General features: G+C 35.2%; 2 protein-coding genes across 2 annotated transcripts; one reads left to right on the forward strand and one right to left on the reverse strand.

Moving 5' to 3' along the window:
• Nucleotides 1-25,428: 25,428 nt before the first annotated feature.
• On the reverse strand, nucleotides 25,429-430,298 carry LOC131592279 (mitochondrial inner membrane protease subunit 2-like). Its single transcript, XM_058863685.1, has 6 exons — nucleotides 430,258-430,298; nucleotides 420,943-421,080; nucleotides 414,239-414,342; nucleotides 164,607-164,672; nucleotides 117,692-117,794; nucleotides 25,429-25,907 (listed from the first exon to the last, which is right to left on the reverse strand). Exons 2-6 carry the CDS (start codon nucleotides 421,075-421,077, stop codon nucleotides 25,788-25,790), a joined length of 528 nt encoding a protein of 175 aa, XP_058719668.1. The 5' UTR covers nucleotides 421,078-421,080; nucleotides 430,258-430,298; the 3' UTR covers nucleotides 25,429-25,787.
• LOC131592278 (leucine-rich repeat neuronal protein 3-like) lies at nucleotides 266,499-268,685 on the forward strand. Its single transcript, XM_058863684.1, has one exon. It carries the CDS (start codon nucleotides 266,499-266,501, stop codon nucleotides 268,623-268,625), a length of 2,127 nt encoding a protein of 708 aa, XP_058719667.1. The 3' UTR covers nucleotides 268,626-268,685.
• Nucleotides 430,299-448,956: the final 18,658 nt, after the last annotated feature.

Consider the following 448,956-nt stretch of genomic DNA (forward strand, 5'->3'; position numbering starts at 1 on the left):
TTTTGTCAAGAAATTTTATAATGATCAGAATTGAATCCATCATCTTCTTGGATAACAATAAGTGGCAATTAATGCCATAATTTTTACCAACTAGCTTTAAACAAAGGCACAGACAATTCTATTACAAGAAAAAGTAGAAAAAGTAACTTCACCATTCATCCAAGAATTCTGCCTGCTACTCAAGAAAATTAATGTAATTTTCTCACCTTTTATGACTTGTAAAAGGTATGTGATGACCTCCCAAAACTTTCTGTCTATTACAGATGAGAAGGTTTTTCCATACGTATCTGAATTAATATACATTATTCAGCAGATCCTTTAATTCATAAATATATTAAAATTAAAGAGGGAAAAGCTCCAAAAAAAAAAACCAAACCAAACAAAAAAAATAATTGTTGTACAGCTGATATGAATTTCTGTAAGTCTTCCATATAATAAACTGCAGAGGACATCAACTTCACTCAAGATTTTTTTACTGCTTTAGGATTGATAAATGACAGTGATGAAACATAATGTTGTTCCCCAAAGCAGCTGCAAAAGCACCTTATAAAGATAAAAAGGTTTTCTGACTTTTGCAATTTGAGTTGTATGTTTTATAACACTTTTGAGTTATTTCAATGCATTTGTATGACACATTTCATTGGAGTAAATGAACTAGGAAGGCCATTTTCACAAGAATTTTGGGACAGAACACAACAAGTTTCTGGGGATATTAACATTGGAATTGACAGCTTCATTCAGCAATATGGAAGTTACTAAACAATATTTTGAAAGTTTGGCATTTGTAAAAATCAACAAAGCACAAGAAGAGAATAAAGTCTAATTTGAGAGGATAGATCTCAGTGAAAGCTGAAAGAAATCAGCGTGAATTAGATTACTGTTAACAATATTAATGTCACCTTTCAACAAGGATGTGATAAAAAATTTTGGGACAGATTATTATACTCACAATGAATTTTGTTTATATCCTTGTCATTGTAAAGTTTCTGTAATACTGTGTACCTTAGCAAGCAGGAAAACACAACCAAAATATAAGTCCATTTGATTCCAGGGAGTGAGTAGACAGTGTGCATGTTATTTCTATAAAACGGTATCCTGCTGGACCAGGAAAATACCTCAGGATGTATAATTTAGCTAGCAATCATTTTTAACCAGCAAACAACATATTAAGTAATAACAAAAAAGTTCACTCTATTGCTAACATAATCCATATGTAAAATTTCTAGGAGTAGAATAATTAACACTATAAACAAGAAACAATGAACAATCATTTATTAGATTTATTTTCCACTAGCCTAAACAGTAACAACAGCCTCAGACAATGTGTTTTAACAACAGATTTAATACTCAGGAGCTGTTACCAATTTCAAAGGTTGGCCAGAAAGAAGTGAAGATAAAAAGAGGAAAGAAATCTAAGGCACACCACATTTTAAAGATTATAAACAACAGTGAATGCAGTTCTCTTTATTCTTTGCTTATCAGATGTCAATTGACTACTAGGTCAGACTGTGTAAATGTGTATAGAATTATAAGAACAAGGCTAGGAGTTCTCTTCAAGTTAGGTAACTAACTAAGAAAAGGAAAGTGTGTATCTTATTATATAATATTTAGTAACACCTGTGAATTCAGAAAGGACTGCTAAAACTGTATTTTCATAAGAATCATGTTTTGTGGGCTTGTGTCCAGTTTCTTTAAACATTCCACAGCCTGAGCCTTCTCATACCATGGGTAATGTTTCCTTTCTCCAGGCCTTCCATCTAGTCTTAGGGGTCTGCAGTTCCTGAAAACAAATCATTCTAGTAAGAGTAGAAGAAAGCACTGGGTACCTCAGCCTTTTCCATGTCCTTTGTCACCCAATCCTACCAGCACTGTGGTCTTGCTTCTCCTAGCCTTCATTTTCTTCTCACGTGCCTGGACAAGCCCTTCTTATTTCTCTTTATTACACTCACCACATTTAATTCTAGATGAGCTTTGGCTTCCTTAACTCCATCCCTTTTTACTTGCAGAGTATCTCTACAAACCTGAGCTATCTCACCCCACTTCCACTTCTTATATGCTGCTACATGATAGCAGGAGATGCCAAGAGGAAAGTTTGGTCTAGGATTTCTAGCTCCAAGGCAAAGGTTAAAACATCCTCTCTAGTAAGGCTTCACAGTTTTGAGAGAGGAATCAAATTGGGTTTTTATTCCATGAAGTAAATTATGTTGTAAAGACCCTTGAGCTAGGTGAAGTTAGGCTGGCATGAATATATGGTGGAATGCAGAGGTAACAGCTTTAGTCTCAAGTCATTAATGAACAATTAAAGCAGCAGCCAATGAAAGCTTGAAAACCCTGCTTTTAAATACAATTAAGTAGCTCAGGTGCCCCATTGCCTTCATATGCTTTTATTGTTTCAACTTCAGCAGCTAGTTCCATTGGCACTAGCTTTGCACATTTGCTACCCATTGGTATAAAAATATCCCAATCCAATTACTCTTATTCCCTTTTTTCTTGAACAAAACAAAGCAAAAGAAAGACAAATTTTCATACATAACCATTTACCCAATGCTTGGAGAACTAATTTAGGAAAAAACTCAAGCTCAAAACTTCCGACCTAAGGGATTTGGAATTAGAATTTGATCCCACAACCTTTTAGCAAGTCCTAAATGCTAGGTTAAAAGAGACAATACAGTTGGAGTTTTTCCAAAGTTTTCAGCTCAGAAAAAAAATCCATTCACACCAGTCCGGTTTTGGGGTCTTCTAATAGTACATCAGGTCACTTTAACCAGCTTGAGATCTGGCTGTTGAAAGAGTGCCCCACCCCAAGAAATACATGCTAAACACTTTTCCCTGATGCATCTGTTCACCTGCCACTTGTTGCCACACCCTTTTGGTGGGTGTCTGAGCAATGTAAAAATAGAACATTGCTTTTAGGGACAGCCAATTTCTTCACTAACTCAATGCCTATGTATAGTCACTGTAATCTGGCACAAATCCATCCTTCTGCCAAGTTTATACACACTCACAGTGGTCTACTGTGGCTGTCACAAGTCTCCAAGACAAGGAGAAATAACCAGTGCTGTCTAGGTATATTGAACATCTCCCAGGGAGACACCACACTGTGTATATTTCTTTATCTTCCATGGGATAGTTAGACTTTTAACTGACTATCAGGACTATGCAGTAAAAGGATTACAGACTGGAACATATCCTGCCTTGCACCAACTGGAAAAAAAACCCACAGTTTCACCCCTGAGACTGGAACAGGAGCTGAGGGAAAACAACATGAACAGGTGCTTCCTAACTCACAAGCAAGTTGAATTTACATGGAAAACTCACAAGCCTAAATGCTTGTCCTCTCTAAGACCAGTATTCAAGGCTTTGGCAAAATATTTTTGGCATATAATGACTTGAAGGTTGCCTACATTCCTCTGTTGACTCTATGCCATTTCTGCTCTTACCCATTCACCTATTTATCATTTACAGGTAGATATCTATCTTGCTTCAAATGTCCTTCATGGGCCTAGATTTTTTAATTTCTTCCACTTTGAAGTTTGTAGGGCCTAATCTGGTAACTCTAAAAATACATTACGGGGTGAAGGAAACTCATTCATATACAAAGTAAACATTGTTAAGGAATTTGACCTAAAAAGAAAGGCTTCCCACCTCTCCAAAAGGTATTTAATATTTGCATGTGAAGCAGAAATGCAACAGACCAGATGCATACAAACATATTTAATCTGCTCACTATTTAGGTGGAAAATTTGGGTCTAACCATTGCTAAAAATCAATCAGAGCAAGGAATTGCATTGGATCTTCCGGATTTCATAACACTCAAACTACAAGGAAAAAAATATGCTCTACAAATATGTGCAGCTGCTAGTACTGTGTGTGAAAGATAAAACATGGATTTTTTAAATGGTTTTGTAAGCACTTCTAATGGAAACACTCTCAAATTTTTTACAGCTTTGCTCTCTTTGAACATTTGTTAGAGCACACATTTATCTCCCTAAATGATTGCAATAAACATGGTGGTGAACAACACCTCCAGCAAAGCAAATTACCAGCTTGCATGTGTAAGACATCACTCTGCTGTTGCATTTTCCATCCCTCTTCCACTTTGGCTTTTACAAACATCAGTGTTCCCCCTCTTCTAATAAAAAAAGTATTATAGACTGTATACTATAGTGCAGAAGGACTGATTGAGTAGAACTACTGGAGGGCAGAACTTATCAACAGGCAGCCGTGACTGTGTCATTTACCTGTCTGCTTTGAAGTCTTCTAGTCTTTTATGTAACGTGAAAAAATGTAAGCAAAGAACTGCTAGTGTATACACACAATTTCCTTCTCTTTCTCAGTCTCAATCAGTCAAATACACATGCAAATGCACATGCACACTCACACAGAGTATTTCTTTCTTTGTTCAGCTTTGATTATGACAGTTATCAGCTAAATTCTCTGCAGTTTTCGTTTTTCTTTTTTTTCTTTTTTTTTCATTTAAAGGCTTTTCAGGAGGAATTTCATTTGTACAGGCTGAAAACTGGAAGAAACCTTTGTCAGTTGACAACCACAGAATTTCCTGATCTTACATTATTCATTTTTAAACCATTATTGTGAAACCAGTTAAAGGACTTTGAAATGGAAAATCCCAGGCTTTACAGTTCTTCACTGCTTTTTATGCAGTCATTGCTCTCATCGGCATATTTTACTTAGAAATAAATGCTTTCATTAAGAAGAAATAGATTTTTTTAGCTGACTAGAATCTTTCATACATCAATTTTAATGTACACCTTTATTCTAAGAAGTGAGATTCTTAAATAACATCTATTTGCTCTCTGAAAGCATGCTAACAGTCTTATACAACACACTCCATTAGCATGGAAATGGATTTTTTGTGTGTAATTTATTTTTCTGCTGCTGTATTACATTATAGCTGCAGTTATCAAAGAGAGACTGGAAAATTCTTGTTGTACTTTGAAGTGTGTAAGATTTGAGCTTTTTTTTTTTTTAATTGTATTTCTAATGTATGTTCTAACGAACAACATATTTTGTAGTAAGTGCAAGTGTATATGTGTATCACTAGAGAAAGGTATTTAAATTTTTCCCATTTTTGAAACATTTCAAGAAACATGTGAATATATTAGAAAACCTTAGACTTATTAGTATAACATGTAAATATTTAAAAATAATATTCCAGGAATTATGAGAGAATAAAAAAAAAGAGTAGGTAGGAATGAGAATATTATTGTGTTCACTTGAAGCTATTTATTGCTTATATGAGTTATTCAAAATATACAGCGTGGAAAACAACTGACAACAAGTATGTAGCTACATGACCGAAGGAGGTTATTTCTTCAGTGAGATTGCTGAAAATAATTCCTAATGCAAGTTTGACTTCATATGACACAATACTTTGTTCCAGCCTTAGCACAGAATCTAACTAAAAAAAGTAAAAATGTGTTGAGGAAAAAGTACTGAGTAAGTGAGCTTTTCTAGCAGTAATCTTTGATACTAGGATAAAATCCTGGATGCTGAAGTTGAATCACAGGGAATTTTGCACACTTCAGAATTTTCACTACACAGCAATATGCCAACTCAGTCCTTTTTGTGGCTATTTTTCTGTGTCACAGACAACAGATAAATCTGCCACGGCTTGATAACAAAAGAATTTCTACTTACCAACTTGTTCTACTTCAAGACTAATATAATGAGTCTTGGTGGGATCTACTGGGGCCTAGAAGCCATGGATATAAACTGGACAGAGTGAGGAAGCCAGAGAGATCATGAATTTTTATGCAGAGCATTCACTATACCTATAAACAAAACAAAACAAGTTCTACTACTGAAAAAATATTAAAAGGATAATTTTTTCACCCCACAATGCTGGTTGAATCAGCTTGGTATTGTCTCTGCATGAGTTAGGCTAATTTCACCATGGCCTCAACAGGCAAAATGTGTGAGTATAGCAAGGTTCGTGAGGGCAGAGCACCTGGTGTTCAGCTGTCCCATGATGGCAGCATATCCAGGTGACAGAAATTGTAAATGATGTTCAGTCACTTGCTCCTGATCTATACCACCACACAGTGCAAGCTTTCTGCTCCAGGTACTGAGTTCTGCATTTCCCCATGCTGTCTTTCCTGGCACTGCTTTCAGCTGCACTCAGGCTTATGCAGGCACCTTCAAACTGGAGATATTTTCTATGTCAATGAATCTCTCTCTAGTTCAGAACCACCTATGAATGTGCTGCTGTTGCACTCCCCTTCATCAATCTGGTCATCAACGAAGATGTATGAGGTACAGTACGAGGTCCAGAACTGACCTCAAAGTACAATGCTCATTCGCAGCTATCTGATGGATGATTGAATTTCCATCTTTTGTGTCTGTGTATAAGCCTACATTTCAGTTTTGCCACTACAGCCCAGTTTGGACAGCTACATATGTAATTATTTTGAATTTTATTACCAGAGTCAACTTGCTGCCTCGGACTCTCAAATTCCTACGCTATTTACGCTTGTCTTATAGGCACCTACAATCCTTAACTTGTGACAAAAACAAGAGATTTTGGCATTTGGCATGTGAAGTACTGTTGAAATACCTCTAGGGGGAAAAAAAGAAGAAAAGAAAATAAAAAATTTCTTCTTTATTAGAAAAGCTTGCCCTCTCTGAAGAGCTGTTGGTTTATAAACAGTTCACTGCTTAAATCTGCCTCGTACTGAGGGGACATCCCCACCTACCTCACTTCATGCAGAAATTATGATAAGTAATATTGCTTCAGAGCTCTCCAGTAGATAAGGCTTTAGCCAAGGATTAACATCTCTGAGATATAGATACTTCTGGAAGATGTGTGAAATAAATGCATACCAGGGCATAAAAGAGACCTCCAAATACCTGGTCTAAGTGTAAACAAACATTTTAACATCAGGGCTTCTTACAGTAAACAAGAATTTCCCCACTCTTTAAGGAGAACAATCTAGTGCATAATTTCTGCTGAGAGCTCTGTGTCGGATTTAGTAAAAACAAAGACACACTCCATCTCTATGCAATGCTCAGCAGCTGGTAGAAGGAAAGTGTTCCAGAATGGTCTGTGTTTGCAGACTTTCCTGATATTTCTATTTCTGACACATATAAATTCACTGTGTGTATATTGTGTTCATGCCACAGGCACTCTTAGGAGATGGCGCCAGAAGCACTCCCTCAAGCTTTGTATTCCAAGATGAGAAAAATCAACTCAATTCCCAACACCACTTGCAAGCTCAGGAAGATCTCAAGTTGTATGCTGCTGTGACAATTTCTTATGTTAAAGCTACTTTTTATGGCAATACATATTTTGTGTTTGCAGACAATAGATTCGTAGAAATAGAAGGCAAAAAAAAATATATAGTTAGCAGTCCTATTGATCAATATTTTTCTTTGCTCATTCTGCACTTTTAAAATTTAATACCCGGGAGTTTGTTCACTTTCAACCATATGCAAATTGGCAAGAGACAGGGGCAAATGTAAAAATTGTTTGTTGTCCTCTAACCAGTGCAGCGGACTGCACAAGCCATTGGCATGCAGCTTTTCAGTTCAATTCTCTATGCAGCTGCACCCTCTTCAGTGCAATGTGTTTTGAGACTAAGAAGCAAAATAAATATTAGTTTCAGTAGTGCAACCCCTTCAGCAACTTCAGAGCACAGGAACCATGTTACAAAGGAGAATATGAGTTTTCTTTAGACTCAAACACAGAGCATATCTTCAGAGCAAATCAGGTCAGAGGGCTTTGGTGGGATTGAGTCATCTCTATCAACGAGGTTCAAAAAAAAGACAGAGGCTGTCTCAAATGTTTCTGGATCCAGTTTTTTTTCCTTCCATGTCCAAGATGGCTAGTTCTCTACCCATTACTTTACCACTTCCAACAGAGGCTCCTGGAAGGGGTCAGCAGCTAGGGCTCAGCTAGTGTGCTGCTTTCTTGCCACATAACTGACTGTAAGGCTCCGCTCTAGGCAGCAGCAGTTCACCCCAGAGACACCTAATTCTGCCACATCAGCACATGTACAGTCAGGATCTGTGCCTGTGTCTTCACTAAGGAGTGAGAACATGAGTGAGAAGCTCAGCAGAAACCCTGGGAAGATCCATCCCTTCTCCATCCCTTTACAATAGATCTTAGACACTGGAGTGAAGAGTACCTGCAAGAGAAAGTAAAGCAATCCGTCGGTTGCAAATTCAAAAGGCAGAAACTCTTTAGCCTTTTGGCATATTCTCCATCCACTCCATGTCCCAAAGATGGAGCTGTGCAGACTGTTAAGAAAATGGCTGCAAACAGCCCCTTAAAGATGAGGCGCTTCACAAACCAACCCAAAGACACTGAGACTTTTACAATACAAACTCGCAGGCTAACTATCAGCGCCTTAGGAGGTCTGTGATGATTAACACATCTTTACTGTTCCAGTGCAGGGTTTTGTTGTAGTTTGCAAATTATAATAAGGCTTAAAAGGCTTCTTTGCCATGTACTCCCTTGACTGACAGCTCTCTGCTACACCTGACAAGAGTAGAAGGCCTCACCAGGCAGTTCATGCCGGATCAGATTTTGTGTTTACAACACTGTCATGCTTAGAACTGTCTGCAGTGCGGCCAGCAGCTCTGTGGTGATGGTGGAAAGTGTCCACAGGAAGCAATGGAAGAAGTCTCCAGCCTGGAAGTTGGCAGCCTTAACAGTGCTGTAGTGGTGACTGTCAGAGAAGGTAGAGATGCTCACATTTTAAAACTGTTACTGCAGAAAGACAAAGAGAGAAAAGTAAATTTAAAAGAAAAGCAATATAAGAACTTCATAAATAGATGAAGACAATGGGAACAAAAAGAGAGCATTCATTTGTGAGAGACCAGGTCTTTGCTTCTTAAAATCATCATGTCTCCACAGATTTTAGTGAAACTACATTGATTTACCTCTGTTGGGTGCCTAGTTGTTTCTAGAGTAAATAAAAGGCTTAATAAACACATGGATTATATTCTCACTCACAAAAATTGTTAAAGTTCCCTTTATATCAGTGGAACTACAACAGACAAAGGTCAGGCTCAACTATACCTAATAATATTCACTGAGTGCTTACTGAGCTTTTGTATCTCAGCTTCCCTACATATGCACTCTCATTCCATTAAGCACTTTCAGGAACTGGGCCCCCTACATGCAAGGGGCCTAAGTTTGTCTACAAAAGACATTTTAGGTTTTTCATGGAAATTTGGTAGAGATGTTATTTTATTTACCCATGCAAATGTAAATGTATCTCTTCCATCTAGAACACTCTGATGACTGAAAGTGTTATTTGCATTTAATTCATTGTGCCTTATTTAGAAGAGTTAAAGAAAGCAAAAAAGATCACAGCCCATTTGTCAAAATGAAATCTAATTATGGCTGTCAAAATTTGTAAGCAAAAGGCTATTTGCAGAAGTTCCTGGGCTGAAATTTTCACCCTTCAGACTTTATGTAAGCCTGAACTGTATTAATTTCTCCATATCACCTCACAGATGCATCTTCAAGAGTTAGGATCATTTCTATAAACTTACAAAAACTGTTCTGCTTTGAAATATTACTTCAGGAAGTCACTCATATTGATTTCTGATGTTGCTGGTTTTAGCAAGATAAGAATTCTAATCCATCTGCTGAATGCTACTCTGCTGAAGATTAAACAGCTGTCATGCCCACTCCCCCCCACCAAAAAAAAAAAAAAAACAAAACCAAAAAAACCCAACTTAGCATGGGTAGATTAAAGAGGGTCTATTTTTAGATATCAGCAAAAGACAACAAGGTGTGCTATCTTCTATGTCAGTGTCAACTTCTGAAGCTTTAAAGACCTCTTCTATCTACAAACAGAATGGAAAAAAACAACTGTGAGATATCCTTATCTACAAAAATAAGAAACACATCAAGCAAATTAAGGACCTTCTGCATCCTACTCAGAGGTACAGACTTTTAGCCCACTTAACCTCATCCTCCTCTGTTCTGAAAACAAGAATGTGTACTGGGTTTTCTCGATAACGTTTTGGTGGCAGGGGCCTACCAAGGTGGTGGCATCTGTGAGAAGTTACCATGTGTCTGATGGAGCAATGCCAGCCAGCTCCAAGAAAGACCCACCACTGTCCAAAGCTGAGCCCATCAGCAGCAGTGATAGGGTCTCTGGGATTTAAGGCAGATTTAAGGCAGCACAAAAACCACTAGACAGCAGCAGCTGGGAGACAAGGGTGAAATATGTGAGAGGGGCAGCCCTGCTCCAGGGTCAGTGAAAAAAGAGGGGGAGAAGCCCCTTCAGCCCTCGGTGAAGACCCTGGTAAGGAATACTGTCCCTCTGCAGACCACGGAAATCCATGGGGGAGCAGAGATCCACTGACAGCCTGAGAAGTACTCCATGCCAGAGGACATGGATGCCTGAAGGAAGCTGTGATCCCATGGGAACCCCACACAGGAGGAGGCTCCTGACAGGACTTGTGGCCCCACAGAGAGAGGAGCCCAGGCTGTCCAGCTTTGCTGGCAGGACTTGTGACCTCACAGAGGACCCACACTGGAAGAGTCTGTCCCTGAAGGACTGCACTGCATGGAAGGGACCCCTGGAGCAGGGGTGGGAGGTGGGAGGTGTGAGGAGTCCTCCCCCTGAGGAGGAAGGAGTAACACAAACAGCCTGTGATGAACCAGCCACAGCCCTTACTCCCTGTCCTCCTGAAATGCTGGGGGATGGAGGTAGAGAATAAAAGAGAGCAACTCAAAATATTGGACCTCTAGCCTCCAGGATTAGACACATGAGAAAAGATAACCATTTATTTATGCATTATTTCAAAGGTATACATTCCATTGTCTACAAATTCTGTTGCACGTAACAGATGTAGCAGCTAAAGGGATATGAAAGCATATGCAACTACGTGATCATGCATTAATGCTTTAGGAAGACTGTATGCAAAGTCATAGCATTAATAGCATCACTTAACTTGAACATGTTTCATTCTCTTAATTTAACCTTCAAATTGGTAGATTTAATATATCTAACATTTTCAGCTGCCTCTAAGGTCCTGCAATAGGCTTCGTGTGGATAGAGGGGAAACTCTTATGACCCCTTTAAGTCACAAGATGCTTTTCTTTGCGCCAGATTATGTTGAATAAATTGTTCTCTGTTTTAACATGAATAAGTTTAATAGTTTCAGTGGTACTGCACTGAAACTAGAATGTAATACTTATAATTTAAACTGCAATTATCATTTCTTTAATAAGAGATAAAAATCCAAGGAAAGGTAAAATCTTTGTCTTTTGATTTTTATTTTTTTCCTCATTGGTTCAAGACTGGGGAACACTTCAAATTGTAATTGTATTGTAGGGCACTTGAACATTTCTATTGCATGAAAAGACAGCAACTCATTTTCCTAAATATAGAATGTATGCATTAAAGTGTGCTGCAGTTATGCATTTTATAATTAGTCTTATAGAGTTTAAATTTCTGGTTTTGTTCTGCCTTTGAATATGAAAATCTCCCAAATAACACAATACTCAAGTAAAATTTCTTTAGATACTAACACCCTCTTGTTAAAGTTCACAAATGTAAATTCTGCTTCAGGAGTAAATCTGACCTTTCCACTTTAACACTCAAAGCGATCAGGCAATAGAGAAACAGCAGACAATAAACCTCTGGAGCAGTTTAGAGTCATCCAAGAGGGACTTGTGAACATTCAATTTTGTACTATTGCAGGGGAAACAAAATTTCCCATGTCATCAACACATGAAACTGCACCTGCCTTCCAAAGTTCACTCATGAATTTTAGGATGAAAGTGAGACCAATTGGAAGGTTTAGTACCCTGTGGATGTGTCGCAGGCAAAACCTGGGCCAGCCTGAAGGCATCTGTGAATTGTGGGCTTTCTGATCTTATTTTTCAAATTGTTTTCTTCTGTTGTTTCTGCTCCTCCACACTGAAGACTTTTTAGCTCAGTATATGAGCAGCAATATGTTCCTTCACATAATTAAGGATAAGTTTTTGCAATGTTTACTTCACATACTTTAAGATTATCCTTGAGATAATCTTCCTGATGTTTCAGCCACCCAGTTCTGCATTTTTGTCTTTCTATCAAAACTATGGGATGCTTCCCTCAGGCATAGGCTCCATGACATTGCTTTCTCATCTGAGATATGATTAGAGTGTCAATGTCAAAGCTTTCACAAATTGGCACAGCTTCAGTTCTATTTATTTTGCCACTGGACATCAGGAATTTGCTGAAAACAGCATAGGTGAAAATGAATGAGGGATTTACAAGCAATCTGTCCAAATCTTGAAGCCATAAAACTATGACAACAGCAGCATAATATTCCCATTCAAAAACTAATTTTGAACTCAGTGGCTGGAACCATAATTTACCAAAAGGTTGTTAGTCAAGTTGATACACTTTGTGGTATCAACAGCAATCACCATATTTCATTACCAAGATAACAAAACTTGTTGTCAGCCTGTATCACACATTATCAGTGAACACTATGGGGGACTTTTACAAAGCTAGTCTGTCCTGTGGGATGCACAAATTCTGGGCCTTGGGCTTTTTTCATAGACTGTGAGGTCACTGTGCTTTGTAGAAAGGCAATCAGTGGTCAGTGGGGTATCTGCAGATTTTTTTTGCATTTACAGGTTTCAAGAATATGGAATAACACTTGCTGATAACTGACCTTAAATTGGTCCATCCAACATGACATCACTCACACTGCTAAGGCCATAATGGATTTAGTTTAACTTATTTGAAAAAGCACAAAACATTTCAGCAAACATCTTTGCCTGATGAGACAAAATCCTCTTTCTCATATAATGGAACTGGATACTGTTGATTTACTAATCAGAGAGGACTGTTCACAAAGCAGAATAATTCGCAGAATCAAAGATTTTAGAAGAATTATGAAAGATCAGGTCAAAAATTTGGTTTTCCTCAAGATCCAGGTAGCAAAAAAAGACAGCCATGGTGTAGACAGAATGGAATCCATTTCAACTTCTTCCTGTTTTCCATCTCTGCAATTTCACTAAGAAAACAATTTAACAGAGTTGGCATGCATCATTCCAACAGCTGCTGAATTCTATCACTCATCTGAAACTGATAATCTCCCTCTTTCATAAGCTAACCAGCTAGATAGACCATTTTTTGGCAAAGGACAAGGAAGGGACAGAGGGGGGTATCTGCTTATTCATTCTAAACTAGTCCAGTTTAATTTCTGTCAAAACGGTGACTTTATTTTGCTACCAGTGTTCCAAAATGCATAATGACCTGGTCTGCACACAGGGTCTAGATCCTTTGTTCAGTCACACAGCCCTTAGCCATGAGTCATCTATCCTATAGTGTGCAGTGCCATTATTCTACCATATTTTCATTGGGAAAAAAAATCTAATCAGCTATAGATTAAAAACTACAAGGTCAGTATTCAGATTTCCTCTAAAGTAAAGGGATATTTGCAAAAGATATTGTTTGCAAGCCTTCTGTTTCAGATGATTATATGTTTTTTATTGAGCTTTATCCTATGGAATTCAAGCACTAGAACTAAAAGAATTATTTCCTGTCCTGCTGGAATAGGATGAAAAAAAAATGTTCAGAGTGAAATCACCTTAATGCCCTAATCCCATCCTCAGCATAATGTTTTTTTCTTCCATTGCATGAATGTTAATGAGAGTGTGGACATATATTTTTGTGTTCTAAATATAATGGAGTACTTTAAGAAAGCTATTTAAAAATACATTTCACTTAAAAATAAATGTTATTAATAACCTTTTTTTAACCATTTTAATCTCACAATAGAACAAATAGTTCAATGTAATTAATGCCAAAATACAAAATGTTACAAGTTTATAGTTCTGTTTCTAAAATAGTACCATAGGGCAGAGTCTTGTCAGTAAAAGGAGACAGGTCAAGTGGCATACTGTCTTGCTATGCTTGGCAAGAAAAATTTATATATATATATTTATCGTTTCACTTTTATATGACCAATGATAGCCAAAGTGCTATAAAGCAGGAAAGGTGCAGGAAAATAAAAGCAGAAATACAACCAATTTGCTTATGTCTCTTAATCTTCCCTACATTTTATATTTAATTGCACTTGTCTATTCTTATATTAACTCACTATCCAATTCTAAATCCCAGATAAACACTAGTAACAGATGTTCAACATCTTGCAGGTCAAATTTCCAATGCAGGAAAATATACTGATAGGGTTTCAGTGTTTTTTCATGTATAACCTTTTCATACAAGTTCTGGAAGAGAGATGGAAAGAAACAACACTCAAGTAATCCTCTTTCAGAAATCAAAGCTAAACATTTCTAACGGACTTAGTGGGTAAACTATGACTTGGGAACAGAGTTTAGCTAGCAATCAAAGTATGGTGCAAAGTCTTTTACTGATCATCCAGTTTCTTCTATTCAGAAATTTGTGTAGTGCTACTTACAAGAACACAACTTTTCCTATAAAGAGAGAACAGTGGTTACACACCTACAAATAGGAATTCAGACACCAACCTGTAATGTCTCCCAGAACAAGTATATTTTCAACTGTCTCCAAGGAATAAATTGGATAAAGTACAATTTCTTGGGAAATTAAATACTGGTATATATTTGGAATACATCTGCTACTCCTGTTTGAGTTTTAATACAAGTACCCTGTCAAAATTTGAATATGGATATTTAGCTTGTAGTAGAAAAATGAGCTCTGGAATAAATAGATTCACAGGTATTTTCAAATAGTTTGATTGTTTTTCCTAATTGCTGTGTATTTGAGCTATTGTACTTGTCATGGGATAGCTTCACCTTTAAGACCGAGTAAAAAAAAGGGGAAGTTGAAGCTACTGGTGACTGATGGGAGTTTTTCTTCCTGACCAATTATCAGTCATTTCCAAGAATTGACAGCAGATCTGACCATTAAAAAGTGAATTCAACTTGTAAACACCCCCTTAAGAAGTACACTCAGAGCTCTCTCGTTCTCTTTGGTTTCCGGCTCTGGAGAGGTAACAAGCTCCGTCTTGGCTTTCCCCCCCTCCCCAGGCCCGGGACAAGGCCGCAGGGGGGGGGGGGAAGGAGAGAAAAGCAGAGCTTGGCAGCTTAGTTTTAGTTTTCAAGGTCTGCTGCTAGACTGAAACTTGACACTATGAACTTTAGCAGCTTTCTTAAAACTTTCAATTCTTTTGCTACCTAAATAAACAACAGATTACTCCTTTTTCTTAGAAAAGACAGAGAAAGAGAGACAATTAACATGTAAGACATCATAAAACTACCAAAAACAGTGAAGAAAAGAGTTAAGTTTAAATAAGAAAGAGAGAAAAAAGAAGATGCTTGTTGCTGAAAAGTCTTTCTGTTACAGCTATGGAGATGGACAGTAGTTTAAAGACTCCTTTAATTCATGACTAGAGTATGGGAGGAATAGAGTATTCAAAGTGTGGACTTTAAAGAAAAGAAGAGTGGTTATGATACTGTGAGTTGCTGGAACTTGCGAGTGAAGTGAAGATTTTAAAGCCTTAAAGGAGCCAAAGAGATGGCTGTTTTCCAGGAAGGCTCACAGAAACAACTGAAGAAGATTTCTACCTTTGAATCACTTATCCTTAAAAATAACATCTCTAAATTCAATTTGACCCATTGCACACCTCAGAATAGTGTGAGATGGGAGGAGTGGACTCTAGAAACTCCATGAATTAGCAGGAAGAGACTTCTGTTTCTCTACAGGGACTGATGAAAAGACTTTAAAAAATTGAGACTGTTTTTGACCACCAAGATTGTAAAATTTTTTTTTGTCTGTATGTTGTTATGTGTACAAAGAAATCGAGTAGTAAGAAGTAAAAGGGTTTTCTGAAAGTTTATTTTGGTATTCTTATTCTAATAGTTTGTTAATAAACTATCTTTATTCCTTTTAAGTTTTAAGCCTGTTTTGCTCTTATTTTAATCCTTATCTCACAACAAAAAAATAAGTAATTTTTGTTACTAGTTTAAAACCACAACAGTACTCCATACAGTCTAAACAAAAAAAAGTTTTGAAGCATTGCAAAGGAGAAAAAAATGCATGTTTTATGTACTAGTATTCTTCCAGATAAGCCTAAGTATTAGCAGTCCCTTAATTTGTAATGATAAAAAAATGATTTAAGTAAATAATGTTTAGTAGATTCTGACTTTGAGTGAGAAAATATGTATTGATAAAAATTAATAAATATCTTTATAATATAAAAATTATTTCCACATGCAGTTAACCAAGAGGCGCATCCATCTTTTTATGCAGATATATTGCTTATTCATTAATCTCCAGTTCCACTTCTCTGGGTAAATATATAAGAAATCATTCTCAACATTGTGTTTGTCAGAAAGCCCCACAGAGAGTGGCCTCTTGAACATAACTCTTCTTATGAGTTGTTTACCTACAAGTAGTTGCCTACCACTAATTTAGAGATGCTTTTTTTTTTTTTCCTAGAAGCTTATTTCATGGACATGATCACAAATAATATTTTTTTTTTTTCATTTCAAATATTATTTTCCCTTAGAATTCCTAACCCATTAAATATTTATTCCATATATGAATATTTTCTTTATTATTTCTTTCTTTAACTACATTAATTCATACAGGAATGTCACTGTTTAATATATCAGATATCATTTCTCTGTAGAGAGATTTTTAAACTAAATACATACATTTTCATTTATTCATTTTGACAATCCAGTGACATTCCAGTGACAAAGGAAGTTAACTTCATGAATTTTTTTTTATATGCCCCGCAATATTGTCCGCCATCCATAATAGAGCATTGAGCATTGATTTTGAGCACTTGTAGCCCAGGGATACATATTTTTCAAAGAAACTACTTGGTCATGTTGAATAATTTCCATTCTACCTACAGTATCTGATTTGCTTTAGAGGCACTTACAACTCTGTCAGTAAAACTGAGATTGATTAGGACCACAGCGTAGGAATACATAAGGCATGAAACCCTGTTATTCACTGAGTCTTAAATCTTTTTATCGTTCAGGTTGGGGTTTTTAATTTATTTTCATCTAGAAAAAATCAAACCAATCCATATAAGTCCTCTCTTAACCCTTGTCTCAGACTGCCCTCCAATTAATTGCTTCTGCAGAAATGTACCCAGCTGACTCCTCAGTTAATTCAAACTTCTTGTTAGAGGTCAAATCCTTGGCATGTTCTATATCTCAACAATATGTTTATAGACTGACTTACAGGTTAATGTCCTATTTAACCACATTCAGAGAATGTTTTGGTTTTGATGTAGCCACGAGTACAAACTCTGCATTTCTGACCAGCCTGTTCTCTTTCTTACAGAATTTAAATGACTTTATGACATTCCAATTGGTCACTAATTCCAATCATGAAAGAAAAAATCCGTCAAACAAGATCATTTGCCTTTAAAAAAGCCAACCAAACCTGTTGCATTTTTCTTGAATCATTTTGTATAGGTAAAGGCAAGAAATGGTGACATATAAAAAAATAAAATAAAGAATCTAGAGCTGAAATAGTAGATACACTTGAAGACAAGGGCCACCTTGTTTAAACAAGGTATTCACCAATGGGTGTTTTATCCCATCATGTTCCAAGAGTGCTCTAAATCTCAGCTTGATCTGCTGCATGCACCATATGGATCTCAACTTTGCAGCATTTTGTTTTATGATATATCAATACTGAGATGAAGAATGCCAATTTATGTTCATTATGTAGCTAGATAAGTATGGATACACAAGAATTAAATTTCAAAATGCAGTATTCAGAGATATTGTGAGAAGGAAATCTTGAAACAATGGTTATATTTTTATTTTGTTACGGATTAGTTATACTATATATAAGGATAATTATTATTTCTGCAAAGTTGAATTGCATAATAGAGTTCTTAGAAAAATCAAAAGAAATGTTTTGAAGACTATGAAGAAAAGGAGCACATATGAAAAAGGAAATACTCTAGGTGAGTAACTAAGCAACAGAGTGAAAACTAGGAAAAGTGAGAATAAAATGTTTTAAAAGTAAGAGGATTTTCACCATTGCCAGTGAGAAGGAAAGTTTATGATGATCAAACTGATCAGTAGTGTGAAAATAAGAATTATGGACTGTGACTAGGAAAAAGAAAAAAACTAACAGAAAGATTACTAAAATAAAACAAGTAGAAGCTAAATATGAGTGTAAGAAGTTCAAAAACTTTAAGTTACTGAAAAGCATTTGCTGATCAAATTGCCATATTGTTTCCTTTCCAAACAGGTGATTGAATTATTGGAACTATGTATTCCAAATAAACTTAGATGAATCACTTATAACAGTAGCTACCCTCATGACATGTAGGCTTCTTGGCACACTTCTACAAACTCTTTTCCTGCCAGTTTTCACAACATAATTTGTGTCATCTGAGAAAAAATTAAGTGTGGTCACCTGAATTGAGAACTACTTCCAACCCTTCATTGCTTTTTGAAAAAGTACTAATTTTCCTGAGACTCTTCTCAGGCAATTAATTTTAATTAACTAGGACCAATGCAATCTTAGACACTAACTAACCTTTGGACAACTTGGACATTGCCCTGTTCCAGTGCACTTTGAAAATCTCATTCTTCCATAGCTAATACTTCTTGTGCTAAATAGGTACACTGGGTATTCATATTGAAGATTTTAATTAATTAAAGTATTGCAGCACTTGAAATTTTTGTGAATGTAGCTTTTCATTCCTTACACACCTACAGAATTAAGTATTGTGGCTCTGTGTGGAGTGTGTGTGTGTGTGCGCGTGTGTGTGTGTGTGAGAGAGAGAGAGACAAAGAGACAAAAACAAGAGATTAGACTCACTGTGCCTACCTGATAGGCTAAAAGAACTTGTGTTGACTGTTAGAAGACTAAATCATTCTATGAATTGATCACAAAATTATTTAGCATAAAAAGTTCCATTGCCTTTCAATCAAGGCAATGTATCTTCTTGTGCAATGAAGTATTTTAAGTCTTTTTAGAAAACCCCATTAGAGGTTTTCTGTGTCTTTAAAAATTTTGTTCTGTCTGTTACTGTGAAGGGTCTGTTTAAAATATAGGTTATTAATAGAGAAAAGGTGGAGGAAATACTTTTCTTCTTTTTAATCAGTTATCGAAAGAGCAAATACATTCAAACTTACTATCATGACCTTGCAACGATTTTCAATAATGACTAGTGATTTTGCAAGTCAGGAACTTCATTTCAGATGACTTAAAATGAAAAACACCTGCTTTTCAAAATGCTTTAAAAAGTAAACCACCAAAGAACAGGCACTTTCACTTTTGGCATCTGGTTATTGAAGACACAATGTAAGATTTGGAATTGTGCCGGTTGGTGATCCAAGTTTAACCAACTGTAGAGAAAGAACAGAAACCCCTATTTCTGTTGGACTTGCTAGGCACTACTGTGGTTAGCCCATACTATAAAAAGACTTCACTTGCTTATATAATTGATTTTTAAATTTAGTTGTTACCATTGTAATATGGTTACCATGCCAACAACGATAATTGCTCCCAATTTAACATTGGGGATAGCACAAGTAAAAAAAAGTTAAAGATAAAACTTTCAGACTTTACTCAGCTGTTTTCTGTTTGCAGAGTTTTCAGATGTTGATGTTTAAGAGAGCACTAAACATTTATATAGATAGTGGAACATTCAGTTACATTAGAAAGGATATAAGATAAGTAAGAAATTTAAACCTTCAAGCCCCAGGGCATAACAATAAATGCTTGGGGCTGAAAAGTAATTTCCCTTTTGGCAGGTTATTCCAAGCTGTTCATTATAGGAAGGATAACTTACTAACCTCTGTCAGGAACAGGTTACTGGACAAATGGACTACTTATCTAAACCCTTAAGATATTTCATGTCAGATTTATAAACCATCCATTCATAACGAGGGAAGAAAAGAGAATAAAGGAAATACATTTCTTTAATTACAGGCTCATCCAAAGCAGGTTAGAAAGTTAAGTACTATAGCCTGACCTTAGATCCTGAGGCAATCAAGTCCTACAGAAAACAGGACCATTTGTGTGATTAACACTTGTAATCAAATAGATGAAACTGTGAGGATTGCTAAAAATCATCGCTCCATGTTTCATTTATTAATTGAAATAAGTGTAAGGAAAAAATACGGGTATGGTATGTTTAGCTCCCAAAGGATAAAAAATTCAATTTTGACATTTAATAGGAGGATATGAGAAAAGGTTAGATGTTAAATAAAATGCCGAGACATTTGTGACTGGGATAGAAGAGGAAGATAGTATAATATGGTGGGTTAATATAGTTCCCACAAGTTATCACAAATAAAATATTTTTTTTTTAAATTAAAGCTTTCCTCACTGTATGTTCAGGGTAACCTGCTATTCAGACACAGCTCCTGCATTTTTAAAATATTCTACACCTTTAGGGTGTTTAGAATTACTAAATCTTCCAAAGGTGAACCCCTTGTCCAATAACACTATTAATGAATTTCAATCAAGAAAATATTTGGATGATGACATAGTTTAAGTATTGGCTAAGTTTAAGTTTCTGTGTAATGTTCTGCTTAAAACTCACTTTTAAGAGAGGTGCAGTTGCATAAATCAACTTCTGGTTTATCTTTTATTTCACAAACTAAAAACCAAACAAATGATCCCACAGGATTCAGGGTCATAAAGTGTACTGCTAAAACTTCCACAATAGGTTACACAATGAGTTTTTAATTTAAAACCACTGGAAAACACTAGCTGAAATTAAATTTGTAGTTGAGGTACCAGATTTAATAATCTGAGCATTTAATTCACACAAAGGAGTTACTGAAAAGGAGTACAGATGCAGTGATGAGAACTTCAGCTCTGCTACCTCTGGGATTCCCAGTCTATCCCCTAAGCCACTGCCATGTGGTTGTCTTGCAGCTTTTGTCTTCTAGTTTTTTTTCAATAACTTCAATTTATTTCTGCACAAAAGCATAGCTTCTATAAGATGCTGAGAAAGGCCTGCTGCATGCTATTTACACAAATCCAGTGGTTTGGGGTGAAATGGGGTATTCTTGGAAGGACATATCCTAAGACATTTGCCACTATTACAGCCACATTACATATTCCATGAGCCTATAATACCACAGGAAACTTTAGCTCTAAAGACTCATCTTTTCCTCTCACCATACAATTGCAGAAGGCTAAGCTGTCTAGTCAGAATTTTGGTCTTCACCAATCTTTTAAATTGATTTAGATTTACTTTTTATATCACAAATTGTACATTTTTTCATTAACTGTGCAAGGCAATGACTGACAGACAATAAATAGGTAGGCTGTGATCTAGGAAATTCTGGGATTTTTTTCAAAATCTATCCTGTGTATCTTATGACCTTGGATAAGATGCTAACTAGACCATGGCAAAAATAGACCATTTTGACATGGAAAGGAAGTAATAATTTTCTTGATTATAATAACAGTGACTGTAAAATATTCCAAAATTTTCTGATCATAATAGTAGTGATATTAGAATATTCTGGAGTGAGAGAATTATCCCACATTATAGTAAAATACCAAAGGACAACTGAAGTTGCACAAGAGCATGCAGGCTCATCACCTGCTATACACCCGAGCCACACAACTACAGAAAGATACTTCTGACAGCTGATCTACTTGTAATATGCTGAAGTGTTCAGAGCTCTTTCTGATTGTGTGGTAAACAAATCTAAAGGAATGAAAAAGATATGTGGAAATGAAATTCTGCATAGGAAGGGCTGATATCTGTCATCACTTGACTATACTGTGGTTTTTTGAGTACATATGTCTTAGTTGTGATTGTAGTATCTGGTGTATTATTTCATTTGTGTTAATACTTGAGGATCCAGACAGTGTAAACTGTTTACTAAAACAGCAATCTATTTTCTTGGCTCTACTTTTTTCTCCTTGGATAGTTCTGCACTAAATTATCCATTTTGCAGTTGCTTCAGACCTGAATAGCTAGTGCTTTGTGCATGCAGTGACAGATTGCCAGTATTCATGTCACATCATCTAGGTATGTTATCCTAAAGGATGAATACATGGAAGAAATGAAGCTCAGCACATCTTCTATGCTGTGATGCTTTCTTGTCATGGGAAATCCTGACAACCTAACAGAAGATCCTTAGATTCATTAGATGATCATTCTTGACTTACACCAGCTTTCCACTTTCTCAGTTGGTGTTTTGATTTTCTGTGTGAGGCTGTGCTGCTGAGATACACAGCTTTGCTCTGTCACTCTTTTGGATGTAGTTGTACATGTCTGCTAAGAGTACCAATTTCTGACCTTTTTGCAACATCTCTTTGCTTTACAAGGGCAGTCTGGCAGTCTAGTCTCTCTCTCTTGGGCCATAGGAGGGTGTTTCTGTGACTCCTTAAACATTAAAAAAAAATCAAGGTTTAAAATACCTTGTCATCCTTTCATTTCTTAGTGTACTACTCCTTCCTTGTGCTCATTCTTATTTAACTGCCATGAAATCATACCTTATTGTATTACAGATATAAGCCAGCACCAAAAACCAGAAGGCCTGTGAAGAGGCCTTGGAAAGCTAATCATGATGGTCATGAGAACTTTGCTACTGATTTCATTACTTCCAGAACAGACTTCTCATTATGTGTTTCACATTTGAAGCCTGAAACCCAAATATATCAATTAAATAACAACACCTTTAAATACATGCTCATGTCTGCCAATCTTGGTCCAAGGAAAGGCTTGCTCTTCATGCTCTGGATACTGAAATATCTGTTGTACTTAGGATTTCATTGAGCTATTTTTATTTACCAACCTACATGATAATGTAAAATGTCATGCACATTAATATGATGACAGTATGAAGTGTAATAGCTTTTTTTAACAGGAAACTGGTTCCTTAGCTGCTAATTACAGGAAAGTGGTACATAAGGATACTGTAATACTGTTAGGCTAAACAATCTAATCTAAAGAATCATAATTCTTTAAGTCTAAAGGAATTAGATATTGATGCAATTGCCTGCCCAGCATCAAAGGCACCACCAATTTCACCAAGCAGAGAAGACCTAATCAAAGCATGTATAAAATAGCTGATTTGGACCTCAGGTCTAGTTCATCCATCAGTCTGTCTCCAATAAGCCTGATAAAAAAAAAAAAAAAAAAAAAAGTCGTAAAAAATAATCTATTAAAGTATTTCATTATTTTTATAATTAAAATATTTATTTCTCTGTGTCTAATCTAACAGTCCAAATGCTGCATTATAAGACTATTAGTTCTGCTGCCACACATGATGAACTTGGAGAACCAATGATTGTCTCGCATTTGAGAGCAATCTTTCATGATTTTGAAGACTGTCTCAGACTCTGAAGACTAAATGATAAATCCAACTCCTTCCAACATTTCTCATAGGTGGTATTTTTTTGTTTCTCTCTATTTTTGTTATGTCTTTCTAAATATTCCAGTTGTCCTCATTTTTTTTGTATCTGGTGCCTAAAATCCTACCATACATGAATGTAGAAGGAATATTGTGTGCTGTGTTCACAGCTTGTACTGCTCTTTACAAAGCATATATTTTCCTTATTCAGCATATTGTTGCCTCATGCTCAGCTACAATCCACTATAATATCCAAATTTTCTTTTAACATAATCCAGCATGTATATGGGTAATTATTGCACCAGACTCTCTGCTCATCATCATCAAATTCAGATCACTGCCCTCTAATACCATCCTCCAAAGTTACATCAATGTTTACAATCATCTTCAGGCTTAATAGGCATATTCTCTATTCCATCATTTCATCATGTATATCCTACATACATCTTCATAAAGATTAATAAATATATATAAATATACGTATGCAAATATAGGTGAATAAATATTCCTTGAGACATGTCACAATTGAATACCTGGGACATCTAAACTTTCATAGCCTATAATGAGCTGGCAAAATGACACAGACAAAGGAGCCCAAAGGAACAATGGAAGCTGTGGGAAGCCAAATGACACGAGGACTTAACTCCTTTGTGTCTATTACAGGAGTCATCAAACTGTGAAAGTCTCACCTCACAGCTATGAAGGAGTGCTGAGGCCCCTGGACCCGCCCCACTGGGTGCAACTAACACCAGGAGCTAGAGGGGAGTCTGCCCAGCTTACCTGGCAGACTTGTCCATGGATACAGGTTTTGCTGTGGACTGCAGGGAAAGCATTTCAGTACTGCACAAGGCTTCTGAGGTGTTTAGGGGATCAAAGTCAGTGAAATGAGGATGGTTTGGAGAGGACCAAGTGTGGAAAAATAGACAGAAGAACACAAGTTTTTAACCCACTGAAGAGGGCACCTGTCCAAGCTGTGGGCTGCCAGCTTGCCCATGAGAATGCTGTGGGAGAGAGTGTCAAAGATTTTATTTAAATCCATGTAAATATCCACAACTTTTCCTCATCCAGTAGGAAGGTCACCTGGTCATAAAATGAGATCAGGTTGGTCAAACAGGACCTTCTATTCCTAAACCCATGCTGGCTGACCCCCTGGTTGTCCATGTGATCTCATTCAATATAATCTGTTCCATAACATTCCCCAGCACGAGGGCAGACTTATAGGCATGTAGTTCCCTGGATGATTCTGAATTAACTGTAATAATACCCAAACAAACTGCAATAGTTTAAGAGAGCTCAGAGAACTGTAGAACACCTTTTTGGAACAAAAAGAGATCCTGACACATAGACAATAAACTATTCAAAGAGTCTACAGAGCTGGAGTATTTAAGAAGAAATTTAGATTGTAATAGATAGTTTTCATAGTGATTGAAGCTATCATCTGACTCACAAGGCATATGTGTGTGTTCAAAGAGCTGTAGACGTACTTTAATCTTGCCTGAAATTCTGATAATTGCATGTTTTTAGCTGAAAATGTTTAAAGATCTTTTGTGTGGCTTTAAAATTTTTAAGTACTAACCTATGTGAAGAAAAATTCAATAAATATGAACATAAGCTGGCTTATATTGATTTGTCATTGAAAATGTGTCATTTTCCAAGTTCTTTTCACTTATAATGTGTGCAGAAGCTTTACTGCCTTTTCACAGAGTATATTTATAATATTAACTATATACTAGAATATTAATTGCATATTCCTTATCTAATTACACAGTTTCAAAGAGATGTGGCAATAAGTACTAATGAAGATTTACTCTACTAGAAAAATTAATTAAACACTGCCTTCAGATAATGTAATATCATTTGTACCTTTTGACTGAATATCTAATTCAGAAAGATATACAGGGATTATTTATATAAAACAAATTATTTTTATACTGAAAAAGAAAATAGAAATAAGTAATATGTACTCAGTTTAATAATAGAAATAAGCTGCATTGAAAACATTTCACCTACAGAAGTACTAATTCTTCATGAGTACTAATTATAGGACAACCCAAAGTTGCTTTGGATATTTTGGATTTTTTTTTTCCACATGCAATCAATATTAATAAAGTTTCCATGCAGTTATAAAAGTTATAAAAGAAACAAGATGAATGTACAAGATCAAAATAGTTTATTGAAGGTTTTAATAGTTTCATGTCCAGAGAAGCACAGGTATAAGCCAAGCATGTTACTGTTTCCTGAAAAAAAATGAACATTCAGTCCTTCTACAACCAATTATTTCAAACTGAATTAATATATTATGCCCTCATGTTGGAGATTATGAAAACCCACCAAACAATAGAACAAAGAAAAAAAACATGAAGAGTTTTTGGTGGCATTGTAACATTAAGATGTCACATCTATTGATATGACACTGATGTCAAAAGCACTTGGCAAAGCTCTTGGAGGCGATGGTATAACCACTGCAGCTCTTTCTGGTTGGCCTTGGTGTTTTCCTGTCTGAACATTCAGATCACTCTTGCTCTCTGTGGAGTGGTTTGCGCTCCGGAGGCAGCACTGGCTGTAACTTCTGCCAACGATGTGGAGGCCAGAGAATATGAGTAGCTCGGGCATGTAGAAGTCCAAGAGAAACCTGCAACCAAAATATAACCCAGAGATGTTATTAGGTAATGCAAATAAATCAGTATGTGAAAAGTACAAAGCACGTGATGATTTGTTAGAGCAGTGGGAGAATACAAAGCAGAAGAATGAGTACTCTCTCATGCATGTAATGAGGAGAAAAGAGAATGTGTTTCGTAACAATTTATTTTCCTTTTTTTTTTAATAAAACATTTTTTTGGAACTCAAAACAGCTTGCTGAAATGCACTGTCTGTAACAAAAAACTAAGACTGTTTTTTTCATTTTCAAGAAAAAAAGCTGCTCAAAACAGGTGAGGCATTCTATAATCCACAAAAAGCTTTTTGATTATTAGTTATTCTGGATCCAGAGAACAAATTTCAAGTATCTATTTTGAATAAGTTCAGCAGAATCTGTATCTTGGATTTGAGCCATGTGTACTAACCACACCAGGACAGTGGCTTTTTTATACATGCTGTGTTTACTATTTACCACTCTCCCTCAAGAATCCATTTGTTTTCAACCAAAAATGAAAATTACTGTGAATTGTAAATATTTCCCTGAGGATGAAAATCTATTTCTCTACAGATCAAAACCTTTTGAAGTGCTAGCACTACTTAAACCTAAATCATATGTTTTGCAAACATGTTTTACCGTCTTATTATTTATTATTATTTACTTCAATAATTTTACTTCACTAATTTTACTCCAATAAATCAAAATGAAATTCAATTCTGATATTGCTTATAAATGAATCAGAGATAAAATTGTATAGAAAACAGAATTGCTTAGAATATCTTAAGTAAATTATAAAAAAGACACTTTTCATATATGGTATGAAAATGGCTAGACTGAGTACAGTCACAATTTCAGACTGAGATAAGACAGTCCATACTTAACACTGAAATTAAGTCATTTTGTATGGAGTTAATCTCAGTTAATTTGAAAAGCCTACAGCATAAACTTCTGCATCTTAAATTATTTGTTTAGACTTGTAGAGAAAATAGCACATAATAAGCATCCAGAACCAGCAGAAGAGTTATAAAGAGAACAAAATCATGGTTAGAAATACTGGAATGTCTGCGTCTGTGAAAAGACTGAATAATTTAAACTGGTTCAAAAAATAATGATGGAAGCCAAATCCAACACAGGTAATTGAACATAAACAAAAAGTGTAGGCTCTATACTCCATATTAGGAACCACCAAGAGAAAAAAATGTATACTTGCTTTATTCTTATAATTCAGTGATCTGGTACTGGCTGTTGTAAGAGCCAGAAATTAAATGGATTTCTGGTTTGAACTTGTACTTTGCTGCTTAAATTCCTATGTAAACTCAGTTCCATTCAATTTCTCATTAAAAAAATAAAAAAAAAAGTGATTTTAGTAAGCAGATAATTCAGCATTTTATGCAAATAGACAGCAAATAGGCCCCTAGGAATATCTTCAGCTAATTTTCTTGATTTAATTTCATAGGATTAATGTATATTCACCAGTCTCTCTCCACTACATAATCAAATCAGTGAAGCTGAAGTGGTATATATCTAATTCCATATTCTGTAGCTTGATGAAGCAGGTGCTGAATTACTTGAATATAATTTGGTTACTTAATAACCCATGATATCTGAAAGAATCTGAAGTGGATCACTGAATTGAAGTCTAGTATCACATTTCACTTGCTTGATCCCTTGCAGGGATCACTTTTTCCCAGATCTGTTATGGGTTTTTTTTTCCCTATGTTTAAGCAAAGGACAGGCTGCTAAGTGACAACTCTTTTTCTATTGCACTGAGCAACATTTTTTAATGTCTTGACACACTTTTGTGTGGTTTGGTTGATATTTATGGAATTCACAGCATCCTTTATCTTAATTAGCCCATAAAGTGGGCTGCAAATGTACTATTACCACGTTGGGTTTTTTCCCTGAGCATACTGCATGATAGCACGCACATTACAGGCTGGTGCCAAAATATAAAACCACAGCAAATCCCACAGCTGCATATAAAATGTGACAGCATTAGTACAGAGAAAAAATGTTAGAATAGTCTTTTCAAACACAAATAACATCTCATTTTGAAAGCTCTGTGTTTTTCTCAGTACATTGCTTGTTACTGATGTCAGCAGGAGGTCTGCAAACAGACTGAGAATATAATAAATGAATCAAAATGTGTTTTAAGCTGAGGCTGGGCATAATTTTGCCCAGAGGATTACTTCTACTGACCATCACCTGCCTTGAAACTAATAAAGAAGTCTCCTTCCTATAAACATGATTTACAACATGACTAGAGTTAAAAACGAAAACCAGATATTGTTGGGTGATGGAAGCCTTTGCTAAATAACAAATTGCACTGATACTATAGGACGTCTTATTATAATAACTTAAAGGTTCACTTTAAAAGCACCTTGATGTTTGACTTCTGCAAACAACCATAATAACTTTTTTCCATTGCCTATTATTATTCTGTACTTACCACAGCAGCCATGAATTTCACTGAGGAAGAACAGAATTGTTCGCAGAGAATAACCTGCCCTTGTTAATGGATTTACCCTCATCAAGGTTAGATATGAATGAACTCAGAAGAGTGAACTAAAAGGCTACACTTTCTGCTGTAACAGTGAAACTCTGAGATAATCAATTAATCACTTCATTTATAAACATTATTTTCTCCCATTAAGTAAGAAAAATAGTTTATCCCCTTGAAACACTGTTTCAAGAAAATCAGTACTTTACAGACATAAATTCTTTGAGGAATGTGTTTCCTTTCCATCAGAGATGCCAGCAATTAAATAGTCAGGGGTTATTTCTATGTTATAACCTACTTGTTATTCTTGCTGTGGCAACAACAGCCGTTATATTGAATTAAATACATATTATTGTGCCTGAGCTGAGCTGTTTAAACTTTTTTTAATCTTTGAATATTAAGTTGAACAACTAAGTCACTTTGTTAACACAGCAATTTTATCTGAAAAGTTTTGAATTAATAATACTGTTTTGACACTGCTACTATGCTAAAAGCATATTTCCTCAGTGTCTGCTTGTTGTTAGTATGTTAGTTGTATGGAGACTGATTAGTTTTGGTAGTGCATTAGAAAGAGGATAAGCCTAAGACTGATAGTGCTATCTGCAGTGGTACTTACAACAATCTTGCTGGTTTTGTCCTAATAGGCTTGGATAAACCACCTTTATTAGTATGAAGTCTTACAATAATATCACTTCCTCTGGTTCTAAAATATATCATGAAAATGGGAAAAGTAGTATTCAGACTGTACAAGAGACTGTATACATGTGGAATTCAGTGGAGCACATCCAAATTTCTATGGAAATGACAGGTATTCAGTTCAGATCTCAAGAGAAGGGAAAGTCTAAAGTGTGTGATCCTATGTGCCAATTTTTGCTGGGGTAGAGTTAATTCTCTTCACTGTGGCTGGTATTAGACTGTGTTTTGGACTTGTGCTGAGCACAGGATTGATAAAATAGAGATTTTTTTTTCTATTGATGAGCAGGGTTTGTACAGACCCAAGCCTTTTCTGCTTCTTGTACTGCCACTGCAAGGAGACTTGGCATGCCTGAGATGTTGGAAGGAGACACAGCCAGGACAGGTCACCCCAACTATATTCCAAGGTATATTCTAGACCATATGACATCATGCTCAGTATGTAAAGTTGGGCACAGTAGGAAGAAGGGAAGGTTTGGAGTGATGGTGTTTGAATTTCCAAGTCACCATTACATGTGATGAGGCCTTGCTCTCCCTAAGATGACAGAGGGAAGCAGTGAATTAATTCCTTGTTTTGCTTTGCTTGTGTGAATGGCTTTTGCTTCTACCATTAAACTGTCTTTGTCTCAATCCACAACTTTTCTCTCTTTTCTCTCTTTTTACTCTTCCAAGTCTCTCCTAGAATCTGCTGGCGGGGGAGTGAGTGCACAGTTGCATGGAGCTGGATTGCTGGCTGGCATGAAACCACCACATCCTAACAAGGCTATGATTACAGCTTTCCCAGAGAATGTAAAGTTTACCCAAACAGCTAAATTCAAGTCCTGTATCTCCTAGTCATGAGTTCACTTTGGTTTAGGAACGTTCCCCACAGATTTTTCCTTGCTTCTTTTTTCCTTATGCCTTCTTTATTTTGCTGTACCTTAAATAGCCAAGTTTTCAATTTCTGTGAAAACTCTGAAACAATGAAAACAACACCACTAAATAAACCCTGAGAAACAGCACTGCAGAAACAAAAAATCCAAACCTTAAAAACTTAGGAAAAACCTAGACTTCCTAATTTTTCAGTTTTCTACTTGGAAGCAATAACCACATAATCATAGAACTAAAGACTACTTTGACAAAGACCTCTAAGATCATCGAGTCCAACCATTAAGTCACTGTTCACCACTAATCCATATCCCTATGTGTCACATTCACATGCATTTTGAACAATTCTAGACATGTAATATGACAAAGAGACAAAATAAAAATGCAAGAATGTTAGTACCACTGTATCACAGCCCTGCAATTCAGTTTAGCCACTGCCAATAACAAGCTGTAGACCTTGTATTGGCTCTGCAAGGCCTCAAGATTAATTTCTCAGGATTTGTCTGAATTTACCACTCCTGCCTGGAGTTTTGATTCAGCTTGTTTAACTGCAACAAATTTTCTAATGATCAGGTGACTATTGACTAATTTGTTATAGTTTTGCTTATACCGCTTGTATTTGCTCATATTTGCATAATCTTGTGGTATAATCAGAGATTTTACATATACATTAAAAAGTAAATATTCTGTATAGGATGAAATATTTGTGATTTGCAAATAATAATTAGGTATATAGGACCGTATGCACGGGATAATAAAAATAGGCCGAAAAAACCTAGCAATGGTCATTAAAAAAAACAACTGACTCAAAAGAGTTTTAAGGTGAGCAAAGAGAAAAAACAGTGGAAAATAGCAAGGAATATACTAGCACAAAATAAAATATATAATAAATAGAGACATAAAGCGAAAATCAATAAAGAATAATGGGTAAAAAATGTTAGAAAATGTGCTAAATTAGTGTAAATTGAGAAAGAAGAAATCATTGACATCACAATTCTCCTAATGAAGAATTCAGGGTGCCAGGAACTCATGAGAGCACCCTTTTCATGTCTTTTTGAGGAGGATGGGTACTGCCAACCTTGGGACCCAAAGGGGCAGCATGCCACTGAGACAGATACTTGAAAGTGGTTGTGTGGCATTTTTAAACTGTTTTGATGAGACTTGTGTATTAATTTTATAATTTTTTAGTGCAAAGGGTACCATCATTCTCTGAACTACCCCTATAAACAGTCAGTAAAATACTGTAAAGTGTGGTTATTTTAATGCAGCTGTGACTCAGTGGCTTCTCATATCATGGAATTTTCCTGGTTTGCTCACAACAAAGTTTTGACTGTAACACTATGTTACTTTTAATTTTCTGAGGCTACATAAATTTTCATTAAGTGCTGCAAAGTAAAGAAAAGCTGTCTTTCTTTTCCTTATTTGATATTTCTCTTCATGTTTTTCTGAAACCAAAATGGTGATTTTGATGAAATGTTAATAAATATATTTCATTATTTTTTCCATTAAAAAACCCCTAAACAATCAAAATTAGAAAATTAAATTGACTGTTTCATGATTTCCTCACAATGCATTTTGACTTAGGGGGATTGTGGCTGAAATTTTAGCTATTTCAATAAAAACATGAAATATACAGGAAGCACTTATATCTTTGTAACACATGATGTAATAATCACATTTCAAAGTATAAAGTAATCTTGGAATGTCTAGATCAGTCACAGAAGAGAATAATAAGTAAAAGTAATATCATGAAAATAATGAAGCACGGCAGTAACCCTTAATATTGAGGCAAACACAAAAATCCTCTCTGAGGCTGTACTAAAAAAAGTATTTAGATATGAATATATTTCTGAAGAAGTATATGCAGTATATTCAGTATATATTCTTGTTTCATCATATTTCAGCCTAGCAAATAGTCAACACACCTGTCTTCTGGTCTCATTAATAAATGTTTAAATTGTGCAAATCCCCTAAAAGAGAATAATAGCTACTGAAGAAAATAGAAACAGAACTAAACTACAAGTGCCACGCTACCTGTGTGCTTGAGAAGTTTCATCAACAGTGGCAAAACTACAATTTAAAAGGCCAGTCTCTGGTAGTCACTTTTGCTTTAGTCTTTTATATTCTGGCAATATTACACAGGCCTCTCAAATGTCATGGCCAATGATAAACATTTGATAAACAATTGATAAACAATGATAAACCATGCTAACATTTTTTCAAACTAAACAAAGATAAAGCAATAGAAACAATCACAGCATTTCGATTTATGTTTTCTGTTCTCAAATGTAGTATATTCTCATATTTTTTCCTTCACATGCAGGATAGTTAAGCAGCTTTATATGGAGCCTTTCATGCCATAGATGGCACTATGGAACATCATCTATGAACAAAAATTCCTTCTTGAATTTTCTGTTTTTAACAAAAACTTTGGGGGTGATCAGGAGGAACTCTGGAGCAGAGGGGATCTATTTGGACTATATTTTCCTGGATGGATACTTGCCAGTTCTGAGAGAGGCTGTGAAAGGTGCCAATACACATAAGATGAAAAATCCTCTACTATGGCAAAACCCTGAGTGATTTAGAGATGGCCCCATTTGAGCAGGCATAGAGTTCCAATAAATTTTTCCAAATCTAGTAGTTCATTACCCTACTACCCATATTCCATCAGCCAATTAGCTGCAGATGGATGATACTGATATTTCTAAAGACTGGGAATGGCAAATTTGCACAGATGTTGAGAACTGTGTAAAGGGACCGGGCTAATGAAAAAGGTGAGAAGAAGTTCAAGAATATTTCAGCCTTCAAAATCAAAAGAAATCCTTAAGATAGAAACACTGATGTAACTACACAGTGTTTCAGCTATAACCCTAACAAAAATATAAAGCCTGGAACAGCTATCTGTGTCAAATTAGATTGCATGTCTTTAAGAAAGGTTGTGGCACTGGGTTTTGATATTAGATGGTAGCTGTAAAATGGTCTCACAGAGAATTGCCCCAGTAAATTAATCTCTCAAAAAAATCCATACTTTAATAGAAAGTAAACATGATTGCTATTTCATTTCATCTTTTGTACATAGTTGAACCTTGAAACAAGTACCATCAAGTGCAGTAGTAGAAAAAGAGCTCAATAAAAATAAAATCCTGTGGATTACAGTAAAATCCCAGAGAAACCACTTCCTCTAGTAGAAATATCTGTGATAATGAACAGTGACAGAAGAAACAAATATCCTTCACCTCCTTCTTTTATGAATCCAAGAATAAGGTGAATATTAGAATCAATAAATTATTTTGTAAATAAACCAATACCAGTTCTTTAATTTATATCAGCTGACTGAAAGTTGATGTAGCAAGGTGCCGATTAGCTCATGAATACAGAAAGTGATCGATTCCTTTCTAATACATAGCAAAGTGCCAGCATATTCATTGTTCTTTCTTCTTGTAACTGAAGAAATCAGAACTAATGGAGCCACACAGATCTAGTGACAATGAAAAGAATGCAGCCCATTAATTTTGTTACTAAGTGTTCCATTAGAGTTCCATTAGTTCGATAGCTGAAACAGCAGCTCCAGATACAGATAAAACGTCCCATATGTGTTTTCTTCCACAGAGCTAGTATATAATCAGTAAAGGTCCATACTAGTTATCAAATTTAGAAGGGCCCATTTAGGTAGAAAATATATTTTTAAAATCTGAAAATATATAAATGACAATTATTTTAAAAAAGCTTTAAACAGTGAAAATATACACTTAAAAATGATGCACATATCGAACATAGGCACAGGCAAAATCACAAAAAAATGTGTACAAGAGACAAATGTATTTCAAATGCAATGTTTGATTCCCAGAATTAATAAAATTCCAAAAATAAATAAAATGTTAGCACAGAATAGATGTATGACATTACTATAACTATTGTGATTGCACCCATCCAACACATTTTTGCAAATTAAGCTATTCATATAAGAAGAGGTGAGCACTGCATTGTAATGGTAACTCAGGTTATTGACTGAATTGAAAAAATGTACTAACTATCAAAATAACTGGATCGCACTCTCATTTTTCTATCACATCTAAATGCTTATATAAACCTAAAGTTACCAAAGAGGAAAAGGAAAGAAAAGGTCATGGAAAATACAATATATATTTCACGTATGAAATTTCTTTACAGTTAAACATGCAGAAAAAGACTAGCTAACACTGAACCATAATTGAAATTCAAAGAAGTAGTGCAGATTTAAAGGAATTCAGTATAAAGTAGTGTATCGCTTATTCATCTCTTGAAGAAATCAACTGTCAATGCCATTGCCTAAATTAAATACAGTAACAGTACATTAAGTACAAGAATCCCATGAACTGAATTCTATTTCAATGCTTTTTCTTAGAATTGTCATGGCTATATTATTGAAAAGGCCACTATAGCTAATTAACTTCACTCCTTCACAGATTTTTCTGTGTTTTCTGTTCTCTAAAGACATATTTTTAAAATAGAGGTTAGCATATAACACAGCACTACTATTCTTTTTCCTTCAGTAAGTATAGCAGTCTTAGCAAATACTCTTTCTTGTTTATGATTAACAGAGCCATTATGCTAATAGGTCTGCAAAAGAATTTATAAACCAATTTATTATTTATTTTAGATTTCTAGTAATAAAAATGGTACAAGAATTTGCTTAGTGCACAGCTTTGTATGCTGCATATACATAAAAATCATTTAATAGTTAAAACCTTTTAATATTTCACTGGATGATGCACAAAGTTCCTGACTAAATAGGATTGTCACTAAGTCATGTAACTCAAGAGAAAAACAGAATGTACTAGCAGCTTTCATGAAAAAGACACACATAAAAAGCCATAATACATTTGCAATTCAATATTTTAAGAATTGATAAATCAAGTGGCAGGAAGAAAAGGATTATTAAAACACATTTCTTATCTTCATCTAGAAAGTATTAGCTTATTTCAAAATCTATGCATATTAATTATTTAGGAGTACATAAAAGACTTCAATGTGAATTCCTGTTCAGCAACATATTGTATCAGTGCCACCAGTCAGAACAATGTCAGGCTTAGTGACATTTTTCAGCTTACAACACTGATATCGATTATGTGCATTGTCTTTCTTCATTGGACAATTAGGACACCAAAGAGAAGTGCTGTACATTAGAAATTGAGTTGATTTCCAGTTTGGTGCCATTGCATGACATGAATTCCATTTCAGCCTGAAGCTTTGGTAAACACAGTGGTACAGTGCAAGGCACTCAAGCACAGGAGTGACAGAGTGGCCCCAAGAGCTCACACACAACCCAGGGACTCAACTCCTCCTCTCACTATGCCGCTCCTCCACAGACACAGCTCACAGGCTGGTCCTCAAGCAGAGGACCATGCTCTCTGCTCTATTGCCCCTCCTCTGCAGTTCTCTGTGCTTCCAGAGGAACCAAATTCTGCATCCCACCCCTGCACTGTCATTTACCATGATGCTCTGTGCAGTACAGGCGAGAGCCCTGGTGTGCTTCTGATCTGCCTCCACTGCACGCTCACAAATAAATCAGGCCCTAATGCAGCTAGTGTTCAAAGCTGAGCAAACAAGCCAAGATGACAGGTGAAATTCCACCAAATTTCTGTGGAAATGCACAACTGTGCCAGGGATCATATATGTGCAAGCTGGGAGAGATGACATTTCAGACCCATTCAGGAGAACTACAACGATGGGAAGGAGTCCTACTGTAGAAGGAACCAGTAGGTTTTAACTTCTAGATACACTCAAATTCTTCTTCAAGACAAGTGATGTGAAAACCCCCCATATGTTAGTTTCAGCTAATTTATATTCTTCACATATTTTCTAAAAGCTCAGAAAAATACCTGATCTCATGAGTCAAAAATCAGGCTAAATTTATGAGCTTAGAGAAGTACCAAATCTAAAGAATGTCATGAAGAACATCTCATCCCACTGATGTCTTTTCTGTCTGTAACAGTAGCTCCAGCCTCAATAGCCCCATCAGTGAGCACTGTGATTGGACAGTATTGGGAGTATTTGGGAAAGTTCATTATTTTAAATTTTCCTTGGCAGATGTGTTACAGTAATTATCAAATGCTGAATGAAGAAAGCAAAAAAAAGAAAGGCCAGCAGTAGCCAGAAAAGTTAATTTAAGGGAATTGGTGAAAAATTAGCTTTTAATTAAAACAAAATGGTACAAGACCTTATGATATTACAACTGTTACTGGGAAAAGCAAGCCTTTTCTAAAGCTAAATTTCTCAGAGATTTTCAGCAACAGTAGCTTGTATGTATAGCAAACACATCTGTCAGCTGGCTCAGAGTTTCTGTGGGTTTTATTACATCTTTTAGATTTAGTCCGATAAAAATGAATTTGTTGCAATACTCTTCATAAAATACTTTTTATTTTCTTTTACCTTAAAAAGACAATTGTTCAATAGGCTATTCCACTTAACTAAATATTTCAAAATATCCTACTGTGAGGCTTGTCTATATTTTCTTTCAAAATGGCGACAGAAACAGTTTGACTTACAGAAAACATGCTGTTGGCAATATGAGCTATGAAAAGCAATGGGGAGTAAATATTCAAAGTGCAGTTAGGATATCAAAATGTCATTAAATAGCTGCATGATATGTTATTAAAATTATAAAAGAATTTTTAATAGATCTCTTTGTGTGAGGATGGCTAGAGCTTATCTAAATTGGTAAATTTCACCAAGATAGTTCTGTATACGTAATCTTCCCGAGTTTATTTACTGGAAAAAAAACCCACAGAAATGCTTTGAAAACATATAAATATTTTTTTCTTCCTTAAAGCTACAATAATAGCTATGAATTTAAGAATATGAAATACTTTCTCTCTTCTCTTTATCTGATTTATCCTGTATTTTTCCTAAAACTGTGGAGAAGAAGATTAAATTTACTAAACCCAGTCTTTACTGAGAAAAAAAAAATCTTAAAAACATTAATATTTTTCTTATTCAAACTTACTATTATTTAGCATTCTGTGTTTATGTAATACTGTGACACTTGTCAAAATAGCAGGCTTCTTTGTATAATTTAAATCATATAGCTATCCTTCTACTTCATAACAGAATTTATGATTAAATAATTGACACTATATACTTATGAATATATTTTCTCCAGACTACATAACTAATCCTCTCCAACATTTTTTTTTTCTTTAGTTCACTCCTGATTAGCTTAGGATAATGGCATAAGAGGTTTTGCAGAGGAAAAAAGTTTAACAAAAATGTACCAGAAATTTAGAATGATACACATCCTTATCAAGATACAACCTTTATCAAATACTGTAGCAGTCCTTTCTTGAAATCCTGAGTCTACGAGGACTGCACATCTTACATGTGAGATGACTGTTTAGCTCTCCACAGAACCGTTTAGCTCTCCACAGAAACGTCCCTCAGCAGTGGAACAACAGTGCCAATGGAGAAGCTGGTTTTGTGGGGCAGTGACATGACAGATCCAGTCCCCAGGCCTGGCTTGTGCCCCAGTAGACTCAACCAGAGGAGGGGCAGGGGACCAGCAGTCATCTCCCTTTGGTTGTGGGGACATCAGAAAAACAAAAAAGGATGGAGGAAGCCCACATATGAGTTCCCTGACCATTATATTCCAGGTTCAGCTAATTGGCCTAAAGAGAGGTACTGCCTTCTGCCCTTTGAGATGCACCAGGAAACCTCTACTGGCCACTGTGCCTCCTCATTCAGAAGGGCAGAGGCTTCTTCAAAGTCCTGGGCTACACCTTCACAAGGCACATAAAAATTGTGTAAGACTCATTAGGACATAGCAGAAAATCAGCTTTGTAGACAGCTAGAGTTCCCCCATGGCTCTCTTCAAAACCTTTGGTATTCTTGGCACACACCAATTACTTTTTTCTGTTTTACCCCTGATCTCTAGCCTTCTTTGATACGTCCTTGCAAAACAAGAAAGGATACTAAACCAAATTACTTAGTCACAGGCTGCATAATTTCAAAATAAAAAAATACTTTAGCCAAATTCAGTAAGCAGTTCAGTGACTGGAGGCCAGGTGCCCACCAAAGCCTCTCTATCACTCCCTTGCTTAGCTGAACAGGGGAAAGAAAATGCAACAAGAGGCTTGTGGTTGAGAATAAAGACAAGGAAATAGCAGTCACCAGTTCCTGTCATGAGCAAAACAGACTTGACTTGAGGAAATTAATTTAATTTATTTCCAATCAAATCAGGGAAGGGAATTAAGAAATAAAAACAAAACTTAAAAGCACCTTTCTCCCACCCTCCCTTCTTTCCTGGTTCAACTTCACTCCCAAATTCTTTCTTTCCTCAACCCACAGCACTGCAGGACTGGGAACGAGGCCACAGTCAGTTCATCACACATTGTCTCTGCTGCTCCTTCCTGCTCAAGGGGAAAACTTCTCACACTCATACCCTGCTCCCATGGAAGACAATCCTCCATGATCCTTTCCAGTGTGAGACAGGTCTGTTTTGGAGCTGACTGGCATTACCTCTGCTGGACACACACAGCTTCCAGCACACACAGCTTCTCACAGAAGCCACAGAGTCCTGTCCCTGCCCCCCAGTCACAGCAAAACCTGGCCACACAAACCCAACAGAGGTTTAATCTGCAGCTTTACCATCAAGATTTATATTAATCTCAAGGAGAAACTAAAACTTGTCCTGAGCTCTACATGATAAGCAGGAAAGTAGTGAAGACTAATGAATTCAGTTTTCTGCATATGTAATAAAATATTCTCTCATAGTCATAATCAAGCCATAGTTCAGCAAAGCATGTGCTGAACTTTAAATATTCAAATAATACACTTGAGCACATTATTAAAATTAAGTAAAATAAAATAAAATTAATAAATTTCCATGGAGGTGACGATCTAGATTTATTAACTCTTTAAATGACTCAATTTTTCAGATTATATGTAGCTATTAAGCTATTTTAGCAAGATATAACCACACAGGACTGCCAGGTCATCAGTACAAGAAAAGGATTAGCACATTTAGGATTTGAAAGATATACATGTCAAAACTTTACATGACTCAAACTAATTTTTTACATGGAACTCTTTCACTTCCAGTAAGAAAATCAATGTGATTAAAATTCCTTTTAATCCTTTTAAGTGCTTACCGTTATAACAAAATCACGTACAAAATATGCTACAAATCCAATGTTTATTTTGTATCTCAGTGTTTTGGGGGACAAAAATCACATTTTCGTCAGCAGCAGACTGTGAAGCCATCACCATTGCTACAATGCCTGAAGATCCAAGTCTCTCAAATTAGCTGAGGAGACAGCAGCAGTGAAATTGCAGACAGCACAATCTGATACATTTTCATCAGTCTGCTGTGGAGAAAATATATTCCTGTATGTTTACTGAGCTGTTTTTTCTGCTTCAGGATCTTAGCATTCAAAGCAGATAAAAAAATTCTCCATATTTTAATGAGATAATTATTAATAGTTCATCTTCTTTCTTGCTAGAGTACTAAATTTCCATCAGCTATAGACAAAGGCCATGTGAAGATGGCTATTACAATTACTTTGCAATGGATTCTGGCAACCTCCCCACAGCATCCTTGTTCTCCCATGACTGCACAGCTTAAGTAACCCTTAAAGTCTGAGCTTGGTAAGGACTCAACACTTTTATTTCCAAAACATTTTGTGTATTTTCTTGTTCAATGAATCTAATGCATGTTTTTCCTGAACAGGCAAACCACCAAACCTTCACAAAGAACCACAAAAAAGGCTCCCATGTCTGCTTTGCTCCAACTTTCTCTCAGTGACCTAAGTTCTCATGCTGTCTGGAGCCACACAAAGGCAGAAGTGAATCAGAAGCTGCCTTGACCTGAGAAGTCTGGTGGTATGCACCATTAGCCCACTTGAATAGAGAATCAGTCTTAAACTGGAGTCAGCCACACTTGTAGTGCTTGTAGACTGGAGGATGTGACTCAAAGCATGAGTGAAATACATTGATCAAAATAATGATTCTCTAGATGCAGAATGCAAGAAGATGAAAATTAGTAGCTAATGATAGTGTAGTTCATATCAAATGTGGACAAATGCAGAACCAGATTCTTAAGAGAGCTGGACTTAAAAAAAAAGAAAAAAGAAAAAAAAAAGAAGATGTAAATAGCATCTAGTGTCTAGAGCCTTTTTATAGGAGTTTAGAGATGCTTGAACAACCCACATCCTGAAATTAGAACACTTCCTTCCCAAACATCAGAAATTATATAAAATCAGTGTTAGCTGCAACTGGAAAACATTCCCAGTTAATACTAACACATTAAATAAGAAACCAAGAGCTTCAAACTTATACTGAACAAGATTAACCTTGAGCATCCATGGCAACAGCAGAGTCCAGTGCAGCACCTGCTGTGTTCTGCAGCAAGGCAGCTTTCTCCTCAATCTCAAAATACTACCTTAAATCAGTTTTCTTCATAGTCTCTGCAAAAACTCAGCTGAAATTAATTCCCAGATAGTTTAAAGCCCTTTAGTACACATTTACGTAAGGTACTTTTCATGTACAGATTGTATCTGGATAGAATCTTGATGCTTTCCTCCCTCGTAAGTCCAGCCACAACTCCTGAGTGACCTCTCATATGGTGTCATTCTGGAAGGCTTGTTATCCTTCCTACCTGTGTGCCAGCTGGAATCAATTATTTATCTGCAAGGCTTCCCAGTTGCTGGCTGGTAGCATTCCCCAGGCAGGAGAAACCAGCAGCCTTCATCCACTGCAGCACAGAGCAGGACCCAGCTCCAGCTCCCAGACCCTCTGCTGCCTCGCTCCATTAAACAATGGCAAGGGAATCCACCAGGAATCCCCAAATGCTGTTTTATGAGGAGGGCTGGAGAGCAGGGCATAATCACAAGCAGAATGTGGATGACACAGAACAGAGAAACAATTTCTAAGACACATTAATTTCCAAGTTCAGCCAAAAGGTTTCAATGTTTTTTGGCTTTCAAATGCTGAGGTTATAAGACATTCAAAATCTGTTAAGTAAAACCCATTCCTTACAAGTCTATGTTTTTGCTGGCATGTACCATGGCATTGATATCAACACTTTTTAGTCCCTAATATTTATTTCTGAAAATGCTAAACCAAGCCCTCAAGCTAATGAAAATGCTAGACAGGTTGTTACTCAAAATGTACATACACAGAAATGGAGATTTTTTTTTCAAATCAACTTTCTCAAAGGTGTGACAATTAAAAAGTTGAGTCTCTACTTACCATTCTTTAGTACTTTATACATACTCATTTACATAATGAAAAAACACACGTAAAATACTCCTTTTCTTGAGCACTATAGACATGAAGCTACCAAGAAAAATGTCAGAATCTTTATTAATTCAAACTGAATCTTTAACAAAATTTATTGCTCCTACAGAAACAAGGTTGAGCCTATCTGATGATTACAATTTTAGATTTCTTACTTAGAACTATGTCAAAATTAATTCTTATTTAATGAAGTTTTTGAAAAGGGTTTAAAATAGCAAAATTCTGAAACATGCTCATTAGAACTATTTGTAAGTAATTAAAAATGATAGCTTTTAAATAACTTGTGATTGGGTCCTAAAGCCATTTCAGAAATAGTGCTCAGATGACAGCCTGTCACATAAATTTATGCTTGATACATGAGCCCTGTTGATCACTATAGTGAAAATTTTATTATTCCCTTGAAAAAAAAGAACTTAAAATTTCTGTTTTCACAATTACTTTTTCCTTCCTCTTCTCTCCTACTTTATGACACTGTCAGTGACATGTCAACTTCATGACACCTAGGTCATTGACATTATCTTGCTGAACACTAGAAAGTCATTAATTACTTAGTCTGTCCTCCAACTTTTCTGCTATCAAAAGCCACTGTTACAATGTAAGAGAGACATAAATTGAACAGAAAAGGTAACCAACTGCTCATGAAAATGTAATTTTTCTGTTTGACAGAGACACTAACATGATGAGCTATGGCATTTTTGTGTAAAATCCTTTTTGAATTTGGAGTGTGTCACATTCTATCACTCAGGAGTCAACATTTTGCTCATGACATTGCACCCATAGGGAAAGCTTGGGTGTGAGTTTTTGTTTTGTTTTGCTATTTTAAGCGTATGGGAAGGATTACAGTAAAGATTCTGAAAACTTCTCAGCCTTCAAAGTGTGGTATAAAAATTCTCTTAAAAAAATATATCCTTAAATATGAAGTGCCCTTTATTTTTCATAAATATGACACTTAAAGTACAGAGTGTTTGAAAATGTGCTGGCCAACAAGAACATCAAAATCGTTTTTGCTAACAGTATTTCTTTGCTATTCTACAGAAAGCCAGTTAGATGACAATAAAATAAATTAAAAGTCAAAAATAAGAGTTTATTTATTCAATAAACCAGGGTCAGTGGTAGAAATTAAACATAGAAATTATTTATTTTATTTTATATTTTTTTGTAATTTATTGATTGTGGTAATAATTTTTAAGGCTTTTTAAGAGATTAGTTCTTAGTTCATTGGTGTTTCCTAAAGAAAACAAAGTTCCCAGGGCTAATTATGTATATGTGTGTGTGCGTGTGTGTGTATTTATTTTCTTTTTAAATAATGATATATAATGCATATAAAAAGCCACAGTCAACTGTGAATTTCTTAATATCTTATTTTGAGGTATAATTTGAACATTGACTGGAGCCTGGAACCTGTCCTCAAACTGATTAGTAACTTAAAAGCTTGTTGCCATAATTTGAGAGGACTATTCCTGTAAACCAGGGCTATTGCTCATGTATACTGATGCCTGAGTCTGACCCTAAGATTTATTTAATTTCTTCTGCAAAATGAGATATTAAAAAAAAAGAAAAAAAGAAAGAAAGCAACAACAGATTTATAGAAGATTGTAAAATGCATAAATCACACTACACCTCTTGAATCTTACAGGCTTCAAATATTAATTTGTAGGGCAGTGTGAGCAACCAGGCTTAAAAGTATTTTTATTCTGATACAAGTAGATGACAGTCCAGTACTGCACTACATTTTGCTTTTGATGAAGACTGTTATTTCCAACAGTCATAATATGTAACAATGCCACAGCTTGTCACGACTCATCTGAAAAACATGAAAGTGTGGGAGAAATACACAGGTTTATGAATGTCACTATTACACAGGCACTGTTTTTCATGGTACTTACTGAAGTGCTTTTGTAAACCTGCTCCTATTCATAGGGGCAAAAAATGGAGAAAAATATTTAGAGAAATTCTGTTTTCCAAGGGGAAAAAAAACAATCTAAACCTTGAATATTTTGCTTTGTATTACAGAATTGTGAATGCTACTAAAAAAAAATATTTTCAGCATTAAAAAGTGTCACTGACCTGAGGGACTTATTTATAGCACTTGTTTATCTAACAGAAGAAAGCCTTTTGCAAACAAGGAGGAACACTTTTCCCTCCAAAATTTCTGAATCTCCTATTTATGTAAGACAAGATACAAACAGTGAGCAGCGAATTGCCTCACAGGCATTACACTCAGACAGCTATTAGAATATAGTGCAGACTACTGTAAAATTTACAAGACTGACCTAGAGCTTATTAGATTTAAGGGATATAATTGCATTTGATTCAATAGACATTGGATTTAACCTCATTGGTATGTTCCAATGTCTACTGAAGCCTAAGGACAAACACCCACAAAAGGAAACATATGCAGGCCCTTTTCAGAGCTCTTTGAGTGGATGAAGTAATAGATTCAAATATTTTTAGCACTGTCATCCTTGGCTTATCCTGTTGCATCTCTTCCTAATTCAAGGATACTTGTCTTTCCATAGAAGTTCCCTAGCCATCACCTGAGAATGATTTCAAGTAATTCCTCTGTATTTGAATATATGTTGCAATCTTGCCTTCTTTAGAGAGATTTCCTGCACAAACATCTCTTTGGCCCAAAAAAAGGTTCTTGAATGCAGGAGGAATAATAAATGAAATACCTTAGGTACTTTAATAGCCCTAAATTAACTACATGTACTTGAATGAGACACAAAAAGATTGATTCAAGCTGGCAATTAATATTTTGTGCTGAAGTGCTCTGATGCCCAAAACAGAGAGACAAACTTGAGAGATCAGTGATTAATATTAGATATTAACCTTATTTGGGAAAGTTTAAGAAGCATATTAAAGTTAGTAAACTAAACTTATAAAATTGAGTTTGAAAAAACATTTAAGTCTAATGAAATGAAGACTGATTGAATCAGTCTTTTTACTGGATCTTCTGTTAACATTCTCCTGAAATCCCATGAGATATTCAGCAAACTTGGATTCTCTCATCTAAGTTAATAGCCTAAAACTAACGTCCTGCTAAGCTCTGTAGACCACCAGTGGAAAGAGAGGACCCCGACATTGTGATGTAGACCAGTAGTAAGTTGTGTTAGTTTTCCCCATTTCTCTCCCTTGACTTTTGAGGGAAGCTAGGCAACTCTGATACTAATTTGGGTGTCTCTGCTCAGGGTTTATGATTAGATTAAAAGAATCTGGACTTCTATATTGACTTAAAAATCATGTAATATTCTCCATTAAAATCTATCTGTTCAAAAGATATCCTTTAAATAAATGCAAAACATCATCTGACTTTAAATTAGCTTTCTAAAATTACTTGGGCTAAATTTAGAGAGGAAAACAAAGATCCCTTCACTGGCCCAGAACCTGCATACACTAATTGATATTGCATTTTCCTGTTTAACAAATAATTCGTGGGTTTTTTTCTTCCTCAAAAAATTCTCAGAAGTCCTTATTTTTATACTGCAATGCTAAAGGAAAACAGTAATATCTGCAGGTCAGTTACTGAGCATAGGTTACAGGGTTTGAAATCTTAGTGACCTTGAGTGGAGTCAGGTTCCAAATGAAATTTGTTAAATACCATTATGTTACGTGACAACTCTGGGAGTCAGGGAATAAGGGAACAGTAGAGCCAAAGTCCCTTGGGGAAGTCAGATAAAATGCAGCAAAACCTGTCTAAATAACACATTTGTTATATCTAGTTTTGTTGCTTTAAAATGGTTTGCTCAGGAAGCTGCTAAGCTCAGAGGAAGAAATCACCTCATCTCAGCAATCACAAAGGCATTGTTGTATACTGCCTCTGTTCTAACCATGGCAACACACTGCCACCAAAAAAAAAAAATTAAAAATAATTAAAAATCAGTGATGCAAAACTAGATTAAAAATATTCATTTCAGAATTAAAGCATAACACATTAAATCCAAAGATTTCTTGGCTAGAATTTAATCACACAATTTTTTATTTTATAAAACTCTCAGTTTAACCTCAGTTCCCAGGTTTTCTTTTTTAGATTCCACTTCCAGTGCAGTAGATATGCCATGTTTTCTCTATGGGACTACATCTGAAATGAGTCAGTCACTCTATACTACTCACAGTTGAAAGAACTTCATCTAAAAGTACCTTAAGATTGAATCTTTTGTGTGAAGCCTGAGCAATCTGCAGCCAGTGAAGAATAAAAATATATTGAGGACTCACTGCCAGAGATGCAATTGTGAGATGCAGAAATAATTGCTGGAAAATATCAGAAGCTGGTGTGCTAGTGAAAGTTTGAGTTTTGTCTACTTTAAAAGACTCTGTGTAGCCAGCCTTACATACTTTACTGTCCAGAGTGCCTGGATAGTAAAAGAAGTATCATGTACAAAATTCATCAAGAACTGCTCCAACATATTAATAGCTGAGTTTTAACAAAAAAGAGATAGGGCTAACAATTATCTATTTTTGTTTCATTTTTACACACAAGATAAAGTCACTGTCTGGCTCCTAGATGATAATCAAGCCTAGTTTTACCCCTACTTAACATGCAATGCTTATAGTAATTTATGGTTATAAATATTATATAAGTTCCTATTAGGATAATAGTGATTATAGGTTTAATTTTTCACAGGTTTTCTTCAGGTTTAAATAAATCTGAGGTTTCTATTTTTAGTCTGAAATAGAAAAAAAAGGAAAAAGTTATACTGAAGGATTTGTGCAGGATCTTTATTTCTGCAGGTAGTTGATGAATATTTTCTCTGAAAAGCAGTATCTCTGAGATAATTTTCTTGCATTTTATAGTGTTCTATGAATTATAGAAGAATCCACACTGGTTGCCTATGTTATTTTGCAAGAGTCACTATTCTTTTTAGAAGCAGACTGAAATAAGGAAAATTGAATCATTCAAGCAGTCACTTGCTGCCATCACCCTTGCCCAAGGTAAAAGGAAAGTCAACTTGAAAATTATTTTGAGAGATACAACAGGTTAAAATGAATGAGGTCACTATTTCTATGAAAATAACAGCAAAGATCAAGCAGATCAACAATTGAGACTTTTACAGAAAACTGGATAAAATGATGAAGTTCCTAGAATATTGTAGCCTTTCCAACTGAAGATCAAAGAATGTCAAGTGTTTACTATTTCTGTATAAGTCAGTGACATGCCTTAAAATCCAACCTCCTTGTCAAAAACAAAATTAAAAAAAAAGAAAATCTAATAAACTACCAGCCTTGATATCTACAGAAATTGTAGGATTTTTAAAAAAAGTAATGAGAACTAAGACATTAAAGCCTGTACACAGGCTGGTACTACTGGCACTGTTCAGAAGATCCAGTGCAGGTCCTCAAAGCTGTTCACCTGGGGAAGCTGCAACTTTTTGCAAAGATGAAACTTAGATTAGACTGCAGAGCAAAGCAGCTCCCACTGCTCATGCATCAGGGGGGACTCTGCTTAACAGTGTTATTCATCTCATCAAGGAGACACTCATTTTACGATAATTTGGAAATGCCGTTCCACCTGTGAGTTAAACTGCACTTCAATCTCACAAACACCAAGAACTAAGTAGAAGTCACCTTCACTTTTTCTATTTTTATTTAACATTAATTTTGCTGCAAGAGGCATGTAATCCACAGCTTTCTTGTGCCTGGCCATTTTAATTTTTGATCCTTTTTAATACACTGTAATAATCAGTCTATAAAGTCAAATTACTCAGGTTAAAAATGACTGGCATCTCTAGACTCAACAAACCCCAGCTTAACAAATTGTATGACTGTGAACACTATAATTTCCTATGTAAATCCATATCACCCATTTTCATATTGTCTCAGCTTATACCTTCATTGGGAATACAGCTTTGCTCTTGTAAGCAGAAAAATGTAACAAATTACGGACCACACGAATGCATAAATCATTGCACAAATATTAAAAATAAAAGTGGAAGTAATCTGCTGTTAAGAGAAAAATGTGGTTAAACACCTTTACGTATCACTTCTCCAAGAACAACCCTGGAAAATTTTGTGTGATTGGATTAAACCTTCAGTTTCATGGTAATTCTGAATGTCCCTGGAGACCCTAGTAAAATCATTAATTTCTAGTAAACAAGAACAAGGCATTAGTGATATCATTCCTTAAGATATAAACTAAAGCTAGGATTAGAAAGAAAAGCAATTGGATTCTCCATTTATCTAATATTTTGCTTTTATCTGAGTCTTTGTACTATGTACCTTTCCAAACCAATTTTATATTTAATAAATAAGGCACTATCTCAGTAGATTTGCTAAGTTCAAATTCAACACCTTTATGATAAGATGATAAGGATGTTCTATGTCTAAAAAGATGCTCCACTAGAAATGTGCCTAGAGGCAGGACAAAGTAGCTTTTACCCTGGGTAAATCACAAAATATTATGAAATGCCCTATATTAAGAACTATAGCAAGCATTAATATTTTTTAAATTTATTTTCAACTACCATGCAAAGTTAAAAGCTCTTTTTTCCCTAAACTGCATGAGAGAATCCTTCCTCTGCCTAAAGCTAAGCTCTTTTAAATAGCGCAGTAATGCTGAAATCCTAATTCTGGTGTGGCTAGTTTATACACAACCGGTAGCCATCTAAGTGCTGATCTGAAGCCACTTGCAATATGCCTAATAAGGACTGATCAAAACCTTCAGCAGTTTCCTGAATTATTTTTATAGAAACCACAGGGGGGAAAAAAAAGTAGTTTGGATAAATTCACAGAATAATGTATTTACATATTATTTACACTAATAACATGTTTTAAAAAAAATCCCCAAAAGCCATGCAGTAGACTCCCAGCATAAAAAGGTCATAGACCTGGCTAGAGAGAGTTCAAAGAGAGACACAAAATTGATCACAGGGTTGGAGCACCTCTCCTATGAAAGGGAGGCTGAGAGAGTTGTGGTTGCTCAGAATGGAGAAGAGACCTCAGAGCAGTCTCCCAGCACTTCAAGGGGCCTAGAAGAAAGTTGGTGAGGGACTGTTTACAAGGGTATGTTGATAGAACAAAGAGTAATGGCTTAAACTAAAATATGGTTGATTTAAATTCAATATCTTTAATAAACTCTTTAGTGTGAGGGTTCTGACACAAAGGAAGAGGTTGCCTAGAGACACTGTGGATGCCCCACCCCTGGAGGTGTTCGAGGCCAGGCTGGATGGCCAGCAACTTGTTTTAGTGGAAGGTGTCTCTGCCCATGGCAGGGGGTTGGAATTGGATGATCTTTAAGGACTCTTCCAACCCAGGCCATTCTATGGCTCTACAATTCTATGATAAGTCAATACCAGATAATACATGTAAACAAGACAATGAGAAATTTCCATTGTCCCCATTTAGTGACCTCTAATATGTGTGTTCTGTGCTTTAGAAACTTAAAAAAAATATTAAAATAAAAAGAATCTATTTTTCTCTGCACGAACGAGTGAAATTAAAAAACTAGATCAACCAGGAAAAGAGCATGAACAAAGGAGAATACAGTAACATATGAAAGAAAGAGAATTTCTCCAGTAACAGTATGCAATCTTGTACACTTGACAACTCAAATTATTTTGAACAATGAGTAATTTACAGCTGTGAACAGGCAAGCAAGCACATTCCTTCCTTCATTTATGTGTTTTAGTCCCCATAGCATACAGCAAATAAATAATATTACTTCTAAGGAGACATTTTCTGCCGTTGTCATTTGCACCTTGAGGAAAAGGATCTTAATATCTTTGAGCTTATGAACAAACCTGCTTACTTTCAGGCATTCCTCCCTTTTCTCATTCTTCGTAATAAATTCCACAAATTTTTGTGTTGTCACATGTGGTCTAAAGAAGAGCTATATTAACAGGTTTAGTGTGACACAGATTTAGGTTTTTAAGATTCTTCAAAGGTAGGGCATCTGTGCAGCAAGTCATCTCCTGTTTGGGGAGATACCTTCTTGTCCTGTTCAATATGGAAGTAAATCCTGAATATCCTAGAAAGCAGATTCAATTCAAAATACTAAAAAATCTTGAAAGTTACTCAAAATGTAAATAACTGGTGACTTGTGTGTGATTAAAATTATACAAGGTTAATCATCAGAATCCAAATTTACAGTCTTTTCCACAATGGCATATTACATATTAATTAACAAGGCTGAATACTTGGTATTTTATATTAGCAGCATTGCAACAAAGTGTAAACTGTGCAACCTGGAACAACAGTCTAATTCCCATAAAGCATTCAGTAATATAGTTTAGTAATTTGACAAAAATACATGCAAGAAAGAATATGTGTGTTGTAGCTAAATGTGGGCACTAACTACTTAGTCTTCACTCTCTTTACTCTTAATGGTGATAGACTTTAAGACCCTGCTGAAGCACTTTCTACAGAATTCATTTATTTTTCTGGTTTTGCATTGACCACAGATGCACCCTAAAGAGATAATCTAAATTAGCTTTTGGCAATACAAACCAGTGCCATTTTTAGCCAATTTCCCAAGCAGGTGACCACAGACAGAGGTTCATGTGTTCCTATACATTGCTATGCAAATATAGAAAAGAAAAAAATATATATTGTTGAAAGATAAGACTGAAAACTACCTAAAATATCCCTAAATAATGACTGTGGTCACAAGGAACTAGATAACCAGTAGTAAGTAAATCAGACCTGTTTGTAGTTAAAAATGTGGGTTAGAATTCATAAACCTAGAAACAATCTTGGGACGCTGCAATTTTAGCTGCTGCCTCTTCCAACACTTCTCACAACTGTTGCATTTCATTGATGATTTTACCATCTGTCCCAAAAACTAAAATACTTTGTTTAAATATATAAAAACCAGACAGGCAACTCCATTATTACATGCAAAGGCATCTCTAGATCTGTAAACACAAGCTTAAAATTTCTCACCACTTTTGAAGTTCTGCATGTGTTAACAATTGTGAGACTAGAATGAGCTTGTCACCAGAATGGCCTAATCTAGGCTTTGTCATGGCAGTGGAAATTAATACAAAATACCTCCTGGGTTGTACTAAGATTGTATCAAATGAACTGCCTTACTTGTTTGTACACATCATTGAGACATTTCAAAGACAAGCTGGGAAGGTCTACTAAATTGAACCCTTATCATTACATTCTTATTCCTGTATGTTGTGGACAAGATTTGGGCAATGTAATATCTCTATTATCTAAAACATGATAGTCATGCTTTAAGTCAGGTAAATACAATCAGAAAAGAAATCAAAGGAACATGCTAAGCTATAGAGACCCCATAGGTGTTGCTTTTCTCTTACAACTCTTTTTGTAAAAATTTTCAGTGTAGCACTGGGTATTAAAGCTTACATAAATTTTATGCATCCTAGTGATGGACATCATGATGGGCAATAGTGATATAGTGTGCAAAAAGAAAAGAGGATTCATACTTTGTGGAAAATATCTGTAACTTTTTTAAGTGATCCTGTTCTGGCAGCACAGAAATGTAATCTAAATTCCTATATGAAAATTACAAAAATACATTAAACTCAATTTTATAATAAATTGTTTCTGAAATAAGATTATCTGCCGTATTTCAGCTCAGAAACATTTCATAACACCCAAATTCCACCTTTTGAGGAACAGACATTCTAAGTAAGTCTGGCATGCTTTTAATTCTAAGTAAGTCTGGCATGCAGAAGCACATGTACTCTTTTAAAATAAAATTGTTCAGTACTCAAACTTTTCAGGGACCACTTCATTTAGGACTCTGAGGGTGATATCAAATTTGAATTGACAGTTATGATTTTCAGGCATATTTCCCTCTATAACACGTACATTCTTCACACTTTAAAAAAATGAAGACACAGTTGCAGCTGCTGCCTACTGATCTGTGTGCACTGAGAAGAACATCAACATATTCAGCTTATCACAACCGTTTGCAAGAGCATTTTTGTCAAGCAAAACTATCTCAGACCATGAGGGAACTGATGTCTCAGTTGGATTACTTCACTAACTCTTCTATAACAGCATAGAAGGGTTATTTTAACTGCGACTATGCAAACAAAACCAAAAAATTCTCACAGACTGTTAAACAACCCAGAAACCTCATCACTTTGAAATCTAAAATTGTTTCAGGCTTGAGGTTCAACATGTAAATAAAATCTAGAGGTACTCTGAATACAACAGCAGGAAGAAAATTATAAGCTTTAATACTGGCTTCTTTCCAAAGTACAAACCATATCTCAAACATCAAATGGGCGTTCTGATGCAGAATATATAAAAAAAATACTGATAATTTTTATAGATCCGTTCCTCAGTGAGTCACAGTAAACTTCATAATATGGTACCATTAGGCTCACATCAGAAGTGTGGAAACAAGCACAACAGGACTCTCAAGAGCTTTAAGCAAATACAACTAATGATCAGAATACACTGATTGTCATATAGAGACCATGTTTGTTAATTTGTCACGCTAGTTTGACTTCAGACAAAATTGTCTCTTCATATATGACTTTCAGCTTGAAGGCAGCTGGAGAACAAATTAATTACAACAAAGGTATCTCTCTGTTGGTTAACCTTTTAGACCTTTGATGCCTGAACCTAAAATCCTGTGTGCTAAGAGTTATACCTGCCTAAGGAAAAGATACCTTTTCATAAATTGCTTTGAAATGTCACATAAGCATGGACAAAAAAAGATAGACTGATAATTCACTTTTTACTATTTATTGTTAAAAGAACTTATGGCATTCCCATGGTCTGTCTTCATAAGAGCAGAAAAAAAATTACCTATCTATGCTTTTTTAAAAATACATATTTGGCTTGTCTAGTCACTAGCTTCCTGACTAAGCTGTCTAACAGACCAACTCCTTTCCTCAAATTCCATAGTCAAGCAAGATTAGGAGACCTCAGGGAAAGAAGATAAGGTATCCAGAAAATTAAAAGTAGATTATTGGAAGTAGAGAATCTACTACTTATAGCAATTATGTGATTGCAAAACTCATCTCTGTATACTTGATTTTACTAAAATACTCCTAATGCATTACAATGTTTTATAAATGTATTTGTATGCAATGTATTATATTTGTCTTTTTATATATAAATACATACAAGTAATATATAATCAGATCTTTATCATAAAGAAAACCATTTAGAAAAAGTTTCTCAGAATTAAAACCTTCTTAGAATTAAAGGCACAAAAATGTCAATCCTTTTCCAGTGGTATCTAAGGAAAACCTGAGCAATTTCAGTAGGGCCAGGGTTTTGTTAAGGTTCAAAGGAGGCAATCATTTGGACTGGACTGTGACAATGTAAAGAGTCTTGTTAACTTGCATGGCATCAACCAGTTTTAGAAGGGGTAAAGCAATTGACAGTACCCATTTAAGGAACATGAAATGTGAGGACAAGGACCCATAAGAGTTCACCTTTTTCCATGATTGCCAAGTAATTCTGATCAAAAAGTATCACAGCAAAAGCTTCTGTGCTTTGTTAACTATTTGCAGCTCCTCAGCTGTGCCTCTGACTGGACTTAGCATGAATTACTCTACCTGTTGTACTGCCATATAAAAAAGATTGGTTCCAAATTAGTCTCTTCTGATATGAGATACCAGAAAAATTGATTGCTCAGTGCCTTCTTACTGCCCTCCCACTCACTTGCATATTAAAACTGCCATGAACACCTGAAGGCTTTTTACATACATAAAAAATGCATTTGACTACCCTACTGCATACATATATAACTCCAAGTAGAACAGAAGGATTGCATAGTGAATTTTATTAAGAAAATAATCTCATTATTATTTCAAAAAGGCCTTCTCGAATTTGGCAGCAAATAAAGATAGCCTACAAAAAATGCTAAGCCGAGGAGACCCTGTACCCCATGTTTATTAGAGACCTTCATATAGAGGGAAAAACTCTAACACTTGATGTCATAAGAATATCTGGAAAGAGATGTAAAGAGCCAAGTAGACATGCTTTGGATGTGTTGAGAATACCAGCATAGGAAGATGCCTTCATACAGTTAGAGGAAAATCAAGCTGTATCAAGCATTTCTCAAGGCATTTCTTCAATGGGCTACTACTGCACTGTGATAAGGCACTGAAAAGTGCCTATCACTGCAGAAAGACACAAAATTCCCATGGCCACAGGAAGGCAGCCTCATGAACCTCTGAAGAAGAGAGTAAACCAAAGACTGGCTACACATAGCAGAAATAACACAGAAAGCAGGGAGCAGCAGCCAGGATCACACAGCACATGCAAGGGAACTCTGACTTAGCAGGTTATATCCAGGCACACAGATGCAAATATCCACATACCCCTCCACAGAAGTTTTTGGGAGTCTGACCCTGCAGAATACTCCTGTCAGGTCATAATCTAAATCTGTCTTCTGGATTCCAAGAAGACAAGGTGGATGGAGGCACTACCTAAAGCAGACTGTTCACATGACCACATAGATATGGCACACTAAAGGAAACTAGGGAATTTTGAGATGAGAAGACACCTTGAAAGCTTAGGACTTGGAGAGTTAGGTAAGCACTAGTCAATGGGGTTTATATTAAAATTTCAGGTTTAGATGCCTGAAGGTCATTGAATTTTCACCTTAGGGATCTTTCCTAGGATTGCAATGAGTAAATACATTTTATGCTTGTTATGAATCTGATAAATACACAATAATTTAATTTTCCCAATAAAATTATCAGCAGGGGGAAAAAATATTTTATTATCTAAAACCATGGAACAAAAGTGTGATTTGTGCAGATCCCCACCAATTTCAGCAGGGCTTCCCATAGTGGCAGTTATCCTTCCACTTAGAGCAAATTACAGGCCAAGATCTAACCGTCTAAACAGATTTGATAATTACCCACAAATCACAAACACAAGCACAAACAAAAAAAAAAAAAAAGGAAGAAAACAAGCTACCTATTTTTTTTTCTACTAATCTTAAATACAGACCAAGACTAGCATTTTAAGGGAGAGATTTAATTTCCAGACTGTAGAGAGCTATTAATGAAGTTTGCATAATGATTTTAGACAGCTCTTCTCCAATACACACCATATTATAATGTGGACAATAAATGCTTTTATTAACAAGCAGATGAGTTTGCCATTTCTATGCCAAATAAGGATTCTCTCATAATTAAAAATTGCACATTCCCTAGAAGGAAAATTCTTACTGAGTACACAGCTGCAGGGAAATCCTGCTGCAGCTGCACCCTGCTTCCCTCAAAAGAGGTCCCCATGCTGTGGAAATTACTTCCAGCAGTTTTATAGGCATAAATGCAGTTTGTATTTAAAATATATTTCTACCTTTAGTTTTGAAAAACACGGTATACTGAGAGTGCAGTGAGAAACAGATTCCACCCATTCCTTCCTCTTTGACCCCGAGTTTAGTAGCAGTATATGTGACTGAAACTTAAAGATGGAATTGATGGTGAAAAACCAAACCATATACCAGTGAAAACATGTTTGATTTCAAGTGGATACAAAGCAATTTCAAGGATAAGGATAAATTTAATAAAAAATATCTCAGCATAAAGCAATGAAGTTACAAATAATTGAAAGATCTCAGGTAAAAGCAGCTCTTCCTTCCACAAGGTTTTCCTGAACCTTCTATTGCACGTTAGAAGAGCTACAAGAGTGAGTCCTTATACAAAAGGGGCTCAATAGCCCACAACCATTCTAACAACTTTTGGGGAAAATGGTCTACCTAAACTCTTCTAATGCTCTTCAGGCCAGAAGGGTATTAGAAACCCAAACAACCCTTCAAACCACCCTGGCTTTTAGCTAGAGATTTCTGCTTTTTGCACCCTATAGTGTTTGCATTTTTCCAACACCTTTCAAACTCCCACTCAGCCAAGTGGCAACAAAATGCTCAATTTTGAGACAATCTGGAGATTTTCCCTTGCTCATCACAAAGTTTGTTACATTTTAAAGTGTAAGTTCTTCTTTTAAAACACTTGGTAAACTCATCTGATTTCCTGCCCACTAGGGTCTATCTCATTATATACTACTGTTTATTTCTGGAATCTAATGTGAGCACATTTGCAAGGTAACATGTGAATCACACAGAATCTACAACTAACTTTTCTACTCACAATGCTGTCAGCTCGAGTTTTATATCACAGAAACATGCTGTGAATATGATAAAAAAGGTTATCTGAGGGCTTTTCAGAAATTTATTTTAAGGCTATCAGAATTTGGGGTAGTGTGTAAAGAAAAAGAAAAACTAGTACTTTAAAACCAGTAGTTTATTTACCTAAATATTTAGATCCAAAGAGCCTTTTTTCAGTGTGTTCAGCGCTGATTCATAAACACTGTCAAAGATAGTTTGAAATCCTATATTGCTTTCTCCAGAGCACGCCACCCTGAAGAGCAGAGTAATCCCATTAGTATCAGTAGACAGGGGCAGGCAAACAAAAACTTCTAAACTGAAACATACCCAATAAAATTTCAAACATCTCCAGCTTTTTACATCCAAACCTATTTTCCTGTAACAAGTAATGCTGGCCGAAACATCAAGGTTATCATCTGCTTTCTGAATCCGCCATAGCAACAACCACTTCTAGTTTCTCACACCAGTCTCCAGAAAAGCTACTTTAAAGTTCAATTAGATAAAGGAAATAAATTCTTCTGAAAATGCTGAGACAACCCTCAATGTGTTTTGCAGGCACAGATAGTGAATAGAAATACCTGTGTGAAATATTTCTATAGTATTTAAAGTAGAAGTGTAATTCTAAACACTGATAATTTCTAGTCCTTAGTGAATAGCACAATGACTACCTATGATTGAAGTGTACCTATAAAGGTAGCTAACAAATGCTGGTTCTATTGCATAGGTTATCTAATTAAAAAATAAAATTTTATTCAAATAGGCTATACAGACCTTTTTCCTCTAAAACTCTGTATAGTAACAAAGAAAATCTATCAGTTAACTTACAGCATCCTACATTCTTGCAGACTCCAGGAGGTACACTTCCATTTTCAGTACAAACAGTACATATTTTACAAAAAGAATGAAAATTTTAAAAATTACAAAAGATGTAAAACTCTCATTTTTCAGTAGAATTAGAAAACAAGTTACCATTAAGGAAAGAAACTTGATTTACAAATAGAACACAATCAAATGCATGGCAGGATTGTAGGAATTTACTCCATCCAAACAAAAGGCTGAAAGGTTGTCCATAATGTAATTAATGGAGCTTAAACACAAGTGAGAATTCTGGCCTCCTGTTTGTGTCTATTGATATTCTTGTCAGCATGTTAGTTAGATACACACAGTTTTGTTGTGATATGCTGACAGATTTGGACTGTATATATTGCTACCAAAGGATGTGGGCTCAGTTTGCACAACATATGCCTCCACAAACTGGGTTTCCTCTAAGGAGTAAATGAAGGGCATCCAGTATATACTGTTGCCATTATTTGAGTCCTAAGATTCATAACAGTTACTCAAACATTCCTACTGCAATAGGAATTCCTACCTAAAATAAACACCTAAAATAAAGATGGAGAATTCCTGGTAAAAGAGTTTCCTTTTTCTTCTCTTTTCTTTTTTTTTCCCCAGGACATATGAAGTATTCAAGCAATAAGTATTTTACCCGCAACAGATTCAATTATAAGGACTCTCTATATATACACATCATCATTCTAGTAATCTTATGTCTTTCTTTTGCTTCCTATTAAGGACAGCCACGTGTCCTCCTCTCACTGATAATTCTGCACTATCTGACCTCCTGCAATATGCATGTGGATCATTTCCTAACTCTGCATTTTTTAGAACGGTTCACAATACCTGACCCACAGTCCTGAGGAGTCTAGCACATACCAACATTAGACAAAAGGTGAAAAGAATTCTAAGAAACAAGAAGAAATATTCAAAAGCATTGAATCTTAATTTATGCATCAAATTAAACTCGGTGCTTTCAAGATTTTTTGTTTATCTTGACTGCGTTTTATAGTGAGAAAGAGCCAAAGCAAGGAATATTTTATGACAATTAGGAAGATTTTTGGAACCATTTTAATCAACTCTCTTATCCTACTTGATTGTATACAATGGAGCAACCATCCTGTGTGTATGGTGATATCTCCATGGTAACAGATTATAAAACATAAGCACTGGATTGTGATCACTATTTAGAAAAGAAGATTGAACATAAGGAAATTAAACTCTCAAATACTTCCATTTCCTTAGGTTTTCAGCAATGGCATTTAAGGACTGCAATGACCCATACTGCAGTCTCCAAGTTTCTCTTAATAATATATTAATTAGACAGTTTATATACTTATACTAGAAAAAAGATAGGTAGGTAGGTAGGTAGGTAGGTAGGGTGATAGAGAGACACATAGATAGATGATAGAGAGAGAGAGAGGGAGAGATTTTCTATCATATTGTTTTTAAGGTAACCTTACTTATGGCTCACCATGAGTAAAGTCTTGCAAATAACTTAATATTTCCATTGAAGTCACTTTGTCTGTGGAACTATTTATACTCTTAAGGGGCAGCATTTATTTTAAAGAATGCATGCCTTTAAAGTGTTCTGCATACTGTGTTTTTGATCTGAAGTATAGTCCATACAAAAGGAAGCAGCAGAGGTACCTCAATCCATTTAGCTTTGTGAGAATGCATGACAAGGGAAAGGATCTGATCAGGCATTTCCTGAGTTACAGTTATGGACTGTTAATAGAAAGAGACCGAGCACAATATGATTTCAGCAGACTTTAAGGAAAAATGTCTTCATGCATAAGTAACATACTTATGTTTGGAGCATATTTAAGTAGGACAAAAGAAAGGAGTCAAAGATTTTTCTTCAATTTGTTGCATCTTCTCCTGTGTGGAAAGAATCTATCATCTTTTCCTAACTGTAAATCTGCTGGTTTGAGCAGTCATATCTAGTGCCCTTGCTTTTGCAGAACACAGATTACAAGAATTACAAAAATAATTATTTAGATGTGTTTGCTGCAAGATGAATTTCCAGCAAGAACCTAAGCATTTTGCTTGTTTTATTGACTTTAAAGGAAAAAATATTTAAATATATCATTATTACATTATTATGTTTTATACAGGTTGGGTGAGAAGTTGAGCCTAAATACCTAACCATTCACATCATTCCAGGATTTGTCCAAGGCAAAGATGATTTACTTTCAGGAGTGAATATATCTCTGCACTGGTGGCAGAGAGAGCCAACACAACCAGCTAATTTTACAAAGCTTCAAGTTACATGTCATAAATTCCAACCCCAGTTACAGTTCAGTGTTTTATTTATTTACAAATAAAAGGACTGGCTTGCAGAAGATGCATTTCTCTCTGGGCACTTTGTCACTGCACAGGTTTGTGTCTAAATATCTGCTATTTTGTTCCTGCTCTATCTATTACCACATAGACCCAGAGGTATATAATCATTGACCAAAGTGCAGGCAGCCCACCTACATGGCATTTTTCTTGCTGTAGCCTGCTTGGAATAGAAGCAGTTTGAAAGATGCACAGTTGCAAGCAGTAGTTTATTTGCATTACTTGTGAAAGTCCTTCAGCTAAATTTCCACACAGCATGCTCATTATGTCCATGCAAGTGTGTCTGTGGAGCTTTTAGGCTTATTGAGACAAATAGTGAAAGTAACAAACAGCGAGAGCTTCCTGTACTGTGTATAACTAGATTTCCATCTTAGCTTATTCTGAGCTCCCTCAGTGAGTGATCCTTTTATTAGCCATTTTCGTATTTCATATTTTCATCCTAAACATGCATCAAAGGTTGAGGGCCAGCACTGCATTGACTTAAAAACTCTAATTACCAAAAAAAGCAATTTTTTAAATTACATTTCTTCTTAAACTATGGGTATATTATCAGTGGTAATCTTAAAGGAATTGTGTTGAGCCCAAAAAACAGTAAAAACATTACCATGGACCGCATTGTGCACAGGTCACATTTTCCATATACTGAACTAATTTTTCTTCTCTCTAAAAAGCATTTCTGTGCTTGGAAATAACCTGTCTGGAAGCAAAAGGTCCTTGGGCAAAATTCTATGGACTTCTATATTCCAGAGATCAGACTAAATCATCCAAGCATCCCTTCTAACCTCCATGAATCTTATAGAAACTACATGACTTTAATGAGTGAAAGTGTATGGATTAAGTACTACTTAACAGAGCCAAATATTTTAAAGATCATTATGTTAATTTGCTATAAACTTCTAGAGTAAGCACTTATCAAAACTTTAACTTAATGAGGTATAGAAAAATTCCTTACTAAGAGACAATATTGATTTTAAGACTGCAAGAGATAAGAATCCAGTACTTTCAGGCAAACTGTCCTGGAGGTTACTACCCTTCATCATTATTAATTTTATTTACTTTGTATTTTAATCCTACCAAATCCAGATTCCAATCACTATCCCATTAATCTATGTTTCTTAAACCCCTCCTTTTGTCAAAAAATCTGAAAATAAAAATCTATGGTAAATAAGCACCCACCACATTCATACTGTTCAATGAGATCACATACTAATATTTTGTTATTAGACAGTAATTCCTCGAACTCTCCCTACAAAGGAAACACAAGTCATACCTGGTGTTTTTCTGAAAAATTACAAGCTATGATAATATCCTTCTTAAAAACAATGTAAAAAACTCAAGTCACTATTCACCGACTAGTTCTCTGGTGATTCTGTTTGAAATATTTCATTTCTTTTACAGATGTTGTTTCTTTTACTTTGTTTTATACACTATGAACTTGCATATAGGCATATAAGTGTATGTGCTTTATACACATATGTATATTTGTCTATATTCTGCTTGCAGGGTCTCCTTGCACCCATTTAAGGAAAATAAATAAATTATAAATTAAATAAATCCAGAAAATGGTCATACAATTACTTCTAGAAGTAATGAAACTGAACAGTAATATGTACTTAAAGTTCTACATTTACAAATGGTCTGTGGGATCACACTAGACTTAATTCCAAGATAAAAAGCACTGTAGTGTGTATCATGTGATTGACAGCTCCTCAGGGCTCTCTCTCTCATTGTTCACATCCACTTCTGCTGGGACACACAACTTTCTAAAGTCACTAGTTCCACTGTAATTGACATTATATGTAACACTGTACACAAACCTCCTGTGGTAGGACACTTACTATGTTCAGCAGTCATGTTATGTTGCCTGTCTTAACTCTCAGTTCTCTTAAAAAGGAAAATAACCTTTGAAATCATATTGATATCCTATGGATCTAACCTATTTTTATTTTTGAAAGATTCTTCAAAATGTATTTTGTTAATATTCACGTTGGCCAATTAGCCCATATTGCAACTTAATCCAGTCTTTTCATCCTTTCACCCGTCACTAGGATTACACTTTCACTGATGGTGTGACAGGAAGACAGAGCAGAACGACTTCAGCAGCTCAGCATGGTTCTTGTACTACGTAAGATTTTGAAGCTGTAACACAAAGTTCTCTAAGGTTTTGTACAGCTGAGTACATAAAAGCGTATTTTTCCTGGAGTCTGTTGGTTATCTTGAATACTTCAAAGGCATTGACTTTTATATTTTATTATTCAAACCAGAAAGCTATCCCACTTGTTTGACACATTATGTAAATTACCACCAAAAGCCTCAAATTTGGGAATGAGCAGTACAAATGTGGAAAGGTCACTACATCTCTGATCAGGGAGAAGCCAAAACTGTTGTTTTGCTACTAGGTTTTTGAGTCTGAAGTGACAGCAGTTTAAAGGAAGGCTTACTTGTAAGGAAGCTTTATTTTAGCTTTCATCTTATTTTTCATTCACTTTATTCCCACCTTTACATTATATCAAAGCTGCCCACACTGAAGGAAACTTACCGTCTCTCTTGAAATTCAAACACCCATCTGGACTGAACAATGCACGATGAAAGGAACCTGACATTTCTTGCTTACTTTTTTTTGCCTTGTTTTTAAGTAAAAAGCTTAATAGAATTCAAGTTTTCAAAGCTGAGTGATAAAAATTTTTAAGTATAGACCTTTAAGCAGAGGATCACATCACTATGAAGCCTCACTGTATGTCACCATCTGCAACCATACAAGAAATAGATGATGCATCCACTTTGGGAAGAAAATAAAAAGAGACAAACAAAGACTCCAACAATGAAGAGAAGAGTTGGCACTGCCATAGTATTTCTCCAGCATGTCTGAGCACAGCAGTTAGCATGAGTTGTGCCTGGTTGGCATAGCTGTCAGCATAACCACGTGAGCTGAAGCCAGCTTTCCGTGCCAAAAAAAAAAAAAAAAGTAGCAGGGTTTAGGAAATGTTTTGTATAAATAGAAACAGACAAAATGTGATCAATCACCTGTCCCAAGTAACAGCCTGCATCTTAAATAGGTTTTGTGTGCTCAAATAAGCAGAAAGACAAACTATGCCAACAATTTGCTGACCATCAACAAGTACAAAAGCATGAATGAAATGTTCAGACTGCGAGCACCAGAAATGCCAGCAAATAAGAAAAAAAAAATCACATTTTGAACAGACTAACCATCAAAAAGTTCTTCTCTACCCAATCCTATAACTGAGAACACTTAGTTAGGGAATGTTGTAGTTTGTCTAGAGTTTCTATATAGGCTTCTGGGAGGGAAGATCCATGACCATACAGAAGCATCCAAAATCACCAGGGAGCAGGGAAGAGCCCACAAGATCCCACAACCATGCCTCAAGGACTGTGCAGAGCCTGACTGACATTATTCACCTACCCAGCTCCTCTGCAGGACTGCAGAATCTCTCCTGGCAAGATGGCAGGTCCAAATACTTTCCTTCTGAACCTCAAAAACTCTTGTTTATTTTTCAGAATTCTACTAATTATTAACAGGTGCAGATTGCTTAGACTTTCAAAAGTATGTGTACCCCTATTCCACACAAATGTAAAAATACTGTTGTCATACACATCCACATATTTATATACACAATGATGAAAACCAGTATTTTCTGATTTGCCAAATTCTTCATGGGAGGGCACCAGAATTTATGTAAATTCATGACTGCACAAACACATTCTTCCAAGTGCAATATGTTCCTCAAAGTAGTATCACTTATTACTGCATCTGAAGATATTCCTATGAATGTTAATGTCATTGAAGATAATTAGGTTGTTTGGGGTTTTTTTTGTAACTGAAAACTATGTTGATAAAATATTTAACAAGTGAGTTAATATTTTTTCAGAAACAGTATTTTATTATCATAATACTTCTTAATGCTTCTTTCACAATAGACAATCAAAATTTCAAGTGACATACTGCTTTGAAAAAGGGAGAGAAAATTTACTGTTCAGTCTTGTCTAAAAAATGGCACTATCTATTATGTTATGGTACATAGTCATACTCAAATTACCTGATCTTTTGAAAAACCCAGCAGCATACAACTTGATCAACCGTTCAGATCAATTTAAAAAATCAGTGAAATCACTGCTACCTTGAAAAAACACCAGTTTTTAAGTAAAATTATTTAGGCTATGTCTATTTCTAAACCCAAAGATGCATCTTGGTTTCATTTCAGATGAAAGATGTGCACTTGATTGTCTCCTGATTCCTTTGTAAGATGGCATCTAACCAATCATCAGTCATTTCTCAGACCTGGGAGACCTTGCCATGGAAAACTTGGTACAGCAGAAAATAGTTCTGAAAGTTTCTGATTGTGCATATGCATCATTTTAGAATACACTCAGCTCCAATTTTAACATCTTTTTAACTAAAATGTTCAAATGGTTTGTTTTTTTTTTCCTTTCCTGAAAAATCATTTTCAGCACAATGGATTAAGATGTCTTCATTGATCAATGGGAATGGAAAAGACTCAGGACCCAAGCTGCTGGAGGGCAGCATAACAGTGATTCAGAGCACTGAACCTGGCCTCAGCCTTGAAAAGGTTAGTTGGGAGCACAGAATGACTGGGGGCATTCTGAACATGGGGAGCAAAGCTGTAGCACTGCAAGACTTCATTAAAATAAATGCTTGGGTGCTCTGTATGCCCCAAATGAAAACTTTAGCTTCCTATCAAATTAAAAGTTTCATATTGTTCTAAAGCGCATTTCAGTATTTTGGTATAATAAAACAAATATAAAAAATTAAATTAGATTCCCTTTTCCTACATGCCTTTTTTAGTTCCTCAGCTGAACTAAATATCAGTTATTCTTACAGTTGTACTTGCAAGTTCTTTAGAGATTTTTGATTCTGTAAAATCTATTATATTTTGCATAATTCCGAGCTGATTTACATTGGTTCAGGCAGACTAGGTTAAGTCTTCATTTACCAAGCTCTGAACAGCCATTCCATTATATTTTCAAAGGTAGGCTGATGGGACTAGTTTTAATGGAAGTAGCAAGGTACACTGAGTAGTGCTGCTCTTGTTTTTTTTTTTTTAATTAGGTTTTTAACTTTATTATATTTCATGCTAAAATAGATAAAAATAGATTGACATAGCTTTCCAGTGAAACCAAGAATAGAATTGTAGACTATATAGAAGTATTGGGAAGAAAAAGGACAGAATTTCTGTGCACGATTTGTTAGCCCAGCATTGGGAATCTGGTAAAATTTAGAAAATCTGAGGACTTCATCAAACAGAGTAGGAAGCTTAGAGTTATGCTTAATGATTCTACACATCCAACCTATGCTTTAGTTTTTAAAAGTTTGACTTAAAGGAAAATCATAATCCAGGCTTCCATTGTAGCTATTTAGCCCAACCAAAAGTGACTTTACCCTGAGTTGTGTCATTTCATTCATTGTGAATTTTCATCTGGGATGCTTCTCTTCCTCACTGTTTGAACAGACAACTTGCATCACAAATCAGACATACATGTCTAATTTTCAGATAAGATGACACCTAAGACATTTTTTCTTTTTATTTTCCCTAAACTAATTTATAACTCGAATTATTTAGGTCTAGAGAAAAAGAAGTACATTCTGAACACCATGCCTACAGTAGCCATGCGTCATGATGCTGTCCAAAATTTTATCAGCTTACACAGAATACTATTTACGTGATAATTTTTTAAAAAACACAGATTTTAAATACCCTCTTTTAGTTATTGTTTGCAGTTTTGCATCTCTTTATAGAAAACTGCATATATTATATCATCTGTAACATTGATAAGAATAAAGCATAAAAGTTTGATTATTCTTCAATAATATATTTCATTTTATATTCCTAATGCATTCAAGTAATGTATTTACTAACTTGACAGTTATAAAAAATTTAAGGACACCTTTTTCTAAGAGCATAGAACTTCTATATTCATTTGGAGTATCCAAGTGGGTGAAAATTCTCTCCATTTTCTTATATAGACTTCTTCAATGTTATTCTTAAATTGCAGATGTAAAATATATTCCTTACCAGGCCTTTCAGAGAATATAAAAGCTTACTCTATACACTACAGTATAAATTCTGAACATATTAATATTGATTTTTACCTTTGAGACAGGTTTGAAAATAAGAAATGCAAAACTAATTCAGGGAGGCTATGTGCATTAAAGATCGTTTATATTTAATACTGCTTTTCTAAAAGGATCTTCTTGCAAACACCTTACTTATACATATTTATTTAATGATAACTCTGGCTTTTTTAATGGAAAAGTGAAAAATGTAGTTGGTAGAGCAGATTTATTTGCTATATTGGATATCAAGATTCAAAACTGATTTGTTTGAATATAAAACCATTTTTTCTCAATAATGTGTGCTTAAAATAAAAAGAAGACTTACAGCAGAGGGTTTTATTTCAAGAAGTGTACTGTTTTATGTACTGCACAATCAAATCTCGAGAACGGGAGGGAGTACCAACACTCCTTACACCACTCAGAGGTTCATTGAACCCTTTAAATGGACAGAGAGGTGGGTGCCATCCTTGGAGGCTTATTTTCACATTAATGACAAGTAATAACAGGAAGTTCATAGGTGTGTAATTGCAGTCTCTCAACAATGAACTGAAGAGGCAATGCTGAATGCTGACAGTAAATGCACCTCTCTCTGGAGCAAGTAAAAGCTGGTCAAGTTGCACCTATAATCCTAAGCATTTTGCCAGTTTTGTTGACTTTTAGTGAAAAAATATTTAAATAATCCAGTTTTCATAAGAATTATTCTTTTTCATTTCATTCAAATGCTGCTCTCAGGTTTCCCAAATCTTTTCTTTCTTTGCTTCTTACACCTTTGCTTCTTTTTCTCCTCATGGCATTTTTTCCTAAAATTGATCTGTTTCCATATTACACCTTCCTTTCATCTGACCCCTGCTTCTGCTTCTTTTTATTTAAAACACAGAACAGAAGACCAAAGGAATCAACAGAATTCTATGTGAAGCTGGAAAGATTAATTTATAAGAGAGTGGTTCAGTTTAAACTAGCAGATTCTGTTCATAGAACTAGCAGGTTGAGAAAAGAGTTAACACTGTGTTCACACATGGAGCAGTAAGGAATTAAGGAGTAAGACCAAGCAAGCAAATGGATATGTGAAGCATGAATACAGCTAGCACAGAGCTTAGGGAGACAATCTCTTTGGAGAACAGAATAAAGGAGATTTGAAAACTCAAAGCCTGTTGCGTGGGAAGCATGATGGATTCAGATTGGTGACTCCGAAACAAACTGTGCTGTGTTTCAGGCATTGATACATGTTCTCTGTTGAACAGAGTAATATCTATCAATCTCACTGTTTGATTAGCCTATGAGCTACAATTCAATATTATTCAGTTGGGTTATCAAAAGTAGAAATAGCAAAACTCAGTTACTTCCTGGAATGCAGTCTAAAGTTTATGTAAAAATATAAGAATATGTATATAAATATATATAATGAGCATTCAAAAAAAAAAAAAAGTATTACATCACTGCTCTTATGTGCCAGTATTTCTCTTCCAAAAACAACTATTAAATAAATTAAACATGTAATCAATTTTTCTTAAATTTGCTAAGTTGTTCAGTGTATTTAAAACTATAATGCTGATGAGTTTTAATGAAACTGTAAGGCTGTTTTTAGTTCAACATTAATTGCCTGATATGTATCTTGTAAGTTAAATTAGATCTTAATATTGGCTGATAATGAAAAAATGGATCACAATAATAATAACAGGAAAGTCATTATGATAACATTAATTATTATAATCATTGTGTCTGTCAGTATTAAAATCATGCAATGGTATAAAAATGCTACCAGATTGAGGTCAGCTTTATTCGCTTGCAGATGTCTTTGTAACATGAAATTCAAAGCTGAGGAAAGTAACAGTAAAAGAGCATCTCTTATGCACATAAAATGGTTTTTTCAACTAGCAGGTAGCTGGAGGTGCACAGTAATTGGTAAGTATACCTTGAGCATTTTGATATTTAGTTAGTCTGAAAAAGAAAATAAAACAGAGAAACTTTTCCAAGCTGTAGCTGTCATGTCCAAAGACTCTGAGCTGCTCAGCCTAATTTAAGTCTCATTATGCAACATATTTGTTTAGGAAATAAGGGTGCTAAGGTGCTCTTTAAGCTAATTGCTTTTACAGAACACAGAAATTTTCTTTGAGCAACATAATGAAGCTTTATGAGGTAAATCCAACTGAGACAGCAACATATGAAAAAAATCTAGTCAACAGAAATGTCAAAGGCAACCGGTTGAAGTGATAAGATTGGTCTAAACTACTCTGAAATATTACAGAACCACTTGAATTTCTAGAACAGGATATACAGAAGAGAACAGATGATTTGCTCTATCTTTTAAAACAAAGTACCTTATGCCTGTTCTTGGTATTATTTCTTAACTTAAATAGTCTTCAACAGGTCAATTCTATTTAAAGATTTTTTTTTATTTTTTTTTTAAGGGGTTGTTTGGTCTTGTTTGTTTGTTTGCTTGTTTTGGTTGGTGGTGGTGGTGGTTTTGGGGTTTTGTTTTGTTTTTACCACAGGAATATCCAGTAACCATTAGATGCCTTTAATGCAAGTATGAAATCAACTTTCAGCATATAAATGTAACATAATTACCATTTTATCCAACATAATGGAAACCAGCTACATAGTGTATTAGTAGGGTACATAGATTTTCAGATAGATTAACACTACAACACAAGAAAACTGGTTGTAAAATAATACTACAAATTACAAAGCTTTTAGGATCATTCCTTTAAATCTCATCTTAAAAAAAAAAAAGTAAACATTGTGTTCTCATTTTAGTGTAAGAGGACACAGGATCTCTATAAGATCTTTGTTTCTGAAATTATTATGGTCCTTTACTGCCTATAGTTAAACTCCATGCTATGAGCAATTTAAATAGATTGTGCTTCATTGTTCTTGCATCATAATATGCAAATACAAATAAAACTGGAGAACTAATGATATTAGTTTCAGGGATATTTCATCTCTAAATGCTGCTTTCCTGCCAATATAGACATGAAGAATTTAATTTTAAATGACACCACCTGCTCTCACCTATAAGTGAAATGAAAAAGCTGCCAAATAGCATGTTGGGTGTTAACTTTCAACCTTTTATTTGATCAGCCATTCCTCCATAACATTAGAAGTCAGCAATCTCATGGGATGAAAAGCATCATATATATGTGTGCAATTCAATTTCAAACCCTCATTGTGATGTCTGACTTAATTAATTTTTTTCTTTATTATTTTTCTTTAACTGCAGGGTGGGTCACCAATTACTTCAAGCAGACATACCAGATAAATGCCCCCACCTGATTCTGACAAGGACAGTGAAGATCAACATTTATAAATTAAGGCTACTCTGATTTTAGGTGGGTTTAAGTTCAAGGCCTATGCTCAGACTTTCCCTTTCCAAAATATGAGACTGTAAGGACATCAGTGAAAGAGGAAAGACATTTTAAGAGTTAAAAAACCATACAGTTCAAAAAGCAGGTGTGAGCTTGTCCATACAAATGCTGAGCAAAAGTAGCTTTGGGCAACAGTGCATAAGGCAGGTTTTGGGGGATATTTCTGCTATCTTTGTGTTTGAAGGTTCCCTTTTCCCCTAATAAACTGCTAATAAAAAGGTAAGATCCAGTACGCTGTCATACATTTTCTTCTATGTCCTTAGTATCACATTTGATTGTTTGTCAAACTGTTTATCATCATATATGGAACTGCCTCAGCAAAAGAAAAGTCATCCTACAAGCACTTTGCATGATAGAAAATAGCAAGATAACAACCCTTTCAGTTTATGATTACTGGCAAGAAAAGCCATAGTGATGTTTTGCAGCAACCCGTCAAAACCTGTTTATATCTGGCTCTCCTTGCTGAAGTGGCTACAAATACTTTAACAGCTACAACAAAGTCATTCACACTGCTAAAGTTCCTCATCCAAACAACCTCTCAAGTTTAACAGGAATGCTGCTGTATGTTTCAACAACACACAGCCCAGGTTTTATGCCCCATATTTGTTCACGTAGACAGTATTTGTTTCTGGTCAACCCATAGCCTTTTTTGTCGTAAACATCACAATGTTCTGCAGGTCGAAAGTATCACCTGCTGAGGAATTTGAACAGGAATTCAACCTTCCTCTTTTCCTGGACACAACTTCCTCTGTGAACATCGGGTTCATTCCCTACACATACTGCTTTCAAATTCCTGCATTAAAAGTGTTATTTTTTTACCTTGGCATAGACTCCTGATAAAATACGTGCTAAAGTCAATGACTGTCTTCCCCCAAGACAGTTAGTACTAGACAGAGTCAGAGAATCTTTAAAAAAAGATCATTTAGATGTCCTGGAAGATTATCCTATCTGAATATTTTCATAGTTAGACATACTGCTCAGAAAGGCATATAGGAGTGATCACTGCTTTTGCTTCTATGCCACCAGAAAGTAATAAAAGACCAGATTCTGGGTATATCAGAGCTTCTTCAGAAAACCTTATTTGTAATAAAGCAAAAGCAAAAGTAAAAGTGGGTCAAACAAGTTTTCTTTGAAATCTCACTCCAAAAGCATAAGAATTACTCTTTATGTTTGTGCAGTCATTTATAGATGGGACTTAAATATATAGGGTTCCCCTAGAAAATTTCACATTAGTCACTCAAGTTCCTCCTGAAGGTACAGAAGAGAGTTGGTATCCTAGACTGTGTCTCCCTGAAAACTAAGCCTTCTGATCTTGTTTTCATAGTTTTAGTTACTTTCCCAGGAAAGTAACTGTAAACATAAGTTGCTTACACATTCCTTCTAAGAAACGTCTTTTGATGAACATTTCATATAACCAGTTTGACTGGGGAGGTGGTAACTTAATTATCTGGTCCTTGGTCATTATTGAGAATCTATAAATACTGGAGTCAGAAAATAAAGTTACTTCTTTTCCTGTCATACCACTGAGATGTGTCCGTGTGAATCATTCTGTGTCCTTTAGCAACAAGACTGTAGTTCCCAAAGCTCAACGTGTTGAGCACTGACAGTCTAAATCACATGCAGGAAAATGAAAAGAAGGAATGATGGAGGCTCTGAATGGTGGCAGGCATTCCATGTCACACATCTAAGACTCCATGCCTGAATTCCTGTGTTTTAAAGCTCAGTTTTAGCTCACTTTAATGCCAACTTCTGCTTTGCTGTCTGTGCAGAGACCCAGTTCGAACAGGAGGGACAGACAAGATTAGCAAAGAGCTCAACAATTAAGATACTCATAAGATGTGGAAGTGAAGTATTCAAATCTATTTAAGCTGAAGAAAGCCTTGAAACCATTGAAAAATGTTTCTCCTAGACATGCTTGAACAGTTCAAAAATCAGGAAAACCAGGATACTTAGACCTAGACAAAGGAGCACATCTATATATCTCCAAGGAAGGTTTTGCATGAAAAAGCAGGCGTCAGTAGTGTCTTAGGCATCCAAGCAGCTCCCCCTGCACTCTTCTGGAATCTAAACACATTGAATATTGGTGATGCCCATTAAATCCCCTCAGGAAAAGCCTAACACTCACCACTGTAAATGGTTTTAGCAGTTTGTCAAGGGGACAGATGCTGTCAGAAGAATAAGCGCTGAAGTACTACTAAACTTGTAGAACATTTGTGATTAGGAATAATTTAGGATCTTGTACCAGTAGACATTTTATCATTAAGCAGAACTTGCATGCTCTTTTGAGTGGTTGCATATGGACTGACTACATCCTTCCTTAACAACCACTAACAAAGCATTAGAATGCTGGTGCATTGCACAGAACTGATCCACACCAGCAAGAGGCAAAAAAAGCTCAGGGAAGTCAAATACTGAAATCACAGAAAAATGGTATTAGGTTTGAAGAGGTGAGGGTGTTGAAAACTGATAGATCATAATTCAGGGTCAGGCACTTCTTATTTTTAACCTATGGGCTGAAATTCTATTTTATGTGATAGAAAAAATGAATAGTTCCTTCAGGGGGTACCTAAAAATTGTTTACTGTTCTCATCACTTTGCCACAGTTAATACTCACAGCACATAATATATTACCTAGCAGTTTAGAATTATTGCTTTGAAGCAATTTCATAGTGCTTGCTTCAAAAGAAAACATGATACATGCCACATAAAGGATAAATGATGACAACAACAAACAAAAGATATATTAGTGGTATTTTAAATTACAAAAAGTTCCAGTCTATTCTGTTTTGTCCTGCACTTGCCAATAATATATGATGGCCTTTTCAGTAATTGCTATTTCTAATAATAGAAGGTATTTAAATGGTCCTTTCACTAGACTTTAAAGCATTTCAGTATTTTAAATATACTTGTAGAGAAGACATATGAAAAATGGACATGTATACCCATTAACTATCCTTCCAAAGGTCAAATGGAAAATCTAAAAGAGATCAGGACACCGAGTGCAGCTCTTCGAAAGTGTATTTTGGAGCTTTTTTTCACCTGCTAAGTAACTGGTTGTTACTTGTCTCATTTTCCCATTTCTTACCCTTCATCCTAAGATCTGCCTTTCTTTGAAAGCAATTGTAAAAAAGATGCAATTATATTAAATTATTGCAACCAGCTTCATAACTTAGAAATTAAAATACTGAAGCTGTTCTCCCCCTCAGTTTCACGTATTAAGAGGTAACTTCAACACTTTAGACTAAAACTGTTTAAAAATGCTGAAATCTTTAGGGCCTATAAGCTCTTTTTTCTTAAGGATCGTAAAAACAGCAACCAAACTTCAATGTCTCACCTAATTTGAATCTTCATCAACATCATATGACATTATTTGTGCAAAATAATATTTCATTAAAAAAATTGCATGTTGATATTAAGAGAAGAAAAGCAATTAATCATCCTTTGTATGAAATGTTCTGCAGTCACTGTCATATGCAATTTTATCAGCTGTACTGAAGCCAGAGTACATTTTGAATTTTTCACTTCAGGGCAGGAAATGGAGAATCTCTACAGTCATCTGGATAATGATGAGCTGTATTCTGATCCATTGTGTTCCAGTAAAGGTTTTAAAACTAATATATTAATATAATCCAATCATTCCTGGTTACCAGTCTCATAGTTTATTGCAGTTTCAAACATGTGGGCTGATAAAGTGCTGGAAAATCAGGAAGGGGCTTTCTGCTGGCAAGTATAATCAGATTTCTCACCTTTCTTATAGCTACAGTTTAGCCTTAGTTTCCATTAGGAACAACATCTAGAAACTGCAAATAAGTAGGGTAGAATATTTTCAGACTTCACAGAAAAAATAATATAATTTCATATAAACTACAAGCTGTGTTAACTTATATTTCTATACAGCTCTGTTTACATATTTTCTGTTTTATGTGTTCTGTGTAGGATTAGGCCTAAATACACTAATACACTAAAAACATTTGAACTAGTAAAAATCACACAGCTAATTATAGCTAAAGTACACATCCAGATATCCTGTTAAGGCTTATATTTTTCTAAGCAGAAGAACAGTTCATTTCATGAACTCTTATTTCCCTGTTCATACATACAGACCTATGAACATGAATGGTCAGTTTTTAAAAATATATATTGATTCATGAGCCTAAAAGAAATATCAACATCTAGTTACTGCATTTTTGTGAATATACTAAGTTCATTACTTAATTATAAGCAGCCTCTAGGAGAAAGCTGTGCTTGAAAATTGGGGGGCTAGAATTTAAAGAGAAATTATTGATTTTTAGGAATTAAAGGCTTAATTTAAAATATTCAAGCAAATAAGGAGTCAGACCTTACCTTCATTTAAATAATCCACACAAATTTATGGTACTTAAAGTGCCTGTTTTAAAGGAGAAATCTGTCCAATCATGAGAAGAAGGCAAAATACCCCTCAAACAGATCATGGAGTTGAGAGTGACAGCACATATATGTTTGACAGCAGTAAAAGGAGATTTTGACTAGAGCTGCAAGAAGACAAGCAGGTAGGAGAGACACCATAACTGACACAGGTCTTCCAAGGACTGTAATTACATCAAAGAGTTTAAAATAATCTGGCACCAGGGAATATGAGATGAATCACAGCTTTTAATTAACTAAAACCTTCTATTTTGTGTTGGGTCTTCTGTGGTACAAATTTCTACCTTGCTGTTTTATGCAGGAAATTGCTTATATATGAAGAAATCTTCTGTTTTCTTCAATAATGCACTATCCATATGGACATATTTCACACACACAACTTTAACTCAGAATTTGATTATAAAATTCTTTCTCTCTTTGAAATATGCTGGGAAGGCAAACATCTCTAGACTGCACACACAGTGAGAGGTTTTTCCCCAAATACTGTTGGTCCCCTTTGACAACTTTGCTGTTGATTTCCTAATAACCTCAGTGCAAGCACTGGTGCTAACAAGACCCTAATGACACTTTGGAAAATGGGCACCGTGGACATTTGGAAAGCCCAGCTTTCACAGCAGCAGAGCAGATGGGGACTTGGAGAAGAACAGGGGCTCTTTCTAGTCCAATGGCCACACTTTTCATCAACAGAAGATGGGGCAGGAGGGCTGAGGATGACGTACATGTAGCTCTCATCCAAACATCCTGCTGTGATTCAGCTGGGCATGATCCCAACCCTACGATCTGGAAATAGCAGGCATCCACACGTGTTAAATGGCTGCCAGAATTCAGCCCTTCTGTTGTCCAAACCTGTGCACATTACATCTCTCTCACGTGGTGCTTATGATGCCAGTGGCATCAGGAGTGATCTCATGCTGGTGTGAATTCTAGTGAGCTGCTTCACAACAACTCTGGGCAATTTGAAACTGATAGTGATTGAAATGAGGGAAACTGATAATGAGGAGAAAAACCCCAGGGAATCTAATACAGGTAGGTGAACAAGGAACATGACAACAGATAAAATTCAATTTTGACACAGGCATCATATTGTCCATTAGAAGGAACGATGCAAACTACTTTCATGTAGTGCCTAGATCTAGCAACTGTAATTACTCACAGAAAAGATGACACAATTTTAATGTAATAAAAAAGTGAAAATGTTGAACTCTTAAGCACTGACAAGAAAATAGAAGCAAACAAGTCTGTATATCCTCAGAGAATCATTTCAGTCACTGTACTAAAAATAAACTATGTTTTTAATGGTATGGGGGAATGTATTTGATTCCAAAATCACTATACAGTACCAAGCATGGAAGACACAATTTTGCACATCCATACCTACACCACAAAATCTGCTCTTAGCTCAAGTATCAGCTAATCAGTGTTGAAATGTTATAGGTGTAGGGCAAAAAAGTAATTGCATAATGAAAATGTGAATCCCACAGAATGGTATCATCTCCTGTCTGGTCTCCTTACCAAGCAGCCACCATTTACATTTCATTACAACGATGTTATAAAAGGCTTGTAAAGTGCCTATGGGCTTAAAAAACATAGCACAGTGATAATCTACTGGGAGATCTGTAGTTTTATTGAGAAATTCAGGTTAAATTGAAGATAGATGCATAATGACATCCTTGCTGAGAATGAAAAAATTCTCACAAGATTAACAAAATGGCTCACCAATAGTAAAGAAATCAGAAAAAAAACAAACAAAAATCCATAAGAAGACAGGAAAACAGTAGCACATAATTTTTTTGGTCTTACAGCTAGTTCTGACATGTTTAAAAAATATCTGCATGTCCAAGAAAAACATTCTGAATACAGATTACTTGTTTCAGACATACTTTTCATCAGATCTTATCTACAAAAAAATTAAAACAACTTTTCCATCTCTGGACTAGGCTTGAAATAAAGAAATGTTAAAGAACATTTTTCTCATGTAATGTTTTTAATTTGACCTTTTTTTTTGGTTTCTTTTTTTTTCTTTTTTTTTCTGGTATTGTTTTCTAATGAAGAAAAGGATATTATAATGTCTGCAGTTCACTTGTGAAATCCAAGCTACTACACAGCCAAATCCCCAGGGATAACACATTACTGCTGTGGATTGTAGCGCAAGGCATATCTTTCATCTAAAAAATATGCAAAAATATATATATATCCAAATATGCAGTTACAAAAGTGGAAGACTTGCAGAGTTTCTGTGTACTACAACAGACTAGCTTTAAATTTCCTAATTTTTTCAAGCTTAATCACACTTCTGGACTTGCAACTCTGTTTACGCATATTTAAAACTTTGTTTTCCTTTTAATCTCTTTGATTGGGACGATACTGAATTATCTCATACCCTTCCATATAGCTAACTAGTTCTCTTTCAAAAAAAACCCTGTACTTTATATATTTACTATGAGCTATTATAAGAGTATAAGATTCCATACCTCTAATTGCTATTAAAACATAGAGCTTGTTTTTAGTTACCTGTCAATTAGAGTACACTCCAACAGACAATAATGGCAATAGCAATAATAACAAAGATTTATTAACTTAAACACAACTTATCATTCAATATTGCAGGAGCATGTGTGTGCAGTGTTCTCCTGCAGCCATATAAATATAAGCAAAGAATCCTCAGTTAGACCTGGACAACCTAACCGTGGCATGAAAAATATATTCCACTTTGTTCAGCAGGGTGTAATATAAGAAAGAATTTGAGATAAGCAAATTTCCAATTTTAGAGATTTGGATAGACTTGGATTTGTATACAACTTCAGTGTTTCCCTGAAACTTAACAGGAACCATGGAACCAAATCCCAGGGATGCACAGCTTGGGATAGCTGTATGAGCTGGCTTGTTGCAGTACAGCAATAGAAACTGAGAACAGCCTCATACAGGACTCTTTAAAACTTTTGGTACTAATCACAACTGAGCTTCTGAATCAGAAAATGTAAAAAAAAAAAACTTACATGAATGTGGCCAAATGTTTTTGGACTACACAACAGATTCCTTACAATTTTATATCTCATCTGGACGAAGTTTCATCTGGTTCCAGTTCTTACCATATTGGTGTATACCTATAGAACTAAATTTCTAACTATACTTGGAATATAAATTTGCAATAAGTTCTGAAAAATAAATCTTAAGAAGTATTTCTTTCCTTAAGTGAATCTGAACATGAATCAACCTCAGTCATTCCCAAAACTTAGCAAAACACTTGTCCATAATGAACATTACCAAGTTGCATTTGTGAGCAGATAACAGAAGCAGCACACTTGTAATTGGGACCTTACATTATCATTATCTCTACATAAGCACATTTAATTTATTTGCAAATGAAACCAAATTAATGAAAGCTTATCTTTCCTTTTCAATTTCTATGTAATACTTTACCATTCACTTCATAAATTTATGTGTATTCTACACACTAAAATGATATCAGCAGATCCTTTCAATAAAACTTTCTAAATGCCCTGTAACTGTGGACTGTTTCCAGTTTTAAATTCCAATGCAGTCTCAGAATGTTCTTATATTCAAGTACAGGTCTATTTAGCAAGTGCTTCAAAGGCCAATTCTCATGCCCATGGAAACAAATTAAATTGCAACGTTAAAATTAATTAATATGTACTATTTTAAATGTGTAAGCGAACTGTTAAAAATCAGAATTGCTAACCTGACTATATTTTTTGAAAGTTAGCTGTGATTTCTTTAAGAAATTTCCCTTTATGGCACAAATACATTTTTCCCATTTGTTGCTACAATTCACTATTTTCTGTTAGACAATACTTTGAATTTTGGCTACTATCAAAAATTTATGGGCATAGAATATCTGCAGCATGAGAGGTTGTGTCACAGTGGGATTTATTGACACAGCAAGGAAGCTCAAAAGCAAACGAGATCACAGTATTCGTAATAGCTGCTCTACATCTCTGAAGTTCCATTTTCCTAGATATTTACTTCAAAATTAACCTGCCTAAAGTTAGAAACATGTGAATGGTCCATCCATACACTGATTCAGAGCTCAATTGAAAGATGAAATTCAGGATCGTGACCAGTCTTCTATTGAATCTTGTCTCATAGGTATGGATGGTAGGAAAGCTGTAGATTTTACTCAAAATCTGAATAAATGTTTTCATTTTTTATACAAATTGAGTTACAAGGAATGAAGTCATATATCCAGCAGATCCAAGCCTGACATTTGGATGATTTTACAGCACAACACTACCCCTCTGTCTTAGTCTGCTAATGTCACCCACACAGTTCAACATACAAGTACATTGAACAGCACAGCTTGCAGACAAAAGAAATAAGAACAGCACAGAAGCAGATAGCATCCCAGAGGGTGGAAAACTGCATGCAGAAAATGACTCATTAAAGGATGTTAGAACCTAGTTTTTTGCAAGCACAGGAAAATAATAGAAAATTCTTTAGTCTGTGCTAGGGGTGGAGAAAATGGAAGTTTCACAAATCATGTGATTGCAAAAACCAACTCCGACAAGACCCTAAATAACACTGGTGGATATAAAACATTAATTCAGAACCATTAGCAAATTTTTATGTCAAGATAGCAATTAATAACATTATATGTTAAGCAGCCAACAAAATTATCTAAATTTTGCTTAAAAATATGTACTTTGTTTTTATTAAGAATATCTTGAATGATTTGCATCTTGAGAAATTTAAATTCCTAACCTGGGACAGACTTCTTTGAAATGTATGTGCTAGTCAGGTTAAAACAGTCATGACCAGGTTAGGTAGGATGTAGAACACTTTCACAAACTGCTATGTTTAAAACAACCTGGATTTTTAATTTCCTAATTAAAAATCAGAATAAGTAGATATTTTCTGTTCTAAAATTCCTTTAATTTTTGGTAGACTAATACCACTAACAAAGTGAAAACAGAAAAATCAGGATAACAAAAGCTTAAGAACCTGAACAGTAAATATGGGTTTTGTGCAGCCAATACCATCTCCTAGAAAGTTGTAAGAGAAGAGGTGGCTACATGTCATGAACCTGAGAGTCCTGAGAGAATAACACCAGTAAAAAAGAGGGAACAATGATCCAGACCTCATCATGAGAAAGAATTACTGTTAGCCAAATTAATATACTATTCTATCTTTAAGAAATGTGCCACTGTCAATCCCCAGTGGACGAGTAAGTATATATTAGATTAAAAAATATCCTTTTTGATAAATAGGACTAAGAAAAAAATTCTGAACATAAAAGATGGAGCATATCTAGGAAATTGCTCCTGACCCTCTTTGGAATACAAAATTAGGGCCCTAATTATTTTCTTTTGTGATAAATGAGTTTTATCATTTACTGTCATAGACTCTATTGGGTCCATATGAAACTACTTCACCAATAATAGATCACAGGTTGCTGCCAATATTTGAATAGAAAAGATCTGGTGTGCTATGTACTCTCCAGTAATACTGAGTGAAAAAATACTGAGTAATACGTTTCTTAGGTATGATATATTAGTTCCTACATTAGTTAATGAGCCTACAAGGATTAGATGATTAATTGTAACCTTTGCAAGTTTATCAGATGCATTTGCAGGACCTACAATGAAGATTTCAGTAAAAGCATGAGGATTACAACACAGGTTAGACACCTGACACTTTCAAGAAGTGTGCGTATATAGCTGTATGGCATTCTGAATTAGCCTGTCCTCCTGGCATCTACAGCAAATTCAGGTGGTTTTAGCTTGTTTCAGAAATATCACCACAGATGCAGTGGATGAGAAGATAGACTCTGCTTACTGGGTCATTCACTGGGATCAAGTCCCCACACAGAAGACATGCTACAAGAAGGCATACAGATTTCAAACACTTTCTTTTTATCTCAGATAAAGCAAACAGTCCCAGATGCAGTTACCTCACTCTGGTGGCATCTGATCTTAGGTCACTTGAAAAAACTAGAGAGGAGCTGTTTTTAGCTGGCAGGTTCCTGCCAGCAGGATAGTGATCATACTTCTGGTTAAGTGTCTGCCATGCTGAGGGAACTATTTTATATAGTTCATATATATCCTTGCAATTGTCAGCCAGATAATAGAAAAATGCAATGTAATGCTATCTAAATCTTCTTTCAAGACCTACATCTGATTCAGGCAGACATTGATTCCTTCATTCATCAAAAGTGGTAATAAAGCTGCCATATCACCATCCATAGGTATCCATCAGCTAGCTTCTTCCATAAATTGGCTGAAAAACTTTAGGATAGAATGCTAGTCCTGAAACTAGCAGATGTAAAACTCTTGTGAAGATTTTTGCCAGTTGCAGCATGGAAGAAAATTGCAATCATTTTGTATCTGAAACAGATCTTTATTAATACTCTTTCAAGGGTCCCCTTTTCCTTAAGAATAAAGAAATTGCAGAGAATAAAAAAAAATCTTCCCTTGAAATCTAATAAAATATCTTCTATCAAACCTAAAATGAAAACATTCACACCTTTAAAAGCCTCTTGTGGAAACAAAGATCATGTTGTCAGATAAAAGGTATATCTGGCTTGCTACCATACATGACTTTGGCTACTCCATCTAAAGTGCTGATTGAAATGTACTCAGCTCTTTTGACCCCTATTCCATTTTCTCAGTAAATCCTCTTAAACTCTACTTTGCTCAGGAAAAGGCATTATAAGCTTCAGTTCAACGAAGGTCTGGAGGACTGGCCCATTGCTGGATAGGCAGAGAATAAAACATGCAGAACACAGCAGTAAGATTCATACTGAAAGCAGGCTTTTAACTAAAAGCATTCATTTCGTTCTGTTGTGACTGACATACAAAAAAGAAGCTGCATTTTCTTTTTCAATTCTTAATGCTAAGCATGAAGGAACATTCTCAGTGTGTGCAAGGTAATTAACACTACAATGCCAAATACACAAATTACGAGCTTATCTTTGCATTACTGTATTGATAAATGGATCCAGTTTTAGAAACTCCTAACACCAGGTCCCAGACCAAGACAAAATTTCAGTTTTCTTGAAATCAAAATAATAATAAGAATAAGAATAAGAATAAGAATAAGAATAAGAATAAGAATAAGAATAAGAATAAGAATAAGAATAAGAATAAGAATAAGAATAAGAATAAGAATAAGAATAAGAATAAGAATAAGAATAAGAATAATGTTGATGTGACTTCCTTTGAAGCTTTTAATTTTAAAGAAAAATTGCAGGAACTGATCCTAAAATTACACTGGAATAATCCTGGAAGAAACACATGACTGATTTTTAAATATTCAAAAGAAGCATAGCTACTTGGTATTTGACAATATCCCCACTAACTATTTTAAGAGAACTACCTATTCCATAAATAAGATTTGTTTTCTAAAGTGAAAAGAATCCCCCCTGTGCTAACCATAGCTGTCTAAAAGTCTAATTTTCAATTTGTCTTTTGATAAGATGCAGTTGTACATTTTCACTTGGACAATTTATAAACCTTTAGAGGTTAAGCCTAAGGCAGTATCAAATATTCTATTTTAGTTAAATACCAAGTAATGCTTTGCTCATCAATTTAGGATGATATACAGCAGAGTCTTCTTTTTGTCTGGATCTTCAATATCCTTCATTGCAATAACACAGATTCAAAAGATCTTCATAAATTCAGGTAAAACTGAGCATGTCACATAAATGGGCTGATGGAAAGGAAATCCTGCTCTGTACTACTCAGTTGTGTCTGTCTTAAAAGGGTTAACTAGTTTCCATGTTGAATACACACAGCAATCTCTTTATTGGAACAGAAAGCAAACTATGTGGAATGATGTTTTGAAATATTTTGTGAAATAGAGCTTGTTCAGACACATCAGATTGGGTTCACTCCAGGAATGCTCTTAGTCTTCAAGATACCATTTGCTGCAGTACAATTCTTGATCCTCTTGAAACCAATAAATGCCTGTGGTTTTATATTAGTGAAGTTGTACTGTAGTAAATTATGTCATTAAAAATTGTTGTCTTTTACCATAAAGGTTGTGCTCATCTATTTGCTTGATATCCTTTACATCAATAGTTCCATGCAGACAGCACAGGATAGCTGAAATCCCAATAAACAAGGGTGGTGACCTTTCATTACTTTTAAACATAAGGCAAAATTTATCAAATATTCAACAAACTCTCTTTCAGTAGCACCTGTGCTCTAAGCCCAAGAGGAAATTTGAGAGCAAGCAGATGGATGAGGTGCTCATATTAAAATACAGTCCCAAGAAAGAGATCAGTGCAGAAATGTCAACTGAGATTTTATTTACTGTTCAGTCAGTGAGGAGCACAGGGAATAGGAAATGGAAAATTCATATGTGATGGGAATTATATATGAAAGCATCCACTAAAACTCAATTCTACTTCTGTGTATGCTTATAACAAAGTGAGGTATCAGCAACCTCAGCTTTCTTAAGATACTCTTCCTGCCAAGGATAGTGTTGGAGTCTGGAATACAGAGTGTGTGCCCTTGTTTCTGATACTTAGTTATAAGATCTAGAAAAACACTGAATTTCATATAATATGAAATTCATGATCATGTTTTCATGAGGATACATGAAAACAAACGTTAAAGTTTGATGAAAAAAGCTAAAAGTGTAAGTGTGTAGATTAGAAAGCTTTTTTAAATCACTGAGTGAAAAAGTTAGTTTAGAGAATAGGAGACAAGATGGAAAATTTAGGGTGTTGTCCCTTGTCTCTTCTTCTTTCTTCTTCATGTTCTTTTCCTAGAGGTTTTTGGGTAATTGTAAGTGATTAGATAGAAAATGCCGCAGTGCATCGCAGAGGTGATGGGTCATTGGGTCATTAAGAAAAATAATATACGTGTCTATTGTTCATTGGGTAAAAATAGGTATAAAGAGAACTGTGTAGTTCGGGGCCATTTTGTGCATCAGACACGAAGTGTCAAGGCCTTGTTTGTACCATCAGAAGAAAGAAGTGTACCAAATTGCAAAGATTAACTTTGTGTAACCAGCCTGGAAAGACCTGTTAAGTTTTGTGATCACCTGTTAATAACCACGAGAAACAAGATTCTAACGAGTTCGGGAGTTTTCTTCGAATCATAAGAATTGAGATAAGCAGGGCTCCCCACGAGGGAGGATCCCAAAAGAATTCAGTCCACAGGAAGCTGAGAAATCCAAGAATAAAAAGAAAAATACAGAAGAGATGCAGCAGAAACAGAGAAACAGAAAAAGGACTTTTTAGAGAAAAGTTACAGATAGCTCATACTTTGTCTTCATCATCAGACCTCCTCCTTGAAAATGTCTCCTTTCTAACTACACAATATAGAATTGAGATAGCTATATCTACAACAAATAGCATTGTCATTCTCTTTTCACCTCCTGCAGTTCTAAGCCGTTCTAAATTGAGAGAAATAAGAAATTTTCTCTAAGCTTCCCTTCAAAGTTCCTGAACTTCACTGGGAACCTTCTGAAGTAAAATGGGTATTGGTTGCTTTTTGGGTAGAATATATTTATTACTTTTATCAAGACTAGAACTGAGAAACAGAACACTTTAAAATGCATCATTTTGAAGGAAAACCTCCTTTGCCTTTGCTCCTCAAGGCTAGCTCTAGATACACAACTCTTATGGGGTAGATGTCTCATGTTTATTTCAGATAGTCGCGAACACTGTGAATCTACTAGACACTGTTGATAAGAATAGCTTCAACAAATTTGACATTGGAGTTTGTGCATGAAAATATTAATACTCAGGTTTTGCCCTCAGACTTTAACTACATGAAAAAAGGATGTATTTGTGTTAAGGAAAAAACAAACAAAAACCCCACTTGCATGTTAATTAATGTCTTTTAAGAACAAGATCAGAAAGAAAATGTTTTATAAGAAAACTCACTCAAGAAGAAACAAGTTTGCAAAAATAAATTTCAAAGCACTAAAATGGCAACTCCAATGTGGTTTAGTTTTCTTATATCAATTAAAGTAAAATTTCATTTTCTTCTGAAGCATTATGGATAAACTCATTTTTAGAACTTAAGGTCAAGACACTGCATTAGTTCCAGACCAAACTTCAGTGACTATGATGAAACTTTTAAGAGGAGTAATTTTTAGATGGGTAATTTTGGGGTTTGCATTTTCCTATATATGCCTTAGAAAATATTCTGATGAACTAGGATGCTTCTCCAATCTAAACATAAATAAGAGATTGAAGCCTTATAGAAAGGAAGCCATTATAATTTATATAGTACATAAAAACAAATACTTTCTTAAAACAGGTTCAAGAAGACCATATAATGTTCTCTTTTGATCACTTAATGTACTGAAGAGCCTCTGTGAAGTGGCAATTCTTAATTAACAGATCATTACTAAAGGTATTTTCTATGTTAAGAATCCTCATTAAAGACATTGGAGACACCTAAGATAACTTCAGTGCTTTTCCTGTGGATTAATACTTGTGAGGAAGAAACAAATAAGAAAAGGAAAATAAAAGAATAATACATTTTTTAAAGTGTTTTCTTACAACATAAACTTTTGAGGTGCACTCAAGAAGGCAGATGAGAAGACTAAAGTGAGTACAGCACTTCTATTATTGAGCAGCTTCATTTAAATATGGTTAACAGTTTACAATTTCTGCACCTTTTTATTACTTCTAAAGACCTAAACCACTAAAAAAACAGAAAAATACAAATACACTGGTACACTGGATTCCCTGAAGATCAAACATAAAGGTGGTGTCATTGCAGCTGCACTACAGATGTTTTTTCCTACGCTATTTCACTGAATACTAAACAGATATTCAAAATGTTTGAAAGCATAATAAACAAACAACTGAGTCTAAAAGCCCTCTGCATTTATCAAATAGACACATTCAAAATAACTGGATGCCTATGAGAATTTAAAAGATGAAGAAACAACAAAGCTATACTCTGGAAAACACTGAAAATAATTATTTTGAAATTACACATAATTACGTATTTACATTCTTACTATGATTAATAAAAAGGCTAGACTGATGGAAACCTCTGCAGGATGGGGAATGCAAAAAACACACCCCTCTGCATACTAGTGAAAGGAATTCCTAGGTTGTGTAGAACAAAATGAAACTCAGTCAGTTCCAGACATTGAACTTGCTATGATACTGTGACACAAAAGCAGCACATGGAGGCACTGGAGGCTGCAATGGGATGCCACATCTTCTGACTTCTCACAACCCTTTAAAGCTTTTAAAGTACAATGACATCAAGTTATAAGCATTCATTTGTAACAAAAACCTGATCCAAAGTTCACTCAGCTCACTGTGGCTGTCAGAAAGAATGGACTACAGAACCACAATTTACTGAAAAATTCTCATTCAAACCATACATATATGGTGTGACAGAGTCAGCAAACAAATGTATGTGAGCATCTATAACGTTCTACAGGCATGGCCATTAGCTATCCTGCAATGCTTTTCAACATTTCAAATTTAACTCTTTCTTCACCTTCACTTTTTCAGTGTTCAGAAGAAATCAAATCACATAGTGCTATACAAAATGTCAATTATTTCTCTTGAAGTAAAAAATTGCACTCTTTCTTAATAAATTAAAGGGTTGTTAGTTAAACAGTTTTGGGTTTCCTTAAGACCGCCTCAGTATAATTTCCTCAAGTAGTACTTGTAATTACTATACTTTTGTACAGTCTTCTGATATATTCTTCCTTCTTTTGCCAGCAACAGGATACATCTTGTGCATATGAATTATCTCAAAGTTTTTAATCTTTTAGCCACTGAAATTGGGAAGCTTTAATTTCTTTTGGGATTCTGTCTCTCACGAGGAATTACAAATTCAGAGCAAGTTGAATGGGGATAATTTCTTTCAGAGGAATTAGGGATCATTCACTTCTCAAACAGTGCTAGTACCTTGCTGGTGCTTTGATAGATGATATTGGGTTTTGCTACTCCTTTTTTTTTAGATACTTTGCACAAATAATAGCCTTTTACTTGCAGCCAGTGCTTGGAGCATAGGAAAAATCTGAAGATTATTATCACTCTTTGTTCCATATTATGCAAACAAATGCTAGAAAACTCATAGTGCATTTCCTGTCTTCTTTAAAATACAGCTTTAAGCCATAGAGCATGTTGGAAGATTTTTCCATGCAAATTACAGAAAAAGAAAAATGTAAAACTTGTTAAACAGACTTGTGAATCCTTTTCCATTCTGAAAAAAAAGTTTATTTTTAGACATATTGATAAAATACAAAGAAACAAAGATCAGCCAGCTTAAGTAGAGCTGAAAAAGCCTTGAATAAAAGGGAGCTTGCAGCCATCCTGTCTTGAAGCAGATCAAGAATCAAATCTTGACAAAGTCTTCAAGGCCTCCTTACCTCCAGCATAAAGGCAGACATAACCTACCTCAGCCCTATACTAAAAAGAATTTATTTCCCTCTGTTCTACCATGGTTACACTTTCAGTTGCCCTGAACGAGGCTAAACCAGGTTCACACACTCTACACATCTGTACAAGATTACCTGGCACCAGAGGGACTCCTGAAGTACCACAGACTATGAATGAATCATTCTGTAAAGCAAAGTGAAATTGCCCAACACTGACTTTCCTGCACAGGCAGAAAATGGCCTTCAAACATACTCAGGGTCAAGGGTGATGTTGAAGAGCTCTTTCTGTCTGAAATATCTTCCCAAAGGCAGGGATTTGGCAGATCTCAGGTGTGTTCATGAAATATATTTCATCTGATAATAATGCACGTATCCTTTTTGCTTCTATTACTTCAGATTATATAAATACCTAGGAAGTGTGTTCTAGGATAAAAAAAACAAACAGAAAAAACAATAAAGAAAAAGATAAATAATTTTGCAGGGTTTTTTTTTCTTCTAATCCTTAAATTATTTTAAATTTTCAAGACCTTTATAGTCTATCCACATGTTTCCCTTTCACATTTCCATTCAAACCATATTTTTCTTTTCTTGAACATGGAACATCTTTATATCCTGTTAGCAACTAGGAACAGGGAAAAATGAGCTTTACAGCATGACATAATAACTAAAATTATTTCAGATATGTGAATTATGGTAATTTTAAAATACAGAAGAAAATATTAGAAATTCTTCCTAGACTTTCCTCAAGTGCAATAAGGCTATATAAACACCAATTGTCAATTTGAAAATATTAGCATGGCTTTTTTGGCTAATAGAGAGTGGCCCAGAAAAACCTGCAACTTGGATCTATATTGCAGTGAAATAAATTCTCGCTCGCGGTGAGAGACTTCTCCAGGGTCAAGCTGTTCAAGTATAAGCAATTTATTATAAGGGTAAGAGGAGGGGAGACCCGTGTCCGCCACCAGCCTTGGCGTCCACGTGGTCTGGGGGAGGGGAGAGAGAACAGGTAGAACAGGGGAGGTGAGGTTGGATGAAGGAGGGAGGGAGTAAGAGAGCAGAGAGAAAGAGGGAAAAAGCAGAGGGAGAGAGCAGGGAAGATGAGAGGGGTAGGAGCAGGGAGAGGGGGCTGAGAGTTAGGAGCGGGGGAGAGGGGGAGAGGGGTAAGAGGGAAAGGGTAAGGGGTCCGAGAGAAGAGTTAAGAGGTCAGAGTAAAGAGTAAAGGGTAAAGAGAGCGAAGTTCTTGTTACAATCCAATATATCTTTTTCTATCGTGAATATTCTAATTCTTAGTAACCAATCACCATGAGACACACCCACTAAAGAATTTACATTCAGCCTATGCGCTTCCCTCTATTAACATACAGTGTTGCATTTTAGATTCTACAAAACCTTACAAGTTCTTTCCTTGCTTCTTGACCTTTGCATTCTTTATCAGCAGAAGGACATTGTTTTATCAACAGGGATTCTCCTCTAGCTGGCTAAGCTATTGTTCTTTGGTTAACCAGTACTCAGTATCCTATGATTCAAAGCAGGCTTTCATTTCTACTTTGATTCTAGCCTTCATATTTCCAGAATCTTTTGTTAAACCATCACATTCATAAGGTTTCCCTGTTTCACCTTCCCCAACAGATCTACAGGGTTAAATTGCAAAGTTGTTTTGGTTTTTTTGGGTTTTGGTTTTCTTTTGTGAGAAATCTGGTAGAGGGTAATTTATTAATAAATCAAAATAAGAAGTAGGAAACTGCAAGAAAAAGCTTTTTTTCTTTTCAACTGTCCTTGAATGCATGGAAATTTCAAAGCAGAATTTTCACTTTTTACTGCAACACTTGACCTTGCTCATCTTCTTGTCTATAACTGCAATGCATGTAGTTTCCTATTTGCTGCTGTATTTTTAATAAACTTTGCATTACAATTCACATGACTACCTGCACACAAAAGCTGTGGCCTAATTTGGTACTCCAATTGTTCAGACCATGAAATTTATTGTCGAGGAGCAGCACAAATCCTGGGTTTGTACACGCTTTTTATCCACAGAAGATATGGCAGAAAGAATCTTAATCTCACCTTAATAGAGTGCCAAGGTACAGGCAATGTGTTCTCCTTGACCTGTGTACAGGAAAGTAGTCCATGGCTCCATCATTAACTGTGACTGCAAGAATTTTTCAGGACTTTATACTGTTTTCAAACAATGTGAAAAGGCTACAACAATGATATTATCACCTCGTATAAAACCTTGAACTCTGAAATCTTTCAGAATATCAGTGATGAATACATTTGCAGTTGTCTTTGTCTCTCATAAAAAGCACTGGTGAAGGGAAGTCCTGCTTGTTTTGAAATAGCTCATCTTGAACTCTAGATACACACACTTTTACAGCCTGTCACGTTTGCATATATTGCTATGGAAGAACACCCAGAAGTTATTTCCCTTATATAATTATGAAACAAGAGAATTTAAAGAATGAACATGAAGTCTAGAAGTTATGATGATACAGGAATTTCGGCAATTAGAATATTCTGTTTCCTTCCATTTTGGATCACAACTAATAAAAATTCAATACAGGGATATTTCTTGTGAATTCCTTCTACAAGATAGTTTTCTGGTTAATTATAGGGTTGGATTTCCTAAAATTTAAGTAGTAGTGTAGTCAGACAAAATTCATATCATGTCACAGCAAATCTGTTTCAAAATACGATGAAGGTAAAGAAGTTTTTCTTTTCCAAAACAATACTGTGAACATACCACATTGTTTGAAAGATAATGGTAAAGAATGTAATGCCCTGTGAGTGTTTGCAACAAATTATTAAAAATATAATCAATTACTTTTCTTTCTGATAGAGGTTACTTTATAAAATATCCACATAAGAAGCCCTATATTCTCTGGAATTTTTGCAAGATAAATTGAGGGTTGTTTCTACAACTGGAAAAGGTCATCTAAAGAACTCCAGCTAAAATGTTAGTGAAAATGTCGTACTATCTAATTATTGTGTGAACTCTGGAAAATATTTCCTTTTACAGTTCAACAAGGGAAACCACTAAGAGAAAAATTTGGCTTTATTTTTATACACAAGGAACAAAGCTCAACCCAACAAGCTTTACAAAAGATAAGCCTGATACTCTTACCACCCTGAAATAAATTGTAACTTATCTAAAAGTTTTTTAATATGTCTACAGGAACACTATTTTTAACTTTTTTTAAAAAAAATTATTGTTATTTTTCATTGTTGTGTTTCCTTACAGTTATTTAGACTGACAATAAAAGGTCATTGCATTTTACCTAGACAGCTATGTATTTTTCACACCCTCCCCCCTCCAAACACAAGAAAAGGTGGTAAAAGCTTTGTTCTTCACTTAACAACAGTCACACAAAGATAAAACCATACATTTGGAGTGAATTTCACAAATACCTCTAAATAGAATGTTTTCAACACATTTGTTTCTTAAAAAAATAAAGCTTTGTATTTTAGGAGGACAAGGGCTCAGTGCATTCTCCTCCATAACATGTCTTACAGATCTTCCCTTTGCCACTTGTTTTACCTTTGCTTATTAGAAAAGAGTATGAATGACTCAGTGAGGAAATTTAATAATTAGGATATAGTATAAAAGGTCAAGCAGAATGTGGAGGCACTCCACCTTGTGCTTCTAGTCACTGCAACTACTGACTGTTCCTCTTTGGCCACCAGATTAATTCATTTGTACCATTAACCTTACGTCACCCTCCATTACTTATCTTTCCCTCCTCAATTCACCTATTTTGACTTCTTGCCTATGTCTTGCTTTTCATATTCCCAGCTGTATCCAGAACTCTTCTGTCTTAGTTATCTTCCTCAGACATCTTTTGCTCACATTTCTTCTTTCTGTCTTTGAATTTCCATTTTAAAATGTATGCATGCAGTAAAAAAAAGGGACCTTGAAATAGGATCCAAGCCATATTATAAAGGCAGACTTAAAAAATTAGAATTGTTAGAAAAGAAGATCTTGTCAAACCATGTAAATGAAAGCAGTATTGCTGCATATTTCATTCTCCTATCCACCCTAAATGAACTTACACTGTCACAAATAAAATGAGACTGTCAGGTGTCCCTTTTTCACCTGAGAAGAGTAAATGTAGTGCTTTATAAATGCAAAACATTAAAAAAATAGGATTTCTGCCTTGAAGATCATACAGTGAGAAATAGCAAAGAAAGAAAAAAGAAAGCAGGATGAGGGGAAAGAGCAGGCAAAACAAGAATTAAACACACAGGGAAAATATGAGACATATTTTATTTGGCAGCTGAATAGTACTGATAGTACTTGAAAATGAGAACAAATGGGGGAGTAAATAAGACCAAGCTGGAAGTCTACATTAGAGACAGAGAGAAGAAAATGGATTTTGCAGGAAGATATTGATGATGTTCTAAGTGTTTTATGAATATGGACTATGAAGTTTAAAGAGGATTTTCTACAGTAACATAACTCCCAACTGGACCAATTTTCTAAATTCATTCACATTCCTGTCAGTTTGACTGTGTTGGTTTGCTGAAAGCTTTTTTTATCAAAGCCTCCCCCACTTTACTGTCCCCTGAACACAAACCATGACCACTAAAAAAAGGCTATGAATATTTCAAAGAACTAAATGGCATGGATGAATTAATATTTTAATTCAAGTTATGCTTGCCTTTTATCAAGTTGTAACTTTGAACATAATAAATTCTGTTTAAAGAACCAAAGGCTTTCATATTCTATATTTTGCCTCCTTTTTCATTATTTATTTTAAGTGTTTTTCTAAACACTAGAATGTTTATGGACCTATGCAATGGCAGGTCAAAAGTAGAGAATGAAACTAAGGTTGTACCCAGCTTACTCCTCTGATAAATTTTCAGTCTAAACTGAAATGAATTCCTTTTCCCTTTGCCTATTTTAAACATTTGTGCCAAAACTTTCTTTATTTTAAATGACAGATTCATTGTACAGTATTTACCCCCCAGAAATGTGACCAAATATTTTTTGAGGTTTTGCTCTAGGTGACAGCTGAATTACAGCAGTGTGGCCAGTGTATGCTAGTGGGAGTATTCACAAGACATGAATTTAACAGCACTGAGTGATTCACTCACCTCCTTTTGTGAGCAAGGAAAATAAGTCGTATTTATTTTCAGGAATTCATTGATAATAAAGTACAGGCACGTCATCATATAAAACCAAAACAAGTTGATAAGGCTACATGCCAACAAAGACTGCACTTCAAATAAATTTGGACACACAGCTAAAATTTCCTAAACTTGAGAAAGGCAAAATTCAACTACAGGAGCACAAATTTAACATTTCTATCACAGAAAGTTAACATTTCTGATAATATCCTTCCTCTGAATACTGAATTAATTTCTCAGTACATTTTTTAACTTAGTAGCTCTTTCAGTTTTTATTGTGTTTACTTCATTGCATTATACTGGGTTCAGTTCATTCAATTCATGTGTTGGTAACCTGGGCTGCATTAGACAGAGCAGTGCCAGTATTTCATCCTTGCCCTGTACTTGGCACTTGGAGACACACCTGCACCTCCTCAGTGCAATACACATGGACATACTGGAGGCCAAGGGAATGCTGTGAGGATAATCAACAGATTGAGGAATCTCTCCTAAAAGGAAAGGGTGAGATATCTGGAACTGTTCAGCCTGGAGAAAGTTTTGTTCTGAATTAAAAATCACATTATACTTGCAACATGAAATACTTACTGCCTCATGCTAATGAGAGCTGTGGTGAAAATGAGGCCTTGCTGGATATAACTAGAAAAGTTCAGCTTAGCAAAATAGTTCAGCTAACAAAAAACTCAGGTTCAAATCTTGGCCTGTCTTTGAAGCTGAAAAAATACTAGGCTGTAGTGGTTTATGTTATAATCAAACAGCAACATTCTTGCAGTATTCAGGGCTACTGCTGAGTAACTACTGTACTCTGAACTTGCTATGCTAAATATTTCATCTCTTGACAGTAATGGTCCAAAGATTTTTCCTTTGAAGATCACAGAATCAGAGAATGGCTGAGGTTGGAAGGGACCTCTGGAGCTCTTCTAGAGGTTCAATCTTCCTGCTGAAGCAGGGCCACCTAGACCAATTGCAAAGGACCATGTTGAAATGTTTTTTTAATATCTACAGGAATGGCAACACCACTATCTCCCTGGTCAACCTCATGCCCCTATGGAAACACATCAACAAAGCTAGCAAATTCCAAGACCTAGTTTTTCTCTCCCATGTCAAATATTTTCTTCATTTTTTTAAAAGAAGCAATTGTCTAAAAGGTCCGGATATTTTTTCATCTTTCAATAGAAATTCTTACTTCAGGTAGAAGTAAATATGAGATAAATGTGAAGTAGCACACATTTCAGTAGGGCTGCAGAGATTTTTAAACAATAAAATTTCTGATTGGATTTTTGAGACCAAGTATTATACTACCACTACATTGTATTTCATCTCTTCCTCAGCCATTTTTAACTGTGAAGTCTGTGCTAGAGATTCTACTTTTGTGATTTTTTAAAATATATCTCCAAGCTAATTTGATACATAAATCCTCCTGTATTAAAGAATATATAACACTGCCTTCTTGTTTGCAAGAGTGAATACAAGACATTCCTGCAGCAAAAGAGTATTTTTGGAATAAAGAAAAAAAGAAAAAGAGATAACCTATTTTATCTTACAATGGCAGGTTTCCAAACAGTCATATATACCTGTACACACCTAGAAACATAAATTATAATTGATGCATGAATCCTTTGCTTTTTCATACTTCTTAGCATAGCAACAGAAACTCACATGTATTCTGGGTTCACTAATTTGACTGTTCTGTTCCACAGAATATAAAAGCTTCCATTTAAGACAGCATTGTGGTTTGGCAGCCTGAGAAACTGAATGCTAAACTTGTTACATCCTACAAATTAGCACAGTGAGGAGGGTCACATTTGTTTATGGTTTCTTCTGTCATGTTTTGGTCTTGCTCAGGCCTCACAAGTCATCAGACTGGCAGAAGATTCCCTGCATATATGGGCCCACAACAGACACATCCACACATCGCCACACGCAGAGCAGTATGTCCCGATTACACCAAACTGTATGACAGGACAGGGCCCTGGAACCTGTCAGGGAATGTGCTACCACAGGACATATTCCCCAGATTCAGGGCATTGTTGCTGCTGTCTTTCTTCTCTGTTGTTGTCCTCTGGAGAAAACTACAGGTAGATCCCATGTCTGGAGAAAATGCATGCATCTAACAACTAGCTGTAGAAATCAGGAAGACTTTAAGATTCTCTTTGTGTTTTGCTGTAATTTTAAGTAGAAGTGGTACTTTCTTCCATTAGACTTTATTCAAATTTATTTCAAATTCCAGTGTCATCTTTCCAAATACAAACTTGCAGATTAATATCTGCTATTTGTGTGGAATACCTTGCCACTGGACTGTTCACAGTGTGTGAACAGGTACTGTCTATCATTTGTCTTAGAGCTCTGGATCCTGTACTATTGTACCAAGGTCAGACTATAAAAAATGCAGTTTTGTTCTCATAGCTCCCCATTCTGCTACAGATCTTCCTGCAGTAATCAGATATTTCCTTTGCTACTATACACTGAGAGGTCATTTAGAATTAGTATTGTACATCGAGGTAGCTGTTCAGCCACTCCAGCTTATGCTGAATTGGGCATGGTCCCAGGCAGGCATGATCAGACTAGCCCTGCCATCCCCCCAGTCAAGAGCCCAGCACTAAGGACTCTCCTACTGCCTTCAGTGTGGAATCTCTATGTGAGTATTTCTTAGGTGTCAAAAGGAGAGTAGGCATGGCTTAAATGTCAGCAGGTCACAGCTGTTATCTATATATTTCAACAATTTTAATTATTAAAAATAATATTGTTTGCTATTTGTTTACAAATATTTCTCACCATACTTAAAGCAAACATGGGGTGCATTAGCTTTTCCCACAGTCATTTGAAAACAGAGGAGCAATAACAGCACATGCAAGGGTTCTGACAGTGGAAACAATTTGACAAAAACATTTGACAAGAAAAATTTGACAAAAAGAATTTGAGAAGAACCAGATTTAACACCAGGTTATCAGATCCCTCTTAAATAAATAACTTTAAAATAAATAAACTTTGTATAAAATTAAACACAAAATGTACAGAACATTTCTGGTTCTCTTGCACCTTGATAATTTAGAAAAAATAAAAGATTACTCTCATACATGTTTCAGATGTTGCACATACAAATATCAGTAAAAACAGGAAAACCCTCTATTTTCATCTGCCTTACAAGTATTTCCTTCATAATCATCAGGAATCTTTCCTTCATAGTCTGAACTTGAAGACATGTCTTTAATGTACACAAGACATCTACCTTAAAGTTTACTTTAAAAGAGAAAATCATTAAAATCCCCAGGAAAGGGTCTGAGGGTGGCAGTCAATGACAAGTCTACACTGTAACACTTGCAAAACAGCAAATCTTGTGCTTGTCTGTTTTAAAAACGGAATTGTGCATGACACACAGAAGCCAGTAATTTTCCTCTATGCAGCATTCATGAGGCTTTCCCCACAGAAGTGCACATAGTTATGTGTGATACCAAGAAAGAAGCAAAACATTTGTGAAGGAAATATAGAGTAGATGACCACAAATGATAATTTCTTCAGTAATTCTCTGATATCACAAATTTGAAGCAGAAATATATACTTAAACTTCAACTTTTTAGACTACATATTTATAACTATATATTAATTAAGAAGAAAAAAAAATAGAAACTCACCAGAAATAAAACTCCATAAAAGATAAAACAAAAAAAAACTTCAACTCAAAGAATTATGAACTTTGACTCATGACTCAGTATTTAATTTTACCTGCATATTTTCTAAAAATATTATCCTTGTGTAGTTCAGTTTGAAAAGAATGAAAAATAAAATTTAGAGAGCAAACAAGCATTTGTATAGTGCTTTACAAAAATAGCAAATGAACTCTTTGGCCTGGAAACTCACCATGAAATCTCAGAGTAAAAAGTAAAACCCTGCTGCCACAGGGCTATGCTAAAGGACTTGCTGTGGAATTCTCTGTAAATGAACTATATCCAAGGTATTACGAATCCTTGCCTGTCTATAACCCCAAAAGAATTGCAATTCAGGACATATAGAGAAATAAGTTATGCTGTAGGTGTTAAATAGCATTTTCATTGCTTTTCAAGCTGCTATTTCTTTATGTACATTGCCTTATCTTTGGATCAATTGAGTAAGTACTTGCTGAAGAAAATATTTCCACAATTAATCTTGTGTTTGTTTGGGCATAATTGCATGTCGTGAAACACTCACTGAACATAATTAGCTCCTTTGCACTACTAATCCAAAACTTTTTGTATGAAAATACTGACTTGCCAGATGGTAAGAAACATCATGCTATCTCACCAACTGGGAAATTTGAGTTCAGGTTCACAGGTCACAGAACAACAATGATGAAAGGATACAGGAGGCCCCCAAGGGTAGAGAGGGAAGACTGCCAGGCTATTCCTGAACAAGATATGATTCATGCCTCTCTCATAGTAAGATTTAAACATAAGGAAGTCAATTGGGTAGGAGACAAAAGCAATGGCATGCAGTAGAAGAAGAGATCAGTCTAACTGCACTCAGCTCACAGAGGTGGTCATTAGAAGATGATGATGATCACAGGTTGCTTATCCTTAGGTTTTTTTCCTTTTCTCCATTCTTTTTTTTTTTTTTTTTTTTCTTTTCCTCCCCTTTGCCTCCCTCCATCCTCTGCCTGATTAGTCTCTGCTGCTGCTGTGGACAACAAAGAGAACATCTGCATGAAGTGTTCACCTAGGTGTACAGAAAACCAAACAAAACACACACGCAAAAAAAGGAAAGATGCAAAATTTCTGCTAAACTAGCAGAGCTCAACAGAAGAGATTGCACTGTGTATTTGTTCATTAAAAATTTTGTGTTATGCTTTTCAAAACAAAAGGAGAACTCTGTGAGCCATTTCATTATGCATCCCTGTAGCTGAGGTTCTGTGCAGTGCTTAAGTTAAGGCAGCTCTAGCTGAGGTGGACGAGGGAAGAAAACTATAATTGAAAATCAATGTATTTTTCCTGAAAATTAAAATTCCTGGCCTAAGCAGGACATTGAGCTTGAGAGGTCTCAACTGCATTCTGCAGCCAGAAATTATAAAATCTAAATCAGGAGAGCTAAGTCAGATTGAAACTTTTTCTGAAAATCCTTCTACCATTTTTGTATTTCTGTAACTTGCATGTTATTTTTTAAGGCAGGTAGGACTAAAACTGCTTCTTTAAGAAAGGTAAAGAAGCTCCATGAGGGAACAGAGAGGCCAGCTGCTTCAAAAGGGCAAGAGACTGGAAGCTGAGGAAGGCAGCACCTGGCTGGGCTGTCATGGAGAGGATGCTCTGGGCCAGAAAGTGCACTGAGGGAGCTGGAAAACACAGAAGTATGAAAACCAGCATAAGATCCACATATGTCTCTTCACTCAAACATAATTTTAATCACAGATGGAAACCAGAAAATATATTGTTCCAGTCACTGCAAGTCCTTTAAAACAAATAGAAAAAGATATCTCAAAGGGCTTCTTATCAATATCATCCAAAACCCTAAGTTCAGAAAAATATGCAATGCAAAGAGATGCAAAAATTCTGACGGAAAAAATTGTGAAGAAAGTCAGAATGGCTCCTGGCCCAGGCTTAGTTGTAGTGTTCCCTTAGGGCTGATGAAGTTTGCATTGCTGTCTGCACGGGTGAACCTTTGTGTCCTGGCCTACAGGTGCACAGCACACCACTAGTATGGAGAGGCACCTGTCACAAGCCTGAGCCAAACTATGGCTTTGCTCTGTCTGTCTGTGAAGGGTTTATTTCATCTGTGGTGTTATCAGAAGAACAATAGCAACAATATTACTAATTAAAATACAGATAAGGCCAATCTTCATTCTATCACAAAAACTATCACAAAACTACAAAAACCTTGCTAGAGAACTAATTTTTGCTAACAAACAGCAGTATTTCATCTGTTTTCCACACAGTGATACAATTTAACTCACTTCCACATTTAATCCTTTACCTTTTCATACTACTTTGTATTCTGTCACTGAAAATGTTTTTTCTCCAGCAGACCTGTGGTGAAGAAGAATGTAAATTTTGCAGTAGCAGCAGCAAGTAAATTAAAACATGGAAAGTTTTATGAATTAAATATGAAACTGGCTAATGCAATCAGTTCTGTACTATTTACATTATTTCTTTTATTAAATTAATTTGACTGTAGCTCAGTTTCCAGGGTGGTAAGGTTTTCATATGAAAGACACAGTAGGATGCTGTAAGAGAAATAACTTTGGAGCTGAACAGAGAGCATTAGGGATCTGTCAAAGGAGAGTGCTTGGGGTTTGGGGATACACATATTTTGGAAATGTTGGTACTTTGATAAGCAGGATGATAGCTTACAGTGTCGACATTTAATCTGTGAACACTGGACTACAAGACTAACACCTAGAAGAACAGGAGATGCAATTCACACTTTCTCATGTCATGATTTAATTCTTCCTGTGAACTAAGACATCACTGCAATGGTCATACAGCATTTCCATTTTGAAATCTCCTTTGATGTATCACCCCCAAGGGATGCTGTAACAGATGGCTATTCAACGCACATGTAGTCTTCCAACCCATACGCCTTTATTCCCAGCTACACTTCAGAAACCAGCAAGGCAAAGTGTGAAAAAATGCTCTCAGTCCTACACCAGCAAGGGTTGTAAAATCCTGCTCCTGAATACAAATCCCTTTCTAATTATTTTTAAATCATTCTACTCAGTATATACTTATCACTTTTTCAAGGTGATCTTACAGAAGATATTTTTTTGTTCTTTGGAGATTGGCTGTTTATAAAAAAGCTACTATTGACTATCCATCCATCCACCCATCCACCCTTCTCCCTCAACATAAGCTTTTCAAGATGCAATATATAGAAAATATTGAAGTCCCATTTCCAGTTAAATAATTGTTGCTAATATGTTCATTTTTCTCATGATGACTAATGGGACTGTCACAGTATTTCTCCTTCCAAACAGGGAGGTCAGCTTCTTTAAGCAATTTTCAAGAAACTGTAATCAGAATAAAAGGTTTTTCAAGTGGAAATAGACTGTCACAGAAATACCTGAAAAAAAGTCCACTGTGGGGAAAAGAAGCCTAAGAATAGATGACCACAAATCAGTATATTTTTAATGTTCAATACATATGAATGGACTAATTTCTAAAGAATAATGGCGGCCAAAGTAATCAGAGTATTTGGACACTCCCCAGAGGAATGGTGTTAAGTTTTCTGGAATTATGAATAGTTATTTATGGAGATCTGGATAAATTTATCACTATATACCCAAATTTACTTCTTTTATGATTGATTAAACTGAAAGTTTCTTCAGAGGGACTATGATTTTCTTTATATTTTCATAGCATATAGCACAGTAATGACATAAATGTACATTGTTCATTCTCACAGCATAAAAAGTGGGTGGATAAAGACAGAGCTGCAAAATGTTTGCAAAGCATCACACTAAAACTAGTTCAGATTTTCTTGAAAACATCACTTGAAAGCCGTCTAAAAAATCACAGACAAACTGCTTTATTAGATGGCGGCATACCTCAGTGGGGTTTGTTGCTAAAGGAGCCAAGGGGGTTTCTGTGGAATGGTTCTCTGGCTTCTGCTGCTGGGAACTTCAGTGAAATTAGTGTGGAGAATAGAGAATCTCTACCTTGTACAAACACTGATTGCCATTGTATTTACATTTACAATCCTTAATTTGTTATAAAGTCATCTGTAATTGCCTGTTTATATATCATTTATGCACTTGTACAATAATTCCTTTATAAACAATAACAATAATTATTTGGCAAAAATAAACCACATCCCAGATATGAACTTTCCTTCAAAACAGCAGCTAAGACTCTAATCAAGGAGGAGTCTCTCAACTGACTGCTGAGAATATGGAAAATTATCAAACCTGAGATCAAAGGACATCTGATCTTTTAAAAGGTCTGCCCTTCAAAGAGAAAAGGGGAATCTGTCAGCTACAACTGACAAGCACAGGCTGAAAAAAGCATCTGTGTACAGTAGAGAAATGAAGAACACTTAAAAATTACTGAGAAATCCCAAGCATTTCGGCTGCTGTAGCGCTAATAGCAAAAACTGACAAACTGTTACTAATGAATCCCAGTTAGTTAAGAAGTAGCTGCTTCTGTATCCTAACTTTAATATCAATCCCACGCCAAATGACAAGGAAGGCCAATGGGAATGAAAGGTTTATGTCTCAGCAGGGAGATCTGGGCACCTTCCAACCTACTTTTTCAAGGCAAGTTTAAGTTATACAAAAGCCCATTCCTGTGGCCATAGGTATATAGACCTCAAGGAAACTGCTTCACAATGAAACACTTCACAATGAATGACTGGGAGTACTCAAATTCCAGCCACAACCTCAGGCGACAGCACAGCGAAAAGCCTGAAGAGTCATGATTAAAATCAGTTCTCAAACTGCTTTGTGGTTTATTGATTATAAAGAATTCAAGTGTGGTTACTGCTTATAAAACATGGCAGAGGCAATTAAAATTTTGTGATCCAAACTACACATTGGTATCAGATTTTAGGCCTAATATCAGTTATTATAAGTTTTATAATGCGTAGAAGTTGTGTAGAACTTACAAAAGATGGCATCAGCTTATTTTTTTGTTTTGTATTTTATTGCTCTCTAATTAAAATAAAAAAAAAAAAAAAAGATGCCATTTTTGCAAGGCTGAGCACAAGGTAACATGCTTTGATTAGGCATCTGAATAGACAAGACAAAGATTTTTCAGGAAAATAAGAGCTCCCAAGGCAGAAATAAAGGCATAGCAGTACAGGGGGAGAAACAAAAACAATGGAGTTTCACAACAGTGAAAAGCAGAAGTAGCTACAACTCAGTGACATGCAGCAAGAGCAGAGATGCTACAGAGAGTTTTGCACTGAAGGCTGAGGAGCTCTGACTTGAAAAATGGAAAAAATATAGACAAGTGGACATCAAGATTATTCATTCTGTATGATGCAGACTTTGGTTATTGTTTTGTAATATTTGTTAAACCAAAGCACTGTTTTAACTAGACTCAGGATGAAATATTTTTTCCTGACCTTTGACATTTGGTATTACAGAAAAGGTTAACCATGACTTAGGCTGCAAACAATATTAGCTGAATTAGTTCAGCTAAGTTTTGCAAGTTCAGAGCCATGAATAATCTAGGAAAATAGGTCTAGTACAAAAAAAAGTGAATATAACCATAAAAGTGCATCACATTTCCTCTGAAAAACAGAAATACTTTCTGAGAATAATTAAGAAAGTGCTAATCTAGAAAAGAATCTAGATTTTACATCTAGAAATTACAGATAAATTATCCTGGGTTTACTTGAAATGCAACAATGGCAATGCAATTTTGCAATTGCATGTGTCCATAAATGTCTACCTTTACAACACTTAACTTAGCACTAGTACAAGTAATGCTGGCAAACTTCCTGCATGTATGAACAGCTTGTCAGTGGAAAGGCTGGAAGTACCATAGAGGTGGAATTCTTCTCATCTGATGGGACCTGTGTAACCTATATTAGTCATTGGGTGTCCTGGATTCTTCTAGGCACTTTTGGAGTATTATTCATCCAGCCATCTAAAATCCTTGTTTTTCAATGGGATGAATCACCTTCTAGAGGTGTCATAGGTAAAAAAATGATCATAGATGATTTGTTGAACCTAGTGTGGCAGGCAAAGCAATATAGTGTAGCCAAAGCAGAAGCATGTGACACTCATAAATTATAAAATATAAACCAAGATATAACTATTAGGCTTCTTCTGGAAAACTAGAGTAATCCAACTACACAGTGTAACCAGCAACAGTATGTCTTTGGTGGTTCTAAGAATGTGTAGCCAGACACGGTGTCCATGCATTTCACATAAGTATATCGGCAATGTGACTACCAAAGGTGCAAACAGTGGACATCAGATGTAGGAGATACCAAGGATAATCAAATTGAGAAATATGATTAAAACTAGCCTTAGATTAAACTGGGAATAATAGAGTCTTGTGCAATATCATCTGAATTAAAATATAGAATAGAATAGAATAGAATAGAATAGAATAGAATAGAATAGAATAGAATAGAATAGAATAGAATAGAATAGAATAGAATAGAATAGAATAGAATAGAATAGAATAGAATAGAATAGAATAGAAGATTCTAATTTCAATTGTAAGGGTCCTACAACAACCATCTAGTCTTATTGTCTGGCCACTTCAGGGCTCAGCACCCTTTTAATGAAGAGTCATTTCCTAATACCAAGTATAACCTTTACCTGATACAACTTTAAGCCATTCCCTCACATCCATTATTTGTACAAGAATAGGAGTGTTTAGCAGCTTGCTAAATAGAATGGAGAACATGATTTAAAGGTGTACTTCTCCTATTGTAACCTCATATTACTGAAAGGTGAAAGCAAGTCTGGGAAAAACTGGTTATCTGCAAACATTTGTAAACTTAATTGAGTTTGGACAAATCTGAAAAAAATATCTCCAGGTATTCACACAGTCCTACAGAAAATGCCTTTTCTATCAGACCATTCTAACTCTTATATTAGAGACAAATAGATGAAAATTACCAATATTGCAATAAAAACTTAAAAAACTGTTATTTTTCTTTAAAAAATTTTAGAAGATAAACAAAAAGCAAAAAGCTGGAAATATAGCATTTTATACTTTTCTAAAATGTTGTGACTACTTATCTTCTAATGACAGGTTTTTAGAAAAGCATCTTAACTTTTTTAACAAGCAAGATTGCCTCTCATTTTCATTCTGCTAGGAAGCATACTTTTTAATTCTAAACTAAATTTCAATAGAAAACATTTTCCAATATATGTAAATCCTGCGTAATCATATTGTGCATTGCTAAATACTGTTTCAATAGATCTTGTAAAACTGCAGCACTGGCACCATAAACCTCTTCTATACTACCGAGATAAATAAATCTCTGGAGAAGGCAGAGTATTCTTTTCTATTGCAGGAAATATGGGAGTGTATTAAACTGAACTGAGATTTGGTTTTGGAAAATGTTAAGTGCCTACTTTCACTATCAGCTAAGATAAAGGTTTAGTATGAATCATGTGCACTTTAAACAGTACTGACAAGAACAATGTATTATTAAGCATTGAACTCTGCCATAGCAAATAATATTTATCTGACAAAATATAACAAGTGACTGACATTTTCTATATTAATGTCATGTTTCATCATTTTCGAAAACTTATTTTCTTAATTCCTACAGAGTGCCCAAGGTGTTTGAAGCTTTAGCAGATGTATGACATACACCCTCTGTTCATAACATCTCACACACTGACTCACAGTCAGGGAATCAAATGTAAATGATACAATAAAGAGGAAATTTTAAAAAAAGTATAAATATCTGTAGTGTGAATTCATGATGTAGACAAAAAGTGATTATTCAGGCAGAATTTAGTGGAATAAACTGAGAATCATAGGAAATATTTGAAAGTTAGCCCACAGAGCCCCCCCCCCCCCCCCCCCGCAAACTTCTAAAAGCCCATGGTCAATTCCTAATCCCAAGGCCTGAGAACAGCTACTTCCATTAGGAAGAATAAGAACTATTCCTCAAGAGACAGTTAGACAACTGAGGTTGAGATTTTGAGTGCTTAAAGATATGAGATTGGAAACTATCTGTGCTTCCATTTTAGCAATGCATGAATTTCACTGTAAAAAAAAAAAAAAAGGTATTTTCTTTTGTTACTGGAAAAAAGGGACAGGTGAAAATAGGGAAGAGAAGAAAACTGAAACACAGGTAAAAGTGGATTAGGTTTTTTTCATAAATTCAGGTCTTGAGAGTAGGTCTTACATTCAAAGTTCACCTGACTTCAATAAATATTGTAATCTTCCCTGGAAGATTCATGAACTGAAAGAATCATATACGCAGCACATTACTGAAAACTAGACTTCTCATTAAGTGACATTTTGAAATTACAGACTTAAATGGAAATCTATCTTACCTTGTACTTCCATTATTATAAAACCTTTTTGCACAATATTTTTTGAAACTGCATATTTTTGATGTTTTGGTCAGGCCTTCTCAAGCATTTTTAGTTTATCAGTATTTTCTTCCCTACTACAAAAATAGCGCATACACATTTCAGATGCTTGTCTTGGGACATTCTATTAGCCTACACTTGAAAGCGAACACCGGGAATTTGACAAATGTGTCAAAACAACCAAGAGTGAAATCATTACATGTATAGATACCCATATATTTACTGCAAGAATAATGTGGAGGACAGGTGCTAATTTGAGAGCTGTCAAGTGTCAGCTCCACAAAAAGGTAGAGAACACACATTAGCAATGCCCAATCTATATAAAGTTTACACTCTCTAGAGCACACAGAAATTACTACATTCAGTAATGAAATATAATTCAATATTTGCAGTGCTTTGCTTCTTTGTCTTTTCTGCAGAGAAGGCTTAAAACACAACACAATGCTACCTTTATATTTTTTATGATCTTGGAAGTTTTATATGAAATCAGTTCCGAGAACAGAGATTATTAAACAAGAAAATATCCCCAGCATGAAACATCTTGCAATCATATAATCTTTTACATTTTTATATAGGAGGAAAATGTTTTCAAACATGCTATGCCTCTCACGTAGTTTTTTGATGGTTTTGTCAGTTTGCTTGTTTTCCTGCAGTGAAATCCCTTGCACTCATTTTCACCATCCTTTCAACATACCTTCTTTTGTTATACTATCTGAAATGTCTGGCTTTGTGCTATTACTAAATACACAGTCCTGAAGGGCTGCTGCAACTGCCTGCTCACACACTGCAGTAGCATTGAACTCAGTCAGGATGTTCTTTCAAGTGCTTTGAAAGACTTTGAAATAGAGAAGGTATTATAGAAAAGCAAACTCTTCTCTATTTCATCCATGTAAACAGAAATCTATAGTGTCTTCTGCTGCGAACTAACAAAGGCTGCTGCACGACAGATGAAATGCAATTCAGGAAACCCACCATGTGAGCAATCCTTTCAAATGCATCTAGGATTGTTCAGATGATCAAGAAAAAAATGTGGCCATGTGTAGTCATACAGTTTTTTTAAAAAATAAATAAAAAAAAAGTTAGGATAAGTAAGATATTAAACTAGATGAGATTGTATGGGGCCTGAAAGACATTTTTGTACTTAATACCAAACAATTCTGCAAACCTTAGTCTGTGAATAAGTGTGAAAAAGTGTCTACTGAAAGGACAAATTAGGAGTGAAAATTTAAGAAAAAGATGTAAACAAAGTGGAAAAAAAAATCTCAAGAGGCTCTCTGTGCATTATATTCAGGTAGCCTAATAAAAATTGTTACTTTTAGCAATTACTTTTCCTCTTTATATAACTGGATTAGCAATGCCACACTAAGTGTATTTCTGGTGAATTACCCAGAACCCCAAGAGACTTTTCAGTTTATTGTTTCATGCTTCAAATTGTACCTATCTAGCAAATGTGTTTGCAATTTGCTGGCTATTTTCAATTTTAGCTTGTGATACACAGAGGCTGTGAATTATAACGAACAGTTCAGAAACTGTAAGCATTTTTCACATACACAACTGAGAAAATGGTATTCCATTTATGGTGTGCAATCCTTTTCTTAGTGTTAGAACATGAGATCAATTATGAGTTTTATAATTAGCCCCAGGTACTGGGAGATGCTCCTCTCTGGCAAAGTGCTGCCTCTGACTACGGTGGTTTGAAGGACAGATTGGTTCTTACTATACAAGTGGAAAGATTAGCTCTGCTACGTGTATTTAGCATTTACATGCCACAAAACAACATCAGAATGACAGAGGAAATCTTTAAACCTGACACAGGAATAAGGATCTTTTGGTGCATGGTTGTATGACAAAGACATGATCTCCTTCTCTGCAAATATTGCCAGCCCTGAACAGATGGAGCATGGCTGGAGGAAGGCATTGCTGGGGAGCCGTGTCCTGTCCCTTGCTGGGGACAGTCTGTGGCCATAAGTCTGTAGCACAGCATCAGCAGGAAAATCCTGCTGGGGGATGAAGTCCTGACATCACTGACCCTGGCAAAACTCCCAGAGACAAGATTTTTCCCAAGTTTTTAATCCTTTCACTTACTGTACAAACTAGACACAAGAGAAACCCATTCTAGCTCACAAAAGATTTGGGGATTTTTTACCTGACTTAGGTAATAAAGCTATTGCATATGCCCCAGACCTCAAGGAGGTATATAATTATTTTTAAAAGTGGAATGCATCTTTATATCTATATGGAACAGAAGAATGAATGCAATATTTCTCCAAGACATTGCTTAATGTCATCACTGTGCTGTCACTGAAAGCCTTGTTCATACTGGAGCCTAATTTAGACTTTTAGTGAAATTTCAAAATGATGAAAAGATGACGTATCTTTTGTCCTATTCCAAATTCAATGAAAAAAAAAGTTACCCTTTGTTGCAGAGAAGACATGAAATCTAAAGCTACCTGTCTTAATGCTATGTAACACTTATTCTATGAAAAGTTTAGTCTCCAGAAAGCTGGCACCATACCATTTTAAAGATATAATTTAATTCTTTACTTCAAAACCTGTAAGAAAGATCTCTCTATGATTTTTTTTTTTTAAATGGGAAACTTTGATAGATTTAGTCTGTTATTAAACTCATTTAAAAATACATGCATTTAAATGCCAATTGGGACTTTCTCTAGAGAGCTAAGAATAAAGGTTTTAAAGCGGAATTCAGAAAGAGGAATAAAGTTAATGTTTTTATTCCCAAGGTAACTGAATCTTTTCCAGATATTACTGGTATCTGCTACCATGTCTATTTCTGGTAAACAGAACTATTTCGCCTTAGATTATACAATTTACTTTTCAGACTAAAGTACCCAGGTATTCTGACAAGGAAAAAGCCTCTGAAGAATAATCAAACCTTATTTTTATCCACTGTATCAATGCTTTCTTGAACTTGAAGGTCTTATACTATTACTACTTTTTGTTTTACTAGTCTTGGTTCCTGCAGCAAGACACTATCAAGAGCACAAGACCATAATAATCAGTAATAAAACTAGTACATGTAGCAGCATGTTATTAAGTCCCATTGAAAAGAGGAATATAATTTGAAATAGAGATTATACTGATATTGTTTACTAAGTTCATTTTACTTAGATATTTATCATTGAGTCAGAAGAATTCGTTCACTGGGGCTTTTTAGATTATAAGTGTGCTAGTTCTTCATTATGCATAATAAATCACACTGAATTTTCAATACCTCAGACATTCACTTTAAATGCTGGATTCCGTAAAAATAGTATGTCTGCTCTGACCTTACATTTTTTGAGTAAAAAAGGGAAAAACTTCAGATTTGAAATATGAGAAGAAATTGTATTTCTTTATTTTTGAGCTTACAAACACGATACACCAGGAGGTACGTTTACCCAAAGAACATTTGTGCTTTTTTTACCAATTACTTTATAATGTATCATCTGTCTAGCCTATCTCCACTTTTCAGTCTCCCTGGAACTTATCACAAGAAAAAATACAAACTTCTGTTTTAAATTTTTTGTAATTCAGTTTTTTTCCTTTTGTTTTCAACCTGTTTGTGCAAGCATCATTGAATAAGTGCATGTTCTCTTTTCCTGTACAACCATGGGAATATAGTAGATTTCTTCAGTGTAACAAGGAACACAGATTTATGGTAGTAGGATAAAAGCTAACTGTAGAGGTTAAGTTTGGTTTCATAGGATTTGCCTCTCAGGTTACAATTTCAAAGGCCCAGTGTGCTGTTAGGGCCAGAGCTGTTTTTGATGGATAAACCCCTAATAATTTGAGACATAGTAACAGGGTAAAACTAAGGTTACTATGCTGTTCTACTTCAGGTAGTGTGAGATTCACTAAAAAAATTTGCAAGTCAGGGAGAATGTGAAAGCTCAGCTGGCAGTCGATATTTTTTTTTCCTCTCTGTGAAGTCTGCAGCTTTTTTTCTATATATAAGCAATCTATTTGAATGTGATGAAGCACTAAGGTTTCACACACTTAAAGACAAGTGATAAATTGAAATGACATGGCTCTGTTGCTAGTTTACTGCTGAAGTAATCCAAATACCTTTTTAGTTTTTGTTACTGTCAAATTAATTTGTGCAAAATGTGCCAGGAGAGAACTCTAAAAGCAAACCAGGGAAGATAGATATCCCATTACAATCTTCTGTTTTAGTGCATGGCTTACTTCAGGCTGCAGTACTTTCTGAAACTTAAAACTGAAACATAGATGTAAAATAAGCCTTCCATACAAACCACACTGCATGCAAAGCAAACATAAATGATAAAGACAGTATCTTTATTTTTTAAGAATATAGTTCAAACATGAGATGAATGCTACAACACGGAAATACAATATTTTCTTCTACTATTATGTTAATTTCATCTTTTTCTATGCACATTGCAAACTACACAGTTTTGAACAAACTTGGAAGGGAAGGGTGAATATTAGGGAAGAGATATGAACTAACTTTCATACTAAAATCCATTTTTTGAACAGGTTTCCATTGTACAAACATACCTGTTTTGCACTGCTATGTGCACAACTAATGGGGCTAGTAGTGCACTCAGCAGTATAAAGAAACAATGGACTGTAGATTTTTAACAAATGCTTTTACCACTGCTGCTTCTTGAAACTGAGATGCTGTGACAACAGAAAAGTACTTATGAAAGATTTACAGGAAAACTCTCTCAAGAACCTAACAGTAGGAAGATGTAAGACAGTTCTGAATGGGATCCAAGGTGACTAAAGGACCTTTCTTCCTAACTCACATCATTAAGTTTAAATGTGAAGACTTCATTCTTTGTTAGCTTTTTGCCTTGTTCAATCTAAATATTTTTCATTTAAAAGCTAATTGCTTTGTAATACTGTCAAACTCTTCAATTGAAAATACAATTATTTCTTTGAAAATTGATGTGAACAAAAATTCACTCTGATATTACAAACATTTTAATAACTGTGAAAATTAGATTTATTCTCTACATGGCTCCACTCACTAAGTATAATTAGATCTTATGTTAACTAAGGAATGTTTTGAATTGTGACCTTATGTCTTCATTGATGCACACAGAACTCTGAGGGCCTCTAAAATTCCTCTGACAATATATAAGACTTAACAGCATATTTGAATACAGACATCATGAATATGAAACAGATTCTTAAGTCCTGTATTACAGGATTTACCAGAAAACAATACACACCTGAGAGAAAACAGTATATTGAGCTTGTCAAAGGGGAGTGTGATAGCTCTTCACAGCGTGAGGATACAGAGAACGTGGCAGTTGCAGCAATATCAGAACTTTCGGGGGAGCATACCTAATTTCACTCCAAAGTTCATGTTCATTTTTTTTTTACTATTCAGTCTGGAAGGGTAACACAGTTATTTCTGACTTACCCTGTGTGTGGAAACCTGCAATAGCAGCATTTTGAAAAACAAATTCCAATTAGTGTCTCATGGTTGACAGAATTATAAGAAAAAAAAAAAACGGACCCTGGAATGCCTGTGTCTAGTCACTAAAATTGTCAAAAACATCATCTGGTGTGCTCTTTCTACCTGCCAAAGCCTCTGAAATGTGAAGGTGATCATTACATTAGATGGAGCTATAACCTGCCAAGGAGCAGTCATGGAGAATTTTGTAGGCAGTCACTTCTTCTGATCCCTCTCCTTTTTCAGTGTATTACATCTTGTTTTGGTCATAGGCTTCCCCTGGCTTTCATTAGAGGTAGTGTGTATATGGCCAAAATTCAGGGTTGGATACCAGTTTCACATCTGTTACAGAGTAGTCCAGAGTCTGTTATTTTGGCAACCAAATTATATAAATCCTGGTTTTTAATAAGTTGCAAATTAAACTTGAATTTTAATTTACATAATATGAAAATATGTGAATATGATTGGGCATAATACAGAATTGAAAATACTAAACTGCTAAAATGATAGTACTTTTAAACTTTCTGTTAATTATTTTGTGCATTTTCAGTGGCAGGACGATGAGGTTTTGGCTTTAAAATTTCTGACTGGCTAAAATACAAAAAACCTGAGTCCTGCTAAGGTGATCCAAAAGAAAAATTGGGAAGGTTTGTAGCTCTTTGCTTTCCTACCTTGGTTGTGTGCCAAGTCAAAGCTATATTCTACAAATAATAACTCTGGCAGCATTGACTAAAGGTTTTAATAAGCTCTAACCCCTTTGCTTAAGTACCCCTTCTATACATTAATCCAATGGCTGTAAAGCATTCATTTTGGGGACCACTTACTATGGTCTTAGAAAACACCATGAAACACAGGAAACTCCTGAAAATACCTGATAATTCATTTTACCATCATAGAATACTAAAAGACCCTTTTTTTCTTACTAGTTTGACTGATGCTGCACAGATTTTTGTTACTAAAATTGCATGACTTCCATCAAAAGTAGAAGTGTTATTTTCCAGAATTTTAGATTTGACTTTTCTTTCTTTCTTCCTCATTCTTTCTAATGAATCAATTATTGATCAACAATCCATGATTTAGAGTGCAAATTGTTCATCATCTTCAGATTTGTATCTTTGCTAGGAAAGAAATCTCAGATCTTGTGATCACATCATGTTAACAACTACTGTGTTTTCCTTCTATTCTCATTTCAACAAGAGATATCTCACAAATATGAGGTGTACAAGTTAACAATTCCCAAAGCTCATAATCTGGTCTCCCAGCTTCAAGAAGATATATTGCATGGAATAAATAGCATTGGTATGAGCTCTGATACATGCATATTTCAAAACAGCCTTCCTTAAAATTATATTGGGATAGATTACCTGGAGTAAAAACAAAATTTTGCAATTAGAAAATGTGATAGGAAGTAACAGATCTTGCAGCTTGCAGGCACTGTTATCAAGGTTCACACTCAAGAGTTTACATGGGACTTGTCCTCATGACCACAGAGGGCTGATGATCACATGATAGAAGATTTTTGGTTTGCATCAAACACATTTTCAGTAATTCCGTCAGGACATACATTATAGCTACATAAATGGTGCATATGGGAAAGAGGAAGCTCTATGTATTAACTACAGAGGAACCACCACAGAGTTATTGTTACTTCATGCTGCTACTAATACCAGTTTTCCTATTATACATAACTATTTTCTAAATCTCCAGACTGACAAGAGAAGAACTAAAACTGTGTTGGTTCCTGAATCTGACACTGAGTTGCAGGAGCTCTTAATTAAAATCTACATAAAATTTCAAGCATTAATAGATGCTAATCTGCAGTGTCCAAACCCTAACAGCAAGTAAATTAAAAGAACTATACCCAACTTTAATTAAGTAACATTATCTCAAATACCAATCAAGGGAAGAGGAATATATTTTATGATTTGTTTTGCAAACGTATTTGCTACTCCGTTAGTAGGTATTATCCCTCTCACCAAATGTAACATTCTATGGGAACTACTGCCGAAGAATTATTCTTACTTGCCTCTTCTGCAGTGAAATAGAGAACAAGTAACTTTAAAATTGTGCTATCAATCTGAATGTTTCTCTGACAACACCATAATTATGTTAATCAGAAAAATATTTCTATACTTTTATAGTTTGAAATTTAAAAAAAAAATCTGTCCATTACAATTGTATTTTAAAAAAAAAAACCCTCACCATTTGGAAAATGCTTTGATTGCTTGGATAACAATCAGGAATTAAATTATTTAACAGCAAAAGTTCTGCTTAATTAAAAATGTAATATATTACTGAATTAGCTGTCAACACTAGAATCAGCAAAATCATTCAGTGTGAACTGGGATGCTTCATTTATTAAATCTTTTAAAATAAGAGACAGAGAAAAGATACAGCACAGTCTGAAACATACAGGCCCTTGACTTTATTAAGAAGATCCTACAGACATAAAATATATAAAAACAAATGTTTTCAAGATCAGGATCCTAGTCCAAATGAGATTTAGCTCTAATTAAATATTGTTATTTGCTCCATAGCATACATATAAAGTTTGAGGTACTGCTTTAAAAAAAAAACAAAACAACAAAGTGTTTGCTGCTAATACTTGAGGAAAACTTTTCTTCTCTGCTCAGGCTGGACTTTAAACATGGCCAGGTGTGGTATTCAGCAACTAGTTTGGAAAATTCATGAGATCTACTGTATTTTAATTTTAGAACAGAGGGAATACAAATAAAAGTTTGCGAAGAAACATTTGTGCAATCTAAAATGCAATTTGACACCCTTGATAATCCTCCGAGAAACTGCAGCAATAGAAAAGCAAATTTACTATTTTCTCTCTCTCAATAAATATGATTTCATCAGTGTTAATGCATAACTTTTTTCAGTTTACTGTCCTATGTGCTAAACAAAAGAGCTTACTGACAAAATAAAAATAATTTTCCTATATGCACAGACATATAGGTAGGAAGGGACGTCTGGAAATTGCCTTGTCCAACCTCCTACGTGAGAGAACCCAGCCAACTCTGGTTGCTCACGGCTCTCCAGGCAGACTTTTTTACTATCTCCAAAAATGGAGATCTCCCTAACTTTTTCAATAACCAGTGCATGACTTTGCCACAATGAAAAAAAAAACCAACAAAACAGACTTAAACACCTTAATATCTGTCCAGAACTGCCGGTGCTGTGCCTGTTGTCTCTTGTCCCATGACTGTGCCTCTCAGAGGAGCATGGCCCTGCCCTCCCCATGCACTGTGCAGAGCTGTGCTCTCTCCTCGCAGCCTTCCCCACCCAAGGCAGAGCAAAGTCTGGAACCTCTACATGGTGTGTGTGCTACAGCCTGTAGCTGTAGCACACACACCATGATTTACCAGCTCTTCTGCAGGGAATCCCCTTTATCCTGACTGCACATGCACCAAGTGGATGGAAAACATCACTTCCCTCAAATAATTCATAGAAGTACTGCTATGCCATTCATCATGTTTCAATAATGTTCTGCTTCTAAATGAAATAAGTATATACTTGTAAATAAATACGCATTGTTTTGCACATTCACTGATATGCATATACATATTTTTAACCTTCCAATATGATGTGCAATCATGTAAACAAGGTGCTAAAGTAAAATACTCTTATTTTAGGATTGAGACCTTTAATGACTTGAGTATTTATTATATCAAAGAATTTATCTTATCCAAAAATTGAATCAGGTAAATAAAAATCTCCTACAATTCTGCAAACTAAAATTTAGAATTTTTTTTTTAGTAATCACTGTCAATTTGATTGACAATAATCCATGTCCAAAGAGGTAATAATATAAAGAAAGGAATAAATTCATCAAGTTTGTTTTTTTTTTTTTAATTATGTCCTGGCAAATCTTATGCCAGGACAAATCAAAATTCCCTACACAGTTAAACGAAACAGAAGTCAGAAAAGATTCCTTTGTGCCTCGCATGCATCAAAACAAGCAATATTTTTTATCCTATAGACAATATAATGTTATGAATCCTGCAGAGAGATTATCAAACATAAGGGCATTTCAAGCAGTAACTTGAAAGAAATAGAATTGTAAGGAAACTGATGGAGTATACAGGGTTTCACAACTGATTATATTTGAATGCAGAGCTGTTCAAATTAGATAATTAAAAGTGATGGCATGATTCTGACAGCTCTCTGATCTCTTCTAATATTTCATTAAATAGATCCAACACTGTTTCAACATTTTTCCTAGTTTATTTCAATATAAGTGATGTCAAAACCAGCTGTAGGCGGCTCAGACTACCATTCCTGCCAATGTGGTTGAAAAATTCTTTAAAGTTTCTTGCATTCATAAATACTAAATATTTGCATTAATAATTCATTGTGCTTGAATTTGTTACATAAATCTTTTTCCATATGCAGAATGACTGAAGCTTTATCAATGCTAAATAAAGTACATTTAGAAGCAATAGAGAAAATTAGCTAGAATGAATAAAATCAGATTTGACATAACTAAGACAAATAGAAAACTTTCTATTGCTAAGAAATAGAGTAGCCTTAACTGAGAGCTTTTAGTCACATGATGATGACCATATGCATTGGTTTAAATAAGAGTCAAGCTAAATATTTTACTTTTCAAAATAATTAGGACAGCTATAGGGGACTTTTTATTCCCTATAGTGCAAATTCAGTTAGCCATGATAATTTAATGGACAGTGAGGCCACACAATCTTATTATCAAGGCTCCCCTTCAGCAGCTCCTGGAGTGAATTGTCATTCTCCACAGAAAAGCCACCATCCCAATTTGCATCTCGCTATAGTATTCTCTCAAAGGGACAAGCATATTTAGCCTTCAAGCTTTATCTATCATCAGTCATAACATGTAATATCCTATCCATTTTATTCACCATAGATTTTTACAAGTTCAGGTTGTGCATCCATGCTAATTACTACTGGTGACTTCATGCTTCATATGCAAAGTCTTTTTTCTGATTGTAAACCTATTCATTTTTGCCAGTAGCCAGAGATAAATAATATGGAATGGCATTGATTGCATATTTTCATTACACATCTTGTTTAAACACAGGCCTCCTTTCCTCTTTACCACAAGAGAGAACTAGAAATGTCACTGACCCCATAAGAATCATGCCAATCTCCAAGGCTACATTTATACAGCAGAGTGAAGGTGCACTGGTGGCAGTGGTGGCAAAAAGATAACAGAATAATCTGCAACATCTGATAGCAAGGTAATGCAGACAAACGCACAGCAGCTCATTCCCAGCCTTCACTGACTACTTTGTCATCATTTTTCTCCTCATCTACATTACCTTTATGAGTGTAAGCACAGATAAGTGTTTCCTTGTTAAAATCACACTTTTGTATTGCCACCCTTGACTATCTCTTCTTGACTGCTCTAAACTAAGGAAAACGGGGTTTGGTACTCTGCTATTGACATATTTGTCTTAAGCCTGTTTGAATGGCAGTTTGGAGTATGTGGACACAAATAGGGTCAGCAGGTTATTTCGAGACCTGGCAGAGGTCTCTGTGGGAAGTGTGGCCTCACTGTGTGCCTTACTGTGCAATTTAATGCAGTGATGTTCAGTGCACTGCTGTGAGCTGTTAAACTCTTCCCACCTCTTGTCTTAGAGGCTGCTCCATTTCAGGGAACTATGTAATACTTGCACTAGTTTATAGTTCACATAAGAAAGTTTCACCAGATGGCAAGATCGCCACCAAGATGATGTGCACTTTAAGGACACGTGGCATTCTTGGTTTGCTGTTTTGTAAGTAATTCAAAACAGCAGAAAGAGATCTGCTTCCTCCTTCAACTGTCCACTGAACCTCCCTCAGAAGATGACAGAGCAAATTAAGCACAGGTACTCTCATGAGCTACAGACATCTTGGTTTAAATATTTCCTTTATCAACAGTAATCTCTGCACTCCACTAGAAGTGTCATATTTCAGTTCAACTTACTGTCTAATGTAATTTTCTTATTTTCTGCTTTTGACTACTTATATTCACTAGCAGTAGTTACAGAAAGAAAAACTAGATCAGCCTAAAACAATAATCATAAGAGGCCACATCCTCCAACTGTTAGTAATTGAATTTTCCCATTGAGGGTTAACAGTAAAACCCATTCCTATCTTATAGCTGAAAGGGATGATGATTGCCTTTGAAAATCAAATTAAAAAAACTAATAAATCCAGCATATTCTGTTCAGCGTCATCCTAGTTTGTACTTTCCTAGCCACAGTCTACAGATTTGTACTATTAAATGAAAATGAAGTTAAACAGATAGAAACGTTTTTCACATGTTTTATTCCATGAATTTACAGTACAGAATAGGCAATCAAAAAAATTGGTCTTTACAGTAATGCTGACTAAAAGGAATTTACTCATTTGAAGCTTACAAATGTAAAACTTCTGTCAAATAAAAAATCTAGGCTGAGGTTCAACAAGATTTAGTTTTGAAAATAAACACATTAAAGACGGATATATTTTTAGGAAAAGGGCTTGGATAGGGACCTGGATGAGCCAAAAGAAATGTTTTTGACAAGTACTCAACCTACCTGTGTCACAAGTTTCCCAGGAAGCTAAGGAACATAATAGCTTTTTTGCCCTTACACTGGATTGTGAAGCTTAACCCATAAAGAACTTTATCCAAAGCCATTAAAGCCAATAGAAATCTCTCACTGACTTTAATGAGCTTTTGTTCAGGTCTTTTACATGATAGCTGAAAGACTGCCATTGATTGCAAGCCCTAATTTTATAAAGCTCTTTCATATCCTCAGCTTGGAGGCATTTGGAAACATATAAATGTATAAATAAGAGCCTTAGAAGATAAAATTTTCCTGGTTTACTTTTTAAAATTAAGAGGGAGCTTCTCACCTCACATGTGTACATCTAGGAATATATCAGTTATTCCATGCACTTATTAATAACTGTTTCTTAGATAGCCTCACATATTGGTTGGATAACCATCTCTGCACTGCTGGATGCCAGCTCTAAACATTTAATCTAAACCAAATATTGTTTATAATGACTTTTCCCTTGATTTAGCCAGAATATTGGACACGATATAAATTGCCACTTTGCTTTTTTGCTGATAGTATCCTGACTATGCAGGCAAAGACAATAACTGATCTGGCATAAAGTTAACCCTTTAAAATTTTTAAGACATTTGAAGCAGCAGAAAAGTCTAATACTTCATCAGTTCTTTATAATATCTCCTGCATTTCTAATCTAAGAAAGCAGAAGCATTTCCAGGAACATTACTTTTATATTTCCTATGCTGTTGAACTACAACCCATAGTAAAAAGGTCCATCAAACAGGAAAATTACCAGAACTGAAAACAAAAAGAAGAAACTTCAAAAAGTGGTATCTTAATTATAAAAGGTATTCATTATCACATTTCTATAGTATGCCAAATAAGGAATGCTAACCTAATATTATAAAAGCTTGACTTCACTCAGAATTTAGAAACAGTAACAGTCAATTTAATAGAAATCTCTATCCTAATCCAAGTAACTGAAAAAAAAATCCAGCAATATGTAATTTTTATACTCCTTAAATAATAGTAAAAATATGCAAGTTCTCTAGATGTTTATTGGCTTCTATTCAAAACAGCTGTTTTCACTGTTATGAATGGCTGACAGATTTCCAAACCTGAAACACATCAGCATTAAAGCAATAGATGTATCACCTGCCATTCAGTATCACACAAAGCATTTTTTTAAAAGGCAATGTGCAATAGCCATAAACTAATTAATTTAGTCCCATATAAGGAAAGATAATTAATATTTAAGTTTTGATCATATACAAAGTTAATAGCATTTCTATTTCAGCACTAACCATAGATAACCTGTTTTTTTGTAATATCAGTTAAGGTACTAATTTCATTCAAAGACACAATTAAGCAGAAAGGAACTAATAAACCTTTACAAATCTTAGTTTAAACATTTTCATTTTATTTAGACACTTCAGGAAAATATGTGTCTGTTCTTTAAAAATCCAATTTTAGTCCTATAAAATCATGCAATAACAAAGTATTATTTATATTATATAATTTTTATGAACTAAATGAACACAATTTAATCAGGTCAAGTCTTACAGTTTAGAAATTCATATCTCTCCAAAGGTGCATCTAATTAGAATTTGATTTGTATCAGGGTTTTTGCTTTATCACCCATTAGGCCATTACACATATTGTTATTCTCTAAGAGAAAAGATTATTCTAACATCTGTTCTCAATCTGTTTTTCCATAATTTCCTTTTATGCCCCATGTAACTCATTAAGTTCATCTACAAAACATTACTGAGTCTACCCGCACTACAGATGCCTTTCTACTATATGATCACATGAAAATACAAGAAATGGTGGCCTACAACACAGTCCACTTAACCCCGCCACTAGTTCTACTGCATCTTTTGATCAAAGAAAACATAATTTTGAAAGTCAGAATTGTAACATACAAAATGTTTAACTAGTGTCCTAAGTGACCTATATACTAACAAAGTGAGAAAAACATTTCCATATCTTACCATGTCTGTTCCTTACCACTGCTGCAGTCTTATGAGAGAATTTTTCTTTCAAAAAGTACATACCTCCTGAATGGCTTGAAAGAGTGATTTTAATATTTTAATTCACTTGTGCAAATAATCTCCACAGTACAGAAGAGGAGTAGAAAATGTCCCAGTAACCTAAAATCTTAAATATGTAGGATGAAAAGGACCTGGAGTGCAGTGTGTCCTTCTAAATACACTTTCCATTTTCTTTTACAGACAAAAAATTTCTGCATTTTATTATTCTGAAGCTAGTTTCAAACCTCGTGATCTCTTCTGCCCCTTCTGCTTGCATTCAGCAATTGCTGTTCTAATTTAATTTTGAGAGGAAAATACCTATTTACAGCTAACTTGCCCATAATGTATTCATCAAAGCAATGCAAAGGTCATTCTTCCTGCAGAAAGATAAAGAGTTCACTGTCAAAACCTGTCCTGCTAGCTCTCAAAAGTGCCATTGCTGTAAGAAACCTGGCACGCTATCTGATGTTAGCTAACAACTGATGATTAATGTGAGGTCAGTGCCTAGGCCAGGGGATTTACTAATATTTATAAACATCCGTGAATTGAGCAAATAACTGAAAATATTTAGATTTACCCCAACATTCTATCTTGCATGAAAGCTGCATGGTGTCTACCTTGAGGATTTTACCTGGTATGAATTTCTGTGTGAGCTGCTGTAAATCTGAAACCAATGTCCAACTGCTAAGGGTTCTTTATGCTCTGAGCCTACATTGGCAGTATATTTGTAAGTGAAAAGAAGATTAGTGGCTTTATGACTAAGATTTATGTTGGGAACAAAGAGTGACAGAGAAAAGCTTACTAAGGGAGGAAAGAGATACCTGCACAGGATAGACTGAATTAATTCTGCAGGAAAGAACCTCTAAAACTAGATGTTAGAAATCTTAGAAGATAGTAGAAGGAAAATAATAATGGAAAACAGCAAGAAGTACAAGCACAAAAAAGTGAAACAAACTAAAAGAAAGCATCACCATTACATACTTCAAATCAGACAGTAGGCCTATTTTGCATTATTTCCCTGAGAAATAATTATTTAAACTTAATAATTGGGCTCAACTTCTAAGCTTAGAAGCCAGACAAATTCATAAGGTCATTAATTCAATAGTCAGTGGGATGACTTCTGTATGAAATAGATGTGAAATCCATAAGGGTAGAAAAATCCAATCTTGACAACTTCCCTGTGACAAACAGTGGGTTTTTAAATAATATTAGGGGAATATTTTCTCTTAAAAGGAGAGAAAAATGTGTAATAGGGCTACAAGAGCTTATATTTCCACAGCAGGATACACAGTTTATGCAACTATTTCCTGCATGCTAGATTAAGTTAAAACAAGAACAAGAATCTATACAAAGTGCAACAAAGCCAAAATCAAACCCTAACTAGAGTTTAGAGAAAAAAATTACCATCCTCCTGGTGAAAAGGTGCATACTTTTACCCATCAAGAAAGAGATTTTACAGGTTTTCATTCAATATGCAAATAAAATTTAAATATTTACTTTGGGAACAGTTTTGAAATATCTCTACTATTGTCCACCAACCAATTTACCAGTTAACACTTGTTAAGCAGGGTTACAGTTTCCCATTTTTTTTCATCCCAGCATTGGCACTAAAGCAAGACAAAGCCCCCAAGAAGGGAATCATTCCAAATTGTATCAGCTGGCAAAATGTCCTCAGGGAGCATCTGTCAGCTACAGGGAGCTGGCTCACCCTCTGGCTACAATTCCAGTATCTCCTTCCAAATTTAAAATCTCTACCACATCTTCCATGTGGGGAATTGAAAGAAGTCTTTATTCTTTTTATAATAGCTAAGAAAAAACTCAATATCCACTGACCAAGATATTTTATAAAGTTTAATAATTCTCACAAAAAGAATAAAACTGCAATCACAATCAATTCATATTCACTGTGTTTCACATATGCAGTTTTTCTGTTGCAAAACATACAGAGAATCAACTTACAGGACCAAAAGCATTGCTGTCAAAGCTGTGTCCATGGTGATCCCCTTCCACCCAAATATGACCATGTGGAACTTTCACATACTTCTTTTTGTATCCAATGGTTCTAAGCAGAATTGAAAAAAATGGTTAGTTTAAAAGATTTTTTAAACAAACAAGCAAACAACAAAAAAACCCCAAACCCAAAAATCAAAATACAAGCAAAAACTCCCAAATCCAACAATGTTATGAAAATCCGCATATCTCCAGGTTTGGAATTTGACTTTGCATACAACTCAACACCTGCTTAAAACTACCTGCACTGAAATCCTTTGGACATGAGAGTGTTACTTAAGTCAAAATATATAAAAATTTTGTATGAGCTGGTTGCAGGACCTGTTTACTACACTGTTTTGTCAGAAATAACACAAGAAAGGAAGAACAGACTTTTCAGTTAAATATAATTAACAGATTATTAACTCCACTTCTGTAGTGACAAAATTTTGAGCCATCAGAATTTATCTCAGGTAAATACCAGTGAATGTACATACGTCACAGTTACATGAAGATACTGTTTAAGACTGGTTTTATTCATCAAAAATATACTGTTGTATCTAAACTGGCCTCAGATTCAGAGCATAGATTATTCTGTCCTGGAGGTAGGATTCATACAGCTGTAAAAAGCTAAACAGCATAAGCTTAAAAAAAACCTTTAAGAGAAGGCCAAGTGATGAAGAAAAATGACATTTATGCCATCCTCTAACAGAAAATCATACTGGTGCAGCATGTCCCAGTATTACAACATGACAAACTACAGATTAGTACTTAAGCTAAGGTGCAGAGTATGTAAACTTCCTGTATTTAGTTCTCCAAGTAGCTGTCATTTTCATAATGCCAGTCTGCCTTCTACCGCACGCTTCTGCTTGCTTTCAGACGGGACCTCTTATTCTGCAATCACTCATGCAGAGAAGTTGTTGTGCTTTAACCCCAGACAGCAATTGTCATGCACACTGAATTATTACCAGGATGAAGCATTTACAGATGGGACCATGAATAGTGATACCTCTTATTTATTTTTGAATAAACAAGTCTGTCCACCGACAGAAACAGACTTTTGATCTAGCTTGTTGCCTCCAGCTGCTCATCACTTTTCACTCTCTGGAAGATAAGCCCTCAGAGCAAAAGGCTGCAGGAGAACACTAAAACTAACTAAAAATCAACTGGAGAGAGAAAGCCATCTTCACCAGGAGATTCAGCTGAACGCTGTAACAGCACTAATCAGGGATATTCACAAGTCAAAACAAAAAAAAATTGGGGAGGTTTGTTTTGGTTGGGGAGGAGGGTGAGTATGTTAAAAGGACAAGCTAATCAATAACCTGGAGGCTATGAAATATTAGATGAATAAGGAATCCTCAAAAGTTCATTTTATTAACTTTGACTACATTAATCAAATAAAAACAATAATTACTTAATTTGCAAGTCCCCAAATCTGACTAATCCTTTTTCAAGCAGCTATTTTTTGGCAGCTAAAAGGATGAGCATTGCAGTACTATATTTTAATGGAATTCTAGATATACTTTCATTGAAAGCTGAAAAAATAATAACCTATTTGCAGAAAAGAAAAAGACTGATCTTATTTTTTTCTAGAACAGTGCCATATTGCACAGTATTCAAGACTAAATTTATAAACCACTGAAAACAAAAATGTAAAACTGCCCTAGTTGGTAAATATATGATTTCCTAAACATAAAGAGCATGCTATAATAATAGGATTTTAATAATTTAGGATAATTGAATTATCCTAAAAAAGTAGTTTTTTACTATGTAATTTATTTTTTTTTAAGAGATATACAGTTTGGACAATAAAATTATTTCTGTTTCAAGATTTTGCAATGCTTTATGTCATTGATAGTTTCTTCTATAAAGTGTCACGTATTTTACTAGTAAAATGTATGAAAGTATAGGTTGAGAGTTGTCCATTAATTCTGGTGTTTGATTTGACACTTCTGAAAATTATTAAATGGGTCTCTTCCATCAGTGACAAAGCCAAACAATAGCTCAAAAAGTATCTAATTTTCCCTTCCATTCATCCTCCTGAATACAGAAGAATATATTGTGACAAAGTTTTGTATCCTTACAGACTTCATGCACAAGACTGAATTTCACTCAGAAGGGTGAAAGGATTTGAAAGTTAATTCTGCTGGCATGTTTACCTCATAAATGTCAGAAAAATAATATGGCAAAGGCCAGTCAGTGACTCAATTTCAGACCAGACACAATCTCTTATCCCCAAATAATCTCCTCCTTTATTATTATTGGGAAATCACTAAGAGGAAGGGAAAAAAAGAGTTTTGCACTAAGTACGTAGAAACAAAATTGGAGGAAAAAACTGTCTGCATGGATAGGTCTTGCAAAGGTTTTCAGAGACCCTCTGAAAATCTAAGGGTTTAACACAGGTGTCTGGTGTGTTCTTTAAGGCCTAAGGCAAAAATAAAAAGATTACAGACTGCAGTAATTATAAGTGGTTCATTTTATTATTTCTAAACCAGGGGAAATATGTATTTTGTTTCTACTCTTGAAATAAGCATCATAAACCAGAATATTTTCCTACTCATGCAAAATAAAGTATCTTGTAGTGATAAAAGAGGAATTCTATACAAATTCTCATATTGGAAAAAGCAGATTATTCTACACAAGCAGTTTTTACTTAGAAGAAATAGAATTAAAATTTACAATGTTAATAAACATATTAAGGGTATAGGGGAGAAAAAAAGAAACAGAAAAGAAACAAAAAGCAGCAGTTCTAGTTGTCTACTTTAGTAGATGGGAGTAGTACTTCAGCAGTTAAATGTAAAACCTTCTGCCATATCATGTTTGGGTTATATAAATCAAGTTCTCCCACATATAGGCTCAATAGAAAAGTAAGTTATGTTGTAAAAAATAAGTGCCTGCATACCTGTGAACAGAAAAGAGGCAAGAAAATCTATTTTCCTAAAGCAATTCTTTCAAAATGTTACTGTAGTATTTGCATAGGGCAGTTATCTGGGGACTTTGTACCCTCTCTAGCAATACTACTGCAAACACTGTCCTGTGGAACACTCTGGAATCTGAAAACAAAGTTTTGTTCAAGATTTTCACTGCATGCATTAATAACAAACCACAGCAAAGAATCACGTTACAGTGAACCAGATCATCTGTTTCTTGATCTTGGTTTTAATTTTTAAAATAATTTCATTGTTGAGTTACTCCACAATAGAATAATAAAATATTCCTGCAAACAAACCAGACTACAGGCTTTAGAAAGCCATGTTTGATTCACCATGGTAGGTTATTTTTAATTCCTCTTGCAAAGACTATGTTGATATTTTTAAAATAAAAACCCACACACTTGGTTTTCTTACCTAAGAAGAGAGGCCAAATTGATTCATAGGCAAAATTAGTCATTGGCCCTGTCTTCCATGAATCCTGCAGAAATCTCTGACCTAAATTGCAAGGAAGAGACCACCTCTGTGTGCTACATTGGCAGTGTGGCTCCTGATCTAAATGTACTAATGAGCATTTATTTGTTTCATTCATAGTTAAACATTTTAGCTGGGCATGCTGAAATAAAACTATTGTCCATCTTTTTCTGCAATTCTACTAGGCCAAGTTACTAACACAAACATCATTTTTGAAACTGTTGACTCTACTCTTTTTCTTATGGATAGCCTTGCAGACTACTGCTATCAACTTTATGGGTTTAGATCTATGTAAATGAATAACAGTTTTAAGTGTAAAGATCAATACTTCTGAGAAAAAGAAATACAATTCAAAGTGAAAAAATAGTTTGGAATGCTTCTAGCACTCTTCAACAATGGCTGCAAAACTAAAAATCCTCAAGGCAAATATCAATGTAAGGTACTATTAGCTCACTGGGAATTTTACATCAATTCCTTGTGAGATGTCTTTGCTACAAAGGAATTGCAGTCAATAATATAACATACTTTGAAAGCAATGCAAACTTCTATTTTTCTATCTTAGTTGAGCATCCTTAGACACTCTGACTGACTGTAACCATGCCCTCTGTTGCTCTAACACATGAAGTTTTTAATTAAATGTTGAAGATATCTGAATGAATTCATAAGAGAAAAATTGCTGTAAGTAATAATTAACTTAGTATTTGTTAATTTCATATCTAGTTCATAAGCATAAGTTTTAATTACTGAACAATCTCCTAAACTTCATAAAGCGTCTACTAATGAAGAGTAGTCTTTCACTTTCTTAAATTAACTGTCTTGTAATAAAAAATAAATATATTTAACATTTCTTATTCTTCTGACTTAATTGGTTTGCTTTAGCAATACTTCAGGCAAATACATTAAATTATCCAGATTTTGATATATAGAATCCAAACATCTTTTAAAAACCATACTGGTATGAGCAAAAAAAAACAATTTCAGGTTTTACTGAAGTCTTTGACACATTAATAATAATCACCTATGCTACTGTGTCTCAAACTGTAGTTGAAGTCTCATTGGCTTAAGAACAGGGTCTACCACAGTTGCAGTAATTTTCTTGTTCAGAACATAATGGAATTACATTTATTTTTTTAGACATTTTTAAAGAAGTTGGTCTGAAATTCTGATTTACTTTTTTCTTACATATGAGGTACATTTTGAACCTTTGCAAAGTTTTTTTTTTTTTTTCCTCCACAATTTAATAGCTAACAGATGTACTTATAGCTATCCTTGGCTGAGAAATAATTTCAATCTTGACAGTCAAAAATGAGCTCTATATGGTATTCTAACCACCTGCCCACAAGCAAGAAAAATCTGCTTTTTTAGGATGCGGTAGCAGTGCCAAAGCAAGTAACTTGGCTCGGCTAAGCTGGATGAGGAATGATTGCCTTCAGTTTGATTTGACCTTGAGAAATCCAAAGGTCTCAGCAATCTGCATATCTTTGGGTGTCATCTGGGAACAGATATTGTAGATAATGTCCTGTTTTCAGAGGAGATAAAACAAAAATATAAACTCTTTTGTAAAATAGGTGGTCTCTATCATACTTAAGAACAACTTTCTCCCAGCAACATGAATTGCTGTACATGTTTATTGGGTCTGAATGGCCAGGTTTTGGTAGCATGAGGTCTATGGGGTGGCTCTGTGAGAAGCTGTCACAAGCTTTGACCACGTCCAAAAAGGGCAATGCCAGCCAGCTGCAAGATGGACCCACTGCTGGCCATGGCCAAGCCCATCAGCAGTAGTGATAGGGCCTGTTGGATAACAGAGTAAAGAAGGGGGGAAGGTTGCTGTACAACGGTAACTTCACCAAGAGTGTGAAAAATATTTGTTAGCTCTGCACAAACTAGGGTCAATGAAGAAGGAGGGGGTGCTCCAGGTACTTGAGCAGAAATTCCCTCTCAGCTTCTGGTGCAGACTCTGGTGAGTCAGGCTGTCCCTCTGCAGCCCATGGAGGTCCATGGGGGAGTTAAGTTCCACTTGCAGCCCATGGAGGACCCCACACTGGATCAAGTAGATGCTTGAAGGAGGCTGTGAGCCCAAGAGAAACTCACTCTGGACCAGGCTCCTGGCAGGACCTCTGGCCCATGAAGAGAGGAATCCATGCTCTAGTAGGTTTTATTGCAGGACTTGTTACCCTGCAGAGGACCCACACTAAAGCAGTCCATTCCTGAAGGACTGCACTGGATGGAAGAGATCCATGCCGGACTTAATGAAGAACTGCAAAGTGTGAGAAGGAGTCATGTTCATGGAAAAGTTCATGTTGGAGACTGTCCCATCAGGGAAAAACCAAGATCAAGTAGAAAAGAGTGTGAGGAGTCCTCTCCCTGAGGAGGAAGAAGCAGCAGAGATGTGATGATCACAACTCCTATTCCACGTTCCTCTGCACCACTGCGGGGGAAGAGGAAGAAAAAATTGAAAGTAAATTTGACTCAAAGAAGAAGGGAGTGGTGGAAGAAGGTAATTTAAAGATATGGGTTTATTTCTCATTAACCTACTTGCTTGGTAATAAAATATACTCATTTCCCCAAGCTGAGTCCATTTTGCCCAACATGGCAACTGGTGAGTGATCTCTGCTTGTCCTTATCCACACCAACAGGACTTATGTTCTACTTTTTCTCTCATGTCCAGCTGAGGAGAGTGATTAGCAACCTCACATTCAGCCAGGGTCAACAGACCATAATGTGGAATTTTTTCCACATACATCCATCTTAATCAAATTCACAGAACGAACAAATGCTAAGATATTCAATTTCAAGTGACACCTTGGTCCCAAAACATGAACCTTACTGCATGTTATAAAAAACTTACATATAACATGTAAGTTTTATTAGTATCACTGCGGGGAATCTTACACATGACACTAAACACCTTCCACCTCCTCAGAAATCTCCTTTCTCACTTCTAACACACACATACAGCCATCTGTGCCTTTCTACTTTAACTCTTCCCTTACACGTACATAAAGACACAAAGGCATGGTTGTACGTATGAAACAACTACATTTTTTTTTCCTGAAGGCCAGCTACACAATATGCATGAGAGTAAGTAAATAGGTTTTGGAATATTCACTAGTTGTGTACAGCTATTAACTTTTGCTTCAGAGCTGTTTTCCATACAAGCTGCAGTTATTGAGAGGCCTGACTCTATAAAATGCATCCAAACTCAGAACTTGGAAAGTACTGGAGGAACCTTTAATGCTTCAGGTATTCCCTCATAAGCATTGCCAGACCTGCTATATTGAGAAGGGAACCCCCAAAGGAAGACACCCAAAAATGATGGAGATGACATAACCTGAAACAAAAGACTCCCATTCAGTGATATTAAGAACAGCCATTATGGAGGCAGTGATTCCCTCTGCCTATAATCGGGCAAATTTTTAATTATATAAACTCTGTTTTACTTTTTGCCATTAAATATTTTGGAGTGTCAGGAAAAACAAATATAATTTACTGGTTTCCGCATTTGGAACAGAATTATGCTTACAAAAACACCCACTTTTTAATAAATAAGCAAAACAGTTAAAGCAATCTGAATGACAAATGCCATCCCTTTTTTCGCATCTAAAGCATTCTTACCAAAGTGCACCAGTGCAGGCTCCTATAACTCAACAGTGCTCATTATAAATAGAAATCTGATATGGAAAGTACAGGAGATGTTTGTAGCCCTGCTTCGTTAGTTAGGTAATTTCTCAAAAAGCATGTCATTCTTAAAAAACAGTGATTTACCCATTACTTGCTTCACCAGCATTATCATAATGCAGTTAGAAACTTTTAAAACACAAGGTATTCAGGAAAGTTACTGGATTTGTGCATATTTATCTAAAATGATAATATGATTGAAAGGACAAAGAGTAACCAGCTCACTTACTAGAGAGATTAGACTCATTTCAAGGCTGACATTCCCTTGTTAACACTTCATTTTGTATGAGAGAGGACACTGTAACAAAAGGAGACTAGAAATAATTGTAAGAGTGAAAAGATGTGAGATCATTGCTTGTGAGATTCACAAAATTTATGGCATCATTGCTATGAGCAAAAGTATCCTTGATAGATCAATTTACCAGAAAAGGAATAATCATACCTCTGAAACCAAATATATTTGACCAAAACAAACCAAAGACTTAGAAGGAGCAATTAATGTCTCTTAACTCCTTTAATATCACATAATTTCCCATATAATTGCTCAAGTTTATGTTTAAGGCATATGTCAGTGCAATTAATTTTTCTGTTGTTTCTGTCTTTCTTTCTTTCCTGAATTTTCAAAATATCCTTAAAATACTCAAGCTTTTTAATGAAGAAGCAGCTATGGAGCTGCTGCTGTTTTGTATGATCAATATACGTTATAAAATAAATGTTTTATCTCAATCCTCTTTACCTTCATATATCTCTTTCTGGAGAAGAATTTTATGATTTCCACCATTCACTAAGAATGTTTCCCAAGGCTATAATTTAATTTGATCTTGGATGATCATGATATGAGTTGATAAGCATTTCTAGAATTAATTTTATTTTCCTGTGTTTTAAAGACACAGTGATCTAGGGCCTAGGTTTTGCCCCTCTTGATACTTTTACCTGTGTATGTAGGTATTTGTATCACAAAGGTCTGTTACGCTGGTGCTGGCAAGCACTCTATAAGTTGATTCAAAAGAGCTCTTTTCTTTTTGACAGGAGCTCTTTTCTACATTTTGTGAATTGTAGAGTTCTAGACGCAGTACTTACCAGCAATGCCAGGGGACCTGGATTTTAAGGAAATAATTTCTCCTTGGGTAAAATCTCTTTTCATTCATTTGCAGTCACTTTTTATGATTCACATTTCCAGCCTCACATTCTTTTTCTCTATTTTTTCAATTCATACTACCTGCCTTCAGAAATTGTAAAAGGCCGCTGCAGATCCCCATGCACATAACACTCAGCAGCACAGGAATTTCCCTCTGCTCCTGAGAGTTTTGCTTACCTAGTCAGGAGGCATGAAGCATTTAATATTGCTTCTCCCAGCAATGCAGAACTAATTTTGCTCCCACTGCTAAGAAAGATCAACTAACAGCAGCTTCCCTCACAGAGATGACTTTATCATTTTTTCCTGTAATATCTGTGAATAGTTTTGTTCTTGGGCCTTCTACCCTATACCCATTATTTATATTTTGTGCTGCTTTCTTTTCCCTGCGTGTGTCTCATCTCTTCTAGCACTAGCAGAATTCTTATTTTATGATCCTTTCCACAGGAGATCTCCTCAAACCATTCAGGAAAATACAGTTTTAGTGAACTTTAATGAAACCACGGATGACTTCTGCAAATCTGTTTTTGAAATAATAGAATAAGTCCAGAATCTGGGTTGGGTTTGGGGTGTTTTGTTTGTGGTTTTTTGGGGGAAGAGCTGTTATTTTTTGGTTGGTTTTGGGTTTTGTTTGGGGTATTTTTCCAGATTGATTAAACCTAAAGCAAAATACTACAAAAGGTGGTGGAAATCTGTTCAAGGACCATATTCCTTTCAAGGTCCATATATAACTTACATTAATACCTCTAACTATATTGAGAGCATTACTATTTAAAATGAGTATTAGAAAATTCTATACTTAAAATCAATATGTATTTTTCAATTTATTCAGTAGCGATTACCATCTAAAGAGGACTGCATATACTGGATGTATGTGAATGGAAATTGCTACACACTGCTACAGAAATCTGTCACTCCCATTTGGAATACTGAAACTACTTCATTCTTTTGCTAACCATATTGTCTTGATCAGGAGAACTATAATTCTTTTCAGGATAAAATTTGCAACAAATACAAAGCAGTAATTCTATGTTGAAAAACAGAGCAATCATTATTGGTTGCATAACTTTCATTTAGATGGCTAACCAGCTTATTGATTCAAGAGAAAGAAAACAAAAAATTTATCATTTTTCTCTACAAATCTTTCACTTGTGAATCTGATTTCAGCTGCCAACACTGTGCCCTTTCAAGTTAAGATTATGAAAATTATTCACTTTGGTTCTTTTGATGTAAGTCCCATTAACCAAATAAGTGTATCGTTTCATTACCTTCTCACATTTCTGTACTAGATTATATTGATAATTAACATGACAGGTTTTTTCTAATATCATTAGAAGACATTAACTGTATCATATCATATATTAGATGGGAATCATTTGTTAGATTCATTATCATTAGTTTCATCATTTTACCAAGGTAAAAACTTACTAGCTATTCTAGGTCATCTAAGTGAATTACCAAACCCTGAGTCATTGTCAAATTGGAAACTTTATACCTGTAATAATGGGAGGATACATACAGACCAAAGAGTTTTTGCTAAAAAAAAATAGTAATTCCTGCACTCTACACCCTCTTTTTATTAATATTGAATTAACTTTGATCATTTTAGTTTTAGGCACAATTTAAGGAGTCAAAGACAACAGTTTTGAAGTGAATTTCAAAAGCTAAGATTTATGGAACTACTAAGATGAAAATTTCACCTGATATATAACAGTTTCTTTTTTCTCTCTTTCTGCAATATATGTAGAAATGCTCCTCTTTGCCAGCCTAAGAAAAGAGATGATCAAACTTTTTTCTAGATTTTAAGTTGGGGATTTTAAAATTTGACTCAGCAGCAAAACTCTAGCCTGCAGAATCTACAGTTATTAAACACAGCTCTCTAAAAGCTCTTCTTCCTCTTTGAACTCACTTTTTCTACTCACCCAAGTACCATCCCTTAGCAATTCTTCTGCCATTACTTTTGTGACAGAAACTATCAAGGGAGAGGCTGAAGGCTGACCTCTGATTACCTATTCTTTGTATTTCCTCAGCCTCAGAGCGGAGCTTGCTGGCCAGGCCAGTCTTCCAACTCACAATTAGGCTCTGTGAGAGGAGGAAGAAGGGGTGTACAGGAGCAGAAAAAAAAAAAAAAAGTTTTAAAATTATTTGTATCCCAGAGGGGAAAACAGCATCTACCACCTTGGACAATTCTGTTGGCCTGTTCTTCTCCTAAGGAAATTCTGAATGAAAAAAATGTTCTTATTTTCAAAAAGTGGTGACAGAGGTGGTCATAGCAGTGTTGTCTACTCATCAATGTTACATTTTTCTGGGCTAGATTCTTGTAGACTTGTGACAGCTAAAAGAGTCCAGCAATACCTCTGCCTAGGTCCAATGGTAAGAAATAATTCCCCAGACACACACTTCTCACAAAGGAACTAATTGCTATACTTTCTTTATTGCTTAAGACTAACCAAAGGTATTAAAATTTTCTAATCTACCTTAGGCAGCATATGCAAAATGAGGAACCCTTAGTGTAATTGGTTTTAAGGTGTTTTGGTTTGGTTTGGGACTTCTTTAATTTATGGAAGGGGGAGAGTTGTTATTCTTTGTACAATGGAAGCCTGAAACTTAATATCTCTTTCTATTTATGTTTGTTAGGAAATAATATTTAAAAATGCCTTTTATTACTTCTCCTAGAAGTGTACTTTCTCTTTTAAAGAAACACTACTATCAAAAAGATAATTGAGAAGCTTACAAGTAAGTGATTAAAAATATTAACCCTGTATTAATCAATGAATTACTATTTTTATGACACAAGTTATGAGTTTTAAAACTCAAAAATATTTCAATGCAATAAAAAATCTTAAAAAGTAATAGGTTTAGTATGTCTTCTGTTAAAAGTTATGAGCATATATATGTATATCAGACTGCATATCCCTACATTTGAACTGGTGTTGGTCTTTCAGATTGAACTTCCAAATTCCAGAAATAAATAAGTGCAATTTGAAGCAAACACCATGAAAAAAACTTTCCTTGTTATTAAATGCATATCTAAACATATATACTATTTTTCCTTGGTGTTTAAGATAATGTTATGGTATATCCAAAAATTATTACTCATAATTAATCTCTTATGAGGATTATAAGAAACGCTTATTTCTGCCTCTGAGCAGCAGTCCACATAGGCCAATATTCTGTCTCCAAACAACTGGAAAAGCAGACAGTGCACAGGTAAAGCACATTAGCTTGACTACTCTCCATGAGCATTGAAATTTGATCTATCAGAGATGCTTGATTGTATATTGTTGTCTATTTGTTTTAGTATCTGCTTACTGATCTGTTACCCATGAATTTGTCTAAACCATTTTTTATTTGCTTATACTGTCTGCCTTCTGTAAGCATCCTGGGGCAACAAACTCCAGAAGTTCACTATCTGCTGCACAAAGACTTCTGTCTTTTATAGACCAATCTCCCACATAAAATGGCTATGCTTCGGCACTGTGGGTTTTGATGAATAGTTCAGCTGGTCCATCAGCATTATTTCTGCTGTTCTAAACTCTCTCTATGTCCACCTTTAAAATCGTGTCTCAAGAAGCAAGAACTGACTGCATCATTTAGGGGTATTATACTCCTACATTGTTAAGGCAGCTCTATATTTTGAATATTTTGTTAGATTTTAAGCTTCAGAATTATAATTTAGGTCAGTAGAAATCTAACAAACAGAAACCCTCAATTTAGGAAAAGTCTAATATTTTTCAGAGCAGCCTACTATTTCCTACATGAGTTCATGTATAAACATATTTTTCTGGAAGAGCTCAGTTACATGCAGTCCAGTGCTGGGACACAGTAAAGTGCTTCACGGAGCCTGAAAAGATTTATATAGGTGATCTTTGCGCTCAGGAGTAGATGTTAACACCAGTTTTCTTTTTTCTTTTTTCTCAAACCACTGAAATTTCATATTGTTTTGTTCAAAGGAGAAGCCTGCAAAGCACTAAAATTTTCAAACCAAAGTTCATCAAAAAGATAATCTGAATTACCTGCAAAAGAAAAGGGAACTGCCCTCATTAATACTTCCACTGCATTCTATAACCTCACAGCACTGAGTCAATTGATATTTCATTAAATTGTTGTGTTTCTTCTTCTCAAATATGTTTTCCCATTTAATATTACTGAACCAAGAAAATGTTCATTCAATAGTAATTAATGAAAAAGCCCTTGGAATTATTCTTTGATAATTTTAAATATCAACAGAGAATCTAATTCTGTGTCTGGCCGTATCAGTAACTTCCTTGTCATTCCCTTGTGTTAGCAGGAACACAAGTAGGCTGAACAGTCTACTGAGTCTGGTAGTGTTAAGAAATACTTGTCAGGAAGGGAATTTTTGGTCTTCTTTTAAGACACAAAGTGCTACAAAGGAAGTGTTTCTGACTTTGCTTTACAAACTTGCATCATGACACTGGGAAAAGATAGGTATTTTTGTATAGCAACTGAAAATCCCAGCAAGCTGGTATTTCTGGAGAGAAAAGTGTTATCAGCATGATCATCTGGTTCTAAATAAATGAGACTACAATAATAGGAAGCCTCCAGTCAAAATAGCCCAAGACAGGTACAAACTCCAAATTCTTATTTATAAACAACAGAAAACAAGAAAAACATCAATAAAAGTCAAAACTATTTCTGCTAATTATGGCCAAAAGAAATTTATCATTTAGGATTGAAACACAACAAAGTATATGTTGCTAAACATGTTTTGAAATAATGAATATCAGGCTCTACGTACTCTAGCAAAGTGTAAGGCTCAGTAATTCAGCCAAAAGCTGAATCTCAAGTGTGAGAAAGAAGAAAAAATGATCAACACAAAATGTATCACTTCTTGAACATTACTCTGAAAACTTTCATTGCCTTTGGTCAGTATACATTTTAAAGTTGAAATTTTACAGTTATCATGAAAGCAAAAGGATCAAGAATAAGACTTCAGTCTAATTTTTTGTAGAATTAAACTATTTAAAGATTACAAATTTCAGTTTGAGATTATTAAATCAGTTTTCATAGGCTGGTGACTCAAACCACCAGAAATTGTTTGCATGTTTCCACAGGCTTTTGCAATGTTGACTTAACCAAAATGAGGCTCCTCAAATGTTTGTCATTTTGTGCTTGAAAGAACATAATATAGCTATAATATAAATTTCTGCATAGAAGACTTTACTATCCATATAGAGAAGCCAGTAAAAGGTAGGGAAGATTTAGCATGACTGTCCATATCTAGTAGAATAGTTTGTAATGAAGATTTATAGGTTTGGCAAGGCTGTTCAACAAAACCCAGTTTTCCTAAGTGACAGAGAAGACCCTATCTTCCTTATTTGACCACTTGTAGGGCTTTATTTGTAAAGATTGGTTTTAACTGCAATTATTCTCTTGATTTTTTCCCAGCAATCGCTGTTACTATAATAAATTAAGAGAAAATAATTTTTGCACATTGTTCTAATAACTTAGGTGTACAAGACCCAGTACCTTCTCCTCATGTTTGTTCTTAAATACCATAAAAAAAACAAGTTTTGTCTGAACTAGGGGCAATAGGCCACAAAGAGAAAAGCAGAAATACTGATATTAACATGTTTCCACTGGCTTCTTCCTTCAAGTTCACAGATGAGTGGATTTGCAGGGGATTTTCCCTATAGGAATGAAGGTACATCATGACAGAAAAGGAGGTAAGATTAAAGTAACGCTGTTTTGGCGCCACACACACTGCGTCAGTCACAACTACCAGCAGCAAGAGCTTCTGTCTCAGATGTTGGACCTTGCTCACCTCTTCAGTGGCTGGACAGAGATGCATCATGATCACTAGGAATGTGTCTGTGTGAAGGATAAAGTACTGGCACATAGCAGAGAAGTGATCAAAGGTCTGCATATTTCACTGGAGTGTAGAGCTGGGCTGAAGAGACTCCTACGGCAGTTGCCATGCTTTAAAACACGCATACTTCCCAGCTGTGCAAGGGGAGCCAGGGGAGCCAACTTTCCCTTCCTTTCTTTCAGATGAGCTGCTCCAGCACAATTCCCCATCAGTCATAATCTGTCACTTCTGCTGAGCATTAAGATTGTAATTAATTCCTCATGCCCAGCTATGCAAGGAAGCGGTACTGTATAATCCTCAGCAAGTCATTCTTTCTGTCATAGCAGAGAATCTTTACAACAGAAAGAGGAAAAATCTGACAGACATGTGACAGCTCAAAAACCCTTCAAACATTTGATTCTAAGCAAGAAATGCACACATGAATTTCTTGAGAGGATGCCTTTAGAGCTCTATCATATTTCACCAGGCCTTGAGAGAGAGCAAGTCGGGAAATGTTGCATAGGAAAATGAGAGTCATTGCCAGGCAATTCCCAGCTCTTCCTATTCAATGAAGTAGTTAACATCTAGTTTAGAAGAGGGACAATCATACTTTGTTATCTCCTATTGGCAAAATTCCTAAGACATAAAAGCACAATATGCGCTTTTCTCCAGTGCACAATCAATTCATTTTTCAGCTTCTGAGCTGATGAGTTACAACAAGTACCTCAGTATGGAAAATCAGTAGAAAGCAATAACCAGGAAAGCAGCTGGTAGATCAGAAATAATCCTCATATCTAAAAACCTATCTGCTATATTGCTGTGGAAATACTACAGCACTTGCTGCACCAAAAGTATTAGCAGCATCAAAACTATCTACCAGTAGTAATACTGAGAAGGAAGTAGAAAGCAGGATTTCTAACCCAGTCTTTCACACTGCCAATGCCAAGTGACTTCCCAGTTCTACCAATAACAACTTAAAAATTTGCTATGAGGAAACCCGAAAAGAGAAAGGACTAGATTCACAGCAGTCAAACCAATAACTTCTATTTAAAACTTTTGTAGCTTTAGTTTTTGTCTTTTTTGGTTGCTATCTTCTTATATTCCTACAAGCCTTTTTACTGTCTTTTATACACTTCCCCCCTGACTTCATGCTTCCTCAAGTGAAAGGCTGATATATGTCAGACCCGTTCCATAACTTTTTCTCAACAACCCTAAGAACAAGTAACAACCCTAATAAACCAAGCAACAATGGACAGATGTACCTAGTCAGGGTTGATTGGTCTGTTCAATAAACTCTTAGTGTCCTTTCCGATTGAACACACCACAAAACCTGGAGCACTGTTTCACTGTGATACAACCCTTCTGTAGAGCTGGACTCTCAGGCCACATGGGCTTCCCAAGGAGGCGGTGGAGTCACTGTCCCTTCAGGTGTTTAAAGAAAGATTGGATGTGGCACTTAATGCCATGGTTTAGTTGATAAGGTGGTGTAAAGTCATAGGCCAGACTTGATGCTCTCAAACATCTTTCCAAACTAGTTAATTCTGAGATTCTGTGATTGTGATTCTGTGATTTCTACTCTCTTCACAGGATCTCATTTACTCACAACAGCCAGAAAGGTTCCTCCATACCTGCGAGATGCAGACATTTCATAAACTGGGTTGCAAAGCATAGATTTGTGAAAAGCACATTAAAGCATATCTTTATCTGCAAATTCCTGTCAACACAGTTCTCTGCTGTGGTCCATATTTCCTTCTCAAGAACAACAAGCTTTCTGATAAAAAATATAGTGCCTCTGAGAGCACATTAGTGCAAGCATGAACCCAGTAAAAGGTAGGTGATAAGGCATTAAATTGGTGAAAGCATCAGATTTTTCAGGCTGAAGATATTAGGAAATTAATACTTTTTTCCATGCAGGAAAGTACAACTCCAGACTTGCTTGATAGTCCTGTGGTTGGAGATAATTAGGAAACAATATGTATGTGAATGATACATATACCATAAATAGACTCCAAGCACAAAGACATGGATAGCAACTTTTGAACACACTGAAAAAAAAATCATGAAAATACTATTAGAAGTCTGGAATGGGTAATTTACAGCATAAGCTACTAGTAAAGGAACATTTCCTGCATCCATAACATTAGCATTAGCATTTATTACCATTACTATGTCACACAAAAAAAGAATGCACAAAACCTAAGGAAGATAGACAGCAGGAAAGAAAACTAAATTCTTTAGAGTGAAATCTAGCTCCAGCCTAATTGCAAGAGACAGGATATTTTATAGATGGGTCAGTAATAGGAATGGACAAGTACATAATGTTCTGATGCACAGACCATTTGTATTCAGTTGATACATAGCTGATACAAGAGGTACAATTACAATTCTTAGTTTTCTGTAAATTTCCATAACACCAAGCTTTCTTAATGCAATGAATCACTTCAGTCTCATATTTCAGTTTAAAGCATTTATGGCAATTATGAAACTCAGTGCTCAGCCTGAGAGTTTGACTGCAGTATTTTTGGAAGATGGATCACATAAAAGACTTCAGTCCCTATTCAGAAAATGCAACACATGGAATGAATACTATACATTACTTTATCTTTGCAAAAAATGTGGAATTAGGAGAACTGGAAAAGAATTTGTTTCATAAAAACCAGGAAGTACTTGGGAACTATTTACCCCACTCCTTATAAGACAGCAAGCAAACAAGGAAGCTATTTTCTGATACACTGCTTTTACAGGTAGGAGTCCTAACAGGTGTATTCCTGTGAACCATGCTGCTATTACACCTGTTGCTTTATGAACAAATTTGAAATTCAAGAATACTGAATTCAGAGAGAAGTTTTTCCCCCTTATCAAATGTCTAAAAAAGAGCAGTGTTTTCTACACTTTCTTGGAAGTTCAGAAAAGGCTTCTTCAGGACTTGGCTAGACCTGCTACTGCTAGAAGAAGGAGTAGCAGAGAAAAAGAATTTCTCATTAGCCCTTTTGCGTTTTCTGCACAGATAATACTTTACCATCCATCAGACAAATATTTGACTAGTCTTATTATTAATAGCTTATATATCTTCAGTAAGAAAACTCCAAGAAAAGCATGAATATCATATATCAGTACCTCTTGTATCAGCTTTACATTTTACGCTTGTTTGATGCATGTTATTAATCAAAGGAGAGGAAAAGGTAAAAAGGTAAACTGAATGCCAAGAATATAATCAGGACACTTGTTCAAATAGATATTATATTTATTTTCGGTATTGTCAATACATGCTCTGCAATGCACGAATGTGAGGATAATATCTTAACCTCAAAGGGCTTGTATTTTGTACAATACCTTCTTTGAAAATCTAGACAGCTCAGAACAGAGAACTTTCTCATTCAAAAATCATATAATGGATTGGGTTGGAAGGAACTTGAGTTGGAAGGAATTTTAAAGATCATCTAGTTCCAATCCAGCTGCCATGGGGTCACGGGTTGAAATTTCTCCTGAGTTTTAAAATTTAAGTCTCACCTATAGATCAGAAAATATTTTTGGATTATTTTTTTCTCCCCAGAAATGTTACCAACATGGTATGTACTCAATCAAATGTCTTATCAGTTACCAAAATCTGAAAAAGCACAGTCTAAAACATTGCTCTTATTATTGCCTTATCTTCAGGGCACTATTGGTCATGCAATATGGGACATAAAAATTAAACTAGATAACAATTACTCAATCTGTTGAAAAAATACCTAAGGATTTAAATACACCAACATAAAGCAACTCAATTTTATAGACCATATAGCTCTTCTTCTCATACACCGCCTATCAAATACTTTTTTATTATACTACATGCTTTTGTAGAAATTACACCTTCTTAGAAATGTGTAACGTGGCACAGTTATTGTTGCTATGGGAACAATAACATTAAATTTTGTGAATTTTGCACACATGTACTCAGATATAATGCCGCTTTCATTTACTGTTTAGTAATAAATTTCCTCTTTCCCCACCAGTCTCCAATGCACTACTTTCTTAAAAGAGGTAGACTACTCTCCCAGTTGAATTTTTCCCCTTTTTAAAGTTAATAGGAGTTCAGCTTCAGTAGGAGGGCATCATTTCATCCCAGACCTCTGCTCCAAATACATTTTCTTAGGAATATGCCCTGAAGATCTGATTTTTGTTTCACTTATGCTGAACAGAAAAGGGGGAGGGGGGGAAGAGAGAGAGAAATAAAAAAAGCATGAATTCAAGAAAGCAAGACAAAACAAGAAAGCAAGACAAAGTCGCAAAGCAAGAAACCAAGCGAGTCTTCTGTTCCTTGTCAGATTTATATGCTTTGTAGGAGTTCTTTGGCAATTTTCTCATCATTCAGCTTAACAGTATAAATCCAAATGTAATATAATCAGAACAGTCCTTACGTCTCAAGAACTAACTGGTGTGGTTTCTGTCAATGACCTCTTGTCTGTTCTTTTTAAAAATAAAGTCAAACATTTATTATAGCTCTAAACGTAAGTTCAGATATGCTGTGATAGCTGGATATATCTAGAGGAAATAGTGTCCAGAGAGGGAGAATTTATGGCAATATTTTGACATCAAAATTTATGGGCCTGTCTGCTTTACTTTGCCGTTTACAGATTCTGACATGGCATTTCTCTACTTGAGTCGAGCATTTTAAGGAGCTTAGTCATCTTCCCAATTACCTGGTAGAGCTGTACAAACGGAGATGCACTCTAGCTTCCTGAAGGCACACTCAGCTTTGACAGAAATTATCTAGCCCTACAAATATATGTGTATGTGTATACTTCTATACGTGCACTCCTGTGTGGTGCACAGGAACCAACCATGTATTCCTTGGCTATCCCAGTCCCCAGCTAACAGAAAGTCCCCTACTACACTTAGTATAGTAAGTAATAAGACAGAGGTTTCAGAATTTGGTATGTTTTTTTTAAAAAAAACACTTACTTTTACCACTAATGAATATTTATTTTGCAAATTCCTGTGAGTGACTCTTAGAAAACTGAACTCTGCTCACTTCACAGTCAGCAGAAGCTCCAGATATTCATCAACTTTGAAAGCTGAAGACTATGTCAATCTCCAAATGTCAGGCTTCTTTTTCATTCATTTGGTATTTATGTATCTTTTAAGAGGAGGAAGATGAGTGATGGGGTCAAAGAAATGGATAAATGCGAATGATAAAGCTCCTACTCTCTCAGACTTATCTGACATTTGTAAGAAATAGTATTTCAGCAAACACCTACTAGAAGACCAGTGTGCCTGCAAAACATCTCCGTTTTCCTTAGGTGGTAAACTTTTTGGTGAAATTTTCAACAAAAAATTGAGTAGTATCTTGGAAAAGAGTTACATTTTTATGGTTTTCCCAATAAATAAAATGCATTCAGTAGAGAAATAAAAGTAAACTAAAGTGGTTTCAAATAAATAACTTAATATATGCAATTGTTTTTTTTCTTCCATAATGTTTATAATGCATACAGTCCTTAAAATAACAACAAAAAAACATAGATTAGAAATACTGAAATGTTAAAAATTAACCTGGCTATACAGTAGATAATGAAAGCAAACTTCGTTGCTCTTGACAATAAAAATCTCTCCAGCTTCAAATATCCACTCCTTTTATACATAACTCACTACCATTACAGCTGTTTGAAGAGAGCAGGGAAACACATCAATGGCTCAAAAAAGCTGACAAGACTACATTATTTAACATATGTCATAGTGGTGGTTTTAAAATCTCAATGACTGTAGTTTTCTACTGTACACTCAATAAAGTGGTCACACACAGCTTTTAGCACAGTCCCAGTCAAATCTTATGTTAAATCTCATTGCTTTTCCTCTCTGGACAAGCCCGGATGATTTTTTACTAAAAATCTGCAGAATTTTCTTTTAAAGATTATGTATTTTAACTGTCTTCTATTGTTGTTGTTGTTAATCACTTAAACATTTACTCCTGATGTATGATAACACAATCTTTCTTCTTCTGTCTGACTTCTTACATAAACTGACTTATGGTACTTCTTGAGTCACTTCAGCCATCCAGTCCACTCTTCCACTCTGTGAACTCTAAACCCCTGTCTAAGAAAATCTGGTTTTCTCTTGCCTTTATTGGAAGGGAGGCTGGGCTCTACTGCAGGAAGATCTGGTTCCTAAACCAGTACACGAGCCACTGGGTTAAAGGCCATAGTACAGCTTTTAATAAAAATACATGTTTGCATAATTTGTGTTTGACTTAGAAAGCTTTTTCACGATTAGAAAGTCAATGTTTAATTGTGCAACATCGTTTATACAACAATGGATTCTGCATGTATTCACACTACTATTTTCTGCAGTTTGCTATGAGAAAGTGCACCAGCAATATCTGCCTGCATTCTAGATCTTTCAAAATAATGACCTCCTCAGAATTTATATTTAGTCTTGGAAGCTGGTAGATAAGTGGTGAAGTCTGGCTGCAGATGTATGCCTCTGCTGATACAATTAAATCTATTGCAGCCCAACTGGTCTTGTACCTATATATACATATATTTTCAGCACATGCCTGACTTTTACTCAAACATTATCACACTTCATATTTCGGTTACAACTGACTAAAATGTGAATAGTAGGCATACACAAAATATATATTAACAGATTTATTTTCATCACATTGTGCTTGATATGCATTTTATTTAATCAAAATCTCTAATCACTATTTTTTTAAATTGTTCAGTATTCTGTCTGTGTTATTTCCTTCATTTTGTTCATTGTATTAGTAGCAGCATCAATTGCTAACCAGTAGATCAAACACTAACAGAATCTTTTTCCATTGCTGTGTGTTTGATAAAGATCATAGACATAATTTTTTAAAATGTTTATGTAAATATTCTCAAAAAAATCCCTTTCATTATTGCAAATATAATTTTAGGTAATGTCTTAGAGGAAGGGTCATCACACTCAAAATAATTAGATTCCACTGTGATTCTTGTTCTCTAAGATGTTAAAAGCAGCAATCAAGATTTGAGTCCCATTGTTAGATACTGTATAAACCCATTAATTGGGATCCCACTTAGCTAAATTTAAATGTTACAAATCTATTTTAAATTCATTACTATCAAAGGAAACGCATTCAGATGAATTGTCATTCATTGCATCTATCTTAGCATACCTATTTTATGCAATATAATTTTACATATCAAAAGTAGGAAGGAGACTAGTGATTTTTAGAAGAAACACTCAATGGGAAAGGTAATTGGAACAAGAAATTTGAAGTCCCTAATCCATGGATGTAATGGTAACACAGTAAAAGGAACGTGTACTTCAGTTACTCAATAGTCATTGTATTTACACTGCACAGTAAGATATTTTTCATTCACAGGGCAGACAGAAGACTGATGGGCTCAATAGTTTATTAGCCTCAGCATTCACGAAAAATAATTCATGACCAAACACTTAAGTAAAAGAATTTTAATGATGGTCTAGGATCCTAAACCAGAATAAAGAGGGAATGTGTTATATATGATAAACTCTGATTTTCCACAAGAATTGTAAACAATAGTAAGGAACTGAACAACATTTCTGCAATCATTTTGCAGTAAAGATTTCAGCATTACACCTAATCAAAAACAAAATATGAGAGAATGTTGATGAAAAAGAAAGACAAGTGCAGTTGAGAGATGTGATACAGAGATGTATTAAGAGATGTGTTTTATATAAAACATGAAGGAAATGGACAATTCATTTGATCTGCTATGAGTCATTAAGGTCCCAGCTTAAGTACCACAACTTAAGAAAAAGTGAAATCTAATGGAGAGAATCCAGGGTAGAGCAAAGAATGGATATTCTAAAAAAGATGTAGATCTCAGTGCAGGTAAAACAATGCTTCTGGGAAAAGTTAAATAAAGCCATGTCCTAATTTTATGCACACAGGGATGAGCTCTGATCTAATTGTTACCACACAGTAAAGGTGTAATTGGGAAAATTATTACTAGTTTGAACCAAGGTTAGCTTAATGTCTATTAGCAGTCAAATCCTTTGTCATTTATAGTAAAGAATGACAGAAAAAAATAAATCTCAGAAACCACCATTGTGTTAATAAAAAAATCTGTGATGTGTCTCATCTTGAATACTGTCCGTAGCTCTTGTTTACCTTGACTCAGGTGCAGGACTTTGCACTTGGCCTTGTTGAACTTCACGAGGTTTGCACAGACTGACCCCTCAAGGCTGAGGGTCCCTTCCCTCCAGCATGGTGACCACACCACACAGCTTGGTGTCATCAGCAAACCTGCTGAGGTGCGCTCCATGGCAGTGTCCGTGTCACTGACAATGAGTCACACAGGTTTCAAAAGGCTTGAGACATGATCAAACCATGGAGAAAGAGTCTAGTGAAAATTTATTCAAAGATCTCACCAGCCTCAAGTTAGGATGCTGCTCAAAGCCAGGATGATATAATGGAAAAGTGTCCCTACAAACCTGCCTTCTCTTCAAATTCCCCTCTGAAGAAGAAGGGTTGTTCTGGGAAAAATAAGAACTGTCAGGAAAAATAGAAAGCCTTTATATTTTCTTACTCCTAGAAAAATTAGACTAAGTGCAAGAAGCAGCTCATATAAACTACAGTGCCATATGAAATTCTTTAGAAGGTACATTGATAAATTTTTCAATAACTTTGGGCGCAAAAGAAAATAATTGCTTAATTTTCACTACCATAATTTACTATTGTGAATTACTATAAAAATATTCTGGCTACATAGATAGCAAAGAACTGGAACATTCTTTCTGTGGAGGCTGGAGAATAACTTTCAACAAGGTTTAACAGAATAAGACAGACAAACATTTGATCTTTCTTCTTTGCCAGAGAACTGGTTAGCCCCTTCTTCCAGCTTCATTTGTATTTTATGGCTACAATTTCCAAAAGAATAGATGAAAAATGAAAATGCATTTCAAAAAAAAGTGCACCCTTAAAAATTAAAAAGTTAAATAAATTAATTAAAGAAAGGCTTGAGACAACGCATCTGTTGCTTCATTCTCTCAAAGGATGTGATGAACAGAACTGAATGTTTTAGAATAAAAATGTTCTGGCACTTTTTTAGCATTTAAAATCTACTAGATACAAAGAGGAAGAATGCCTGAGTGACTGAAAATTAAACATGAGCATGGAACTGAGCCTCAGTGGATGGATTTTAGCAAAAGGATCATCTCTTGAACACGGGGAGAATTAGCCCATACATAAATTCCAGTATAATTATGTACAAAGTCAGTTTTGTAGATAAATGTAGCATAGTTCAGAGTCTAGGGTTACCTAGGCAGTGCTTTTCAGTTAAAAAGAACTCAAAATACAAAAAAAAAAAATTATTTAAATTTAAATATTTTTATATTTTTATAAATTTAAATATGCTTTTTTAATTAACCAAATATAAACTTTTAATGAGAGAGAACAAATACCAGTTTTTTTCATAAAGATGCTAAGATTAAAATCTTCCATTTTATTTAGAATAAAGCTTCAAAACAGCAGGGTGAGATCCCTCCAGTAACAGGATTGATTACTTTTCAGAGTGGGAATAGATGCATTTTCAACAACGTGCTCCTAACTGTTATCTTAATTTTTTTGTGCATTAACTGAATCTCTCTTTATTTACCCTCTTCATCTCAGTTTGTCTTCCCTGGATGGGGTGGGATGAGAGATTGAGATCTGACTTCCTCTGGTGACTGCTTCTGTAGCAAACTAGTGAAGCATGATGCCAGGATATGTTACATCACTATTTTTACCCTGTTTATCCTTGGATAACTGTTTTCAAATAGGATGCAACACAAAGGACAAAAAGTTATGAGATTAGATTTTACTAAGAGTAATTGTCTTTCTTATCATGACTGTGATAGTTTTAGAGTTTCCAAATCACTAACTTGAAAACAGAAATTGGTGTGAGCTAAAACACATACATACACAAAAAGATAACAGAGCAGATTAACCTACACAGTAGTGAAATCTAGGTCAGGCTTAATAACCTTTGAATTGCAGCTGACACAATGAATATTAAACCAGTCAACCATGAGAGATGCATTCATGAAGCCAAACCAATCTAAGTTTTTTAGAGGAAAGTTCATTATAAAATACCAATGTTTATGTGATTTCTTTTCCCTGTACAAATGCAATCGTACCATTTCTAGAAAAGTCATCACAGATAATTAACAGTGGATCTCTAGCAGCAATATTTTGAAATACTAAAAGATCAAGGAGGCCTAAGTTAGGTATTATTTTCTGCACAGAATATTACCAAAAGATGATGAAAGAAGAAAAGAAAGGAAGGCAATTGCTCTAAAGAGGAATTGAGAGAAGAATTCTAGTAAATATAGTTAAAGAAAATTTTTCTGAAAATCCTATTGAGTAAAATTTCCTGCAGAACACAGTAATAAAAAAAAAAAAATGTTTGGGTTAACCATTTCCTGAATTCAATACATCATGATGGTGGTTTTGTCCTAAGAAGATAATATTTTCTGGGGAATATATATGTATGCATGAATACATACATATATGTATGTGTAAAAACCCACAAAATAATAAAATAAAACAGCACTAAGCACACTGAACTTGTGGGAGGAGAACTGTCCTTTAATCTCTAGTTTACACAGTTCAGTCATAACCATCTTATGAAACTTGTTGGAAAAGGACATAAAAAGATGATGACTTATCTTTTCTTTGCTGGTGCCTTGTGTAACATAATAAATGTTCAACAAATGTAATACCTGATAAAAAGTTATCATTTTTCTGGACAGCAATTACTTAAAGCCAGTATTTTGTGGTGATACCATCCCCCGAACACATCCCACCATAGGATTTCTACTTCTTATTTTATAACCCAGTGGACTGTGCCAATTCCTTGCACTTGTTAACTTTTACAGAGACTTCATAGAATTGTTCATTCTCAAAGGATACCGCGGCTGCTCCACAAATATTTATTTGTTTATGAGGATGGGCAACCTGCTGTAGCTGGCAGAGAAGCTGAACTAGATGATTTCTAGAGGTCACTTCTGATCTCAACCATAATTGTGATTCTGTGATTGTCCAGCTCTATGAGATCATGAATGGGCTCAGAAAAGGTTTATTAAAAATAATTCAGTATTTAATTTTTTTTTAAAAAAATTGATTTCTAATCTCTAAAATCCCTAATCTCTAATTCCCCTAAAAACTAGATAGAAGACATACTAGTGTTCTAACCATATTCCCTCTCTCCCTCCCCTAGGAATTTTAGAAAAAGGAAATTATATTAAACAAAAAAAAAATCGAAAAAGCAACAAAAACTCAACTGTTCAAAACGGATTAAAGCCTCATTAAGCAGCAACCAGGACTGATGTTTTCAGTCAGTGTGATTTATGAACTTTGTTTGCTTTGTGCTGTTCACCAACAAACAAAAGAGCTGTTCTGAAACTATTCTCTGGAGGCAAAATTGTAAACAGAATGAGCACTCCATTAAAACTCCAAGGCTGCATTTAACAAAACTATCCAAAATATTAGTAAATTTTGACTGCATCTTTTTTTTAAATACTATGATACAATTTATTTTTACTGCAGGGTGTGTGTTCTGCCCAATGTTGTCTTCACTAATTTTTGATACTTCCCCAGACTGGCAAATGTGAAAGCAAAGAGATTTCACCAAAAAAAGGCTGGGTTTTACAGACAGGAATCTGCACCAGATGCCTACTCTTTCATCACTGTCTGGGAATTGATAAAGGTAATGATAATTCTTTAAACATTCTTATGCAATTCACATAGAAGGTGTTCCTATGTAATTATAGAACAACTTTAAAATGCAAATATTGTCCTCAGCCTCTCTCCTAAATATAATGCTAAAAAATCCCAATGTTGAATGAGTACCTGTCTTTATTTTAAAACAATGAAAATACCACCAACTGTACAAGTAATCAATACAGTGTATTTTTATGAAAATAATTCCCAGTTGTACACATGTACCCAGTATCATAAATGGGTTACTCTAATTGAATGCTACAAGTATCTCCTGCTAGGGTGAACATAAGCAAGCTGTATTTTCCTTTGGAAGACTCCTCAAATAAATGGCTATGAAAAGGGAAATTTATTATTTAGAATCCAGATTATCTGACCACTAACATACAAAAATTCTGCTAAAAAGAATCCCTGAATCTACCTTTAATTCTGGTCTGAAAACTCTGGCATTCTTTACCAGAAATATGGTCCTTGTGTCTTAGAAGTCAACAATGAAATGAAGAAGAAAAACAATACTGTTATGATCCCATGCAAAATTTATCTAGTCATTTGCTAAAGGTCTAAGAAACTGGTGGCATGATTCATAAACATATGCTGGTGACATGATTAATCTCATTTTACCTTTGGCAATTAGGTTGGATCTAGATTATTTCTCAGAGATAACTGACTATGCTTTTTCTTTAAAAACCTCTAAATTTTCTTAATATGGAAAGGTCAAAATTTTTTGTATAAACAAATACATTGAAAGATAATGTGAGGCTGGAGTCAGATTTAAGCAGCTGACCAAAAGCCTAATTACATAGTTACTAGACAGCTTCTAGACATACAAGCAAACCCAGCTTGAATTCTGTACTTTATAGTAAGAAATTTTGGGGCTTTTTTAAGAAATGCTGCTATAATAAACAGGTATTTTACACAGCATTTGATGGACAGCTTTTCTGTGAAGTAGAAAAGTGCATCTTAATACAAAGAATTTCTATTTTGCTTATAGAAACATCAAGATTATATGTCTAATTAGTCATGCAACCATGCTTTTAAATTATAACAGGTGATACTAAAAGTAAGAGAATTACTGTGTACATAAATAACAGCCTAGAGAGAAGTGGATGAGCCAGAGGCACTGGCATCTATTTAAATATGCTTTGCTATTTTCAACATAATTAATTACCTAATTGAAAACCCAAACTTAGTCAATGCATTTGCACATGTAATTATTTAGTTTGTTTAAAAGCACTTTATTTGTAGTACTTTATTCTTCAGTTCCTTTTCTGTCACATTACCACATCATAGATTTGATTTTCAAAAACAAAAAGAGACAAATATATAGAATTAAGGGCATTAAATAAAAGAAAGCACCATGGGGCAATACACCACTACTGCTATCTAGATTTTCAGAGACACGCTCTTTTTTTTGGTCTGAAACTGTTTTAACTATTTCAATATACATCTTCAATATATCCACATTCTAACAGCTATGAGTTAAAAGACTCTTTAAGCGTTTTATATGAACAGAATATCAATTACACAGGTCACATTGTAAACCCCATACAAACAGTGTATTGTGACCAAATAAAGCCTTTATTTATTGGTGCCTCTAATTTGTGCCATACTGATTAGGAATTAATATGACAGCTTTCTATCATTGTGTCACAAGAGGTATAGAAGTTTCACTGGATCAAAATCAGGGTATATATGGGCATTCAAGGATACAATGGGACCATCATAAAAAAGAAATACAAAACTATTTTGAGTAACATCACAAATATTAAAAAGACTTATAATAAACAGTTTATTATAAACAATTAAATGAAGTATTTACAGAACTTTGCTTTGCTTTTTGTTGTTGTTGTTGGAAACACCAAAGAAACTAGACGGTGTTTACAAAGTTCTTACTCAGGCTTAGAGGAGGCAGGAGTCAAGTCCTGTGTAATTCAAGGCAATATATAACATGACAAAGGGTGGAAAATAAACGAAAAACTGACTGTCAAGAATGATAATTTACAAGATGATTTATGGATGGACCCGAAAATCCAGAGGATAAGATAAAGATAAATCTATGAGCAAGAAGAGTCCCAAAGTCCCCTAATATTCACCAGACCAGAGAAGTCAGGTTCAATACTCAAGTCTAAACTTACTCACCTTTTTGCATTTACTTCTGAAGAGAAAAAGGAACCCACACACATTTTAGAACTATGAAATATTCTTTATGATGAGAAGATAGGAGGTGTAATTAGAGCCTGATACTAGGACTGATGAAATCATACAGTGGATTTTGGTACAGTTCCCCAAGTCAGCTGAAACACAAAGACAGCGTGACACACACTGCGAAAAGAATCAGCAAGACCAGCCTGGAGACAGAGAAAATAAGAGTCCTGGAATAGACAAATAGGAGTTATTGATTGCAGATCCACAAGAAATAATCAGGGTGGTAGTACAAGATTTAAATTTGGACAGTTGGAAGCAGATTTGGTGACAGTACAATATATAGTCAAACCCTTGAACATACGTTCAAGAAATTAACTTATGCAACGTATAAGGTCACAAGATAAATCTGATTCAGTGATGGAGATAAAAACAAACAATCAAAAAATCTTGGATTTAATACCAGATACAAGTTTTGAATACAAGTAAAAATATAAGCTGTAGATAACAGATAAAGGAACTATTAAAAATTCAAAAGACTAAGTAGAAGAGGATGAAGTATAAAACTTCATTTAAGAGCACAAAGGACAGAGAAATAAAGTCAATAAAATATATTGCATTTGTGATAGAAGAAAGAAGGAGACAAATTTCCAGAAAAAGAGTGAAGCATAATAAGAGGCAGAAGGAAGGAACCAGGAATTACCTTTATCCAATGGAAATCATTGTGTTTGCATAAAAACTTAGAGTAGAGAGAAGATTCATGCACATTTATAGAATTTTGGAAAAGTTGATGTTTTATTTAAAGAAAGCTTTAATGATGGCAAAATCTTGAAATACAGTTGTCTTCCAATTGTTTGTCATTGTCTCTTTTAAAAGTGGTGTAAAAAACAGCAGGATAGAGTGCTAGAAGTTACTAGCAGTACAAAAGAAAGGATGCTACTACATAAAGAGACATGATGGAAAAGCGTGCTTAACCAGACCTTCTATTCAAAAGGCACAATGTGCCTTTTCCCCTTAACACTATTACTTATTACAATAATTTTTGTCTACAAGGAATTAGACTTCCTCCAATAGCATCCAGGACTAAGGAAAAAGAAGGCCAGTGCCAAAAGAAACAACTGGCACACAAAATCTCTAGGGAAACAGGGAAAGTAAGAGAGCAACATGTTCAGAAAATATCCAAATAGCTTATTTTTTTCTCTTCTCTGTCTTCTCCAGAGAAGTGCTTTTCATATATGCATGTAAAACCACCAAAAGTCTTCTAAATAGCTGTGCTCCCTCATCCTCCCAGGTAGTAAGATAAAACTTAATGTCTGCAACAGACTTTAATTCCATTCTGTCTCATAATTTTGACTGCAGTAGTTGCTGCATCCTTGTCTGCAGTGAGACTGGATTCCTTTTGAGTTCTTTAAAACAGCAGTGATGGCAGTAAAGAACCCTGGTCTTCTAGCTACAGGCACCACCAAGTAACTGGGAACACGACGTAAATATAAAATTTTATATATATATATATTCACATATCTATAAAAGCACATCTAATAATAATGCATATTATATATTTTATCTTTACACTCTGAATATATGTCTGTGTACCTATATATTCTTTTATACAACAAAATCTCCATATGTTTTGAGGACAAAAGAAAAGGGGAAACTGGATTTAAGTTAGTTACACGCATCCCAAGTTTAGATCTAGACCCTCTTCAGTTGGCTCTCCCTGCCTTGCCTGCTGTAATCACTGAAAATGGAGGAAAATTTATTTAAAACCATGCCAATTTGAAAAGCTGTGATTGTGGAAGGAAATTACCTTATACATTCCATTTTCATTTTATTGTCTTACTATGGGAATCTATAACTGATCCAGCTCTGTTTCCTCTGTGGTGCATGGTATTTTAAGTTCTTGGCTTCTAAGTAGCCCTTTAGTCTATTAAAATTAAGACACTCAACCTACCACTAAGCTGTAGAGTTCAGGGATATTTCCTGCCTTTCCAGATCATCCCTGGTCCTATATTTGTACAAGGCCCACAGGCACATCCTTCTTCCCGAGGAAAGAGAAGAACAAGTATAGAGGTTAGAAAGGAGACACAGCATGAGCTACACAGAATCAAAGACAATGGGTGCATCATGGTCAATAAATACTATCTACATTAGACACCATTACTTTTCTAACTCAATACAAATAGCTTCCAGAGCTCTGATGATTCTAATGCAGTCGTGGGTTTCCTTCTAGTGAAAAAAATTTAAGTCAAATAATCTTGAAAATACTGTCACAAGAAATACATTCACCTTTGCTTTCTCACCCCAAAATGACAGGATGGGACCAATCCCTTCACAATGAGTGTCCACGCTATGGACACTCAAACTTAATTTAACAAACAAAAGTCTAAGGAAATTTAACCATCTCTTCAAAAGTTTAAACTGTTTAGTTTAAACTGGAATTAAAACCTTCTAGTGATAGAAATACATCAAATTTCTGCATAAAACAATATCTAATACATAAAAATCCTTTTGTTATAAAATTATTCATAATACTTAAAGGATAGCTCTTAACACTTCAAGCCAAACAGTAATTCTAATTTTGTATGTTTTCTAAAGCTATGGGGAGTACTTAATCATATCAATCATGTAGCAAACTTTTACATATTGAAATTTTTTTTAGGTCTTCTCTATCAATCTTATATTTTCTGAATGTTCATATTCCTTCAGCATTCCCTCATCTACCCATGCTGTGTGCAACTTTTGGATGCACTCAAAAATCAACCTGCAGTTGCTGTTGAGGCTTCTCCGTTTCCATACTGAACAGAATAATTATCTACTATGTCCTAAAATTATGTTTCTGCTAAGTAATTAAATTTAGCTTCTGTAAAGCAAGCATATTGTTGCTTTTCATTCACTTTATGGTGCAGAAATTCCCCCCACTCTAATCTTGTTTATAACATTTCCTTGCAAATATCTCACACCTTGCAATTTTCATGATAAATGTGATGACAAGAATGATGTTGCTTTTCAAGTAAAAAGCGCATGACAAACTACCTTATTACCTCCATCAGGCTGCCTATAGTGATGCATCAGTACAGGAAAGACATGGTCTAGTATAAATTTTTATTTATTTATTAATTTGTTGAAAAGAAGCTGAATTCTTTGACTGATAATTTTTTATGGAAGTTCCATGGACAAAAAGTTTGCCATATTGTATGTTACTCACCAGCGAAAAAAATTACATTCTTATGTTTTGTATTGGCAGAATCTATTTAATTTTGAATACAAAATTGAATAAATTTTGTTTTGAATACCAACACATAGGTATTACATTGAATTTAGCACCTCCAATTCCAAGAGGATTACTGATAACAGATATGGATTGCAAGGGAAAGCAAGTTGTAGTTTATATTGATATAGTGCCATATATTCATCATCTAACTGACAAATCCTCTAGTTTGGGCATCAAATCTGCCAGAGCACAGTCTTGCATCTGGATACTTCTTTTAGACAATAGCTCTAAAAGAACTGAAACAAACACAAATTAGCTACTTAACACAGACTTTTCACAGGCTAGAAATTCTAGAAATCTCTGCTTTAATTTATTTTTGTGTAGTTTCACTGCAATAAAGCAGATAAGTCATGTAAAAAATAACTTTGACTATTATACCAGGAAAAAAATCACTCATGTATTTGCAGATTTGCAATTTTTTCAGATTTTAGTTTTTCAAGATTAATGCTTCACATTTTTTTAAAACAATGGCCACATAAAACAGAAGGATTAGGGTTAGACTTGGATTTATTAGATTTACTTACAGCCAAATTAACTGTATATTATACAATCATATATCCAGTAACATATCAAAATCCTGAAACTACTGTTTCATAGTATCTATATAAATCAAAGTATGTTGCCAAGACTCCAGAGAAAATTTGCTATTGCTTCTGCTACAGGCATTGCCCAAGAGTTGTAACACAGTGGTTGTGGAGATGTTCCACACTGTGACAGACCTCCAGAGTCTCTTCCAAAGATGTGCAAAGAAAAAATGACATCTGCTCCTATCGTTTTTAGCGAGTTGTGGAAATGTGTCAGGTTTACAGTTCCTCGTACTGTCATCGTTGTTGAGCTTTTCCATTTTCACAAGGACAAAATGACAAGCACTGTTCCTGGGAGCAGAGATGAATCTGTGATTGCAACAGGACTCAGACAACAGCTACACAGTTTTTTCGCTTAGACGGGAGTGACTGGATGTAGTAAAGAAGGAATTAATTATTTCTTCCTTCGTTGAAATGAGGAGAAACTTTCTTGCAAAACTGGACAGCTTATTTGCTTTCATAACTTTGTAGGGCAGAATACTTGTTATAACCAATTCTGATCCGGTGATCAGAAATCCACTGAATGTTTTAAATAAATAAATAAACAACGTTATGTTTTCATTAAAAATCACCATGATTGTTAACCACTAAACAAGCTTGGAGAAAACTGAAAAACACAAAACTATTAGTTTTCCATCACCCAGTGTTCTCAGGAATTCTCACTAGCTCATTAAATTTAATGCTCATTAAATACTGCAGCTTAAAAATATTTTCCTGCTATATACATTTGGCTTTCTTTAATTTTTGTTGATGGCTTGCCTTTTTCCTTTTGACAGTCTGAATGTCTGTGCTGCAGAACAGACAGACCCAGTTTCATGATAAAGCAGTTCATAACTGGATTTTGTGTGTCTGAAATCATCTGGTTTTAAATTTACCCAGGGACTTGATCTGCTGTAGCAAATAATGTGATACTTAATGGGATTTTGATATTATGCTGATGTGAATATGGCTTGGAGACTTACGTAGTCAAGATCTACAGAAACTTTTAAAACAACATTAAAAGTACCTGACGGTGATTTGGTCAGAAATCTGATGAGACTCATTTTATTTTAAATATCCCAAGACAGGTATGATCAGAACATGGCTGCGATAGAGCGGTGACACATCTATGTGAAACTAGAACTCCATTCTTTTGTAAACAAGATTTCTTTTGTGAAACTCTAATTTGAATCACAGATTTTAGTTTGGAATTTGAGACTCACCCTGTAATGCATCTTCCACTGGGGACTACAAACTCCATTCCATAAGATCTTTAGCCCTAATTTAATTACAGTATCTGAAAAGCTGACAGGGAATAAACATGACTAATGATTCTGATTTTCTCTCAACTGCTCACCTATCCAGCAATCTCTTTGCACAGAACCTTGCAGGGTGATCACAATTGATGATGTTTACATGTCTGACATCAGAAATAACTATTGTAGCAAATCACACTTGTATCTCTGCAGTACTTTAAAACTGAAGTAGAAGTTAAAAATAAAATAACTATGTTCAATCTAATCTGAATTTAAGGGGTAATTTCTGGTAAGTTTCTCATTTTCAGAATAAGTGAAACATTTAATTCTCTCTACAGATCTACAGGGATGTGAATCCTGTTTTCAGAGATATCTGTTCAAGGCATACTTTAGTAAGCCAAGCCCAACAATAGGGAAAGCAATTTTATTTGTTTTCAAATTTATATTTATTGCCAACCATTGTCACTGCCAGAGCATTTCAGGTACTTGAGAACACCAGCTTAACAATCTTTCCTTGCTATAAGAGACATGAGGTTTATTCCTCCAATCTGCTTCTATTTATTCTAAGAAGAATTTGTCTCCAGTGAGTAAGGATATTTTGAATTTCTCATAATTAAAGACAGGGTGTTTAAGCATATACTATATATTTAAATTCTATTTAGACTGAAAGTTTCAGTTGTCTGTGAAGTAACAACACAGAAATAAGGTTTGAAAAGCTGAATCATGATTCATTTCAATCTGTTTTTCAGGTCTCTTTTCAGCAGACCTATCACATACCTTTTAATTCCCAACAAAAGGCAGGCCTTTTCCTCATTCATGTATACATCACATATACATATTCATAAAATATATTTATATGAGTAGACATATATATATGTCTACTCTGTATTCAAATTGAAAATCCAAGTATATTATATTAAATATTTAGAAGGGCTTGTTCATAAATTTAGGATTATAAATTACTGTATTATAAATATAAGTTACAGTAGGCTGTCACGGTAATACAACATAGTCAAAATTCCTTCTCCAGAATAAAGCAGCTGTCCCAGTAATCACACACTCAATAATGACTACAAGACAATCACACTGGAAGCTTGTCACACACCTGAACATCAGGGATACTCTTCAACTATTGATCATCCTTCAAAAATCAACCAGTGTGTATACTTGGGAGACAAAGAATGGGTCAGTTGAATACTTTTCATTCGTTTCTGTAAAAGGTGTCTACTTACACCACAAAGGGACCCACCATCCCTAAGCTAACTTTATGTACATGTAAGAAAATTCAAAGAACAATTTTCATACAGTAAATGAGTCAAAGATTTAAGCCCAAGAGGCTGCTGAATGTTTGCCAAAACTTCAGCATGATATTTTTAATTGCTTTTCATGAACCATCTAATTTGTTATGAAGAGTGACTTGTATGCCTACACATAAATGACTGGTGCTATTTTAGGTAGTCTGCTGAGACATCCTCATGACAAGGGCAGCTATAACACAATGTTCAAGAGAATTGTGCCTTTCTGAAACTGTAGCTTATAAAACCAGACAGGATAACTAGGACATCTAAAATGGCACTAGACAGGTATGTCTAAAGCAACTGAATCCCACCCATTAAGCCCGTGAAACTCAGAGTTTTCCTCTGGAAATTAACAGTTGTATCAAAAGACCTTTTAAATTCATCACTCATTTTTCAACAGTTAATTATAGAAGACCTTTGATGCAACAATTTCAAATATGAATTGCATGATCTTTCAGCACTGAATATACAACATGGAAAGTGGTCATAGCAGAAAAGACACCTAAAGAGGCAATCACTAAGAGATTACGGAAAAAACATCCTTCATCAACATAAACTAATCTCTTGCCCTTCTTCTGGCAGCAAGTCAGCATCTAACAGTTAAGTACAATAGAGCAAAATTGAGCTGTTAAAGGGTGAAACTTGCCAAAAAATCTTGTAAAAGACAACTCTGGGTCAAAAAGTAGATGTCCAATGTACGTTGGCATGTTCAAAATTATTTTTAGTTTTAATTTTTAATTGTTTGCCTGTGCATCAAGTGATGGTGTAAAGAAATTTGCAAATATTTCTAACACTTCTAAACTCTGTTTTTACATCAAAGGATACAAAGGAACAGAACTTAATTACCTCTGCAAAGTGTTTTACACACTGACTTTAGCTCTGCTACAGAGATACAAGGGTGATACATGAGTATGACAGGACAGGCAGAACCGAAATATAATTTCCTACATGTTCCCTAAAAATTAAAAGAAAAGGAGGGGAATTATAGGATGAGTTACACTACACTGCACTGCATTAGCTGATTAACTGTTGATGCAGATATTTCTACAGTAAATTATTAGTTCTGTCCAAGCAGAATTTTTAAGTCTCTACATTAAATTACAAGTCTCAAATTATCTACAAAATGGTCTGATTTTTCTTGTTCTTCAGAATCGTAAAAAAATCACATTATCCACAGAGAAATGAAAGGTGAGGATGTCGCCCTGTGCTTTAAGGTTTGTAACACTAGGGGCTTTCCCTTTACAGACCTGTAATGTTTCATTTGGAGCACTGAAGTCTGCTTTTGGCTTTGTTGTCTTGCACTGACATATCCCAAGGCTGCTGTGGCAATACTTTTACCTCTTACTCCCAAATGCTCTTGTCCTCATGGCGTCATGTCATTGAACTGCAAGACTGATAGATCTCTGATGTGGAGTTTCTCACAGGAATAGATTATGACTGATTTTTAACTCATTCTTTCTCCTCCCAGCCTTCTTTCAGCTTTTACTTTCCAGCTTGACATTTATAACTTCATGGTCAGAAATATGTAGAGCTCAGCAGGTCACATTAGACAATTATCATTTAAATAACCCATAAAAAACTTCCAGAAATATAAATGCACAGAACTTCACAAACAGTTAAATGAGTGCAACATCTGTACCTGACCAGTTGCTGCAGTCAGAAACTTCAGCACCAGCGTGTAAAGGAAGCCAGCTGGGACACCAAGCTGATCCTGCTTTAACCAAATAATCATGGTGGGAAGTGTTCAAGGGAATATCTGTGGTGCTGCAGAATATGATGGGAAAGAGAATTTTGCCTGGTGATATTCCAGTTTCTTCCTTTCCAGTCAGTTGTGTATAGCTTTCCTCTTTTCTTTCTGTCAAATGCTCTTTCTAAAAATATTTTTAAATTTTGTTTTCAATAAAAATTTGGGTTTTCTTGATTAAGACTGTACATACCATCACCCAGGAAAGCCTGTTGGCTCAACAGACAGAGAATACTCAGAAACACAGAGAATACTTCAGATTTTAAGAAACTTTCTACAAAACTCAGTAGACATATATGTAGCATTCCTGGTATGTCTGCTATTTTTGACCACGTTTGGGTATTCTCAAACATGAACAGTGCTAAAAGGAATAAGGATGTAAAAGGGATAATGATTAAAATGGTGAAACAGCTTAAGTCTATGTGGCCCAGAAAGAAGGATAGTAATTTTGAAAAATTCAATATTAACTATAGCTCTAATATTCTCTAGAAAAGAAAAAAAAAAAAGAGTATTTAGAGTATTTGAATAGACAGAGGGAAAAATTAGGTTAAAAAGTCCTCAGGCATTTGTTACTGCTTCAAATACTAACCCAAATTTTCATATTCTATGTGGTAGAGATCTCAAAAGAACATATCTAAAGTTGATCAAACTGCAGCTGTTAAAAAAACAATATTTCCCAGCAGAAGATGACAAAATTAAGGACCTCTCCGTAATCTATCAGGAAACTAAAGCTTCCTTTAAAGCAATACAGAAACTCAACCAAAGAATCAACAACATAATAGGTTTATTACATGTCTCAAATAATTCAAAATCTTCAAGGTTTGTAGACAAATAGTTTGAAGAAACAAAGACAAACAAACACTGCAGCCAAACATCAGCAAGTGTTTTTGACTTTGCCATCTGACAATGTAAAAACAGAGTTGGACACTTTTTCATATGGAAGGAAATTAAGCAGTTCACTAACTCTTTTAATTGCCTGCCATACATATAACAACCGAGGCCTCTTCTATCCCACGTGACAGAGCTCTTGGTAGAGACCAGCAAGGACTCCATATTCACCTCTGTCTCCTCAGCAAAGAAACTAGAATTAACATCAGCTGAATAAAATTTACAGGGATGAAAAATAATCTGGTGCTTAAAAATTCCTTATGTCATTTTTGACATTTCCATAAATACTGCTCAAAGAGTTAATTGTGCTGAAATAAACATTAGCATAATGCCTAAGGATACAATTTTTTTACCTGGCCATGGAGTATTGGCAGCATAGACAATGAATCTAAACTGTAGAATAATTCATTAGGAAATATGCAGTAGCTGTGGCAAGATTTACTACAAATATACTTGAAGTGTTTTTAAAAATTAATATTATGCTGCTATGCTTGGCTTAATTAGCTCTCTTCTTCATTTACAAAGCATATCTGTCTGGTTTATGAACCCAGTCTCTATTCCCCATTCTGGAAAAACCTGTTTAATTAAAGTTTTAACTACTGCATAAGTTTTAGACACAGTACAATGACTTTTATTACCATAAGCCTAAATCCTTATTTTAAATATGATCATATCTACATATATTATATCAGAAGTATGACAAGACATGCTCCTGAGTATATTCACAATACCGGTCCTTTTCATTATATGTGCCCTCTATTTCCATCCTGCTGCACTTAAGCAATTTTGGGGGTTTTGCACAAGCAGTTGGATTGTGATTAATTTAGCCAATCAACGAGTCAGTTCTCCTAAATCCTTTAAAACTCACCTTTCTTTTTTTTTGGCATATACGTCTTTCTAGCCCGTTCAGTGAATTCCTCATCCATTATTCTATTTTATCTCTTTTACAGATCCATCACTTATTAGACTCCCACTTCTACTAGCAGGTGACTCTACTTTGGTTTTCAACTACAGCAAATCCTATCACAGTCTTTTTCAGCATTTATCACTTCCTCCCATTGATGCTATTATAAATGATTATATATTAATTTTGTTATACATACAAAAAATTGAAACATTGTCATTAGACATGCTAGCTGGGATATATCTGAAGTTCTAGAAATGCATGACATACAGATCATAACCTTTTGTTGGCTGCATATTAAAAACCTCGTGGCACAATGGTCAGTGAACAGAAACTGTTTGTGCAATCACTGCCTACAGACCACAGTAAAGCAAAAAATATTTCTTGTCTTCATGCACATGGATGCTGGAGACTCTACTTAATGACTTGTCACCCATTATACCCAAAATACACTACAGTTTCATCACACAATTTACTCCAGAGAAGCAGAATGTCAACAATAGTCAGTTCTACAATAATTTAAAAAGATAATAGTAATTTTCCCTCCTGTTCTCATTTGAATCTCATAACCACTGGGGTGATCAATTTCAAAACCTTATTAGTTCTGCTGTTGTGAACTATTCAGGACATCAGATCAGTTTGCAGCACAAAACTATAGAGGCAATATTTTTAAATTAACAATTTACAATTAATATATCTGCCAGCATATATTTGCAAATTTTCCATAATAAAAAACACTATGTCAAAATTTTCAAATTAAAATATGGCAAATTATTTCCAATGGCTGACAAAAAGTTCAGTAAAACAGGCAGGAGCACTAAAAAACTGTCAGGCTATAAATCTCATGAAGAAATGAAGCAAACAAATGGGAAAGTTCACACTATTTTTCCAACTTAAAAAAAAGTAATAGACAGCTAAAGCATCATCAGCTCATTCTGTGTAGAATTGTTTATTCATTTCTTCAGACAATGGAAAAATATGAAATGCATAATATCAATTTTGAAGAGATTATATTTTTTGTATTCTTTACATATAGTCTAATCCCCCCCAAAAAATGTTTTCTTTACATATGCTCTTATCCTTAAAAAAAAGTTTTAACCAGATTTTCATTTAGATTAAATTGGCCTATTTCTCTTAACATTAACAGAGCTGAAAATCACCATACCAGCTGAGGCTTGGATCCTCTGAGAGTCTGTTGAGATGATCCCAAAAGGCAGTGTCGGTGCATTTTAAGAAGTTACTGTGCTTCAGCTGGAGTTGGTAAGCAGACATGTGGTTCCTGTCAGCTCATTGCAATGACAAGTACATGGTGTTCACTTAAGCTGCTTTTAGCAGTCCCAAAAGGGAGCCCAGGTGAAAGCACTGGAAATATGAGCATTTAGGAAGAACACTGGAGGCAAGCTTTGCTTTTATTTTTATGTACAGCATCAAAAGTGATGCAGCTGCTGTTGTTTTCCTGCACATGTGTGGAGATGAAAATTAATTTTATCATTAGACTGGAGTAGATTAGCTTTAATCAATCACATGAGCAGGTAGTATGTCCAGTTCTGGGGGATGGAAGGCAGGAGGGAAGAGGGGGAGTGTGTGTTTGTGTGTGTTTGTGTGTGTGTGTGTGTGTGTGTGTGTGTGTTTGTGTGTGTGTGTGTGTGTGTGTGTGTGTGTGTGTGTGTGTGTGTGTGTGTGTGTGTGTGTGTAAATGGAAGGGGATCAAGAAAAGCAGTACCTTTTAAAAACCACTGCTTCAGTCATTTGCAGTTACCTGACCATTACTCAATTTGAAATGAACAGAAAGTCTGCTTAAATCTTTTGTCAAAGGAGACAAAGAAATTCAGATTGCAAACCCCACACATACACACACACACCCCCCAAAGAAGTCATCATTTGGGACTCTAAAGCCAGAATAATGGTGCAGGTAATGATGCAGATAATAAAACTACCTCAGACTATCTCACAAGATGGTTTTCTACTCATTATGGTACGTGGATACAACACTTTCACGGTGTCACTGGCTGAGTTCAGCACACAAAATATATTCAAGCAAGACAGAGAGAGGACTTTTGCACTGTTTTAAAATGAAATAACCAGTAAGATTTATTCACATTATTCAGAGCAGAGTATTTTGTTTCAGCATGTTTTTCCTCAAATTGCAAACATAAGAATATGTCTGGTCCTAATACTGCTTGAGTTAATAAAAATTTTAGTTTCAATTTACAGGAGGAAACTGCATGAATTTCCAGGTTTTGAACTTGTTTGCCTTACAGTACACCTAGAAAAATCTGTGCTGACAAATACATGAACTTATTGTTCATTTTCTGAGATGTGGAGCCCAGGGAGCTCAGTTAATATCTGTTCCACAAGCTTCTTATATAAGCATAAGCCTACAACAACATCTTTCATCCTGACTTTCTCATCTATAAAATGGGTTTAATACTCTTTCCTTCCTCCTACCCTCATCTTTGTTCTTGTCACAGTGAGCTTTTAATGCAGTACACGTAGATGAGCGCCAGAGTTGAAATGAAGCTAAGCTTATATCCACAAACTGCTTAAGCAGACATCTAAACACTAAGAAGATGCAGTTCTAAACTGTACAGAAAAAAGAGCATTTTTCCTAAACTCACCCTTTATTCTGATGTCTAAATATGGATTTCAGGACCAAATTTCAAATGACTAATGACATCTGTATCCATAGGTTGCAAAACAAAGTAATTTTTGAAAATTGAAATACATGAAGGCATTTTATTAACTATTGGATTTTTAAAGTATCAATGCATTTTAGTCTCTTGCTGCTCACTTTTTAAAAATCTTCATAAAGGCAACCTACTGAGCTTCCCATTGGGATGATTATACTTGTATGCATGTCTTTTCTAACCATCTGATGTCTTGGCAGCAAATCAACTCTCAGTGAAACAGAAACCAAACGTGTTTCTTTAAAGAAAAATATCTATGAGAGACATGCTGTCGTAAATGAGATGACTACACTGCATTTGTTTAAGCTTCTAACAGAGAAAACATTCATCTAAATGTGAAGTAACACGCTTGAAAATTAGTGTTTGCTATTGTAGAATCATAGGATTTGTCAGGTTGTAGGGCTCATCAGGAGGTCATCAGTCCAAGCTCCTGCCAAAACCACAGTGAGCTGCAAGGTCCATTACTGAGGGCTTTATTCAGTCAGGCTTTGCACAGCACCAAGGACAGAGGCCACAGCTCCTGCAGCAATAACCCCATCGCCTGACCATCCTCAAAGAGAAAGTTTTTTTGTTTATCTGGTCTGAACTTCTATGCTCAGTGCACCCCTAGGCCTACATCCACCTTCTTGCCAACCTCCCCATGAGTACTGGGGGCTTTCTGTTAGGTAACCCCAAAGCTTTCTCTTCTCCAGGCTAAACAAGTCCCATTGGGCCAACATCTCCTGGCAGGGCAACTACTGCAGCCCATTCTGAGCTTGAGGGCACAAGGCTCTTTGCTGTACTTGTTATGTATTACTTTTGCCTTTCCGTCCCAAAATGCACACTGAAATCTATGTGTGGTCTACGACACCACAGTATTTTTCTTTCCCTAAAACACTTGTGTGTTTTCAGAAATCCAGCTTTCTGTACCTTTACTACTGTGCCTAAAGATCAACGGAACCTCTGAAATTCATTATGGATACAGAAAATCTTCATCGTGCATTTCTCAATTTGTTTTTCTGGGTTAAAGATACTGCACCAATATACATTCCCATCATTTGCATTTACAGAAATGGAGTCCAGTCATGCAAGGACTCTGCATAAGGAAATGGAATAAAAATCAATGGAAACTCTATTTAGGAGACTTGTAAGAATACAATCAATTATAAAGAGTCATAACAAAGCAGTACAGCTGAACTTAAAAGAAAACTTTCATTGGCTAAAAGAATTCTCATCAGTATGTACTGTCCAATAAACTGCAGAGATATATAAACTGGTGAAATATATTCTGTGCACATGGCACAAAATAAGAATATTTTAGAGGATGAAGAGTTTTCATCTAAGGTAATTTGACTGCTACTATGTCCTTTAGATACATAAAGAACTAAGAACAATATCAAGACAACAGTCAAAATAAAAGATACTGCAAAATTTGTAATCTATGAGGACGGTGCTGTGTCTCTGTAGAGTACAACCTGTTCTCATTTCTGCAGATCTCCCACTCCTGTCAGTGTGGATCTGACCACTCACAGATTTATATTCACAACCCAAAGACAGACACAGCAGACTTTGATGAAGAAGAGAATAGAACACAGCCATAAACATACTCTGTGTGTCATCATCTACTGAGATTCCTAGATTTTAATGTGTTTTACTGATAATCCATTTTCCTATTCTATCAGCCACTGCAAGCAGTACCTTGCCACATAAGCAGTACCTCAGAATAGTTACCAGGGGCCTATGTGCTGGGGGCATTGAGGAAAGAGGGAACAAATTGAGTCTTAGCACTAGAGAACATAAAATTGCTTCTGTGTGATTAAATGGCAAAGGTTTGTATGTAATTCCTGCCAGGTGACTGCCCTGAAGATGCTGCGTACAGAGACATTCTTGTGCTCTGACACTGGAAAAGTCTTGAGTTTTTCTGAAGGTTCCTCTGCTTTCTAGAGGCAGGCATGGATTTTGTGGTATAATCTAACACAAGTTGCTATAAAGCAGTATGGTCTCTGTGTGAAGACAGCTCTTTTGCTGGAAAATCATTCCTGGACACCAGTGAAAAAAAATGGCAGCCATTATATCTGACAAATTTGAGTTGATTCAGTAATCAGATTCAGTAAAACAAAAAAAAACCAAAACAATAAAAACACCTTAATTACTATCCTTTTCACACTGAAAGGATATTCAATGTCACCAACACCAACTCTCTGAGAATAAAAAAAACAACCAAACATCTGCATGGAGTAATGACAGTTTGAAGCTGAGAAGGTTCTTCAGTAAGTGGACAGAATGACCAGATTTTGCTTATAATTTAAGGAAGTATGGCATCTTTAATTGGAAGAAATATAACAGCCTGCATGAACTTGACAACAGGAGTACATAAAGTTAATAACAGTGATTGCTGCATTTAATAGCTACTGATGGATGGGCTTTATTTCTATTAATTCTTTACTTTTTTTTCAAATCCCATTATATTTCTTTCATTCCTAACTTTCTGTGGCAATAGTTTCTAAACTTAATGATAAACCTTGTAATAAAAGTTGAAAAGCTATTCCTGAAAAGTTGGTTTAGACCAACAGCTTAATAAAATGATCTATGTCTGAACTGTCATGCTTTGAGAAACAAGGAGTATTTCCTTTTTCACATCTTCAGAGCAATTTTGCAAGATGCAACATGTAAACACGCACATTTTCCTGAAGCACTCAGTTCAGAACACTAACTCCTGAAGGGCCTAACAATATTCCCAGACATAACCTTTTTTTAAAAAATTACTTTTCCTAGAGGCTCACTAATCATTCATAATTCAGGTACAGTATTAAGAAGCAAACAAATAGATGAAAAAAGCATAACTGGCACACCAAGCTCCTGCAGACCTGTGGAACTGTGACAGACAGGAGGAAAACAAATTAGTTCAGCAAGGTAGTGAATAGACTTAATTTCAAATTTTACTAGCTTAATACCAATTTTGGTTTCCTTTGCATAAACCATCATTTATTTTTGTTACTGAAAACATATCATAACTCATCTGTGAAAGATTACTATAGATTTTTGAATCACCAGTAATGCATTTAAGATAAATGAGTTAATAAGTTTTAATAAGTTTAATTTCAAGTTATTCCAAGTGTTTTATAATACCAACATTAATTTTTAACAAATTAGATTATATTGACTTTTAAAATAAGGCCTCCTTTGGAAGACTTATCATTTAAACAGTCTTCAGGAACCGATTTTCTACTTAAAGTTAATTCTCCTCTGAATCCATGGAAAACAAAACAAATCCTGATCTATGAGAGCTACACTTTGCAATATTGTCTGTATACAGGTTGACCTAGAGACTCATTCACAAGGACTAACTGGGGATTTTTTTGTCCAGTCTTTGAATTCTTTTGAAGAGGAAGTTGTACCAGCTTATCCAAATTAAATTATCTGTTACAGGTTTGTGGCACGTACTATACACTTTTGGTGATTTACAAGATACTACCAAATTCACTTCACCTGCACTAGCAACTAGACTGGAAACAGGAATAGAAAACTGTAATGACAGCATTTTTATTTCAGTGAGTTTGTAGCATTTTGCAATGCCTCAAATCATATTTCAGAAAGTAAAGTATTATGTAGTATAATGTCTGACTACCTGAAAAATAGAAAATTAAAGGTGAAAATGGACCTATGATAGACTTTTCACCTACACACCTTCTCAAAAACTCTGTCATTGTTACTTTAAAAGTGTCACTATTTTCATTTCATTAAATACTTTTAGAATTAAGATTTGAAAAACAGGATTTTTTTGCCATGGAGTCAACTCCTGAACTCAGGTCAAAATATGAGGGATCTTTCCTATGGCACTAATGGCTCTGCCTACTTAATCTTTCATCCCTCTCAGTAATTAACAAACAGTAACAGACAGTAAAATGCTAACTAACATTGATAACATGAGAAAACACAGCTTTGTAGCATTATCCCTAATCATCCTCCAAATGGATCAGATAAAGATAATTCTTTCAGCACAACTACAGAATCACAGATCATATTGCCTGTCACTCTTCTTATCTCAACCCATGGCAGAACTGTTTGTCTAATTTAATTGCAGCTGGAAACAAAATGCCACACAGCCACTTGCTCACTCCAACTCTCCCTGCCAGGGGCAGGGAGGAGCATTGGAAAGAAAAGGTAAACTTCATGGGTTGAGAAAGAATATTTTAATAATGGAAAGGAAATAAAATATAATGCTAATATCAACAACAATGGAAAATAATACAACAATATTCACTACTACTATCTTTGTTATTGTTGCTGTTGTTATTGTTATTATTGAAAGGAGAGAGGAATAAAACTTAAGAATGGGAAGTGATGCATAATAAAACTGCTCACTGCCCATCCCCAAGCAGTGATCAGAGCCCCCCAGCCAGCCCCCTGCAGTTTGCACACTGAGTGTGACATTCCATGGTATGGAATATCCCTTTGGCCAGTCTGGCTCAGCTGTCCTGGCCATGCTCCTTCCTGGATTGTTGTGCATCTTCTCACTGGCAAAGCATGGGAAACTGGAAAGTCCTTGGCTGAGGGTAAGCACCACTCAGCAAAAACTGAAGCATCACTCTGTTATCAACATCATTCTCATTCTAAAGCAAAAAAACACAGCACTGTACCAGCTATATAGGAAGCAAATTAAAACCCTATCCCAGCCAAAACCAAGACATACAGCAAAAAGCTTTGGGACAACTGTCTCATCTTCAAATAAAAAAATAAAAAATTGCACTTCTGAATTACTGAGATTTCTATCAGTACTTCTATCAATAATCTAACCAGGTTTTCCACACACAAATGAGGATCATTGTACAGTCTTCTGTGTCCATGAGTGATTCACAAACCTGCAGGCTCATCAGTATTCTGAACACACTTGTGCCACATACCTTTGTCCATTTGGCCAGGAGCACCCATAGACGTTAATAAAAAGTTCCAAGTCTTAAGGAGTTTGAATGTACAGTATAGTTAATTTCCTAAAGCTGGAATTTATGTTATTAAATGTCCTTTTTTTATCAAAATCGACATTCAGTTTCCACAATTACAGCAAATATGTTAATAATATAGACCAATGTAAAGTAACCCTTGAAGTTACCTTATATTTCTGATATTGCCACAGAAATGAATACTGGAACATGAATAACATTCTTATCACTTAAATGAATTACAGAAATAATATCAATAGCAGCAAGAAATAAGTACCTTCTAAGGGCACAGGTCAACAAAATACAGTACTCACACTACTCCTCTAGCTCTTGAAAGTGATAGCTAGTTTCAGCAGTAGAGGTCTGTAGTTTTTGGACATCAAATTATCTTCTTTGTGCCTGTTATTTTAGATATTTTGCTTCAACAGAGAGGTAAGAATCTATTTTGATTTCTCAAACTAAGATAATTCAGAAATTTTCAATAAAACAAATTGTACTGACTGCAAGAGGAAAAAAAAATACATAGACATATTCCACAGTGCCCACACTATTAACTAGGGCCCACTGAGACCAAATACAAACCCTGTCAAGTATTTTTTTAGTAGTCACTACACCAGAGCAAGAATCATCATCTAAAAGAATAGAGTCACAGTCTGCCATATTGTCTGAGATCTCCCAGGGTCATTCACATCTTGTAGGGGAAACTGGGGATTTACCCTCTATGCATATTCGATTCTGTACCTGAGAAAGAGAAAACTTTTCAAGCAAGAGTTTTCTTCAAAATAGTACTGTTTCCACAAAAACTTTTTTATTTACATTTAATGGTAATTTATTTCCATCCAGCCACAGTAGGAAGCTCTATCTCTCAGAGTAAACCAAGTCTTAAAGTACTCTAGAGTCTATTCTTGCTACAATGTTTTTTTTCCTGATAGAATAATTTACTCAAAATCAGTTGCACCATATTCCCTACAGATATGTACACACTGCAGTGAAGACAGTAGTCTGTGAGGGTTCTTTGTCTCAAAAATAAAATAAAATAGATAAATTAAAATAAAATGAAATAAAATAAAATACCAAACACGAGATCCTGAAACAAACAAATAAATAAACAAAAGCCTAAAAAACACCTACTTTTACTTGCCCATCCCAGTGCAAAACAGAAGCTGAAGTTTCTAAATTAAAAATCACAGCCCTATAATCTCATTGGAAGCTGCTGTACAATTACCTGCCCTGATTTGTGGCAGAGATATTCTCAGAAACAATCATTATTTGTACCCATGTACATTTCACGAGAGAGTGAATAGTTTCGTGTAGCATTTCTCCTCTAATTAAAAAAGAGACAGGTACAACGCTGACATCCTTGTTAGTAATAGACAGAAAATGCTAGAAAGTACTCGTTGTCTAGGATACTGATTTAAAATATACTAAAAAGCTGCACTATTCCAATAAAGACTCTGAGACTAAGGCTTAAAATACTTACTTGATAATGTCTCCTTCAAGAGCAATCACTCGTTTAATGATCTTCTGTTCAGGATTTCTAGGAGACCTGAGACAGAGGATAAGGTTACACAATCAGTAACATTCTCATTGTTTTAGGAAAATGAAAGAAATAGACACTATGAAAGCCATTAGAAGATTGCATCTTCTCCTTGAGTGAGCATCAATCACTTTGCTCCATGGTGAAGCTCCTGCAATCCCTGTCATTGCAAACCACCACTGAAAAGTGATGACCTGCTTACAAACAGCACAACAACCAACATGCCTTTTATTATGAAAAATACACTCCACAACATTAAAAGTAAAGCATCCCACTACCAATGAGGAGGGTACCTTTGCAAATAGATTAATGTATTAAAACTTGAATTCCCCATAAATTCTGGGGAAAATGTGTTAAACTTTTCTGTCATTCAATCAATTTGGGAGAAAAAAAAAATCTTCCTATGTTATATTAATATCTATCCCTAATTTAGGTAAGGCTTGCCTAGGGAATTGTGGAGGTTTAAAAATAAAAGTTGCAAAATTTTCTGAAAGTTGCAGCTTCTGGATGCATTGTTTTCACTTATTTTCCCATAGCATCTTTCATTGAGTAGATTCTGATGACACATTACATAATAGTATGAGAAAACAAAGACGAACTTGCATGTTCACCCTGAATATTCCAACTTCCTGGACACATATTATTAGATAGACTATTAAAAGTGTTATTCTACTGTAGTTTTGACAGGTTAATGTAGATATTTACATTATATGCACCACAAATTTTCTTTATACATTAACTCTTTTCTTCTACTCTTCACTTTTAATTACCTAACTATGCAAACTTAGAAGAATATCTTCATGTTATTAAAAAATTCTTTTTATTTGCTGCTTGTACATAGAAAAGTCAGGGAAGGAACAAACTGTTTTTATTTTCTGTTGATGCTTGGGTTCTCACTGTTAAGGCTTCAAGTAAAGTCTGCTAGACACACCACTGACAGAAGTGTATATTACAGTTTTGATGGCTAAAACCATCTTTGAGCTCATCTATGGTCAAATGGTAACATGCTAAGATTACACTTCTTTAAAAAGCAAAGCTGAGCTAAGTCTGGACAAAAATCTTGCCCACACGGCTGCATGACTAAAGGCATTTGAGGTTCACTTCCAGTTCCACTAGTTAAAAAGAAAAATGGGTTGAGAGCTAAGGGTTTTTGGTTTTCTTTTAATATTATACCAAAAAAATTCCAAATATTTTAAAATTAGCTTGGGGTTTTAGAATTTTTTTCTTGTGTGTGCATGTCAATACATTTGAAATAAATTTCTCTTTCAAAGTAATGAAATCAAATTCAAGAAGACTAATTTTGAATTTCAAAATAAAAAATAGCTTCCCTTTACAGTTTACCAAGCCTGGAAAGCTTATTTCCAACAAGCAATGAGGAACACTAAATATGAATAAAAACCATATTTTCATTCCCTAGTCATAACTCAAATTTTCATACAATTATGTAATTTACAGTAATATTTTATTTAGCATTAATTTTACCTGAAATGCTGTATATTCCAGTTCAGCCTTGCATTTCATGTTCCTTCTTAAGGTAGGAACACACAGTTTTATCATATTTTATATGTCAGTCTTGGGAGGAATTAATTAAGTTTCAGATGCTCGTATCATTTAAAGATATGGAATATCCACAGCACTTTTTGATGCTGGTCCTTGCAAGCAACACTTACTTCATTAAGCACTCATATAAGCATTGACCATGTCTTATTCTCAACCAAAGCCTATGTCTATGAAAAGACAACACACCTTTATTACAAGCTGTGATAAATTTAAAATATTTTTTGAATTTACTTTACTGCTAATTTATTTAATTTTTAATCCATTTAAGCTCAGGTTGTAATATTTTCATGTAAAATATAAGCAATGGAAATGATAATACATAATGATTGAATGAAAACAAATTTTATGTTTGATTTTTCAAAATTCTGTTCTGGTTTAACACCTAACTTTCAAAGTAAGGTTCTCAGCAACTTCCCAGCAGGCATTTCCACTTGAACAGAATATATATTGCAATGCAATTACCGATCTCTCCCTTAATTGTCTTTCATTGTGCAAAAATTTCTACTGACCTTGAAAAAACATCTCTCTAAGTCTAAGGTATGAGTAGTTGTTCAAAGAGTATTTACTTTCTTTGCTAGCAGTGATATATTTAAACCAAACACATAATTTATCTGAAAAACTTCAAGGAATTCCTTTCAGATACTATTATGAAAGAGTAATATTTTTAATACTGAAAGCCAGAATATTTTTAAAATAAACTTCATGCTAACATTCTGATTGTAATTCATAAAAATAGCAAAGGGCTGATAAAAGACAGATTAGCAGGCCCAAACTGGCCAATAATACGGGCACTTTTAGACCAAGGATTTTCAAGAGCTGAGCAGAATGGTTTACTTTCAAGAGCCAGTGTAGAACCAGGAGGTAAGAGAGACTGGTTCTGAAGTGATGGATATCGATGCCTTCCTGAATGGTGTATAGCATAACACTGGGATTTCACTGATTATTGAAATCACAAAAACATACAGGCCATTTCTGTCCTCTATGTTCAACCCCGCAGAGAACAGGGTGGGATCACGCTACTCCAAAGCATGTTTGCCAGGAAAAACAGGAAAAATGGTATAGCCAGCAGAAAAAACCACTTTGCAGCAAGAGATTTTCAGAAAGAAATTATGACAATTCCCTGAAAGCTTTCTCTTTACATATTTAGCAACTGAGTATTTCAGTCAATATTACTCCTAAATGTTTCCCTTTGAACCATTTTATTATACTAAATAATTATTATAAACCAAAATATTTTTAATGTGCTTGTTTAATTTTTTTCTCAGTTCATAACTTTCATCTAAATTCCATGTTTCTTTATGCAGATAGAGGATTGCATAATAAATGTAATATCTAATTACATCATAGGTTATGACACAATTTCTATGTTGTGGCAAAGAACATGCAATACAACAGTGAAGGAAAAAAAGTGTTCACACATTTTACTCTTGCTTTTGTTGTCATTCTTGTTATCAATTTCTCTTGTACAGAATTACTGCATCCAATCCAGTACCAGGTTTAATATCTGTGTTTAGTTTGGACCCACCAGTACAAGAAAGGTATTCAAAACTGAATGGAAAAAGTGACAGCAAAATAATAGTAACAGAAGAGCACTGTAACAGCAATGGCTAAGGAAATCCGGCAAAGGGTTCAATTACTATGGTCATCTACCTAATTGCTGACTAGGAATTCAGAATTTTTGGAAATATACACAGCAGAGATTAGCAAACAGTGAGTTGCAGCAAGGGAAATTCCAGTGTTGCAGGTTGCCCTGAGAGGCTGAGAACCACAGACATACTCAGAGCTCAATGGGACACAGCTCTGGGCAGTCTGACCCAAATTCAGTCTAACCTGCCTTGAGTGGTTGGTATGATTAGATAGTCACTAGAGGTGCGTTAAGACAATTTATGTCTTATTTCTTAGAAAAGAATTTATCTTTTTCACTTCTATAGCCATTAGTCTTATTCAAGTGCATGAAGAATCAGAATGTTAATGTCTTAAAATACAAAATCTTTTGTCACGGATGCAAGCTCTGATGCTAGAAGAGACCACAGTGATCACTTTATTTATCTGCTGTAGCCCACAGATTATTTCTTTCTGTGTTTTTCTTGCAGTACCTAATTCTATTATTAAGCATTTTTAAAGAATGTTATGATATCATGTCTCAACATTCTGAGTTGCAAGGAGACTAACACCCAGAGAAATTACTCCACAGTTTAATTATCCTTGCTATAAGGAAATTGCATCTGCATTCAAAATTGAATTTATCCTAGTTCAATTTCAATTTCATGCCTTCTCCTCCAAGGCAGAAAACCCCTCAACATCTTATTTCTTCTTCACGAAGAAAGATTTGGGCACATCAGTTCTTAAATTTCTCTTGGATTCATCACCTAGAATTGCCTAAACTTCTTAGCACACACTTTTCCAATTCTGATATCCCTTTTTACAAACTCCTCCAACATTTTCTTTTTCTTCTTAGCACACATGGGAATCTAGTGTTATTCAGCTTGGATTATTACTGTGCTTAGTAATCAATTAAGTAGAGAAACGTGGCCTTATTTGCTGGCTCAATCAAAAAATTTCTTTCCTGTTTAACATTCCATTTATTTTTGTATAGTCAGGCAAAAAGCTCATCCTTTTCATCCTAGGAGTTGGTGTTGAAAAGACACCAAAATTGACAATTAACCCTTCTCTGAGTAAATTGCTTGCTAAAACAATTAAAAATAAAGTTTAGACCACTACTTGCACTTCACATTCCATAGAGCATGTTTGTGAACACTGACCATGTGTTTCACATCACGTTACCCTGTTTTTCCCTGCACTCCTTCCACACTTGGCCAATGATTACAAAGACAATTGACAAAAACCAGCACCTCCCTTTGGATGACACAGCAATCTGCTGGAAATATTACTGTTCACAAATGTGCCTCCAACCACATCCATACCTTCACAGCTGAACAGTCTGTTTGTAATCTGATCAATGTCCCTCCATTAACTCCACAAAAGGCAATTTTCTTGATCAAAGCATAATGTGGCAGTAAAAAGAATGCTTAAAGAAATAAAATATCTATATTATAACCGGTATCAACATTTATATTTTGATATAAATTTGATATTTATATTTATCTAGCTGTTTTGTAATTTTACTGATAAAACATACCAGGTTTGCTTGACAAAATCTATTCCTGAATTAACACCTTTAAGTGTATTTTAGCTTCTACTAATAGAATAAGAAAAAAAAAAGTTATCATTTTGCTCAGGTACTTTGCTTTCTGGCCTAAAACTGGTTTACCTTTAGAGGAAGTGAAATAGATTAGATTAGCAGCAAGAAATATTATGTAGCAATTATATGCAATTTTGAGAATGTTAGCAGATAATGAGAGCATCAATACGAGCTCCTCAAATTTTCCTGGATTTCCTTTGGCCTCATTTGAGGAAGCAGACACAGTCTTAATAAATACTAGTTTAGTGAAACATTTTGAATATTCATCATTTTTCAATCATAATTTACAAAATAAGTACTTAAAGACAGCAGTTGCACCAACTGGTTAGGCATAAGTTCTAGCAATGCTTGATTTGCTCAGCATCTCCAGTGCAAAACATGTACAAAGATATAATTAAAAATATGAGGAAAACTGCTTCTAGGAACATCCTGCAATTCCTAACTCCATTCTACTTTTAACACTTCTTAATCAAACCTCTGTTAAAAAGCAAAATCATTCACTGCCAAAAAAAATTTTGTTTTTACTGAAAGCAGTGTTTTATAATAATTATAGATTCCAAGCAGGCACTGGTGGAAAGGTAGTGTTTTATTTTTCTTACATTTCAAACTATTTGTGTATAACCTACAGCAATTCTTATTTGAAATGTATTGGTGAATTCTGAGCAACCTCTAAACAAAAATAACAATCTGAATAGAATACCTGCATAAAGCATCAGAAAAGAAGTCATGCACTTTGTTCTACAGCCATAGCTAGAGCAAGTAAACAATTCTCTCAAGCTCTGCACTTTGAAGTGTTCAAGAAACAAGTGAATATGGCAACTGGTGCTATGGCCTAGTCAGTAAAGTGGTGTTCAGTCAAGTGCTGGACTCAATGATCTTGGAGGTCTTTTCCAATCTTAATGATTTTATGATTCTTGCATGCTTGTTGCTCCTTTCCCGTTCTAATGGGCTTCCATTCCTTTCCTTCTCTCTACATTCTGATTTTGTCCTGAGCTTTCAAGCAGATCAGGAAGTAACTCTAAAGTGAAACGGTAGCTTCCATGTAAATAAACATCCACAATGTTATCTCCTGGTGCCAGACATTATTTAGCAGAGATCTCCTACACTAAAGATGGAGTTGGAGGGAAATTAATAAAGGTCTGCATAATTTCAAAACAACTGAGTTTTCCCTGGTATATCCACAGCATGCTGTAGAATTTCAACCTCACTGTATGATAAGACAGCAGCAGCATCAGTTTTCAGTGTTTTTCATAGGTCTTGGAGGGATACTGCAAATAATTTAATCTTCAGATAACTATGTGTCGTGGTTTTAAAGCAGTAACTAAAAAAATTACTAGAAAACTTGCTTATTTCCTGCTGTGAGATATGGATTAGAACAAGAGCAAAACAGGCTTAAAACTTAAAAGGAATAAAGAAAGTTTATTAACAAAACTACAAGAATAAGAACACCAGAATAAACCTCCAGAAAACTCCTTTATCCCCCACTACCCAACCATTCCCTTGTTCACATGAGAATATAGAGACAAAAAACTTTGGAACTTTGGTGTTTAAAACAGTCCCAATTCCTGCTAGAGTCTTTTCATCAGCCTTTGTAGAGAAACAGAAGTCTTCTTCTGCTAATCTAGGGAGTTTTTCACAAGAAAAACTATTTCTGTTATAGCTTTCTATTTTTCTGATGCCAGCTGCCGGGAAATCTGTCATCAGTTCACTCCTCCCATTTCATATCACTCTGAGGTGTGTATGGGCCATGAGTCTAGGGATGTCATTTTTAAGGATGAGTTATTCAAAGGCAAAAGTTCTCTTCATCTGTCTCTGTGAGCTTCCCTGGAAAACAGAAGTTTTCTCTTTGCCTCAAGCGGCCCCAAATCTTCAACTATTACTTCTCTCCTTCTGTTCCAGCACCTCACTGTACCATAATTACTCCACCTTCTGCTCAAAATCCACACTTTGAGCACTCCATTCCTCCCCATATACTCTGTCATGAATTAAAGGAGTTTTTTCAGGACACTATTGTCCATCTCCATAGCTTTAACAGAAAAATATTTCAGCTTATAAAGCATCTCCTTATTCTCCACCTCTTCTGAAGCTTAATTCTTTTCTTTACTGTCTCTGGTAGTTTATAAAGTATCTTTACATGTTGATTACTCTCTTTTTCTTTCTCTGGATAAAAGGATTAATCTGCAAGTCTCATCTGGGTAATGAAAAGGTTAAAATCTTGCCCAAGCTTTGTAGATGGTTCTGTGACCTCTGCTGGAGCAGCAGCTGGAGTTGTCTGCGATAGAAGATTCTTCATGGCTGCTCTGGAGAGTGTGGTCACTGTCTCATCCTGCCGCAGGTCAAGAGCTTTTTCTTTCTTTACTCGGCAGTCTCTGGTAAAATCTGTCACAGCAAAAACTGCAGCCAAGCCAGGGACCGGCCTGGCCCGGTCAGAGCCCGGGGCAAGCCCCGCAGGCCCCATCTCCCGGCCGGGAGCCGCTGGGCCCAGCCCAGCCCCTGCCTGGGCCACATGGCCTGGGCAGGGAACGGGAGGCCAGCTGGAGCTCTGTTACCTTTCACAGCCAGGAAACAAAGAGACAAAGAAATTCCCAGGCTTAGGTCTTAAGGTGGTGTTCACAGGTTGATCTCACTTTTCAATGGTTAAAACTGCTGTCAATTCTTAGAAATGGCCAGCTGTTGGCTAGGAGAAAAACTCCCATCAGCCTCCAGCGGTTTTAGCTTTCTTAGGTGTTTCTCTTTGTTTTCTTAAATGCCAATCTATCACACTATGGAATGTCCCCAGCATTAACTAGATGTACGATTCCTGTATGACAAAATTAAGAAATCTTTTCTAGACTTTGGATCAGGCAATTAAAACTGTGTATCTGAAAAACTTTCAGAATTATATATGACTAAATAAAAAAATAAAAAAAAAATATCCATTAGAAATTACCATTTTTTAATTACATCTAGTAAGTTACAGTAAGGCAAGGAAAACAAAAAAAAAAAGGAGGACAACTGATAACTCTAAACAAAATGTTTCACAGCAATAAAACTATTTAGTACTGCAAAACAACATGACAAGGGACTCTGAAAAATCTTTTAAAATACTACAGTAACTTGGAAGTATAGATACTAATTTGAAGTAAAATCACATTTAATTGTTTCTCAGCCTTCCAATCTAACCACTTTCAGGTTAAATGACTCAGCTGCTTGTAATGCAGGCTGTGTAATCACAACAGTTATGTGCACTTGACCTTCTTCCTGTTAACAGAGAGACTCAATTAATTACTTGCTGTTTTAACCGGCCATTTCACCTTATCTTCACCTTTTTCAAAAGGGTTGCGAAACTCTAACTTAACCTTTGACTTTGGAAGCATACAAAGAAATATTTATCTACCAAATAGGAAGTTAGCCTGATCTAGGAATGAGAATACCTGGGTTTCTATGCTTAAGTCCAAAACAGTAATATATGCACTGTTTCATTAACCACCATGCTGCAGTGTAGGAGCCACATTTCATCTTTACCACAGCTGCCCAAACATTCTAATCTGTAAATATTACTTACTAATAAAATATTACTTACTTCCATTGCAAAAGACAACAGAGGGAAAGGCACAGAAAACTGCAAAATGTAATCAAATGCTTGAAGATAATTCTTCCTTGCCATATGGGATATCAGATAGAAATAACCTAATCTACACATTGCCTATTAAAATCATCAAAAAAATTACTGTATATGCTGTAATATGCACTTCTACACCTTCTTCCATTCTGCGATTAGACCTGTGTTCAGTGGCAACTCTTCTAAGCATGCAAAATTAAGTAATCAGTTGCTCACCCTAAAACGGCAATTGTTTCTACACACTACACATTGTGCAGCAATTTTCAATCATTATTCCTTTCTGATGGAGCGCCAGAAAACTTCTCTAGTTTTCTGAACACCACCACAACTATTAAAAAAAGTACTGGATGTATTTTTAGATATTAAAAACATCAGCGAAGATGTTGCCACTGAAGATGAATAGATCACACAGACATAGGTCAAGGTGTGGTGAAAAGAAGAGAGAGTTTATTTTTCCTCCCAGGATTTATAGGCTTCTGACCATGGCCAGGGATTGGATGGTCAGGATAACACTTTCTCACTGCACTGGCCATGAGAGATGCCCATCACAAGACGTGTAACAGAAAGAATGTACACATATCTATGTTTACAGTTACTGTCCTGGGAAAGTCTTTAGAAAACTATGTTAGCAAGCTCAGAAGCTGAGTTTTCAGGGCGACAACAACCTAGGAACCAAAACATTATTTCTTTTGAGATAATAAACATTATGAAGTCTGGTTCTCATACTGTCTCTCCTGGAGACTAATTTTAGCATGTCCAATAAGATTAACAGTATATTTAATTAAAAGAAATTATGACTCTAAAGAAGTCATAGTTTTTATCTATTTTGAAACCACCTAAACGCCATCAGAACATTGCTTTTTAAATTTCACTAATGCTGCTTCAAGCACCTGTTGTGAAAATCTCTTTCTTGATAATTCTAAGTAGCTGGATATATTTTCTCAAATGTAATCTCAGCTACAGTCAAGAAACTAAGCCTTTCAGATGAGTTAAGTCTGTTATAGTCAGTGCACAGAATGTAACAATTAAAGTGGGATGAATCAGTCTTCGGAGCAGTATCTCTCTCAATGGCTACAAAAGAAGACAGACATCAGCTCAGTCTAGCCATCTTAACCATTAAATGATTAAAGATAAACAGCTTAAAAATATTGTTTCATCTACCTTATAAGTATCTGTAGCAGATTTTGCTTTTCAAATAACACTGGAAAGTAAGTATTAACAGTGAGGTAAAGGAAAGACCACAAATAATGTATACTTTTTATATAGTTGTAATATACCTTCTTAGTAAAAAACAGTTTAAGAGTAGAGACATGTCAATGTCAATTCATAGAAAATCAAACAAACCACCAACTTAAAGTTCCCTACTGAGGTCAATAGAAGTCCTGATTTCAGAATTATCCCTCTTTCTTACATTTTTAAAGTAGTGCTGCATGAAATACAAATACCTTTCTTCCATGTTTATGACAAACAAAATGAAAATCAATTATGTCCCAACTAGTAAAATGTCAAGACAGAAGTTTAACTAAGAAAAAAATTTGTATCTCTGTCTCATGGTCATTAAAAAAAACCTGTCCGTGAGATAGAATACTAAATATCTCCATGTTGTCACTAAGCACATTTATACATAAATTCTTTTCAGAATGTGCAACGTTAACTTCACTGGAACTTATGTACAGTTATATCATAAAGTAACATTTCAGAAATAGAGAGTGCTGCTAAGGATAACTGATTTCTATAGCTGAAAATTTAGTATATTTTTGTAATAAAACACAGAAAAAAAGTGAGAAACAACATTAACAAAACACAACCACAGTTACAAAATATCATTCGCAGAAGTTACAAGACATGCTTAAAAAAAGAACATTAATAAGATTACTGGACACAGGTAAAACCTCTCAAAAAAACCCCACAAAAAACAACAACCTAAAGTCAGATTTTCTACTTCACAGCTTCTGCTTTTATCTTAGATACAGAATTAACCGCAGGTGTCCATCCTGCAGATGACATCAAGCTGAATTAACCATAGATTGGCTGCTTTAACAGAAATCCTTGTAGTAATAGAATTGATGGCCTGCTTTTGAGGATTTAGGAAATAGAAGCAATGGCAAGTTGAATAGGTAGTATTTTTCCGCATTATATTCTCTAGCAAAATGTGATCTTCTGTGTCAGCAGGTCATCAAGCATTTTGCTCCATTTTCTACTAATTGCATTATCCTCTAATTACATTATCCTCTACTTATGTGCTGCCACAGAAAGAAGAAAGGACCCTGCACAATAACTAAGGGTATTGTTTTAAGAGACTTTGATCACTTGAGCAGGCATAAAGAGCTTTGAGGAGTTTGTCAAGAATAAAACAGTGCACCATGTTGGTTTTGGCCATGAGATTTTTAGGATTCTGAGCTGTAAGACATTTCTTCTCTTGTATGATGGCAAATAAATTTATTTAAAATATTAAGAAAGGAAAATTAAATAAATAAGAAGTATCATCAACAGTGAACAGCATAAATTAGTAAAATATTTATATCTACAGGTGCTTTTTCCCCTTCATACAAGCTCTTTACAGTGCTCCCCTTTGCCCTGAAGGGCAATCTGCTCTCTCTCTGCACCAACTGTGCACACAGCTCAGGGCTTGGTCTGCTCACTTGCTTCCCAGCTCTTCCCACGCTTCAGTCCGCTCTGGTTATTCCACCCAAAACAAATTCTTCAGTCTCAGGCAGCAGCAAACCCTATCCTAGCCCCATCCATCCTGTCAAACCCAAACCTGTGTGACAGTTTCCCACAGAAAGTCCCTGGCACAGTTTTCTCTGAGGAAGTGATATGCTGCTCAGAATATTGCTAGATAAGGGAGAAGCTGGCAGAAGAGACAAGGGAGGGGGAAAGATTAGACTAAGATTAGACTAAATTTTGCAGACACTTTTTTCCACATTCTGAGGACTAACTCCTCTTCACCCTCTATCCACGGGACTAAAGTTCAAACAAATTATTTATAATTTTTTTATTTTCACCTTTTAAAACTGTATCCATGAAGAACAAGGTGAATTCCAGTTTTACTAAAATTTGAAATTTTTGTGCCGGTCTTAAATTTCTTTTAACCTGTTGATCCATAGGTTTTTTTAAATGAAAAGTTCTTATTTCTGAAAGTTTTACAGAATAAAAAAAAAAGAGAAAGTCCTCTCACAGAAAATGATCAGAAGATAGCAAAGTAAAATGCAAGCCAGAAGGACTAACGACACAAGCTTGTATGAGAAATTAGTATGGAAGAGTAATTCTTTACTTTTCAGTGACTGGAAGTATTAGCAGTATTAGCAGCATGAAAATTTGGGAGGAAAAATATGCAATATATGACCTGGGATTAACAAAACTTTTCAGAAATTCTACTGGATCTACTCCTGAATATTTTAAATATGTAGGAATATTATATATACAGAATATTATTCTGTATATTTCAGACAATCCTGACAAATTCTTAAATGTGCTAACTGTCTCTGTTGACAGAGAATATCAGTTAGAAACACAAAAAGGTTAATTCAGCTAATTCAAATTTGGCATTGTTGCCTTTGCCATTCTAATTTTAAGTCTTTACATTTTCATTAAAGGTGTATAGCCACAAGTTTGAAACACAGACTTTCATGCATTTGGGGTTGAGAGAAGCTCTTTCACATCTTATTGTAAGAAAGCAAGAACAACAATACAAATTATTTGGGTTATGAAGAGCCAAAAAGAGTAAAAATTAAGAAATCATAGTTCTTTTCAACACTGGTGACTACGGCACCACAAAATTAATTATTTAGAAGAGCCTAACCTTATAATTTTGATTCTCCAAAGGTTATTCTACTATACATTCCTGATCAGTATTTGTTGCAGTCAAAAAGCAAAAGACATATACTGGAATGTATTTAAGCTCTATGATGTTTTGAGACACTAGCTGTATACTTCTGGCTCAAAATCTAAAGATAGCTTTTGCATATGTGCTTCAAATGACGCATCACTACAGAAACGGTTACTAACACGGTTCCTTAAAATTCAAGCTGGCAATATGTTTAGAAAGTAGGATAATGATAAGGCTGTCAGAGCCATAATGTTAGAAGTATAACCTTACTACTTTGAAAGAAGCTGTGCAAGAGTATAAAAAAGCATCTATGAGATTTTTTTAAAGGATTTACAGAATTCAGAAACAGTAAGATTAAGTTAAGTTTCTTTTTCACTGAATTGCAGTCCTGAGACTTACTACTTATGTAACTCCCTGTAAATTCAAAGCACTAAGTGACTGACATTTCTGATTTGTGGTGTTTGGTAAAAAGCTACCAGTGTACTCATCTTTGCTATTCAGGTTTGCTGTGCAGACAGTATGGAACTAAGTGTTACAAATGATTAATTGGAACATAATCAAATTGTTATTAAAAATAGTTGTCACATCTGAAACACTAGATATTTCTCTGCTTTGTGATCGCTTCAAGTTGTCAAGATGAGTCGCCAGCAGCCAACCAACCAGTGACAGGCAAGGAGTGCTCAGCAGGCAAAGATGTTCGTGGTACAAATCTGCCATATAAAACATAATGGGAATCCCTCAAATTCCTGCCTGTTTATCAGCTTGGAGGAGCAAAAAAATGAAAGCTGTTCTTCCATTAGGTGTTCACAAGCATGTCTGTGCTAGGAGTAGGCAGTATTAACTCTTTGAATGTAGTGAGAAGCAAATGCCCCTCATCCCCCCAAAGACAAGCCAATTCATTCTCAGGGGTCAGGGACTCTGCACCGCTGGAACACTCACACAACTCTTTCCACAAAGGGCAACACTCACATATGGGTCACTCCAGTCAATGCAATCACTGAAATAACAAATATTTGTTTGAACTTTCTTTATTATACTTCTGTTTCATAAAGTATGAGGAATTATACATAAAACAAATAGTTGAAATACCTCCCATTTCATTATCATTATCCCATATCCATTATCATTACATCTTGTCCTTAATTGAGAGAGGAATGTACATTACACAACATTCTATACAGACCTCTTTAATCTATTGATAATTAGACAACAGATTAACTGTGACTGCAATAAAGTCACTGCTGGATGAAAAAATATGGAGAATGATTGGGCTAATTTGTGCTCTTTTTCAGTTCCTATGCTTTAAAAAGAAAATTCTACATAATTTCAGGATTTTCATGTGGTATCTACAATGAAAAATACAGCATGAATACCTGCCCTGAATCTGAAGGCAAGATCTAAATTAGATTTAAGAATAGGCATCTCAAAGAAAACTGACACACCCTGGACTGAACTTCTGTAATGCAAGCAAGTTGTTAGTGGTTAAATTTCAACATTAATACATATGGCATCATTTTGGCTCAAATGGGTGACTTCATAGCTTATTCACCAGAGTTCATTCTTTCTTTGTTCAATATACCTTAGGGTCAATAAGGAAGGGAAATAACCTTGAGCCTGACTTCATACATGTGCAGGGTTAGTATGTGCATGCTAACAATGCCCTCATCACATGAAGCTTCCTCTTACCATCCTACAAAACTGGGATACGTAAAAAAGTCTGTTATCTGGTTGATGGCAGTTATCCTTATAATTGCTACTAGTCAGCACCAACTATAAGACAAAGTCACTCTAACTTCCAGTAAAAGAAAGATAAAGTTATTTTTTCCCTGTCAGGAGCTAAAGAAGAAAACATAGGTAGCTGCCATGAAACAACTATGTTGATAATGTACATGAGATTTCAGGTCATGAGATTTCATTCATGTAACTGGATATGGACTCTAATAACTTGTGATTGATTAAAACACAACTTGGCACCCTACTTTCATTTGAAGATTCTAATAAATGGTCACTTTCTATTGCATTTTTGTTCCTCTGGTTAATCACAATTATCCTCTGAGTGTTAATAATATATTAACATTTGAAGTTGTCCAACATCCTTTAAATTTTTTCCCAAGATTAATCCTAATGTACAGAATAGGGTCAAATAGAAAAACTTCCAGTGCCCATCTTTATGCACAACAAACTGTATAATTTTAGAAGAGTTTCTCTCTCTCAAGACACAGATGAGAAACATTTAAAACTATTTTACATCCTGAGAGTAGTTAGCCAGTTCAAAGAAAGATGCAAGATCTTCTTTTCTTTTAAAAACTTACTCTGCTTTCACCATTTCTACTTTATGAATAATAAATGCTGCCTGTTTGAAAACAATTAAACAGGGGAAAATAAACCTTGCAGTCCCCTCACATTATTTTCCATAGTCATTCATCTTCATTTCTTTAAACTTGGCTTCTGCTCCACTAGCTTATATTAACTGGTGCAAACTTTGGGTGAACTAGAAGAAATGGAGCCAAAGGAAAACCTCATTTAAAAAAAAAAAATAAGAAAAAAAAAGTGCAAAACACGAACTACAGTGTAACCTAAAAATGGTGTAGCTTCTGTTTGTGTTAGTGGGAGTGGGAAATTGAGGAATAAGTAACAGATTTCTCTCTTCTTGGCTTTCATGTTTTGGTGCATTGAAATGGTTAATTAATGTTCTTGAATTAAGAACATAGACATCTAAGTAGAAAATGTTTTAAGATTTTAGATTGACTAATAGGAAGCCTGACTAACAGCATATGACCCAAATAAAAAATAACGTATACAAGCATAAAAAAAAAAAAAAAAAAATTTGACTCCTTTGAACAGTCACATGAAAGGAGATGCATAAAGATAATTTTTAGACCCCTAACAGCTGAGTTCTGGTCCATCCAGCAGACAGCTAGTTGAATAAATAAATTTCTGCAACATTCTTGTTTGCCAGATCTCAGATCACACTGAGTCTTTTAAATACATTCTCAACTTTGGCTAGATGATCTGTAGTCCAGTGTTTGCAAAAGTCAATAGAGTTGTAACTATACTCAAAAAGCTAACAAAATATTTCAGATCTTATGAAAAGTCACAACCTACTTTCAAAAAAATTCTAAATATAAAGTAGAAAGTTTATAGATTACATTTAACAGAACAGTGTTCCCTCAAGAACAATTTTGTAAGCTACAGTAACAGCTCCTAGTCATATTCTGAACAAAAATGTATTATTTCTTTTCTTAAAAAATTAATGATGGTTGGTTTTGGAGATAAAGTGAAAAGAGGGAAAAAAACTTGCGTAAACTAGAATTTTTAACACTAAGTTCATTTGTGAATGAGTTGTATATTGCTTGCAGCAGTTCAATGAGACTGCATACATTCCAGGAAAATTTTAGACCTTAAGTCTATGAGACAGATGCAGTCTACTCCCCAACTGTTGAATAACAATTTCATTGCTCATGTAGTGGAGCAGAAAATGGACGAATGAAATTAGAAAAACCTTCTCCGTTTGAATATAACATGCCCTTAAATGCATAATAAATTTTGGAAAGAAAACTAGCCATATAAACACTAATGTGCACTGTGTATTTAATGGTTTTTATCATGTATGGAAATGCACTGCTATACTGAATTGATCAGTTTTAATTATGCAAAAATTAGAAAGTACTAGCATAGTGCAAGTGAAATGCTATAAAATGAGCAGTGGTACTAGATGCCCAACTTAAGATGCCTGAGGGCCTTGTTATTTTCTTGGTTAAAAGCTCCTTTTCTACTTACTTTTAAGTGGGTCAAAGAAATCACAAGGTATATAGAAAAAATTTGGTTTTGTCAACTGGCATCTATCTGAAGGACCACTAATGATGAGTTATATATAACTTGTAGGAGCTTATTCAGTCTTGCATTGGTGAATTGGCATGATCTTTGAATTTGAGCATTTAACATCAAAACAAGGATGAGATAGTTATTAGACCTCCAATTAGCCAGAGATATCATCACCTTTTCCCTCAGGAAAAGGCAGAATCTCCTTCTAACACTTAGCAGACAAATACATTATTTTCTTATAGGATGTTGCTAGTCCTGATTCACAAACTTGACTCCCTGGCTTGACCTTATAGGACCTTCAGGTTCATGCCTGAAGAATTGTCTGGCAGGCTGGATACTCAGCTGCCCCAACCACATCTCTGGCCTTGTCCCACACTGCTTTTCATAGAATCTCAATTTGGAAGAGACCCATAAGGATCATCTACTCCAAATCCCTGCTCTCTATGTGTCTGAAACTATATATATAGTTTTATAGTTCCACATAACTATATGTATCTAGAATCAAGTTCTATGACTAAGATTCCCACCCTTATGCTCCTTGAACTCTCTCAGGCTTGGTGCTATGACCACATCCTTGGGAAGCCTTTTCCAGTGCCCAACCACCCTCTGGTGAAGAACCTTTTCCTGACACTCACTCTGAGCTTCCCCTGATACAGCTTCATTCCATTTCCTTGTGTCCCATCACAGGTCACCAGAGAGATCAGCACCAGCCCTTCTGCTGCCCATCTTAAGGAAGTTGTAGACTGCAATGAAGTCTCCCCTCAGTCTTCCCTGTTCCATTCTCCAGGCTGAACAGTCCAGGTGACCTCAGCCATTCCTCATATGGCTTCCTCTCAAGGCTCTTCACCATCTTTGTAGCCCTCCTTTGGATGCTAATAGCTTTATATCTTCCTTATAAAGTGCCCCCAGCACTGGAGGTGAGGCTGCCCCAGAGCAGAGCAGAGCAGAACAGGACAATCCCCTCCCTTTCCTGGCTGGCCATGCTGTGCCTGATGCCCCCCAGGACAGGGCTGGCCCTCCTGGCTGCCAGGGCACTGCTGGCTCATATCCAGCTTGCTGCCCACCAGGACCCACAGATCTATTTCTGTGTGCTTCTCTCCAGCTTCTTGTTTGTACAAATACCAGGATTACCCTGTCTCAGTCTGGCAGTAGGTTACCACCTTGCTCCCTGGCTATCCAGTTGTCTCTGTAAGGCCTCTCTACCTCAGAGAGAGCCCACAACTTCTCCAGGCTGCAGCATTACACATTCCTGTACAAGAAATTTATACATTTGTTTGAGGGGACAGAGCACTGCCTTACATACCCTTTTAAAAGTAGCAATTGTAACATAAAGTACATTCTGCAGGGGCTGCAGGCCTGTCCCCAAGGTCTGACGCACTGCCCTGCCACCCAAGACACTGATCCCTGTGCCCCTTCTGTTCTTGCCTTTTCTGTTACTCCCTGAGGATTTGCAATTTCAGCTCTATGCTGTCAGGCCACCCACTTAGCCAGAATGCCTTTGTCTTAATTCATATAGCTCTAAAGTGCTTCAAGGACCTGATTAGCAATGACAAAGTGGCTTCAACATAACTGAAATAAATTTTTAATTACTTTAGTTAAACAAATGCAAATTCCCCAATGCAGATGAGTTTAAACCAGTTTAACAAAGATCTAGTTCATTTCCATGCATGTTCTTGATTCTTCTTTTTTACCATCCCTTGAGGATGGCAAAAAAATGAAGGCTTCCATGTGTTGAGTAAAATGATTGCTTCCATAAGATCATTCCAAAAACTAGATGAGCAGCTCAGGGCAAGAAAGAAAATTGCTACTTTGAGCAGAAAAGAGGAAGTTTCACAGGTTTTGACATCTCTTCGGGGCAATGAGCAACCACATGCTAAAATCTAGACTGTCAGTGAGCAGGAGACTAAGATTCACTAAACTGTGTGATGGAATAGATGCATGATGAACAGGACTGAAGGACAAAAATAGTTTTATCTTGCATGGCTAGAGAATTACAACTCTAATGAGTGGTTTATGAAGTCATCAGACTTCTGGGAGAATTTACAAGCTTAGGCTGGCAGTCAGTAACAGCACTCACAAAACTAGTAACTAAGATTTTGGGGGATGGGGGTGGGTTGTGTTTCATTTCAAACAGTAGTGTTTTGTCTTTAATTAATGCTAAGAGCAGCAACTACTGTACAGTGATAGCAATTTTTTTAATTGCTAGAACTCAAATTCTCATAACTTTCTGATTACACTGAGACAAACACAGTCTTTAGTTAAATCAGTTTAAGCAATTCTGAGGTCTGGTTTCCTCCAGTTGGTGAGCAAAGATAAAGTGAACAACTTTACTAGAACCGAGAGGCTGTTATCTCCCAAGTGTAGTTTCCTATATGGCCATCACAGGGCATGATAATTATGGTAACAGCAGGGGAAGGGATGGGTCCTGCGAGCCTCCTGCACCAATGAGTTCATCATCATATGGGTAGTGCTTAACAACACTGCCTCAGATCACCAACCCACTCACTCCCTCAGCTACATTCCTGCTATTTTCAAGTACTTTGCTTCATTAGACCTTAAAAGGACTCTGATTGCAGACCATAGTTGGGAAGTGGTTATGCTCTTTTCTTCTCCTCTGTAATTAATACAAGTCTGTAAAATCTTATTCTCACATTTCCAAAGTAGTTCCACTTTGGTTTACTTTTTTTCTAAGATGAAGACAAATTCACGTCTTCTCTAACTTGAGCTGACATTCAGATTGGGTTCCATCTGCCCTTGTAAGTGGGAATGGGGATATTTTTACAGTATTTACTGTAACACTTAATGGCCAGTGTGGCCACAGGTGATTTAGCAGATTACAGAAGGCAATGAGACACTTATAAATACATTTTCTCACTTTGAATTATACTCGCTGAAGTAAAATCCTGCAGGAACAAACAGTTTTGACAGATAACATATATATAATATCCTACTGCACAAACCTATTGTTTACACCATGGATTCTTTTGAAAGTTGAAAAATCACATAAAGATATTTACTGTTTTTAAGTTTTTGTAAAATACAGACTATTAAGCTACATTTAAATACTTAAAGAAAATAATCATCTCATTAAAAAAAATTATCATTGAAATTGAAATTTCAGAGATGTCTGCAATTAATCACATAGGAGCTCACTTGGCAAGTAGACCAAGTACACTTTTCACAAAGTATTCAACTGTGCAAGTGCTAGTAACTCTGTCTGTCTTCCAGAAAAGGTACAATCATGTAAATAGGCCCACTGACATCTAGGCTGAGGAATGATCTCCATATTCAAGAATAAATTATATCCTGTCCTGCCAATTGTCTTTCTGGGAATTACCTATCTGATCCCCAAAGCAAGCATGAAGGTAGAGTACCAGCACACCAACTCATTCCTACTCTGGAGTGAGGAAAATATTGAATTCTGACCAAGTAATTCCTTAAAGTGAAAGGGAGAAGTGACATCTCAAAAGAAGTCATATTCCCTCTCCTTGCTCACTGAGGCTTATTACAAGGCTTCTGACAATTTTTTTTGTTTCCATAGTTTCACTGCAGTAAAACTATTTATTTTTTTCCACATATTGGCAACTGCCTATATTTTTCTTCTTTGAAAAGATGCTATTTACTGAGAACCTCCATTCAGCTTAGCTTTCTTCTAATTTTGAGGTACAGTGAGATTCTGTTAGGTAGAATGGGAAACAAAAGGACACACGAGAAATCAACAGACACCAAAAAGTCATTTTGTAATACTGAAAATATTCAAAACTGAAATTTCAACTTGAAAGTATTTTAACAGCATATAAAATCACCAGAATGCACAAACATAATTAGCAATAATACAAAGAAAAATTAATATCTTCAGTTTTGTTAATTATAAGGGGATCAAGAAGAATGACAACGGGAATTTTGCCTCTATTCCTGAGCAATTAGCTGCTCTGAAAAAAAAACAAGTTAAACAGTATGAAATTGCAGAGACTACCTATTGTGTGCTTTGGCTACTCAATTCCAAATAAGCAGCTTTTTACTGTTAATGCTACATATCAAGGACAATTTGCTTGCTTCTACAAAAAAAAAAAAAATAAAACCAAGATGGTATTCTTTTCTAGGACAGAGCAAACTAATAAAAAATAAGTTACAGTACTTAGTTAAGCTCTCATGGAAATAACTGTTGGAAAAACTTGCACTCATTAAGCCAAGACAAAACCAAGCCTGTTGTTTGAAATCCTAATGACTATAACAAGAAAAACTGTAAATAGCTATTAAACTATAACCTATAGATCTTGTCTTCAAGTGCGGCTCAAGATTTGAAGTTTAACCAACCAACTCATGAATTTTAGATTATGGTACAGGGATTTTTTTTTTTTTTTCCTATTATGTTTACCTTTGTAATTAGAAACTGAAAGGCAGTTTTCAAGACAAATTTTGAGAAAAAAAAATCATAGCAGTCCTGATGCGGACTTCATCGAAAGGACATAGAAGTACTTTTAAATGCTGTCTGTTCCAAAGAATAGAGTTTTAGACCTCCTGGAGATCTACTTGAAAAATCCACAGACAAGCAAATGACACTTTATTAATTTTCAAAACATAATTGAAATACAGCAATATATTGTAGCATTTGAAACCACAGACTTGCATGTTAGTAATAAGTAGAGGAATTATTCCTTCACCATTACTGTTAGCGTGGTGTGGATCTTTTATTGTCATCCAACAACATATCAAGTAAAACATCTTTAAGACGACCTGTTTTCAACAATGCACTTAAGAATAAATTTGAATAAAACAAATATGTTCTTTTTCTGCAAAATAACTTCTGTCATTGCACCTTTCTATTAGTTAATTGTATTTCTAAATGTCTTGGAAAGAATTTCATAGTATACAGTAAATTCATGAGGCAGCTCTAATAAGATCAGCCATGCATTTGTTTATATGAAAAGTTCATTCAAAAGCATCAAAATTCTAAGACAATATAAAGAGATTTAGGATTAAGGCATATATTCAAGCTTACCACTACTTTTAATATTTATTCAGATTACCAATTTCACAGTGAATGTATTGGTGTTGTACTTGTATGTCACTTGCATACATTACCCAGAGTTAAACTAATTTGGCTTACATATCACATCCAGCTACATATCACATACTTAAAATTATCACTCTCTTGGTGAATATTCAACATATCAGAAAATAAATAAAAAATGAAAGATAATTATAAGAAAATTGTTGCTACTTGAGCTTTAACCTAATGTTGGTGTTATCCAAGAATTACTGCTTTTTTTCTATTCACAGATAAGAATCTCTGCACTAATAGCAAATAATACATAAATAAATCTTCTACATAAACCAAACAACTACTGAATGATAACTTGCAGGCCATGCCCATGAAAAGCTGTAAGTGAATTTTTAAGATTAAATCAATGAAAATTCATTGAATCAATTTTTAAAACAATCAAAAAAGCTGAAAACACTGTGACCAGCAAAAAGAAACTGAGAACAAAGAAATAGTCTCTCATAAACTCTGAGGAAAACCAAAAAGGTTTTCAATAAATACTTTGTCAGTTAAATGCTTAATATATATAACAGCGACCAAGGAAAACAACAATAAGCTCTGTTAGCCTACTCTGTACTTAATTCAAATAGTTGAAATGTCTTAATGTGTGAATTTACTAAAAAAAACAAATATTAGTGACATTCAGACAGAGAAGTAAAGAAAATGTAACTTATTTGTTCTTTGGATACCCCTGAGATTGGATACATTGCAGAGGCTAGAATTTTGAATACAAGAATGTCAAATACAGTGTCTGTTTCAGATAAAATCACATGAAAGGGGCTGATGGAATACCATCACCACTACTGGTAAGACATTTGATTCCTGAAACATCTTAAATGCAAGTTGCTGCAGGTTCAGGCGTAAGGCCGTCTCCTAAAAAAAAAAACCCAGAGAAGGAGAATGCTATCAATTTTTTATATAATTTTTTCTATATTTAAGCTTCTTAAACAAAGGGTTCAGAAACAATTTTTACCCTGAAGATCTCTGGTTACTTTTATATGCAGAACTATTCTGGTGAAAGAAATGTAAGGACTGCTACAACTGTAAGAAATGTAAGAAACTGTAAGTGATGTAAGAAACATCACTGGTGTTTTCACCATTTCACCAACTTTAAAATATCATCTTTAGCAGACTAAAACTCTACACATGTTTATAGATAGAATTTGTGTGCTGTTAATTGTGTTGGTTTCTTTTATTTTTTTTATTATTTTAATAATTCTACATATTTCTGAAAGATTGAGGAAAACATGTAGCTTCTTCAGTTTACTCCTCTAATTTCTGATAATGAATTTAATGTAAGTCCCTACTAATCACACAGGTGATTAGGGAATAAACACTTAAAGGTAACAAATAAAGAAAAATAAAGAAAAATAATTCTAATTTTTTTACCACTGTGTAATATTTTTAGATGTATTCAAAGGTTTGTGTTTAATATAGTAAAAATAAGTGAAAAAACTGAAAGTGGTATCTATGCACAGAACCAACATCTTTATCAAAACAAGCCAGTGATGACTCAAGGATTACCTCCTACACAATTTAAATTAATTTTCTTGAGTAATTACATCTAAGTATTATTCTTCCCTTTCTCAGTATCTTGACGTTTTTCCTTGCGAAAGAAGAGAGAAAGATTAAGTCCTAAGTACCAAAACACTAACATTTTAATCAGAAAAACCACACTTGTGATACTGTGATGTTCAAAGCAACAAATGAGTTGGCCTTTGATGATGCTTGTGGGTCCCTTCTGACTCAGGATATTCTAAGATGTCATGAAAAAATTAGGCTGCCATAAACATTTCTACCAAAAATCTACGTGGTTTGAGACTCAGCATTTATTGTTATTATAGGCCTGTAACGGGAGTATTATTGTCTTTTCATCTAGTTTGCCTCATTTATTAATTTTCTTTCACTACTGATTCTTTAGGAGTATTCACCATTACTACCATATTAGCTATTACAATGTCATTTATTACCTGAACTGATCATCACATTTAGTAAGTATATCAGTTCATAAGCAGCATTTACCTATTAAAATTCTGATACATATAATCTAATACTACATATTTCATATAACAGAACTGTTAAATTACTGGGCACTCAGAAGTGGAGATCATACAGTTTGCAAAGTGATTTTAGTAGTGCTATTTCAGATGTAGCCTTCATAAGAAGAGTCCAAATGTACTAAATATATATATATTTATAGCAATTTTCTGGTTTTAACATTTTCTAAATAAAACTCTGTCATTTAGAGATGATTACAGGTTTAAATATATTTTTGTTAAATTCTCTGATGGTTAATCAAGGAAATGGAGTTGGCCACATTTAATTTTGGTTCAGTTTGGCTTCATGAGTTACTGATTCGTCAGTTTATTTACACAGAAACTCCATTTTATTCTGGTGTCTAAAATCCCTTTGTCTAACTCTTCATTCTGACTTCTTACATAAATGAAGAGGTATCTTTTGTGGTTACAGATAACCAACTTTTCCATGTCATGCTCCAGGCTAGGAGATAATCTGAGTGCCCCTTGGAATCTCTCTCAGAGCAGGGCTAGAAGTTAGATTACACTAATTTACAGCACAAAAGCCCCCACATTTGTGTATACAGTTTAACAGAAATCCCACATTCTAATGAAACACCTATTTTTCTGTTGATAAGAAATAAAAAATTCTGCTTGTCTTGATAACACAGGGAGGAAAATCTTCCATCTTATTTTCCACCATACCCTGATTGCTACATACCTCTTAGGATATGTATCTTTTTAAAGGATGAAAATTGAAAGGTGGCAGCATTCATAAATATTTTGATACACGAATATGTTAAGGGTCATTGCAGGATTTTGCAAAGGTAACATGAATGAATGAATGCATGAATAAAAAAGACAAACACATAATACTGACCAAAGATAATAATGCAATTATACAACCAGGAATGCTGTAATTTAGTTTACTTAAAATGAAGTAAACATATATTTTATTTTCAATTTTGGAAAACTCAACAAACTTCCTAATCAATGTGCCCAACCAAGTTTGAAGTAATATATTCTATTTTTAGCAAAAAACCTATTCCCAGGGCAAAAAATAAAGGTAGTGTATATTCAATTTTACATTTTCATGGGGCAGTAGACAAAGCTGACATAACTAAAATCAATCAATACATAGTGCTAATTTTAAATATTGTTTTATACCTTACATTTTTATGTTAAATAATGTATACAAATATGATGAAATGTCACTGTTTTCTGGAAACTTCTACAAGTTTCTTGTTAAACAGAACTATAAACACTCAGCAGAAGCACGAACCACATGCCTTTACTAAGACTCACTTTATATTCTCCTCTCTAGTCCTTTATATTCTCCTTTCTACCCACTGACCCGTCTCCCTACAGTACACTCACTGTCCATGGCTTCCACCACTTTTCCACCATCACACTGTGATCCTTTCTCTTAATTTTCCTTCAGAACACATCTAGATCTCTCATTCTCCTTCAAGCTCCAGTAATACCTCCTCTAAACATGCCTTTCTGCACCCAACTTATCCCTGATACCATAATACCTCTGAATAACACCTCTGCTGCAGTTGTACCACCTGACAGCTATCCAGAGCACTTGCATATTTTATTTTTTCCAAATTCTTAACAGGTCTAAAGACACAGACCTTACAGTGCGATAGAACTTCTTTACTTGTCTTACCACTGTCAGAACAGATGGTGAGGGAGATATGTTAATTGAATCATCTTCTTCCTAACCTCCCCACATATTTGTCATTTCCTTGCTGACCCACTGCAGCTCATCTCCAAATCCACCACTTTCCCAAAAACAATCAACACACTTGATCTTCTCAAGAAGACCACCCTTGCTTCTCCAGTTTTGCTGCTGTGCCGTTAGCTTGTTTCAACACAAGATCATACAGCCCTTGTCTATTACCTACTTCACCCTTAAGTGGGATAAAGTTTGGGTATTTTCTTCAAAACAACTTCTCCTTTTGAGATATTCTCTACTTCTGTTATGTCTGGAAATTCACACTTTCAGAACTCCCAGCTGCACACTCAGCATCACATGTCCCATTTGCTGCTGCATCAGTTTCTCTGCCCTTAGTAAATGCAATCTTGTTCCACTCATACCCACTCAGAATGTTGCTCCAAAAATTATTGTCCTACTTTGTCACTTAGATCATGTCAGTGCTGTCCCTGCTATATTGCACCAAGCAGACTACTGCTCTACATTTTATAGGTCCTCAAAATAGGTACAAGAACCATCAGGTTAGCATGTATGTAGTGTTAGAGGGGTATGGCTGGACAGCAGGGGAAAACCTTCTGAGTTTTGTGATCTGGGTGGCTGCATGGTGACTCAGTTTGAACTCTCTCAGAGATTTTCCCTCTCCAAAAACAACTGGTATGCCAGGAAGAGAAACTTCTGGAATCCTGGATGGGGTTCTTCCTACAGCCACTCTTTCTAAAACACAGACCTCAGATGTGAACAATAAGAGATGAAAACTTTTAAAGATACAGAGGGCACATGCAAGTCACTTATGAACCTTGGGGCTCAGCTGGGGCAAAAACAGGGGTTTAGGAGCTGAGAGGGAGAGGAGTTAGGGCTGCTGTTAGATACCACTTTAAGGAGCCTGCACAAGGTGAAAGTGAAATGCAAAACTATTTTCAATAGACTGGGAGCACTACTCCAGCATCCCCACGTCATCAGAAAATTGTAAAAGACTTTCACATTTTTAAAACACAGGAAGTTACTGAGCTAGTCAATTCTAAGATGAGTCATGGGTTTCAGTCCATGTGCAACGTCTAAGTGTTCAGGTTGCAGTTGACTCTGACAGGGTCCAAGTGGACATTTGAAGAAAAATAGCATTGTTCAGTTGAAGTCAGGCAAACTTCAAAAATATCTCAAGGAAAATCTGTTCTACATACATACAGCACTCTCAGTGCAAACTGAAAATTATATTGTTTGTGTGCAATGCTGCAGGCATTGAAGAGATATTAAAAATAAGTTCTGGACTATATTTGTGTACTGTGTCACTGCTTTCAGGCAATAATTATTTTTTAAAAAATATTCTTTTACCTGTATAGAGAATTAAGAAATAAGTTCTTTATATCATCATGCCCTTTATTAAGCCAACCTAGCCATAGGCTGACTGGCAATTTTCCTCTAATTGGTCAGTTATAGATTTAACCATATTGTCATGGCTCTAGCTTCTGTAGATGAGTATTCAAGACATTTTCCATAGATGTGAGCAGCAAAGAGAAGAACTATATGTACCTTTTGAGGAAGGCTAGATCCAGTACAACATAAAATAATTCATATAAAAACAAGAGCCTATCACAACAGCTTTTTTCAATAGAGAAAAAAAGGTACTCGTGTGCCCTTAAGAATTTTTCAATAGAAAAATTACTACTGTTAAAAGTCCACATTGTTAAAATAGATGTCCTTAAAAATATTATACAAGTTATTAAAATTGTTGGGTTTAAAAACTCATCAGTAATCACCAGCTTGTTTGCAATTAAAGATGTACCAAGCTTATTTATTACACTTTATAAACTACACGTTTGCAGTGTTGTCCTAAAAAGTACAGCAAAAAAAATTAAATTTTTCCTTTCACACCTATGCAAGATGAACATACATCCCAGAAGAACAAAAAAGCAGCAGAATAAAATGTGGCATAATTGTCTGTCAAGGTGACTACAAGTCATCACCATGCTGCAGCTGTGAAAGAGACCTGTGTAACCTATTTGCAGTAAAGAACAGAAAGTACCACTTTGATACCACATACACATCCAGCTGTCATGACGGGAAAGGTAATACATGACAAGGAAAGGTAACAGCGAGACTGAAGGTTACACTAATTCCACAAAAAACAACTAACAGAATTTGTTTTGTCTAATAAAGCAAAAACAGGAGACTATATGACATTATATACACTAGGGGGCAGAAATTGAAGCAAAAAGTGAAAAGAAGTGTTTATTGCTTTATTTAAGTACCATAAGGATAGAAAATGTTAGAAATTACAAAAAAGATACTTAGCCTGGGATTAGACAGATTTTCATTTTAAATTTTTCATTCATTTCTAAAGAAGAGTCCTCATATACAAGAAAAAAAACCCCGAAACACCTAATCTATTACAGAATTCTATTACAGGATAGAACTTGAGAATTTTTTGAAGTATATGATGTTGATCCTGGACATAGCCAGAGACAATTTTTTGTGGAGCAAAGAGTCTATCTAACTTCCTTTTCCTACATGTGTGAAGAGCAAACTTCATACTATTGCCCTAGAAATGCCAGAACATTACTGATCAACACACTTTGTGATAGTACCAAATTGTATTCATTCTTGTCACTTCCCTCGGAAATGCAGATAGTGTTATTTGATGAGCACAGCTTCAGCTTCTCTAAATGCTCTATTCAGACAGGAACTTAAGGAAGAATATCTGGTTATTTCATCAAATAGTAGTTCATCTGCTGGATTCTCAGATAAGAGAAAATCAGCTGAAATATTCTCCATTTTGAGAAGTGGAAACAAGTTTGATACAGCTGGCATCTCATGTAGCAAACACACAAATAATGAACTAGATACAACTGTCACTCCTGAGTCACCACTGTACACTTCCCATGTATTTTTAGACACTGCTGATTTGCAATATGGTAACTTACATACTGCAAGTCACAGAGATAGCTGTAGTATCTTCCTGTAATCTAATCACATTGGCAAACTCCAAAACCTTTACCAACATTGATGAGCAGTTATACTTGTCTGCCAAGTGAAATCAATCTCTGCTGAGAATGAGCACTCACCATAGTACAAACACTGTACATCTGAACACAGTCCTGCAACTGCAGTAATAATCTGTCCTGTGCTTTCAAGCAAACAAATAAACACCAATATAATAATAATCACCAAACTTCTAATGTTTTTGCCTGTTTTTTTTTTTTGTGTGTGTGTTTTGTTTTTTTTTTTATTGTTTGTCTTTTTTAATTAACATCAATTGAAGTGTGTGACAACAGGGGTACTCTTCTGGTCCTGACTTTGAACTTAGACTTTCAGGAAAAATATAAGAAAATAGTCATAGATATACTGTGAAAACAGATTGTTAATCCACTACTTTCGTTAGTGAACATTTCCTCTCCCAATCAGTGATTCTTAAATCAGTGAGGACATCCTTTTGGAGTTTGTCAAGGGAAGTCACGATATCTGCTTATTTCTTGACAAATAAGCATTTATGACTATGACTCTTATAAAGGAAACCAGTATCATTGTTTAAAATAATGTTTTTAGGAACCTAGCAGAGGTAATTTCTAAAATGATGTTGATTTAAACAGTTTTCTTTCTTGATACAATCTTCAGTGTGATTTGACTGGATATTGAAGATGCTAATGTTCAACATCAATGCTGAAATTTCCGTATTTCATCATGTGCATGTGCCATTTCAGTTTCAATCTGGAGGAAATGGACATGAATTATACAAATGTAATATATGCAGACATCAATCTCACAGTGCACATTGTTTATCCTAATCAACTTCACTATTTATATGCCCACACTTGTCAGCTTGGATATTTTTTACCGTCTTTAACCGTACTCCAGGTACCTCTTTCTTACATCCCTGTCCTTTTCTACAGTGTACACCCCTATTAATATAATTTTATTTCCAGGATTAGGAAAATGCAGCATATATTGTATGGAGTCACACATGTGCTACCATGGATCAGCTATTTTAATTCAGTCTATCACAAATTAATGTGACATGCAAGACTGACAACAATTTTATTTCTTGGCCATACAGGGGTTAAAAAATCTTAAATCTCACAATAACAGTGGGATGGCACATGAACACAACCTCTGCCATTATGTTCTCTTTGGCAAGCTGTTACTAACTGAAAGAGGCCCAGTGGTTGTATAAGGGAATAAAGTTGTTATTAATGCATATGGTTCCTCCTCAAGATCATGTACCAAAGCAGTATTTGGACTCTTTGCCCTATCAGATAGGCTACTAATAAAGCACTTGCAGAAATTAAACCACCCTCAAGGATGCACCCAACGGATCAAGGCAAATATACACACAATCTAACATAGGTGATGCTGTGAATAAATAAATACAACCTCCAGTGACATCAGCATTCCTTTATAAATAGTACATTTACATACACACAGAAATGATAAAAATAAGCATGTATAGATAAAGGGTAAAATGTGAGTTGCACCTTTCAACTAGATTAATACCACAAATTGAAAGTATAGACAACCTCAGCATATAAAAGTGTTTTTCATTGTCCACTGTACTCTGCTCTGGCATGGCCCCCACCTTGAATGCTGTGTGCAGTTTCGGGAGCCACAACATAAGACACTGAGCTATTGGAGAGTGTCCAAAGGAGGGCTACAAAGATGGTGAAGGGCCCTGAAGGGAAGCTGTAGGAGCAGCAGCTGAGGTCACTTGTTCTGCTCTGCTTGGAGAAGAGGAGACTGAGGGGAGACCTCACTGCAGTCACAACTTCCTTGTGAGGGGAAGAGGAAGGGCAGATGCTGACCTCTTCTCCGTGGTGACCAATGATAGGACCTGAGGGAGTGGCCAGAAGTTGTGTCAAGGGAGGCTTAAGTTGGATGTTAGGTAACGGTTCTTCAGCCAGAGGGTGTTTGAGCACTGGAAGAGGCTCCTCAGGGAATGGTCACAGTAGCAGCCTGACAGAGTTCAAAAAATGTTTGGGCAAGGCTTTCAGGCACATGGTGTGACTCTTGACGTGCCCTGTGCAGAACCAGGATTTGGATTTGATGATACTTGTGGGTCCCTTCCAGCTCAGGATATTCTATACTTCTACAATTCTGAGTTCAATTATTACAAGACTACTTTGCATCCAAATATAAAATAATAACCATTCCTACTTATAGACTTAATTTATTTTTATGCTTGTCAGATCCAAGTTTGATCAAAATAGCTACAAAAAAACGACTAGCAAATCCATTGGACAGTTATTGAAATGTCAAATTTTTTCACTTGCTTAGTTCTATTAATTATATTCACATACCAATGAGGAATACTAAGTGCTTTTCTTGGGATAACTTATTATGTATTTCTAAGTGAATGTCTAAGATAAAAACAAAATAGCCTCTTTGAAATTTATTTAACTTTTTCTAGATTTTAAAGAAAGGGCAATAAAGAACTTGACACATCTGCATGCTAACTGCTCTTCCCAGAGCTTTGGGAAATAAGGATATAGCATATTACCCCACTGCATCGTTATAGCACTACACCAATTTTAGTAGCTTGAAGTACTGAGGTAAATATAACATATTCCAGTGGTGACAGCATTTGAGTGGTTTACGGAATGATTTTTCTATTTATAAACAGATCTTCTAAATGACTTGCAGGATATTTTATTTACCATGATAGACTCAATATATACCTAACTATAGCTAAACCAATGGCTCTCTGTCACATCCTCCCTTTCTGTAAACATTCAGAAAGTCATGGATTCAACTACTTCTCCAATATGTCAATCTATCTGCTTTTATAATCTCCAGAGATTTTTAAGCAGGCCTTTAGATTAGCAAAAAAAAAGCAGCATGTTGGTACTCTCTAGTCAGCTCTTAACAGACACCCTTTGCTAAGGGAAAGGGAGGAGTGATACTGGTCTCATCTCTCTGGAAAAGATCCCTGACCCAGGCGAAGTCTGAGGTCTTCTGTTTGGGCAGCTTTTGGCTGCATCGTGCAAAACCACAGGGTGACCTGGGAGATACACCCCACTATTTCTAAAAATGTTCAGCAAATGTGTGCATGCCACATTACATTACATATAAACATATATGTACACATTACATTAATTTAATAAATATATACATACAGGTACAAAGACTCTTGAATGTGTTCTGAGATGGCAAACTTGTATAGGAAAGTAGAACCTTCTCAGGATCATATAAAGCTCCTTTTAAATTTAAAGCTAAACTTGATAGTTTGCATCTTAAAGAAAATAAGCTTAAAGATGCCTTTTGAGTCTCATGTGACAAAGAAAGGGCAAGGGCAAGCCAAGGAAGAGGAAAAGGAAACATGGAAAAAAAAGTAAAAAGAAAATTCGGGAATATGCTGCAGTCGTGCAAACAAAGTAAAAAGCTTATGATTCATGAAGGCCAGCTCATGGAAGTGTTCAGCCAAAGAAGAAATGACAACAACTTTCAAATTTCACAAGGCCAAAACTGGTGGGCATTTTTCCTCTGAGCATCGCTATGAATAAGAGTTAGGTTTTAAACTCCTAATAATAATATATAATAAGAGCCAGTTAGTGACTGAATGTTTTGTTCAACGATAATTGCAGGGTTCCCAAGACATACTAAAGACTTTACAGGATTAAAATAGACAAAATATTATTCACCAAAGAATTTGAAAATAAATTATTAAGATGTAGTTTCTATGATTTCTGTGGTTTGTCACTTTGTTATCCTTAAACTGCATATACATTTTTACTTCTTTAGTAAAATTACTAAAGAAGAAATTACTAAAATTAATTACTCCAGAAATCCATTTGCTTTGTATAATGAACAGTTAGTCCTTATTTGCAATATTTGCCAACACTGTATAAACCATTCAACAGAGAAAACTGAGGCTTTTACCTGCTTGAAGGGCTTATAGTCTCTGACTAGTGATGTAACTGTGCAGGACACAAAAGGAAAATTGAACAATGATTAACATCATCACCACATTGACACAGACACACACATTTCTTGTGGATACTGCAAAAGAAAATTTTTTTGTGCCAGAAAAGCAGGAAAAGAACAGGATGCTTTTTATTTAAAGAAATCACTGGGAAAAATGCTTTCTAGTTCAAGCAGAGTAGGTATGCCTACTACAGTACAGAATTCCAGACAATACTGGAAGAAAGAATTGAGGGAATCTTTGAGTATAATAATCAGCTTTCTTTTTTCTTAAGATCAGACAGGGAAACAATTTTCTCAGCCTACACTACAGATGTAGATCCATATGTATCCTATTTCTAGTCAGTATTTGGAGAGTTTATTATTAACTGTTTTATTATCAGACACAGAGACATATTTGCTGCGCTCATTATGCCTTCTTGTATTCTGATTGAGACTGACACAACCTGACCACCACACCTAGAACAGATGAGGTGGCCTCTGCAATGGTCCTGAAGTTCTGCTCTCCTGACCATCTACAGTTGGTGACTTCTCTGGCACAGGCACCCAGGTTTCCTTTCTGGGGCAATTAGGACTAAAATGGCATGAGGATGTGGTTGGAGTGTGTCTGTCCATGTTCCACAGTGGGAGATAGTCCCCCTAACTCTAGTCGAAGAACAAGACTGGACTAGGAGCACAGCACACGGAAAGTAGGACAGATTGTGACTACGCAAATAGTGAACTGTTGAGTCTACAGGAATAAATTGATTTTGAAATACAATTTTGGCCCTGAGAAAAATTGTGCTTATTGGCACCAACAGTAGCATAGGACAGAAACTGTGGCAAATAAAAGGGTAAAAATATTTCTGCTAGGAAGAAGAAAATATTTACATGTGTTGAAGACTTCTAAAGATAGTTTTATGGGTTTGCTTACCTTCAAGGCACCAAATGCATTTATTTTAAGGAAGTAATGAAAACATTTATTTCAGAGCACTGAAAGAGCAATCTCATACTATTACTATACTGTAGTGAAGTTTAATCCATACTGACCTCAGCTGTGGCAGTTGTGATAATACACGGGAGTATATTATCAATGCCCAGAAAGCAGCAGGGAAGCAGCTAGTCAAAATAAACCGTGTCAGTTCTGCAGTTTACATACAAATATGATTGAATTTCTTTTCCTGTGTTATTATAACTGCTCTGCTACAGCAATTGCTTGGCTCTGACAATGACAACATGGGCAACAAAAACTAAAGGAAATTAAATAAAAGCAAGATGACCTAGTAACAAGAAACATAAACCTCCTTCTCCCTGTAATGAAAAGATTATATTTAATCAGCAACTGTGTGCTTTGAATTTGATTCAAACTACCTCAAAGGACCCTTGACCAAAGACAATTACAGTCAGTGAATGGTAGCTATTTTATGAAACTTAGTATTTTTGAATTTGAATCACTTTTCTATTCACCGAGTCCAATAACTCTCCATTAAAGTGTTAATAATACCATGCTAAGTAAAGGCTTAAGGACAGAGAAGTTCAAGAGTAAGAAATATTCCTTTTTTCCTATTTACCTGTCACTTAAGTTTAAAGCTTTGCACTGTGCATGCTATTCAGCTCAGAAAACACATTACAACTGCACACTAAACTAACAGAACTAACTCTGTTCTGAGTTTCCATTAAAATTCTCTACTATAAAGAGGTTCAAAATTCACCCATGAAAATATACTCCTGGGAGGCATTTGATATCACCTCAAGAATGGATATTTTGATTTTTTTTCACAGCAAGTATCTCAGGACAAATTTTAAAATATCATTTTCTGAAAACACGGAGTGAACTCAACATCGATTTGAATTAGGTTGGTCTGACAAAGGAGACCTCAAGGGGGTGCAGAAGCCTCACTCACTCCAAGCCCCCGCTGGGAGGAGGCTGGAGCCCCTGACAGCAGCAGCAGCAGCAGCAGCAGCAGCCTTGGCTCCTGCCCAGTGCAGTCACAGAGCCCTGATAACACGTCTGCACAGAGTACAGATGGATCCCCTTCAAGCATATGTCCCTAATGTGAAAGGCTCAGTCCTCTTACACTCTGCCATAAGCTTTCCACATCCTGTTCCATTCTACAAAGAGGAACCAGATTTATTTTGCTTCCTTCTGCCATATGTGCATCTATAGAGAAAAGAGGATTTGTCCTAGTAAATGAGCACATCATACAAAATGAAAAATATTAGTCCCATTTCTCTTTGTCTCTGTCATGAACAGACTTGACAGAGAAAACCAAAACCATTTAATATCAAATGTTTAATGCGAAATCCTACTTCTAAATATATATTCATGCTTAAGTTTCCCAAACATTTAACACAATCAATAGAATTCCATAAGGTTTTTTGTCCAGTTTCTTGCCATCTTAAGCAACACAGTGAAGGAAAATGAAAGATTTCTGATCCATGTTCCTAAGACATACTCTAGCAGCTTTTTCAAGGTACCATTTGAAACCATGTTGTCATTTCTTTTTAAGGTTTATCAAGCATTGCAAGTTTCCCTTTGGAATCTAAACATCATTGGAGGAGAAGTAATTACAGACAATGCCTCCAACTGCTGCTGTAATGAACAGAATTTTCCTAGTCAGAATAATGTTTTCAAGTTTGTTTTGGCAAATAGTTGCATGTGAACTGCTGTTATAATGACACATCTTTGTGAAAAGTGATTTTTATAGATTCTTATAACAATAATACCACAATAACCTGAATATAAACTCAGTTTTTATTTAATTTATCCTGGAAAGGGAAAGCTAAAATGTGAGAAAACTGAAATGCACAAAATTATCTTTGCATTCTCTTCATCAGCCCACGCTCAAAAGCAGCTTTAATTTATTTTATACAACGAAAGTATCTGAAGTTGAAAAATGGTGTCAAAGAGCATTTTCTACTCTTCTCCATAGCATTACTTTCTTATTAAATAAAAATTAGTGACAATTTCAGGGCAAGAGATTTTACTTTATTCCACAGGAAAATCACTTCTTGACCTAAAAGAGATCTTTTTGGACTGATTAACTAGCTTTAGGACCAGACTGTACAGGTGTTTGGCACAAAACAGTTACTCCACAGGATCTAGCTAAGAAGGCTTCTGTGGGAAAAAGAACAGAAGGTTCTTTTCACCAGATTGATGACAGAATAGAAAAATTTCCCATGGATGAGTCTAAAGAAATTTTGGCTGTGCATTATTCAGGGTGGAGCGTGCATGTTTGTGCATTGCAACCATAAAGCATCTTATACAGCCTCCAGAACTGTCTTCTGTGCAAGTCTCTCTGACTGCCAAATTTCACACAATTTATTTCACAAGTACAGGAGCTGGAATGTACAAATCCCCAGAAGAGGAAGATACCTTTGGGAGTAGTTATTAAATATGCATGTAAATTCCTGAATACTTCACACTTCTTCACTGACCACACTACATGAACATTCACTAAAATATGTAATAGTTCATGAAAACTGCATGAATGACAATGAACATCCAATGAGACATTGTGTATCACTTTCTGAGATGTGACATCTAGACCTTCAGGGGTAAAATCTCACTTTCAGATTCTTCAATATCTAGCTTCGAAGTTCTGAATTACCCTCTGCAGGAAACTGTATTGTGTCTTAACAGGATATAAAGACAACATACAATATCAAAGTTACAAGCTCGTAATAGGTTAACCTCAACACACATTAATCTACATACACTGGCACTTGGTATCATCCGTTTTCAGGCAATCATTCCTCAAAAGCTTTCCAATTCTCTCCCATGCTTTTTTGTCGAAGAATACTCTCAATATTCTGTGAAAAACTCAACTTTCCCATGTTTCAAATTGTAACTGAGGCCCCACTATTAGGAATGACATGTTAATTCCACCCTGTTTTAGCATAGACATAGAATCACAGAATAGTTAAGGTTGGAAAAGATCTCTAAAATCATCAACTCCTACCATCAATGTAGTATCACCATCATGTTCACCATTAAATTATGTCCTCAAGTGCCCTATCCACATGGGTTTTGAACACTTCCAGGGATGGTGGCTCCACCACTTCTCTAATCAGCCTGATTCAGTGCTTGAAAATCTTTCTAATGAAGAAAATTTTCCCAAGATCTAATCTAAACCTCCCTGATGCAACTTGAGGCCATTTCGTCTTGTCCTGTCACTTGCTGTCTGGGGGAAGAGACCAATCCCTATCTCACTACAGCCTCTTTTCAGGTAGTTGTAGAGAGCAATCAGGTTTCCTCCTTAACCCCAGGCTAAGCAATCCCAGCTCCCTCAGTTCTCATAAGACTTGTGCTCCCTCCACCTCATCCTCTTCCTTACTGCTGATTTTTGCAGACTGCTCACAGGGTTTCTCCCTCAGTTGAGCACTCCCTCCTCTTAGGACACTGAAAAGCACCAAATCCAGTAACACTTCTAAGTGAGAGTTGTTAGACATGACCAATAAAGTGACTTGAATCTACCCTCTGAAAATTATTTTTCATGCCTCCTACATCCTCTTCCTAGAGGAATATAATAGACTTGTCCATCACTTCCTCACTGTTTATACAAAATTACATTGTGGTATATACATAAATGGCATGAAATAGGCAACTGACCACATTGTAAACTTATTTCCTCTAGAGCAGTTGTAATAGATTCAAATGTATACATGGAGAAACTATCTAACTAAATTAATTTTAAATATCAATGTAATTTAGATCAGTGTCACTTCTTTTTCAGGAAGACCCTTAAATAGGCATTTCCTTCTATTCAATATTGGCATTCCCTGGATGGAACATGTAACTTTACTGTTTGTAGCAGCATAGATAAACTTAGGTTTTGTTTAACTCATTCAAAGTTAAACAAAGTTGAAATTGATCACTGTCTCTGAACAGTTCTGAATTCATTCTGTTGAGGAAGACATGCCTTTAAGAATTAAATACAAAAACATTACACTCCAAAGTTACTTATCTCTCTCATGTACACTACCCAGTTCTTGGTCTCTCATCTCAAATAAATCCCACTTATCTTTCTTTCCTCTTCCTACGCCTATTTGAAGAAAACTATTTTAATCCTCTTTTTTTTACCTTTGCACTTATTATTTTTCTGCTCCTGGTTCAGTTGTTGTTCCATGTGTAACACTGTAAGCTTTTAAAAAATAGCTGTATCTAGTCCTCTAGTTCTTCTTTTCTAATCTATAATTATATAAGAAAGTAATGTTGACAGGTGTATCAAATTGTTTTCCCCCAAATGCCATTATGAGTGGGTTATGTAAAAAAAAAAATAGGTTGCAACCTAAACTAGATTACAGGGCTGAAAGCAGGCTATTCTAGTGGCAGTTACAGAAAAATTACTTACTTGTATAAAAATAGCCAAGATATTTCAAAGATCTGCCTTAAGACATAAAATTAGAAGTTAAGGAGTAAAACGAGGCTTAGGTGCAGCTCAGTGCTTAGTAAAGTGATTACCACAGCCATACATCTGAGAAACAAAAGATACATTGATAGAAAGTCATTATACAGTCCTTATTGGAAGAGAAAGAAGAATGGACTTTTTTTAAATAAATAACTCTTACAACAATCAGAACTCCACCACCATGAACAGCTGACTTTCAATTCAGCTGTTTTTTTTGAAAAGTTCAGTTCTAATGTCAGACAATCATTCTTATATAGAGAACAATACTGAGAACGTAGTTTGAACACACTGCATCTCTCCTTCTGCCTAGGAGTACTTTAATTATAGCCCAGGGCTCAGACAGTTAAGTCAGTGGTCCCTAACTTTTTGTATATTCTCTTGAGAAAGATGGCAATAATCTGAGTCTCACCAGGATCAGCTTATTTCCTTTTCTTGACAGTTCCTGCTGCTGCCTTGGTTCCCGTTGATCCCAGCACAAGGAGTACAGTGCATAGGGTATATCCAACATTATTTATATAGGTGGAATCCACCCTGTTCTATGGATTTATTTCATGCCATTAGGATGAACCCACCAATTTTGAACTACTGAGTTCACATGTACTGTATGTAAATGCTAAATATATTTAACAGTGCCATGTGAGAAAGGGCTAAGATATGATACCTTGCTTTACATATGAAAAATGACTCTAAGATACTCATCTCAATCAGAAATAAAACACTAATGCTGCCATTATGGTATTGCTGTGTGCCTATTTTCTTGTAATTTTATTAAAACTAGACTAATTTTTCAAGATAAATATTGTGGTTTTGTTTCTTTACTAAGTTCTGATATTTGTAATTTAAGAAATAATTATTTCCTATAAAAAAAATCCTGAGACAAGGCAGTAGCATTTTGGGCATATGTTCTATGAAAAATCAGATTGAACATTTCCTCACAAAGCCGGGAAGAAAAATATTTTCAAAGTGAGTGAATTTGGATTAAAAAAAAAAAAATCCATACCCTGTTCTCCAGTTTCATAAAGCTGGTAATTGTATCACAGCTTTTAGTGAAACAGCATCCCTCCATAGTCTCCCTGAAGCCATTGTGGTAGAAATAGGAAAAAAAAAAAACCAAGGGTCTTGTAACATCCTGCCATGTCTGGATTCCTTTAACCCACATTTGGAATGCATAAAATGGCAATAATTCTTATGGACATGTTTTTTCCAAAGACCTTCTGCTGTCAAAGTAGTCCTATTGGCAGTAGTGAATAATGGGATCAAAAATGCTGTCATTTAGCAACAAGGGTTTGATCCACAGCTGACTCTGCTACATCATTCTCTCCCTCACTGATGAAGACCACTCAGTTGTCAGAGACAGCCCCGACTTCACACATGACCAGATGCTAGCTTGTAGCTGTTGTTCAATTATTCTGAACAGGAGTCCCTAAAGGATTCTGAATACTGTCATTAGGAAGAGGGTGACCTCTCTTTGGAAGGCATAAATACATTAATAGTGACTTGATACAACAATTTTAAAATGAATGACAACAGAAAAGGTCACAAATGCAAACGAGCAGAATATAAGGAAGAAAAAGAAAGGCTGAGTCCCTTGAAAGAAAAGATTCCTGCAACTAAGCTGCCAAAAAAAAAAAAAAATAGTCCTAGAAGAAAAAGAAAAAAAAGGTTTTTCTATGAATGTAAAGTATTTTTATTCCTTGTAACTAAACTCTAGGGAGAGCTATCTAGATGAGCTTTGCAGAATGTCAGGCTAGATATGCTATGCAAAACATTTCTTCTAATCTTGAGCAGCTTCTCTGCTGTTAATAAATCCTGGTTTTAATTAGACCACTTGAGTCTCAGACTTTTTAAGGAAAGTTTCATACAGGTTGTCCCACAGAGACAAAACTTTCAATCACAAAAAGGTAGTGTAAGAAAAGTGTCCAACAGGGATTCCCAGACAAAGAGGGCAATTTTGCACTTCTTTTACAGAGCTATATTACTACAGCAAGACTAAGGTCATAGGCATTCTTCCACTGACCAAGTACAAGAAGCAAATTCAAAAGAAACAGCAAAGAACAGAACGTCTATGCTCTTTTTCCTTCCCCTAACTTCAAATACCTAGTCAGATAAAAGGATTGGTAAGTACTTGCACTACTACCAAATGACAAAACCCCAAATACAAGATAGTCATTTCAGAGACTGAAATTGCAAAAAGATTTTCAAATGCAGCTTCTGATTTTATCAGCTTTTTTTTTAATCCCAATATGAAATGAATTAAATGGATCATCTTTTTTGAAAGCATTGAGAATGCTTATTTAGATTATATTAAGATTAAGTGTCAGTTCATCTAGCAGACCTGTAATAAATAGGAAAAGTACAGAGAGCTCTTCACCCAATAGAACGCTTAAAGACATCTTCTTTAATAGCTAATGAAATTTAAATTGAGAAAAATTTGAAGGATCAGGAATTCAAAAACTTTGACAAATCATGTGACAAATTAAAAACAGCTACAATGTGAAATAATAATTATCTGACAAAGTATTCTGTTCAGCCACTCTCTAACTCACTAAGCTCCTATAATCTTTCATTCATGATTGGACACAAAGGAAAAAAAAATAATGTTGAATATTGTTTGATAATAAATTTTTGAATATGACTCTTGAAGTACATCTTGTAAACCTAAAAATGTGCTTTGCCAGCCATAATACCCGTGGTATTTCTACTATTATAATAGTTGCTTTCTTGTCACTCCCTACTTTGCATACAGTTACAAATAACAAATACTAGCAGCAAGTTATATTGCAGAGAGCAAATTGTCACAATATTTTCAGGATGTATTTGGTCTGCAAATTTCACAAACTAGCTGTTGCAATCAACAGAGAGGCAATGCAGCTGTCATCACCTTTGAATCTTCTTAATAATTATCCTCTAAAGAATACACAAACCAACACAAGAAACTAGCCACAGAATCCACACAGAAAGGGACCATTGCAAAATGCAGCTATAGTATTCTGCAAGCATGGCTGTAGCTACTGACTGACCAAAAGGAAAACAACATCAAATAATTATCTCAAATTTCTCACATGCACCTTATTCACTTAGAAAATTTTCCTCACGCTTTTTTCGCTTTTAAGGGAAAGATTGTAGAATTATATGCACCAATAATATAAACCTTTCCTTTTCTCAATTTAGAAATATTTCTTTTTCCTTAGTTTTGAACTGCACCTGTTACATGACATACTGCTGTGGTAAAAGCTGTGCATACAAAGGTTGTAAAAGGAATGTCCAACATGAAAGACAAAGAATGGTCTAAAATGGGATGTCGGTGACAATAGTCTGACTCAGTGAAAACTAATTTTGGGTTGAGGCGGGGAAGGAGGGAGAAAAATCAAAGCTTTTCATGTATTTTTCTCTTGACCTAAGAAAGAACATGTGGGACACTTAAAAAAATCTTATGATAGATAATGAAGACATTCATGAAGACTCTCAGGTTCAACTGAAATAGCAACCTGCTCAAAAGGAAGAAACACTTGTCTCCCTTTTTTCCCCATTCTATATGTACTCTATGGATCTAAAGTGTTTCTGTTGTATATGTTTAACCAAGAAAGAATTATAATTATAAATTATAAAATTATAAAAAATAAATATAAATAAAATATATTTAACAGGTGATAATTATACAGCTAAAAATAGAAAGTAGGGTATGACGTTACAGAGATACCATATCACAACTGATAATTCCATGGTCTAGCCCAACTTTATTTTTCTTTTCTTTAAATTTAGTAAGATAGGCGAGACAGAAATGTGCAATGAATACATGGTTTTAAAATACACTGATACAGTAAATGTCAATGTTAAAACTATAATGCCTCCAGCTACTTGGGCACTACAATTCTAAAACAGAAGTGTTAATCACACTGGGAAAATACCTTAACTCACAGGTAAGACTACTGTTTTGAAGTTATGATTTTGCTCCCACATAAACATTATTTATCAAAGAAATAAACCAAATTGCAGGGTCTTTATTTTTAACACTTGAACATCTACAATAGTTGTGGTTTATAATGGTTTTTACTGTTTTCTTTGATACTACAAGGCTTACCATATACCACATAATCCCACTGAAGACTTGCACTGTACTAAATCAGCTATTTCATTACTTTTAAGGACCAAAGCCATTTTATTTTTCTATTTGTACTGCAACATCAATCATTTAAAGTATATTTTCAATTGTGTTTATATTATAAGATATATAAAGCACATGGGGAAATATATTGTAAATAAATTATTGCTACATTACTAGATAGCAATAAAAGTTGAAAGCAAAGAAAAAAAAAACAGAAAAAACAAAGCACATTACTCTCTGATAGTGAGACTGCAGCAAACAGCAAACTGCTTAATCTATAGAGACAGGACAAATGTCAGAGTAAATTCTTGAGCAGGACTATATAGCTCCAGGGAAAGATAATGGCATACTCTGCTCTTCAGCTTTAGGTCAGAGCCTGGCACCAGGCTCAGATCATTCCTCTTTTATGCAATGATCCACTGCTTGCATACTCAGACGTCAGAGCTGTTGGTTAAAGGCTCATGAGGGATGCTGGTAATAAAACTCACCGCTTTCATTTCTCACGGCATTGCCAGGGAATCACAGCTCAAGCCAAATGGTTTCTATCATGTTTGAAAACCAACCACTAGCTAACGGTACAGGGACCATCTATAAACGTTTGAGCAGGTATGAAACAGCTACTGAAATGACTAATGGAAATTCTCCCAGGCCATCTGATGGCTGTCTAGTGCCCCATGTGAAATGAGCGCTTGACTCACTTTTCCCTGGTTCCCAGTGGACCGATAAGAAGCAATACCCAAGGAAATCAGTGACCTTGGCAGTAGAGCCAAAAAGAATGAAAAATTCTGTCTTTTCCCACAGCTTCTAAGAGTTGAGAGATGCTACTGGAATACAGAATAGAAAATGAACTGTCACCAAAGACAACACTGTTGTGATATCTGTGTCAATGTCAGTCACTGGATGTGATTACAGACAACAAGCTTTCCATTCAAAGTACAGGAGAGAGCAGATCATTTTTGTACATGAGAATTTTCACAAAATTGTCTACTAATCTTGACACTAAAATATGTCCCTGAGAGGTACTAGAAACACCTCTATAAAATATGTTACATATACCACAGAAAACAACTTCTCCACCACTATCAAAATTCTTGCAAGAGTATTTCTGGTGGTTTCTAAACAAGTTATAGTGGCCAGAGTTTCATAAAACAGGATTCATGATCCAGCACCACCTGGAAGCTCTTGCTACCACCATTGCTACTAAGACTGTTCATTGCTGTAATGTTCAATGGCATTATATCTCTCATTAAGAGAATCCTTGACAAGCAAATCTATGGTCCTGCTCTCTGTATACAACAGAACGATTTTGGCAGGTCATGATAATAAACATTTAAAAAATAAAGTAATATTACCAATGGTGAGATGAAGTTTATAAATATTTTTGCCAGACAGCAGCCAGCCAAACCAAGCAAAGCACAAGCTTTAGTGGAAAGATGCATCCTAACTAAAAGAAAAGATGTTGGGAAAGAAATATAGGACATGGTATAATGGCCAGCAATGTCTTCAAAAACACCAATGAGTTTTAAAAAATACTGTATGTTTTTTAAAGGCTATACAGTTTCATGTATATTTTATATTTACAGTTCAACAAGAGCTAAGAAGAAAAAATGGAGGAATGGCTGTTCTAGAGGTGGATATTAACCCCAAGGAACTAACTGGTTGAGAATGTCATGGTAGATGGAAGGCAAATTGGGTGGCACTGATGAATAATTTACAGAGTTCCTATTCCTTTAAAAGGGAAAAAATTAACAGCAAAATAAAACAACTAACTTCAAGAAGGCAAACAAACTTGGATGCATCAGTGGAAAGACAGCAAAAATAAGTTAAAAGAGTAATTTTTTCCAATGGACACAAAGGCAGGAGTTGCACAGAATCAGATATTTCATAGATCTTAAACAAGCATGAAGTAGGACAAGCACAAAAGCACACTGAAAAATAAGAAAAGCCAATGCACATTATGGAATACAAATAAGAAAGGAACAAGATTAATATGAACACAAACCCCTATAAGTACACTAGCAGTGAGAGAACAACAAATAAAATATTTACCTGCCATTCAAAATAGAAGAAAGGATATTGACAGAGTGCAGAAAAGGGGCCAAAGGATTAATAATCTTTTCCACCAATTGTCACTAAAATACTCATTTGCAAGCAAATGGCCAACCTGGTTTCTACCAAAGAGAGTTCAATTCTTAACTCTGGTTAAGTTGATCTGAAGATGTGGCCGAGAATCATTTCATGCCAATCTTTGCAATCAATCACCTACCTAAAAAGGGAAGGTTAGGGACATAAAAGCCATTTGCAAATTTGAAAGTAAGCATTGAATGGGCAGCATAGTTGGGATTCAAGGATGAGTACTTGGGGAGAAGTATTTTTTGGTTTTTGTAGTAATTAATAACAGACCAGTGTCCAAATCAAAAACAAGGCATTGAAGCAGAGTTGAACCATTCTAAAACTTCAGTGATGAGCACCAGTTCACAAGAAACATTTTTGCTATTACAGAAGCTGTCAATTGAGCTGAATCATATTCATCTAACTTATAATTTATATAAAATTATTATGTTTCTTCTCACTAAGAGCCAGTAGGTGCTATAATGAAAGAAAACCTATTATTTATCTACCTCAAACCAAATAGTGTAAGCAGAAAAATTCTATATGGAACAATCACATAGCTTCATTATTCAATTTTTACCATGATTTCTCTTCCTTGTTTCTTCCTGGTTCATTATCACAGGATGTCCATATATACATTGTAACACTAGTATAATGACAAAATTAAATCAATCTTAAGATAACTGGGATGGTGGATGTACTGAATAAACAGTACTTCTAGCAGTGGTCTAAATCTCCATTGTTTTTACTCTTCACTGCAAGGTGTGAGGGAAAAGACTTTAGAGGTAAATACACCCAACTAAACACAAGAGATCAGACCTGACTCTGAATACTCTAACTTCAAGAGAAGAGCTCTGTGTCCTCAGGAGGGAACTGCGAACGTGGACACTGCACACACGGGATTTGCAGGGAATTCTTAAATATAAAAGGAATTTTTATCTTAAATATAAAAGGAAATATATTTTCTGTTACAAGATCATAATCAAAAATCTATCATGTTGGCAACTGCAGACTTTGTGTTTGTTTAGTGAATGAAATTACACTATAAATATTTCCCTCTTTTTTTTCTTTTTTTAATTATTAAAAGCAGCAAATTTTACATTAGGAGAAATACAACATATTTTCATAAATTTTATAAAGAATAAAGGTCAAAAAGAAACTCATTATTAATTTACAATATGTATAAACAAACAGTCTGCATTATACATTAGTTACATTTTAATAAGAAATACAAGTGTAGTTTTGCAGCTAGAAAGAAATACCTATTTTTAAATTTGGTTTGTATGACACTGTTTTGCAGAGGAAAAAGTACACATGTAGACCAAGTACCATTAATGACTACTTACAGGTAGGAAGAAGATATTTACTTTCCATCCATGGAAACCTGTTGTCAGGTTGATCAGACAGAAAATGCAGGGAGTTAACAGTGGAAAAATTAATTAATATTTTACAATCATTATACTGTACTGCTGTTGAGTCTCTTGATCAAGCTGTTAGTTGCTTTAAAAGATCCTCAATTACAACACATAGCACAGAACATTAATCATATTCCTGACATTTATCAAATCTTGGTGGGTCTGTTTTGTTTTGTAAATATGTGCTGTATCTGAAGCATGTGATTCAGATTGACATAGAATCTCACCAAAAAGATACTGAAAAATGGGAAGGGAAGGGAAGGGAAGGGAAGGGAAGGGAAGGGAAGGGAAGGGAAGGGAAGGGAAGGGAAGGGAAGGGAAGGGAAGGGAAGGGAAGGGAAGGGAAGGGAAGGGAAGGGAAGGGAAGGGAAGGGAAGGGAAGGGAAGGGAAGGGAAGGGAAGGGAAGGGAAGGGAAGGGAAGGGAAGGGAAGGGAAGGGAAGGGAAGGGAAGGGAAGGGAAGGGAAGGGAAGGGAAGGGAAGGGAAGGGAAGGGAAGGGAAGGGAAGGGAAGGGAAGGGAAGGGAAGGGAAGGGAAGGGAAGGGAAGGGAAGGGAAGGGAAGGGAAGGGAAGGGAAGGGAAGGGAAGGGAAGGGAAGGGAAGGGAAGGGAAGGGAAGGGAAGGGAAGGGAAGGGAAGGGAAGGGAAGGGGCCATACAAAATTGAAGAATCATAAGAAGAAACCAAGGTGAGAAGCAGAAGCCATTAATTTCACAAGAGAGCTTTGGATGGTGTAACAACCCACTTCAGATGCATTAGTTGGATATTATTTTTCATTTCAGTAAGAGTAAGATCAAATCAAGGCAACCTTATAGCAAAATCCTACAGTTACACTCTGAAAAGAGAGGTCATTTTAATTTCAGAGTCTTTTATTACACAGCAAGATAACTGATTGAACTGTGAAATAGCATTAACAGCATAAATATATTCTGATGTCCTCTCTTTAATGCATTTAGAAATTACAGACATATTTTGGGGGTTTTATTTGCAGGAATTATGATGAATCTTCAATTAATTTTCCTTAGCTAAAAAATATTTATATGAAGACTTTACTATTGCTAAATCTGCTGCCACTGCTAAATTTTGCCCTAATTATGAAATTAACTTTTTAAGGGCTGTGATGATGTAATAGTTTCAAAGCTCTTGACCAAAAGTGAACTTGTTTTCCATAAATCCATTACATTTTTCTTATTTTGGGAAGCCTTTTTATAGAGCAAAATATTGTTGTAATTCAAAGCAAGAAAATCTAAAATGATGGGAGTTTCTATTGCAGTGCAAATGACTCAGAAAGGAAACTATACTTCCTACAGCCTTCATAGGATCTACTGTCAACAGAAAAACAGCCTAGTACCTGCAGAAGAGTAATACTTCCAAAAATCAGGCAAGTAGCTTCAACTTAACATATAACTCGTACTAAGGAATTCACAAAGAGGGTTCTGGTAAGCATAGATGTTTTAGTTTTTAAAATGTGTAAAGATCCCAAAGAACTCAAAGATACTACGTTCAACTAAACCAGCATTCATTCAGAAAAAAATCTGAAGTGTATGTTGATGTTACTCTCATTATGACTAGATTGTGCATTACATTCAGTCCTTGCTATGAAATTGAGTAGATGATATGATATTTACTCACACTCAGGGAAAATGAAACTGAGCCACTCCTAAGACTCTCAAGTTCCTGCCTGTAAATTTATAATTCACCTGAAGACAATACAACGGTTTTTGGAAAATCTCCCAAGTTTGTCTTATTATGATAATGACAGAAATCGGTGTGTACTGTAATGGCTTAGAATGTGTGAGGCTCCATCCCCCTCCAGCTACAACCCCATTAGTCTGAACTAGGATACTATTCACAGATATTTCAGGCAGGTATTACACATTGTGGAAACGTTGATGAAAACCTCAATGCATAAAACATACTCTATTGTTTTTATTTTAAGGTCTTAGCCAAGTATGTGCAACACCTCCCTCAAAAGATTATCAGTTAATGCATGGATATGTGCTGGGACACAACGCTTTACACCAGCAGCTTCACAGTTCTGAATGTGTTTAGCAAGAAACAACCTAACACTTTTATTTACATGCTACCAAAAATACCTTCAGGAAAATACATAAACATGAAACGAAATGTAAAGTTGCAGCTGTCAGTTCAAACTTACCCATTGCAACTTTGAGTCACATGAGTTGGCTGAACTGAATCCAAGTAACCTCATCTTTACTCATAGATTCGTTCACACCTCACCCTCAGTGCCAAACCACCACTGACTAAGGAACAGATTTGTCTCACAGAAGAATAGCAGATTGTAGGAATGAGGTTAAATACATTTTACTGTTACCATAAGTACTTACAACTAACAGAATAAGAAACTAACAAGGAATACATTTATTTTACAGTTGAGAGCCAGTTACTATCAAGTGAGAAAAGTAAAAATAAAATACTGAAGGGAACTAAGTCCTGAACACAGGACTTAGTTGATATATTACTTTCAGTATGGCATAGAAGAGCAAAGAGGCAGTTCAAAACTTTCGGTGTAGGAATAACACTGCAGTATGTAGATCAGCTATTGTGTTCCAATCACAAGACTAGCAATAATGGTAAATATGTCTAGATTCTAATTAAATTTCCCACAGATTTGAGTATCTGTGACTAACATTATTTAAATTTCTTCACTCACATAATATTTATACAACTTCACATTTTTTTCTTTAACACATAAAGAACTATACATAAACAGTTTTTCACCTAAGGAAAGAACTATCCCTAATATAAACAACTCTGATTATATTACATCTATAATCACCATCTACACTTCAAGAGTATTGTGGCTAATCTGGATCATACTATCAGCTTACTCTTGGTCTGACATCTTTATTATCTTCAAACATAATACCAAATTTTGAAATAATAATTCCTGTTTCCTGCTTTTCTGCATGTGCCCATAGAGAGGCTTCTGTCTTCATTTAAAATAGTCCACATATATTTTAAAGACACCCTAAATACTCCTTTTAGTTCTCTATGTGCTGATTTACTATATCACTGTCTTATAATATTTTTGCAATGTTTTCACTGTAGATTTTAAAATGAAATTTCAACTCTAGTCCAGTTTTAATTTGTATGTAGAAATAACTACTCCTTCATAAATACCTAAATAACAGAAAGAACTTTTCATAATTTTAAATTATATTTTTAATAGAACTCATCCATTATCTTTAAAAAAATCCCTCTTATCAGGAGAACTACCATCTTATTTTTTAATGTTTTGATCTCAAGATCACCTTGCTATGCATGCCTAGAAATTAATCTTGATTTATGCTCTGGAATTCTTTAAGTCATTTCACTTGGCTATAGAAAAACACATGCAATTTCCAATAAAGTTTTCCCTACAAGTTTTCCCTGTAAGCCTAGGGAACAATCCAAAGGCAGTACTGCTATGAATAGTCATGTGTGCTAATGTGGTATTGATGCTAATCAAATAAATTTTTGAATCAGGATAGCTGCATTTATAATTCTTTACATTCAAGGGCTCATATGTGCTATTCACTTGTTAAACCACTTATGCTTAAGAATATCATAAGCCCAATGTAAAAAGAAAAGCAACTCATCAGTGACAGAAGACACTAAACAGAAAAGAATATTATAATCTCCTGTCATTCTGTTTATTCAAAAAAAAAGATGGCAACCTTTGAGTTCCTAGTCTACAGCTGATTACTAATTATGTTAATTCAGCTGTAGTTATTGGGTAATATAAAACAATTTTAAAAAACCGGTAAATTCTTAAACTTAGAGATCCACTTTTAATAGCACCTTTATGATTTCTCAAGGAAGATTTGATTAAATATTATTGCTGAATTAAGGTGTACCACCTGCCAAACAAACCCAATTTTAGTAAGCGTTATTCTACTTGAAACTCTGCAGTAGACACAGAATCAACTCTGTTGACCACCTTAAAGAAACACCCTCTGAGGTTCAGAAGCTGAACCTGAGTTACTCATATAGAATTCTATTAGGAGCACCAGACAGCTAAAATTTCCCAGTGTGATTCTTATTCCATTTTCTAAGGCAGTTCTCACTGACCAGACATTCTAAAATACTTCATGAAATCATTCTCTACAGAGACTGAATTATTTGATCAAATGGCTCAATCAAATTATGTGGCAAGCGTAAATGCACTATACTTTTTTTCAAACTACCTGTACTCTGACTTCAAGCTTTATTTTTTCCTCTCACTTATAATGTACCAGAGAGTACAGCTAGGTACTTAAGGTCTAAAAAGAAAACTGAAAGGCAAAGGTTGAATTGGTTTGTCAGGGTAAATGCAACAAAGAGGAATACTACTTCTATTACGAAGAATGAAGACAGTCTTCTGACAAGGAAGAGATGCCTGCTGCAAACACATTTTTGCATCTTTCCCAAATACAAAGAAGGTACCAGTACTGTATTATGCTGTTAGACAAACATCTTACTTGATCTCAACAATAGGCAGTGGGCCATGACATACCCAACTATTGCCTTACACCAACAATTTATTGACCTGCTGAAGTTAATTAAAATGGTCATGTGCTTAAGGGTAGATAAATTGGTTTAATCTCTTAACAAACCAAAATTTCAAACAAGATATTCTTTATACAATCCCATCGTCTCTTTTATGTGCAGTCCTGGTGGCTTCCATTAGCTCATATTAAAATAGCTGTATAAAACCTACATGAAAATTTTTCCTAAGGATCTAACTCCATTTAAAGCAAAGCAATGTATTCTGTACATAAATCGTTTCTTTCCTATTCCTAATTTTATAACCTCTGCCTCTGTGTAGGGAAGCAACAGTGTTTTTCATTGTTGGGAAAGTACTAGCATACTGAGTGCATATTTGATTAATGGACATGAAATGAATGCTGTCTTTTTTCTACAGCTCTTGCTTTCCCCAGTATACCTTTTCAGAAAAGTGCCTACAGAAAAGGCATTTTTGAAAAGAGGTGCTTAAAATGTGAACAGAAGAAATAGGATCATACGTATTACAGATAAAATTGCCTAGTAGGCCACCTATGCTCTCTATGCACTAGAGCAAGATTATTCTCCATGGTACATTTTCTAGTATTCCACTGGTGACATTTTTAATGTGCTAAACAACAGGACTTTATCATTCCTGTATCTCACTGGAGATAATTTCCACTTAATATATATTTCTGAAGATGTTTTCTTCAAGATTCTATCCATAATTTCTCTTTTAATTTTACCATACAATATCCTCTGTGGGGACACCCTACATATTCTTCCTGTCTTTGGTCTTACTACCCACAAAATAGTCATCTCTTTCATCCTCTCCAAATCTGTTAGATTATATATAAACATTCATTTTTTAAAAAAACAATGAACTATATCTTGACCATATGTATAATTTGAACACATAATTTGAAATATATATTTATGCAATACATAAAAACACACAGAGAAGAATATATCTATATCTATTAATATAAACAAGTATTTAATTTTTCCTTCTTAAAGCAAAACTTCCATTCTTCTCACTTTTGCTCATCATAGAATCATATTCAACATCATCTTCAGTTTGGGGATATTGATTTATATATGTTTGGACAGCACTGCATCTACAGTCTGGTAATGAAAGTCTTTGTTTCTACCACACAACAGTGAAAATTTGTGTCTAATAGATTTATAACAAGGAAGCATCTACAAAATACTAAATTATAAACTATCTCCTTCATATAGTAGTTTGTATTAATAACAGATTTTTTTAACAAAATATTTTCTTTTTTTCTTTAAGTCTAACTATTGGAAAAGTGCGATCTCACTCTTGAATGTCAGTAGCATAGTTTGAAAAGAGATAGCACGGTTAAAAAAAATTTAAAAAATATATTTCACAACTTAATGACATTAGACTTTTGCTACTGACTCCTGTGCTATCACAGAAGTTAATTCAGGAAATATGTTATAGGTTAAACCACTCAGTAACTGAAAGCTATTAAGTCTGGGTTAGGCAGAAAACTGTCAGATATAATTTAGATAAAGCTGATTCTTCATTGATGAAAGGTAGCTATATTAGAAGCAACTTAGGCGTCAGGCAGTCCCGTTTTCTATGGTTCATTTAATGAAATTATAACAACTGTAGCAATTAATCCTGAATCACTAAAAAGTTGATAGCTTAGTTTTGTTATGTATCAGCAAGTATACACAGGCTAATTTAAAGAATAAATATAGAATTACTAGATACACAGCTGTAGGAATCAAGATCCACATTTCTCATATATACATACAAATGGATATCTGATATTATACAGGAATATTTTCTCTGGAAATAACAAAAGGAGAAACCTTTTATGCAGTTTCTACATGCTTGTATTACTTATCTAAGCCAAATTCAAATTAAGTGAATTCATACAAAATAAGGAGGTGAGAACTCTTGGACACAATTAATAATTTAACTACTATTTTTTCCTCTTAAAGAAGAATATACTGTTGGGCACATAAAGCCAAATTAGCATATTTTTTTCTTTTAAATATTTTATCAATCTTGTTTGTCAACTAAAGTCTTAAAATTGCTATATCACTGTTCCATTTAATAGCTCAAGCTGTTAAAATATCAGAAACATTTCTTATCTTGTGCAGAATTCTAGGGGTCATAGGAATGAAAAATGCACAACAGCAATTACCTGTGGAACCCCGTAGAGTAGATAAATTGCAAATTATCTGTTACAAAGCCAGGTCCAAGCAACACAGTCTAGCAGATAGAAAACACATGATTTACTCAAATATAACAAGGACATTGATTCACTATATGACTGGTCTTATGCCTAGTTAAAGAATTTTGGATTTCAAGCAATAAGGAAAGCGAATAATTACATTATTAAAATCTAAAGATGTTTAAAGCCTTTAGATTCTACTTTATAATGTCACAATTTAGTAGCCAAAACTTATCTTTACAGCTTCTGATGTAAAGTGATCTAAAGGCATTTCAATTTTAGAGTGAAATGAGATGTCATCTATAGATCTTTAGTATCAGCAAGAATCAATGAAGTGGTAATTTGCAGTAATAGGCAAAACCTAAATATGGCACACCTGGGAAAGAAGCGGCTCTGAGGACTAGAGCAGACTCATCCCAACTGTCTTTATTCCAACAAAGGCTGCATTAAGCCAAGCTCTCTCACTCCGTTAAAGTTTTAGCATGCAATAAAATTAATGTTCCTCTACATATTGATTTTTCACTTCATAAAAATGTAACACTCTGCAAAAGAAAATTTCATCTCATTGCAAGTTTTCATATTTGTATCTTTCTTTGGCCTAATTTCAACTGGCAACCAAAGTGCTTCATGCCCAAGGCTGTCCCAATGTCACTGATCCCTCTGTCCAGATAAAGTAATGCATTGCAGCTGCCATGTCATTGTCACAAGAAAAACCCAACAGCAAAACTCCTACTTGTAGCAACAAAAGTCAGTCTAAATGCACATTTAACTATATACAGTGGATAGCTTCTCTGGCCTGCAGTAAAACATCTTTAAGTCATGGGTTCCACATTCCAGTTTAATAGCAATGTTTTTCAATTTTCAAGGAAAAAATTATAACTCACCCAGATGGAAAAGCTGGTTCTTGTCTTAAACAATATTAAATTATTCTATCTGTTTTGCAGAATTTTGGAATGTAAAATATGATAAGAAAATAAAAATAGAATATTAAGTCTAGAGTATCAGCAAAGAAACCAAATAACTGCAATAAATTCAGACATGACACCTTGAGATGAAAGACATCCCACAACTAAATATAAGTACTTGAGATCATTCTTAGAAAGATTTCTTAAGTGTAGGGTACATCTAGGAATAAAATAAGACCTCGTAATCTCTATTGTAAGAGACATGGAGAGTTACTGATCTCACTTTGGTATTTCCAAATGCAAGCTTCTTTGCAATGAAATTTAGCCATTAGAAAAACATAAAAAATATTTAATTGGTTTGAATTTCATCACGCTTGCCCCATAGTATGTGTATTAAAAATTATTTTCTCTCTTTTAATATTTCATATAATTATTTTATGGTGTAAATATTCTGTAATAATATAATATAATATATATAATATAACAATATATAATTATATATAATGATATAGTTACATAATTATAATATCTATTATATAATAATATAATTTCTTTTACTATCTCTGTGAAACTCTATTTTTTGAGCATTTGCTTGCCTTTACTGAGTTTCTGTGGTCCATTTTTTCCATTTAAATCCTAGTAAAAAGTGAACCTTAGAACTACATAATTTCATATTTTAGATTTCATATTAGATTTCACATTAGATTTCATTTTTCTTCCTCCGTGTAACTCTTTATGACAAAGCATTTAGCATTGATTTTTATAAAAGCTAAACCAGTAACAATATAATTAGGAATGTTTAAAATTATAGGCATCTTAGAACCAATTTGCAGAGCAAACTGGAAGAAAGTATTATTTCTATGTTACAGATTCAAAATTTAAAGGTACAAATTAATTAAGACATGAACAATAGCTGGCACATCACACGAAAAAAGAACTTTGATCAATGCTCTAAGTCTTCTGAGCATGGTAGCAATAATGCAGGTGGTCACTGAGTTCTTATTCCCCCTGGCTCAGCTTCTGTTACTACCACTGCCAGAAATATGAAATCAAAATAGTATGGCAAGACCTTTGAAAAAGTAGACAAAGCTTTTCACTGCTTCTATAAAGCAAAGTATGCTTCTGACGCACATCTGTATTTATCAGTGCTATCAAACTTAAGGATTTTTTTCAGTTGCCATAGAACAAAATTAATTGTTTTATGGTCATAATAATGTGGCACTGTGTTTTGCAATTCAATTACTCAGCACCATCTGAACAGAAATCTTTCTTTCTTTGTTTAGCATATAATTATTTTGTCAGAAGCTTCTTCTCATCAGTCTCTTGTTTAATTGCTTTTGTCTTTAGCAACAACAGCATTCAGGTTTTTTAATTATATGTTTAGGTAGGCCCTAAATCACTGCAACAGACATGGACAGGACAACCATCGTTTGCTTCCATGGTAAAGAACTGACTGCAGCTAAACACTGTCATCTGTAGAATTTACATAAACACATTAATTAGCCTTCCTTTGTCTCTCTTCAAAACCACATTAAAATACCAGACACAGCTGTCTCTACAAAAGATTAAATTCATGTCCTTTCTAATTCATGATGTCACCCCAGTCACCAGCAATTTCCAGTAGTTTTACTTTCAAAGGAAAGACAACTAATGAAAACACCACTATAAAATTTTACACGTGGAAGTTGTGCAGACATTCTACAAAAAAATATAGTATTCATTTGAGACCTCTTTCCCATAGCAATGGGCAAAGATATCAAGGCCAGCATTCCTGAAGCTAAATCAAACTTCACTTCCAGTAAAATAAGCAGTTATTATGACACAAGCTGAGAGCTTTTCCTTCTATTAGAATATTGCTTTCTTACATACTGTGCTGGTTTTGCCTGGGATGGAGTTAACTTTCTCCACAGTGGTTGGCATGGAGCTGTGTTTAGGATTTGTGACAAAAACAGTGCTGATAACACAGGGATGTTCCAGCTCTTGCTGAGCAGAGCTTACCCAGAGCCAAGGCCTTTTCCACCTCTCACCCCACCCCAGCAGTGAGGAGGCTGGGGGTGCACAAGGAGCTGTGAGGGGACACAGCCAGGACACCTGAGCCCAAGTGACCACAGGGATAGTCCAGAGCATGTGGTGCTGTGCTCTGCATACAGAAATGGGGAAGGAGGAGGAAGAGGGGGATGTTTGGAAGGATGGTGTTTGTCTTCCCCAGTCACAGTTACCCACGATGGGGCTCTGCTTTCCCAGGGATGGCTGAACACCTGCCTGCCAATGAGTAGTGGTGTTGTAATCCCTCGGGTTTTTTTGATTGTGTGCATGGTTTTCCCTTTACCTGTTAAACTCCCTTTATCTCACCTCATGAGTTTTCTCACTGTTACCCACCTGATTCTCCCCCTCATCCCACTGCGACATGAGCAAGGAGGTGTGTGGGGCTGAGCTGCCCCCTGGGGTTACAATAACACAAACACATAACAAAATTAATTTACAGTGTAACACTTAAGGATGAGCCAAATCATTGAGGCTTTACTTTTTCTAATAAGGATGATCAGTACTAGCAGAATACTTTATGGAAATATGTCATATTCAAATTCACATGAATTTACAGAATAAAGTAAATGGGTTGATGTAGTGGCCGAGAGGGCCTTACTGAGACTGAGAATGAAATCTGAATTTCTCAATCTGAAGAGCAATAGAAACACTAGAAGAGGAAAATTAGTAAAATTTTAAGATCTTGTATTAGAAAATAATGACAAAATTGAATTATTTTATTGTTACAGCCACAGTCAATATGCCTATGTCTATAGCGTTGCAACAGATGAGGACAAAAGGAAAATAACAAAGAACATGTCAAGAAAGTGCATCATGGAGAGACCGAACTCATTTGTTCTAATAAAGCCCATATCTCTTACACTGTATTGAAATCCATATAATTACCTTTATTCCTTACTTACTATTGATGAAAATACTAGTTACAATTAAATGCCACTTACACATCATACATGTGACCACAGATAGAAAATTTAAAAGGTAAGAAAACCACTGTGAACACTCACTTTTTCACCTATTTCAGCATAATACTCTTTTTAAGAGAAACAAGCAAGAGAATGTTCACAAGTGAAAAACAGGATTAAAACAAAATGTTATTAACAAACTTTTAATTGCATTTGTGGCATAACACAGTTTTAGCTTTTTAATCTAATGAACCAAAATTTCTTTAACAATCAATAGTGACAGGAACAGTACTGACAACACTTACAAAACAAAAGGCCCAGCACTACACAAATATTACTCAGGTTAAATTTTTCCCAAGACCAAGCCTCAAGTCTCTGTCCACAGAGAGTTATCACTTCTTTGCTTATAAAAAGCATCTTAAAATGCATACAAAGGGTTTATTATACTATACACAAAAATTATTATAATTTTTTATCCTCTCTATGGAATTAAGACCTCAGTCTGGAATAGACCCACCTCTCTGTCTAACCTCCAGAGACTCAATATTGGCCAGCATTGATGTTTAATTGAACAATTAGGTTTTGAATACTTAACATAAACTAATGCTCATCATAAACTAACTTCACTGTGCTGCCAAGAAATATTTTGAATACACAAAGACAGCTTTACTAAAATACTAGTTTTACAAATTTAATTGCATTACATTAGTAAGAGGAAAAAAAATTAAAACAGCCTTGGTCACCCAGCCCCACTACACCTACACACTCCTACTTTAAATTACTACCTAGTAATAGATGGTTATTACTCTGTATCCACTGAGGTCCAGAATGAAAACTGGGGCTCCTGAACCGAGTAAAGAAAGCATGAGAGGCTATGAGATAAAGAATGTGCCTTGCAAAAGTCTCCTAAATGCATCTAGATTTGTAGCAGTAACTGCATTAAGCAAACCCATCAGCTGCAGAGAAAGCAGATGAGTGTAAGAGTAGGCTATTGCTCATGACAGGAAATGTTAGCAAGCTGCTCTAACTGGCCATGCTTCAGCAAAGCATTTAAGGATGGTGCTAGAGGGCTCTCTTGGCTAGAATACCTTCTTGAATTGAGCCTAAGGGCCTTTATCTGTTAGCGACAGATAAAAATATGCATTATTCCCTTTTTGTACACAAAACTATTCAAATAGAGTGCTCAGAGAACTGATGCATTCAACTTCCTTACTATTTATCAGAAACAAGAACAAGATGTGATTAACAACTATGGAAATATATGATTTTCATATGTATTGTCAGTCATATCTGAAGTTGACTATAAACATATTTGATATACTCTTCACTGCAAACTGGAGTGATAAAGAAACAATAAGGCTTATTGGAATGAGTGTATAGTTACAAAAATGAGTGTGAGCAGCATATTTTTGTTATAAAGAAAACAGTATGTATGCTTTGGCTGAAACTTTGAAATTTATTAAAGCATGCAAAGCATCTTTATTTTTTTAAGCAAATTTTTAGAGGAATTTATGCATTTAAGATATATATATTCTTTAAGCTGGTAATTTCTCTGAAAGGAACAGTCCACATACCTATGGGAGGAAGCCATTTAGTGAAAACTACCATGTCATCTTCTAAAAGAAAAATGCCAACAAATCTATCACCAATGGTTAAAAAAATATTTATAGAAAAACATCTGTAGAAAATACTTACTCTTGTAAGTATTTTGTTGTAAGGGGTGTAACTAAATCAAAAAAGCAGAAGATATCCAAAGGAAAATGCTCTTCCGTCTATTTTTAATGTAATTTATTACTTAGTGTTACTAATTATTAAAGAAAACATATATATTGTTTGTGTTATAAGTTTTATAAATGCGATGAACTACTGAACAAATTAAATATTTTTATATGCTTACAGCCCTTAAAGAGGACTACATTTCTCATTATAGATATCCTTGTAGAGCCTGACTTTTGGGGCTTTGAAAGCTTCAGGGAGGAATTACTGCAATACACAACTTTCACTCAGAATATCTGTCCTTTATGTCTTAGGAAATAAACCTCATCCTCACTAAATATTAATAATTATGTCTCATTTCTATCGTCCATGAAAGAGGCATGTTCCTAGTTCTTCCCAATTCACCTCTACCCTCTAACATTTCTAATATAGGGTGGGGAGAAATTAAAATATTTTAAGTCAGAGAGAAAGAGCCTTTATTTTCTGTCTAATTTCCAGCTTTTAGAATTATTTATATATTCCACATGACAAAAAAATCAAGCTGTTTCACAGTACTAGAAGAAAGAACCTACCCAGCACATTTACTGATTAATCCAGAATTTTACTCCCAGATGGTTATTGTCCCCCATTTCTACAAAAACAAGACATCATTGCCAGCAAATACACATTTTGTTCTTCTGCTAACATTGTTCTACAGCTTAAACACGTTCTCACTTTGCCAGTGCCTTTCTCTTTGAAAATAATAAAAAGAGAGTGCATTTCTTTATTCTACAAGGAGACATAATAATTCCTAATCATACCTAAGACAGAATTTCTATTTCCTCAACTCTAGCTACCCATCTTGCACTTCTTCCTTTCAGAAGTCATATTTCAATCATATGTGACCCAAACTACAAACAGAATTTCAGATGAAATCCCACCAGCGCCATGTACATTGCTTTTAATATTTTCTTTCCATTTCTAAAAATGCTGTAATAAATCCTGATATGTCTTTACACTTGTCTTTTTTCATTGCCATGTCACACTTACAGCTTTAGTCACCCTGAGACTAATAAAGCCAGATCTCTCTCTTCCTCTGACACTTTCAATTATAACTCCCAGCTTACAACAGAAAAATCATATTAGTTCCTAATTAGTCTTTGTACTACACACCTTTTGTTTCACTCACCCTTCCTTCTCTGACTTTTTAATCTGACTTTCACATCTTTTTCTATCAGTCAGTTTTCGAGCCTTTATTTTTGCACTCAGAGAAATAATTCCTATTTCCTGCAAAATAGTTCAATATGAATTGCAGTAGCACTGATCTGAATTAAACTAAGCTAAGAGTGGAAAAAAGTGAGGCTCCATATTGCCTTCCCTATCCAGTTTATCATACAAGTTCTGCCAACAATCAACACAAGAGTGAAAACAAGCCTAGAAGGGAGGACGTGCTTCTCTCAGCTGATGTAATGTACAGACACATCAGCCTGCTCCAGAGGCATTACCCAGTAGTCCTCCACTAGCCTCAGCCTGCCCAAGGGCTGACTGCCATAATCTTCTCTTTGCTATTAGCTTTTATCTTTTCCTGGCTGCAGCACTTGTTCGATCCATCACGCACTGCACTGCTTCAGGATGCTAAAAAATAGATCATCATTCACCTGTTGCCACTATCCTGACAGGGCTAAGCAAAGGGTCAGAGAGAAGAACCCATGAAGGGGATGGGAACACAGCTGCTGATGGCAGAAGTTTGGAAATCCTGCAGCCAGGAAGTTAATCTGCAAAAGTTGTTTTACAGCCCAGTACCAGACTGGTAAAAGCTTGCTGTTCCCAAAGGACCAGATCACTTTCAGCTTTTTCCTTTCTGTGTTATTACAGCTCTTCTTCCCTGCTTCCAGCCATGCACTCCTGCTCTGGGGGTTGCTTTGTGACCTGCCACGTGCACCCACCTCAGAGCCAAGGACTGCCTGAGACACTGGGAGTGACTGCATGAATGCATGCAGGGAGAGACATGGAGGCAGAAACAGGCAGCTCTTTTCTTCTCTATCTCTTTTCCCTTCAGCCGTTTTATCAATGGATTGTAATGCAAAATAAGAATAAGTAGTATCAATAATGAAAGACTAAGCAACAAATTTGAGTTGTTTTTCATACACCAAGTCACTGTTATTCAGTTTTAAAAACAATATACCAATTTAATTGTTCAAAAGGTATTTAGGAGTTGGGAAGATTTAAATTATTCACTCAGCCAGACTCCATAATATGAGCTTATGGTAATTTTGATTGCCTGGTGGGTCAATTAGGAAAGTTCAGGGAAAAAATATGCCTTTCCTTCAGAAGAAAAGAATTATACTGGGACACTGCTCTGCAGCACTGAAATAAGCATTGACCATCTTGTCACATTAGAGTGCATCAGCATTCTTGCTGATATAGAAATATATTGTTCAATAAAGTCTCTTGTCCAAATATTTATAACTTAATTGCTTACTTGTATAAAGACAAACTTCTGCTTTAAAAAATCGTGAAAGTTTAATGAGGACAGAAGGCAGTAGAGTAAGACTTGTGAAACAAACTCTATCTCCAAGGTAGCAGCTGAGAAAACATCCCACAGTTATTGCATGACTTGAGAATGGAAAACAGGTTCTGACACAATTAACCTTTTGGCAATTCAGAAAAGTTATTAAAAAGGCTAAGTGGTGTTTTCTTGAAGGCCAAAATTTGTACAACTCACAAACCCACTCAAACTCAGCACTACTTCAAAACCAATAAACATAGAAGGAGCAGTTCCAATTAACTTCTGTTTTTGAAAAAAGTACTAGAAGTACCAGAATATGTTCTTAGTTGGGATCTCAATTTTATATGTACCTCACTATTTTATCTTTTTTTTTAACTTTTTTTTTAGCTTATGGGTAATTTGGTTTCCAAGCATATAAATAGAATTTACAATAGGCCTTGGAAAAGTGACCATAGAATATGCAGCAATTGCTACCCTGAAAGCCTCCATTTCAGATTTTTCATGGCTTCAAGAAAACCAGAAGTAAATTTCTCATTTTATAATTTCAATTCTGAACTCAGTCATGTAAAATATTTTACTACAACATCTATCTCATTCCCTACAAGTATGTTTGGGAATGATTTGTCAACGAAAGTGAGAATGATTCTATGATTCCTTGAGATATTATCAATAAATAATTGCAAATGAACTTCCAATTAAGCTCCATGATGCTGATGCTAAATGTTTCATTTCCACAAGCTCTTCAGGGAGCCAGTGCATTATCCCACTGAACTACTGAACTACAGAATTACATGGTATTAAAGGTGAGGTATGTGTTTATAGAGCCTTTTGAATGCTTTCAAAAATAAAGACCTATAGTTTTTCATTGTTTAAAAGCAGTTTCTCTCTTTCTTTAAACCCTTTTAAGAGTCTATGAAAATTTTAATATTCACAGGATTTACACACAGATAAAACAATAGAAGTATTGGTGTTAGAACAAAAATATTTTCCATGTATTATAGAGCTCTTGAATACCAGAGCTCTCCTGAAAGGATTGATTAATCATACTATTTAAAGGTTGTGACACATTTATGCCCAAACTAATGCAGGTAAAGCTAGTAATTCACAGTCACAAACCTATGCAAGAGACAGCTTAAGTGTTGGGACACTTGGTTTTAAATTCCAGACCTGCCCATTTCTGGTATTGAACTCACTTAATTGGCATATCTTAACTCTACTGTTTTATGATATGAAAGGGAAAAAAAAAAGCCTACTTTGTTTTTATTTGATTTGCTTTAATAATCTTTTTCCACTAAGGTTGACACAGAAGAACCATAAAAAACTAAAGAATAGAGATAATAATTTGTATTCCTCTTTAGTCAAGATCATAAACTTTATATTCATTTTTTTTTTAAAAAAAGCAAGCTGCAGAACATTTATTTAAAGCACAGAAATAGGTGTTGATCATAAATATACTGAAGATGTCAGACTGATTTTAAATAAATATTTAAATGGACTTTAGTAAATTATGAATTATGTAAATTGTGAACATAGACCTTCAAGCTCTGTAGAACAAAAATTTAGTCAAGGCAGAGATGTAGTGAGGGCTTCTCTAGAGATACAATGGCTATTTGGTGCCATCAGCACCCTAGAACCCTTGGAGTACAGTTGTGCTTATCATGGGCAAAGAAAAAGCCATACTGATTGCTTTGTCTCTTTTCCACTAAAAAGAAGAAAAATGGACTGCATCCATGATTTTACCTTTCCATGATTTAAACTGAGAAATGGGATTGTAGCAGCTGACTCCAGGAGAGTGAGGGGCAGCTGTTGCTTAGGCAGCACTTACCCATAAGTGTTTCTCATGCCTGTCTCATGCACATGCTTGATTGCAAAGGGAAATCCACAGAAAAGGAGCCTATTAAGCAGGTATTATGCTGACAGCAATGTCCTGGGGTCAGACTGGCCATGTGTTGAGCCCTACTTAGGCAGACTGCCTCAGACCAGTGTTTAAGCCAAGATTACAGGAGTTATTCTGCCACAGCCAAAGGAAGGAACAGACTACACACAGACCTGCCTCTGACATCCTTCCAAGTGTGTGATGTGTAAGACACCTTGAAAGAGGAAGCAGAGGACTGAAATCTGCATCCTTCTGGACAGAAGCTAGCAAAGACAAAGGCCAGAACAGTCAGTGGGGAAGACTTCAAAGAAAAGGAAGGTGAATTGCTTTTTCTAAAAATTAGGGGCAGGGTGGGAGAAAGCAGTTGCATGTTCTTTGCACAGTCACAAAGAGGAGTAAAAAACTGGGCATGGGGAAGATGAATCAGTGGAAAGTGAGATTGAAAGCCTAAGGTAGTTTATAATTAGCTCAGTTAGGAATATTCAATTAAAAGCTTTTAAATGCAGTGTAGGCAGCAATGAAGTTTGGCTTCTCTCCAAAAGTAGTTGCACTCATACCGAGAACCAGGATGGTCTCAGGAGAGATTAGTGAAATTAATGGAATTACTAGAATTTCCTCTCCTGGTCAAAAGTTAGTGCTCCTGCCCGATGTACCAAATTATTCACCATTTAGGTTACTCCTGAGGCACATTTTTAAACAGCAATATTGAGTCTCCTTTATGTTTAGTTCAATATTCTCCATGTGACATAACAGAAGCCATGACAAAAATATGTGTCCTGAGAGTACAGTTAGGAAAATATGAGAATGTATCAGCACTTCGATTTCTCCCTCTTCGACCCATGCATTTTAAGTTCTTGGATTTCTAGCTTGAATGTTATTACTATTTCATTAAGGCCATAACTATCTGTGTTCTGGTTCCTGAAAGCCTATTTGGCATAACATTCGGATTAGCAGTAATGAGAAGAATACGCTCTTCCATCATCAAGTTTGTTAACTTGATGAATATCTCTCTGTAGAAAAATATGAAATGAGTTAATGTACCTGCCTATTAAAGCCACTTCAGGAGATGGCTGAATATATCAATGGCCTATTAGCTAAAGAAAAATTCAACCTAAGGCCCAAGGAAGAAATACAGATGTATCTAAAAAGTGGATTTATTGCAGCCATTTCTTACAGTACTCAAAGAAAAAGTAGATGTCAGCAAAATTAGGAGTGCTAAGAGATCACACTAGAAAAAGTTAGATAATTTTGGGGCTTTAGGATTTTGCATAAAAATAATTAGGCCTATATGAATTTTTTTGTGCATTTAAGGCTTTTTTGCTACTTCCTTGTAGCTTTATCGTCACAATAAAAAAACTCAAATAAACTCCAACCAAACAACAACAAAAAAACACCAAAAAAACCCACCAAAAATCCCTAAAAAACAGAGGACAAAACTGATGAGAGTACTTGACCAGCTGAGTGAGGCTTCTGTTTAGTAATAAAAGTGGCAGATTGGAACAAAATTTTGGATAAAATCTAAGGTTTGACAATTTGTTTTAGAGATTATTATCAAAAGGATTACTGTTTCCAGAACTATCTAGAAAATTGAAAATAAAAGACTTAAATATGGATATTAGTTTCCTTTTTTCTTCTGAATTTTCTGAAGTGCCACTGATTTTCATGCAAAGATAGGTAAACTGCTGCTTTATAATTGCAAGTAAATGTAAAATACTAAACTCATATTTGCTTCATTTGTACTTGCTTCGGTAAATATTGAGAAAAGCTGTTTTAATATTGAACAATGAGTATTCCCACCAGCTGAGGAGTAAGAAATTCCCATTGTCACAAAAATTCAAAATTATCAAAGAGAGTTTGATAGATTTTAGAACACACAGATAAGGACTGGATTTATACTAATCTGATAAGTAGGCTTAATCTTTGATAAGGAAAAAAGGACTGTAAAGATCTTCCGAAAATGTTAAGTTTAGCTTCTTCTTCTGTAGGCATGAAGTCAGCTATTTGTAAACACACTACTCTTATAAATAAACAAATCAGTATTTTTGAAGAGGGGTGTTTTTGCTAGTGATTTATTTCACCTGAGTCGTGGTTGGTTTGGATTGCTCTTGCTTTGATTTTCTACCCAAACTATTTCTACTGGAAATTTATCCCAGGATGTGATGACTCACAGGGGAAGGAAAAAAAAAAAAACCAAAACAGACTTAAATTTAATCACAGTCACACACAAATTTTGTTCTTCTGCTACCTTTTCCTCATTATGTACCAGCAGGATGTATTCATCAGCAGGAATCTTATTTTCCCCCTGACTCTCCTACACTACACAAGACAAGGTTTCATAAACCCCCCTGTAATGTGGGCTCTGCTGTCACCTGAATACTATTTAATTGCATGTGTTCCACTTGGAGTTCACATGATTTTCAAGCACAAAAGAATCATAGCTGAATTAATTATTCTAAGTGAAGTAGCCAGTTCCTTACTGCTCTTGGAACAACTTTGAACCACAATCCTGGTGCATCCTCAGATATATTTGCTTTTATTCACAGCTATGCCACCCTGTGAGTTCTTGCCTCTTGGTCAACCAGTAATACAGAGATATGTTTTCCCTCTCAGTTATTTCTAATAAGCCCACAATTTAAAGCAGAATTACATTTTACTGGCTCCAAATGACCTTCCATCATCAACTACTTAGCATGTAATCCCATTTCTAATATTAAAGTTCAAGCAGTGTTTCTGATTAATATTCCTATGTTCCTCTGAGCTTCTTATTGTGGGAAAACCATCCTCCTTCTCCCATTCAACGTGTCCTTTGTCTTCTTGTCACAGCGACGTCATCAAAAGATTTACTTGGCACTAAACGATAATTTGTATTATCTACTGCATTTTATATGATACTTTTACACAATTACCAAATAGTTAAAATTCTACAAAATGTTAGTTCCTCTTCTCTAGTAATTAGAATTCCCAATTAAATTATTAACTCTTAATTATTTTTCAGTATCAAATGCTCCTGGTCCTCACCAGGTGACAGTCTTGTAACAAAACAGATGTTAACGTTCTCTGAAAGTACCTATCCCTGTTATTTTATAAAAAAAATATTGATTTAATCTCTTTCATGATAATACTGATGGGAGTTAGAGGCTGAATGCACTCTCTTGGAAACACACCAGTTACACCATAAAGGAAATGGTCAGTATTACCAAACACTGAGGATGCTATTTCTTCCTGCAGGGATAAATTAAAGGATAATGAATAGCAATACTTTTAGTGTTCCTTGAGACATGTTGTGAATTCTCATGATTCCACAGTAGAAAGCAAACATAGCCACTACAGTACTGAAATAACACAAATATTCTGAAATATCAAAAATTAGTATTTCTTAGCCAACACATATGAGTTTTGATATCTCTATGTAATCTAATTTTTTTTGCTTCATCCAAAATTATTCAACTAAGTCAAGACAAGGACATGTCAGCTTTACCACAGTTGTCATTTTCCCATGCATTTAACAGTCAAGGAGTTACAGATAAAAATCTGTAGGGACAAGCTGCTTATTAATTGTGCACACCAACACACACATAAATCCCTTTGAGGCATATTAGCTTTAAAAGTAAACTTTTATCACCCAAAATGGTTCATGAACTATGCAACATATATTACAAATAATTATTCATCAGAAATATCAGATAGCAATAACTGATGACTTAAGTTCATTCAAAATAAATTGGCATTAATACACACAAAACATAGGAGAATTTAATTTTCAATAGTGTGGGTTTTGTTGTCACATGACCCTATGGAGCCCAGGGCTTTGTAACCCTTGAAAATGGGAATTTCCATCTTTTTCTTAAATTTTCTATCCTGTTTGGCAAAAAAAGAAATTAACTGATAAACTAATTCATTTAGTAGAACATGCTGAATAAGAACCTTTATTAGCTAGAAACTTCATTTCCCTGCAGATCTCTGGTAATCTGGATTTCTACATTTCTCTGACACTTTGAGCTTATATGTGAACAATTCTCATCTTTGAGGATATTTTGAAATCAGTTCCAAGTTATTTAAGTACTTATACTTTAAACATATCAAACTGGATTAATCTGGCTGTACTAAGGCAACCTTTTTGTTTCTGAGATATCAACTGAGCATACATAATTGGCAATAGTGGGGCTATTAATTCAATTGTTTGTTAATACAGAATATATGTGCTGTTCATGTGGGGAAAATGTGCTTGCTGACCCAACTACAACATATGTCTAAGTATGGTTGGGTGTGTATCTGCAGTCAGGTCTTCATCAAGAATTTTGCCAAAACAGATTCACTTTCCAAGAAATGGTTTCATCAACAGTTGAAGGCAGAGCCATCCTTGCAGCCTTGTTTTATCCATAATCATGGATAGGGATTTCTTTCTATCTCATGCTATGTTTTGTTTCAGGAAATGAAAATCAGGACTCAGATTTATTGTACCTAAATGGTACACCAGATTTTTCAAATGTCCTTACAATAGTGGCATGCAAAGTACAGGAAGATCTGCTTTCCCTGCCTAATTGATTAATATTTTCACATTGCTTTTTGTAGGAACAAAATAATCAAAATGCATACATGTATGGACATCTCTCAAATATATATATAGATATGTACACTTTCATAAGCATGTAATACAATACGCTATATTCCTTAAAGATGGAGTGGTTTTATGCCTCTTTTGTTTCCTTTGCCTCTTTCTCAGTGCTATAATGCAATGCTGTGTCTGAGCACCAGACTTCAAATGAGAGATCTATTCAAAACATGCACAGACAAAATAAGTGGTTTCCTTAGTAATGGAAATTATGTGAAAGCCTCTGAAACAACTCCTCCTCCAGTAAGTCATGGTGTACATGATCCTTTCTACCCCCAGCTTATTGATTTAAAGATAGCTCTACATTTAAATAAAAATATTTAATGTGTACAGTTTTTGGCAGTGAAACTAGAGATGAGAGGGAAGATATTTACTGCATTCCTAGTTACATTGTTTGGGTTTTTATCAGCATGGATGTTGTATGTTCCAGTGACCTTTTAATTAATTTTCTAGATCAGCAAGTTGAAAAAATGAAATTGTGTAACTAAAGGCTTCCCTTAGGTACCCATTACACTTCCATAGTTTAGTGTACTTTATTTAAACTAACATTAGGACAGCATATTCTGAACACACACTGCACTTATCCATGTTGTTTCTTGTCATCACCAGGACAAATTCATGGTATTGATGGCATGGGGAAACAACTGGTACTTCTCTCAGTCACAGAGTAAAAGTAACTAAAAGCAAAATGACATTCTAGTTCTAATATTTAACTTAGTGACTCTAAAATTTTCTAAATCACCAATTAGTGATTTTTCTAGTGAAGTTTTCTAAATCACCAATACCTTTTCTGCAAATAGTTATGAAAAGCAGATAATTTAGAACTTCTCTTGTTCACCATCCATTTTAATATTAAGCCACAATGAAATGCAGCAAGAATAGTTTGTTCAGTTTCATCAAAAAAGTTAATAAATGCATGTCAGAAGTTCTGCCCTTGAGAAACACACACTGTATAGATGGCATTTATTGCCACAAATGTGGCATTATCAGGGAAGGTGGCTAAATTTAAAATAAAATTATAATTGGGAGAAGGAGGTTCCCTTTCACTGATCACATATTATTTTCCACACCACACAGTGTCAACAGAAAAAGTACAGACCTGTTTCAGATAAAATATCAATTAATGTCCATAGAAAAGCAAATAGATATGAGAAAAGAAATGGAAAACAGCTTCTCTATAAGGACAGAAATTTCAAGACCCATTACCACCTAATTACAACAAATTGACATCAGGATGGGAGTTCTAGGCCTTACATTCAAATAATTACTGCCACTATTTTTTTCATCAGATTAGCTCCAAGATGACACTAACTGCTACATTCCATGCACATTCTGGGTCCTGCAAACAAGGATCACAAACAAGCAGATCCCTGAGAAATCAACAAGGGTATCTCAGTCTTAAAGATCCACATAGAGAAGATCCCAATAAGTTATATCCAATTAATGAAGGCTAGAAAACCTGAGATGTCATCATAAGTAAGACATAAACTTACTGAGATGAAATAAATTTTTAAACATATACACTGAGCTTGAAAATTGCTTTACAGATTTTTCATCTGCCTTATCCAGCTGCATATAAAGATTCTCTAGCTGCTTTTCACTACTCTGTCTTCATTAAGAATCCCATGTGACATAGCAAGGTTGTGGTTGCTATGCGTGACTCACTTCCAGCCTTCTGCCTGGTATGCCAGGGATTCTTGCCTATTAAAATTGGGTCAAGGATGAAAATTAGAAGAATTCAGATATCACCCTGTGTTGGACCCAGTAGGGATAAAACTTGTTAAGATTTTTCAGACCTCAAGCCGTTCCTGCAGAAGGCTGACTATGGCTCTGGGACCTATAATGACGTATGGCTCTGGGACCTATAATGACGAAAGAAACTATAGCTTTTGCCTGGGATCTCATACTTTTTGTTTCATAGAAAACAGTTGCCACACGAATAGAAAAGTTTTCTGGAATAGGAAACATATCCCTGATCACCAAGATCAGCTCCTCACAGCTGCTTTCATTCAACCCCATCACACATGACTGAATTTGCCTGTACTATAAGGCTCTTTACTATTCAGTTCTAGATTTTGCCAAGTCATATAGCACCTACTACCTACATAGCATTTAATGAAGTCACTGGGGCTTTGTGTGTATGTGAATTTTCCCTTATGTGAAATTCTTTACAGATTTATTTCCATCTGCTTTTGCTCTATTGTATCAACACAATCTCTCAGATCTGATAAAAGAAATTTCATAGCAGGTTAAGTAATCTGATAGAGCATTTTCCATTACAAAGTGCAACTCTAGAAATTTGAATTCATTGTTGGCAACAAGCCTTTCATCTTCAAAAAAGACAAAGAACAAGAGCCAGAAATGTTGCTTTTGTTTATCACTGAAAGAATGATTCAATTTTGGAAAGATACATATTAATAAAAATTAGTCTGTATGGGATCATAGCCCTTTTAGGAAAATGTCAATAGTCTGGCCAGAATATCTAAAAATGCACATGACAATGCCAGGTTGATGACATTGCACTGAAAATTCTGGCATAACAAGTTTACATGAAGTGGTGACTCTCTTTTCTCTCTTCCAGGCAAATCACACAATGACAACCGCCTATAATTAATAAGTTAATTAATAAATTAACTGATGACACCACATCACAGATTTCTTTGAAACTGACCTTCACTCAGAAAGGAATACCTCCCCACAACCCACATGAAAGATACAATAAGGGTGTGTTTTCCAGAACTGCTAAGAATTAATCTGTCAAATAAACACCAGCTCACTCTTTTTTTTTCTCTATGGGCTACAAGAAGAAAGTGAGAAAAGCCACCACCAAGCCTCCTCCTTGTAGTTGTGGTGCCTCAGAAACCAGGATAGGAGCATGTGTGGCGACAAAGCTGTTCCAAAAGTGTTGTCTGTTTTACATATGGACATAATCTCTACGGCTACACACTTTAAAAAAAAATAATAATCGCCAATTTTCGATATAAAGTATGTCATCTTCGGATTTAAATCAAATAGTTGTAGGATTTTTATTGTAAAAATTACCATTTTAACTACACTTGTTGCATTCTAAACAGAGCTGTGTTCTCACAGACTGAAAGCACTAGAAATGGTCATGGTTAATCCTGAAGCACAAAAAAGGATATGGAGGCCCAAGGATGCTCTGCCTTTCTACATAATGAAAAAGGGGAAAAGGATTGGAAATTACCTTCCAATTTTGAGAAAAATGCAGACACAGAATAATTGTGTTTTAATAATTAAGGGGTTTATGGATTGTTCTCATTGTCCATTACAAACAAATAATTAGTTTATTTAATGTGCACTCAGTAATCAGATAAAATGTATGCTAAATAAATTGTTGGAGTTAGTCTGCATTAATTTCATTGTCTCTCTATCAGTCTGAGAGAAATTTTTTCTATCCTGTAACCTATTAAGCTATATATATGATTTTCATAAAATAGATTACATTGCTATTTTAAAACCAAGCATCATAGTGAAACCAGCAGAAAAATAACTTAATGAACTTTAATAATCATAATTGTTTTGGTTATAAGAGATATTTTTCTCCTGCAGATAGTTTGAAAAAAATATTCATTAGCATTACCTAAATAATAAAATTCAATTAGTTCACCTTTTTTTATGAAACAGAATTTTATTATGATTTAATAACATTTTAACTAATATGTAAATGTATGCCTATCAAGGAAGTATTTTAATTGCATATATAGTCTATCATAAGAACTCACTTTCTTTATGCAAGTGTACTTTAGTTGATTTAATTATCTAGACCTCTAATTACATAGTCCATACCAATCAACCAAAATGAAGCACTTCTCTAATCTTAATTTCACATGTCAAATCACTGAATATGTTTTTGCATGATTCTCATGTTAATTAGAAAGCCAGACTTTGAATGAATGACAGTGAGTTCATGAGGAGGTTAGGGGCAAACCCAAGAAGCATATCATGTGGGGCAATGCTGTTCCCTATCTATTTACCTTTCTCCAGATGATCTCCACTAGATGAGGTATGAGAAATAGCAGGCTTTAGTTGTCTTTAAAAGAACATTTGCAACTTTGTCCAAACTTTTTGAAATTTTCTTTTCTCTTAGTCCACCCACAATCCCACTCCTGTAGCACAGGTTAATATCTTTCATTGGGGAGAGGTAGGAGAGGGCTGAGATCAGGAATTATTTCCATTTTTCTTGTGGGAGCTACAGTGACAAGAAGTCTTACTCTTCTGGCTTTGGGTTGTGCTTACTTGGAACATCCTGAGCATTATCCCAGCCAACACATGACATTCTGTGTGCAGCAGGGAAGGCTTATAGGTTGACTAGGAAGTTTAAACTGGTTTGCATTTGCAGCTCATGGTGGTGAACATTACATACATCAGAGGCTCCGAGAGCCATCTCATGGGGGCAAAGGAGAAGCAAGGTTTCACCAATGAGCCCTGAGGCTACAGAAAGATGATGTGATATCTTTCTGATCTTAGTTTTCCCTGTTCCAACCTAAGGCAAGAAGACCTGAAAGGTAACTAAGGATGTGTTAGCCCCAACTTTTTCAATATAACTCTCTAACTCACATTAGAAAAACATTTGAATATCGATAAGAAAGAATGACAGAAAATGAAAAGGCCACTTGGCCTTTCCCTGGCCTAGAGTATCTCACTTATTCACATTTAATCTGTCACTTAAATACTATTATTCCATCTATGAAACAGTCCCACCCAGTTGGATGAGTGAAAAATGAACAGCACACTTCTTTAAAAAAATTTAACACTTTGTTCATTGTAGTTAGCTGAAGTACAGTATTCAAAAATTTGAGGTGGAAGGAGAAGACTGCTCTAATAAAGCCACAGTGTAAGTACTGGTGAATCTAACAGGAGTAGTTTTGTGAAATTTGCCCTAACCAATTATAACAACCTGAAATTTATTCAGAATGGCAGCTTTAATTTAATTCAATTTTCATAAGAAGTCATTTTATGAAGAATAAAATTATTTTTTTACCAAATATAAACAAAAACACTTCAGTAAACGATCTCATACTCAATGTGAATTGAGATGAGACTCAGTATTTGTAAAATAGCAACCATTTTATTGTAAAATTTTAATGCTATTGCTGTTGCAAAAAATACACTAATTCACACCATTTACTAATCTTCAGAAAGTTTTCATATTCTTATTAGACAAGACCATGAGCCTTTCTTCAAAGCAGAGGAGTGTGAAATGAGAACCACATCTCACTTCAGTCCACTAGAGGGTGGCCTGACTCGCTCAGGGCTGTGGGACTGGATTCACGCAAGAGATCCAACATTTTCATCTTTTTGACCTGTTGATAACCAGTTCTTTGTGCTTTTTCTATAAATAATCTCCTATTATAAAGTAATTTCTTTTATATAAAAAGTATACATGATAAAAAAAAACATTTCCTAACAACATCTATCTCATTTATTGTTTTGTATATCTAGGAGAAGGAGTGATGATAATCACAAATTATTCTACAGTTTTTAAAACCTTCACAGTTTGTATGCCCTTTGGTCATGGGCACAGAATAAATAGGGAAAAAATAAATCATTCAACAAAGAGCATGGCATAAAGGGGGAAAGAAGAAAAAAAGGGAAGGACAATTCTGGGAAAATATATTGTTTATATAATTGGATGGCCATAAAAGATAGACTCAAGCAAAGAGAGAGATTGAGAGAAACTGACTTTTTCTTTAACTAACCCGTTTCATAGTTCATTCTGAAATTCTCAGGAAGACGTATTATTCCTTTCTATTCATAAGCACAGGTAGTAAAATGTAATATTTAACAAAATTCAGAAGAGGAAGAATATGTAAAATCTTTTCCTGACTTAAGCTTTAAAAAATAAAAAAAAATTAAAAAAAGAGGCACCAAAACTAGGGGCAAGGCACAACACCTATTTCCTGAATGGTTTCTTCATACAGTATCCTCTGAACTACAGCAGCCTTTGCAGAACTTCGGGGATGTCTAATAAGTTGTTGAGAGTATAGATAACAGCCTTTAGAAGAAAAAATAATAAATAAATAAATAAAGGGGGGTGAGGGGAGAAAATCTGGACCTCCCAATGTGTTCTGTACAGCCAGAAAGCGTGCCCTGTAGCTCCCGCGAATGGGAAGAGCGATGTGGGCGCGCTCACGGGCTGGTTTCGTGCATCCGCAGCCGAGCAGCAGCAGCAGCAGCGGCAGCAGCAGCAGAAGCAGCAGCAGCAGGAGCAGCAGCAGCAGCAGCAGCAGCAGCAGCAGCAGCAGCAGCAGCAGTGTCACGTAGCAGCAGCACCTTGGCAGGGCCGCCGGCTCCGCCGCTGATGACCGGCGAGCGGGCAGCACCGCGCCCGAGGCACAGCCCAGAGCCCGAGCCGCGCACCGCCATGGAAACCAGGGGAAGTGAGAGCAGCTAGCCAGCATCTCTCCCCCTCTCTCTCTCCAATCCCCCACGCCCCCCCTCTCTCTCTCCGCTGGATTGCGAGCCTCAGACAGCCAGGCAGCAACAGCGCCTGGCAAACGCAAGGGATCTCAGCTGGCAGCACAGAGAGTCTCTCGTGTTGTAGGATATCAATAGATACATCTTTGTATTATAGACTGTTAGACACGCATGCACGCCGACTCACACCCATACATACATGTGTCTCATCTGTTCAGGCGCTGGCTTTAATACAAGTATGTCGCTACCTGAACTAAGGATTCAAAATTACTGAGATGCAAGAACTCCTCCAGCTCTGAAACTACTCTTATTATAGGGTAAGTTCCTCTTTATTTTCAATTTTATCCTGACTTTTATCTTAACTTCGAGACTCTTTCCCCTTTCTTCTTTTGTAAAGTTATTTAATTAGTGTATTTTCACATTTTACTTTCGGAACAGAAATGCAAATGCAATGCGCTTTTTTTTTAATCTAAATCTGCTTGCAATAGTATCAGATTTGTGCATTTTTTACCCTGAAAGAACATCAAAGGACAAAAAAAAAAATTATAGGAGAATGTTTCCACCGATATTTCAGAGGCAGTATCAAATTAAACACTTGCTCTGTGTTTTGAAACCAATAAAACAAGATACAGGACAGCCTCCTTTCTTCTCACCAGTGCTAGGATTAAGGGAAATGCTGTTTATGTCAAGACCTAAAAACCACTTAGCAATGAGGCTGAATGAGCATATCACAAACAGTTATTGAATTTCTGCCAGGCTACATCTTAAGGACTGTGGCAAATGACTTAGCTTAAAAACATCCTCTTTGCAGTCAGAAGGGACAGTGTGAATGTCTGATTACTGATGAAGCTGGAACGGATGGGTTAGGTAAAAAGGATCACATTAAGCAGAGGAGTTCTAATCTTCTTTGGTAATTAACAGCATCTCAGCAGGGTCCCTGTTTACATGGGGGGAGAGTGTTTAAATCCATCACTATAAAAGCTTTGCCTGTTTTAGTAGAGCAAGGCTCAAAACTGTTTGTCTTCGCTTTCCATGTCTTTGTTTTCACATGTCGAGCTGGAGTTTTTGCCCAGCACTGCTGATGAGAAAGAGAACCCAACACAGGGGGAAGGAGAAGGCAGCAAATGCAGGGAGCTAGAAAAATATCAGAGATTTTCTATTTAACCAATTTAATCAACTTAAAATTCCAGGCTAGCACTACAGTTGTCTAATGTGCTTGTGCTTATGCATGTGTATGTCATTACTTCCATGCAGTACCAGAGTACCTCAGTATCCTTTCAGATGAACACACATTCGGTAAAGTGCATCAGCATGGATCTGTGATTCATGCACCAGTGAAAGACAGAGATAGATTTTACTTTACACCATGAAAAAGACAGGTTAGCCCTCTAATGCTCGCTTCAAAGTGAAAAAAATACAGTCTGCATCTTCCCATATGCTTTTGTTTGCTTTTTAGAGTACTACAACTGTATTAAAAACACCTCAGTATTTTGATTATTTCTCCTACCCCTTTTTCTCCCTTCAGCCCCCTCACGTCTGTGCACTCTGGAGAACATCATAAAGATTCTGTTCCTTTGCACCAATGTAATTATTTGTTTGTAATTTTAGAGCTACTGTGTTCTGAGAAACAAGCACTGTGAAAGAACCATCAACAGATAGCCACTGGCTTTAAGTCTGTCACCTTTCCAAAAATGACAGAAAATGGGTAGCTTAACAATACGTATGGTAAGAAGTCAATTAATTCAGGTGACCTTTGTAGATGGTGACAATAAAGCAGCTCTGACAATATGCCACAGCATTCAACATTCCCTCTGGAAAATGAATGAGCTTAAGAAGAGGTTTTCTTTTCAGAGTACAAAATGAAAGGTATTGAAGCATTAGCTCCTGCTATTGGCAAGCTTCCTTCCTCTATTTTAGGTTGTCTGTGAAACCTGTTTAAAGCAAGCTGACTTATTTTATTACATGAAACACAATATCTGGTCTAATTAATTAAATATCCTGTTTTCATTCACACTGCATGTGCACTTTAGTTATTAAACATTTCCAGTTCCTGGTCTGCATTTTTACAAAATGTGCTATAAAATAAGTGGAGAAAATCTGATTCTGATCTCCTCATGCTATGTGCAAAGGACTACTCAGAGGAAACTTTTTCTACATGCCTCGGTAGCTGATCAGCTTTTCTAAATGTTTATCCTCATTCATTTTTAATGTAGAAAATAAGTAAATATGGGTAACTTTACACAAATGTATCTTAGGTTTTGCCACATATACTGTAATGTGCTTCTTCAAAATATGATATAGATATGCCAAAGAGCTTCAGAAAAATGTGGCCATTTCAATCATACATGTACAGAGAATATATGGTGTAGATGAAGCATCTCTACACAGCATAGACATTCTTAACCAGCAAAGCAGGCAAAATGTATGGTAACTGTATTTTTGTTAATACTCCCTCAAAGCTCCTGCAATAATGTTGTAGTGTCAGCCAAGGACTGGCTGATGTTGTTATGGTAACCCCAAAGTCCCGCCTTTTAGGGTGGCAGCTCTGAGCATGACATCAGAGCATGCCTGCTTGGAGTACCCTGAAGTGGGTGAATACCTCATTTTCACACCTGAATTAGACCAGATCAACTAAGCAACGTTGCTACCTGTAATGCAGATTAAAATTTTAATGCATAACCTTTATTAACTGATCAAGATTGAGCAGCTTATGGAAATATTCATGTTCTGCTTTTCACTTGTAATCACTTGTCCCTTGTCACTGGAAAACAAAACTAAGTGTTTGTGAGAGAGAGCAAACCGTTTAGAAGTGTTGGAGCCACTTTCTTTGACTCTCGCCCATAACCTTTATTATATTAATAATTACAAGCTAACCAACCTGCTGCCTGTTGACAATCACCCTTAACTAAAGTTGTACTGGTATTTAATAGCCAAGTTTTAGAGTATTAAAACAATAGAAGAAGATAAGCAGTAGAAAACAAAAGTTTTTCAAGACAAGCTGTATCTACAATTGAAAGAAAAGTCACCACGTGATACATTTTTTGAACTACATACAGCTGTTCTTAGTGATTCATGGTATATTAATGTTTTAGTTAATTCATATATCCTTTCTTCAGATAGTACCATTAAAAGCTGAAGGAAAACAAAACTCTTGAGAGAGACATTTTCAGAAACTACCTTGACATACTCTTCCACGTCAAATTCCACAAACTCTACCTTAATATCAAGTAGCAAAAACTGACAATGAAAAACCAATTTCACATGTAGCACTCAAGGAACTATTTTCTGAAGACAAAGGAATGGACAGTTTCTAAAATTTTTCTGAACATCAAAAATAAGACTCCATTTTTTTAACAATATGCCTTCTACAAGCCTTCACACTACTTTAAAATAATACTAATTCTCATTCAAACAACACAACAAGCAATTAAAATCCTTTGCTTCACTGAAAGAAAATGCCAGTAGAATTTGAGAAGAAACAGTAGTGACAGATGTCATTAGAAAGGTCATTAAACACATTAGTATTAAGAGAAAAATCAATGCTTCTCATTAAAACTGTAATGTAACTGTAAAAAGGAATTACTGTGCCTTTTACTTATTCAACTGACCAGTCCACAAACTGTTAAAACCTGTTATTATGAAATGATGTAGTTCATAAAGAACTTATTTAAATAAACAGTATGACCTTCAGTGTTATACACAAAATCTATAAATAATTTCATTGATTTTTCCTCAATAAATTCATATCCTCAACTGAATGGAACTGATAAATGTTTATTAGCAGAGCACACAGAGCTATACACTTATGCACCAGAGAAAGATCCAATATGGATGCCAATAAGATTATTTCATATTGGGTTCTTCGTGGAGTAGTTGAATGTGACACCTTGTGAGAAAGACTGTTTTCATGATGGTCAAGTACAAACTACTTTCATGATTTTACTCGATCCAATTACCCTCTCCCAACAGGATTTCATATTCTTTATACATGGAACATCAACCATAATGCAAGCTACAGGAATGCTCTGGCCCTTAGCATTCACCAAACTGCTTACTTTTCTTCAAATCAAAAACAAATGCAGACATTAAAATGAAGGGGAAGTTTCATTTTAAAAGCACAAATTTATGCAGCATATCCTTGGAACCATTATCCTTCATTTAGAAATACTTCTTTTTCACAAAAGATTTATCTCAACTCTCTTTCAGTTTGGCCACAAGCAGCAATGGTCTAATTCAAAAGAAATGAGAAAAAAGATCTCTCTAGTCACATTATTTCATTCAGTTGTTGTATTTCTGGAATTCATTAAAATACCCGCCCAAAATTTAATGGTAGTTTAATTCTACTGACCTCTGTATTAGAGTAGAAAAAAATTTACCTCTTTTGTGCTCCCAGTTCCCACAGTCTCAGTCAAACTGGGAAATGCTTTTTGACAACACTGGCACTAAAGAAATCATTTAGCTTTTCTCTTTCCTGAATAATAAGCATTTAGAGGTAAACACTGCAAAGTAGAATAAAATGCTAAAAGGAATATTTTTAAAAAATGTCTACTGATTATTAGTATTACCCCATGAGTTTTTTAATAGACATTTCTTGTTATGCAAATAGTAACTAGTCTGCCAGAAAATACTTTGAATTCTCTGAATATTTGGCATAAAAAAGGTACAAATCTTAAGTTAAGCTGTACCCAAAAATCTCTGGGCATCCAGCTGCTAGTAAGAAAAAAAGAAGAAAAAAAATTTTTATACAATTATATGTCTAGGGATCAGACAATTTCAGAAATTACCCATTTAATAAATTATGGAATAATAAAACACAAAACAAAAAAAAAAGTGCAGTGCAATAGAACACACAATGAAGAAGAAAGTTGTGCATTGGGACTTTTTTTTTAAATTGCCATAGTACTCTATGCTATAGTATTCTATTATATCATCATCCTGGATAAGGAAAGATGACTCCCAAATTGTCTTTAAAAAAGCAACATGATGGTCAGACATTACTAGGGCTCTTCTAGTGTGGTGTTGAGAGGTTAAAGGAAACACAGTTGGTTAGTTTTGTCATGGTGCTAAAACAAAAAGTCATTCTTACTTGAAATAGAATTAGAAATACATACCAGATTTGGGAAGCATTTAAATAAGTACAATTATGGGACTCATTCCCTGAATAAGGATAAATACAATTGTCTCCTACTTTACAATAGTAGCAAATTTCTGCTGAAAACAGATATATATGTGTCGTTATTTATATCATATTTATGTGATTTATTCAGTACCTAGAGACCTAATAAAATTTTTCATCTTGACAGGAATAATTTTTATGTGAAAACAGAAACTTTTCTCAAAGATTTTAGCTAGTGTCACGGTAGCTATAAATAGAAAGAACTAGAGAGAGACGTTTGTTTCTTCACCCCAAGCTCGTTCCTGTTGCCAAGTTCTCTCAAGTCACTGAACTTCCTCTCCCCTCTGGAAAGCAGCTTTCTCTAGAGGTCATGTCAAGCATCAGCAATTTTTGTAGATGACACTTAACAGTGAGCTAATTCACCCAAGTGCAGTAGAGAGCAGTGCAGTGTTTCCACCAAAGTGCAGCAATACCTGCTGAGCTCCCCACCCCAGCTGGCTCCATGTTGCATGCCACAGAAGGAGCTGAGAGACAGGAGAGCCCACACTGGTCAAGGCTCACATGGGAGCTGAGTCTTCTAGAAAAAACTCTTTTCTGTGTAACAACAGCTCCAAACCCGCTGCATAATACTAAACTGCTGTCTTTTGTGTGTTCCATACAGAAATCAGGCAGTGCTGTAAAAATTCTTCCTCCCTCTGCACTGCAAAAGGATGTTCTGAAACAATTCAATCAATTTATAAAGTACAGTATTTTCTTTTGTCAAATTCTAAACAAATAAAAAAAGCCTTCCAGTCTGAAAAATATAATTAGAGTCAAGTGATGCTTCATTACCAATGTAGCTTGAGGGACATTATCTGCACAATTCCTACTTAATATCGCTTTATAACAAAACATAGTTACTTAGGTTATCCTTCTAAGTACAATACTAAAGATTATCCTAGATATATTGTGTATATTACATCATTTTGGAAGTGTATTTCTTTTTTACACAAGATGCACCATAATAACTTTCTGAAAAGACAGCCGAGACTGTGGAGCCACTATTTCATCACACTCTCACAATACAGTAATTTCACTATTTCATTTTAATATGTTTGGCCAGTTACTTGCTGGTAAGCCAAATACAAGGCTCAAACTCAACAGTAGTTGATAGAAATGGAATGATTAATAATGATTATACTCATTTATAGAGGTATCCTTATGAGGTGAGAGAAGACAAGATGAGGTAATTGCAAATATAATGATCTGTTAAGCTAGAAATGTTTGTCTGAATAGCAATTTCATCCAAAATGTATAATTCAGGTAATGTATTCTTTTGAATGTTGCTTTGATATAGATTATCCAGTCACCAATATTTTGTCAGACAAACACACTTTCAGTCATTTTATTTTTATTGTAAAATAAGAGATAAAAAGGATATTTAGCATACTATTCCAGGGTTAGACTCCAAACTCCAAGCTCCAGAAAACAAGGGAAAGTACTCTGCCTTCCAACAGCAGCAGCCAGATTGCTGAGCTCTTTCCTGAGCAGAAAGAAGAGCCAGACAATCTGAGGAACTGCACAGAAATATTCCTGCATTTCTCACTTCCACCTAAGGATAATATGCATGTTGGGACACACATTATACAAACCCTACACTCCCTCTGATAGGAAGCAATCACCTTGCATATTAGTGCATAGAGTCATTTTAAAGAGGCTACTCAAGGCAATGCAGCTCCAAGTGCCTTTATTAGGCATTTAAATATTGCCTTCAGCAGGTATCATTTAACAGTAAACTGTAACTAGAACAGATGACTAAAATTACATACAATTTCAAAGATAGGAATCTTAAATTACCTATATGTTGTCCAAGTTATTAAGTACATTTAGGATCTCTAGCCATTTCAGTTCAAGCAAAGTATATAGAGCCACGTGATGATTCCAGATGGAATCTGCATACTTGGAGATCCTGGCCTTCTACACCATACTGAAATACCCTTTGCTCTTTTAAGGTTTGAAAAATCCATAAATTTGCTGGTTTTGAAATGTTATTCTCATTATTGCTCTGATAGCCTCTGAGGTTTACTAAAAATTCACAAAAAGAAATAAAAACCCCTCCATTTATCTTAGGTGAATGTGGATTAAGTATTTGTAATCTTTACTTTGCTTTAAATTTAGTTTATATATCAGTTCTTCAAAAAGCATCTTGTGTTGGTATGCCATTATACAAATCCTAGCAACAACAAACAAGTATAGAAAATATTTAAAATAATGAAAAAGTGATAAAAAGTTTAAATAAACACACAATATCTGTGCCTGGCACAAATATGGCAGGGAAAAGATCATAATTATGTTGGGATTGTAGACTACCCACTTACAACTACTCAGTCGTAACCACATTAAAAGTTGGGGCATAAAACCACTACACTACTATTTAATCTCTCACATAAAGATCAGCCAAAATTTCAGAAAGTCTGAGTAAATTCTGTTAAAGCCACTCCATCATTAATTACAATGTAGATATTTATTTATGCAATAAAAAGTAATCAATGCTCAGGGCTGAGGAAGATGTTCAATTCCATAAAAATTAAATTTGCATTAGCATTGCTTTAAAATAAATTTTGTTTGGCATGTCAAAGCACAATATTGAATCCACCATGATCTGTTTGCAATGGAATGGTCAAACAACAAGATTTACAAGTAGTAAGAAACTCCAGTTTGATTTTTACCTTCCATGAGCTGTTCTGGCATAAAAGCAGACTTGGCTTTGAGTGGGAGGTTGGACTGAAGAGTTCCTGAGGTCCCTTCCACTTGACTATCCCATGATGATGCTCTCAACAGAAAGGCTTACTTCTCTGCCAGCACTGCCTGGGGTAACGATGCACAGCACCACTGTCATCAGAGCCTGCTTAGATGTCTTGGTATGACTGCATCAGATGAGAGCAATTTAGATGTTACTAGAGGTGAAGGGCACTGTTCAATCTGTCTCTGAGCTAGTTGTGTGGAGCTGAAAATTCTGAAAAGGCAGACAGTCTGCTGGACTGCTAAAGGAAATAAAACTCCATTTGGTCACAAGGCAGTATTTGCTTTGCTGTTACCTACCAAGAAAAGAGTCATTCAGTGAAGTCCCAGCAGGACACTAAGAATGGTTTAAATGTCCTACTAGCTTGTTTAAAATTTTTAAAATAACACACCATATTTATTCAGTTAACAGAAAGCAACTATTTTCTAGGAAGAGAGAAGCACGATTCCCTGAAACATTACCATCTTAATTTGTAATCTCTGTACTTCTGCTCATCCAGGTGTTCAGTGTCTTCCACAGATCTGGGGCTGAATTCACTAGTTTTATACACGGTTTCAAAAATACAGCATTAGCAATCATGAATTAGAGTTAGTATAATAACCACTTCATATCAAGTACTAAACTTTGGCTTTAACTTCCTAGAGTGGTATTTTACCTCATGTAGTGAATATACTTAAGCTGTTTCACTCTTTACATATTATAAACCTGCAGTGAGTTTCATGAGAAGTGGTTCTGCTGAGAAAACTTGTCAGTTTGAAGGTATTATTCATCCTGAGTTTCCATGGTCATCGCCAATATCAAGATTACTTACTCCTATACCAAGATTATCAAGATACTCTGCCAGAGCAATTTAAGAAACACGAATTGGTCAATTAGATTTCCCTAAAATGTAAAGTTCCCTTTTACAGATGGTTAAATAGACACCATTTTAAGGCCTAATTTTGAAAAAAGCAATGTGCAAAGGACAACAAACTAGAACCACACAATAGTAATACCTGTAACCTCACGGAAGCCATGGAGTGTAAAGCAGGACAGAAATAAACTGCAGCACTAAATTTCAACCTTTGCTCTAAACTTATCAGTGGATAACATAAGACAGCCCTTTCTGTTCTTAGTTCTGCATGTGCATAAAATCATTGTCATGAGCTTCACTTAGTACTAAGTTTAAAGGGAAGGTTGGTAAGGCCTTTAAAGCATTTTTCTCATATTAGAACAATCATGTGCAGAGAGATTGCATTTGTATTCCTTAGCATGGGTAAATGATATAATTTGAGAATGTTTTTGAAGAAAAATGTTTCAGAAAAAAGTAAATTATATTGCTGATATTTATCACTGCTATAAAATCAACTCCCTAAGAAAATTTTCCAATACTGGAATACTCTAAACTCAAAAGTATGAAGAATAAAGAAGTTTTAGAAAAAGAATTTCAACAAAATAATCATTATAGACTATGTTTATTATGACAGTTACATCTGCCAGACAAAGTCTGCTTGTTGGCATTCACTGGGGTTAAGTATTTGAATGTAACTCAAATCAAAATGTTAATGAATCATTATAAAATTATTTCTTCTTGTAACAAGGATGCATTTCTCATTATGCAGTAATTTGCAGAATTTATTAACAAACATTTTCCAAAACAAGCACAGAAAGGTTTGCTTTAACAAGAATTCCAGTTCAGTCCTAAATAGGACTTTTGTGAGAGCAAGAAAATCTTGTCTTTCTAAACGCCTGCTGGTTTTTAACTCAGGCTCTCATACTCAAGATAGATGCTTAATGGAATTTGAATAATTTGAACAATTACAGGAAATCATATTTAAGTGCAAAGGACAACTTTTAAAATTCAATTTAATTTCTGTTTACATGCCCTGATAACCACACATAGCAAACATGATCAGCACTTACAGCAACCACAGCTATATCTTATTGACAGTAAATCTAGATAGTTTGACAGGGCAAAAACCAGTTTAAGCTTAGCAGCTGAATGCTTAAATGCCTTTCATAGCCATGCAAAATACAAGCGTATGGGAGATTCAAAGTAAAAGATGAAGCAGATCTAATTCATTGTTATGTAAATAGTACAGAGGAAAACCATAAAGAACAAATTGAGAATATGAGACTGTATGTGATACTGCTTTCCACACTGCCAATTTACATGTGTTTTATTCTTGGACTTTTTCTGTAAAATGCAAAAACTGGTTACCCTAGCAACTGCCACATGTTACTCAGTTTATTTCTGAGGTACAGAGCAGCCTATAAAAGAATAACATTGTGCACTTCTATTAGGATTTCTCAGCACCACAGAGAATTCAGAATTTCATGTGCCAGCATGTGCATGTATTTTCTGAAAGTTTTAAGAAAGTATAGTAAAGAAAGAGTATTGTACATATTTTGTAAACTCATTTTCTTTCAGGCATATGTGCAAATTAAAAACAAAGATTAGGAGCTGTATGGAGAGAAATGTATACTCTGTCCAACCTGGTAGTTGTTTTCTGCATTCTTTTTTTATTACAGTTCTAGTAGATGTCTGTAGCAAATAAGTAAAGCTTTCAAAACTTCTTTAATGATATCATCTTCCAAAGCATAATAGGGACCTGAGCAGCCTGGTAAAGTGGAAGGTGTCTCTGCCCATGGTGGGAGGTGCTGGAAATAAGATGATCTTTAATGTCCCTTTAAGCTCAAATTATTCTATGATTCTATAATAATCATTATGAAGATCTCAAATTATCATCTGTTAAAGGTTAAGATTTAGTTCAAAGTAAGAATTAAAGGATTTTGCAGATGCTCATTAATTATATGCCCTCCCTCCCCAAAATGCAGAACTCTTTGTTACATGTCTAGGCCCTACATAATTTATGAGTCTTGCAATGTAGTACAAAATAATCAGAATGATAAAAAGGAAGTGAACTGAAGTTAGTCATTAATGAAGATATTTTAAGGAAAACTCTGTCATTCTTTCACTTTTGAAGCCTGGAAAGGAGACTCTCTGTCCACTGGAGATCCACAGCCCCTGGTCCTAGAGACAGCAGTCTGCACAGGAACCAAGCCAAGGCTCATAATTTATACTTTATAGATCAATGTTAAGCATTTTTTCCCATCTTCCAGTAATTTTTTTTTCTGGTTTCCACATGAAAATATTTTTTAATAGAACAGAGGAAAATACTTGGTTACATCCTGACTCCTCATTCCAAAGACATGATTTTTCCCATTATGATAATGAAAAATATTTCTTCATTTGTACTTGAAATAGAATAATCAAAAATTAAAAAGTCTTTGGATTTAAATAAGCATTTGTATGTTTGAATATTCTTCCTGCTAGCTATTTTCACAAGCCCTAACCAGTAAATGCCACTCTGCCTGTTTTACTTATCTCTGCTGACTTCTTCTGTATCATCATATACCTGAAAAGAATATAAAAGCTAAGGAATTTCTGAGCAGAAGAAAATAATCCCAGATACATTTTTTCCTATGGTTATCAGGGATGGGGATTTCAGCATGTAGCTAAAACTGCAAATTATAGCATTAGATTGACAAGCAAAACAAGAGCATATGTACAACTCCTTAACAGGTAAGAAGTTTTGCACAGATCTGGCAGCACCCTCTTGGATTGGAAGGATAAACTAATAGAGACTAATTCTGTATTTAGGCTTTGGGAAGCATTCAAACTAAAAGTGCCTCAAACGTTACTGCTATGAGCATATGCTTCCCTTTGGATTTTTGTGATGCTTGCTTTAATCAAACTACAGAAACACAATAGCAGGGAACATATAAACAGACCTTTTTTGCATTCCCTTGGGACATACTATAGGGTAATCAATTGTAAATTAATTGGGGAAAATTTGTTTTCCATAGCATAGAGAGGCAAAACATTAATTCAGAATCATTTGCTTAATGGCAATTCTAATATGTTATGCATGTATTCAACCTTGTTTTCTTTACAGTGAGATGCAAAACAATTATCAAGGATGTAAATACCAATAAACTGTAATGCACATCTCTATTTCAAATAGAAGTAGAGTCAAAACACTAGATAAAATTTAATTTCTGCCAAGAAATACTCAGATTAGTTATTTGAGTGCATCAAATCTTCCATTAGCTTATGAGAATTTATAACCATTTCATTACATTTAGGCACGCTGGGTACAGATATGCAAAGCCACTTGACAGCACAGAGGTTTCACGTTGTACAATCTATCTGGATGTAAGCATTCAAGTCAGTGCTAGCTCTTCATCTGTTACTTACTTTAGGTCTTATAAAAACCATACCTGCTCTGAGAAACAAATACTGAGCTATTAATGGTATAAGTCTGAAAATAATTATCTTTATTTTTAAACAAAATCCTTCATTTGGTTTGTCTTATATTGGTCTAGGGAGATAAGCAGATAAGTAAATTAATGTATGTGATAAAGGGACAGAGAGAATTTTTTTAAAAGTCACTCTATGGTTAAAGTCCCCAAGCACATCTTCAAGTGAAAGCACAAGCACATAAAGTAACAAAAGAAAAATATGTAAAAAAAAAAAAAAAAAAAGTATTGTTTATTTGCCTTAACAAGTAAGTCACCTTCATTCGAGACTTAGTGAATGTGAGATTCAATAAATGCCATTCTTGCTCTGATTAAATGTCAGGGCCATAGGCTTGTTGTTTCAAGACGAGAGCGCAACTATTTTGTGTCTATAAAGAACCCTCCGGATGATTTTTCTGTGCAACACTTATCTTATGAATGAAACACCACAATCAGTCTCTTAAACTGTAGGTTCTTTATTAATATATGCTTTGGTTTAATAGAAATTAATTTTTATTTTTAACACTACAAACAACCTGATGCAAATTTAACCTGATTGTTGACTAGGTCTCTGACAGAAGGCAGAGAGGAACGAGCAGTCAGAAATCTTATTGCATATATGGAAAAGAGCGGTTTGTGATGATTTTTGCTTTTCATACTATTAATGAGGTTTGAGACCTCGTTTTTGAAGTTCCTGTCCTCAAATCCACCATTTCCACAGCCAGAGGCATTGTAGGTCAAATGTGGTTATCTCAGAAAGATAAGGTTTTTGTGACTGTCTTTTGTAGGTACAAGCCTAAGCCCCAGAGGCACTCTATGTCCATGTGGTTATCTTAGAAAATAAAGCTCATCACCACACAATTCTACAATCTATGCCTAACCAGACACAATCGAGCCCTCAGGAATTAATGGACTTTCCTAAGTGGCATAAAAAGCATCTCCCAGCAGAAAGAAAACACTGTGCACTGGATCATTCTGTTCAAATTCCTTGCATTTAAGAATCCAATATATAGTTTACAAGTAGTTCTAGAAGTATTCCTGGTATATTTAGAACTTATGTCTGTAACATAGAAATATAAACATCAAAAAAAATTGCTAAGGATTTTTATAAAAGTTACATTGCATTCAGAATCCAGACATTCTGAATCATATTTGGTTTTTTTTTCCCTGCTTTTCAAATTTGTTTGCAGGAATAAATCTGTGTTCACACAAAAAGCTGTGCAAAATGAATTCTGAGTCTATTACTTGAAATTGTTCAGCTGTAAAGCATATTCTGGCTTGGATTCAACAAAGTTCATAAGCAACAGTTTATGAAAAGTGAGTCATCTACTTTGAAGGTACCTCCAACACAAAGTATTACACAGAGGTAACAGTAAACTCAGAATATCAAATAACAAATGTGAATTATTATGTTTTTTCAGACTGGTTAGATGGGAAAAGGAAAAAGTGTTGAAAAAAATTACAGGTAACTACTGTAATCAAGAAGTGGTAAATGAAATCCAGTAAATATGACAGCACACCGCAGAAAGTCAGAAACATCGATAACCCAAAGAGACGTGGAGCTTGGCCTAGAATTTGAGACCTTTCAGATTATGTTTGAGAAACACTGAGCTCTCATAACAGGTTGACGGCATTGTAAATGCTGGTTTCCTTCACCTCTTTTAGGCCTAAAGGATTGAGAAGTCTAATTCTTACCACATGGGTCCCCAAACAGCCATTAGGAAGAGAGCCTTAGTCTGAGTGGAAAAAAAGCCCTCAAAGGACAAAGCAATGAATGTTTAATTTTTTTATTTTTTTATTTTTTTTAATGAGAGCTGCTAGAGATCACTGTGTAGAGCAGAATTAGAATTAAATCAACATCAATTTGATTTTACTTCCAAAGATGGTGACCAGAGAATGGAAAGTAGGAAATATCTCCAACTCTTCTCTTTGCCCTCATCATCCCATCTGCCTCTATCAGACAAAACTTGTCTGTACCTATTCCTTTGAGCATAAATCAACAATTAAATGTAATAATATTATCTTGTCATTTTAAATTGTACTCAGAATGCTAGCCATCAAGGAAGGAGTTAACTAATTCCTTATCATTCCACATCTATTTTATAAACATAAGGTGCAACAGAGATGACCAAATTAAAAAAAAAAAAATAAAAATAAAATTAAAGAAAATCATAGTCATTCTGAATACTTTGACAATTTCTTTTACAAAATATATTTCTTTAAAACTCTGAACCTGGCTTGCAGGAAAACTATGAATATAATGAATGGTACATAGCAGCATTCCACAAATTAGGATGTGAAGGGCTGGGAGACATGCATGGAGCTACTTTAAGTTGATTTCCAGTCAATAAGCATTCCGAATATTTTCCAGGCACAAAATTAAATGAGACCACAATTAACCTCAGCTGGATTCTGACGTATGCCCATACTACAGAATGCTCTATCTGTATCCTCCTTTCCTGAAGCCAGACACTGAAATTTTATTTTTAACTCTACTGACAATGTCTACTTTATGAGGAAATAGATGCAGCTTTGCAGCAAGTGTCATTGCCCCCATGAATATTGTCACACCAGATAGAAGTCAACAAAATCTGATGCTAATCATTTTGAATATTAAAATAAAAGAAGGAAGCTAAAGACTATTATAGCAAGTGTTGCTTCAGAAGTTTGCTGCCTGACAGACCAGAAGAATTACCTGTATTTGTCTGGTATAGTTTTGTAACCCTGGAAAATTCTTTCTATAACACACAGAATGGAAGCCTAACACTTGTAAACATTAAAGTATCAAACTATGATGGGTAGCCTCTGGAGCTAAGGATTTTTCTTCCAGTGAAACAAATTCTATTTCATGCTGCTTAGATATTATTATTTTTAAAAGAGAAAGCAATTAAAACTATGGTGAAAAATTCATCGAGAGCGACTTTCATAACGAAAGTATTACAGACTCAATCGCAGTAAGATAGGAATGAGCCTGTTCCAAAACAATTTGCCTAAACTAATTACCAAACTAATGAAGGCTAATCATTTCAAACCTTAATAACAGCTTGAAAAATATGCTATTTCACAATTAAGCAAATGAACCAGAAAGATTTTTTTTCACTAGAATGTGCTGATTTATCTTTCCATTGGATTTCAAGGATCACATTTGTATATAATCTACTACTTTATTTATAGAGTAAAACAAAATAAATCAAAACAAACCTTCCCATTCATCAAAAATAGTTTTTTGCAAGTTTCTTTTACATTCTATTACAAATTCAATGGGAAGAAATTTTGCCTCCCTCTCCTCAACAGTTCTAGAAATTGAGTTCATATATAGAGAAGTATTTGAGGACATTAATAGGAGCATTTCAGCTTTAACAGAAGAGAATTCTTACTTTTCTGACCTAGGGATGTCTAATTGCAATTCCTGAAAGAATTAAAACCCTGATAATAGCTTGGAAGACCAGAAAGACAAGAAAGAAAAAAAAAAAAATTAAGCTTATCAAGACTTCTTTACTATTTCTAAGTTATTAGTTTGATAGCCACACAGTATTAAAATGAGATTATTCAGCCTAAGAAAAAATCAACTATGAATGCTTAATTGAGAAGCATAGCTAATAGTTAGTCTTTTGATTCACAAACATTGAGCATTAATTTTAACCAAAACATCCTTGGTACTATCTTATTTATTAGGTCATCGTTCTGGACAGTCATGATAAGAAAAAGCATTTCTAATCCTTATGGAAAAACATTCAGATGTTTTGCTAAATCTCAACAAAACAATTGACTTCAAAGCATGAGTTCCCTTGACAAAAAGGGTTTGGTAATAGATCAAGCTACTAAGAACATAACCTGCTCAAAATTTTTGGACTGGTGCAGATCACTACAAGACAATGTTCAAAGGAATACCAAGCCTTGCCTTACCTTTGTCAAGGTGTAATTGTAGCCTTCCATTTTTATTTCTTTCTAGCGAATTATAGGGGTTTGTAACTATGTCTCCACCTGCGGTGGAAATTCCATCTTTCATTAAAACCTTAGGATAGTGAATAATGGCTTTCTGTGTCCAGATGACTATAAAGTACAAGGACATTAAAAAGGATTGAGACATCCTGACTTTGGAGAGAACACATCTCTATAAATCTTCAGTATTTTGTTCTAAGATAGGCTTCTATTAACTACCAAAAAATGTTTAAAATGTTTTTAAAGTTGACCCTTGAAAAATAAGTATTTACAGAAAAAAGGCAACTAAACAGAAAAATTATTTGTATCTTATAAATTTACATTCAATTCTAATTTTTAACAGCAACCTGGGAATTATAATGAAACTAAAACCCAATTTTCAAGCCAAACATTTTTATGGCCTTTAGGGTATTTTCCGTACTGCTTGAAATGCAAGTCCTAAAAGCCTGCTCCTGAAGGACTGCCAAACAAAGCTATTCCACCTCATAACTACTCAACTTTCTACTCATTACTTCTATAACTTTCAAATGCTATTTCATCTTCTCTGGATGTTGCTCACATTATTGCTCATGAATACCAAGAGACAGAAAAAAAGCATTGTGTCACCTTCAAGGGAATGTTTTCAGGACTTTTCAAGTTCTCAGCCATTCAGATGTGATGCTTTGCCTATTCATTTAATCACAGAATAATCTCAACCTTTAACCAACTGAAAATTACTGGATGGCACTAGACATTCAGAACTGAAATTTCGGAAATACATCAGGATCATTTTCTACAACCAGTAGAGGAAAGTCAACCTGATTGGTCAAGGTTTGAAAACATAGGAATTAGAAAACTCAGTGTTCCATACTCCATTTTCCAAATCTGGATTTACTTTAAAAATTTTCATTTCCCACATACAACAGGATACCAATGATAAAGACAGTTTGAAGCATACTTAAACAAACCTAAGGACCACTATGAATTTTGATCTTCAAATCCTTTCCATGTTTTATTTTCTTTGTATTAGAAATGTTAAAGCAACTTAAGGTGACATTTCCTAGCTCATTAACAGAGGACACAAAGTCATTTGCAAGGAGACAGACAGGTGGTTTATAACTTCCATCATTATAATATCAAACAAGGTGACAACTATTGCCTGAAGGAAGAATAATTACACTACAAGAGAACTTAAACTATATATTTAGTTCACATGTATAAGAACTGGAAGAACAAAGCCACACACCAAAGCTGAATTATCCTCATTTACCTGTTTAAATCATGATTAACCATATTAACCCTCAATTTCCTTTTATTGGTATTGGTTTACAGACTTCATCAGCGAACTCCATCAAATGAATTATCTTCAAAGTATCTGCACTACCTGTTATGCACTGCTGCAACATAGAAGATCTATTAATAATTTTAGGGAAACACCGCAGCACCTTAATGTCATTTTTCAGATGGTCAATCAAATGCTATTGGGATGTTGTCTGCCTAGTTTTAATATACTAGCTAAGGAAGGGTGAGTTAAGAAGTCAATACACCCTTCCAAATATCAGTGTCCACTGTTTTAAACTCTTCCATGGTATATGCATATTTTTCTTCTCAGCAACATATCTTCTTAATTACTATTTTCTTCTCTATAGCAACATATATAGTTTTAAATACAGCAGATTGAATATAGGATCAAAAAGAAACCTAAGTCATCACCTTCAGCATATATCTAGAGATTTTCCATGTACTTTCTATTCTTCTAAACAATTTACCTAGGACACTAAGTATTCTTCCATTATGTTTGCCCACGGTGTTTTCTCTATATATACCCTTAATTATTTTCCATATATAGCAGTATGTATTTTCAATTAGTTCCAGTTAGTTTCCAAACACACTCCTAGTGAACTGGGGAGAACCATTTATTAATTCAACAAAGATCAACAGCAATTAATCTTCATATGGCCTCTCATAGTTGACATACTTTTCTAGAATTATGATGCAAGGAGATAAACATACAAGGAGATAAACAACTCCACATTTATTCAATAAATATAACTACTCCTTATATAGCTGTAAATGATTTGACACTTATTAAATATCTGTACAAAGAACTAACAACTCTTTCTCTATTGTCAACAAATCTAAAACTGTTTTACAGAGGAAGCAACCTTCATTTCCCTAGTTTCTTTCAGAAAATGTATTATAATTTTCCTCATACCAACTGATACTGCCCTAATTCCAATTTGTTGTATTGAACCATAATGACCACCACCATACACTGCATTTCATGAGGGTTCTTACCTGTAGCCAATAAGCTAACATGATTCTTGGCATCTGCTGAGTTCATAATTTTTCTTTCACAAGCATTCTGGTGCCAGTGGTCCCCCTATGAGTAAGGAAGCATACTCTGTCTTTGTCCTGACTTCTGATAATCACTCTGATGACTTCCAGCTTACTACTAGACCCTGAAAGCACAACTTGTCATTTTACACTGTTGAAATATCACACTATTGCAAGATCTGTCTTTACTTATTCAAGTTGTTTTACGGCTGAAAAAGACAACCATGCCATTACCTGAAAGCATGAAGGCTGAAGTCAGGCTTTAAAAAAATGTCTTAGAATAAAAATGCAGTTGCTTTGGCATAACATCATACAAAATTATGCCAAATCCATCTTTGGAAGGACAAACTGGAAGGACAGTTTCAAATGGTTTATCTGTCCCACTTTAATACGTGTGATACAAAAAAGCTGTTCCATAATCACCACTAATAGCATCTTTTCAGTATCTTAATTCTAACTTGCCTTTTCTTTAGTCTGAAGTGCAACTTTTCCATAGCAAGAGGCATTTCACTGCACAAATACATCTGTGCATCTCCATCATTCTGATCATAACGTATGAGGTAGTGTTCCTTCATGTCTCTATATAAGCACTTACTGCAGACATGTCTATCCAAAATCTTGGAATCATAAGTAGGAGCCACAACAAAATACAAGAGAAATTATGGATGTCAAGGAAAATCTAATGCAAACTTTCAATTACAGTGATTGCAATCTGGTTGATTGGCATGAATTCTTGAACAATAAATACTGGTCAAAATTCTTTGGAAGATGAGAATGTCAGATTTTGTGCTGATGTCAGATTTGGCATCCAAAATTCAGAAAGGTGATACAAAGATGATAGATTCTGGAAAGCTAAGAAAGAAATACAAAATCAAGATGTGGCTATATTGTGTAAGTTTCATAATTGAAGTAATCCTGTTCAATGCTAATGAACCAAATCATTTAACATTAAGGAACTGGGTCAATCTTTCACTTCAGACAAAATTTAAAAGAATATTTTGAAATAACAGTAAAACACTAGAAGAGTCATACATTGGGAAATAATGGAGTGGGATTGGTGAGTATTGTATCTACACATGCTGAAAACGTTTAAAATAACTTTCAGTTTTGAAAGGAAGTCAAAAGCACTTGAAAGAGGATTCAGTTAATATTCCAGGGACTATAAGATTATTTTGCTGTAGTGACACACACTGTAGAAGGAATATGATACTTAACTATAAGTATTGCTGTTTATCTGTATTGTATTTATCATCTTTCTTCTGGTCTTATTTTAAAAAGTAAATTTTGAGGAGATTATATCATCATTTTAATGTATATATTCCTGGGGAAATAAAAAGTGATCCATGGTAAACACATGATGTGGTTTAGAGCAAATGAATAGGCTATAAAAGCCAAAAAACCCCATAATTTTAGGTCTAAATATAACATTAGTTTTGAGAATCACATAAAAAAACCCTTACCATGTAGTAGCATTAATGACATGCTCAGTTAAGCAAAAACTGTAATTAAAACTAAATACAAACCCAAATAGTTTCTGCAATCAAAACAGTATATGACAGTATCTCTATGAGTTTGTAATTCGTGAGTATGCCCTAAATTACCCCAACTTATAAAACACAGCAGAAAAGAGAACTTTTATTTTCTGATCTTTACAATAATATTCTGGTTTGTGCATTGTCAGTTCTTGCATCTTATTATTTTTTATCAATCAATTTCTCTATACTGCCTCAAGCAAAAAAATTACAAAAAAATTATCCATTTTTGTTGAACAATACATTGTGAACCTGGTTCCTCAGGTGTCTCTGAATTAAAGTAATCACCCAATATAGTCAGAACTGTAAAAAGGCAAGTCAGCCTAATTTGACAAGAATATTCATGACATAATAAATATCTCAAAAATATCTCTACCGGTACCTCAAAAATAAACCATTTTTTGAGTTTCTGGTTACTGTAATGATAAGCAATAAATGTTTTGCCTTCATGTATCTCAAACTAAATTTCATGTAATATGTTCTAAGTATACACCAATTACTGGCTGTGATTGTAGCAGAATGTTGCTGATATAAATGCATTCATTAAACCCATTTATAGCTTTGGATTATTACAGTTGATATTCAATAAAAGACATAATTTTTCTTTAAATTATTATGAGCATTTACCTTGATGTGACCATGTCCCAAACAAACCATAAATAAAAGAATAAACTAAAAGGTGAATTCACTAAATATTCAGAGGCTGCCATTAAAGACTGACAATTTAAAGTAATTCAGGTCTTCAAAGCCTAAATTTCTGTTATTGACAAATTATAGAATAGAAATTGTAGCTCCTAAAATTACAATGATTATTATTATACTAGTTTTATTACAGTGACCTTTTCCCTCATGATAGAAAACAAAACAAAAAAAACCAACCAATTTCCAAGGAAAATATCATGTGGTAAGTATGCCACTGCCTGTTTCTGTCTTTATTACAGATATCTGAACACACCTATTTCTATGGTTTAGGCATATTTAGTATTTACATTTTAGGAGCCCCAGAGGAAAAACATATGCAGATTTTGCCAGTAGCTTTGCTGGATTTTGGCTAGGCTTTTTTACTAGTCAAATCTACTACAGACTTGCAGAATCTATATGGTAGCTTTCTAGAAAATCAAGCCAAAACTGGCCCGAAATCTTTAGTTCTGGCCATCTGCTAGAAGCATCTGGTAGCTGGGTACATGCACCCACATCCAGAACGTGACTGCTCTCTTGCCAACTATGTGCCTAGGTAACTGCCAATATGTGCTTCTCCACTGCTAACATGACAACTGTCAAAAAGAAGCTGAACGTGTACAAATAAATCTAAATTAAACTAACATATTACTTTCCTATGTTACAGCCATCCTTTTTGTTGCTTGATAATGGCAACGATAAATAAGTCTCACAGTGAAATCTGTCTAAGGCTAAGAACTACAGCAAGGATACCAAGGATCTAAGTGTTTTGAAGAGTTATTGGTAACATTTTAGTCTGTATTCTCTGACAACTAGAAGTATATATGTATACTAGTGATGTGTTACATCTCTATATAAAAACATCAGAATTATACATGCACTATCTGATTCAGGAAGAAGAAATAAAATTTAAAAAAAATTCAGATTCTTTTTAAAGTTTATTTTTCCTCATCCAAGTACATAAAATTATACATAGTTTAATGGACACACATTGAATATATTGCAAGAGGATTTGGAAAGCTGTATTAAAATTAGAACATAAATGACAAGTTAAAATTCAAATGGTAAAGAAATGTGTGGCTTCCACTGAAATTCATTCTCTTGTTATATAAATACAATTTTCTAAAATCTCTGTTCACTAAAAAAAAAAAATTAAAAAAATTGTGCACTTTATATTAAGAGAAGTAAAAAAATAGGTGGTAACTGTAATTACTGAAATGATTAATTTGTGGTATCAAAATAACTTTTTGTCAACTTTTGCTGTGACATTTGTGAAAAGGAGAGATGTAATCAATGGCTAGATAGTGTGTTGCAGTCAGCAACCTCAGGATCATGTCCAGAGAAGCTGCAGGGTTCTGGGGACCAGCATGGAACACCAACGAGATGGGCTTCTGCTCATGAAACCATTTATTCAGCATGGGAACAAACTCAGGTCCAGAGCAGAGAGCCCCCAACAGAGGCACAGCAGGGGTTTTTGAGAGACAGAATTCTTGAGGGTCTCCACCTTTGAGGGTGGAGTTCAGGGTCAGGGACCACTAGAAACAGAACAAGAGAGAAACCCCCAGGGATTCAAACCCAATCAGAACTCCTGGGCTGCCCTTCACAAGGGGTTTGGGGTGGGACAATGTAACTTCGTCTCCCCTGAGGCACGCCGCCACAGTAGTGTATGATTAAAAGTTAAAAGCACATGAAAGACAGAACAGTAGAAAGAAAATCTAAAATTAAAGACTAGAATAGTAATGCAGGATCATGATAGTAAACTACTAGACTACAGCTAAAGGAGAAAAATAAATCCAAGGAAATTCAGAGATTGCCACAGTGACATTTTTCTCTTATCTGTCTGAATCATCAGTTGTCCTTTTCCTTGCCTTTAATTTTTAAACTCCATGGAGTAAAGATTATGGTTTTGTTTAGCAGCAAGTGAACACAAAAGGCGATGTCCTGATCCACAGCTTTAGTTCCAATGCACAATGATGCTGCTGACACCATTTTAACAATGGTAACAAAAATGATATTTCCATTAAGCTTTTTTATTCTGATTGACAAACATCTTACTGCAAATACAGGTACTCCCAAAGTTGTCATGGTCAGTGATGGTAATTCCATTTAAAATAGGCTAGTAAACATCATAATATTTTTCCATCCTCCATTTTTTAAAAAATGTTTTACTAAATGTTCATTGATATCCTTGAAAAGTTATTCTAGAATAGCATATACAATAAAATTATATACATACATATTCCTTTGGATTCCATTTAACTTTTTGATTTCATCACATCTACTTTGAATACTGTGTTTTCTAAGCTGTAAGATTTAATATATTGCAATTTTTTTCAAAACACTGGAATGTAATTTTTATTGATACAGGAATAAGAACTATACTAAGATTTTAATGTGGTGATAATTCTTCTGATACCTGCTAAACTCTATTAAGAGATGGTAAACAAGAACAGTAGAATAGTAAACCAGACTCAATTAGTGAGAAAGGTTAAGTCTCATGTAAATGTAGCTGATCATAATGTTTTTCTGACTCTGCATTTGTAGGTTACTTTAATCTACAAATCATACAGTGTCCATTGATATAAAAAGAAGTCATGATTTATAAAACCTTGTCATTCTTGAAATGGTCTAAGGTATGAGAACGTGTCCTGTTTTACAGGCATATTAAACATTCCAAGACTGTGGCTTTTCCTTCAGCAAATTTATTCCACTTAAGGAGAAAAATTAAAAGGAGGTGTAACAAGTTCACAAAACAAATATAAATACATATGCTGAAATAATTATTCAGATAGTTCCAATTCCTACTAGGGTTAAATATCAGCTTTGCCATTTCTTTTACATCTTGCATGTAATGCTATTCAGGGCCAGCCTGAAGTTCTAAAAGTAATCATTAGAAAAAAAGTAAAGTCCATTTCCAAAACTAGTCAATGTCCCAGCAGAGAGCCCTACCCAAATGTTTCACAAATGTCCAAATACTTCAGGCATTCACTTTTGAGATTTTCAACCTAAGACATTTAACACTCTCAGCTGCCCAAGCTGAACACCTCAGAAACACAAAATTTCTAGAAAATCATTTTTCTTTCAGCGCAAGGCTGTATCTTAGCTACATCTTAATATTTTATATTCCTATATAGGAATATAAAATATTAAGAGCATAAGACAGTGGATTGTTAATTTGTGTTTGTAAAGAGAAACAGAATGAAACACTTTGCTCCAGAGACTAGAATGAAAGCAAGACTGCATAGGCTAGCAGAAATGGTTTCCAATTTTACAGTGCCTATATAATTTTCAGGAATCCTCTCAGATCAGCTGCTATAGCTTACTTCTATAAATATTGTTTCAAGAACAGTTCTGTTATGAAAATCTATTATGTCTATTATATTAACTTTTTGTACTTTAATGAAATATGTAAAATACCTAAGATGTTGCATCTTTTTATAAATTGTAGAGTAATAAAAAATTCCCCAAGGAAGCAATTTTTTGTTAGTTTTGACCATGAAACAGACCAGGAAAAAATGCCTTATAAAATTATCAGAAATCTATTAGATGTTTGAATTTCAGTCTGTGTATTTCCATAACCAACATTTAGAAAACCCAAAAAATCCTTCTGTGCCGTAACCAAAATCAAGTAAGTTATGGAATGTCTGATGCCTAATTTTTGGTTAGTGACATTTCCAGACTTCTGTCCATAGAACTTCTCAAAGTGATTATAATGACAAGAATTGAGAAGTGCTCTTCCAGTTGATGTGTTTGAAAGGTAGCTTTGTATGAACAGCTGTGTTTTCAAAATGCTTGCCACCTCTAAATTGGTCCTTGTGAAGTGCACTGTTTGCCTTATTGCCAGCAGGGCACATTGCACTGTAACTGCTGCATTTTTAGTTTTTATCACTGTGTCTCTAACTGCTGAAATTGAAAAGAACGATTGCCAAAACCTGACGTGTTTCTTTTCCTTTCTGCCCACTCTGACTTGGTTCTTAACTGTCTGTTGCTCCAGTGATGAGAAATGTTGCTCAGTTTATTCATTCACTGAATGTCTTTTCCAGCTCAAAAAATGGTGATACCCTCTTGTAAATCAAGTCTCCAGCTGTCAATAGCAGTAAATCTAAGAAAACTAATTTAGACATAACAATCATTGTTTACACAATAAATAATTAGGCTGCAAAAAGTCATACACATCAGGGTACATTCTTCTAAAAGCAAGAGATTAATACCTTAAAAGCAAGAGACACACACCACGTTCAGTAAGACACCAAGTATGGGTAGCAATAGGGATGGACCTTCAGGAAAAAAAGCAAATAATCTATCCACAAAGATTTAAACAGTTTTAGTCCTTAAGTTCTAGTATATGAAAACAATAAAAAAAACTGAAGCACTAATAAGGAATACTAATTTATAGATATAAAATATTTAGGCTTTTTATTGGCAGACATTAGGAAACAAGCCATACTGTTATATCTGCATGAGGAAATTCAAGTACAATCAGAGTGCACACAAAGATTTATAAACGCATCTGGGTAAAGATTTACATCAAAGACTCCAAAACTATGATGCACACTTCTTCCTGCTGCTTGTGTGGAAACATCTATCCCACACCTCAGCTTACTGGTGATAATCTGCTGTGGAGCCTTACCTATACAAGCTTCTCTACTGTGAGAAAGTTCTAGGAATAGTACAAGTTCTAAGAATCACTTAGAACATCACATTAATAATCTTGAGATGTCACCAAAATCCACTAACAAAGAGTTAATGCTGACATACTCCTATTATTGGAAGAATTTGTTTTTTAAAACAAGAAAGAAAATGGTTTGTTGGCACAGAAACCTTTGTATTTAAACCTCAGTTACTTTAAATACTACTCAAAGAATCAGAACAAATAACTTTCAGGTTCTCTGTGTTCTTATATTGGTACCTTTAAAACTGTACATTAAAATACAAAATTTTCACATCAAACTCTAGATGGTACAAAGTACTCATCTTTAAAGCACCAGAACACCTTAAAAAAACCCTGAAAATCACTGCTATTAAGAGCATTCATGTTCAATTTTGATTCAGTATTTACTATTACTAGTACATTAATGAAGAAAAGGAATCAATGCATTCCAGAAGTTAAAAGTAACACAAAGTTAAACACTTTTTTTTCCAATACAAACGCTTATCTCTGTGACACCACATTCTTCAAGGAAACTGAACTTCAGATACAGTTTATGCTGCTGAGTGCAATTTACATGAGGTTTATTTTATTACAGTGAGTGACAGCTCACTTTTCACATCAAAATGACTTGAAGACATCTCAAGGTTGGAAATTAGCTACAGACACACAGACACACTCACATAATCAATGCAACCAGTTAAGCAGTTGTACTGCTTAACTTGATTTGGAGCTTTGATCACTTCAAGTAGGACTGGACAACTTACATCAGCAATCCATGTTCTCTTATATTCTTGTCAAGATGTATATTGGAGTCACACTAGAATACTGTTAAAAACAAAAGACCAACAAGTGATTTTTGCCACTCAAAGAATTATATACAATTTTTGCTGTTGTAATGTATCGCTTTTTTATGTACTCTGTTGTGTGAAGAGTACTACTGTCATATGACTTAGAATATGCTATCTGTAATTGTATGATCTCATATGCCACCATGGATTTCCATTCTACTCCAGAAACATTATTTTATTCCACACCTTGCATGACAGTTAAAAACAAATAATTTTTACATAAAACAATACATAGATATGCCATTATTTAAACAAAAGATATTTCTCAGTTGAAACTGTGTTTTGGAATGATGGCTGCAGGCTGGAAGTGTCAAAACTATTCTACAATCTGTTATTCAGGCCACTCAACCTCAGTGAATATTTTACACAAGACAGAAGACTTTAACAGAAGAAATAAGAAAGATTTATGCTAGAACACCATATGAGCTTGAGCTGGTGACTTATTAGCTAAAGCATTCACCAGAAAGAGAAAGGACATCAGATTAAATCATAACGAAGCAGAATTTCAACCTGGATGTCAGCTCTTTTTACTGCTGCCTTTTGCAGAAAGCCTATCTGATATATATGGCATGGAAATATCCACTGGTGCCCTTACTTTTGGTTTGAGAATCCCATAAAAACTAGAATATAAAACCAGGAGTATAAATTCAAATACAGGAGTATGTTGGCTCAAAAGTACATGAAAATGTAGTTTATGTACTTTAAATGGTACAGCCTCTCAGGTGTCTGGGACACACATGAAAACTCCATCTTGTTCCATATTTTATGTTTCACAGCGGCCAATAGCAAATTTCCAAGGAGGGACAGAAAACCAGGTCAGCTATATTGTTATGCTTCCCCAGAATGCTTTCACAAGTACCTCTACTGAGCAGAAGTCCCTGAGCATCATAGTGGGATCAAAAGGCTGTGATAAGATATCTGAAGTAGCAGTCTATTGAATCTCAATTAATTTACAATTCAGGTAAGATTTTCAATGATCTTTCAATTATTTGAAGCATATATTTTGTATTTGTCATGCTAAAAACACATTTTTAATATACAATCCAATCGAGAATACAATAGTCAGTACGAAATGTGCTTCAACAATATATACCAAGAACATGACAAAAAAATTCTCCCCCACATGGCCATCCTCTTTCACTTTATACAGGAAATTGCATCTGTGCATTTGGCATAGAATGATTTCTACTGATTTTTGGTAAATGTGACAGAATTCCTACATAGGGGTATCACCTTGCCTCCTTGTGGCAAAATTAAGTGCAACTTGCAGGCATTAACTTTTCAACACAAATCTTTATTTTTCTGCAAGCCTCAAGCTCATCTCATTTCCCAGATCATAGGAACAGATTATATTCTTACTGTTTCTGTCAGTATGTCTTAGTATTTTAGTATAAACTGGGCCATGTGCATAAAAACATACTATTGATCCTCAAAACAGCAGAATGTTTTCTGTATGTTTATCTCACACATTGTCTGTTCACTCTATTAATAAACTTACATGTTAAAATAAAATATTAAATGTCCTTAAATGCACGTAACATAAAGAATAGCCTCAAAGACTTGCCAAATGTACTTCAAATTGGCCCAATGCTCATATCACTTTACACAGTCCAGCACCTTTCCTCTGAACTGTTATGGAATGCATAGATGGTCACTATGCCAAATCCTCCTGGGCCTGGAAAGGACACCTAAAATCCAAATGCTTGACACTTAACTTTTGTAATTCTGTCTATCTATACCAGCAACCTCTTCAAAGTTATTTATCAAGGTCAATTAAGCATTGATCTTATGGTTTCTAAACTGTCAATGTGAATTTTAACACTAAAGGCAAGGGGAGAAGGGGCATAAATGTATATTGCACAACAGTCTTCAGAAACAAAGTCTGGGTGAAGTGTAAAGTCTATTCTGAAGTAAATTAAGCAGTGAATGTGTGCTACTTTATACAAGAAAACACAGAAACTTTTGTATTACATACACTGGAACAAAATGTACACTCAGATTTATCTTACTCCACAAAAAGAGAGTACATACCAAACATCTGGTAAGCACACATTTGATGCCATAAGTGGCATTGATGCCACAATGTTTCAGTCGTTAATTCGAGACTTGAAGGCAGTCTACAGATTTCAGATTTTTGCAGAGCTACTGAGCAAAGAAGCAATTGCTAGTGTAATTTTTTTTCCTTATCACTGTGAAGACACTTTTTTGCTAGTATTCCTTGCAATTGAGGTTATTGAAGCCAGAATAAGAAAGCCAGTGATTAGCCTGAATTTGCCAAGATGACAAGCTATTTATTATAAGGTACTTATTTCTTTCTAAATAAAACTTAAAAGAAAAAAGTTTTCTTTCTAAACAGCAGCTACAAAAAGTATTACATATAAAACCTGTGGATTTTCAATTTCATATATTTCTGTATAAATATCTCACAGACTTGCCTAAGAATGTCATTAGGAATGTCTATTAATCCAACCATTCTATTTCCCTTTGATTATACATAAATTACATTTTTTATAGTTAAAAACTTTATGTATAAAAGTTAAATATTCATGCTCTGTAGGATTTTTCTCAGTGTTTACATTTTCAAAGCCAACAGAAATTAGTCTGCTTCTAGTGATAAATGGAAGAGAAAAGAAAATATTTTAAAGGAGGATAAAATATGTAGGAAAAAATCTCACTGATGTATTTTGCTTTATACTCTGTGGATCTTCATCTTTCCGTAGAACAATGTTCCACTGGATGTATGACAAGCTAAAAGTCTAAAGACATATTACTATATTAACTTAATTTATGCTATCTGGATACCACTATAATACTCCAGACACCACAGTCATTTTCTTTTCTTACTTGCAATAATTAACAGTAGAGAGCAAAAGATGGCTAAATTAATTTATAACTTTATAGTTCCTTATACTAATTATTTCCTCTTCTTGTATTTTAGGTCACTCTGTCATTCCTGCAAACACTAATCAATCATGGGATTTGAAGTTAATACTACTAAATAAATGAATTGTTTAATCTCCTATGACCATCTATACATACTTCATCTTCACAAAGCTCATCAATTTTATGTCACCAAGGACAAAGTGACCTTCATTTCCACAAAATGGTTCTCACTACTGGACAAGTTGGTTACAAATTTATCACTTATCCTCAGGAAGGAAGTCCTTCACGGTCATCGTTTGATAAATGCAAGATTGTGCTTTATTAATTGACCAGGTCATACTGAATTCCAGGACCATAATTGTGGAATACTAAAGGGTCTGTTACTTTTCTGAACATTTGAGCTAAGATGAAGGACCTGCAACTCAAAATTAATTTACTGCTTGGTCTAGTTACTACTGCTCTACTACAAGCTGTAGGAAGAAAAGCAGACTGCCCGGAATCATGTATATGTGAAATCAGACCATGGTTCACCCCCAGGTCTGTCTACCTGGAAGCTCCAACAGTGGACTGTAATGATTTAGGCCTTTTTAACTTTCCAGCCACACTGCCTGCTGACACACAAGTTCTACTTCTACAAACTAATAATATTGCAAAAATTGAGCATTCAGTAGACTTCCCAGTGAATTTAACTGGTCTAGATTTATCTCAGAACAATTTATCCTCAGTGACAAGTATTACTCTTAGAAAGATACCACAGTTGCTTTCAGTGTACCTTGAAGAAAACAAACTTACTGAACTCCCTGAAGAATGTCTCTCTGGACTCAACAATTTGCAAGAGCTTTATATTAATCATAATCTGCTTTCTGTGATTGCACCAGGAGCTTTCATAGGCCTCAATAATCTTCTCAGACTTCATCTCAATTCAAATGGTCTGCAAGTGATCAACAGAAAGTGGTTTGAAGCTACTCCTAATCTTGAAATTCTCATGATTGGAGAAAACCCAATAATCAGAATTGAAGACATGAACTTCAAGCCTCTTAGCAATCTGCGCAGCCTAGTTTTAGCAGGTATAAATCTCACTGAAATACCAGATAATGCTTTGGCTGGCCTTGACAACTTAGAAAGCATTTCCTTTTATGACAACAGATTTGTTAGAGTGCCCCACATCGCTCTTCAAAAGGCTACAAATCTTAAATTTCTGGATCTAAATAAGAATCCCATTAACAGAATACGACGAGGAGATTTTAGCAATATGCTGCACCTAAAAGAGTTAGGAATTAATAACATGCCAGAACTGATTTCTATAGATAGTCTTGCTGTTGATAATTTGCCAGACTTAAGAAAAATAGAAGCAACCAATAACCCCAGATTATCATACATTCACCCCAATGCATTCTACAGACTTCCCAAGCTGGAATCGCTCATGCTCAACAGCAATGCGCTGAGTGCCCTTTACCGCAGTACGGTGGAATCCCTGCCTAACCTCAAAGAAGTCAGCATACACAGCAATCCCATTAGGTGTGATTGTGTCATCCGCTGGATTAACATGAATAAAACAAACATTCGTTTCATGGAGCCGGAGTCCCTGTTTTGTGTAGACCCTCCTGAATTCCAAGGTCAGAATGTGAGACAGATACACTTTCGGGAAATGATGGAAATCTGTCTTCCCCTGATAGCTCCTGAAAGTTTTCCATCTACACTGGATTTAAAAGCTGGCAGCCATATTTCTTTGCACTGCAGAGCAACAGCAGAACCAGAACCTGAAATCTACTGGATAACACCATCAGGACACAAACTTTTGCCTAACACTATCTCTGATAAGTACTACATTCATTCCGAAGGAACGTTAGACATAAGTGATGTAACACAAAGAGAAAGTGGCTTATACACATGTATAGCAACAAATTTAGTTGGGGCAGACCTAAAGTCAGTCATGATTAAAGTGGACGGCTCTTTCCCTCAGGAACACAATGACTCTTTAAATATTAAAATAAAAGACATAAAATCTAATTCTGTTTTAGTTTCATGGAAAGCAAGTTCTAAAATTCTGAAGTCCAGTGTTAGATGGACAGCCTTTCTGAAAGCTGAAGACTCCTGGGCTGCACAGAGTGCTCGAATACCATCTGATATAAAGGAATATAATCTTACACATCTTAATCCATCAACTGAATACAAAATTTGTATAGACATTCCCACTATCTATTCTCAGAATAGGAAACAATGTGTCAATGTAACCACAAAAGGACTGGACTTGGAAGTGAAAGGCTATGAAAAGAACAACATAATAGGATTCCTTGCCTGCCTTGGCGCTCTTTTGGGAATCATCTCTGTGATATATCTCTACAGCTGCATCTCTCAAGATATGAACTATGGCATTGGACACAGCTATCTAAGGAATTACCTGAGGAAACAATCCTTTTCGCTCAATGAGCTTTATCCTCCTCTAATCACTCTTTGGGACATGGGCAAAGAAAAAAGCACAGCAATGGAAGTAAAAGCAACTGTAATAGGTGTACCAACAAATATGCCGTAAATATGTCAGTATATCACCTAACTTCTGAAATAAAAAGCACATGACTGTATTTGTGCTGAATAAAAAGGCAACAAGAAAAGAATATTTCTCTTAGGAATTAGATGCCTAGACTTTGTTGCTGCCAACAAATGGAATATATATGACTCAGTATAAGAGAAGAATTTTAATTAACTGGCTTCTAAGGGTATTTTACCAACCAAATAAAATTAACTTCATATTCTAGAACTTTCATGAGACTTTTAAGTCTGGAATACAGTGGAAGTAGCCAAGAACATTTTCTGTATTTTTTTTTTTAAATTATGATATAAAAGTAGTGGAACTGAGCAATACCTCCTCCTGTGCTGTATTACACAAAATAGCCACGAGTTTTTGCAGTGAACAGATATACTAGGATTGACATATGGTGTAATGAAATGGACAAATTCTGTAGAGTAGACACAGTGAGTATGTGAATTTTTTTTTATGAGAAAATACATTTTTGATTAAAATCAAAATACTTTTTGTCTTGTTTGTTTCTAAAGAAAACACGCCACCATTCTGGGTGTTCTTGTCTGACAATAAACAAACACATTCCGAAGTCTGATAAAGTATCTCTCTGCATATTCTCCTATTAAAATGCTAATCTGAGCACAAAGGATATTTTTTGCTGATTTTAGCTTGTATAATGTTTCTAACAGAAATGTATGTTTAGTGGTAGTTTTAATATCAAATTTTATTTACTTTAAGAACATTATAAAGGCAAAAAGGATGCTGAAGATGAGGCCACTTAAGCCCACTTTAATTAGATTTCAGCATGCATATTGGTTAATGAATAGTTCTTTGATTTTATTTTATTTTATACACTTTTATATATCTGTGTGAAATACTTCTGTTCTCTTAGCAACATGTGAGCCAGCAGATCTTTATTTCATTATATCTGTATTACATCGTTTTATTACTAGACAAAAATAGTCTCTTCTAGAATACATGGCAATGCTTTCTATGATAGAACTGTGAACCACCATCCATATAAACATAACATCTTGAACCTCTACACAGAAACATCTCCATGATATTAGCCATTTTCCATGACCAAAGACATTTTTCACATCAAAATCCCCACAGAATCAGCACATGAGCAGTGGAATTCTTGTGTAGCTGTATATAAAAGTGGACAGCTATTCCTCCTACAGATATCCTACATAAGCCTGAAGTCCTTAGGAAGTAATAAATCCACCTTGTAGCTTTAATAGCATAATATATATTAACTTGCATTTTTGCACAAACATGCCAAAAACAAAAAAGTAACAGCAATTTTTTCAGCAAAGTAGAATCTCTTAAAAATCTTAGAAATTACTTAGTTGTGCTAAATTTCATAATCTCATCTACATGAAGGTTGTTTTTCTCTACACAAGGCATAGGGCTAAAATTTTCATGTATTTCATTAATTGGGATATTTACTCTCTTTAATAGAGGTAGAAACTGATAAGGAATTATATTTAATTTCCTCAGAAACAGGAAAGTATTGTTACACATCTGTGATTCCATTTATTTCATAGTTTTCTCTCAGGAATGCATTGAAATGCTTTAATGTATTAAAGCATTAAAAGCACTATTTACTGATTGTTCAAATCAGAAAAGAGTAGAAATAGATTAACTTTTCTTTGGCATTTGATAGCAAACCTCATTCTGAAATGTACCACTAATGAAAGAGAGAAGGCAAACATAAGTATTTGAAATATCTCACTAGGAAATAACCAAAATACAGTACTGAAAAAAAACTTTTTAATTAATTTATATTACTTTTTTCCATCAGCTACTAGACTGAAAGATAATGTTTTATTCATAAAAAGATTAAGCATTTAATTTTTGTTAAAAAATTTGCTGCCATTTAAAAAAATAAATTGCACTATTTCATCAGCTAGCACAGTCAAATGCCATCTTATATAGGAACATTTCAGTTTCTAGTTTAGCTAAAATGCTGTGAAATCATAACTCCAAAAAGTACCCATAAAACCTAGATAAGAAATTGGAGAAAAATATGTTGATTTATATCCTATAAGGAAATTTCCATTTCCAAAATTCTCTATTAAAACTCATTCTGCTTGTGTAGCCTGAAGTAGTGACCTCAAGATAACTTAAAATAGAAATTGAGATTCTTCCCATAATCTTGTACTGGCCAGTAAAACACAATGATCAACAATAATCTTATAAGATATTATTTTTTATCTGAAGCCAGAAGAGACATTTTTGAAAAAGGTTGCTATATAGTACAGAAAATAAGTTCACATATCAGACAATTCTAGAAGAGCTGTGAGAAAAAAAATTGAAAAGCAACACTCTGTCAGATATAAGAAAATAATTCTTATTATTGAACTGAGTAGAAAGGATGTGTAGCACTGACAAGGTAAGAAATTTTACATGGAAGAAAGTATACAGAAAGTATGAAAAGTTCATTATTAAAACTTCAGAAGACATTTTGAAGGACATAGCTAAATGGAATAGAGGAGACAGCCACTGAACAAAACCCAAAAGAGCCAAAAAGAGACAGAAAATTCACCTCATGCTAAAGATTAAAAAACATATTGGAAAATTAAAAATTAAAAATTAAAAATTGCATGCAGCTTTTACAGAAGTCAAAAACCATATGACTAGAAATATATCCAGAGTAAAAAATTCCTGGTATTGCCTGCTAGATAGGAAAAAAAAAAAAACAACCCACATCTTTCTGGAATACAGATTGACCTTCCAAACGTGGTGTTTTGGTAGGTCACTTGATTGATATACCAAATGTATAATTTGAATAGCTTTTCCTTTAATACCATTGGAAACAATTGGAACCAATTTTTTCAGGAAAAGACTACATAGATACTCAGGGAAAATGCTAAACTCCAACAAAAAAAGAGAAGGATTATCAAAGCAAGAGAAAAATAATCTAAGCATTCAGTAAACATGAAATCATGACAGAGAATAAAAATTAAGCTAGATGACAAAGTTTGTGAAAATTAAAGAAAAAACCCCACCAAAGTTCATTTCCGCATATGACAACTACAGAAGTTGGATATTATACAAGAGAATTGCAATTACTCATTTATATGGATAAATACAATACTGAAATTTGACAAGCCTTGCATGATTGGAACGTTAAAATACACAATCATAACCTATCTAGTCAGAACTGTGCTTTGAAACTGAGACTTGAGCTATTCACTTCTCCTTCAATAAAAATTCTAAAGGAGTTGATTCCTCTTCAACATTTTCCTTATAGGGCAGTGTGAAAATGAAGAACCAGACTATATTCTGTCTGTGATTAGCTGCACTTCAGTATTCTGAGACAAAATGTGTAAGTAACCTTTGTAAATAGCATAGGCATGCAGTAAAGCTAGTAATGAATAATGAAAACGGACCCTATGGTGTGAGACTGACTATGGTTATGTTATTTTTCTGGTTACACTAAGTAGTATTTCATTTTTACAGCTGGGGTGACCAAAAAAGATAGAAAGTTAAGCCAATTGGACATCATGTTTAAAAGACTTTGATCAAGAAAAACTTTAAATAAATGTGTTGTACATTTACTTACTCAACTGCAATATTCTCAGAGAGATATAAAGCTGCAGATACACTGAAGTACCTTCAAAGCAACCAAATCTTTTACTAAGTCATTCCTTCCTTCCTTCCTTTGGACAAAGCTGAAAACTACAAATTAAATTCCTCTATCAGCTAAAAAATGCATTTTACAAACGTCTCTCATTTGCTTATTTTTCTGTCTCCCAGCTTCAATTATTTTTAGACCCTTTTTCCCAAAGCCCTTTTCTTTGCCTTGATGCAAATGCTCTGTTCCCTTCCATACTCCCTGTGGGTTCTTTGATTATTTCCTGCAACTATTGCTGCCAGACACATAATTTCCAGCACTTCCAGTAAGGACAGATGTTGTCTGACTTATTAAAAAAACTATCAATGAAATATAATATCGGAGGCAAAATATTTGAATAGACAAATATGATTATTAAAGAAAGACCTGGCATTTTTAGAGAAAAACCTAGTTGTGAAGCTGATCAGGTAATGAGACAAAGCCTCTCTCAAGGAAACAAAGCAGAAATAATGCAACAACATTCAGATGAAAATAATAATATGGGAGTTAGATAAAGCTGGAAGGGCACACAATTTGGGCAGATGGCCTATTCCTGATCCTAAAATAGCTGATGTTATTTTTAACATTACAGTTTAGATAAGTGGAAAACAACCCCATCTGCCTCACCCTTACGTAGCTATTGTTTGTTATCCATGTTGATGACAATTTCACACTGTGCTCCAAATAGCCATAATGCTTTGTGAGTCACTAAAGTACATCAAATTCAGTGCTGGTGTCTTCATCTATACACATTTCTTCTAGTCCAGACCTAGATTCCATAAAGAACGCCTTTCAGTATTCATATACTACTAGACTTTACAGGTCAAAGAGTTTGCAGTTTTGTCATTAAGCATGTGAGAACAAGTCTGATTCCATGAGATGGCTGTCAGGAATAATTTTTGATGGCAGAATCTTGTCATTCATTCTTATTTTTTTGTATGAAATTTTACTTTGTGCTGTTTACATTTATAACTTTTTTTTTGTTTTGTCTCTAGCATGAATGTCAGCTAAACTTAAAAACATACAGCTGAATATATCACGAGAGAAAGTGGATTATTGCCTGAAGTCCTCTAAAGACAGCTAAAACACATTTTGACATAATGGTGGAATGATTTCATAGGACGCAGAAACAGATGATGAAAATCATCTATTCCTAAATATTCCAACATTTAAATGGAATATAAAGGGGCTACAAATAGAGTCAGAATTATCACTTTTAATTAAATGCAGAGTGCCCAATAGCTATGCCACATAAAAAACCTCAACCATTTAGAGTTAGTCTCACTATAGTAAAGCACCAAACATCGTTAAATTAGAAGTAATCAGCTATGTTTTTATGTATCAGCTAATAAAAGGATTAAGTTAAATTGTTACTATCAATTATAGTCTCTTAGATTAATCTTACCTTAGCAATTAATATAAAATGGGATGTTAAAGTCTTACATAATTTATTTCATAAATGCTCTGAAGGTATTCATGATAAGTGCATGCCCATTTTTAGCAAACTAAGTGCTATACTGAATATTCATGTGTTACACAATGTATTCCAAAATATTAAATAATGCTTTCTCCTAAAATACTTGCTTGCACAATTTAAACCATCAATACCTAAAATATATAGCACATGCTCACCACCATCCCAATTCCATTTATTCTACAGGAATGTAAAAGGATTTCTTTACTCAAGCTAGGATGAACTGTGTACCCAGGACTTCCAGACTTTTAGTTTGACAAGTTCACAATAGTACAGACCAATGTCACAACACTTACAAATATATCACGTCCAATTCACCTTGCTGCCTTTCAGGCTGTTGAAGTCCAATTAAATATTACTTCCTTTTCTACCTTCCAAGAAATTCAACCTCGCTTGTACCCTTCACATTTCATTCCTTCACTCAGCAATCATCTACTGTTTGCCCTTACACAAAATTACATCATTACAGCCCTCCTTTTTAACTATTTTCTACTTCATTAATACTTCATCTTTTTCCCAGCCTCCTATGAACCAGACTACTTCCAGAGTATCCTACTTCTTAGACTACTTCCAGAGTAGTCTTCTTCTTTCTCTCTATTGTATTTGTTATCATTTTGTAATTATCAATGACAATGATAATGGGAGCAAAAAACAAAAACAACAACAGCAAAAAAAAGCTAAATTGCTCTATGGATTTGAAGGCAAATTTCAAATGCAGCCATAGGAAAATTGCAACTCTGAAAACTCTGCAGTCTCTTCCTTAATCTACTGCAGCAGTCAGCTCTGCTTTAATAGTAATATGCTAACTAAAGCTCCCTTTCTTCCCCTTCTTTTCTTAGGAAAGCTGACTAAAATGTTGGATGTCCACTACAGGTAGAGTAATTTGAAGTTATTTGTAGCTTTTGCCATATCTGGATTATTAAAAAAAGAAAACAGAAAGAGAATAATCTTATTATTCATCCAGCCTTTCAAAAGCATAAAACAATTTATGAGCATATCCAATAAACACATCACACCAAAGCACATACACCAAGGATTAAACACCTCTGCAATTAAATAAAGGTTTAGAACAAAAAAACCAGAAATACATTATCAAAGGGCTGTAAATCATTTCTCTACCACACTGAGAGGCAGACAACTGCCACCAGTTCTTCCTCATATAGTGAAAGCATTTAGGTGTGTAATTTCCACTGAATTTAACAGATACTAGTCTCCAACCTGTTAAGGAGGTTTGGACATTACTAAGTATGTCCCTGGATGACCAAAAGCCCAGACAGATGAACCTATCCACCTGACTGAGAACCCTTGAGAATTTTCATCAGCACAGCTCTACTAAAGACAGTATAAATGCAATATACATCATTCATTTAATTGAAAAAATTACATATATTTTTAATTAAAGCAAAATGGAAAAAGAACAACATTATTTATTTAAAATGCTTAGAATAGAATATTTTGTGGAGTGCATCTGTTTCAGGATTAAATAATTCAATATCCATCAAAGAAATTCTGGATAGTGAAGAAAATTAAACACCAGAAAATAAATTGTCTATATGTTCTAGATATGTTCTAGATATTATCTAGCTATGAACAAAATAATATGCCATACAATATTTTCTAAATTACTTTTTAAGATACCACAAACAATATAGGTTTACCTTGGATTCTTATTCTTCCTGACCTAAAAGGTTTTCAACAGTCTGCTCTTGCTATTCATCTCTAACTATAAATTATCATCCTACAGAATTTCTTAGGCTTCAATTCTTCCTTTTGTCACCTTCATTTGAAAATTTTTTTGGCTTCAATTATCTTATACACGAAAATTCTCTGTTCTTGCATATCGTGCAACATTGTGATTCCACTATCAGCATTTCTTTTTTGTCATTCTAGCAAAGAGCTCTACTTTTCTCTTGCCAAAATTTATATTCCACCACACTGGTTGTGTATAAATAATCTAAATGCTTCTTGTTAGAGCATTTACATTAAAATGACAAACTTTATATATTATCTGATGACCTAATGGTTAGTAGTTTGTCTTAAACAAGGGCATGAAAACTTTCTCAGAAATACTCAGAAAATTGACAAAATATAAGAAAGAAAAAAATACTTAAAGCAAAAAACGGTAGATTAGAAACTTTCATATGTTGCTAACAAATAAAGTGCAGATCATGTCAGTAGTACAGGTAAAAGTGAGGAAAAATAAGAAACTTTAGATACTCAAAGGGAGATAAGTGAATGGTTAAAATCAATTGCAACAGAAGATGGAACAAATACTTTAGAATTAACCTGAGAAGAGCAGTAAAAATGTGGCCAAAGGGGCCAAAACTGCTAAAAGAACAAGTCTGCAACATGATCAAATCAATAAATAAGAGAACAAATAAGTTGAATGAGCAGAGGTGCTACAAATAGGTTTAAAGACAGTGAAGGAAAAAAATAGGATAGACAAAAGGTATAAGAAAGAAAAGGAACAAGTGAAGGCATTGTGCCTAACAGCACATCCTGGAAACACAGTAATTAAAATAGCAATAGACCAGTCAGTAGTCAAGCAAATTTTAAACAAGAAGTGACAGTATTATCAGAAGTTTAGAAAAATTCATGATGAAGGCTCAAGAAAAACAAGTGAGCTTGAAGTTATCATGAAATCTATATATAAAAGTTTCAAATTAGGAGAAGATTTAACAAAAATGAGGAAGGAAAAGAAAATAGCATCCCTACGTGCTTTGATTTTACTAAAGATACTTAGTACATAAAAAAGAAGATTTACCCTTTTTTTAAATTTCTTTGCTGTTGTTGTTCATGTTCTTGTTTTCTTTTCAAAAATATTTCAGATTATTTTGAAATAATGCTAAGGAGACAAACTATAATTTCCATACTTATGATCATGAGTCACAGAAAAAAATTACATTATTAATTGTAAAACAAGAGCAAAAATATTTATTAGAATGTGAAAAAAGGGCCTAAGCAATAACAAAGGTCATGTTGGGAAATTCTGGATAATATGCAGAAGGCAGTGACAGGTAGTCTCATTTGGGAGGTTTCATTCAGAAGACAACTGAAAGCTGATAACCCTGTGTTATTAAGCAAAATACTTTCATAAGGAAATCTCAGAGGGAAGGAGACACTACTGCCTCTAATTAATGAGAGAGCTCAAAGTCCAGGAGCTGCTTAACAGTATCAATTATAATGCCACTAATAACCAATTATGGTTTGTGATTTTTCTAAATATTACCAGAGCCAAAGCAATATCAAATATTGTTTTTCAGAAGCCTCAAAGTTCTTTTAAAACAATTAATTCTGAAGGATTAACTACAAAATCCATTTAAAGGTAACAATGAAAGACACTGGAAGGTATTTGAATTTGTTTTAAATGATGTTGAAAGCAAATGTATTCTCCCAAAAAGAAGCCGATCACTGTTACATTGAATAAAAAGGGAAGACCAAGAGCAGAGGGAAAAAAATAAAAAAAAAAAAAATCAATTAATTTAAGAGGAGAAAAGAGGGATGACAAGAATAATCCTGTTTAAAATTAAGTTATAAAAGTCAAGTTAATATATTTAAGTTATATTCTAAAATAATGACCAATGCAAAAGATTCAGTCAGAATACAGCAACAGAAACCTAGGTTTTTAAAAATGATTTTTTAATACCCATTTTAAAACTCTTAGCAAACTAACTGAAAAATCAATGAAATCACAGAAGTAAGAGAGACTGAATAAGCCAACTAGGTGTCTGTATCTAAAACAGAGCTGATCTGCTGAATCTCTGATGATATATTTACAAGTAAAGATGTCTCTCCACAGCTTTACTCTCTGCAATTTGGAGAGATCTGAATTAGGAAGTCCATACAGTGCTGTGAAACCCTTCAAGGGCTTTCTAGCTCAGGTCCAAGTGCATTTGGACATTATTAGTTTGACAGAAAGGCACACTAATATCACTCACATGTAGATTGCATACATAAAGGCGCTCAAATACACAGTACTAGCCATGGCAGTCTGGACAACATCACACTCAAGGGGTAGAGGTCGATGATTTGTACTGGTTTGAGACCAGCTGCAAGTGGTGTTCCTCAGGGTTCTGCTCTGGGATTTAACTTGCTTATTAATGACCTGGAGGAGGAGACAAAATCCTTATCAATCTGACAATACTAATTTGGAGAATGCAGTCAATACATTTAACCACAGGGCTGCTCTTTAGAGGAATCTAAAAATGCTGGACACGTGTAAAGTCCTGCACCTAGCATGGACAACCACCTAAATGAGTACCAGCTTGTGACTGCCTCACTCACACTTGCAGCTCTGCTGAAAATGACCTGAGGCTCCTAAGCACAGTTGGCAAACAGGATACTGGGCTGTATTAACATGAAACTAAGAGAACACTGAGCAAAAGAATGACCCTTCCTCCAGCACTTGTTAGACTACCTCTGTAATACTGTGTCTAATTTTGGATCCTTACTTGCCCAGCACCATGTGAGATATTGATCAACTGTAGCAAGCTTAGCAGGATATTCCCAAGATGTCAAGAGCCACATCTCTACTCTAAGAAGAAATTCTGAGGCAGCTGGGCTCGTTCAGCCTGGGAAGAAAGAAGGTTTGAGAAGAATAAGTAGCAACCTTCCCATATCTAAGAGGTGGCTACAGAGAAGACAGAATCAGCCTCATTACTGAGGTGCACAGCAGGAAAATGAGTGACAACAACCTAAAACAGAAGTTAGGGGGAAGGAGACTTTACTAGATATAGGAAAAATAATTAATTATGAAGAAAAAAAATCTTAGGAATAGGTTGAAGAGATATGGTACATAATTATAAGCAATATGATCTGATCCATAATTAACCCTGTATTGAGCATAAGGCTGAATAGGTGACTTATCATCGGCCTGAATCATTCTGCAGAGGAACTTCATCCCCAAAGAATACACACACAATATAACCTGTTCAGAGAAGCAAAAAAAAAATTTAACTGAAATGACTCCAAAGTTTCACACAGAAATATCCTCTCACTTTTTTTTAAGTGATTCCAAGAGTTCTTGAAGAGATGCCACAATTTCAGTAGGTGTTCAGGCCTCTTAAAAGTCCAAATTTTAAAAATATATTACTAACGCAGACAGCTATTTCCATACTCTTCCAACATGTGGCTATACTTTCTTTCAAATATATTTACTCTACTTTTTTGAACAAAATTCTTAGGAATTTCTTACATGCCTTTTCTTGTGCTCTACCATTTTCATTATGATGCTCTTCAACATATCTAAATGGCATGATTTTGCATAAATGGAGAGCAGCAGACGGTGAAACTAAATATATGAGTGTTTTCTTCTTTTTTTATCAACATAGACATGAGTAACCAGCTATAACTAGAATATATTTTTCTGAAATGTAAAAAGTTTTGAATAAATCCATGAACATGAGAAAAAGATTCAAATTTACAGAGACAAAATATTCACTTGGAAGGGACCCACAAGGTCCAACTCAAATGAATGTTGCATGCAGGAATTGAACCCATGACCTTCCCATTCCTAGTGCCATGCTCTAACCAGCCAACCAAACCTCTCTTCCAAAAAAAAAAGCATGAAACTTATCAACAAGAAAATCTTCCATTTACTGTCAATAATTATGAAATTTCATTTCTTTGAGGTATGGTTTTGTTCCATACCATCATAGAATCCTTTGTGGCTTTGCAACTACACCAGCCAATTCCCTCAGGACTCTGGGATGCATCTCATAAGGTCCCATAGACTTATGGACATTCAGGTTCTTCAGGTGGTCATGGACCTGATCTTTACTTACACAGGGGGGATTTTGCTTCTCCAGTCCCCATCCCATTTCCATTCACTCCAGCAGCATGGAAAGAGAGGCTGTTATTGAAGACTGAGGCAAAAAAGTTGTTGAGTACCTCAGCTTTCTCATTATCTGTTGTTACCAGTTTATCAGTGTTGTTTATTAGGGGATTTACACCTTCTTTGACCTTCATTTTCTGGTTATCATATCCATAGGAACCCTTCCTGTTATTCTTTGTGTTCCTTGTTCACAGCTTCTCAAGTTCACAAATTCCAGCTTATCCTTGGCCTTCCTCACCCTATCCTTGCATGAGCGACCTTCACCTCTGTGCTCTTCCTGGGCTACCTGTCTTCGTTTCCACTGCCTGTGGATTTGCTTCTTTGCCTTTGGTTTGACCAGCAGGTCCCTACTCAGCCATGCCAGGCTTTTGCCTTCCTTGCCCAGCTTCTTGCTTCTGGGAATTTCTACCTCTTGTGCTCTATGGAAGACTTTCTTAAAGATCTGCCAGATCTGCTCCCTTGTCCCAGAGGTCCCAGTCTCCCAGGGGATCCTATTGACTATCTTCTTGAAGAGCTGGAATTTTGCTTTCCTAAAGTTAGGGGCTTAACTGTACTGTATACCTGATCCATATCCCTCAGGGCTACAAATTCCACCAATGCATGATCAGTGCCACTCAGGCAGCCTCCAACTATGGCCATCAGACCCAGGAACACACTCCCTCTGCTAGGGCTGTCTCTTACCTGGCTCAATAAATTACGTGGAACATGTTGCCTGGACAAGTTCTGTATTCTCCATCTAAGGAAGCAAATGAGGTGAAGTTGGATAGTCCTTTGGACAATCTCATCTAGTGAAAGATAACCCTGCCCACAGGGATTGAACTAGGAGAACTTTAAATATCCCTTCTGACTTAAGACATTTTATGATTCTAAGTAAGGAAAACACAAGGAAAAAAGGGGCCACTCACATGTATGCCGGTGGCTGGTCAGTACATTTGCCTGGCAAAATGTTTTACCTGATCATGACAATCTGTCTGTCTTACTAAACTCTAGTCTCAACTATTTTCTGTCTAACTGTGCTGTCTAATCTGTGTGTGTGTGTGCAAAATCTACTACAGAACACCAGGCTGAAGCCTCTGTTGGATGGGACATTACAGAAGGACTGCAGATCTGGGATACCCATAGCTCTTATTGTTAGTAACTGTAAGACACTGAGACACAATTCTGGGTGATGATGTGGTGCGCATGAGTCTGAAAGCGAGCAACAAGAAACTCTAGCCCTCATCAGTTGGCTATCCATGCTGTTCATGTTTGTGTGCTTATGCTGGTGCTGATACAGAAACAGTTTTCTCTCTGTGTTATCTGTGTGGTCAATTAAGTGTGTGTTCTGCATGGTGTGTGCTTCTGCCTGTGTATGCTTAGATTCACCACTGGCTGGACCCTGGGAGACAGAACCACAGCAACTTCTCATTTATGGCATCAGGACAGGAGACTCCCTGAGTCCTACAATGCACCAAAGCTGGTACTAGCAGACTAAATGGAAAAAAAAATTCTGCCAGAAACATGAAGTTTATAGGATCCAGCATCTCTAGCACAATTTCTAAGGTTATCCTATCAATAACAGCATTATAAGTAACACTATCTGAGATGATGACTGGTTTAATCCAATAATCACTATATACATAAATATGTGCTTTTCTAGTTTAAAAATAGTTTCTAATTAAAAATATGTCATTGGAGAACTTTTGCAAACATAGTCACATTTTTTTCCCCTGTATATCACAAAATAAACTCTCACCAGAACATTGCCACACAGGCGATAAGAATTGATCAGGGGCAGACTTATTGGATCTGACGTATGCTGACAAACAGACTTTGACTAGTTGTCTCTAGGACTTCAAACACAATACACCACTGAAATCATTTGCTTTTTGACCACAGGCAAAAGAAATGCCTGTTACTAAAGTGAACAACCTGTGCTTCTACCTTTGAGATCCTATTAAGCATCCAAATTGACAGCACCACCCAGGTTCAAAATGTCCTAAGGAACCAATTCAGGACAGCCACACCTTAATTAGCTTTTTTTAAAAGCAGCTATTTTCATTTTACCTTCTGATATTACTATGTTCTTTCATTTAAAACAGTAATTAAACACATTGACTTGAGTTTGGTATCCTCCTCTCACAAAAAGCCAGGTTAGTAAATCTGACTGCTTCTGTAGTCTACATCCACAGCTGATGCCCATGATATTGACATCCTCTCCTAAAGCACTTCCCAAATTTTAAACAGTTACAGATTGCCTAAACTCTACCTTCATCCCTACTGCTGGTGTTTTCTTAGCTTCCTTCAGAAACTGAATGGAAAATATGAGAGGCAATGACTTAATTATATTTAGAGCATCTGTTTCTTAAAATCTTGGGTCATATAGGTCTCCAATAATCCTTGTTCCTCAAACTAACAAATGAATCATGCTACAGCAGCAATAGTTCTTTCCTTTTGTCAAATTGCTAATGATGGAAGAACTTGTAATATTAAGTCCATGTTTATTCAAAATCTTGTGTAGTCTCCTCCACAGAATCTACTTTTTAATACCACAATAAAGTATCAGATATGTGACAAGGAAATCTCCATTCTCTTGCAGATTCAGGTTCTTCCTGGTCCATACTAGTCACACCAGTAAGTTCAACTTATGCAATTTCATGCTAAACATGCATTCAGTTGATCATTCATTCCAATTAACTTGGTGAAACACTAGCACAGGTTGCCCATAGAGGTGGTGGATTTCTGCTCCCTAGAAATGTTCAAGGTCAGGCTGGACAGAGCTCTGAGCAGCCTAATCGAGTTGAAGATGTTCCTGCTCATTGCAGAGGGGTTAAACCAAATGTCCTTTAAAGCTCCCTTCGAACAGAAACTCTTCTATATTTTTTTCTTTTTTTAACTTTATGAAAGCTTGAGACTGATTCTATAGTCAAAATAATAACTTTAAAGAGTACTTATTAAATGTTTCACATTACTCTAGGAAATATCAAAGCTCTTAAAGATTTTTCATAGTTCTTAACAACTTATTTAAACACAGGAAGCCAAAATATTTGGTAATTTTAAAAATAATTTTTCTATATACTTCACTCTTACACTGATTTCACACTTCAATTGATTTGAAGATACTGCTAAAAGAACTTCTTCCCCATTTAAGATGGTCCAGTGTCACTTTAAAAATATTTGCCTTATAAAACAGCCACTTTAATGTGAACTTTATATACAAATTCTAATATTGTACAGTGCAATAAATGCCCAAGTTTCTAACCCAGTTTACAATACTGTAAAATCAATTGTTCACTGAATGACTGCTCATATCCACTCAGCATGAATTACTGCTTTATAAAGTAGATGGATATTTTTCCCTTGTGTGCAACACAATATAGTGTATCTAGTTAAAAACAGGAGAGAGAGATCCATATTTTCTACTGCTTATTCAAATTTTGTGTACTAGATATGTCATTTTTTTAATTGCCTCAAGATGTTACACTGAACATTTCTCTCAATTTTTATGAGCTACTAGTTAGCTCATACTTGTTTTCTTCCTTTTATTTAAAGCCTAAGGATTGATTCCAGATCATTTCATAGGAGAATGAGTCATTCACAATCTCTTCACTACTTATTACATGTAAAAAAAATATAGATGCATATTTCCTGTAGCATACATTATTTTTACTTATAATAAGTAACTACTACAAATATTAGAAGTTACAACTTTGATTACTTCATTTAAAACAAGAAAATCAACAAAGATCAGCATTTAAATTATGCTGATAAGGTTAATATATGTAAGGACATGTTCACACTCTTTAAATCTATCAGTTACTGACTTTAAGGTTGGACACTAGAATAAAGTTGAGCATATACTTAGGCATGTAAGTGCCTATAAACTCAGAACTGCAGCACGGTGGTGGCTGCATCATTTGCTCCATCAGCTTCTGTTCAGAGTAGAAATCAAGCACCACTATATTCAACATGAGCTAGTCAAGTGTTCAAAAGATTCTGAGTACATAAATGCACAAGCAGAGCTATCGATGGAAAACCTTACTAAATACATTTTTCATTCCTAAAAATCAGGAAATGGTGAATTTCACACACAACAAAAAACTGATGTACTCTGGCTAAAAGCATCTTATGAACTATATGCAGCTTGGAAAAGCATTTTGGGCAATATGCAAGTACTTATTCCACATGGATCACTAAATTCAATATTAACACTGAAAAAATAATAGCTCTTATATTTACAGTCAGTTAAGCAACATGAAACACCTTTTTTCTTTCCCCCAAGATATTAATATCATAGCATGTCAGAAGATTTTTCTACAAGCAAGAGGCAAAGAGCAGGAAAGGTAAAAATGGCCATATTAGAAATCAAGTAACTGTAATTACACTGAAGAATAGAGATTTTTTTTTTTCTAGATTAGAGAGTTTGAAAAGGTTAGTAACATTTTACTAACAGTAAAACAGTAATAACAGCTTTAATTACTAGCCTGAAATTTAACTCCACAAAGATATGAATTCAGGGGTATCAGTTCAGCTGTCAATATGGAAGCTGAGCAACAGACACAGTAAAAACTGAAGAAGGAATTTCATGACCGTTTTTCAGGCTTTGAATTAAGATTAACTAATCAAGAGGAAGATATTACTTAGAAAAGAATGAGTCTCAAGCCCAGGAGTGTTTTACAAATCTCCCTCAATCTTTTCTCTCTTGTTCTGATAAAGTGACATGCAACGGCTATATAAGACAATAGAGGTTTAGGAAAACTTCAAAAATCCAGTGTCTAGTATTATCAAAATTATATAAAAAGATGGCATATTTGTTTTTTATCCTGGGAATGGGCTTTAATTATCCCTCTGAATCTTTAGCGTGTGTTTAATTTATTTATATTCACAAAATTACTACTTTATTGCAGAATGACTACACAAGCATTATTCTTACCATGAAATCAAATTACTACCTTTTGTATAACAAGGAAAATTAATGGAATTTCTAGCCAATCCAATCAAAATCTTTTATTTTAAATCACTTTTTTAAAGAAAAGCTCTGCTGAGGAGTTTATATTAATAAATAGCACATGCTAAACACCCCTATATTTACCACCTAGTATACATTTAATTTGTTCTTGCTTTCCTCTAAGGAATGGCATTTAAGCTGTATTAAATGTACAATTATCAATTCCCTCTATGTATGGTTAAGTATACACAGACTCAGACACAGCTTCAATTTGACCAGGGAGCCACACAGGCATAACATGTCTGCTAAAGGCCACTTATTTAAAGTTGCCAGTTTATCTGCACTTGACAGAATTCGTCCCGGAACAAAAGGCAGGAAGAATAAGCAGATAAAGACAGTGTTTTGTATCTGAGTAATTCTCCTCAGTATCAGTGATGGACTGTATTCCACAAGTTAAAAACACACGTGAAAAGACAAAAATAATTAATTAATTATGGAGTTCAGAATTTTGTGGCTTTTGAATTTCTCAGAGTTATCTTTGCTCTTATGTTTCCAGAAGCAGCAACCAGCAAAATTCCATTACCTTCTCTGTAACATTCATTATTTTTTAACACTTGTCCAGAGAATATTTTTTTTCATCTACTAGCCAAATGAAATAGTTGCAGTTTTTAAATCTCTCTTCTCAAGAAAATCTCTCTCTGTATTCATCATTTTACCTGACTATACGGCAACAATAAATTTAATGAACTCACTTAGGAACTCTTAGAGTAACTCAGCTTACTACTTCTTTATTCATCTGTTACTAATGAATTTTTACATCCCATTAGTCTGCCTATTCACCTTGCCTGTTTTTCTGGAGTTCTGTCTTCCATGATACTTTCTCATTAAAATAATTTTATATTACATATAAATTTTTTCTCTTCTTCTGTAGTGACATTCCTAAGCAGACCAAACATTATAATGATATTAATATACATACTCAATTTCTGTACAAAGTAAAAGATCTCTCAACCTTATTCATTTATCTGATCTCTTCAGTCTAATCTTAGTGTCTTAGAATTACTATCCCAGTATATGAGTACCATCTGCACAAAATCAATAGCAATAAGGCAATTTTAATGGAGCCTGTCACATTTCCTTGGGAATAATTAAGGTGTCACTTGATCTTGAGAAAGTCTTACTGTAGCAATGAGTCTGGGTTTGTTTTTTTTTTAAGTAATGTAAAAATTTAGATCTACTCTCTCTTCTGAGATAATAAAATCTGCATTATTTAATTTTTTGTCATGTGAACTGTTCCCATAATCTTCAAAATTTCATAATTTTACATATTTGAAATGTTTGTATTCAAACAGTTTGCAACAGTAACATGAAATTATGAAATTAGTGCTGTGCTCATAAAGCCATCACTTTTCATCTATTCTAACTCCTGGGCACAGCAATTTATGATACAAAATAAGATGCAGTATTGTCATGCACCAGTGTCATGATTAGAGCAATAAATTTTAGAACTGTAAATTATTTATATATATCTTGTATTATATAGAACAGCTAAATGAGAAAAGGCATCTGATGAAGGAAATAAATCACATGTGAAATTCTTGTGAGAAAACAATATACTTGTTTCCATGAAGTATTTTACTACTAAGCAGATTGACCAACTACAGAAGCAAAAGGTGACTCCAGTTTACAGCTGTCACATTTTAATTAAGCCAAAATATGCCAAAAATACTTTCCATGTGCTACTAAATTTCAACCGTTGTAGAAATTTTATAGCTTAATTTCCTGCAAACTTTTAATGAATGACCTATTTTTCTTATGGGATTATGTACGGGTAGATTAACCTAAATATAAATAAATTCAACTGCTAAAATAGATGCTGCCTTAGAGAATCAAAATCCAGATTTTATTTTTTTTAATACAAATTTACTAGAAATTAATCACAGGATAATTTGATTTATAGGTACTTGTGGAGACCATACTGCTCAAATTAACTTCATAGCTTGACAAGGCTTCTCTTGGCCTTCCCTAAAACAACTCTAAAAAAATTATGAATTTATTGTAGCACGTCTTCTTTGAATTTTTTATGTCCATTTTTTAATTCTTCAGACTACCTTGGACCATCAATCATGGAACCTTTCTGTATCATACCAGCCTAAAAATTGATTTTTTAAAAAATATATATATATATATTGTTCTGAAGAAAACAAGTGAAGACACACTAAACTGTCAGTCAGTCACACTAATACATTTTTCTCCACATGGATAGGAACCCTCTTTCCATTTGAAAATACCAGAAAATTCAGAATTCAGTCTACATTTTTCCAAAGTATATTGGTTGTTGCCAATGTTTATAGAAAACAAGAAAAGATTTCACTTCATGATGCTGAGAATATAAAAAAATTAGAGCGCATTGACTAACTTTTAAAAAGAGCAGAGGAAATATTTATTTATTAATTTAGGTCATCAAACTAAAAAATAATTAATGTGGGTATTTTTATAATGAATCTCACAACACAACCTTTGTCAATGATCTGGACAAAGTTATCAAGCGCTCCCTCAGTGAGTTTGCAGGTGACACCAAGTTGGGCAGGAGCATTGATCTGCTGGAGAGTAGGAAGGCTCTGCAGAGGGATCTGGACTGGCTGGATCAATGGCCCAAGGACAGAGGTAGAATAAATGCTGGCTCCTGAACTTGTGTCACAACTCCACGCAGCACTACAGACTGGGGCAGATGGCTGGAAAACATCCCAATGGAAAAGGATCTGGGAGCTCTGCTTGCCAGTGAGCATGAGCCAGCAGCTGAACGTGAGCCTGCTGCATCCAGGTGACATCCTGGCCTGTATCAGGAACAGTGTGGCCAGTACAGGACCAGGGCAGGGATTACTCAGCACTGGTGAGGCCACAACTCGAGTGCTGTGTCCAGTTCTGGGCCCATCACTACAAGAAGGACATTGAGGTGCTGAAGCGTGTCCAGAGAAGGGCAGCAAAATTGATGAAGAGTCTGGAGCTCAAGTCTCATGAGGAGCAGCTGAGGGTTGTTTAGCATGGAAAAAGGCTCAGAACAGACATTACAGCTCCGAGAGGAGGTTGCAGTGATGTGGGTATTGGTCTCTTCTACCACGCAGCAAGTGATAGGACAACAGGAAGTGGTCTCAAGTAGCACCAGGAAAGGATTAAATTGAGTATTAAGAAAAAAATTTCTTTACTGAAAGGATTGTCAAGCACTGGAACCCAGGACAGTGGTAGTCACCATCCCTGAGGGTATGCAAAAGACATGTGGATGTGGCACTAAGAGTGGTTTAGTGGTGAACTTGTCAGTGCTTGGTTAATGTCTGGACTCAATGATCTAAAAGGTTGTCTCCTACTAATATGATTGTATGATTCTATTATTGCAGGGAATGTTTTTTCTCTAGAAATATATATATATATATATATATATATATATATACATATATATTAGCTAAATAGATTCAACACAGATGTATTCTTGATACTAAATTAGGTAACCCTTCTCAGATAATAGTAATTAAAATACTAATACCAACAGAATGCTAATGCACTCCAGCTTCATGTGAAGACAAATCAATTGCAAACAAAGAAGGCAAGTTTTTGGAGAGAGGGTGCAGGGGGGCAAATAAAACAGGCTAAATCTAAGGCATAACTTCCACATTTACGATAGCCAGGATCCAAAAGTGCTGGGAGTAACTCTTGAGGGACAAGCCTTTCTCAATCATAGTCAGCTCTCAGCTATCCATAAGGAAAAAAAAAAATAACCTGGAGAATCCAAAATCTAATCTGGATAATCTGCTCAGGTTCCCCATTTATTCATTCTGTCTTCCTCACAAGGAAATCTAGCTATTAAAGAGGGCAGTGAACACAACCTGCAGAGGGGACACTAAGATATAAGAGGGATAGGAATGTTTGCCTTTTGACTCCTTGCCTAATGAAAGTAGCCCATTTTCAGATCCAAGCATAACTTTGAAGTACTACATACATGTTTTATCAGCACTGTATATAAAATAATATTACCCTGTAACTGAGTTGTTTCTGCATGCAATGAGCTTTATAATTACAATAGTACTAAGAGATTTTCAAAGTGATGCTAAAATACTGCCATAATCTAGTCTCACATCCTACAAATCACACAGGTTCAGTTCCTGAGCCCAAATGACTGTTGAACTATAGCATATAGATTTTAAGTCAAAGAATAAAATATGGAGAACTTTTTTCTTTCAATGTTATCTTTCAATGTTCAATGTTTCAGTGTTACAGTGTGGTGTCAAAAGGTCACAATAAAATAGGTGTTCTATTCTTAGTTTACTGATTAATATAAGTTATGAAAAAAAAATAATGCAAATGACCTCTAAACAATATCTGCCACTATCTGTCACTTGAAATGGTGCAATACCTCTCATTTAGTAAGCTTAAAAAAAAAATAGAGATCATGCCTTTAGAAAAACAAATTGAGATTTGTATCTAGGAAGGAGATTTAGAAAAAAGGTGACCTAAAACTTAATTTCAATTTCAACTGTCTAAAAGTACTACCTCCACATATAGAAAATTGCTTTCTGTTTTGATTTGTATCTAAGACATAACCTAAGACACCCCACAAAACATTTAAAGGCATTTTTCTTCCTTTTCAATTTAGTGGTCAGGCTCATAGAAAACCTTTATTAGACAGCAGTTTTCTTGAAAGACTGACAAACAGAATCAAGGACATCCATTATCAACAGAAATACCTTTGCTTATTTCTGATAGGTTTTTTAATCTTTTTTGTCTCACTCATTTTACTTTCAAATGTTCTCTTCATCCAAGACTTCATTAAATTTGAGAGGGTGAGGGTGGATAAAAGTAAAAAATAAGAAAAATAAGATAAAGACTTTAGGATAATAAAATTAAGAGATGCTTACCTTCCTACCCTTACAATAAGAACTTTTTAATATATATCTAGAAAGCAAGTGAAAGTAGCTGTTTCTGTGCAAAAAGACTCAGTTTCAGGATTCTGTCAGACAAAATGCTTTCTTCTCTTCCTTTTTCCTATACCTAAACTATTGGTCCTTCTCTTCAGCATTCTACACTCATTTAGCTGTAAGCCTAAATTCCCTACGGGTCCATTAAGTATGTTGCTAGGCAAACAGTCCAGTAGCAACTGTGAAACAGGAGGTTTGGATGGGAGCCAGTTTTATAGGTCACTACACTGTAAACCCTCATATCATTAGAGTAGACACTAGTCTTGCAAACTGCAACCATTACTACAGATATTCTCTCTTTTCTGTGAGAAGACAGTCATTCATACTACACTTTTTCAATAATGGGTATTTCTAAATCAAAGACATTGATTAGGATAGTATTTTTCTATACACTAGAAGGACAAATTCTCTACTTATTGAATGTTTCAATGCTATCTTCTCCCATGTTCAGAAATAATAGTCTTAGCCATGTTAGAGATGTACAATTACCACAGGACAAACTTTTATCTTACAAACTTGAAGAGCACATATATATAAAAGAGGACTTAACCTTAAGAAAGCAGTATTTCTTCTTTTATTTTTTTTTTTCTTTTCTTTGTTGTAACAATAATAAGAGAAAGTAGACTATTCACACAAAACTACCCAGCCATCATATTATCTGATTCAGGAAGATTCCTTCTCTTTGACTGAAGTATTGTATCACTGCTGTAATGTAGCATTAGCTTGAAAATAAGCATATAAGCCCTTCAGTGTGATCTTTACATTAATTCAATCACAGAACTCTAGCTGAGAATAGCAAACTGCACAGTCCTGCTGATGTGACCACACTGCAGTACCCTGTGGAAGACCTGCTGCTCCAGTTAATAGGTTCAGAAATAAATGGAAGTGGAAGATTCCCTGCCTATGGCAGGGATGATCTCTAAAGTCCCTTCCAACCCAAACCATTCTATGATTCTATGAAATAAATGTGATCCCAGAAATAAGAACATTTCCATATCATTCTTTTTACAGGCTGAAAATTGTAAAAATGAAACCAGCATATAAAATTGTAAAATGAATGAAGATCCACAAGAAAAATGCATAGCTTGGGCATGTGCATGTTTGGGTTTCTTTAGTTAGTAATTTGAAATTGGCACACTTCTGAGCTGAAGAAAGAAAGTGAAGAAGAGTAAAATAAAAACATTTCCTCTGTGAATTTTATATACACAGGAATTGTTTTAAAATAGATGTTATTGGAATGAATAATAATGATAAAAGGTCATTGAGAAAGCAAAACACTCATGATCTTAATTGATTCTTGAGTTTCCTTATTTGTTCATCATCAGTAACATTTTAACTTTTATGGTAATAGAACTACACCAATAATCCCCAACCTTTATGCTTTCATGTGCAAGAAAATGAAAAATGGATTTAGGTGTAAGAAATGGAAATGCATAAGCTGAAAGATCACCACTGTCATAGGTACAGAGACCCAAGCAGTGACAGTAATGCCAGGGATTTCTCATCACTATCAGGTGAAAGGAAAATAGTGACATTAAGCCCTAGATAATCTTCTGTACTCCCTAATTTAATAGTCCTTGTACAATATTTTCAGTTTTAACACAATTCTCCATATATATTTACTTCTCCAGAAGTGCAAAAAATTTGAAGCAAATAAATTGATTGTTATAACATTAGTGTAATTTTGAAAGAAGGTTTAGAATTCATCTACTTATCCTGTCAACTCCTGAGCAAAAATGTCATCAAACAAATCTATCACCATTATTTAAAATCTCTGATGTATATCTATTTTGACTTGAACAAGTAAGATGGTAACTTAGGCTTCTAGTTTTACAATTTCTCTGTGTTATTTGGGCTGTTTTGGAAACAAGATCAGCAGAAGTAGTTCATGACCTCTCTCTGATTCTACTCAAACAAATTCTTAAATCCATCTAATCTATATGTATATAAACAAAGATGCCAGAAGGGCTCATTAAAGAACCCCCCCCTTTTACAAAACCTTGAGTGCTTAAAAAAAACCCTGCTGGGACTAACAACGTGTTTTTCAACTCCTTTTAAAAACTTGGCATTATAATTTGTGTTCAAAAGATGAAGATTAGGTACCAGATACTACTAAACTCTATGTTGATATATGCCTCAGAATGACTAGCAAGTTGCTAAACTGCAGGGCAAAAACTGGTACTTCACATTTGCTAGTTTTATGAGAATTTTGTTAAGAAACTTAATTTACATGTTGTGATAAAAAAGCAAGATGTAATTTGGCGCTACATGTACACTTAAAAAATACAACCATCAGACTGTTAGTGGTGCATCGCCTTTTTTTTTTGGCAGACAAATGTCTGGTCCCTGAGGGCACACAATGGTCTTAGTGTCCCTACTTGACTCACCAAGGTTTCCCCTGACAGGGTTCCAGCCTCATTTTACTGCAGCCCCTGCCCCAGCCATTCCAGGGACACGTGTCCCAAGCCCTCTCAAAGCGCAGACTGTGAACATTCCCACGGTAGCCCGTCTCCAGACCTGTCTCTGGTGCCATCAGCTTTTGCTGCTGACAGGACTCTGTCAACAGACCATGATACCTGATCTATGCCCTCATGTTTGCACCTCTCAGGGAGGGCACAGGGTGCTCTCAGCTTGTCCCCCTCAAAAATCTGCTCTGTTCTTGCTTCTCCCTGATGGCAGATACAGGAACATGCTTGTGTTAATTCATTGTCTTAGGATGAAGGCTTTGCTCTTGAGCCTGGACATGGAGTAGGTCATCCCTAGACACAGTGGAAGCTGAGAAAGGTCATATGCAAACAGGTGCCTGTCTGGAACTGAACCAGATGCTGCTTTCCTATTCATGTATCTAGGCACAGCAATATCTTCTTAAACCTGGCCATCAATGTTTTGCTAATTAATATTTTTTAACTGACTAAATAATATTAAACAAACTATTTGGCTGTTTCCCTGACAATTTCTTTAAGTTTCATTAATATTCTTGTCTCTACTTTTCCTGAATGAAGTAAACCAGACAAACAAAAACAAAACATAAATTCATAAACATGAATTCATGAGCAGAAGTTTGAAGTTGTACTTACGCAGTCCATTTCAGCAGAACTTGAATCACCTGAGAAATCTATAATTATGCCCTTGTTGAAAACAATAGCAATGACTAAGGAATTTTCTCCTTTCTTTAGATAATCTACTTTTTTTTGGGTACGTATTTAATATGGATAAACTAAACATGTAACATTAATGTTTTGCAAGTAATCTTCTTCTGACAGTGGATCAAAAAGATGCCTAAAATAGTTCTAAATGTGCTCAGTTGCTGAGATAGCATAGTCATGTTAACACAGACACTGCATAATGTACTTCAGACCACTAGCTGTAACATATTTTTGAAGATAGTGGTATATTTAGAAATTATTTTTGATATGCTATATGAACCTAAAGAAACTCAGTTGCCTCAAAGAGTCCCATTTCTGAATCCAAGAAGACAGGAAGGAATATGATTTGGACTTGTATTAAAAAAAAAAAAAATCCAACTATTTTTTCTATACAAAAAAGGTTAATAGTAAAATATATTTTTAAAAGGCATAATAGATGAGAATCTTTGCTTGTTGCAACACTAAAGAGAGTCCACTACTACTGTCTAGGGTATGCTGCCTAAATCAATAGAATTTAGAGGAAAAACAGCTTTCTAACAGTCAGACACACTCACCTAATCAATATCAGAAGTAATTGAATTACCATGCAGCTCAGATTTCTAAAATGATCTTTATGAAAGTTTAAAATCATTATACAGTTTAAATCAAACCACAATTTATTATTTAAAATAAAAATAGATTGGAAGACTGAAAATGAATTCAAACAAAAACAACATACTCAAAATATTTGAACAAAATACAAGTTTTATGCAACACAATTACATCAATGGCCTAATCTCTAAAAAACTCCATAAAGATGCTACAAAAAAATTAATGGAAATTTAAAGACAAGGAATCTATACTACGCACTCTTTTGTTAGAAAATATGAACTACATTAACACTATGCCTCTTGTTCTAAAGGATATAACAGGCTCTCTTCTTCAATTGCATTTTTTGACATTTCCTCCATCAATCACAATCAAATCAAGCAAAAACACTAATTTGATTACTGTGTCTGCCTAACAAAATATCAAACTTCACTACATAAACCTACTCACTGCTGATTGAACAGTTAAATTTTATCTTGCTCCTCTTCATAATAGGCCAAATTAAAATCTTAACCTCACAAATGCTGGCCATATATCCATGAGGGAATATACCCAACCCCGAGTGCTTTAGCTTATAGAAGCAACTCTAAAAAACAGAGAAATAAAGCTGAGTTAAAAATTGGAGACTTGCAACCATGTTTTATAAGCATAAATTAGATCTTTAAAAAATTATATATGCTAAATGATATCATAAAGAGGGCGCATCAGATAGAAGTTATTTTTAATCTGTGGTTGTTTTCATTTCAGGGCATATTTGTTGTCTTATTTTTTAGAAGACAATTTTTATGTTTATCAATTTCCATACTTAGTAAAATGAAAACAGCAAACATATTTATTCCTAAAGCCTTGAGGTCATCCTGACTTTGCCAGCTGCAAGAGAAATTCACTCCAGGCAAAAAGCTGAAGTGCTTTTAAATGTAAAATGTGTTCGCTTTCACATGAGCAAGCAGCCTGCAGGTAAAAAATGCCTGCCACAGATTCAAAAGATAATGGTGGGATTTCAAGCTCTCTTTACAGAATATTTGTAACTAAATTTGTTGATCAGAGGACCACTGAATATCATCAAAAACAGTACTATAATATGCAATAGGCACAGATGTGAGATCTGACAACAGGATTCCATTTTCTTGCTCACATTTTTCTAAATTAAAAAATGTAACCTTTTCCTCTCATAGTTAAGCCTATGTTGGATAATTTATATTTAGTGAAAATGCAGAAAAAGGGGTGGGGGAATGACAGAATAATGATATCACATAGCTAAAAGAATGCTTTTGGCCTGAAAGCATTAGGCTATTTTACAAGAGTTGCCACCCTCACCGAGCATTGCTGGCTTGGACTGAGTGGTTCTGAATCTGAGAGCTGTTACCATCAGATTTCAGCCTACAGAGAAGTAGACTGAGTGGCACCATCACTGGGAGACAGTGTAGATAAAAGCCAAAAAAGCTTATAACTTAGTTAAGAATCTCTAAAAAGCATCTAAGTTTTCTAGTAAACAAATGAAGGCAGAGGAGTAGCAGAGAGAATGTACAGCCATTAAATACTGACAGACACTCCTGGGTTTTGATACTCAAGACCTCAACATCACACAATGCCTCATTTCCAGTTCTGCATCGCTGAAAGACTTTATAAAGATGTAAGTAAAACTTTTATGTCATTAAAGCCCTTTTAACTTGTCAGTGTAGCACAGACGTTTTTAATTCGCACATCCATTAAGTTTCACAGATTTCGCATACCTGATGGGCTTGGGTTTTATCTCAAGCTCCAGGAAGAAGATACTCCAAGGTTTTCTCAGGCATTCACTATTCTTATCCAAACTTAAGACTTCTTCATTTTTTAAGTTGTATTTTTAATATATATATATAATTAGTTAAAGGAAACAAGAGCCTTTGGTATTTATGGCATCATATTATTTTTGTTCATTAATACTGGGAGAGACACCAGGAACTAGTAGATATGGTTGCAAATCAGAATGTTCCAAGAATCAATTCATTTAATAAATTCTGTTAAATGCAAATGCTAGAACTATTTAATCCATAGTTTCTTGCCTTTTTTTATTTAGCAGATATGAAAAAAATCAAGAAAGCCTAATCACTGGCTGAAAAATTAATGAGTAATTAATGATTATTAAATCCAAGAATTTATATAGTTCCTTTAAAACTATCTGGATAAAGAATGGAAACACACATTCTAAAACAAAAAAAAAAAAAAAAATAGTCCACAAGTAAACTGCTAAAAATATTTAATGAAGTTTTAAATTTAATTACTAGTTTGGAATATACGCCTTTATTTCTGGATACCAAATATTCTCCTATTCATTTGTCAGACCCAGTGCTGGGAAACATCAATAAGTAATGATTCTCCCAGGTAGAAACAAGCTACATGGGTGAGTGTGTGGTTCACTAAACTAAAATCAGGGTTAGTTATATATGACTGAAGCACGAATTCCAAAGAAGACGAAATGCCTCTCACTGTTGATGAGAAAGATAGCATACGATTTTATTCAGGGTCCTCTCTATGCACTTTTGCTATCCAAGCAGTATATTTAATCCTTGCATGGTTCAAGAAGTCCAAGACACACAGCTGGAAACTAAGCAGCTAGACAGAAACAGTAAAATATCAAAGGTACACTCAAGTTAGATCACAGTCATCTATAGATCTTTAACATATGTAAGGAAAAAAAAAATTCTACTAGGTCAACATTTTTCACTGACTTCAGTGGGACAGCATTTCATCCTGAAAAATTAACATCAGAGGAAGATACAGTTCACTGATTAGGTAGCCCAAGTTCTATACAGAGATCAATTCCCCTTTGGTTACCATCCCGTTAGACATGCCTCCTAGCCAAGCCATCAGTAAAAATGTCTGAAATATTTTACTTACTCTGCCAAAACTGCCAAACTGTATCTCTTTTTCCAAACCTGGCCAATTCTTCACACTCTCCAACCTCACTCTTCCAAGCCCTAATTGGTGTCATCTTCCTAAAAAAGCCAATCCACACCACACCAAATAAATTTAAATTTGTATTTTAAAAGCTGATCTCACACAAACCTCAGATCATTAAAAAAAATAAAAATTAAACAGACTGAGAATGTTGTCATTAGAGACCACAATATTTATTCTGATCTAAATTGAAGTATGGAAGAAGTAAAATAGGAATATGTCTACTAAGAGGGAAATTTGTCTGACTTAAGGTACCAGTAAATTACCCACACAGCCATGAACAACATTGTCCTGGCAAACGTAAAATTGAGGGATTTAATTCATTCCAAATAAGGATTCACAGTTGCTAAGTTGTCAATAAATTCCAAGGGAATCAGAGCAGGGCTGTTTATTTTCCCAGAGTTATTTTTAGCTATCATCAAAGAAGGCCATTACTTGGACTGTCAAACTAGTAAAGGCAACAAAACGTGGAGGAGGAGAGCATGGAAACATCACCCTCCCTAACAAGAGCACAGTGCTCTGTAATGAAATGGGCTGGCACAATATGGGGCACAGGCTTTTGTAGTTGTTTTCCTCTGTCTATCCAAAGCCCATGGAGAGACAGAGATGCTGAGCAGTCAGAGTTGCCTGGTGATCAGGGACAGAGTGAAGCACTTCTTATGTCCCTTATCAGTGTCCTTTGTGCAAAGGTGTGGAGTACAAATATCTGACACTTGCAGAGGCTGGGATACTGGCAAGCACAGCTGGCTTGTTGCTGGGGCAGTGAGCTCACATAAAAGAGGCCATCCTGCCAGTGGGTAGGGGAGGGAGGACAGGGAACAGCAGCTGCTCTGCTTCAGCAAAATTTTACAATTCATTAGATGAATAAAAAAAATAAAAAAAGGCATTTTATCTTTGCTCTCAAGGGGGCAAAATTCAATTCTTCCAACACTGCTGAGTAGCTCTAAGATGTGGCACACCTAAATTAATGAAGTCAAGAAAACTGTTGCATTTTTTAAAATACTCATTATCTACACTTGGTTAGCAATACTTTGTATCACTGCATAATTACAGACCAATAAAATATCCATTAAATTCACACCAGTAAACATTTCTTTGAACTGAGTGAAATAAAGCTTTTTGATGTATGCTGGTCTCAGCATTTATCATAAATATTAGAAATATATTCAGTAAATTAGATTACAAAAGAGTAGTAATTCCAGAAGAATCGAAGTAAGAGGGTGTTTAATTACCTCAGACCAATAAAGGAAAAATGATGACAGAATAAATTAAAAATATATTAAACAAATGTATTTTAGGTGGCAGCAACCCACCTTCATTTTTAGTGTATATTGCCTTGGGCTTTATAAGCTTGCTAGTTTTACATCAGATATAGTGGGATATAAAGAGAGAAACTACAGTCATTGCCCTATGGATACCAATATAGGCTAGAAAATAAAACCAGCAAAAACCAAAAAACCCATAAAATATATGATACACTTTTTGGAAGGCATAGAATTTTTCTTTAGACTCACTTTACACCTTTTTTCTAACCACAAAACATTGACTTTAAGAAATTCTCTAAATAAGAAGCACTAAAATGCCTGGCTCCTAAAGCAATGAATATTTAAAATGTTCCTGGAAGGTCCTGATCATTGACAGGGATCATTTGCAAGTGTCACATCTTTCACAGTCTCTTCTGCTTTAGAGACCACGGAACTTTATCTTTTAACTGCTCTATGCTAAAAAAAGCCTTATGAGAAGCACAATGATCCACTCAGATGCTGCTAGTTGTAAAACAGTAAGAACAAAGAGAACTGGATGCCCTAGGAAACCTGTCTCCTTTCTCTCCTTTTTTTTTTTTTTCTTTTTTTCTTGATTTCTTTCTTGATTTTGGTGTGGGGTTTTTGTTTTGTTTTGTTTTGGGGGAGGGTTGGGTTTGTTTGTTTTTGCTTTTGTTTTGGTTTTTTTTGGTTTGTTGGTTGGTTGGTTGGTCGGTTGGTTGGGTGTTTTTCTTGGTTTGGTTTGGTTTTATGATAGAGGCACAGAAAAACTTTGGTTTTGCACTTTTCTTGAACAGACAGAGACAGATGTTTTAATTTCCCAGAGGATGTGAAGTCCATGGACTCATCTTCACTGTACCACAGTCACAAGTTACAGAATTTAAAAATTCTGGAAGATCTTTCTCTGATATGCCCTCTCCCTTAAAATATTCAAGACATACAAGATGGAACATTAAGAGTTAGTGCAAAGGGAATACCTGGAATCAAAAGGCTCCTCACAAAGATTTTCATGGTATCAACAACAGATGGCAACAACTAGTTTCAAAATTCTCATCTATATGAAATTTGAGGAGTCCTTTTACTATTTTTTTTAAGCCAAATAATATGACATTTAAAAATCAAAGCAAAAATCAAAGATAAAGATCTTATTTTTTACATGTATGAAGATACATAATTATTTCCAGAAGCACTCATGTATTCAATCAGTAAAGATTTTGTGACTTTATACAGTAACAATGTATCTGCAAAATCATGATATTGAACACTGAATGCATAACCTTCAGAAGGAAGTATTCACAATTTGGTTACATTGTTTTATTAAATGCATTGAGGGAAAAACAATCAGTTAAACAACCGGTATATTTCACAAGCTGGAAAAGAGGACACATTTGAGAGAGACACAAGTATTCATGCAAATATTAGAATTTAAAACTGACAATTCCAACATGAAAACAAAATAAGAAAGATTTAAGCTAGAGTTAACACAAGACTTTCCAGTTTTCTTGAGAGAGAATATGGCCATGTCCAAGGACATAGCTGTCTGCACCCTTCTTTCTGCTCCTTCTCTTACAAAAAAATAAACTCCTACTCAAAAAGTCCAAATACATTCTAGTAGTAAATCTTTATAAAAGATCAGGTTATATCTGAAGTCAGTGTACGTTATGCTGCAGAAGTTTTCAGCAACCTACATAAAAAGCTGTGGCTGATGCAGTGGCATGTTCAGCTGCCAGGTACAACTCCCAGCTCACAAATGGATGGAATGGGTGTCAATCACAGAACACCGATGCCTTCAGGGTAATGTGTGCCCAAACAGTGCTCTTCCACTCTGCTTGCTATTTCACAGGGCAACAAAAGTATCACTTCTAGCACAAGAAAACCACTTAGCTCTTCCAGCTAAACATTAAGGAATGCAATTGCAAGACAGAAAGGGGTAAACAGTCTATCATAGATAACAATCAAAAGCACTAGGATATGTGGTTTCCATGCCACTTAATGTATACACATTGAACCACTGAATTTCAGGGTATATCCTGTTGCTTACTGATAGGAGAATGAAATAAGCCCTTTTTTTACCGCAAAAATACTTTTTTCCTTCTTGTTCTAAAAAGGAATATTTTTTAATTAGAGTAAAATAGTTTAAATTTACAAAATTGCCCTCAAATATCATCAAGAAGTAGAAGTAATAGATTTGGTTTAATAACTTCATAAGAATGTGTATAAAATACGCTGTAACTTAAAAAACAACTCTGCGATAATATATATATATTCACTGCATATATGTAATTCAGTTTCCCAAGTGCAAATATTGCAACAAGATGTTTTATCATTGATTGATGTGCTCATAGTATACCAAATGCCAGCTTAGAAATTAAATATTCACAAGAATACAATTAAAATTAAACCCTCACTCCCAAAATAAATCATAACAAAACACCCCTGTGATAAATAAAAGAAAATAGTCTTCCTGCTGCCTGTGTCCAGTTATTTTTTTTTTTTCCCATATGCTATCTTATTTGTCATATGGAGGTTGCAAAAATACCCTTTAAGAGAATAAATTAGAAAAATGAAGCATAAACAATAAAGCCTGCTCAGCAGTCGTGTTTTCCAGTGCTCTGTAGGGTAGCTGCAGGAATTTTCCATGCTGTGAGTGTTAATGAGACCCTTCATAGGCACCATTAATACATAAAAGCAATCACCTATAATTCACCTTTTCAAATCTGTACTTCTTGAATTCAGTAACTAGAAGCAAAAGAGATAGAATCATGCAAATACTATCCCCATTCACTGATATACAACCATTAGGCCAAAAAGGGGTTGACAACAGAAAAGATATCACCAGACAAATGGTTTGATAATCATGTCCAGAGTCCAGAAGCACTTGGAGAACACGTACAGTTTTCAACACTATAAAACTGTCCCTAAACATATGTTTTTTTCTGACAGAAGAAAACATACTTGCAGGAATTACTAATTAGCTAAAACTGGCTGAATTCAAGATACTTAGGCACTTAGAACAGAATGGGTATCTGACCAAACTTTGTAATGAATGCAATCTGGCATTAAGGAAACACACAAATTTTATACAGTTTATTTACAAGTTGCTGCTTATCTTTTATAGCAATTATTAAATTAAATTGTGGAAAACATCAAATTTTCAACATGGATACCAATAAAGGTCTGGTTAACAGTTGCCAGCATGAGGCAATTGTCACTAACCAGTATTTCACACAAGTTTCCAAGCCAGGCACTGGACTTCAGCCAAGGACAGATTCACCAAATAATGAAGGACTTTAAGCTTTTGGTAGGAGGTCCCTCACCTCCATTTCTGAATGGCCAACCCATGGGCAAAGACGTGATTGAGGTCTGTGAGCCCTCAATTAAAATTTTCAAGTCAAAGAACATTAATTCATTCTGCCAAATGCACTATTTTCTAAATTTAGTGACACAAACACAAAGCAATAGCATACCTCATAGCTGTCTTGCACTCTGATCCCAGTTCAAAGTGATTTCTCTGTTCCAGGTACTAGGAAGTTTCTATGCAATTTAAGCAAATACCCAGAAATAAAATTATTTTTTTTAAAAAAGACCCACCTCTTCCACAAAATGAACACTGATTTTTGGTACAAACTTCCTGTGGGTCTTCTGTCCTCAGTTGCATTTCTGCTGCTGATGAGGCAAACTAATGCTTAGGTTTCACATAGTTCTTATTACCATCAATTGATTCAGGTAGGTCATCCCTTATCAATGAAGTCCTTTTTTTGTGCAGTGCTATCCATTGCCAGGTAAAAATACTTTTTTGAATAGTACAACCTCCTGGATGAGCCCAAAATCTGCGTTTGGGCTGCATATCTAAACTGAACATAGCAAATACATCAAAGATACACCTCAAAGCCAGATTTGCTGGAGGTTAGTTATGGCCCTTCCCTACTCTTTTTCAGGTTTTGATACCCATCACGCCCATTACAGAGAAATTTCAGCATGCTGTTATAAAAGGCACTTTTATTTTGGTGGCCTGGTTAGCTTCCTCATACCTTAGTATGCTGCAAGAGCTCACAATGTGAACTGAAGCCTTTGAAAGAGAGTAGTAAATGAATGGGGTGAAGGAAGGCAGTGGCCAGCAGTTAAAGGGGTTTGACTGCTACAACACTTATTTACACAATGAAATGCACTTCCTGAGCACATTTCACTTTCACAGAAGTGAAAAACCACTGGCTTTACGTAAAATTTTCATCCTCAGTTAAAATTACTTCAGAAATACTTATGCAAGCACATAACATAAAATAAGAAATGAACCTCATTTAGCTCTTCCTAAAGCCATAACATGAGGATGGAATGGTAATTTATATGAGATAAATGATTTATAAATGTGGCTTGCTAAAAGGGAGTGGGAGGAGCATCGTGGCAGCAGCCATTTCCATCTAAGACTAAAATTCATTTTGCTTCCAGTTTTATAGTAGAAAATCACTAAGAAGGAATCACATACTGATATTTGGTAGCTTCAGTGAGCAGTTCACTGAAAGATCATTTCCTCTCATCTTAATTCCATCAAATAACTTACGAAAAAAGTAAATTCTGTCACTGTTCATGTACCCAAACAGCAGTAGCTGAACTGAAGTTTTCAAAGGCAGAAGGCTTTATGCACTATCCCAGTGGCATGTTACAACAGTGCATCAATTACTATTGTAATCTATATCATCTACTGTATCTTCCTCACTTTTTTTTTTTTAATCTCTCTCTCTCTCTCTCTCTCTCCTTCTCTTTATTTTTAATGAAAAAGTGAAACACTGCTAGTGCCTACCAGACAGGAAATTAGCTCAACACTAAGGACAAGTAAAATTGCACTAACACTTACTGAAAAGAACATAGCTATTTTCTGAGTTTTGCTTATTGCTTTTCTACTGTGCTGCATAGACACATGACTAAACCAATAAATAAAAAAAAATTAAAAACAACCTGACCCAGAGGATAGAAAATACAACTATCCAGCCAAGTCAAGGGAAAAAAAAATCTCACAATATTTAAATTTAGACATGACTGCTACAAACTTCCTCTTCAAAACAACTTTGATCTACTGTCAACATCAGTAGTACAACTGTTATTACCATGAGAAGCTCATTGCCACAGGATGTTTTATAGACCAAAAGTCTTCAGAGGTAGAAAAGTAGTCACCAGAATGATTGGAGGGTGGATAATTAATTATTTGGAGATATTAAACAATACAAATGTAACTTGTAACTCAGACAGTCCCTGAAAGCTTATCTGTTGGAAGTGGGATTCTCCATGGGAAGAAACACATGATGCTTCTTCCATATGCTGCAGTTTGGGCAGAATGGTGTGAATTTTTTTTGTTTTTAAATACTGTTTATGTCTTTATTCTGTTAAAAAAGTTCCTTATTTTTAAAAATTCATTTACTTGAACAAAAAAACCAAACCCCATAAAATGCAATGTCTGCAATGCTTTCTGCTTTATTTATGTTGGGTTTTCATTGATTGTTAGTGATAGGGTACAAATAAATGGGGCATTCTGCTAGCAGTAGGCTATTTCCTCTTGTAACAGATTCAGTAAATAATGTTCCACATATTGTGACTCCAAAAGCACTGGTGCTCTTCATCTGTTGTAATATTGTTTCAAAGAATTATACTCAAACATCAACGGCTGTTGCTCTCAACCCAAATTTTGCAGAGATATAAACTGCTGTGGTAGATTAATCTCAGTATGTCACATTATATACATGAATCATTAGGTCATATAATGGACATTTCTAAATATCAGCTTTCAGTGATGTGTGTGCTGATAATATTTTTTTCTTTAAAAGTATCTTCAGGTACTTACCCCCTGAATTTATTTGAACTCATTTACTGCTAATATGCCAAAATAAAGAATTACACTAGAATCAGCAACTTTATGCTAAATTATGTATATATTTTATGTCCATGGAAATATATTTCTTGTGTTCCAAGAAAACATATCAGAATGATTTTCTCAGGACTTCAGTCCTGGTATATAACAAAAGGTTTATACTTTTAAATTACTTTTCATTTAAATTATGGCTTCTGTGATGGCTGTGACCTAATATATTGTGTTTTCTTAATTGTCTACTTTGTCTCTTCAAGTAGAGTCAGATAAAATTATATGGAGCTAGGAGAAGAGTGTGCCATTACAGTGGCCCAGGGAGCATTAAGGGACAGAAGGTCCCAAGGCAGAAAGGTATGGCAGAGCAGAGCATGCCAAGGGAGCAGGGCACATGCAAACAGGCATCGGAGAAGAAAGAAAAATACAAGGATCAGAGACATTGATTCAAAATTTTCTTAATCCCAGAAAGTCACGTAGTTGAAACCAACTGTGAATGAAGGACCTACTTGGTGTGCATGGCAAGAGTAATACTGAAACCTTGTTTATGTTGTTTTGCCTAAGCTAGATATGTGGTGTGCTCAGTTTGTTGGGGTTTTTTTTTATATCAATAAAATAATTACCCAGCATATGCTGGATTTATGACTTTAAAAACATTTTGGTCTTTTTCAGGAGCAGTTTATAAAGAGAAAGTCAAGGCAGATTCTCTTTAAAGCTCTCAACTTTTCAGGGAAGCATGAGTGCTCAATAGAATTCTGCATCAAGCCTCCTTTTATTAATATTTTATTCTATTTTTACACCTTTTGTAGATTTGCAATTTCTAGATTTACACAATTTAAGGAGATGTGCTTTATATAGGGATTTAGAAAATAATATAAAGATAATTTTATAGGTATGTAACAGTCTTGCGATAGATGAGAAAAGACTTCTTTAATTTATTTGATACCTAATATTTGTGCCAGGTACTTACCAGGGAGCATGATTTTCAGTTTATATTAAATTTTATCTTTGTGCAGAATTTGTCCAGTAGGGATTATGTCTCTATCTGATTTATTGGATCAATGCTGAATGACAAGAAAAGATAACATGTATTCACCCAAATTTCTATTATATTCAAATGTATTATAAAAAGTTTTTACTATGAGTAAGATTATGATTACTCTTCCTCAACAAGATAGCATTCAGATGGAGAAGACAAATTCTACTTGAAAGCTAAAGAGAAACACATACCACTCAAAAATACATAGCAAACAACAGCACCCCAAAATTACTATAAAGTATACCTGACTGGTGTTCACTGGATAACTAGAGCAAAGTATGAGAACAGGTCAACGTTTTAGCTCTAAAGGAAGAGTTTACTCCAGGAATCTTCAAAGGGAATCTGAATCTACAAGGGCATAATCTGGGAAAATAGGTTAAAACCAGGCAGTATTACTATGTTTAGGCACAAAGGAAATCTAAGAATATGTACACACATGAATCACTACAGAGACCAATGTCAAAAAATAAAGTGAATGAACACATGGATAGAATAAATGTTTTTGTCAGAAACTACTGAGAACTAGAATGATCAGAAAAGCTCTAAAAAATGCTCCTGTAACAGAATAAACTACTCCAAAAATTAGAAGGGCAAATAATCTTTTTTTTCCTATCATTTCCATTAATGGAAGAAAGTGCTAAAAAAGGGGATAATTTACCTATCACACTGAACTTTTGTGAACTGTGTTTATTGTTCACGAAATGCTCAAAAAGGAAAAAGAGCTGCCTAGACATCTACAGTTATTAAAATGCTTATATATACAAATATATATATATACCAAAATGGTTTTGAAGGCTGTCTGGGCAGATGACCAGACTTTCTTGTTTTGTGGTCAGCCTTATGCATTTATCTGTAGATTTTGGTTCTAGTCGTGTTTTGTTTCAATCTTTCTTATCCTTATATTTTCCTAATAGTTCTTTAATTCAGCTGATTTGGTGTCCAGCTTTTTTAAATTTTCTTTTAATTTGTTGAACAATTTTCACCTAATTTAGCAGAGGAGTATGAAATGTCAATGTATTAAGTTTCACGGTGTTAAGTTTTTGCAAATGTAGGAAAATCAGCAGCAGGGGAGACACTGAAATTAAATACCCTCATGGGACAAGACTGTGGAATAACTAGAATCATTCTATGTTCCATATGGATTTTGCTGGAGCCAGAGGAGCCATGTCATAGCTCTTCCCCTTTGGTTTGGAATTCCCAGCATGGTAGTGGGTATTTACAATGTGTTAGATGGAAACTAGGAGTATTATAGAAGTTACAATCTACAAAGAGGTTATAGAGGTTACAACACTACAAATTAGTGGCAACCAGGCAAAGACATGGAGTTACAGCTGTGGGAGATGGCAGAGAAAATAATTTAGAATGCCACCAAGGAGAAGGATAGTGTGGAAAAACAGGGAGCACGCTGAGATGCCTAGAGGGTTATATTGTAACTTTGCAGGAAACCTGGCTTCTAGCTCTGTGTTACAGCTGACTGCAAAAAAACCCCAAAGATCTTCCATTTAGTTCGAATTGGAAAAAGTAGAAGACATCAGTGTTGAAAGGAGAAGGTAAGGACAGAAAAATACAGTGTATTAATGGCAAAATGGAGAAGGCAAGAAGTCTATACAGTAAGACAGTTTGAAAGTCACATTCCTCTACTATTTGAACAAAAAGTCCACAAATTTAAGTAGATATAAAAGTATTTAAAAGACAAATTCTTCAAGTTTTAGCCCTACTTCCTGACAATTTTCAGAATAACCAAAGAAACCTCAAAAGTCTTAAATACCAGCTAAAATAACAATTTTCCCCCATATTTTGTTCCTGTCTTTTCCAGCATAAAACACAACCATAGCTCCAACTGGCTCTTCTGCCCACTCCTGGAAACTCTGTGTCTCCTACATACTGCCAGACCATGCTGGAACATATTTATTGCCAGCTTTCAGGACTACAGAGAACCTGGGAAACACAAGGCTGAGGTAGAAGCAAAAAATGTTGTTCACTCCGAAAGTCAGAATTTGTATAGAAACTCCATGATGGGCATTGCCTGTCAAAGGCATGGACAATCAATGACTTGAAAAAGCACCTTGGAGGAAAGGACCACCTGTCTCTCAAGACATGAAGAATTCAACTTTGCTATCATTAGCATAGGAGGTTTCATGCCTTAGATGTGGACAGAATCCCTGACAACATACAATATTTGCCAGCTCTAATGTCTAAATTACTAGTCCTCATGTTGCACAACTGTAGGTACTATACATAGCCCTGTCACTATTCTTGTCATACTTCCTTAGCCAATAATTGATTCCACACCTCGTAGCTCAAACTGTTCCATATGATTTTTACATTTTAACCATTCTTTTCAGCCTGCTATTTAATTTCATGCCAAACTGTACTTACTTTTAAATTCATCATGAAAACAAAGCATTAAGCTGTAAGTCACTGCACTGTTCTTTTTAATATCTAATTTTGTGAATAATTTTAAACTGTGATGGGTTTGTACCATTAGCAGTATATATCCAAAAGCCAAAAAGGCCAGAATTTTGAGAGAATTTGACTCACCTTAAAGATGCTTAATTTTTAGAAAATGCTGTTTTTATAGTGAAGCATGCCCATAATACTTTGTATCATGAAAACATTATCTCAAATTTCTCACTTCATAAATAACATTCTTGACCTAATGAGGTACTTACTTTGTTTTTAACTACTCTTAAGTTATATTCTGACCTATTCACAGTGTTATACCTAGTTTACTAAAGGACTTTAGCAGTAATCACGAAGCTGTGTGTTCCAATAAGAAGCAACAGAAATTTGGAATATCAGCTAATGAAAATACTTGTAAATTTTCTATAATAACATTAAATATTATCACTAATTTCATGATACATCTAATGATCCATATTAGGAAGTCTGACAGAACACTTTAGTCACAAATTTTTTGAGGTTCAATAGATACAGATGATAAATTTTATATATCTTTGCTTCCTCTTTAATGACCCATGAGTATTTGAGCAATGAAATAATTTAAATATAAATTTTCTTTTACCAGAAAGAGGGTATTTTTTTAGTTAGTACTTCTTAAAACAAAAAAGTATTTAATATTTTTCATGGGTTGAAATATTTTTAAACACAGTAAATAATTCAAAGTTTTACTTTTAAACTTGCTATGACATGCGTATCAAAGGTGCTTTTCTTACAATTGTCTGTTTGAGCTTATTTACTGTGATTTTAAGTGATACAGACAGGAGGAACTGAAATCTCATTATTACCTACAGAATATCTGCTGCATTTTGGAACTCTGTCTTTTATCTGACAGCTCCTACTGCTCATCTTGTACAAACTGGGCTGACAGAAAACCAGCTGATTATGAAGATTAATTTCATGACATCATGTTTTTACATGTTAAGAGACACAGAAGACAATTTCTAAGATCTTCTGATATTACAAAATTAATCCTGGATTAAGCAAAGATAAGAGACTCAACAATTTGCCAGATTTTTTATGAGATATTTCTTCACCTTTAGCCAAATAAAAAAGGCACCTTTACATAACTCAAGCTATTTCTTAATTGGTTTTAAATGGTACCTCTCTTTTGTATGCTTGCTTGTTAACATCACATTGTTTTAAAAGAAAAGCAATTTTATTAAAAAACAACATGCATATCATAGACAGTTATTTGCTAGATTTCATAATGAACAACAAAGAAAATCAATACAGGCTAACTAATTGTCCAAATTTCCAGTTTCTGGGTAATTACTGCACATTCAGAACACGGTTTTCTGTGAGTTTGTCACAGCTATATTGCTATTTACAGATAATAAAAAATTTTAAAAGAAGGTGCTTGTATGTTTTACAGTCATAACTACCAAAGCCAAAGAATAAGGTCCCACTGAAGAAAAACTGGTGATGCAGTTCTATTCACTGGAAAAATTGATCCTTTCTGCTTTTCATGTTATGTGGTACACAAGCAGATCAAAAAGAATTTTGCAGTTTTCCTTTGGTCATTTTATACACACCAGAATATTTTATAATGTGTAGTTTTCAATGACATTACTTGAATACTTGAAACAGAACACTTCTGACTACTCAAGCAGTTTTGTTGGGCTGACCCTGACTGAAAGTCAGGTGGTCACAAAACCCACCCTATCACTCCCCTCCTGAGCTGGACAAGAATGAAAGGCTCAGGGATTGAAATAAGGACATGGAGAGACCACTCAGCAAATATCATCACAGACAAAACAGACCCAACATGGGGAAATTAGTTTAATTTGTTATCACTCAAATCAAAGTAGAATAATAAGAAGTAAAACCAAATCTTAGAACACCTTTCTCCTACCCCTCCCATCTTCCTAGGCATACCTTTACTCTCGTATTCTCTATCAACTCCCCTCCAGTGGCACAGGGGACCACAAATGGAGGCTGCAGTCAGTTTATCACACATTGTCTCTGCCACCCCTACCTCTTCAGGAGGATACTCTTCACACTCTTCCCCTGCAGCAGTGTTTGTCCCTTCCATGGGGTGCAGTCCTTCAGGAACATGCTACTCCACTGTGGTTCCCCCGCATCCTAGAATACCTGATCCAGCATGGGCTCCTCTACGTGGATCTCTCCAGGAGCCTGCTCCAGCACAGGCTTCTCAGAGGATCAAAGACTCCTTCAGGCATTCACCTGCTTCAGTGGGGGGTCCTCTGTGGGCTGCAGGTGGATCTCTGCTCCACCATGGACCTCCATGGGCTGCAGAGGGAAGCCTGACTCACCAGGAGCTGCTACCTCCTCCTCCTTCTTCACTACACTTCCTCACTGGGTATCTGAAGAGTGGTTTTTCTCACACAGCCTTGCTGCTTTCTCCAGCTGAAGTTCCCATTCAGCAGGATTTTTCCCCCTTAAATCCGTTATTCCAGAGGCACTATCACTGTCATGGATGGGCTCAGCCTCAGCCAGCAGCACACCTGTCTTGGAGTCAGCTGGCATTGGCCCTGTTGGACATGGGAGAAGCTTCTTGCACCTTTTCTCAGGTGAGAACCTGGCCATGAAAACTCAGTTCAGTCATAGGTGTCTGATCACTGATATCGAAAAGAACTTTTACTAGTGTCAGATGACACATACTTTTATTCTTAACTTCCTGTGTTTTTCTCTCTTTCAAACCAAGAGAAGGGTTTGTCCCCTGGATCTCATTCTTCTTCCTTTCATACCAGTATTGGGCAGTTCATACACAACAGTTGACACTTTTCCATTATTTGTTCCATCCAAATCATTGTCTGCCTACCCATCACTATCCTCTTCCCTTCTTGTCTGTCAACACATCTTCACTATAGTTCAGTCAAGGTATGTGGGTACTCAAAGAGTTAAAAACATTCAATGGATTCATTCAGATAGTAGTATTAATGACTGTATTAATTTCAGGAGACCTCACCTTAGACATAAACCCCTTCCAAGACATAAAATGTCACTAGACTATCCTTTAAGTAATCCAGCTCCATCAGGAAAAAGGATAGTAGTTTTAATAAAATGGTACTCATAAGTTTTTATCACTTTTATAGTGAATGCTTTTCAGTTTTATTGGCTCTTGGAAGGAGCAATTTAGTTTCTCTATTTAAACATGACTTTTTATCCTTCACAACTTGCAGGTTTCAATGTTATGTTTCTAACATTATAAATACAAATGCAGATACTGAGGTTTTAATAAAGGTATGAAGTCCTTTTCGCTGATATATACAATCTAGGATTATGACAATCACAAGAAAAGAAAAAAAAAGACTTAATCACTTTTCTAGGCTGATACAGCTAACAGCATTTTTGAGGATGAATGTAAGCATTATAAAATGGTTATCAGTGATCACACTGAGTTAATACATACATGCTAATTTCAGTGCTTCTCTCACTCCTTGAATTTTCATGGAAAAATAATTCAATGTTCTCTACAATATGTAGAATGTTCTCTACATATTATCACGGCCTTAACTGACATCAGTGAGAGTGTTACCATCAGATTACAAAATGGAAAGATGGGACATCAACATTTTTCTATTAGGTGATCTAAGAAGCTAAAACTGAGTTCAAGGGGAAGAAAAAAATTAATTTTTGTCCTATGCTTTTGTTTTTTCCTTTCACCATGGCTTAAACAGTTAAGCATCAGAAATTTAAATATTATTCCTGAAATGCTGTCTAATTTTTTTTTTCTACAGCATTACAGCAGACAGGAAAGTCATGCTCTGATATCACAAAACTATGTTTCCTCCTCTCTGATTTTATCTGTGACTGGGAAAACAGAAAATAACCGTGTCTATAGCACCATGAGAAATCATTAATAAGTAATGAAATTCTGGCATCACCAACAAACAACTGACTAAAGTAGATTGGCAATCTGGAATTCTACTTATGAAATTAGATGAGGTAAAGATGACAAAGCTTTCCTGGTACAGAAACCAGGAAAACTAATTTCTTTTCTTGCACTTTCCTGTATTTCAGAGTGATATGATATCAGGAAAGTGTTTATTATAAGATGAAGAGCTTAAGCTTTATCTGTAAAAAAATAAACAAAAACTTCTTTTATTGATTTATATAACTATATAACTATAACTATATAACTGTAACTATATAACTATAACTATATAACTATAACTAGTGATGTCACAAAGAAACATCAACTTGCAACCTGGAAAACTTGGTGTTTTCTACTTTTTTCCTAAATGCCAAACCACCACAAACTGCATGCATCCAACTATTTCTGCAGCACTGACATCACAACAGATTGCCTAGATAAGGACATAAATTAGACCTGCCTTCACAACTACACAAGTTATAACAGAGGATGTCAATGGAAGCTGATGCACCACTGCCTGTCACCTCTGAAATAACAGTGAGCAGACGCTTGTGCAACTACCATACAACACATCAAAATACTCTGGCATTCACATATGGCACAAGAGCAGACAATCATTAAAAAATTTCTCAAAATCTGGTTATGAGCTAAAAAGTACATAAAAAATAAAATTACTAAGATAAAAATATAGTAAAAGCTTCCTTTTGGATGTGACAAAGATATCTCAAATTTCATAATTCCTTTTTTTTTTAACTGTAGCTGGCTGCAACAAATTTGAGATAGCTAACATGTTGCATTACTAAAATAATCAAGCTTGGGAGCAATTGAGTTTTTTAAATTAGCTCTCTCAAAGAAATTACCATTATAATCACCTAATTACCCTTTGATGTAGCTTTATTCATAAATGCTTTAAACACTCATCACCTTACTACTGGGGGCTATGCCTCAGTTTATAAGCTCCACGAGAAAATAAAGTTACTATTATGCATTGAAGAACATGTGTGAACAGAAAACGTCAGAAAGCTGAATGCTACAATTTTAAGTATGTTTTTCTTTTAAGACTTTATAAGGCTTAAAGACATAAACTAGCTTGTCCATTTCAATTAGATATTTTAAAAATAGCTCTTTTTTTCAGTTTATGCAATTTACACTGTCTACATCTGACTCTTAAAGCCTAGCATAAGACCACTTCTCAAATAAATGATTGAGCTATAAACTGTTAATGAGTGGATTTGTCTTTTGAGATTTGTCTTATATTTAATAAATTAGTCCTTCAGCAAAACCACTTCTTTAAAAGCCCTTTAGCAATTTTGAAGAATGCTTGGTGTATCTCCCCAAGCAAAAGAATGTTGGGCTGCAGTATGAGACAGCACAGCCATTGAAGGGTATCAGTGGTGAAAATACAGAACACATTAGCAACAAGCCTGCTGCTCACTCAGTACACAGCAAGAATGTTGGCCAAAACCAAAATATGTGCCAGCATGTTTTTATTAATATTGCTACTTTCAGCAGATCCAGGAAGGGCTGAAAGAAATCTGTTTATCAGTGAAGCAATCAGACCTTCATAGGACCTTATGTCCTGAGAGGGCAAGTTTTACATAGTCTCATCTGATCTGATGGAGTCAACATTTTAAGTCCACAACATAGATTTCCATGGATTAATATGCAGCTGGCATCTGTTTCAAACTAAGAACACAAACAAATCCATTCATATAAGTAGCTTAGTACTCAGTGTCTCTTTTTAAAGAGTACATCAAATAATATTTTTATGATCCTATAATTTTACACAGCATGATCATTTTTTCTATATTAAATCTACTTCTGGGGTTTTTTTCATAACTTTTAAATACTGCTGGAACTGAAATACCAATGGAGGCTAGAATCATTTAAATATTATGATATAAATTTAATAATTAGATTCACTATAACTATTTTTATTAAAATGTCATCTAAATGAGAATTAGCTTTGATTTAAAAAGTACTTTCTTCCTAGCTGGTAGATAAAACTAGACAAATCTTAACTAACAGATATTTTAGAACAGATTTTTTTCTTGTTCTCAGATCACCCTCATTATATCAGACTTGAACTTTCCTCACAAAATGTTTGTCCTTTATTCTTATTTCTTTAGTTTTCATCAAAATCCTGCTAATGACCATTACTTCCTCATTCCTAGAATTTTGACAGAATTCATTTTTGCTTCTGAAATCCACATTATTTTGCAATAAAACTGTCTCATCTGCACTTTATATAATATAAATCTGCACCACTCTTGTGCCTTTGTGCTAACAGCATATTTTAAGAACTATAGAGGGTACCAGATATACCTCACAATTCCAACATGCTGGCAATCAAAACCAGTTAAGTACTTTTTCTTATTGGCTAGTAGGCGGCCTTCCCCAGGAAACATCTGGTCCAAAAGAAACATCCTAAAAATCTCAGTACTATCAGGTTTGGAAGACCATAAACAAAAATTAATGTCTAATAATGTCTCATCTGCTATACTTCTGAAATTTAACTCTGAGGGCAGAAGAATAATCCAAGTTTTATTAGCTGATATGTAATAGCACTAGAAGAGACAGAATTGTGACTTGTGGACAGCTTATAATGTAGCTGATTTTAAAACTCCACTGAAATGCATCTTTAATATAAATGCCTTTTCTACCTAATTCAATTTTACTCATTGCATATATTCTACATCTGAAATTTTAAAAAGGCCTACCAGAAGAAAATTCAGCTTCAAAAGGCTTAATTTAAACATTTGATACCCAAATACTTAAAAAGGAAATCTGAAAATACGTATGGAGTCCAGGAAGTAATATGATTTTCTGGTTTGTTAATTTAATAGAAATATATGATTTTTATCTTAATAGGGTCCAATCTTGTGTCATTGTTATTTATATCAAGATCTTGTAATATTGTTATATTGCAACTGAAAGCCAAGTTAAACCAGTCAAAATGACAAAAGATACTTATGAAATATAATTCTTGTATGTTAATTATGCAATTTTTATACTAACCTAAAGCAATAAGATGGACAATCACACAGAGCATTTCAAAGTATTAGATAAATATAAACATTTCTTCACCAATTTACCATAACACCTGAAAAACTAATCTGGACCATGAATGTACAAGTCTTTTCTTGATTTGACAATATCTTCAAAAAGAGGTTGGTTGGATGTAGCAGGAACAAGTTGTTGACACATTCTGCCTCTGGATTTTCAAACAGAATAAAAAAATAAAATCAATAATAAACTACATTTTCTAAAGAGCCCTGCTTGTAGGCAATATTGCTAGCAAAAAAAAAAACAAACTATAGATATATTTAGTGATATTTACTCTAGATATGGAAGCAAAAAAACTATTCTGAAAGTTTTGGTCTCCACAGTTTCAACTCTTAATGAAATCAAAAGCAATCAAAAGGAAACATTTGTCAGTGTTCTGTCACTTTTCTATTTTAATAAAGAATTTTAAAGAATGCAATATTCTGTCTTATGTTTTAATTGCCCAGCTGAGACAGAAAAGCTTATATGCACATCCGTTTATATTCAATCCATCTACCTGTCAATGTACTTCATGAAAATAAATGTATTCTTCATGAGAGAGGAATGCAGATCTGTTGAGGCTGTGTCTGTAAGGTTTATATGCCCTACTGTATTTCCTAAACTCTGAGACACAATGAGAGATGATTCTTCCATCAACAAATCAATAATTATCACAACTTGAAAAGTAACTCCCTTTTGAAAACAAAATGCAAAGATTTTTTTTCAAAATCGTATAAAAATTTACAAACAACTGTATCTCTATTCAGCTAGACTTCCAATACACATTCCAACCCATGAATGAGGACAGAAACTTATAATTAAACAATTTCATTTAGAGGTAAAAATCTTTTACGCATAAATGCCTGAAAACTGTCAAATCTCACTGGCCAAGGTGCCAGAAATTTAGATAAAATTAATTACAGAAAATAAAAGTCCTTTCTTAGCTCTATCAGATGTGAATGCAAGATTAGATGTGTTTATTTTCATTTAATTTTCTAAGTTGCCTTCATATAGAGACAGAAGACTGAAGATTAAGAAATATCTTTTTTTAATTCACACTTTTAAATAAGTGTTCAAAAGATACATGAATACGAAAAAATAATTTCCTGAATTATTTTTCTAAAACTCATTATATGATATCCATGCAATGAATACTAAAGAAATTACTTTGTTTCTAAAGCTGAACTACAGGTAACTGAAACTTCTGGAGAGAACACAAATGCCACAGTTAATCACGGGTTTGTTTGCCTGGGCTGAAGAGAATCTTGTGACTGAAAGATAGCTCTTTTCACAGCTATGTGTGGTTTTCTTCTTGATTAATTGAACTACTAAAGGCAGCACATTGCAGGGGGTTTAAAACCACCTACATTAACTATCCCAGGATTGGATAAATTGACCTTTGAGTGAGGCTTTCCTCTTTTTAAAGCAAACCTGGATGATTTTCCCAGACTACTGTGGTGACTAAAGTACATATTCAACTGGAAAAGGAATAGAGAAGACAGAATTTCTTAGATACTGATAAAAAAACAAGTTTTTTTGTTAAAATGACAAAAGAAGCAACAAGGCCCCCCAAAAAGACTCACAAGTTCTGCTACTCCTGTCTCCTATATATGAGTTTGACCTTCCAGAAGCATGTTCCTGGACACAGCCAGCTGGGATAGAGTCTGTGTCACCCTGGGTCCTGCAGCAGTGGAGGTGTCCTCCCTTGTCTGCCCTTGAACTGGCTGCAGCTCATTCATGGCTGCTAACTTGCCCCGTGGGGCTCTCTTTAGATGGCTAAGGTGGCTTACTTTGACCAGTGACTGAAAGAATACATTTGCTTTCAATAGGATGTATAACATGTTTACATTTATGCATCAGTTTAGAGTTATACTGGTTATGCACCCCCTGACCAAGTTCAAGCAATGTTTGAGGTAGCAGTATAACCTACAACTCACTAAACTACAAAACTAATGGTTGGAGTTGTTTAATATTTTTATCAATTGTCCTCCCCTTATCACTTTCATCATAAAGACTTTCATAAAAACTTGCATTGTAATTCAGTGGTTTGTTCCATTTTCATTAAATCCACATGAAATATCCAATTATCCTACTCCCTCCTATCAGTCAAAGTAGTCACAACTAACTGACAGCTTTTTTCCATGCTGTTTGTGCTTCTGTAAACTTTATATCTCATGAAGTGGAGATGGTCCTTATCTACCTCACTGAGGTTATCTACAAGCTGTGGGCTATTTGTGTCACCAGTGCAAACAGACAGCCACCACAAACACTCTCCTGATGGATTGTCCTGATGGATCATTTGGGACCTCCTTGAGAGAGCCAAGGGCAAGCTGCCAGATAAAAATCAGCAGCAATTGATTTCCAGCAGAATCCTGAAAATCAGAGACATACATCTCACTTGTCTCTCTAGATGCACAACTACAGATTCTCCTACAGTGCACTCACTGCAAAAGAAAATACTCATGAAGGTGGTTTCACTCAGAACTTAAAAGGACCATGAACTGCTATATATTATCTTTGAAAAACAATAGCATGCTGTGTTACCAGTGGTTTCAACACAACAGTGTGTATTTTAACTGAAGGTGACAACATATTAAGGGTTTGACCTTTGGAAAGAGTATTTCAAGCTGGGGATCATTCACACCACCTACTTTATATGCTTCATTTGCATATGCATTCCAGGCTTCCTATATAGCCACTGAAGCAGTGTTCCTTCTGTTTTAAGCAATACAGTCACATTTATTATCAAGCCAAATGCATTTGGCTTTTACATGGGTGTTGTGGGAGAACAGGAAGAACTGTAAAAGTGAACACAATGGCCAAATGGTATTGCCTTGGAGACACTGAAGTTACAGCAGAAGGCGGCAAACTTGCAGTAGCATCCCCTCACGCAGTGACAAGTAGCACGGCAAGATAAAGAAGTACTCAGCAAAAATTAATTTTTAGAAACTGAAATGCTAGAGAATGTTCCCAAATAAGATGTTACCTGGTACTACAGTACTATCAGAGTCTGAATCTGCATAATTTAGACATTAAAAATCATACTGTTAATTCTACGAAAACTAGAAAGACTGCAGTCAAATAAATGTTAAGCTCTGCCTATGCACTTGTAATTTTTCTAAGTAATACAGACATTTTTACAGCTTATTTCATAGTACTGTAGGAGTCTAACGAGTCCTGTTCTGTGGCATTAAAATAACTCTAGTAAGTGTTGAGACTGTTAAAAGTACTAATAACACCCACACACCAGAGAAGATTCAACCTGCTTGTAAAGCCTAGAAAGTAGCTCACTCATGTTCTTAAAAACTAAAAGTGATAATAACAGAGAAAAGAAAGAAGTCTCTTGGATTTTTTTCTATCTTGAAATATATTTATTAGGTTTCCTAATATGCAAAAAAGGAAACTAAATTATTAAAAATAAAAAGGTGTATGAAAAGTCAAGATAAAACTTTGAAATTGAAACTCTTAAAGGTATTACCATGTAAAAGTGCTATTCTTACAAAATAATATACTAGAGATAAAAAATGCTTCAAGACGTAGACATTTCATTATATTTCTGAGAATGTACTATTTCTGCAATGGCTGTTCCAGCATATGACATTATTATTTATTTTAGTTTAAATGCTAAAGTTTACCAAAAAAAACCATGAAAATAAATTCAGAAATCCATGCAACAACAGGCAGAAACAAAACACATTCTCTTCTGTTGTTTTCTGTTTAACAGTGGCTTTAATAATGTCATCAAAAGAGATGAATTCAACTACTTGTGTATGTCTGACATTGACATGATATACTACTTTCTATTATAAACAGAACCCACAGGTGGTCAAATACAAGAGCTCTAGATGAAAAAATAAAAATAAAAGCCAAACCGGTCCCCCATGGAGGACAGAAATCAGCACTAATTGAAGTTACACACAAGGAGAAACCATATGTGGAGGCTCAGATAGAAATCTGCACAGAGAAGTTCCTAACATATATTACTGTATTATTGGTGCAGTATTTAAGTACTATAAATATAGGATTCAGGAGATTACTTATATTATCCAAGAAATTTAAGGCATCATGGGAATCAACTGAGATAAGAAATAATCAACATGGTGTTAAGAGGTCCCGTGGATCAATTTCTACTGTGACTATAGGAGTCTAATGATTATGATCCTGAAGAAATTTTCACCAAAACTAAGGGAATTTAGGTAAAGGCTCTTTAAAACATTCAGCACATTGTACCAATGTAACCATATTAGGTACCTAATTCAGATCTAAGCATGAAAAGCCTTAAGTGGCAAGTGAGAACCTAAGACATATACAAAGTTCAATATGCCACCATGACAGATCTGTGTTAAACACTTTGGAAGCTCCCAAATGGCTAAAAAGCTGGAATACTTTCAGCATGGATGTCAAGTTTAGCTGATAAGCACCAGTCAGTGTATTGAGAGGTCACTAGGGCAGTGAGAAGCATTAATAATGGTGATTTCTCGGTAGAAACTGTCCAGGACTGACTGGTTTTGTAACTGGGATCAGAAAATTAGTTGGATGATTTAGTTTCCATAATTGTGGCCCCACTGTAGTTATCAAACAATTACAAAAATCTAGGTTTAAATTTGTACTAAAGCAAAGAATAGACATAAACATGCCTAAAATATAATGGAATTAAATATAACATTACAGAACAGTTCAAGAATGTATTTATGACAATAAATACGAGAATGCTATTAATGTCACATAAACCTATTCACTAACACAAGTTCTGTGTGAGATAATCAAATAATTATTGCTACTATTTCCATATTTCTTTACTTAGCTGTATTGAGAAGAAAAATCCTAACATTAAAATAACATTAATGCTTAAATAATCATGGGTCTCCGGTGTTCATATTCATACAAAATTATTAGAAGACTGAAAATCCATTTAAAAAAAAAAATGCACACAACACGAACTTTTCATCTGTCAAGTTATTATTTATATTAACTCCCTATTGGAGCCCAGGGGAAAAAAAAAAAAAAAAAAAAAAAGAAAAAGAAAAACCAGAAAAATTAAAATAATGGAAAAAGAACTGAGAACTTTGCAAATATGTCTAAACTTCTATATAATTGCTAAAGAACTATAGAGCAGAAAGTTAGGGTGGCCAGACAACATGTAAGTTATATTCCATAGTTCAAAGAAAATTCAATTCTAAAGAATTCACTGTCAAAAACTTCAGAACTAAATTTTGCAATCTTCTCACTAATTAAATAAAGGAAATTGACAAAAGTGAATTTTTGTTTTTTCTGCTGTCAAGTACTTTCTAAAAGAGATATGTATGATAGAAGAGAGCAATAATCACACCAAAATCCCATATTACAGCAAGAGAAATTAGTACATCTGTCCTTTTCTTAACGTCACAAAATCTGAAAAAAGTACAATAATATAAACCTACCTGAGAAAATAAAGTAAACTTTTCACATCAACAGATTCAAAGACCTATTAAAATTAGGTTGCTCTTATTCAGCTGTCACTATCCATATTGCACAGTGAAGAAACTAAAGTAAAATATGAGTTGTGTATGGAGTTTCATAACGACATTAAGGAAGAAAAAAAATCAACATTTAGAACTTGCTCATCTCAAGTCCTGCTCCACCATATCATCACAGAAGAGACAAAAACCTTTCATGTCTATTAAAATACATTTTAAAATTATACATATAAGAAGTCTGATAACTGAATATCATGGACATTTAGTACGTATGATATTCAGTAGAAAGTAAATAATTGTTATTACCTTCAATGTGCACCATGCGAATCATAGGCTGTGTGAATAAAATAGGAATATATAACATTCAGAATGAACTCCTGGTTTGTTAATATACATAATGATTAGTTATAACCACATATAACAAATTTGTAAGGTAGTAACACTAATTAAAATAATGTCTGCAATGTATAATAAAAACAGGAAAATCCCCTTTTTGTACCACATGAATAACAGCAATTTTGTTTAAAAAGTTCATAAAAACCATCTTGTTTCTTTTTTCACAATAATTCACAAAAAAAAAAGGTTTTTCTCTATGTAACATATTTGCCTAACTAATAAGAAGCAATCTGTGAGTCTATGAAAAACCCATGACACAATTCCTCTGAAATCCTCAACACTGGATTTAATATTTTCTATTTAAATTTTACATCCCACTGTGAGCCAAGCTATGGCTGCTTGCTAGTTTCTCTAAAGCACCTGACTGGAACTCATCATTACTCTAAGTCCACTTTTCAGGGAGGAATAATTCAATCATTTTGTATTTTGTAGAGCTCTGGATCAATTCAAACAGGTAATACGAACAACTTTAAAAAGCATTCTTCCATCAATTAAGAAGAAAGAAACTTAATTTATAACATTTCTTATCCTACCACTGAAGAAATAGAAGTGTATGTGGGCTTAGATAAAAGAAATCCCCATCTGTCTCCTGTCATGCTTCAAATCAGAAGACACAAGATTTAGTAAGAGAGCCATAAATACAGAAAAGTTATTGGTACTCTGTTACAAAAAATATTTTTTCTTCTGATAAGATCATGATAAATTAGAGCCTGGTTCCTAAACCTCACTCTTCTCATTTTGCAGTGACTGCAAACACTTTCCTCCACCTAAAGCTTATAAAGCTATCTACTGATGACTCATAAACATACCTGTTGCACCAACTTATCTCCTATACCAGGTGAATACCTCTCCTTTGGCATGCCACTGTCACTTTAAACACAAGTCTCCCACCTTCACTTTCAAATTTTCGTCCCTTTTTCCCATCACTATAACAACAATTAGTATCTTAATCTTTCAAGACTATACACTCGGTTTTTTACTTCTCTATCCCCTCATTAGTTATCCAAAAATATCTCTCTAGTACCTATCATTTTATTTCCGTACACATTTCAGCTAGCACTGACATTTACCAACTCATCACTTCTATTAATAGGGCCGTGTTCTGGCCCTGAGCTACTCTCTCACCAATCCTTTCTGTCCCAGTGACAATTTTTATGCAAGGATATTGTTGTCAAATCACATGGCTTTAGCTCTTTCTGGTGAGACTCTCTGCTGCTATTTCAAAATTCAGAGTAAGAACACTGTCATAAAATTTTTGAAAACATTGTGTTTAGTCTGCTTTCCTAAGCCAAATTCCTCACCATCCGATCCACCATAGGCTGTCCACATATTATTCAAATCACTTTTGTTAACCTCTATCAAAGGCTGCTTTTGTTAACACCTACCTTCAGCCTACATAAAACCAGCCAAGTGATTCATTCTGACAAGTATATGCACTTACATCCAGCTCTACTTCCACCCATGTGCAATCTGACATGGCTGCTGAGGTGGTTGATATCAGGAATGCAACCTGAGCTATATGAAGTGCGATGTGGCAGAAGAAAGAAAAAGGAAGTATCATATATACGGCTCTTTTTAGCTCATTTACAGTATATTCATATCTTTTGTAGTGATTATAGTATTTGTCCACTCTTGTGCCCATGTTCTATGTGTGCATATATGGTGTTTGACAGAATTTCATTGTTTCTGAATTACTGAAATACTGTATTATAGACTAGGTGCAGCTAATAAGTAATGCCTATGATCACTGGGTAATGTGGTTAAAGTACTATTTCATCTGAGGGGATTCTACTCTGACTGCTACATCTGATACTCATCCTCAGCTTAACAAATAGATTTATATTAATGGCTTTCTTGGTTACATTTTTCCTAAATGCTGTTCTGCAGTGGAGATACTTGATATTGTCCCCACACTTGCATCTGTTCATCTGATCAGATCTGAGACAAGAACTCTGTCTTATTTGATTTCTAAATGAACCCCATACACATTATATGCATCAAACATAAGCTCATTCATCAATAAAAGGTTCTACTATTCCATTACTCTAGGATTTTATATAAGAATTAGACCGTATACTATTGTTTACTATCTTTCTATATATTGATTGGAGTTTTTCCAGATGAAAAATAGATCAAATACAAAGAAACTCAAAACATGAACATGCCGTCTACCAAACATGCAAAATTCCCTACTCATATGAAAAGGTTTAGAGCTTGCTACACTGTGGGAATAATTCAGTTCAACTTTTATCATTGGGATATTTATATAATCCCATCTGAACAAAGTCTTGTTCAAACTGCTCAGGATGATTGGCTGTGTACAGAAATGACATAGATCCAAAGTAGATAATTATAGAACAGAACTACCATGCTTTTGCAGATGTTGCTCAACCCATTACACAACCTGCAGAAGGTAGCTTGGGAAAAGGCAGAAATTACATTATCATGCTGTCAGCACCTCAGCAATCTACATCACAGAATCATGGAGTTTCAGCTTGTTTTTAAAAAACACAGTGAAAAGCCTACATTGAAATGTAGAGCGAATTTCTATAACAAAGCAAAAGAAATAACTGTAAAATTTATAAATAAAAATGTAAAGGACATTTCCTGCAGCCAGTACAGATATCACGTTAAATTTTAAAGGGCCTACTGCTGAATGTGAAATATGAGTATTAGGTGACCGGAGCATGGAAAATGCCCTTAACCAATCTATGAAATGGCTTTTCTCTCCAGATCATGAAGAAATATACACTGAAGGAGCTATGTATCATGGACTTGAATAAGAAAAAAATGGGACAAAGAACAAAAAAAAGAAAAAGGACTAGTAGTTTCTTTTACCATAAACCTTCCTGAATATGCTTTAGGGAGATAGAGACAGCTGCAATACAGGAGAACAAGGACAAGTGTGGGCTCCTCGGTGGGTGTTCAACTGAGCAATAACTCAGTCCCTTTAAGAAGCTCTAAGCTTAACGTACAGCAGAAGTACATCAGTAAGGAGAGAAATCCAATCTCCTCTGAGATTATTTATGACAAAGTGCACCTAACTGAGGCCAAATTTGTTTGTGGAATTGTAGTCATTCCATTGCAACAAAACAACAAATGAATCTACCTTGTAGAGGATTCGTTCAGGGTATAAAAGAAAACAAAAGAAAGAAACAGATACAACACTTCATTTACACACTGATCTACAGGCTAACTTACAGAAATGATTGATAAAGCAATTTTTGAAAGCAGAGAACTCTCTGAAAGAGAAGGCCATTGAATCACATCTGCAAAGTGAGCACTTTTTATTTCAGATTTATAAATGTATACTCGATGGCTTAGAATCCATATTTTGTCTCATTATATTACTGTTTCCCAATTTACTTCACACGCTTAAATTGCAAATTTTGTTGAACTCAGGGAACTGACATGATTCGTGTTTTAAATAAAAGTAAAACATACTCTAAGAATAATATTTTTTTAAGTACTAGAGTACAGTGTGAGTGTGTGCTAGAATCTTCCTGTGGGCAAGGATTCCAGAAGCAGTGGGGACTTCCAGAGGGCACATTCTGGTAGCCAGGGCTTTTCCCACTATCTCTGGCCAGGGAGAAGACATCTAGGGGGCAGCTGGGGTAGCCCTTGCATCAAGGCACCTCCCTAAAAAGGTGCTTTTCTAATTATTCATATTTAATTTTTATTATATATGTCATTTTAAAGCAGTCTGTTTCAAAGTGCTTACATTTTAAATTGGATTTACTATGAAAACATTAAAATCATGTAATGTTAGTTAACTTATCAATATTTTATCATTTGGCTTGATTTTATTCAAAATTAAGTATATTCAGAAAATTAAAAACTGGACAGGAATTTTGGTCACTAATTACAATTTTGGGTCAATTTCTGCTCCTTGTCTTGTCCATATATACAGCAAGACTTTTTATTTCTCTATGCAAAGATCATATGAGCATGAACCCAGTAAAAAAAATGAGTGCACATCAAGTAGTAAACAAAAATATTCAGGGACAAACTGGACAAGATTACAAGAGAGGCATTGCTTCGGACTTGAAATTAGAGTAGGAAAAACCTGAAATTGTTCAAACACAGTAACCAGTGGTTCCAGAAATACTCCACAGGTCCACAGAAAATGAGGAGAGAAACTAGCCTTTGTCCACCAATTAAAACCAAAGATGTAAATTCCAATTCTTAAATACTACCAAAAATGGCAAAGAAAAAGTGCTTTTGAAAAGTGACATTTGCTTCAGGTACTGAAAAAATATTTCTTAAATAAAAAAAAACAAAACTACTGAAAATACAATTCTTTACATATTTTCAAGCAGAAGAGACAACAGCTCTTGCAAACATTCAAATAGAAGAAAGGCATAAGGCCAAGACTAGAGAAGTAAACAATTTAGAGAATTTGTATTTTAAATAGGATAAATTAGCACCTACTGAAGAATAGTGCCTAATTATTTACAAAACAAACCCACCATAAACAAAACATAAAAAGGGAGTAACCAAACTGCTTGTCCAAAAGCTGAAGATAAAAAGAAGAGCCTCCATCAAGCATTTAACAAGTTTCTAAAAGAGAATTACAAGAGTTACATTGGATTTTTAATTGAAAACTTCAAAACTTTAAAAGACATAGAAAGATAACTAAACTTTGCAAAAAAAGGGTATTTTCTGTGCTAATCATACAACAATGAAAGCAGAAAATTGTATGGAAAGAATGCAACCAAATGAAGCCAAAGTAGAGAGATGAAACTCCTAAGACAGACATAAGTTGCACATGAGAAACTATAACCATGTTTGCAAGTAGCTACCTAATATCTTACTTTGATGCTTTGAAAAATATCTGCTTTATATACTAGCAAATAAAATCAGTAGTACTAGCACCAATAAATTTAACTAAGAACAAAAGCATGTAAAATGGAGCAGCTAATGTGAGAAAAGGTAAAGGTGCAAAGAACTTGACCACAAATTTTAGTAACACTACAGAAGATGTTTTAACTTAAGAGTTTATTGTTTCACTAATTATGCAAAATTTTTTAACTCTGTTATTATTGTAAGGAATAATGTATTAAATGGGATTTCCTAGACACACCATAGACTGATAAACTATTTTATATATATATATATATATATATATATATATACATATTAGCTGTAGCGAAAATGTCAATAGATGTGTCAGGATAGCTTAAATCAAGGAATATATTTGCCAAAAATGTGTACAATTGCCTTTGGTTTAAGTATATATGTCTAATTAATAATGTGAGACTCACTGGAGGATTTCAGTCAAAGAATGAAACTTAAAGTTGTCATACACTACACTATAGTATATAATTTACATGAACAGTGAAGAAATTTAACCCTGTTTAGGGCTTACATTTAGCTATAACAGGACAATTTTCCAGTAAATCTCTGTTTTAAAATGTGTAGAAACTTAGTGTATATTGTTTTGAATCTTCCTACCATACATACTAATTTTAATATTTGGAAGAACTTGCTTCCTTCTGGAGAAAATAGCTGGTACTCAGCCAAATAACTGTGTTACAAGATGGGTGAGCAGCTGGCTCATGAGCTGGGCACAAAGGGTTACAGTGACTGGGGTGACATCAGAATGGTGACCTGTCACTAGTGGGGTTCCACAGGCTCCATCCTTGGCCCTGTGCTCTTCAACATCCTCATAAATGACTTGGACATTGTACAGGAAGGGACACTGAGCAAGTTTGCAGATGATACAAAACTGGGAGGAGCTGTTGACTCTTTTGAGGGCAGGGAGGCCCTGCAGAGAGACCTCTACAAATGAGAGAACTGGGCAGTGACCAACCACATGAAGTTCAACATTGGAAAGTGCCGGATTCTGCACCCGGGATGGGGCAACTCTGGATGTATGGAAGGACTGGGGAACAAAAAGCTGAAGAATGGTGTTGTAGAAAGGGACCTGGGGGTCCTGGTTGATGGCCAGTTGAATGTGAGCCAGCAGTGCCCTGGCAGCCAGGAGGGCCAACCCTGTCCTGGGGGGCATCAGGCACAGCATGGCCAGCCAGGCAAGGGAGGGGATTGTTCTGCTCTGCTCTGAGCTGGGGCAGCCTCACCTCCAGTGCTGGGGGCAGTTCTGGGTGCCACAATAAAAGGATACAAAGCTGTGAGAGAGTGTCCAAAGGAGGGCAGCACAGATGGTGAAGGGCTTTGAGGGGAAGCCTTTTGAAGAGTGACTGAGGTCACTTGGTCTGTTCAGCCTGGAGGAGACTGAGGGGAAAACTCATTGCAGGATACACCTGCCTCAAAGGTAAGTGGCAGGGAGGCAGGTACCAATCTTTTTACTCTCTTTCCCTCTCACTGGTCACTTTTATTGATCACTGACAGGTCTCAAGCATGTACCTACATGTCATTGTAGACTGAACCTACAATCAAATAATTCTGGTTTTGATCCATGTTCATCCAGCCCAGAAAAGTTTTTACTCCACTTGTCACTTATTTTTCACCAGGATTCTTTGCTCTTCAGCTGCATTTATGACACGTCTAATTGTCCTGGTTTTCTTCTTGGTGCATCAAATGTGTCAGTTCTGAGCTATTTCCCAAGAAAGTTAATTTCTAGCCATAATCACTGCAGGTTCCAGTCAGTCTCTGGACTGCTAATCTCAGGATATATTTTAGCTTTGATAGCAGTCATACGGCTGACATAATACAACAGAAGAATATAAATTATATCACAAATAAAAATTTGCAATACGTAATGTCTTTCAGTATCCCTAAGTTAAAAAAATATGAACATAAAAAACCATAGCTTTAATAAAAATCCCACAATTAGCAGTAATTAACAGATCTGTAATAATTTACACAGACTAAATACATTTACTTCCCAGGTTTTTATCTCCTGTTTCTACCCTTAAACATAAAGTTATCTTTTGTTGTAGGACTGCTATTTCAGATCAACAACTATTTTAACCTGAAATAATATTTAACAAGGCAGGGAGAACGGGGGAATTAAAGTTTAGTCTAAATATTTTCTCTTTAGTTCATTTTTGCATTCATTACTGAAGACCAAATCCATGTACAGATGAAATGTACTGCAGGAGACCATTGAACAGGATATTGTCAAATCAGTGTTTCACTGAACTTTATGACAGACTGCTTTTAGCATCTTTTCGGGTTACAACATTTAAAGGTCTCTGAAAGTTAAACTACAGGATAGAAAATATTTATTTTGGAAAACACAATTTTAAAGACTTTCATTTTCTCTTTTATATATATATTCAGTTTTTTAATAGTCTCATTAATTGCCTCTTCTATGCAGTTTGAATCACAAAATATACAACAAAAACTACATGAAAAAATGACTACATAGCAAAATTCTCTGAAGTAACAGTTATGGAAACAACTTATTGTATGCAAAGTAAAACAAATCTGTCTTTATGGAGGACTGTCAGAATACACAGTAACTTACTGACTAAATAAGGGATGAGTCTCACATATTGACACTTTGTTGCAACCACGCAAATCACTCACTATGCTTATCTAGAAATTGGCTAGTTCTGTATCAATGAGGAGTTCTCAACTCATCTGGTGTTTTCTAAATTTGTGGTGGATTCTTCAAATAAGAAGATACATCTTCTATTCATTGAAAAGCAAAAATAATCTAAGCGACATCTTTTATTCAACAGTTTTGTAAAAGAAATATGCTTCAATTTTATCTGAAAGTTCAAAAGTAGTCAATATGTCTGTCTTTCCCACTACCTCTTACCTAAAGAGTTCTTCTCTAGACAGCTTATCTTATTTACAAGAACTGACAAAAGTAGCTGTAGTGTAAGAAAATGGGCTCATTATGGCCAAAACTGTAGCCCACACACAAAGAAGGCATCAATCAGTGAGGAAAGCTCAGGCTGATGTGAGTAATAAAGCAGTTCTATTGCTATGAAGTTATCAGAAAAGTTTCCAAAGACTACAGAACAGTTTAAAAAACTCTTCTCATGATTACACAAACATGGCCCAGCAAATCAACCTAATACCCACTGAGATACGCAGTTTTTTCACTGAACAAAATAAAGTGAAAGAATTTGCGCACTACAAAAAGCAGTAAATTCTTATAATGTAAAAATAAATAAATAAATGGCTTGTATTTTGCAAAACAGACTGATTTAAGTTATGTGTAAATTACACATTCCTCTTTCACAGTGTCTCACTATATGTAATAATGCCAATTTAAATAAGCCAGTGTATTACCGATCAATAGTTCAAGCAGTACGGATTTCAAAGGGTGAAGAAATACTCAATTTTAATATAATCACAGTCCAACAAAAGCTTGTTCATTCGGGGATTTTAGCCAAGCAACTCTCAAGTTTTTCCATAAGGCAAATTCTTTCAAGTTTTGTACCTCTTTTTCAGCCCAGTGATTAACTTCCTTCTAATTTAAAACCTCTTTATGTCTTTTTATGGCAGTCTGTATTATATATTTCCATAAAACACTGAATTAATATAGTGAGAAAAAAAAAATGCATGAATACTTGTTTTTTGACATCACCTTCCGGTTAGTAAAACTGCACTTTCCCTCAATTTTTCTAATATATTAAAAATCTTGAAGTTTTTAAAATAATGTGAATAAATGGATTGCTTCAGCTGTAATATGAATCAAATCCAAAAAAGACTGAACAGAATATTCCTTTAAAAATCTGGAACTGAAACGACTTCCCAGTTTTCAATTTCTTAAAAATTCTTCATTTGCTCATAAAGCTTTTTCTAAACTTAAAAAAAAAAAAAAAAGAAAATGAACAAACAAACAAAACAAAAAACCAAAGAAAACCAACAACACAAAACAAAATAAGACCTGAAAAGCAAAATAAACTAATTTATGTTTCCTGTCAATTTGCATGACTTGTTTTCCTTAGTTTTTCTCCTGGTACTTAAAAGACTTTGAGATCTGCATGGCCTACTTTCAGTGCCATTTCAGGAAGGATTCATGTCATCTACTTTGGAGGTGTCTGTATCTCAGCTACTTCCCTTATGTTCTATAGTGAATAGAGAGCAAGCGGTCACTTTTAGTACCCAATTTATGTAACTTATTTCAGATGTCTGTTTCAAAATGAGATTGTTTACTCACCTGGGAATGCCCATTTCTCTCCACTGACTGCAAGGGAGAGAAGTCTAAACAATGAACTTAAATTTAGACACCTTCATTTGTCCAGATGAAACCCAGGCTTATAGTCTTTCCACATACAATCTCTATTTCACATGCCCAATGGGCCTTTTGCTTTTAAATCCTGTATAATAGAACCTTGTTTCCTGACAAAGTTCCACTGTGCTACTCCCTGGGCCAGTCAGTAGTAATTTGCTTGTAAACGCTGTAAAAGATAGCATTATTCCAACAGTGATATGGGTTACCTTCTCTTGTCTTTATGTTTTTGATTCTGCTATTACAGTATCATGTAGCTTAACTTCCACTAAAATCTGGTCAGATCTAGAGTTAGCCATTTTCCCTCATTTGTTCAGCTTCCTAAATTTGTATGGAAGCCAATGTAATATTGATTCCATGCCTTGGTTTTGGGGGTCTTTTGACACCCTTTTTAAAGGGCAACCCATTAGATTTTATTTCCTTTTTAACTAGTTTCATTCTCTGAGCTGTACTGCACTTAGGATAATTTTAGTATCTTTAACTGTAAGGATGTCATCCTATACCACATCCTCTTCTATACTTCACAGATATCTTACAGCTCCTCAATTTAAAAATTTTCTTGCAATCTTCTTAACGTTAAGTGTCAACAGTTAGGTTTTAGATGAGGTCACTCTCTCTTACATGGGTGCCCTTTTTCTGGAAAAGTCCTTCACATAATGTTTCTTCCACAAAACGTAAAAAACCTTTACATATGAGTTTCTGAATTTTAAACATTGGGTTAATGAGTAGAGCTAATAGCCAAAAGCAATAGCTTTGGATTTATTTCCATATTTCTAACCTATTTTGATTTTTGGACAGTTTTCTTCTGGACTCATTTACACTAAAATAATTATTTAATTCCCAGACTGGCATTTGCTAATCCCTTTGCAGGACACAGATTATCTAGTATCCTCAAAGGACTGACAGACTGTTACTAAAAACCATTTTAAATTAAAAGTGTTGTTATGTTGCAATTAACAAACAGAAATAAGTCACTGATATAGCTAAATCTCAGTTGAACCTCAAGATGAGGTTATTCAAAGTACACCACAGCTCTCATTTTCTTAACAACTCTTCAACAACACTGGAGTCAAAAAATGGTATTAAAACAAATAAATGATTAATTCAAGGCCTAGGAACAAACCAAAAAGGTTTTCTTGCTTGATTCCCAAGAGAAGCACTACAGCCACTTATTGTTTAAAGTATTAATTCTTCAGAGGCGCATTAAAGACTCCATCAATATGTAAACCACTTGTACTGTATCATTTGTAGCTTTGCTTGACATTTAGTTTCATGCACAAAAACCAAGAGACAAAATTGTTCTTCTTGCATGTTTATATTCTAAATTTGAAGCACATCAGACATAAATCTGGCATTCTTCCAGTTTATTTCAATCTGGTCACACTAGGGAAAATATGCTCAGGTTTTAACCTCCCAATAATTCTCACAAGAATCAAAGCTATCTCTCCAAATGTATTGTTAGCAACAAAATTCACTGTCCAAGGTCAAAAATATTGCTGACCACATGTGAAAAATTTTTAAGGAAGCCCATGAACAAAGACAGTAACCTTGATATTTTTCATTTATATAGTGGGATAAATTCCTTTTGGAAGATCAGACACTTAGTATTTACAATTACATTATCTGCTCAGATATGATAAGCAAACTGCATTGATTTCAGCAATTGTATGGAGCAAATCATCTGATACCTTTTTTCCATACTTAGAGCACTGTATTTCAAGCCTAATTTATCTACATTAATTCTGGTGCTACCTTTCTTGATTACAAAGTGACAACAAGTGGAAGGAAGGGATTATATTACTTTCTTCCTAAATGCCTATCACAAAGTTTATTAGAGACAGCCCTCAGATTTCCTGGAAAGAAAGCTCAGGTTCCCTGTAGAGACACTCCACAGTAAAGGTCCAGAAGGCACATAATCCTTGCATGCAGAAGTGATAGAATGACTGTGATAACCTATTCACACCAGTATAATGTCAGCAGCATTAATTACCAATCTCTAATATTTTGATTTATATATATATGTATCTTTCCAGGCTTATTCCAACCTGAGATTAGATAGAATTGGGTTATTTATACAATGATAGTTCATCTGTCATACACAATTTTGAAACAAGGTAATTAAAGCCCGTAAGTAACGGTGCTAGGTATGCTGGGATTCCAGGCGGACTTTGAAAGCTGTCTCAAACTTGTCTCTTCTGTAACCTAGAAAATTTTTTTCACCCCCATATCTCAGCACCACTTGTGCAATATCACACTGCTTCCCTGCCTGAAAAAGTTGTTTGGAAAATATTCACAAACTTTAGTGAACTTAAACACATTTTACTTAGTGACATTGGCTATATGTGCATTAAGATGGCAAGCAAGGTGAAAAAGGCACATGTTTATAGATAGATGACTACAGAAACAATGAGACAGAAAAAGGGGGTGTAAGCTCTACTACATCCATTAGCCAAACCCCTGGCAAATCACAGGCATCAAAATAAAGCTGGCATTGGAAACTGTAACTGCCGACTTATCCACTGGCAGTCACAAAAAATGTGTTTATGCAGTACTTCCCATTCTGCAATTCCTTCTTGCGAAACGAATGAAGGTGATCTTCGCTTCCAAAACTGCCAGGTCTTTCAAAAACTTGCAATAGATACAAGAAGCACTGTCTCTTTATTTTCCAAGGAACAGACACTTGCATGTGGCTATACTGGTACCCTGATAAGTACCTTCTAAAAAGTAAACTTATGGTCCCAGCACTGCTAAGAAGGCAATAAGTTCAAAAAGCAGTAAAGCTCACATTTATCTACTTAATGCAACTGTCCTGTGAGCAAAAAATGTAAAAGCCTTTAGCTGGAAAACAATTTCTCTTCTAATTTAACACTGAAAGATCTGAAGAACCTCAAGACTCTGCAGTGCTACATTAACTGATGCCACTTGATTTCAAATATAGCTCATAACCTGTTATGATGGCTGGTTATGATTTGGTCATGCATTTTAAGTTCATCTTCAATACTTACTATAGACTTCATGAGTTAATATATTATGTTCCATTCTTTAGTTTTCTAGAGAACTTCTTTATTTTTCTTCATAATTTAGTTGCTTCATATGCTGTGGAAAATTCAACAGGATGGAAAAACCATTGTGAATATTTCCAGGCTACAGTGCAATGTGCCTAATGAGAAGCTTAAATTTAATTTTCTCAAAACCCAACATATGTAGTACTAAAAATCCTTGTCAATCTTTAACTATAATTGCACTCTGCTCACTTATCAGAGTGTCTAATTAGTCATTACTCACAGTGACAGAACACATCCCCTATCCTTCAGAACCAAATATGACACAGCAAAATATTTTAGGCATGTGTTGTTAACCATGTATTTTTGACAAACTGAATATTCCAGGAACACAGCCATCAGAGACCAAGAGATTCTGGTCTCATTAAAATTGTTTGGCAAGATGGAAAAGGTTACAATGTATCTTTTTATTGCCTCCCATCAAGATCAACAGATAAAAATCTACAGCAATGTTGATCTCAGACTATTCACAATTAGAATTAGGATTTATACCCATTATTTCTTTTCTCTGGAAAGCAAATAAAGTAATGAAGGAATTAGCATGAATGTTTATGTCTGGCATCTAGCAGAGCTGAGTAATTTGTTGAGTGCAGGAAAGTGAAGATTGGCTGATGGGTTTAATTTGGACTTGTTTTTACACTTAAAGTAATTTTAGCTAAATTGTTTGGATACAAAATTCTAAATGTTTCATTTTCCAAGTGTTTAGTTTTCTTCAGAACCTCTTACAGAAACATTTATACATAGTAGCATTTCCTTAAGATGCAATTCTAATGAATAAACTATTTGTCTGTTAGTAAATTTTGTTTTGAAGCAATATGATTTACAGCCCAAGACTGTGAAGACTGGAAAAACTTTGATATGTGACAGAAAGTAAGTTTACAATAAAAGGTGGCCAAGAAATTCTTTGCTATGATATATAAATCATACTACTGCACTTACAATAGTGTTGCCAGTACTGTCCAGTCTCTCAAAGTACTATTGTCACTGTTGGAACAATTCCAGAGAAGGGCTACAGAGATGACCAGAGGGTTGGAGCATCTCTCCTACCAAGAAAGGCTGAGAGGCTGTTCAGCCTGGAGAAAACTTTGGGGAGATCTTGTGCCTTCCAGTACCTGGAGGGGGCCTACAGAAAAGCTGGAGAGAAACTTTTTATGACAGCATGCAGTGACAGGACATGGATTAATGGCTTTAAACTGAAAGATCAGAGCAGATATGAGGAAGAAGTCTTTGATTATGAGAATGGTGAGACACTGGAACAATTTCCCCAGGGAAATTGTGAATATCTGGAAGATTCAAGGCCAGGCTGGATGGGGTTTTCAGCAGCCTCATCTCATGAAAAGAGTGCCCATGGCAGGGGGTTTGGAACGAGAGGTTCCTTAAGGTCCCTTGAAATCCAAACCATTCTATGAGTCTATGTACATTTGGATCTTTCAAACCTTTTGTATTAGGCACAAGAGAGGTAAAAGTCTTTGTAAAACATGCAGTCCCTGTAGTTTTTTGGTCAAAACTGTCTGACTGCCAAAATTTTCCCTTAATTTTCAACAGATTTCTACTAAAATCCTGTGACAGGCATTTGCAATAAACTTTCACTTCCTTTAAACTGCCTGATTGGTACAATTTGCTAACAGGCTAGGCTTGAAGTATTCCTGGCAGATCTCACCCCCTTCACACTGCTTGACTAGCACTAAAAAGGTAGCTGGAGCATCTAGTTTCCCTAGGTGCTTACACAAAACTGTAATAAAAAGAGATACATAATTCATGCTGATATGCTTTTGGCCACTGGTCTAACCCAATGTGAGCATTTTAGATATTTTACCATATCCTTTTGAATATAGTACCTAAAGCCACAGGCATTTACCAAGGTGTAGGAATATGGAGATATATATATAGAGAGAGGGAGAGAATATTATATACTCTGATTTATTCTTTGGTATTTTCTAGTGAATTTTTCTAGTGAATTCATATTTATTATATTATTTTCTATGAATTCATAGTGAATGCTTTGCTTTTTTTTTTCTAGTTAACATCTAGTTTTCAAAGAATTGCCTGTCATAATCTCATGCTTTTATTATCAGGTGATAACTGTCAGCTGAAATCCATAATTTTAGAATCAGAGCAAGGATTCCTTTTTACTGCCATGTGCACCACCTTAAATTTAACTACACTGATTTTCATTCTATTTGCCACACACTCTGTTCAACAAAGTCCCCTGACAAATTTTCATTGTTGGTGCTACCTTACCCACACAGAGTAAATTAGTAAGTCAACACCAAATTGAAACATATCACTGCTTACTGGGTTTTTTCCATATTATTTATAAATATATTGGAAAGCCTATGTTCAATAAAGATACTGCAAACTTCATGGGAAACCATTCTTCACTGATCAAAGCACCATACATTTTAATTAAGTAATTATCCTTGCAAACTTAAACACAATAACTATTTATTTTCCTTTATAACCTCTGGTAAAGTACAAGAGTTAACATCTTTTATAAATTCTGACCAAATGTATTAATTAACAGGATTTACATAATAACCAATTCTCTCAAAGCAGCACTATATATCCAAATTTAAAAATTTCCTTTTACAACAGCTATGTTTGCTTGCCCAAAAGCATATGATATTTACCCATTCATTCATTAATTCTATTATCCACTCAACGATCAATAATGAAAAGGGAAAATCATTACTTCAAATGCATTCAGATGGTAGTAGGAAGAGTTTTTGTTTTGCAATGATCAATTACACAAAATGATGGAGGCAACAATGTTTTCCTTAGAATAACAGAAAACCCACAGTTACATCAAAAACTGTTTTATTTTCACACACAGTTTCTTCTGTCTGTATTTCTGTCTAAAGATTATGTTAGACATTTGTAACAACTGCATAAATGGTCTGCATTAATGAACAGACATTTCAGTCATTTATAAGACTGCTAGTATTTTAGCCCATGAAATCATTATGTGAATTAAACTAATTTCCATCACAGCCATTCAATTTCAAACAGCTGCACAAACCAGGATTTTTCCTTTTCTAAAGAAATCTGCATACTATTGTGTTTTGTATCACAGTTATACAGCACCAGTATTGTCCTTTACTGGCACAAAAGAGACCTTGAAGCCATGGTCTATATTTTAGGTGCTTGCTGTGACGCTCACCTTACCATCTGTTCACATTAATCTCTCAAATGAATCCGCTCAAAAGCATGCCAAATATAATCATATTTATGGTAAAAAATATTTGTAACTAAAGGCAGAAAGGAGAACTTGATGACTAGAAGCAGTGAAGTTAGATGTACATCTTTCATCAGTCACCTTTAAGTTTGCATTACAATAATTGACAGTTTTTCTTCTGAAAACACCCACTTGACAAAGTGGACAAGATAATCAGGCTACTATATTAGCTCTGTAGCTTTTATGACCAAATGACTCTACAGAGAAAGAGCGTGACTTGGCCATTTCTTTCTTCTTCTTATCACCTACTACAGCAGACTAACAAAACAACCTCCATTTAGAGTTTTTTTGGAAAGAGCATTAAAATGCTATTACTTAATGAATACTGCTGAGAACAACACAGGGAGTGTCATAGATTCTCAACACCAAAAAGATCATAGAATCATAGAATAGTTTGAGTTGGAAGGGACAGAAAGGTCTTCTAGTCCCACTGCCCCGCAATCAGTAGGGACATCTTCAGCCAGATCAGGTTGCTCCGAGCCCCACCCAAACTGACCTTGAATGTTTCCAGGGATGAAGCATTTATCACTTCCCTGGGCAAGCTGTGCAAGTGTTTCATCAGTTCCATTGTGAAAAGCTTCTTTCTTATATCTAATCTAAATCAACCCTCGAGTTAAAAACTGTTACACCTTACCCTGTTTTAACACACCCTGCTAAAATGTTTGTTCTTATCTTTAAACATCCCCATTAGGTATTGAAAGGCTGCAGTAAGGTCTCCCTGGAGCCTTCTCCAAGCTGAGTGACCCCAACTCTTTCAGACTGTCTTCACAGGAGAGGTGTTCCAGCCATCTGATCATCTTTGTGGCCTGCCTCAGAACTTACTCCGACAATTACACACCCATCTCACACTGTGCCAGAGCTGGATGCGGCACTTCAGATGGGGTCTCACCAGAGCAGAATAGAGGGACAAAATAATCTCCCTCAACCTGCTGGTCATGCTTCTTCTGATGCAGACCGCAAATGAAACTGAGCAAGACAAATTAATTGGAGCAACAGGAAAGACAGGAAACCAGAAAAAAATAGGGCTACTCCCAGCCCTTTAGAATCTACAACCTCTCTTGTACCCTGAACTCCCTTAAATTATCCTTCCTAGCTCTCTCTCTCCTGTCCAAAATGCATGCTCTAATTACTATGAAACTGAAATTCCTTTCTCTCAAAAGTCTTGACTCACTTCTAATTATATAAATTCAGAGGTTATAAAAATGTGGTTACAGGTGATAAAATTAAGAGAAACAGAAAATTTAATATAGAGAAGTTGGAAGATAAGCAGGAGCCAAAAAAGTCAGTGAAAGAAGGTTCATTCTTCATGTAACAGTTATCAAAGTTTTAATCTATTACCTGTTAAAAATAAAACCCCAACAAACTGGTAAAGTGCTTTCTCATTGAAGACTAAGAAATAGTCTAGAAAAATATGACTAAGCAGAGACCCATTTAAGGGCACAAACGTGTTAAACAACAGCTATGTTTGGTACAGCACCTTGTACATAGCCAGGTGATGAACACAAGCAGGTGCAGATTAGAGAGCAGGACAATATAATACTAAAGTCACATTTAGAGATCACACAAATACAAGTACATTTCAGTATCTAGGAATTTAGTTCAAAAAATGGGTTTCTGTGTTTACTAAAATTTCTGATACTTGTTATGATATTTGATTCTGATGAATTCTAAAACTTTGTATCACTTTAATTTTCTAATTACAAGACAACATGAATCCAAATAGAAAATTAGGCAATTACAAACACCACATTTACATTCATCTATTTCTCCTTCTCAAATAGCAATTCTAGCTTATACTACAATCAACAGGTTTAAAAATCTTATTTTTCATAAAAGAAAGTCTTAAATTTCATTGCATAGCCATACAGCCATGTCAAAAAATATGATCTCACTCCCTGACATATTTGAAGCAGGTTTTAAAGACACCATACTGTCCTGAACAAAGCTCTCTAACCCACGCTCATGAAATTAATGTTGCATAAGATATTTCTAAACTGGGCTAATACCTATTTCAGAGACATCAAAGAGGTCAAATAGGTCAATAGACAAGGCCACATTAAAACATTATCTTCCACATAATCTATCTTTATCCATTTGGCCAGCAAATTCAAATGCAGTTCAGAAGGATGATGACTTAAAATATTTAATTTAGAAATAGTACTCACTCCAAACCATTTTAGAAAATAATCTATTTAACAAAATAAAGGTCAAGAGCCAATTAGTATTACACATGATTTATAATGTTACATTTCAAGAGAAGGGAGTAAAATAGACCTGATGTATTTGTGATAGCTTTTCTCAATATATCAAATTGCATGAATAGAAGGATAATGATAATGAGCAGGACCAGGCCCCAAATGGTTACTGTGCAAAACACTAAACAATGGAAGATCTGTCTCTGCCCAGAGAGCTTACAATGCAAATGATATTATTCTTTGAGAATGAAATATAGAAAAGAACGGAAACAAACAAACAAGCACAAGTATTTAGATTGATAAGAAGCACTCTCAATTAAAGGGGCTTTAAATATACTGTGCCAGCTTCCTGAAATGCTAAACTCAAATTGATGCAATGTAGCACTTGTCAGTGAAGATATTTTATCCCTGATTCTATAAAACAGACTACAAGGAATCAAATATTTGTTTGAACTGTGTCCCAAACTATGTCCAAATATATGTGTGGTTGATAGCTGTACTCTTCAAGCCCACCAGGCAGCAGATAAGTGATTAATCACAGTTATCAATTTAGAATTGTCACTGTCTCTTTTAAATATCCTGCTCCAAATTAATGAGAGGAGTTATCTAAAGAACTAGCACATTACCATTTGCTGCTGTGAAGGGACTATAATTAACTTGTAAATTGTTTTAATTTCTTTGATTAGCCTCTACAAAAAACAGGTCATCAGAAATATTTCTTCCCTGTTTTTATACCTAAATTACTTTTTCCTTGGGATCATTACAGACAGCATCTACAGTGACACCTTAGTTGTAAGAGTCAGTTTTTACAGCATCTGCTATTCAGACTAGAATTTGCCCTGCTGAGCATCTATTAAAAGTTGATTTTTTTTTTCTTTAACTTTCCAATTAAAATTGCTCAATTATTATTGGAAACCAAGTAGAGGTAGCATATATTATTCTGCCAATACTATGATATTCATACAATGATTTCACTAAGAAATTTAAATGACTCTTTCTTTTGAACCAGATCTTCAAATCTGTCCATAGACTAAATTCCTGTAAATTTATAATGTCTTCTGAGCTCACAAGATCCTATTTATATCCTCCAAAGTAACAAACCTTTACAGACTGCTTTTTGCTTATACTCTGTTGAGGTCACTACTCAACCCCAAGACCACCTTGTTTACACTAAACACATTCAATCCCCACGTAGAGCCAGCATGGTTCATCTACTCCCAGAGGAAAGCTGGACACATTTACCAGCTTTATTGACTCTCCAAATTAAACTAATCATGCCAGAATCCAGTCCTTAATTCAATATTTTCTGTAAATAATACACTGAGGACTGTGTGTATCATGCTAGGCTATTAGTATCATGATCCACTTCAGGGCTATCAAGCATTCAATCTTTGTGCAATTGCTTCCCATGCCTGCTATTTGACGATGCAGAGGTTCAGCATGAGAACCAAAATCAAGCAGAATGTCTCTCCTGTATTTTCAGTAGCTCTACCAAAGGCACCTAGAGAAGTCAGACAAAGTAACAGTAGCTTGTCTTGCTGGCAGATCGAAACAGAAGTAGATCGGATAATAACCTGGAATAAAGGCAGGGAGACAACAGAAAAACAGAATGAAAAGACACACAGAAAATTGTTTTCACAAGTTTACATGCTCCTTCTCAGAACACAACTTGGGTTTGCCAAGTATGAAAACTAGTCCCATAGCACCAGTTACTAGCAAAAGCTGCTAGCAAAGTTAATGCCTCCTTCTTCCATGCTGCTGCTTACATAGCCCTACACTATTACAACACTAGCTTGATATTCTTTCAACACAAATATACAGTGACTAAAACACAGACTTGTATTTGCATGTACCTTTTGTTTTTCCATATTTCTTTCATAAACAATAACTTTATTTGGTGAGAAATGTCAACTTGCTTAATTTCAATGGTTATTTTGTCCTTCTCAATATTTAACTGTGGTCTGCAAAGAAACAAAATAAAAACATCACGGTACCTTCCTATTATTTCAAACACTAACATCAATTTGATTGCCCTGTTTGTTTAGACAACTATCATATTAACATAGTTATTTTGGAAGAATGTATTGTTCATGTATGTCTTAAATAATGAAAGTGTTGTTATTCTGAGTCTCTTTCTTAACCATATTAAATTCATTTTAATCTTAGACACCACCCAATTTTGCTGAAATGTCAGTTTCTGGATTAGGTTTCATCTTTCTTTCTTCCCCAGACCAATCTGAAGCTTATGTCTTTCCACAATATATCTCGCCATCAATTCAGTATTCTTTGCTTACTGAAAAAAGCACTGCCCCAGAAGTTTCATTTAGTTTGAGTAAGTTTTCCTACAGCTCTAACCATTTCCCTTTACATTAGTTCCTAGGCTGTTTTAGGACCTACATTCTCAGGATGTATCTGTATAGGATGACAGCATGTCAAGATTAATCCAGAGCCTTAATACTAAGCACACACATGATCTGTAAAGGATTTTAATATATTGAAAAGATCACACTATCACACTTCCAAGTTTGAAGCTTTGATGGACGGGAGGTTGTTTCCTGTTAGAAGGAAAACAGTAATCAGATCTCAGAGTAGGAACAATCACTGCTGATATCAGAGACACTTCATTTGGTGGTGCTCCAGAAATTTGAGCTGAAAATTAATTTATGTTGGCCAATACTGTGATGGTGGGATCAAATCAGAGCATTCCAGTGCTTCTTCCACTGTTACAACAGATTATTGAAATATATCTGCTTTTACAAATACCATATCATATTAGAGTCATCAAAAAGAAAACACACTGGTACTGGAGTCTACAGAGTCTTCATCACTGGAAGTTCTTACGGAGAGGTAAAACCATCCCTTAATTAAGTGTATCAATTCTACTTGGAGAAACATTCGAGGGACAAATGGGCAAGAGGCCATCACTGTAGACAGAAATTCAAAATTCAGCACACAAGAATTAATGTCTATATATGCACGTACGTGTGTGTGTCTGTGTGTGTGTGTGTCTGTGTGTGTGTATGTCTGCGTGTACGACTAATAGCAGTCCAGAAACATCCAGTGTACAAGGAGTTTTGATTTTTCTGCTTACCACACTGGATAGCAAGCTGCAGATTGCTTGTTGTTCCGTCTGCAGGCAGCAATCTTGCACTGAGCACCCAGTGGACAGTTTCTTTGCTCAGAAAAAGGATTCTTGGATTCAAAATGGTGCTTAGGGCACTGGGGTGATCTACACAAAGCCACTCTGGCTAAAGTAGTTTTGACTCCAGGGCAACTGTATAAATTAATACCCTGCTATGCTGAAGTAGAAATTACATAATCCTCCAGATACATATTATCACACATTTAATGATCTTTGCAAAATAAAGTTATATTATCCAGTGATAATGATCTCCATATGAAGTAAACTTGCTCAATGTTTCAAATAATTTCTAAGCTTTCTGTAATTTCCTGTCACTCTCCTTCTAAAGTCTCTGCCTTTCTTATGATAAGTTAATCTTTAAATTAATGTCAGGGTGGTGGTTCAAAATTTGATTTCCTCTAGTGTTTCTAATTGTTTGGTATCAGTGAGTGTCATCTCTTACATTTTCTTTAGGTTTTTTTGTTTGTTTGTTTTTAGAACAGCAGACTGACTCACAGAAGGGAAAAAAACTGCAACATTAATTCAGCTATACAACATCGTGTAATTTAAGCAAGCCAGTTTCATGTATTAGCACTCATTCCTGAGTCTAGTCTGATTCAAACATTTTGTTTGAGTGGTTGTAACTTTAGGACTTAGAGACATTTCTAATAATTGCCAATGATGTCTTGCCCTTCAGCTATCCAGATGAAATTCTATTGTAATCATGCCATGCCACTCAACTCACAAAGTCAGCCTGCTAGAGCACTTCACAACCTTCCCCATTTAAGTTGCTGAACCACTGTTGTGTCTTCTGCAAAATTTGCTACTTCTCTGTTCATCTTCCATTTTCTGGCTAATAATAGCACATTAAGTGCTAATATGAGTCTTAGCAAAGAACTGAAGTACACTGCTCTATTAATAAAACTTGAACATACATACATACTTACTGACAACTTTCTTTGTCTCAGACACTGTCCCTTTGAGAAACCTTGCTTCTCCTTTAACATCTTTTGGTTTTCCTAGGCATTTCTACAGAAAAGCCGGAAAAACACTAAAGGAAAGTAACATATATTCTTCAAGTAAATTTCCTTCTATCTTTTCCAGTTCATTTTGGAACAAATTTTGTATTCTTTCTGATATTTTTCCACCTACTATAGCAGTAAATATAAAAAATACTATTGACAGTTTAATTATTACAGAACAGCTTGATTTTTCTTGGAATGAGTGTTAAGCTTTTCTCACCACTCAAGCCTACATACAGCAAAAAAATTTCTTGCCTAGACCGATTCCTAGAAGTCTAAGATAAAGCATGCGTGTTTAAAACTGGGAAAAAAAGTTCAAGAGAACACCTGAAGTTTTGGAATCTGCCTACAGTTCTAGAATTTAAGGAGTGAGTGAGTATTTTAAGAACATTTTGTAAACTACTGAAATGTAAATTTAGTCATCCCAAACACAAAGACTAAGACCATCATTGTTTACGTAAGCAGTATTATTCATTGCTAACATATTCTTTATTAGCACTCTCAAGTAGAATTTTAATTTTTCATAGCTGAAAGCAGAATTTGATAAATACCATCACGTGCTCCTGTCTATATGGGGTTACTCTGTAGGCCAGATTAATGCCAATAAGGTCATAAGCCACACCGTGGTTATAGCTGTGAGGATTTAAGGATATAAGTCAAGATTTGGAAGAAGTAGTACTATCTTTTATTGAATTAATCATACAACTAGACCGCCTACAATTAAGATCTTGTATTGGGTCTGTATTCCCAAAAACATGTGGGGTTTTTTTCTGAACTGAAAAAATCACTACCACTCTCTGTAAGTCTTGCCTTACTGATATGGGAAAAATGATCAAAACAAGAGTTCTGAAGATGAGCTTAGATTGGGAAATTTTGACAAACTAATGGAATGCATCTGAAAGTGTTTCCTGGATGTTGCTTAGAAGGAATGAAAAGTGCTTCCTTATTAAATAAAGACTGAAGATTAGGAAAAAGTGGTCCCTTCGTTGCCTTCTTTAAAAATCATGGTGGGCATAGAAAATCTTTCACCACTTCACCACAAAGACTTATAAAATAGTTATTTCTTAAAATATCATTGGTATACCTGGTATTTTACTAGCTGAAAAACACCTTAAAATTGCCAGCCTAATAACAGACAGTGTTTAAAGTGAAGGAAAGAATACAAAGGCATATCAACTCAGACGCACAAATGGACCTAAAATTTATACCTGCATGTGACAATTTAGTCAATTCTTTATGTACATCAGAAAATTTACAGAAAGTATTTGCAAGTACAGGATAAAAAAATTTTGCAGATAGACTGAGAAAGGTATGTACTATTGAGTAGGAGGAGAGATATGGAACATTAGGACTAATAAATAAATGCTAACCTTGAGAATGAATGCCTTGAAAATTACGGCATTCAGAAGAGCAGGTACTGAGGGCTGCTTGTTTTTGCTAAAAAAAGTTACAAAACAAAATGGAAACTATGTAACTGAAATAAAGAAACTGGTAGGAAGTATTTTGCAGGCAGAGAAGAAAAAAAAGAATCAGTTAAAATGTGTCTGAGGCAATATGTTTTTCAGATACAATACACTCATGGCACTTTATCACTCAGTATAATTTACTGTTTCAACCGTTTCATTTCTGATGTAATAATTTTGTAATTTCATATATTTTGAATCCCTGCAGGTTTTCTCATTTACTATATGAAAGTGTGTATTTAACGACAAAAAAACATGATGGGTGCTTGGCTCTAGCACGAAGCAAATCGATGAGTAAAATCTAACAAAATTATTTTGCAGACCTGGTTTCTGTAAGCAGCCATGTCCCTTTATAGCATGTAGAGTAGGAATGGGCTCTAGTGACATACAAAAGAAACTCTTACTTTGATTATGCCACTATTAATTATACAATACAATAGCTCCTCTGAGACGAATAGAATTGTTGAAGCTTGTGAAATATGTGCATATCTTTTAGCACTGAGAAGCAGTGCAGAAGTGTAATAATTAAATTAACACATTAGAAGGTTTGCCAAGCACGTAGCAGGATCTAGGTTTATGGATAAGAGTGAATGAAATGGTAAGATTAAAAAGTAATTTCAGTTTTTAAACTGAGACTTTCTGTCATATATGGCCAAAAGCATCCTACTTTTAAGAATTTAGTCCTGCACTGAGCAAGCCAGGATATTGCCATTTTTTCTGTTGTTGTAAAAAAGAACAACATAATTACTACTTGCCAACTATCCCTATTTTTCTACTGTCTCTGTCTTATTGCGGACACATCTTCTTTCATATTGTTGAAATTTCATGAAGGTGAAATCACTTCTTCATAACTAAAAAATTATTGTAACTTGCTTTAAAATAATGTGATCCTAGATCACTGCATGTTAATAATTTTGAAATAAACTTGTTCTTGAAAATAATGTCTTTGACCCCAGTGTTTTTTTGTGCAACTTCTTTTTGTAGTTAAACATTTGTTTTGATCATATGTATGTGGTTTTTAACTTCTTTGTTTCATCTCCTGTTTTCATGAATGACTAAATATGGCAGTGGTGAACCATATTCAATGTTGCATTTAAGACTTTAGTAAATCAGTAAATTAAAATTTTTATTCCTCTGCTCTAAAAAGACAAAATGCAAAGTGGTAACACTTTTTTAAATTTTGTTGTGATTGTTGTTTTGTTGTTTGGTTTTTATCAAAATGAAATCAAAACCAAAATAAATAAATTCCCTAAGAACTAAGAAATATGCTGTTTTGGCAACTTGTCTTACAATCTTTCCTAATTCTGTGAAATGTTCTCATCCCCTGTGTATGAACACAGAGCAAATATAGCACTCATATAGCAAGTAACATCTTTGTTATGTAATGGTGTGACATTTTAAATAAAAGTGAAAATATGCATAGCAAGATAAATATGCAGTGGAAACACCTCACGAAGCAAAAGCAGAATCTATTCACTAATGAATGGAGAGACATGTGATGATCAGGCACTTCTAAAAATAACATGTTGATTCAGATCACAGACCTCATTTAAGATTGTACATGAGAAAAGTTAAGCTGATGAAACTAGTTTGATAAAGACAACATATTTAGTGTTACCTTTTAGAACTACATTGCCATTTTCATAGAAGTATTTATAATATTTTAAATTATGATTTAATTTCACCATTACAAAGATCTTTGCAGAGAGAAAATGGTGACATCAGCTGTTAAATCAGCACCCATTTAGTAGATACCCTTTGCAAGAAAAAAAAAAATATTACATAAGCAAAAGGAGTTATTTCTTAAGTAACACTTATTGCATAAGGAGTTCTACTCACCAGGGAGCAAATGAGTGGACTTTTCCATTTTAATTACAATTAAAGTAACTTAGCTCTTGACTGTGTATCTAAGATGCTGTGTAATTTATTTTGACAAATTTCTCAAAAATTATTGTCTTTCAAGAAAAATTTTATTATGGCAACCAATTCTCCCAGGAAAAGACATACAGCTTCAAAACCAGAACCTCTGCAGGTCATCTTAGAAAATTCCATATTGGCTTCTGACTTTAGGAGAGAGTACTTCATTTTACAAATGAAGAGAAAGCAACTGCAGAAGAAATATAGCCTCTATCTTATTAGGCTATAGAACACAGAAATCCACTAGGAATGATCACAGCTATTTCACAGAATTGTATTTTAAATTAAAAAGAAAGATCTGAATTAATGTACAGGTTATTTTTCCATTTCAAAATGCTTCCCTATTTCAAACCACTATACCAATTACTAACACATCAATAAAAGTAATAAACAAGGAATCATCTAGTCCTGATGTTGAATAATCTTCAAATATTGACCTAATAGAAAAGCATAAAGTTAAATCTGTGTAAAGGGTTTGGTATTTTGAAACCAACAATATAAAGTGTCATTTTTATCTACCGACATGGAGATGAGGGATGTAAATACAGGGAGGCTATTCCAGTTTGCTGCTCATTACCATTCTTGAAATGATGACGTATTATTTCAGATAGCAAAAAGGAGCAAAGGAAAAGGCTTCCTACCACCCTGGAGGCATTTTCATAGTGCATTGCATTCTTCTACCAACTTCAATTAACTTGGGCAGTAGTTACTGTAAATTGTATCCTTCTTATCCAACAAAGGCAGCTTAAGGTGTTTCCCCACTTACAAGGGCATTTCTTACTTTGATATCTATGTGATTAGCATGGCCATTCCTGTATTTCAATATCTCTGCAAAACACATGCTGCATATAAAAAAGTAATTTGAAATATTTGACAACAAGCTCTGATATTTCAGTCTGATTATTTTATGAATATGCTGTAACAGGTACTAAATTTTGCTATTAGTATTATTTTGGAAATGTAGACTAAAACTAAAGACCATACTGCAGAAAAAGCTTATAAAGTCATTGAATCCAGCGGGGCCAGATTAACACAGAACCTCACTGTGCCTCCTTCAGTTTTCCAATAAATGAAAAACTCCACAGTTCATATGACAAAGCAGCGGGCAAAATGCAGATTTAGCTGTCAGGCAGAAATTCATGTATGTCTGAGCTCAAGACAAGAAGTGGAAAGTAACTCTTCAACAGTTTTTCATTGCATCTCCTTTTAGGAAGTAAAAAGCAGAAATTCCTGGTTATTATATAGATCCATACCATTAATTTTCTCGCAAGTATTTTTAAAAAAAAAACATAAACAAAGTCAGCTTCTTCATTGTGAGGATATAAAGATATCTTTTATTTTTACAGGCTTCAGCCAAATTTGATATTGGCATTAATACTCAGAAACTGGAATGATGCTTCTATACTGCTAGCAACTGTTCATTGTCCTATGACTTCTGTGGTATTTAGGAAAACAGAAGTGCAACAATGCATCACATTGTTAGTCTTATATGTTAATTGTAAGACTTTTGGTACTCACGAAATTAAGAGTGGGAAGGAACACTGCATGTTAAAATATATTAAGAAGGAATATAAAAAGAATGAAGAACTATTTCAGGTGAAAGACGGTAGTAACAGCAGAACAAATAAATATAGAAATATAAACACACTGCATGTATGTATGTACCTATGTATAATAGTCAATTGATCATCAATAAATTCTGGCAAAAATGTTAGTATCTGATCTTCCAATAAGATATGCTGAAACAATTTCTAATTAAAGCATTTGGTACACAATTTTATAAAAAATATTATATGGTGTGATAGTTTGTAATAACGGAAAGGTCTTATTAACTGTGAATTTTCCTGCAGAAAACTAAGAGACAGCTCCTTGAATTCTAAATCTCACCAGCATAAATCAAGAAAAACATCTCATAGTCTGAATTAGTAAAACTGAAAAGATTAAAAGCACTTTTCAACAAAGTAAACTTTTAAGTAAAAAAAAATTTTAAAAAATATAAAAAGGCTTAAAACTTGCATTGGGAATGTTGACTATAATATTATTTACTCTCTAATTTAAGGATTATCAAAGAAAATTCCAAGTGAAATCACAGACCCAGATTCACTAAAGGGAAAATTTCTTTCCTGGAGGAAATAGGAAAAAATATAGCTTACAGAAGAAGAGCATGGAGAAATATTTCACTGGGGAAGTCCATATCCATCCTCACACACCAAAGACTAAAAATTAAAAAATGTTTAAAATCTTAAAGGTAAATATAAATTCTTACCGTTTTAAATTTAAGGAAATATGTCAGTCTGAAATGTTTCTATCTTATTTGCTGAATAAAATATTTCCATAACTTTTTAAATTAAATTTGTAAAGTAATAGTAAAAATCAACTTCAAGGTCTTATACCCAGACAACACCTACTCTGGCTGTTGACAACAAAAAAAAAATCTTAAATTATCACAGCATCTTAATCATTCAGTTGGTGTAGGGCAGCATGCAGACTTGACATCTGCTTTCTGAGGTCCCCATCTAAACAGGATCACATAAAAAAAATTGCTTCTCACAAAGAGCAAATTTACACAGAGGTGAATCACTTACGTATAATGTTCTGTAAGACCTAATGTAACACTGCCAGCACTCCAAAATCTCCTATTAAAAAAGAGCCAAACTGAAACGTACCTCAAAGGAGGGTCAATGTCATCTCTGGATGAAGACAGAAACATTACTTACTATCAGGTCCAAAATTATTGACCGATGTTTCACATTCATCAGAATACTCTTCAAAATTTAGACAAAAGGAAAGCCAATGAATTATAGGCCAAAATTTCTGTAAATCTGAATTTAAGTCCAAGTGTCTGAATCTGAATTTTAGCATCCAAATGTCAACTTTTCTATATTTACACTCTCCTTCTATTTGAAGATATATTTTTCCAGAATCTAATCATGTTTTTGGCAGAAACATTGCCCAGAGCATTCTGGAGTTCTGCAGATTTTTTAACACCAGAACTCCTGGCACAATCTCTATATAGCAGAAAAAATTTTAGTAGAAAATGCAAGAGAAAAAAAGAAGTAAAAAAATCAAAATTCTCTCCTCATCTCTTACATAACCACTGTTCTTTGAGCTTACTTTCTCCTATTTGGCCAAAAATGAAAGACTGTAACAGGGCTCAAATGTACCATTTCAGAATGGTGCACTTTTCATTGGAAGCACTTTGAAGTTTCTGCAGTCAATTGTTTCAAATATTTTTTCATACAATAAGATCCTTTGAGAGAAAAAAATAATTTTAAAAAAATCATTAATTTTTTTTTTTAGTATTTCATTACTCATGTATATAAATTCTGTAAGAGTGAAACTTCAATTATAACCTCCTTTTCCCCAAGCTAAACTCTAACACATGGAACTCTAACAAACATTATAGAAAATTAAACACTAGAGGCAAAAAAGATAAAATTTTATGTTAAACTGTAAAGAAAGGCAAAGGATTTGTTAAAGAACATATGAAAAGAGTTTGAAATATTCGCTATCCTGATCATCTCCTCTGTGCAAAAAAAACCAATATTATGAATCACCAGCAAGGAGAATGAGTGAACTACTTCTGATTTCTCCCAACTAATCTTCTTATAATATCTCACAAAAAGAGAAAATTACTCAGTATTCATGAGAAAAGAACATCATTAACACCGTACATCATATTATAATTTCATAAAAGAATTTTACAAAGTCAATATATGTTCTTCAATAATACTACAAAGTATTCTTAAGAAATATATCCTTAATTTCTGCAAATTGTTTTGTAAGGATTATGGAACATCATTCCAGAGAAAGTCTAATTCTTAAACAGAATCAGGGGTCTCCAATTTCATCCTTATGCTGCACAGCAGGTGCATTTGAGGTCTCTTCCTATGCACCAACCAAAGTCTGAAGATCTGCAGCTTCCTTAGGCAATATAAACCACTGCTTTTATTTTATTGTCAAAAGTATTGTCTTCTTGTTGTTGTTTTTTCTCCCTAATATCTAATCTAAAAATCCCTCACTCTTTCTAAATATACATTTGAAAAGCAAGTCAGAAATCCCCAATGGGATTATTACGCTTGAATTAACTGATTATAAATGGGTGCATTGTTAATTTTACAACTGATTCTAGTTCTAGCTGCAAATTATCCTAGATTGTAACTCCAAGGTTATCAGTTATCAGGGTTTAAATTTAACCCCCAAGGAAAATATAAAAAAAAAAAATTCAAGTTGTAACATTCATTGAGTACATATACACATCTAATATATGTATGTCTAGTAGAGCAGTACCTAGCAAAATTACAGACTTAATGCCTCCATTAAAAAAAGCATAAATATTCAACTTCCAAAAAAAAAAAAAAAAGTTAACAGAAAGAAGTTAATCTTTTTAAAAGGGAAAAAATAAAATTCAGAAATTATTTTCTCTGAGTGTCCAAATCTTGCATTCTGTGGCCAACAAAAACAAAAAACCCACACTTTTTAAAATTACAAGAAATGTAAATCACAAAAAATGTTACACTGGGAGCAAGGAGGATATTTAAATGGCATAATTATTCCTAGAAACAAAATGGACATTTTGGGCACCAGCACAGGATTTAAATCAGACCTTATGAATGTCAGAGGGGCTCATAAGAAAGAATATAAGAGGATCACTTACAAGGGCAAGGTTGAGATCACTTACAAGGTTGAAAAGCTAAAAAAAGAAGTTTAAATGAGGTTAGAAATAGAACAATTGTTGGTTTTGTTATTTGGTATTTAAAGAATGAAGACTAGGATTACATAAACTGGAAATTAACATGATGGTACAAAAGACATGCATAAATAATTGGATCAATTCCTCAACCAGGTGATAGACTATGTGTATTACCTCACAACAGTAGGAGAACAATGTATTCAAAACATATAAAAGTTTTTACTCAAAAGCTTTGCAATAAACTTTAAATACCACAAAATATTTTTTAATGAATGGGCCTTCCTGCTGGATTCATTTGGATGAACATTTATTGAAGCACTAATTGTCAGCACTACTTTCAGATCTCCATCAGTTCTCATAAATGTCCATATGTTCTTTAGTTTAAAAGTGCAGCTTAATGACACAGAAAAGTGCAAGCCAATTTATCATCCTTCCTTAACCTTTTGAAAAATAAATTAGTTTTTATGAGAAACAATCACGGTAAATAAAGTAAAAAGCATTTCAAGTCTATCATAATATGGTGTCATTTTGCATCAAGTCTTAATGCAATTGCTTAACTTTAAAATTATTCAAATCAATCACTTATTTTTTCTCTGCCCTAGAGTTTAGTATCTCTAGAAGGGCAAAGACAAGGACCAACATTCCAAATAGCTTTATGTGTTTGAGATGTGACTATGCACCAGGTGTTTGTACATCTCTCTTAGCAGAGACATATTTCTACAGTGTAACCTCTACTTTCACCTTATTTCTGCTAGTATAAAATTCTTTGTGCTATAGGGATTTATTGTTTAAAAACCTACACTTAAGTGAAGGATTTTGACCAGTATAACTGAATCCACACTAGAGGGTGCTGCTATTTTAATCGTAAAAGGTTTTCAGATATTGCAGCTTCAGAGTAGTACATTTTGTAATGTTTGAGAAATGTTTTCTTGCTATCTGGGACAGCAAATTACTACCAAATGAGAATTAAACTTATTATCACAGACAGGCTTTTGTGCTGAAGTTCAGGTGTTATGATGTGCTGCCCTAGCCAACTGTACATAAAATAAACACAACCTACTAACTCATGTGGTGTGTTAGAACCTGTACTTAGTGCTGCAAAGCAACAGAATGCATAATAGTCACAGAAGGGTATTTTTTCCCCCATCTGTCTCACTATAGCTCACCAGACACATCACTGGTACATGTCAAGTCTTGTTCCAAATCCAGAAGTTGGTTATTATTTGCTATCATAATTGCACATCAGCGCTTGTATTTAACATTTGAATAAATTATTAAAGAGAATGAAAAATTTTTAGCATCAGAAAAATAGTTCATAAAACGAATGCTGACAGTTTTGAAACTGCACAAAATTGTACTGACTCTTCCAAAAACAAAAGTATGTATTTTTGTTGCATTAAGATTAAAAAAGGAAAATACACTTTACAAAGTACATACAACTTGAAAGCTTCAAATAGAATCTTGCCTCAGGCTGCAGAATAGCCTTTGCATGAGCTTCCATACCAATAATTCCATCTTCCTTGATATAAAGCAACATTTATATGCTGCCTCTTATCTGATCTCCCTGCTCATACTTTAAACTTTCTGAGAACATGGGCTTTACTGGGAGGTCTAGTGTATCATGTCAGGGCCCATTTGTCCTGGTCCACATTTCCATTGTTCATCCAGTACCAAACCCACTGCAGAATATATATTATAGATAAGAACAAACTTGGAAGAAATAGTTTATTGTCTTAGCTTTTACTTCCCCAGAGACTTCTGTCTCTCAGGCTCTATCCAAAGAGTAAGGGGAGAGGAAAAGATATTTACCTTCTCTCTTCTACCTTTTCCACAGGAAAAGGGAAAATATTCACAAATACAAGCAAGTGAAGGAAGAGAGTTTTGTCTGGCAAATAATAAGCCTGATGCCACAGAGGGATCCTATTAGAAAATGTTCTATGAGTTAAGGGCTATAAATCCGACTGATCAGTGCTGGACTGAAAGAAAAGGAAGATTTTACTCTAATTCCAGTTCCTATGCAGAAAAAAAAAAAAAAAAAAGGAAAAAAACCCTCAGAAAATTATAACATACCAATGCACTGATTAAGGGGTAGTATGTACACTGCACAGTAAACCATTGTATAGATCTAAAAAAAAATCTAAAAAATACCCAGGGGAAAAAAAAAAGGTAAAATTAAGAATTTGAAACATTTCTAAGACTTCTTCATTCCTGGTCTCTTCCCCACACACTCTTTTTCTCTATTTCTTCTGCCCCTTCCTCTCTTCCCCCTTTCTCTCCCTCCTTCTGTCTATTATTGAGGGAAAAAAAAACAGATAATGAAATGCTTCACTTAGTTGTCAGAAAGATATAAACACTATTTAAATTTTTCAGGTGCTTCTCCACTTTGAAAAGCTTAGTTTATTCATCCAAAGCAAAAGCCATTAGGTAAAACTTGCAAGCAAAAAATAGCAAATATTCATATTAGAACAGCTAGCAAAACATTTACACTAGAAAGAACCCATTTAAAGGATGTATTAAAATTTTTAAAATAATACATTTGTATAAAATTAAGTTCTCTGTTTACTGACAATTCTGTAAATCTAATCTAATCTTTGTACAAATACATGTTGTGAATCATTTGCACAGCTGCAGGAATACCTCCAGTAGTTAAAACTTGCTTTATTTTTTCTGGGAATCTATAAAGAAAGATTTTCACATCTCATATTAAGATCACCAGCATAACTTTCACAGAAAACAACTACCCACACACACTTAACCGATATTAAGATTCAAAGAATTCTAAACATCCTATTAAACAACTTGTTTCTGGGTTACAACATCCAAGGGAAGACCAACATTACAGATCCCTAAGGTCCAACTTCTTGCCCAGTTTTGTTATTCAACAACATGGGTTGAATGAACGTAAGAATGGACATTATGAAAATTGTTTGAGGCAACTAAAACAATTCTTTCAAAACATTTATTTAATATTATCTCGTAAATGAGGTGGTTTCTTGTTTTACTCCATGTACAAACTGAAAACCTGATTTTTAAGAAAATCTATCACTAAATACAGATTTTTTATTTAACTACTGACAAGGTAAGCAAGTAAGTTTTACCATTTCAAAGTAATATAAACTACATTCCTAAGAAATGTTTTAGAAACAACAGGTCACTTAGCAATTCTATCCAGAATTCTTTGCCAGAAGTCTGTAAAATGTTATCAATTAATATTATTTGATTTACTACTATGATATTGGTCACATATCCATGCCACCCCAGGCACTTTCTCTTTGCTGCAAGAATAATGTTAAATCTCATAAGAGACACAAAACATATATTTGCATGGAGAAATGTACAACAATTCACAGATCCAAAACGATTTGTCTTGGAAGTGACCTTTCATTATTGAAATCTTTCCCTCAGAATCCACTTTTAATGCAGTAGGAAAAAATATGTCCTTTAAAACTTGTTCTGTTTATTAGCAAAAGCATTTGTGACTTATTTATTTCCATCTAGTCTGTTTTACTTAAATTTGCCCTTAAATTTTTCCCCAAACTTCTATATTCACATTGTTCTATATGCACATGGTTCTCTCAAGTCTGATTAATTCAGATAGACTTCTGCGGACAAGTAATCTTACTCCATTTATTTATCTGTTTGCACAGCTTCTTATATAGTGATGTCATGTGGAAAAAGGAGGGGAAGTATCCAAGTGGCTGACAGAGAATCAACCAGTACCATTAAATCATTTTACAGTTTTTGGCACATTTTGGCACAGTTTGTGTCTCACCATAGAATGTAACTCTTACACAAGGAGATATTATCTGTCTGTAATAATGGAAAGAGCACAACACAAAGACTAAATAATACTTATGAGAAGAGGTTGCTAAGCTAAGCAGACCTTGCTGTGACCAGCACAGTCATTCCTGTACTCTCAGTTAACATCACTTCAGAAAAAGGTCAATTCCATATGCACATGAAAATAATGTTGAAACGATAAAGTAAGAAATCATACTTAGAAAGAAAAAAAAAAAAAAATCAATCTACAAGCAGTACAAAGGAAATTTAGGAAGTACAAACTCTGAACTTTGTCTTATTTTCCCTAGTCACTACAGCCATTTCAAAGACTCTTTCAAATAGTTCTGTACATAACATTTCTTAAACAATCCTTTTTTTTACAATGGCTACAATAATTGAAATACTATTATAAGATCAGAGCCACATTAGAATGCTACAGTCATCACCACACTGCAAATCTAGCACACCCTGAAAACAAGCATGCTGAAGGAAAGGCATTTGTAGGTGTATTGTCACAGGTTTTCATTTCCTGTTCACTCTGCCACTGTTCCTAGCAGTGAAGCATTCAGAAGATACTCCAGAAACTTTCCACTCTGGTAAAAATACATGGGAATATATAAAGAGCTTCTGCTTCTTCATTTCCAAAACCAAGGAAATGTAGCCATTACTAAGATATGAGGATCAGAGCTGTACAACCACATGTTAATGTAACAGGATCTCCCCCCTATCATAGGAGGACTTATCTGTTCTGCCTAACAGCCAGTGCAAGAGCTCAGGGCATCTTCCCCCTCGCATGAATTTGCAAATTGGTGAAATAACTCCATCAGGACTTGCCTGGTAATGAGTTATTTGGGTGCCATGGAAGGGACATCCCCAGCTGACAATAAACGTCTTGCCTCGAAAGGGAGATTGTAGGAAGATAAGCTGGAATTTCTGACTGGCAGACACTTCACTTTACAAACTATAAAAGCTACACCAAACTTTCACAAACCAGAAGTCTTCTGCACATTCCCTGGATATGTGCAAGGTCTTTCCCCCGAAGTTGGGATGCCAACTTCGTGATTACTCTCTTGAGGGTTGAGTGAAAGGACTCTGTGAACCCCATCATCAATTTAATAATAAATTACATTAACTCCTAATCTATACTATTTCTTTGCTAGTTATAATATAGGTGCCTTTATGTTGTGCACTGCTTTATGTAATCCAGTAGTTCTTTTGTTTTATCCTGTGTAGTAAATAGCTCTGTTTAAGGTCTTTTAAGTTCCTGACTATTCAATAGACTCATTTTATGACAGACCTGATCTGCCATTCTTGAGAACTTGTGAGCCAGAGCAATTTAGGTGCAAGGTCACCTGAGTAGAGCTGCTGCCAAAAATCTGAGCCTGAGGCAGCGCTTGTCTGAAGCTCTCACTCGATCTATAACAGTTGTACTGAAGATGATGCAGCAGCATTTACAGATGTATATTATCTGCCATAGGGCAGGTCCAAGTGAAAAACACATGACTGAGATATGAAACAAAGACAGAAATTTATTATCATTAAATCAAAGTAGCCAGAAAAAATGTGGGGAAAGCCATCTTGTTTCATCTGTGCAGAAAGAAAAAGAAATCTAACTTGGAAATGTTCTATCACCTAAAATTTGTCTAATTTACATCTTAATGTACAGGTGGCACTGAGCCAAGATTTTATGTAGCTTGGAAACTGCTAAAAATGCTTAGACATGTAAGCAATTGGAACTAGTGAAAGGCACAACAATCAGCTAACAACCATCCAACTCAAGTAAGTATGGGCTGGTACTGCGAACTCCTATCTGAAGCTGAGACCATGAGTCTGCATAGCCAGGAATGGTAAATACCTGTAAATAAGTATCAAAGGTAGTGGCTAGAGTAGACCATAGCTAGATATCCTTTTTCCATAAAACATGCCCTGAAGCATTACATTTCATAACTTCAGGACACCACTTTGGATTGTATTAGGATGACAGCATTATTATATAGTCACATCTAAGTTTGTCTAACACATTCCCTTGCCTAAAAACTTAAAAAAGTTTATCTTTTAATTTACTTTTATTTTGATCTAGATATGAAAATTGTCTGATATTTCTTTTTTGAAGTTCTAAAGTCAATGTCAATGATAAAATGAGGCACAGAATGAAAATTATATGTAGTAAAAAGAAAAAATAAGTCTTCTCAGATTCCACAGGGAGATATTTATTGCCAAAATTAAAAGGAAAAAAAGAAAAAGAGCGTGATATTTTGTATTCCAGTATAGAGATACAGGCATTGTAGGCTCTTCCTTCAAAATACCAATTCAAAACACATTCTCATTATCCCTGCTTTCCCTGTCAACTGCAGACACTTCATGGAATGTTTCTCCCACAAAAGCTCACAACTCCATACAAGCAGGACATTTATTTTCTAGAATCTAGGAATACATGTCCTTATATTTTTTACTAGTTATGTAATGTTAATTATCTAAGGAATGGAAGATTTAAAAGTCAACTGATATTTAGATATCACTTACATTAACGGCATGTTAGTTTTTCAATCTATTAGAAGTTTTGATATTTTCTAGAGACCTTGAATGTGAATTTATCAACCAGATAGCTAGTGCTGTTCTAGAGCGTCCAAAAACAGTATTCCCTTCACTCACACTGTATTCTGCTCTGCACTGCCACTCAATCAGAGGGCAGACTAAGACAATGAATACAAGAAAACCTTGTGATAAAAAAACTGAGTTCTGGGGAAGGTAACTCCAACTGCCCTGGCACAGGCTGTGTTCTGGGTAGAAGCACCTTGCCAGGACTTTCTGTAACAGCATGTACTTTGCCCACATTTGTAAGACACAATAAAAAAAAATTACAAAAAGAAAATTAAAAAAGAAATATTCAACATCAAAGTAGGGATGATGGTATAGAATGAAAACATACAAAATCCAGTGAAAAAGATATTAACATCTCTGTAAACTAAAATAAACACATGTACACACAGAACTGTTCTTCACATTTAGTGCCCAACTCCACAAAGCTAGTTTTATTTTCTGTTTATTAATATTGTCATAATATGAAAATCAAATGCTATTTGTTAGGAAAGCAGCCGTTACACAAAATTAACAGACATATTCTGCTTCAGGGCATGAATACAAGAAAATTGTCAGACATTAATAATGTAGACAGAGTATTTTCCTGGGAAAATGAAGATCCAATGGAACAACAGATAAATCATGCCCAACTGCTCACTGTTTGTTGCTTCACAATCTGTTGTATTTTATCGAATATGACTAGTACAAGTCTGTTACAGCCATCAAAAAATTAGCAGGAATTAATATGTAAATTACTGTAGAGCTTGTGTGGGAATCCATTTCATTAATTTGAATTCACTGACATGACTGTGTAATCTAAATTTATGAGGTTTTCAAATGCCACTCCATGGAGAATTCTACATTTATTGAATTTTGCTTTAGAAGTATTTTGTGCATTAAATAATACTTGGAGGGCAGTAATGTACATGAATAGCTTGGAATTTAATTTATACAAGATATACCAGGCATTTTGCCTGTGAGAAAACATATAACCTACTATGCCAAAAAAAAAAAAAGGAAGGCACTTAGATATTTTCTTTTAAAACATTCATGGACAGCAATGAAAACAAAGTACTGGAAGAGGGAACGAAAAGTTTTTCAGGTTCTCAGTGAAGTAAATATTGTTCATACTTATTTTGTTGAAACAAAATCTTCTTCTTGTTAATATAAAGGCTTCATGATGCATAGAACTCAAGTTGAAGAAAGAAGGCACAGAATAAATCACATACAAATCTGAACAGAAAGGTTTATCAATACATAGGCCAGCTTGAAGGTTAAAGCTTCAATACCAAATTTTGGAAAATAGCAGCAAGAAAACAAATAATAAAATTCCTTAGTATTCAACAATTTAACTAATATCTGGATACAATGATAGCAAATGCTTTGCATAATTTTGGCTTTCATATCTTCTAGTTTCCTAAATGTAAAACAGGTATCCAAGTAACATATTATCAAAATGTTTCTCAGGAAAATACTGAAAATAACATGTTAACATGCTTTCTGAAGAAAAGAGGAAATACAACATAAAAGATAGAACAAAACATTTACTCAGTTATGAAGACCTAATTTTAGAGGGACAAAACAGTGAAGGTTAAAAAATATTTTTATTGTCAAAAGGTTTTATTTTCAATTATTGACAGCACTGTAAAGTGGGGTTTTCCCCCAGTGTGATTCTAAATGCTTTGGTATGAACTATTTTCTGGTGGGATGCACTACTAGGTTTATTATTTTGCAAAATGCAATTTCATTAAGCAACAGGATTTTTTCATTGCTATGGCTTAAATGTTTTTTACTATGGCATAAATATGAAGAATTTATCTAGGAGTGCCTATGATGCAGTTTTACCCCTACACATTTCTGTCTTTTTCACACACCGACATGTATCTATATCCAACAAAATGAGTTTTCTTGTACCATCTAGTCTTTGAATGAAGAAAACTGCTTTGAAATGGGGACTTTGGGGGCAAGGAAAGGGACAATTTGGTATCAGATTTGTTTAAACATGACACAATGAGGAATATATTCCCAACCAGCAACGAATCTTTCACACTTGTCAGATCCTCCTGTCAGCATCCCCTGCAGCTCTGCTGACTACCAGAACACCTGCCTGCTCCAAGGTCATTGAGTCAGTGTCACATTGCAGTGAACATGCTCATACACAAATAAGATTTCAGTATCATCTTGCAAGAGATTTTGTCGTCCCTGTTATTTTACTTATAACTGGTTACTGGGTAATTATACCTTGTGAATTGGTATGATTTTGTAAATCAGAACATAGAAATTTGCTTATCTGACTAGCAAAGAAGCAAGTAAAGATATGATCCAAAGAAGCACAGACAGAAGTGTCTCTTAGATGGAATGGCTACAGTTCATTTATATATATCACTTAGATAGATAGATGCTATAGAGATAGCATTTCCATAGGTTACTCTGCACTGATCACCTATTAAAGGAACCTTTTTTATTTTTATTCTTTTTCAAGATATATGTTTTATAGTTAAAAATATCATGTTTTTTGCCTCCTAAAACATTTCCAACTACTTGCTATTTAGGAAGCTGTTTCATGCAGAGACTTTAAAAAATGCTTCATTTCTCCTAATATTGAATAAATATATAAATCAAGCAACCATTACATGTGCATATATGTGCATTAAGATATAAATTATAAAGGAAAGTAAGAACTACTGCAGGAGACTCTGTTTTGCCTTAACCTTGGCATTAAAGGAATGTGTTACATAACTTTGTTCTTTTCCCCTGAGTAACTGTAATGTTAGAATCATATCCTCCAGTTGTTCTGAGATTGAATCCTTCTGTTCATGTCTGTAACTATAATTTTTCTACCCTAAGTTTTGCAAAACATAGTAAGCAATTGTCAGGAAACACACATTCCTCAACAGCACTCAACCTACTTATCGAACACCTCTTCCTAAACTCGGGCCGTTGAGAAAAATGTTTCCTTTTTACTATGTCAAGTTAAACCATTCTTTCCTCCTAACCACAAATGGAACAACAGATTTTATAGGTCACAAAAGGGGAATTATTCAGCTCTACAAATGCTAACAGGAAAAGTGATGCTACTACTGTCCCTCACAGAAAAATTCCATTTGTCATTGCAGAAATCCATGTAAAGACCCACTTATCACAGTTCTTGTAAATCTGACACCTCTGAAATTCTGTAAGCATTGCATGATTCTGCATATGCTGAAAAATTGCTTTCTACTGAAAAAGAAATAAACACATGCATCCCGGTCTCAGTCAAAACACAGCTAAAATGATATCTCAAACATAAAAATCTGCTAAACCTTCCCCAAGCATTGTCTGAACCTTTGACTGTTTTCATAGCACTAGCTAGCAGTTCATTAGCTCTACACTCTCTAACTACTGATAGTCAATACCAGACAGAGTTAAGAGTGCAGATATCGGAAGTCATTATAGAGGAGCAATCATGCTGTGACTCTAAGATGCTTTACCTCTGGAAAGTGGCATCTGAAGACTTTCTGCCATGGCTAGCTGTCTCATGGCTCCAAAATTGACCTACCAGGGATACCTAGGCACAGGCTTCACAAAGTGGAGTTATTTCAGTAAAAATTAGAGTAAAAATCAATGTTTAATGTCAGCTGTTTCTCAAGAACCCTTATAATCCTCATTCTGTAGTCACCAGCCAATTTTGCTCTCAGTAATCTGTATATACTTTCCATTTAAAGTATCGCAGCTTGTTAAAGTTCCCACTATAATTTTCTGAAATGTAATTCAAAAGTTATCCTTCACAGAAAGGAAAGGGATGAGGAAAGAAAATAAAATCAATCTCATGAATTACTTACTTTGCTCAGTCTCCCACTTTCCTTCCCTCTCAGCTGGAATCTTATAATGTTAAGAGATGAACAACTAATCTTTCAGATACCCAAGTCCATCTTCATATTTGATCCCTCTTCTTCCAAGCTTGTATTTTCTCTGCTGATTTAAGAACCACAACCAAGGACTTTATAGATTTTTTTTTCAGTGGGAGAAAAGTTGTAGTGATGGCTGGTTTTGCTTATGACTTCATCATTCATTCTTCTGTTGATGCCAAAAGAAATATGTGATATTATACCACAAGCTGCAGTAATGATCAATTAACCCCACCTGGTACCAGGCCTTACCAGAGACTCTCCATCCTGCTTCAAAATATTGTCAATGACAGCAAACCCCATCCTCACCACCTCCTAGAAACAGCATACAATCTCTTCTGTCACTCACAGACCAAGCAAGTGAAAGAAAACAAAAAGAAGAAAATCCTACCGCATGTATACTGCGATTAGAGAATACTCTCTCTGAAGAGTAAGTGGTATTTAGAAAAACCATCTAGCATCCAATTGTTCAAGAGTTTAATTTTCTGGGAAATGCAATAGATTTCTTGCACAGATACCACCATCACCTTGGCCAATTCAAAACACAAATCAGTTAGAACAAGTCTAATACTCAGATTTCCTGCCTAAACACAAATTGATTCCATTCTCACTCACAGCTACCTTACCTGCCAATACTCACTGATCTATAGCATGGCAAGTTGCAAATGAAACACTAAATGCAGCACAATTTTATTATTCATGTAAAATACACAGATAATATTCTTATCTTCTGGACTCCCTCAAATTACTATGATAAAATTTCATAATCACTACTTCTATATCAAATTGCATTTCAAATACACCTACAGCATTATCCTATTATTAGCCAGTCTGCTTGACTTAAAACAGAAAGCATACAAACTACTATACGTTAAAAACATGCAAACTGTCATATACATCATTATAAAAGCAGGTGCTTCTTGAAACACCTCAAGAAAGCTATAGCATACAGAACAGCCTCAGACACCACTAACATCCATTGTGCATCATTCTCTCACAATGCCCTGCCCAGCAATCTCAAACCTTTGACTAAATAAACACACCACACTAGAAAAATCCATCAGGTCTTACCCGAGTCCTCTAAACCTCTCAGTTCAGACTCCGAGAGAAACTCATAAAACCCAGATGATTCTGAGAGCTAAAACTCCAAAGGATGCTAAAGAACACAACACAGAACATTAGGATTCTAATGCTTTATAATTCTCACTCATGCCTAACAAAAAGCTCCATATTCATCTCTGTCTCCCTGCCTGAAAGGACTTAATGACTCTCCTGTGTCTTCTCTGGATAACATCCTTTTTACTTCCTCCACCCCTACTCCACAGGTGTCCACTATTTTTTTCTTTCAAATGATGCAGTTCAGTAAACAGGTTAAACTCATAACAATTTACAGTTGTTCTTCAAGACCTCTCCTGCTATTACAGATTTTAAGAGGCTCACATGGTCAAAAAGGAGGCATCTTTTCCAATTATTGCAATCATTCTAAAATATTAACATCTCCTTAAAAAAATCTGTAAAGCTTTTATTCTTAAAAAATCACAGTTACAATTCTATGAGTGTATTAAAGTATTTGTTGTTAACATAAAGACTTTCAAGTGCTCATGTTAACAGAGATAAATAAAACAAACCATGCAGAGCTTCAAGAAACCTGATTACAATATTCTTTTGTCTACAGCAGAAAAATTATTCTCTGCTGCACATAAAATTAAGATAATTATCTACTAGTTTAATTTAAGGAAAAGCATGCATGCCTCTTACTGCAGTAACAAAAGCAATTACTTTTGTGGTAAGTTAAATATTAGATTTGGAATGTTTTCAAACTAAGCATAATAATGTTTTAACAGCAGTTTACGCTATAAAAATTCAAGCAGTGTCCTTTTATGCATCTACAAATTTAATTTTAAACGTGCTGAAACTTTATGGGTATTGCAGTATAAAAATTATGTTAACCAGCATTTAACAAGCACAGGAAGTATACTAAGAGTTATGCAATTATTAGCTATAATTTACATATGCATGTAAATTAAACACTATACAATTCTTATAGTGGTTAGAAGGAGAACCGCTGTTTACAAATGTGATCTGTTACTGGTTTCTGTACTTGCTTTCATTAAGTCAGCAAGCCTAGCTTTTATTAAGCAAGTATGGTGACTACTGAGATTAGCTTGTTAATAATGTTTGTAGTTTTGCATAGAGATATTAAGCTCACACTATATTTATTATGCAAGCAAGCAGTGTTTTTTATACATTAATAATTTTCATTCAAGTGTTTACAAGGACAGAACCAATTAAAAACCTAGCTTACTAAACTGTCTCGTTTTCATGTAAGAGATCTCTACCACATGATTTTCAAGTTGTTTGGGTTTTCCTATTACACACTTACAGAACAAATGCAAAGTAATTTCTAATTATAATACCTGTTTAAGCCCGGAGTCCATCAAAGGTAGCACAGAAGAGGCTTATGTTATATATTGTCACTTCTGGAAGCATCACACCATCCTGAGCTGCAACAGAAACTCATAGCTGGAAAGGGCAGGTAAGGCTCCATCCTTCTCCTACAATTCCCTACTCACTCTTTTCAAATTACACCCAGCATACCCAGCACAGTACCTCACACAGCCTTCATATAGCCCTTTTCTTTTCTGTAAATAATCAGCAGCTGTTTTGCATATGTCAAAAGAGTTTTTTGACAGAGATTACAATACCAGGATCTATCCAATGCTGTTACCAAGGCTGTAGTAACAATGATCCTGATGTTCCACATCATTTTGAAGCATATAAAAATATTTATCTGAAATTCTGCTTTTAACCATTACAGAAAGTGTGAATAATGAAATCCAACAACATTTAGTAGTTAGTCACATTATATTTAATGAGTAAAAAAAAACTATTCTCTTTTCCAAAAGAAACACTCTTCCAGCAGTAGTACTTTAAAACTGCTGATTTTTTTTTAAAAAGAGCTGATTTCCCTAGGACTTTCTAACCATATTTTATACATTATTGAAGACTACTAGTTACAGTACAGGCTTTTTCTTAATTTCTGTCAGGGACCATACAATTTGAATGTGGCTTGTTCTTTTTTTCTTTAGGTGGTTGTAGTAGTTTAGATTAGCTAAAGTCACTCCAGGACATTGGTCTACAAATTAAAGAAAAAATTTAATGTATTTGATTAATTATATATGGCATTACCATGTTACAAGATAATAGGTAGTTTGAAACAAAGCTCTACAATGCTTTTCTAAGTACGTGGATTAAAAAAATATTTTTTCCCAGGAAATGAAATATTTAAATAGGAAATCTATGCAGTTTTCAACAAGAATAAAAGCAAGATAATATATCAGTCTTAAATGTGTTTTCTTCATCATCTGAAAATACACCAAGTGAAAGAAGTAGATATATTCAATTGCATTCCAATACCCCAAAGAAAAAAACTGCTCAAATTTCTCATTTCTCAGCCACTCCCTATAGCTATTTCAACACAAATGTATCTAAAGCAAGCTATACCTAAAGTAAAATCCCTGATGTTAAAAATATTGCATTTAAAATGTTATAAAATATTTTAAGATTTCTTTTTTCCCTACTATGTCATATTTATTAGGAAAATACTCTTAGTTCTAATAGGGAAACAAAGTAAAAACAAGTTTCAAAGACTGGTAGGACAACTTCATTAAGTGTTAGTAACACTCAGATAATTTTTTTCATAATATTTAACATAATCACCTCTTCCAGGTTACTCCTGGATAAAGCAAGAGAAAGCAAATGAAAACACTATCATTTGAAAGATTCTCGAGACAGAACTTAGTTTTCTTGAACCAAGAGGACAATAGGATCTTTTTTGTTCTAATCAGTGGCAGCACTAACCTTTTCTAACTAGAGGGGATCTCAACAGTGTGTACAACTTACAATATTTTACCTGTGACTTTCTGACTCTAAATGTAATTTAAAAAGAACATTCAGCAAATTAAAAAGGAAATTCATATTCAGGAATATAGTTCAAAGGGCACTACCTACTGCATCAGCAGCTTGGACAAGAGGAAGTGAGCATTTGTGGACACAATTCACAATATCCTTGATATACCTGGAAGCAATAAACCAATTCTACAGCTTGTATGAATCAGTATAGCTCCATTAATTTCAGTGATAATAGGCTGATTTGCATAACCTGACAACCTGACACAAACCTGTTAAGAGTTTTTCAAGCTTTAGTTTTTGATATATAACTCTCAGAAGAGATTACATGGGAGTTGACTCCAGCATAGCATTTGTAATGGTACATGTAATGTAATGTAAATGTTAATTATAAGTATACAGATCTGAAAAATTGGTTCAAATACTAAGGTTCTAAAACCTAAAGATTAAAGGTAATAAAGAAATTACTTTCAAGAACATCAAATGGAACAATATAAAAAAATGCAATTGTTTTTAAACTAACAGCAATTTGTATGTATGTAATTTCATCTTTCCTTGTGTACTTGGAAAAATTTCAAGTAAGAACACAGGAGATGAGGCACCTCAATAATTTTAAATACTATATTTAAACATTTCTAAGGTTCTCAAAGCCCAGCAAGCATCTCAGTTGACTTGGTGCCTAAAAATTCCATTGATAAAGTTTGCTGAATAAAAGAAACCTTCACCTCAGCACACCCTTTGTCAGCACAGTCATGCTGTGGTCCTGGGTAAAAAATCTCCTCTGGAAGGGGAAAGGTGAGCTGAAGCCCCCCAGGGGCAGGGGCCACTAGTGAAAAAGAAAAGCTGTATTATTTCACTCTCTCTTTACACATCCTTCTTCCATTTTTGAAAGATGGACTTCAAAAAAAATCTGAGGCTAAATTTTAGGATCTTGAGAAGACATAGACACTTCCTTGCTGTTTTAGACTAGATACCTGAATTCCCAGGGATTAAAGGCTTATGCTAGTACTGACCAATTTAAATTCATGCCCTACCCTACCAGAACTTTGTATATGAATCCTGGCCCTTCTTCACGTGCACTGCATATAAAAGTTAATTTCACTTAGCAAAGGGTATCTAAAGATTACCATTTAAATGCACTTTATAATGCTTCAGTCATTGTCTGAGTCTAAGTCATGCAAAGGTCTCAATACAGACTTGAACATTATGGAATATATTCTATTCTCTTTTTCTTGTTGACATGCTCCCCTGGCCTTTTAAAAATATATATCTGAAATATGCCATTGAAATAGAGTTTAATCACAATGCCCATTTATATGCCTTACTCTGCTGACTAGATAATTATCCTAAAATATTAATCAGAAAGCCTCATGGTTTTTCTGACACATTGGAGTCCCAGATTGAGACTTCTATCTCAAGAGGGAAAATTGCTGAAGCATTTACATGTCTCAAATGTAACTCAAAACTCAAGGCCTCGAGGACAAGACAAAGTCTTCCCAACCCCCAGCCCATCCCTAAAATGCCAAGCAAACAAAAAACCCAAATAAAACTACAAGCAGTATTGCATGTATCTGTGACCTGTGAATCAATATAGATAAATTAGAAGTACATTGCTTCTTGGATCAGGTAATGGTTTGATTTTGGACAGAATTAATGTCTGGGGGTGGGTGACTTGTATACAATACTGAACGGCCAGAACAAGATACATGGCTTGGGAAGTGATGTGACTGTTTATCATTAAACAGATATCATTCAGAGGTGTTTCAAGTGGTAGTGCAGGCTATATCTCAACTAGATAGCAAAATGAAGGTTAGTAATTACCCAGAGTTATATATATTACAAACATTGAAATAGAGATTAATATGAAAGGAAGCCAACAGGTACAAAATTCCTTAATTTCCTATGGCAATAAGGCATATTATATTTTCTGTCTCTTTTTTAAATAACAGAAACCCTTTTTTTTTTCTAGTAATTTGACATGCTCAATTTGTTTAATGTCCTGCTTACGAGGCAGCACAAATCCAGTCAAAATTATAACCCAGGTGACATTTTAAACAGAATCACAGGAAGGATTTGGTGTGTTGGTCAGAAGCAGAACTTTAAAACATACTGATTCACATCTTGGCTCTAGTAAATGTTTAGCTATGACTTATTTAATTTTCTCTGATTTCCATTTCATTATACTCACAAGATAATGAGCAGAGTGCATTTACAGAAGGACTAATGTACTGGTTCTATCTGCAATCTTTTATCCTTTCAAGGTGTGCAGTAAACACTTAAAATAAAACAGCCTTCATTATCACTCCTTACTGTCAAGCAAAGCAGCTGAAGAAGATAAAAAGATATCATGGCAGGAGCAATAGTAAACAAGCATCACCTCCTCATAAGTTCTCTTGAGTCCAATCTCCCATTTCTTTCCTTCCTTATTATGTGTAAGAAGTTCTCTAGAACAAACATGCACTGGCTGCAAAATTAGCCTGATTGACTACCTGAAATTTTCTTTTATGAACCTGATTACTGTTTTAGCCATACCAATGGGGTGGCTTTTCTTCACAAAGCCTCCTTGCGGCTGGAAGTTGAATGAAAAGTATTTTTTTCAAACATGCATCAATTTATTTGATTGATAGCAGCTGATCTGCTGAATTTTATACCCAAACCTTCTGTAAAAAATCTGAAAGCATCTGTAATATGTCATACAAAATTGCAGGGCCCTTCAGGCCATCAGTATACAAAAGTCTATTTAGATTTACAAGCCTTTTAATAACTGCCAGAGCTTCCTATATTTGGGTTAATTTAATTAATTATTTCATATTAGGATTGGGAAGCCTTCACAGACATTCTTTATCTTCATTATGTGCTTGTCTTCACTGATGCATATCCTTAATTGTGAAGCAATTGATTATATGAAGCAAATACCTAACTCCAGAAACATCTAAATAACCATATTTTTAGTTAACTTTATTACCTGAAAGAACATATTGATAAGTTACACAAAAAATATTCTAGAAATACTGGTATTTTCTGAAAACTGAGCATTTGGAAAGAAGAATTTTACAATTAGACAAATAATTGTTATTATTAAGTAATTGCCAAAGTTATTTAGTTTTTTATGGAAAATAACAATTGCAAGAAATATACAACACCACTTCATATTAATCTATTCAGTATTTCCTAAAATATAACAGTGAATTTTTGAGATGCATTAACAGTAAAATATTTTTTTAAAAAATTATGGTATAAATTTGTGAGATTAATCCAAGGTATGTTATAGTTTCCAAGCTGAAAGACATCTTCTCGAATTGGTCAAGTAAAAGCTTTGAAGTTATGAAGATTTGCCACCCTTATCCTTTCTTAGCAGGTAACGGCAATGGTGACAAAGCAGGTAAGAAACTGTTGTATATATAAAAATGCTTCTTTCCTGACAACTGAATCATTATGTGCTACGTATTCACAAATATATATATACTTCTTATTGCATACTGAGCTTTACACAATGCTATAGATGGGCCAATTATGAAAGAAAATAAGACTCCTGAAGAGTTGATTCAGAGGTTCTATAATGGCCTCTCAATCTTGTGGTTTACAGGGATATTACTGAGTAACTAATTTTTTTCTTGGATATATTTTGAAGTTAAAAAATGGTAGCTGTTTATGTAGTAATCGGTCCTCAAATTCCAAACTTCGCATCAATTCAAGAGTTTCCCTTAAACAGATCTACTTTTTGCAGTTCAATAACATAAAATTGCTTATGTCCCCTGTACCAATGTGATTGTTTTCAAGGTGACCAGTTTACAGTGTGTTAAGTGGTTGCAGGTAGGTGAGAAAACAGAATCCAGGATCTGATTATAGGCAACAGAAGATTAGAAGCTGAAATACAAACATTTAAACAAAAAAAGTTGTTCTTTGTGTACACAATTCAACTAGTGGAATGGAAATTGGGGGAAAATATAATCCCTCTGCTGAAGTTAAGTCACAGAAGTTTGCACTTTTTCATCCAGACTTTTCCTCAGGCAATCTTCTCAATCTGGTTGAAAACACCAATGTAATTTTCTTCTACTTCTTGCCACTATTTAAAACTAAGAAATATAATGATAAGTATGTAATATGCTTACTATTACAATATATCTGCCAATGCAGAGAAGTTTGATACTTTTAATAGTCTATACTATTTTTAATGAAAGAGAATAAAAAGTGAATCAGAGTATTATCTAAAAAAAAAAAAAAATTAGCAGCAATTGCCGTTCCAAATTGAAACCACCTTAGTTTTGTCTAAAAGATGAAAATGTAACTGAAAAGGCAAACTCCTACTTTCCACATACATATCATCTGTCAGGCTAAAAAGGTTTTACACTGATTAAGCACATGCTTGTGTTTGCACCCTCCAACAGAAAAGCCAGGGACCTTCAAGTACAGAACATCTGCCTTGCCCTCTATCCTAACCAGTTGTTTCTGTACTGCCAGCAACACAGCCAACTGCATGAGATTATGATGAAACAATGCTTCAAAGCACAGCTATTCCTGCAAGCACACGTTCAACACCCACCAAGAGAGAGGGAGATGGTTTTGAGATCCATCCATGCCTTCAGGAATCCCTGGATAAGCCTATCAACAGCCAATCTAATTTTGTCTTCTCAGCAGTTTTATTGACCATGGAAGCTAGTTTCATACACTGGCAGAAGTGGGGGAAAAAATAAAAAAGGAAAAATATTCAAAGATTCAGTGTATCTTTCCATTCTAATCAAGATTCAAAGACTCATCAAGGATAAAAAGGAAGTTTGTTACAGATTAAAAAATAGGAGAATTTTAGTAGCATTCTAGAACTGATGTGCCATTATATTACACACCTTTTTTGGGAGATGGGAATATTTTTTTTCTTCATAATTTCATTGATTTTACAGGTATCTATGACCCAAAACATTTGCCTTAGAGAAAATATCACACTGATTGATCCACTATGGCAGCATTTCACTTATATTAACAGCGGAGCCATTTACCACTGACTGCAATGTCATTTTATCAATTTTACTATCCTGGTTGTTCTACAAGTACAGTGGTATAAAAAGAGTTAAAGCAAACACACACACCTAGGAAAACACTGAACTGCAGAGACTTGTAATAGAAAAGTTAATACTGATATGACTGCAGAATAAATGGGAATACAGGGGAGGGGAAGGAAATAACAAAAAGGAATTACAAAAGGCATATATAAATTGATATATTAGCAAAAATTACATTAAAGGCCCTCCACAAACAACTTCAGAGCACAAGCCAATTAGAAAAGCAAGCTAAAAGAACAAGCTAAAAGGAGGGACAGATAAACCAAAGATCTACAGAAAGGTAAAGAACAGGGTTGAATGACCTAGGTAAGGAAATAAGAGATAGTGAATACATCCTAAGGACTCAGAGAAGGGGCATAGGATGGAAAAACAAAAGATCATAACTGTCAGCTCCTTGAAAGGCAAATCCCAAATCAATACATGGTCACCAACCTAAGAAGGAGCAAGGATGACAAGAACTAATAGTCAGAAATTATAGTCAGTGTTATAAATAGAATGTTTTGCGACTACAATGTTATAAATATGACTAGATAACAAGATTGAAAGAGATTAAAAAATCAAATTACATTTATAGATTACAATATCTTTTCACTGTTTCTATCAGTCAGAGCGACTGATGGCTCATGTATCCACATTCATGATATTCATCTTTATTTTCTTGTCTCTTTAAAAGGCTGACCTTTTAAAACAGCATGTAGTGTATACTTCTTTCAAAGAAGTATACAGATATTGTATGCTGGTGTAAAGATTACAGATAAATCACATAACCTGATACAAAACCTTCCAGTTGAATTTTTTCGTCCTGAACATCTTCTATGTTACTGCAATGCATTAATAAAATTACATTTTAAAGAGCTATTCTAATATCTCTGGACAACTCCCCTATTAATTTTCAAACCTACAGTGTTAAAGTATGTTTACAGCAAAAGATCAAGGTTTTTATATTATAATTGATTTAAAATTTGAACTTGAAACCTGGTAGATGGGTGGTTGGAAGAAAAGAAAGGAACATAATGTACAGTCAGTCATAGGGTTTGCTTATGGGTTAGCAGCTGTTACAGTTCCAAAGCAACCCACACTGCCCATTCTCCTTTCAGGCTTTCCATGAGAATTATTTTGCTTTATCCCTCTTTGCAAAGAGTCTGAACTCTCAGGTGGTAACATCCCTATTCAAAGAATTAACTAATTTCCAACTTCTCCAACTGCATTTCACATCCTGCTAGAGGTTTTCATTCCAGGGCATATCAATGCTTTCAAATGGCTGTGACAGAGAACAGGTGTGGATTTAAAACACCAGTTTTGTATTTCTAATGGCAAAAAGAAAAAAGGATTAAGATAGCAGATGACGTTTAACCTTAAATTTTGCACTTCTTTACAAGTTTGTAGATTCCTTTTAAGCTGGTTCACCATGCCATACAGTTCCAGAGAAGACAGACTGCACTTGCCTGTTGCTCTCAAACGGCATTTCCAGTGTACAAATCAGTCTCTCAAAAGATACTTTGTGCTGTTAGCTTGCACTTCATAAAGCTGTTTGATTCCTGTCTCCAGTGGTAGATTTTCAGCAGTACATTTACATTTCAAATCAGGAAGTGAATACAAGCCATTTTCTGACCCTTTTCATTTGCATTTCCTCCGACAGGAATTCCCTACTGGAACAAGGGCATCCCATTGAACCCATTGTCTAGCCATGCTCTAACAAACTGAATAGTGGCAATAACACTTTTTTCTTCCCCCAATACCTGATTAGAAGTAAAAAGTCCATTCTACAGACAAGTTATGCAAGGATACACTGCCTAAACACAAGTTTAGATACAAGAGTTTCCTATCTGGAACATAACTTTTTTAGTGCATCTCTTGTCCAGCATCTTTAAAATACACAAAATAAAACCTTCTTTTTGCTAATAAGCAAATAACTCTTCAAACAAACATTTTTTCCCTTAATACTTTAAAACATAAGAATGGCCATGCTGAACTTGACCAAAGATCTCATCTATCTTTGGATCTCATCTCTGACAACAGTTAGAAAAGACCTGCCTTCAAAAGTGTTCAAGACCGGAAAAGCCTATATCATCCTTCCTTCTCCCTTGACCCCATATTTCCACAGCTTCCAACTGTTTTTATCTCAATGAATTTTGTAGCCTGGTGTTGTTTTCCTAGAATTCCATTTAGTGTGAAATATAAACCAAGTCTAGTGTTTCATCACACTGATGTTTTGTCATACTTGACTTCATCCTCAATCTCAGAGGATGGAATACTTTCTCTGTCTTAAATCTAACAACCAGTGAAACGAAAAAAGTCATTTACTGGTGGTGTTTCTGTGTATTCTCAACAGCAATTTTCATGTAATGAGAGAGGGTTTTAATTGCAAGAATTAACAGCTTTATTTAGCATTAACTTGACATAAAATTAGCAGTTTCCATCTGAAAATAAAATCTGAAGCACTTATATTTTTCAATAGTTGATCAAAATAAATACAAAAATTAAGGAATACTCAGGATTTAATCACCTCCTTGGCACATATGACAGTAATTGTAACCATAACATAAATAATTTGTATACACAGGCATATAAAGAAAGCACTGATGAGACCAACTATAAAACTATTTTGGTTGCACTTCATTAAAACTCAAGTTCAGACTTGAATCATAGCATGTTTCAGCCTAGTCAGGATCATTTTATATCTGGACATCAGAAGCATATTCTGTGGTCCACTGCTCTGCAATAAACAGATGTTTGAATATACCCTCTGCTATGGATAACATTAAATTTGCCTACTGGGATTTACAGGACATTGGTTCTTAATGAGCAGATTTAATACAGTGGCAAAATACAGAATGTGTGAGATAACACACGGAAAATAACGCAGAAGTCTATTTTTATCCATGCATCTTTAACTATATTTAATATTAGCTATGGACTAAAACTGTAACAAATAGCCAGTATTACACTGTGTGTCTCTCAGTTATGCATTGTAGACCACTAGCTATGTATAAAGGAAAAAAATATATATATGTTGGCTATTTGAAAATTTTTATTTTCTTCAGAGAAAAAAAAGAAAAAATAAATTAAGCATGGAATTCATTTTATGGCCATAAAATTACAATTAAATATAGGTAAGAGAATCATAAATAGGATAATTAAGTCTTTCAGCAGGAATAGATGAGAACCAGTGATGAGACAGTGTTTTGTATGAAAGTAAGTGAATCTCTCATCTTGGAATAAATGTTCACAGCCCACCTGAGTCAGTGGCAAGAGACAGCAGAGTCCTGCCTTGTTCAAGGCAAGATAACTTCATTTAAATGTGGCAGACTGAAAACTTTTGAAGACATATACAAATATATCAGCATAACTATAGCAAACAGATGAAGGATAATTCATAATAGTTGAGACTGGAAACATTTTTTTTGTAGTCATATTTACTGAGTTTATAGATGACAAAACCTTTTGTTAGATAAAATGGCAGTTCTGAGAACTGTGTACCTGTTCCTTGCTACTCCTCTTGCCAATGGAGATGTCTGTCTGTACACAAGATATCTCCTGGCTCTCTCCTAAGTATTCAGTACAAAATTGTTTTAACTATTTCCATGGAACAAGGCAACTGAAAATCAGATATGGACCACTTCACCCACTCACTCTGTCATCTCAAGGCTGTATTTTAGAGCCACAAAGAATTTGCAACTTGTTTACAGACTAAAGAACACACGTTAAAATGCTGTTAACTGATTTTCTGACTAAGGGTAAACTATTGCTTCAAGTTGATGGTTAAATCTGCCCTTCTGAATTGCTTTTAGCTAACCTTCCAAGGCTTTTATGAGATTTTGGTTCAACCAGAATTTTCATATTGAATGGGACCTTTAACTGTCATCTGAGGAGAAATGCCAGTCATGGATAGTTTCTGACTTTTTAACAAATCTCCTGAGTATTCAAAAAGCTGCTAACACTTCAGGATATTAAGCAGAACCACAGAAGGGAAAAATTCAGATAAAAGAATTAATTGCATATACCAGAATGGAATATAACTTCTATAGAACTTCTATAATGGAATGACTGGATCCAACACTCACCTGTCCTGTTTCTTATTTCTGTATTTTCAGGTCAGCATATCCCATATAATTTCTCTTGAGAAAAGGTACCTCTCTCAATTTGAATGAATCTCCCATACCCTTAATAAATATTCCATTCCTGGAGCTATCCCTCAGTCATGTGTATAAATTAATCTCCCAAATTTGCAGCAGCTGATCATACTGGGAGAGCCTCTAACTAAGGACCTTGTTCTGCCTCCTGTTGCCCTGAGGTAATACAGTATCTATGCACTCTGAGGTTTACCGAAGGTTCCTATTAGTTCTTTGCATTTGCTATTGATTCATTTTTCAAACACCTCAAATAGCTTTTTTATAAACAATTAAAAACTCTGCAGGATAAGAAACAAAACAAAACAACAAACCAAAACCCACCAAAAAAACCACCAGCCAGCCAACCAACCCACAACAGAAAAGTGCCACAACAGTAATTGTGACTATTGCAAAAAAAAAGCTTTGTTCTTAGGTACATTTAGAGAGTAATCCATAACCCTATACATTTTGATGATTTTCTATAATTGAGCTATGACAAGTTTAAATGGAGAGGATTAGGAACATATTGTATTCTGCAAAGTTCAGTTTTTAATTGCTACTGCAAACTCAGCTAATGTGTATGGTCAAGCCCACTATTGTGAAGAGATGTTTTTTGAAGAAGAGGGCTAAATTAATGGAATCCTGGCATAGAACCAAGAGATGCTATGATACACATTCGAGAAATCTATTTTCAAATTTTCTGTATTAAAGTAAGGGGTCAAATAACAGGCCTAAAAGGACAAGATGTCCACATAGCAAATAACAGAAATGGAAAACATACTAAGTATAACGCATCCTGCATTTATTTAAATAATGCAAAAAGACATTAGAAAATAAATACATTCTGAGACTTAGCACATATAACCTTGATATATCACTAAAAATCACTATAAAGTGTTTAAAATCTCTGAAAAACTGATTTCTGGCAAAATATTAATTTTTAACTCTTTTCTGCACAGAGACTACTTGGGGAATTTCCTTTGAAGAAGCTCTGACATTTTTTTATAGTATTTCTAGTAAATTCTTAATTTATTTCAGCAAAAACTGACACAGCATGAAGCATCATTTCCTTGTAAACAACAATACAGTACTATCTATCCATAATTGACAGTAAAATTCAGTCATCCATATTGAATTGTGATGATCATAAGTGCCATTAAAAACTTGGTAATTTGTGTGGCTTCTAATCATGTTTAATTGAAACATTAGAACAGTAAAATGCATTCCCTTTGGACTGAATGACACAAAAAATCCAATTTATCTATTTAAGCCCATTTTCTCCAAACATGTTTTTAAAATTCATTTTATCTGTGAGAGAGTTAAACAGTTTGGTACCAGAGGCTCATTTGTACACTTGCACTACAAAATTTAAATCAATTTGCATAATCAAGTCCTACCAAGTGTTTGCCACCAAGATGAATTATGTCTTTTCTTTTAGTTTACCCTTGAGCTATTGTGAGGAGTAAAATAAACACAGTGGTGCTAGATAAAATGTAGAGTTCTGACTATTTCACTGAATTAGGAATGACCATAAATACAGCTTGCAAAGCCACATTTCTGCACAGCAATGGTTTTGTTAAAATTTATTTAGTGTAAATATGTACCCTAAATACAAACACTTGTACTTTTCATGTAAAGAGTGTCTTGTAGCCAGCATTTAAGTATCTGTGCCATGCCTAGCCTTAATCCCTTCTCACAATGTGATTAGTACCACACATTCCAGGAAAAAAGTGTGAGAAATCTCAGAAGAATCCCATTTGATTATTACTGTAGATACTTCCATCATTTTGTCCTATTTTGCAACTTAATAAATTCTTATGTGCCCCTGCCCAAAGAGGCAGGGATTTTATTTTAAACATGCAGTGCAAGGTGAGGGGCATGGCTTTAAGACCTGGGAGGAGTGGACTCCGCCCCTCTGTGTTGAGGGATGTGCCCTATAGGCCCAGGAAGAGTTACTCCATCCCCAAATCCCTTATGAAGGATCAGCCAAAAATATTTCTCATATTGCTAATGTATGCTGCATTTATTTTAATAACCCTCCTATTGTACCCCTATTGGTTTGTACCCCTGAGACTTCTCCCTTGCTGTATTCCTATTGGGCCCAGACCCTAAACTCCACCCTTGCTCTATCCCATAAAACCTGCCACTGTGCCTTTGTTCTTGGTCCTTTGTCACTGGTTTATGCTTGATTAAATTCTGTGTTGGTGGTGCCCCAATAAATGGATTTCTGAGTTTAACCAAATGGAGACCCGTCTCGTTGATTTCCCACGTCGGTCACCGGTGGCTGCACCTCCCTGGACATGTCTTGGTTGTGGCACAATGCAACATTCTTAGTTTTATTTCACTACTGTTGTTCAAGTGTTTTGATATATGTCTCTCAAAAACATGTATCCTGATACAGTTACATAGTCTATCTTATGTTTTGGTAATAAATAAAAGAAATTAAAGCTTTAGTATTGTTATGCGCATCATCAACAGTTTCATGCAGGGTACTCTAAACCAAACACTTTCTGAGAAATGAAACTCATGAAATTTTTGACCTTTTCTTGCACACACAGTTTATACAAATAACCTACCCTGTCCCCTTTTTTTTCACCAGAGAACTTTATTCTTCAGATCCTATTTTTCCAGATATATTTAAGCAAGATAATCGCTATACCTTTTACTTTCCTGTAATATTGACACAGAAAGCAGAAATATTCCTAATGAAAATGAGTACTACCCACTACAGTAAAAAGCATGTAAAGTGTCATCTCTTTCCCAGGCAGCCACTATGGGCACTAGGAAATTATATTTATTGTTACTGGCCATGAGACAGAGTGATTAGTCATGAACCAAGAGAAAGAGAGCTAAGTGTATCAGCTCTTCAGTTCTTGAATGTAAAAAAAATTAACAAATTTTATCTCCATGAAAGACAAAAAAACAAGGCAAAAAAATTTATGACCAAAAAAAAAATTTAAAGCAGGTTTTCTGAGAAGGGAAGTTTCAAAAACAGAATGCAATATGATACAAAAGTAGAAATCAAATTCAGTAAGTCTAAAGTAAGTACAGTGAGAGCAGAAACTTTGACATTACATTGCAAGAAATATATTGCACAAGATCAATTTTTTCTTATAAATTGATGATAAAACAGCAAAATAAATACATCAGCTGGAAAAAATCTATAAGATAGTAAATTTCAAAATATCAGAGATAAAGTTTCCAACCTTCCTGAAATGGATACTTTACTGAAAACATTAACAATTCTGTAAGAATTTTGTTAGTGCACTTTTCTCTATTAATAGTAGGGGAAAATGAATTTGTACAGCTTATCATTTGTTAGTTAATACCCTTTAAATCATAAAAACTTAAGGAAGAAAGTTTCTAATTGAGAAATACAGTCAGCTGATGCTTTTTAGGGAAAAAACTCAAAAACTTTACTGGCAACATAAATGGAAGCAGAAATTTTTAGTCACATGACTGAATTGTCATGTGAACCATGTATAAACTGCAGGATGTATTCTCTAGAAGAAAGATTAAATAATAATCCAAGTCAATCACAAAGAGAATGACCAATATTTTCTGGAATATAATCCATTTTATTTCTTGTAATTAATATCAAAAAAATCTCAAGCAAGTAATCTGGTATCAACTATACCAAAACATTTTGTCAGTAGACTTATATGTACCAACATCTAGCAGAGCTATGGAGTAAAATTCAAACCTAAAAGAATATATCAAGCTGAAGATTTCACTGCAAAATAAAAATCATTTCCTACTGTGTTGGAAAAGCCGAAACAGAAATGTGTATGTGCAGGAAACTCCATAATCTCTGCAAGCACCAATCCTCCTTCAAACACACATTTGCATGCATGAATGCTAAGCGCCAAAATCCATTGACTTGTACTGTGATTTGAAGAACAGACTAACCTAACATCACCCAGCACTGCATCAAATGAAGACAATATTTTCCTCATCCGGCAATCCTTTGTCTTCACCTTTTTATCCTGAACATCCCATTCCAGCTGTGACAGAGCATTTGTAGAGCTCCCTAAAACCTGAATCGATCTGGTTTAGAATGTTCTCAGAAAACAAACAAAACCAACAAAGAATACAAAATAAACACAACAAAACATTCCAAATGGCTGCCAGTTAACCAGTTCAGCATAATTTACTGGGTGGGTTTCATGTGTAGTTTTCTCCACCCTCAACACAGAAAAAAAAAAAAAAAGTGAGGAATTTACTATGAGTTCTCTCATTGAAATTGAAATTAAAATCCTGGTCAACCATAGAACCATGCTTAGGACACAAAGATACAAAAAATATTAGAAACACGTATTTTCCCCATCACTCAGCAGTCCTTAAATTTGATATAATTCCCATTCCTTTGTGCTTCACATTCTGAAGTAATATTCCTCTTGTTGCTTTTGAGCTCTATTAATATAAATGAAAATTGTTTGATTAAGTAACCATAGATGTTGTCTCTTCAAGTTGTTGCTGGTCATTTTGGATTAGAGATGCATAAACAGGAAGAGTTACAGGAAATTCAGACAATCCCTCTTGAAACAGAGCTGTCATAATACAATTAAGTTAGCTACTTTTGCAGTACTCTAATACAAGTAGAAGGTTCAACATCCTCTCTCAAACACTAATTCAATTACATACTACATGACTTTTCAACAAAAGAATAATGATGTTTAGCATGGGCATCTTTTGAGAGAAGGACTAGGACATTTCAGCTAAGTTCAGAAAGCCATTTTCAGCTGTTAACATGTAAGCATCCATTTGCTTTCTGGCCTCTACTGATGGTTTTAACTAGACCTCTGCTGAACATCACAAAACTTTAAACAACATCCTAGATACCCCCAAGTGGGCACTTAAATGTAACCATCAATCTCTCAATAGAATTCTAATCTTTAATTACAGAACAAAACCAGGTTTTGCCTGTACTACAAATGATTGCCAGCAGAGAATAGACCTTTTTAAAAAGTAAAAAATTTGCAGCTACCTTTTCTAATATATTCCAGCACCAATAGTAAATCAGAAATAAAATTCTTAAAAGAAAGATACTTGATGGTTTCTTTGAAGTTTGTCTAGGAATTTTCTATGATGTAAAAGATGGACTACTACCAGAAAAGTCTCATTTTTCTAACTTTAATTAGTTCTCTTGACTCTCATTGTCACTGTCACAGTATAACAGCCACTTCAGTGAATTCATCTGGATGATTAGATCAACTCACCATGGAAATTAAAGAAGCTTACAGACCAGTTCCAGAAGCAACATGCATAGCGATTTTATTTTAGCAGCAGATACAATTAACAATATTGGAGGAACAAGTATTCAGAATATAAAGAAACAAACCCATGCAATTATAGAAGCTGACATTTGTCTCATAAAGAAGCAGATGACTATGCTAAAAAAAAAAAACAACCCACATTTGAGGAAGTCTTTATCGGAGGGTAGGCCACTTCTACCTATTTGTTGTACTCTATTTTGCCTAAGTAGGCTTTTTTATAATTAGTCTTCCAAAACACTACCTGCCTTTCTTCCCTACATTCCTGTAAATTCAATTATCACCTTAAATTTGTGTCATACTAAAATGATGTTGCCAATGTAAAAGTATGAAATGTATCTTGTAGTATCTTTGTCATATATTCAACTCAGAAAGGTCCTGCATCATTTTAATAAAGCCCATGTTTGCTTTCTCATGAAGAAATTATGTTCTAAAAATATCTTCCAAGGTATCGTCCTCTATTAATGCATTTACTATTCAAAAGAAAATAAGCAAACTGTTTTCCTAGCCTTATTTTTGGTAACTCTGCCTTTTTTCAGACTGAGGAGACTATTTTTAAGCTTTTCACCCAATAATCTTACTTGCATAAATATGAACGTTTAATATTGACAATATTGAAAGTGATGGGTCAACTCCGAAGAAGTCTGTAGGAAGTTTCTCTTAAAGTTACTAGAAGACAATAAAAAGTTTAAACAGTTGACAATTAGGGTCAAAATAAATGCAGATATCAATGTTTATAGCATTCTGTTACAGACAAGCCAACAGCCAAACTATTTAACTAATAAGGAAGTGAAAAAATTATCTTTTAAAGTGTTCAGTTGATATAAACTTCCAGGCTGCATATATCCCAGCACTACTGTCTCCCACACTGGCTCTTCTCAGCCTTCATGATTCTCAGTAATAGGAACAATAATATACCACATGAAGGCCTGGATAGTAAAAGGAAGTTAGGTAAGCTCTGCAGAATATCCTGAATTATCTTTGACATCTGGAAAAGGTCATTCATTACAGTGATTTTAATTCCACAGAAATATAATTTTCAAGGAAACAAAGATCATAGTAATATCACTGAATCAGCTAGGTTGGAAAAGACCTTTGACTGAACACCATGGCGTTAACCAGTCTGTGGCACTGAGTGTCACATCCAGTCTTTCCTTAAACACCTCCAAGAACAGTGACCACATCACCTCCCTGGGCAGCCCATTCCAATGCCAAATCACCATTTCTGTGAAAAACTTCTAATGTCCAACCTAAACCTCCCCTAGCACAGCTTAAGACTATGGTCTCTTGTCACTGGCTGCTTGTGAGAAGAGACTTTAGCCCCACCTGGCCAAAGCCTCCTTTCAAGCAGTTGTAGAGAGTGATAAGGTCTCTCTTGAATCCCCTCTTCTCCAGGATAAACAAATCCAGCTCCCTCAGTCATTCCTCAAAACACAAAGCACATGAAATTGAAAGGTGAGTGAAAGGCTTTATAAATTAAAACTCAGGAAACAAGATTACAGATGTTTTGTTTAATGATAACAAAACACAGAAATAGCTGCAGACAAGTTTCAAGACTCTATTTAGAGTCAAAAGACTGAAAATGGATGTCACCTGCAGAGTATTCTGTTCTTTGTGCTGTTTTTTTCTGAAACTGTCTGAAAAAATGAAACAGGAAACAATGTAAAGATGCAGTATGTCTGATCCTAAATATACACAGTGGGACCAAAATAAGAAAATAGTGTTGAAACACAAAAGAAGACAGTATGTTAAGTACGACACACTGAGAGGTATGACAGGTCTCTTTTGCTCAAATTCAAAACCCACACTAGATATGTTAGTGAAAAATTTTCTAAGTGGAAGACTCACTGATGACAAAAATTACTTAATATTCTGTTAAATAATCTGAGATGTCCTGTACCTAATGAGTAAAGGGTAAGCTAAGAATTTCCAGGGCATAAACTTTTATTAGCCTATTTTTGCATTTCTCATTCAAGTAAGGTTTTTGAAAAGTATATGTGTATAACAAATCTGGAGACTCATGTATACTTTCCTCCCACCTGTTTAATATTCCTTTGTATAAAGCCAAGGCACAGCCTTACGAACTAATTAACAACTGTTCTCTACATACACCTTAGAAACCATTATAGTAAGCAATGAAAACCTTAATGGAAACTCTGCATTTGGCTTACTCACAATTTATCACTAAGAAACAATATGTGTAATGGGAAGGGTTTAGTCATTGCCTTTTACCATCAATACAGGTTCTATTCTCATACAGCTCTATTACTCTTTTTTTCCCCTCTTTTTACTATGCTTTCCCACCTTCCATTTTTATTGTCCATCTGCTTCTCTTTTCCCTTGCATAACTTCCCATCTTGTTCACTTGCAGTAACACAAGGCAGAAATCTATCTTCTTATAGGCATCTACAAAGATATTAAGCCATTGCAGCAGGCAAAAGAAATCAATACTGAAGTAGAATGCTCAAAATACAAATATGAATGAATACAGAAATATTGACAGAAACTAGAAGTCAGCACAACAGTGAACCTCTGCAGCCTTGTTTCATTTTTCCTGTTTTTATTATTACATTATTTGGATTTATTTGGTTTATAAAGTCTACAGATACCAAAGAATATTAATGCTTCAAAATTATTGATGGATCAACTTTTACAGAAATGCATGTATTCTATAATTTCTTGATCTTCTCAGCTGTTACATAAGGAAGTAAAATATCAATATGTGGAAAAGGAGAATAGCAGGATGGGGAAAAGGGGACAATATAAAAGAAACATCCCTGGGAGTGTTCAAGGTCATGTTGAATGGGATGTTGAGCAAGCTGGTCTAGTGGAAGATAGCCCTGCCTACTGCAGTGGGGTTGAAACTAGGTAATCTTTCAAGTCCTCTCCAGTCCAAAACTTTTTATAATTCTAGGATGATAATATAAGCTTGAAATAAAGCAAGAGAAAAGCATCTCACTCTGCTCCTTTCCCTCACTTATCTGTCCTATGTATGTTCCACAGATTGAACAGACCTGACCCATCACATGAAACTCAAACCAATGTATGAACAAATGCATAAAAAACCTGAAGACTGTTCTTATGAAATGGAAATTTCTGCCAACCTGTAACCCAATCAGCTAGTACTAAGCATTAAAAGCTAATGCTTAATCATTAAAAGGTAACACAAAACCAGATGATCTGTACACTGTTATGGTTGTTTGTAAACTGGTATATAGCTCAAATATACTACACAACAAAATGGATCACAACAGAGTAAAATGTTGTAGTAATAATGCCAGATGAGGTCATCTGCTCTCTTTAAAATTTTCCTTTCTTCTTTTTAAAATTAGATGAGGGCTTAAAGCATTTCTGATTCTAATCTCCCACTAATAATCCCTCATTAGATTTAATTACTTACATTCTACATTGTTACATTATTCCTACAAACAGTCAAACCTACTTGAAGTCACTGTTCTAAAAATGACTAGAAGCTATGATCCAGGAGAGATGCTCGTTTTTTCTTTACTACACACCAGCAATTCAAATGTTCCTTCCTTGTTTACCTTATTATTAAATAAATCAACAAGTCTCTTCAAGTTAATATGTCATTCTTACATTTTCATGACTTTTTCTGAAATGCCTAATCTATTTTACGTATAACTGTCTTTGTGGAATTTGCATACAACTGCCTACAGACAGCTCATTCCTATTTTCTATCTAATAACAAAATTCATTATTTTGTTTTAAAAAATTTATTCATGGTGCAATTATTATCTATCAGAATGACTTGCAGTTATTCACTGCAAGTTTGTCTGCTTGTATGGTACTCTACACATCAAATTCATCATGCTTAACTTCACCAACCTGAAACATAGGTTTGTCTAGTCTAATCACCCAGATCCTCTATCCAATTCATCTGAACAGACAAGCATGAAAAGAAGACAATTCATTCCGTCTATATCAGATATCCTATAAAACGGGTTATACTGCTCTCTTGGGGTGCCTGCTTGCCCAGTTAATTATAAAGGAAGTCTAAGTGACTATGCTCTATTATTAAAAATCTCATTTTTAGACAGATGCATTTAAATAAGACATAATCCAGCCATGAAAGGCAACAGGATTACTTCTGATAGTATAGTTACATCACCTCTGCAGAATGACACAGAATAAGCAGAAAAAGGGTATTTGCTGTCAGCAGAGCAGAATTCAGACTGAAAATGTCTGCACAGCACCTTCAGCTGGTTTGCTGTTCTTCTACAATGACCCAGCACTGCCATGCTGGCAAAATTCCATTATTAGAATGTAACTATGGGAAAGCTGAGCCAATGATTTAATAAACATATTAGTTGAATATTAAAAAACTTCATACCTAAGTATGGTTGCTGAGATGTAAAAGAATCCTGCTGACTATTGGTGCTTATTCTATGCATTCATGGTTTATACTCCTCTTTAAATGAGAATCAGAAGTGCAGTTCACAGCAAACACTAAGGAGCATTCTAAGAAATATACTGAAATACAGAGCAGCGTGTGCTGGAGAAAAAGGCACTTCCAGACCTGTACACAAACATCATCCCTTGGGTTTGGATTATGTGGTAGGCCAGTACCAGCACAGTAAATTTTCTTGGGAACTGAAACAAGTCACATTGTAAAGCCAAAACTTTGGTTCTAAAGTAAAGGCAAGGAAAACAGATTTCAGTGTTGGTTTAATCACCTGTTTGTGTTTTCATACATTAGAAGTTTACCAATACACTTGGAATAAAAATCATAGTAAGCATATTCAGGCCTTTTAAAAGTAACTAATCTGTTGAAACCAAAATAGAAAATATAAAAGCTTTATTTAAACCTGATATTTATTGGCCAAACATCACAAGAAGAGACAGTAATAAACTTATGTTCTACTATGCCTACTGAACTCACAGATACTGCTTTTTCTTGCCTCCTCTCAAGTCTGTGATCAAAAGATAGAACACTTTTGGCAATAATACATTTAAGACTAAAGATGAAACACAAAAGAAAACTGTAACAAAAGAAAGGTGATTCTGTGTAGTCAGCATCACCATTTTTATTAAATCGCTTTTTTAAGAAATATATGTTTCTGTCTGGAAAATAAAGATTGAGTGGAAAGTAAAATGCTTTGGTGAATTCAGTAAGAAAATACAGCCACAATGACTTTACAAGACACCCTTCTCCATATTAGTAGTGACAGTAGTAAGAAAATACATGTCATATCAGTAGGACAGAAATACAGTACAGATATACTGATACTACATATCAGCAGTGACAGAAACCTATAATGCAGTGACCAACATGCACTTGTGTCCTGTTTCTAATCTCCAAGTTAACTTAGGGGAACTATTATCATTAACAAGAGCAAGATTTAAGGCTCTGTTGTCAGAAATCAGTTTTGATCTTTAACAGTAATGTACTTCTTTTGTATGGAAGAGCAAGGCAAGGAGTGAAAATCAGGTCTGAAAAAGAGGGAGATAATATGGTCGAGTCTTTTTGCACTGAGGTGTAATCAATATTTGATTTATTCCTGGAAGAACTTTGTCTAATTTACTCTTTACCTCAAGAATTCTATGTTTCTTCCTCATCCTCTTTATTTCCTTGACACTTAAACTCGGAGTTTCTGTCTTGCATCATAAGGCTTTTTTTTAAAAACAAATAAACATGGTTTTTTCTTTTGTTCCTCCAGAATCTCTTACATCTAGAAGTGTTACACAGTATGAGTTTCCCACATCCTTACTAAAACATTTGCAAGGATAATAAAAAAGTAAATCAAGTCTCCATTTGTAATGATAGGAAGCACCTAGATGCTTCTTCCATTTTATTTTCACAGAATCAGAATGTTTGGAAGGGACATCGGGAGGGCATTTGATCCAACACCCATACTCAAGCAGGGCAACCTACAGCCAATTGTCGGGGACCATGTCCACATAGCTTTGTGAAAATCAGAATTATCTTCTTCATGACTTCAACTGGTTTTTACGTTCACGTATTTTTTCAACTTCAGTGTAAATAATAAACCTATTCTTTCTAAATGAGCACGATGACATCCTAGGTCTGATTTTTATGACACTTATGTGAAAAACTACAGAATTTATTTCTTCATTGCTAAAGAAAAGATAAGTTCAATATATGCAGGCTAGATGGTTGATAGACCTGAGGTCTTAAAAAACACATCAATACAATGGTGTGGATTTTTATTTTTCAGGTTCTGTTATTGACAGATTTATGTCTACCTCCTACTGTAGAAAGAATATGATCACATTACTGTGATAGTGCAGTAATATTATGACTCAATTTCACTTTAATGTACACTATTGCTTACAAAATGGCTAATAAAACAGTTTTCAAGATGGGGACCAAACTAGAACAATATACATTACACACTAATAGATAGCAAATTATCATCAGGAGAAAAAAAAAAACAAAAAAACCAAACATGGCAAACCATACAACTCTAATTTATTAAATTTTTAAAATGCCGGCAGAATGATTTATAGAAACCTTGTATGAACACAGACTCCCCAGTCAGCTCAGATGACATACAGTACTGGCTGCAAAAGAGAGTTTCAGATTTTGAAGAAAAACTCATTTTAACTCTTTAACATGGCATGCAGCCCTCCTTCTTTGAGTCACCTTTTTCAAGTGTCATTAGCTATATGCAAAAAGCCACTGAAAAGAGAATAAACTTTAGAATACCATTAACATACAACATTTATTCAACAATAAATATGATATGTAAAACTAATTATTGGACAATGCCCACAAAATATACCTTCAGTTTTTAGGTAAGTAAGCATTAGAATTATCAGTCAAGACACAGATAGTCTTTTCCGCTTAAGTGCTATCATTCATGTTGGAAAGGGCCATCTTTCATTGGTATGTGGAAATGATCTCTTTTTGTCTTTAGGTTTATATGCCTTTCCATGCTGCTCTTTTCTAACTGGTGTTATTGCCTATTTCCATCTCAACAACATAACCCACATCTCTCATTTTGCCCTCCTTAGCTTGCATCATTCTACTCTGTAGACATTATCTCGGTTCTTTTAACAAAGAAGTCTCCTCAAAAACCTAAGCCATGGTTACATCCTATCAGGATTAAGGTATGATTCCTTAATCATGGCTGAATACAGAGGGAGAGGGAAAGGGGAGAAAATAAGAGTTCTAGAAAATTGCTTTTTCCTCATGTAAGATATTCATATGTAGCCATTCTTCTGTTTCTTTTTAAGCAAAATGGGAGAAAATTTTGGATGTGTTGCCAAGGATTCCACTCCAAATGTTAAACATTCAGAAGAAATGTTTCACATAGAAAACCTGAAGCAGTCACACTGCAAAATCCTATCTGCTTAGAAGTCTGAATGAAATCAGGTACCAAGACAGCTCAGCAAGCCCAACACTTCATCTGTCAAGCAGAACTCAAGAAATTCAAGTGATCTAAGAATGCATATTGATGTAAAATGCAGACTTTAAATGTGTTCCCCACCAACAAAATTTCATAACACATCCCAAACAGCAATTTCAGGCTAAAATGTATAAAGAGCAAAGAATTGGACAGATCAGAGAAAATATTAAGAACTTCTGAAAATTCAGCTAAATTGCCTCGTCATACAGAATGCTAATTAAAATTACTTTGAACTGTAAAAGGGATTGTTACATGTATTCATGCAATGAATACAATGCTTTATAAATACATCATAAGGAGGGTAACAATATAAGAATGATGTAAACTCTTAGGAAAATTAGTCCCTTGGTTTCTGATGTATGTTTGCAGCTGAGGAGTAACAGTGTGTCAGGCTGCAACAAAGATATTTTTGTGAGCTCCCACTGAATGATGTACAAACCTTGTGAAATTCAACAAAGCCAGGTAAAAGGTCCTGCACCTGGGCTGGGACTATCACAAACATGGATAGAGGCTAGGCAATGACTGGATGGAGAAAAGCCAGGCAGAGAAGGTCTAGAAGGTGATGGTGCATGCAAAACTGAATTATAGCCAGGAATGGGCACTGGTAGTGCAGACAGACAGCTGTATCCTGGGCTGCATCAAAAGCATTGTGCAGGTCAGGGGAGGTGATTCTACCCCTCTGCTCCACTCTGGTGAGACTGCATCTGAAGCATTGCATCCAGCTCTGGGGCTCTCAGCACAAGGAAGACATGGACCTGCTCAAGAAGGTTGGGAAAATGATCAGAAGGCGAAAGCATCTCTCTGATGAATACAGGCTGAGAGAGTTGTGGTTGTTCTGGAGAAGAGAAGGCTCTGGGGAGACCTTTAAGCATCCTTCCAGTAACTAAAGGGGGCCAGAAAAAAAGATGGGGAGGTACTTTTTAGAGGGGCTTATAGTGGACAAGAAAAAGTGGTTTTATACTGAAAGAGAGGAGGTTTAGATTGGATATTAGGAAGAAATTCTTTACTGTGAGGGTGGTGGAGCACTTGAACAGGTTGCCCAGAGACATGGATGCTCAATCCCTGTTTGAGGTCAGGTTGGATGGGGGTCTGAGCAACCTGGTCTAGTGGAAGGTTCCCTGCTCAAGGGGGTTGGACCTTCAGGGTCTTTTCAACCCAAAACATTATATGATTCTATGACAGGATTACATGTCAAATAAATAAATAAGAATCCTGTAACAAAAAATAAGAGTGAACCATTCTTCAAATAAGCTTTTTCCCCCTTTTCTAAATTTGCATTTACTGAAATAAAATTTCTTTAACTGTTCTTCAGCTACACATTGATAGAAGAGTTGCTATCATTACCTTTACAAACAGATGCTTGCCTGCCTTTTTCAAACGTAAGTATGGAAAGACAATAAAAGAGGAATTAAGCCTGTTATAAAGAGCAGAATAATGACTACTTTTAAGATACCTCGGTCAGAGGACAGAATACAAAGAATAAAGGCAGAAATTGAAAGCCAAGCAAAAAAATTACTTTTATATTAATTTTCATAAACAAAAGCAGGTGTTTCACAAAGGCATGTCAAAATGCTACATTTCTCATTTGTTACAGTGACGAAGCAAAAATGGAAAATACCCAATTAATTGCATCATTAGGTGATCTTCTGGAACACTTTATCTTCAATAGCTACTGAACATTGTAACAATATATATGTCAGTGTTAAAGAGCATAAGGGAGAAGCATTATGGTTTTAATGATAACAATCAAATCTAGAAATCAGACCTCCCTTTAGCCTGTGATAAACCATAAAGCACAGGAAGTACAGGAGGAAAGAAAGAAAGTGAACTCAACCACTAATTTTCAAAACTCAGACAACAGCCTTGAACACAATCTGTCAGGTATGACATTCTTCCAAAAGAATTAAACTTTGTACTGCTGAGACTCCTTCTAATACACCTGTGGTGGGTTGACCCTGGTTGAACACCAGCTGCCCACCAAAGACACTTTATCATCCTCCTCCTTGACTGTACAAGGGAGAGAAAACGGAATGAAAGGCTTGTGGGTCGGGATAAGGGCAGGGAGAGATCACTCACCGCTTACTGTCACAAGCAAAACAAACTGAACTTGAGGAAAAAGAAATCTAATTTATTACCTAATTATTATTATCTAATTTATATCAGAGCAGGATAATGAAAAATAAACCCAAAACTTAAAAACACATTCCCCCCACCCCCGCTCCCTTCTTCCTGTGTTCAACTTCACTCCTGTTTTCTCTACCTTCTCCCCAGTGGCACATGGGGACCCTCCCATGGAAGATAGCTCTCTTTGTAAATGATATACTCAATCAAAAAGTTACTTCAACACCCAAATCCTCAGGTTATCTTCTAGGCCCATGATAACACATGCTAACTACACTCTAAAATAATTTATCATTTAGTTTATTATTTAGCATTTTCATTTTGATGGTCTTGTCCAGAGGAGTTATTCTGGTGTCATTCTGACACCCTTCTGGTGTCACTCCCATAACAAAAAAAAAGAGACAAAATGTACCAACTTGCAATTTCTATAATTTATCAAAACAGAGAGAAGCCCTAGGTCATCCTGATGATGCTGAAACCTCAAGTAAGAAAACACCAGCCTCTTTTCCATAATAAAGATGTCATTTCCCAAACTTGTCACTACCATGCCCTAGCGTGAGAACTCTAAGTGCCACGTAATAGTGCAAGAGCTACCTGACACACCACTGACTTCAAGAGTCACTTTTCACTTAGATTGGCAAACCATTATTTTTTTATGTGTGTATGAAGTACTAGGTAATGCATAAAATTCCAGGCTACATCCAGCAGAATTACTCTTTTCTAGGTTTTGTTGATCAGCCTCATAGTTTAAAATGTCAGGCTTCAAATTTCATAACATTATACAAGATGACTTCTATACCTCCTATTGTATTTCTCAGCATTTTCTATTGTATTATACCTGTAAGTCTTACTACAATAATATTAACTGAGTTTTTTCTAACTCTAAAAAAGAAAATGAATGTTGATAATGATCACACAATTTTTCTTGATTCTCACAATGAACACTGTCTCTCACAATGTTCTTGTATCTGTGTCAGGAAAATCAAAGGTGAACAATAAGAAGGGTGTATTATCAGGCTCAAAGGGCAGTGGTTCAGGGATGGTTCTCTGCTTGGGAGCCAGCAATAAATGGAGTGCTGCATGGAGCTGGCCAGAGAGGTTATACAGTCTCTGTGTTTCAAAATCTTCAAGACTCAACTGGATAAAGCCTAGCAGAATCTAGTCTGACATCATAGCTGGCTCTGCTTGAGTAAGAGATTAAACCCCCTGAGATCACAACCTCAATTATCCTATGATTAGAGATGTCCTATGATCTATGTCTCCCTGTTTAGTGAAAATATAAAGACAGGTACACTTGTCTTTAAAAAATGTCCAGCTTCTTTACATTTCTTATACACGGGCAAACAAGCTTAGAAGATTGTGAGTAATTTCCACTAACTACAGTAAAAACAATGGCCAAAGAAGTGGCTGCCCTCCTAAATTCTTTGCTTTAACCTCACCCTGGTACAAGTCAAACCTATTTGCAAAATTGCTCTTTACTTCCAACTAGACAGGCTGTCTGAAATATATGGTAGGTAAGTCTCAAGGCTTCATTCTCTGGACATAAAAGGCAGATACATCCTTTTAAGCTAGTATCTCAAAAGGAGAAAGATATAACAAAGAAGCCAGTCCAAAAAAAATTGTGTCTGTGGGGAATTCTTTCAGAGTAGGCATATCACCAAGAACACTGATAAAATTCACATGTAAATTCACTCTTCTCTCTTAACAATACAAAGAAAGCATTTCCCTCCTGCCTCTTCTTCCTTCAGCTGTTCTTCCAGCTTTTAACCCTACGTCAGCCATGTAACCCAAGAAAAGAATCTAAACCATTTGCTAAAGATCAGCATAAAATAGTTTACGATACCTTGGCATGCTGTGGTGCCATTAAAAACTTTGCATGAAAATGAAAGCTATGAAACCAAATTATTTAATAATCTCTGTTACAAAATGTAAAATTAAAATCAAAGATGTGTTAATACATCTGTTAATATATCTATTAATATATTTGTTCATGTTCAGTGGACAATACCAGAAAGAATTCCGCTTATTCGAGGACACAATCATACAAGAGACATGAACTGGAAAACTACCCAATATACCATCAAGTCTTTCTTCCCATTGCCAAAAAAAATGTTCTGTACCACGTACTACCCAGCATTTTTTTCTAGCCAGTTAAAAGTTAATTAAATGTTTTCTTAGTGTTTTTTCCTATGACTAAGGTGAGGATTCCCAATTCGAGTCATGGCTCAACAGCACCACTGAAAAATTTCAGAAGTTCACAATCACTCTGCTATTTTAAGTGGAAAAAACATCCTACTGTAAACAGAAAGCAAATTTAAAGGAAAAAAAAAATTCTTGATATTGAAAAGACAAGAATATATGCTGCTATACAACTGTGCTTGTAGAAATTTACAGCATTTTTATAGTAAGTGATTTGGAAATTCTGCTCAATTTGTACTAGTCCCAAACAAGTTTTAACTTTCACATTGACAAGATTCTGTTAGGGAGTTTATCTAATGGAGGATGGGCTGAAGGCAGCATCCCTGCCTTCACGGCCACATACTGAATATCACATTTCAGAATTCTACCAAAAAAAAAACCACCATGCTTATAAAATTTCAGTGCACGAGGGAAAAACTGAACTTGCCGACAGCTACTGGGAAATGTTATTTTTAAATGAAAATATTTTTTTATTGGTTCATTACCATCTCTCATCTACAGCATTCTGTTTTTGACTATTTGACAAAAACAGAATACACGTTATACATCAGCAAGATATAACAAATACTAGTACCATCTCTAAGATCTTTTTCAATCAAAAATTGCTTAATCAAATAGCTCTGGCTAGCCTATCTTTCTATTTCACTTCCAGTGTTTGGTATCACTGTGGACTGAACCCAGCTGTACCCTTTATTTGTACTTGTAACTCCCATTTTTGGTAATTCAAAATACAGTGAGGTTGTGAAGTTTGGTACTGGAAAAAAGGACACTAATCTCAATACTTAGCTCCTGAGAGCTAAACAAGGAAAAATCTCTAGAAAGTCTGCCTATTTCCATTTATTAGAATTTAAATGTTAGAAAAGCATCACCTGATTCATGCTAGCTGTTTCTGTTCTACAAATGCTTTCCCTTCTAAAACTCTGAATTTCCACATTTGTGTGGGAACATAATATATAGGAGCAACTTACAAGTCCCTAAGGGAACCACGTCAATTGGCATTTTAAAAATTAATTCAGTGACCTACAATAATATGAGTTTCTTATGCATAATATTTGTCAGTAGGCAATGTGGGAAGTTCTGAATTCATTTAGAGAGCCAAAGCTTTATAAAGGCAAACAAAAATATTCTTGAACTGCTTCTTCTAACTTGTTAAGTGTCTTCTAGTGAATGTTTGTAGTATAGGAACAAGGAAAAACTGAATATATGAAAGGGATCTGTATGCAGTGCAGTTAATATTTAAAACAGAAAAGAAAAAGGAATAAAAATTTTTGGCAGTATATGCCCAGCCAGCTACATTATTGACCTGGTGGGACATTCAGAACTTGTGGATATTCTGCAAATCTTCTGAAAACTACAGCATGATAGGTCTTTTATGTGCTTACACAGATCATTTTTAGTCACTGTAAAGAAAATTTGCAACCATAAGCAGAACTTTGGGACAGAAGGTCCCATCTAAAAGGGCTGAATATCTAATTATATCAGCAATCCCTCTTCTGATCTTACATGTCAGTGTAATGTCAGAGCAGCAGTTCAATGAGTGGTTTGTATAAATGAACCCCACACAGAGTTGCATATCATTTTCCACAATTTCTTGTAGTAAGTACAAGTTGTCTTTAGAAACAGCTTTTTTTCAGCTTATTCTCATTGTTTCATGAAGCATGTCATACTGTGCACATGACTTTGGTCTGTCAATAATAGAGAGTTAAACTGGAATGGAATTATCAAAATCAGGGTTTCGTAATCACTGTTTATGAGAACAGAACATGTTCTAAGGAAGGATGAGATACCCATACAATTATAACACACTAAAATAATAGAATATTCAACATATTAAACATTTACAAAGAAAACAAAATATTATAGTCACATGAAGACATAAGCAGAGCAGTCACTATTCAGAACTTAAGGAAAAAGTTTCAACTTTTAAGTTCAAAATCCCTCTTACGCAGCTGCTCTCAAACATTTAAATGATACAGACAAGAACCAATGTGTTTTGTTAAGAAAGAATAATACTTTACATCTGAACTATCTATTTAAAATGAAGTACCTATAGAAGAAAACTGCAAGTGATTACTATTCCATGAAAGTGTAATACAGTCTATATTGTCAAATTTCCTATTTTTTCATGGAATCTGAGATAGCAAACAGTTCAAAAAGTGCTTTGCATGCAATTAATTGCCATCTGTCCTTCAAGGATAGTTTCCATTTCCAAATAGTACTAAAAATATTTAAAATAGTGAACAGGAATTATTTTCAGTTTCTACAGAGCATTTTTTAAATCTCCATACTTATCACTGGATAAATATTACATTTTCTTCCTCAAGCAAGTAAGTACAAAACTTGCCCACTCAAATGCTATTCTCCATGTTTTTCCAGACTACAATAAATTTTTAAAACTAGAAGCCTTTGCCACTGCACAACATATCTCTGCATAACATCAATATTCATTTTGTCAAATACATAACATCTGAGTAATAATCTGAAAATTAACATTCTCAAGAACATGAAAATATTTTAAACAAATAGTGTACAATGGCCACTATCACAGAAAAAATAATTTAAAGAGAAATTTAATAACATAGTAAGACAAAAATAATGCAAACAGATTTTTTTTTCCTACAAAGGATTAATTTGTGGGGAGTTTGGTGGTTTGTTTTTATTTAGTTTGCTTTTGGTTTTTGTTTTTCAGGTTTTTTAAAATATGTTCTTTACTTAATGGTCAGGTTCTGGTTGTAGAGTTTGTTTCACTCATGGAATGTTGCACTCCATCAGCCACAGTCACAGTTTCAGCAGAATTACTGTCACATTCTCTATAGTGACATCAGTGTAAGCATCTTTAGAAATAAGTACTAAAATTTCTTGTGCAAATGGGCAAGAAAATTAGGATCTCCCTACATTGCAGACTCTCAAATATAGGGCATGAACTTCAATAACACTTGTTCTTTCAATACTTTTTTTGTTCTCCTCAGTGCTACATAACACAAAACTGGAACTCACACAAGACTTCATCACTGGATATACACAAAATGCTTGTTTAACTGCCTTCACAACCTCATCTAACATGAGCTCTGCTTTACACATGTGTTTGGACTCCAAAGTTGTTAGTCTATAAATTCACAGTTAGGAACTAAACTACTTTATGATTATCAGAGAAATTAGGAAGACAGACACCTAAGAATGAGAGAGGGAATAACAGCAGTGCAGGAGCTAAAGGCCACTACCAAGCTGAAACTAGACTTATGCTAATGGATGGTAAGGAGAAAGTAAATAAGTATCTGACATCTGTAGGATAAAAGCTGACTTATTTCACATTAAGTAAAAAAAAATTCACTAATAACTACATTTTTATTTTTGCGGAATTTGCACCTACTGATGAAAACCCGTTTAGAGATCAAGACTGAAAGTGCAAGCTCTGAGCTAAAATTGCAATAATGCTGAAAAAAAAAAAAAAGACACTTTTGAAAGATTGCAAATGAAACTCAAAAAAAGTGGAAGAATTCCTTGAAGAATCTTTTATTAATTTTAAACTAATGAGTTAGACCTATAATTAGGTTGGCAGATTTCATTACAGTAGATAGATCCTAGCTCAGTTCAGTTATCCAAAGCTGCAGGGTGGAGGGCAAGACACAAGTAACTAACAAAAGATATGACTTCACACTTGGAAAAGAGTAGTACATCATATGGAAGGCTGCATAAATCCCTCAGGATAAAAATAAAATGCCTAAAGGGGGAAAAAACAAACAAAAAAAATAAAATAAATGTACTTACTTTGGGAACAGAATAAAATAAAAAATAAAGAATACAAAGTAAAAGCCTAGGAAACCTTCACAAAAGAAATACCAGGAGAAATAGTGTAAGATGAGCATATGGGATGTAGGGCCATGCACAGTATTTGCTAAACAACATACAACTGCAGGCAATGCAGCCAAGACCTGCCAACTCAGAGTAAAATGAAAAAAGTCACATCTAGCAGGCCAATGGATGTACAGTGTGTTCAAAAAGCAGCAGACGTAGCGCTGCAAGCCTGCTTAGAGGTCACACTTAGAGGCTCCAACATGGAAAGTGGTACTTCTTCAAAACAAGAAAGCTTTGTTGAATTTAGACAATCTTTGACAGATGTAACTTCTGGAAAATGTTTTAAAAAATTACTAAATTTAAAGCTTGATATAGAAGACAACTAAAATTGAGAGCTTAGAGTAAACAAGTAATTTTAAGTCTTAGATGACTCTAAACTAAGGTGGCAAAACCAGAACTAGACAAGCTTTTTCTTTTCTTGTTTAACTGACATGATCAACAGTAGTAATACAATCCTTTAGGAATTTTAAAGTTTTAAATCTTGTTCAATAAAAATACAGAAAAATATAGAAGTAGAAAACTACTGAAATATCAATAGTCTAGTGACCCTTTATTTCTAAAATGTGTTTTCTCAAAAATAGTATTATACCCTCTACTACTTCCAGGCTGGGAAAAGAAGGGTAAATTAGAATGAATTGTATCAAGATGAGTTGAATGCTATGAGAAGAGCTTCAGAAAAATTCTGTCTTCTCCTTCCAGAACAGTAATGTTGTAAGTATTTTAATCGATGTATAGAATGCAAGTACGAGTAGAAACTGCAACCAACCCTGGCCGGGTTGTCCTGATGCACACTCTTGCTCTGGGAAATACGAGAGCTGAGAAGGGCCTGAGCAATGAGTCACAAGAGCTGCACAGACACAGCCCCTCCTTCTTGCAGATCAGGCTCGAAGGTTTGCACAAGGAGCACTCAGGGTACAAGGACCAAGGCTTTAGAGAAGAAACCAGTCAAGACAAGACGAAGATTCTTCCTCCTGAACTTCACGTGCCAGAGTCAAAACTATTTATCTGTCCATAGAAACAAAACACTGGCTAGGAAAAAGGGGAGAATTGGAATAATTTTAAAAGCTACAATGAAGGAAATTCTTCCTCAGAAAGCCCAATTATGGAACATAATTTCAAGCATTTGCTAAAAAACAATGGGCATTTATCTCTAACCAAGTAGCCAAAACACTGTAATATAGCCACTGCTTCTTTTGCTTCAGATTTAATATGCTTTAATTTCATTTCAGCCATATGTGTATACAACAACAAACTAACTAAAAATCCCACCTGGAAAATAAAAAACTAGATGGATGAGGTTTTTCTTCTAGACAGCAACACAATTTCAACACAAAATCAGACTCCGATTGGGAAATAATATTTAAAGAAAAACTTTTTCTTTATCCTCAGGAAGGATACAGATTACATCATGTGAACTGAAGTTTATAGTAAAGGGAAAATGTGGGCTCAAGTCCTCCAGGATAAATGTCTCTCTGATGAGAAATAATCCAAGTTCATTCAACTTTATACAGCACATTCTTCATTGCAAAAACAAGGCAGAGAAAGAAGAGAGAAAAAAAAGAGAAAAAGAGTACATGGGGGGGCGGGGAGGGAGACTGATGTTTTTTAAATCCTGGAGCAGGATGCAATTCCAAATATAAATTAAGTTGAAATAACACAACTAAGTTTTCCTTATTCTGTCAATGGAGGTAATTTCTTTCCTCCTTTACTTGTTATATCAGTATCATAAAACAGCAGCTGATTTTCACAGGATGGAAGTGAAATTAAGCAGACTTACTTGGCAGCTTAATTGCTGATCAGAAAAAGACAGCTTCACTTAATAAAAGATTTTGCTCTGCATCTCAGTGAATCAGCCTCATTCCAAATTTCTCAAAGACACGTGCTGACACACAGCTGATAAGCAATCACTGCATAATTTTTTTTTCTATAAAGCAGCTTTTGTAATGGTACATATGAGCAGATGAGACCCCTACCTCATGCAACAGTCACCTTGGTACTTAATACAAGCTAAAAACAAGCTAGAATTACATTCTGTTAGTATGGTATATTTTCAGAATAAAGATGTAACCACAACAGCCAAAGATTTGTTGGCAGAAATGTTTTTGTCAATCAAAATTCAAATGGTAAAAAAATTATAGATACTGCTTTCCATTCAGAAATTACAGATCTATATGCAAATTTATATTTATAAAAATGTTTTCATATCTACAAGCAGTATTTAGAATACGTATTTGCTTCATATAGGGATTCTAATTTACATTCTTTATATTTTAAACTAATATGAGTCTTATTTAGCAGGAAATCAATTACTGTCCTTAATTCCATCTGAGTATGATTGGTCTGCCCAGGAAGCAATAGATCAACTATAAATTTATGGCTCAATATGGATATCAGCCCACAGCTAAAAATTTGCAGCTGTATATAACCAAGTACATTAAGCAGTCCCCCGGGATAATGTATAAGCAGAAGTAACTCACATAATTCAGCACACACTATGAGAAGAAGTCTTTCAACCACGTCTGTTCACCTTTTTTGGGCCAATCCATTTTGAAAAGAAGCTGTGCATATTGTCAACATAATGAATGAAATCTCAGGAGTCTTCATAAATTTTAAATATCCTAAGGGTTCTTTTCCTCACCATCATGTGAAATCTGAGTACTTAATCTGAGTATGCTTAAACTGAGCTGGGCGGGGGGAGTGTTTAAATTAAATTATTTTGATGAATGTGCCCTCTTATTGTCTACATCAACATTCTGTTAAATTCATGCAAGTAAAAACATTCTGCAATTTTACAGCTGTGTTTTCTTAGATTAGCCTTGTTTTACTGTATAATTCTCTCAAACTTCACTGGTTTTCATTGCAGTAGCAGTTCTTCCCATACACCTTCCATTATGCCTTAGAGATTCTATTATTTACTTTAGCATGAAGAACACTATAATAAAGAAAGTATTTATAAAATGTACCATGAAATTCCTTAAGGAATGAGTTTTTATATCATCCTAAGAAAATAATCTCTGAATTCTAGTAATAAAGAACATCACTTCCTAGTAAATACAGGATAAGAATTGTGCATGTCTTCTGTCAAATGTAGTAACACCAACTATATTTTATTCTTTGTAAAGCAAATGTTCCCTAGAATAATCTTTTCAAAGAAGGAAGCTTTGCTTGGGTATTTTTACAACTGAGCTAGAAAGCAATGAAGTGAGTACATCAGTGTTGGCCTGTTGGGTATATTTAGCAAAACAAAATCTTTGTTCCTCTTGTTCAGCAGCCTTAAATATTGTCATGACACTCTTTTTTCAGTGAAGGGAAAATATTTGAAAGGCTGAGAATTTCAGAAGTTAAACCAGTACCTGTAAAAAAAAAAACCCACTGTGAAATAAAAAAAACACAAAATCAGATGTACTTAACTTTAAAAACAACCATTTTCTTCAATACACCTTGTTCTTCTCCCAGAACCATTACTGCTTCCACTAAATTTAACAGACATCAGAAAGATATCACAGAAGCATTTTTTAAACAACAAATAAAAGTATTAGAATTAGTATTACTAATCATTAGTATGAGAAATAAAAAAAAATTAAAAAAAAGAAGAACACAGGTGGTTCTTTGTGGTTTTTGTTCTACCACTTGGGAAAAAGTATTTTGTGAAGACTTCATAGTAATCTTTGATGTTTCATATATCAAATGGCATATTTCTCACAATAATATAGCAGGGAAGTTTAATTTTGGAATTAGGTGAACCTTTCCCCTGCTTTCCTATATTGCATCAATTTCACAATCCAAGTGAATTTCACAGATACAAGTTAGTAATATAAAAAACATGGCAGAAGAAACTAAAAGTTAAGTAAACATATGTCATTTTAAGAGCACCATCACTAAATAATCATGGATATTAAGAAAAATTATCATGACATTCATTCTACTGTTCCAGAAATACTTCTTCATATGCATCTTGATATCACTAAGATACAAATTTAATACTAGCTTGGAGCTAATAATATTAATAATGGAAGACACAATGTTAATGTGTCCTTATAGACCTCAACTGGTCTATGGATACCTTCCTACAGTACATAAAGTACTGAAATTGAGATCATCTTTGAGTATTTCTCTTTTTTTTTTTTACAATATTGATGCAAAGGAAAGTGAAATATGAACAAGAAATACACAGTTTTCACATAAATGAAAATTTCTTTGTTTTTGAGAAAAGTCAATCTGAAGAGATTCTTCATTTCTAAACAATGCTCTGAAGACTATATTCAGACTCTCATCCAATCCATCCTGAATCTTACAGAAAGAGCTACTGACAGTTGTAATACTCTTTTTTTGCTGGCACAATTTTCAGCTAAATCTTAAATTAAAACTTGAAATTAGTAATTAGATGCATGGATTTGTGACATTCCCTGGATGAAGAACAGATGAAGAACAAAAAATAACTTTTTGCAGTTTGTTGCCACAGGAAGTTGTAAAGGAAGTATCATTTAGCAGTTTATAGATAACTGTCCCTGAATTTGTTTAAAAAGATGTCGTACAGATTCAGGTACTATTTAATGGAAAGAAACATATTCAATGTCTCTCAGTGCTGAGGAACTCTATAAGGAAAGGTACACAGGCAGGGAAACCAACTGACAATTTGCACTTTGTTTTTCCAGTTTTGAAAAGAGATGATGAAGTAAATGTTTTCTTTGTAAGAGAGTTCCAGTAAGTAGCCTTACACTTACAGAATCACAGAATATTCAGAGTTGGAAGGGACCCACAAGGATCATCAAGTCTGACTCTCAAGTGAGGGGCCCACAGAGGCATCAAACCCACAACCTTGGTGTTAGCAGCATCATACTTCATCCAAACAGAGCCAATCTCAGTGGTCTTGCATTTTTGCCACATCCCAATTTTTGACTGTCTGTATAACTTTGGCAATTGCTGCGTCAAAACCTTAATTTATAAATCTGTGGTTTAAAAGATCTCCCAGCTGCCCTTCCACCAGAGCCCTCAACAAGGGACTCCATATCAAGATTTACTCTGGATTGCAAAAAGTTGGAGCTAGGCTAACTTTCTTATATTTGTTCCTAGTTGAAAGTACTGCTCCTTTTAAACCCTCCATGCTGAAGAAGAATCTAAAATTATTTTGTTTTAAAAGTGTTATTAATTTTGACTTTAATTTTATAATCCCATTCTATTGTGAAATAAAATAAAACACAGCCTTTTTGCTACATGATGAATGTTACTTCTTGGTAATGTTGCTTTTTCTAGTAAAATCTTTGTCAGGAATTTTTAAGATGCATGCAACATAATGTCCTTAAAACCATTTACTGTATTTAACAGACCACAAGCTCCCCTGTAACATTGACATCTCCATAAATTTATATCAGTAATTGAATGAATTTTTTTTCAACTTTTTTGCATTTATTTGCATTCAGTTTGTAACTCCTTACACTCACTTCACAAGTCTATACTGTGTTTTCCAAAAGCTTACCATATTTAAATGCCCAAAAGTTTCATCTTAAAAATCCCAGGCATTATTATTGCCTGTTATTTTCATTAAAATTTAAAAAGTAGGCAATAGCAATAATACAATAATACAACAGCATTACAGCCAGGTTGATTATTAATGGGGTCAGATAACCTGAGAAAGACACAGAAAGAAACCAGGAAAGAAGAAATTTAAAGGCATTATCTTCTCTGACAGAAAAGATAATTGATTATCCTTATAGACTTACTTCTGATACTGTTCCATATCCCATGCTAAATTTAGGTATCAGTAGCAGAACTAAAGGTCAGGAGTTCCCCTTATAGTCAATAGTATCAATGTAGCTTAGATTTTGTTGCCCCATTTCTAATGTGTTTATCTGAGTTAGAGCTGAATTGCTCCATGTTATATACACTCAGTGTTAATACAGTAAACCATTAGCTTAATGGTTTACCATTAGGTTGAACAGTGGCTGAAGCCCCTATACAAAACACTGTCCACTCTTTCAAAGTGCAAGAGTCTAATGAAGTAATTAGATAAACATGTATGTATTTAAATGAAAATATTGCTTATAATTCTTCATTTTTGCGAGAGCTTCACCATTCTCTTTCAAGCCTTCTCGATAAAATACTGCCTGAAAATCCTCTTAGATCAATGCAATGAGCATCTAATTAAAACAAGTTACTGAACTGTGTCCATAAACAGTGGTTTTAATTCTGTCAACTTAGTATCACTAATGCCATCCATAAATTTCGTCACATTTACAAAGAAACCATGAAAAAGTCACAGTTTCACTACATAATAAGTTATGCTCTCTTGTGTGACTTTAATGGGCTCTGTTAGGATAACAGCAGCCAGCCAATTTAAAATGTTCAGGCTTCATTTTGTCAGCATCTGTGATCCAAGGGGTCATTCATTAAATTATGACCTTATTTCTTCTGTGTGGTTTAACAGACAGAGAGGAAGGAAGGGAAAAAAAGAAAATAATATTGTAAACACAAGAACAGTATGGAAGCTCTCCAATATTATTTTGTTATCTGCACGTATAGCTCATTAACAGATGCTTTATCTCAACTGGATGAAAATTTGATTGAAGACCCTTGTTGGTCAGCTATCACAGTCTCCCAAAAGGAGTGTCCAAATAGATACAGTGAAAAGTAGGAAATGTCATCCTAAAATTTAAGATACAACATGGAAAATATTTTTTTCTGAGCAGTAGTAAATTGCACATAAATAATCCTTAAAACAGTCTGGTGAAACATACTCAAATAATTTCATTACTATTTGATCATCTAGTTTAGGGACAAAAGTGGAAAATATATATAGAAATATATTTTTATGCTAATTAAATTACATGTCATTTATTTGGCCCATCATTTAACGTAAAATGTCTACAGCTAATTGATAAAAACTCATTTCTGTAAGTGCTCATTTTTCTCCTCTGACTAGAGAGAAATTCTGGTGAGTAGGCTTGATTTATGATATCTAACTATTAAAACAATAGAGATAATTGGAGTAAGTTTAATGCAGAAGCCCCCCTTGAGGCGACAAAGAAATCTATGTAGAGTTTCTTGAATAATGATGCTTTTGTCAAAAATCAGCATCCTTAGGCATGACAGAATATAAATAAGAATACAATAATAAGTTAGAGGCCTTCATTAGAGAATTCTGAAATATAAACAAGACATAAGATGCTATGAAAAAAGGAAACAGGCTTGCTCAGTGGCCAAACGTTAACAGATGAACGAGTCTGTTGTAATCTGTTTAGGGAAGTCTGCAACGCTAAAGCAAAGCAAACAAAATAACAAGTAAAATAAAGATGTCACAATCTTCTCTCTAGAATTGTTACTGAATAGACACTCCATCAAAGTGCAGCTAGGATCAACAAAAGAAAATAACAGTGTCAATCATTTAATATTTTTCCTCATCACAGGCCTGTTCTCAGCTTCCTTGTTTTCTCTGTGATGTCTCTAAATGTATTTATTACGACTGGTTGAAAGAGGAGTGATTGACATGTACACACTCAAATAAAATAGGGGATACAAAGCAGTTCATTTTCAGTAGTACATTATCTATGGCTTGGGCATGACCTCGGATAAAGATACAATCTAAGCAACAAAACCCATTAACTGAAGAGAAACCTAAACATGTTTCTTTAGCATATAACCTCCACATAAATCCCAGTTACATTATTTGAAGTGGTAAAAATTCCCTTCAGCTTACTAGTATGAACCTGAATATTACAACCCAAAACCAGCAAGATAACAACTCCAGGAAGAGATCCAATGCAATGTGTTAGGTTGAAGGATACACTGAAAGGTCTTGTAGTCCAACCCCTCTGCCATGGGCAGGAATACGCAGGTCAGAATGATTTTTTGGTTTTTTAACAGGTCCTAAACAGATATATGTATATACCTTATGCATGACTAAGATGGTGAATTATCCTCTTATTCAACTAGAGGATTACCATTCTAGGGGGAGGACCTTCAGCTGCTGCACACACACTCCATGCAAAGTGATGAACATGGATTTTGTATTCAAATTTAATAGTGTGTCCCTCAAGGATCTAAAACATTTATATAGACCATAAATACATCCATAAATTAATATATTAAAATAATGTAAATACAATATTATATATTTTATTTTTTAATACAGTGTAAAATTCATCCATTTAAAGTTTTTCCTTTTGCTCTTTTTTAAGTCTTCTGATTTTCTGAACTATTTTTAAATATATATGAGATTTAGACGCTAAAGAGAAAAGGTTGACAATATATTCTGAACTTGTAATAGCAAAAAGGGGATTATAGTCTCTCTTCTCACAGGCAATATGAACCAAATTCACTCTAAGGAATTACAACAAGGATTCCAAATCCTTTCAGATTTTGTGCTCTCAGCAGCACCAACCACTGCTTTTGTTCCAAGTCACTGGAAGAAAGGAAAAATTACTGATTTTCATAAAGAACATACACATTTAAGAACTTTTGCAGGGTGTGTAATATGCTGCAGTCATTCTGCTACTGCGTGACAACTGTTTCAAAATCTGACCTCTGTTCCATAAAGGATACTTCCCAAATCAATCAGGTAATCTGAAATTGTTCTACAAGTATTACATACACATAATAATAACTATCAAATTATTATTCAAGGCCCTTATTTGCCAGTTTGTCTATCAGAGATAATTTTTTTAAAAAATTATAATCTCACCAATTCATATTTGTTGAAATTTTTGCTATTACAGCTCTCAAAATCTGAGTGTGGTTTATTTTCTTCCTAAATCAAAGATCACTTTGAATACCAGCTATTCATACAAGTCTATGTTAGTTCACCTTTTGTACTTGAATCAAATTTCCATAGCAATCTCCAAAATCAGTTTATTCTTAGAAAACACATGGGAGACCAATCAGGAATATATGAATACAGCAATCATAACCCTGTTGTGTTCAAAAGGGTTCTTCATGAGAAAGCATTAAATATTGTACAACTTTTAGCTTCATGTAGATGAAGCTCATGATAAAAGCAGTATTGATATGTTTTATTTGTTTACTTTATCAACTGCAAACAAAGAACAAGAACAAAACAGCAAAATAATAAAACCTTTACTCAGCCCATTCCAGTATCAGTCATATTACTATTAATATATCATAAAGCAGGAGTATAGCTGGTAGATTAGGCATACCAAGATTGATTACTTCTAGCCTGAAGTAATGTTCTGTGCTAATAAGAGCAAATGCTCTGTTCATGTTCTCTGTGTACCAGGAGCTGACACATTTGCCAGCCCTGCTGCTACCACCTAGAGAATGTACTTGTTGCTGCCATGTCATACCTCACGAGCCTCAGTAAATAGTATCTACAGCTGCACACAAGAGTTGAAACAAGCCACACAGAAGAGCTAAATGTAGTTGCTAGCAGAAATTTCTAGAATAGCCCAGGAGGGCTTTTACAAATGAGCAGATGAAGAGTCCCTTCAAATCTAAATTTCCCTTGGCGGTTAATTGCTGCTGCATTAGCAAATCTTGTGAACTGAAAAACCTTGCTGAGCTGTCTCGCATATAGTTACACCACTGAAATGTGAAACACAACTGTTAAGAGTCTTTGCAAGCTTCACATAGTTTCAAATCATCAATTCAATTATCAGTGCAATCACACGTGTATTAGAGAGTTATAATATGCTATACCTCTTCACTAACTACAGGTATTAGGTGATTAAGACATACATAACAAACATGCACAAAGAATCTTTTAAGTGTTTTAAAGGAGAAAAGTGTAATTTAGAATTAGCTGAAAAAATGGCAGCAGACTTCAGAAGAGTGGGAGACAACAGCTCCAAAGCTGCAGACTTAAAGACTTACTGTAAATACTTATATAAACCCCAACCCACTTTATGCATTCACAAACTCTGTAGTCTTTTCAACACCACAAATGGCCACAGGATTAAAAGAGAGAACTGAAAAGAAAGAATAATATTGGAAGGCCAGCTACTCAAAACTCTCTCTAAGATAATCACTGAGATAATTTCTCATAAAGGATAGGCAAAGAGGGAAATAAAGAGGAGAAAATATTCTATATGAACATGCTCAATTTTAAAACTAAGAAGTATCTAGAAAAAGTTTCAAATATTAAGATGTACTTTTTTCTGCTAAATTTGGGTTCAGACATTTTAAGGCCTTTGTTTTGCTAAGTCAGGCTTAACCTAATGTTAATTAACATATACTCACATCATAAATTTCTCCCAGTAAGGAATCACTCCAATATTGCACTTTCCCATCACTGTCAGTTTTAAAACCTGTCTCTAGATATCATGCGATAACATAAGGTCTTAGAAGGTTACAAGAGGCACATGAAAGATTGCTCTTAAAATTTCCCAGCATTGCAAGGTATTTAAAAGATGTTACAATAAATGTATGTCAACTATACCAACATTCTCCTTCAGTTATCAAAGGTGTGCATGCTATTCCTATGAAGTAGTAGTAGTATTGACCTGGAACAATTAATATTCTTCACAAGTTTTACAACGACATCACCACTCACAGTGAGGAAAATGTAGTTAACAACAAAGTCTATGGAGGCTATTTCTATTTTAATCAGAAATGTGACACCATCTCAACATAAGCTGCATGGAACAATGAATTTAAATCTCTAATTCTGTCTCACGGATTTGGGTAAGCTATATCAATTAAGGATACAGAAAATAATTTGTAATCAGGTTTTCCCTAGTAATGTTAAATAGGTAAGCTTTTGAACTCCAGTGAAATGCAAACTAAAACAAATTTTCTGTGGAAAAAATACTATTGTCAGCGTCCTAGAGGACTGAGAAACACACTGTGCATGACCACACATTTATAAATCTTCCAACAGTATTTCTTTACTAAGGTCAAACTCAGTACCAGTTTAAAAATAGCCTGTTCTGAGGGTGAAAGGGATCTTATGCAGACACAAACATCACAGCAGGCCTTCTGGGTGTACAGGATGCTATTATCCTTTGCTTGCTGACAACATACTTCTCTTTATATGGCAAGACCACACTTCTGTCATTACAGTTGCCCTAGTTCTGGAAACATCAAAGTTACTGTTCTAAGAATGCCACTAATTCATCCCTTAAAGCAAACATATAAAACAACACATAACACAAGAAATATGCTCACTAGTTATCTCTTTTTGCCTTAAGATATACACTATTAATTACTGAAACACTAAATGGCATTATGCTATGCATGATGGGTTTATGAGAACAATAATTTTAAGTTTTTACTCCTACCTTTTCCCTTCCCTAGCCCAAAATTTTGCTTATATACTGATTTTTTACATTTCACAATGACAGCAATGGAAAAGATACCTACAATAGCAGGGTAAATCAGAGATGAGTGCTGAGAGAATAGGCTGGCTAGAGTGTTTTGCTCCATATTGGCAGAAGACATGGGTCAAGTTCAAATCAATTTAAGTTCCATTTATGAAATAAATGAAAAAGATTTTTGTCGATTCTTCCTACATAAAGTCATTAAATTACAGACTTGACATAAAAATTTGTAGGTAACCCCTGTCTTCGCTTCCAGTGTTCTATCACATTAATTTTTTCACCTTCGCTTTAGGTGCCTTTTATACTTTATTCCTGACACATTTTTCTCTAATTTTCAGTCCTTTATAAATGAATCCAGTCATACTTTATTGAAAATTTAACAAATCAGCAAACAACTGCTTGTGTACTTTAGCAGGCTCCACTTCTCACTTGGGAACCACTGTCCTTGTATATTGGCAAAGCATTTCCCTTTACTACAGTATGTTAAACATGTCCCAATCTTCAGGCATCTGCTTGCGACTGCCACCCACCCAACTGAGTATTGCACCACACACATCTGCCTGAACCTACTCATTGTTTCTCCTTCAGAGAATTTACAATCTAGTTATAAAACCCAAATGCAATCCTACCATTCTCTGTATGTTCAGCTATTAACCAAACAGGTTTTCAATGCACGGCTGAGTCTTTTAGAAGCAGTTATAAGACAAATATCACAACCACACATACAGAACAAGAGGTTTTTAGAAACTCCACTTCCATGCTATAAAACAAATTAAAAACATCATAATGCTTATTGTAAACATTAATTAGTAATGTTAATCTTGATCATGTATAGTGATTATGCCTCACATCTTAAAAGTTCCTTTGCTCTAATTCCATTTGATGTAAACGAACAGTAGGAAAGCATTTTCAGGTTGGAAAGGATCTCTAGAAGTCATCTACTTCAGGTCATGGCCAAAACAGATGCAACTGGAAAGGCAGATGAGGATGCTTGGGATTTTGCTAGTCCAGTTTCAAATAAAGCTGGAGGTTTCATAGCCTCTCTGGCTAATGACTTGACGATTCTAGTTCTGCTATTTTTTTCCCATGTGTATAGTCAGAATGCCCCTTGCTGCAGCTGTGGCCTCTGTCTCGTCCTTCTGTGGTGCATCTCTGAGAAGGACGTTTCCCTGTAGATAATCATCAGCTAAACAGTTGACAATAAAGTCCCAAATACAAATACATACACATGTTTTTAAAGCTCAATGTGGTTCAATTGCACTTTTCAGGAACAGCTGATTGTGCATAAAAAAACTAATGTTACTTTCATCAATATAATTTCCCTAGAAAATACAGTGATGATAAGGTTAATTATAATTTTAAACCTGATAATTTGCCATTCCCTTGCTTTTGCCTTTACTAACAGGTTGAAAAAAAAACAGAAAACAAGGCCAAGACTGCTTACTATATGCAAAAATATTCATGTCCACAAAATACTCAGCACAGGTCAAGACCCATGTTTTTTCTTCCAACTTCACCAATTAGATTGGAAATAAATATTTTTCATGTGTAAGCAAAATTCACTTTCTCAGCATATGTGTAGTTAATTGAAAGATTCCTAGAAGAAACATTCTGTAGTTAGTATTTATGGTTGGTCATAATACAACTGACTAAACTGGCTTAGGGGAAGTTATTACTGAAAGATACAAAGTCAGCTGTGGCAATATTTAATCTATAATTTGTCCAAGAACACAATGTTTGAAATATCCTGTAAAATAAAATATTACCTCAGTATTTCCCAAATTGTACACAAAATGAAAGCAGGCCAACTGCCAGAAAAAAATACTGGATAAAATGTATTTAGGTATCTTTTTGCATACAAAGAACCAATTTCATTTAGTTAATTGCTTAAATCCAGAATTCAAAATAGAAATAATCAGGCTTCATCGAAAAATTACTGTATTCTAGGATTCAAGAATTGCTGAATCATACTGTAGCATCCTACATACATTTCTCTGCTAGAGCTCTCATACTACGGCAGGTAGCAGAACTTCACATTGGAATATGAAAGCCTTGATGCCAAGGAACTGGATCTCTGTGAAAGATAATGGTTTCCAATATGGAAAAGAAAGAGTAAGATTTCCACAGTTATTTTACAAAAACAAAAAACAACAACAAAAATCCATTACACCCTCTCCTCATAAGTATAGAACAACTTCTTCATAATAGGTGAGGTAATACAGCATCTTTAGGTCCAAAATGTGTTCTATTCACAATTCAAGTAAAGCAATATGAAAAACACTTAAAATAGTGAGTGTATCACTTAAATACACTTAAAATAGTGAGTTTATCTTAAATTCAATCTAGTATTTCATTAATTCAGCACTCAGCATTTCATAAGTGCAGTGGAACCTAGCATTAAATACTTTGATTTATCTTCTCTAGGAATCATAGTCAGAACATTGGCTTCACTTTCAAGGGAAGAAAATTACTTTCAACAAAGCATCAGTTTAACAATCCGCTAAAGTGTCAAGGTATCTGATCAGGAGATTAAACAGAGTATTTATTTAGAGCACATATTTTAAAATTATGGTCCATCTATATTTATCATAATCAAAAATACACTTGATCTAAAGTGCAAGAATATCCATATGAATACCCATTAATTATTTATCTTATATCATCACAGATTTTCAGTCTGAATTTACATAAGAAGGAGGTGTCTAATCTGAATACCCTATAGAAAATGAGCACTGGAATATCACAATATTTGCTGAAACAATCATATTGTCTGCCACTTCCAGCAATGAGATTGTGTAGCTTATTTCACTGACTTGTAAAACCTTTCCTAGTTTCAACTACCTACAAGCAATGCCAGTCATAAATAACCAGTAATTACTTCTCAGCAATTGGAAATGTACTGAGGAAAAAAGGTATCAAATATTTTCCTGTAAGAGTTGTCAAAGTTTCTTAAGGTTCAAGGAAAAAATGTTCAGGAAACATATACTATTACCTTTCTGTACATACATGGCAGCAGATTCTGCTGCAGCAAAGCATATTCCTAGCATATAAATTATAACTATTTCAAAAGGTAAAAGCGACATTTTTCTAAACCATGGCAGGTTTCAAGCTCCTTTTGCTCAACATGACCTTCACAGGGCAGTCAGCCATCCTACTGTAAGGCAGAGTTACAGGATCAGAGACAGCTTTCCAGCCAACCAAATCACCACTGCAACTTTTGCAACAGTCCAAGCAGCTGTCCACTTAGACCCAGGACCTCCAACATACTGTGACTGCCCATCATCTACTAGAGTATAAAAACTATTCTATTCTGTTCCATAATTTTTTAATTTCTTTTGAAAAGGTAAAAATTATGCCATTTGGTAAAATGGGCTTCTTCCTCTTCTTCATTTGCCTGATCACTAAAAGGTGAAGTAAAAATAATTAAATTGAATTAATAAATCAGTTAATTTTGAGATTGAAAATTACTGTTAACACTCCTCCAACAGCAGAACAGAGGGCCTCCTTACGTATCGATCAGCTGCTAACACTTGATCATCCTACAATTTGAAGATTACAACATAACCAGTTTTTCTCACATCTCTCTCTTTCCAAAGAATCAGACATACATGTATTTTTGTGTAACTTCAAATTAACTCATTTTTATTATTTACATCCTAATCTAGCTGAGTTGCAACATTACTATAACTCACAGTTATTCCGGTGTAAATACAGATAAGTGAATATACTTATCAGTATGAACAGTACCAATTCAGTAGCATCAAAAATTACTAATTTGCTTCTCAATTCAACAACAAGGACTTAATTCAATAGCAGGGCAAATAAAATTAAAATCAACCAGAATATGAAGTTCTCACAGCACCACTTACAACACCACAGCAGTCTTATCAATCAATCAATCAACACCTCTTTCACAAACAGCAAAGGCTATCTGACTTCCCCATCATTACCTTTTTAAGAATAATTATTTTTAAATCTCCAACTCGCAATTTAACCACTAAACAATCTGTAAGCTATAACATTCATTTATGTGACTTTTTGGCCTAAAGAGTCTAGACAGACTCTTTCCAGCAGTGATTCTTGCAATCACATCTTGTCAACTTCCTAGTCAAATCCATAGACTTTAAATGTAACAACAATAACTTTAACTGCAACAACTTCTTTCCTCCACAACTACTCAATTTCCACTAATAATTTCAGTAATGCAATAACTGGCTATTAAATCCCTCCTGAGAACTTTATAATAAAACCAAGGATAATGTACAGTATCTGAAAAGTTTCCTTAGAAAAACTATTTTACTTTATAAATAGAAGATGCAGGGCTTTTTGCCACCAACAGTATTAACACACTTATATATAGTATGATACACACACTTAAGAATAGATTGGAACACAGATAATAAAGTAGAACTATATATTTGATTTTTATCAGGAAAATACATGATAGTTTTTTTGTTTTTTGGGGTTTTTTTTCCAGCTAAAAGAACAGAATAGGAAAAGATTTTCCGAGGTCACTGAGGCACAGAAACTAAAGTGATTATTTAGCTTCTGTGTCAGCACAACCTCCTTTGTAGTGTCCTACCTGCCAGAAGACAGATGACTTGGTACAGAGACCTAAGTACAAACAAAAATAGAACAGAAATTGGAAGACTTAAGAAGGCCAAGCAGAGGTATTTGTAAAAGGCTGTCCAGTATTTTAGTCAAAAAGAAGCTTTCTTAAACATAATTCAAGTACCATTACATAGCCATTCATGTTATATCTATCAGAATGTAGTAGAAAATCTTTTCATAATTACAACTAATTCAAATTCAAGGGAGTTCCTTTAGTAAGTATGTTCTTACTGATATTTATTTTACTAAGCTAGTCTCAATAATGAAATTCCAATTAGTGGTCTTCTATGAAGAGCATATATTCAGCTGGCACCATTTGAGAACTCTTTTGTTTTCATCAACTAAACAAGACTACATTCCTTTAAAAATTGCATTATTCAGATTTGTGTGTATAGGCTGCAACTTGTTGAACCATCACATAAAATCATCATCATAATTATCTTTTCTAGTTCTCATTTCTGAACAGATGCCACTGAGGGACACAGCTGCAGAAACAACCTCAAATGCAGTACTTTGATTCTTCCTCCAGAATGATGATCTGCACTGGATTTTTCAAAGATCAAGCTCACATAAATGCTTAGCAGTTTACCCAAAATAAAGGAGTTTACTGAAAGTCTGAGTATAATCTTACAGTCAGAGGAAGCAGTGACAGAAGCCACTTAATGTCCCTCTTAAGGATAGTAAGGATAGGAGACAAGTATGATTTGGGGTTTTTCTTAATATCAAGGAATTTTCTATGTAGAAAGTTGGGTTTGTATTTAAAGCAGTTATGCTCTTATATGAGAACTCAAAAGAAACTGACAAAATATACAACATTTATTTCCTTATTTTTATAGCTGACCTTTAAAAATATGTTTTTAAACATACTACCCATTTAACTGTCATAGTTTGTACTTTTAAAAGCATATTACCATTCAGAATGTACAGAACAAACAGTATGGTTCTCTTTTTATTCCCCTCAGATTAATTTAGCATAGCTATTTTTATTTGACACATAAGAACACATTCTAAATTAGCAATGTAGGGACACCTGGCAACCTATCCAGCAAGTAGGTTCCTGCACTCAGCCAAACATTGGAGAAGGTGTTCTCTCTATTACAGTCATAGCACAATCTTTAAATTAACCTCTAATTTTTGACCTCAAGGTTAAAATTAGTGTCTGTGAATACTTACAACCTTAACTTTTCATCATTTGAAAATCTAAGCACCAACTTTTTTTTTTACATTAGACAGGAATTTCAGAATAAAAAGACAGCATGATTGTACAATCAGGACAGGAGGTTTTCCATAAAAGCAACCAGAATGAATTTTAGACCTAGAAACTACTCTTTGGCAACATCTTTTTATAACAATGCCTGCATTTGTACACAGTAAAAAACAAATTACATACAGGTAAATTTGGTAACAATATCCCTTAATCTGCAGTAGAAAAGCACTATCTCTATAAGTACTGGGAAGTACAGTTTCAGCACGAATTCCCAGGGAACCGCATGAGCTGTATGACCCCCACTGTGATGCATACGGCTCCAGCTACAATGCTGCTGGCACTCCAACTTTGCAGAGTAAAACCAGCTGAGAGAACACTACGTATCTTATAACTCACTCTGCAATATCTGATTAAGTTCTACACAGCTGTTGAGATCTACCTCAGCTAAGCTCTTACAAAATAGATGCGTGTTTCAACACAATAGTTATTGAAAAATCAAGGTCTGCCTGGCAAAAACATGTATCCCTCTTTCAAAGATGACCTCATGTGCTACATGAATATTTTTTTCTCTTTGAAGACAAATAAATGCATTTCCAAAACTAAAAATATAACACTTTTTTTAAAAAATTTAATCCATTTAAGAGATGGAAAGGTAGTATTCTGGAACACAGAATAACAGAAATTACTTCATTTATTTAAAAATTACTCCTGTTTTGATTTTCAATGTATTAAGTCACAGTAATATAGCAGCACCTAAATTAAGTACTCAAGCAAGTGATCAAGTTAAGAGTGATAACATTTTGCTTAGATCTAAATCAACTTAAAATTGTGAGTTCAAAAGTTACAGCATGTATCATTGAGCTCTCCTAATTCTGGTATCAATAAAAATGAGCTCAAGCTACAAGGAAAAAAATATTCTAAAGGCTGAGGTAAGATATAACTATTTGTAAAACGCTAAACTGCAATTAAAGAAATAAGTTTTTGCTACCAACTTATTATCTCCGTTGGTTTTACCTGACTCTAATTTAGTATTTTTAAAGACTAATGTCATTCTAAATATTTTGTCTAAAACAAAGTAAATGCACGTGTGTATACAGTGGCTAATTTGACAGCTGTGGTTGAGATGAGTGGTTCATCTACATCACATAGAGAGACCAAGATGACAGAGACACATGCAGTCTTCATTCAGTACCTTTACTAGGTATAAACACCACCAAGTACCCAAGTACATGGTGTTCATTTGCAATCAAGCCATAAAATAAATAAATATATATATATATATATATGTTTATCAAGAACTAGATTGAACAACAGAGGAAAAACTTTTGGATCTGCAAGCAGTATCAGAATCATGATGACAGGCTCACTGATTCTCCTCTGGGGCATCCAGGAGCACCAAGATTAACACACCTCTTTGCTTTCTTCATACCATCAGAGATACCATGTCATTCTGGATGGCTGCTGTTTCTAACACAAATCCTAAATGGATCGTCGAGATCCCAGCTAGCAAAGTCCACTGTAAATAGAGGGTCAACAGCCAAAACTTGGAGCTGAAGTTTGAGATGAGTTTGAATGGCCCTGGTCATGCTGCCATGAAGGAATATTTTATTTCACCTCTTGTTCTGCAAACAAGAGACCCAAAGACAAGAGTCTCCAAAGACCCATCCACAAGATCTAAATCATCTTCCGTTACAACGTGGCAAAGAGGAGACAGTGGTCAAATGTAAAGCAGCCAACAAGGATACAAAAAAAAGGTTTACAAATCCATTTGCCTATCTCAGTCACACCAACACTTTCTCAACTGAATTTCTGAGAGGAACAGTAAAGGAGCACCTGATGGGAGATTGGCCTTCCCCGTTCATGCTTTCCCTAAATCAGACTCTGAAGACCAGCAAGTAAAATTCATGCACATATGTGAGTTATAGAAATCATAGGTAAACAATCAAAAAGATAAAATTATTAACCCGTTTACACAGTAAAAGCATTGTGTAGCAAAATTAAGTCTCAAAAGCTGACAAGTATAAAATCACATCCAGATATGATATCCTGCTGACTTTACCACACAATTAAAAATTTAATACAATAAGGCAACAGGCCAAAACTGGTTATAACAAATCTGTATCATGAGGTACTTAAAAGCTGTTACTGATAAAGGTAAACATTGAAGGATATTTTAAATTACAACTATCCAATAAATTATTTTTACATTGTTCAACTTCCTTTGTATTGATCTTAAAGTGCTTTTGGAATACTTTGATCTGATTATTCAGTGGACTTCCTAAAGACTAAGAAAAGCTTCCGTACAGTACATAAATACAACTTCTTCTATGTGAGTGTACATAAACTCCACCAAGATTAGGGAAAAGTTTCCAAACATACAAAAATCCCCACAGCATCTAAACTACTAGCTATCATGCTCAAACATACAGCAAAGTGAAAATAACCAATGCAGATGGCTCAGACAGAATCAGAAACGTTCAAGGAGTGTAATAAGAATTAAACCATTAATTTTGTTTTCTGATCAGACAACATGTTCATTTTCTGTTCAGTCTATTAATTACCAATCAATTATACTGACTCTTTTAAACAATCACCAGAGCATGACTTAGGCAGAGGGATGTACACACAGGAGGAATTACATTTTACAGCAATCATTAAGTGACCTGAAATTGGAGTTCTTTTGCAATATTACCTGTAGCAAACATGAACAAATTCATATTTGTAGCTAGACTATTTACAGAAAATTTTACATGGCAGAAAATGAGACAGATCATAGTGCAAATTTTAAGTGTCTATCAAAAGAAGAATACATGAGAGAGTTGGTTTTAAGAGCTGGTAGTGAAAATTGCCTTACAAATTACCACTAGAGTGAAGAGGTAGGCAAAAAAATGGGACAATTAGAAAAGATATATGAGAAAAAGGCAGGCAGATAATATGGCTTCCAAAGACATTTCTGTTACAATCTACATATTGTGCATTTCACTTACAAAACTAAAACCTTAAGCTTAAACTCTCCAAGCATATAATATGAGGATGTATTATATCCCTGTGTCAGTTATGAGCACTTTGACATTCTATTTCTATATTATACTAAGGCCGAAATGGAGTTTCTGTCCTCTGTTAGTCCTGAATATTTTCAACAGCAAAACACTGCCACCTTTTGGCTTGATACATAGACCTCCCAATTTTAAATGTAAAATTATATATTTTTCTCCATTTGTCCTTTACGGAGGTGGTTGAATTCTTGTGATCTTATCTAAAATTTTATTCAGTAGACATACTTCACCAGGAAGAAAAACATACAGTATTAGTTGATAAGAAAAATATTTCTCATAAGTACATAGCCAAGCAACTTAAAACTATACTCTCTTAAGCCACATAATATTTTGTCTATTTTCTATCTTACAACTCTTTGTTCTTGGCAGTTTTGGTACACATGCACGCTGTATCACATGATATCTTGCACTGCACTCCTTTCAGGCAAAAACTTGGCAATACATTCTTTGATCATTGAGTTTCAAAAACAGACAATAGTAAGAACAATAATGCATTATTAAAAATGTTATGTTCTTTACTCATGTATATATCTATATTATTGTAGATGAAACACTGATGGTTCGACATCTACATAAGCATGTATTGAAATGTATGCAAAATTACTTACACCAGTGACACAATGTCCCCGCGCTGTACATCGTAATTTCTAATGCTCCAGTGGTTTAAGAGTACTACATCAGATGGTTGTCTTCCCCCAGGATTCAAAGAAGGCTGAGAGAAGGGAAGAAAAACAGATCTTCATTTATATCTACATTTCCTTTATCAATCTTCCACCTAATTCTTTCCATCAACAGGTGAAATCCATTAAAATTGGTAAAAACATACCCACTTACTGTAAAAGGCCAAAAATCTGTTGTATAACAGGAAATACATCTCTTTATTAAATGGCATGTTAAATATCATTGATTTATGACAAACTCTAGTTCACATCTTTCAATGCACTACTGCGTGCAAAACAGATTATATAGGATACATACTTATGGCAAACCTGATGAAAAGAAAGGATTGCTCTTACTGCTTATCATTTAATATTAAAACCAAAGCTGAACCAAATACACTAATGCCCAGGAAAAAAAAACAAACAAGCAAGCAAAGAAGCTTTTTGCAGGCATCTTACTATTTAGAAAAGCATAATGCACTAAAAATGAAATATGTACTGGTAGCACTACTAATCTCAGCATCCTTTGCAAAGGGGAAAAACAAGCCCTCTACCTACAGCACATACTGACACTGGCAATAAATATGGGCCTTCCATAAGAGGACACAAAAAGGCATGAATCAAAATAACCAAGTAATTAATGCATGATTAGGAGGTACATAAAATCCCCCAAAATTATTTTGTGTGATGTGATACAAAACCAGAGTACCTGACCAATGCTGGCTCTGAGTTAACTCTTGAGAAAGGGCAGAGGAAGGAAGAAACCCATCACAGTACTGCCTTTATTTATGTTTGCATGGCTTAATTTAAAACAGAGACTCCTTTTACTAGACATAAATTATTTAAGAGTATTTCAGACTGAAGTTTTCTAATAGTTTATTTTTCAGAAAGCTTTTTCAGAGTCTTCAAATACAATTACAGTATCTCCCAAATTGGCTAAAAAACAACCGCTAATGTTGATTCTAGAGTTCAGTGATACATGCAATAAAGCACATAGTGCTGAAATTAGGCTACCCCTCCTTTGTATGACAACTGTAATATTAGCTAAAAAATTTGGTTTTGTTGCTGTTGTTGTTGTAGTAGAAGAGGCAGTTACACTATAACTGTAACCATCGCATAAACCACTGGACTTTCACTGCTGATACTCCCCTGTCCAAACCGATGGTACCTTCGATGAGCAAACCAACAAGGGAGTGAAATTAACTCTTCTCAACCCTAGTAATTACAGTGTTAAATTTCATTCTATTTTTATTCAGTAAACTTTCCTCTCAAATAAAATGGTTATTTAGGATTTATTTTTAACTTCAAAAGCAATTTAGAAGTGCTTATTTCTCTTTACTACAGTTTCTTCATCATTGCTAAACAGATTGATTGGTTGACAAAGATATACTTCAAGTGGAATTTGTGAAAAGTTAGTTTTTCAAGATGCAAGAGGAAATCATGTGGTAGGGTCCTCAGTAGGTATAATTCACATGAACAGTAAGCAATATGATAAGTCAAAAGAATAAACATGGTAGGGAGAGGGGGAGGGATATGATATATGTTTAGTTAAAGAGCAAACAAGGCTAGTTACATTTTGGGCTACAGAAAAAGTTCTAGTTAAGTAAATCAGGGGATCAAAACAGATCACTTTAACATCCACAGAGATATGGTCTAAGCTAAAAATATATTAATACTTGTTGTTTTATTTACTAGACTCAATGCACTGCAAGAACCAGATAAATAAAAACCCGGAGCTTATTAGCAGTTATTTTATTATTAGTTTTTAATCAGGATTTACAGAATTATTTATCACCTTTACAGAATTTTCCACCAAAGGATCAAATATTTATGTAAAAGTGACTTACATACAAATTCACAAACAATTCAGTCATACTCACTTTGCCAAATGCAGGTACATAGGGGCAAAAGCTTACCACACTACTAAGTATAAGGCAGAGGCCAATCTTACGAAGCAGGGATCATACATATGACATATTCTCACAAGGTAAACTCCTTAGTACTAAAATGTATCTGCCTTAAAAGGCCAAAAGAGAAGGATGAAACAAATAGAAATCTTAAAACCACTGTTCCAAAATATAATGTATCTCACAGATACTCCAAAAGTATCTACATGAGTGTTCACACACTTCTTATATCTAATAAACTTACATTAACTATATCTTACAGAGAAATACATCAGGTAGTTACAGTATTGCCCAAGTTGCATTATCCCTACTGACTCCTATTTTTTGCTGCATTTAAACAAAGGAAAAACCTTAGAATTTAAATACATTTAGGTATTGCATAAGCTTTTTTAACTTAAAGCACTCTAAATACATTTTTAGCAATACCTGACCTTATTTTGACATACAGAGTAGATATCCAACTAATTTTATATGTTAGAATTGTGTTTGAGAAAAATACAATGATGTAGGCTTATTTTCTTCTCTCTCACAAAAAAAATCTGACAAATGTGCAGACAATAATACTATTTTGTTAGAAGAAAATGAAGGAAAACCAGGAGACAACTATTCATTTACATCAATAATCTCTATTGTCTATTAAAAAAATCAAAGGCTAAATCCTTCAGCAAGCCTTTGTCTATTGTAAGTAACACAAATTGAGACTGCACAACAAACAAGTACAGAAACAATACAACTTATTCCTCGTGATATTTTAACTAGTAGTAAGGTTTCAGGTCTAGGAAAATCAAAATACAGCTTGTGCAAAGGGAGTCAACAAATAGCATCACAGGGGCTTTCCATAAGAAACAGAATGACACAGAGGCTTTTTCCTTCTAGTCTGAAGCATTATAACTTCTTTGCTCAAGTTTTTGGCATAAAAGCCTGCTATAAATGAGGCACGCAGGTCTTAATTTAAGCTGTGGTGCAGAAGCTACAAAACATTACTCTTTCCAATTACTAACTAATCTAATGCTAAAAGCATGCAAATTGAGATCCCCAGCCATATGATGAAGCCTCATAGGACATGAGGTTCTGTAAGTAGGAGGGTAAAAACATGCCCTTTTGCTATAAATAATGATTAACTTGATAGTTGTTATGCTGCTAGTGAAGGTCACAACTTATTTGCTTGTAGCTTGGGGAACACAAAGAATATTCACATGAGCTTACAGGCTTAGGTACAGTAATCCTAATAATAAAGTTAGGAGAAACTGCCACAGAATAATCACAACTGCTAATATGCATAATGGAATAGAACATTCAATAATGTTTGCTGCAGAAACACGAGTGCTTCATCAGAGTTCGCTGCTCAGGCCACTTCCTATAATCCTTGGTATTGAACTATTTGCAATAGAACTTGCATATAAAGCTGCATGTCATGCTGTCATCTTCTATCCCACTTGAAAACAGTCCATTTGATTTAATGAATTTACAAATTTATATATGCATGAGGGGTTCCTTTTCCACATCTTTATGTATGAAGGGTTCATAATACCAGACAAGCAATTAAACTCAATTAAAAAATAATATAAATCAATGTCAAGATGTCCATATGACAACAAACATTTAAAAGTATACAGCCTGCATTACAAGAAGTCACACACAAAAAAAATCCACAACAGGCAATTAAGAAATCTTATTACCACTTATTTGAGTCACTTACATTTAATGTTGTGAACAGATTACAACTCATTAGAAACCCGCTATTAGTACAATGCTAGATGAGTGCATCAATCTAAAATCCTAAGCAACAAGACTACCTTATGTGATGATTAAAAAACCCAGTGAATTTGGAAATAAAAGAGAAGGTAATGAAACTATTAAAAGTACACACTGCAATAGTTCACTGTTACTCCCTATAGGTTAGACTTAATACACATATAAACTGAAGTCAGCACAACTGAAATTACAACAGGTGTCTGAAAGCACTGAAAAATACAAAATCAGCTTGAGACAATAGAATGCATGAAGTCTGTCTTAATTGAATGGGTCAGAAAATTTGTATTTTCATTAGAAGCTTTATTCATATACTTGCCAAAGTGTCAAAAAGTGTTCCCATCGTCAGTAACTATGAAGGAGCAGTAAGGCTGGTCCAGAACAGAAGGAGAAAGTGTAGGGGGAGAGAGCACACAGGAGAGAGAACAAGAGTAGGAGAGCAAGCATGACACAGACAAATTTATTTCTTGCTTCTTGTCAAAACTTTTAATTTCAGGCTCAGCAGGAGCCAGAATTATAAGTACACAAAGCCAGCTAGACATTTCAGAGGTCTATTACAAACAAATTCTTGGGAAATTTACCATGATATCAAATTGAGACAATAATCTATCACTGGATGTATGTGATTGAAGGACTCAGTCTGACTACAAACTGACAGAACTTCAGTCTTCTTCACACCTATGGCTTTCAGATATATTTGACATAGATCATTCTCCAAGGAACACAGTTAACAGACAGAATTGCAACATGACCAATTACTCCTTCAAGCTACTCCTAAAGAAGGGTTATATTCCTTATAATTGTGTCCCTGTCAGACTCACTTAGATGCCTAATAAATCTTGGCAAGGAAATTAGTATCTTATTAAAAGCATTAGGATTTTTTTTTCAATTTGAAAAATGGCCATATGCATAGGAGTTTAAAACAAACCTCTGTTTCAGTTCTGTTTCAGAATAAAACCAGAGAGTTTTACAGACACTGAGGTGTCACTAAAATTATAAATGTCAGCTTTCAAGCTATCCATTTTTCAATCAACAGAGGGAATGTTTAGTTAACAGATACAGCAAGGGAAAAGCTTCAATTTTAATAATCCAGCGCATATATATTGCTTTTCCTTTGTCAGGTTGAATAAATCTAAGCAAATAACTGTAGTGTTTTTCAAATATTCCATGGATAAGCCACAGTCAACTACGTGCTCTTCAAGTGAGTGGAGAAGCAACACTCCAAAACAATACCAGAGCACTCTCAAACACTTGAGACTGACTTCAAAGAAAATATAAAACCAAGGTATTAACCAGAGGGGCACAATGGACTTGTGGAGAGGGAAATCTAAGAAATTTCTTTCCAGCTACTGAAGCAAAACTATTAAGCAATAATAGATGTCAAACAGAACACTACATCAGAGGCAGAAAATATCAAACAATGAATGGCAATGTGGTATGCTACAAAAACCAACTCCCCAAAATTTAAATGCTCAGGTCACATTCACTAGTAACAAAAGAAACCCCAAAAAACAGAAACAAACAAAGACAGAATGCCAAAACCATAAAATCCAACATGAATATGCATCTTGAATGCTCCATGTGGCTCTAGACCTGCAAAAGAGGCAAAAAATGGGAACATGGAAAAGAGGGAAGTTGTACTCATCTGGCTGATTTTGTACTTCTCTAGATGCTGTGCTATATATTTGGATTTCTCCTGTCTGAAGATAGTAAAAAGATAACAAAACTGTTTTTTTCAAAGTTTTCCTCTCCTTTTTAGTGCAAATTTCTGGCTCTGCAACTGCAAGCCCTGAGACTCTCCTCTCTTTCACTGGTCATCAATGATTTTCAGAATAACATCTGTGAAAAGGGCAAAAATAACTTACGTTACACCTAGCTTTTGGCCTTGGATTGTAGAATTACTGGAGTAAGATGATTTTACTTTCATCCCTGTTCTTGATGTGAGAGCTGCCTGCTGAGGTTTCTTGACAGAGTTTAAACATCAGATTACAGACTGCCACAAACAGCACAATGCCACCTTGCCATCCCCGCCTCCCCAATACATGCTTTTTAGAACATTAAACATAAATCAGCCAAGTGCAGGATCAAGCCTAAGTTTTTTAGCCTATGTGTAAATTCTGCATAATTCAAACTCCAGCAGCTGGTCTTGATTTCTGTGAAACCTCCCTTCAAGGTTCTGAGTTTATCAAGACAGTCAGAAAAGAGAGCTTGACTTCCAAGAATCAAATCCTTATTCTCTGCTAATTGGAACGCTGCAACATTCAAACAAAATACATCATAGTTATCAGTGGTGATGCATACCCATGTGCAGTGCATATGATTTCAAATGCAAAGTAACAATATGGAAATTTTCTATCTACATTAAAATACAGCTTTTTCAAGATCAAATAAACAGTGAAAACAAAATGTCCATGAGTATTTATTTATCATCTAAATGTTACACATTCTATTTATATTTACTTGCTTATGCTGCATAAACATTCAATATAGCCAAAGTAAAAACAGTGAACTGATACCTACTTCCTCATAAACATAAGCAATAATAGTAGGTTCATGCCACTTTCAGTATTCTTCCTTGCAATGGTGCCATATATGTTCATTAGTAAGAACAAGTAGAACAAGAAACAGTTTTGCCACACAGTTACTATAATGTAGCCACTAAAAATTAATAAAGACTCTTTGTGAGTCATCAATTCAATCCCAAGAGACAAAAGATATTGCTCCAAATATTTCTAAATGTTTAGGAAGATATCAAAACAATCTATCATTATTTCTCCATAAATTTTCCTTTCACTAACCCAGAATTTTGGGAAGTTTTGTTTTCAAAATCTTTTCTTTCACATGACAAAATATTTAACAAAGTAGAAATTAAACTATTCCATACTAGACCATCATTTAACAACATTTGAGGAAAAATATGTTTTTCACCTCGTTATTATCAGTGAAGAGCCACCTTTCAATTTCCTGACAGACAAAAGATATTTCCAGCAATACCTGCATTGATGCTCCTTCCACCCTTGCGACACAGGCAACTCTATCCAGGAAAGTCACCGTTACAGGAACAGCAACAAAAAAACCTTTAAAAAAGGCTTTAATGTATTTCTTCCCCAAACCCTGAGCCTGTGCCATAATCTGAAAAACATGAAGGGAAGAGAAAAGTTGTTATAAAAAAAAACTGAAGGAACATCAACATGTAGCAATTCAACATGGAATAATTAAAAATAAATCTATTATCTGCTAGAGTCTCACAATTTCCAGAGTGAAAAAAAAGAGAGTGTGCACATGAGAATGGGAAAAAACCCTAAACTAACAAACCAGAAATCTTCATCAGATTTTCAACATCCATTCTACAGAACAGACCTTGATACTTCCCATTTACCCTGTATCTAATTTGAACATCTCTTATGATTCTGTGCTGGCAGAAGTACTTGATAAAAATTACTCAATGTGGCAGGTAAGCAAGAAACAAAGTGATGCAAACCAGACAAAATGTAATAATGCATTTTGGAAAAAAGAGGTATTGCTAATAGTTTTCTCTCCATACACTGGTATTTATTAATTTTTCACCCCCAAAGTTGGATTGGGTTAAGCAAAGGAAAGCTATTTGCAACACATCACTTTTTCTTTATTAAATATTTTCACAAATGAAAATGCACAAATGCATTATTTCCACACTGGTGGTAACTGCAAAAATAAAATCTATTCAAATTGTCACATATATCATAGGGACACACCATAACACAATGGCTCCTTATTCACCACTCCATCACAAAGTTAAAAGTATGCTGGCAGGCTAAGGCATCTATGTAATGATATATGGAATGATTCCACTCCAACTCTATGTATTATACTATCTCCCACCTATTTATTTAGCCCTGAACCACCGAACGTGCTTGGAAAATACCTACAAAGTGCACTGAAACACCAGCTATTTGACTGTATTAGCTGTACCTCTGAAAAGCAAGCTGAATATCCAGGTACTGCTGCATAGACTCAAGTCTAATTTACGTAACTGCAGTTTCATTATAAGAAATGCTGCCCTTCATCTGCTGAAGGTGACTTTCAGACTGCTCCCTTTTAAACTGCTGCTTCCACCTAATGAATCCTTGGTAGATCAGCTTGTGTTTATATCCAAGAATATAGAGTTATTTTTCAATGAAAAGAATTAAAAGCATAAATATATGCAGTTTCATTCAATCCTCTTACAAAGTATTTAAAATCTCACAATATAATTATTTTTTCATTGTGACATTTTCAGAAACATGGAAGTGATGAACTATTTGTATGCAGAATATAAACTATATCACTCTGATGAAATAGTACTGAAGGTAGTATTTCTGTCACAGAAAGACCTGAATTCCAAAAACCATAAAACTTAGAAAACTCAGTTCTAGAAAGTAAGCCATCTGCATATTCTTCACTAGAATTCTTTATAGGTATTAATAGCTGTGCAATGACACGATCTGTCTTCTAAGACTACTACTTCTGACATTCACCTTCAAAAGGTTTTAATTATTTTTTTTAGGTGGAAATATTTCATCATCTGTAACTTGCTCATAAGTTTAAATTTTCATACTGCTTATAATTCAGTCACTTTCTTCCTGAACATTTCATGAAAACATTTTAAATTTGCATCAACCGCTTTCACAAATAATTTGAAATAGTTATGAAATAGATCAAAAACCTCACCTCAAGACAAAAGCTACAAGGATTTACTCTCAGATTATCATTTAAGAACTTGTTATTAGAATCAATCCACCAAAAGAGACTATTGCCTCTATCAGCAGAGTTTTACCTTTGGAAAATATGCCACATAAAAATAAAATCTCTAAAAATCAGGGTTCTGTCTATCTTCAGAATACAACATTGCCTACATCTTAATACCCTTCTCTCAATCTATTTACTTTGAACTTTGCATCTTGAGTTTTGTGGCTGGAACTGTACTTCTCTGCCATGAGGTCTGGCATGTCAGACCTCCTCCACTAACAGCAATGTCAGCCACCAAACACCATTCTGAGACCTTATACACAAATATATTCACCATGTTCCCTAGGGTAACTTGATCAGGAAAACATCGTCTGACACATGCATCACAATATGGCTGATTTAGGAATAGGTATTAAAAATTCACAAATCAAACAACGTTACTTCTCTTAAAATTTCTCCGAGTCAAACCTCTTTTTCATTAATAATGAAACATGAATATTCATCACATTCTTTCTACAAATCCATGGACAGATCTTGTTATAAACTTCTTGCAGAAGCCCCATGCTAGTATCTACAGAAAAATCTAGAATCTGAAGAGAAGTAATTGGTCAGACAATCCACAGGAGACCAACCATATGCTTCCTAGAACTACAAGCTAATTAATAGTGACAGAGAATCTAGCAGTCAGGTTAAAACTGCTAAGACAAAATGTTTCATTCTCAGTACATCACTTGGACAAGGCAACACCAGACGTATTAAGCAGCTGTGGTCAACACTGGGAATTAAAGCAGTACTTTTGTGGGTTTGAACACATGTAGCATTACATGGCACAATATAAAAAAACACAAGGGGAAAAGCACCAGCAGCACCCCTACAAGCAATCAACTTGCAAAGCTACCAAAACCAGCAACAGCTCATTTGCTGGAGGACTTCTCTACTTGCCCTGAATTTTCTCTTCTCCTCCACCTCTCAGTAACTAATCAAACCACTGGTTTCATCTTCCCTGTACACCAAAATGATGAATCCTTCATTTATACTGATGTGCTACATTCTGAACTTTTCCTGGCTCCCCACCTCCCACAGCAAAGGACAGCTTCCCCATAACACAGACTGAGCCAGTCAGCAGAAGTCTTTCTTCCCTAAAGACAGCAAACATTCACACACGCAATTCAAACAATTTGAGAATTATTTAAGAACAATCCATCTTTAACCTAAAGTCCTTTTATATAGTGAAATATTTTCAACACATAAGTAAGTTACTACATGTTAGTGTCAGACTTAACAGCACACACATTTTTGCCGGGTCTGTTTCATAAGCTTCCACCTCTAAAAAAGCACAGACAAGTAACACACAGAGTTGCCATGCAACTGTTGACAATATATTTCACCACCCAGCTGCCAGTAAATGGGAAGTTACCCCTCACTCCTTCCATAGGAGGGCCTTCAAGTTGTCTTGCACTGCCACAGAGGAAGAGCTGGACAGAGGCAGCAAAAAGTTTGGAGCATTACCTTCTACCAGTAACTGGACATGTGAATGGATATCCATCAACTGATAAATAATGCTGGATTGAAATGTGCAGTGTTATCTTTTCTTCTACTTTGATTGTCATAGGAGAAAAGAAGGGAAAAGAGTAATGATCAGCATTTATTGCAGTCACAAGAGAGAATTTAGGGTGGTAAAGGGTAGACACAAAAATGACCCTTAAAATTAAAAGAAAAAATTTTGGTTGGAGTTTTTTTGTAAAGAAAACATAAGATACCCATCACTCCTGAAGATAATATTCTACTCTTAGAAATTCCTATAACATCTGTAGATTTTCATATCATCATGTTTCTGGAGTGAAATTCTGAGATACAGTGAGTGCCTCATCTGGTTTATGATGTCAGGCTTAAATGCATGTTAGTGAGGCAAGCAAAGTATTGTTTGCTGAAAAAAATAATTTCCCTAGCACATGTTTCTGGGTCTCTGACCAGTCTGACACCTTGAATTCAAGATCAACAAATCACAACGTTTAAAAAACAGGGGGGAAGAAACAAAACCAAATTAAAAAAAAAAAAGAATAAAATGTTTTAGAGTTTCAGATGCATACACTTTTCAGCACCTGTAAGTTACACTGGTTTAGGGAAAAAAAAAACACACGGAAGAATTCAGTAGAAATTATAAACTTCAAACCAACAACCTTGAAAACTTGTTTGAAATTAAAACATGGACAAGAAAAATCCAAGATCAAAAATGCTAGCATACAGCAGGTCAAAGCATTAAGAATTTCACATTGTGCAGCTCAGAGATTAAGGCAGATGGAGCACAGCATTATCCGGACTGAAGTATTTGGTGCACAAAAGGTCCAGGGATTATAATGAGCCTCTCGTGGGTACTACAACATATGGAGCAGAGATGCTATTTAGATAGCTCTCTATGTATAAAATGTTTATTTTTTCTTACACTTGCCTGCACATTAGAAGACACTGTTTATCAAACAGCCTGCAGAAAAACATCAAGTAATTCAGAAGGCCCCAGGTTACAATATATTTGCAAACCTAGGTACTTAAAAATTACCCACAGAAGTATGATAGGAAAAATAGCTGTAAAAACAAGGCATTAGCAGTCATCTGTAAAGGAAATAGAATGGGTCCTGATGTGCTTCTGCAAGAAGACATGTGAGGGAACAGGAGGGAGGGAATCACAATCTGTATGCAAAACAACTACCCCACGAAGACTGCTACATTAGTGTGAAATGATCTATTTGATCTTGTTCAGGAATTAGTAGCTATATGATATATAGCTCAAGAAGCCATTGAAACAACCAACTTCTCTGTCAATCAAAATATGCATTTTTCTATAAATCAATGGCATCACACTAGAATTCAGGATATATGGTTTGAAAATACTTTAATAACAAAAAATACCACAACACATGAATAACCCAAATTTTATTGTGTCCAATGAAACATAAAACTGAGGACAAAAGCTTTTGTTTTAAGACTGGTCTAACTTGAAGATGAGGTTTTCCCTGGCTTAGCAACCATGACTAACAGGATACTGCTCAGTATAAGAATTTGTGTGATCTTTTTAACATATTCTTTTTCTACAATCTTTCATGGTACAAGGCCAGAGCTAAATATTTCCATGCAGCCCAACTCTCATTTCCCATTTCAGACATACATTTCCATAACTTTTATATTACAGTGATTACTGTAAGGGTACAAGTATGCAGAGTTTTTAGCAGGCTGATTTAATTCACATATATTTATATTTAATTCACATATATTTATCACATGATGGTGATGAATGCCACAGAAGAATCAAAATAGACTAGTCCATAAGTTTTCAGTTAAAATAATGAGATCAGTGCATTTAAGTTTTCATTTAAAAATCCTACTTAGTTCCAGAAGGAGCTCTCATTTATCCTTCAATAAAGCCAACTCTGTCCTGGTATTATTCCACCATTGTGGTAACATGTCTATTCAATTAATGTATTTATACTCTGCACAGGTTTTACTCATCCTATTCCTCCATCATATTATTCTCCCTCTATCCTCTAATATACAGACATTAAAGAACACCCCTCTATTGTGAGTTTGGAAATATCTCAGGTCATGGAAACAACTGCTGTGTTCCTGAAGCAGCAAATCATAACCTAACCTGCAGTTTCAGCAACTGTACATGTATGCCCTGCTCTTTTTTCTTTCCTCTAAATTAGTCATTTTGTTCTGACACCCAGATGTTTTGCTTGTTCCAAATACAAAGCAGCAGGTTTTGTTAGTTTCAGCTCTATTCTGTATCATTTCCTTATGCTTCTGCTTGAATTCAAGCAATTAGAATTTCCATGTAATAGCTCCCAGCCCTACAAAATACACTGAATTTTTCCAGTATACACAATAAAGAAAAACAACAATAAAAATCCATTTTTCTAATCTTCTCAGTGCAGTAACATACAGAGAAGTTCCCAGAAGCAGACAAAACCAGATCAACCATAAAGAACTTTCAGCTCACAAACCAAATTGAAAAGCTTAAACTACAACAATCATCAACATAATCAGCCACAGAATTATTACTGCGGGGAAAAAATCAGTTTAATGTGGAACTGATTCTTCTTTCAATATAATATTACTACATCACATCACTGGGATCTATGTCATGTACAAAGGCTTAGTTGACATGCTGGTTGTAACTGGAGAGAAATTCATATTGCTTATTATTTCAAATTAATTTTGTGTTTCAAGTACACAAATTTTACCCTAAAGGACAATCTTGTATTTCCAAACAAAACATTTCACTCGTCAAATATAAGCAAAATTGGAGAAAATACAGCTGTAGACCAAAGTTACTCTCAGCAATCAAATTAAAAACTAGCTCAGGATGGCAAGTAAATAGCCATCCCTCAATTCTAACAAGTTATTCACTTCACACACAATCATCAAGAAAAGGAATTACAGTTAAAAAAAATAGTAACTGTCATAAGTCAGATTTTTTCCCAGCACTTAAAGCTTCAGATGTAATGAAATATCTTCCAAGTAGTATCACACAGGCAACTGGCAGAGAACAAGTTCTTCTTACATAAAAGTTACAATATTTGGGTTTATTCACGTTCCTTCAAAGAAACTAAAGATCATTAACATATACTATATATAAACTTTATATAAACTATAGATATAAAATATAGATAAATGAAAGTACTAAATACATCAATTTTTGGAACTCATTTAAGAGAGCAACATAACACATGTTCAGCTTCTTACAACTGAAAGTTCTGCTTTGCTTTCAGCCTAAGGATTCAATGTCTGCAATCAAAGTTAATTGTTTAAATTAATTTTAAGTGTCCTTTGCTGCTATGTTTTGCTCTCAAGTAGACTGCATAAATGAGGAGTTTCTTTGAAACTTACTGAATTTGTAAATTATATTTACAGTAAACAATAGCATAACCTTTGAATTTCAATAAATTTGTACAATCATCTAGTCGACTCTCTGGATTCTTTCAAGCACCATGGAATTGTCATGTTAGTTGTGGTTATCCAGAACCAAACTTGGGCAAAAACAGTAACAAAAAAAAAAGGGAATATTCAGTCTTCACCAAAATATATAACTTTAAGTACTCAGAAAACATTCAATGATCAGCCTAAGAAAAACAGCACTCAGCTTTAAACATTAATGTCATCAGAAACAAACTCTTCTAAAAGGTGCTTCTTTTGGATTAAGAAGAACTAAATTTCTTACAGGGAACAGGGAAGGAACAGGGAAGTTTCTTCTAGCCTAATGGAAAGTCAAACGAAAAAAACAAATTAATAGAAGAAACAAGATTCTCAGCTATGAATCTTTAAAACATGCCCATATGCACTGAGTATATGAGGGCAAAATAATGACTGAAAATATTTATTATAGTATGAAGAAATTATGCCAAGAATAGAAAATGCTTTTACTGTTTGAAAGGTATTTTCCATTTTCAGCATACTTCACAAAAATTCCTAGTTCTTCCACAACTAATGTAAAAGCAGCTTTGTGCATCCCTGTTCAAGGCATGAAAATTGGGACTGACTCCCGGACAGAACATTCCCATGAAACCCAGTAGTAAAACCTGATGAACCAACTATTTACTGTCTACTGTCTGGGGGACAGTAATAAACTAAATGTATAAACTAATACAGAAAATTATGCCTTCAAAAAAATAATTTCCTTTACCAAGTCATGTTTTATCGTTGAACTCTAGAGGTCACTGTGGGACTTGTTAAGAGCAGACCTAGTGTACTCCGTCACTCCCCACCATATTGATTTAGAGTCTGGGATTTGTGATAACTTCAACTGCCATGTAAGTTTCTCACGTCTCAAGAATAAGCAAAACAACTTAACAAGCGTAAGTATACAGATTTCCAGAAACAGCTAATATCTGTGGCACTCCAGTCAGCTTAGAAAGATTGCACCACAAAATTACAACTATGACTGTGAAACCATTTGATTCTCAAAATTATTTCCAGCATACTTAAAATATTACTTTCAGGGATCTGGGTATCACCCACTACTATACCATGTGTATAGTTATTTACCACCAGTTTCAAAAGAAAATTTATTTTGGTAACAACATTCAGTTAAATAAAAAAAACCCAAAACTGTAATTTAAAAAGTAAATTAAATGGAAGACTCCTGGAAAATCTTCCAAATACAGTAGTTAAAAACATTAGCTTTCTTTTTACAAAAAGCATATGTATTCAGTAACAAATATTCTGAAATAACAAATTCTGAAGTTTTCTAGAGAAATTATTTCATTTAACCTGAAAATCCTCAAGAGGTTCTGTTTTCCTAGTACATTTTGTTGACAATTTCAATTTTCTTCCTAGCTGAACAATGAACAAGTATGTGTGGCATATTTTTTTAGGGGAGAAGAAGCAAGTAAAAATGTGCTAGTACAAAAGGGTTATTTAGAGACATAAAGCAGCTTTGCCTTTTCTGGTATCTTGGTGTGCTCAATGAATTCCAGTTCCACAGAACAAGAATGGTAATATAAAAAAAAAAAAAAAAGTAAAACTTCTGTAATGGAATACTGGATAATTAAAAGATTTTACAAAGTTAGAGTCTACTTGCTGTTCAGCTGTGCTTTTTCTATCTAAGATTTTTGTTAGCTTCCAAGAAAATTTGCCTTAAAAAAAGTAGGAACACCAGAGAAAGATGTCTGGGAACTGGCTGAATCTCTTCAGCCTCATGTGTTGCAGCCTTTATGGGGACAAGCATTTAACTAAGAACAGATTGTGTGATAAGCACCAGATACGGAAAAGCAGCCACTTTACGACAAGTTATATAATTATAGAAAAGAAAAAAAAAAAAAAAACCCACAAAAAAAATCAAAACAAATTCTCTATTAGATGTCCAGGATGTAGGGCAGCAGGAAAGCCACTCCATCAGGATATCAGAATATAGCCATTAACAGTAGTCCTCATAGGACAAATACAAGATGTGAAGGAAGTTTAATAAAGCAGAAAAATACTTTAAGTAAGAATTGCATTCAGTCCAGGACCAAGTACACAGCACAAGTCCCAGCTGCAGACACGATGCCAATGAACGGGAGCAGAACCCCGGAGTCGCTTCCAAACCCACTCCCCCGGCCAAGCACCCCTCCTTCCACCGGCAGCACGGCACGACCGCCTGCCGCACCGCCTCAGACAGGCGGAGGATACACAGACCGGCGGTGCTTGTCGCTATTGACTCTGCCGGTTCTTTTACGGGAGTCCCTTCCCGCGGGAAACAGAGCTCTCGGCAATCGGAGGGCGAAGAAGGGAGGAAGCGCACAGCGGACCGGCGGCAGGGAGGCAGGTGCCGCGCCTCACGCGAGCGGCGCTTCCGCCGGCCCCGCGGGGCCCCGCCCCGGGACGCGCCGGCCGGGGGCGGGGGCAGGGGCGGGCCAGAGGCGGCGCCGAGTGCTACCGCGAGCTCGCGGCCGGGCCCGCCGCGCGGCGCCTGCCTGTCCCCGCCGCCGCACCTGCAGCCCCCTCTGCTCGCGCCCGTCCCCGCTCCTCCTCCACCAGCGGGTTCCCCTGCCCCTTCCCCGCCCCGACTCTCCGAGCCCGCCCGGCTCCCGTGGCTCCGCCCGGCTCCCGGCCGCTCCCGCCGCTTACCCTTCGCTCCGTTCCGCGGGGGGCGGGCCGCAGCCGGCCGCATCACGTGACGCGCGGGCGCGCGGAGCCAGCGGCGCTCCGGAACGGCCGCCCCGGGCCGCCCTGAGGGGCCGCGGCTGCACCGCGCCTCCGGCTCGGCAGGGCGGCCTGACGGGCTCGCCTTGTGCCACACACAGAGCAGGACAGGCCCTGCACGGAATAAGGCACTCGGCCTGATCCTTTTTCAGCCCCTCTAGTTACAGTTTGAGTCCCCAAAAACTTGATGCTGCATTGCAGTGTCGGTGTTTTCCTTCAGTGAGGATGGAGATTCAAATATACTCTTGAGGCCATCTTTTGGCAATTGGACAGCAATAAATCTGTTTGGATATTCATATGTCATACTGTGAGTTCTTAATATTTCAGTTCAAAGCTGTTCCGTACCTTGCATATAGTGTAACCCACACAAAAGGGCAGGATTTTTCTTCAGCCGCTGACTTCCCCTAGAGCACACCAGATTTGATCGGGACTGATGGCAGCCACATCTGCTGCATACAGAGCTGGCTGCATGGTACTGGCTTCATGGATGGTGGCTTTCCTGGCTGGTCCAGATGGCTACACCAGGGTTTGTGTTTTCATTCAGTGTTTACTTGTTTTTATCAGTTGCAGTAACAAGTGCAGGTGCCAGTATAGTCTGAAGCAGGAGGTTTTTCCACATAGTTGAAGTACTTTCAAGAGTCAATGGGCAAATCCATGGAGGGAAAATCCATTACAGATTATCACACACGTAGGAACTACCTCTGGCTCAGGGAGTTCCTAACTAGATATTGGGAGATATTTCTACTAGTCAGGCCACTGTTGGAAACCAGTGTAAGATGACACCTCTGCCTGAATCTGTGCAGTCAGATATTTGCAATTTATTGTTAAAGTGTTATTTTTAAGCTCGAGTATGAAATTGTTCATAATTGAATTGATCTTGACATTGAGGCTGAGCTACAGAAGTACGAATGCATAGCTGTCTGTAATCTGACCATGTCCTTTTTTACAGAGATAAAATATTTCCACAGTTGTTGAGATAGGAGACAACTATCTTAGAAGACACTGTGGTAGAGTACTTAATAAATTGAATTGGAAGGCACACTTTAAGGCCACTTTTAGTACAAGGTACATTAATTATGTACACATCATCTATAACATTTCTTGTTACACACTATTCCAAACACGACATGTCCAGCCTCTTGTAAAATCCGAACATTTTAGCAATGCTTACCGCATTTAATGCTTTGTTTTGTGGGGCTGTGGGATGGCTCACTATCCCGTAGTTATTTTGTGTCCGGAATTGTCACTGCCCTAACTGGCTTTCCCTTCGCCCCCTTCCCCACCACGGCTCGGGTGATATCGCCAGGGATGAAGGGGGCCCCGGGATCCTGCAGGGATGGGAGCTGGGGCTGCTCCTTCCTTCCAGCGCGGGGGGAATTGGGGCAGCAGCCACGCAGCATAGTGAGTGGATTTGACCTGGATTTGATCCTATTGCCCTGTAGAGGTTTTTGTGGATTGTTTGTTGGTTGGTTGGTTTTTGGGTTTTTGTGGGTTTTTGTTGTTGTTTGTTTCTTGGGGTGGGAGTTGTTTTGTTTTGGTGTTTTGGTGGGTTTTGGGTTTGTTTTTGGTTGTTTGGGGTTTTTTTTCCTTCAGCATTGCGACCAGCGCCTGCCGTTTTGCTTTGCCTCCTTCTGCTTCCCTCGCCACGCGGGAGCTCAGAGCCAGCGCGTGTGGTGCCAAAACCCACGACCGGGAAGAGCCTCCCGCCGGACCCCCCTGCCCTCTGCAGCTGCTCCTGTGTGTTAGTTAGGCTCCGAGACTCCCATTCACCGCTGTCTCTCCACTGCAAGCCAACTCACCTTCTCCCTATTTCCCAACCATTTGAGGGTCCAGAGCCTATGTGCTGGGTGCCTTGGGGACTGGGAGAGGGTCATATTTTCCATTCCAGGGAGGCTCCCGCCCTCCTTGGTAGACACCCATCTTTTAAACCAGGACATGCTTAAAACATTTCCACGAAGAAAAACATAATTAGCTTTGGTGTGAAATACATGATTTGATATGTATCACTTGATGCCAACATATTTGCTACCCAGGGAAAACCAGTGATTTTACCCTATCTCATTTATTGTTTTCCCTTGACACATTTTCAAATAAGCATTACCTTTAAAATCAAATAAGTCTTACTAACTTTATTGTTGGTTAATTTAATGTATTCTTTAACACATTTGAATAGCGTGCTGTTTTTAAAATTCTGCAGGTAGGTTATCAGTGCATTGTGTAGAAATTAATAGAGTATTTTTCCACTGCTATCTACCATCTCCATTTTCATGTAAAAAATTTATTGTGAAAACTTCACTAATTGTTTACAAATATTGCTGCAAAACACAATAATGTCTTTTTAATTGTAACATTAGAGAAGCACCTTAAGGGCATGTGCCTCAATGTTTCCATGCACTTGAAGCTGGCAATATGAAATAATTCCCTCTAAAACTCGAGCTGGAACTCTTTTCAGATTAAAGGTTTTTGCTATAAAACACTCAAGACCAAGTCATGGCTTATCAGTTATTTTCTTTTTGAAATCAGGTGCATGCTAAGCAGCTAGCAGGAAATGCCCATTCTTAGTCTTTATTTAGTTGCAGATAAAGTGAAATTTATCAAAGCTGATACTAAAATTCTGAGCTGCAAATGATGCATTACACCAATGTTTGCATCATTTTATTTTTTTTTTTAAATAAGTATTCCTACCACAATGCCATTGGTACCCAAAAGTAAATGACAAAGTTTTTTGCTTTCAACTCTAACAAGGAGGTACTGAAAATGTTTTGCTGCTTCTATGCTTTGATGCATCTGTGACTGAAATAAAGGAAAAGCAAGCCCTTTTTACCCACCTCTTCATTTACTTTTCAGTTGAGAGTACCTTTAAAGCATTCTTGGTAATCCACAAAACTTTTGCACTACTTTATCCATTTAAAAGATTCAACAGACTCTCAAACAGCAAGCTTTAAGCTAAAAACATATTTCAGCATGTTCAGTTTCCTCCAGGTTAATTTCATTTTGCATTTTCAGAGTAAAGGAAATCTATGGGAGATATTCAAGACCGGCTTTGAGTTAAAATCCTTATATTTGCAACTACATCTATAGGGTATTTAAGACATTTTATCTTTTTCCGTATAGTAAAGGAACGAGCATTTGAGTGGTGTTGAGTGTACTGCTCTGATAGAGTGTGTTTTGGAGGAAAACACTGGGCTGGATCCAGCTGCCTCAGAACACAGAAAAGGTGCAGTGGAAAAAGGGCACAGGATCAAAAAGTCTGATTGCTTAATGGATATTTCCGATGAACACTTTCTATAGTCCAGCTGTGGCTTGAAGAACTTGTAGTCCAAGGGCAGCAATCAATGGTGTGGCACAGAAGAGTGCAATAAATCTTAAACTTGCTGTTGTACTGGAAAAAATATGATTGCAGCATCTTCAGTATTGCATTATTACACATCTCCATATCATTACATGACTGAGAACCTAGCTCCTGCTACCTTTAGCCATCACATACTATTCATGTTATGCCTCATATACACTGAAACACAATCTGGTCAGAATAAAGTAGATTTTGCTTCCAGTTGGTTAGGCAAGCCACAGAGCATAAAACTCTCTAGTGACCTCTCCATCAAGGAAAAAGAGAATTAAAACACAAGAAATTTATTCCTGAAATCCTATCATGGGTCAGTGGAAATAGCATAATCATTGAAGGCCAGAAAATGTATCAATATATATCAATGATACATCAGTAACTTATGATAGTCAAGTTAATTGTATTGGATTCCTAAGGAACAGTTATTACTTTCATATTTTTGCATGGGAAAGAAGAAAACAAACATGATTTGCAAAGTCAAGTGTCTGTTGTCAACATAGGTAAATTCTTGACAGGCTCATGAAAGATTTTTCAGTTCAGATTTAACAATTACAAAAAAAAAAAAAAAAAAAAAAAAGAATGCTATTACAAGGGGAAAAAAACCCAAACAAGTCTATAGTAGACATCTAAAATTCTTATAACTACTTCCTAACATTTTCCCTGGTGTTTTGCTCACCCTTCAGTGTTTTCCACAGGTTTTTAGATGTTTTGGTTCAGTGTGATGGGAGTTGTTTGTTTGCTTTGACACCCCTGCAACTGGCTTTTCCCAACTTCTCAGGTCAGTGTATTTTTAGCTGACCAACAGTGACTTGTTTACAACCCTGAAGTTTCCAGTGTCATCTTGCACTTCCCCCTACTCCTGTCATTCCGACACTGTAATCCTCTGCATTGCATTATTATGATAAGGGCATAAATATTTCATTCTACCAACTGCTTATTACTATTTATTATGGTTGTATCCCACAATTATATAAAATTACCAAAAAGTAAAACACAGAAACAGAATATCTCAATTTGAAAGGGACCCATAAAAGTCCAGCTCCCCAGTCCTCACCTAATATAAAGCATGTGCCTAAGGTTTTTAGATGCTCCTTGAGCACTGGCAGGCTTGTGGCTGTGACCACTTCCCCAGGGAGCCTGTTGCAGTGACTGACCACCCTTTCAGTGAAGAATCTTTTCCTTATGTCCAATCTGAACTTCGCCTGATCCAGCTTCATTCCATTTCCTCATGTCCTTGTGCCTAGCACTGATCATCCATATGGAAATCAGTACATTAGAGAAGAACCTCCTGATCATTATAAGATTGTTGTTACATGTAAGTGAAGTAAAACAGCTACAGGAATGCTAAATCAAGTTCAGCAAAGTCTGAAAATTCCAGAATATTTGCAAAATCAATATAAAGTCCATGTTCTGCTGTATTTACTGAGCCTGAGCTACTGGGCTACATGGGTACTAAGTATTTAGAAATGTGAAAGCAACTCAGCCTAGTATTACTTATTGCTTGATACTCTTCAATATATTTAATCAATTTAGTATTCAATCCTTCTATGTAACGTGTAAATCCTTATCTCACTTTTAAGTGAAGAGCAGAGATTACGAATGTTAGTAGCAAAAAAAACAAATGTAGAACAATCATTGTAGATTAATGATTATTAAATGCTTAGCATAAAGCAGACAACATTTAACTTACTATTACATGCAGTACATTCTTTCAGTACTGTCAGATTTAAAGGCTTAAATTTACCTGTGTTGAGTCAGTATTTCTGTGCTGTCCTTTCTCATTACAGAAGCTTTTTTTCTGAATCATTTCTCCTGTACATGCATTTTAAAGGTGTGTAATTAACTGGTCGCAAGTTGTTAGGCAGTTGATGAAGGGTGAACGAGGCGCTGATTTGTTTTCTTTATTTACTTGTTCCCCATAATACTCTGATGAGAGCAGGATGTGAAGGCATTTTTACCCTTCGTATTATTCTTTGCTTCATCAGAATAAGAAGTGTTTTGTGAAGCCATTTGCAATTCCTCAAATTCCATTAAACGTTAGTGTCCAGGGAAGCCTAAATCAAAAACATAGTAAGTGCCACATGAACACAGCATTCCTGTCCGTGACACAAATAACCAGGTTAAGGAAGTACTTTTTTTTCTGACTGTAGCAGTGCATCTGACCACTCTCAGCTTGTTGTTTAATAATATGCTGGTTTTAAAGACCTAGACAATTCAGGAACTGTATCTTGTTTATTACTCAGTCCTCCCCCACCTATTCACTTTTAACCAGAGAGAGTAATAATTTTGTGGGGCAACCCACCCTTCAATCAAGCAGGGAGGGAGATATTTTTAAGACAGTTTCATTGCTGGGGTCTTACAAAGGCCCCCATTGTCTGTTCTTGTCAAAGGTGTCTACCCTGGAGTGTTTGTAGCCACCTTTATTTTAACAACGTTTCTAACAAGCATAAAAAAATAGCTTGCACTGAGAAACGTCCATCCTCTTATGCACGTACCTCTGAAAAACTCTCTGAAAAACCCTACCCTTAATTATCTTGTATTAAGTAAAATCAGCATGAGAGGTTTTCAGTGAGTGGGAGCTGAATTAGAAGTAGGGGAACAGGCTGAGAGCTACCAAGACAGAAACAACTGAAAGAGAAGAGGCATGAGCAAATTAAACTGAGGCGTGCATGGTGGAGTGTATTGAAATGGCAAATAATAGTCTGGAGGAACTGGTGGGGGACAAGCAAGAAGAAACATAATAGAAAGTGTGGATGAATATGAAAGAAAAATGGCAAAAACAAAGAGCTCTTTATAATATGCGGGAACAATTAAGCTGTGTAATCACAAAATCCTGCTGTGACCAAGCTCCTGTGCCATTACTGAACGGACACATACCCCAAGCGCAGCACTTTGAAGAGTATGGCAACACTTTCTGTCTCGTTTCCAATTCACATCGCCCCCCTCAGTCAGCAGCAACTTGTGTGGTATGTTTGTTTTCTGCACGACAGCCAGGTTAGCAGAACCTCCCTGCAAGCAAACCCTAGGCCGGAGGGGCAGCTGTAATTAGTTCCTAGTCAGCACCATTAGTTCCTAGTGACACCATCAAATAGTTCTTAAAGGTATTTCTTTATTAAGGCTACACATAGCTTTGTTGATTTTTTTTCTCAACTACTGTTAGTTTAGAAAGTATAATACATTCTTTACTAATATATTTAAAACAAGTATGTGACACAATGTTACGGGAGAACAGTGGGTGTCACTGCTGGGGGCAATTGGCATCTCCATTTCCCTATATTTAGTATGTATTTTGAAGACCTTATTACAGGTTGTTAGGTCACCATGTTCTGAGCACATCTTGTTTGCTGAAACGATTTTTACTTCTAATTATATAGCCTGAGCTGAGTTAAAATGTTTTCTAAATTACATCAGCACCATCTGAATCCAGTATCTCCAAAGAATAAATAGCTGCAGTCTTTTTGAAACCTCCCATGGGAAAAATTCCTTCCATACGCATGAAATTAGAGCCAATAAATGACTATGGCATCAGACACAGAACTGAGACACTTAAATACAGAGTTATGGTCCAAACACTACTGCTCAGCTGTTGTATAACCTTGTGGATAATTCCACATTTGACCTCCAAGTTCTTTGTGAAATCTTCCTTTCCTGCAAGGTACACTTGCATCAGTGCACTGAACAGATGAGGCTTTTAAATCTGATATGAATCACCGGAGCATGATTTACACTTATACCAAAGAATCAAAAATGTCAAAACATTTAACTTGTATTAGAATAGCAGCATTTAGTGTACAAGTACCAATGTAGTTAGTTGTCCTAGTTTAGGGAGTCATCCCAGCACATTAGTGAAGTCTGTAGGGAAGGGGATTTTGATCCCAGTTTCCTCACTCAAATCTGGTTTCTTACTGTAGCTCAGGAGTTTCTAGGGTTAATCCATACAACCCTGATTGACTCCATGTACAAGAGAGATATTGACTGCTGTTGCCAAGATGTAAAAGAAAATGGTAACTTACTCCTGTAATTTACACAGCTCCTTCCTTATTCTTTCAGAGTGTTCAATGCCTATTCTAAAATTTCCTGCTGGACCTCAAGGGTTGAAGACAAAACAAATCGTTTCCAAAACCTGATCAGGTTGGCATGAAGTTTAGCTGTGGTACTTTGTAGGAGGCAATTCTCAACTGTATAGTCTAATTTCATAGCTCTGAGTCATATTCATGTTGTTTAGATATAAATTCTGAGTCACTAGGGACCTCTTCTGCAAAACACTCAGTCTGAAGGTTAATGATTTTATATAGGATACCTAAGATGACAGTGATTATATGACCCAGTGGAATTTGGTATCTTCTTGCCATCTATTCCCTCAGTATCTCTACACACACACAGGCACACACACATATACCAGTAAAATTCATGGGTGTAACTTACTCAGACATTCATCTGTCTGACCAATTTTGTCCACCCAACATACCTTGTTCTGTCCGTTCTGCTGGGGTTTCGTACCCTGGACAGACAAACTCCTATGTGCCAGCCCCACCTAAGCTACAGGACAGCAACAGGCAAAGGAGACATGAAAGAGTTAAGGCTTTGGCTCACTTGTCACTCTTTGTTTGCTGGTCACACCAGTAAAACATACTGTAGTTTTCAGGGGCACATAAATTACTCAAATCTAATGTAGCCATTTTTTACTATACTGCATTTTAGTTCCCATCAGTTGACCTTGGAGCCACTTACTTGAGACATGATGTAAGACTTTTCTTTCAGTGATAAAAAGCTTCTTTTTCATTGCGTACTTAATAATTTTAAAACATTTTATAGACTCATTTTTTCAGGCCTTAATCTTGACATTCCTGCATAAACCACTAAAGCTGAAACTCAAAAAAACAGCCTCATCATGAGCTAAAAATATGAAATTTAATGGTAGAAATTAGGGAAAGCAGTGGAAATTATTCTAAAGCTTATCCCAGACTTGAGTTACATGTACGCATATATCCTCTTGCCTGAAGGCATTGCAGCACAGGTGTTTGGGTCTCTCATTAAAATGAATCTCAATGATAGCATCCCCTTAAAAACACTCATGTTTTTAATTTGCTTATATTTGTACATTCACAAGTAAGCTTACAGGGCTCATTTTCTTTTGCAGAACTCATCTCAGATGTCCATTAAATTTCATACACATTGAAGCTTTTAAGACTTAGCAAAAAAATAATTTGGAACTTGAAGATCAAAAGATTATCATCTGAATATAATGTCTACTGGTTAGCATCTCAGAAAACTGTAAAAATGTGTTTGGCTATGGCCAGGCGAATTCTTCAGCAAACCTGACAATAAAAGCATACAAATCCTTTACAGGGAAACAAATGTTGTATTATACTTTGGGTTTATATACTTAGGGGTAGCTCTAGTACCAGCTACAAGTACCTAGTCTTTATGCTTCTGCCTTGTCTCCTTCCCAGCCCCAGGAGTGCAGTGGCCTGATGGAAGCACCCAAAGGCAGTTGGTCCTCAGTGGCCACTTGGAGCTGTCTGGTTTCCTCAGTCAATACTAAAGCTGCAGGACAGCTGTGGTTGGAGCAGCACCACTGGTAAGTGCCTCAATGCACTCAGGTGAAGGAGTTCTAAGCATTGTGCCAAATCCTGTGCTGAGGACAGGCACCTGCATTAGCTCTTTTAATCAGCTCTGTGCTGTGGTACTTTGCTGTTGGTGCTGATACAGGTGATGTCTTATTCACTGAAAAGTTCACCCAGGGAGATAAACAAGTTGTGAGAGCTGCTCTCTGACTCTGCTTCAGCAGGCAACTTTTAAATGAAAAATGGAATTATCTGGGCAGAATGCACGTAGGTATGTAATCACAGTGTCCTGCTCCCCCCAGAAACACATGAATTGAATCATGCTGTGTTTGACAATATGGAAAACTGCTGATTGTGTCACCTAAATGGAAAGAGCTGTACAAGGTGTGCTTTACCCTGTCCTGGGAGCCTATTAAGGAGAGCATTTTCATGTGCTGGGGAAGCTGTAGATGACAGAGATCAGCAGCAGAGTTTTTTCCAATGAGAGCAACCAGCACACCACACAACTGAGAAAAAACAAGATACATGAAAAGGAAGAACAAATGCACATCTTCATTCTGTTGGCTTTGATATTCATATGGGTTTAACTGGAAATCCCAGTCCCAGGCTCACCAACTAATATTTACCACATTTAAAGTATATTACATATGCCTACTAACCTCAACATAATTAACAGTACATAATATTTAACATAAAATTTGGGAAGGGACTACTACTGCAGGTTTGTCCCAAGTTGTGGTATGGTCTCCACAACCTTAAGTATATTATGATAGTCTCAATAATGGTCAAAGATTTACCTGGAAACTGCATATGGATCGACTCCAGCCCAGCTGAGTGCTTTAACCATGGGACTACTGTGTGAAAGAGGAGGTACAGCCTCTCCTGGTCACATTTGGTTGTCTCTCCCTTCTAGGAGGGATGCCATGGGAACTATTAGGTTGAGCACTGCAGACCTGCATGTGGGCTAAACGCTAAGCTATGTCCATCGTGCTGACACCAACACACCTTGGCCGTGGAAGTCTGAAAACCTAGAGAACGCTAAATGCAAAGGTATACATTCATACAGACTTTTAAGTATCAACAAAGAAGAGTGAGGCCAGGCCTTGAACTTTTGGATCTCTTATTTGAAAACTTTCAATGACTTCATATACCAGGTGCCATCCCTTCAAATGTATTGCATTCAATATACTGTGTATAATAAGGTAAATTCAATATCTCTCTCCAGGTTAGACTGTTCTGTTCTGAATTGCAGTGCTGTAAATACAAGTAACTGCACTGAATCTGCTTGTCAAACCTCTTTTTTAAAATCAGATTGACATAACTGACCCCAGTTTTGTAACTAAGCCACAGCATGAACTATTTCTTCTAAATAGGTAGTTTGCATAAGGAATGCATAATTTTAGAGATTTTCTAGGTGCTTGACACCTAGGTTTTAAGAAAGTGGAAAATACCAACTTCTGAAACATTAAATGTGAAGGTTCAAGCTTATAACATACAGTAAAATATTTATTCTTAACAAAGAACAGTGCATGTCTTGTGGCTTAAACTAATTTGCAAACACTAAGAAGTTAAAAGTCTAGAAAACATATCTTCCATAAATACCACTACAGATTATCAAAGTACCATGAATACTTCGTGCATTTAGTATGATAATGGTAAAGCATCTTTATACATCTTAGTTGAAAAGTGAGACAATATATCCACTTGTTTTGTGTCAGGTATGAAACACATTTTCATATGATGCACAGGGATTATAGCATGAACTAAGACTAAATATCAGAATAAAATTCCTGTATTTTCTGGATAACACTGTAAATCATATGCACTGAGCCCCACTACAAATTCAGTTGGGAGACTAAAATATAAGTGATCAGCTCTGCTAGAGAAAATTCTGTGTGAGGACAAAATATATATTGAAGACAATAATTCTAAAATGCTGGTCTTTTAGGGATCAGAATATATAGGTTTGAAACTCTGGGGTTATGTTATTTTGGGGTTGGGCTTTTTTGTCTCTTTCTTTGTAGATTGGTGTGAAATCATCATGGGAATGTAAGTTTTCTCAGTTTGGGACTGAAGAGGTAAAAGACTATTATTTGGCTCTTCTAACCTGAAAATACATACTCTGAAATTTGTGGAACAGCATCCAGATGAATCCAAACTTTTGCTTTCACAAAGGTACTCTGATAATTATTCAGTGTCATAAAACATGTTTTTCCAGTAAGATTATGTGTAATACTTGACCAGTAATTTATTGAATTTGATGAATTTAGTACAGTAATTATGCTTTTAGACTTACCAATTTACTTAAGGTTTTACATTTGGTGGGTTTTTTTCCAAACATGTGAGAAATGTGTAGATTATAGCATGTCACATTTATCTAATTTATTTCTGACAGCTTAGAAAGAATATTAATTCTTTTATTTTGCTTCTTTTACTAATTGTATGCTGTATATTAGCAAGTGTTTTTAAAATTCTAATGTGTAGCATCACTTGATTTCAAAACACATTATTTAGAAGTAAGACACAACTATGTAGTAATTGCAATTTTATGTTTCAATTCTCTACCACATCCAAGCATTTCAAGATTAGTCTATAGAAGATGATTGCCTTGGAACTATCCAATTGTAGATGGTTTACAGAGCTTTCACTTTCACCCCAAGTATTTACCTGATCATATACACTTTTTTCATACTCTTGTTAGATACAGTAATCTTAGAGGAAGGAGCTCAAATAAAATTACGTTGTAATAACGTTGTATTAGTTGTAATTTGCCTAAAGGAAAAATATTTTAGTCTTGAAGTTTAAATACTTCTGTTCCCATTCTGTGAAGAATTCCAATCATGCAAAGAATTTGGTGGGTATTCCAAATTGCATAACACATAAGCCTACCCAAAACCCCTCCTATTAATAAACTGCTACATTTAAAACAGTTTTTAGTCTGAAGAGACAAACCAAAGCAAAAAGTGAGAACATAGGTACTGGAAAATATAATTTTTTTTCTTAAATAATTTTGTAAGATCATTAAAAACATCATCATCATCAACAACAGCTATTTGACACATTCTCATAATACCTTCATTATCCACTACCAATCTGCTATTTATTCTGAACATAGTTTGAAAAAAGACAGAAAATAGTCCCTTTACAACTCATTTGTGGAAAAAAACCATATCCCTTTTGAAAAACTCAACATCTTTTTGACCTGAATATTACCTGTAATATTTTGCTTTGGGTGCGGAGAACTCATACAGCAATGTACTCAATAACCTGTTTGTCCAAGAGCAGCCTCTGCTGTGGAGTCAATATTTCTGATATGTTATTTACTCACCTATTTTCTGGCTCTATTATACCATGATTTCCAGCTGGAAATATGCATAAGGATGGGAACCTGCCCTTTTCTTTGCATTGCTCTGTTCTGGCTGTGCTGAAGCATCATTTAATAGGCATTTAGTGAAATGCAGGCAAAGCAGGTGAGGCAGAGTGCTCAGTCCGCCCCTGACCGCTGTATGACCTTGTCAATATGTTGCCCTACAGGTAAGGTGTACAAGACACCTACAGAAGACCTGAGGAGGAGCCACTACAGTTTGTCTGCTCCAGATAAAAATAAAAATAACTGCACCAATACCCTTTATGAAGTGCTGCTGACTGACTTGAAGCCAAGCTGAGGATTCAGCAGTCATATTAAAAACCAGTAATTTTCTGTCATTATTAAGTAAATTACTTTTAGTGCTGCTAAATACATTATACAAGGAGAGCATGGCATGATGCTTTCTTGCCCATAAGATCCTGCCTAACTGAGGGCACACGCACACATTTCAAGACACCACTTCTAAACTGTTTCCTCAAAAGAAAGATGGGGAGGCATGCAGAGCTAGCCTGCTGGGGGGTGTGGTGCCCAGCGGCACCATGGCCATGCGCTGAGGGAAGAACCCAGAGTGGGTGAGGTGAGAGCTGCTCGAGCGCCTGCCTCAGCCTCCGGCCCGGCCGGAGCAGCCCAGGCAGTGCCCCGGGGCAGCCCGAGGGGAGGTAGCGCTCCGGTGCCGCTGGCAGCCTCACACGCCGCTGGCCGCTCCTTCCCGGCCGCCAGCCGAGGCCGCCTGCACGCCCGCACCTGTGCCGTGCCTATGCCTGCGCCATGCCTGTGCCTGTGCCTGTGCCGTGCCTGTGCCTGTGCCTGTGTCTGCCTGTGCCTGTGCCTGCGCCATGCCTGTGCCTGTGCCTGTGCCTGTGCCTGTGCCGTATGTGATGCCCCCGGTAAATCCCCGCGTGTGCCACCGGTCACTGTGGCGCCCCAGGCGCGGGGTGGCCGCCGCGCTGTTGGTGCCCGGAGCCGGCACCCAGAGCTGCCCAACTCGCTCCGGGAGCACTGCGCATCCCTGAGGCCGCCTCGGAGGCTCCTGGCCGCCGCCACTGCGCGGGGCGACCTCTTCGGCTTTGTGCCTAGTGCTTGTCCTCATCCTCTTTGTTTGCCTGACCCTGGCCCTTCCCGGTGGCTTCCCGGTGCTGGCCGCCCCCAGCAGGGCCATGCGGTGGCACACGCTGCAGTATTGGGGGCTCTTGAGCAATAAGGGACAGCAGTCCCGGCGCCAGCAGCGCTTCAGGGCCTCTACTGCCCTGTACTGCCACCATCTCGGAGCTCAGGGAGAAGGTCCAGGGCAGGCTGCACCGCGCGGCGACCGGGCCTGGCTGAGGCAGTGGTGCTGGTACCTGAAGAGACCGGGACAAATTGGACAAGACGTGTTTTAAAGCACGCTCGTACCGTGCTGTGTGCTGCCGGTTGACTGGTGGAGCAGCAGAACAGAAAGTCTATGTTGGCATCTGGCATAGCAGCAGGTGCCACGGGTATCGATGGTATATGGGGGTGAGGGGTCTGGTCTTCCAAAGGGGCAATACAGAGGAGCTGGGGAATTGCCCTGGAAGTCCAGCACGGCAGCCTTGGATCAATCATCTCTCCATCACCAGACCTCCAGTGGCCCCCACCTGCTCAGGCTGGGATCTGGCCTCACTCTGAGCCTCATTTTGGGACCTTTCAGGAGTGCTGCATGGATAACTACATAAAAAGTTAAGTTATAGTTTGAAACTTGTCAGCATTATGCCAACAATGAATTCATAATATGGTTTAAATTAAGTCTGTTTTCTAGTTCAGGTAGACTCCCGTCTCTTGCCTTTTTTTGTGGTGACTGTGGTAGAAATCAGGAATAAATCTGTGGTTTACAGGGCGAATTCGTGTTAATATAGCTGCAATATTTATTCATTTAGGTATAATCAGCGTTTCTAGAAGAAAGTATTACAGTCCTGTGTTTCACAACACACAGAGCTAGACTGAAACTGCAAACTCACCAGATGTTTTGTCAGCCCAGCATACCTTCACAGAACAGCTTTCCATTCTGCCAGCAGAAGCCACAGTTTTGGTTCCTTTTGTCACCCAAGCAAAGCAACTCACCCCAGCAATTATCATTTGCTGATTAGTTTCAGTTACACAATCATAGCTGAGATTTTGGCAGCCTGTTCCGGAACAGATTTATTAACAATGATCAATTATGACCAGGTGGAATTTCTGACAGATTTTTTTTTTTTTTAATTGTTGCTTGACAATATATGGGAAGTCTCCCATTACATAAATGCAGTTAACGAGCTGACCCTGCCATCTGCTGTCATTTCTGCTGCTGCTTCCACGGTTTAGTGCCTGCTCAGAGTCTCCCAGGTCACTCCCTCTCCTTCAGCTCAGCATGGAATACAAATCTTTCTAATGAGCCCACACAGTGTTGAGGATTTGTCATTCATGCTGTGCCTGGCTTCATGTAGCACAACTGCTGAAAGCTTCACTTGCAAGATGGGCTGGTGTTATCTTCAGTAAAAATAGCACTGAACCAGAAAAGGCTTGCTGAGAGAATTTGCAAAATCCACCAAGTTTCCCAGTTCTCAAGTTAAATAAGTGTAGAGTTGATGAGAATGATAAATAGCAATTTTGTCTTACAATTTGACATATTGATTGTTTCTGTGTACTTTACACAGCTGCATCTAGTTGAAGGTAGGACAATTGTGTGCAAGACTGTGACAGATAGTTATGATACTCAACATACCACAAGTACATCACTGCCGCTGCAATAAGAACACTAAAGAGAGGGCATGGTATCCATCCATGTCCATACCTCACCATGCCTGAGGCACACACAGAAGCACACTTCCCACAACAAAATGGAACTCATCTATTTTTATGCAGAAGGTGTGAGGGGGCCCACAGTGAACAATGTCAATTTTTGAAGGTAGGAGTTTAAGAACTACCTAGAGAATAGAGATGTTCTTCTCTGAACATGGAACCATAGAATGGCCTGGTTTGGAAGGGACCATATTTGCCTGGTTCCAGCCTCCTGTGCCGTGGGCAGGTATACCTTCCACTAGCTCATGTTGCTCTAAGCCCCATCCAACCTAACCCTGAACACTTCCAGGGCTGGGGCATCCCCAACTTCTCTGAACAACCTGTTCCAGTGCCTCACCACCCTCACAGTAAAGAATTTCTTCCTGACGTGTAATCTAAACCTACTCTTTCTCAGTTGGAAGCCATTCCCCCTTGTCCATGACCACCTCTGGTGGTACACTGACCAGTCTTCTTTGTCTTATTTCTGCTGTCCTACCCTGTCACAGGACTGAAGAAAAACAAACAAAACCCTGAAAACCACTTTCTCTGGGTACAAGACAAATGCTGTAATTCAAATCTACACAAGCAGCAGAAGAAACCATTTCCCAACATTATCTCACAGAGGGTAAAAACCCAGTAAAGCATGTGGTGAAAATACAGTACTTCTCAAAATGCAGCAAATATTCCAGAAGTCAAAATTGATCTTTATGGCCTGAAAGTCAATTTTCTCTTTTTTTTCTCCCTGCTTGCTCCCCTGTAGCCCCTGTCTGTATGTTCAAAGTAGCAGGTTATGACTTACTTTGATTTTGCTTACTTATCATCATGCAGCTCAGGTTTTACAGCTATAAAAAGTCCACTGAATTATAGCTTCAGGGGGATTGACAAGATGTGCTGTAGTTCTCAGACAGAACTTGGAGGGAGAACTGTAGAAGCAGGAAAACTCTCCTTGGCAACATAAAAAGCCTCTGTCCAGTGTGCACAATCTTCCTTTGCTGAACTTAATGGTCTGAGAAGAGCGCAGCACAGGAATACTTTGTTGCTTTGACTCCTAATACACTAGCTGAAAAAAAAAGTTGAGTTTACTGATATGTTTTGTTCCTTGTAAAATGTTTTGTGCTCTTGTTAGAAAGTTTTATTTTCTTCAGATGGGACCAAATTCACATTAGGTACTGGCTGCCTTCACCCAACTCCTCTTGGACACATGCCATTTCTAAAACCTTAATATGAATCTTCAGATTAATTTTACTGGGTGTTGTATCACATCCTTGGATTTACCACAGCACTGTACTTACAAAGGTGAACAGAACATATCAAAAAGAAGCACAGAGATCAGGCTGCATCAGACTCTGCTCCAGCACACCTGCAGCAAGCCATCCTTTCACAATACATGGCAAAAAGAGACTAGCATGGGAGTTCAGATAGACAGCTGGCTCTCTAGGGCACATTCAGAGTATAAGGGCAAATCACTGCACAAGTTACATCCCTTGAATGTAACATGGCCCAAAGACCCACAGGAATGATCCCTCAAATCAATTTAGGCTTAAAGTGTAGATTCAGCATTTCTTCCCTGCCACTATCCATGCTAAGCAACCCTAAAATAAAACTTACACCCCCCACCTGTGTGTCTACCTGTCATGACTTTCTCTATGAAAAGATCAGGAAACAAGGCAAAGGATTCCCATTTATAGGACATGCTGGGACTGAGCCTCACCCTTTAGCAAAGCCAGTCGGACATTACCTACATCCCACCTCCTGATTTTTGTAAATTAGTTTAGTCCCTGTCCTTGAGCTATTGCTCTATCTGTGAACGCAAACTTCTATGGGAGTAGCTGGGTAAATGTTGCCCTCAGCTTTTGTTCCCAAAGCCCTTGCTTATAGTCCCCCCTGGGAACAGTTGCTGTGCTCTATCCCCTTCAGGCAGTGCTTTTGAAATATTCCCTACAGGAAAGGCAGAAGTAGCTCCTTGCTGATGGTCTTTCTTTTGAAAAGCAAGTGGAAACACTTCAAGGGAAGTCAGCGAGGTCAACAAAAACCAGCAGCGATAGCAGTCTCTCACAAATAAGCAAGACTGTAATGCAGAGAGTTCCTCTGTAGAATTTTCCAGAAGTAAAATAAATTGGAATACGCAAGTGGATGTAGTTCCAATAGCAAATCAATGATGTAAACCACTTAAATATTTAACCAAAATTTCAGCAGCTTATGAGCTATCAGAAAAGCTGTTTATTATGAAATTTTGACATTGATTTGCTCCCTAAAATACTGAGATGTTAATTGCAAAATGCACTGCATCAGTTTTGCACCACGGGTTAAGAAAATAACTGTTAAGAAGGGAAATGTTTGAATATTTTGTAGGGCTTTGCTATTTAGAAACTTTTTGCCTTTGCAATTCATGACAGTCAGTCTTCTCTATCTTCTGGTTAGCCATAGGAAGAGAGAAAAACACCCACTCCAAGGCCATTGTAAAATAAAAACACCCTCTATTTTGTCAGGACTTCCAGCTTCCCTTCAGCTCAGCCAATAGTTAAGCTGGTATGGATGCTAACTCTGAAACAGAGAACTGTAGAAGTTGCAGGCCGCATAGCTTCTCAGTCTTGCCTGAAAAGGTGGCCTGGGAAATTCATAAGGAGGATTTAAAGCAATCCTCAGAGACAGAAAACAGCCTTGCAGGTGCTGTTTGTCTGTTCCTTGTTTTCTTTGCAGGAGAAGGTCAGGGGGTGGTGTGCCCCACTGATCAATGATGGTGATGTAGTAGTTTGCTAACCAATAAGAGTTTCCTTTCTGTACTTTCCACGTATCGGTCTACAAAAAGACCCAAAGCAATAAACTGAGAGAAATTCTCCTGATTAACTCCTAGAGAGTCTGTGTTGTTTCTTCCCAGCCGTTCCTAATAGAACAACAAGCTGATATAACATCATGCTACAAAATAGACTAAAGAAATACAATTGATGCTTCAGTTTCAGGTAATTTTTCAGTTTCTCCCACCATGTCTCCTGGCTGAGTCAAAACACACTTGGATTAATTGTCAGGCCATCAAGGTTTTAGCCCAAGTTTTATTTGCACCCCTCTTTTTTTTTTTTTTTTTTTTAATTGTTGACCTTCTTTTCCCTTCTAACACAGTCTTCCTGGGCTGAATATCAGTCAGTTGAAGAGGAGTTCTGAACTTCATCCTTAACACAAGTTCTAACCTAGGCAAGCTTGTGTAGCTGTGTCTGGAAGGCTCATGTCCTAGGCTGCATCCCCACTGAAGTCTGACAACCCTCAGCCTGTCAAAACAGACACTCCAAGTTCCTTGCTGAACAATAATTTTTAAAAAAAAAATATTTAATTTTTAAAATTTCTTCAGCAGCTTTATTTTATTATTATTTAAAATAATGGTCATCATAGGATGAGTCTGCATGAGGTATGCATGTCTAAACCTTTCCTATTCCTGAGGTTTGAACAGTTTAACTGCTTAATCCCCAATGGTTTTTTTTTGTTAACGCTAGCTAACCTAATTTCTTCTAAGAAGTATACATCAAAAGCTGAATTAAAATGTCAATGAGAAGGTAAAGACAAATTAAATTAATATGAAA

This window comes from Poecile atricapillus, chromosome W (assembly GCF_030490865.1).
Source record: "Poecile atricapillus isolate bPoeAtr1 chromosome W, bPoeAtr1.hap1, whole genome shotgun sequence".
NCBI classification, from domain to species: Eukaryota; Metazoa; Chordata; class Aves; order Passeriformes; family Paridae; genus Poecile; species Poecile atricapillus.

Bases quoted from the DNA above. Each gene is read 5' to 3' on its own strand.
- LOC131592278 (XM_058863684.1), top strand. From the start codon at position 266,499: ATGAAGGACCTGCAACTCAAAATTAATTTACTGCTTGGTCTAGTTACT.
- LOC131592279 (XM_058863685.1), bottom strand. From the start codon at position 421,077: ATGGCACAGGCTCAGGGTTTGGGGAAGAAATACATTAAAGCCTTTTTT. The intron at 164,673-414,238 runs GTAAGTAATTTT...CCTCTGTCTCAG, and splicing joins GGGGACATTGTGTCACTGGT to GTCTCCTAGAAATCCTGAAC. The intron at 25,908-117,691 runs GTAAGTTGATTC...TTTTGGTTGCAG, and splicing joins ACAGCAATGCTTTTGGTCCT to GTTTCTCTTGGACTTCTACA.